General features: G+C 37.7%; 2 protein-coding genes, 2 non-coding genes and 2 pseudogenes across 16 annotated transcripts; 3 read left to right on the forward strand and 3 right to left on the reverse strand.

The window, feature by feature from the left end:
* Positions 1-23,401: 23,401 nt before the first annotated feature.
* On the forward strand, positions 23,402-286,558 carry TP63 (tumor protein p63). Of its 13 annotated transcripts, none has more exons than XM_008981384.5 (15): positions 23,402-23,484; positions 23,713-23,787; positions 126,803-126,931; positions 127,775-127,907; positions 196,199-196,453; positions 253,018-253,204; positions 255,192-255,307; positions 256,312-256,421; positions 257,062-257,198; positions 257,798-257,880; positions 261,550-261,686; positions 275,040-275,197; positions 278,615-278,759; positions 280,025-280,118; positions 283,487-286,558. In XM_008981384.5, exons 2-15 carry the CDS (start codon positions 23,726-23,728, stop codon positions 283,781-283,783), a joined length of 2,043 nt encoding a protein of 680 aa, XP_008979632.1. In that variant the 5' UTR covers positions 23,402-23,484; positions 23,713-23,725; the 3' UTR covers positions 283,784-286,558. The 13 variants fall into 13 exon arrangements, with proteins under 13 accessions (XP_008979632.1, XP_008979634.1, XP_078206633.1 ...); XM_035274740.3 differs by lacking the exon at positions 23,402-23,484 and adding an exon at positions 121,194-121,267 and having other exon boundaries at positions 23,588-23,787; XM_008981386.5 differs by lacking the exon at positions 23,713-23,787.
* Positions 286,559-320,775: 34,217 nt separating this feature from the next.
* LOC100409433 (phospholipid hydroperoxide glutathione peroxidase pseudogene) lies at positions 320,776-334,043 on the reverse strand (annotated as a pseudogene).
* Positions 334,044-345,755: 11,712 nt separating this feature from the next.
* Positions 345,756-525,294, reverse strand: P3H2 (prolyl 3-hydroxylase 2). Its single transcript, XM_002758186.6, has 15 exons — positions 524,650-525,294; positions 381,821-381,973; positions 380,632-380,821; positions 377,613-377,744; positions 376,278-376,420; positions 375,867-375,956; positions 374,008-374,048; positions 372,704-372,798; positions 364,044-364,171; positions 363,363-363,458; positions 362,669-362,819; positions 361,665-361,782; positions 360,607-360,682; positions 353,877-354,017; positions 345,756-347,065 (listed from the first exon to the last, which is right to left on the reverse strand). Exons 1-15 carry the CDS (start codon positions 525,127-525,129, stop codon positions 346,973-346,975), a joined length of 2,127 nt encoding a protein of 708 aa, XP_002758232.1. The 5' UTR covers positions 525,130-525,294; the 3' UTR covers positions 345,756-346,972.
* An 18,883-nt stretch (positions 525,295-544,177) lies between these two features.
* Positions 544,178-544,284, forward strand: LOC118148103 (U6 spliceosomal RNA). Its single transcript, XR_004734898.1, has one exon. It is a non-coding gene; the product is annotated as a U6 spliceosomal RNA (small nuclear RNA).
* A 13,262-nt stretch (positions 544,285-557,546) lies between these two features.
* On the reverse strand, positions 557,547-557,652 carry LOC118148150 (U6 spliceosomal RNA). The gene has a single exon (XR_004734937.2). It is a non-coding gene; the product is annotated as a U6 spliceosomal RNA (small nuclear RNA).
* Positions 557,653-559,078: 1,426 nt separating this feature from the next.
* On the forward strand, positions 559,079-559,926 carry LOC100409791 (nicotinamide/nicotinic acid mononucleotide adenylyltransferase 1 pseudogene; annotated as a pseudogene).
* The last annotated feature ends 16,790 nt before the right edge of the window (positions 559,927-576,716 follow it).

Here is a 576,716-nt window from a genome sequence, read left to right on the forward strand (position 1 = left end):
CAGGTTCAAGCAATTCTCCTGCCTCAGCCTCCCTTGCACCACCACAGCTGGCTAATTTTTGTAATTTTAGTGCAAAACGAGTAGGCACAGGGTTTTTTCATGTTGCCCAGGCTGGTCTCCAACTCCTGGCCTCAAGCGATCTGCCTGCCTTGGCTCCCAAAGTGCTGGGATTACAGTTGGGCGCCACCACAACAGGCCAACCCCACAATGATCTCTTAATGTTCCATATACTTGTGTAATGATATCTCCTGGGTTGGGAGGGCTGGCTGTGGTAATTCACTCTAATAAATAGCACCCATGTAAATGTATGGAATGTCACCGCCATGATTATGACTGTGACTTCTGTCTTGCCAATACTTTCTCTTTGATGCTTCCTTGACTTGCTGGCTTTGATGAGGTGAGCTGTGATGTTGGAGAGGCCCACGTGCTGAGGAAATGACTGACCTAGAACTGGGTACCAGTGGGAAACAGAGGCCCTTAATGCAATAGCGTGCAAGGAACTGAATTCCAGCCCTGCCCCCAAAAAAGCGAAGTGTGTTGAGATACAGATACAGCCCTAGTACCTTAATGTCAACCTTGTGAGACTCTGAAGCAGAGGCTGCAGCTATGTTGTGCCTGGATTCCTGACCTACAGGAAATGGGAAATAATAAAGAGATGTTGTTTTAAGCCACTGTGTTTTTCAGTAATCTGTTATGCAACAGGAGACAAAAAGTATATCACTATATTTAAATAAATAAAGAATACTTGTGGATATATTTTAGAAAACTGTAAAAAAGTAACCATTTTTAGAAAAGTACCAAATAAATCTTTCTGGAAATGAAAAATACAATAATAAAATTTTTCTAAAACTCAGTGGATGGGTTTGATAGCATATTGACACTACAGATAAGAGAATTAATAAATTAGAAGTCAAGTTTGGAGACATGACCAAAAATGTAACATCGAGGGACAGAGACGAAAAAATGTGTGAAAGAAGTTGCCAGGAAAAGAAAATGGAGTACAGTCAGCACTTTAAAAGACATTGCTGATGATTATCCAGAAACAATGAAAGTCATCAGCCAATCGTTTCAAGAAGCTCAATGAATCTTAAGCAAATAAAAAGAAATCAATCCCGTTTCTAGACATGTTGTAATAAAACTTCAGGGAGACAATTACAGTGTATGAAACGTCATTGTCATCTTCAAAACCAATCGGTGCCATTTACAGGGGAAAATTTAAGATGATTTGCAGGTTTATTTGTAATAAGGATGGTCTAAATGGAGAGGCAAAATGAAAACGAAGTACAAACACTAGTATCCACGAGGTAAGATTATGAGATAAAATACCTTCCATCACATTCTAAAATGCTAATATACACATATGACTTATCTTCGGTCTTCCCCATTCTTTGAAAAATAATTCGCATGTTGTGACAAAAATTGAGAGAATGCCTCAGAATATCAGAATTTTGAAGCACCATTGAATTCTCCAAGCCAATTTCTGTCATCGTAACAACTAAGTGTTAATTTTTTTAAGAATTTTCATTAGAGTAAAATGATTAAGTGGAAGCATTTCATCAATACACATGAAACAGTTTAAAATGGTAATTATGATTATGGTGAGTATATACATATGTTTCTATTATAAGATTAAATTAAAAATTAGAATATATAATAATAGTGTATGTCATGAATATTACATATATATTTAAAATTATTATACATATAAAAATGTGTACTTATAAACCAAATCCAGAAAGAAAAGCCAAAATATAAAACAGTGGACAGCAATTATAGGATTAAAATGTTTATCATTTTAATGTATTTATATAGGTTTTAAGATGAGCATAAAATATTTTTGAATATCACATGCAGTCTTTCAAAACTCATGATCCTAATATTCTACTATTTGTTGGTAAACTTAATGAAAGGCAAACATAACTCAACACTTTATCTAACTCAAAGAAATATAGCGGACTTGAGAGGTTTAGTCCTTACAAAAAGAGTAAAAGGGTCTTAACTTGTTTAAGATATAAAGATCTGCGGTAACAACAAATTCTTAGGTTCTAAGTTTATTAACCTGGCTTTAAAAAAATAAAATAATTTATGGAGGTAATCAAATTTCAGTTCCTAATTAAAACAGATAAGAAAATGTTGTGTGTATTGTATGTGCATGTATGTGTTAGGGGTGGATGGTGTGAACACTCTTGAACTCCTTGGAAATCTTGGGGAGAGGCATTTATTTAGCATAACATCAGACTGAGTAAAGAGGACTTTTTAAGGAATTAGAGCATTGGATAATGTTTGTGTAAAAACTTCAGTTCATTAACTCCCATCCTCCTAGTTCATCTGTCATCAGAGTTCTAGAAATGATTTTTCTTGTGATAAATTCTTCAGCTCATGCACCAAAATTCTTGGAGACATGATAAACTGGGGTTTCAGAGGCCACGATATCTCTCACACATAAACACAGAGAGATGAGGCAATGGTAAGGGCATTAGACCATGACAGATCACAATTCAGAGTATAGGTGATACAAAAACTTGTATATGTTTTATTTTCTTTGGAAGTTTTGTGATCTTCACTTTTATACTTGTCATCTCATTTTTCAAACAAATTTAAGGCAGAATGTGACTTAAATATATTATCAGCTATTTGCATAAATTGTTTCTGAAGTCATTTTACCAGAGGTTCCATTTTCAACTTATAGCTAGAGTTCTAATCAGCAGTATCATAATTTGTTATCCAAACACTAAGCCCCTGTTATTTTGGATTACAATTAATAATATTTTAATGTCTTTCCAAAGAGATCTACATTCACAACACTTCAATATTAAAATCAAGAGTACATTTTAAAAGCTTCACAAAACCCCTCCCTCTCAATAATATATAGTTGTATCCCTTCCAAGATTTGGGGCACCAGGTGCAAATTTAATGCATTGGTACAAATAGTTTCAATCTTAGGATTCGGGATAAAAACCCTGTACTTTCATACAATGATTTTTTTTCTTTGACCTCTTTCTATCTAATTGAGATACATCCAGGCTGATTGTACCATTGTGTTTTTATATTCCCTGAATTCATAACCACTGTGGGCAAGTTTCTGATGAAAAATACACATCATAAATGAGAAATTAGTATAAATTTTTATTATCTCTTTAAATCTTCTTTTAGATATCTTTCCATGTATATATGAGGAATGAGTTTCATGTAACATAGATGAATTGTCAGCCCGGTTTATCTGATTGAATGCTTCTTCCTTTTCTCTTGAAAAACAATAATAATAATGCACAATTAATTGACCCAAATAATAGTGCATTAATAAATATCAAGCTATGATGCTATCAATAAAGTGGGTATGTTACTATCACCCATTAACTTTTTTTTTAACTTTTATTTTTCGGTTTGAGAATGCATGTGAAGGTTTGCTACATGGGTAAACACATGTCATCGGGGTTTGTTGTATATATTATTTTATAAGCCCAGTACCCAATATCTTTTCTTCTCCTCTCCCTCCTCCAACCCTGCCCCCTGAAGTAGACCCCAGTGTCTGTTGTTTCCCTCTTTGTGTGTATAGTTCTTATCATTTAGCTCCCCGTATAAGTGAGAACATGCAGTATTTGCTTTTCTGTTCCTGCAGTATTTTACTAAGAATAATACCTCCAGCTCCATTCGTGTTCCTGCAAAAGACTTGATCATGTTCTTTATGACTGCGTAGTATTCCATGGTGGATATGTACCATATTTTCTTTTTCCAATCTGTCATTGATGGGCATTTGGGCTGATTCCATGTCTTTTCTATTGTGAACAGTGCTGCAGTGAACATTCACATGCATGTGTCTTTATGGTAGAATGATTTATATTCCTGTTGGTACATACCCAGTAATGAGATTGCTGGGTAAAATGGTAGTTCTGCTTTTAGCTCTTTGAGGAATCACCATACTGCTTTTAACAATGGTTGAACTAACTTAGACTCCCAACTACAGGGTATGTGTTCCTTTCTTTCCACAACCTTGCTAGCATTTGTTATTTTCTGACTTTTTAATGATAGCCATTCTGACTGGTGTGAGATGGTGTCTACTTGTGAATTTGATTTGCATTTCTCTAATGATCAGTGACACTGAGTTTTCTTTTCATATGCTTGTTGACTGCGTGTATGTCTACTTTTGAGAAGTGTCTGTTCATATACTTTGACCACTTTTTAATGGGTTTCGTTTTTTCTTGCAAATTTGTTTAAGTTTCTTATAGATGAGACTTTGGACTGTGGACTTTTCGGTTAATGCTGAAATGAGTTAAGACTTTGTACGACTGTTGGGAAGACATGATTGGTTTTGAAATGTGAGGACATGAGATTTGGAAGGGCCAGGGGCAGAATGATATGTTTGGCTGTCTTCCCATTCAAATCTCAACTTGAATTATATCTTCCAGAATTCCCACATGTTGTGGGAGGGACCTAGGGGTTGGTAATTGAATCATGGGGACCAGTCTTTCCTGTGCTATTCTCATGATGGTGAAGAAGTCTCATGAGATCTGATGGGTTTATTAGGGGGCTTCTCCTTTTGCTTCTTCATTTTTTTCTCGCTGCCACCATGTAAGAAGTGAGTTTGGCCTCCTGCCATGATTCTGTGACTTTCCCAGCCACTTGCAATTGTAAGTCCAGTTAAACCTCCTTCTTTTGTAAATTGTCCAGTGTTGGGTATGCCTTTATCGGCACTGTGAAAACTGACTAATACAGCTACTGAATTAACAGCACTCCAGGCACCTTTGCTGGCTTCATAGAAGTAAGTGGGAACTTATTCCTTTCTTTTTCCTCTGGCCTTCATCCCCTTGGAAGAAATCCTATGTATACAGTAATATGTGCACACACACATTTCATTTCCTTCATTACTTTGTTTCTCTTGCTTTACTTCAATATTGGATTTGAGACAGAGGCTCATGTGAAGTATATTTAATCTGAAATTGACTATACAAATTGAGTCTCAAAATATAAGATGTGGGGGCAGATATTTGAGAGGATGCAGCACAGGGGTAATCTCTTAATATTAACCTAGTACTTATGTGCTGAACTACACGTATATCATACCACATATATTTTGGGAACCAAGCTGGTCAGAACATTAGACACTGGAAAGTCAGCTGTAAAACAAAGTCTGTGCCATCCACCCACACAGCTACTTCCCACTCAAGGACAGACAATGGAATGCATTCACAAGGTAGGGTGAGGTCCTGGCTCAATTTGGACTGTTATAATCCACAGGATAATGGTAGCAGCTTCCTAACAAATCTCCGTGTTCCACTCTTGTTCCACAGGCCAGAGTAATATTTTAAAACGTTAATTTGGGTCATATTATATCACAAATTTTGAAAGTTTTCTATTACTCTTAGAATAAAACCTAAACACCTTTTCTGGCCTGGTATAATAATAACCTGGCTTCTGAATATATAAGTCTCCTCTTGTGCCATCTTCCTCTCACTCCCTCTAGCCTATGTGGACTGTCTTCATCAATCTCTTGAATACTTCTGGCCTTCCCCCACCTGACTGCAGCCATGTGCTGCTCCATCCACCTGAAATGTTTCTCCCTTGCTTTTCACATCAACCTCCTGATCACCTCTTCAGAAAAGTCTTTCTCAACTATTTAATGTCACATAGATTTACCACTATCACTACCACTTCTCCCTCTCATCACTTATAATTTCAGCTTCTTTTTGGATTTAATAACACACATCTGATTAATGTAATTTCATGCGTTTGGTCTTTTTTCCTGCCTTGGCACACATGACATTAAAATGATTTCATGTGTTTGGTCTTTTTTTCCTGAGTTCTAATGAGAGTTAATGTGTGATATAAAATGTTCACTCTCAATTTCCACTACTCCCATATGCCCATACATGTACTCCAGACCTCTTTGTTTCCAATCTCCCCATTCCTTTTATTCTAGGCCTTTGACAAAAGAGCCAGATCATTGGTCATGGCTCAAGCATCTATTAATTTATTTTCCTACTTCAGGCCATTTCTCCTTCCTTATGAAGTGAATGACCAAGCTCCTGAGTTATAATTCCAAACTCAGGAAGATTTCTTCTCTATTGACTTCCAATGCCATTCTCAGATGTTCTTGAAGGCTGTCACTGTTGTTTTTGGCCTTCAACCACTTACCAAGTTAACCCATCTGTAATGTAAGCCTGACCTTGGGAAGGAGAAAGGCAGGCCCTGACTGATAAGACCTGGTCTGGCACAATTAGCTGAACCTAGTATTGCTGAAGCTGGCCTAGAACTCATGGGTAGGTTTTGGTGTCTTCTTACTATACATAAAAGTACTTAACAAAATCAGCATCAGACAAGGTTTCTCCATGAGTGTCATGAATCAAGACAAAAATAAGAGCATTCTGTAATCAGTTATAAATGCCTTAAAAAAATAAAAACATTGTTCAAATCACAAAATTATCCACACACTCTGGATATCAGTCCTTTGTCAGATGAGTAGATTGCAAAACTTTTTGCCCATTCTGTTGGTTGACAATTCACTCTAATGACTGTTTCTTTTGCTGTGCAGAACCTGTGGATTTTGATTAGGTCCTATTTGTCTATTTTGGCTTTTGCTGACAATGCTTTTGGCATTTTGATCATGAAGTCCTTGCCTACGCCTACATCCTAAATGGTTTTGCCTAGGTTTTCTTCTAGGTTTTTATGGTGTTAGGTCTTATGTTTAAATCTTTAATCCATCCGGAGTTAATTTTTGTGTAAGGTGTCAGTAAGGGGTCCAGTTTCAGCTTTTTGCACATGGCTAGTCAGTTTTCCCAACACCACTTATTAAACAGGGACTCCTTTCCCTATTGTTTGTTTTTATCAGGTTTGTCAAAGATCAGATGATCGTAGATGTGTAGCGTTACTCTGTTCTGTTCCATTGGTTTATATCTCTGTTTTGGTACCAGTACCATGCTGTTTTGATTACTGTAGTCTTGTAGTATAGTTTGAAGTTCAGTAGTGTGATGCCTCCTGCTTTGTTTTTGTTTTTTTTGTTTGTTTGTTTGTTTGTTTTTTGTTTTGTTTTTTTTTTTGCTTAGAATTGACTTGGCTATGCAGGCTCTCTTTTGGTTCCATATGAAATTTAAGGTGTTTTTTTCCAGTTCGGTGAAGAAGGTCATTTGTAGCTTGATGGGGATAGTGTTGAATCTGTAAATTACTTTGGGCAGTATGGCCATTTTCACAATATTGATTGTTCCTAACCGTGAACATGGAATGTTTCTCCAACTGTTTGTGTCCTCTCTTATTTTGTTGAGCAGTGGTTTGTAGTTCTCCTTGAAGAGGTCCTTTATGTTCCTGGTTAGTTGTATTCCCAGGTATTTGATTCTCCTTGTAGCAATTGTGAATGGCAGTTCATTCTTGATGTGGCTCTCTTTAAGTCTGTTATTGGTGTATAGGAATGCTTGTGATTATTGCACATTGATTTTATATCCTGAGAATTTGCTGAAGTTGCTTATCAGTTTCAGGAGATTTTGGGCTGAGACAATGGGGTCTTCTAGATATACAATTGTGTCATCTGCAAATGGAGACAATTTGACTTCCTCTTTTCCTATTTGAATACCCTTTATTTCTTTTTCTTGCCTGATTGCTCTGGCTAGACCTTCCAATACTATATTGAATAGGAGTGGTAAGAGAGCACATCCTTGTCTAGTGCCAGATTTCACAGGGAAGGCTTCTAGTTTTGACCATTCAGTAAAAAAACAAGCCAATTCAAAAGTGGGCAAAGGACATGAACAGACACTTTACAAAAGAAGACATACATGAGGCCAACAAACATGAAAAAATGCTCATCATCACTGGTCATTAGAGAAATGCAAATCAAAACTACATTGAGATACCACCTTACGTCAGTTAGAATGGCAATCATTAAAAAATCTGGAGACAACAGATGCTGGAGAGGATGTGGAGAAATAGGAAAACTTTTACACTGTTGATGGGAGTGTAAATTAGTTCAACCATTGTGGAAGACAGTGTGGCAATTCCTCAAGGACCTAGACATAGAAATTTCATTTGACCCTGCAATCCCATTACTGGGTATATATCCAAAGGATTATAAATCATTCTACTATAAGGACGCATGCACACAAATGTTCATTGCAGCACTGTTTACAATAGCAAAGACCTGGAATCAACCCAAATGCCCATCAATGATAGACTGGACAGGGAAAATGTGGGACATATACACCATGGAATACTATGCAGCCATAAAAAACGATGAGTTCGTGTCCTTTGTAGGGACATGGATGAACCTGGAAACCATCATTCTCAGCAAACTGACACAAGAACAGAAAATCAAACACCGCATGTTCTCACTTATAGGTGGGTGTCGAACAATGAGAACACATGGACACAGTGAAGGGAGCATCACACACTGGGGTCTGTAGGGGGGAAATAGGGGAGGACAGCAGGGGGTGGGGAGTTGGGGAGAGATAGCATGGGGAAAAATACCAGATGTAAGTGATGGGGAGGAAGACAGCACATCACCCTGCCATGTGTGTACCTATGCTACAATCTTGCATGTTCTTCACATGTACCCCAAACCTAAAATGCAATAAAAAAGAGCCTTCCACAAAACAGACTACTACTCAGTGATAAAAGGGAAAGAACTGATATACATACAATATGAGTGTATCACAAAGGAATTCAGCCAAGCAAAAGAAGCTAGACTCAACAGGCTGCTCATTATCTGATAAATATATGTGCTGTCCTGGAAAAGGCAAAACTATAGGGACAGGAAACAAACCAGTGGTTGCCAGGGGTTAGGATTGGAGGGTTGGGGAAATGGGTTAACAGAAAGGAGCATAAGGGAATTTTGGAGGTTAATTTTGGTGGTGGTGATATAATTACATATATTTGTCAAAACCTATAGAAATTTACATTAAAAATTGTGAATCTAAAAAAAAAATCCACACATCCTTTCATCCCAGCTAATGTGAATTACTGCTGCTGCTTTACCTAATTATAGCTAGCTTCATTTCCTGCATCCTACCTTATAAGATTTATTATGATATCCAGTCATGGAATTGTCCCACTTTCTGACCGCATGAGTAGATAGCAAAGCCCTAATTCTTTGAACCCTCTCCAAAATAAGCTAACACAAACCTAAATCCTATGTTAAGTCCTCTCAAAAACCCTCTTATTGAGATGTTGCATGGATCCTCATGATGTATATTCTTCCTTGCTACAACAAATACTGAATCCAACAGATGCAGCTGGTTGTCTCTGGCTGGAGGGCACTTTCAGTCCTTTTCTACCTCCTTCATCTACTCTTAGAAGCAAAGTAGGGAGATACTGCTGGTATAATTGCAGTGAGTAACAGGGATGTTCAGGTTACTGCTCATGTAGCTAAGCTCTGGTCCTGCTTGAGCTCAATCTGGGCATATGATTTTCATCTTTTGGTTGACTTATGCTAGACTGATTTTATGACTTAGAAGAAGTGAAGTAATCCAGCTCATGATGTGCAGTTCTAGACATATGGTTATGCAGAGCCTCATAGTCAAGTTTTCATTGCCTCCATGAGCTATTTAACCAAAAATTTATTTATTTTCTCTACCGTAGATGTCATTGTCCTCTTGAATATCAGAGCTTGCATTGTGATTCTCCACTGGGGCTTACCCTAAGTTTCATGATACATCTTGTTCCACCAGACACCGGAAGCCTTCCCTGTCACCCAACTTATGGACTAGAGCATTATTCTTAGTCATAGAATATGTTGCCTCCAGAACCCCAAAATAACTATCAGGCTTTCTGCTTCCTTCTTTGTGGTAGGGGATTGCAAAATAAATATTCTGGCAAATTCCTGACCATTGGATCTGTAAAGACTTCACTGAAGATTTTTAGGAATCTAAATCTTTGTAGGGATTATTCCCTACCCTCTGGAATGCATGTATTAAATGTCTTATCAAGGCATCCTATATACTAACCATCTGTTGTTTGCCCTTCTTGATCAGCATGATCTTATTGATGCAATGCATACACTGCAGTGCTCTGTGGGTTGACCAAGCAGTCCAGATATCTTCAGTCTACAGTATGACAAAGAGCAGAAGTGCTAACATGGTCCTAAGGAAAAACTATAAATGGGTATTGTTGTACATCCCACATAAATGTGAACTATTTCTGATCCTCCTTTATCATAAGAATTAACAAAAATATATTCATCCAAATCCATGGCTACCTATCATATACCTGAGAGCTTGTTAATCTGCTCTAGCAAAGATACCACCTTCCTGTAATAGTTACAACCAGGCTATTACATTATTGGGGTTGCAAGTGTCTACATGCCAGGATTTTTTTGGAGATTTTTAGGGGCCATATTGAGTCAATAAATAGGGATATAATAGGGATACTCTGCTTACCTCTTTGCAACACTATTTGGCTGTTTTATGGTGGTATTAAAATCTGCCATCTTCCTAGAATGTAATATTACCTTTTTTTTACTCCCTTGGCACAGATGGTTGAGGGCAGATACAGAGGTTTCTACTTGGCCTCTCTGACTCTGATAGTTCTTACTCCAAAGGCCAGGGCACAATGTGGGCATCCCTCTGACTGCCAAGCATATCATTGCCAACAAAACACTTGGGAACTGAAAAGGCGACAATGAAGTGGGACTTCAAACACAGTAGACTTACTATGAGTTGGATTGTAATAATAAATTTATTTATTATTTAACCATATGAGCTTCTAGAGGTCCATGGTTACACTTGAGGTCTCTGGATATTAATGTTAACTCAAACTGTCTGTACCCAATATATAGTTACCCAAGTCAACAGCTGTAGGCAAGACTGCTTGCATAATTTGCAGCATCCAGTACAAATTAAAATGTGGAATCCTTTGTTTAAAGAATTTCAAGATGGTAACAGTAAAATACTAAACCAACTGAGGGGCCCTTCTAAGAGCAGAGTTCAGTAAATATTTCTGAAGTGCCCAGCTATAGGTCTCTTTAGAGAAGCCTAAAGGAATTGCCACAGTATATAGTTACTATAGTGTAACAGGTTTACTTCACTGAGATACCCAGCTATCTCTTCAGTCAACAAATTCTACATCTCAAAATAGGCTCAGGTCAAAGAATCTGGTAAGAAATCCTTTCTTTGTATTGGGATGAACATTCTCAGCCTCCTACTGACCCATTCTTTTCTTTCTTAGCTGTTAAGGAACACTCTTGTTGGCTGCCACTTTATTCTTCCCCTAGGGGTGCCATATTCTATTAACCATTTCCAGGACTCCCTGCAAGTCACATGCCTGGCTGTGCCTCTGACCTTGCCGGTCATAATGGTAAATACGGCCTCCCAGCATGTGGCAGGTAAGTGCCTCCCTTGGCCTCTGTTCTTCAGAGTAGAGGGACATCATTTACACGGATATTAACAGGCCCAGATCTATGACCACCTCTCCTACCACCAGCCCTGGGGTACAGAGGAGAGCCGGAACTGAAATTCTTAGTGATCCCACTCCCCTTCCCAGTAGCAATTCCCGGTGGCCTTAGTAAAGCCTGATGGCCTTCCAGTGTCCACTTGACTCCCCCATCTGACATAGTCTTCTGATCAATTGTCTGGCTTCACATTGTATATCAATTCTAGCCAGGTCCTCTTCCCTCAGCCTCTTTATTTTTTATATACGATCTTGTAGGAAAACCCAAGAAATTTCTCTTCATTTAGCATTGATCATCACTTTTTCCAAACTTCTTCAAGCCCCCCTAGCTGTGAGCTTGCCCTGTACATGCTGATTCTGAACAGGGTATTAAAGCCCATGCCAGGAGGCAATGCCCCCAAATCAATAAACTCTTTTCTATGTGGACTTATATTTTAGTCTCCTCAATCAAGTACCTATAAAAATCCATTTCTAGGAATTCCCATGGCTTCTGCTGTTATGTGCTAGCTAATTCTGGCAACTCTTTGGTATATTATTCCTGCTTTGCTTTATCCTGATCAGTACATCCCCAGCCGATTCTGCTGGAAATTAACATTATCTGGGACCTGGCAGCCAAAAAAGGAAGTAAAAGCATCCTGGAGGGGGGATATCTCTGAGAACGCCTCTATGATATCTTCGGTGTCAGTACTAGCCCTTACTAAGAAAGGATGGTCCATCTCTATAATCTCTGAGAATCAGGAGAGTCTGCAGAACTAACTTATCAGGGGCATGGACTTAATGTTCCTAATCTATTTTTCAAGGTCTCAGGTGTTTCCAACCAGCCTTAACTAAACAATCAAATGCCTCTACAGCTCTGTGACTCTAACTACCAGGATTTTAGTTGGCTGCTTAGCTTTGTTTGTTTTCGCAAAGAGGGCCTGGTCTATTTGTAAAATACCAAAGATGTCGTCTGGCTCTCACACTTAGCCTTTAACTGCTTGCTAAGAGCCCTACATTTTTCAATATCCCTCTTCAAGGTGTCAGTACAACGCATCAGTAACCATAAAACTCTGCTATTATTGTAGGCACTGTTCTCACCATATCTGTAGGCACTGATCCTACTGTATCTGCCAAAAGTCCGAATCTTAGGACCTATTAGTAAGCATCTCTCCTTCTAATGAATGTTTTTCCAGGCCAACCTCAGTAAAATGTGTAGCAATTATACCTCCACCTCAGCCCCAAACTGTCCATTTTCCACATACCTCAGGAAGCCGTTCTATTTGCTTGATAAGGGAGGTGAGCCAATCCCAAATCCCCGTTTTCTTTTCCATTCTTAGACCTCTCTCAGGACTACTTGTGTCACTTCGCGTATTCAAAGAAGCAGAGCTAAAGAAGGGATTGGATGCACAAAAGATGTGCTCGTGGGAATGCCTGTGGAGGATAAAGGAAAAGAGAGCAGAAGAAGCAGGGCATTTCAGAGTGTAACAAAAACTCTCTCTGACAGCCATGAAGTAGAGGAGAAAAGAAGATAATTCAATAGAAATAGTTTCAGATTGAAAGCCATTTCAAGGAAGGTTTGGCCAGGCTAATGAAACATTCTTGAGTCAAAATCACCCTTTGAAGATGTCCCACGTGTTGCCAGAACAGGCCTTGTTTGTAGCCCTAACAAGTTCAGTCCTTCCCCGGAAGCGCCCCAGAAGTGTGGCCTTAATGTGACAGCAGGGTGGATCCAAGGAGCAGCGCATGAGGCTGCAATCAGTTGTGCATTCCACGTTAAGACAATTAAACTTTACATTTCCATGGGTCCCACGCGCTGCACTACAAATCTTTCATGAGGGCCATTTATTTCCCTTGGACCAAAGGTTGTCCACAAGATAGTTCATCAGGAAATTGAGTCACGTTCTTTTAGCTTCATCCATCTTGGTATAATATTTTTCACCCATGTATCATGCATGCCTTTGAAAGACAATGGCTTTCACTTGTATAGTTTTGATAGGGTAGAACCACCTAAGACAGTTTATTTTCATGTATATTTATCCCATGACTAAAAATTCTCCAAGAAAGCATTTTTAACGGTGATTTCTTGTGGGTTATTAGTACGAAAATGATGTCCATTCACTGTACAAAGTTTGAAAACTACAGAAAAGTGTAAAGAAGAAAATATTCTTTTCACTCCATAACTCAGAAATAATTACAATTAAGAGCGTATAAATTTTCTTTCTTTTGCTTTGCCTTTGTGATATTTGTTTATCTACATTTTCTATACCATGAAAATACACTGAATAGATTGCTTTGCTTCTTCTGTTAGATAATTTATTTTTAGCTTTAAAAATTATTTTTATCTTGATTATGTAGAAGACATAAGAAAATTAGAGAATGAACTGGGCCAATAAATAGTCTCTGTATATACATACATATATACACACATACAAATACATGTATACTTATATACATATTTATTATACATGTTATGCTGTAGTATATTTTATAGAGAGAGATAAATATACACAAATGAATATAAGTACATATGTACATTATGTGCAATATATACATATACATACACATAAATGTTCATATGCACATACATATCTATATAAATATTATCACTCTATTCTCTTTCTTCTCACTTTTCCCTCTCTATTTATGTATAGTCAGTCTCAATCTGTAAAAGAAGAATTTTTTTTTACTTTGAAAATATTTTTTGCAATTATTATAATAGTAATGCTAATTCAGTTCCATGGGGAAATTATTTATTCTATTCAGAAGTATAATGTAACCAATAACTAAGGAGGAATCCAGATGGATTAAGTGGATCGGTGGAAGAGCAATAGAATGGTGTACCAACTAACCAAAGACTGAAGATTAGTTATGTTTTCGGACTGAGGTTATTCCTCCAAGGTAGCACTTTAAATGTACCTCTTTAGAAACTTGACACAGAGATGTTGCTGTAAACAAGACCTACTCAGGGGTCATCCCATGGGGATTCCCCTGTAAGGATGCCCTGAGAATCGTTTCCATCCCACAGAAGCGTTTTATCAGTGCGTCCACCCCCACATGCTTAAACTGTGTGCACGATCCAGATTTCAAAATAAGCAGAGTTAACATTCTTGACTCCTGGCCCAAATGTGGGTGCTCGCCATGAGCTCATGCCTTCCTTTGGGGGCTGGCATTTATAGGGCTTAGTTATCATGCTAACCAGACCAGGAAAAAGACACTGAGGAGCATGTGCTGGAAACCATTCATGTGTAGGACTCTCAGATTTTCGAATGTGCACAAATGTATTCTCAATCTTTTCGAGAGTCAAAAGCAGAAGTGCAGCCATAAATTTCAGGGAAATGGGTTAATTTCAGATCAGATCCTGGCTCTACCCTTATCTGGCCGAATGATTAATACAGAGTCACCAACACTCTTTTCCTCTGTGAAATGGAGTTAACCTAACTATTTCCTATGGTTTTTAGTAGCTATCTAAAGAGGTAATAGACATAAAATATTTAGTAAATATCAAGCCATATAAAAATTCTGGGTTTGCAGATGCCATATAAAAAGTAGAGATCTTTGTTTTATTTTCCTAAATCTTATCCCAACACCAGGCATACCATAAGAAATTAATGTTATTTCATTGAGTGAATGGTCCCAGGTTTGGGAGTTAGAGCTGGGTCCATTACAGACCACAGTGGCTGATGGTTATTTCACCATGTGATTGTGAGTTTGTTTCTGAAACAGTCTGAGTCTTAGCTTCCTCACACATAAAATAGAGGTAATGACACCACTTGTTCTAGCCGTCTACTTCCCATGACAGTTGAGAGGTTGTGATGAAATAATGTCTGTGAAAGTGTTCTGTAAAATCTAAACCATGATATAAAAACTTGTTATTTTTAAGTCATTCTAATTTCCAGGATTTTTTTTTTAAATAAATGATCTCTAAATTTCTTTTTAGCTTTCAGTATGGTTATATTTCAAGAAGATACACGCCCAAAAGAAATCATCTTGTCATAGGCTTTGAAATATACACATTGGGCTTTTGTTTTCTTGTCTCAATTTCATCTCCTTGCCTTCCAGAAACCGTGGCTCTTATGACTTCCTGATGATCAGTATCAAATCAACAAGGCAAAAATTTGTGAATCTATGCCTGAAACAGAGGTTGAGCAACATCGGTCTTATGGACTCCAACTAACCAAGGGAAGAGAAATAAGAATGCTTCATTTTATTATCTCCCACCTACACACATGCTTCCCGAATACTATAAACGTGTTTTTATTGCATCAGTATTCATCAGGTACCAAATATTTCAGACCAGAAGCCCAGCAGGCAAACTGATCATTAGTAACTTGGGGTCACAGCAATGCCATAGTTATCCTGTTGTCTATAAAGTTGAAGATGAAAAAGGAAAAGAAAATCATTCTTGACTCTACTGGGATCTATTTGAGCATAGGAATTGGATTTTGTTGATCAACCTGCTACTAATGGCCCCTACCACACTGATGAGGACACAGAGGAGGCTCTAAAAGAATATTCATGCTGAATCTGTTAATCAGCTGTCAAATCAATGAGTGCTATGTAGCCTTGTGAGAGAATCATACGGAAACCCCACTAGAAATTTAGGTCTCATCACATCATATATTGTAATTTATTTGCAATAAGCAGTCAAACAAATGCCTTATAATCAGAGACCAGACACTAAAAGTCAATTTATTCTGAATACTCAGTATGTATTATCTTTTCCTTTTATTCTTTCAAAACCCAGAATGTGCTATGTATAACCAGAGTCAAAGCTAGTATTGTGGATAAAAATAAATAAATATAAGCCCTTCTTACACTGGCTCTTTAGAAGTTCACAGATAAATTCATGGCACTTTAGCACAAGTATAGAACTTCACATTATATAGTTTGCGATTAAATTCTATCCTTAATTTTTGTCTCATTTTTCTTATCATCAATGTTTATGCTGATTAGTAATTTCCTCATATACCTATATATGTTTCTGAAATTATTTAAAAATTTATAAGTATGGTAAAAAGCATATATTAATGCCATTTACCGTATTAACTGTTTTTAAGTGTATGGTTTGGTAGTGGTAAATATATTTCTATTCTTGTGCAGCAGATCACAGTAAATTTTTCATCTTGCAAAACTGAAACTCTATACTCACTAAACTACCACTCCCCATTACCCCATCACCCCTACCCCCAAAACCTTACATATGTGTGGTTTTTAATATCATAAGTATTTCATAAGCAAACTTAAATAATTGTGGAACAAAATGATTTTATGTAAATAGAATAATAGATGGGTCATATGTTAATATAGCTTTAAGAAGTTTATACTCATAAAATCATAGACCCTTGGCATTGAACAGAATATTTAATATAATATATAGAGCCTTTCCTCCTGCAGCCCCAATCTAAGGCTTGACAGATGTACTTTCTGTTTGCAGAACTACCATGTTTATGTTCCTACAAACACAAGAATAGTGATAAACTCTATTTCATGCATTGTCATCATAATATATGGTGCCTTTATAATTGCATCTGCTGAAAAATTGGCAGGGTTTTGATTAAATATTGATGAAATTAATTTCTCCACTCACATTTTTCGTGGTTGGTAAAAAGAGAAAAGCATTCACATAATTCCCATGCCAATTGTGATATGGCTGGAGACTATATCACAATATGAAATGTGCAATTGTATGCACAATTCATATTGTGATATAGTCTCCAGCCATAGTTGGAGACCTACACATAGGCAGGAGGCGTGTTCTTGGAAGCCATTCTACACGAGGATGAGTAGCAATGATTTACCTCTATGTAAATGTAACTTCAAAACACATAGATGTATCCTCTCAAACCCTAACTAAAAGTATTCCTTATTCAATATTCTCTTAGATGGACCCTAAAAATCCCACAGTCACTCCATCATAACTCTTTCAAGGTAAAATGTGGAGTATCAAAATAGAAATCAATAGTAGTATTAAAACATTACAGATACAATATTTCATGTGTCTATGTTACAACAATTTATGGCAACATATACATATTGCTAAGTTACTTCCCTGGACCTTGGAAGAAACTCTGCAAATCTTGACATTCAAATGTCTTAGATTCACAGTAAATCTGAAAGAACTGGGGAAAACCTGTTACTAGGCTTTAAAAACAGAGCAATTCCTAAAATAATGCACTGAGATGGACACAGCATCACTTTTGGGATATTTCTGCCAAAAGTACATTCAAACTAAACGAGCGTATTATCTACAAAACATCTGGCCTGAAACTATTCTTAATTAAAAGATACTAAAAAAAGGACAACTGAATGCAATATATAATCAAAGATTTTCCCTTGCTATAAAGAACATTATTGGGGCAATTGTCAAATCTGAATAAGCAATATAGAGTAGATATTTTTGGATATAATTTTTTAATTTCAATAATTGAACTGAGATCATATAAAGCATTTCCTCATTTTAGGAAATATACACTGAAACATTTAGAGTAAAGGTGCATCATATCTGCAACTGACAAATGGTTCAGGGGAAAAAAATCTGGGCAATGCCAAATAAGGACTTCCTGTGTTTCTTTCTTTATCTCTCACTCACGTGGGCTTTGAGCAAAGGAGGGGTGGGAGTGAGGAACAGCCCCCACACAGCTGTTCAGGGATGTCTGGAAAAGAAGCCCACCCACATTGCTTCTGGACACTGGGTGTGACTTGCAGGGTATCAGGTTTGTCTGTTAAAGAAACTGCCAACCTCTTCCTGCCCAAATTGGCCTCTGTTTCCTTGTGTGCCCTCTGAACAGAAAAGTGCCCCTTTCCTCAGGACACTCTGCTAAGGCATCTTCTTTGTTCTCAGTAGACTCCAAGACATTAACTTAACTATAAATATTTATATTTGATGAATTTCAGTGAGATGAACAGAGATGGAGGTCAAATCAGAAGAAGCACATGGCTAAGGCTGCAATGCACTTGCTTTTTCGTTGAATTAAAGTCATTTGAATACTATTGAAGTTACTAAAATTCTAGGTCCAGCTTGACTCCTAATCAATGTCAGACTGTAGCAAATATTAGGTCCAAAGCTGGAGGAGTTAGCAGGATCCTCCCAGTGACAGAACTTTGGTTTCCACTTTACTAAAATAGAGATTGTGTGGTTGAGCTGAAGCTATGTACAGAAAAGTGTCATAAAATTAAAACTCACCAAACTGTCTCTTCAATTTGAGTGATAGTTGGTGAATTTACTCCACTGCCTCCTATGCTTGAAGGTTATTTCCTGGTCTCCACACTGCAAATGCAGGATGACCTGGAAAAGCTAAGGCCTGAGGTTCAGTTACCCTGACACAAAGGAATTCAGTTTCTCTGATCTCATAGTCACAGGCTGCCAGAGCTCTAGGGAACATGCACGATCATCTGCTTTAAGCTCTTGTGGTGGCATCTGTTGTTTTCCACTGCCCTGTACCTATTGCTCTTTCCTTGGTTAACAGAACCTTTATTTTCTTCTGAAAACTCTCTGCTCAGTCATTGTAGGGCTATCATTCAAAGTGATCAGACCTCTCCTGGCCAAACATGGCATCTTTCTTTTGGGAATTTAATCTTAAACTGAATGACTCAAGTTCAAAAGAGCTGTTGCATCTGACTTATGCCTCCAGTGGCTTTATGAAGTGACTCTCTATTCATTGTTATCACTTAGATCCCTGAATTTATCCTGGTTGTAGTCTTTTCTGAGATCTGTTGGGTGTTTTTTTTTTTCTTTCTATATCTTATAGTCTGTGGATTTTCATTTGTCTTTTCATATATTTTCATGTTTTGTTTGTGTGTGTGTGTGTGTGTGTGTGTGTGTGTGTGTGTGTGTGTGTTTTGGCTTATGTAGGCAGAATCAGCTTCAATTGTTTACACCCAATAGAATTGGGTATAATTGATACATCCTTCCCCTTTAAAAATAAAGTATCTAAGGTTCAAAGATACCCAAAGAGAGTAGGCTACTTGCCTAAGGTCTGGGAATAAATTAGTACTAGAGCTCATACAAAACCCAGGTTAGCCAACTGCTTTATGCTACATTTGCTTTCTCCTTCATAGTTACATCAGTCTTGGAAGGAAGAAGCTACTATTTTGCCAAAGACCTCAGGAGGACCAAAAACAAGTTCTGGGGTATGTGATGATTGAGCTCTTAAAAAGTTTATTGGACTTCTGGCAATAATTGTGTATCTGAGACCCGAATTCATTCTTAATAGCTAAACAAACAAACATAAAAGAACAATCCACATATTCAACAGCTATAATAAGAATGAATTACTGATACAGTTGACAGCATGAATGCATTTCAGAAGCGATGGCATCAAAGAGCAAAAATAATCTAGACAGAGAAGAATACATATCATGCGCCTGCATTTATGTGATATTCTAGCATTGCATTGTCCATCATAGTAGCCAATAGCCTCACATGGCTATTTAAATTTTAGTTGATTAAAATTAATTCAGAATCAAAATTTAGCTCTTCAGTAGCGTAAGTCACATGTAGCTAATGGTTACCACATCAGATGGTGTAAATATAGAATATTTCCTTTATAACAGAAAGTTCTATTGGAAAACAATGCTCTAAAAGATATACATATAATGTATAATAACAAAAAGCAAGTCAGCGATTGCCTAAAGCTGGTGGTGAGGGATTGATTGCAAAGTGGTATGAGGAAAGTATTGGGATAATGGAAGTATTGGAATCTTGATTGCAATGGAGGCTACATGGCATATAATGTGTCATCTCCTCAAACTGAACACTTGGAATTGGAGAATTTCATTGTTGTATGTAAATTATATCTCAATAAGGTAACTCTAAGAAGTCAAGTGTTTTGTGGAAATTATTTTTAATCAGTTGCAATACTTACTATGAGATGATTTTTGCAAATATATAAACATGTTATTCATTCATTGTGCAATATTTTTGCTAGTCCCTAAAAACACAGGGATGAATTAGAATAGCAAGCCTGCCCTTAAGCTGTTCAAGTCCAGCACAGGAGATGAGTCTTATTCAAAAATAACTAGAATCCAGGAAGAAAGTTATAGGTACCCTTACACAAAAAAAGGTGCAGATATAATTATTTAGGAGAACAGGGGAAGGTTTCTTTTATGTGGAATAAAGAAGGAGAATTTGAAGGATAAACAAGATGTGAATATGCACAGATGAGGTTTAGAAACGTTCCTGGTGGAGGGCAAAATATGATCCAAGGCACAGGAACAACCAGAAAAATTATGCAACCTAGAGGAAAGAGCACGAAGGGGAGCAGTTGTAAAATAATTTTCACAGGTGTAAGTTGAGAATAGTTTGTGCCATAGACACCTGAGTTTGGCAGAGTGCATATTCTTGGCTACTAAAATTTGAGAAGAACAAAGTGTCCCTTTTGCCTACATTATGCTCAGTGATACAAGCCCGAAACACATTTCCTTCCCTAAGAACTTACTTCTGCCTTCCATACAAACCTAAAGTCTTCACAGACATCATTTAAATAGGCAGGTCATGGTCGGAAAGGCAATTACTTTTCCTCGACTTCTATGTACATTATTATATTATAATCTCTGTCCTGAGAAAGCTTCTGTCTTGAACACCAAAGATATAATTTATACATTTGTATAGTAACCTGAGTCCCCTAAGAGAAGAAGGATGAAATATAAATATAAGAGGCAATTATGGTAATTATAATTGTCACTTATTTTTCACTCGATCATGTATGGTTGTGTGCTATTCGTGTCTCTTGAATTTTAAAGAGTTTGCCTTCTTTCCACGGTCAAGGTGACTCTCAATTTATTTCCATATTGCAAGATAAACCAATCTTCTTCATAATCACTTATTTAAATTTGTTGCCATTTAATTTCTGTCCCTCTTAGCTTAGTAAATTTAGGATTTTTAAATAACAACTATTGAAATCGTGGCAAACCTTTAAATGATATTTTAAAAATACTAGCCTATAAACCTTTAAAAAAATTTTTTTTTAATAGCTGAATTCCGTGGCTCACACCTGTAATCCCAACACTTTGGGAAGCCACGACAGGAGGACAGCTTGAGTCCAGGAGTTTGAGACCAGCTGGGGCAACACAGAAAGACCCCATATCTAAAACAAAACAAAATTACCTTGGTATGGTAATGCTCACCTATAGTCCAAGCTACACAGGGAGCTGAAGCAGAAGGATGACTTGAGCGCGAGAAGTTGAGGATGCAGTGATCCATGATCATGCCACTGCATTCAGTCTGGATGACAGTGCAAGAAACTGTCTTAAAAATAATTAATACATAAGTAATAACTTTTAGAAAATAAAAAATAAATTTTAAAAACACAACACACTAGAAATGTTTGCGAATTGATTATTTGGGAGTCTATATCCCCGGAAGTTGATTTAAAATATTTAGAAGAGTTCTTCCTCATTTCCTGGAGACATCAAATTGTAAATATCAGACCTGGAAAGAACGCTAGGGCTCGCCACCCCAAAGGGTGGTCCAAGGACCAGCAGAATCAAGTAACCTGGGAACATGTTAGAAATGCAATCTCAGGCCTCACCCCAGACCTACTGAATCAAAATATGCATTAACAAGATTTCCAGGTGCCTCACAAGCACATTAAAACTTGAGAAGCTCGGCACTGGAAATCGTCACTCCACCTTTCGTTATAAATGGAATCACTTGGCTGCGGTCACAGGAAATTGATTATTTTTAATTTTAGAATATTATATTTAGGTCATCTGTATTTGCTAACATCAGGGAAGAAAGCCAACCTCTTTAACTCCAATTAACAAATCTATAATTAATTAGTAAAATAATCTTCTTCCCTTTAAGTTTCACATTTTGTGGAGCAAGCTGTTTGATTTGGCTGGGGCTCAGGCCAGCCTGTTTGTGAATTTCACAATTCACAGATGTTAGCCACTCTCGGGCTAAGCAAAGGAAGAGAATGTCAAGTTTTAAATAGCTTCTCCCTTCCATCCTGGCTGAAGCAACAAATAAAATATTTTTATGAAACACATTTTGAATCAGATTTACTCACAGGGAAATGTCAAATCTTTCTGAAAAGGGCTTTAGATTGCCTCACAACTTTGCCATCTATTGATGCCACCTGTTGACAGGTGTCCTCTGATTAGGGGGTGAATGGAAGATGTGAACTCGATGTTAGTGACCATTGGACACAAAGAATGTTTTTTTTTTTTTTTCTTGTTGGAGTCTTTCCTAATTTAGCTTCTGAATCATATTTCATTCAATTTCCAAATTCACAAAACCAGGATAAGTTTACAGCCCATATTCAGAAAGGAAATAAATTATTTTGTATGTAGGTTTTCCTGATATTATACTGATTTGTGACTGTACGAACAATTTTATGGTTTCCTTTCGAAGGAGGTCAAGTCAAAGCAAAACCAAAAACGGCAAAAACTGTAAGACATAAAGAAGAGAGTGGAGCAGACTGACAGACATGAAAATAAACTAGAATATTTTTATTAGCAGGCGATTTGAAATAATGTGTGCACTTCAAAATATTCTAGAATAATATATTATTTCCCATTTTAATATAAGAAAATTGCTGTATTATATGTAAGTGCATTTGATTGAGGTAGGATATTTAACTCAATTAAGGTTATTTTCTTTCATTCGGGTCAGGAAAAACTTCTAAGGGGATGTGAATGGGATATCTCTTTCTCTTAGCTGAGAGGAAGAGTGAGTTCTAAGTTAAATATAATCAAGGAATTTCCCTGTCTTTGCTATTTGAGATTGTGACCACAACAGGCGGTTGGCTGAAAGGGAAACTGAAGGGCGGGGGAGGGAGGGAAAGAGATGAAAAAACAAAAAACAGAAAAACAAAACAAAACTTCCCCAAGCAGCTCTACAAACATTTTAGCCCCAGAAATAGCCACAGAAATCCTCAGATCAAATCGGTATCCAGATACAAGGAAGTGATATGTAGCTGGAGCAGGGTGGACACTCATCAGCTCAGTTCAGTTACAAAAGTCCAGGCTGCTGAAATTAAACTCTGATGCCATTCATGCCAGCATCCAATCACGACAGAGATCAGAAGTTCAGAGATGCCTCCAGCTCCAAATTGCCAACAACAAGTGTGGCTACTATACGTCAAGGACTCTGAAGCCGTGAGAGAGGGGAAGAACAACATTAGAGAGGATGCCCAGCTGGTAAGAATCGACTGTTTATGATGTTTTAGTCACTTGATGAATCTCATTGGCTAAAATCAAGAAACACTCCGCCTCTTTGCAATTATGTGTGAAGCGGGGAAGTGCCTAAGCTTCTATGTCTGATAGCATTTGACCCTATTGCTTTTAGCCTCCCGGCTTTATATCTTATATATACACAGGTATATGTGTAGATTTTATATAATTGTTCTCCATTTGTTGATATCAAAGACAGTTGAAGGAAATGAATTTTGAAACTTCACGGTGTGCCACCCTACAGTACTGCCCTGACCCTTACATCCAGCGGTGAGTTTAAATGTGACATAACTTCTGTCAAAACTTAATTGAAGTGCCTTGTGTATTATGAATGTTTCAGCTGTGTACAAAGAACAATTCCTCCTTGTTAAGTGAGCACAGTGATATTATTGTGGACTTTCTGTGGACTTAAAGTGGTCTGTGGGCATGTTTTCTAAATTTCTTTTTTCGTTGATATCTGGATCTCCAAAGTGAAAACGTTTGAAAATAGTCCTCCCATTTAAAAAAATTATCATACCATTTTAAGATGTTTAAAATATATGATTTGCCTTGTTAACACCTACTCACTCAACAAGAAATTTCATTGGGCAGGGATATAATAATGTATGGATAATCTTCAAGTCAAAATAAACACCAAATAATATTGATTTATAAATTAAGAAATAGATAAATAGCCACTGTAGTACCGAACAGATTGTGGCATTCATTGTGGTTCTAAGGAATATTTTTGATATGTTGGATAACAAACATCTTCTGACTAATCTGACTTTTAAAGCCTATGATTGTACTAAATCTTTGTTATGTTTATAGGAAGAAACATTTACCTGGTACTAAGAGAGAATATTAGTGAGGGTGCACAATTGTGTGTGTATGTGTTTCAAATTAGACTTTGCTATTTTTAAACCGGTAAATGAAATCTGAACAGTGTTTTTCCAGTCATAAAGTTATGGGAGATATTCAAGTCCTATGTAGCAGCGTGATGTTGTTAGTTCAATGCATGGGATTTTGTACTTTATTTTAGAAGATTGAGAGAGGTCCTTTGCATGTTGAAAATGGTGGGGTTACAAAGGGTTAACTTGTGTTTACCACCTGTGTCTTTTGGAGCTTCATACTAGAAGTGGATTCTGCTCTCTCTAGCCAGGACTCAGTTACTATAACCTAGCAGAGCATGAAAGATGTGTGATCTTTCATTAACATAATTTGCTACCGCCTAGAACACTAATGTGGGCTATGTAGACTGTTTCTCTTCCTGTGAGGTTTCTGGTGGGTTATGTGAGAAGGCAGAAGAGAAAGAGCAAGGCAGAAAGGTAAATGGAATAGAGGAGAGAGAAAGAAAAGAGTGAAAAAAGAGTGGGAAAGCAAGTCTGGGGTCTCCAAGCTTTCAGTGGAAAATGCTGGTGGTGGCTTGATTCATGCCTTGCTGTTTGCCACAAACAATATTAGTAAAAACGAATGGCTCTAGAGTTTATGTTCTTGTATAATTTGAAAATGAGGATTTAGCTGGAATTGGGGATTGGGTTGATTAACAAGAAAAACACCAAAGATTTTCTGGTTCTCAAAATTGTTTCTAATCTCAAAATTATGTATTCCATTAAACATCTTTGGAACTAATATTTCTAAGAATGTAATTGTATGAAATAGTAGTTACGTAATGCTACTCTTGAGGGCATCTCTCCTAAATGCTACTCTTGAGGGCATCTTCCCCTGGATCCAGGGAAGGTTTATTGACTAATAACCCACACTTCAATCCTGCACGCCTCTCTAGAAGCATTTATAGTGATATAAGAGAGGCCTATAAATAAAAATAAATAAGAAAATTGCTTTTTATATTACCTGACAATCTATTAGTTCATGGAGTAAGCGTCATCTCAGATTTTGACATACTGTAACATTCTAAGCAATAATAGTATCTGTTTTTTAACCTTTACTTTAAGTTCAGGGGTACAAGTACAAGTTTGTTACATAGGTAAACTTGTGTGGTGGAGGTTTGTTATATAGATTGTTTCATCACTCAGGTACTAAGCCTAGTACCCATTAGTTAGTTTTCCTGATCTTCTTCCTCCTCCCACCTTCTATCCTCTGAAAGGCCCCCATGTGTATTGTTCCCCTCTATGTGTCCGTGTGTTTTCATCATTTAGCTCCCAGTTATACATTAGAACATACGGTATTTGGTTTTCTTGTGTTAGTTGGCTAAGGATAATGGCCTCCAGCTCCATCCATCCCTGCGAAGGGCATGATATCATTCTTTTTTATGTCCGTATAATATTTTAAGTAGTTTTAAAATTTCCTAGAATGCCCTGGGCTTTAATCATGGTGCCTGATACTTCTGGGGAAGGGAGGGGGCATATTGAGAAGCTGTGAGAATATGGTTCAGAATGGCCAGGGAACAATTATTTGCCTAGTAACTAACTTTAGGGAAGAATATGTACTTCTCGTTTGGAATACAAACTTAAGCAGCAAAAACATTAAAGTGATGAAAAATAGTTCTTACTAAGCGCCTGCTCTGTGGAAGGCATTGTAAATACAAAAGTGAATTAGATGTGAATGTAATGTTCATTTGTTTAACTCTATAGTACTTATATATTTAATGTAAAATATATTTTCCTCAAATATTTTGTTTTGTCATATAAAGACTGAATTATTACCATTCTACAACCTATACTACTTAGTGAATAAATGAGTGAAAAGTGAAATATCACTAAAAAAAAGTATGATAATGTATATTGTCGAAGCAAGGATCAAACAACATTTTCTTTGATATTTCATGAGTGAATGGATTTGAGCTGGTTTTTCTAAGCAGACAACCGTTGTAGTTCTCAGTTTACAAAAGCTATTTTAAGAAAGACCAAATTTAATCATTCCATAATCATAGTCATCTACATAGTTAAATTTGGCTTTACTGACCTTGTGTTTAGAAAGAAGTCATGAAAGATGATTTTTTAAAAGAAAGAACAGGATATCTTGATGTTTTTAACTCCAAGCTACCTTAATTTATGAATTCCCTTTTATCGCAGAATAGAAAAAAATGACAGATGTCATTTTTTATTACTAAATGTTAATGCCATTCCGAAAAAAGTGTTTAAATATACGTTTCAAAGGACTTTTGTAATCATTCTCTCAGTTAAAATCAGGACTTCATTCTCTGATTTTTCCTTTCAACTTAAATACATAAGCATATTGAACATTTAGCTGTGCCCTGATGTTAATGTTAATTTACTTTAGTCTTTGCAAAAATATTCTAAAAGCCATCATTATTTTGATAATATTAACAATACAAAGAGGAAGAAAAACTGGATAAAATCATGTTACCATTTGATTACTAACTTAATTTTAAAAATATTGAAGAGTGGATGAAATTATGAAAGTTCAGTAAATAAGTCAATGGGTTAGTTACCACTAATTTATGAATAGGAACTTGTACACAATAAATTCATTTGTTCTTTATTTTTTATTATGTAAATATCAAAAAATGAATCTAAAATTTAGCACTTCAGAGGCTACATCCTTGTTAATTTATTGTTTGTGCTAAAACTTGGACAATTTTCCATTCTTTCTTTTCTATAATTTTCATCTTTGTAAAATTTATTTTTTGACGAATTAATTTTGATATACCAAATTCTTTCAAAGTATTTTTTCAAAAAATAAACTAGTTAAAATGATAAACACGAATCAAAATTAAATTTTGAATTATGTGATAACTGAGGGCTAAAAATTAAGGAAAAGGAAACATCATTTCAATTTGAACCACCAGTAAAATATTTAGTATTATTTTTCGTATTCATCCTCTATTCCAAAGAAGCATCAAACTATTAAAAATACTTTATGGGTGATTAGAAGTGCTTTTTGTGTGAATTACTTATTTGTTGTGAATTTTGTTCTTTACTGTCTTAAAGGTCAACTCTATTAGTTGTGCTTTCTAAATATATCCCAAAAGTAAGAGTGATGACAATTAACTTATAGTGGAAGATCATTTCATTTGTAAGATAAAATCACATAAAGGCAGATGCAGCCCTGTGTTGGGTGTCCTTCACTTGCTCCTCCACATCTGTTCTTTTTCTTTCTCATTCTTTGCCTCAAGAAGCTGCCTCCTGATAACTGCATTAGCAGATCCTTTCTTCTCTGGTTTCCTGTTGAATTCAACTAGCCGCAATCTCCTGCAGGAGAGTGAAGTTGGAATATTAGTTTCCCTGGCTGACTCCCTGTTGGTTTTCTACTGAAGGTTGCAGATCCTCTCAGAGGCCCTTGCTACAGTTCCAAGTCCCCTGACTTTGAGTAGTTACTCCCTACCCTTCCTTTTCTTCAAGCTAAGGAGGAGTAATCATTTCCAGCCATCGCGAATTCCAGGGAGCCACATCATATTCCTTACCCCTTCATTAAACTTTCTTCAATTACCTTTTTTCTTGCCAGTATCATGCTCTATTTCCTGCCAGGATTGTGACAACTACACACATTTGAAAAGTATGTCATGGTGTTGTTTGTGTACACATGAAGATTTCCAAAATAACTGATACAGCAATTAATAATGTAATGTAATTTTTGATGTGAGGTAAATGACGTGTCCATCCATTTCAATGAGCACACCGGCTTTTAGCCATCTTCATAGTCACTAAATTTCTCTGACTTAAAGGAATGAATCAACATGCTATGTAATTTGCATATGTTGTTTATAATAGTTGTTTATACACACTTTAGAGAAATATTAATTTATAGTTTATCTTCAGGATCTAATACATCTATCAGTTGTAATAAAAAAATACTTTAGTCTCTCCAATGAATAAGCTTCAAAATACATTTATGACCAACTGTGGTTAGCCAAAAGCACAATGCTGTCATATTTCTATGTGCTGTGTCTAAGCTGTGAGTGCATTTAAATAGCAGAGAGTCATATTAGCAGAGTACACACAGGATTTGTCGAAAGATCTCAATTGTAGTAAACTTCACCACTAAGTGATTATGTGACCTTCATGAAATCACTTACGCTATCTAAATCAAAGTTCCTCATGACTTAAATAGGGATAAAAAGCTCTTATCTACTGTTCACAACTAGGACTTTGAGAAATAAACTCAGCTTAACTCTGAAATACACTCCCTTAGTGAACAGTAAGTTCTCACTTAACGTTTTTGATAGGTTCTTGGAGATTGTGAGTTTAAGCAAAACAGTATGTAACTAATGAAACCAATTTTGCCATAGGCTAATGATATAAACAAGAGTTAAGTTCCTATGGCATGTTTTGGGTCACAAAAACATCACCAATCTTCTAAATGTAGACCCAAAAGATTTCTAATATTAAACATTGAGATAAATGTGAGCTCTACATATATTTAAGAAGTATTAATTCAAACAGCTAAGATAATTATTTAACTGATTTTTGGTGAACCAATGAGTGATGATCATAGTGGTAGTATGTTAAATCAAGGAATAAATGTTTGCAAAGCAGAAATTGTAAAGAGGACCCCCTACCACCTCACAGTTCCAAATCAAATAAAAAGATGGTAGTCTTGCTGAGAGCACTTTTCTACTGCATCATTTATCATCATGTAGTTTATGATTATCAGATACTTTATTAATTTTTATTTTAAAATACTGTGTATTCATTTAACTATTTTCTAACCTGCTTATTCCCGTTCAGGATCTCAGGGCCAGAGCCCATCTCAGCAGCTCAGGGTGCAAGGTGGAAGCCAACCCTGGGCTAGATGTCATTGCATTGCAGGACACACACATACACACACACACACACACACACACACACACACTTACAATGAGCCTGGGGCAATGTAGACACACCAATCAACCTAATGTGTACATCTTTGAAACGTGGGGGGAAATAGGAGTACCTGAAAAATCCATGTAGACATGGAGAGAACACAAAACCTCCACACAGACAGTGACCCCAGCTGGGAACTGATTTTTTTTTTCTCATCAGCGTTATATGGAAAAGATGTTAAAAAAACAACGTTTTTTATGATCTACTGTATTGTTCAGTTCTGCTATTATATTATGTGTATAGTGTGCCAGTGGACTGAGCTGCCTTCCCAGCAACAATTGTGTCTTCATGTAAGCATACCATGAGTTCCGCTTTATATCAACTTTCAGAAGAAAGATCATTTGGGTCTTGACATCATCTTGGCTTGTCTCCCTCAGTTCTTATAATTTAGAATTAAGGAATCTGAATTCCAGATTAGTTAAGTGAATGGTCTGATATCACACAGCAAAATAGTGACAGAACCATGATGAGAATTGAAGTCTCTTGACTACCAGTTCAAAGCTCTGTTTAACACAAAACATAGCATTTTATTAGGTTTGTATAAAATTTTACGGTTCACAAAATGTTTCCCAATGCATTACCCATCTGACCTACCAGGAAGGCAGGAAGGTATGGTAGGCAGAATTAGTCTCCAAAGGCAGCCACATCCTAATCCTCAGAACCTGTGAATATGTTATGCTACACAGCAAAGCAGAATTAAGTTTGTAAATGGAATTAAGGTCACTAATCAACTGACTTTAAAATAGGTAGAATAACTTGGATTATCCCTGTGGGCACAATGTAATCACAAGAAAGCAGAAGGTAGAAGATTCAAAGTGATGTGATGTAATAGAAGATTTGACAGGCTATTGCTGGCTTTGAAGACGGAAGGGGTCATGAGTCAAGACATCTGGAAAAGGCAAGGAAACTGATTTTCTCCTACACTCTCCGAAAGCAACAAATCTCTGCTGACACCTTGATGTCAGCTCTGGGAAACCCACGTCAGCCTTCTGATCTACAGAACTGTAAAATACTAAATTTGTGCTAGTTGAAGCCACTAAATTTGTGGTGATTTGTCATGGCAGCAATAAGAAACTAATCCACCAAGGTAGGAATTTTTATCCCCAAATGGTAGATGTGAACACTAAAAAACTGTGTTTTGTTTTGATGTGTTAAAACTGTCCCATGAATTTATTATTTTCTAATGCTGCAGAGTGGGGAAGGTAGAATATATGAGTGAAATACAATCCTAGACCTCAGGGAATCTAAGGTAAAACTACATGTATAGAAACAACACAAGGTAGAAGGTGGGGCTGAAGAACACTGGACAGGCTGGTTCCGGGTATGCAGGTGCAAGCACCCGCTCCTGAGTCAAATTGAAACATTGATTTTTGTTACTAGTTTCTGTTAACCTTCCTCAAACTCTTTTACACAGAGATCTATCTGACTCTTGGGTGTTCACTCTAAAACTCTGAAGGTCAAATTTATATCCAGCAAACACAGGAATGCACATACTCACTTCTAATGTTGTCATGTATTAAGAGTTCAGATAGAGCCTTGGAAATGCACTGCAAAGAAAACAATTTTGATTCGGGTAGTTACCAGACTACCCTTGGAAAAAAACAGCTCTAGACTTTTTGGTGTTCCAAGGTTCTCAGTTAATTTAGGTCTGAGATTACATCAATGCCTCTCTGAGAAATTGGGAGCCAAGGGAATGAATGCAAGGTCAGCATTTTTATCAGACACTCCAGGTGATTCGTTCATTTGCCCACCCAATTTTGAAAAGCACTATGTGCAGTGAGGCAAACTTAGACCCAGCGCCCCAATACACGCTCATAAAAAAGGTAACCACAGATAATGAAAAACAGAGATGCATGTATGTCTTCCAAAAGACAGACTTCACCTTCTCACTTTATTTAAAAGCCAAATGGACTGCAAGATTAAAGTGACAATTTTCAATCTCTGTTTCAGGACAAGAAAGCCAAGTTTCTGATTAGCTATTTTGAAGCTCAAATTTGTCCTGACAGGGTTCTATCTCCTTTAAAGAATTCACCAAGGACAGGTCCTCAAGCAACAAGTGATGGATGGATAAAACACTGTAATTACTATCAAAGTGCAAAAACTTCCTCTATGTAATTATACACTTCCCATCCTCTAGACGCCACTTTGTTCCATTTAAAATCGAATGAGAAATGGACATGAGTGATGTGTACTTACTGGTTAGTCAAGGTTTTGGAAAAGACAGTTATTAACATGTGTTTTATCATAAGCCATAATATTAGGGGGATAACTTAGATTGTAGGATTAATTCTTGCTCCATTCTTATTCTTATTTTTATTGTTTGCCTTCTATTCTCTACTAAATCTGACTCTCTGATGATAAATTAGATTATTTGAAGTTTAGAATGAAATCATTAAGCTTAGAAGGATAAATGTAAGGGCTCAAAATCCCTTGCCACTTTCAAATTTCCGGTTCTTTTTTCTTTTGTTTCAAATGAGTAAAACTAATCTGTTAAGTTGAACAGCAAACACTCATTCTCAAATTCCATTAACTCAGGCAGGTTTCTCATGATTAAGATAAAAATCAGCATCATAATAATGTTAAGACTGAGAAAGGATTTTGAGTCAACAAATACAAAATTGAAGCTAGTGTGATCATTTAGTCAGCACATTTGGAAATCTATCCTAGCTAGAACAGATTTTTAATCTTTCTAAACAGGTGTTGATATAACATGGGAATAAATAATAGAATATATACAAACTTATGATAGGGGACTATAGGAACTCTTTCTTTTAAAGTCAGGTATGTTATGCCTTAAGACCGTTGATTGCATTTAACTTAACCCTCCATCAGATGCTGACATTTCATCAATTTCTTCAATTTATACAACTCTCTTAAAAATTTCAAATTTTAAATATTTTATTTGAAATGTGTCAGTAGCTTTTCTTTCTTCGTATTTTTTTTTTCCTCTGGCTCAAAGAAACTTCTATTTTTGCACTAGAATTTAATAGTGTCATTTACTTCTTAACTATGTAGATAATTAGAATATACTATTAATTAAAGCTTTCAATGAGGAAATGTACTTTCTTCCAATTTTTCCATAACACTGCAACCGCCTCTATATAAAATGTTTTAATAAAAGAGATTTTTCTATTTTATCATTTTCCTTTTAACGCTTTTGTTATCTCAGGCAATAAGACTTTATACTTCACACAATTTTTCAAACTAAATGATGGGCAATCAAAAGTAAAATTGAGGAGTTTTCATCAAGCATCTTAATGGATACTAATATGATAAACCTTTGTACCTGCATACGTCCTTTCTTTAGTATCCTATAGAAGCTGATGTGACTGTAATGGAGAATTCTACGATAAAACATAACATATTAATGCATGATTTGTCTTCAAGTCCTACTGCTGTAAATGTGGTCCATTTTAAATGTTGCAGTCACACTGACACACTTTCTACAGTCACGTGTTCAATCATTTTTTTCTGGCTGAGCAAAAGGCTTCAGTGATGTTCTATGAGATCACTACCGAATCTCCTGGATTGTGTGCAAGGTGCCAGCTTATGTTTCTACACAAAATTCATATACAATTTTACCTCTGTGTCTTAAATCCTTAAAAGCAGTACAGTGGAAAGCTTGTTTTCCCTTCAGCTTTTGACCTCCCTTCTTTTCGTTTTCTCTTTCTCTCTTTCATAGAAGTTCTGCACTTTTTTGCTACTTGTTAGTACAGAATATAACTGAAAAACCTAAAAATATCACAGAAAACTTTTTTTAAACAAGTCCAAGCTTTGCTTTGCAAAAGTAAAATTGGGCCATTGTGTAAACTAAACTAAGACGTTGAAACAGCAACATATCAAAAATATAAACACACAAAGAAAACTGACAAAAATATATGCCTTTTGGATTTTATAGGGTATTTATTTATGATACCTAGCCTCTCTGAATTAAGCACATTTAAGGAGATTTGTAATTAGCTAATCTTTAAATTTATAAATTTAAACAGCTAATCTTTAAATTCATAAATCAAATTTATAAATTTAAATAGCTAATCTTTAAATTCATAAATTTTGTTTGGTTGGGGGACAAGGAACATAGGAGAAAGGAAATAGTTCACTTTCATTTTAAACTTAGTAGTTGAGTTTGTATTTGTAGTTTGAAAGCTACAGAGCTATTTAATAATGTTCTACAAATATTTATTAAATACTCAGTACTGGATATATGATAAAAAATTTACAACTTCAACATTTTTATGTGTTTGCTTTTACTGTAGCAAATTTGGTTCTGTAATTCTCTTAATTAAACGTGAGGTAAAGAAACATCTAGAAGCTCAGGTAGAAACATAAATGTCAGAGCATTTTAGGTATTCTCAGATAAAAGTAAATGTGACTTGCTACTACTGATATCTCAGTATTACACAAAGAATTATGGACACCAACAAAGAACAATTCAGTAAAACAATTGTTTTCCATGTCACCTTCTAGGTTCATAATGTTCTATAAACAAGTTATAATCATAGTTTCAATGTTTTATTCATTATTAAATAATAGAACGAGTACTTTCCAGTTATATAAGTAACTGCATCTGTATCCCATTATATCTATGTAATTTACTACATTCATTATTTCTCTTATTTTTAAACATTTGGTTTGGTTATAATTTTTATTACTAAGAATGTTATAGAACCACCTTTCTTCTAAATTATTTCCTTGGGATAGTTCAATGGGACAAATCTTTTAAGCAAATTTATACATGTTGAATCTAAACAAGGTATGTAACTTACCTGAATTATCTCATGAAACACAATTCTTAAGCTAAGTAATATTCCAAGTTTTTGGATGATGAAATTAATGCTCAGAGATACTTAACCAAGGTGACCTTACTAATAAGAGGAAAACGTGTTTGTACTTTCAGTCTCACCAGAGTCAGGGCTGTCTGACCCAAAGATTTTGCTGCTTCCCCCACAACGTCATGCCACTCAAGAAGCAAGAGGTCTGGGTAGTAAATCTACTAGTATACTTGGTGTATACTTTTCCAAGTTGCTGGAAAACGTTACTATTTAAACAGTATGCCAATGTATTTTGCCAACGAATTGAAGTTTTGAATAGTATTATTTTTAAATTTCATTAAGTTAATAGATGTAAGATGATATGTGGTTGTAATTAGCACTTTTAAAATTAACTAGGACAACGACAAAAACTACAGTTACTAACTTTAAAAGACCTCAACTTTTGATTTTGTATTTTTGGAAAATGAAAATGAGTGCAGTGGCTCACGCCTGTAATCCTAGTACTTTGGGAGTCTGAGGAGGGTGGACCACAAGGTCAGGAGATTGAGCCTGGCTCAGGTTAGGAGACCAGCCTGGCTAACACAGTGAAACCCCGTCTCAAAAAAAAATAAAAATTAGCTGGGAGTGGTGGTACACACCTGTAGTCCCAGCTACTCAGGAGGCTGAGGCAGGAAAATCGCTTGAACCTGGTTGGTGGAGGTTTCAGTGAGCCAATATCAAGCCACTGCACTCCAGCCTGGGTGACAGAGCGAGACTCTGTCTAAAACAAAAAGAAAAAAGAAAGAAAGAAAATGCAAATAAGATATGAACAGCAAACTATCTAGTATTTATTGAATTTTAACGATGTGCCAGGAACTGTTCTAAGCACTTTACACATTTAACTCTCAAACCACTGTAAGAGGTAGTTACTAGTAGTATTTATTTCTAATCAAGAGACAGTGGTAGAATGTTTAAGAGAGTGGATTCTGGTGCCAATGTGTCTAGGTTCAAAAATCTCACTCTGGCAAATGTTAGACCTCCTAACTTAATCTACGTCTGTTTTGGTTTTGTTGTTGTTGTTGTTGATGACGTATAAAGGAGTGTGGTAATAGTAGTACCTACCTGATTGCATTGCTTTAAGAATTAAATCAGTTAATTGTACAAATGACTTAAGACAGAGCCTGGCACACAGTAAGTATTATAGAATGTTAGTTCTTTTATAATAATAATAATTATTATTTTATTATACTTTAAGTTCTGGGGTACATGTGCAGATTATTCATATTTTGTATGAAGAACTTGAGACAGAGAGAGGCTGTGTAACCTCTCTAGAGTAAAATGGTGGTTATGGGTAGGATCCTGATTTCTACCCCATTTTCAATAATAGTCAGTGCCTTAACTCTCAGTAAATTCTATGTAGGAAAGATTTTCAAGCATAAATAAAACTTAAAACAGAAAACTGCAAAAACTAATAAGTTAACATTCTAGAAGAATGGTGTGAGTCTAAAGAGGAAATATGTTTCTAAGTATCACTGGCACCCTTAACTCAATCCTAGACAGCCTTGTTTAGTTTTTAGATGGAGTTTCACTTTTGTCACGGAGGGTGGCGTGCACTGGTGTGATCTCAGTTCACTATAACCTCCGCCTCCCAGGTTTAGGAGATTCTCCTGCGTCAGCCTCCCAAGTAGCTGGAATTACAGGCATGCATCACCATGCCTGCCTAATTTTGTATTTTTAGTAGATATGAGGTTTTGTCATGTTGGCCAGGCTGGTCTCAAACTCCTGACCTCAGCTGATCTGCCCACCGCAGCCTCCCAAAGTTCTGGGACTACAGGTATTAGCCACCCCGTGCCCGGCCCCAGAAAGCCAAATTTGATGACAGTCTATTCTGTATCTGGAAATAAATGTTTCCATTAGAACCCTTATAGGCAGGGGCTTAAATTTGAAAACTTAGAGTTGCCAGTTTGGAAACTTGGGGTTGCTTACTTCAAAAGCTCTCCTTTAATTGATTTATTAAAAAAAAAAAAACTTAATGCTTTTACTTCCCCATTTCTGTTGATAACTTAGAAATCTCTCATTTGCCAATTTCTGTTATTGAAATTTGGTGAAGTGGATCAAGCCTTCCTCCATGAACTCTTGACCCAATCAGATTAATTCATTTCCATTCTATCAATGTTATCTTTTTTTCCTCATGTAGTACTTTGACCCCCATCATTTCTTTCCATATCTGTCCTTTTTATATTTTATGCTTTTCCTAGCTTGTCTTAAGTGAAGGCTTTTCTTTTTCTGAAAACATCTACATTGCCCACGGTTTTTTAGTATAAGCAATGCCTTTTACACAAATACCTTTTCATTCAGGTGGACAAGTGAAGAAACTAACATTTTTTTTTTTTAGACAGTACTGTTGTTTTGGAGCATAGTTTACCCACGATTACTCAATAATCTAGTGTTTTCTGAAATCTCAACCATCAAAGTGATTGACTGACTTTTATGACAATATACTGACCTTTGGAAAACTGTCCTGTTACATGGCCCCATTTTCCCCTTGACTGTTAGCATCTGGCAACTCTTTGGGAACTCTATTTTCCTTTTGATTGCCTTCCCATAATGTTGCCTTATAGTCCCTCTGCTTCTTCAATTTAAGAAGCTCCCATTTCCATTCCAGGTACCAATCCACAGAATCGTCCTGTATTGCTCATCATTACCTGAAATTGTATAAGGCCCAAAGAAAAGAATGTCACACCTTGTGGCCAAAATCTCTTGTCCCTTCCCCACTCTCACACCCCAGTTTGCACCAAGCCTATTCCTTTTGCACACCCTCACAACCTTCCCTATAAAAATTCATTCCCTTCAAAATTTGTCTTAATTTCTATTTATTTCATGATATATTTTGTGCATATTCACTTACAAGTTTCTGTTCAGCTACCAGACCCTCAGTACTTAAAGTGAAATGCATAGAATAATTCAAAATTTGGGGCCCACATCAGTCCTGCTAAGTGAGAATCTGCATTTTATTTATTTTTTATTATTTCAACAGTATTGGGGGAACTTGGTTTTTGGTTACATGGATAAGTTTTCTAGCGCTGATTTCTGGGATTTGGTGCATCCATCACCTAAGCAGTGTACACTGTACTCAAAAGTGAGTAGTCTTTTATCTCTTACTTCCTACCCACTCTTCCTCATGAATCCCCAAAGTCCCTATATTATCCTTTTTTTTTTTTTTTTTTGAGATGGAATCTCACTCTGTCACCTGGACTGGCATGCAGTGGTGCGACCTCGAATCACTGAAACCTCCGCCTCCTGGGTTCAAACAATTCTCCTACCTCAGCCTCCTAAGTGGCTAGGATTACTGGTGCCTGCCACTATGCCCAGCTAATTTTTTGTATTTTTAATAGAGACGGGGTTTCACCAAGTTGGCCAGGCTGGTCTCAAACTCCTGACCTCATGATTCACCCACCTCAGCCTCCCCATATATCATTCTTCTGCCTTTGAGTCCACATAGCTTAGCTCCCACTTATAAGTAAGAACATACAATATTTGGTTTTCCATTTCTGAGTTATTTCATTTAAAATAATGGTCTCTACCTCTACTTAGGTTGCTGCAAATGCCATTCTTTCTTCCCTTTTAGTGGCTGAGTAGTATTCCATGGTGTATATAAACCACATTTTCTCTATTCACTTGTTGGTTGATGGGCATTTAAACTGTTTCCATTTTTGCATTTGTGAGTTGTGTTACTATAAACATGCGTATGCAAGTGCCTTTTTCATATACTGAACTCTTTTCCTTTGGGTAAGAATCTGTATTTTAACCGGAACTCAAGGTGATTCGTGAACACATTCAATTTGAGAAGCATGACTTTAGTCTAGTGGTTCCCGGAGTGTGATCCCAAGAGTACAACTGTAGCACTTGGGAATAGTATTAAAATGCAAATTCTAGGCCAATGTGTGTACTATTGAACTTAAAACCTGAAGTTGTAGCTCGACAATTGTATTTTAACACAGTTATCAGGGGATTCTGATGCACACTGAAGTTTGAGAACCTGACTATACAACTGACAAGGGAGGGACTGTCTTATTAATTTTGTATTCTCTATAGGTGTAGGGTATGCATTTTACAAATGCATAAGAAGTGACTGAGCAAATTGATGAATGAATGAGTGAATAATGCTTTTGTTTATATCACAGATAATGTGTAGTTTTTTCTTCTCTGATATACCATACATATTTATTTATACTTCACATATGGTATTTACATTTAATTACTTAAATGAATAAAATTTTAATTATTTCTGTATATACATTATGTCTAACATTGAGTGGTGTATATTATTCAATCGATGTTTAATTTGGTTGAAATAATTCTGTTGTATATTTTGCTACTTTTGGTCCCAGCCCCCACTGCCACACACCTTTCCCTTTCATGATACATTGTTTTAGACCAAGTGAAGGACCAAATACAAGATATAAGGCAGATGGGAATCTGACCTGTTGGAATTTGTCTTCTCAAAATAACAAAAATAAATCTTAAAACAAAGTTGAAAATAAAAGTGAGAAAAGCATTTTAGAATTAAAAAAAAACTGGACTGTCTGGGAATGTGACAGAATAGAAACTGCTCCAGTCCACAGCTCCCAGCAAGATCAATGGAGAAGGTGGGTGATTTCTGCATTTCCAACTGAAGTACCCAGCTCATCTCATTGGGACTGGTGAGACAATGAGTGCAGCCTAAAAAAGGCAAGCTGAAGCTGGGTGGGATGTCGTCTCATGCAGGAAGCACAAGGGGTCAGGGAACTTCCCTCCCCACCAGCCAAGGGAAGCCCTATGGAACTGTACTGTGGGGAACAGTGCACTCTGCCCAGATACGACACTTTTCCCATACTCTTTGCAACCCACAGAACAGGAGATTCCCTCAGGTGCCCATGCAACCAGGACCCTGGCTTTCAAGTACAAAACTGGATGGCCATTTGAGTAGACACTGAGCTAGCTACAGGAGTTTTTTGTTCATACCTCAGTGGCATCTGGAATGCCACTGAGACAGAACTGTTCACTCCCACTGAAAGGAGACTGAAGTCAAGGAGCCACGTAATCCAGCTCCGTGGTTCCCACTTCCACAGAGCCCAGCAAACTAAGACCCACTGGCTGGAAATTTTCGCTGTCAACACAGCAGTCTGACATCAAGCTGGGATGCTTGAGCTTGGTGTGGGGAGGGGCGTCTACCATTACTGAAGTTTGAATAAGTGGTTTTCTTCTCACAGTGTAAACAAAGCCTCCAGGAAGTTCGAACTGGGCAGAGACCACCTCCAGCTTGGCAAAGTCACTGTGGCCAACTGCCTCTCTAGAAACAAACTCCTCTGAGCTAAAGAAGTATGTTTCTCCTCTCTGGACAGGGCATCTCTGAAAGAAAGGCAGCAGTCCCAGTCAGAGGCTTATACATAAAACTCCCATCTTCCTGGGACAGAGCACCTGGGGGAAGGGGTGGCTGTGGGTGCAGCTTCAGCAGACTTAAATGTTTCCTGCCTGCTGGCTCTGAAGAGAAAGTCAAATTGTCTCTGCTTGCAGATGACATGATTGTATATTTAGAAAACCCCATCATCTCGCCCCAAATCTTCTTAAGCTGATAAGCAACTTCAGCAAAATCTCAGGATACAAAATCAGTGTGCAAAAATCACAAGCATTCCTGTACACCAATAATAGAACAGAGAGCCAAATCATGAGTGAACTCCCCATCACAATTGTTACAAAGAGAATAAAATATCTAGGAATACAACTTCCAAGGGATGTGAAGGACCTCTTTAAGGAGAACTATAAACCACTGCTAAAGGAAATAAGAAAGCACACAAACAAATGCAAAACCATTCCAGGCTCATGGTTAGGAAGAATGAATATCATGAAAATAACCATACTGTCCAGAGTAATTTATAAATTTGAAGCTATTCCCATCAAGCTACAATTGACTTTCTTCACAGAATTAGAAAAAAACTACTTTAAATTTTATATGAAACCATAAAAAGAGCTTGTATAACCAAGACAATACTAGGCAAAAAGAACAAAGCTAGAGGCATCATGCTACCTGACTTCAAACTATACTACAAGGCTACAGTAAAAAAACAGTGTGGTCCTGGTACCAGAACAGTTATGTAGACCAATGGAACAGAACATAGGCCTCAGAAATAACACCAGACATCTACAACCATCTGATCTTTGACAAACCTGACAAAAACAAGCAATGGAAAAAGGATTCCCTATTTAATAAATGGTGTGGGGAAAACTGGCTAGCCATATGCAGAAAACCAAAACTGGACCCTTCTTTATACCTTATACAGAAATTCACTCAAGATGAATTAAAGACTGAAACATAAGGCCTAAAACCATAAAAACCCTAGAAGAAAACCTAGGCAATACCATTCAGGACATAGGCATTGGCAAAGACTTCATGACTGAAACACTAAAAGCAATGGCAACAAAAGCCAAAATTGACAAATAGGATCTAATTAAACTAAAGAACTTCTGCACAGCAAAAAAAACTATCACCAGAGTGAACAGGCAACCCACAGAATGGGAGAATATTTTTGCAGTCTATCCATGTGACAAAGGACTAATATTCAGAGTCTACAAAGAACTTAAACAAATTTACAAGAAAAAGACAACCCCATCAAAAAGTGGGCAGAATATGAACAGAAACTTTTCAAAAGAGGACATTTATGTGGCTGACAAACATGAAAAAAAGCTTATCATCACTGGTCATTAGAGAAATGAAAATCAAAACTATGTTGAGATACCATCTCACACCAGTTAGAATGGCAATCATTAAAAAATCTGGAGACAACAGATGCTGGAGAGGATGTGGAGAAATAGGAACACCTTTACACTGTTGGTGGGAGTATAAATTAGTTCAATTGTGGAAGACAGGGTGGTGATTCCTCAAGGACCTAGAAATAGGAATTCCATTTGACCCAGCAATCCCATTACTAGCTATATTACCAAAGGATTATAAATCATTCTACTATAAGGACACATGCACACGAATGTTCATTACAGCACTGTGTACAATAGCAAAGACCTGGAATTAATTCAAATGCCCATCAATGATAGATTGGACAGGAAAATGTGGCACATATACAGTGTGGAATACTATGCAGCCATAAAAAATGATGAGTTCACATCCTTTGTAGGGACATGGATGAACCTGGAAACCATTATTCTCAGCAAACTGACACAAGAGCAGAAAACCAAACACTGCATGTTCTCACTCATAGGTGGGTGTTGAACAATGAGAACACATGGACACAGGGAGGGGAGCATCACACACTGGAGGGGGGAAATAGGGGAGGGGCAGCAGGGGCTGGGGAGTTAGGGAGAGATAGCATGGGGAGAAATGCCAGATGTAGGTGATGGGGAGGAAGGCAGCAAATCACATTGGCATGTGTACCTATGCAACAATCTTGCATGTTCTTCACATGTACCCCAAAACCTAAAATGCAATAAAAGATAAAATTAAAAAATAGCTCATCATCACTGGCCATTAGGGAAATGCAAATCAAAACCACAAGGAGATATGATCTCACACCAGGTAGAATGGCGATCATTAAAATGTCAGGAAACAACAGATGCTGGAAGGGATGTAGAGAAACAGGAATGCTTTTATACTGTTTGTGGGAGTGTAAATTAGTTCAACCATTGTGGAAGAGAGTGTGGCATTTCCTCAAGGATCTAGAACCAGAAATATCATTTGACCAAGAAATCCCATTTTTTAGTATATGCCCAAAGGATTGTAAATCATTCTATTATAAAGATACATGGGCATGTATATTTATTGCAGCACTCTTTACAATAGCAAAGAATTGGAACCAACCCAAATGCCCATCAGTGATAGATTGGATAAAGAAAATGTGGCACCATGGAATACAATGGAAGAGTCTATTCCAACGTGGAATAAATATTGCACCATGGAATACTATGCAGCCACAAAAAGGATGAATTCATGTCATTTGCAGGGACATGGATGAAGCTGGAAACCATCATTCTCAACAAACTAACACAGGAACAGAAAACCAAACACCACATCTTCTCACTTATAAGTGAGAGTTGAACAATGAGAACACATGGGCACATGGAGGGGAACATCACACTTCAGTGCCTGTTGGAAGGTGCAGGGCTAGGAAACTGATCGCATTTGGAGAAAAACCTAATGTAGATGATGGTTTGATGAGTGCAGCAAACCACCATGGCATGTGTATACCTATGTAACAAACCTGCACACTGTGCACATGTATCCCAGAGCGTAAAGTATATTTTTAAAAAGTGAGAAAAGCAAATAAATCTGGTTTGAGAAGACACCTGGTTGCTGGCCACACCCATAATTTATTCTTTTATAAAATGGCTTTGGCTGCCATGTTGAATCATGTGAGAATATGTGGCGTGCAAACACTGCTGGAACCCAAAGGCAGCTTGAGTCTGAAATAGGATTTTCCAGTCCACCATAAGGGAGTGCCAAAATTTTCATTGCTCAGAGAATGCTGTTTCATTTCAACCAGTGAAATAAAATTGTCAGGCTGGATAACTAATGCTAACTCTTGGCAGCAGTGCTTTGTGGATCCTTTTTATTTACCAGGGACAGACTATAAATAATAGCATTTGTTTAGCACTTTGTCACTTCCAAGAACTGCAACAGCCTTGACAAATAGACATCAGTGTTCTTCACTAGCTCACAGGTGGTTAGTTTTTAATACCCAGTAAGGAGGGTTGCTATAAGTAGATAGCAACACAAATACTGATGAGGTCTTTCAGTTTAAGATCTTAGGCTAACTGACTATTCTGTCATTCTGGACTTTTCTTAATTAGTCATACCCTAAAACAGCAGGCCTTCCCTGGGGCACTAAAAACGTCTAAAAGTGTGAATATTTGTGGTAAGACAATGATGGATTAATGTATCTAAGTTTTGTGATGAGTAGTTGACCAAAATTACTAAATATGACTCATATTTCAGCAACCTCCCTCCAAGATGGTCCAACTCAACAGGTCCTCCTCTGGTGCCGTCTTTAGTCACACACTGTGATCCAGAGGGTTGAAAGAGAATCCATTGACTATATTTATCTGGAAGGCCATCGCAAACTCTACATGAATTGTTCTTAGGGAGATGGGAAAAGCCTGATATGCCTTTTTCAGTTACCTCATGCTGTAAGATGCACAAGCTGCATGGTGATTGTGTATGCAGTCCTTGTAGGAAGACCAAAGCAAAATTAGCAAGGAATGTTGTCCTAAAGAAAAAACAAAACAAAAAACAAAACAAACAAACAAACAAAAAAAAACAGTAAAACGAGCCCCTACCCTCCCTTCTCCCATCCGTTGCTATGGAAGTTTCTATAAATAGAAAAGCCAGTAATAAAAATCATGAGATTCAAAACAAGTGGACTAAAAAGTATGCACATATTTTAAAGATAATGCTATTTATTTCACTTGCAATGAAAATATTGCTTTTTTTTGAAAGCAAGCACTATTAAGAGAGCCTATGATATGGACTGTATTTCATAACTAATATTAAAGATTTCCCGTGGAAAGAATAAATAAACTAATTTCAAATTTTTTACAGTAATATTTTTTAAAGATATGTTATTATAACTGGTTACTCCAGTAGAAGTATTCAGGCCCCATAATTTTAAGAAAAATATATCTATAATATTGTTTTAAACATTCAAAGAAAACAAAAAGGCCGGGCGCGGTGGCTCAAGCCTGTAATCCCAGCACTTTGGGAGGCCGAGGCCGGTGGATCACAAGGTCAAGAGATCGATACCATCCTGGTCAACAAGGTGAAACCCCGTCTCTACTAAAAATACAAAAAATTAGCTGGACATGGTGGCACGTGCCTATAATCCCAGCTACTCAGGAGGCTGAGGCAGGGGAATTGCCTGAACCCAGGAGGCGGAGGTTGCGGTGAGCCGGGACCGCGCCATTGCACTCCAGCCTGGGTGCAAGAGGGAAACTCCGTCTCAAAAAAAAAAAAAAAAAAGAAAACAAACAAACAAAAAAGAATGAGAAGTCGTGAAGAGCAGGAAAGTCTTAAAATGGTAGTGTGCGCTCAGATCCCATGACCTCATGCTTACTGCCACCTGACACCACTCCCGTCACATATCCTCCATTCCCAGTTTCTTATGTATGTTATTTTGTTCATATAACACACATCACCTTTGAAAATACAATTTAGTTTATTTTTTATCATGCTTATTGTTTCTTATCTCTCTCTTCACTCTGGAAAGTAAGCTCCATGAGTACAGGTATGTGTCTACTTTGTTCCCCGATTCATCCCAAGCACCTGGGCCAGAGCCTGGCAGACTGGGGTGCTCAGTCAATAACTGCTGACTGAATGAATTATGAAGACAAAGTTAATAAATAATTCTTAGTCACATGTACTTATATTCCTTTTCCTGATCACCAGGATACAATTTCTTTTAAATGAGTGGAAAAACAAACTTATTGAGAAAAAGAAAGCTTTCTCTCTCATTAGGATAAATGACGCTTAACAGGATTGAGTAATTGATTCCAAATCACGAAGCTGGTTAGTGAGAGAATCAAGACTTAATAGCCAGAATGTCAGACTCAAAATTCAGTGTTTTTCCTAAACCTTACCATTATCGTGTTTATAAATCTAGATATCTAGTTTGCTCAAATCTCTCATAGTTGTTTAGGGCTTTATCATGTAAAACCCTTTCCCGTATAGTACTTGAGCCAGAGAATGGTTAGTTTCATTTAATAGATAAAGAAACTGAAGGTTAGAGAGCTAGGGACTTGCTGAAGATCACATAGATGCCTAATTAATGGCAAATGCAGGATTAAATTCCTGGAATCTAGTTGTTATTACATAGTTCTCTCTTGTTACTGTTCATTTTAAAATGTGCTAAGCACCATCAATGTGCTAAGCCCTATACCAGGCAGTAGTTGGCAAAAGCTTATTCGTGCTGTTATAGAAGAATATTTTCAGTCCATAAATAAACACGGGACATATTGGGTGGTGGTAAGTCTCTGCATAAAAATGAGACAAAATATCAGATATAAACAGAGGAAATGACAGTGTTGAAAACAATGCTATTCACAATAACAAAGAAATGGAATCAACCTAAATGTCCATCAGTGATAGACTGGGTAGAGAAAGCATGGTACCTATATACCATGGAACACTATGCATGTAAAAAAGAAAGAGATCATGTCATTTGCAGGAACATGGATGGAACTGAAGACTATTATTCTTAGCAAACTGATGCAGCAATAGGAAACCAAATAGCATTATGTTCCACTTATAAGTGGAAACTAAATAATGAGAACACATGGGCACAGAGAGGAGAACAACAGACACTGGGACCTTTGAAGAATAGAGGGTGAAAGGAGGGAGAAGATTAAGAAAAAAAAACTAATGAGTTCTAGGCTTAATACCTGGGTGATGAAATAATATGTACAGCAGCACCCTGTAACACGAGTATACCTATGCAACCAAAGTACACATGCACCCGCAAACTTGAAATAGAAGTTAAAAAGAAAGGAAAACAGTGCTATATCATTAATTTGGATGGTTGTCTAAAAAGGCCTCTCCGATTAAGAGACTCCATGAATTCAACTTTACTTTAGAAATTGAATTGGCCTAGATCTGAGGGGAATGAGGATGGAATTTGGTAGAGAAAGAGCATTCTGGACAAGGAGTGTAAGATCAGAGTGGCTGGAGCAGAGTGAACAAGAACAGGGAAATAGGAGAAGAGAGCAGCTGTTAAGGAGCAGGAATGTGAAATGTGGGTAAAATAATGATGCTTTCTAAGGTATTTTATTGTCTCATATTTTAAAGAATGACTTTGGCTCTATGCTGTGTGGGAAATAGATACACAGACCAAATTTGGGGGCTATTGTTCTGTATGAGAATTGATAGTGCTATGTACTAAGGTGGGGAAACATGGTAGTATCAAGGACACATTTCAAAAGTTCACCAATGAATTGTTGACTTTTATAGAGATTGACCTTACTTAATTCTTGGGTGTCATCTGTAGGAGGGCATCTGGTTTCCATAGCATAGCATTACCTTACCTGAGTGAATATATGTCAATTCAAAGCTGGTTCTCAGCCTAGAGAACTTAGAAGCCTGATGTGTCAGCAAAAGATCAATTTCTTCTTCAATGAAACACTCAAAGATTGACATGTGAGAATGAGAAAAACAATCAATGCATTACCTCTTACAATGAGAAATGTAATTTATCTTGAATAAGCTTCTGTTGATTGATGAGTGATATGGTTTGGCTGTGTCATCACCCAGATTTCATCTTGAATTATAGTTCCCATAATCCCCATATGTTTTGGGATGGAGTGGGTGGAGAAAATGGTGGGGGCAGTTTCCCCATCCCGTTCTCATCATAGTGAGTCAGTTCTTATGAGATCTGATGGTTTTATAAGAAGCTTCCCACTTCACGGGGCACTTATTCTTCTCCTTTCTGCCACCATGTGAAGAAGGATGCATTTGCTTCCCATTCTGTCATGACTGTAAGTTTGTAAAGGCCTCCCCAGCCATGCTGAACAGGGTCAATTAAAACAAACTCCTTAATAAATTACCAAATCTCAGATATGTCTTTATTAGTGTGAGAATGGACAGATACACTAAATTGGTACTAGGAGTAGAGTGCTGCTGTAAGGATAACTAAAAATGTGGAAGCAACTTTGGAACTGGATAACAGGCAGCGGTTGGAACAGCTTGCAGGACTCAGAAGAAGACAGGAAAATGGGAGAAAGTTGGAAACTTCTTAGAGACTTGTTGAATGGCTTTGACTAAAATGCTGATAGTGATTTGGACAATGAAGTCCAGGCTAAAATGGTCTTAGATGGAGATGTGGAACTTGTTAGGAACTGTAATAAAGGTGACTTTTGCTTTACTTTATCAAAGAGACTGGTGGCATTTTGCCTTGCCCTAAAGATCCATGTAACACTGAACTTGAGAGAGTTGATTTAGGATATCTGGCAAAAGAAATTTCTAAGTGGCAAAGTGTCCAAGAGGAAGCAGAAGATAAAAGTTTAAAAAATTTGCAGCCTGATGATATAATACAAAAGAAAAACCTGGCAAAGCCAGGTACTGTGGCTCACATCTATAATCCCAGCACTTCGGGAGGCCAAGGCAGGCAAATCAGTTGAGGTCAGGAGTTCAAGACCAGCCTGGCCAATATGGTGAAATTTCATCTCTTCTAAAAATACAAAAATTAGCTGGACATGGTGACAGGAGCCTGTCATCCCAGCTACTTGGGAGGCAGAGGCAGAAGAGTCCCTCAAACCCAGGAGGTGGAGGTGATAGTGAGCCGAGATTACATCACTGCACTCCAGCCTGGCATTTTTATTTCCATCTCAAAAAAAAAAAAAAAAAAAGTAAGGAAAAGAAAAACTCATCTTGCAGGAGAAATTCAAGCCCAAGCTGGCTGCAGAAATTTTCATAAGTAACAAGGAGCCAAATGTTAATCACCAAAACAGTGGGGAATATGTCTCCAAGGCATGGAAGAGAACTTCATAGGAGCCCCTTGCGTCACTGGTCTGCAGGCCTAGGAGGGAAAAATGGTTTCCTGGGCTGGGTCCAGAGGCCCCCTGCTCTGTGTTGCCTCAAGACATGGTGCTCTGCATCCCAGAGGGTTCACCTCCAGCCATGGCTAAAAGGGGAAAACATACAACCAAGGCCATTGCTTCAGAGGGTGCAAGCCCCAAGCATGGGCAGCTTCCACATAATGTGGGTGCACAGAACATAAGAACTGGAGTTTGGGAACCTCCACCTAGATTTCAGAGGATGCAAGGAAAAGCCTGGATGTCCAAGCAGAAGCTTGCTGCAGGGCTGGAGCCTCAGGGAGAACCTCTGTTAAACAGTGTGAAAGGAAAATGCGGGGTTGGAGCACCCACACAATATACTCTCTAGGACACTTCCTAATGGAGCTGTGAGAGGAGGATCACTGTCCTCCAAACCCCAGAATGGTAGATCTACCTACAGCTTGCACAGTGCACCTGGAAAAGGCACAGACACTCATCCCCAAACATGAAAACAGCCAGAAGAGGGGCTGTAACCTGCAAAGTCACAGGATGGAGCTGCCCAAATTCATGGGAGCCCTCCTCATGCATCAGCATGCCCTGGATGTGAGACATGAAGTCACAGAAGATCATTTGGAACTTTGAGGTTTAAGAACTGCCCTATTGGATTTCAAACTTGCATAGGGCCTATAGCTCCATTGCTTTGCCACTTTTTCCCATTTCAAATGGATGTATTCACCCAATGCCTATACTCTCATTGTATATAAGAAGTAAGTAACTTGCTGTTGATTTTTCAGGTTCATAGGCAAAGAGACTTGCCTTGTCTCAGTTGAGAATTTGGGTTTGGACTTTTGGGTTAATGTTAGAATGATTTAAGACTTTGGGGAAACTGTTGAAAAGTCATAATTGTGTTTTGAATTGTAAGGACATGAGATTGTTGGAGGAACCAAGTGCAGAATGATACAGTTTGGCTGTGTCCCTACTCACATCTCATCTTGAATTTAGTTCCCATAATCCCCACATGTGGAAGGAACCAGGTGGAGATAATTGAATCATGGGGCAGTTTCCCCCATATTGTTCTTATGAAAATGAGTTTATTCTCATGGGATCTGATGGTTTTATAAGGGGCTTGCCATTTCACTGGGCACGCATTCTTCTCCTTCCTGTCACCATGTGAAGAAGGATATGTTTGCTTCCCTTACTCCCATGACTGTAAGTTCCTGAGTCTTCCCAGCCATGTGGAACTGTGAGTCAATTAAAACTCTTTCTTTTATTAATTATTCAGTCTTGGGTATGTCTTTATTAGCGTTGTGACAATGGAGTAATAAAATCAGCATGTTCTTTTTCTATAGACATGGAGGAGAGTAAATTAGATCCAGAATGTTGCCAGATGAATATAGCAGAGCAGAAAGCAGGAAATAAATGGATAATTTAACAGTATGATTCATCCATCTACCTATAGTTAATGCCATAAAGATATACCTATTAAAAAGACCATATAGTTACTCATGTTCTTAGTCTAGAATATACATATGCCAGGACAAAGTTGGAGAACCTAGAGTCAGGATATCTCTTTCTCTCTTGTGGTCTCTTCACCCTGACCAAAGACCAAAACATCCTCCAACAACCTAACTATCACATTTCCACTTCAGATATGTTAATATATTTGATAGGTTTCACTCTTTTCTGCCCTGAAATCAGTCTGTTTGATGACTTTGTCAATCAGATCCAGTATATATATATATATATTTCACTCATAAGGGCAAACAATTTCATTTCTCAGTTCTATGTTGTAATCATTATATGTCACTATTATAAACTATGTTATATAATTTTCACAGAATTCTACTAAGTAGACTTATCTGCTAAATTCAGCTGATTGTACCAAAACTAGTACAGTTTCTTTTCAAATTTTAGTGCATGCCGTTGCTTTTTTTTTTAATCATTGTACTCAAACTAGTTTTTCTAATGTGTCAGTTGAGTCAACCTAAAAGTAGATCTTTGTAAATATGTGGCACTCAATCTATCATAAGCTGTAATTGTCAACCAAAGATTCTAAGTATTTAATTTTCTTAAAGCTTTTGTCCCAAACCATTTTTAACTTATAAAAAAGATGCTTGTCTAGTTTTCCATAATCTTTATATTTTTAAGGGATTAAATCTAAAGAGTTCTTACTCCTTGTTATTTTAGCACCAAAACATTGTTAGAGAAAAGTATCTCAAGTCTTTCATGGGGTCCTTGGTGCTTACGGGCAAAATTGTTGAATTTCAATTCATTCTCCACTATGACTGAAGAGATTCAAAGAATCAAATAATGATTTGAACCTCTCTCTTCATGCATTTATGTTATTCACAGTAAATACTGTATACCTAGTCTTTCATTTATTTGTGGGACACCTTTGTACTTATTAGCTAAAGCTGAGAAAGCGTGTATCTCATTTGCCAGTAAAATGTCTCGAAGGCAAAACCAGTTGAAATATCTCACTAAACATGTGAAATAGACATTTATTTAAGTAAAAGAATGTTAATACCAGGCCTTTTGTTAAAGAAAAAAAGCAATCACTTAAAATAATCAATTTCAGTTTAATAATTTTCTTTTTCATTTTGCCATGGCAGGAATCATGGCAAAATGGAAAAAAAAGATTATTAAACTAAAATGTATGTGCAAAAATCCATTTTCCTCCACATCCTATATGACAAGAAAACCAGTTTGGATTTAGATTAACAAATTATTTTGTCTACTGGCTTTGATATTAGAGCTAAAGAATCTCATGTTATGGCCAGGCGCTGTGGCTCAAACCTGTAATCCCAGCACTTTGGGAGGCCGAGGTGGGTGGATCACGAGGTCAAGATATCGAGACCAGGCAGGAGAATTGTCTGAACCTAGGAGGCGGAGGTTGTGGTGAGCCGAGATTGCACCATTGCACTCCAGCCTGGGTAACAAGAGCGAAACTCCGTCTCAAAAAAAAAAAAAAAAAAAAAGAATCTCATGTTGCTATTCAGGAATTTTACTAAGGAGTAAAAAATAAATAAATTTTTGATGTTATATTTTTGTTATTGCATAATTAATTTTAAGATGTACTTTTCAACAGAAACTTCGTGGGAGAGATATATCACCAACCTTTACCTTGGGATAGCCTGGGTTTTCAGATATGCTAATGTTATAATGGCTTTTTATAAAAATATCTTTTAAAAAACCCTAAAGAAATCATCAATAGAATATGAGAGCTTAAAAATCTATTAATCACAAAGACATTTTATATATGTCTGAATGACCTAGTTATGTAGAAATTTTTTTGTGTGCTCAGTTTCACTCAGATTTCAACATAAAATCTCCTGGCCCAACTTTTTTGCCATGTCATTTTATTTTCCATTGTAACATGCCCTCAATGTAATTTCTTGTTCAACATTGTGAGCTGGAAGAGATCTTAATTGGGTTAGAGGAGAGAAGCCAAATTTTGTGTTTTGCATTCCACTGAGAACACCTGGATGGAAAGATCATGAAACAGCTCTTGAACTATATAGCATTGTGCAGTGAGTGTTGCAGTGATGTCAAGTCTTGATCATTAGTTAGAAAGAAATGCCATAGTTAATCTTTTTATGGACTCACAGAATTTGGGAGAATAAAAGAAAAAATAGAAATCATTTTTAGCTCTTTTTAGTCTATTGGAACACAATGTAAATGAAAATTGAGATCTAGGCTTCTATAAAAATCTTCAAGAGTTATTTAGGAAGACTTCTTGTTTAGCTCCAAAATGCAAAGAACCTGGAGGTCGTCACGTTCTCCTCTTACAACAAGAAAAAAAAAATCTGGAGATCTGGACACAGTGGCTGACGCCTGTAAGCCCAGTACTTTGGGAGGCCAAGGCAGGTGGATCACTTGAGGTCCGGAGTTGGAAACCAGCCTGCCCAACATGGCGGAATCCCATCTCTGCTAAAAGTACAAAAATTAGCTGGATGTGATGGCACATGCCTGTAGTCCCAGCTACTTAGGAGGCTGAGGACGGAGAATTGCTTGAACCCACGAGGCAGAGGTTGAAGTCAGCCGAGATCATGCCATTGCACTCCAGCCTGGGTGACAGAGGAAGACTCTGTCTCAAAAAATAATAATAAAAATAAAAATAAGGTAAAATACAATCTGGAGAGGCAGATTCACACAAAGAAATTGCTTAGCTAGAACAGAAATCATAAAGTGGTAAGAACATTTAGGTGGTAAATTTGATAAATTGTTTGAGGCTTTAAGACTGTCTGTCTTAAGAGTGAGAAACCCCTTGTCACTTCAGTCTTAGGAAAAATACCCATACATTGTTGAGCTTTACCATTATGCACTCATTATTTTCTCACTGTAGGGATCTGAATACTAGGGAAGAAGAAGCAGAACTTTTGTGAAATATACACAGAATTTTTTCATAACCCCACAAATGACCTCTTCTCCATAAGAAAAGACATTGACAAGGACTCATTGCTTTTGGGAAGAGGAAATTCTTCCCACCTCTGGCCCTATCCAGGTTTAATGTCTTACTAAGAAAGAAAAATAACATAATTAACAAGATTGTATAATAATTGAAGAATAAACAAATGTAAAATAAAATATTTACTTTTTAATTCTTAATTGGCCCGAAAGAAAACGACTTAAAACAATAGTAACAATGTTAGATGATTAAAGGATATAGGAGAGTGAAATGAATTACATCAACATTGCATGGAATGAGAGAATAATTAGGAGTTCTCTATTACAAGAGAACCTACACTACACATAAGTTAGTATAATGTTATTTGAAGACAGACTTAGGTTAGTTAAAAGTGCATATTGCAAAAACAAATGTATAGTGGAATTGAACAATTAAACAAATGGGTGGTACATAGTAAGAGCCATATTTCTCAACAATGGAGTAGGAGATTAAAACAGACGAGCAATAAGAAAAAATGAGATGATTCATGTGGTAATGGATTAGAGTTAGACACATCAGTATGAATTATATATGTTTACTTTATATTAGGTATGGATGGTTATATATAGAAATATCAACATGTGTATAGTCAAGGTTTAGTATACTTTCGTATTTCCTTGCTCTACCAACTGATAACCTCAAAGAAGTGAAATTCCAGGAGCAAAGAGCATATTCCTTGATTCTTGGAATGGTATAGAAGCAAGAACACCCAAGTAGTTACAAGCACACTTTGCATCCAAAATTTGATTTCTAATACCAGATTCTTATACCTGTTTCTACTACCAGAGCTTCTTGGAAATGTGGCAATTCTCAACCTGAGGTAAGGCATATACATGATAAAAATGATGCATCTTGTGTTTTCAAAAAGTAAAGCTTTGCTAAAAACAGAAACAAATCATAAAACATAATAATGGTTATATGTAAATGATATAAAGGACCAAGTGAAGAGCTCACAATGCACAAAAAGGGAAGAATTTCAGTAACCAAATTAATAAAGTAGCATTGGACTGTAATATAAAATATTAAATAAATATTCATGATTCCATACTAATAGGAATAAATTATTGAATAAATAAATTAAAATGGGAGAATAGAAACACTTGAAAAAAGGGATTTCAAATAATGTTTATAGATACTCTGTCCTCAAGGAGGTGAAATATAACTCCTCACTCCTTAAGTACAGGCTACATGTAGTGACTTCCAACCAAAAGGTACAGTATGGAAAGGAAAATAAGGAACTTAAAAGTGAGAAACTTTGCAAACATTCCTCAGACAGGTGATCAAGAAAAATGTCAAATGATAATTCAAGCAGATAGTATGTGGCCTTAACAAGATCTGATTAAAATGACCTTTTTTCCCCTTGATTTTTCTGTTAAAAATCCATAATCCCAAGTCTAATCATGAGAAAACATTAGAAAAACCTCAGTTAAGGGGCATTCAACAAAATACATGACTAGTGATCTTCAAAAATTTAAATGTCACCAAAAACATGGAAAATTTGAAAAACTGTTATAACTAATAGCCAAATGAGATTTGATGAGTAAATGTAATGCGGCATCCTGCATGGAATTTAGGAGAAGAAAAAGGAGATAAGCAAAACTAAGAAAATATGAATAAATTATGGGATATTAGCCCATCTAACTCAGTAGAAAATGAGACTCTTCAATTATGGACTTTGATAACAATATATTGATATTGGCTCATCAATTGTGACAAATGTACCATACTAACAGATGATGTTAATAACAGGAAAACTGCGTCAGGGTAAAGGGAAACTGTCCTATCTTTCAGTTATTCGGTAATATAACCTGATTCTAAAATAAAAGTTTATTAACTTATTCATTTATTTTTATAATTTCAACTTTTATTTTAGATTCATGGGACACTTGTGCAGGTGTGTTGCATGAATATACTGCATGATGCTAAAGTTTGGGTTACAATTGATTCCATCACCCAGGTAGTAAGTATAGTATCCAATAGCTCATTTTTCAACCCTTGCCCCATCTCTCCCTCCCCACGCTAGTAGTCACCAGTGTCTGCTGTTGCCATCTTTGTATGCATGTACACCCAATGATTAGCTCCCACTTACACGTGAGAACATGTAGTATTTTGTTTTCTGTCCTGCAAAATTCGCTTAGGATAATGGCCTCCAGCTGTGTCTATGTTGCTGTAAAGAAGATTATTTCATTCTTTTTTATGGCTGTGCAGTATTCTATGTTGTATAGGTACCATATTTTCTTTACCTAATCCACCATAGATGGGCACTGCAGATGGGCACCTTGGTTGATTCTGTGCCTTTGCTATTGTGAAGAGTGCTGAGATGGACATAAGAGTGCATGTGTCTTTTTAATAAAATATATATATTTTTTATTTTGGATATGTACCCAGTAATAGGATTGCTGGGTCGAATGGCAGTTATTTTAAGTTTTTTGAGGAATATCCAAATTGCTTTCCACGGCGACTGAACTAATTTACATGCCTACCAACAGCGTATAAGCATTGTTTACTAGGCAGCATTTGTTACTTTTCGGTTTTTAGTAGCAGCAGTTCTAAATGGTATGAGATGGTACCTCATTGTGGTTTTGACTTGCATTTTCCTGATGTTTAGTGAAGTTAAGCATTGTTTTCATATGTTTGTTGATCACTTGTATATCTTCTTTTGAGAAGTTTCTGTTTATATCTTTTGATCATTTTTAATGGATTATTTAGTTTTGGCTTTTCTAATTGTTTGTTTCTTTAGATTCTAGATATGCCTTTGTCATTTGCATAATCTGTGACTATTCTCTCCCATTGTATAGGTTGTCTGATTACTCTATTGATAATTCCTTCTGCTTCACAGAATCTCTTCAGCGTAATTAGGTCCCACTTGTCAATTTTTATTTTTGTTTTAATTGCTTTTGAGGACGTAGTCATAAATCCTTTTTTAAGGCTGATGTCCAGAAAGATGTTTCTAGGTTTTCTTCTAGGACTCTTATAGTTTGCAATCTTAAATTTAAATCTTTAATCCATCTTGAGTTAATATTTGTTTATGGTGAAAGGTAGGGATCCAGTTTCATTCTTCTACATATTAGTTAGCCAGCGATCCCAGTACCATTGATTGAATAGGGAGTCCTTCCCCATGCTTATTTTCATTGACTTTGTCAAAGAGCATACGGCTATAGAGATGTGGCTATATGTCTGGGTTCTCTATTCTGTTCCATGGGTCTATGTGTCTGTTTTTGACCAATATCATCCTCTTTTCATTACTGTACCATGCTTTTTTGGTTACTCTAACCTATAGGTTTAAGTTGAGTAATGTGATGTTTCCAGCTTTATTCTTTTGTTTAGGATTACTTTAAATATGCAAGCTCTTTATTTTTGTTCCATATGAATTTTAGAATAGTTTTCTAGTTCTGTGAAAAATGACTTTGGTAGTTTGATAGGAATAATGTTGAATCTGTGGATTGCTTTCGGCATTATGGCTATTACAACAACATTCATTCTTCCCATCCATGAGCCCAGATGTTTTTTCATTTGTTTGTGTCATCTATGATTTTCTTCAACTGAATTTTGTAGTTCTCCTTGTAGAGATATTTTACTTTCAATGTTAGATGTAGTCCTAGGTATTTTTGTGTGTGTTTCTATTGTAAATGGTATTGCTTTCTTGATTTCTCTCTCAGCTTCAACATTAATCATGTATGATTAATGCTACTCATGGTTATACGTTTATTCTGTATCCTGAAACTTTACTGAAGTCATATATCAGTTCTCAAAGCCTTTTGGTGGGTCTATTAGGGTTTTCTAGGTGTAGAATCATATCAGCAAAGAAAGACTTTGACTTCTTCCTTTTCTATTTGGGTGTCTGTTATTTCTTTCTCTTGTCTGGTTGCTCTTCCTAGGATTGCCAGTATGATGCTGAATAGAAGTAGTAAGAGTAAGCATCCTTGTCTTCTTCTAGTTCTCCAGGGAAATGCTTCCAATTTTTGCCCATTCAGTATGATGTTGGCTGTAAGTTTGTCAAAGCTCAGTCTTATTATTTTGAGGTATATTCTTTTGATGCCTAGTTTCTTGAGGATTTTTTTTTGTTTGTTTTTTGTTTTTTGTTTTTTTTTTAATTTTTTATTGGATTATAGGTTTTGGGGTACATGAGCAGAGCATGCAAGACAGTTGCGTAGGTACACACATGGCAGTGTGCTTTGCTTTTCTTCTCCCCTTCACCCACATTTGGCATTTCTCCCCAGGCTATCCCTCCCCACCTCCCCCTCCCACTGGCCCTCCCCTTTTCCCTCCAATAGACCCCAGTGTTTAGTACTCCCCTTTCTGTGTCCATGTGTTCTCATTTTTCATCACCCGCCTATGAGTGAGAATATGCGGTGTTTCATTTTCTGTTCTTGTGTCAGTTTGCTGAGGATGATGTTTTCCAGATTCATCCATGTCCCTACAAACGACACGAACTCATCATTTCTGATTGCTGCATAATATTCCATGGTGTATATGTGCCACATTTTTCCAATCCAGTCTATTATCAATGGGCATTTGGGTTGATTCCAGGTCTTTGCTATTGTAAACAGTGCTGCAATGAACATTCGTGTACATGTGTCCTTATAGTAGAACGATTTATAGTCTTTTGGATATATACCCAGTAATGGGATTGCTGGGTCAAATGGAATTTCTATTTCTAAGGCCTTGAGGAATCGCCACACTGTCTTCCACAATGGTTGAACTAATTTACACTCCCACCAACAGTGTAAAAGTGTTCCTTTTTCTCCACATCCTCTCCAGCATCTGTTGTCTCCAGATTTTTTAATGATCGCCATTCTAACTGGCGTGAGATGGTATCTCAATGTGGTTTTGATTTGCATCTCTCTGATGACCAGTGACGATGAGCATTTTTTCATATGATTGTTGGCCTCATATATGTCTTCTTTCGTAAAGTATCTGTTCATATCCTTTGCCCACTTTTGAATGGGCTTGTTTGTTTTTTTCCTGTAAATCTGCTTGAGTTGTTTGTAAATTCTGGATATCAGCCCTTTGTCAGATGGGTAGACTGCGAAAATTTTTTCCCATTCTGTTGGTTGCCGATCCACTCTAGTGACTGTTTCTTTTGCCGTGCAGAAGCTGTGGAGTTTCATTAGGTCCCATTTGTCTATTTTGGCTTTTGTTGCCAATGCTCTTGGTGTTTTGTTCATGAAGTCCTTGCCTACTCCTATGTCCTGGATAGTTTTGCCTAGATTTCCTTCTAGGGTTTACCTGGCATCTTGAGGATTTTTATCATGAAGGTTGTTGTATTTTATCTAAATCTTTTTCCACATCTATTGAGATGATTATAGGGCTTTTGTTTTTAATTCTGTTTGTGTATTGAATCACATTTGTATATGTGGAACGTAGTTTTCATCACAGAAATTAAGCCTACTTGATAATGGTGAATTAACTTTTAGATGTGCTGCTGGATTCCATTTGTTAGTATTCTGTTGAGGATTTTTGTGTATGTTTTTCAGTGATATTAGCCTTTAGTTTTTTTGTTTATTTTTATTTTTATTTTGTCTTTGCAAGCTTTTGGTATCAGGGTGATGCTGGCTTCATAGAATGAGTTAGGGAGGAGTCACTCATCCTTGATTTTTTGAAACACTTTTGATAGAATTGGTACCTTACCTTCTTGGTATGCCTGGTAAAATTCAGCTATGAATTGATGTAGTCTTAGGGTTTCTTTGTTGGTAAGATTCTTATTACTGATTCAATTTCAGAACTCAATATTGGTCCCTTTAGGGTTTCAATTTTTTCCTGTTTTGATCCTAAGAGGTTGTGTTTCTAGAAATTTATCCAGTTCTAGGTTTTCTAGTTTGTGTGAATAGATGTGTTTATAATAGTCTTTGAGAATCTTTTGTTTGTCTATGGATTGGTTGTAATGTGACCACTGTATTTTTGATTGTGCTTATTTGGTTCTTCTCTCTTTTTTCTTTGTTAGTCTAGCTAGTCTATCAATCTTGTTTACACTTTCAAAAAAAAAAAAACAATATTTGGTTTTGTTGATTCTGTGGGTGAATTTAGGGTCTCAAGTTTCTCAAGCTCTGCTCTGACTTTAGTTATTTCTTTTCCTGTGCTAATTATAGGGTTAGTTTGTTTTTGTTTTTCTGGTTCCTTTAGGTGTGATGTTAGATCACTAATTTGAGATCTTTCTGACTTTTTGATAAGTGTTTAGCACTATAAACTTTCCTCTTAATCCTGCTGTTGCTGCAGCCCAAAGATTTTGATATGCTGTGTTTCTGTTTTCATTTATTTCAAAAAAACGTTTGACTTCTGCCTTAATTTAGTTGTTTACCCAAAAGTCATTCAGTAGCAAGTTGTTTAATTTCCACGTAAATTGTCTGGTTTTGAGAGATCTACTTGGTATTGATTTCTACTTTTATTCCACTGTGGTCTGAGAGTATGTTTGGTATTATTTCAGTTTTTTTGAAGTCGTTGAGGCTTGCTGTATGGTTAAGTGTGTGTACATTCCTCTGATCTGAATGCAGAATAAAAGTTTATTCTTTTTTTGGAGTTTCACTGTTGTTACCCAGGCTGGAGTACAATGGCACAATCTCGGTTCACCGCAACCTCCACCTTCTGGGTTCAAGCAATTCTCCTGCCTCAGCCTCCGTAGTAGCTGGGACTACAGACACACACCACCATGCCCAGCTAATTTTTGTATTTTTAGTAGAGAAGGGGTTTCACCTTGTTGACCAGGATGGTCTTGATCTCTTGACCTCATGATCCACCCACCTCGGCCTCCCAAAGTGTTGGGATTATAGGTGTGAGCCACCGCGTTGGGCCTAAAAGTTTATTCTTTAAAAAATAGCCTTTATTTTACACTTGAGTGGAAGATCTTCTGAATAAACATATAGTGTTTATGTTCTTTACAATATGTATAATTTTATTAGGTTAACTCTGGGCTTAAAATATGTAATCCAGTATTTTATTTTCATAAATAAGCTAATTGTTTATCTTAGTTATTGAAAGAAAAAAAAATTTAAGTAAATATGTGACTTCTCGTCTCTACTTTCAACTTGCCTTTGAGGGGATGAAGAGAACATGTTCTTTCCTCTGTTTCAGTTTATTAAACATTTGTGAATATATGAAACAGTTTATGAAAATTCCAAAGATAAGGAAAAAGTTGGAATCCTAATTTGCTCACCAATTATTTTTTATAAGATTTAAGAGAGTATATCTGGGACTTATTTTTGTTTCTATATATGTGAAGTGGTCTGAATAAAGTAAGTGATTTTAACCTAGTATGTGGCTTTCATAAGCCCCTGAAATTTTTTTGCCAGTTTATTGCAAAATAGACATTTTTCTGGAGTGAAGGTTAAGAGTTTTGATCATATTCTTAAAATGATCAGTTACTCACAAAGTGGTTAAGATCCTCTAGTGGTTAAGATTTTTGTAGCTGTGGTATTAATTTTGTGGAAACCTGGAAGATGGTGCTCTGATTACTGTTTACAAATATCAGTTAAGTATCAAAATACTTTTACAACACTGAGTTCTGTACAATAGTGATTATAGTTAAAAAAGTAAGATAGGTTCTGGAAGGACTTCGGAGTTATCCAGAACCGTGGAGTCCTTATCATTTAAATCATTCGAGTTATTTTTTGTCAATGAAAGAAATTAAGACCTAGAGAAAAAGATTTAGAGAAACATCATCTTAAAGCATCTTATAGAATCATTTAAAGTGGTCATGCTATCCTTTGCAGTCTGCAAAGATGAGCTGCTACAATTTCAGGCAAGATGAACTAAAACATTTAATTCACAATTTAATTGGCTATTTCATTCTTTCTTTCTGCTTTTTTTTTTTTTTTGAGTAAGTGTCTCACTCTGTCATCCAGGCTGGAGTACAGTGGTGTAATCTCAGCTCATTGCTACCACCACCTCCTGGATTCAAGAAATCCTCCTGCTTCAGCCCCTGGAGTAGCTGGGATTACAGGTGCAGCCACTATGTCCAGCTAATTTTTGTATTTTTTAGTAGAGACAGGATTTTACCATCTGGGCCAGGCTGTTCTCAAACTCCTGACCTCAAATGATCCACCCGCCTCAGCCTCCCAAAGTGCTGGGATTGCAGGCATGAGCCACTGCACCCGGCCATTTCATTCCTTCATTTTAATTCTTTAATTTGATTATGCATTTAAGAAATCATAATGCTTTAATATATGTCAAGCACAGTGTTAGGTGCCTTGGACACAGAAACAAATATATATTTATTATTTCTTGAGTGTTTACTAAGTGCTTTAGCTCAATTAACTTTCAAAACATTTTAAAGATCTAAAACCATGGAGGCTGGGAAAGAGAACATTACTTATCCAAACCTATACAGAGAGTAAGCTGCAGTTTTGAACTTAGAACCTAGGTCTGACTTCCCCTTAAACTGTGTTTTTCATCTTTCCTATCCCACCAAAGGACCTACCCTTAAAGGGCTTAAGAGCCTTTTGGTAAAAATAGACACATGGAACAATATTAGACATGTAAACAGCCACAAGAATATCACAATACCCAGCAAAGTAATTTAACATAAATCTGACATGATTTCTTGCATGCCTATCTCATTACTAAAATCTTTTGTAAACTTGAAATATGAAGGGCAGCACTACGCTCAAAATTACCTAAAAATACTGTTTCAAAAACATTCAAAATGGCAAACTATAAAGCTAGAGATGTTCAGTATTTGGTACTGCTACCTTATTTCCTAACCGAGGAAATTGACGCTCTGTGATGCAACATGATTTGCATTGTGCCACATTGCCTAGGCATCTCAATCCCACAGGAACCAGAGCCTGAGTTAAGAAAAACAGTGACTCAGAACTCGAGACTTCTGACCTTCGTTTATTCAAGATGCCATTTTTTTCAGTTTTTATTTATTTTTTCCTCCAGATGAAATTTCAGTAAAATGTGACAGTAAGACTTCATTATATGTGCCTTTTATTTCTCTTTTAGTTTATAAAATATTTTGCTGTTTCCGGCTACTGCTTAATTGTGTGCTTGAATATTAAACATACTAAAGTTGCATCTACTTTCATAGTGAATGTTTTTATGTAATGTTTAAGAAAATCAGTAGCCTCTTATGTTGTACATGGTAAAAAGCTATCATGTCAGTAAAAGCAGAGATCTAGCTGGTCAGGAGACAGTGTTGTACTGGAGCTAGCTTGTATCTACTCATACCATCTGGTTACTATTCAGGAATTTTACTAATCAATTGTGAAATATAGCCATTATTAAAAAATAAACTTATAACTAAGTAAATAATATTATGTTATAATGTATAGACTTATAACTAGGTAAATAGTATTATAATGAAAGCATAAATAACCAAACTCATTACTTCTTAATTCTTTTACTCCATCTTACTATTACTGTCTTCTTGTTATTTTACACTTACAGCATTTGCAAGATAAAACGACTCCTTATGAGTATGTACTACTACTCCTGGTTTTCTTCACACTGTATTCAATGACATAACTTTTGGCCATGGTGGGAGTATTTATGTTGTAGAAATTAACATATGCAACAATTCAGCGATTTTTATCCCAGATATCCAGTTGTTAAACATGTATCAGCATGCCACTGGGAATAGAGGAATATCACAAATATTGATCAGCTTCTGCTATTCACAAATTGAATCTTACTTTGATATTATAATCTTGTGTTCAAACCTGATAAACAGCCTTTTTTTTCAGGATCAGGTCCTAGTTTGGTATGTTCTCAGTCAAATTCCCAAATAGAGTGGAGTCTATGTAGTTTGAAGATGAAGTGAATGTAATATTTGAAATTATTGATATTTGCATCTATGAGGGGATATGTCTGAAGGCAAAAACTAACATGCTGAGGATGGCTGAGCAGGAAGAGGTGAGGAACTGAATGCTTGATGATGATATTAAATCACAAATTAATTCTGGAGTCATACTTCAGGCATCTTGTTATGTGAAAAATATATTCTTTAAAAGCCACTTTTAATTGTGGTGTGTATTACTAGCAGCAGAAAGTAACCTGACTAATACACCAATTACCCTTTTTATAGATAAAAGTCAGCTAATTCCTAGAGACACAACATTTAGGAAAGTTCATGTAAGGTCTTATTAGCACTTCTATTTTAGAGGCTTGTCTTTTTTATTTTTAATTTTAAGTATATCTTTGACTTAATTATAGCTTCTCGTATATAAAAGCATTATTTGAACCTGAGTCAATTTGAAATACAATCAGAAACTTTTAAAAAGTGTAAGCACTGCAAATATATATTTGTATAATAATGACTACTAATGACTTTGATGAATATCTAATATCTAACTGAAAATAAATGTAATTTTCCCTAGCAAAGGAAAAGACATCAGAACCCAGTTATTCAAATACTTACCAGGCCTTTTTTTATTTGGGGAGGTTGTTTCTAGCTATAAGATACTTATCAAACAAGTACTAGATAAGCATATTTCTAATTATAAACTAATGAGTATAATTTTTTAGCATTATTCTTATAATTCATTGAAAACTCAAGTAGTTATATAAAGAACACAAAGTATTCTGATTATATGCTATTAAAATGGGACCCTTTAACAGAGAAACGTCACTTAAGTTTAACAAGACATATCTGACATTCTGCTATAACTCAAAACCCCTGAGATTGGTTACACAAAAGTTACATCAACTAGTAAGGAATGATTATATGAGGTTATTTCTTCTATGTAATGAACAAATACTGATTAATGAAATAGACTTATGTTACAATTATGAGTTTTTATATTCTAGCAAAAACAATGAAATTGGTAGGTTTCAAATTCAACCTGTAGTCTGAAATTCAGTATTATTCTAGCAAAAGGAGAGAAAGAGAATGAAATAGAGAAGAGACAGATGAATATTAAGAAATGGCTTAGAATTGGTAAACAGTAAAATAGTAATAAATAATACAACATTGGTTAATATGATGGTTGATTTACCCTGTGAGGTGTCAGGAATCTGAAATGTAGCTGAAGAAAGTTTTGGCAGTTTCTTAGAAGAAGTGAATAACACAATCTCTTAAATTCAAGCTTAGTGTATATGGGTAGTTCTTAAGTAAAATGATGTAAGTATAATACTATCATAGGCTTAATGTCTATTAAAAGGTACATTTTGTGTGTGTTTGCAAATGGGTTTACTTACATGCCTTTACAAAAAAAATGGATTTGATATTTTTAAATGACAGTAGAGGAACTTATACTTGTGACCATATATAAACAAGCCAGTATGACCTGGGACAGTGGCTCAAGCCTGCAATCCCACTTTGGGAGACCAATGTGGGAGGATCACAAGTTGAGGAGTTCGAGACCAGTCGTGGCCAACATGGTGAAACTCCATCTCTACTGAAAATACAAAAAGTAGCCAGGTGTGGTGGCAAGGGCCTGTAATCCAAGCTACTCAGGAGACTGAGGCAGGAGAATCACTTGAACCCAGGAGGTGGAGGTTGCAGTAAGCGATCTCACCATTGCACTCCAGCCTGGGTGACAGAGCGAGACTCCGTCTCAAAAAAAAAAAAAAAAAAAAAGCACGCCAATATTGGACAAAATATATGAGAAAACTTTTTAGGCACTGAACAAGAAACAGTACAAGCTTACAATTTTTTTAAAAAAAGAGAAACTTATAAAGTGTGTCTCATGATTGTACCTACTCGCTGCCTGAGAACAATTTCCTAAACTGTAAGACAGAGCTGACACACAAGCATAGCACAGCAGTCCCACTGAAGTTAAGGCAGAGATTAGATTTAAGAGTTGCTGAAGGAGATGGAATCTGTGGACCAGGGGACTAGAGAGCAGGGAGCTGATCTGAGTGGGAACCCCAGAGTTTGTGTGGGAGCTCTTGTAGGGTGTCAGCCTATGGGATAATCTTTACAAGCTCAGAAAGAGACTATAGGAAGCTGCAAAGCAAACACGTACTAAAGACTTGAGAGCAGAACAGAGGTTGAAGCTTGAATGGTTATAGAAGAACTCAATACCCCAACTTGGTTATAGTGGAAAAATCTTGTTACTATCCTGAGTATTCAGCTGAGACATCAAAAAGTTCATTCCATAAGTATAGACCATGTTCTAGAGCAAGAGGCAGCAAATGCTTTCTGACCCTGGTTCCTATAGCCTCTGTTCCAACTTCTCAACCTGTCTTTGAGATGTGAATGCATCTACAGAAAATACATAAATAAATAGGGGTGGCCGTGTTCCACTAAAGCTCTAACCATGAAATTACCAGATATTGTCCAGGTTTGACCCACAGACCATAGTTCGCTAACCCCACCATAGAGTATGGCCTGCACAACACCTACTTGTTAAAGCATGAAATTGTGCTTTGACAATATCCACGGGAAGACAGAGTTTAGAAATTAAGTCATACCAAGTTATGAGGGCTTGAGAAGAACATTTAGGCATTATACAGACATGTTCAATGAAGCATAAAACTAAGCTAATACAAGTTTAAGGTAAATAGGCTGTAATAGAGCTACTTATTTAAATAAAAATCAGCAATTTCTTGAAAAAAGAAAAATTCAAAATCCAGTTTATCTAAATTATATCATCCAAGATGTCCAGTATAAAATTGAAAAAAATGAAATAAATAAAAACAGATTTTAAGGTCATCCTGAGGTTTGTTTTATCAAATAAAAACTTAAGGGGAACTATTGTTCATTTCAAGGAATAAAATGAAAATATGCTTTTAATGTTACTTAGATGAGGTATCTAAACAGAGACATGAGAACTATAAAAGCAAATGAAATAGAAAATCAACAAAAATATGATAACTAAAATCTTAAAAATTCATATGAGCTTTACAGATGACTGAAGGTAGAAAGTGTCAATGGACTTGAACCAAATAAATGGAAGTAATCCAATGTTAATAAAAAAATTGAAGAAAATTTAATAGCAACTCAAGCATATATCAAAGGATCTTAACAAATGTTTAACTAATATCCTAGAAAGAGAAGTGATAATGGATGAAAAAAGTATTTAAAGAAGTAGTAGCTGGCCGGACATGATGTCTCACATCTGTAATTCAAGCACTTTGGGAGGTTGAGATGAAAAGATTGCTTGAAGGTAAGAGTTCAAGACTAGCCCATCCAACACAAGGAAACCCTATCTCTAAAAGTAAATATAAATAAGTAAATAATAGCTGAGATTTCCCCCAGATTTCATGAAAAACATTGATTTACAATTCCTTAAGGAACTCAGAAAAAAAAACAAGCAGAAAAATACAAAGAAAGTCATACGTAGGCAAATCATAAATTGATTTCTTTAAAGCTAAAGATTAAAGAAACAAAAAAACCAAAGACACGAACACAATAAAACTTAAAATTCACCAGAGAAAGAAAAAAACAATTATTATTATTCTGGAAATAATACAAATCATGAGTGACTTCTCATTAGAAAAATGGACAGCAAAAGATAATGGAATAGTATCTTTTAAATAGCAAAAAAATGTGGTGGCTGCTTAGCTTAGTTCGTTAGTGTGGTGCTAATACACAGCAAAAGAAAAAACAATACTAATAATAACAAAACCTACAAAACTAGGATTCTATATCTAGTAAAAATATTTTTGAAAAACAATAGCAGAATGAAGACATTTTGGTAAGGTAAATTTAGGAAATTTGTTGTTAGCAGGTGTGTGCCATCAAAAAAAGAAAAGAAAAATGTTAAAGAATAATCTTCAAGCTAAAATGAAATTGTACCAGATAAATCTCAAACCTACAGGAAATGATAGCGGGCGTAAGAAATAAATAATTGGGTAAATATAAAATATATTTTATTCCTCTAATTTTCCTTAAGAAACAACTGTTTGCATGAAGCAAAAATAATAACACTATAAAGTGGGTTTATAGAATCTGTAAGTAAAAACTGTAACAAAGTAAAAGAAACCCAAGAGAAAGAGAAGTATATCCCATAAGATTATTACATTTCTGAGCAGTTAGTTAGGTAATTGGAAATATGGGCTTTGAGGCTTAAATCTGAAGTGATAATATATTGGCTCTATGTAGACTTTAATAAGTTAGAGATATAGAATATTAGTCCTAGAGCTAGTATCATAAAATAATAAAAAGAGATAGAGTAAAAAAAGCCCATAGAGAAATAAAATAAAAATATATGATTTACCCAAAAGTAGCAAGAAAGGAATAAGAGAGCAACAAAAACAAAAGGGACTAGTGGAAAACAAATAGCAAAATGGTAGGTTTAAACACAGCTGTATTAATGTTTGCATGAAATGTTAAACATTTCCATTAAAAAGTAGAATTTGTCCTATTAAATTAACAAAAAGGGGCCAAATATACCATATAAACTATATTAATAAGAAAGCTGAAATGAACAAAGTATAAACCAACAAGAAGAGTTGAACACAAAAGAGATATTTTATAATTGTAAAGAGACAATCAAGAAGGAATAACAAGCCTAAATGTGTATGTACCTATTAATAGAAAATTTTAAAAAGAAGAATCAAAAACTGACAGGTTCAAAGAAGAAATGGGCTCATAAACAGATACAGTTGGGTATTTTCATCCTTTGACAGTAATTGATGGAAAAATTGGGTTCAGAATAATTACAGAAGACCCATATAACATTACTACCAATTTGAACCAATTGATATTTGCACCACACAATATGTAACAACTACAGAATGCACATTCGTTTTGCCTACCAAGATAGACCAAGTGTTGAGTCATAAAATGTCTCAATACATTTCAAAGTATGAAAATCATGCAAATTGTGTTCTTGGAGTCTAATGTTATAAATTATAAATTAATTTAAAAATAAGATTTTAAAACTCATAAAATATCTGGAAATTAAATAATAATCTTCTAAATGACTCGTGAGTAAAAGAAGAAATCATAAAAGAAAATATATTGAACCAAAATACAAACAGAACACATAAAAAATTGTAGGATGCACATACTGTCCAACTTCAAAGTATGCTACAAAGCATTAGTAACCAAAACAGCCTGGTATTGGTATAAAACAGACACATAGACCAATGTAACAGAACAGAAAACCCAGTAATAATTTTTATATTTTAGAAATATATCCTAAACATCATAATTTGATAAAGTCTAGATTGGCAGTGCTATTTGTACCAGGTCACATATTAGACATATGTAAGTCACATATACATTTAGACGTCAGAAATATTCCCCATATTCCCAACACATATATTTTTTTCACTAGTCTACATCCACATCACCTGCTTTGATGCCTGAATGAATCTTGACTCATAAATAGATTGATATAAAAGAGCACTGTGGCATGGCTACGTCTCCTGCTCCCCGTCACCCACCACCATGCTGGGTGGACTGCATCAAATAAAATGAAACCAACTACAGTCTAAAAATATAGTGCCACTTCTACGTGTCTTCTGTTCTCCTAAATGTCATCCCATTTAAGAGGCTGAAGACAGAGGCTTAGTTCTTATGGAAAATGTTCTTCTGGTGTGTTAATTAGTTCTTCTGAGAAACAGAATGAGCATGTGCTCCCACAAATCCTTTTGTTTTTTCCAATAGAGCCAAAAACCTTTTGCTGCCATGAACATGTTCATCAAAAAGAGCTGTGCACCCTTTGAAAAACCATTAGTAAAAATTTTATTTTGTTCAGCTTTATTGTGATGTAATTGAAATATAAAAATTATATAGATTTATGTTGTATGTGTAACATAATGTTTTGATATATGCATACATCGTTAACTGAGTACCAAAAGCAAGCTAACTAAAATGTCCATCTCCTCATATACTTACTGTTTTATGTATGTGTGCTGAGAATACTTAAGATCTACTCTCTTAGCAAGTTTCAAGTGTACAATATGAAATTATTAACTATACTCACTAATTGTACTTTAAGTCTCTGGAATTAATTCATCCTGCGTAACTGAAACATTGTACCCTTTCACTAACATCTCTTTGCCAAGAGTTTGGGAGTACAAAAAAGGGGAGATGTTGGTGAAAGAGTACAATGTTTTATTCTACCATACTACTCTCTGTTTCTATGATTTGACTTTTTTTAGATTCTGTCTGTAAGTGAGATCATGCAGTATTTGTCTCTCTGTGCCTGGTTTACTTCACTTAGCGTTATGTCCTTCAGTTTTATCATGTTGCAAATAACAGGATCTTTCTTTTAAGGCTGAATGATATTTCAATGTGTATTATATTATGTATAATGTATCATGTCTGTGTGTGTGTGTGTACCTGTATGTTCATTTAAAAAAATGGACTTAGGTAGTACACATGGTGCAGTTTTGTTAGATGGAAATGTTGCATAGTAGTGAAGTCTGGGCTTTTAGTCTAGCCATCACCCAAACAGTGTACATCAGGAGTCCATACCCCTCAGGTCACAGACTGGTACCTGTCTGCAGCCTCTTAGGAGCTGGACTGCACAGCAGAGAGATCTAGTTCGTATGTTCTGTGAGAATCTAACTAATGCCTGATGATCTGAGGTGGAACAGTTTCATCCTGAAACCACCCACCCCTCAACATCTGTGGAAAAATTGTCTTTCACAAAACCAGTTCCTGGTACCAAAAAGGTTGTGGACTCCTGGTATACATTGTACACATTAAGGAATTTCTCTTCCCTCACTCTCCTCCAATACTCCTACCCTACCAAGTCTCCAGTGTCTATTATTCTGCTCTCTGTGTCCATGCACAGGGTATCATAAGTGAGAACCTGTGGTACTTGGCTTTCTGTTTCTGAGTTATTTTACTTAAGATAATGGCCTCTAGGTTCGTCTATGTTACTGGAGAAAACATACTTTCATTCTTTTTATAGCTGAGTAGTATTCCATGGGGGGTGTATGTGTGTGTGTGTGTGTTTATTGCATGTGTATGTGTATGTAAATATAATGTGTGTATGTACATATATAACTACACACACACCGTGGATTACTACATGTTATATGTTTTATATATATATATATACACACACATACACACACACACATACATACACACATGTATATAAATATATATGTATATAACACTTTCTTTATCTAATCATCAGTTGATAAACACTTAGGTTGACTTCATATCTCTGCTATTGTGAATAGTGCCACAATCAATGTACAAATGCAGGTGTCTTTTTGGTATAATGATTTATTTTCCTTTGGGTCAGTATTCAGTAGTGGGGTTCCTGGATTTAATGGTAGTTCTATTTTTTGTTCTTTGATAAATATCCATAATGTTTTCCATAAAGGTTGTACTAATTTACATTTCCACCAAGAGTATATAAGCATTTCTTTTTCTCCCCAGCCTCATCAACATCTGTTATTTTTTGACTTGTTAAAAATAGCCATTCTGTCTGGTGTAAGGTGGTATCTCATTGTGGTTTTAATTTGCATTCCTCTGGTGATTAGTGATGTTGAGTATTTTTTCATATATGTTTTGGACATTTGTATATCTTCTTTTGAAATGTGTCTATTCATGTCCTTTGCCCATTTTTTAATTGGGATTATTTGTTGTTGTTGCTGCTGTAGTTTTTGTTGTTATGATGTTGGAGTTACTTGTAGATTTTGGATATTAATCCTTTGTGGGATGGATGGTTTGCAGATATTTTCTCCCATTCTGCAGATTGTTTGTTCACTCTGTATTTCATTTACTGTGCAGAAGCTTTTTATTTTAATTGAGTACCATTTGTCTGTTTTGTGTTTGTTGTTGTTTTATTTGAATTGAGTACCATTTGTCTGTTTTGTGGTTTTTTTTGTTGTTTTTGTTTTTTGTTTGTTTGTTTTTGTATTTGCTTTTAAGGCCTTAGTCATGAATTACTTGTCAAGGCTATTGTCCAAAGTGTTCCTTTCTAGATTTTCTTCTAGTATTTCTACAGTTTAAGGTTTTGCATTTAAGCATTTAATCCATCTTGAGTTAACTTTTGTATATAGTAGAGATGGAGAAGCAGTTCTCATTCCTCTGCATATGGCTATAGAATTTCTCGGCACCATTTATTGAATAGCGTGCCCTTACCCTGGTGTATGTTTGTTGTTGACTTTGTTGAAGATAAGTTGGTTGTAGATGGTGGCTACATATAGATGATAAGTTGGTGGCTTTATTTCTGCATTCTCTATTCTGTTATATTGATCTATGCTTCTGTTTTTATACCAGTACCATGCTGTTTTGTTTACTGAAACATTCTAGTATAATTTTAAGTAAAGTAACATGATATCTCCAGCTTTGCTATTTTGCTAAGGATTGCTTTGGCTATATAGGCTCTTTTTTTGTTGTTGTTTCACATAAATTTGGGGATTGTTTTTTTCTAATTCTGTGAAAAATGGTATTTATATAGAAATTGCATTGAATCTGTAGATTGCTTTGGGCAATATGGTCATATCAAAGATATTGATTCTCCTCTAATCCATTAACATGTAATGTTTTTCCATGTGTTTGTGTCATCCAAAATATCATTTATCGATATTTTATAGTTTTCTTTGTAGAGAATTTTCACCTCCTTGGTTAAATGTAATCATTAATATTATTTCTTTTTTTAGCTATTGTAAATAAGGTTGACTTCTTGATTTGTTTCTTAGTTTGGTTGTTATTGGTGTCTACAAATCCTACTTATTATTGTAAATCAGTTTTGTATCCAGATTTTAAAATGAGCAAAGAGCCCAAATTTACTGAAGTTACTTTCAAATCTAGGAGTTGTTCCTTAATTAATTTATTTTTTGATGAACACAGGTTGATTCCATATTTTAGCTATTGTGATTATGCTGCAGTGAACATGGGGGTGCAGATATCTCTTCAATTTACTGATTTCATTTATTGTGTATATATATTGAGAAATGAGGTTAGTGGATCATGAGGTAGTTTTATTTTTAATTTTCTGAGAAACTTTTATACTGGTTTTCATAATGGTTGTACCAATTTACAATCCCACCAACACTAGGTTTGCTTTTCTCCACATCTCACCAACACTTGCTATTCTTTTGTATTTTGATAATAGATATTCTATCAGCTGTGAGGTGATATCTTACAATGGTTTTGTTTTGCATTTTCTTGATGATTAGTTATGTTTACCATTTTTTCATATACCTAGTCACCATTTGTAAGACTGTTTTTGGGAAATGTCTTTTCAGGTTCTTTGCTCATTTTTGAATTAGATTATTTGTTTTCTTGCAAGTGAGCTGTTTGAACTTCTTATATATTTAGAATATTAACCCTGTATCAGATGTCTGATTTGCAAATATTTTCACCCATTTCCTAGGTCACCACTTCATTTTGTTGATTGTGTTTTTTACTGTGCAAAAGTGTTTGATACAATTTTATTTGTCTACTTTGGCTTTTGTTACCTGTGCTTTTGGTGTCATATTCAAAAAAATCATTTCCCAGACCAATATCAAGAAGACTTTCTCCTATGTTTTATTTCAGCAGTTTTACAGCTCCAGGCTTTATGTAAAGTATTTGATTGATATTTATATTTATCATAAAATATGTATTCAGTTTTATTTCTTCTTGATGTGGATATCCAACTTTTTCAACATTTATTCAAGAGTCTATCTGTTCCCTATTGTGTGTTCATGGCACTTTGTGGAAAAGCAGTTAACCACAAATGCATAGATTTATTTCTGAGCTCTCTATTCTGTTCCACTTGATATATGTGTTAGTTTTTTGACAGTATGATACTGTTTTAATTAGTTTGGTCTTGTAGTATATTTTGAAACCAGATATGTAATGTCTTTAGCTTTGTTTTCCTTCCTCAAAATTACTTCAGCTATTTGGGCTCTTTTGTGGTTTCATATGGATTTTAGTGTTGTTTTTCTCTTGGTCACTGAAAATTGCCATTGGAATTCTGGTAGGGATTGCATTAAATCTGTAGATATCTCTTGGGTGTTTGAATATTTAAATATTCTTGCAATTCATGAGCATGAGATAGATATATTTTCATTTATATGTGTCTTCTTATATTACTTTCAACAATGTTTTGCAGTTTCAGTGTATAGATATTCAGCCTCCTTGGTCAAATATGTTCCTAAGTATTTATTTTTATACTGTTTTAAATAAGATTTTTAAATTTCTTTTTTATGTATTTTTTTGATAGCATAAAAATCAGTATAGATGTGCTACTGACGTTTTATGTTTATTTTATATCCTGCAACTTTGTATAATTTGTTCTATGTATATCTTTGTGTTAAAAAAAAGTTCTACCACATTTTTGATAGTCTTAAGTGTTTTCTATATACAGATAATATTATCTGCAAACAGACATAGTTTTACCTCTTCTTTTCTGATTTTTATGCCAATTTCTTTTTCTTAGCTAATTACTGTGGCTAGGACTTCTAGTACTGTATTGGATAGAACTGGTAAGAATGGGCATCCTTGTCTTGTTTCTGATTTTTAAGGAAAAGATTGTTGTTTTTCATCGTTGAGTATGATGTCATCTGTGGACATGTTACATATGGCCTATACAGTGTTGAGCTACATTCCTTTTATTTCTAATTTGTTGAGAGTTTTTATCTTATTTGTTTTATTTTATATAAAACAGATGTTATATATTGTCAAATGCTTTTCTGCATCTATGGAGATGAAATAAGATTTTAGCTTTCATTTTGTTAATGTGATATGTCGCATTTATTGATTTGCATGTGTTAAATAATCCTTGTAACTCCTGTAATAAATCCCATTTGATCATGGTGTATGATGCTTTTAATGTGTTGATGAATTTGGTTTGCTTGTATTTTGTTGAGAATTTTTACATCTGTGTTCACCAGGGATAATGACCTGTTATTCATTTCTTTTTTTAGCAGCTTTGTCTAGATTTAGTATCAGGGAAATGCTGGTCACCTGAAATGAGTTTGATAGTAGTCTCTTTTTTTCAATTTTTTGGAAGAGTTCGAAAAGCCTTGGTGTTAATTATTTTTGAAATATCTGATAGAATTCAATGTTGAAGCCTTTAAGTCCTGGGATTTTCTTTGTTGGAAGGTTTTTGATTACCAATTCAATCTCTTTTCTCAATACTGTCCCATTTGGATTTTCTGTATTTTTATAATTCAGTGTTAGCTAATTGTATGTTTCTAGAAATTTATCTATTTCTTCTAGGCTATCAATAATTATCCACATAATTATTCATACTGGTCTCTTATGATCCTTTGTATTTTTGTGATATCAATTTTTATGGTATCAATTGCAATGTATTTTCTTTCATTTATATTTTTTGACATCTCTTTTTTCCTTAATCTAGCTAATATTGGTTTTACTCTATTGTGTTCCATAAATCTCATGGGCTTTCTGTACTGTTTTCCTTTTTCTTGTTTTTTTATTTATTTATTTTTTTCTCCAACAGGGCAATTTCAAATAAACTGTCTTCAAGATAATTAATTATTTCTTCCGCTTGATCATGTGTACTTTTGACACTCTATGGAATTTTTTAGTTCAGTCATTGTGTTCTTTTGTTCCAGAATTTTTATTTGGTTCTTTATTACTTATTTAAATCTACTTATTGAATTTTTTATTTTGTTCATGTATTAGTCGCTTTACATAATTTAGTTGTCTGCTTTTTCTTGTAGTTCATTAAGTTTCTGTAAGATGATATTCTGACTTCTTTGTCAGGGGAATTAGAAATCTTTATTTTGGGGGAGCAAGTAACTGGTATTTTGTTTCTTTGTTGATGTCAAGATTCTCTGATTGTTTGTAAGCTTGTTACCTGTCATCTGTGCATTTGACAAAGCAGTCACTTCTGCCAATTCTTACAGACTGTCTTTGGTAGAGAAAGTCCTTCATCAGTCAGCCCACCCTGAGTCTCTGAGTGAGCTAACTGGTTAGGCTTGTTGCTGGAGTTTTCAGGGAGGCTAGCCCAGTGCCTTTGTCATAGGTGGGTGGGTCCCGGTTTCCAGATCCACAGGGTCCTGCCTAGTGTTTGGATTCACAAGGAGAGACCTGGAGTGTAGGTCCACAAAGACAGGCATGTATCCTGGTCCACTGATGCCTGGCATGAAGTCAGGGTCCACTGGAGTGAGCCTGATGACTAGGTATACTGACATGGACCTAGAGACTGTGTCTGTCAGGGCAATTCTGAAGCCTAGGTCCAAGGGGTCCATGTCTAAAGCTGGGGTGGTTCTTGAGCCTGAGTTTGTTAGCCAGGCTGATGTCAAAGCAAGTTTGGAGTCAGTAACAACAGAGACGAGCCTGGAGTCAGGGTCTGCAGGGGCTAGCTGGTCTTGTGCCAGGGTATACTGGAGAAGGCCTGGTGTTTGGGTTCACAGTGAAGTCAGGTGCTTACTTCACTTTTATTCCAGCACACAGACTTTCCATGCAGCACTGCTTAGGCTTGAGGAAAGGGTGACATGGGTAATTGTAAAAATGTCCTTCCAGTTCTCCTAAATGTATCTTTTCTTATTTTTGTGCTTCTGTAATCTTTTACCTTGATTTCTCATCTCCTGTTAATATATTTTCATAAATGAATAGTCACTCAAATTGTAAGGGAACGAGAGCTGGAATCTCCTATTTCACTATTTTGCTGATGTCACTCCATTAGAATAAATTTTTAAATTTGTTATTAGGTAGGTTAAAAATAATATTTAAAAATTGATAGCTTTCCATTATATTAACAAAATCACGTCAATTTTTAATGGGAAAATATATTATTTCAAACAATTGCAAGAACATAAAATACTCAAAGATAAGTTAACAAAAAAAGTGCCAGATATATATGAGGAAAACCTCAAAACTTCACTGATAAATGTATGTGAACACTTGAATAAGTGGAGAAAAAGCAATTTCTGGATTGAAATACTAGACAACATATGGATATTAGCTCTTTCTTATAAAAGTCATAAATGCAATGAAATTCTAATAGCAATTCTAATGACTTTCATTTTGCTGTTAGAATTTGACAAAAGACTTAGAGGAGTAAAAGTCCAAAACATAAAAATAAAATTTAATGAAAGCCATATTTCCATTACTAGATAATGGAACATATTACAGTATCATGATAATAGAACTGTATGGCAATAAGAGTACAAAAATAGACAAATCAATCAAACAGAATAGAAATCCAAGGAGTAAATTCTGCTATGTGCTGTTACACATGAGAGTGCTAAGGAGAGATGAGTGGTGTCCATGCCAGTGAGAAAATACAAAAGGTCTAACAGTTAAGCACCAAAACCAAACTAAATAAAAACTAACCCCTTTAATTTTACATTTACCCTAATTTGAAGTACTTGCTAAATATAAAAGCAAAGATAGACCACTGGATTTCACTAAGTAAAAGTTTAATTACTTTTGTATTGAAATACTACTACTATATATAAATTTAAAAAGCAAACTAGGAAAAATATTCTAATACATGGCAGAGTGATGACATTCTTAATATCTATATTCATGTATCAGTGCAACACAGAAGACCTCAAATGAAAATTAATAAAGAGCATTAATAATTTCCCAAAGAAAGACCACAAATGACCAAAGCATGTATGAAAAATTATCAACTTTGCCAGAAATCAGAGTGTGGTAAATTAATAATAAACTTCCATTTTATGTGGAATAAATCACTAACTTTATTTTCTTTTTAAAAATTACTACTTAATGTTGAGAAATTTCTAGCTGGGGAGGGTGGATACCTTTCGTACACTACTACCTTAGAAGTGTTACCTTATCCTGGAGAAAAGTACAATGATACTTTGCAAAAGCCTCAAGAATGCTGATCATTTGATCTAGCATTTTCATTTCTGGGACTTGTTTGTAAGAAAAAGATAAAACACATATATGGTTTTCACGAGACTGTTTATTGAGGCATTATTTATAATAGCAAAAAAAAACCCAAGGAAATATGACTTTTAGATAATTTCTTTAATCTAGAAGGTCTTTCACCATTATTCTGCACTGAACATTTCTACTGAAAGGTAATAGAGGCATCACTCCTGCCTCTCTGATCCAGTGGCCTTTTCTATATAGTACAAGGGTTCCCTTTAGCTCATTGTCCCCAAACTGTAATTTTACTTCCTAAAATTTATTTGTATACTAGAACTCTTGAAGAGAGGGCATTATTGGATCTCTGGAGGCTTCATTACTGAATTATACAAATAATGGTTTATAAATGATACTAATGAGCAGTTACACCCATCAAAAATCATGATAGGGACTTCATTTAATATGCTCTTTCATTTAATGATGACAGAAGCTTATGCTTTTGATGCCTTTATCATTTCCATTATACATATGAAGAAACTCAGGATTAGCAGATAATTAGCCTGTCAGGTTGATGCACCTATCTCAGCCTGGCAAAGTTGAGATACAAGCTCAGGTTCATCTTATTCCATGGCTCAAACTTTTAATAATTATAAAGACATTACCTAAAGGATTAATAGTATCTAATGTATATTAGATAACTATGTCCAAGGTACTATATTAAGTATTTTATATGTATCTGTTCATTTAAGCTTCACAACAACTCTATGAGATAAATATCATTATTATCTCCATTGTACAGATGAGAAAATATCCACAGTGCAATTATGTCAGTATGTGGCAGAGCTAATAATAATAAGCCATATGCATTGCTCTTTGCTTTCTTGTGAAGCTCCTACCATCTACATGATGTTTTGATAATAACTTATAACACAAGCTTAATTCATTCACTTTCTTTTAGAAATAAATCTTCCTTTGACAACTCAGTTGCTAAAATACAAGATGCTGGAGCAGCAGACAGAGTAGGCAACAGGAAAAATGCCATTTCTAACACATGAAGAGCTATATTTCTTCCTCAGCAGCTAGCAAATCATTTCCATCCCCTATCATATTTAGCATATTGAATGTCCCACCATATAGTTGGACAATTTCAGTTCCCAAACACAGCCAAGATGATTTCATCCTCTGTTCTTTTGTCGGAAACTCAGTCTCCTCTTTATACTTGAACATGAAGTCATTGTGGTAGCTTGCCAATCCTACCCTCTCCTCACTACTTCAGAATTTACAGAATCTCTGTCTTGCATGACCTGGAATAACAACAACTCAGCACCTGCTCTCAAAGTGTTAGAGTGCCCAATGTTCTCACCAGAAGGAAATTTGCAGCATTCAGACATGTCACCTAGGATGAAAAATAGACTCAGTAAGGTTTTACATTCAAGATTAAAACTAACAAGGTTTGATTACATCCTAGACATCTGCAGCTTCAGCAACTGCAGGAAAGCAGTTGGTAAAATATCATTATGACTGTAATACAAGGTGTCAGTGGTAGAAGAAACCCATTGCATGATGTGAACTTTCTGTAGAAATATGGCAATACCTTAAGATTACAGGGCCATATTACCCGAAAGAAATACTTTCCTTTCATCCTTTATTCTTTAACTCAGTAATTCAACATTTATTTCATACCTATGGTATGTAAGGTACTTTTCTTCTAGGTGCCAGAAATATAAAGCTGAAAAAGCTACATTCTTCAAAACCTAGATCTTTAAAACCTAGTATCCTATAGGGAAAAGAGATAGTTAATCATCAGACACATTATAAATGCTGTGGTAGAAATCTGAACAGAGAGTTTTGAGGGTTAAAGAATTCAAACTGTGATCAACTCCACTTCACAAAGTCAAAAAGGATAATAGAGGGAATTTCGGAATGGGAGAATTGCATGTAAGTATGTAAGTATGCATAAAAGTATGAATAAGGCTGTGTTCTGAGAATTGTGAGTAGTTTCATGTACCTAAAGGCCCTTACCTTCAGGTACATGAAACTACTATCTGCTTCGGGTACCTGAAGATCTAGGTTTTGAAGAATGTAGCTCTTTCAGCTTTATATTTCTGGCACCTAAAAAAGCACCTTACATACCATAGGTACCAAATAAATGTTGAATTACTGAGTTAAAGAATAAAAGATGAAAGGAAAGTATTTCTTTTGGGTAATATGGCCCTGTAATCTTAAGTGAGAGTAGGTTAGAGCAGAAGTATGATAACTATTAGGTTTGTTAAGGTGTATAGAACTGATCTTTGCCTCCTTCCTTCCTTCCTTCCTTCCTTCCTTCCTTCCTTCCTTCCTTCCTTCCTTCCTTCCTTCCTTCCTTCCTTCCTTTCTCAGAGTTTTGCTCTTGTTGCTCAGGCTGGAGTGCAGTGGCACGATCTCAGCTCACTGCAACCTCCATATTCCAGGTTCAGGTGCTTCTCCTGCCTTTGCCTCCTGAGTAGGTAGGATTACAGGTGCCTGCCACCACGTCCAGCTAGATTTTTGTATTTTTAGTAAAGGTGGGGTTTCATCAGGTTGGCTAGGCTGGTCTCCAACTCCTGACCATGGGTGATCCACCCGCCTCAGCCTCTCAAAGTGCTGGGATTACAGGCATGAGCCACTGCACCCAGCCAAGAATATACTTATATATTACTTGTGTAATAGATATAATCAAGCAAATAAATATAGAGTAGAATCATTTAGAAAATAGTGAAAGAGAATAAGGAAGACTGCAAAGTATGGTAGACCCTAGACCAACCATAAATGAGAATAGACAAACAGAATGGGGTGGAAATTCTGACTTTTTCTAAACATATATGAGATCATTCTAAATGGAACCAAAGATAGAAATCAGTGAGCAGATTACCACAGTACAAAAGGTACTTCAGAAAGGGGAGGAGATTGCAATGTGGTGGCAGGAGATGGCATGGAAAGGATGCTAAGGGGCTTGGTTGGGTTAGAGTTAATAAAGACAGAGAGTCAAGTAGACTGGAGAGGTTTTCATCTCTTCTTAGGTTGATCTTTCTCCCTTTGCCTGGCACTGCAGGTTACTTCTTCCTCTGCTTCACTTTTTTTTGGATACTTCCAGTATTTTTCTTTTTTTATCCTCAGTGTTACTCTCCTTTCACTTCTACATTTATTCTTTCACCCCAGCTTCTATTGTTCTCTAAGGCCCAGGCAAGATGAAGCTTTTAGGAACCAACTTCTGTAGCACTTGCTTTAAACCTCTTTCATAACATAAGGTTTCCTGAGAACTCCATGAAGGCATAAAAGGTTTTGCCTGTATATTTCCCAAACTGGTTTGTAGGAAGTCTTCAACACCTGTGTGGTCAATGGGAGAAAGGAGGAAGAACAGTAATAAGAAAAGAAAGCTTTTTCTCTCATAGCTGTTTTTCTATAGAATTAGAAATTTGAGAGCAATATTGATATTAAATTCAATAGCAATATTTGATAGCAATCATGCATTTGTATCTTTCTAGCCATCTTACGCAAGAGGTGTAGGATTTGAATCAGAGGTCATATATATCTCCTTCATAAAACAACAAACCCAAGACAATATGAGTTTTTGAAATGGGAACTATCTGAGAAACAAATGAACAAGGAGAAAGGGGATAAAAGGGTGAGAGGAGAACAGCTTTGCTTTGGGAATTAGAAATCCTGCATTCCTGCCTCGACCCTGCCCTAAGTAGCTCTGCTGTCTTGCATATTGCATTTCATATTTCTGAGTCACAGTTTCTTCTCTTGTAAAAAGAGGAGTTTGGCTTGAAGTTCTCTACATTTTTTGATTGTGTAGCAGAAAGTAAAGAAGAGAGGGTGCAGAGCTGTGACTCGTCATTCCAGGATGGAAAGGGAAGCCCAGAGGAATGTATAGTCTTGATGTCCAGGATCAGGCCTCCATCCTGAGTACTAAGTTTTGAGTTTGTCCCTTGAACTTTCAACTGTTTTTCTTTTTATGAGACAAAACTTATATTTTAGATTTAGTCTTTGCAGTTTCTCCTCCGTGATACTGAAGCTGGCAATAGAAGACAGTGAGTGAATAAAAAGTGCCATAAACAAGGATGGCTGGAAGCAGAGCTCTCTCACAAGCAGGGTGATAATACCATTCAAAGAAACTAAGCTAAGATGTGGCACCACAGGATGGCTCCAGTTTTGGGGACCATTGACCCTCATATCTTGGCTTTTAAAAACTAAATGGTAGGTAGCTGTTGATGGAGGCTTTTTCAGAAACATAATTTCATGAACTACTGAAGCTAGACAGGAACTTAGACTCTGCCCAATTGAAAAGGAATAAATAAATAAATAAATAATAATGTTTATATATAAACTTTAGCAAAGTTTATAAACTTGCCAGGTAAGAGAGCGTCCCACCAGTAAAATGATCCATTGAGAAATTTACTTGGGGGTTTGGGGGAAAGGGTCAGGGTTTTCAATGCTAGGAAGAGGAGGTTCATGGTGGTTGAGTGAATGAAGGATTGAAAGTTAGCACTTTTAGATAAGGGAGAAGCGGCCTACAGATCTGTACACAATTGGGCAAAATAAGCTCCGTTGTCTTCAGTTAGGTTCAGTGGGGTCTGGAGTACCCAGATCACTCAAAGTCCATGGTCAAATCAGCTCCACTTGATTTGACTCAGTGATGATGAAATAGTACATAGTTTTGTTATTTTCTAGGCTAGTGTTCACATAAATGCGAAGTTTTTTTTATGCAATCCAATCCCATCATTTTAGAGATGGGGAAACCAAGACAAGAAATGGAAAAGCACTTGCCTAGTCTGAATGATCCCACGTCTGTGTTGAAAAATCAGCATCATGTCACCTCTGATGCTCACCTGTTACTTGAGCTTGATATCTTTACAGCCCTGACTCAGTTGAAGTCTTACTTCCTTTGTAAAAGGGGAAGCTACCTTGTACTCTCCTTGTGTAATTTCAAGGGAATGTAGAATTACAAACAAAAATGAAGGGGGCTGCTACAGAAAGCAGTGAGACTCCCAATTATCTGGGTTACTTCAAGAATAGCAAGACAACCACACAGTAGGGCCACTAGAGGGAAATATCAAGCTTCAAATGGGTGATTGGACAACATGCCCTTTAAAGCGACTTCTAATTCTAAAATACGATGGTAGAGAACCGTGAGTATTGTATCGTTACCCCCACTGTCTTCTCCTCTACCAAAGCATCTTGAGAGAAGATATAATGTATTATTTACAGTGCTCTGAAATGTAGCAGGTGTCAGATAATACCTGTTAAATAAATGTACCTAGAAACTGTGAAGCAAACAGTTGGAGATCCTTTGGAAAGACATCTGTCAAGACTAGACTGTGCTATGGTCCTTTATTTCCCTTTCATTTCAAAGAAGCTCTCAAAGTAATGTGATCTGAGAAGAAGAAAAAAAAAAAAAAAACAACAGCTAGCGACTTGCCTCATCTATTATAACTTTGTAATTCTATTAGAAGAGAAGTAAAACAATGGTTATATTAAAAAGTCCAGAAATAAGATTTAACACTTGGCTCTTTCAAAGGATTTTGGGATTGGGGGGGATTGAGTATAAAGAAATATTTTAGTTTTGAGGAAAATATGCTAAAATTAAACTCTTCAAATTATAAAATGCCTTAGAGATAACATTGTCTTCTTCCATTTTAGAAATGAATAACTTAGATGTCCAAGTGAAACAAAATTTAACCAAAGTCGCTACCTTTCTAGGTTTTATATATTCAGAAATGTTAGCAGTAATTGTGAGTACAGGATACAATCCTTCCGAAAATAAGAAAGATTTATCCCCATCTTTAGTGCCTGGGGAAGCCTCCTTGATTATAAACAGACAGTTGGTTCCTTAAGAGCCGTTTACACACACTTCTGACTCTGAGCATATTGACTACAGTACCTCTGTGTCCTAGAAACAGCTGTTTCATCTATTCTGGCTCTGAGGCTACTTCCTGACCTATCCTCGCTCAAAATCCACTTGAGTTCTTATCACTGTACCCTTTTGCTAGTAAAGATGTGGCTACTGATAAGGGTCAATGCTGCAGGGGTTTATGGCCACAAAGATTGGTAAGGGAGCTGATAAAAAATCCTGATATCCACTGTTACAGTATCCTGCTTCACCAGTCACACTTTATGACCTAGCCAAGAGCAAGTGTGTTGTTTTATGTAAATGGTCGCTCCAGAGGTCCTGGCAGGATTTTTGTTTATAGCAGGTGAATCTATCTCCACATGCTTATTAGGGAGTTAAAGCTATTTCCTGCACCACCTTATTCTTTCCTGAATTAAGAATCTCAAAACACTAGAGCCAAAAGATGATTTACAGGTCATCTTGTATTCATTCCCCACTTTACAATGGCAGAGACTAAGTCCCAGAGAGGCGAAGTAAATGCCTTGAATCACAACACCAAGCAGTGACAGATGGGATTTTGTGACTCCTGGAATTATCTTCCACTATACCCTTCTAATTTCATCAACAACATAGAATGACAGAGTGACTAGCATTCAAATGTACTTTTTTTTTGTAGATGGAGGACGGAGTCTTGCTCTGTCACCCAGGCTGAAGTTCAGTGGCATGATCTGGCTCACTGCAACCTCTGCTTCCCAGTTTCAAGCTATTCTCCTGCCTCAGCTTCCCAAGTAGCTGGGATTAAGGCATGCGCTATACCACCTGGCTAATTTTTATATTTTTAGTAGAGATAGGATTTTGCCATGTTGGCCAAGCTGGTCTCAAATTCCTGACTTCTGGTGATTTGCCCACGTTGGCCTCTCAAAGTGCTGGGATTACAGGTATGAGCCACTGTGCCTGGCCCAAATCTACCTTCTTATAGGTGGAGAAACTGAGACCCTGAGGTTTATTTAACATGTATAAAGCAATATACATACTTAGTTTCAGAACTTGTTCTACAAGAAAAATTTTTCACCTTAAGAATTTGGGGTCCATTGATGAGCTTCTGTGGTTTTCATGAATTGTGTGTATTGAGAGTGTGCCAAAATTTTGTGCAAGTGTGTTCATGTCTCTGAGTATATAAATTGTATTAGATATTCAACAGGGTTATGACTCAAAATAAGGGTAGGTAACACTGGTCTATGTCCTAGATTACTGCTTACTGTGGCAGTTATAATGTATATTTTTAAATGTCTTAAGGCCATACACAGGGCCTTAAGCATATTTCTGTCTTGGATTGTTGGGAACCTCTTTCCAGCAGTTCATCTCTTTACTAAAGTAGTGTTTATACTGAATGGTCCACTTGAAATATCATCAGTCACTTTATAGGACACATCATGGCAGGAGAGGAGGGTGAATATTGAGGACAATGAGGCAGATTTCTGAACTTTTATATATTGTGTCTTTATTGTTTTAGCAGGGAAAGTCCTTGGGTTTGTAACCTCCAAGGTGGTGGATATCTTTGCCTCCCTCCTTCTACCTCTACCTCCCTCCTTCTACCCCTCCTCCTGCCACACTGAATGTCCCAAACAATTAATTTTTGGATGTTGAATAAGATGACATGGGTTTAAACTCATACTCAGCCACTGCTCGTTTTGTGACCTTGGGAAAATGGCCTTTTCTTTTAGACTTCCAATCTCCTGGTAAGTCTTTTCGGTAGAATGGAATATTGTGCTTTCTACTAGATGGGAAAAATCATGTACATTATGAAGAACCCAACAGACAGTCTATAGAGTAGGTAGAGCATAGACCGATTTAATCTGCACAGCTTCATCTCTTCTCAGGCTGATGGGGTCCAGGCTCTTCAGGAGACCAGGATCCTGGCCATGATAGTAATTTTGTGTTTGGCACCGAACCAGTCACTTTGTACTCCCCGCAACTCAGGACCTCTATTTCTTTGTCTGAAACTCGAGGTGGTTAAAACAAATAATCCCTACTTTCTTTCTATGATCTCTAAAATTCTGTGGTCTCTTTGGTTGTCAATGACGTCTCATGTGGATCTGCTGAAATCATTTTCATTCCGTGATTGCCCCATAGCTACATTTTGAAGAACTTCCTATAGACATATTTATTTGAATTGGTCCTGGCTGATACCTGGCAGACTAAGAACTGAGTGCCTCAATAAGGAAAACCCAAACGCCAGTAGAATAAGCGGAAATGAGGAATGATGATTTGGGCCTGTTATTGACATGCTTACCTGTTTTGTTCCTAATTCAGTATGGGTATTATTCATTTTTATAGAATTCTCCTATTAATGCAATTTCTGATCATTACTGGATTATTTTAGAGACACATTACATTCTTCTTTGTGACCTTTGCCTTTACAAATAGACTTGGAACATATATCCACATGTTTGGAGTTTGTCTTGAAGATGCTTGCTTGACTGAATGCTTGAACCCAATGTGTTAAATAATGGAAAGTTAACTGGAATTGTCACTCTCAGGAACTACTACACCAAAACAAGCATAATATAGAGTGATTTAAATTACTCACAGTATTTAACAATATAACCTTCTTCACTACTGCCAGAGATATAGAAAGGTAAATGATTGTAGCTGGGTGCAGTGGCCCATGCTTGTAATCCCAGCATTTTGCAAGGCTGAGGCGGTGGATCACTTGAGGTTAGGAGTTCGAGAGCAGTGTGGCCAATATATGAAACCCTGTCTCTTCTAAAAATACAAAACTTAGCCCGGCATGGTTTTGCACGCCTGTAATCCCAGACACTCGGGAGGCTGATGCAGGAGAATCTCTTCAACCTGGAGGTGGAGGTTGCAGTGAGCCGAGATCATGCCACTGCACTCCAGCCTGGTTAACAGAGTGAGACTCCATCTCAAAAAAAAAAAAAAGGAAAAAAGAAAAGAAATTAAAGAAAGGTAAGTGATTGTGTGTGGCAAGTCAGGATTTCTCAACCTAGGCAACTGACATTTTGAACGGAACAATTTTTTTGTGGTGGGAAGCTGCCATATGCATTGGTAAGATGTACAGGAGCATCTCTGGCACTTTCCATTAGATGCCAAAATGACACTTCTGCTTCTCTAGCTGTGTCAGCCACATATGTCTCAAGATATTTTCAAATGTTTTCGAGGGGCCATAATTGCCTCAGGTTAAGAAACACTGCTTTAAATAATCAGTTTTCCTGTTTAACCTTCAGGATTACTATCTGTAGAAAGAAAGCATGCTTCTCAGCCTAGCTAAGTCCATATTACCGTCCTCTGGTATCTACAGCACTAGATGTTTCCTTCTAAAGACCATTCTCTCCTGTTCTCCTGTTGTTGTCCTTTGGGTTTCTGTTGTTATTTACCATAGGAATTGGCCAATTTTTAAAAAATTAAGTGACTAATAGAAACATAGAATATCATACCTAGAACCATTCAAATAGATCATCTTGCCCCAGTGGATCATGTTTCAGCAAGGGTGTTCTTCAAGATTAGGCTTGCTAATGTCAGGACTTAAACATAGGTTTCTTCATCATTTCTTTCTGACACACTTCAATGTCTTTCTTTTATTGCTATGGATTGTCATTTTTGGAAGCACCTATAATCTTACCTTAATAATGTTATTTCTAGCATTCTCTGTTACTTTATTGATAAACAGCAACTGTGAGGTAACACTGATGTGACTGAATATGTAACAAACTTACCTGAGTTTAACTCTACATACCAGTTTTCTCTTTTTAAAACTTGTTCTGGCTGGGGATGGTGGCTCACTCCTGTAATCCTAGCACTTTGGGAGGCTGAGGTGGGCAGATCACTTGAGGTCAGGAGTTTGAAACCAGCCTGGGCAACATGGTGAAACCCCATCTCTGCTAAAAATACAAAAATTTGCCGGGGGTGATGGCAGGTGCCTGTAATTCCAGCTACTTGGGAGGCTGAGGCATGAGAATCCCTTGAACCCAGGAGGCGGATGTTGCAGTGAGCTGAGATCATGCCACTGCACTTTAGCCTGGGTGACAGAGTGGGACTCACTCTCAAAAAAAATTTAAAAATAAATAAACAAATAAAAGTTGTTTCCATATTGACTTGACATTCACTTGAACAAATTCAAAATACTTTTGAAACAGCTTTAGATTTTGCGTGAGACTATATGCCTCTGTTTTCCTTCTTTTTTCTTTTGTTTTTATATTCTCCTCTTTCCCTCTGTTCTATATTCTTTCTTCTTTTCATCTCTTCTTTATTTCCTTTGCCTGTCTTTTTATTTTCATCTTGTCTCCTTTCCTTTTTTCTTCTTCCTCTCTTCCCCTTTCCATCCTTCCCATTTTTATTTACTGTGTGTTACACCTCATTCCAAAAGGAATGTGACATAACTTACAATTGATAGGCTAACAATAGGCAGTAATCGCAGTGAAAATATATAGCCTTTCCTCATTCCACAAATGAAATTAAATTCTACATTATTTAAAGTCATAATATATGTATAAAAATCATATATAAATACATTTTATTTTTGATCTTGGGAGAGAAAAAACATACTGTATTAACAATTGAGCAGTAGGGGGAAACCGTATGGTCATCACAGAATCATTGATTCAGAAACAAGCCAGAGCTGTGAGAAGTGAAGATACTGAGATGTCGGGAGCAATGAGCTGCCAGAAGCCGCTCACAGCTACGAGTGGCCAATCTGTTTACTGAACTCCCACTCAAAACTCGTCTTTTCTATCTCCTTCAGGCAAGTCTAGCATGGATTAAATCACGTGGAGCCAGGCAGTATCAAGTGTATTAGAATCTAGTTAATATGGTCTCAATATCCCTACAAGAGAATCATATCCTGTAAATGCATGAGCATTGTGAGACTCTTTAGGAAGGACATATCTGAACCTTTTCTGCCAGCACCCCTCAAATAAAAATCAATGTTTTCAGAAGAATAACTGTTACAGGTACTTGTTACTTACAACCTTTGGCTTGTATCTTATCTCAAGCATCTACTCACTGTGTGGCTTTATTGATAAAGTAGTAGGAATAGATAGGATGACTGTTCCTCTGACTCCAGAATTTCATATCTTAATATAATTTAAGGAAAGGTGATTAATGAAAACGAAGTGATTTATAAAGTATATACATTTTAGAATTCAAAGAAATGCTTCCAATTACTTGCACTAATCCATTAAAGGGTATCTACTCTTCCCTATGTTAGTATTCTACAGAATGATTTCAGATTGAGGAAAAGACACCCAAGGAAATGCTTTCTCCCAAATATACGTTAATTAAAACCAAAGGAGAGGAAGCAAAGTGTGACAGTTTTTCTGTGTGAATTAAGCTGAGTAAAATACTTGAAGCATAATCTTTATTTGTGGAATGGTAACAGCTAAATCCAAATAGGCTTTTGCACTAGTAACCAACAAATTATTCAACAAAACATAGAGTGCTCTGTACACTAGAAATTGAGTTACTGAATTAAATTTGGATGGGAACAGTGATTCTGAGTTTGTCCTACTCTACAAGGTAGGAACATTTATGGTAGAAATTAGGCCTTTACATTTTGCCTGTTTGAATAGGTAAGGCCATAGTCACATGGAAAGGAGTACAGGTAGTGGTAAATAAAACAATCTGGACTTAGGATAAATGCTGGCTCTCTGATCATTAGATGTGAAATTTGGGCAGATTAACTCACTGTACCTGGTGTTCTCACTTATAAAATGTGGGTGATTTTAATAAAGATAATATATACCTACCTCACAGGGTTGTTGTGGAGGTTCAGTAAGTGAATAGATGAAGATGATTTGAAACAGTTTCTGACACCTCAACACCATTTTAGTGTTTTTCTTTTTTATTATGTGGCTATATTGTTTTATGCATTCAAAATATGTACATAAAATTATCTAAACTGTATGAGGTTTAAGAAAGGTGAGGCTCAGGTGTCAGGGACTATGATAAAGTACACTGGTCTTATTTCTTCCAGAACATTGAAGAGAGGAAAAGAAATTGGACTAAGATCAACCCAATCATATATTCTTCCTTTCTTTGAATATAGTTTTTTCTTTGATAAACTTTTAATTGTAGAACAGTATGAAATTTACAGAACATTGGAAAGATAGGAGTTTCCCACACTCAGCTTTTCCCATCACTAACATCATACGTTATTATGGTTTATTTGCCATAATGAATGAACTAATACTGATACATTATTTTTAACTAAAGTTCATGCTTTATTCAAGTTTTCTTAGTTTCACTTAAATATCTTTTACTGTTTCAAGGTCTTATTCAGAAAACCATGCTATATCCTTATTCAGAAAACCATGCTATATCTAGGCATCATATTGCCTTAGGCTCCGCTTGGCTGTGATATTTTCTCACACTTTTCTTGCTTTTGGTAACCTTGGCTGTCTTAAGGTATGCTGCTCAGAAATTTAACAGAATGTTCCTCAATTAGAATTTGCATTTTTTAATGATAAACCTGAGGTTATGTTCTTTGAAGAGGAATATCATACAGGTAAGCTGCCATTTTCAGCACATTATATTAAGGGTACATACTAAGGGCCGGGCGCGGTGGCTCACGCCTGTAATTCCAGCACTTTGGAAGGCCGAGGCGGGTGGATCACGAAGTCAAGAGATCGAGACCATCCTGGTCAAAATGGTGAAACCCCGTCTCTACTAAAAAATACAAAAAATTAGCTGGGCATGGTGGTGCGTGCCTGTAATCCCAGCTACTCAGGAGGCTGAGGCAGGAGAATTGCTTGAACCCAGGAGGCGGAGATTGTAGTGAGCCGAGATCGCGCCATTGCACTCCAGCCTGGGTAACAAGAACGAAACTCCGTCTCAAAAAAAAAAAAAAAAAAAAAAAAAAAAAGGGTACATACTAGCAACGTGAATTTTCACTATTGATGTTAATACTGATCACCTGACTGAATGATATTTGCCGGGTTTTTTCACTTGGAAGTTACTTTTTTTTTTTTCTTTTTTGCCTTTTTCTGAGCCATACTCTTTGAAAGGAGCTCACTGTTTACAGCCTATTCTTTAAGAGTGGAGAGTTACTTTCTGTCTTCTCAAGGGTGGAATATCTACATAAATTATTTGGAATTTTTCTGCTTGGGATACATCTTTTTTCTCACTTTTGTTTATGTATCTGAACATTGATTTATATCATTATAAACTCATGGATAGTTATTCTACACTTTGGAATATGATTGAATACTACTTTATTTATGTCCTTCCTCCATTGCTCCCATTTTGGTCATTGAAAACTCTTTCAGTTAGTTCTTGTATACCTTGACATGCTCATATTATTTTGAGCATTTTTTTTTCTTTTTAATTTTTTTACTTTCCTTTAATTTGTGGTGCTGTGAGATGTTTTAGGCTCATCTTGTGTATGTCTTGCTTCAGTCATAGAAGCAGCTACTTATCTGAGGATCTCCAGTTTCTTGTATTGGAGAATAGTATTAGAAGCAAAGAGCTGGACATTGGGTTTTCTCATTACTGCTGGGGTGTTGTTGCTTCTAGGCTGTCTCAGTGTACAAAGCAAGGAAATAGATGGGTATACACTGACGCATGTATATGTACGTATCTATAAATATTTGTTTATGTAGCTATCTGTACCTATACTGATTTCTCCAACTTTTATTCAACCACACGGATCATTCAGACTTGTTTATCTGTATCCTCCCACTCTAAAATGAAAAACCTGGCTCTCATACATTTATCATTCATTTACTTCATTGTTTAATCCCAGTGTACCTGTATAGTAGTTTCAGAATTGTCTTTTTATTTGTACTTTTGGTTCTGGGGTACATGTGCAGATCATGCAGGATTGTTGCATAGGTACATACACGGCAAGGTGGTTTGCTGCCTTCATATAAATATTTACCAACATGGATTTTACCTACTAAGGAAACGTATTTTAATCTATCTCAGGTTTGGCAGTATCGTGTTTTAGAAACAAAAGAGTCATGTGCGCTGACGCTGTTTGGTCTGACTGCAGTGCTGAGTGAATAAATCCCCCTGTGCCTTTAAGAAGTCTTCCTGGCTTAATCTGCATGGACATTTGAAGTGTCTGGAGTGAGCTTTGATAAAAGGTGGATGAACAGGTTGTGCAATAACTTGAGGTTAAATGCCTTCCCAGAGGCTCCTAAAGATGATCCGTTTGATTTATCCAATTGAGGTTGTTAAACAGCAGCTGTAGGGCAGCACTATGATGAGAGGAAAAGCTAGCAGGATGATTTCCTGATACAGCTCCATCTTAAGTAATATAAGCATTATGAATAAATGGTGCCATCATTCACAGATTCAGTTTCCACAAACACTTACTGAATACCTTACTCTAGGTCGGGCACAGTGTTTGGTGCTTCCGTGTACTCCGTCTCATTTGTTTCTCACTATAACACTACTATTCAAGTACTAATTATTATCCCAAAATTACATACGATAAATGGAAGCCCCACATGAAGAAGGGTAATAAAGTACATGGTAATTTCCTAGTTGCAAATGCTGGAACTCTAATGTGAGGTAGGTCGGTAGATGGGTATCATGGCTAGAATGTGGCATCACCATTCAGGATCACAGATTAATGGGAATTACTGCTGGGTAGCTATAACACAGTAACATGTCTTTATGTCCCTTGATGTGGTCAGGGTAAACTTTCCATTTTGATCTTAATTCCAATGTGCTCTAGTGAACAGTTGGTACATAGAGAACTGGAAAGAGGATTATCTAGTAGCACAGACTTCCCCACTTCTGAAGTTAAGATAATGAGTTCTTTTACATCCTCCGAATATCCCAGGGATATTTTAGGAATATGTTTGGGATGGGATGGTAATAATCACAACATACCATGCTAGAAACATAAAAAGGTATGGATCATATTAATATCATCCAAATCTCTTTTAAAGTAAATGTATCACAGAAGTCATGTTAATGAACCCTGGTTAAAAGCACTACCAAGGCCTATCCAAACCAGAAAATCTGTGATATGTAATTTCAGAAAGGATCATTACTATTAGTTTTCAAACGTTCTGAAATGAGAATAGGTTTTGAAACTGAAGAGGGCTCCTCCTTCACCTTCCACCATGATTTCGAGGCCTCCCCAGCCCTGTGGAACTGTGAGTCAATTAAACCTCTTTTTCTTTATAAATAACGTGGTATCAGATATGACTTTGTTAGCAGTGTAAGAAGGGACTAATACAACTCCAGTACTTTCTCCTCAAGGGTTATCTCTAATGAAAGGGAATTAAGAATTAGTCTATCTCTGTGAAGATGTGAAAGCTGTGAAAATCGACTTCTGCATATTTTCAAAGTATCAAAACAAATGAAGGAGTGAGTCTTCCAGAGAAGGGGTTACAATAGTAATGTAAGTGAGGCATCCAACCATAGAGAAGAAATCGAGACAAAGTCCAACTGAATGTTGGAAGCCACCTTTCAGGAAGCTAGAGATAAGGGTGTATGAGAACTGATTTGCAGTCATGTGAGGAGATACACACACACACACACACACACACACACACACACACATAATTTTTAAGTTGAGTGGGACCTGTAGGAGGAATACAAAAAGGTAACTATTTGGATCATATTTTCTCCAACAGAAAATGGGGGGAAAATTTTCAAAAATTCACATGGTCCAGGGCAAAGAGGCCTAGAGTTAAATTTTTCTAATACAGAGCTCCATTTCTTTTCTATTATTTACTAGATAAGTGACCTGGGATGGATTACTCATTGTCACTGTACTTTCCTATTCTTTGAAGCAGAGGTGATAATATCTGGCACACGTTTTCACGTCATGTTCAGTACAATTAGTTGAATATAGTCTTCAAATCTGAAGGATTTCTCTTTGCTTCTAATCTTTTCTTTCTTTTTCTTTTTTTTTTTTCCATGTAGATGAACACCACATACACAACTTACCCTTAATAAATTAATTAAATGTGTAACTTTTCCGCAAGTTTGAAATTCCGGAGGGTAAACCGCATTATCTTAGGGAGTCTAAGGCATTATCTGAGGCATCCCTACTAGTATTGAGTTGGCCAAAGAACTCCTAAAACTCACCCTGGACGCTTGTGGCGGAGTCTGGGTCCTGCTGAATTAGCCCTTGAGGGTTTTCTGGTTCTGGAGCTGCTTTGGTGGGTTAGTAACTAAGCTTCTAGTGGGCCTCTTGTTGTTTTAGTAGCTTCCCTCGGGGAATTAAAGGTTTTAACTGAATGTGAAACATCAGACAGAAACTGCAGGGAAGATTTATTGACAATGAATCTCAACTTTCCAAAGGTTCATTTGAAACTAACTTCCTTCTAAGCCAAAATGATTCAAATTTGAAACCCTCCAGGGGCTTCTCTGGGATTTAGGGTATTAGGGAGCCTTTTCCTTGCTGTCATAGATTATCTCACCATTGTTCTTTGACTTGTAGACAGGAGGTTTGATTGGTAAGTCGCCTCTTCCCTACAGCCTTAAATTCTTTACTCATTCAGAAGATAAGTAGGAGTCTGGCTGTGGTGCATTCCGAATGTTTCCTCTGCTGCTTGGGTCCCAGGGAAACCAGCCTGGGCCCTGCCAAGGGTGTAATGAGCAGGGCACATGCCACAGGAAACAGCCAGAGGGGAAAGCTGAGACTGAACAGCGCGGAAGGTTACCATGGCTGCTGCTACCCTGTTTTTAAAAAGGTAATAATTCGGGATTGAGCAGAGCAAAATTTAGTGCAATCATGAATTTGAGTCTTATCTCCATCATATAAAATGTGATCCTGGGAAACGTAAACATCGTTCATGCTCCTTTTCTGCTTCTGTGAAGTGGCTGAAATAAATTTTATCTTAAAGCACTATTGATATTATTGGAAATAACATACACATAAAGAAATTAATAAATCACATCATTCACACTGGGTTTTAGGCACTGACTCAGGCAATGTGGGCCAGGTATTTTGCTATGTACCTTATATGTTTTATCATTTAATCCTCTTGAACCTGCAAGGTAAGTGTCATTGTTATTTCCATTTTACAGATCGGAAAAACTAGGCTAGCTTAAGGACTTGCTCCCAGCCAGCTGATGAGTGTGCAATCAAAACTGGGACCAGGGCTAACTACAAAGCCCACTCTATGTTCATAACTTCTCTCAGGCTGGGCACTGTGGCTCATGCTTGTAATCTTAGCACTTTGAGAGTCTGAAGCCAGCAGATTGCTTAAGCTCAGGAGTTTGAGACCAGCCTGGGCAGAACAGTGTAACCCCACCTCTAATAAAAATACAAAAATTGGACCGGGTGCAGTGGCTCAAGCCTGTAATCCCAGCACTTTGGGAGGTCAAGGTCAAGAGATCAAGACCATCCTAGTCAACATGGTGAAACCCCGTCTCTACTGAAAATACAAAATATTAGCTGGGCATGGTGGCGCGTGCCTGTAATCCCAGCTACTCAGGAGGCTGAGGCAGGAGAATTGCCTGAACCCAGGAGGTGGAGGTTGCGGTGAGCCGAGATCGCGCCATTGCACTCCAGCCTGGGTAACAAGAGCGAAACTCCATCTCAAAAACAAAAAACAAACAAACAAACAAACAAAAAAGCAAAAATTAGCTGGCTGTGGTGGCATGCACCTGTAGTCCCATCTACTCAGAAGGCTGAGGTAGGAGGATCACTTGAGCCCGGGATGTGGAGATTGCAGTGAGCCAAGATCATGCCACTGCACTCCAGCCTGGGTGAGCATGAGACCTCACCTAAGTTAGTTAGTTTGATAGATAGATAGCCCTCTCCCTGCTGCTATTTTCTAGGGACCCAATCCATGTCTTTCTACTGAAAAGAAAGAAAAGGCAAGTGGTGGCCAGTTTGAGTAGGGTTTGTATAAAATGAGATTGAAAGAAAAAGTCCTGGGCAGAGTCATTAGAACTTCAAATAAAAGCAGTTTTCTAAATCCAGATCCTTATATACGAATACAGAGAAGAGCCAGAAAGTGCACAAACACCTCATATTTTGGTCATGGCGTTGTCAAAATTCTATAGGAGAATTTAGAGCAATTTCACTTGTATCTTTTTTCTCTAAAGACAAACAGAAGCTAAGAAAATGATCATGACTTATTCAGATTTCTACGGTGAGTTGTTGGAAAAGCTAAGGCCAAAACATGAGTCTGTCACCTCATCCTGGCCTCTGATGGGAAGTCTACAATCAGGGAGATAGCCTCAAGTTCTCTAATACAAATTCACTTACTAGAAAGGACCCTATAGTAATTACTATGCTTTAGTGTAAATTAAAGGCACTTTGTTTTTCCCTATCCCAGAGAACATTTTTTTGGGTTCACACTTGGACAACCAAGACATACATATCCTGTTTCTACTTACTAACCAGATACTACTTCCACTTCAAGCTAGCCCTGTGCAATAGGTCAGATGATAAGAGCTAGATAGTGGGAGAAGAGTACGATTACCCGTATGCAATAGTGTGTGTATGCGTGTGGCTATCCTTCTCCAACCTAAAAGGTTAAGTAGTAAGGTGATGTTGGTTTATGCTATTTTTCTTCCCAGAACGTTCTTTTTCTGGTTCTCTACATGGTAATACTGAATTAACTTTTTAAGTCTCAATTTTCATTACTTCCCTTGTGAAGCCACCCATAGGTTACAAAGTAGTTTCTCCAGCTTTCTAGACAACCCACCACTTAGATAACATCTACCTGTCATTCAGATCTCACTTTAAATGTCAGTATCTCAGGGAAACATACCTTGATATCAGGCTTAGGCTCCCCTGATACGTGCTTTTATTGTACCCTCTATTTTTTCTTCATGCAATTGTCTAGTTCTATGAGAGCAATTACTGTGCTTGGTTAATGTCTGTCTCCTCACTAGGCTATAAATTTAAGGAAGGACAAGGTTCTTTTGTACAGAGCTTTATTTCCTCAGGGCCTTGCACAGTTCTCAGCACAGAACGGGCTCCCAATAAATATTCCTCGACAGAATGGGTTACCGGCATACTTTTAAATTGTATATAATTTTTCACACTTCGGACACTCTCACTGAATTTGGTTTTCTTAGAGCTTAGCCTAGTGTTGGCCACTAGAAAATGCTTTTAAAAAGATTTGAAAGAATAAAATGAATAAAATAAGCTAAAAGTTCTCATCCATAAAAACTTTGATAAATTTCTGTAAATCTGGCTAGCCAGCTAGAAAAAAGCCTACAGGTGGTTTATCACTTTCTTTCTTCTTGAGAAGCATAAAAATCACAGAAACCTTATGTTCCAAATATTTGTAAAATGCAATGATTTTTAAATTTAGGTTTACCCAGATATATATTTTCCTCAATATTTTGTATGTTTGTATAATATTTTTATAGATAATATGTCATCATTAAAAACCTAATTTAGCAACTAACAACCCAGGGTTTTCAATGCTAAAGCCATCTGAGAAGCTGTATAGTGTAGACTCAAGAGCTTAGACTTTGAATCAGAACGAGTATGACCTCAGCTCCCCTTACTGGATATGTCCTACAAGCAAATTGCCTAACCACTCTGAGCCTCAGTTCCCTCATATGTAACATGAGGATAATAATAGGACCTATGCTATAGGATTAGTGTAAGGTTTAAATGAGATAATGCCCAGTGTTTAGCATATGGCAAGTAATAACTAACTTTGAGTTTTTTCTGAATTTCAGTGCTTTTTATTTGTATTCTTTTCCTTTTCTTTTCATTCTTATTCAATTCTTTTAATTCATGGTTATTTAGCTTATGGTTGGTAATACCTAAAACACTTCTTGATGATACCTGAAGTTGCCCCTGAGGACAGAGCAGCCGTTCTCACCTACACAGTGCCCACCTCCCATCCCAGATCAGAACCTCTAGTCAATGGGAACGCATATGGAGTTTTAAAGAACATACGTACTGTAAGATATACATTTATATTTAGAACACTTAAAAGGAATCTGTTGTTTTCTAGACCCTTGATAAAGAAAAATCTTCTGAAGGAGGTACCCTGAATTCTCCAGATGTGTTTAAGACTTTGTGTATGTCAAAAGATAGAAAGGAACACTGGCTTAGAGCTGAAAGGAGATCATTTGCCACTTTCAATTGCTCGTTACATGAGGGAGAAAGTATCAGTATACTGTGAATTCACAATGCCAGGCACTCTTCAACAAGAACTCTAACACTTCAGGGACTGGGATATCCAAAAAGAAGGCTGATGTTGACCCGATTTACAAATTAAGGAAAAATTTATTAATTCTATAGTTCCCATGCAGATACCATGTCTAACAAACTGTGGAATTCTCCCACTCTGCTTTGAATTACGCATTTTAAGTATGGAGGAAATCTTTATATCACATTGAATTGATTTATAATTGCTCCCTGGTTTCAGCTCTACCAGCTCACCACCCCCCACAAATACAAACAGTTGTTGCACAGTATGACAATTATAACAACATTATTTAAGCAAAAAATAAAAAAGAGAGAGATCAGCTTCCCATTGTAAACTTACTTCTTTTTTTTTTTGAGAACGATTGTCACCCAGGCTGGAGTACAATGGCACAATTCCTGCTCACTGCAACCTCCGCCTCCTGGGTTCAAGTGATTCTCCTGCCTCAGCCTCCTAACCAGTGGGATAAGGGAACCTGCAACCACACCAAGCTACTTTTTGTATTTTTAGTAGAGATGAGGTTTCACCCTGTTGGCCAGGCTGTTCTCGAACACCTGACCTCATGATCTGCTGACCTTGGCCTTCCAAAGTGCTGGGATTACAGGCAAGAGCCATTGTGCCAGGCAGTAAACTTACTTCTTAATTCCGTTTTCTTCCTTGGGGACTCTTTGCATCTGCAGCCATGGTCTCTCTGCATCTTGTGACATCTAACGATACATCTGATGTGGGGATACGTTTTTCCATCCAGTACCAATAAACCAGACTCAGAATTTGCTATATCCTACGTATCAGCCAGGCAAACTTAAAACTCTAAGACCAAGGGACACAGGTTATCTCTAGTTCTGTTTGATAGATAAGGGAGAGCCAGAGAGAGGACTTGTAACATTGCCTGAGGCAAGAGTCCTTCTGAGGCTAGATCTCTGATACTTCAGTGGAGAGCCCAGATAGACTAAATCCAGGGGAAAGAATCTTCAGTATTTTGTGTAATTTCTAGTACATGTTGAAAGGCCCCAAACTGTATTAACAGGTCTTGCTTTATTTTATGATTCCTTAAAAGTTTTCTTTTGCTACTTCACTTTCATAATATTTTAGCGGTATATATACAGATGAAGCATTTTAGCTTTGCTGATAATTGTTGTCAACATGGGGTGGATTTTAAACCACAGTAAGACATGATCATTTTTAATAGTATAGTTTTATGATAATACTATCTAAACATGGAATTTTTTTAAAAAGCATCTACTATTTTATTATTTCACCAAATTAAACATTTCTATTTTTCTTTTCCCTTCCAAAATCTAGCTAGATGCTTGCATATTTTCATATCTGTAATTACAGCGCCAATCAAATTACATTACTTAAATGAATTATATATGCATTTTTCTGAATTTGCCATAGAGTAATCATTTTAATTACTGTATATAATATTGTACTACATAGATTTGCCAGAATATTATAAACCTAAATTTTTATGTGGAACTATAGGTGTATTATATACTCTTTGCTATTATTAACAGATCTATAGTCATTATCGATATACGTTTGTATATTTTTGTTGTTTTACTAATTTTCTTTTGGAGAGAATCCCAGACATACATTTACTGTATCAGAGGATAAGGATATATATATATATATATATATATATATATATATATATATATATGTCTATAGCATAATGAAATTTTTGCTCTCTTACATATTTCATAGTAAAGCTTCCTAAGCAGAATGCTGCTAATTTGAAATTTAGATTATTGTCTTAGAAAATGATTACTTTTAAAGACAAAATTATTCTAAATATTAATACTAATGTAATAATTATCATAACCACAAATATAACAAATTAAACATCAATAGGGCAAGTGTATCACCTAAACTTAGACCTTAAGAAAGTTACTTATGTATATTACTTGTTAATTTAAAATGGACCTCAACTATTTTTTAGAGTGGCTTGCCAATATTTTTGACCACTAGCTATAATAAAAATACTCTGTTTATGTGACATTGTGCATTGTAGGCATACATACATAAAGACATACAAATATCTATAAGATGAATCCCAAAATTTCATAAAACAATACTTGTTCATATTACATGCAGTGAAATCTGATATATTCCATGCTGTTCCATTGCATTTTATTACATTTCAGGGTCATCTATTTTTTTTTTTTCATTCATTCTTTATTTTCTTAAGCTGGCTGTAGCCCACTAAATTGTTTTTATGATCTCAATCAGCCAAGTGAAAAATCATCTTTTAAAGCAGCCTTGACAACATTTAGAGCTTAAAAATGATTTACTACCATTGAATTCAATTTGTACAATCTTTTAACTTCAAACTTGGAACCAGTTTCAGCAAACAATTTCTCTGCCAGTAGTAGTAGTCATGAGAAATACAGTGACTTAAGGAAATCAACCGTTGTTTTGTGAACAACAGTTTAAAAGAAATCAAAATCTATCTTTCTGTTTTCTCATTTGTTAGCTACAGTCTGATTTTTGGTTCAGTCTTTATACAGGTTGTGCCAACACCTAAACTGTATGATTGGCATACAGCACTATTCAATTTGGGGGATTAATTTCTTCTCTGGAATGGACGCATCTAATTTCTGAGGAAAACTTCAAATGACATGTCCTTACTGAGAGATGGTATGCCCAAGTGGCTGGTGGTGCCTGACATAAATAGACCTGTAAAGCATGTTTGCTGACCACGAATGAATAGGCTATAAAGGGAAGCACATGCAACCATGCAAGGGTTTGTTGTTGTTGTTGTTGTTTTGTTTTGTGTTGTTTTGTTTGAGACAGAGTCTCTCTCTGTTGCCAGGCTGGAGTGCAGGGGTGCAATCTCTGCTCATTGCAACCTCCACCTCCCAGGTTCAAGCAATTTTCCTGCTTCAGCCTCCCAGGTAACTGGGACTACAGGCGCCTGCCACAATGTCCAGTTAATTTTTGTATTTTTAGTAGAGATGGGATTTTACCATGTTGGCCAGCATGGTCTCAATCTCTTTACCTCATGATCCACCCTCCTCGGCCTCCCAAAGTGCTGGGATTACAGGCGTATAAGTGTTTTAAGAATAGACTGGGCAGGGTCTTAAACTCCTAAAACTACCCGACACTCTGAGACACAGATTTCAGTCATTAATTCTGTCATTATCCACTATTCTACTAGAATCTATAATGAACATTGCCTAAACTACTAAAAAAGGTATGCAAAGGAAGGAAAATGTTCATTTTTCAAAATACTTAAAATATGATTATTCCTCATAGACTTCTTTATACCCACACATTGCTTCGTGGCTCACTGACACTGTTAGAACCTGAGAGTTAAGAAACTTTACATTATGTTCAAGAATTTTAGAGTGTCAATTTGTTTTTTCACAGTTTCCACCAAAATCAATCCTCTTACATACCTAGAATAGATTTTATTATGGTATGTCTCAGTATTATCCCCCATATTTACGTAAATTCATTCTTGTTTTTGCTGTTTTGTTTCATCATCTCACTTTAATCCATTATCTTATGGTATATTATTTTTCTTGTATATCATGTAAATGTATACCAGCTGAAATAAGAATTTTTGTGTGTAATTATTCTTCAGCGTTTTTGAGAACAAGGAAACACAATATTAAATAAATTACTACTTTCCCCTCTTGGTATGATTTTGTTTGCTTTTAGAACAAATTACTATGATGTTTTTCTATTCTGAATCTAAATAGCCTTTTTTTTTCCAAAAAAGGTGAATTAGTAAATTTGTTATAGCTTTGCTTCACCGAACTTTAACAAACATTAAGGTTATATTCCTGTCTAATCCCTTCATCATTCTGTTGTCCTATTTATGATTTTTTTTCTATTCTTTTTCAACTTTAGAGCCAAAAATCTGAAACCAAAGTATAATATTACAGCTTTAATTTTTCTTCATTTTTATGTTAAATCTGTCTTTAAGAGAGCTTTATGTTATTTATTCTTAATGGACAATGTAGTAAAGATAACTTTTTTGTTTGCTTTTTTAAAGAATTACAGTTTCTTTTTACATTTATACCATCCTTAATAAATGTTTCTGCAAATTATTAGTCCTGTTCTCTGATTTATAATTCCTGAGCAGACCCTTTAGGAGGCATACATGAGAGGAAACATAATTTGGATAAGCTACAGTAAGGGATACATAACTCAGGATTGTGGTTCTTCTTTGAATATGGATTTATGACTTAACCTTTGCTCACTTTTCCTCCTGCTAAAAGATGGACATGCATCACCTTGCTTATACTTTATAGGAATATTTTATAAATGAATAAACATATTTATCAATAAATGTTTTGAGTTATTTAAAGACACTGTAACCATATCATTTACTTAGTAATAGCAAAAATAGTGTGTTGTGTGACACTCCAGATGTCAAGGAACTATTTGAATTTATTATGTGTTCAAAAATGGTCCGTGTTTCACTAGACTTAGACTATGCTATTAAATCATAGAAGTCTGTGTATGTGTTAGGGAAAGGCATGGGGAGAGAAAAGGAAAAGAGAAAACACACCTTCACTGTGTCCCTTGTAAGTATACATTGTCAGGCAACCCTCCCAACCGGCCTAGGGGATAGATATTATCACCATATTGTAGAGGAGGAAAATATAGCTGAAAGAGGCAATATAACTTGCCTGAATCTTAAAATTAATATGTGACTGAGCTAGGATTTGAACTCAGCTACAAAACTCAGCTTTATAGGACACCACTTGGTTCCTCCTTTCAGATTCCTGCTTTGGAAACACGTTAGCAATTAAAATAGAAAAGGGCAGGGATATTAATTAAAATATGTAATTTATAATGTTAACCAAATACATTTTTTTTTAGCTTCCCTCAATGTTTCTGTTACTGTTTTAGTTGAAGTTTTGGATCATTTCTTATTTTATCTTGCTGGGTTGTCCAAATATAGTTCCTGGACTCACAAAAATATACTTGCTAAGGATGTGTTAAAGTGCATGACTTATACTGCAATTTCTCTACACGGTTGTTTACGTGATTAAAATGGTCATCTCAGAGAATGCCTGATGGTTGATCTAGAGGAGGGTGATGGTTGACTCAACAGAGTCAGGGAAATTCCAGATGACACGGGTTGCCAGATTTCCTGCTGGCCCTTCATTGCCAAACTCCACCTCCTGCTCGTCTTACACAGCTGTGTGCTTCATTAAATAGTGATGTCTACAAATCACAGCAGTGTTAAAAAATGCAGAGCTGGGGGAATTCCTGTACACTGACTGCTGCCAAGTTCCTAGAGTTTTAACAGCACACTCATCAAACTGCCTCTCTCTTCTCCAAAACCTGTAAATAAGTCTGATATCAGGAGTGTTTTCATCAATTATAATGCCTCTCTGTTCTCTGGGAGGTTTTGAAATAGTATGTAGACACATTGGTTATGGTGCCCATGTCAAAGGCAATATGGTAGGAGTCATCTGTTGTCAAAGATAAGATTTTCTGACCTTGATATTGCCACTGTTCTTCTAGTTGAGCCAGGAACCATTCCTTAGTTGTTTATAACATAGATTTTTCCCATCCACAATTTGCTTTTCAGAAACCAGCCTTGTGGAATTTAGGCCAAGAACCCGGTTGCTACTGCTCAGAGGAGGTATACAAGAGGTGTGCATTTTATTTAACAGTTCGTTTTGAGGGTTTATGTGTGCAAGGTTCTGTGCTAGGTGAGGTAGACAATGACAACCTGCATAAGACAAAGCTGATATTATGAGTGGTACACGAGATTGTTAAAAGGTGCAGCAGGAAGATGGGAAAAAAGTACAAATTGTACCTGGAGGATTGGAGACATTTCAAGGAGGAAGTAACATTGGCTGCAGGCTTTGAAGGAGAGAGGGGCTTAATAGATAAATCTGGAAGCCCTTCAGATAGAGGGAAAAATGCAAACATATGGGTAGGGAATGGAGAAATTCAGTGAATTGTCAGGATAGTATCTTGCCTTGTGTTGTCATGGTACCATTATAACTGGCAGCCTGCAGTGCTGTGACAATTTAAAAATATAACCTGTTTTGTTTCATATGGGTATAATGTGGCTGGTTAGGCCCATCCACTTTTTATTATCTTATACTAGCTGGACTCTTACATTGATGTTATGTGCCTTGTATGGGCTTGAGCAAAGAATATGAGGAAGAGATAAGGTAGATGGATGGAACTTCCATGATTGGAAGCTGTTAGGTTGGTTTGGTGGGTGGACAGAGAAGAGCAAAGTTTGAAGGAGGAATGTGGAAGAAGTCTGGAGGTCACTTGAAGAAAATAGTAACTAAATGGTAGGCAGGACTTGAATTGACCTTCTTCTGGAAAGTTTCAGTACTGAATCTAAAGAAGGAAAACACAGAACAATTGAAATTGATGTGATTGAGCACATACCTTGCACAAACACTACAATAGGCACAGTGGTAGACACTGAGGTACAACAATGCATTTTTCTGTCCTCAGTTCTGAGGAAGGGAACAGACATGAAGACAACTAATTACTGCACAGGGTAGGATTTGGTAACAGATGTCAGTTTGTCACAGAAGTAGGGAGGAAGATGTTTTAGACTGGAAAGGAATAAGAAACTTTCCTGAAATATTCTGAGGTAAGAAATAAAGATCAGCTAGGTTATTAATAAGTGTTAGTCCAGTAGGATTGCTGTAACAAAATACTATAAACTGGGTGGCTTATAAACAACAGAAATTCTCATGGTCCCAGGGGCTGGAAAGTCTTAGACCGAGGCACCAGCAGATTTTATGTCTGATGAGCACCAGCTTTCTCATAGGTGGCACCTTCTCGTTTTGTCCTCACTTGGTGAAAAAGGCACAGCATGTCTTTGAGGTCTCTTTTAAGACAGCACTAATCCCATTCATGAGGAGAGACAGTGATGATTTCATCACTTCCCCAAAACCCCACCACTTACTATCATCACCTTGAGGGTTAGCTTTCAACACATAGATTTGGTAGGGTGAGAGTGGGGACACAATCATTCAGATCACAGCAATAAGTAAAAAAATATGGAAAGGCGTTTCAGACTGAAAGACAGTAAGCAAAGAGAGACTATAAGATGTGAGGACTAGTTCGGAAATGAAGATGGGGCTATGAATTTTGTTTTATTCTGAGACGAGTTTAAGGTGAGATCATTAGGTGTTTTCGAAACCATGCCATTGAGTTTGGACTTCAGTCTTGACAGGGAGCCATTGAAAACATCTGAGATGTGAAGTGACTTGGGGAGGTCTGTTTATGGACCCAGGGGTGCTGGGAAATTCCACTATTGCCACATCTTAAAGCTCTACGAAAGAGCTATGTTTGCCTGAGAATTCTCCCAGACCACCATAGCATAGAGAGAGAGGTCAAGATTGGAATTACTGATTATTTGGCTTATAGTCAAATATGGATTGAAATCCAAAATCCTCAAAATAGGCTTCATGGCCACTTCATCTCCATTCGCACCTATGCCTTTTGCTTTTATAGCATTCTATTTATTCTCTGTATTTCTGACACTTAACACACTGTCTGGCAAGTCATAGTACTCAGTAAATGTTTACCGAGTGAATGGACAAACTACTAACTTGTTTCAATGGTGGGGAAGAGCCCAATTATCAGAGCTTGTGTAAACGATCTACACGTGAGCATCTGGTTTTGAGCTGAGAGAAAACTAGCCTTTGATACCATCCTTTGGTCCTTGAGTTTTGAATAAATAGTTCATTTTCCTGAGCTGAGTTCTCTTCATGTGAAACAAGTTCATCTTATTCCAAACATTTAAGGAGTAATCTCAAATGCACTTCACCTCCGATGAACAGATCCAGTTTTAACTTCAGAAAGTCAAGCTTCACATCTCCCTAATTTATTTGATTTCAAATTTGGAAAAGACTGAAGCTTGACTTATATATACCACAGTTGAACCATTAAATAACAAGTTCAAGTCTGATCCAATTGTTAAACTTACAACATTATATTAGGTGTATATTTTGTGAATAACTGTACCCCTCTTTGTAATTATAATTAATGCTTTCATAATTTTTATAATTGAATATTATTTCATTAAGTCAAGAATAATATAATAAAATAAGTAGCAAATCAACTTCTAAGTCTAAGAGGCTTTACAAAACAGTAATTAGAAAATATTTTATCAAGTAAAAAATTTTTGTCCAATATAGGGAGAATGATTAAAACCTAGTCTTCATTCTTTCCGAAGTATGTTTTTAATAGTTTCTATTTATCCTTGATACATCTGAAACCTAAAAGTAATTTGGACAAAGTAAGGTTTCCAACTCTTCATTTTATATGTGACATTCACTGATACTCAGTGCCATATTATTAGATGAATTAAAGACACCATGTAAGTGGAATTGTATGTATGTGTGTCTGTGTGTGATGTAAGTCCCCACAGGACCCTCATATGGTGAACTGTGGGGAAGGTACTATAAAGCCTCTAGGTCTTCTACCGTCAAGTTCTATTATTCTCTACCATGACATTTGGGAAAGTGGCCATATTCCCAGTGTTCCTGGAGCTCTACTTGTCCTGAAACCATACAGAGACATAATGCAAAGAGATTAGGTTTTAGCAATTGTTCTGGAAATTATTCCATCACATGGTGTAGACTCATTGCCTAAGAACAGAATATAACAGAGAATAATGCAGAATATCAATATCAAAGGATAAGTACAGAAAAAACATCTTGTTTTGACAGATATTTGTTAAAGTGTATGTTTGGATACCAAATGTGTGGAAATTCTGAGAAGGTTCTTTTCGGGCCATCCTAATAATGTTTGAGTGACTTGGTTGTGACTTAGAGGCCTCCTTTTCAAGATTGTATCACTTACTGATGTACACCACAGTTTCTGATATATTTTCCTTGGTTGGAGATTATCCTTATATCTTTCCAAACTTCTCTCAAATATGAGAGCCTTGGTTTCTTGGGAGGGAGTATTGAAGAAGGGGATAAATAAATGGCAAAGAGTTAATTCAGCTTGCTTCTCGGAGTTAGAGTGATTGTATGTGCATACATACGACAGACATACATGTACATATTCATATAAAAGGCATCCTTTTTTTTAAAAAAAGTGCTGTCTAAAAACCGAAACAAAATCCAAGAACTCAACAATTCTCGTATCCAACCAGAGAAGCACTGGGTGAGAAACAGTGCTGTACATTCAAAAAACTATTTTATTTTCCTTTTGTACATAGTTAACTATATTTTTCCAGCTTCTCTTGAAGTTGGGCATGGCCTGTGACTTGGCTCTATCCTATGTAATACAGGCAGGGGTGCTTCGTGCTACTTCCAGGTATGGCCCTAAAATTATCATCTGATTCTTTACTTGCCCTCCTTTCCCCACTTTCTTCTCCCATCTCCTCACCTCTCTTCACCATAGGCTGGGTAGAGAGGACCCAGAGGAAATCTTTGAGGCCCTACAGGACAGCTAAGCCACTACATGGAAGGATTTTAGACCTCTCAGTCACCCCAAGTAGGAAAGCCGCACAAGAGAGCTGCTGGAAGGGAAATATCCATATAGGATTTTGTGTGAGAAGTCTGATTATAGCATTTGTTTTGAAATTATGACATTTGTTTTTTTCCTGTAGTTATCTTTTAATCTAAAACAAGAAGCATTGAGGACATGTTCTGATCACTTAGAAGAAGATAAGGCATAACGTCACAGATTTGATCTCTCAAATAATGTGCCACCTTTGCTATTCTAGGGAATATTCCTTGATAAACCTTAAGATCTCTTAGGTATATACATTTCAGCAAAAGATGATTGTAATTACAAACTGGCATTGATGGTAAGTTACTCTATACCCTTAATAAGGTCACGGTTTCTAAGACTGAAACCGTCTCTGTGGTAATTTGGCGAATAGTAACCATGGTATGTAAATCTGATACTAAAAGTTAGAGCAGGTAGCCATGTGAAGAATTTGGATACTGTACATAAACCACAATGAATTCTATTGTGGAATAGTAAGGATTTATCACTGTATAAATTTCTGTGCACTGATTTAGTTTGTTTTTCTTTTGTTAAAAAAATCAAGAGATCATGAAATTGTTTGAGAAATAATTGTAAGTCTACATGAGCACTGAGGCTTCAGGAACTGAACCATGCTTCTCTGTGTACGTCCCTTGGCTCCTTATTCTCACAGGGATGTGAATTTCACTTTCGACCACTTTAGCTTAGAATAGTGACAACCTTTACCCACCAGTTATTCAGTAACCACCATGTACTGACCTTAAATCTTTATATACATCTCGTTTTCTCATGCAGCAATATAGCATGTTAAATATTTTTATCCCTGTTCCCCATATAAGGAAACTCAGGCTTAAAAAGTTTAAATAACTTGTTTCAAATCAAATATCTGTAATGTAGCAAAACCACATTTCCAAAATTCATGTTCTTCATCAGTGCTCAATGCATCTGTTATTTACCTTTACATTTTTTACCTATAAGTGATTAGATCCCTCCCTTTTATGTATAATGTCCAATTTTATATAGAATATTTTTATTTACTCTTTTCTTGAGTTTGATCAAACCCCAAGGAATAGCATATTTGTTCAGGACCAATTTGTTTGAATAAGTTTACATCATAAAACTTGTTTAGATTCTTAGTCACTGGACTTTGGGTACATTATGGAAAGAATGTCATAATTTGTGTATTGAATTTCATTTTTAAAAAGCCCTGGAAATGTTACTTCCATGATCCCTTTCCTTTTAAAGAGATAGAACTTGCTAATCTTTTTTTCTTTCACTCAGTCTCAACTTGGAATGTTATCATTAGAAAAGGAACTTTTCAGCATTCACATCACAGTGGAGATGCAAGAAATCCATAGTCCTTACCCTGAAAGGACTATACAATTATATGATAGTCTGAACTTTAGAGCCCAATGTTTTTAAAGGAACCAAAGTCAACTAACAATTCTCTCAATTACATTTTTCTCCCACTTGGCACTAGTCTATCTTATCTAAATTTTTTTCAGTTCATCTACTTCATGATAAGCACTTTTCTTCTCTGAGGAAGAACTATCAGAATCTCTTAGTATCTTTTTTTTTTTTTTTTTTAATGGAGTCTCACTCTGTCTTACCCAGGCTGGAGTGCAGTGGTGCAATCTGAGCTCCCTGCACTCTCCACCTCCCAGGTTTAAGCAGTTCTTTTGTCTCAGTCTCCCGAGTAGCTGAGACTACAGGCATGTGCCACCATAACCAGCTAATTTTGTATTTTTAGTAGAGATGGGGTTTCACCATGTTGGCCATGCTGGTCTAGAACTCCTAACCTCAGGTGATCTACCCACCTCGGCCTCTCAAAGTGCTGGGATTACATGCATGAGCCACCACTGCCAGTCTCTTAGTATCTTTAGATCTAATTCACACTGACAATTGCAACAACTCCCTGAAACCTCAACATACACATGTACAAACTAAACAAATTTGTACACACACCCACACATACACACACAGTGTTTGCTGTCCTAAAGCTGCTCCCATGTTTCAACGTCTCTGGAATTAAACAGTTATTACTGCTATTTAATAACCTTCACAGCATGCAAACACATACTTCTGGATCAATCACAGATCACTTCATAAAAAATAATGTACTAAATATCATCTTTCACAGTGATCAAGAGATCAGCTTGAGAGAGGGTATCATATGACTTTGGACAAACAAAATATCTTTGAATAACAAAGTTTGCTTGATAGCTAAGATGTGCTAAGCTGACTGCTTCCAGGAGCATCTGGATGGAATGAGAAGTGAAAACAGCTATACGGTTTTCATATAGCTATACTGAACTTGAATTCTTTAAACTCAATACACTAATACTATGACCTCACAAGCCCGTAGGTCACAGATAAAATCTGAAATTAGGGTTATAGCCATCTTGATTAAATAAAGTTGATCTCATTAACCAAAAGTAGTCATGCTTCTTCAGTCCCTAAGCTGCTTAATGCCTCTGTAAAATCTGGGAATTAGGCTGGAGGATATCTCTTCTGCACTGCATAAGCCCTTTCCTTTAAAGCAGTTTTCTTAGAGTTTTTTTTTTTTTTCTTTTAGCTTGAAATTGGAACCAGCCTCCAAAAGCCAGTCTTTACTGTGTGCTCAGAAAGGGAAGACATAGAGTTGGTAGTAATAGGGAGCATATTATATGCAAGGGATAGAATAAAGAATGTGTTAATGTGGAAAAATGAGAAAGCTTGCTATATAATCTACTCTGTCAGACTCCAAGAATTTAAAATGCAAAATTATTCAAGAAAAATAACAAGAGAATGTTCTGACGAAGAAAAGCCTATATTGGAAAAACAAAAACTTATGCCAATCTTTAAGAGAATAAACTACAAGGATATCTCAGAAGCATCTACAAGGGATGAATTTTGATTACCGAATGTCTGGAGAAAACTCCTAGGGACAATTTTGCAGTGACCAGAAAGCCATGAATAAGAGGACACATGTTCCTGGGATAAAAGTGAGCTTGCGTTTATTTTGGAACGAATTATTTAAAGGGAAAAATAAGCCTGATGTATTAGTTTGATTTCACACTGCTGTAAAGGACTACCTGAGACTGGGTAATTTATAAACAAAATCAGTTTAATTGTTTCAGAGTTCTGCATGAGTGGGAAGGCCTCAGGAAACTTACAATCATGGCAGAAGGCAAGACATGTCCTGCATGCCCCCTGATGGGAGAACTACCAAACACTTTTGAACCATCAGATTTTGTGAGCAGTCACTCACTATCACCAGAATGGCATGGCAGAAACTGCCACTGTGATCCAATCACCTTCCACCAGGTCCCTTCCCTGACATGTGGGGATTACAATTTGAGATGAGATTCAGGTGGGGACAGAGAGTCAAACCATATCACCTGAGAATACTGCATAAACAACATTTAGCAGACTAAGTGTAAAGACCTTTATCACATTATTTAGAAACTCACTGATTACTAAAGAATATAGTCATGTTCTTAAAGAAACATGTAAACATATAATATTTTAAGTGAGCTAACTCTAACGTAAGTGATTTGGTTTTCCTTGAGGGCAGAGGACTTATAAATGTAAGATGGGATCGTCATTTTGAGGGAAGGTAGAAAAAGATGGAAATCACTTTTGAAGTTTACTTTGAGTCATTTATCTAAAACAAAAACAAAAACAATAAAACAACGTAGCAGATACTTTTGGAGAGGGGTATATTTAACAGAAATAATATAAAGAATATAAGAATATAAAAAATATTTTGGAATGTGAATGTCTCTAGTTCTATGTGAGGAACTCTGACATCTCTCAGACTTAACTGAATGAAAAAGCACAAATTTCTCAGTTGCCATAATTGAAGTGTAGGGTAAGAGAAAAATAGGAGCTAGAACAAAACGTATAGATGCAGACGAAGACAAAAGCCACAGGTGCACAAGGGAAAAATCTGCCTACAGAAAAACGGTGTTCTCAGTAAGTGAGAGAACTTGTTCTTTGGGAAGCCAGGCAGCTCCTAGCGATCACAACTTTCTTTTGTGTATGATCTATGAGTAGATACTCATAGATCATTTATTTTAAAACTAATCTGTAGCCTTTTCTGAAAACACTCAAACGTCCTCAGTTATAAGCTTTCTAATCTATGCTTGCAGAATCCATGATGCTTAGTTTATTCTCCCTTGATTTTGTGCCCATATTTACTCTTTCATTTGTACTCTTTTTGCATCTAATTTATTGGAAATCTGTTTATACCTCCTGATTTCTTTTGTAAACATTCTACCTGACCAATTAACATAGCTAGTCTTTCCATTTTACAGCATGATGATGCCATAAAATGTCATCTTCTAGTGTAGTCCAGCAATCTTTTTCTTTAAAATATCAGATTGAATATTTTCAGCTTGGCAGGTCATGTGGTCTCTGTCACAGCTACTCAACTCTGCCGTTGTAGGGTGAAAGCAGTCATAGACTATATATGAACAAATGAGCATGGCTTAAAATTTTGTGAAAACAGATGAGAGTAATTTTGTGGGTAGCAGTTTGTAGATCCCTGTTTCAGAGAGTCTTCTGTTTTTCTTGAGCCAGATTTCCTTCATGAGCCCTTTTCTTTGGGAGTATGCTCCTTTTTTTCTCTATGAACTTTAAAAAACAAATTTTTTTTCTTGAAAATGTAGATAAAGCCTGGGTTTGTCCTCTAAGCGGTACTGCCTTTGAGAAGCACAGAACAATCACATACAACTTAAAAGGACTTTTATTCATTTAAATCTCATTTATTTTGTGTTTCTAAAAGGATATTAAAGAAGATCCAGCTCATAATCTTCAGTAGCACTTTTCACTGTTTACTCTTCTCTCCTGCCTTCACAAGTTACAATCTATGCATTTCTCCTCTGCCAAACCCTGTCTCAAATTCTTGCCCCCAGCAAGCTCAGCCTACAAGGTTTTCATTTTTCCATGTCACCTCTCTCTCAGAACTCCTTGTTTTGTAGATAGACTAAGATATCATTGCTAAATTTGTTTGTTCATCTCTCTCCTCCTTCCATCATCCTCAGGTACAAAAGTCAAAGAACCAGGCCAAGGAGGGAAGAATCATTGAAGGAAAAGAGCAAAGCTTGAGAATACTCCTGATTTTAAATTTTTATCCTGTTAAATATTTTTATTATTATTATTGGCTTAAGTATGTTTCATTTACTTGTGAAAAAAAGTTGTATACACTTTTCATAGAATGTTCTCATTTGACATGGCAGTAGAGGCCATTCTGTCTCCAGTACCATTAGATAGTGCATCTTTTACATTAAAGAAGACTGGAGGCTGGCAGGGAGGGGATAGGGAGAGACTTTGCTGCACATTCATTATCCAGCACCTCTTAACAGACTCAGCCATCTCACAGGAAGACACAACAAACAAACAAACCGAAGGCTCCCAGCAGCCACATTGCATTCACACTGGAATCACCTTCTGCGCATCACTGGACAGCTGGAGGGGTGAGGCCAGAGGGCCTCTTCCTAAACAAGTCTCTCCCACCCATCTTCATAAAGGCATCTGCCTGTAGGAGGTGATTGCCATCCGATAAAGTTGCTGTAAGGGGACAAAGACAGGGAAGATCTTTGCAGAAATTTAGAGACCTTATCTGCAATTTGGGCAGAGAGTTTTTGGTGCAGTAAGGAAGTTTGAAGAAGTCTTTGCAGCACTAGTTATTGGCCTGCAGTGGACCCTCTTCACCAGGAGTTATCAACAGATTTTCTCAGATGAATTGCCTGTTGTCTGCTGAATGTTGAAAGAACTAGAGCTGTTGTGTAATAGTGAGAGGAACAATAGGTTGTGGGCCTTAAAATAATAGAATAATAAAGTAGGAAGGACGCTTAGTGATTTTCTAGTAATACAATAACCTTCTATTACACATGGGGAAAATGAAAACTAGAGAGAAAAAGGGATTCCCCCACAGTTACCTGGCTAGTTAGTGCAGATGGTGAAAAATATGTAGATCTTACTATCAATGCTTTCTTTTTTCTCTGCATTGTGATTGGAAATATTAACTTGGTGGCAAGACACAATAGGAAGCCTTGGGTTGCTCTGCTAAGGTGGGTGGCAGGAAAGTATAATGCTCCCTCTTGCTTTAGAGGTTCAACTAGAACTTTGTTTCATAAAGAGACTTCTTTAAACCACCTGGGAGGCTTTTGCTTGTTTCACATGCCCAGGCTTACCTCCCTGGGCGTAAGGAGCATCCAGCTGCCCAGGTGATTTTGATTTGCTTATCCTCTCCACTTGAGATGCCCCAAGTCTAGACAGCAATGGTTCTGAACCACACCAAGCATTACAATCTCCTGTGGAATTTCAAGACTTTTAAGTCATATTCCCGCTCAGATTTAAGTCGGGGAAATTCTGATTTGATTGGACTGGGGTAGTGCCCGAGCATCTGTATTTTAAGCACCCCAGGTATTCTAATGTGTAGCCAGCTTTGAGAAATACAGGGCAAAAAGGAAGCCTGAAAATGTAAACCTGGAATTCAAAAACAACAAGAAAGTAGAGAAGTAGGAAGGATGGATTGGAGAGATGTTACTGAGGATGAATTAGGTCAGAAGAGTATCATTGCTCAAGAGGAGGGCACTACCCCAGTCCAGTGAAATCCAGGAGAGACAAGGAACTGGTGAGCCTTCCTGGAAGAGTAAGAAGGCTCAGACAGGCTCAGGTGGAAGCACTCTGGGAACCAGCTAAAACGAAGACAGCAGGGCTTGGAACAAATTCTGTAAATGCTGATCTGCCCTCTCTAGGCTGAAGTACATTTGGTTTCCTCAGCAAAAAGGAATGGCAAAGGACGAATAACTCAGCAGGAATTGTTTGGAATTGGCAGGTAAGGAAAAATAATAAGGGAGCAGCTTTAGAAGGATGAGTGTGCCTTTAGTGTCTGCAATCCTTGGGCTGTAGTTTATCAGATAACAAGGTCAGAAGTAGCCTGTGAAATGCACGATAGAATCTTTGGACCAGAGGGCCTTAGAGCTCATGGGAGTCAACCCTCTTCACTTCATAGAGGAGGAACTTGAATCCCAAACAAGGGCGGGGACTTGCCCAAGATCCCAGCCAGTGAACGCATTGGGCCTGGAAGGCATGGCTCTGACCTCTGTTCACCCCTACCTAGGAGAGTCAACATAGTGTGATAATTAAGAACTACTCAAGGCACAGAAAGCTCATGTACCTTCCCCAAAGTTACACACCTAGTAAACGTGGGTGTGTATAAGGCGCCAACTTTATGATGTTTTGTTAGGGGGATTAAATATTCATAAGGCAGTTAGAACAATGCCTAGCATGCAGTATGTGTTAAATGAAATATAATTATTATACATCATACTATTTTGTTCAAGTACTAAAGTGATATCATAGTGAATAAAACTGTGATGTTTTGCCTATTTGAGGACAGATATTTAGAGAAAATTCAGACTTACTGGAGGTTTTCTGTCTCTAGTAAAAACTCTAAACAGATTAGAATGTAGGTAAATATTGAAGCCATGTGTTTTCAAGTGGAGTTTGTTTAAAGTGCTGATTTGTGAGCTTCAGTCCAGATCATTTGAAACAGAATCTCTTGGAAGTAGAGACAGAGAACTGGCATTTTCCAAATGTACTCCCAAGTATTTCTGTTGAATTGTAAAGTGTGACACCTACTGCTTCAGGGAAGTAGAGAAACCTTTTAAAGTAAAGAGTCAAGACCTTTTTCCTCCTGCAGTGATGTAGGTTACTACTGTATTCTCTTCTCACTGTTGCAGATATGGACACTGAGGTTTAGAGAGGTAACATAGCTCGCCCAAAGTTATTAACCTTGTAAATGGCAGACTGCAGACTCTAAAGCCATATCCTTAAGAACCCGGAGTTACCGTTCTCCCAGTTGCCATTTTTTTGACACCCACTCTGTGCCATATACTGTGCTAATCTGTGAACCCACAAAGGCCAGAAACTAAAATGTGGTTTTTTTTTTCTCCATGAACCAAGATTCTGGTAGAAACTATAAAGAAAAATCTGTACAATAGATAAAATGTAATCCTGATCAGAGAGTAACAAAAAGTGCCCTAATGATTTAGTAAAAACAAAACTTATCTACCAGGTGCCTTTAAGAAATATTATTCTGGGTAGCTGCGTTTTCTAAATAGTTGAACATATATACTCATTAGTTAGCATTTTATCTTTCTTTTTGTATTGGGATGTAGGTATTTCTGAATATAATGAAGATATATATATATATTTTTGAGACGGAATTTTGCTCGTTACCCAGGCTGGAGTGCAATGGCACGATATCGGCTCACCGCAACCTCCGCCTCCTGGGTTCACGCAATTCTCCTGCCTCAGCCTCCTGAGTAGCTGGGATTACAGGCACATGCCACCATGCCTAGCTAATTTTTTGTATTTTTAGTAGAGACGGGGTTTCACCATGTTGATCAGGATGGTCTTGATCTCTTGACCTTGTGATCCTCAGCCTCCCAAAGTGCTGGGATTACAGGCGTGAGCCACCGCGCCCGGCCCATGAATACTTTTTAAATCAAAAATAGTGGGCACCCTCAGGATTACCAATGGAAACCTTATTTGTTGGGTTGTGTTATCACAACATAGTACTCAGGGGCTTTTACAAGTACCTTTTTTGTTTTTATGACCACCTTTCAAAATCTTTTTTTGTCTCATTGTTGCAAGTATCCACTTCATTCCTCACAGAGGTTCCAGAAAGAATAAAGACTTATGAGTTACTCAACCCATATCTTTATACTAACCCTTTCAGTCTGTATGAATTAAATCATTCATTCACTCAACAAATGTTTATGAATCCCCAGTGATTATATCAGGAATTCTGTTATGTGTAGGGATGTGAGATATAAATGTATCTTCAAGTTTCTGCAGTGTTAAAATGTCCCTAATTCATTACTTTTTATAATATGTGATTTATATTTAAGTTTTTAAAATTAGTTCCATTATTGGGGGACAGGTAGTGTTTGGTTACATGAGTAAGTTCTTTAGCGGTAATTTGTGAGATTTTGGCGGACCCATTGCCCAAGCAGTATACACTGCACCCAATTTCTAGTCTTTTATCTCTTGCCCTCTTCCTAGGTTTTCCCAAGTCCCCAAAGTCCGTTGTGTCATTCATATGCCTTTGCATCCTCATAGCTTAACTCCCACTCATGAGTGAGAACATACGGTGTTTGTTTTTCCATTCTTGGGTTACTTTACTTAGAATAATATTATCCAATAATTTATTTACATCTCTACAGTGGAGCTGGGGCAATAACAGAGATGTTTTGCAAGAGCGGAGGAGAAATACAATTAAATGCACCTGGGATTAAAATCCACTCCATCTTTTCCATTCACATTCTGTATTCACAGGCATGGTTATGGAACACCTTTGTACTAAGCACTGTTCCAGGTGATGCATCTGTGAACAGGGCAATCAGCTTACGTTGGGCTTACATTCATCAGGCGGTGGGGTGGATGGGGGCTGGAGAGACTGACAATCAACGTGTAAATATATAACACTGTTTCAGGTAATTAACATTAAAAAATGGGGCAAGGCTAAACCAGTGATGGGTTTCTTTTTCTCCCCTACTTCTCATCATGATTTGCACAAATGTGTTGCTTAATTAATAAATCCTCATGATTTTTATCAGACTTTACTGCTAGATACTATTCTTTAAAGGTGTTATACCTTATTCTGAAAAAAAATTCTAAAGATTGTGATTTATCATTATATAAACCACATTTCCTGTCTTTAGTTAATTTTGTGTATTTAATTTACTAAAAATGATATTTACCAGGATAATTAAAACAGATATAGTATAAGTAATTATTACATGGAATGTTAAGAAATTAGATAAACTTGGTAATGTGAAATTTACACACAAGACAGACCCTGTAAAATCCACTTTTAAGAAGGGTTAAAGCATAATTAAGAGAAAATTTAAACATAGGACTTATGAGGACTCAGCATAAATATGTCAAAATTAACATAATAAAAGAAAATTGTTCCTGAATGGCAAGGTGACTTTTAAAATTTAACACTTATTTTTATGCCCCCAAAACTTATCAATAATATATATCCGGTTGTGATAAAGTACATTTTAAAGATTCTTATTTAAGCTATTTTAGTATAAGAGTTAGAACAAATAAATCAAGACAGGTGAAAATATACATTTCCCTCACTTTGAAGGGAAGCACACAAGGGAATTTAGCAATATGGGGCAGATGATGGGAGAGGACATTCTGCTTCAGAAAGTGAGTGTATGAGATCTCAGCTTTCTGCCTTGGTTCTTTTTTACTGCTGATTCTTCAGCCCAACACGTACACAGCCAATAAAAATGTAAAATTATTTTGTTATCATTGCTAGTGAATCTTTAGAATAAAACATGTACAGATGTAGGCAAATCATATTTAAGAAAATCCATGAACATATATCTTGTACCTCCATGTAAATGTCACTCAACATTACTCTCTGGATGGGCTGATTGTCTTATCACTCAGTAGCAGCAGTCCAAAGAATGAGGCTCAAGACCTTGGTCTGCCCCCTCTTGATGAAATGCATAATCTTGACAAGTATTTTAATGTTATTCAACTGTAGAATGTTGACAATAGAATTCATTCTATGATCTTGAACCATATGAATTTGGTAGCATTCCACCATTTTTAACCAACAAAACAGTAAGTTCCTAAGGTTCAATATGATATATAATTCAGAATATGACTATCGAGTGGCATATATGTGAAAGTGAATATAAAATATCACAAGTGTGAACAATGAGAACACATGGACATAGGGAGGGGAGCATCACACACTGAGGTCTGTAGAGGGGAACTAGGGGAGGGACAGCTGGGGCTGGGGAGTTGGGGAGGTATAACATGGGGAGAAATGCCAGCTATAGGTGATTAAAGGAAGGCAGCAAACCACATTGATCCTGCATGTTCTTCACATGTACCCCAAAACCTAAAATGCAGTAAAATATTTAAATATATATTTATTACAGGTGAATCATTATGTAGCTATAGGCTATTGAATAATATCTCTGTCATATATCATGCTTTATGAATTGGGTCACCATCCCATATTTAAAGTGCTAAAATATTAATGGGAATGATAAGACAAATACATAAACAGTTACAATTAAAAAAATAAGATGTGAGCTGAGGATCTTGTCTCATTGATCCAGGGTCACTTCTTATTTCCAGGTACACATCTGATTGCTTGTAATTCCCTGGGTTGACAAATGTTAACCCAGTGATCTCCTACTTTTATTTTGTACTCCACGATATGATGGTCCAAGAGAAAGTTTCTACAACTTCACAAGTATTAGCCCGAATTGCAATTTATTTTAAAATATTAAAGGTCTTTTATACACATCAGGGATTGGCAAACTTTTTCTACCTCAGGCTAGAAAATGCTTTTGACTTTGTGGGCTACATGGTTTCTATTGCAGCTCCTCAACTCTGCTGTTGTCGCTCAAAAGCAGCCATATACCAACACCTAAATAAATATGACAGTGTCCTAAAAAGACTTTGCTTACAAAAACAGGTGGTGGGCTCGATTTTGCCATGAATAGTAGTTTGCCAACACCTAATTAGGATGAAAGATTGCAGCGTGGATTCTTAACTAAGCTTTCAGCCATGGGAAGTGGATTAGGAATGTGGATAGAGGTCTCTAAAATCTTTGGAAATCAAACCCAATCATTTATGTGTATGTCAGCATGTGTATTTCATTTTTACTTTTTTTGTTTATTGTATAAGATTGTTCAGCACTATCATTAGATTCCCGTAATAGATTCTATAATTGAGAAAAGGTTACAGGCTACTGCAATTGGATTATTTTCTGAATGAATCAGACCAGTGTCTGGAGGTTTTAGGGCAGTAAACCTTTCTTCAATTTTTAAATTACTCATTCAACACTCTGAGTTGTCTCACAAAGAGTGGGCAGCTTTATGTGGTATAGACATCTTTCTCGGCTGCGGTGGATAGATCACGTTAATAAGTTAAGAACTGGACTAGATGACTTAAGGTACTTCTAACCATTAGACCTTATATATTTTTCCAAAAAGATCTACTTTTTCTTTTTTGTCTAAATTTAATTTTCACATCCTTTCATCCTAAGAACACTCCTCTGCAGCTTTCTTCTTCATAGTCCTTCCTGAACTCCGTGTTCATATATCTGAGTCATGGATGTTACATGCATTTTGCATCAAGTTTTCACAGTTGTGTAAAACCCTAATGTATCCCAAACCTGATGTCATGGTGATTACATTTACTCAAAAGTCTCCTAAATTCTAATTTGGGGGCAGTTTATCAATAAGTATCCTGTATATAAGCATGTATGTAACTGTGTTTGCATGCTATCATGTTAAAATAGTATTTTAAACAAGATACTCAAGTATTCCTTGTCTTTGTCTTCTTTTTTTTTTAATTTTATATATATATATATTTTTTTTTTATTGTGTTTTAAGTTTTGGGGTACATGTGAAGAACATGCAGGATTGTTGCATAGGTACACACACATGGCAGTGTGATTTGCTGCCTTCCTCCCCATTACCTATATCTGGCATTTCTCCCCATGTTATCCCTCCCTTACCACTGTCCCTTCCCTAGTTCGCCACAACAGACTTCCTGCCCTCCCTCCTTCCCTCCATTCCTCCTTCCTTCCTTTGATGGAATCTTGCTCTGTCACCAGGCTGGGGTGCAATGGCATGATTTCAGCTCACTGCAACCTCTGCCTCTGGGGTTCAAGTGATTCTTCTGCCTCAGCCTCCCAAGTAGCTGGGACTATAGGCACACACCACCATATCCAGCTAATTTTTGTATTTTTAGTAGAGATACGGTTTCACCATGTTGGCCAGGCTGGTCTTGAACTCCTGACCTCGTAATCCACCCTCCTTAGCCCCAGTGCTGAGATTACAGTCGTGAGCCACGTCCTAAATATTGTAGGCTTTCTAAGTGAGGTCAGGGTTGGCAAATGTAAGGATATGACTTGAGGGGTGATGGTGGATTATATAAAAGGTTAATTTGAAAGGGCTCAGGATGAAAACAACCTGTAGGATACAGCTGGTGTATTAGTTTGCCTTTATGCTACTGTGAAGAGATATCTGAGACTGGGTAATTTATGAAGAAAAGAGATTTAATACGTTCACAGTTCTGCATGGCTGGGGGAGGACTCGCGAAACTTAGAAAATGACAGAAGGCACCTCTTCACGGGGAGGCAGAAGAGAGAATGAGTGCAAGCAGGGAAGTGCCAGACACTTATAAAACCATAAGGTCTCATGAGACTCACTCATTATCATAAGAACAGCACAGAGTGGGTGGGGGGAACCACCCCCATGATCCAATTCCTTCCACCTGGTCCTGCCCTTGACACATGGGGATTATTACAATTCAAGGTGAGATTTCAATGGGGGCACAGAGCCAAACCATATCAGCTGGCTAAATAATTTATAAGGAGGGTTTGTCCAAAAGAATGAGGGCCAAAGGTGATTAGATTTTGTCAAGGATGCAGAGTTAATGACTGTAAATTCTCAGTCACAAAAGAAGTAACCTAATGAAAATTCTGCTTCAGAAGGCTGATCATTACATAGTCCTTTAAGTTAAGATAAAATGCTGACTAATGAAAAATACAAGGTTTAGTGGTATGGGGATCAGGAGTGAAGGGGATTATATTCAGAGAAATAATTACCTTTAAGGAAGAAGTTGGTTTGGATAAAGAACAGACCACAAAACCTAAGACTTTAGAGAATTTGGTAATTAAGAAAGAAAAAGGACACTCCCTCAGATTAATGACTGACAAGTTTGGGCTAAATATATAAAACATTAATGGGAGAAATTTGGGATTTGACTGCATGGTAAATGGTCATGGAAGAAGCAAGCTTAAAATCAGATTTTAAGACCGGTCACGGTAGATCAGGAGAGAAAAGATTTCTGAAGATGAAAAGGAAGTAAACTAGGAGAAATGAGTGTTGAAATATGCAAAAGAGAGTTTCTTAAGAATGTATTGGTTCAGTGATATAGAAAAAGGAATTCCTTGATAAAAATGTATTGTTCGAATTGTGGCAAATGGAGATACTGAGGCATACAAAATGGTCTAAATGAATGTTATTCTTTGAAGGTTTGTTTTCTGAGAGTCAAGCTGACATGGATTTGAGTTGGGATGAGCAGATAAGGAACTTTATATTTTTCCACATGAAGTTGAAAAGGAAAGATTTCCATCTAAGGAAAACAAGATGCTAATGGGCTTAATTTAGAGTTTGCAAGTGAGTTTTGAAGGTGGCTTTATCTCAAGCTTATGAATAAGTTTTGTCCTCCAGGGTACTTGGGCACTGTTAGGAACAATAAAAAGGCCATATACTAAAAGGCATCAATGTTTTCTTTGGCATCCTCAAAACTAAGTATGATGATTAATGATGGAATCGTTATAATAATGGCAGAGTCAACTCTAAGTATTGGAATGTTTTCTGAACTAAAAATGTAAAAGGAATTGTGTGGTCAGGAATGCTTCTGAAGTAACTCATTTTGCACAAGATCTAGGGAGGTTGATAATTAAGGCTTACGCAGTAATTGGATGGATGGATAAATGGGATGGATGGGTGGCAGAAGCAGTCATGTTTAGAGTTTTGAATCACTCTTCTCTAAGGGTTGGGAGTACTTCCAGAGTATCTGAGGACTCAAGTTTGAGCAATAGTACTCCTACCTGTCTTTTCTTACATTACATTCAAGAGTTGTTCCTTCTGATAACATTGAGAATCTGCAGAAGGCCAAGCATTCTGTAAATATCATTCACCTATCATTACTAGTTTTTCTATGCCAATTTTCTGCTCATATTGTAGAAAAAGGATGACTATTTTGATGAGACAAAAGTAGTAAAATATTTAGTTATTTCACAAAAAAATAAACATTCCTCTTAACTATGAAAACTTTATATTGCCCAAGTTTTATGGTGAATGAAAATTGGGAGCCATGTATGTAATTTAGTAAAGCATGAGCTTTGAAACAATACAATCATAAATTTCAATATCAGATTTATTACCAACTGCTTGAGTAACCTTGAACAATTTCCCTATCCTTGCTGAGCCTAAAGATCATCATGTATAAACTTTGACATTCTGTGAGGTCCTCAAAGGTTTATACCTGTTTGTTATCCCATCCTCCTAGTGAGGATATCCCAGTTTGATCAAAATTGGGTGAGGAGGAGGTCCCTCTAGGCCTGCTCTATTTGAGATTTTTCATACAACAGTCTCTTTCACAATTACTGACCCCCTGTCAAGGAGGCCATGGGGCCAGGAAATCTAATAGCATCAATGAGCTTCTGGTCTGCATCACTGCTAAGTGCTGTTTTCTTTTGTTAAGTGAGTTTATATTGATGTTTATATACAATCAAGTGTATTTGTAGTTTTATAGCTCTAAGTTTGGATGTTCCAAAGTGGGGGAGTAAGTATGAGAACTGTTAAAAGATGTCAAGGCTTAGACAGTTCATGACAAGAATTTGTTTCTGATGCTCAAATTTTTTCTCATTAGGCTATAGAAAGGATAAAGACTTAGCACTGAGCGCAGTGGCTCATGCCTGTAATCCCAGCACTTTCGGAGGCTGAGAAGGGTGGATCACCTGAGGTCAGGAGTTGGACACCAGCCTGGCCAACAAGGAGAAACTCTGCCTCTACTAAAAATAGAAAAATTGGCCAGGCATGGTGGGATGTGCCTGTCATCCCAGTTACTCAGGAGGCTGAGGCAGGAAAATCGCTTGAGTCCCAGAGGCGGAGGTTGCAGTGAGATTGTGGCCACTGTACTCCAGCCTAACTGAGAAAGCAAGACTCCATCTCAAAAAAAAAAAAAGGAAGACTTAGGTTTTCATGTAATATAATGGGGGTGGACCAGTCTTCTTAGATTTCAGTTTTTCTCTCTGGTAAATTAGAAAAACTAAGCTAGATGGCCTCTGAGGTCTATTATTTCTAAAACCCATCTATGCAGCTAAGGTCATTTGGAATCTGAAATTTTAGAGATTTGGAGATTTTCAGGCACACTGACAGAGAATAATTTAGTGACAACATTCAGGGAGGAACAGGCAAAGGAAGAGGGAATGCCGAGCATTGGCAGATGCTTCTTGATGTTTTCAAGTCACTTCTGTAAAGTTCTTTTTCCCTGAGCTAATGCAGAGTGTGAGATAGTTAATCTGTAAAAGGAAAAAAACCTGACTTTGGGCTTTCTATCTTTAGGTGTGACTATCCTGACAAAAACCTTTGAACAGAGTAATTGCTCCATGAGTAAGTTGATAGAGTGTCACCCAAAGGTAAAGACGTGGAAGACGTAGGATTTTCTTCACTCTTCCTGCCCTATGACACCAGATAATCTCTTTCTTCCTTTTCTCTCCATAACGTTTCACATATTTATCCACAGAGTGGAAATTAATACTGAGCATGAAAAGGAAAGGCCATGAAGATCCCCAACATGGACCATTAATTTTTCGTTGTTTTTGTTTTTAAGAAACAGACAATTTCTTTAAATGTACTATTGTTCAGAATCCTAATAATATACCTTAAACAAGAAAAAGCTGAGCTTCATGATGTTAAGGAGGTGTGCATCAAGCCCAAATGACACCGGCTGTCTCTTTACCCGTGGTGAATACACTGAGTCCCCAGGAAACTGAGGGTTTCCTGAAACACAAGTTGAAAATGGCTGATCAATTCCAACTCCCCTCCATCACCCTTGTCTTTTATAATAAAGCCCCCTTGAAGCTTGAGGCCCTGAGAGGGGTAAAGTTGCCTCATTTTTTTTTTTTTTTTTTTTTGAGACGGAGGTTCGCTCTTGTTACCCAGGCTGGAGTGCAATGGCCATATCTCAGCTCACTGCAACCTCTGCCTCCTGGGTTCAGGCAATTCTCCTGCCTCAGCCTCCTGAGTAGTCAGGATTATAGGCATGCGCCACCACGCCCAGCTAATTTTTTGTATTTTTAGTAGAGACGGGGTTTCACCACGTTGACCAGGATGGTCTCGATCTCTTGACCTCATGATCCACCCGCCTTGGCCTCCCAAAGTGCTGGGATTACAGGCTTGAGCCACTACGCCCGGCCTCATTTAATGTAGCCATAGAAAACAAAGGTAATCTTGAAGAAAATGAGTGATGATGAGGGTATTGTTTTGACCCAAGGTCACAGTTGGAAGAAGCTTGAATGAGGAATAAGTTTGATATCATTACTTTATTTTTGTTTGACACTTTAAAAGCTTAAACACATCATTCAAACACACTATCTAGTCAGTTTAATTCAGCAAGTATTTCCTGGATGCAACTGATATAACACTTTATGTGATAGAATGCATTGACTACCAGGCACCGTATAAAAATTACGTAGCACATTTAAAGTAAGCTTCTCAACCACCCTCTGAGGGAAGTAGAGTTGGAGAAACAGGTTCAAAGACATTGAGTAACTTGGTCATGGCCTCACAGCATGTCATTAGTAGAACTGAGATTGAACCCAGGTCAGCCCCACTCCAAAACTTGCAATTCTTCCGCTCTGTCCTTAAGGAGCTATAAAATCATAAGAAATACAGAATAGAGAGAGATGTGTTTCACCCACAAATTACCTCTGCAGCAGATTAATTGTTGTACAAGCAAAGTAGGATCACATGGCATTGATGAGATGAACTAAAAGAACCAAGTTCAAAGGAGAAAAATTATACTTAAATCAGGAGCTAGGAAGTCCTATGTAAGGAAGAGAACATTGAGGGTTGGGTAGGCATGTGAAAGGCAATGGCGTGGAGATTCTTGTCGCCAGCTGTCACGTACAAGGAAGCTGAAGTTTGAGCACTCTGAAGGCTTGTCCAAGTTTTCACAGCTGATTGTGGTGACATTAGAAATACAGGGAAATGGCTAGGTGCGGTGGCTCACGCCTGTAATCCCAGCACTTTGGGAGGCCAAAGCGGGTGGATCACGAGGTCAAGAACTCGAGACCATCCTGGTCAACATGGTGAAACCACGTCTCTACTAAAAATACAAAAAATTAGCTGGGCATGGTGGCGTGTGCCTGTAATCCCAGCTACTCAGGAGGCTGAGGCAGGAGAATTGCCTGAACCCAGGAGGCAGAGGTTGCGGTGAGCCGAGATCGCGCCATTGCACTCCAGCCTGGGTAGCAAGAGCAAAACTCCATCTCAAAAAAAAAAAAAAAAAAAAAAAAGAAAGAAGTACAGGGAAATGACTTTTAGGAGTCAGAAACTAGAGATAAAGTGAAACAAAGAAATAACAAAATCAGTACGGACAGGAACCAGAACTTAATATGTGGACATAAGGGAATAATAGAAATAGATGATGAGTATGGAACCAATTCTGCTTTTCTCTCTTCTGCTTTATAGATAATGTCTTCCTTCTAAGTAACTCTTTCTTTTTTAGTCTCCCTTGGTCTTTATTATTGAAGATGTTGGTCACATTACCTTTCAATCTCTTTGGAAACTAGATCTAAATTTCTGCCAACTTAAATACTCATACTTTGACTCTCACATGCTAATATCATTACTGCTGAGAGCCTAGTTAGGTGGTGATGTTTACCTTCTAATACTCCTCTGGTTTTTGAGCTATTGGGCATCCCGTTTAGATCTTTGGATACTGGGAATATACTTATGGTCCACGTATTGACCACTCATATAGGAGCTCATCTGCATTTTGGGTTTTGAGTCATTCGTACATTTGTTCACTTCTATTTTTGGCATTTGTTAGGAATGGCATTTATTTTATTTTTTCTATTTTCTTGTACTTCAGTTTTATCTGGACAAATTTTAATGTAAATCAAACATATTCAAAAGTGTCATCATGAGAGTATTCTTTACAAATTTCACTGCAACATTAAATTCATTAACGTTTACTTCTTCTCTACTCACTATTTGGCAGTGAACAAACCAAGTCAGCCACAATTTCAAGAAAGAAGTGAATTTAAAGACACTGGATTATCAGATGGTCTTCTCATTATAGGTGCTTCATCAATTTTGATATCCCACTCTTCCATTTCTTCCAATTCAACTTTCTTTCTTGCTTTCCAATGTTTTGACCTCATAGAGGCATAGTGTTCTTATTTCTCCATTCCCTTCCTTGTCCTAACTTCTCTTCCTGCCCTCTTCAATCTGAGTCCAAAGCCGGTCTTCACAATTCTCTTAATCCTCTGATGTAACCTTTCCGGTGAAGTGACAGTAGTAGTGTTTTCATCTATTTTCCCCCCTTCCCTAGTGGTTGGTATAAGCTGGAGAGAATCACGTAACTGTGCGGGTTGGGGCCATGACAAATCCATGTTTTCTAACCTCATCCATATTTCTAAACCCTCACCTTTATTTCCCAAATGGTCACTTAATGTCTGGCCCCCTCAATTTTCAGCAGATGGCCTTGTCTCCCTCCTGCTTCATCAAGAACATTGAAGTCATCAGTCTTGACTTCTGTTTATCTTCTATGAAAACATTTATATCTGTACTTAATTTTGTCATCTACTTCATCCTAGAGTGAGAGTTTAAGGCGCTTTAGTTCAAGACCATCCTTTCTACCTATGCTTTGACCTCTTCCTACCTGCCTCTTTCAGGATTTCTTACAATGCCATTCCCTTTCTCTCCAATAACTTGAAATTTTCTCTCTCCCCACTAGCTCCTTCCTTTCTCCTTTACCTCTTTAGGCAGAACTCAGGTTCTTCTAATCTAATTGTATCCAAAAAACATTTCCTTTACACACCCCTATTTACTCCTCAAAACACTAAAATCGTTTGAGGGTATCATTAATCTACAGAAGGTTCTAATATCAAGGTTGGCCAATGACCTCCTTATGTTAAGCCTAGTAGGTATTTTTTTCAGGTCTTGTTTTCCTAGATCCCATGGCCTTACAGTACTATCGATTATTAATTTTTTACCTTGGCTTCTAAAATCCCATAAACTTCTCAGAGTCTGTTAGTTCCCTGGTTTTCTAAATGGAGCCCCGCTTACCTTTCCTCATTGTACCTATTCTGCATAGGTCATTGCATCTACTCGCACAGATTCATTTTTTGCCCTCTGAGGAAGATTTGTTTCTAAATTTTTGGTCTATTTTTCTCCCTAGAGTTTAAGGCTCATTTAAGTTGGTTTCATTTTTTACATATCCCTGGGTACTTAGAACTCAACATGCAAAAACGCAATTTATCATCTCTCTTTCTTCAAGCCAGATCTTCTAACTGTACTCATTGGTAGAGTTAGTAGAATCATGCCCCACTCAGTTCGAGCAGGCTAAACGCTTGAAGTCATCTTTGACTCTTCGTTCTCCCTTCATTCGTAACACAACCAATATCTTATTTAGTCTTTTTACTGATCATTGACTTTGTCCCTATCTTCTCTGTTCCCATTGATTTTTGTCCTTTTGTTGTCTCACCTGAACTGAGGCAAGAACATTCTAAATAACCACTTTACCCACAAACTGACATGCTATAAATTCTTCCATCACACAACTTTCGGATGTACCAATACAAAGCAAAGTCTGGCTGTACCCATCTCATGTTTCAAATCCTTTAATACTAACTGGGGTGATAAATACAGTATTCCACACGTGATAAAATTGTATAAAATAAAATACATACATTTATACTCACATTCAGATAAGCATAACTGAAGATTGATGAGCCAGATCAGTGGATTTTATCAATGTCACTAACCCAGTTTGGATATTATATGGTCATTTTACAATATGTTGCTATTGAGGGAACTATGTAAAGGAGATATGGGATCTCTCTGTATTATTCCTTACAAGCACATGAATCTACAATTACCTCAATTTAAAATTCATTCAAAATATTTTGAGAGAGATATATATTATTTAAAATATTTATATATAAATGATATCTATATTTTATATATGTAAACAGGTTATATTCACAGGATAATTATTATGCATATTAACAGGATGTATATATTAGCAGGAGCAGTAATAATTAAGAACTTAGCTAATTTTATCCTGGGATAAAATTAGTCTACTGATTATCACAACAAATCCCATATTAAGATGATCTGTCCAGATAATATTTAGATTTGGAGAGTGCACCTTCTCAGAAAGCTAATGATGTTTTCCTCCAAATATATAAAGAGGAAGGTTTAAAAAAAAGTAAAACAGACTTGAGTGTGCAGCTCAAAAAATGCAAGCAGAAACAGGATTCACTTGCGAAATGTTCAGATGTTTGCTTATTATTAAGTCTAACATGCGATTCTACACTTTAAGAACCACCCACACATCAAGGCAAGTAACTGGGGATTAAAACATTTAAAAAAAATTAGGTGCACAGGTTTGAGTTTATTGTCCTTGAGTATGATGCTAAGATTGTAGTTATGAAAGAGATGATTAATCTGAAGATAAAATTTAAATTTTCTGAGCTAGTTTCTGTTTCCTGGTTCTATTTCTTACCTGTTTCCTGGTTCTATTTCTTATCTTCCCAAAATGGGCAGATAATCAGTTGAGACTCTTATAAAATGGGTCTAATAATAGGTCAGACTTGCTGTCAAGTTTAATGAGGAGATACTTTCTTTTTGAAATCTACAGAATATGGATGTTGGATAGTAGAGGTATAGAGCATAATAATATTATTAGGAAAGGAGAGCTTTGATAAAAGATGTAATTGTCTAGCTTTGGATGTCTGCCTGATTTTATGGCAAAATTGGATTCATGACACTGCCCGAAGAAATAAATGTCAGTTATGCAACTTGTAACATGTGCCACATATATACCTGCATGATTTTATAGATTCACTTGATGTTTTCATGATAGAGTATGCTTTAATTTAAATATTCAGTATCATGAAATACAGAAAGTATAACACTAGTTTCATTTTTGTCCTTTTAAGTTACGTAGAAACCCCAGCTCATTTCTCTTGGAAAGAAAGTTACTACCGATCCACCATGTCCCAGAGCACGCAGACAAATGAATTCCTCAGTCCCGAGGTTTTCCAGCATATCTGGGATTTCCTGGAACAGTAAGTATAAAACAAGCAAAAAATGTTGTGTTTGAGCTAAATAAGTAAATACGTAAATGTGGATGGTCAAAATGCTGCTTACTAGGACATGTTTTTTTCTAGAACCAATAGAAGTTATTTAGGAAAAGTTAATGACTCCAATGCCATCTCTTTGTTAAATTCAGTGGTGACTGTTTTCAGTTTCTAACACCAAAAGATCCTTAGTAATCCAAAGTGATGTAATTTTAGAGGGCCTCAAGCCTCCTGCACCAAAATCACTTCCCCAGTGTTGCTTTGATACTTCAAATCCGTTCGGTTGAAGACTCACCTACTTTATAATGCAGGTACTCCCTGAGAAGATAAAACTTCTCAGGGAGTAGTTTAAAGATGAAAGTGCTTGTTGTTAACAACAGCATGAGTATGTTTTAGTCCAACTAAATTTTGTTGTTCATTTATACCTTGCTGTAAAAAGTATTATTTCTTTATTACAAGCAGGTTTGGGTAAGTGAATCAGTTAAGAAGCTGAAGAAAGTATATGAGCACACTGGAGACTCTTAAGAATAGAGTATAAAGTACTCTATCTCAGATACGTCCATTATTTCCTGCAGTCTACCCAGTAATTATCTAAGCGGGGCAGAGGTCACGATCCCATTTAACTAATGCAGGTTGAATTTGAACTGCTTGAAATTACACATTGGATAAATGGTTGAGCCAGGACTCAAACCTAGGGTTTCTAACTCCAAGCAAGTGAAGAGCCTTGAGCCTTGCTGACTTTAAGCAGAAAGTGCTTGTTGTTAACCACAGCATGAGTATGTTTTAGTCCCTTTTCATGCCTAACACACTTTTTTCTTTCCTATGTGTTAGGCCTATATGTTCAGTTCAGCCCATTGACTTGAACTTTGTGGATGAACCATCAGAGGATGGTGCAACAAACAAGATTGAGATTAGCATGGACTGTATCCGCATGCAGGACTCCGACCTGAGTGACCCCATGTGGGTGAGTGGCATGGGCTTTCTCCTTAGTCTTTGGGCTGTGCTATCTATAGCTCTGTGAAATCTGACTTTTCAATAGCCTGTAAAAAGGCAGGTGGCTTTGAATGGGCAAGGCCTTTGGGAAGAGAGTGTCAACATGGGTAGCTGAGAGGAGATTAGGAGTGGTTTATGGATTTTGGTTCTGCCTCAAATGTCTATAATATATATATATATATGTTTCCATTGGTGTGGGGAGGGCGATTCTTTACATCTTTTATCTTCGTTATTCCTCATGTCAACCCCAATTTAGAACAGATAGTACCAGCCCAAGGTTTTCTAGCTGGTAGGGACAGAGAAAGAATCAGAAATTTATTTTATTTATGTATATATATATTTATTTACTTGACAGTGTCTCACTCTGTCACCCAGGCTGGAATGCAGTGGCATGATCTTGGCTCATTGCAACCTCTGGTTCCCTGATTCAAGAGATTTTCCTGCCTCAGTCTCCCAAGTAGCTTGGATTACAGACATGCACCACCACAACTGGCTAATTTTTATATTTTTAGTAGAGACAGGGTTTTGCCATGTTGGCCAAGCTGGTCTCAAACTCCTCCTGGTGTCATGTGATCTGCCCATCTCAGCCTCCCAATGTGCTGGGATTATAGGCGTGAGCCACTGTGCCCAGCCAAGAATCAGATTTCAGATCTGAGTCCTATCCAGAGCACTTCCTACTATGACAAACTACCTCTCTGTCCTTCTTGAATTCAGGAGGAAGAGATACATTCTATGTGCATATGCAGGTTTAAATAACTGGTAATAGATTAAGAGGAAAGAAAAAAAAAGCTAATACACAAAACAGTCTTTTCTTGGCTGTACCACTGAGTCACTCATAATTTTAGGCCCCAGTTTCTTATTTATAAAGTGGTAAGATCATAGGTGCTACATACTTCCCAGGTAAACTAAGGAGTTTAATGGGTTAATGATATTAAGACGCCTTTCTGAGATGTTTAGGTGAGAATTCCTGTGTTTGTGGAGTTTCATAATTCTGGTAGATTTTCTTTTATTATCATTTATTTACCATACAAGTCCTGCTGTCTTTTCTATCAAGGATTTCTGGAAAAATAATGAGGGGAAGCTAGAGAGTCGGGTATCATAGCATATCTATTGACAAGATTAGGGGAATTATTTTAAAATGACTTGTCTTGTTTGAGACGTTTTATTGGAAATTTTGCTACGTCTTTTTTTGATATGGAATGTACTGCTTAATATTGGGAGAAGGTAAAGTGGAGAAAGACAAGAGGAAAGAAAAACAAAGTTATAACTCTGCAAATACATGGATGCTTTAGCACTAATTTGATAAGGGAAATATACATTCTTTCATTGGCCCCTTTCATTCCAATAGAGATATAGTTCTCAATCCTTGAGCTAGTGAAATTAAACTATCAACTAATTTCAAGGGGCTGGTCATTCAAGGCCTTGGAATATATCATAATTCAACATAAATATCTGTAAATTCTGATTTTACAGATACTTAAAACTTAGGATATTCCCAATTTTCATAAAAATATCATTTATTAAGTTGATGGATAGAACCTGCCTAAGAAAACCTGTTATTGTATTCTCTCCAGGGATTTTCTATTCTGAGTCTGGGACTCATAAAAGTTGGCAAAAAGTTAAAGACATCTAAAACTGAACAATTTTCTCTTATACACTGAAACATGTAGTTGTTTGTTTGTTTGTTGAGACACGGTCTCCCTCTGTCACCCAGGCTGGAGTGTAGTGGCACAATCTTGGTTCACTGCAACCTCCACCTCTTGGGTTCAAGTGATTCTCCTGCCTCAGCCTCCTGAGTGGCTGGGATTACAGGTATGCGCTACAACGCCCAGCTAATTTTTGTATTTTTAGTAGAGACGGGGTTGGCTAGGCTGGTCTCAAACTATGGACATATGTTGGCTAGGCTGGTCTTAAACTCCTAACCTCAGGTGATCCACTCACCTCAGCTTCCCAAAGTGCTAGGATTACAGGCATGAGTCACCACACCCATTTTCGGCATGTAGTTTCTTAATGTTTCATGTTGTTTCTTGCTTCCTTGTATTCTAGGAAATTTTCTCCTGGAGGATACCATTCACTTTTTTTTTTTTCCTCTCTGGCCAATTCTTATTTGTCCCTTAATGCCTAATAATTACTTATTACATGTTTTTATAGTTGTTTATTTGTCTCTAAAGTAGGACAGGGCTGTACTTGTTATGCCCAGTGCTTGAAGGTATATAGGGGGTTGGTCCCCATAGTTGGAGACTCAGAAAGAGCTAAAAAACAAAATGAAAACAAATGAGGTTTTGCCAGTGAGGTAAATAAAATAGGGCACATGGAGGTATCTGTATTGAAAGGAACATAAAGGTAGAGTGAGAATGAATTTAACTGAATAAACTCGCATATCTGTGGCTGCTCTGTCTGTGCAAAAATCAAAAAACAAAACAAAAAAAAAACATCACCTGAGATATTCCTAATCACATAGAAATCCTGGGTCTTCTTTTGCCTTACGACTATTCCAACATTTTCATATCCTCATGTATGTCCATGTGTGAAGGCCACAAAAATGAGCTGGATAACAAGAATGGAAAAATTATAAACTTACCCATAATGTTAATAACTAGTGTTCTGGTTTGGAAAGTAGGGAGTAGCCTCCTTTTATATTCTTAGTCTTTCCTGACTGCTACAACTGGTGTGACGCCCTTTTTTTCCCATTATTTGGTAGCATATTTTCTTTTCTCTTTTCCATGTATAGGTTAATAGCTAAATTAATTTCAAAGTCTGCATATAAACTACTTTACTCTTGAATATAATATTTCATTAAGTTGGAATCTTAGCCAACATTCTCTCACTATATAAGAAATATGAACTTATGGACATGAGAAAACATGTCAGATTCTTAGGGACAGAAATCTTGAACTTGAGAAAGTTATCCCAGTTTCACTGATTTTTTTAATACAACCTAAATATAAATAACTAGTCACGAAATGGAATCACCATGTTTTGCTCTGATTGTTGGCAAAGGAAATTTGAATTGCAGAGAATGTGCACCTTCTTAATCAGAATTATTTTAGTATCATTGGAAAATGAACTCCATTGGGTTAGCAAATAAATGTGAATGGAGCCTCTCCAAGAAATTAGACATTTTAGTCTGTTTTCAAGGAATTTCTAGGCTCTTGATTCTGTTGTTCTGTTACATTAGCCCAGGCCTGTTGCCTCAGGCCCGTAATCCCAGCACTTTGGGAGGCCGAGGCAGATGAATCACCTGAGGTCAGGAATTCAAGACCAGCTTGGCCAACCTGGTGAAACATCATCTGTACTAAAAATACAAAAAATTAGCTGGGTGTGATGGCAGGGGCCTGTAATCCCAGCTACTCAGGAGGCTGAGGCAGGAGAATCACTTGAGCCTGGGAGGCGATGGTTGCAGTAGGCCAAGATTGTGTCATTACACTCAGCCTGGGCAACAAGAGCAAAACTCCATCGCAAAAAAAAAAAAAAAAAAAAAAAAGCAAAAAAAGTATGTTGTTTTGTATTATTCATAGACTGTGTAAGTATGCCTGTCATTTCTTCACAAGATATATAATAATATTAACACTTAAAAGTTCTCCAAGAATGACTGATGCTAACTACATAACTCTTGCTTTTGCAATTTTTTTTTAATTCCTTGTAAACTTTAAAGGAAACCCTTTTAAGCCATATTGGATTTTTCCCTAGGGAGTTGGCAGTAATTATTTAAAACTATTCCTTTTTGTAAATAATTATTGAATCATCCCAGATATATGTCAGGAGGCTTCAGCTCTACATATCAAAAGACCAATATCTAGGTAGCATATTTGTGTTTAGAAAGGCTTAGTCAACAGCCCTTAGCATAATGCCCTATATCTTACATAATTCAAGGTTAATATGTATTTCAAGCACATACAGTAGGTCTAGCTATAACAATTTTGCACCTGTGACCTTTGTGACACAGATCATGATCTCTATCCTTGAGAAGATGGTAACATAGCAGAAAAGGCAAATGTGTATAAAATTATCTATGAAAAGTCCTTAAATGTATGTGTTTATGTGTTTTTATAAGACCCAGAAAAAAGAAATTATTTAGTGTGCCTGAGATTGGAAACACATGGCAGAGAAAGTGATTTTTTATTTATAACTTAAAATATAAGTCAAATTGATCAAAACAGGGAAAGTAAAAATAATCGGGTTTGGGTAACTGTTATAAAAATAATTAATTATAAAAACATAATGTGAAGGTCATAAGTATTAAAAGATAAGACTAAAAAATTGACTAAAGAAAAATTGGTATTAAAAATACATGGACTTTAAACATTATAATTCATGACAAAAGCTTAATAGCCTCAATCAGTACTCAATATTTAAAATTTAATAAGAGAAAGCGAATATTTTCCCATTGGTAAAAGGTATAGGTAATTCACAAATGATTAATGTACAAATGTTCAACAGATGCAAAGTGTTCAAACTCTCCACTAATAAAGGAGAATCGAAATAATGAGATTAATTATTATATCTTTCTGATTAGCCAAAACTTTAATGATAATAGCCAGTGCTGGTGAGATTATTGAGGTACAGACAGTCTTTTCATTTCGTGTGAGAGTATAAATTGAAATAATATATTGGAAGGCAATTTGTCCATTCTGATTTATTTAATTTTAAAGACACTTTTCCTTTGGCCTATAACTTCACACACACACACACAGAGAGAGAGAGAGAGAGAGAGAGAGAGAGGGGAAGGCTTCCATTTATAATAACTAAAATGGCAAGTCCAGGTGAAATGTTACAGACTTTAAAGTTTTAGAAAGGTGTCTTCAAAATGATTGACTAGATTCATCGTATGCACTTACTCCATGGAGTGGAGCCCAAATGGCAAGTAGATGATCACAATTTGAATAGATCATCTAAGGGAGAATACTAGAATTCAACAGAGAACTGACAGGAAACACCAAAATCAAGAAAGGAAAGGGAAGTGAGGGATCAGCTGGGAGTCTGGAGATGCTCCCTAAAGTTGGGAAAGGGTAGAGGAGACCCCTCACAGTTCACATTCCCACCACAGACTCCTAAAGCCCTAGCCAAAGGTGAACGCTTTGACCATCATGGACGCTAAGACTAACATAAGGAGCTGAAGACTACTCAACAGTATTGCTCAGAAAGAGTGCACATGAATCCCACAAACCTCTGAGTCTTTAGCAGCTGCAGCATGACATCATTTCAAAAACGCAGCCCTCACCAGACGGCATCCTTCCCTGGTGCCCAACAGCCCATGCATCTCCACATCCTTGAAGCACCATTGACATTCCCTGCTTATAGTGGCTGCCACCAAGGCTGAGACAAGAGCCACTACAGTGACCCCTCCGCCCCACAACAGAGTAGCAGCCACACATTTTCATGTACCTCAGGACTAATTTCACTGCTCACAGCTGCCACCGCTATGGTGGGGCTGACGTGGAAGCAAAGTATACACTCTCAAAGAAGCTCTTTCCTTAGTAGAAGGGCCACCGTGCAGCTGCTGTGGCCCTTACCTCAACATAGTGCTGGCCTGACACCCTGCCTCTGCTTACCACAGCCAATGCCTGCACACACCACCAGGGGGCCTAAGGACAGGTTCGCCCAGCTCGGCCTTACCCATCAGTGACCAGGAACACCATCTAGGGACCTGAAGATTGCCCAGTTCAGTACACCATTGGCACCTGAGCATTCCTTCTGGCCAGGCCCATGCAACCACTGCTGCTACCACACAACTGCCACCAACCTATATACATCACCTGCAGGCCTGGAGTCTGGCCTATCCAGGCCGTCACAGCCACTGCCAATACCAGTGTGGAATATTTGGATCCCAGAGGGTTGCCTCACCACTGCTAATGCCATCACCCATGACATGCCAGCTGCACAGGGGTTCAAGAAGCTGCTTACCCACCTAGCTCACCACTGCCATTCCAACCACATGAGCAAGCCACCCGGGGACCCCAAAATTGGCTTGCCTGAACTCATTAACAATGGTGCTGGTATACACTCCTCTGGGGTCCAAGGACAGGCATACTCAGCCCACTACTGCTACTGCGGGGGTCCAAAGACTGGCCTGCCTGGTATCCAGACCCCAGTAAAACTTCACCACAGCCTCCACTAACAACCATACCCTAAGCCACCAGGGAAATCATAGCTACCGCTGATGTTGTTTACAACTGAAGATAGTATACAGAGACTGCAGAACAGTATATACTGAAATTAAAAGCCAGAATTTCCTACCCATCTAATTTCACACCTAACATCTTCAGGAAAATGTCCTTCTCTATGAAAGCAGATTTTAAAAATTGGAGGAAGTGACTATTCTACTACATGTGCAGATATCAATATAAAGACACAGGATACATGAAAAAGCAGGAAAATATGATACCACCAAAGGAACACAATAATTCTCCAGCAAGAGATCCCAATAAAAAATTTATTAAAGTCATAAAATAAATTCAAAATGTTGATACTAAAAAGCTCAGTGAAATATAGAATACTGAAAAACAATAGAAAGAAGTCAGAAAGATAAGTCAGGATATAAATGAGACATTTACCAAAGAGATATCATTAAGAAAAAGAACTAAACAGAAATTATGAAACTGAAGAATTTACTAAGTAAAATATAAAACACATTTGAAAACTTCAGCAATAAACTAGATCAAGCAGAAGGAAGAATCTTAGAAATTGTAGGCACATTTTTTTAAATAACCCAGTTAGATAAAAATCAAAACAAAATAATAAAAAATCAAAGCATATATAACATATAAGATACTTCAGAGGGACAAAACATAATTTTTGGTGTTTCAGAATCAAATAAAAGGGTTAGAATACTTATTTAACAAAGTAATATGTGAAAACTTCCCAAGTCAAGCAAGATATTTCTATATCCAAATATGAGATTTGGAGCTTTCCAAAAGACACAATTCAGAGAGGTTTTCTCTACAGCACATTATAGTCTAACTTTCAAAAGGCAAAGAGAGAATTCTAAAAGCAGAAAAATGAAAGTTTAGTCACTTATAAAGAGACCCGCATCAGACAAAGGATGGGTTGCTCAGTAGAAACTCACAGGCCAGGAGCAAATAGAATAATATATTCTAAGTGCTGCAACTATATTAAATTAATCAAATGTAAGTTTTTAGGTGGAGTCTAGGTTTTCTTAGATATATTATCAGCAAAGACAAACAATTTGACTTTCTCTCTTCCAGTCTGCATGCCTTTTACTTCTTTCTCTTGCTTGATTACTCTGGCTAGGACTTACAGTGCAGTGTTAAATAGGACTGCTGGAAGTGGGCTTTTCTTGTTACAGTTCTTAGATGAAAGGTTTTTAGCTTCTCCCCATTCAGTGTGATGTTAGCTGTGGATTAGTCATATATAGCCATCATTATGTAAAGGCATGTTTCTTCTGTGCCTAGTTTGTTGAGAGTTTTTATCATGAAAGAATGTTAAATTTTATCAAATGCCTTTTTTTGATTCTTTGGGAATCATCATATGGTTTTTGTCCTTCATTCTATTGATGTGATATATTACATTTATTGAGTTGCATATGTTGAATCATCCTTACATGTCTGATAAATCTTACTTTATCCTGATGTATCATTTTTTATGGTGTGCTATATGTTCAGTTTGCTGGTATTTTGCTGAACATTTTTGCATCTATGTTCATCAGGAATATTGCTTATAGTTTTGTTTGCTTTTTCTTTTATGTGTGTCTTTGTCTGGTCTTGGTATCAGGTTAATGCTAGCCTCATAAAATGTGTTAAAGACAATGCCCTCCTCTTCAATTATTTGAAATAGTTTGAGAATAATTGGTGTTAGTTCTCTGAAAATGTGGTAGAATTTGGTAGTGAAGCCATCCAGTCCTGGACTTTTTTGCTGGTGGAAAATTTTTAATTACTGACTCAATTTCATAACTTGTTATTGGTCTATTTAGATCTTTTATTTATTCCTTATTCGATCTTAGTAGGATATTATACTCAGCAAAGTTATCCAGCCTGGGTAACAAGAGCGAAACTCCATCTCAAAAAAAAAAAAAAAAAAGCAATTCCATAAAAATGCCAATATTACTTTTCACAGAAAAAAAAATCCTAGTGATCATATGGAACAAAAAAGATTCCATGTAGACAAAGCATTCTAGAGCATAAAGAACAAAACTGGAGGCATCACACTACCTGGCTTTAAAGTGTATTACAAGCCTCAAGTAACCAAAAGAGCATGATGTTGGTATAAAAACAGACGTATAGACCAATGGAACATAATAGCAAATCTAAAAATAAATTCAGTATTTTCAGCTAACTGATTTTTCAACAACAGCACAAATAACATACATTGCGGAAAGGACACATTCTTCAACAAGTGGTACTGGGAAAATTGGATATTCCTATGCAGAAGAATGAAGCTAGGTAGCCAACTCCCATCACTTACAGAAATCAACTCAAGGTGGATAAAATACCCTAAATTAAAAACTACTAGAAGAAAACATAGAACAATTTAGGACATTGGTCTGGGCAGAGATTTTTATGGCTAAACACTCAAAACAACAGACAAAAAAAAATAGACAAATGGGACTGTTTAAACTAAAAATGGGACTATTAAACTAGAAACCTTCTGCATGCTAAGAAAACAATTAACAGAATGAAGAGAAAACCTGCTGAATGGAAGAAAATATTTGAAACTATTTATCCAACATGAGACTAATATCCATAATATATAAGGAACTCGTCAACAATAAAAAGTAATCCTATAAAAATGGGATTACTGCTATCAAAAGACATGAAAAGACATTCTTCAAAAAAAAAGATGTAAAAATGGCCAATAATTACATGAAAATATCAACATCACTAATCATCAGGTAAATGCAAATCAAAACTAAAATGAGATATCTTACCCCAGTTAGAAAGTTTATTTTTAAAATGACAACAAAATAACAGATGTTATTGAGGATGCAGAGAAAAGGGAACTCTTATTCACTGTTGGTGGGAATGTCAATTAGTATAACCACTACAGAAAATAGTATGGAGATTTCTCAAAAATTTAAAAACTATCATAAAAATCCAGAAATCCCACTACTACATGTGTATCCAAAGGAAAAGAAACAGTATATCAAAAACAATACATGCACTTGCATGTTTTTTTCAATATTCACAACAAAAAAGATATGGAATTAACCTATGTGTCCATCAATGGATGAATGAAAAAAGAAAATTTGGTGTATATTTACATAATAGAATATTATTCAGTCATAAAAACAAATGAAATGTTGTCATTTGCAGCTACATGGATGGAACTGGAAATCCTTATGCTAAGTGAAATAAGCTAGGCACAGAAAGATAACTATTGCATGTTCTCAGTCACATATAGGAGCTTAAAAATTTATCTTATGGAAGTAGAGAGTGGAATGATAAATACCAGAGATTGGGTAGGATGTGTTATTGAAAGGGGTGATGAAAAAAGGTTGGTCAATATGTCCAAACATATACTTATAAAAAAGGTATAAGTTCTAATGTTGGATAGCAGAATAGGGTGGCTATAAATTGGCAACAATATATTATGTATTTCAAAGTAGATAAAGGAGAGGACTTGAAATGTTCTTAACACATAGAAATGGTAAATACTCAAGGTATTGCATTCTCCAAATGTCCTAACTTGATTACTACACATTCTATGCATGTAACAAAATATCACATATACCCCATAAACATGTAAAATATTATGCATCAATTAAAAAATATTGAGGACCCAGAAAGATAATAAAACTTTAGACTCTGATAGGAAGGAAACTTTAAAGCAAAGAATAGTTAACCCCACCATTGACAGATGATAGTAGTAGTTATGATGTGTAGTCACTTCTTCCTTGATCATATTGTTTATGATTTTTGGTGGAATTTCTGTGTTTGTTCGCTGTAAAGAGCAGTGCCTTTTATATTCTGGGGAAAATTGTGTAGAATTGATAATATATTTTTGTATATTTGATATAATTCAAATGAAACCATTTGGGCATGAGATTTTTTTTCTGGGACACTAATTACAAATCTGATTCTCTAATAGTTATAGGACTCTTGAGATTATCTATTTTATCTTGGATGAGTTTGGTAAATTGTGGTTTTTGAGGATTTGGTTAATTTCATCAAAATTTTTGAGTTACATCAAATTATGGGGAATATTTTTTATTTTTTAATTTTATCTATTTATTTTATAAGATAGAGTCCCTCTTCACCCAAGCTGGAGTACAGTGGCATGATCTCAGCTCACTGTGGCCTCAACATCCTAGGCTCAGCTGATCCTCACACCTCAGCCTCCCAATTAGCTGGGATTACAGGCATATGCCACCATACCCAGTCAACTTTTTCTAGTGTTTTGTAGAGATGGGGTTTCACCATGTTCACTGCCCAGACTGCTCTCAAACTCCTGGGCTCAAGCAATCCTCCCATCTTGGCCTCCCAAACTTCTAGGATTGCAGGCATGAGCTACTGTGCTGGCTATTATCCTTCTAAATGTCAGTGGAATCTGTAATGATATCATCCACTTTTATTTATCATATTGGTAACTTGTATTTTCTCCCTTTTCTCCCCAGAGATTTATCAATTTTAACATGCAAAGAACTTGGTCAACTTACTGGTTTCACTGTTTTTCTCTATTATCTTTCTCTTTTCAACTTGATTATTTTTCATTTTATTTTCTTTCTTTTTCTTTGGATTTAGCTGGGATTACAGGCATGTGCCACCATGCGCAGCTAATTGTTTGTATTTTTAGTAGAGATGGGGTTTCACCATTTTGAGCAGGATGGTCTCGATCTCTTGACCTCGTGATCCACCAGCCTCAGTCTCCCAAAGCGCTGGGATTACAGGCTTGAGCCACCATGCCCGACCTCAGTTTAAAATATTGTCTAGTTTTTCTTGAGACTTTCTCTTTCACCCATAAGTATTTCAAAGCATTTTGTTTAATTGCCAAGTTGGATACTGTCTGTTATCTTTCTTTATTAACTTAGTTTAATTTCACTGTGGTCTGAAAGCATGCTTTGCATGATTTCAAAATTTTTTAATTTTTTAAGGTTTGTTTCTAGAGTCATGATATTGTTTATCTTGATGACTGTTTTATAGCAACTGGAAAGACTGTTTAAGGAGCTTCTGTTGGGTGGAATGTTCTATAAATTTCAGTTCGATAGAGTTGATTTGTAGTATTGCGCGGTTCTTTTATATCCATTCTGATTAGAAAATCAGTTCTATTAATTACTAAGAAAAGGGGGTTGAGTTCTTCAACTGTAATTATGAATGTGTCTTTTTCTTTTGTCAAATATGTCAGGTTTTACTACACGTACATTGAAGCTCTGTTTTTAAGTATTTCATGTTTAAGATTGCTATATTCTGTTGATGGATTGACCCTTCTGTTAATATATAATATTTCTCTTTATTTCTGATATCTGATAATTTACTTTATTCCAAAGTCTGCTATAGTCTTTATTAATATTAATATAGCAAAGCTAGCTTTCTTTTGATTTATGTTTGCATGGTAAATTTCTCCTCCATCCTTTTACTTTTAACCTACTTTTATCATTACATTAGAAACGAGCTTCTTCTAGACAATATATAGTTGGATCATTTTTATGCATGATGATAGCTTGTGTCTTTTAATTGGTGTATTTAAATAATTTACATATAATGTAATTACCAACATGGCAATTTTAGGACTACCATTTATTTTCTATTGGTTTCCTCCTGTGTTCTTCTCTTTCTTTTTATACTGCCTTCTTTCAATTTATTTAACCTATTTTTAGGATTCAATTTGAATTTATTTTGGTTTTGGCTGTATCACTCATTTTTTAGTGGTGGCTCTAGAAATCTCAATATTCATTACTTTTCATAGTCTGCCGAGAATCACTATTTTACTAATTCAAATGGAAGATAGCAACATTATCATAATACTGGCTTTATAGCCCTCCCCACCTTCGTGTTATAGTCATATATATTACATTTCTGTACATTGAACACTTTGTCAGATGCTTATAATTTTTATTTTTGTCAGAGTAAAGAACTCAAGACAATAATAGTAAATTTTATTAAATATAATATTTATTATTGCCATTGCTCTTTATGCCAAAGCTACCATTCTGCCTGGACATTAGCAAGAAGAATAGAGAACTGCATGTACCTTTTTTTGTTCATTAGAATTAGTTTTTTCTAACTAGGACCATAAACCAGGTCAAAGCTCTAGTTTGCTAAATTTTGAATTGATCAAGGTTTTATAAGTATTCTCCTAATACCTCTCTTCCTTCTTTCCTCCATCCCTGCATCTGCTTGCATGTGTATGTACACATACACAATCACCCACGTGTAACTCAGTTTGAACCGATTATATTTTTATATAGAATTGGATTATAAAACTTTCTGATAGGCCAATTATTTTAAATCTTCATTTGATAAATTTTAATCTTTAAATATATATTAAACACGGTCGTATGAACATTTCAGTGGCCTGAAAAATACGTTGACTCAACTCCAGTCAGGCTGCAAGGAGCTAGTTAAAAACGTTACCAGGTGAGTCACTTAAACACTCTAAATCTTCCTTGCTGCGTGCCTTCTCCTGGATCAAGAAAGTGGAAAGGGTCTGATTTCTGATATATCATAGAAACAGCAATCATTTTCTGCATGTCTTGGTCTCCTAGACTTCTGGGATTCACAGTGTCACTTCATTTTAAGTCTGACACCAATATCAAGCTCCATATAAAGAAAGCATCTCTATATTCCTTCTCTTCCTATATTGGTCCCTATTAGGCTCCTAGAGCCACTCTCACACTACCATTATCACCCTCCTTCTGTTCTTCCTATACATTCTCTTATTCCTTTTCAAGTTCCCTACTTTTCCCCCATGTGTAATATCCCCTTATTTGGTCACCTAGAAAACCACTAAAATTCAATGTCAGCAGATTGATCAAAGGCTGCTTCTTTTTTTAGGGCTTTATGATTTGCTCTTTACTTTGGAATTATAGCATGGGATTTGTACTCAGACATACTGGACTTGAAATTCTGTCTGGACTAATTTAGGTGTGATCTTTACAATCTTTATGAGCTGCTTCTTCCTCATTTGTATAGATAAACATTAGTATTTCTCATTGATCTCAGAGAATTGTGATGATGCCTGTAATTGGTTAGTTTTATTCAGAGTGACTGGCACGTAAATATACAGCCAAATATGAATTGTCATTATTCTTACTCATTGTCTGTCTGTACCATGTTTTCTAAAAACTCTGTGAGGAAGGTAAATATATATTCCTTTTTTAATAAAGTATCAATTTATACATTTCTCACATTATGAAAGCAAAACAATTAAAACAAGTTTAGAAGTATCAAAAGGATAGAAATCCCTAACCAGTGAAAAATAACTGTGAATATTTTGGGTTCTTTTTTTTTTTCTAGAAAAGATTTTACAAAACATTTTTTTCCTAGAAAAGATTTTGTGATCATGTCATACATAAACATTGTAATGTACTTTTTCTTTGCATTCTATAGGGAACTTTTTTTTCTTATTTACCACTCTTCAAAACTTTAATTGCCTCATTATTTATTATATTTTATTGTGTACATGTACCATGGTTTAGCTATTCCACCCATATAAGAGAAAATATTTAAATATAGATTTTTTTTCCTGTGTTACATGCTTAGAAGTGTAATTATTGGGTAAAATTCCGTGAACATGAGTCTAATCAAATTTCTTTTTATGAATTATTTTGTTTGTTTGTTTGTTATTAGTTTACACTCCTGCCAATGGTGCAAAAGTGTTTATAGGCTTGAAATCAGTTTGATGATACAGTTTCTTCTTGGAAAAATGCAAGTACTCTTAGATGACTGAAGGCCTGTCTAGTTATTTGCCATCAAGTTGAAATAGCTATTTGCCAAAAGGTCTCTATATAAACCTTTGGCTGTGGTCTATGAAAGGGATAGCAGTTTTGGCTGGAGGTAAGACATCTTGAAAGAATAGAGTATCCAGGAGTGGGGTGAGCAGACCTAGCTGGAATGGAAGTCATATGAGAAAAGAAGGGGTAAAAGAGGGATAGATAGACAAAGTATATTTTGAGACTTTCACCTAAGGTTAGTCTTGAACATGGGAGTGGGTAACATTTTCTCCTTTTCCTCCCTAACCCTTGCTTTTAGTATCCCAAGTGCTCTTATTCCTTTGGCTTGTACTATTAAAATAATAATTTAAACGTAATGTGTGCCAAATAGGCTTTGGGTATAAATTCTATGAATACAAATTGAATAAGAAAATATATTTCACAAAGCAAAATTCCTCTAATTTTTGGAAAGTGGATTTGTAGCGACCTATATTGCTTATAGGGTAGCTCAATATTCACTCCGTTTAGACCGAATTCAGGTGTCCCCATAAGAGCAGACTGTTTTTTTGTTCTGCTCTTTGTACAGTATAGCCAATGGGAAGGCACCACTTTGTTCAAGAGTGCCAAGTCGGGGACTTTACCTTAAACACAAGTATGCATTTCAAACCTTAAACAAACAGCCTTCTTAATAAAATAGGGGAAAGAGTTTTCTTTCTTCTATTCTCTAGAAATTCACAAATATCACTTGACAGGTGACAGTTCTTCCCTTACAAAAGGGGCTGTTTGCCTTTTGCTTTGGTGTTTGGGTAAACTGCGGCATGCACTGGCAGAGAATTTATTGCCTAGGGGAAGGTGTTTGCAGTTGCTGTGTTTAATCTGAAAAGAAACGCTTTTCCTTCTGTCTCCTCCCTCTCTTTTTAAGGAGGGAGAATTGGAAATGATAGCCCCAGGGAAATAGTTCCCTTAACACCTGTCTTTGGTGTAGCCTCAGCAATGTTACTTAAGACACTGTGCTCAGTGTGTATGCATTCAGAATGACAAAGTTGAAGAGAGCAGATAAACAGAAAGGGATTTCAGCAGAAACACAGGAGCTGATTCTGACCTTGCATCCTCTTAAAAACTGATTAGGTGGAAATCCTATCATGCTGGCTTAAAAAGAATCTGATTTGTTTGAAGTAAGACTCATGCTATTAGTCACCTCTCCTTTCCTTTCGAGATACATAGTTTCAATCTACAAAACGTGAAAAATTCTGTATTGTATTTAGCAACTTTAGACATGCTAAATCTAGTCCAACCTTTAGTAGATGAGGAAACTATTAAGATCCAAGTTCATTAGTGGTGACTTCTCCAATATTTCTGATGAGAGTGTTCAAGAAAACCAGGGCTACCCTCAACTTTCTGGATTTCTAGACCCATTTTGCCTTCTATGATCAGAGGTGTGTAAAGAGGTCAGACTCTAGAGATAGATGGCTGCCTGTGTTTGAATCTAGCTCAGTTATTTGCTATTTGGGTGACCTTGGGTGAATTACAGAATGTTTTAAAGCCTCAGTTTTCTCATCTGCAAAATGAGGATGAGGATGGATATTGGTGACATTCTGTAGAAGAGCTGTTCTGATAACTGAGATAAGGCATGTTAGCATAACACATTGCATGTGTCCAGTCCTCAGTGGAAATGGTTGTCCCTGTTACTCTTTAGAATGTGTTAATGTTGGAAACAGTGAATTATTAATCCTAAGTAGAGCACTTACTGATACAGGACAATAAAGAAATCTACATAGATTTGTATTTGGGTTTTTCAAAAAAATACAGTATTATTTGAAGACTTACTAGTGTTACTGTAGGTAGCTAGCCAGACGTGAACAGGGCAGGAGAGGGCTCTACCCCTTCTCCTGACCCTCACCAGAAATTTCAAAGACCATCAGGTGATGGCCAGATTGTTGTTACCCTGTTTCTCTAAACTAATAATAATTGTTGGTGGTCACAGCCAGCATCAGAAAAAGGCAATCTCCCAATAAATAGAAAAAAACCCTGAAACTGGTGATCAGCAGCTTCCCAATAAGATCTCAGGAGTTGGGTGAGTAGGCTCAAGCTTGTGTACTAAGGGGCAAAATGGCAGAATTTAACTAGTGTATGACCTAGGAACGTTCAGACTAGGAAGGTAAGAACACCTCAAGCAGTGGTCCTTAGTCTTTTTGGCACCAGAAACTAATTTTGTGGAAGACTTTTTGTTCCCACAGACAGTGGGTGGAGGTATGATTTGGGAACTAAACTATCCTACCTCAGATTATCAGGCATTTGGTAGATTCTAACAAGGAGCGGACAACATAGATCCCTTGCATGAGTGGTTCAGAGTAGGGTTCATGCTCCTATGAGAATCTAATGCCCCTGCTTATCTGATAGGAGGCGGAGTTCCAGTGGTAATTGTTTGCCCCCGCTACCTCTCACCTCCTGCTGTGTGGTCCAGTTCCTAACAGGTCACACAGTGGTACCAGTCTGTGTAATGGGGGCTAAGGGCCCCTGGCCTTAAGTGACCATGTGTACAACTGGAGTAAACACACTGCACGCACAGCCCCTCCTAAGTGCTAGCAGGCCACTGCACATGTCGAAAGCCCACCCCAAGGGAAGAATCAGGGGAGAAGGAATGAAAGACCCCAGAAGTACACCAACATATGAAACCCTAAGTCAAAGGTCAAACCAGGCACTTGAACTTTCAGGTCACCTGCTTGGCCTTCTGCCAAGTGTAGTTTACTTCCTTTCGTTCTTGCTCTAAAGCTTTTTTTTTTTTTTTTTTTTTTTTTTTGAGACAGAGTCTCTCTGTATCTCCAGGCTGGAGTGCAGTGCAGTGGCGTGATCTCAGCTCACCACAACCCCCACCTCATGGGTTCAAGCAATTCTCCTGCCTCAGCATCCTGAGTAGCTGAGACTACAGGTGTGTGCCACCAGGCCCAGCTAATTTTTGTATTTTTAGTAGAGACTGGGTTTCAGCATATTGGCCAGGCTGATCGCAATCTTCTGACTTTGTGATCTGCCCGCCTCAGCCTCACTAAAGGTTTTTAGTAAACTTTCACTCCTGCTCTAAAACTTGTCTCGGTCTCTCCCTCTGCCTTATGCCCCTCAGCTGAATTATTTATTCTGAGGAGGCAAGAGTTGCAGTCATTGCAGACCCAGATTCGCTGCCACTAACATACTTTGGTGTGACATGACTTGGATATGTTCCCCTGCTGACACTAGTAGGCTGTGAAATCTGACTTGATCATCATTTCCCATTTGAAATTAGACAAGGTTGAGTTTTCTTCAAACTAAAATCAAGATTTTCATTTAGCCAGACAGACTTGTGAAAGTCCGTACTCTTTTCTCTGTTCAGGTCTCAGAGAATTCACAAGAAAACTTTTTTTTTATTTTACTTGCTAATTTTGTTTAAGTTGTTTGGGTGTCATTCAGTAATGATAACATAATGAAATATCCCCTTTGCCAGTCTAACGATTAAGAGCATGGGCTTTGGGTTTGAACACACCAATATGGCTGAGTTTAAATCTTAGTGTGGTGAAGCCAGACCTGAATGAATTCCTACGTTGTTTAATTCAGTGGTTCTCACGGTGTATTCTCAGGGGCTGCAGCATCAGCATCACCTAGGAACTAGTTAAGAAATGCAAATTCTTGGATACCAGTCCAGATCTAGTGAATCAGAAACTGGAGGGAAAGTGAGAGCAGAACTCTTTCTATAAGCCCTCCAGGTGATTCGGATGTTTGAGAACCAGTGGTACGATTAAATGATTTAGTATATATTTTTATGAAAGCAGATGGAACTCAGGCTTTGGGACATGATTAACGTGTCAAGGAAGAGGCAAACTCTATAAAATATTTGAAGAGGTTTATTCTGAGCCAAACATGAGTGACTACGGTCCTCATATTTCAAGAGGTTTTGAGATCATGTGCCCAAGATTGTTGGTTTTTGGCTTAGTTTTGTACATTTTAGGGAGACGTAAACTATCAATACCTATGAAGTATACATTAGTATGATCTGGAAACATGGGACAAATTGAAGCTGAGGACTCATGGGTCATAGATGGACTTAAAGATTTTCTGATTGGCAATTGTTTATCATCTAAAAACCTTGAATCAATAGAAAGGAGAGTCTGAGTTAAGGAATTGTGAAGACCACAATTCTTATTATGTAGATGAAGTCTCATAGATGACCAGTCTCAGAGAGAATAGATGTTGTATTACTCTGTTTTCATGCTGGTGATAAAGACATACCCAAGACTGGGCAATTTATAAAAGAAAAAGGCTTATTGGTTTATTGGACTTACAGTTCCATATGGCTTGGGAGGCTTCACAATCATGGTGGAAGGCAAGGAGGAGCAAGTCACAACTTTACATGGATGGCAGCAGGAAAGAGAGAGCTTGTGCAGAGAAACTCCCACTTGCAAAACCTTCAGATCTCCTGAGAGCCATTCACTATCACAAAAACAGCATGGGAAAGACTCGCTCCCATGATTCAATCATCTACCACTGGGTCCTTCCCAAAACAGGAGGGAATTATGGGAGTTACAAAATGCAATTTGGATGGGGACACAGAACCAAACCATATCATTCTGCCTCTGGCCCTTCTCACATCTCATATCTTCCCATTTCAAAACCAATCATGCCTTCTCAATAGTCCACCAAAGTCTCAATTTATTTCTGCATTAACTCAGAGAAGTCCTCAGTTTAAAGTCTCATCTGAGACAAGGCAGGTCCCTTCCGCCTATAAGCCTGTAAAATCAAAAGCAAGTTAGTTACTAGATACAATGGGAGTACAGGTATTGGGTCTATGTGGCCATTCCAAATAGGTGAAATTGGCCAAAACAAAGGGACCAAAGGCTGCATGTAAGTCTGAAATCCACTGGGGCAGTCAAATCTTAGAGCTCCAAAATAGTATCCTTTGACTACATGTCTCTCATGCAGGTCACATTGATGCAAAAGGTGGGGTCTCATGGCCTTGGGAAGCCCTGCCCCTATAGCTTTGCAGGGTATAACCTCCCTCCCAGCTGCTTTCTTGGGCTGGTGTTGAGTGTCTGTGGCTTTTCCAGGCACGTGGTGCAAGCAGTCAGTGGATCTACCATTCTGGGGTCTGGAGGACAGTGTACCTCTTCTCACAGCTCCTCTAGGCAATGCCCTAGTAGGGACTTTGTGTGGGGGCTCCCACTCCACATTTCTCTTCTGCATTGCCCTAGTAGAGTTCTCTATGAGGACCCTGCCCAGTAAACTTCTGCCCAGGAATCCAGATATTTTCATACATTTTCTGAAATCTAGGCAGAGGATCCCAAACCTCAGTTCTTGACTTCTGTGCACTCTCAGGCTCAACACCATGTGGAAGCTGCCAACACTTGAGGCTTAAACCCTCTGAGGCCATGGTCCAAACTCTACACTGGCCCCTTTCAGCCACAGCTGGAATGGCTGGGATGCCGGGCACCAAGTCCCTAGGCTGCACACAGCACGGGGACCCTGGGCTTGCCCACGAAAGTACTTTTTCCTCCTAAACCTCCTGTAGGGGTTGCCACAAAGGTCTCTGACATGCCCTGGAGACATTTTTCCCATTGTCTTGGTGATTAACATTAGGCTCCTTGTTACTTATGCACATTTTTGCAGCCAGTTTAAATTTCTCCTCAGAAAATTGGATTTTCTTTTCTGTTGCATTGCCAGGCTGCAAATTTTCCAAAATTTTATGCTGTTTCCCTTTTGAAACTGAATGCATTTAACAGCACCCAAGTTACTCCTTGAATGCTTTGCTGATTAGAAATTTCTTCTACCAGATACCCTAAATCATCTCTCTCAAGTTCAAAGTTTCACGAACCTCTAGGACAGGGACAAAATGCTACCAGTATCTTTGCTAAAACATAACAAAAGTTACATCTGCTACTGTTCTCAAGTTCCTCATCTCTGCCAGTGACCACCTCAGCCTGGACCTTATCATACATGTCACTATCAGCATTTTTGTCAAAGCTATTCAACAAGTATCTAGGAAGTTCCAAGCTTTTCTATATAATCCTGTCTTCCTCTGAGTCCTCCAAACTGTTCTAACCTCTGCCTGTTACCCTGTTCCAAAATCACTTCCATGAAGTTCCAAGCTTTCCTACGTTAACCTGTCTTCTTCTGAGCCCTCCAAACTGTTCCAACCTCTGCCTGTTACCCAGTTCCAAAGTTGCTTCCACATTTTGGGGTATCTTTTCAGCAATACCCCACTCTGGTACTAATTTACTGTATTAGTCCATTTTCACACTGCTGATAAAGACATACCCGAGACTGGGCAATTTACAAAAGAAAGAGGTTTATTGGAATTACAGTTCCACATGGCTGGAGAGGCCTCAAAATCATGGTGGAAGGCAATGAGGAGGAAGTCACATCTTATGTGGATGGCAGCAGGCAGAGAGGGCTTGTGCAGAGAAACCCCCACTTTTAAAACCATCAAATCTCCTGAGACTCATTCACTATCACGACAACAGCATGGGAAAGACCCACTCCCATGATTTAATCATCTTCCACCAGATCTCTCCCACAACAGGTGGGAAAATGAAAGCTCCAAGATGAGATTTGGCTGAGGACACAGAGCCAAACCATAGCTGATGACAAATGTTTCCTATTCAGAACTTTAAAATATACTAGACTCTCAGTTAATTTCTTCAGTATTGGGAAGGCCTGGAAGGGGAGAGATCTAGTCGATGTTAATAGAGATTATTTACAGATGCAAAATTTCCCTCACAAAGACTGCTTGATAGGGCCGTTTCAAAATATGGCAAAGAAACATATTTTGGGGTAAAATACTTTACCGACTTCGTCTTTATCTGTCATGTGATATTTCAGAGTCAGGGTGGAAAATAAGTCATATTGTTTAGGGTTCAGTGAAACCCTCTGATGGGATTTTACGGTTTGTAGGGCATGACTCCCCAGGTCCCTTAGATAGCATCTGGGGCAAGAGAGAAAAAAGGTCAGAGGTTGGTCCTCAGGCCCAAAGGTATACAGCTATGATGACAGAGAAGAAAGTTCTAGACCCATCTCTAAAGTAGTTATTTGTGATTCCAACTCACTTTAAAACATGTGGAAGGTTCTGCTGGGTTATATCACTTAAAAAGTCAAAAGGTAAAATGTAATACTTTGAAATAGTAATTAAATATAGTTATTTAGTGGTTGGCTACATGTGTTTTTGTAAGTAAGATGTTAAGTGAATTCTCATAAAAATCTTTCTTAGTAAAAGAACTAAATGTCAAGCTTGCGTTCTTATTAGTTCAACAGCACTTACTGAGTATCTGCTAAGTTCGAGACACTCTGCTAGGAGTGTGAAGTTTAAAAGAGCTGAGTCTATCACTGCCCACAACTTAGAGTTGGTGAGGGGACAGATATGAAGTCAATAAACTAGATAATCCATGATCTAAATTATTGTACCTGGGAAAATATTTGCTGCTTAACTATTGAAGAATTAATAGAAAAGACAAATGGGCATCCATCATAGAACAACAGACCAGAGTTCTGTTATTAACAAGGACTGCTTGCCGGACATGGTGGTTCATGCCCATAATCCCAGCATTTTGGGAGGCCAAAGCGGGAGGATTGCTTGAGTTTGGGAGTTCAAGACCAGCCAGAGTAACATAGTGAGACCCCTGTCTCTATAAACAAAATTTAAAAATTAGCTGGTGGTGCATACCTGTATTCCTAACTACTAAGGTGGCTGAGGTGGGAGTATTGCTTGAGCCTGGGAGGTCAAGGCTACAGTAATCTGTGCCACTGCACTCCAGCATGGGAGACAGAGCAATGTCTCTAAAAAATAAAAAGAAAAAAAGAAGGGGACTGCTGGGCTATGTAATTTGAGAGACAATATTTATACCATACTCTGTATGAATAATACCTCTTGGCATCAGGCAGCTCAGTGATCTTACATTCATCTAACATTTGATGCTTGTTAACATTGAGGCAATGTGGGGAATGAATTAGTAAAAAGCAAATTCTGCCCCTAAGGATTTATTGGTTTGTTACAGACGGGAGGCAATACAAACAATTCATGTCAAGGTAGAATTTGCTAAGTGCTGGAGGAAAGTAAAGATGTAAAGAGCAGAAATTCTGAAAATCATTTCTATTGGAAAGCTCAGGAAATAATCCAGTCACTTGAAAGAGGGTGGAGAGAGGTTATACTGGGGAGAGGAACTATGTTTAAGGCAGTTAGGAAATAGGCTTAAATGTGTGAAACACTCATTTCACTACCATGAAATGGTGATACTTAGAGCTAAAAAATAGTTGACTCACCAAAAGTAATGTAAGTTTTTAAAATTTACTAGAGATGCAGAACATATATATGGGCTGTCAGTTTGAGAACCCTCACTTAAGTGTAAATATGACTTTGGCAGAATGTGCAATGGAAGGAGGGTCAGGTTGGTTTGATGTGAACCCTACAGCAAGAGAGATTATATGGAAATAAGCGAACAGCTGAGGGCCAATTAAAGGAAAATAGGATACCTTCTAACCTGGGGTGCTCTTGCTGAGCTGACTGTAGTAACTAGAGGATGGGTGGCTGGAGTTGTGGAGGTGCCATTGCATGCATGTGATCTCAAACTCTACACCCTTCTATGCTCATTGTCAAGAGAGGTGAGAATCTTGGGAGTATGATTAAGTCCTTCTTTTTTTTTTGCAGATAAGGCCCTATTAATTGTCTTCTTTTTCTTTCCCAATATTCATTCAAAATAGACTGAATGCTATTTCTTGGAGTAAGAACAGAAGAAGATAAGAGTCTCTTTAGTTTTCAGTCTAATGAGGAATACAGGTACATATCTCACTACCTAAGAAACCATGTTGATAAAATGCAGCAATACAAACAGAAAACAAGGCTGATAAAGCCAGTACTTGAATGGCTTATTTCTGCCTGGAAGGGTCATAGGAGTCTTCATCAGGTAAAGGGTAAAATTTAAACACACCCCCTCACACACACACAAGCACATATGTCACACTGTTAGTATGTGCAGTATACGCTTTTTGCTGGGAGCTATTTTGAAGATGTTTCCTTGACTCTCTTCTTTGTGGACATAGGTTTGCTGATGGAGGGAACTCATCAGGAGAATATTGTCTGCAGTGATGTGAGCTTAATTCTAGTCTCTTTTGTCTATGAAGTTATTCATTGTGTTTAGGAAAGACATACAATTCACTTGTACATTAAAAAAAAAGGTTATAACTTTGTTATGTTTACTTATCATCCTCCCAAGAAGCTGGGAGCTCTTAATGGATATTATTCAAGTAATTTCTCACCACACCCTCTTGAAGAGATAGAAAGAGAGCAGGTATTTTAAAATCTCATTTTTTGTACCTCTGTGGCACAGAATAATGAATCAGAAAACAAACTAGAAATAAAACCCATGTTTTGTCCTGGAATTGAGTGCACTTTGTTCTAGTAGATGTTACTACCTGCTTTCCTTAAAATTAGAACTAGATGGTCTTATAAAATGTGGCTTTTAAAAAAGAACTCTCTTTTAGATATCTGGGAAGGGTATCAGATGATTTTTCTGTAATCATAGTTACGGATTTAGTGATGTTGGCTGTCCTAGATGAAAGGAATCAGCACAAACCATCTTTGCTTTTGAATTAAATAGATGCAGCCAGCTTCCCACTGAACCGAGATATTTTATTCACTTTTCAGCAATAAGCCTGTTTAGGAAAAGAGACAACTCAGCTACTTGATGAGATTTTATGGTTTGATAGAAAACTAAGGAGAATGTAGAGCAGAAAAAAAATCTGTTTTGTGGCCAATGATACTGAGAAATAAATGTATCACAGTATGGTTTTTTTCCCCCCTGAAATTCAAGAATTAATCTCATCATATAAAATTAAATCCTTTGACATAAAAAGGAAAATTAGGGTTTTCAATCTGGGGCTTTGTAAATATCTTGCCCGCTGTATTGTTAAAGGCATTCAAACTCGAGCAGCACTTTGGTGAAAAACACTGGCCCAGGAGCCAGGAGCCCTGGCTTCTATTCTTCATACTGCTGTCACTGATTGTTTTCTGCTCATGAACAAATAACTATCCCTCTGGGTTTGGTTTCCCTATGGGTAAAAGCAGGAGTTGGGCTAGGCGAATACTGAGTTTTGTTATACTCTGTAATAGATTAATCTCCATTCCCTTACTTCTGAATTCCATCTCAGTAGGATTCCTTTTGTATGTCCATGTGGCTATGGTGAGTACCCAGCACGTCTAAACACATTTTGAAGAAACAGTAGTGGCCAGGCGCACTGGTGAATGCCTGTAGTCCCAGCTTACTGGGAGGCTGAGGAGGGAGGATCACTTGAACTCAGGAACTTGAGAGTGCAGTGTGCTATGGAGCCACTGCACTCTAGCCTGATCAACATAGCAAGACCCCACTAAAAAAAAAAAAATAACAGTTAGTGAAAGCATTTATAAACCAATGTAATCTGTATGAAGCACTGTAAAACAACAGTTATTCTAAATAATAGCTGGAGCATGGAATCTTTTAAAGAGTTTGATGATGTCTCTTCTTTCTTTCTGTTCTTGGAGCAGGAGGTGAGTATTGCAAAAACCCAAACACAAAAGCTGCATTTATATATCTGAGAAAATAAATACTTCCTAATCAGTGTTTTTTTTTTTGTGGAGTTGGGGTGGGTGGTAAGGTATTACGCTAATAAAGACCAGTCATAAATGTGAATACTGTCTGCAGCTGATGAAAGGAGAAGTTCCTAACTCTTTCTGCTGCTTTCCTATCCCCTCCACTAACGCGCTGCCTCTGTCTTCCTCGCAAGCCCTGAAGGCAGTGTTCTTTCCAAACAAGACTTGCCTAACCAGTTCATTGGAATGTCTTTCTCCAGACTGTCTCCTCATTCAGATTTCTTCTGAAAATTAACCTCTCTAAAAACATAAATCATGTTTTAAAAAATACAGCAGTAAATACTGCACATACAGTCTTTTCTCAGGTTTAAAAAAAACGCACAAACCTACTTACCACTTTGAAACAGCAATAAAAACAAAAACAGGAACAATTAAAACAGGAGCTACTTTTCTCCTTTTTAAAGGAAATACCTTTTCTGGCTGCATTTGTTCTTTGGGGTGATAGGGATTAAACTTTCTTGATGAAATCTTTCCTCCTATTACACATCTTCTATCTCTCACCCTGCAACCTGGGACAGATTTTATGGAAACATTAAGTGTATGTTTTCTTTGCTGACATTTTAAATAAATTATAAAATGTGGAACAAAATATAAAAATCACAGATTTCCACAAATCTTGCCATATAACAAATCTTTGCCCATAACAAATCTTGCCTTTGTACAAACAAAAAGTTCCTAGTCTCCGGTGAAAAAGGTAGTAGTTGTATATACTTGAAAATTTATCTTTAGCACTTAATAGCTTCTTGAGCAATATCAGATGTCAGTGGATTCTTTTCCTTTTTTATTTTATTTGAGCCACTTTCTCATCCAGTATTTTACAGGAAAAAAAGAAAAGAAAATTTGAACAGTAACGACTCACATAACATTTTCTTCTTCTAGCTGTGTATAGTTACTATCAAATAAATAGGTATAGTTTGTGGTTTGAATTCAGTTAAGGGAAAAAACATGTAAGCATGTGCCAATCTCTCAGTTTGTGCAGTGGAAATGAGATGCTATTCGTAGTGTTATAAAAATTTAATTTCTTGCTTTCTCTAGCTAAAATCTGCATGGCCAAGAATGGAGTAGGCATTTTCTTTGCTAGTTTTGTATTTGAAGATATCCCCGGGCTTTGAATCAATTTGAAGTTTGATTTTCATTTCTAACTCCTCCTTGAAAGAATGTGATGAAACTGGCCATAGTCATCTGTCAGAAAGCTCAGCTAAACAGGAGCTCATGATTGGAAAACTATGAGTCTTGAGTTTTACCATATAGAGTATAGGATTCTAAATTATCTGATGGACAATAGAAATAAGCCATCATCTGATGGCTGAATTACAGGAGGAAAGAATGTTCAGACTGAAATATCTTCATAAACAGACTGTTGTGCAGAGACAAAGAAGCTGCCTTAGAAGTTTTGGCAGATTCTGATCATGAATTCTATACCATTTAGTTTTGTGACCTGACACGTCACTAACCCTATCTAGCTGGTGTCAGTGTCACTTACAATAATCTAAATCATTGATTTTTAAATCTAGATGTTTTGATGTTTATACCTACATATTAACAGTTTTTTAGAAGAAACTATAAATGTGAAAGCACATACAGTATGCCAGTGCAGCACATAAAACAAATAAAGTAGTATTTTGTTGTTAGAGATTTATTTTAGGAACTAAGTACTGCAGGCTCTGTGTTCAATCACCCTGGGTGTATGAATAACTAACGCTCTCTAGGTTTTAGGGTTTTTGTTGTTGTTGTTGCTGTTGTTTTGCAAAATGGGATTGATACTATTATTGTGAAAACAAATTTAGATAGTAAATATAAAGAGTTTATCACAATAGCATTGGTTCAATAATTGTAGGCTTTTCCTTAATATTTACTTTTTTAGGTCAGTAATTGAACACAAAAGGCTGGTTTTTTTTTGTTTTTGTTTTTGTTTTGAGATGGAGTCTTGCTCTTGTCACCCAGGCTGGAGCACAATGATGCGATCTCAGCTCACTGCAACCTCTGCCTCCCAGGTCCAAGCGATCCTCCTGCCTCAGCCTTTCAAGTAGCTGCAGTTACAGGCATGCGCCACCATGCCCAGTTAATTTTGTATGTTCAGTAGAGACAGGGTTTCTTTATGTTGGTTATGGCTGGTCTCAAACTCCTGATCTCAGGTGATCCACCCATCTCAGCCTCCCAAAGTGCTGGGATTATACCTGGCACATGAGGGTCTGTTTTAAACACAATTTAAGATGTTACAGTGTTTTAACATCCAACTTCTCTTTTATTTTGGTAGCGATGTTATTCTCATAATTATGTAATTCTTTCAAAATATCTTGAATCACAAACATAAGTAGTTGCATGATACTTTAAAACTGTCTTTGCAATCTCTAAATAATCATTAGTCAAACTGCTCTAAAATCCTGAAAGACAAATAGTAAAAAATTATTTTAAAGTCAGCACACTATTTTCAAGCAATTGCTTTTTTTATTATAAATACTGTTGACCAAAAATTTCAAAACTTATGTACTGCAATGACCTATAATACAATATCACCAACTGTACATTAAGGATGACTTATCATTGTATAGTTGGCTTAAAATTAGGTTGTTATAAAAGAATGTACTGAAAACTCATTTGACAGTGCATGTAAGTGCCATAGTGAGACTTCATGTACAGATTGAATGAATATAATGGTAAAGCATGGGGCTGAACAACAGCAACAAAGCACAGAGTTAAACTTCTTAGTCAATGACATTTACAAGAAGTATAGGTATGTTCACAGAGATGGCCAGAGAAGCTTCAATCTAAGGTCAGAACAAAAGCAAATTAATCTGGCTGGAGAAGACCTCTTTGAAGCTCACATCTAAAACTGACTATTTGTATAACATCAGGTAAGTTATTTCGTCTCCCTGTGTTTCATTCCCTCATTTTAAATCGTGGATTATAATGGTACCTTCCTCATAGGCTGATGTGAGAATTAAAATGAACCATGAATATAAAGTGTTCAGCATCATGTCTTGCCTTAAAAAGTGTTTAACAGATGGTCACTGTTGTTATTTGCTGACTCTGTTTATGCATACACGTATTTTTTTAATGTTTAATACTGTATTCAAGGCACTATAAATTCTATCATCTTCCAATACCTTGATTCCATGTAATGATGAAGTTGAATAATAGAGTAGAACTTTATTCTGGGTAAAAATTAAAGTACAAATTTATTTCATTAAATATGATTTCTAGTCAGTTCCTTTGAGAATATTGGATGGTAAAACACTATTATAGATGTTCCTATTTATGTGTATATGTTTGTAGTGATTTCAATCTGACAAGCCAACTCTACCATGAGTTTGGATTAGGAATGGTGTGTCCAGTGGATGTAAGAACTATGTTTGATCTTTTCTTTGTATTCTTCCACTTAATTGGTATTCCTTTCAAAATGGTAATAATCAATTATAATTAATCCAATTAATAAAATTAATATGGTCTATAAGAATATAATTATAATAAATATACCCAGTAAATGGTTTATGTTCCATATAAAAGACACAAAACTTTTTAAATGTATCAAAAGACACAAAACTTTTTAAATGACTATATCTCTTTAGACATTTAAAAATGTTTCCAAGTAGCTGTTGCAGGCAGTTATGTTACTGGACTTCCTCCTTGCCACTCACCTTCAATGAAAGATTTTTCAGAGCATAAAAGTGTCCCTATTTTAATGCTAATTTGTTTTCTGAATTAAAATCATCTTCTCCAATTTGACCACTCATGTTACACTCTAAATATGGCTGAATACAGTTTATAAAAGGAGGAAAATTGTTACCAATGATTCTATTCCAATAAGTCACAGACTGGTTTATAATTTATAACAGATATTTACCAGGCTTGCAACTTCATAAAATCAGCAATTGTATCTTTTTTTTTTTTCCTGTTAAACATATTACAAAGCCTGGCATCCATTAGTTTTTAGCAAATGTTTGTTGAATGGTTTGAGGGGGTAGTAGCCTCAACCATTGAACTAAATTGTTAACTCCTTTAGAAAAGTGGTACAATCTGAATCTTCTACATGCTGCACTTTGCCTTGATGTAAATTTTGAAAACTAGACATAATTCTTATCAATTCTTATGATTGTGACACCATTTTTATCAGAATTTTTATCATTCCTATGTTATCTGTTGCTTTCTTTTCATCTGGAATGTGTAAATATTAAAATTATTTTGGCAACTATTAAGAAATTTTCAGCAAAGGTAAGCGGCAACAGTTTACACCTTTGGAGAATTATTGAATAATATTATGGCTAGAAGACTGTCCCTTCTTTTTCATTTTGAAGAAATTTTCTGAGTTTATGCAAATTTGAGGAGGCTAATTCAAGGCAAGTTATCTCTACAGATTGTTAGGCAAGAAAAAATGTTTGATACTCCGAGTTTTCTCTTAAAATTTATCAGTCAATTCCACTGTATAAATCATGTAATATGTCAGAAGCTTTTGTTTGAATGAACTAAAAGCTCATTGTAGTAAAGATTTGGAGAATGATACCCATATATCAAAAATAAACAAATAAAATACCTTATGATTGAGTAACCCTCTATAGTTTAAAAAGTTATTTCACATCTATTATTACCCTTGCTTCTCACAACAGGCAATGTGTATCTACTACCATTCTAAGTGCATCATCTCTTTGCATTTTTGGCTTAATTAAATGTTATAAAAAGCCACTTAACTCCATTAGTGAACAGGTTACTGTGTATGACAAATTAAAAGGTACTCAATATTTTATACTAATATTAAACAAGTAAAAATTTGGCTCTTGTTCTGGAGCTCCAAGTTTAAAAGAATGAGATCTCGAAGATATGTTTTCTTTATTATTGTTTCATGTTATTCTGCCTTCAGGTGACATTTATGGTAAGACTGAGACCAATGTATATTTTATGATACATATATATATTTTATGATGAAAGCACTGATCAGCTGATTGGCCTTGAAGATACCCTCACTTTCTTTAATTTTCATGATTGTCTTCTTGTTAATAATGTCACAAACTTTTTTAGCCCTCCTGAGTTGAATACTTGGGCACACATGACAGTATAAGTACAACTCATGATTGAATAAAGGTTTGTTTGGTTTATTGCTCAGTTATCTGAGAGTGAGATCTCGGCTCTCATTTGGCTAAAGCAGTGAATGTCTGGGCAGTGTCTGCTAATGTCGATCGATACGTCAGTTCCCATTAACATTCAGCAAATTTGTTGATTGATTCATTTATTCTTAAAATATGTTGAAAATTTCCTATGCATATGACCCCGTTTAATATTTGTGTGCTAATCTAATGGCTTTAGTATGGATATCATTCTCAGTAGGATTCCATAGCATATCAGAAACTGTTGAGCATGGCAAAGTGATAAATTGTGCTTTTGTTTGCATGACTAATTGTCAGGGTTTGGAAACACTACTTTGCTGTAATAAGAGCAGCTAATGAAGACAGTTAAATAAACAAACCATGATGATGAGTCTAGGAGTTCATATAGACATTCTGCTAATTTGCTTCTTGTCCCTGGCCTAAAGTTTTATGTATATCTTCCCAAACATGACAACTATTTTACATTTAATGGAGAGCTCGTTTGTTTTCCTTCATAACCTAGTGCTCTCTTTACTCACTTAGAATGTCACTGCTCGAACTGGCTTTAGAGATCACCTGCTTGCTAGCTAATGCTTTTTGCCGATAAGGAAACTGGTGCTCCTGGAAGTGAAGTGGTAAGCCTTGGATGACATTGCTAATTGGGGAAGCAGCTGGTTTAGAATCCAGGTCTCCTAATTGTTTCCACCATATTGTGAGGCTTCCTTCATAAAGCTAAATGCCTACATAAAATCTCTTGAAACAAGCTCCGTATTTTACCAATCAATACATACCAACCTGAGACCACCACACTTTTTTGGTATTGTCTCTCACCTTGTCATTTTACCTAACAGCAGCTCATATCTACTTGAAGAAAGTATCAAGACTTCCTCTGATGCCTTTGGTGGTACTCAGCTGTTCAGTGCCTAGACCGTATCATGTTTAACAGGAAAGTAGATTGAATTCCTATCTCATTTTCCAGAAATGTGCTGTAAGAACATGCCAACTCCAACCCCTTGATAATCTTGTCTAACGGCATTGGTGGTGTAATAAATTAGTCTTGCACGAGTCTGCTGCTTCTAGAGGGCTAAGCAGGGGATCAAACCCTCCCTTTGTAGTGAGACAAGCTGCCAGAGAAGTGATTGATATTGCAGACAGAAGTAAGACTTCAAGGAAGAAATAAGCAGATAAGTGGGGTAATAAGTAGATAATACTACTACTTTGCACTTAGTGTCTTTTATCTGAGCATCTGAAGGCAGCTGTATGCTTAAACATCAAGGCCCCTTAGTGTAAAGAGACAATGGGGTCTTTCCTTTTATTTTGTGGTCCTCTTCCATGATCAATAAATCAGTGAAAATGCTTCTAAAGAAAGATCAGTGGTAAAGATTGGGTTTTTTTTCCCCCCTTTCTCTGGGAAGCACAGTCACCAGGATATGAAGCAATCGCTCTAAAAGTTATCTTGATCTTGATGCAATGTTTTGTATGCACTTTCTCCTACAATGTTTGGATCTGAAAAAAGAAACTTATACTGTACACCAAGTAAGGCGTTTACTGTAGTCTTAATCCCTTCTGATTGTGTCAGACTCTTTCCCTCTGAGTAATTCTCATTCTTGCATTTATTTTGCCCCTCAAAAATTTCCCTTGTAAATCTTATTTTAGGTCAAAGTCCTTAGACAGTAAATCTTTCAGACAGCTTCAGGCCATTATGGCTCCAAGAAACCATTGTGAAGTGAAGTTGTGTTTAATAAGGTTGATGGACCCTGTTAGAGATCTCTTTGAGTACGCCTTCATTAATTTTGTACATATCTTGTTAATTCAGACAAAGAGGGTAAGTTGCCAAGCCAAAATTGTTTCCTTTTAGCAGACCATGACTCAAAATCAGAAGCTGATTCCTAGCAGAGTTAAAGAACAATACTGGCTGCCACATGTTTGTTTTTTTTTCAGTAACTTTGCTCTTTAACAGAGTCTAGAATAATTTTCTAGACATTAAATCACCAAATATAAATACCAAGTGACCTAACAAATATTGTTTAACCATCCTCTCCATCCATCACTTTTTTTCACTAGTTTAATTATTTCATGTGAGTGTATTTGTTAAAACTTTGAGATCACAAAGGTCATCAGATCTAACCATCCATGCTGTCTGACCTTCAACTCCATCATTGTAATATACAAGTGACTGGCTTATAATTCCCTTAGGGAGTAAGAGAACACATATCCATGTATTATATCCTCTGAAGATCAGAAAATATTACTGAATATGAAAACAACAATAACAAAAACACCAAGTTCTTGGCTTCATATTTAGAGTTAGCCCAAAGAAAAATTTGCTTTCTTCCGACAAACTGCATTTCCTTTAGAACACAAATTTTATACTTGGAAGAAGATAAAAAAGAACTATGGGTATTCAGCAGTGCCTCTGCAGCCATCTTTCCTTGTGACCAAATACTTTTGTGAGCTGAAAAGTCTCAAGTTGAGATGATTAAAGATAAAATGTGACAGGCATTGTATGTGCATCTGTGTTTGAAGGGAGCCTTGCAATAAATAGAACATAAAGATATATGCATCGCTGTTTGGGTAATCTCAATAGAGTATTGATTATAGTCTCATATTTTTCTCACTTTATAATTTATAAACATTTCATCACTTGACAACCCTTTCAGTTACCTGTGAGATGACGTAGGTGTTGTTATCCCTATTTAATAATTGCAAAAACAGAGTTTTTAATTTTCCCCAAGGCTACCAACCTAGTATCAGAACCTAGAACCTAATCAAAGTTACTGAAAAACCAAGTATGAAGTCTGATGCTTTCAAACAGAGCAGCAGATACAGCAAATCATCTGTTATTACGAAGGGCTACGATAAGATGTATAAGTACTGTTATCAAATACATCCTCAAGACTTACGTACTCAGCTGGCCATTTGGAGTACCAATCTTTTCCTATAGAAAGGAAATTGACTTGTAAACTACAGCCAAAGAAGTCATTTGCTGTTACTGAGTCCACTGTGTTAAGGTTTTTACAACTTCAAACTCACTCTCCCTCAAGTCAGTCTTATTTTATTTTCTTTACCCCAAACTCAGAGGATTCTGCCTTCTTGCTTGTTTCTAGGTTCTGCGCTTTTCGTATAAGATGAAAACCACCGCCCACACAGCTACCTAGATCCTAACGTTTTCTCTCACCTCATTTCATTTAGTTTTGTTTATTTGATTGGGGATCCTCTTTGGATTGAAGTTTTTTTGTTTGTTTGTTTGTTTTTTGTTTTTGAGATGGAGTCTTGCTCTGTCACCAGGCTGGAGTGCAGTGGCACAATCCCAGCTCACTGCCACCTCCACCTCCTGGTTTCAAGCAATTCTTCTGCCTCAGCCTCCCGAGTAGCTGGGACCACAGGCACGTGCCACCACACCTGGCTAATTTTTGTATTTTTAGTAGAGACGGGGTTTCACCATGTTGGCCAGGACGGTCTCGATTTCTTGACCTTGTGATCCACCTGCCTCGGACTCCCAAAGTGCTGGGATTACAGGTGTGAGCCACCGCACCTGGCCTGGATCGAGTTTTTTGTAAAGTACCTTCCAATATACTTGGGCAACTATTATGCTTCTCTGAATATTGTATCTTATCATAATTTTTTTTATTAATATCTAACCTTGTATCTTTCTTTAATTCACACATCTTTTAATATCTTTTGTAAGGCCCAAACTTAGAAGTGAAAACTTACCACAGAAAGAAACAGAGGTTACCTTTTACTATCACTTTAGTGTGTTTATTGGGAACCTATAATAGTCACCAATGCTTAAGTGAATTTAAAGCAGAAATTGAGGCAGCTGAATGGGATGGATGAGAATAAGTTTTGGTACCCTTGAACTATAAGCCTTGGGCCACACATAAAAATATATATGGTTCTCATAGTTATTATAACGAGTAAGGTAATTATTTCAAATATGAGATGTAATACTAAGAATGAGGAGAGAAGGACAGCCACATGACACTTACAAAATAGTTGCAAATTTGGGGGGCCGAGGCAGAAGGACTGCTTAGACCAGGAGTTTCAGACTAGCCTGGGCAATATAACAAGACCCTGTCTCTGTAATTTAACAAAATATAACAAATAGTTGCAAAACATTGAGACGCTTATTTTCAATCTTTGGATTTCATACTGTCTGTCTTTAAAATAGAAATGTGTGATTATATGATTTCTAAAGTCTCTTGTTGTAATATTGTTTAATTTTATTTTTATCATTGCTTACAGTTCCTGTTCATATTATCATTACAATAAGCCTGACATTTGTTTTCATCTTTTATCTTTGGAGCACCGTGTTTCCCGATAGAGACAGAGACAGAGCCCTTCCTCCTTTCTCTGCTTGTCTTGCTGAGACCTAAGAAGAGGAAGTGGTACTATCGTTGTAGGTGAATACATGTGTAGTCCCAGGAAATAATGAAAAAAGGATTTAGGAGTAGATGATTAACTGATTGTTTTCTGTAAAAGACTCACAGTCCTGTAGAAGAGTAGCAATGAAGAAATGGATCTTTATGTTTGAATTTCTAAATTTACCCTGAAAACAAAAGCCAACACCTACGGGGTTAGAGTCCTCCAAAGCTAGGGATCTGTTAGGAGCACTGGTTTTGCCTTACAGGCCTAAATGTAAATGTTAGTCTCAGATGGGCAGAGAGCTGGACTCTCTAATTAGCCCTGCAGGTCAGTCTTTAAAGAAACAAGAGTGTAGCATCCAGCAATTTAAAAAGGTATCCTGTGCAATTGTTTGCTGAGGGTCAGAGGGTAAATGCTGTTGTGACAGTTGGGTGGACTTGGCACACTTCTCTATGTAGGATAAGAGGGAGAAGAGAAGTTGCTGTTGATCTTTGGTGATAGCAATAGCAGAAGACAGTTCCCAAAATTATAGGGTCTTTTCAATATCTTTTCAATTCACATGAAAGTCTTCCATTTTTAATCCAAGGAATTGAAAATTCAAGTCACAGGAAATAAGAGGTGATCTAGCCCATACCTTTATCTTCAGGGAAGTTAAATCATAAACCTTTCTGGAAGCTTAAAGCTGAAGTCTATTTCTCATATTTGCCGCAAGTATGAGAAGGATACAGATAACTTAAGTCCACTACAGTCTTATTCCAGCATGCCTTTCCTACTTTGTCTTCCATCTCATGTCACTCCAGGCTAACCTAACTCACCCTGTTATGTTTTTATTTTATTATTTATTTATTTATTTATTTTGAGACAGAGTCTTGCTCTGTTGCCCAGGCTGGAGTGCAATGGCACAATCTTGGCTCACTGCAACCTCCGCCTCCCAGGTTCAAGCAATTTTCCTGCCTCAGCCTCCCAAGTAGCTGGGATTACAGGTGCCTGCCACCATGCTCAGCTAATTTTTGTGTTTTTAGTAGAGACGGGGTTTCACCATGTTGGTCAGGCTGGTCTCAAACTCCTGACTTCAGGTGATTCACCCACCTCAGACTTCCAAAAGTGCTGGGATTACAGGTATGAGTCACCATGCCCGGCCTCACCCTGTTATTCTGAATGCATGATTTCGTGTCTCTGTCTTTTGTCCTATACCATTTCTTAATATAGATTCTTAAATATCTATATCCTCTTTCTCTTCTTTCCATTTCCTTTTCACCTTAAGGATTCAACTCCTTATCTCTTCGTGAAGGATTAATCACTTTTTTCTTTCCATTTCCATACAACTATGTCTTGTAACTTAACACTTCCTTAGCATTCATTCATTTTAGTTACTGTTTTACATGTACTTCACCTGACTTTGTAAACATATTAGTTTGTTTTTTCCTTTAAGCATATGTCTGCTAGATGAGAAAGCCTTTGGACAGATGCTGAGTCATCTTTTTGTTTGTTTATTTTGTTTTTAGTCAGAATCTTACTCTGTAGCCCAGGCTGGAGTACAGTGGCTGGGTCCCAGCTCACGGCAACCTTCGCCTTCTGGGTTCAAGTGATTTTGGTTCTACAGCCATCTGAGTAGCTGGGATTACAGGCATGCACCATCATGTCTGACTAATTTCTGTATTTTTAGTAGAGACAGTGTTTCACCATGTTGGCCATGGCTGGTCTTGAACTCCTGGCATCAAGTTATCCACCCGCCTTGGCCTCTCAAAGTGCTGGGATTACAGACATGAGCCACTGCACCTGGCCGAGTCTTGTTCTTCTTTAGGTCTTATTGCAGGATCATGTACAATAAAGTATTCAGTTAATGTTTGAAAGGAAATGGGTTAGTGCACATGTGTATGTGGGAGAAGTAAAATGGTCTCTAACTGATGGCCTCTAACACTCCTTCTTGTATTAACATGCCCTGAATAGATCTATGGTTTGATGTAACAGTCAAATCAAATCAACTAATTTTTGATCAGCTATTATTTACTTTAGTCATCGCTTTTTTTGGTCTAGATTTCCTGTTCAAATTTGACAATCTTTTATATTAGGTGAACCAGTAAACATTTTTGACCTGTTCCATTGTAGAGTCATAATGGAATCAAAAGTAGAACTTGTTTAATGGGTAAGGATTGTGTGTGAGTTTCAGTTTGCTTCAGCAGTCTTCTAGCTATTGATCATGACCAAGAACTTATTGTTGCTAAATAGGAATTGTAAGAATGTGGATATTTTGAGGAATGAGTTAGGAGAAAAGAAGCTGAAAATATCTTTTAAAGAGATGCTTAGACTGAAATATCAGTTTCCTTTTTTGTCCATAATCTTACAGATCAGGTCACACCACTTATATTGTTATCAGCTCAGCTCTTTAGCTTTGTTGCTTAAATCTCTTACCCCATAGAGAAACTGCCTGAATCACAAAACCTTGTGAATCAAAGCAATACTTAAAGAAGAGAATATAAGTAAATGATTAAGATGGGTGTAATATCTCCTTCACTTAACAACTGAGTTACAAATAATTCCTTAGCTTTATTTTTAATTTTGTTGAAGCCAGCTTTCCCATAGTGTGTGTGTGTGTGTGTGTGTGTGTGTGTGTGTTTGTGTGTGTGTGTGTGTCTTTGTATTACTTACAATACAAAGAAGCCTAACTTTGCTATGCATTTCTTCTTGTGATTTAAATACAGCACTCATACTGGACTCCATTTGAAGAAATGATTTAATCATTATTAGGAGCCTTTAGTTTCCCTTTACTTATAAGCAACCTATATATTAACCCTAAAGCAGACTGCAATCTTTGCTGGAAATGACCTTTTTGTTGTTGTTGTTGTTAATGCATCACTCCTCTTGAGTCTTTTTTAATATCTTTGTGACATTATTCAGAATTGTCTAGTTCATAATCAGTGCAGCTAATGTTTTCTTATAAAGTCAAGCCAACGGCCTCCATAGGCCAGAAGATCTGGCTTTACCACCCAGGTCACAGAGGCACACCTACTTGGTTGCACCACTTTTTAATCGACTTGTGAATCAGGCTTGGGAAGCTGGAGTTAAGTCAGTTCATTGTGTCTGTAACAGTAGGAAGCTCAGAAGATCAGCAGTTAGGGAAGAAAGCTGCAAAGAAAATCCATGGAGTCATTTGTGTCCACAGGACCTCTCACTTTCCTTTGCAGAGCATGCAAATAAAAAAGGTGATTTGCTCTGATACGGAATTCCTGCACATTGTTCAGGCATGCGTGCAAGACAGTAATCTCTTTTGTGACAGAGTAACCTGTGTAGCACAGGAGAGCATGAAATTTGGAGCCAGCAGACCTGAGTTCCAAGCTTCTGCCTGAAGTATAGTTTATTGTATGAACTTGAATATGACATTTAACCCCTCTAGAGCCTCATTTCCTTATCTGAGAACTGAGGATAATAAGACTCTGCTAACTTCACAGACTTATTATATGGATCAAACCAGAACAGACATCTAACAAGAAGAATGTGAGTGCTTACTCTGCATACTTTCCAAGCTGCAAGAAATATAGAACTACATTGGCCATTGCCCTTGCTCTTGAGCTTCTATTTCACTATGAGATTCATGAAAACATGACTAAAAGGCAATGAGATCAGATCAACAATAACATAGTTTTCCCAAGAATTGAGTAAAATGTTAATGCAGAGAGCAACTGACTGCCTTGAAAAGATAAGAAATTAACAAAAAAGGCAAGAAGGCAGATCCAAGGAAGCACAAGCTAAGTACATAGAAGGTACTCTACCAGTGTGGAGTGAAATGGAAGTAGCAGTTATGTGGGTGTTAAAGAAGGTATTTGAGTTTACCTGTTGGAGAGGCTAGAGGAACTAGCATCTACAGAGCCAACAAATTGTGAATTATAAGAGATTTATGCTTTGTAAGCTGCAATGGAGGAAAAATCCTTAAGTTCTTATTACCCAACCCCAAATCACTGTACCCTTATTTGTCCATTAATAAGACTTCTCCAGAAGAAGTAGTCAAATTAGATTATTCTAGACAGAGATATAGAATAGTTTAAAGCTAGAACTGATCATCAGGCTCTTATCAAAATATTTTCTTGTATTCTTGAAGATGGGTTTGGTTTTTCATCTTGGAAAACAATTTCCTCCATATCTTACTTATGGGCCCCCATTTCCTAATTCTATGGACACTTAACTCTCTTCTGTACCCAGGGTCACTGGGACAAAAATAACACAAAGAAGGCACTTACTTTTATGTGTTTATTATTATTTTGGACCAAGACCTCCCAAACCCCACACTAAGAGTGAGTGGAAATTGTCTCCAGAGACAGAAGCTTTTTCTCCCATGGCCTGTTGTCACAGAAGGAAGATGATACCAGCCTGGTGACATCTGTGCCTGGGAGAGCTGCCAGTGCATACTGCCTCCCCAGTTTTAAGAAACACCACGATTTGTCATACCTAAATTACTTCCACCTCTCTGCTGGAGGTGGCAGTGATGTCAGTTATCCTGGGTCCAGCTAGGGTTTCAGTCTTTCTGTTTTCCTGATCATGTCAGCACTCTGCTTCTTAAAATGCAATTTTTCTTGTTTCGTGTTTGTGGTAAGGGCTATTTTCCACTAAAACAGACGTTATCAAAGCAGTTGCATAGTGAGGAACTGGTGTCCCTTAGAAGTGTAGAGGAAATCTGAGAATATCAGGCCCAGAAAGGACTTTGGAGATCCCACAGGATTTGGCCAAATCTTTGTTATACTTGCAAGGGGCTGAGAAATAGATAGACTAGAGAGCTATGTCAAGGCCTTATTGCAAGACAGAGAGTGAGAAAAGTGGAACTTTAACAAATATACATGGCTACAGATGCCACATTTACATATACCATTTCTGTATACTTAGGATTTAAGGGTAATATTATCCTGAACAGTCTAGCAGAGAGTTCGTGAAAACACAGTTCTTGGAGTGACTTACTCACCCTCGTGGCTTATGATGCAAAGCCTGGATGGGAGATTCACAGGAGGGAATATCCACGAGTTCCTGAAGTCACAAACCTGTGATTTCTCCTATTTTATAAAACTGAACTGTGGCTGTGGCTACCAGCAGACACATATGCTATAGCTAAAGGTGCAAGCCAGCAGCAGTTAAAACCAGGGAGGGACTCTAGAACTCTCTAAGAGCAAAATACAATCCCCACCCCACTTGGAGTTCATCTAGGACCCCAAAGTAAATATACCTCCTTTCCATTTTGCCTAGGGACTTTTTTTTTCCTGGAAAGGGTGGAGACGATTTACGTAAGAAAACTGAGTTGCTTCAAAATACAGCCTCCAGAAAGAATGAGGCATCTCCTGCCTAACCTATTATTCCTGCTGAGGACAGAGAAATTGAGGAACTAAAAGTGAAATCTAAAATTACCAGGGCTGAAATCTTGGTAGAAGTCAACTAGTCTATAAAGTTAGCTGCCTCACTGGCCCTTTAGGGTGGAGGTACCACGAGGAACAGACATCTGATGTAAAGTTGAGGGGGAAGTTGTCTGTCTTCATCAATAGTAAATCAAATCATAGTTAAATAGACAAATGCAAACTCCAAAGAGTGTAGGATCACAGTTATATAGGATGCCAAATATATAATAACCCTAAATCCAATTAATAGACTGAAAACCCGAGGCATGTGCAGGGGAAGTGTCTTGCTTCAAATAACGTAATGAATTTACTGGCAGATGCAGAACTTAACCCAAAATTCATGACTCTTTAGAACAGTGCCCTTTCACGCATGATCCTGAAATGCAAGAGGGGTTTTGTTTTTCTGGTTTCAAGGTGGAATAAATCATGAAAATCTGGGCTTGTATTATAATATATCCCAGTGTGGAATCAGAAGGAAAAGTGATGTGTCATGCAATAAACTTAAGTGAATATTTATTCATTATCCATTCAGCAAAAGAGACTAACTCAAAACCAAATAGCTGAAACCTGAAGCCCAGGTTTCCTGATGTTGATTCTAGAGTTCTTTCCACTGTTGCTTTCTGGAAATTGACTGCATCGACTGTGACCAATTGCCATGATGGCAGCTGTATGGAGGATGTGGCAGTAAGTAGGAGGGGCAGGGACTAAAATATATAGTTTTAATCAGGCCATTCAAACATAAGACAATCCAGTGTTTTAAAAATAAGAATTTATAGAAGATATTTAGTAGCCATGCTCAGAAATACACATATTAATAAATACAACAATAAAAGATACTGAAATTTATTTGGAGTCCATCATAAACTAAATACTATAGGTCTGAATAGGAAAGTTAAATGTTATAATATGAAGTGATATTTTGCTTTTAGAGATGAAAGTTCAAAGAAATTAAACACATCAGTAGTTAAACACAGTTTCGTTTGATTTAAGACTTTCTCTTTTCGACCATATGCTGTGGCTCACATCTGTAATCCCAGCACTTTGAAAGGCTGAGGCGGGCGTATCACCTGAGGTCAGGAGTTCGAGACCAGCCTGACCAACATGGAGAAACCCCATCTCTACTAAAAACACAAAATTAGCCAAGTGTGGTGGCACAAGCTTGTAATCTCAGCTACTCAGGAGGCTGAGGTAGGAGAGTTGCTTGAACTGGGGAGGGGGAGGATGCAGTGAGCCGAGATCATGCCATTGCATTGGGCAATAAGAGTGGCATCAACAGCCTGGACAACAAGAGCGAAATACCATCTCGGAAAAAAAAAAAGAAACTTCTGTTTCCAAAGTAGACCAGTCAGTGGGAGTATAGATGAGTATGTTTATTTTAATGAATAACATATAATAGCAATAGGAGGAACCTAATTTTGTTGATGAGTTCTTACTCTAAGATATTTTGAAAAGTAATTTAAATAATAGTAGCTGCTAGTGCTATTGTAGTAAGGTGAGCTCTGTAACGCGTTGTTGGCCCAAACATAAACTGGTATACCGTTTGGAAATTAATGTATATGTCAGGCTTTAAAATATTTTTTCTTTTAATTTAATAATTTGCTTGTGGTAGTATGTGTTTGAGTAAATAGCGTAATAATGTTTGCTTTATGATTATAGTGGTAAAGAAAACAGAAGCCAATTGAATTCCCAATGAATGAGAAATAGCTAAATTAATTCAATAACTAGCAATTGATATTTTTAAAATTTTAAAATTTAATTTAACAAAATGCATTTAGTGTCCTGAGAATGCACTCGTTTTAGCAGATTAATTTCAAAAAATAAGTATATGCATCTGTATACACAGATAAATATATCCATATTTAACAAAATATATCTTTAGTATTTATTGTGTGTACATCTTGTAAAACACTTACATGTAATATGTATCTCTGAAAGATAATAAACCAGAATGTAAATGGTGTCTACCTGTAGTTTTTAGGATAAATGACAGCAATTCATTCCATATGCTGTATATTTTCCATATTTTTAACAACATATTTGTAATCTAAACAAATAAGACATGTATTTTTTAAAATCCTAAAGAAGTCAGGTTTATATAGTAAAATAGAGTTTTTATTTTAATGTATATAATACTAAAAAGTAATTTGTAAACATTTGATGACTATGTTAAAGGGTTAAACCTTTATTTTATTTATTTTTATTTTTATTTTTATTTTTTGAGATGGAGTTTCGCTCTTGTTACCCAGGCTGGAGTGCGATGGCACGATCTTGGCTCACCGCAACCTCCGCCTCCTGGGTTTAGGCAATTCTCCTGCCTCAGCCTCCCGAGTAGCTGGGATTCCAGGCACGCGCCACCATGCCCAGCTAATTTTTTGTATTTTTAGTAAAGACGGGGTTTCACCATTTTGACCAGGATGGTCTCTATCTCTTGACCTCGTGATCCACCCGCCTCAGCCTCCCAAAGTGCTGGGATTACAGGCTTGAGCCACCGACATTCTCCTCCAATGGAGCAGGGATTGGAAGTAAGGCAAATTATATTAATAGATCATTTAAAGGAGAAATGCAGAGGGCTAATGAACATATTGAAACATGTATCACTAGCAATAAAAGGAATTAATATTAAAAAATTTTTTTTAATTTACGAAGTTGGAAACGATAATTCTCTCAATGTTGTAGTTGTCAGACTCATTCAAATGTAATTTGGGGCAGTCTTTTTGGAAAATAACTTGATATTATACCCATGAAGTGATTTGAATCCATAACATTTGAGCCAGTACTTTTAGTTGTAAAAATACTTAACAGGGGAAAATACTCAAAATACTATGATAGCTGAAAAATAAATTATACTGCAGATGATCTTAATCCTGCTTATATACATAAACATAGAAGGACGACCATAGAAACTTTTTTTTTTTTTTTTGGGACGGAGTTTCGCTCTCGTTACCCAGGCTGGAGTGCAATGGCGCGATCTCGGCTCACCGCAACCTCCGCCTCCTGGGTTCAGGCAATTCTCCTGCCTCAACCTCCCGAGTAGCTGGGATTACAGGTACGTGCCACCATGCCCAGCTAATTTTTTGTATCTTTAGTAGAGACGGGGTTTCATCACGTTGACCAGGATGGTCTCGGTATCTTGACCTAGTGATCCACCCGCCTCGGCCACCCAAAGTGCTGGGATTACAGGCTTGAGCCACCGCGCCCAGCCGACCATAGAAACTTTTAATGTAATTCTCTCTGAGTGTGTTGCACTTATAAATAACTTTCATTATTTTATTCGTATTTTACTTTTTTCTTCTAAATTTTACACTGTTTTTGTAATCTAAAACCTTTAAATCCATAATGCAAAACAATATGAGGAGAGATTATCTTATCTTGGTACATTTGTACATCTGTTTTAGAGCTCTTCAAAAGTAAGGCTCTATCTAAATCCAGGTAAGTGGTAAGAATACTGTTATTATAATCATAGCATGGGCTAGATGATAAAAGAACTGTAGGAGATACATGATTGAAGAAGGATAAATACAGGAGCAGAGGGAAAAGTAGATATTAAGATGTAATCTAACCATGAAGAATAGTGTTTGTTGATTCCAGTCTCAAAATACACAGATTTGAATCTCAATTCCATCATTTAATATCTATCTGCATTATTGTATCTTCATCTGTAAAATAGCAATGAACATAGTGTCTAAGGCATAATTTTATGAGAATTAATTGAGTTCGTTATATGTAAAGTGCTTTGAGTACCTTAACCATAAAAAGTACAGAGAGAGAAAATCTGAATTCTGTCTACCATTTTTTATTTTGCTTGAACATGTGTACAAATATAAAATTAAATCTACAACTGTAAGATTTAAGACAAAACGCATCCCCCTTTCTATGCCTATGAGACTTACTCATTTTTACCCGGTACGGTGGCTCAGCCTGTAATCCCAACACTTTGGGAGACCAAGGCAAGTGGATCATGAGGTCAGGCATTTGAGACCAGCCTGGCCAACACAGTGAAATCCTGTCTCTACTAAATATACAAAATTTAGCCAGACATGGTTGTGAGTGCCTGTAATCCAGCTTCTAGGGAGGCTGAGGCAGGAGAATCACTTGAATCTGGGAGGCAGAGGTTGTGGTGAGCTGACGTCACATCACCATACTCCAGCCAAGGCGACAGTGTGAGATTCTGTCTCAAAAAAAAAAAAAAAAAAAAGACGTACCCATTTTTTAGAACTTACCTGGTGACCCTAAAATGGATGTGATCTAATATCTTGCTTTGGAACTTAGCCTCAGATTAAAAACTGATTTTTTGAACTAATTTAGTGGCTCTCAGTAGCTTCCTCAAATGCAAATTCTTATCACCTGAGGCAGAAGAGGAAGGCAAACAATTCAGGCAATATTAGAACTTTGAAAGTTACTCAGTGTGTCCTGTTGATCATCCTTCAAATTACTGGTAGCTGATATCAAAAAGATCTCATTGGTTTTGGTCTGCAGCAGCTTGGAAAACCCCATCATTTCTTAGCTTTCATACATGCTCTAGAAACTCCAACCTTCATTGACTATACAGGTTTATCATGCTGACAACTTTCCCTTTTCACAAATAATTATTGAGGGCTTGAGAAACAGCTTGAATTGAGAGCAATATTTTTTCTCTCATCTATTTTAATTAAATACTGTGCTTTGATTTTTTACAAAGATGAAAAGGCATCTCTGTAAAATATGTGTCTGTCTCATAGTAAATGCTTTAGGTAAATACTCTTCTACTTCCTAGTTCTTATAGAATTATAGAACTGTTTAAGTGAGCTAATACTCACTGAGCTTTTAGAGTGCAAAAGATGAACATAAATGTATTCTGACTTCATAAACTTCATAATCTTGTTGAGGAATCAGTTAAGTACACAACTTTTTGCATTGAAAGGTAGAATTTTATTACTGCTTTTATTTATATTCATATAAAATAAGAAAAAGTTGAACTTCAACTAGGGGTTTAGAGAAATAGGTAGGTAGCATTTAAAGACTCCAAAAGTATTTGAATATATCAGAAAAGCGAACAAAGGCATTCTAAACTGAGGGATCATATTGAACAGAAGAACAAAAATAGCCCTCTGGGGTCCACATTTGCTAAACAGAGTGAATTTAAGGAAAGTGAAGCTGAAAGGGTAGTTTGGTGCCAGATTTTAAATTGCCTTGACTGCCATTCTAAATAATTTGTTTGGTTCTATTGGCACTGGGACACCCTGAGGAGTGACATGATCAGGGTTGCCCCTTAGGTAAAATGAAGTTATAGTGAGGGAGCTCTAGCAGGGAGGAGAGAAAGTGGAGACATTGCTGTATATATATATATATATATATATATATATATTTTTTTTTTTGCCCTCCTTCAGGTAGATTTGTTATTAAAACATAGAAGGATTGATTGTCAGCCCTCTGTACCTGGTGATTCTGCATTCATGAAATCAAACAATCCTGGATCATAAATATTTAGAAATAAATAAAAATAAAAACAGTTAAACAAAAAATACAGTGTAATTATTTAATTTTTTCACATAGGGATGTCAAATGGAGCCGTTGACATTAGTAATTTATGAAAATGGCATTTCAAATCTGAGAAAAATATATATTATTCAACGAATAATAGAGATCAGTTTTCATGAGTGAGAGTGGATTTTCCTTTGCTTTTCATACAGATATATATTCTAGAAAATTTAAATAGTTGCATGTGAAAACATTCAGAAATCCTGATATTGTAATATGGTTGCAAAATTTTACATTGGGCTGGGAAAGGCCTTTCAAACTATGTCTGAAACCCAGTAAGTCATAAAAGAAAAAATGGTAAAGTTGACTATGGAAAAATTAGAATTTTTCTACACCAAAAAGCAAACCATAATACTGTATGCAAATTTGAAAGACCAGACATACGTAAACACACATACACGCACACACATACACAAATACACATACAAACACATACACAGAAAAATATAGTACTTATAATAAAGAGTTGGATGTTAAAAAAGGATATTCAACAAAATGTTAGCATTTTGATATTTCTGGAGAACGTATGCTTCTGTCTGACATCTTGTACTTCTATTCCCAAAGCTGTGGATTCATAGCACTGGCATTTTTACCCAGGGGGCAGTGCTGACCCTTAATTCTGAGACCATGTAGCTTTAAGAAGTCTGGGGAGGGCTGAGTGCGGTTGCTCATGCCTGCAATCCCAACATTTTGGGAGGCTGAAGCAGGTGGATCATGAGATCAGGAGATGGAGACCATCCTGGCTAACATGGTGAAACCCCATCTCTACTAAACATACAAAAAATTAGCTGTGCATGGTGGTGCGTGCCTATAGTCCCAGCTACTCAGGAGGCTGAGGCAGGAGAATTGCTTGAACCGGGGAGTCAGAGATTGCAGTGAGCCGAGATCATGCCACTGCACTCCAGCCTAGGGGACAGAAGGAAACTCATCTCCAAAAAAAAAAAAAAAAAAAAAAAAAAAAATTTCTGGGGAAATGACTGAGAATGAAAAGGCAAGTGCTCTAAGAAGAGTTGTTCCAACTACTGAGGACTTGGTTATTCACGTCAAATTCTCGAATTTGTTTATTTATCTGAAAAATGTAGATAATACTAACTTACACCACTAGGTGGTTAGGAAAATAATGCACGTTACTAAACCTTTGAGATTTGCGTGTAAGCATTGTTATTTAGAGAGTGCAAAGAATTGTTACTTAAACCTTTGAGATCCACAAGTAAGCATTGTTGTTTAGAGTGCAAAGAAATGTTACTTCTTTGTAACCTGCTTAAATCAGTGCAGGATATTTGCATCACCTACTCACACTAATTCTGAAATCAAACATTATCAGATATACTTTAGCTCTTTTATGGAAATGTTCGTGCTAAAATCAGATCTGTATTAACTATTAACTAACTTTTCATTGTGAGGATATCTGAAAGCAAAAAACACAGATTTTCCACCAATATGTTGTTTCTTCTTTATATCACTTAAGTATCTTAAGTAGCCGAGCAACTTGACTACTTCAATTGTACAATATGGAAATGAGCAAATTGAGGGACAAATAAATATCCAAGTAAAATAAGTAAAACACGAGTAATCCTCTAAATCACTCCCCTGATTCTTGACAAAAACAGGCTCTTATCTTTGTCATGGTCTTCAGAAATCATTTAGTTCTGCGCCTCATTTCACAGATGAGGAATCTGAATCCAGAGTGGTTAAGTAACTTGCCCCAAGGCCACAGAGCTCCTATCTTCTAACTCCCAGTCCACTGCTCTTTTCTTGCAAACTACTCAAATTTCTCAAGTAGCCACAGTGGGATATACTGTCTTAGGTTTTGTCCAGAATCTTTGTAGATATATTAGACAGAGACCATATTTGATTTGATCATGCTGAAAGCTAAGGTGGCACATGGAAGGAGTCTGACTTTTTCATCCATCAAATCTTACTGGGAATCTTTTGACTTCATGAAAGCTGAAGTTTGTTTACATTTTTAGTGTATGTATATCATTACTTGAGACCTTGAGCCTTAGATTTGGGTGTTCAAATGGCTACATGATCCCATTAGTGTAAAAAGCAATTCAATAATGACTTTTGGAGGCAGTTGTGCTAACAGCATTTCCTCTAGATCATTAATTCCCAAGCATGACGCATTCAGAACCGCCTAGTAGGCTATAAAAAATCCAGTTGTTGGGGCTGCAGCCCTGCAGAGTCTGAGTCAGTAGATCTGGGGCCACATCCAGAAATCTGTTTTTGAAAGCACTCTGGATGATTTTCAGGATCATCTAAGTTTTTGGGCCACAGGGATCATGCACACCTTTAAAGAAGCAACCATCTGCTTTCTACTATTGACCCTTAAGCTGTAGGTATAGAATTTAAATACATTGTACAAATAATTATACTGTATTTTGTAAGTAGGCTATTTTGTAATTTGGTTAATTATAGGTAAAAGGAGAGATCATTCTTCCCAATATATAAGTGAAAAAAATGAATGTTTTCTCTGATATAAATGTATAGCATTACAGAGTACTGTCACATTCTTGCATACTCAAGATCAAATTATATTAATGGGAGTTTTTTTGATTTTGTTTTTGTTTTTTAATAAAAGAAGGAGGCATTATTACCAGTAACCTAGGGGTCTTATATATCAGCCAATGATCATGTCATCCTTTAAATGCATGAATTTTATGGATGCAAAAGTAGAAGTAAAGTGGAGGCAAATCCAAGGTCATAAACATATTTGCAAACTTTGTTTCTGAAATATATGTTCTAATCTATTCTGGCTTCAACTTCTCTTCTAAACATTGTGTCTTCTAAATTTTAGAAGAAATCTCAATATTCACTTATAGTTATCTTGGCCACTTACAACTTTTCAAGCAAAATAGTGGAAATTGGGTTCCTGAGGGGGGTGTGTAGGATGATGTTTTGAAATACATCTAACTAAATTACAAATACTCAGCAGTAAAGAGAGTATTTTAATGAACCACGTGAAAACTATCAGGGTGCATTTTATCTCCACTAAATCTTTGTAACCAAGGCCAGATTCTACATGAATGTTGTTATGTATTTATGTAAATGTATTTTTAAGCCAAAAGCAAATTAATATTTCATGCTTTAATACTTATTCTAATCATTTACATAGATGCATCATGTGCAATAATTATTTTTATACCTATTCACAAGCAAAAAGATGAGCATAAAGTGGGTTCAATAAAATACAGAAAAGAAGTATTCAAATAGATAAGCGTTTTGTTAAAGAAAAAAAGGACACATTTATCAGGATTCATACTTCCTGTACATAATACGAATGTTTGTTTGCTTTTATAAGTTAACGGGACCGGTGGTTTAAATTGTTATTGAAACAGGCTCAAAAAAATCAGAAAGCTTATTTTGTCACTGCTTGATATGAAATCACTGGCATTTCTCTGGGGGAAATAAGTTAAAAACTCTTCAGCTATCAGGCAGTGGATTTTAGTTTTTTTTTATATGGATTAAATATAACAGTGGATTTGAATACTCTATCCTGATTTCTAACTTCATGTAATCATTCTTGAAACTCCAAATCTAGATTTTAAAAAGCCTTACAAAAATTTTTCTGAAGTTTACTTTTCAGTTTCAAAGAGTAAATTAACTTTCTAAAATGCCTTCTGTAAAGCGTGGTGGTGGTGCGGTTTGTTTGGGGAGATTTTGTTTTGTTTTTAAAAGAGAGTGCACTTTCTTATGAAAGAGACAGGGAAAGTTTTACCTGTCTGTCTCCTGGTTTTTTTTTTTTTTTTCTTTCTTTCTTTTTCTTTTAAAGATTGGTGATAAGGAATTCTAACTACTTAATGAGATGGGAGAGGCCTCACTCCATTGGAGTGGAGGAGTCCAGGTGGAAGTTGATGGATTGGACAGGTAAAGAGAAGAGTCCCGCCTCCTCATGCCTATAGTTGGGTATATATTAGGAAACCTTAAATTATGTACAGAGAGAGAAAGAGAGAGAGGGACTTGAGTTCTGTTATCTTCTTAGTAGATTCATTTTGTAAGGGTCTCAGAGGGGGTGGGGGGGCTGGCAAAATCCTGGAGCCAGAAGAGAGGACAGCAGCATTGATCAATCTTACTGCTAACATGTTGTACCTGGAAAACAATGCCCAGACTCAATTTAGTGAGGTAAGGATTTTAGATTTTGGCACTCCATTTAGAGATGCTTTTTAATTTTCATAAAAACTTACATATTTGTGGTTCTCGGTCACCCAATGTAATGTTTTTGCAAGTTGTACATAGGAATCTCCTTTTCTTGGTTAATGTTTTCTGTGGTGGCTGTAAGATTTTTTTTTTTTTTATTAATTAGGAGATGAAACAGTAGGAGAAGATGAAAAAGGAAAAAAAATCTGGGTGACATTATGCATTTGAAGAGAACAATATTCAGGAGTTTATAAAATCACTTTTTGTAAGAACAGACTCAGAGCAGATCACATTCTGCTAGATACATTGCAATGAATCCTCTGATGGGTATTCACGTACCAGTAAGACAAATGAGTTGACTGTGTCTTAACTTCTTAGCATAGTTCTATCTCCAGACTTCATCCTAAAAGCAAATGAAGCTTTTTTCAAAATAATCCGGTGAGATATTTTTTTAAAGCCATCTTCGTTTTTAAGTCTCTCAATCCAGAGACCCACCTAAATCCTGAAGGGGCTGTAATAACGTCTCTTATCGTCTGGAAGGTCACTTGTACTTTCACCGTGTGATGACAAATAAAGTTATTGTGGAGGGAGGCATTGTTAAATATTTACACATGCATACATGTAAATGTGTGTTATAGCATACAGGATTTTATTTAAGGAACTTGATTATTCACGTTTCTGATCTCTGCTCAACAAGTTTGTCTTAGGTATTTAAACCTGTGCAAAGGGATATGAAAAAAAAAAAATCCTGAAGAGACTTTAAGGCTTTGAGGAAGTTTCCTAAGGTTAAGGGAGGTCTAACAACAATATTAGTTTACATTCCTCAGAATAGGGCAGCTGTGTTGACACTAATCAGATTGGGGGGAGTTGTTGTGGAGAGAGAGAGTTCAGTGTTTCAGATAAAAATGCTTGCAGGTGAATGCTTGGAAAAGTAGACTAGAGTACTCAAATTGAGCTCCTTAAAAATGAAAAGAAAATGCATAGTATTCCGGCGCAGACCGCAAGAGGAAGAGTGGAGCAGAGGGCAGCAAAGCAGGGCCTGCGCTGTGATAGTGACCACACTATTGTCTAGACTCCTGAACTGTGTAAATACAACAGGGGAAATATTGAGTTATCTAAAGAAGGAAAAGGAAGTGCCTATTTTTCTTTAAAACATTCAAGCAGGCTTGCTTGTCCTCAGTAGAAAAACTTGAGTTTCTTGTTTTGCTTTAATATTAAAAGTTAGCTTAAAATGTTACCAGTTTTTTAAATAGAATTTGCTTTTAAGAACTTGTTGATTCTATTAGATCCAATGTTGTCCAGTTTTAATCATTCAGAAAATGATCTGTCTGGCATGCCATACCTGAGTTTGTCTTTCTTTATTCATGAACTATTTCACACACAGTATTTATGAGCCACCTAGGATCTTGTAAGTCAAACAGTGAAGAAGCCAAAATCGGTTCATTGATATCTCTAAGTGAGCCACAAGGTTGATATAAAGTGGCAAGAAATGATTATTTTTAAGTTAAATATAATGTCATAAAGAAAGCAATTTCATTAATGTTGCGATTAGAGGTTATTTGTAGAAATTATTTCCTTTTATAGAGGCAAAAGAGTCATGTTGTATGTGAGAATATGGCATCCTTATGAAAGACAATGCTTTTACACAATTTTAGTTTTTCAAAACTTTCGGTAAATGTGTAGTCAAGAGCTACAAAAGGCATCATTTGTCTGTTTTCTATTGGAATGCTGCTGAGGTCCGTAAAAAAACATCTGTGACAGAACATGGCTGCACTTCCCTACCTTTCTACACCTTTTTGCATGTTGCCTTTATGACTTTCATATCCCTCCGCCAGTGCATGTTGTAGGTTTTAATTTCATGGCTTGACTTCCATTCTATTACGTACAAACAACTTTCTTTCTATACAGGATTATGCTTTAATATCTAGTCCTCTGTAAAAATTCAGTACTACATGGGAATGTATGAAATGCCTGGGACCACATGGCGGTGAGAATCACGAATGTAAGATAAAAGTTATAATGTTTAGAGATGTATGTTTATTAGTAACTGTCAATACAGAAAAAACAATCTATGATCACACGAGAATTGTTTAAACATTGGATAGCTTAAAAATGAAAAAGGCATAAAACTCCCTGTAAGAGTGAAAATTATTTAAAAGCTGCAACCCATTTATAGACTTTAAATAAATTTATAGTTTAATTTGCTAGCAATTTCTTTGAGTTGATAACTGAAAAATTATTTAAGAAGACTGTCCCTTCTCTGCTCCTTTTTTTCACAACTTTTGAATTCTTCCCCACCCCCAGCAGAGCTGGATTTGGGGAAGCTGCTAATGAACAGGAAAGGGTCCGAAGGAAGAACATGAGCAGGATGTATCAGGCATGGCTAAAGGCTCTACCCTTGGGTACAGTGCAGAGGCTGCAAGCATGCTCCACTCCCCTGCCAGGCTAGAAAAGACATGGCCTCTGGGAATGGTCTCTGACTTGCAGATAGAGAGGGTCAAAAGTAAAGAACTTCTTCATAGATCAAGTTTTAACTTCAACTTGCTGGAAAAAAAAACAAAAAACAAAAAACAACAACCTGGGCTGTGTGTCTAAGTGTGTGTATGTGTATGTGTGAATGGGGAGGATCTCAAACTCCTTAGAAAGAGGTATTTACTAAAATTCCTCAGCCAGGGTTTTAGATGATGAAAGACACACACTTTGGTAAATGGGTTACAGCATTTTAGAATTAAATGGGAAATCAAGGTTCATATATGGAAACACCTCATTTTACAAATCAGGGTTAATGATTTTTCTTGCCATAGTTGAGAGAGCTATATTATATGATTGTGGTCCCTTTACTCAACCGCTTTCTTTTTAATACCAAGGAGATATAGGATGATTCATAGTAGATGCTCCAAAAAAGTTTCTGCGAAGAGCTGTTGTACAAAGCCAGTTGAATGCAAGAAAAAAAGCATGGAGACAGCAGTGTAAACTCCCTGGAGGCCAGGCCATTCTTACTTAATTGACATCTTTGCCTGCTTGATCTAGGAAAAGAAATCTTTCCTGTCCTAGTACTATTTCTACTTGACTCAACCATTTAAAAAATATGGGTGTGAGTTTTCTATTGATAGTTAATCAGTGTATGAAGCTGTCCCGTGTTGTGCTTCTGAGATATTTAGCGTCATAGGAAAAGGCACAGGGGTGAGACGGAGAAGCTGCAGGTCTAATTCGTGTCAGCCAGGCCATATTCCTTACTGCATGCTGTGGCCATAGATTGCATTACTTGTTTTACAATTGGTTGTCCTCAAGCCCAGAGGGAACTAGGAGAAAGAGATCTTAGATCACAGATCACAGACCTTCCTTCGCTACTATTGGACAAAAATGATTTGGAGATAATAAATCACTTATCCTTTACCTCGATAAGGAAAACCATGTTTGGTTTGTTTTGCCTTTTAGAAGAGTGGTGATTCTCAGCGGGAGGTCACAAGTGCAGCAGAAAGCATCCGTGGATGTCTAGATTTTCTAGAGCAACCAAAAAATTGTGGTTTCTTTTTCATTATACATAAATTTTCTGAATGCAAAGTTGCTAAAACTTTCTTCAATGACCATATACAGAATTTAGATTTGGCATTCTGCCTATAAAGGGAGCATATATCTAATGTCATGAGATTTTAAAAAGGGATTTGTATCAAATAGTTGAGAAATATGTCACCACAAATACACGCTAGTTTTCTTTGATGTGTATATGATTGCTTTGGGTGGACTCCGAGCTGGTAGAACAGAGGGACACAGGTAAAAATTCTTCCTTCCTAGTACAACTTCTTTCTCCTGTTGGATATTGTTAAATTTCTAATTGTTTTATGTCAACAAATAGAATGAATGAAGATAACAAAAAGATACTTCTGTGAAAAACAACTTGATGATTTCCATCATTTACAAGTTTTACTATTTTAATGATAAAAAGTTGTTAAAATCAAATGGACGCTCGATTTTCTTGAGATATATGTTGAGGAAAACGTCATATGACTAATACAGGCTTATTGTCCAGTGCCAATTTAGTAGAACCTATGAGTGGTATCCAATAGAGCACTGCGTTTTGGGTCTGGAAGACAATGGATTCAAGTGTCAAGGTGAAACATTTGATTCAAAAGTTAAGTTTTAAATCTGATGTCTAATCTTCTCTTAAGAACCCAATTTGTGGACCCAAGAAAATAGTGTGACATATGGCTTATGAATGTGCCACCTCTCAAGCCATTTATAATTTTTACTTATACTTTTTGATTAAGTTCTATATTCTCAATATTCATGAAAGTAGTACTGAGAAAGAGAAACTTAGGTTCAAAGAATAACTGGCTTTAAAAAAAGTTTACTGAGCATCAGTGACATGTAAAATAGCACATAGGATCTAAAAATAGTTAAGAAACAATTCCTGCATTAAGAAGTTTTTGGTTCATTGGGGAAATGAGCCAGGTATACATACAGTTATAATACAGGTCAGATTTTAAGTGTGTGAGCAAGGTAACATAAAGCATCAAAGAGAAAGAGTCCGTGATGTAGGAGGATTAAGAAAGTCTACATGCATATGGAAGATGAAGTTGCACTTGGAAGGACAGTTGGATCTTTCCAAGTCCTAGAAATGTAAGAAGGAAGGAGGATTTTAGGTGAAGAAATAAGCATCAGCAAAGAAAAGGGGGGTGATTGAATGCTGGTACACTCAGAAGCATCACATAGTTCAGAGCAATTGGAATTGAGACGAACAGGAAATAAAGTTGCAAATGCACGATAGAGTGGCTCGGAGATGACCACAACACTGAGAGGAGAGTAAATTTATTATAGTGACAATGACAAACCACGGGAGGATTTCAAACAGAGGAATGGTGTAATTGTGTAATTGGAGCTCTACTAGAGAGCACAAGGGAGAATAAGTGGCTTTGCTTGAGACTGCCTAGAAGTACAAAAATGCATTTCTCTGCATTGCACACTGGCTGCCTGTTTTGCAGAAATATCTATCACTTCTCTGGAACCTTTGGAAGGGTATGAATGGATTGTTTCTAAAGTCTCATACAACATGTGCATTTTCTGCCCAGTGCTCTCTTTAATAGCTGTGGTCCCTGCATAGACAAATGGGGAACTATTGGTCTTGGTTTGTCTTTATTTATGTCTGCTATTCTAGCATAATTACTAATTGCACACCTTTTCACTTTTAACACTGCCCCACTTAGAAGATGAATTATATAGCCACTCTGTAAAGACCCCATTCCTTATTTCATTCTTTTCCACACCTTAACACTCCACCCCAAAATGAAACAGTAGTACAAATTTGGCTGTAAACCAGATATAATGATTTTGATGTACCAGCCACAAACCATTTTGATTATTTCCCCCACTAAAGGAAGCACTTCCTTCCAACCCAACAGATACTGAGAACTAATAATCATCACTGTGATAGGCACTGTAAGGAAAGAAGAAATTAGTAATTCACAGCTACTAGCCTCTGTAAATTCATAATCCTAGGGAGCATATGAGGGGTTCATAAATGAGTCCAGTACAAAACCAGAATTGGTGAAAGATATGCCAAGTTTTCAAAGAGTGAAATAGGCCAGGCACCGTGGCTCACACCTGTAATCCCAGCTCTTAGGGAGGCAGAGGCAGGAGGTTAGCTTGAGCCCAGGAGTTTGAGACCTGCCTAGGCAATGCAGTGAGACCCCATTCACCACAAAAAGGAAAAAAAAAAAGTGTAAAAGAGTGAACTAGAGTTTAAACTGTTTATGATAAAGGTAACATTTTATATGGTTTAAGCACTGGAATTTAGCTGAGGAGTGAGGGGAGGAAGGACATTCTGTGTAGAAGAGAGAAAATTAATAAAAATACAAGGGAGAACTGTGCCAGACAAGATGAAGGAACATGGTATATTGATTTAAAAAGAAAATATATTGGTTTAAACACTGATATGTATTTACTATTTGTGTCAAAATGGAATTCTTTTGTAGAAATAGCAACAAAAGTTAATTGGAATATTGATCTCACTAAGAGTGGAAACCCATGTGTGTTTTAAAAGTATGTCCAGTTTTCAGAATTTGAGATTCAAAACTTTACATACTCTAGGGATGATGAGTGACATCTTGCAGGAAGGGAAAAAAATTAGCCTGAATGATTCCCCGGGCTGAAAAGTTGAGGATTATCTTTTCCTGTTCCTTAGAGTTCTACAGAGGCACATGGGATGTCATATCATTTATAGGGACTCAGTAATGCCATATTAAAACTAATCAGAGCGAGGAACAAAGTTCACGAAATTCTCTGTGTTAATTATGAGTTAATTTTATTTATTAAATAGTCATCTTAGAATCAGAACCAGAAGTCTTTTCTCTGGTCACTGCTCTAAATGTAACTAGTAATCCTGAAGCTAAATACAACACATTTATTCAAAATGAGAATCCCCGGTGGGAAATAAATAGCAGAGCAGAAGGAAATGTGAGTGTCCCATTTAAAAACCGACCTCACCAAATAAATAAATAAATAAAAATGTAGGATATTACATCTTTGCCGTAAAATTTTTAAATTTGACTTTGGGACAAGGATACATCCATAAGATGTAACATGTAAAGAGAAATATTGGGAGAAGACGTGTCTTTTCCCACATTAATATCCTCCCCTTCCACAACCTCCTTCATCACTTCCATCTCACCCAAGAAGACCATGTAGGCAATTGAAGAGATAATAATAGGGCAGGTGAGGGTAGGCTCTGGGGAGAGGAAGGGTGAAACAGTGACTTGATTTAAAGCTGAAGGGAGTAGATAAGAGGAGAACTGGGCTTCAGGATAAATGGGGAGACATCTAAGCTTGTGCTCATTTCTTTCTCTTTTTTTACCAACATAATCCTCCACTTGCATAAAGTAGATTTGTAAAGCATCCAGTGTTAGCATGTGATTGTCTTACAGACATTAAGGGAAACGGAGGTTCCACAATATACAACCTCCTAAAAAGAAGTAAGTAGTTCAATGAAGTGTCTGTAAAATTTTTTCAGAAGTCTTACTTTATTCTTCCCCACAATTGATTTACTTAGTTGGTCTGAGAATATAGCACCTATACCATTCAAAAAGTATTATTTTCCATTTTCTACAAAAAACATTTATAAATTTCTTATTTCTAAGTTGATTGATTTCATGTTTGATAAGGACTAACTTTATATATTCTGATTTTTAAATTGTTCAAGTTTCTTTTTCAAAGACAAAGTGCAATTGGATTCGAGCTGAGATGGCTTCGCCATATCATGTTCACCTGTCAGTTTAAAATTTAGTAAGTGGGGTTAAGATAGAGCACACGCTGGTTCTAGGTGAGGGAATAACTGGCAAGAATAAAACATTTTTGGAATGTTAGTGAATGTGTGTGTAACGTAAATGGATATTTCATGCAAAACTTGTAATCTGAATTGCATCTTGTCTGTATTTCTTAAATGGAAAAAAGATTTCCTTATAAAAGCTGAAAGAGGGAATTTTGAGTCAAGCTGTGGTGTGTTGCCAGAGGCGGAAATTTGTGAAACACTCTTGTCAGCTATGCTGGAAACACTACAAAAGAAATAGTTCTACTTTCTTATTGGTGCTAAAGCCACTAATAGGTGCAGTTTAGTATAATACCCCTATGAGAATTACCACCCCCGAAGTGAGCTTGCCTTGGAAAGAACTCTGTACAGGCATTTTCTTTTTCCTTTTAAGCTTGCGCAAAACACCCAAAGGGGCCATTTCCAATCCAGCCAGTGATCTTTCTCAAGTTTATTCTTTCTCAGATCACAGAGACAATGGGGAATATGCCCTGTTTACTCAAATCAGTCTGGATTAGTGTCACTCTATTGATGGAATCAGAATTAAAAGGAAAACCATTACCCTCTCAAAGGGTAACATCAGATGTTTGGGGAATGGCATGATTACTTTTAAATAGACCGTGTGAGACTCTGTCACCAGACTGAGGTTGAGGACTCCACAAGATACACATGAAGAGAAACAGTAACATTGGGTGAGGCAGAAAGCTCTTCATAAGCCTTAGGCCTGGGAAATTATTTCAACAGACAATCCCAAAATGCTTGAAAGGCTAAAAAGTCAGAATGGTGAGATTCAGAGAAGAGGGCTCTTCTGCCTTCTTTCTTCACTCCAACACCTCGCCCCAAATATTTATCTTCAGGTCATTCCTTTCCAGTCATTAAGTCCTGCTGGGGAGAAACATCACCCTGAAAAAGTTATCAGAGTCCCCCATTCAGGATAACACTTCCATTCTCTGAACTCTTTCACTCTGTTTCTTCCTCCTTGCTCTCTGTGGGCACCAGATCTTTCCTCCCTAACCTTTGACTGAAGGTTCTCAGAGGGTAGAGGATGTGTCATGCTTATCAGTTTATCCTCTACAGGGCCACTCAGTAATGCTCCCTGAACGTGATGAGGACATTTATCTGTTGCTGTTGCTTGAAGAGGTATCTTCACCTAGGCATATAGGGCGTATTGCGTATACTTAAAGAATAGGCTGTTTGTAACTGACTTGTGCACAAAATTAAATAAAGTAAGCCCACATCTTATACAAGCCTCTTCTTCCTCTATGTTCTGCAGGTAACCAGATTGTATCGTTTTCCTTCACATCTTGCAAGTCATTTGTTGTTGTTGTTCTTTGTTTGTTTGTTTTAATAAGCCCAATATTATTTCCATTATTCTTTAAGTATCAAGAAAGTTTTTAAAAGGCAGGGCAGATGACTTGTATGGTAACAGGTAATTACCTTAAAGTATGTGCTGCTTTCACATAATTGATTACTCATAAGGACAGAGAATGTGTTTGATTAAAAAAAAGATTATATTTTTATCTTTCTTTGCAGGCCCTTTCTAAAAGTGTTTACTTGCCTCTGCATTGTTACCTGGATTCAGTTTATCCCTGCAGGTCTCTCTGTCCTCACCAGACAAGTGGGTAGTTTGATCTGAGTGAATTACCTTGATGATTTGCAAACACTCTCTCCTTTTAATTTTCTCTAGTGTTATCACTAAAGGATGCCTACGAAATCTTGAAGCAATTTTTCTTTTCTTTTTTTTTTTTCTTTCTTTCTTTCTTTTTTTTAAGAGACGAGGTTTCTCCATGTTGGTCAGGCTAGTCTTGAACTCCCAACCTCAGGTGATCTGCTCACCTCTGCCTCCCAAAGTGCTGGGAGTACAGGCGTGACCCACCATGCCTGGCCACAATTTTTCTTTTAAACATGGTATTCCAACTTGTGTTGTTGCTCCTATCAGACACTAATAAGCTGTTGTCATAATTAAACTGATTAACTGATTGGTTCTTTTATAACAGGATGAGTAGAATAAAATGAATAAGATGAATGTCTTTTCAAAAGTAAGGCATGTCTTCTGCATAGCTCAAAACTTCAGTTTTATTGTGCAGTTAAAGTGACAGCTGAAAGGAACACTCCAATGTTGTATAAGTCACCGTATCTAATTGCAAAACAATCACTAAAAACTTTAACTATCTCAGATATAATTTAAAAGGTAACAATCAGAATTTGACAAAAGCAAATTAGAAGTCATGAAACTGTGTTCTCCACTTGAATGCCTACAGACTAATAAGACTGAGTAGTACACTCTTTGTTTCAAGCTTCAGTTTTCCAGTTGCAAATAAAAACTAGTGTTTCAACCTTTGAGTGTTTGTTATATTGAAGCGTAAATTTATATCATTTGCAAGAAAGGATTTATGTCTGATAAACTATAATCTCAGTTTCTTAAAACACACATTTGTGAACTATTAATAATGACTTTATTCTAAACTGAATTCTGGCTAACTGGGCACAAAATTATGGAAATTAGGCAGGGAGGGACTAATTTTTGTGACCTATCTACTAGAAACTAAATATCTCTCTCTTAATGTTTCTGGGTGGTTTCTTTTCAAAGCAATCTGCATTTGGCCATATGCACCATCAGTAGGAAGTGAATAATTACATGACCACAAATATTTGGGTTCTTATTGCTGACCTACATGCATTAGAAACAAAACCTAGACCATCAGGTTAAAAAACACTGCCTTGGCACAAAAGTATGTATGTGTTTGTTTTAAGGAAGTAGAAGCTCATTAATAAACTTTTCAGCTAGGTGTGAGCTACCAAGTATTACTCATTGCATTGTGAGTGACAGGACTGGCTGTTCTGCTACTAGTTCCCATAAAAGCTGAAGCTAAAAGCACTATTCCCACCTACTAAACAAAAAATAAAGATCATAGAGATTATTTAGGGATGCACTGTAACATTCGTCTGACAGTAGCATATGAAGAAATGAATCTGATTTGGACACAGACTTACTCTAGGATAAAATAAATACTTAATTGTATTAGGATAAAGGAAATACTTTCTGAAAGTAATTTTTATTTTGAAGTATTTTGCATTTACTCTTTTAAGAACTGTTTCCTGAGCATCTACTACATTTCAGCCATTATCCCAGGTATTGGGAATTTAGTACTAAATAAGCCAAATATATTCTCTCATTAACTTACCGCCTAGCAGAGAAGACCAACATTTTTAAAAGTTTAGACAGTTAATTTCTTGTATGATTATATGATACAGGGGGAAATGCTATGAAAATGTGGAACAGAAGAGAATAATCTGTCTGAACAGTCAAAGAAGGACTTTTGAGAGATGACATTTGATCTAAAAGTTAACCAATGAATTAGAAAATAGCTGGCATGTGCAAAAGACTTGAGGACTGAAGGAGTTAGCCTTCAAAAAAAATGAAGGAAGTTCTATTTGGCCAAAGCAGAGTTTCAAATGGGGCCTCAAAGCCCATGTTAAAGACCCGAGGCCTTTGCTTGAGAGTGACAAGATCAGATTTGCAATGTCTTTCAAGTGGTAGCTACAAGGAGTTGGGTCTGACTCTTTGCAATTATACTCATTCTAACTAAGAATAGCAAAAGTTTTATATCCTGTCTTTATTGAGTGGGAAAGAAAAGCAAATAAAAGAGGTGTGCTTTTCTTGATTGTAACTTTTAGATAAAAATTCCAGGCAGAAATATGAGTGATTCTTATTTGCATGCAGTCAGAGTGAAGGCTACTTAGGAAAGCAGGTTCTGGAGCCAGATTTACTGGTTTTACATCCAGGCTCTTCTCACTACCTTGGGCAAGTTACTTAATCTTGTGGAGCTTCAGTTTTCTCATCTATAAAACGTATATAAAATGTGGATATTAATACCATGTATGTCATGAGAAATAAGTAAAACCATGCAAAGCACTTGAGCGTTGTAAGATACATAATTACAACTCAGTTAGAGAATTAATAATAGTAGAAGCAATAGCTCATATTCTTTTATAGAGAGGATGGAAGAAGATGGATGCTAAGTAGATTTCAGAATTTTAAATTGTATTTTTTTTATTCCTGATAGTCACCATTATTTTATTGAAATTGATATGTCTTCAGTTTCATGTGTGGTAACTACAACTTATTTCCTATGATAAAATGTTAATCACATTTAATCACCCCATTGTTCTAAGTCAAAATTTAGGATATGGACTAGACAAAGACACTACCAACATTATTTTAAAAATATTTTTAAACTCACTTTCAAAACCAAGGAGCTTCTAAAGACAGTATGGTATGCTTACTACATACAGGGCTTAATATTCATTGAAGAATTCTATTACTATGTACTTTCTTCTTTTAATATTTCCATGTCTGCCATATTGCGCTATTAAAACATATCAATTGCTGTAGATTGAAAATCTGTTAAAACATACTTTTGATTCACTTTGAATAAACTGAAATTCTGAATATTTCTCCTAAAACAAGAATTAAAAATGGTTAAATATTAAAAATCTATCTTGCTTTCTGCTTAGTTTAATACTTCTTTGACATGTAATATTGACATCAACTCTTTCAGAATTGAGATGCTTTCTGATTTTTGTTGTTTTTCCATGATTATAGGAATATGTACTAAAATCATAGAATTTAAAAGTTTACTTTTCTTAATTGAGCTCTACACATTTTAATTTAGCCTCGTTTGGATCAAGTTTTAACTTTATTTCTTTCACATTTCTTGTCAATTGCTATGTCTATTGTTTGTTGACATTATTGTCCACCTGATCAGCCAACTTTGTATTTATTTGCCTCACCTGCTATTAGGGCTTCTAGAGATCTTTCTTCTAAATTATGGAATCTTTGCACTGAAAGGAATGTTGACACTTTGTGTCAGAATATGGGACATTCTAGTAAACTCTCTGCTTGCAGTCTTTATAGTTTTGGGTGCGTTAAATATTTTATTCTTATATTTTCTTCTTTATAAGGTATGAGTATATGTTAAGTATTCACTTTTTAGAAAAATTTTACAAGACAAAATGAGTGAATTATGTTATACCTATAAAATCTGGTTTTGAGAAAAATGTGATGCTAAATAAATTCTTCAGTTGGAAAGATGGTGCTTTAACTTGACGTTTTAATACAAATACTTTCTTCACCTGCAGTAGAACACTGCAAGTCAATTGTGTTTAATTCTAGCATGAAGGAAACCATCATTCTCTGAGATGGGGCAGGTGGTAGGAGATGAAAAAAATGACAAGTATGTCTCCCTTAGGCAGTGCTTGTTGAAAAGTCACTATCCCGCTGATATTTGGGGATGGAATTGTAGTACTCTCTGCTAAAGTATAATTGAATGAATGCTTTAAAAGCCAGGGTCATGAAGAAAAGCTGTTTTCTTTACCCATGAGGGGCCATAGAATGTTCATAAAAGCATCTCTGTGAAGCCTCAGGTGAAAAGTGGTTATCAGCTGAGGAAACTGTGTGTGCTGCCTAAAATGTTTTAAATTTCTAGGTTTGGTCAGTGACATCTGTATAGAGAGAGAACAGTTACCTGAGAAAACTGTTTTGAAAGCGGTCTCTTAGCATTGTTTTAACATAGCGCTTCACAGCTAAGGATGGCCGGAAGTAACAGAATATTAGAACTGTAGCTTCCTCTCATTAAATCCTCCAATTCAGTCTCTGCAATTTTGCACAGACTTTGCCTTATGGTAAACTAAGGTCCTTAAGTTATTCAGCTACCTTGTCCAAGGGTTCACAGCAGATGAGCGGCAGTGTTGGGACTTAGACTCCACATAGACGAGTCTAAGTCAGAGTTGTTTTGCATTGCTAGGATCCATACAGGAGTGTAAGGAGTACTGAAGAATGTTGAATCCCTCAGCCTCATCTACCAGTCACTCATGGATTATAAATATGATTTCTTCCAAATGAAATTTGGAAATGCTATTGTACCTCGTAACAAAGGTCTGGTTCAATCGAGGTAAATTATGCGTATATATCCCAACAGTAATCTCTTTTATCCCTGACTTGATACCCATTTCCATTTTTTAATGTATTGTTGGCCATTGTTGCTATAGTGTCATAAATTTACTATTGTAGATAGTAATCTCTAGAAAAGATAACTTTTTAAAAAGTCTCTTTGGCTGGGCGCAGTGGCTCAAGCCTGTAATCCCAGCACTTTGGGAGGCTGAGGTGGGCGGATCATGAGGTCAGGAGTTCGAGACCAGCCTGGCCAACATAGTGAAACTTCGTCTCTACTAAAAAAATACAAAAAATTAGCTGGCCGTGGTAATGGGCACCTGTAATCCCAACTACTGGAGGCTGAGACAGGAGAATCGCTTGAACCCAGGAGGCGGAGGTTGCAGTGACCCGAGATCGTGCCTCTGCACTCCAGCCTGGGCGACAGTGTGAGACTCCATCTCAAGAAAGAAGAATTCTCTTTTACAGATAAATTGGAGAGAGATTTTCAAAAACACAAATTATATATAAATCCCTATTTCTATTGCACTGGTCAAATGGCTTCACTGGAATCCCTTTTTGATATTAAATACTGTAATAGGAAAATAATTACATCATCAACTGTAAGTAAATATAAACCCATATAAGTACCACCCTCTAATATTGAACTTTGTTTATAGCAACATATATTGACACGTTTTATTTCTTCATGGTGAAAACAGTTTGAGATTCAGCTCCTGGGTATCCTTACACCTACCGGGCAAGTCGTATGATTCAGAATGCCCTCAGGGTGTTCTGTGATTACACGGAATATGTCAAGTCCCTGCGATCAAGGTGTGCTTCCTCTTTTCTGTGGTCAGATCAGCTAGTTTGTGAGGAACTTGAATATATTGCAACTACAAATAAGTTATCCAGGGTCCAAGCAGTGAGTCTTCTAATTCCAAGTCATTTTATAGCAAATGAAGCATCTATTTGCAATCACAGGAAACTGTTTATTTTACTTTATAAGGTTCACAGTAGATATCATAGAAGTTGTGTTCATTTTTGCCTTTATGTTTTGTGGAAAGAAGACTACCTCTCTGCTCAGACATGCTGAGATAGATACATAACGTTTTCCATTCACTCATTATTTGAGTGTCTGCAGGGTATGTTAAGGTTATTCCAAAATCAAGGTACATTGTGTTTAGAAAGGGAGAACCTGCTTCCTATTTCATTTCAAATATGCCAATAACTTCTGTTAGCTAAGAAGCACATGGGACATGGGGGACTCTGTGGAGTTCTTCCAAGGGCGGTTTTGATGGCTGATCTGAAAGCGTCATGTTGTCACCTCTGAGGCTGACTCTTTGATTGTCAGTAAGCCTTGCATTAACATCTTAGCGTAATACACATTTCTCCCCTCCGCTTATGGAATTATTGGCTGTAAATAAGGGAACAAGTACTTCTCCTTTTAGCCCAGCAGATTTGCTTTGTTAGAAAATAAGGGATACATATTCGCTTGACCTGGGACAGCTTCACGGGCATAAAAACTGCAGTCGGTCACAGAGGGCCCTATCTTAGAAAAGCACCATTCTTTGTTGAATGCTTTGCTATCGTTATTTTGAAATTCTTAATCTATGAACAAGAGGTCCTCCATTTTCATCTTGCACTAAGCACTGCAAATTATCTTGCTGGACCTGGCTGGGTAACACTTGTTCTTCTTGACTATCATGGCCTGCCATGCATTCGGTTAACACATGCGATCTTTCTTCATAGCAAAAGAATAAATAAATAAGAATATTTTCTTTAAACCAGATATCTAAAAAATTAACTTCTGAAGAACAAATGGCAAGCTTATAATTTAGTGATTTTTAATAAACTAAGAAAAGTATCTAAATGGATTTCTAATCATTCAATTCTGACTTTGGTGAGTTTGTTGTTTCCGTTCATTTTAAGCTAACTTTCAAAGTTGATAGTATCAGTTTTATGCTTTTCAAGAAAAGAAAATGGAGTATACTATGTGACTTGTATTTCTTTAAAGTATTACTTAAGAAGAGTTTAAACTGAAATGTGTTTTCCCACTTTTTTGTGTGTAATAAGCTGATTTTTCGTCGATCCTAAGAAATATACCTTTATGTTATATTAATTGAGGATTTAACATTGATAACAAATATTGTTCTTATGTACAAAATTTCACCTGGAACTGTATAAAAATTAAAACTATGGGCCGGGTTTGGTGGCTCACGCCTGTAATACCAGCACTTTGGGAGTCCGAGGTGGTTCGATCATAAGATCAGGATATCAAGACCATCCTAACCAACATGATGAAACCCCATCTCTACTAAAAATACAAAAATTAGCCAGACATGGCAGTGCGTGCCTGTAATCCCAGCTACTTAGGAGGCTGAGGCAGGAGAATCACTTGAACCTAGGAGGTGGAGGCCGAGGTAAGCTGAGATCATACCACTATACTCCAGCCTGGGTGACAGAGTGAAAGTCCATTTTAAACAAAACAAAACTATGACACTTAAAAGTAGACCCCATGAATACCCACAGTGCTATTAATGACTTGAAATATAGTTTCTGCTTCTTTGTTGCTTCTCAATTGTTCAGTCTTGCTATCATTTCAAAGGACTCTTTTGTGACTCCTCATGGAATTTTCCCTTTCTTTTTTTTTCCAATGTCCATAAAATCAGTGTACTTAAAAAAATCATACAGCAATATATAGCCTAAACCCTGTCTCAAAATTGTCATTAGCTTTTTTAAGTCATTAAAACATTTTCATTTCACTAAAAATGATTTCTTTAAAATTTCCCAGGAAGTATGGCCTCTTTATTTTCTGCTGCTCACTTTAAACACATAGTCAAGGACAGATAATTATTAATGTCATGTGAGCATAACAGGAGATTTATAAACCAGAAATGTATTTTCTGGGAACCAGCTTGCAAGTCACTTAGGTCAGGTTTTGTTAACTTGACTGGTGAAGCCCTACGGAAAGCAGTGCCTGCCTCAGGCTTGTTTACCCTTGGCATTATATGGTACCAAACACTATTTCAGGACGGTGGAAAAACAGCCTGGGAGGCCATCAGCCTGAGCAGGCCTTACCCAGGCCCACCTAGAAGGAGAAATAGGAAGGAAGGCCAGTTAGTGTGCAAAGCAGCATGGCTTATTTTGAGGTCTTGTGAATTGTAGATCAACAAAACAGTGGCAGGATTTGAAGGAAGAAATGTATTGCAACAGACTCACCATGTACTTTGAACTGCAAAGGGAGACTGAGGCATGATGTCTTAAGGCCAAAAACCCTGGCTCAAAACACAGGTTCCGCAGGTGGCTCAGAGGCAGACCAAGTTCATCAGGTCAAGGACATTTTCCTGTTACCCTCTTGGGGAGAGGGGCCTTCACCAAACCACCCAGGGCATAGATCTCCTGCTGTTCAGAACCTACCCAATAGACAGCAGGAATAAACACATTTTTTTCCCCCCTTACATGGAATTTTCCCTTTTCTTGAGTCCATGGAGAGTTGTAGAGTGTTTGCTCACTGACTTTTAAAGTGTGGTAAAAGGCTTTTTTCTTCATTTATATTGGGTTAAAAAAAAAATTCAAGGGGCCCATGCTTCTTTGTTCTTATCCAAGCCCACAATTAGCTGTGGTTCCTTCTGTGTAGAAGCAGGAGGGAAGGGGGCAGCCCAACATGCATTTTACTGCCTGCGAGAAAGTGCTCTGAGTTTCTTTGTCCTTTTTGTCAGGGACGGCTGCCTCCCTAATTGTACTGCTGTAGGGAAGCACGTGCCTTTGGGAGCATTATCTGATTCCTACAGGACGTTCAAGAGTGCTTTGTATACTGACCCTTAACTTGAACACAAATAATATCTTTTCAATCCCCTTCCCAGGCTGTGTTGCCTCAGGCTTGGATACCTAAGAGCTTTGCTTCGCAGGGGTGTGGACCATTTATATGGGCTCAGGTTTTATTTTTTTGTCCCCTAGTTGTCTTACCTGCAGTCTGGCCACACCTTCGTGGAGAGAAAGCCGAAGAAGGTGGATAAGCAGTGGGTAGGAGCTATAGATGTCAGAGGGGAGAGAAGGCGAGACAAACAGCTGCTCTTGTCAGCATGGGGATAAGTGTAAAGAGATTAATAGTTATTTGAAGAGCAAATGGGGACATGGCATTCGCAGTGGAATGCGAATGCATGAATGTAATGGAATGGGCATGTGACCATTAACATTTACACAAATGCTTCCTGGACTGAATGGAATGGCAGAACCCACTTCTCCTCCCCTTGACGGGGGAGAAGTTTTATTAAATTAATTTAATAAAACAATTAAAAGTTTAAAATTTTGAAGATAAGCCTAGCTCCTATTTCTTTGTAAGTTTTTTATTCTCCGTAGTTCTACTTAATCTGAGACTCTCAACTATATTTCAATTGAAGAAGAAGGCCTATTTCCTTTATAAAATATGTACGAATAGGACTGCCTTAATTTTCTTGCTTTTAATTTTTTTCCTCCTTCATTAGGTTGATGAAACAAGATTTCTATGTGTTGAAAGGTGTTACAAAGGAAAAACAACTGTGCCATAAGCTGCTTGCCCCTTCTGAAAATGTGTCCATTTTAGCTCAGGTTTAGAAGTGAAGATAGGCTGACTTGCCTAAACAGGCTGACTTTTGATGGCATGGGCAGAGCCCTAAACCCAGAACCAAAAGGTTCAGCTCCGAAAGCCCCAGTCATTGTGTTAGCAGATGCTAGGGCAAATGCTTTACCTCTCTGATAGTAATCCAGTAAAGTTTTTCGTAGAGTAAATGGGGTTAAATGAATTCATTCTTCCCGTAAATATGTTCCTGAGTACTTTTACTCTGTGCTTTGGTCCATTCATGTAGAAAACATAAAACCATCTGGTAAAAGGAAATACATAAGCTAATGTCCTTTTGATTTTTATTGAGCATAGAATTTTCCTCATAACTGATAGTATTTCTCTTATAAATGTTCTATTCTAGAAAAGAATAAACTTCTAAGAAGGAAATAAAAGAACAAATAAATAAATGAGACCAGTCTGGATGATTTACTAGCATGTTACTTTTAAAAATATATAATGGGGTCTCCCTAACTCTGCTACCCATGACACTCCAGTCTTTGTGAAACCAGTTCCTGGGGGGATGGGTGGTATACTATGGGTACTTTGGGACAGAATGTAAAATGGCAAGACTAAGAGAAAATTTGAAGGTCATCTGATTTTGTCCCCTACCCAGCAATTTAACACTTAATCTCCTCTGGAACATAACTATGAAGTGGTCTTTCTTATTTTGTGTAATATGCTCACCCCCCCAACCTCCAAATGGAGCAATGGGTAGTATTCGTTTAAAGACTTCCCAAGCAGCTACTGAGCACTGGGAACGTTTTGCCTAGTTTGTGAATAAGGGCATACTCTACTTTCAAATGTTCTTTAGGAAGTCAGTCTCCAGAGCTGGCACATACACTTGAGCCATCTGTAAAAGCCATTACAAAACACACACATGCTCAGACTTCTCCTGCTTTCTCTGTTTATCAAAATCAGTGGTTTTCAAATGCACATCGATGATAGGCTGGACAGGGAAAATGTGGCACATATACACCATGGAATATTATGCAGCCATCAAAAATGATGAGTTTTTGTCCTTTATAGGGACATGGATGAACCTGGAAACCATCATTCTCAGCAAACTGACACAAGAACAGAAAATCAAACACTGCATGTTCTCACTCATAGGCGGGTGTTGAACAATGAATACACATGGACACAGGGAGAGGGGCATCACACACTGGGGTCTGTTGGGGGAAAATAGGGGAGGGACAGCAGGGGGTGGGGAGCTGGGGAGAGATAGCATGGGGAGAAATGCCAGATATAGGTGATGGGGAGGAAGGCAGCAAATCACACTGCCATGTGTGTGTACCTATGCAACAGTCTTGCATGTTCTTCACATGTTCCCCAAAACCTAAATGTAATTTAAAAAAAAAGAAAAAAAAATCAGTGGTTTTACTTTGAATGTGAAGTGTTTCCAACCTGGGGTTGATCTCTGCAAAATGCATGCACCCATTGATGCCTGTGGTTTAACCGGCTAATCTTGGGGTTTCTGGGTGTCCTTAACAGCCACAGTACACGAACCTGGGGCTCCTGAACAGCATGGACCAGCAGATTCAGAACGGCTCCTCGTCCACCAGTCCTTATAACACAGACCACGCGCAGAACAGTGTCACGGCACCCTCGCCCTACGCGCAGCCCAGCTCCACCTTCGATGCCCTCTCTCCATCGCCCGCCATCCCTTCCAACACTGACTACCCCGGCCCGCACAGTTTCGACGTGTCCTTCCAGCAGTCGAGCACCGCCAAGTCGGCCACCTGGACGGTAAGAGCAGCGGGCACGCACGTGCCTGGCCCCAAGTCCAAGGATGGGCTCCATCCCATCCCAGGGATTTCTCCCCGTTCCGCGTTTAGTGATTGCATGTTCAATGGTGCAAAGTTTGCCTTTAAATACTTAATACTGAACCAGAGAGAGAGAAAGTGCCAGTTAGTGGGAAAAGTCCCAATTTAGGAACCAGACGTCTGCGTTCTAGCCAGCTCCTGGCACCTTCAGTCAGTGTGTTCCTGCCTGCTTCACACAGTTATGTGAAAGTTTATGGCAAAGTGAAAAGCACTGTGCCAACATGAAGTATCATAATCATGGGATATGTGTTTACAGTCTCCAGAACGTGGGAGTGTTTACGTCTCATTGTGAAGAAGTAAGTGTCACATTAAGGTGTGATTTTAAAAACTGAATAAAGTAATAAATATAATATTACAAAATTTAAGAAAATAAAATCCTATTTATTTATTTTTTATTTGTTTGTTTTGTTTTTGTTTTTGTTTTTTTGAGGAAGAGTCTGGCTCTATTACCCAGACTGGAGTGCAATGGCTCAATCTCTGCTGACTGCAACTTCCACCTCCCAAGTTAAGGTGATTCTCCTGCCTCAGCCTCCCGAGTAGCTGGGACTACAGGCGTGAGCCACCATGTCTGGCTAGTTCTTGTATTTTTGGTAGAAACAGGGTTTCACCATGTTGGCGGGGCTGGTCTCAAACTCCTAATAAAATCCCATTTATTAAGGAAAAATATGTTTATACACACAGGTATGAATAAATTATAACCTATCAGTAAATTGTGTAATTCCTCATAATAAATTAGTATTTTTTATAATAGTTTATCAATAAATTATAATTTATTGATATTCATATATTTATTTAATTTAGAAACATTCTTTTCTAAAAAGAAGCCTTTAAATATACATATCAGGGCCCTGAATTAGTCCAAAGCAATTGTTTATTAAAAAAAAATCTTTCTGTATATAACTTTTCTAAGGAAACATGGCATTTTCTTCTCATAAATTAGAAAGATACAAGAATATTTTATTTCAAAGTGTATTTTGAAATGTATTATAACATAAGTAAAGCTTACAAAGCTGGTTTTAACTTGTTGATCAAAGAATGTTCAAGACCAAAGTGGTATGTTTATCAAACAACTTAATGTTTACATGGATTACACAGATGCTTTCAAATATCACCAGCTTAATAAAAAGTAGCTTTAGAATTGTTTTGACAGTTTTTTCCCCTTTGACAAATAGATTTCTTTGGAAAGCATTTCTATTTTTATTTCTATTTTATGTTACATGTAGTATCTAGTTCATTCTAGTCTTTAGTTGTACACTTTGTAAAATAAGCTTCATGCATAAGACCTATTACATTCTAATATCACATCCATTTCCTCATTTTGACCTCATTTCTTTTTTTTTTTTTTTTTAATTTAAGATGTAGTCTTGCTCTGTTGCCCAGGCTGGAGTGCAGTGGCATGATCTTGGCTCAACTGCAACCTCTGCCTCAGGTTCAAGCGATTCTCCTGCCTCAGTCTCCCAGGTAGCTGGTACTACAGGTACTACAGTTATACACTACCACGCCCAGCTAATTTTTGTATTTTTAGTAGAGATGGGGTTTCACCATATTGGCCAGGCTGGTCTGGAACTCCTGACCTCGTGATCAGTCCACCTCAGCCTCCCAAAGTGCTGGAATTACAGGCATGAGCCACCACTCCTGGCCATTGACCTCATTTCTTTGCAAAGTACACAGGACAGTTTTACAACTCCCACTGTATTAGTGAGGAAAGCTGAAGAAGTTGGAGGTTAAGATAAGAGACATGCCTAAAGTTACAGAAACTTGTGTTCAGTTGGGTCTGTTTTTCTTTTCTGCTTTCCTCTCACTGGATTGTTTCCCTTCTTTCAACCATTTTATATCAGGATCTCCCAAAGTTGTCTAAAAATGAATGTCATTTTAGTTCTTTCCTCTTATAGTTTGAGAAGTAATTCTGCAGCTCATATTTCAACTGTAGAACATAAGTATCAGCTTAGAACTTGATCTCTCTTCCATGTGTGACTTATCAATCGTGTCGTAATCCTTAGTTTCCTTTACATGTATAATTCTGGAGGTGGTGGATACTGCAGGTGAGTAAACTTAGAGTTTATAGGGCTCAAAGTGTGGATTGATTGATGTAAGTAGTATCTTGCTAAAGAACCACTAGAATAACCATTTTGTAAATGGAGCACTGATACCTCTTAGGTCACCAATTGGATATTTACCATCACTGATCTTCAAAGCTAACAGTTACCAGTTTAGTTTACTCTGTCCAGGCTTCGCTAGATTAGGAGTGAGCGTGTCTGATGAGATGATGGGCATATTAGGGCTGCTAAATGAATAATCACACTTTTTCCTGTAAAATTGTTTTAACACCGTGAGGAGTGGGGATGAAACTTGATGTAAGTACAATATCAGATTAGTTTTCCTTCCCTTTCCCTTCCTGAGTACCTCCTCATATCTTAAAGTTGGCTGGGCACGGTGGCTCACACCTGTAATCCCAGCACTTTGGGAGGCTGAGGTGGGCAGATGGCCAGGTCTAGAGATCAAGCCCATCCTGGCCAACATGGTGAAACCCCATCTCTACTAAAAAATACAAAAATTAGCTGGGCATGGTGGTGCACACCTGTAGTCCCAGCTACTCGGGAAGCTGAGGCAGGAGAAACGCTTGAGCCTGGGAGGCGGAGCTTGTAGTGAGCCCCAAGATTGTGCCACTACACCCCTGCCTGGTGGCAGAGGGAGACTCTGCCTCAAAAAGAAAGAAAAAACAAAGTGGAAAGAAATCTTAAAGACATTTTCAGGTTTAGCGCAATGCGAAACCATTACTCAAAGCCCCTCTTTCAGAGAGGTAAATTGTGTCACTCAAAAAAGATGGAGATCCCTACCAGAATGGTAGGTTTAAAAGAAAATGCTCTGGTGGAGTACAGTTGTAAAATTTCCTTCCATGTGACAGCAGTAATATCAGTACCCTGAAAAGGGGGATACACTGTGGTGATGGGCAGAGAGCCCTGGCTGAGAGACGGAAAACCTGGATTATGGTCTTGATCATCCATATAAACTTAGCCAAGTCACTTCCTTTCCAAAATTCAATCTGTGCCTCAGATGACAAAGAGGATGAGGATGGTGAAACCTACTCTGTTTTCTTAAGGTGAGATAATAGTATTAATAATGAACATAGAAAGTTTTTAAAATTTTTAGAAGGGCTTCGGTTGTTACCAATGTTTTTGTCTGCCATTCATGAGTGTCCTTGGTTAAGTGGTTTTCCTTCTCTTGGATCTTTGTTCAATTTTCCACATTCTACCTATACATTTGACAATAAGGATCCTACTTGTATATCACATGGTAATTATACTTTTATTAAATTTCTTTCTCGTTCACAACAACGCTTATTTCATGCCCGGTTGCATTTCTTCTAAATTAGGGCACTTGAATCCTTATCTGAGCAGCTACTGAGATTACCTAAAAAGATGTAAGTTCTTCATCATGAATACCTGCATCTCGACTTCTAATTCTTTGAGCCAAATTATATATCCTCATTAATTTTATTTATTTATTTATTTATTGAGATGGAATCTTGCTCTGTTGCCAGGCTGGAGTGCAGTGGCAAGATCTCAGCTCACTACAACCTCCACCTCCTGGGTTCAAGTGATTCTCCTGCCTCAGCCTCCTGAGTAGCAGGGACTACAGGTACGCGCTACCATGCCCGGCTAATTTTTGTATTTTTAGTAGAGACAGAGTTTCCCCATGTTGGCCAGGATGGTCTCGATCTCTTGACCTCGTGATCTGCCTGCCCCACCTGCCTCAGCCTCCCAAAGTGCTGTGATTATAGGCGTGTGCCACCGCACCTGGCCAGAAATTTTTTCTGCCGTATTACACAACAGCTATTTCTTAGGCATTTGTGCATTTTAAAGCAATTTTTCAAAATAAAATGCTGCATTTTAGAACTGCCCACAAACTGGAAGAAACAGAAGCAGCCGTCATTATGGGGAGGTCATGCTTATCGCATAGTCTTCTGGCAATTCTTCAATAAAAATATTTTTAGTACCATTTTACCACTTGCAATTCTTCCATGTCAAGTTTTCTTTTTTAAGTTTTCTGGTTTTACCCTCAGAATTGCTGTCAAAATATAGCTAATATATTTAATGTATATGTGCATTTTTCCTTTGCTTTTTTGTGTTTTAAATAACAAATGTGACAGTGTTTCCAGTTCTACAAAAATCTTATTTATTTAAACTTCTTTCAATGAAATAAAGTGAACTAAGGCCACATTTTTCATCTTCTCTGTTTCACACACAAACACACACATACGTATACCACAAACCAACATGTACTTTAGTTTCAGACTTTTTTTTTTTCTGAGATGGTGTCTTGCTCTGTCACCAGGCTAGAATGCAGTAGCAGGATCTTGGCAACCTTTGCCTTCCAGGTTCAAGTGATTCTCCTGCCTCAGCCTCTAGAGTAGCTCCGACTACAGGCACACGAAGCCACACCTGGCTAATTTTTCGTATTTGTTAGTAGAGATGGGGTTTCACCATGTTGGCCAGACTGGTCTCGATCTCTTGACCTCGTGATCTGCCCGCCTCAGCCTCCCAAAGTGCTGGGATTACAGGTGTGAGCCACCACGCCCAGCCTAGTTTCAGATTTTCTTATTTCCACAATTTAATTGATACTAGTTACAGAGGCCTACCATTTAATATAATGTAGTGCTGTTCTAGCATAGGACAGTTGAAAGAATGGTAGTGTGGAGATGGTAAGAAACTTGAATTCAGATTTCAACTCGGAAACTTACTAACAGCATATAGGACTTTCACCAAAAATTCAGTCTCTCTGAGCCTTACTTTTCTCACCTATAAATGGGAATATTAATACTTTCCTCATCATGAGGATTATTTCACGTAAACATACCTATTAGCACCTAGCTACTCTTAGGCTCCCAAGTGTTTATTGGGTCTGAATTTGAATCTCTTTTGTTCATGAGTTTATTGTAGTGTTGTTGAGACTTCAACCAAACTTCAGTACCTTTAGTTGTACTAAAGGTAATAATTTGAGAGAGTGGAAAGTAAAATTTCCATTATTTTTTTTTTCTTAATGCTTTTCTACTATTAACATGCATACTTTATAGAGGGACTGTGATATTATCCACTATCCAAGAATGTGAATAGATGGCACAGGGTGGTAACAGTCTCTCCTGAATGCAGACCTCTCCAGGCTGGTTCTGCTGTTTTCCAAAGCCTGCCCAAGCAGATGTAGGCTCTCCTTGACAGCATACGGAAGGCCCCCTTCCAGATTTAAGAAGCTGCTGATTTTTGACATTCATTCCTCATCTTTCATCTAATGCTCCATTATGGAAATGCCTTTCTGTATTCTTTGTGTTGAAGAATACAGTGGGCCTCACTTACTGCAGAGTCAGCATATTAATTTCTGATGACAGACTACTGGAAGCAATCTAATCAGTCACCAGTGAAAACTAGATTGATCATGGTGTATTACAACCAATAACCATATGGCCATTAGAAAGAATTCTCTGTACTGATAGGGAAGACCTTGCAGTTGCTGGTGAGGAAAAATGAAAGCTTTCTGTGGCACCTACTTGAGAATTGGCGTGGTGGCTCAAGCCTGTAATCCCAGCACTTTGGGAGGCCGAGACGGGTGGATCATGAGGTCGAGAGATCAAGACCATCCCGGTCAACATGGTGAAACCCCGTCTCTACTAAAAATACAAAAAATTAGCTGGGCATGGTGGCGCGTGCCTGTTATCCTAGCTACTCGGGAGGCTGAGGCAGGAGAATTGCCTGAACCCAGGAGGCGGAGATTGCGGTGAGCCGAGATGGCGCCATTGCACTCCAGCCTGGGTAACAAGGGCGAAACTCCATCTCAAAAAAAAAAGAGAGTCCTGGTAAGGAACGCCACTTATAGAGGCAGTGTTTTCTTTTTGCTCCACTCGAGTGATGAGGTTCTTTGTGAATATAGGTCAATCTGTTTCCATTATTGTCCTCACACACCTTTGCCAGTTACAAAGAGCTGTCTTTCACAGCCCATGACACAAGAGTATTCTGTGTGCACGCGCAAAGAAAATCCTCAGGTTAGTTGGGTTTTTTGTTGTTGTTTTTCAAATTGTTTTCAGACTGAAATAATGATCCTACCCTTGGGACATGGGACCACTTTTTGCTGCTGTGTCTTTCTCTTATCATTGACCTCAAGGTCTTGTAGGGCAGACACCCTGATCTAGTGCCCAGCACAACATCCAGCATACAGTAAACCTTTAATAAGTGGAAGGAAGTTTTTCTTCCTCATAATTAAAGGAAACAATTGTAGTTCCAAGCAGCAGCCCTCAATTCTGACTCTGATTGTTAACTGTCTGTGAATTTGGTCCTGTCAGCCTTCACCCATGATTTGTAGAGAGCGTTCTTCCTTTGCCTTTCTTAACCATGCCAGCTTCGTGTCATGTTCAGAGCTTTGGAGAATTTGACTTGAGCAAGTGGAGAGATTAGGTTGGTGGCGTTTGAAAGGGGAACAGCCAGTTCCCGGGAGAGTTCCATTGGTTGGTGGCGTTTGAAAGGGGAACAGCCAGTTCCCGGGAGAGTTCCATTGATCCCAGCATATGGGTCTTGGTCTCGCAAGCTCACTCACTTTGGCTCCGCAGTCTGGCTGAGATGCGCGCCTGTGGCCCACCCTCACTGTCATCAGGTTACCTGTAATGTAAGACTTGTAGAAAAAGGCTGCCAGCTCTGCAGAAATCACACGCAACCCGGCCAATTGCGTGGCCCTCAGGAATTTAGAGACTCTTAAGAATAGCCCATCAAAGGATAAGATGTACAGACAAACGCTTAGATGGTAAATAGGATTTATCAGTTTTCTTTCACAATGGAAGCACTTCTCCCATTAAAGTCTGAGTCTCATTTGGGGCTTGATTTAATCTTACAGTTGAGTGGCTGTTAGATTTTATTGGTGAGGGGCATGAGAGAAGTCAGCAGCTCATGTCACTGACACAGGCATTCCTCTTTATCATAACAAGATAATTTTCACTTCTTGCCATGGCTGGTGTAGATTATATGAGAGATGTATCAGGTGCCTTTTTCTGCTGCTCCCATGATGAAGAAAATAAGAACACCAGGCATATTAACCTGTTATCTAAACTATTAGTTCACAGAGTTTTGAGGAAGAATGTACTAAATAAAGTGCTTGGAGACTCTTGGTGATGGTTCAAGTAACTTACCTCTAGATTTTGGATTTAAAATGAATGTCCATTTTAAGGCATGCAGCAGAAGAGTTGTTCCCAGTCCAGAGCAGATTAACTGAATCAGCATTGTTGCCTGAGTTTGTTCAGACTGACTCTAGGTTAATGTATTTGTGGTGAGCCAGTTTCATCTAATGCTTATCAGCCCATACTATTTTGAGTGATTTGTTCACTGCACCCTGGAGTGTCTATTTAAAATTAAACTGATCTTGATTTATTGCATGTGAACATTGTAAAAACTATTGATTTTTAAAATGAATAATTTAAATTTCTTTTCCTAGTACAATGAGTAACAGCAAAAATCCTTTGCTCTTCTTTTTTCTTCTTTCTCCCTATTCTTCTCTTCCTCCATTTCTTCTCCCCCTTCCTTTTCTTCTACTCCCTCCTTTTCTCTTTTCTTCATTTATGTTATCATTGTTATTAGTTAATTTGGTTTCACAGATATCATCAGCTACATGGTATCTTTTTTTTTTAACTATAGCTTCACTTTTCTCCATAAATTAATATGGGGAACATGATATAAATCAATCACCATAGAAGTTATCATCAAGATTAAATTATCAGATCTTTTTCGTATAACAGATCACTTTGGTGAATAATAATGGGCTGCCTTAGAGGTAGAAAACTCAAATGTCATTGGGGTCAGGGAGGTAGCATAAATGAGCCAAATCGTAAGTCCGGAGACTGTGGCAAAATGAGCTTATATACTCTGTCTACAGGGACATCTGCTTTACAATCCCAGACTGTTGTCCCAGGGGAAAGTAGGCCTAGCATTAAAATATTTAAAATATTAAAATATTAAATTAATCATCACATTTTAAAACTATTAAATATTATTTTTTTGAAAGAGTAACTAGGAACCTGGATTTGCAAGTAATATCTTCATGTCTTAAAATGATGACACTAATTCAAAAAAAAAAGTTGTAAAGCACTACAGGCCAAACAGAACGGTACTCAGGCTCTCCATCCTGTGCAATGTGTTCATGGTAACATGAGAAGATTATTAAATGTTTAAATATATTAACTGGAAGTTAGTTATTATTTTTCATTTTTATTTTTTTAAGACAGAGTCTCGTTCTGTCGCCAGGCACCAGGCTGGACTGCAGTGGCACGATCTTGGCCCACTGCAACCTCTGCCTCCCAGGTTCAAGCAATTCTCCTGCCTCAGCCTCCTGAGTAGCTGGGACTACAGGTGCATGCCACCATGCCCAGCTAATTTTTGTGTTTTTTTTTTTAGTAGAGACGGCATTTCACCATGTTGGCCAGGATGATCTCGATCTCTTGACCTCGTGATCCACCCACCTTGGCCTCCCAAAGTGCTGGGATTACAGGCATGAGCCACCGTGCCTGGCAGAAGTTAGTTATTAAAATAAATATAATACCTGGAATCAGTATCTAAGAGCAAGGTTGCTAGTCAGTATATTTTATTCAGAAGTAATTAACCTTTATTCCTTTATGAAGTCATGTAGATTAATTTCTTGCTGCATTTAACTAAGCAATACATTATGAGAATATATTTTTCTCAACTTGTTTTCTTAGAGCAAAGGATCTTTCTGCTTTTCATTTTTATCATTTTATATTTTAAAAATGTAATGATATAAAGTATTGGATACTTGGAATTTAAAAAGGGTTTATTGTTTATTTGTTCCTGTCCTTATCATTAGAGAATTATGGAACTCTAATTTCTTAAAATTGGCCAAAGTCGTACTAAGAAAAGAGCTCTGAGATTTAAAGGATTTCGAATCATTTTTCTCAGCTTACTAACAGGTAGCTTATTTTTAATTGGCACATAGTATGCCAGAACAAAAATCACCTGACAGTTGAAGTATAAGGAGAAAATAATATCATAAGAACTTTTAATGACCCTAGAAAACTATATCATTAGCCAGACAGAGATCTCTTAAAATGAATGTAAACTTAAAATCAGCCCTGAGTGGTGTGTGCCATTTATAGTAGGATTGTTGTCTTGGTACCTTTCTGTTCATGAGCTTTGCACTTTCTCCTGTCCCCATTTCCCCAAATTAGCTATTTCCATAACATGGCCAAGTCTATGCAGTTGTTCCTATGTGCTTTGGTAAAGGGCCTATGTATGTTTCTCATGAAAAGTATTTAGCAGTTTCAGCTGTCATATCGTGAGTAAAACCATATCACTACATATAAAATAAAACTCCCTGGTTTTACATTAGCAGCAATTGATATGTCCAGTCAGGTCACTGTGACTGAAAGGAGACTAAGATAATGTAGCTTTCCAACTTTTTCCTATTCTTCAAAATTAAAGAAGAGTATATTGTAGAATAGAAAGATAATTCTTAAGTTCTTTGAAGCCCTGGGGACATTTTGTATCCATGGAATGGGTGTTAGAATGATGGATCCTGTCATTATACACACTGAGGCCTGAAGGTAATGATCTTAGTAGATTTCTCTCCTGTGGTTTTTAGTAATGATCATGGTCCTGTCATCAGGCTTCCCCACATGAAATTTAAAATAACATTTGATAGTAGTCAGAGACCCTAGATCTAATTTGTTGTGAGGTAAATTAGGGAGGGATTCTCACTTTCCGAATAGAATGAGACTTCTCATTTTATTCTGAATTTAGTAATGAAGATTCATGTGGAAAAGAAAAAAAAACTACAACTTGCCTCCTTGTCACTATATCAGAAAGGACTGAAAACAGGGCAGGGACCTTAATTTCCAATTGTATTAATACCACATTTTCAAGTTCATTGGTTAAATAGGAGTTTCTTCTTGGGTTAATGCCTAAGTTTTTTTTTTATTTTTGTTTTGCTTTGTGTGCTGTTCAGCCAGTATCATCTGCATTGAATCTTATAAAAACTATAATGAATAAGTTGAGGAGACTATTTCTAAAGACTTTTCCTTTGAGTGGTTTCCAAGTTGTATGAAGTAAGAAGACTAATGATTACTTTAGGGTTCTCATTTGAATTTGAGAAGACATCTGACAGGCTCCTGAAGAGTGCGGCTCATTAAGTAGAATACGGGACTCAGAAGGACAACTTTGGGGTACTAACAAGCTATATGAACTGGGGCAGGCCTTTTGTCTCTGTCCGTATGTTAAACGAGGATTATAAATTTTACTTGGCAAGATTGCTATGAGGCTTAATTAAAGTTAATAAAGTGCTTTGGGAGCCTGAGAGATGAAGCGCTAAAAACATGGTATGTTATTATCTCAGCCTGGAATTTTGTTTTTAGATTTACCTGCTCGAAACTATATCATAACCATGCTTACAAATCAGGCAGTTTTCTGAGGTTTTTTATTTCTACAGACATCAAATAAAACAATGTAAATATATAAGTGTCTAGACATTAATATGGGATGAAAAATTATATGTAATTTTTTTCTGATATAAAAGAGTTTCTTGTTAAAAAGTGTTTAATTGAATCCCAGCACTTTGGGAGGCCAAGGCAGGCAGATCACGAGGTCAGGAGTTAAAGACCAGCCTGGCCAACATAGTGAAACCCCATCTCTACTAAAAATAAAAAAATTTAGCTGGGTGTGGTGGCAGGCACCTATAATCCCAGCTACTTGGGAGGCTGAGGCAGGAGAATTGCTTGAACCCAGGAGGCAGAGGTTGCAGTGAGTGGAGATCGCACCACTGCACTCCAGCTTGGGTGATAGTGTGAGACTCTGTCTCAAAAACAAAAAAAATGTTTCATTGACTCTTATATCTGTTAACCAGCTTTATTTCTTTTTTAAGCATTTCAGTATTTCATTGCTAACATTTTTACAGAGCCAGTAAAAAGTTTTAAAATGCTATCATCTTTACTGGGTCATGAGAAGAAAAATTTGCTTCATTTAAAAAAACTACAAAAATAAATATTCACATTTGGATACCTATAAATATATTATTCCAGTTGACTAACAATGGAATTAATTTACAATAATTAGAATTGGGGCTAGAAAAATATTTATTTCTTCTACATTTCCCCCTTACTTCTTTTTAATGTGTATTCATTTGAGATTTTAATATTTGTAAAATACAAGAATGTATATAGAGCCCTAGAATTAATATAAATTGCCTTGAAAATTCTTTTTATTTCTGCTTTGTACTCTTGAAAAATAAATCACATTTTCCCATTAAAAAACAAAATGTCATAATTATGGATCACATTTCGGATCAAGGTATTGTCATCAAGTAAGTGATAAATATGTTTATGACAGAAAAGCAAAGCTATCACCACTGTAAGCCACTGTTATTATTTAAAATAACAAAATGCTTTTCATTGTCATATAAAGTTTGCTTAAATATTTTATGTGCCTTGACATAGATGTAATAAGCTTACTTGTAACATTTTTTTTATAAACTTGCCTTATCTAGAACTGATTGCTATTGCAATAAATACTTTAACATTTTGATATGCCATCATTTTGATCCATTTCCTGGGGAATAATTTGAGAGGCCTATGTTTCTCACAATTTTTTGTTGGAAAATTAGAATGGATGCTTGTATAATATATTCCTGCTGTTAAGAATGATGCTCAAAAAAATCTATAGCATAGGTCATTCTTCATTTCAAGCAACTGAATCCATTTTTAATGATATTACTTAAGGATTTTGCTTGTAAGAAAAAAAAACTGTATCTGATTGAATTTGAAAATGTAGTTTTGTGGACTATTTATTTTTCCTGCCTGTTACCCCACTTCCCAAAACAGAGCAGTCTTAAGAAAATAAAAGTCCTTAAAGGCAACTATATATGAGAAAAGTTTGAATTGCAAATGGGGAGACTTCTAGACCTTTCCCTTGATGTTAGGAAAGGAATTTGAGGACATGATTTATGTCTTAGATCCGGAGTTTGTCTTTAAACACAATTTGAGTTTATTAACTTTCTTTTAACCATTTTATACAAAACCATGAATTTAGTGAATAAAGCATTTAGAAAATAATGGATAGTTGATAGATAAAGCAGATTGACCAACAGGTAAAAATGGAAAGTATTTTTATAATAGGAATTTGGAATAACTTTTTCTATATTCCCATAGTTAGAATGCATACTTAGAAAATGTATCCTTATTGTGATAAGGATAAAATCTCTTCCTGAACTAAGACACATAAGAAAGTAACCTCTTTCTCCTTTGCTTATTCTCCACCCAGACTGTGTTGAAGTTAAATGAATATAAGGAGATGTATGCTGTCTTAAAATGCTTTAGTCTAATTTTGTTACCTTTAAGTTTAAATAGTTGGCAAATAATTATTTTTAATATGCTTAAATCAGTCTTTTAGAGATAGAAATGTCAACATCCAAGAGTTACCAAAAGATATTTCCTTCTTGGGATTTTTAGTGTTCTTTCACAGTACTCACTGGTAATAGATTACAGTTCACTTTTATCTATCTCCAATGACTACATCCAATACTTTTGTATGCAAATGTAACAAAGGCATATTGTGCAGTTATTTATGCTTTGTTTGAGAATTATCACATAATTTAGCAAACATCAACTCATCTGTGTACCTTTTGCTGTAAAAGCTATGAAGCAAGTGATGTAGGGGGAAAAGAAGATGATTCACTCAGCATCTGAACCACAAGGAACTATAGACTTCTTGCATTCTAGTTTTATCTTCAAAAAGCAATTAAATATATGACGATTTGTGTAAGTTTCTGCAATGTATTTATAATTCAGAACTGATTTCTTACACAACATGGATTTTAGTTATAATGTTTCTCGTTGCACAAGCATGATAGTAGGTATAAGAATGGTTCTGGGAACAGTGTTTTAAGTTTTTATAGACTCTTTTCTCACACCTCTCCTCCAACCTAAGTGTAATTGTCATCTTAGACACTTTGAGTTTAGGAGTGGACAGGGAGATCACCAGAAGAAACAGTAGGAGAAAGGGGAATTGAAATGGTTTGTTGGATACTAGTGTGTGGAGCCTTTTTTACTAAAGTGCAGCGTGCATGTTTTACATTTGTTAGTTGACCGTTTTCTAAGATGCTTTTGTAGCTCTGATGGTATATATGTGTATATATACAAACATATATGTGTATATATACACACACGTATATATACAAACACACATATATATACACTATCAGAGCTATATATATGTATATATATATAAATTTATATACATAAAGATACACACACACACACACATATATGTGTGGAGAGCATATATATATATATATATATATATATATATATATGGAGAGAGAGAGAGAGTTTTTTTTTTTTTTTGAAACAGAGTCTCACTCTATTACCAGGCCAGAGTGCAGTGGCGCGATCTCAGCTCACTGCAACCTCCGCCTTCTGAGTTCAAGCAATTCTCCTGCCTCAGCCTCCCAAATAGCTGGGACTACAGGCACCTGCCACCATGCCTGGCTAATTTTTGAAATTTTAGTAGAGGTGAGGTTTCACTATGTTGCCTAGGACGGTCTCGATATCCTGACCTCATGATCCGCCTGCCTCAGCCTCCCAAAGTGCCGGAATTACAGGCATGAGCCACCGTGCTCGGCCCATTTCGTTTTATGGATATAAATTTCTATTATGAGGAAGAAACCCAAACCAATTCAAATAGCATGTTAAAATTCAATCTGAAATCTTCCTGTCCTTATTATTGCATTCTGTTATCTTACCGGTATTTTTGCTTACAAAGATAAGAACATGCCCATTTTTTCCTTCAGTTTTCTTTTTAGGAGAGTTGACTTTGCTATTTTAGGAAAGAAGACATCTTACTTTCCTTTGTCTAGTCAGCCTTGCTGCTTTTTGAGAACAGTGCATTTTTTTCAAGATATACCCAATACTTTAAGGGGTCTTAATGAATGAATAAATATGTAATTGTATATACTTTTCTAAAATGCTTTGAAATCTTCAGAAAAGAAGGTCCTAGTAAATATCTATTTGAATTTTAGTGAATAAGAAAAAAATTTTAAGGCCTTTGATTCATGTATAGTAGCAGTCATTTTATTTGGTAGTTAGTGCTATAATGTAATTGGAGCAGGATTTTCATATAGAAGCATTTTTTGTTTATATGATCTTTCTACTTGTGAGAAGTGTTCTTTTATTATAGTTACTTTTGAATATATGTTTCCCTTGCACTGACTCAGAAAACAGCCTCACTTCACAGCACTTTGACTTGATTCCTACATTCATACTGTTTGCCTTTGAGGGGCCTGGTGACTGCAGTGATCTCTACCTCCTCCAGAGCCAGAGAGAAAGAAATAGTCACAGCTACTTTGTCATCTTTTGTCACTGGTCTCAACAGAGGGTCAAGTGTACTTGCCACATGGAGGATGCTTCAGAACAAGGGAGAATTAGAGTGAATACATTTTGCCTGTACTGCCCATCACTGTTACATGAACAGTAAGAGAGGTTATATTCTCCTAAGCCTTGCTTAAAGCATTCCCAAGCTAACAGATTTTCTGTTTTTAATGTTTTGAAATTTTGTTTTTAAGTTGTCACTTGGGCATGTGGTTGTAGGGCATAGATTATCTCCTAATTTATTGCTTTCTTAATTTGTTTGACATTGGAATTTAGACTTCAGAAACAAAAAAAAAAAAATACAATACTGTGAATTACCTTCTTTCCATAAGTTCCTGATTTAAAATGAAAATGTTCCCTTAACTGCTAGTTACAATGAAATATCACATAAAGCATATGATCCAATAAAATATAAGAGATACTTACAGTATTTTTTTGGTTGTTTTATAAGATGAACATTACAAATATAATATTTAGCACATTCTGATTCTTCTTGAAATAGGGACTATGGCTCTTCTACTAAAGGACAAACAAAATAAGTGCCTAAGGAAACAGGATGGTGTAGGGGAAGAATTCAGCTTTACGGTCAGGTAGACCTGGAGTTGAATTTCACTTCTTTCTATCCATATGGTGTTTGGCAAAACACCTTCTCTAGCATGGTTTCCTTGCCTTTCTTTTTTTTTTTTTTTTCTTTTTCTTTTTTTTGAGACGAAGTTTCACTCTTGTTACCCAGGCTGGAGTGCAATGGTGTGATCTTGGCTCACTGCAACCTCTGCCTCCTGGGTTCAAGCAATTCTCCTGCCTCAGCCTCCCAAGTAGCTGGGATTACAGGCACGCACCACCATGCCCAGCTAATTTTTTTGTATTTTTAGTAGAGATGGGGTTTCACCATGTTGAGCAGTATGGTCTCAATCTCTTGACCTTGTGATCCATCCGCCTTGGCCTCTGAAAGTCCTTGCCTTTTAAATGGGAATAGTACTCCTTTAGGGAATAGTGTTATTGTTAGGATTTGATATAATAAGTATAAAGTGCCTAATACAATACCTGGTAAATAGTGATTTTTATTAGAATGGATCCTAGATTTAGGATTAGAATTTATACTAAACCTGCCTTATTCATAGATTTGTGCAGAATCATAGCAGGAAATCTCCATAAAGTAGCTCTAGCTGCTAGTACCTCGTAGAGGTGATATATTAGAATAGTACTTTAAAACTTTTACCCCAATTAAAGGCAGAGGAAAATGAATGACTACATTAGGCCTCTTGAGGGTATAATCTGAAATGGCCCATAGAAGACATATAATTTTCTTTCTGAAAAACTTATTTCAACTTTGCATTTAAATATATGTATTTAAATATAAGTATTTCTTCCACTCATTGAAAACATCTTTAAAATTGATGTTCCAGGAAGATGAGTAATATGGTAGTATTTATCTTGCAGTGCTGAGTAATTACACCCAGGCACACTACCAGTCACACTCATGATGTGCAAGTGCCTTTCATAATTTTTTCAGAAGCACAATTTTGAGATGAGTTAAAGTGCTCTGGGAAAGAGCATTATTTTTGCAGCCTCAGCCCAAAATGACTGGGAATCATGCTACAAAATGATAACACTCTTAATTAGTTGTATAGAGCTCCTTTTTTTTGAGATGGAGACTCACTCTGTCACCAGGCTGGAGTGCAGTGGTGCATTCTTGGCTCACTGCAACCTCCGCCTCCCAGACTCAATAGAGTCTCCTGTCTCAGCCTCCTGAGTAGCTGGGATTACAGGCACATGCCACCACACCTAGGTAATTTTTGTGTTTCTAGTAGAGATGGGCTTTCACCATGTTGGCCAGGCTGGTCTCGATCTCTTGACCTCGTGATCTGCCTGCCTTGGCCTCCCAAAGTGCTGGGATTACAGGTGTGAACCACTGCACCCTGCCTGAGCTCCTTCTTTATGGCCACCTTTCCTAGGGATGTTTTAGACTTCTTTGGATGTCTCCAAAGGCACAGTTACCACACAAGAAGGGAAGCCACAGGAAGGCAGATTCCAGCAGAAAATGAATGGTCAGGGTTCTCTAGGGGTGGCGTGTACTGCTCCCAGTGGTGGTGAGTCCTCCACCTCCAGAGAGTGAGGTGGAGACTCTTGACTCAAGTTTAAAATGAGAGAAACAATGAAGGGGCCTCTGAAGTTTCCCTTCAATTCAAATTCTGTGCATCCAGAAGTATTTTGTGACCAGAAAGATAGAGAATGACTGCAATTGACCTTTTCTTTTCTTTTTTTTTTTTTTTTTTTTTTTTTTTTTTTGAGACGGAGTTTCGCTCTTGTTACCCAGGCTGGAGTGCAATGGCGCGATCTCGGCTCACCGCAACCTCCGCCTCCTGGGTTCAGGCAATTCTCCTGCCTCAGCCTCCCGAGTAGCTGGGATTACAGGCACGCGCCACCATGCCCAGCTAATTTTTTGTATTTTAGTAGAGACGGGGTTTCACCATGTTGACCAGGTTGGTCTCGATCTCTCGACCTCGTGATCCACCCGCCTCGGCCTCCCAAAGTGCTGGGATTACAGGCTTGAGCCACCGTGCAATTGACCTTTTCTAGGCAAGACCATTAGTTAACTGAAGAGTAGATTCTCCAGACCGGCAGAGGAAGCAACCTACGCCAAAATACACAGCAAGCCTTCTGTACTTCTTAATCTATGACAGTTCTTCTGTTCTTTCTGAAGCTGTGGTTCTATATAGGAAATGGCATAGGGTGAAGCTAAAAGGTAGGATGAGCCAGCCTATGTAGGATAAGGCCTTTCAACTCTGTTGCCTGGGCAGTGTGCTGACATTGCATACTTTTTGAGCACCTCTTCAGATTAGTTTGTAAAGGAGATTAACCTGACAGCTGATGGAGGTCGGTTGGAGGGGCCTGCAGTAAAGGAGAGCAGTTTGGAGAATGTCACTGCAGAGCAGATACACATCATGAACCTGAGCACTCACTTGGTGATGTGGCTCACTCAATATGGGAAGGACAGAGATGAGATAGGGCAGGAGTCAGTGGCTGAAGTCACTACTTCACAGGGCTAGATAGAAAGGTATGGAGGAGGAATGGAGAGCCGGAAAAGGAGCCAAAACAGTGAACTATTTTACTAGAGCACGTAGGTCCTAAAGGCTTGGCTGCCATTCTCTCTCTAGCTGGTACCTTGATGAATCACCTCCTCCCTAGTGCCTCCGTTTTCTTGTCTTTAAAATGAGGATGGTTCTACCTATCCTGAAGGATTGTTGTGAGGAGTAAATGAGATGATGGGGTAAAAGTGGGATAAACTAGGAAGTCTATCTTCATGCAAACTGCTGTGGCTGCCTTTGGATAGAGGCAGCGGGTACACCTTTCAGCTTTCTGTCTTGCAAAATGCACATTTCTGTCCTCTCACCTGGGGTCCAAGAGCAAGGTTCAGAGAGAGAATTCTTATCCAGCCTAATTTCAAGTCTTCTTTTCATGCTCTCTCTCATCCCTAGTAATAAATGCCAAAAGCCTAATAGCTCCCAAAACATCCATCCTTCTGTCTTTCCTCTCTCTTTGAGGGGAAACCGAAGTAGTCTAGGGAATAAAATTCATATTTTTCTCTCAGACTGATGGAAATGGCTGGCTGCTGGGAGCCTGGGGCCTTTCTGTAGGGCTCTTTTTTGTTGTTTTTTGAAATGAAGTCTTGCTCTGTTGCCCAGGCTGGAGTGTAGTGGTGCAATCCTGGCTCACTGCAACCTCCGCCTCCTGCGTTCAAGTCATTCTCCTGCCTCAGCCTCCTGAGTAGCTAGGACTATAGGCACCCGCCACCATACCCTGCTAATTTTTGTATTTTTAGTAGAGACGGTGTTTCACCATGTTGGCCAGGCTGATCCTGAACTCCTGACTTCAGATGATCCACCTGCCTCAGCCTCCCAAAGTGCTGGGATTACAGGCAGGAGCAACCATGCGCAGCCTGGACTCTTCTAACTAGGCTGTGCTGGAGCTGCTGTGAAACTATTTTCCTGTGAAGACAGTGATTTTCTTCTTAGGGTGGCTGCTGTCACAGAGGCAGCACTGCCCCTTTACTTAGAGTACTTGATCACAGACACAATAACATCTGTGCCTAGATCACAAGCCATACTTACTCAGGACTGATTTTCCTCTTAAAACACCAGGGAGGGAGAGGCCCTTGTCAGAATTCTCACAACTGAATCATTGCCATGAGCTAATGTCTCCAGTTTTATGAGTCAGTGCTGGCCCAGGCATCAGTGTTGTAGGTTAAAAAAAAAAAAAAAGACATCGGTTAGACTCCCCTAATATTATTAGCTTTTTCAGGGGGAAAGCAAACTGAGCTATCATCAGACGGTGGCATTTTAGACGTCAGATGTTTGGTTCCTCTCTCCTCTGTTAAGAATGTAGAGTAAGTGGAAGAATTTAAGAATTAAAAATAATAGTAATAAAAGCTCTCTGACTTGTGTGTGTGTTTTGTTTTGCTTCTGGCAAAGAAGGTGAAATGGTGTATTTGGGAGATGAATGTTCTTGTAATAGGCAAGATGAGGCCTGCAGGAGGACATCTGTAACAAACCCATTCTGCATGCGATAGAGCCAAGACGTGTTTATGTTTTAGTGCCTGTTTCCACATGTCTAATTTTTAAAATGATTTATAAAGTTTTGGAGGAATCACCTTAAAATGTTACTTCCTCACATAATAGGCATGTATATTGACAGCCTGATGGTGAAAATATATGCCCTGTTGGAGTTTCAGCAGTGCCAATATTGAGCTAAGTGATATAAAAATGGTTATCAATATGAAATAGATATAAAATATTAGGAATATCTATAATAGTTCATGAATCTACTGATTAATCCAGCAGCAGGCAGAAATACATTACGCTTTCCAAGTTTTTTAATGTTAACAGTAGAGAATTTATGCAAAGAATGAAAGGGAAGTACGTGGATATTTGCTTCAAATTACTCAGAGGTATTGCTCAAAACTTGATTAAAAAGAAAATAACAGAATTGGGGACAGAAGTCAGTAAGAAAAAATAAACTTAAATATTGGTATCAATTAAACCCTAGGATTTTAAATTGTCTCTTCTCTGTTCTTTTCCTTCATCATCTATTTATACAAAATAGGAAATACCTTTTGGGAAATATAGTGAAAGCCTTCTCTTTTGTGTTTAATAGGCATTGCTTATGTACTTTCTTAAATCCATTGCTTTAAAAAAAACAGCAATATTTTATGGTAGTCACGTACTTCTCAATACATCATTTGGAAAGAAAGTTAGGGGAACGTGCTGTGAGATGTACCCAGTATTTAGAGTTTACAAGAAATATTGCTCTTCCCTGCAGCCTTTTCACTCTTCCTCCTCCTCCTTTCTCACTCCCACCTGCTTCTTGTTCCTTGTTTCTTTCTCTGCAGAAGGACATGAGCTACCTGGAGGACAGGGCACAAAAGGGAGAAAGAAATAGGGAATGGTTGATAAAAAATATTAAGAACACTTAAAACTTAAAGTTTAATGGTTCTTTTTAGCCAAATGAATCTCATGAGCTTCCATAGGGGAAATTGGTGTAATTAAAGTTTTCTGGTTCATAAAACCAAATCTTTACATACTGACTAAGCCCACTGCAATTATTGAATGCAGTGAGGACAAATGTTATCCTCTGACTTGGAAGATTCAAAAGAAGCATTTGGTCTCTTAAAGGGAGGTAGGTTGAAGATATTTGATCAGCTTCTTGGAAAAGGCATTAGTCCACATTTAGAAATATAATTTCCCTTTTGCTCATACTACTTTAAAAATAATTTTATAGATACCATAATGTAAACAATGAATCTCTCTAGGAAGTGATACTGTATACTTTTTTTCCATTTTATTTTTAACTTACTGGCATTCCAAGGCACATACAATTTTTATTTGGGGGGAAATTAGTAAGATAGAATATAAAGGAACTATTCTAAAGTCAGGATTTGAGTGAAGTACTCCAATCAAAAAACTAAAAGCATTCTTTGTCAGTAAGTTTGAATGTATGTGTGGAGCTTCGCAGCATGAAAATTCAGTGTTAATCATTTTGGCTTGAAATATTTTAAGTTTTATACCTTCACAAGCTTCAGAATTACTAGCCACCAAAACTGAAATAATTAAGAGGACACATATCATGGCTCTCATAGCATCTCTCCAACTGGTACTTTGTATATTTTGTGTCATATGCATGTACACACATGTCCCAAGGTACATTTGTTGAAGCTAAGTTGAAGGCCCCATAGTATGAGGTCTCAAATGGTAGAGTTTATTGAACAGCACCTTTAGTTTTAACATGTATTTCCTAAGCACTAAAAGGTACACTTTGAAGAGAAACAGATCTGACTCCACAGTTGACTAGCTGGGTTGACTAGGCAAGTGACCTGATGCTTCCGAGACTCAATTTTCTCTTCTGTCAGGTGAAAATAACATCCATTTGCTATTGAAAGTTCAATATATGAAGCCCATACTCTAGTGCCTGCTGCTGAGCAGGCCCTTGATAAATTGTGCTAGTTATCATTAGGGCTAGACACTATTGGGTAATTCAATTAGATAAGTTAGCCCTTTTTCAAAGAGCTCACAGACAAGAAGGGCAAACTGATAAACCTAGTTGTAATTTAGTGTGACAGGTGCTATAATCTGTCTGGAATGTTCCCCTAGCCACCACCACCTTTGTCTGCCAGGCAGACTCCTTCTCATTCTTTAAAACTCATTGGGAGCATTAACTGTAGATGAACCCTTGCCTTGCAATACCCACCCCCCACCACCAGCTCCCCATTGCAGGCACATACTCAGGAGTTCAAAGGCAGTAGCTTTGTCTTCTCATCTCTGGGTCTTATTGCTGGCACATATAATGTGTCTTAACAAATATTTGTCAGCTAATACTTATTATCTAAACAAAGTGGGATGTCGTACGGAAAACTGACTTTCCTAGTTTCACAGAACAACTTAGCATTGAAAGTTGGGTGTTCAAGGATAAGCAAAGTCTTGGGAAAAATAAGAATAGACATTCCAGGTAGAGGGACCAGATGAGCAAAGGCATGGAGACATGAATGTGTTATGTAAGTCTAGGAGTAGGAAACCGTTTGGTATACCTGGACCATAGAGTGTTTGCAGGAACAGGAGTAGCAGGAAATGAGGCTAGAGAGAAGTCCTCAGAGCCAGATTGAGATGGGCTGTGATTACCACCCTAAGGTGTAAGAAAACATGGAAGGGCTTTGAGTCGGGAGATGACATCATGCTCTGTTGGAGGAAACAACTGGCAGCAGTTTGGAGGTCGGGACATTAAAGCAGGGAGGCTAATTGGAAAGATGTTGCAATATTTTAGATAAGAGATATGGGGGCTGGGTGCAGTGTCTGATGCCTGTAAATCCCAGCACTTTGGGAGGCCTAGGCCAGCAGATCAACTGAGGTCTGGAGTTTAAGACCAGCCTGGCTGACATGGTGAAACCTGTCTCTACTAAAAATACAAAAATTAGCTGGGTGAGGTGGTGGGCACCTGTAGTCCCAGCTACTCAGGAGGCTGAGGCAGGAGAATCGCTCAAATCCAGGTAGCAGAGGTTGCAGTGAGCTGAGATGGAGGTTGAAGTGAGCTGAGATGGAGGTTGCAGTGAGCTGAGATCATGCTACTAGGGCAACATAGTGAGACTCCATCTCAAAAAAAAAAATGCAAAATAAAACAGGTAAAGGTAGGCAAAGGGGAATGGAGGTGAGTGTGGTTGGGGTAGTTTTGCAGTGCATATTTTAGAGATAGAAACTAGTTCCCATAATTGGGGTTATTTTGATTCCTACCATTGTAGCATTCTCTCTACATTTGTTTTAGAGATGCTTCTTATGAGACTATACCAAGAAACAAGTTGAATGATATATTCCTCAAGTGTTTGGGGCCCTTTTGGTGCTATACTTTACTTTCTTAAGTTAGGATTAATTTTGGCTATTTATCTTACTGCTTTGAATATGAGAAGAACCACATACCTATAGTTGGCCAGACAAAAGAACATTTTATATTCTTTATGGCTCTGCCTTGCGCTAGAAATGTTTGGGTAAAAATTTTATTGGTTTTTTTCCCAAATAGCCAATGATTGGCTTGATGGCTTTGGCTAGGCCATTTTGCTGCTTTGAGCTTCAGTTTTCTTACCTATTAAAAAAAATATTGAGCTAAATCTTGATATCTCTTTCCTAGTCTTTTTTCGTGTGTGTGACAGAATCTCGCTCTGTCATCAGGCTGGAGTACAGTGGCATGATGTCAGCTCACTGCAACCTCCGACTCCCTGGTTCAAGCAATTCTCCTGCCTCAGCCTCCCAAGTAGATGGGATTACAGGCATGTACCAGCACACCCAGCTATTTTTTGTGTTTTTAGTAGAGACGGCATTTCATCATGTTGGCCAGGATGGTCTTGATCTTCTGACCTTGTGATCCACCCACCTCAACCTCCCAAAGTGCTGGGATTACAGGCATGAGCCACCACACCTGGCTCTTTTTCCTATTTCTTAACCTGGTATGGAAATTAATACTTTGGTCCTTTTATTGAGTGAAAATAATCTAACAGTAGCTTAAAGAAAATGGAAGCATCTTACACTTCAGTTTATTGAGCATAATGAAAAGAAATGTATGCTATTATTCTAAATAGCAATGACATTTTACAAAATCAGAATTTACTGAATATTAAAGACCATGAATTTATTAAAGATGTTGTTTGCTGATAATAAACTACTTTTATTTTTACTGGTACCCAAAGGAGGATTCAAAAATCTTGACAGATACCATATTACCAAATGTATACAGGAGCAGGACCAAGAGAAAGATTTTGTAAATCACCAATCTACCGACCCAGGACCCAATCCTCTTAAAAGAGGATTCAGGAAATCACTTAAATGTTTATTCCTGCTTTCATGCCTTGAACATGCTGTTTCTGAAAACTATATTACAGAGATTGCTCAAATTGACACTAAATATAAAATGAGTTTCAAGTATTTGTTCTGAAAACTAGATGCATGCAAACAAGTTAGAATCCAACTGTCAATTCTTAGAAAATCCAGTTTCCCTATATCTCTACTGAATTATTTGCCTCAGATGTTAGGGGAGGGAATGGATGAACTGGAAAACAGCAAATATGTTATTTTAGAGTTATAACTGGAAGTATTTGGAATGGCTTATGTGAAAGTTTATTTCACTGAAATTGTGGAAACAGCTTTGGAACTAGGCAATGGGCAGAGACTAGATTTGGAAGAGTAGCCTAGAAAAAGCTTAGATTCTGGTGAGGACTTAAAAGACAAAAAGACTATGGAAAGTTTGGAACTCTTAAAGAAAAGTGAAAATTTACTTCACTTCTGACTATTTGGTTGGTGCAAAAGCAATTGCAGTTTTTTTTACCCATCCTAATAAATTCAGTGTCAAAGATTTCTATACTTCTGACAGTTGTTTTTTCAAATATTTTCCCTTTTAATTACTTAATTACCAAACCAATGTAACTTTAATTTTTTTTCAACCAGGAGAAGCATTTTTTTCTGCAGTCAATTTGAATTTATATTTTAGACACATCTCATCTAATACACAATATTTTCTTAAATGGTATAAAGAGAAATTATTGTATATCAGAGGAGGTGTGTCTGGGATTAAGTATTAGCTGCACTGTAAACCTTCATTTTCTTGGACGCTGGAAAGAAAGGCCAAAGGTCATTTACTGGGATTGGAGTAGGATGGGGAATCGGTTTTGGTGAGAGACCATTGACTGTTGGTTATAGAAAGACAGTTCAAGTATATCTGGAGTTCAGATTTTAGATTTGATGAGGAGAATCTGGTTGGTGAAAAAAGCTAGACCTTTACAAATTGTAGTCAGAGGCCGGGCACAGTGGCTCACGCCTGTAATCCCAGTACTTTGGGAGGCCAAGGCGGGCTGATCATGAGGTCCGGAGATCGAGACTAGCCTGGCTAACACGGTGAAACCCTGTCTCTACTAAAAATACAAAAAGAAACAGCCAGGCGTGGTGGTGGGCACCTGTAATCCCAGCTACTTGGGAGGCTGAGGCAGGAGACTCACTTAAACCCGGGATGCGGAGCTTTCAGTGAGCGGAGACTGTGCCACTGAACTCCAGCCTGGGCGACAGAGCAAGACTCCGTCTCAAAAAACAAACAAAAAACAAATTGTAGTCAGGAGCTACCCTTGTAACAGACTGCCACAGTTCCTGATACAAAGGATTGATAATTTGTGGGTTTGAAAAACAAAACAAAACAAAAAGCATCTACTCTTCAATTTGACTTATTGCAACTCTGACTTTCATGGCAAGGGATAGAGACAAAGTTCATTCTGTAAAACTTGAAAAAAACGTATATTCGAAACCATCGGGAGTTGGACATCAGCATTAATTTTATTGGACTGAAAATCCTCCAGTTTACTAACAGGAGTTGAAAATCATCATCTTCCCTTTCATAATAGTGAGTTTTCATCATCGACCACAATGATACCCTTATCTCAAATATATTTTTTCATTGACTCGTGTTACGTGGCTATCATTTTTCTTTCCATAACATGCAATTTCGTTGCAGCTGCTGCTGCTGTTTTATTATCCCTACCACTTGAGTAAAAGATGGATAAGGTAAAGTCTCCACTTAGAAATGTATAGTCTCTTGGCAGGGAGGACAAATAAAAGCCCATAATTATAATAATAGAAAAATTAATATGTGGAAAAGTAAAGATACTAATGAATTTCTTTGGGACTTTGAAGGAGGAAGGCAGCACATAGACATTTGGTAAATATTATTCGAAGAAGGCAATGAGTAGGTCAAGAGAGAGAGAATAAATCTCACCTATACGGCCTGGGGCACTTTAAACACAAAGCAGTTATGTAGGATTATTTAAAGTTTGAAAATGTGTAAAATTATCTCACTACAATACTAGGGAAATGGAAAAACACCAAAGTTCCTCTACCAGCTTTTGCTGGATGAGATGGGCCAGAACTACTCACTGCGAGGGAAGCCTGTATTTCTCTTGTCGGTGTGGTTTTTTCCCAGTGCCAGTGCTGCCAACTTCCCCTCATATGAAAACCCATAGGGGGTTCAGAGACTCATTAGGTGAGAACAGGCTTGTACTGTCTGTGACAACAACAAAAACACTTATAATTTTAATGTTGAGGATAGTAATTCAAATCCTCTGTGTGAGGTTTCTTGGGTCCTGCATTCTTTCTTAAATATTGCTACCTAAGTTGGTTATTGATCCTTATTATTTATTTTCCATCTAATTGATTGACTTTACAAATCTATTGCAGAGGGCAGATTAAATAGGCAGAGTTTTCTCATTTGTTCTGAGGGTATTTCTTAACTTACTTTTTTTTTTTTTTTGAGAAAAATGTCTCACTCTGTTGCCCAGACTGGAGTGCAGCTGTGCAATCTCAGCTCATTGCAACCTCCGCCTCCCGGGTTCAAGTCATCCTGTCTCAGCCTCCCAAGAAGCAGGGATTACAGGCATACGCCACTGAGTCTGGCTAATTTTTGTACTGAGACAGGATTTCAGCATGTTGCCCAGGCTGGTCTCGAACTCCTTACCTCAGGCGATCCACCTGCCCCAGCGTCCCAAAACTTTTTAAATAATAGTTTTAGTTATACATTTATATGCACAGGTCATTTTTATTTCTGTGATATCATTTGAGCTTCATGACTACACTCCAAATTCAGTGTCATTATCTTCATCTTCATGTTGAGGATGAGGACACAGAAGCTCATAGGTAAAGTAACAAACCCAAGTCTTTAGGCTACTAGATTGTGGAGCTTGGACTCTGATTTTCTGGCCAGGTGCTTCTTTGATGATAGCAGTGTGAAGCTATTCCCATTCTGCACTGCTTGAGCCCCTACCCTTTCTAATCTTATTTCTCTAATATGAGAGCACTGTAATTAAAGTGCCATTTGGCCGATAAGTGGTAGGTTTTGATTTATAACACATAGGGCCAGCATTGTAGTTTTTGTCCCAGAACTTGATGTGCCGTGAAAGCTATCATGCTCTTAATAGATGGAAATGAATCTTTAGATGATGTGAGCGTCCTAATTTTTTTTCCCCTTTTGGGGTTTTTCTAAATGACTGGCAAATGGAAAACATGGAAGTTATCTGGGACTTCTCAGCATAGGGCTTGATGGGCTGTACTGTTCATCTTATAGTCAACCCTAGGGACTGACAGATGGACAGATGTTAGAGACAAAGTCCTGAATCCAAGGAGGTCACTCAGGGCCAACTCTCCTTAGTATATACTGTTGAGTTACGTTAGCTGCAGTGCAACTCAAGTAAGATAGCTGGAGCAGGTGTCAGCTCACCAGCTAAAACAAAAAGTTATAGCAATAACATAGCAAGCAAGGCTCTTTGCTCATTCCTTCATTTTTTTTAATAAAGCATAATATTTAACGTAAATTTTAACCTCTGGCTGCATAGTCAGTTATGCTTATTATCCTGTGTATATTATTATGCTGTCAAGAGTTAGCCAGTGATGACCAACTCCAAAATTTAGATGATAGAGATAAAATTGACAGTTAATAGTTATGGAGTACCAGGTCAAAAACTCCATAAGGCACTTTATGTTGTGGTAACTGGAGCATGGAATGATTCTTCAGAATGGGGGATTATTATTCCCATTTCACAGATGCAGAGTTAGGTGTCTTTCTAGACCTGACAACTCCTGACACCTACCAAGTGAATAGAGAGCTGTGCTCTAAGTCCAGAGATAAACGATCCTTGAATGAAGGACACTTCCTACTATTCTGACTTTCACCATTAATGTGTCTGTTACTATTTGACAGCTCTCATTTTTGCCTGTCCAAATTTAAGCACTTATAATGAGATACAGAGAGCAGAGGCAAAGGTGAGACTGAACCTTCCCTTATTTCTTACTGAGAGTAAATAGAATCCCATTTGCTAAGGCTTTCTCTCCTTTCTTGTTCCTTCACTTCCCTCCACCACGCTGAGATGGAAAAAAGAGATTCCACTTAGGTTAAGCCTTGTGTCACTCTTTATTTAATTTTATTTCCATTTCCCTGTTCAACCTGTGACAAATTCAGCATGGTGAGGGGAAGAAGCAGTGATGATAGTGATGGCCTCAAGAAGAAAACAACGTGAATGAGTAGGAGCAAATAAGTACCTCAGAACCAGTATAGAAACAAGTTCATTTGTAATATAAAAGAACATTATGCCTTTGGCTTGAAAACTGCCTTCTCAATTTATGAGCATGTTTAGGATTATGTAAGAGCAGTATCTTAATAACAAGCCCAACACCTCTTACCCAAAGAATGCAAAACGTTTTGCAAACAGTAGAACTCACAATTCCCCTGTGACCTGGGGACTTATATGTATTTTCATGTGTTATTTTATAGATTGAGAAATGAACTTGAGACCTACCAATCGGCCCACATTGACAAAGTAAATCTAATACTAAACTCTCAATTCCAGCTTCCTGTCTTCTTAGAAGCAGACCACACTGAAAGACTAATCTTATGTCAAGGGTAGCAATTTTCCCTCTCTCCCCCTTTTTTTTAAAAAGAAGGAAAACACAAATTACATAGTAGATATATTTGTGTAAAGGTAGATCTTGAAAACATTTAATTAAGACAGTGGTATCTATTTCCATGAAAAAAATAGAAAAGCCAGATCTCTACTCCACTGAATTTAAAAAATAGAGCAGTATTTTACAATTAAAAATGATTATTAATTTGCATTCTGCCATTTGTCTTTACATGAAGATTCCTGAACTCAGAAGGAAAAATATTTTATTTTAAAAAGTGTACAAAAAAAAGAATTGTTATAAAGCAAATTTATTTAGAGTATATGTAGATATTAATTATAAGAAAAAGTAAGAAGTGGGATGTATGTGTACATATGTGCATTTGTGTTGCAGATAAAACTGATTTTGAAGGTTGAGGGACATGACGATACTTGTTAGGTATGAGAGAGACAAGACCAGAGGCGCCGGGAAGCTTGACTACAGTGGAGTACTCAGTTGAGACTTGTCTTTGCCCCATGGCCTGCAGCACTTATGTAGAAATTGGGGATGCTTTTACTCGTTCCAAAGGCTTACCTGATCAGACCTGCCCAGGTTGGAGTTTGGGAAAAAAAGTGTTTGAAGTAAACAGGAAAATTACTCACCTTAATGATGTGTCTTACTGGCACTGACAGCGCTTTGATAGTCTGACAGTCTTTTCTTTTTTAAAGTTTTGGGAGGAGAGACGGGGGAAATTATTAATATGATTTTTTGAAAACATAGATTCTTATGCTTAAGCATTTGCTAGTAAGGTAGAAAGCAGGCTTTGTACTATTTGCAATTACGGACTCACCTCTCTTCCTGCCTTATAAAGTCTATATCAGGAATTTTCCATTAGGAATTTCTGCAAAAAAGAAAAGAAAATACATTACTGTTTATTTTGTGTATTTGTTCCGCCGTATGTCTCCACAGTTGCGCTGCGGCTGTTCACACAGAACAGATTCTTCTAGAACTTGGGTTGTGGGTTCCCAAACTTGTAGGTTGCTTTCGTCTGTCTGGTGATTAAGACCATAATCCAAGTGGTGTGATGAGAGAGTTTGGTGCTGTAGACAGAGCAAGCACACCCTGTTTTCATACGAAGCACAATTCTTAAACCTCTGCACCTAAATCTTTGCTTAGGATGGATCCGTTTTTTGGAAAAAGCAATTATATATGTTTTGATATTTTGTTGAAACATAATAGATATTGAATTCATATATTTTTCTTTTTTTTTTGTCTTTGCTAAATGGGAAATAATACATATTTTCTAAGCTTGAAGACTGATAACTAGGTCATATGTCTCTAAACATTTAAATCTTCACTGAGATAGGGATGGGTGGCCTGAGCTTATGGAAAAAGTCCTGTGAGAAAAAAATCCTGGGTTTTTCATACAGTCCCTAATTCACTTTGACCTTGGTGGAGGAAGTCAAGTTTTTTCGTTCAGGATCTTACACATATAAAGCTATAGAGTTTGAGAATTAAAATCTTTTTAACTTTATATTCTCAGATTTTGTACAGTTTATTAAACTAGATAGATGGTGCTTTATTCTGTCAAAAAGGACATAGATAGATAGTTATATTTGATAAAAATTAAACTCCTAACGAGAAAAGGCTAAATGGGAACAGAATAAATTATAGGTTATGAAGGCATGTAAAACAAAAGATATCTGTTAGCTCCCTCCCCTTAGTTCTCTGACTGGGAATAACTTGAGCATTTTTACTTTTTGTCCTAAAGGTGTCCTAGTTGGAAATGAATCTGGTGGCCAGTAAAATAAAATAAGTGGAAATATTTACCATGGTGTGTATATACCAGCCTCCTGGCATCTCAGATATAATTAACTTAATGAAAGCATTGCAATACATTCTTACCGCATATTCAGTTCCTGTCCTGTCAGCAACGGTTTGCCTATAACTAGAGCAAGTCTGAGTTCAAACCATTTAGAAATGTTCCACAGAAGTAGGGAAGACGGCCGGATGCCGTGGCTCACGCCTGTAATCCCAGCACTCTGGGAGGCTGAGGCGGGCGGATCACGAGGTCAGCAGTTTGAGACCAACCTGGCCAACATAGCGAAACCTCATCTATACTAAAAATACAAAAAAAATTAGCCAGGTATGGTGGCAGGCACCTGTAATCCCAGTTACTCAGGAGGCTAAGGCAGGAGAATCGCTTGAACCTGGGCAGCGGAGGTTGCAGTGAGCTGAGATGGTGCTACTGCCCTCCAGCCCAAGTGATGGTGCGAGACTCCTTCTCAAAAAATAAAAATTAAAAAATAAATAAATAAAAAGTAAGTGGGGAAGGCAAGATTTGGCTCACCAGTCAGATGTTTCCATCAGTGGGTCTGTCTGTGAAGCAAGTGCTCAGATTTTGCCTAGTCTTTTGATCACTTGGGTAATTGTTTATTTCCATGAGTATTGGCTCTTTTCAAGAGATTTCACTTTGGGTTTCATCCATACTCCACATTCAGGAAACTGTCAGTTTTAGAAGAAGAGATTGTTTTTACTTGGTTCTTCTAAGGAGATTAATCAGATGTACATGTGCAACTTAAAGTCAAAGAATCCCTGTTTTAAGAGGAGATTTTCTTATTTCTGTTGGCAAACAATATGAAACTGAATGTACCCAAAGTGTTGGAGGTTTATAAAAATCATCATCACTTGATTTATTTTTATTTTTTTTAATTGTCCTTGGGCTCTGGGGTACATGTGCACATGCGCATCCTGCATCCTGCAGTATTGTTGCATAAATACGTTCATGCCATGATGGTTTGCTGTCTCCATCCCCCGTCCCACCCCGCCATCACCTACATCAGGCATATATCCTGGTGTTGTCCCTCCCTATCCTCCCTGTCCCCCACAGTCCCTCCCCTTCTCTCCATGCCCCCCCCGACCTAGCCCAGTGAGTGTTGTTCCCTTCCCTGTGCCCAAGTGGAAAATATCACCCACTTATGAGTAAAAACATGTGGCGTTTTGTTTTCTGTTCTTGGGTCAGTTTGCTGAGAATGATGGTTTCTGGATTCATCCATGTCTCTACAAAGGACACAAACTCATTGTTTTTTATGGCTGCATAGTATTCCATGGGTTATAAGTGCCACATTTTCTTTGTCCAGTCTATAATCAATGGGCGTTTGGGTTGGTTCCAGGTCTTTGCTATCGTAAACAGTGCCACAGCACTTGTTGATGACAATTTTTACCTAAGAAAATGGAATGCTACCTTCTAGCATGGGGACTGGTAGGCAATATTTCTGCATTTGTTAGCATTTGAAAGTATTAAGCTTATAGGGTTGGGCAAAGCAAAGTGTTTTTGCTCTGTATCCTGTAGAAATAATTATGTCATATAATTTGGTTATTTAATATAATTTGGTTAATAATTCTCATCCATCTACCAGAAACTTAAGAGTTGGTATCATCCTGCTGATTTGGTGTTAGCAACGTCTTCTTCCCTAATTTTAATATCACTGTACCATGGCAAACCCATCCATATACCTACCCATTATTCAACTGGTGGCATAAGCCCTGTCAGTGTCCTAGCCTTTCTTTTCCAACTCTTCCTCTTCAGCGTCAGGATCTTTCTAACACTCACCACAGTTCGTGGATCCCTGATGGTCCATGGATGGTGACTGCACAGTGACCTTGAAGCATGTCACACTCTGATCAAAGTGTTTGTATTTGGCCCAATTCCGCATGGCTAATAATAATCCCTTTCTGTTTGGAAAATGTCTGATATTTTTCAACACACACACATATATGTATTATCACATTTAATCCTTATAATAAGCCTGTCACATTGGCAAGCATTATTCTCACTTCTCAAATGCAAAGTTATGTAACCTTTCTTGAGAGTATACCTCAGTTTGAAAAGTAGGGGAATGAGCCTTCTGCTTCTGTGAGTACTGTGTTCTTTTTTTTTTTTTTTTTTTGCTTTAGGTTCTGGGGTACATGTGCAGGTCATGCAGGGTTGTTGCATAGCTGCATACCTAACCAGATGGCTTGCTGCCTCTATTCCCCCTTTGACTATATCTGGCATTTCTCCCCATTTTATTCATCCCTACCCTCGCTGTCCCTCCCCTAGTCCTGGCTAGCTACCCCAAGTGTGTGATGCTCCTCTCTCTGAGTCCACGTGTTCTGATTGTTCAACACTCGTGTTCTTCACAGTGTACAATGCTTCCAAATGTATACTCCATTCAACAGCCAGAGGTGGTGTTTCACAGTCAACAAAATATGTTTTCTGTTTTGTTTCATCTTCCACATGCCCTGTCTCCTGCTATTTCATCTGTTCAAACATTTTTCTCTCTCTTTACCTTCATTCCTGTCTACCAAAATCCCTCTACCTTGAATATTGGCAAAATATTAATAACTATTGAATATAGATGATGAATATATGGAATTAAGTTTGAAATTTTCAATAATAAAAATTTTAAGAAATTTCTATTTATCCTTTCTAGCTAGAGTGGCCAGATTTAGCAAATAAAAACCAAGGATGTCCAGTTAAATACAAATTTCAAATAAACCATGAAAAAATGTTTGGCATAAGGGTATCCCATGCAATGGTTATTAATTTTGTTTTATTTTTTTTGTTTACTTGAGACAGGGTCTCCTCTGTCACCCACCCTGGAGTGCAGTGGTGTAATCACGGCTCACTGTAGCCACTACTTCTTAGGCTCAATCAATCCTCCCACCTCAGCTTCCTGATGGCTACCTTTTGTATATATATTTTGTTGTTTAGGGATGGGGGTTTTGCCATGTGGCCCAGGCTGGTCTTGAACTCCTAGACTCAAGCAGTCCTCCCATCTTGGCCTCCCAAAGTGCAGGGACTACAGGCATGAGCCATCATGCCTGGCCAATATTTGTTACTTGTGCTAAAAGATTTAATTGCTTTTGCAATTGAATTTTAACTAGGTGTGCTGGATATTATCTGGTAACCCCATTCCCAGATGAATCACCAACTCTCTAGAAGAAGTAAATTTTTCATCTCTCTCACCCTACTGAGGTCAGGATTAGTGAGGTGACAAGTTTAAATACGAGCTAAGCAATGACACTTGCTTTCCACAGTTTCCTGAGCCCCATTCCCTCCTTTTCTCCCTCTTCCTCCCTACCTCCCTTCCTCTCTCCTATTCATTCTTCCTACCTTGTTGTTGTTGTTAGTGTCTTAACCTGTTTCTTTTCTTCCTTTTTATTCCTGGAAATGTTTCAAATTTATTGGCATGGGCGGCTTCTCATAATAGGTTTAGTTTTTATCATTTTTCTTGTTATAACTAAAACATGTCAATAGATAGACTCTACCTCTATGGCATAACTAAAACAGTTACGTTACATTCTTTTCCATGTTGGGGCTAATTAGAATATTAAGTTTACAAAGAATTCAGAACAAGCAAGCAAGATGAAGCATGTTTCTATCTTAAACAAATGAACTGTAAAGACATAGGAAGTAACATGATGACAAGCTTTTAAGAGGTGATGCAAGTAGTGGAAAGGGTTTGTTTAAATCTCTCCCCAAGCACCCCCTACCCGGCCCCCAGCTAACACAGATGCTTACATATTAGTGGGCCACACGGTACCTAATTATCAACCATGGAAATAGATGTCTCAAAATTATTTTAGTTCTTAGGGATTCCCTTAAAAAAGGAGAGGAGAGCAAAAGTTTAAAGCTTGGCTTAAAGGTATTAAAGAGCAAATCTGATCTAATTTATTATGTTACACCTTTCCTTTTTGGCAATATCTAACAATACCCCAAGGATCTCAGTATTTCAGCATCTTGGTTTCCTGTGCTTATCTAGAATAAAGAAACTCGACAATTTGCCTACAGGATGGTAGAGCCTTGAAAGAAATTTTTCTTATTATTGTTCTGTATTGTTCCTGTATTACTTGAAACCTTGGGGACAGCTAGAATCGAAGGTACCTGAAAGTCCCTTAAACTTCTCAGCATTGGCCAGTTCACTTTTATGGTGCACTACTGAAGCAACTGGTATCCCAAAGCAAACAAACAAACAACAGCAGACAGTGAATTTAAGGATACCAATGAGCATGGCCTTTGTTCAGGTTTTGAAATCCATTTGGCACTCATTTTTCTCATTTTTAAGTCCTATTATATTTTACACCTGGGCATCCACTTCTCTGAAAAGAATGAAGGATCTAAAATATCAGAGTAACAATGATTCTCAACAATTATAGTTGGTACTCTTTCATGAGAGATTTAAAACTCTTTGCTCATCTGACTTAACTCCTTCTGGAAGGACAGTTCGGTAGAATTACAGTTTAAATATTGTAGTTAGAAGCAGAAAGTGGATTCAGTACTTCCCCGACCTTGGAAGAAAAATAATAAAGCACGTTTTCTATAAAATATTATGGGAACTTCAGATATAGAATGGGGCACCCACTTACATTGATTTAAGTTCTAGTATGGGAACTGCCCTTCTATTTCCATTTCATTCTGTCTCCCCTTTATTTTCTTTGTTTTTTTTTATTCACCCAGAATGTATCTTCTTATACAGTAATATTAGCTAGTACCTTAATCAAGTTTGATTTGAAGATTCTTTGTGTTACTTGTCCAGCAATAAAACTGCCTACTGGAAATAACAGCTCAGCTAAATAGTGTGATGCAATCCTAGCTGCTGTTCATCAAGCATTTACCCTGGACCAAGCACTGTACTGTGAATATCATGTGTCTTTCTCTCAACACTCAGGACAAGCTTGCAGGGAGCAGTAGTATTAGTTCTGGCTTTAAGTCACACACAAGGTTTTGCAGCAGAGAGGACTGTTCTCTTTTCCAGCCCTGTACAGGACAGGAGCAAGGGTGCAGCAGTGAGGGGGTTCTGGAGTCCAATCTGGCTCCACTGCTTAGTAGATGTGAAAGACTGGCCAACTTATTTAACGTTTTGGAGTTTCAATTTACTTAACTGGCAAATGGAATAACAATATCTACTTCACAGCTTACTGTGATGATCATATAAGACATAAAGAACTTAGCAAAGTGCCTAGACTGTAAATCATATTCAGTGTTAGCTTTCTGTTTATTATACATCAAGCATAAGTCTTAAATTTTACATCTGTCTTATTACCCTTTCCCCAGTGTTCAGAGTATTTGAGTATATACAGACAGGTGGTAAATGTTGTGTTTCATTGAAAGTGCAGATCCTAACTTTTTTTTTTCAAGCAGTAATCCTCAAAAATGTCGATGTCTGCCATAATTCAGTGTATTGATCCAAACCTAAAATTGGAGACTGTCCAATTGTTTTAGGAATTGGGTTTATTCTTTTCTTCTCCAAATGCAGGCAGATAGTGTTTAACACTTTAAAAAAAAATAGATTAGCTATGTGTGTGTGTGTTTATCAGAGAAAGAGAGAGAGAGAGAGAGAGAGAGAGAGAGAGAGAGAGAGAGAGAGGAGATGGTGAGAACATAGGACTTGGAAGGTATTCTTTGTGTGAAATGTTAAAAAAAACTGTTCAACGTTTTCCAATAACCTTCTTGGGCTTTGAAGCTAGAGAGCACTTTGGAGTTCATGCTCTATTATATGTACATCTTAATGCTATATACTGTTGTATGTCAGCAATATATATACATTTTAAATCTTTTCTAAATAGAGGGTAGATACTTGGTCTCCACCTCTTTTCATCCTAGCATGAAGTCTAATGATTTGAACACAGCAAGGACACCATGAATGCACAGGGAGACATCATACAATGTACATATAGTACGTCTCTATATGTACAGTTAGGGCTCTGAATTTAAAGCTAAAATCGAGATTGAAGACTTCCATGCTTGTGTTATTGTGAACAAGGTAGTTTACCTACTTAAGTCTCTGGGCTGAGAGTGCCTCCAAGAATGAATGGTTTCTGAACATGTTTCTGTTAGGAATGATGCAACCTTCAGTAGAGACCAGAGATTTAAGAATTCTGTACTGCGAGTCATTTATTTATTTTATTTATCTATTTATTTTGAAAAGAGCCTCACTCTGTTGCCCAGGCTGGCATGCAGTGGCACAGTCTCTGCTCACTGCAACCCCCACCTCCTGGGTTCAAGCCATTCTGTTGCCTCAGCCTCTGAGGAACTGGGATTACAGGCATGCACCACCATGCCTGACTAATTTTTTTTTGTATTTTTAGCAGGGACGAGGTTTCACTGTGTTGGTCAGGCTGGTCTCAAACTTCTGACCTTGTGATCTGCCTGTCTCAGCCTCCCAAAATGCTGGGATTACAGGTGTGAGCCACCACGCCTGTAATCCCACCATGTGAGTTGTTTGAAAAGAGAATGAGAGTATGCGTGGAAGCATAGACAATAACTTTCACCTCTAGTGTCCAGGTGTTGAAAGAAGTCAGCTACCAGCGAAGGTCTCCTAGTACTTTGGGTGCCATAGGGTGAGGCTTTGTCTTGGACCAGGGGATAAAACATATCTCAGGCAGGACCCTGAGTTCTATGTAGGGCTACTGTTTTTGTAGAAGGCTGACTTCCTGATACATCAAGGTAAGAACTGAGGAAGGAGCAGGGACAGGCAGTTTGGGCCCAGAGGGGAAAGAAATGATAGGTGTAGCAGCTGGGAGTTTTGCAGGCAGTTGGGAGTAGCAAGCCACCTGGAGGGAAGGATATGTTTTCTCTACCTTAAGGGAAAAAGAAGCTGACTTGCAAAGCAGGGCACTGAGACTGACCATGCTGCTACTGTAGTGGAAAGGGGAGCTGGAGGGTTGCAATGTATTGTCTTCCATCTGGAGGGAGGGAGAGAGAGATCGAGAGAGCACATGTGTGTGTGTGTCCTGTCTGTGTCCATAAAGCTCTCCGATCTGCCCAGCAACCCTGGCCCCCACCGATAACATCTTAAAGAGAAGAGGTACAGGAATGTCTTACAGTGAAAAGATTATAGGGTTGGAAATTAGAAGCCACAAGTTCTAATTATCTCTTATTGCTAACTTCTAGTGTGATCTTCTCTATGGGTCTCTCATTTATTGGGGAGTTAAAACTAGGTATGTCCAGTGGGGGTGAGGGGCAAGAGTTCTCTGCCCACCAGGGTTTCTACTAGAAGAATTTTTACTCTGCAGATAATTGTGTGTCTTCCTGCATTGCTGGGGAATGTCCAGGTTTGTTTTCTTGAGGGACAGGGGAGCATGTAGATGTTCAGTAGTTAGGAAAGTTGTTTGCAGGTCTTTAATCAGCACTGAGAAGAAGAAAAACGAATTGCAGTTCAATTCTCAGTTCTACCCTTTACTGGAGTGTGGCTTTAAGCTTTCGAGCTCCTGTTTCTACACCTCTAACAGCAGAGTCATCTCACCCTGGCCTTTTTCTCGTGATAGTTGTGACTGTAGGAACCATGTAAAAGGAAGCTAACCTCACCTGAGTGCCTGCTGTATAACAGTCACTCTGACAAAAGCCTCCCAGCATCTGCTCTGTGAGGGTAACTGTGAATGATATTTCTGTTCAGGTGGGGTTGACAGAGGTGGCCCTAGCAGGAGACACTAAATGAAAGGTCATTGTACCCTCCTGGGGAGATAAAGTTGCAAAATAACCAATCAAGTCTGTCAAATCTTTTTAGACTGGGTTTCCAAATCCATACCCTCAGGCAACTAGAACAAGGCTGGTGAGCTCCACCCCCACCCCTTCCCAAGGTGGGTGCCAACATGCTGCCCTTCAGCAGGGAGGACACAGCTGCCTCCGGGGCTAGTGCCCAGGGCTAGCCACAAAGCTGGCTGTGGCCTCCCCCGGAAGACCCAGGACACATTACTCTCTGCAGAGGTTTTGCTGCTTTGTGGCACAGTCCAAATGTCTCCCCACTCCCACCACCTGCCAGACCCAGTGGGCTCCTGGCTGGTCTTCACGGTAAGTGAGTAGCAGACAGCCCACCTGCTTGATGTCAACATTTGTGGGCGCGGCCCCGGGAAGAATGTGCCGCTCCCAGCCGCCTTGGCTCAGGTAATTAATCCCCGCAACTGACAGGTGGCAACAGGCGGCCCTTTGGCTGGGGCCATCAGGAAAAGTGCTTGGAGGAAGGATTTAAAAAAAAAATGATCAAGAGCACAATTCGTACATGTCTGGCAGCTAGACTGCTGTGGCAGGAAGGGAGTCAGGGAGAAGGAAATACCTTGCCAGACGTCTTTGGGGCCAATTTTAGGATCTGCTTCTGCCTGATCATTGCGATAGATCCAAAAGGATATGATGGCCTTAGACTTGTTTGCAAGCTTACTTTGCAGAATTCCCCTTCCTTTGATGTCAAGGCAGTCTTAAAATGGAACGCCTCATTTGTGAATTAAAAAAATCTGAAGCCCAAGTTGGGGTCCAAGAGGAGAAATGTTTTGCCCAAGATGATGCAGCAAGTCAGTGGGCAGGTAGAGGACTAGAAGCCAAGATCAGAGCTTCTTGGTTTTGTGTGCACGACTCGCTGGGCAATATTTACTGCCCCATTATACACATCTGGTTTAGAAGTGGAATGATAAAACTGGGGTCCTAGTCAAAGGAAGGATGATCAGTTGCCTCTTGAAAGATATTAGTGTTTTCAATCTAACCACTCAGAGCTGGCTTCTCAAGACAATGCCCTCAGTCCAACATCAAACCACCTACACTCGTTCACTCCTCCTTGTTTGGGACACTGATCATCAGAGTACATTTACCTGATGTTTGTTAGGATGGACACATATTTAAAGTTGTTGAAGGGTACACTTTTTTTTTTGAAAGACAGACTCTCGCTTTGCCTCCCAGGCTAGAGTGCAGTGGCACGATCTCGGGTCAGTCACTGTCACCTTTGCCTCCTGGGTTCAAGCGATTCTCCTTTCTCAGCCTCCCAAGTAGGTGAGATTATAGGCATGCACTACCAAACCCAGATTTTTGTATTTTTAGTAGAGACAGCATTTCACCAAGTTGGCCAGACTGGTCTCAAACTCCTGACCTCAGGTGATCCGCCTCAGCCTCCCAAAGTGCTGGGATTACAGGTGTGAGCCACCGCGCCCGGCCAACACTTTTTAAGAGTTAAATTTTTCAAAAATAATATCTTTCTAGATATGAAATTTATAGTGCTTTTCAAGTGAGTATTTCTTTTTTTTTGTAGTGGGAAAATCCAAAGTATTGTATATAATTAGCCCGTATAACTTGATGTGATAATCAGTGTATTTGAAGCAGACCAAACCGAAGCTGTGTCTAGCTCTAATTCTTTTTACATTTTACTGAATTGGATCTTTAGAATTAATTTTTCAAAGCCTCCTTATCAAAAATTATAGTTAGACCCTCACATTTTTATTTTTCTGTATCTCATTTCTCTTCCCTACATCTTCCCTCCCACCAAAGTAGCCGCCAGAACCGTATCTGATCCTCCGCTAACACCCCATATGTTTTATATGATTTTCATTCCTACCAGTTCTAATTATTGATTTCATCACCCTCTAACCCTTCTAAAAGGACATTTAAAATTTGGTTGTTCCAAGGAATATAGCTTATAAAAAAAATTAAGTCACTGAATGTTTTAGGATAGTGCTGAGACAGACTTTGTACTTGATAATGGTTAAACATAGATTAATGGGATTGTTTGGACAGCTTGACTTCTTTTCCTCTTGTCAAGTATTTTGGATTGTTTGAGATAGTACAGACAACATTTTACCCCTGAAGTTTTTTGAACTCTCTGAAAATAGAAGCCATAAATTAGAAGTGCACCTGGCATTTCCTGTTTGTGACTAGTGGTTATCTTTTAGATAACAGTTAAGTCCTCAATGTCATTGATAGGTTCTTGGAAGCTGTGACCTTAAAATGATTTGCAGGAGGTCTTCAAGTCATTCTTTCATACACCGTCATTTTCTTATAATGGTGATGAGAAAAACTAATTGTTATATGGGTTTACCTTAAAGTTACAGTTTCCAAAAATCTATAGAAAATGTTAAATGAGGACTCACTGTATTTGAAATATCTCATTAATTTTCTCTCGTTTTTTAAGAAACTGAATTCAGATTCATGCAGAAAGCCAGACATAAAGTGAGAATAACATTTGTTGGCGAATTTAAGCCTTTCTTAGAGTTTTCTCTCTTTTTAAGACCCAACCATTTTCAGTATAAGAGCATGCCAAATGTGAATTGACCTTGAATTGTATAATCCGGATGGCTTTGATACCACCCCGTCTAGTTGCCCTCCTTGAAGAGTGATTGAGAAGAGAGATTGGTTATAGAATTATTGATTTTCTTTTTGTTTCATGGGAGTTTATTTCATACATAATCTCTAACATTCAGGGGTCAAGATTGAGGGGCCGTGTGATTTGAAATTTCCATATAGTATGGCATTTCTTCTGGGAGAGGTTGAGCTAAAGTTCTTGTTTTTTTGGTTTTGGTGTAGTAAGCAGGGAGGGTTTTGATTCTACCTTTAGGAAAGGGAGGTGTTGAAAAATTATGCAGGTGTGTGCTGATATTACCTGGCATCTCTCTGCACTGTGATACTGAATTACCAGTCTGGCAGCCAAAAGCGTGTAATATAGTATGTCTACTGAGGCAGGTGGTAAAGGTACGGTCCTAGTCACTGGAATTCTTTTTTTCCCCATTCTCTTTGCAACATATTATTAGTAAAGGAGCTGCATTTACTTGTTTTCCAAAATCCCCTGGAGTTATTTTATTTGAACATGATATTTGGCTTTAAGCAGCTCACCCCTCAGTATTCCGAACTTTCTTCCATCCTCTCAAAGGAAAACAAAATTTAGGCAAAGCTTTCTTATCCATTTGACCAGGATATTATGTAGAAAGAAAGAGCTTAGCTCATTTGTTAGTTTTCAGGAACTTCTATTCCATGTCACTGTAGAAATATTTAGTTCATGTACACGATCAAAACTGTCATGTCAGTATACAAGGAAATTTGGTTGAGGACCAGTACAAAATTAGGATCCTCATTCTTGCCCAGGGGCTGTAGGATCCTCATTCTTGTCCATATATATAAATGGCCAATAGGCTGAGGCTGTGTGTGTGTGTGTGTGTATGTGTGTGTGTGTGTGTGTATGAAATCAAAAATAGAAATCAAAAAGATTACCAATACTTTGTTTTCCACATTTTTTTTTTTTTGAGACAGAGTCTCACTCTGTTGCTGAGGCTGGAGTGCAATGGTGTGATCTTGGCTCACTGCAACCTCTGCCTCCTGGATTCAAGAAATTCTCCTGCCTCAGCCTCCTAAGTAGCTGAGATTACAGGCACACACCAGGCCACCACACCTGGCCAATTTTTGTATTTTTAGTAGAGACAGGATTTCACCATATTGGCCAGGCTGGTCTCAAACTCCTGACCTCATGATCTGCCTACCTCCACCTCCCAAAGTGCTGGAATTACAGGGGATGGAAGACCTGGCCTTTCACATTCTTTATTAAAGAGGTGCTTTGTCAATGCAAATCTGGTAATTGGGTTTTTGAAGAGATTTGCACCAGATTATAAAATAATTAAAGGGAAGTAACACTATAGGTTATCTATTTTTCTCCCTCCGAATGTTTAACTCAAGATTTAGGGGGAATCATGTAAATTGCCAGATATTTCTCAATGAGTATCAAAATATTCATGACTTCTTTGGAGAGGTCAATCACTTTCAAAAATTCTTTCAAGTATTTTTTTTCTTTTTCCCCCCCCTTTATCACAGCATTTTATTTCTGATTTCACTTAGATTTGCATAATTCAAAGAGCCACAGTTGCACTGGGAGGGGGTCTTTCTAAATAGGCAACAAGATTAGCACAACCCACTGCTGACTTAATGAACCCAGAAACTGGTGGAGAAGAGCTGATTCTGAAAGCAATTAGTGGGCATTTTCCACTGTTTTTATGTTCAAACTCTCTACTGGGCATTTCTACTGTTTTTATGTGAGACTATGGTTACACTTTAAGGAAAAAATTTTCAACTCTTAGACAGACTTCTTTACTTAACTAAAAAGGATGTAGCCTTATACTCCTGCAAGAATTTGGTGATGATATTTTTGTTTTTAATTAATAAGATGGCCTCTGAGCTTTATACTTGATTGTCTAATCATATATTTTCTCATCATGTGTTTATTCACTCAAATTCACTCTGGCACAAATACACCAGTTCCACTTTGGCCTCATACTATAACTGTTAAAACTGTGTGGTACATGGGAAAGAACACTGGTCTGTATGTCAAGATGGACCCAGTTACTGAGAATTTATTAACAAATCTTTTCTCCTTTCTAGGGCTTAGATTCCTCATCTGCAAATAAATTGTCTGAATCAAATGATCTCTAAGTTTGAATTTTTCTGACTAACTTTTTTTTTCTTTTCTTCTTTTTTTGGGGGGAGAGGATGGGATCTCATTCTGTCACCCTGGCTAGAGTACACTGGTCTGAGGTTGGCTCATTGCAGCCTCAACCTCCTGCACTCAAGTGATCCTCTGCACCTCAGTCTCCCAAGTAACTAGGACCACATGTGCCACCAAGCCTGGCTTTTTTTTTTTTTTACTTTTGTATAGGCAAGGTCTCGTCGTATTGCCCAAGCTGGTCTCAAATTCTTGGGTTCAAGCAATCCTCTTGCCTTGACCTCTCAAAACACTGGGATTACAGGCTTAGCCACTGAACCTGGCCCCTGATTCTAAGAAAATCTTAGCAAAGGTATCTTAAACTAAGAATGCCTTCAAATGGGGTGACTCAGTAATAGAAATATAGAACCAAGCCCTTGCTTTAAAATGTCAAGTTGGATTTCTACAGAAATTCTGTAATTAGAATATGATGTTGTACTAAAAGCATTATCTTCCTAGAACTAAGGAAATGTGAGTTCACTCCATTGCCCAAATTTAGTTGTTTAACCTTTAGAAATCATTCTATCTGGGATACACTCCTGACCCTCTGTGATATCATTATATATATATATATATATATTTGGACTTTGTCCAGCCTTCTTGACATACAACTCCTAAAATCCTTAGAAATCCTTAGAATTTCCAAAACGCTGCTTTTTTTTTTTATTTTTCTTTTTTTGAGATGGAATCTTGCTCTGTTGCTAGGCTGGAGTGCAGTGGCAAGATCTCGGCTCACAATAATTTCCGTCTCCAGAGTTCCAGCAATTCTCCTGCCTCAGCCTCCTGAGTAGCTGGGACTACAGGCGCCCATCACTGGTTAATTATTGTATTTTTAGTAGAGATATGGTTTCACCATGTTGGCCAGGATGGTCTCAATCTCTTGATGTCATGATCTGCCCACCTCAGCCTCTCAAAGTGCTGGGATTACAGGGATAAGCCACTGTTCCCAGCTCGGCGCTGACTTTTTTTTTTTTTTTTTTTTTTTTTGGTATGCCAATGCTGGCTGATGGATTCAGGATGAGGGTCTGGTCACTGGAAAGACAAAGACACATTTGGAGGGTCAGCCCCACCCCCAAGCCTCCAGAAAGGAGAGAGGGGCTGAAGGTGAAGCTGTTCGCCAGTGGCCAATGGTTTAATCAATCATGACTAGATAATGAAGCCTTCAGAAAACCCCAAGAAGACAGGTTTCAGCAAGCTTCAAGACAGCAAAACATGTGGAGATTTTTAGAGGCTGGAGGCCAGGAAAGGAGGGCATGGAAACTACCTCTCCCCCCATGCCACACCCTAGATATCTTTTCATCTTTATCCTCTGCAACATCCTTTATAATAAACGTAAGTGTTTCCTTGAGTTCTATAATCTGCTCCAACAAGTTAAACTCAAATTGGGACCATAGGAACCCAAATTGTGGTGGTGGGAACCCCAATTTTGAAGCTAGTTGATCAGAAGTTCCAGATGTCTAGATTTGCTACTGGTTGTGTATAGGGGGAAGTCTTGGGGACTGAGTCCTCAACCTGTGAGATATGACATGATCTCCAGGTAGATAGTGTCAGAGTTGAATTGGAGAACACCCAGCTCGGTGACTACAGCTTGGTGAGTGGTGAAGAACTCCCACACATTTGGTCACAGGAGTAGTCTTCTGTGTTGATGATTGTTGCTGTGGTAATGTGAGAGGAGAGAAAAAACACAGTTCGAGCATTTTCCCAAAATGTCCTCCAGACCAAATAGATCCCCATGATTTACCTTCTTTCCTTTTGCTTCTTAGTCAGGACATGCTTCACAATTTTAGAAAAAGAAAATGTTAATGTCAGTACTTCCTTTAGATCAGCTCCCTTAGTGTAAGGGTTACTGCTGGTTCCCGAAAAGCCAGGACAGGGACTGGCGTGAAGCCGGTGCTGAATAAATATTAATTGAATGAATGAGTTTCACCTCTTTAAGTCTCAGTTTTATATCAGAAAATTAGGAGAAGAAGGTTTGGAGAAGAGATGCTATAATGTTCTCTCTGGGTTCTAACATTGTCTGTATTCTCTGTCTTCTAAAATCATAGGTCTGCAACTAGTTTGCATGTTGGTGCTACTCATATCAAATTTATTGATTAGACATTATAATTTATTTATTAAACATTTTAAGAAATACTTCCAGGCCAGGCATGGTGGCTCATGCCTATAATCCCAGTACTTCGGCAATCTCAGGGGGACAGATCACACTTGAGGTCAGGAGTTTGTAGCGGGGAATCAGGGAAGACTTCTACAAGCACAGACTTAGAAGAGGATAACCAGGCATAGAAAGAGTGTGCTTGGCTGGGCCTAGTGGCTCACGCCTGTAATCCCAGCACTTTGGGAGGCCGAGGCAGGTGGATCACCTGAGGTCAGGAATTGGAGACCAGCCTGGCCAATATGGTGAAACCCCATCTCTACTAAAAATACAAAAAATAGCTGTGCACTGGGGCAGGCACCTGTAATTCCAGCTACTTGGGAGGCTGAGGCGGAGGCAGAGATTGTAGTAAGCCGAGATCATGCCACTGCACTCCAGCCTGGATGACAGAGTGAGACTCTGTCTCAAAAATAAATAATAAAATAAAACGTGTTAGCTCCCTTTTGGAGAGGAAAGTGGACACATTTATAAGGTAAGGAGAGAAGTGAACAAGGGCAGGGGATTCCCCTGCTAGCTTGGTGCCTTATCTACCCGACAGTTGACTTGGCACCCTCCTGGGCAGATATAAGTTGTGAAAGTCGACAAGCAGGCATACTTAAGATGTGCCCTCCTGATGGTTGAAAGTCCAGAGGCAATTTGGAAGGTGGAAGTTCTGAGACCACCCCCTGAAGGTGAAAGATCATGGCGGGTGTGCGCTGGTCTGCAAATGGACTATCAACTCTCTGGGAGAGATCTGTCTTGGAGCACACAGAACTTACCCTGCAGGGAGTATCTGGTGAGGGGGAGGTGAAGGGTTATATTTGCGTTCCTGAAGGGCTCAGTAGGAAACAGGGAACAGGGGCAAAGGGGACAGGAGAAGAGAAAATAATAAAAAAATAATAGTAATTCATTCTCTTTTTCTTAGAAAAAACAGGAGTACTCAGTTACGACTACATGAAGGCAGAGGGAGGGAACAGAGAAGGCTGAATTTAAATCGGATTTTTCGACTCCTTGTCCAATAAATCAGTGTTGCCCACAATTGTTGGTCTTGGACACAAGTCTGTTTCCTGCTGCTCTTAAGATCTGAGAACTGAGCCCTCTCCTCCTTCACAACAAAGTTAGCCTACTAATTCCAGTTTACTTCATGTATTTTTTTTTTTATTCATTCAGAACTAAAACTATCCTTTCTCTGTTGTCGATGATTCCATTGACTAAGCCAGGTTTCAATGGTCTGAGTATCAGGAGCCCTGTGTTAAAATTAACTTATTCATTCTGCTTTGATTTTAGAAAACAGGTAAGCAAATAATTTATCGCTACTATGACAAATAACTACTATGTCAGCACTTATCACTATCTGACAGAGCAGTTACTTGTTTATTCTCCAATTTTAGCATTTTTCGGGCATAGACTTTGTTTTTGTTTAACGCTGAATTTCCAAACCGAAACAGAGTCTTGGTGACAGTATATGCTCAATAAAAATCAAATTTAGTACCTGGTGGTTAACTGTTCTGTCTCTGTAATCCCATAACACTTTGATATAGTTCTTTTTTACCCAGTGCATTTTAGTTGTTGGTGCTGCACTCTGCCTCTAGACTGTGAGCAACGTGAGGATAAGGATTGATTTTTTTTCTTTCAATTTATTTTATATTTCAAGTACCATCCTAGGCAGTATGGATACATAAAATTCTGCACTCAAGGGTTTTTAAATCTTCTGTCTGTTCCCAGTACAGAATAAGCACCTAGCGTTCTAATGTGTGCTCAGTAAGAGTTTGCTGTATACGTATTAAATGTTGTATGAATAAGGAGAACAGCTGGCTCTCATTTGTGGTTTATGATGGCAACTGACTAGCAGCTTTTAGTGTAGTCTCTCCCAAGTTTTTGTTAAAATATTAATATTATAAATTCTATTTAAAAACTGAACTATATTGGACATTCAAGCCATTATCAGAATTTAGTAATAATTTTATGCCTTGAAAGCCTGATAGAATGCAATTGAAAAATGTCCAAGTGAAATGAAAGCTGCAAACACTAGCTCTTGCTATATCTTGCTATGTTCATGGAAAAAGGAAAAAAGGGCTTATATTAAAAACAAAACCTTATCTATAGGGGAACATTATTTTAAATACTCAAGAAAATCGTCTTAGGAACTGGAAGACATATTTAGAAAATCACTGCAAATTAATAAGACAGTAATGCTATAAAGCTGGGAAAATGTAACAAACCTAGAATGGCAGGCTGAGACGAAAACAGGACTAGTAAAAAGGGATGCAGTTCCTGAGGCCAGGCACGGTGGCTCACGCCTGTAATCCCAGTACTTTGGGAGGCTGAGGCAGGCAGATCATGAGGCCAGGAGATCGAGACTATCCTGGCCAACAGGGTGAAACCCTGTCTCTACTAAAAATAAAAATATTAGCTGGCCGTGGTGGCACACATCTGTAATCCCAGCTACTCGGGAGACTGAGACAAGAGAATTGCTTGAACCTGGGAGGCAGAGGTTACAGTGAGCCGAGATGGCACCACTACATTCCAGCCTGGGCAAAAGAACAAGACTCCATCTCAGGAAAAAAAAAAAAAAAAAAAAAAAAGGATGCAGATGAAATAAGGAGGGACATTTGAAATGCAGCAGAAGAAGTAAAAGTATTATTTGTAGCAGAATAGAGCAGAATTAACAGTAAAAAATCCATACACATACTGAACGCAAACTTAAGAAGCTTTCCCAACCTGCAAACAACAGGAAAAATGCATAAAATGTATGGTGGATAGAAAGTGGACATCCTAAAGTAAGACTTACACGTCTCTGGAAATTTATAGGAGGAGAAGGAACAAAAATACAAAAAAAAAAAAAAAAAGTTTATTGAGTTCAAGCATGAAAGTTAAAAGGATCCACCAATTTCCAAGTAACTTGAATTTTAAAAACACATTTAGAGGCATTGCCACTTCATTTTTATTTATTTATTTATTTTACTTATTTTTTTGAGACGGAGTTGCTTTGTCACCCAGGTTGGAGTGTACCGGTGCAATCTTGGCTCACTGCAACCTCTGCCTCCCAGGTTCAAGCAGCTCTTCTGCTTCAGCCTCCAGACTAGCTGGGACAACCAACATCCGCCACCATGCCCAGCTAATTTTTGTATTTTTAGTAGAGACAGGGTTTCACCATTGGCCAGTCTGGTCTCGAACTCCTGACCTTGTGATCTGCCTGCCTTGGCCTCCCAAAGTGCTGGGTTTACAAGTGTAAGCCACTGCACTCAGCCAGCCACTTTATTTTTTAAAGAAAACAAAGAAAGAAACAAAATCCTACAATACACTAGAGAGAGAGATGCAGCTTACTTAATTTAAAGAAATAAAATTCAGATTGGCCTTGGACTTTTCTACAACACTAAAATGTGCATTGACTCAATTAATCTATTTGAAGAGATCTATCTAAAACCAACTTATATACTAAACTATGTTATGTGGCGTTTTTAACTGGAGTAAAATTTATGCTATAAATATATTAAATTATACTAAAAAGGTATGATTAAATAAATAATGATATATCCCTTTTAAATAGTATAACAGCAACCACTTAAGATCATGTTTTTAAATTAGAACATGCTTATGATAAATTATTAAAAAAATACTATTCTTTGTATTATATGCCCCTAGTTTGTATAAGGCTCTACATGTGTTTGTGTGTGTGTATGCACATAAAGCAGTTCATAATATTAATAATGGTATGTATCTCTTGAGTAAGCAAGAAATCATTTTTTTCCAGAATTCTGTGTGCACATAGTTTGACAATGATGAAACATCAATAAAAGGCAGATTGTAGGAAAGGAGGAGTTGGGAATAAGTTGATGAAAAATTTAAATTTTCTGTTTTCATTGCTATTTGTAGTGGCAATGCTATGGGGCAAGATACTTTATACCTTCATAGAAGGTTTGAAATCTTTGTCATCCACCCAAAGAGCTGCCAGAAATTTAATACAATGGCCGGGCATCATCAAAAAAATTCTTAGCTATAGAAGATATTTTTTTAGAATATCTATTAAAATAGGTTTATTTTAATAGATATCCTAGAAGTAGGTTTATCTATTAAAGTAGGCTTTAGGATAAACCTACGTAGTGAAATATAGGTAACCATGGGGGAAGCAATTTAAAAATCTGTTTAGAATGGTAAAGAAATGTATAAAGGAGAAAATAAGTTTAAGCTGAAATGGAGCCTATGAAACAAGCAGAAGATCTAGATAATTATTCTTCTTAGGAATGTAAGTGTTGTCCTTTGATATATTGGTTCTGAGGACTGATAAAATATTTTAAAGAAATGCTTCACATATTACCCAGTATTAAGAATTAGATATATCAAAATTTTGTGGATATAGCTAGAAGTACTTAGAAGAAACTTGGTAGAATTAAATGCTTATATTAGAAAAAACATGAAATTCTTTAAAAAATGATATGTGATTCTAGTTCAAAAAAATTGCAAACTCAACCCTGGTTTAATTCTTGCAGTCACATAAAAATAAAAACTAAAGGGTATGCAGGTTTGAAATGAAGTACAACTGTCTCTGTTCACAGTTGACATGATGAGCATGTGGAAGATCGTAAGGGACACATCTACAAAACACTCCAAGAACTAATAAGTTCAGCAAGGTCACCGGATACGTGGTCAATATACACAAATTAGCGATGTATAAAAACATAACATAGTATAAAACATATTAGAAACAAAAAGAAATTTTAATGTAAAAGTAGCATTTATGGCAGTTATTTAAAAATAAAATACTGAAGGATAAATCTAACAAGATATGTTATACACTGAAAACGATAAGACATTTCTGTGTAAAATCAAAGATATTCTGTTTAAATAGAGAGAGATCATGGTTCAAAAGACACCACATTGCTAAAGTATCAGTTCTCCCCTAAAGGACCTTACATATTTAACACAATTTCATGCAAAATCTCACCAGGCATTTTTAGAGAAATAGCAAACTGCATGTAAATCTTGTGTGGAAAAATGGAAGGATCTAAAATAGCCAAAGCAATTTTTAAAAAGAACAAAATTGAAAGACTCAGAGTACCTGATTTCAAGACTTACTCTAAAGTAGATTAACCCAGACAATTTGAGAGTGACATATGGGTAGACAAATAGATCAGCAGGAAAGAAGAAAGTATCCAGATAGAGACCTGAAAACATATGACCAATTACTTTTCAAAAAAGAGTCTAAGACAGTTCAACAAGGGAAAATATGCAGGTGATCTTTTCAACAAATGGTGCTAGAACAATTGGATATCTGTTTAAAAAGAATAATCTTAACCCCTAACTTACACCATATACAACAATTGACTGAAAATGATATAGTTCTAAATGTAAGAGCTAAGAATATGAATAAATCTACTTGAAGGAAATATAGAAAATCCTTTTAATGTTAGATTAGGCCAAGATTTCTTAGGACATTAAAAAGTAAGAGCTTTAAAGGGAAAATATTGATAATTCCTCAAAATTAACTATTTTGGAAAAGCAGGAAGAAAGCCAAGCTACAGGCTGGGAGAAAATGTACTTTTAAATGTATATCTGATAAATGACACTTGTAGCCAAAGTAAATAAGGGACTTCTAAAACTCAAGAACAAAAACAACCCAATTAACAAATTACCCCAAATCACCAAAATAGCCCAATTAAAAAAATGGGCAAAAGACCCAAATGGATGTTTCTCAAAATAAGATATATAAATGGATAATAGGTATGTGAAAAATGCCCTGTATCACTAGTCATCAGGGGAATGCAAATCAAAGTACAATAAAATACCACTTCAGTTAGCATGGTTATTAACAAAAAGACAACAAAGCTGTTAGTGAGGATGTAGAGAGAAGAGAACCTTTACATACGATCAGGGGGAATGTAAATTAGGGCAGCCATTATGGAAAACAGTATAGACGTTCCTTGAAAAATTAAAAATATATCTACCATATGATCCAGCAATCTCATTGCTAGGTATATATCCAAATACAAAGGGAGTAAAATCAGTGTATCAAAGGGATATCTTCACACCTGTATTTATTACAGCACTATTTGCAATAGCCAAGATACGAAATCAGTTTAAGTTTCCATGAAGGATAAATGGATAAAAAAATGTTGTGTATATACACAAAAAGGATAGTATTTAGTCATAATAACATAATGAAATCCTGAGGCCAGGCATAGTGGCTCATGCCTGTAATCCCAGTACTTCTGGAGACTGAGGCTGGAGGTTCACTTAAACCTAAGAGTTTGAGACCAGCTTGGGGAATATAGTGAGACTCCATTTCTACAAAAACCATACACCAAAATTAATAGGGCATAGTGGTGCACAGCTATAGTCCTAGCTACTCAGGTGGCTGAAATGGGAGAATTGCTTGAGTCTCGGAGGTCGAGGCTACAGTGAGCCAGATGGCGCCTCCATACTCCAATCTGGGTAACAGAGCAAGAACCTGTCTCATAAAATTAAAAGAGAAATCCTGATTCTGTCATCTGCAACAATATGGATAAATTTGAGGACATTATGTTAAGTGAAATAAGCCAGGCAGAGAAAGACTTAAACCACATGATCTCACTCAAATGGAATCTAAAACTGTTGCTCTTGTAGAAGTTGGGAGTAGAATAGGGGTTACCAGAGGCTGAGAAGGGGAGGCACGGTGAGGGGAAATGAGGAAAGATGGGTCAATGAATACAATATTACAGTTAGACAGAAGGAGTAAGTTCTGTTCTATCAAATAGCAGGTTACTATAGTTAACAGTAATGTATTGCATATTTCAAAATAGCTAGAAGAGAGGATTTTGAATGTTCTTACTACAAAGAAATGACAAATGTTTAATGATGGATATACTATATATCCTAATTTGATCATTATACAATATAGACATGTATCAAAATATCACATTTTACCCATAAATATGTGCAATTATTATGTGTTAATGATAAATAAAATAAAACCTAAAAAGTCAAATTTCTATATTACAACAGGGGGAAAACACAGTCCATACTATAATTTTTTAAACTTACAAGGTACAAAATATTTAAACAGAAACTTCAAAAAATATGAATTGTATAGAATTATATAACATGTAAGTTTGTTTTCATTATATGTAAATATGAATCAAATAAGTACATGAAAAGATGTTCAACATTGTTAATCATCAGAGAAATGTTCATTTAAACCACAATGAGATCTACTGCATACATACCAGAGTGACATCAACTGAAAGAAAACACTGACAATACCAAATGTTGACAAGGATATGAAGTCCTTGTCTATTGCAAGTGGCAATGTTAAATGGCACAACCTCTTTGTAAACTATATGGCGTTTCTTAGTAAGCATACACTTACCAGCAATCATATTCCTAAGTATTTAAGAAAAAGGGAAATGAACATCCTCACAAAAATTTGTACATGAATGTTCATAATAGAATAGAATGTTCATAATAGTTTTATACACAATCGAAAAAAATTGAAATCATTGGTGAGTTGATAATAATGAAATTTATTTAAAAATACAATGGAATGCTGATACATACAAAAACCATAAATATCAAAAGCATTATCATGTAAGATTATATACTATATTTTTTTATTTATATAAAATTCTGGAAAGGTAAACTTAGTGAAAAGTAACTGGTACATGATTGCTTAGGGCCAGGAGCTGGGGAGGGGCTTGATTGCAAAGAAGCAAAAGATGATTGGAAAGGGGATGGAGATATTCTATATCTTGTTGTAGTAGTGACACAGCGGTGTTCCTTTGTCAAGCCATCAGCTTTTGCACTTAAAAACTGGTATACTTTGCAGCAAAGTATACCACCACATGAAACAAAACAAAACCCCCATCCAAGAAGAATAAATTCAGCCTTAGAATAAAAAGAATTTCAGGTCAATGTTGAGGAGCCATTTAGAGGTGAATTTTCAAAATTCCACAGAGGAAGAAAGATAGTAAAATAGGCTATGTGTGTTCAAACTTGTAATTTCTGCTGACTCAAATCATCAGGGTATTTTAAAGTCTTGGTAAAAATCAGATTTGTATGTTCCAGTCTTACTGAAGCCTGGAAAATTGGAGATGATAGCGCTATTTTGTAAGGGATAGAGAAGTGGGCAAGTCTAAGGAATTGTTAACACACATAGACCAGGGAGACTGAACTTAGTACTGGGGGAAAAAATGTCATCATGGAACAGCATTGCAAACAATGAAGTAAACAGAGTAGTAGAGACTTGGCTTTGTATAAAGAAATAGAGAAATAAACAATCATGCCAGACCACTTCAGCTCCTGTAGTTGCTGAATGGCAGGACCAGCAGTTGAACCAAAAGCAGTAAACATAATTCATCTTGGCTGTGGTCAGATACTTTGATTTAGTCAAAGTATGGAACCCTCACCACTATAATTGGAAAATATGGTTTGCAGTACCAGATACAGTACTAGCTGAAAAGTGGTTTCTAAATTGTCCTGGCATGATGTGGAGAACAGAGGAAAAAGAGAAGTATACCATACTGGGAATATCACCTTTTTTGTTGTTGCTTTTAATGTTTTTAGGTTTCAGATTCAGTGAATACATGTGTAGTATTGTTACGTGAATATATTGTATAATGGTGAGGTTTGGGCTTCTACTGTGCCTGTCCCCCAAATAGTAAATATTGTACCAAATGGGTATATTTTAACCCTCATCCCCTCCTATGTTCCTCATTTTTGGAGTCTGCAGCATCCATTATTTCCATCTTTATGTCCATGTGTATCTTTTTTGGTTATCTTTGTATTTTTATTAGAGATTAGAGTTCTCCATGTTGGCCAGGCATGTCGTGAGCTCCTGCTGGACCTCAAGTGATCTGCCTGTCTCGGCCTCCTGAAGTACTGGAATTACAGACATGAGCCTCTGTGCCTGACCACATGTGTATTCGATACTTATCTCCCACATTTAAGGACACAGGAGATTTGATTTTCTTTTTCTGAGTTGTTTCACCTAGGATAATGGCATTCAACTCAATCCATGTTGCTGAAAAGGACATGATTTCAGGGAATAACATTTTGAATTTGGGGTGTGTTTGAAGCATTAAAGAGTTCGTATGGGTTGAACGTGGGGTGAGAAATGTGTGTCGATGGGGGTGGAGGGGTAGGGGAAATTAGAGATAGATAGGACCATAATACAGATAACCTCATAAAGTCCTTTAAAAAACCATGTTAAAGAGTAGGACTTCACTTTGGGAGGCCGAGGCGGGTGGATCACAAGGTCAAGAGATCGAGACCATCCTGGTCAACATGGTGAAATCCCGTCTCTACTAAAAATACAAAAATTAGCTGAGCATGGTGGCGTGTGCCTGTAATCCTGGCTACTCAGGAGGCTGAGGCAGGAGAATTGCCTGAACCCATGAGGCGGAGGTTGCGGTGAGCCGAGATCGCGCCATTGCACTCCAGCCTGGGTAACAAGAGTGAAACTCCCTCTCAAAAAAAAAAAAAAAAGAGTAGGACTTTATCCCTGAATTCCCAGATCCAGCTGGTAGGAGTGTCCACATTGTTTTCCACCTAGCCCATAGTCTTTTCAGCTCTTGTCACTTGCTGCCTCTCCCTACAATCAAATGAGCAAACAATATACTGAGAAATTAATGAAAATGTGTTACGTAGACTGCTTTTGAGCTCCATCGTAAGTTTTGGAGAAGAGTATAAATGTTGTAAGTTGATTCAGTAAAGAACCACAATGTTGGAAACTAGAAAAAGGTAAAAATTTGCATGAACTAGAAAGAGAATAGAAAGATAAGAAATTGTAGTGACAAAAAAAAAAAAAAAGAGAGAAATTGTCATGACAGGACTAGGATAGACTCACATACCAGTTTCTAAGCAAGTTCTCGGGAAAGTCCTTTCTATACATTTGTTTTCTTGTTTATAAAATAGGGATAATAATTCAAGTCAAGTATCTGTTATCTGCAATTCTGAAATTCCAAGAACTCTGGAAATCAGAAGTTGATTCAGTTTTATTTTGATTTCCTAAGTTTGTGGGTACAGTCATTTGGTGGTGTAACCCAGGATCCATAGTCGTTTATCAGTCAGTGTGAAAATTTATGAATTCTGCAGAAATAATGTTTGATCTCAGGGTGCTACCCTAAATTCTGCTGGATATATTTATATGTTACACAAACTTTACTTTTTTTCTAAAATCTAAGCAATACTGGATTCTGAAACATCTAGCCCCAGAGGTTTTAGATAAGAGATAGTATGTTTGTAATACCTTCCTCTTAGGGTTGTATGAGGATAAAATGTCTTAAAACAGAACTCAGTAAATGATGAAGATATTATTATTTATCATTAATTAAGCTTAAAAATTAGATTCCCACCCCCATCCCTGAGAATGAACAAGAATTATCACTTGATGATCCTTAATCTTATTCTTAATACTTTCTTGCTTTACTCTGTCAAGCTTGATTTATAGTATATCAGTTATTAAAATGGAATGTTTCTCTTCAGAAGCTGTTCCAATATGAACACTCAACCTCCATTTCTGCCGTCTTTACATACTTGGAAGATACCTTATTTGTCTTCAGGTATTAGTTGATAGACTTATTTTTCAGTCACCTTTCCTAAGGGTCATCTTATGAAATTCATGATTAGATTATGCATTATATGCCTCCTAACAAAAACAGAAACAAATGGATATGCTTATTTTCTTCAAGTTCCCAATAAAAGTGAGTTCTTAATATGTCATAAAGCAATTTCTGTATAAGTCGTTAGTTAAAAGCACAAGAGCAAAAATACCCATCTAGATTTCATTCAGTGTTTCCCAAGTAGAATTTTATTTTTGTGGTTGAATTTTGGCATGTTTCCTGTTTCTTCAAGCTATGTAAATCCCTTTTGCTGTGTTTAATCCATGGCCTGTAGGCATGGAGGGCTGATTTTGCAATACTTTTCTAGCATTGGGAAATGTTAAAAATTTCATATGCTGGAATACTTGGAAGAAAAGCAAAGGTCATTTAAATACTATATTTATTTTCAGATGAAGAAATAAAGCAACATTTTAAATGTGTGAGTTTTGGTAAGATACTTGCCATTAGAGAGAGTTAGGGTGGCACATATCATTAATGAATCCGATTGCCACTCTTGCTCTGCTCTCCCCGCCCCATCTTTCCTCTGGGAGGATGTTGGGGCCAACTTATAATTGCAACCTGTGTGTGTGTGTTTATCCTTTGTTTGGATACATGTTACTAGGGGCCCCACTCTTGGCCGGCAATTCCAGTGCCTGGGTGGTTTGCCTGAGCAAAGAGCCTTAGTGGGTAGGAATGAAGTGGTAGGGCATTGGCCTAGAGAACGGGGTGATAAGGTTTACTGTTTTGTAAGGATTCGAATGAAGGTTCACTTCGGCTTCAGAAGTGGGAGAGGGAAGCAACATAGGATAGGATCTCTATTTGGTCCTAGGTCTCAGGCTTTCTCTACCCTGTTTTTGGCAACTCGACAACCAGCTAATCATCACTGAACTTCCTCTCCCTAGAGAAGGAAAAGTTTCACTCACTGGATGTCCTGGACTACTGGTGTCTTTATTCCCCAGTGCTTCCTTCTTTTTAATTTTCTCGCTTGTTTAATTTTTTAAAATAAGAGGGTGTAAGGAGTCTGACTACATGACCCCTTTTGGCTCTTGCATTCTCCTATGCTGTGACATTAAAAGTAAAGTGCAGTCGTTCGGGGGAGTTTTTGTTTTGCAGTTTTCAAGAGGGCTGACCTCAAGCGAAATCTCTTCACTCTTTAACAGATATTCCATCTTTAAAAAATTCCCATGAACCCTAATTCCTATGACTGTCTCTAAACTATATTAAAAACTGGATTAATTAGAATCTAGGCAGAAATCTCTCTTAATGGTTTGTTGGTTAATATCACTCGGCACATGACAATACTCTTCTCTCACTTAGTTTCTGGTAATCTATGAAGCTACTCATGGTATTACTCATTTAAACCTCTCTGAGCCTCAGCTTCTTCATCCTAAAGGAAAATAACAGGAAATAATGGCATAAGTGAGTTTTGATAAACATAAAACCTTTTGTAAACATAGGGTTTTATTAAGGATAGCAAAAATTATTAGTTTCATTCATGAATATAACTTCCTCTAATGAGATTGACATATGTCAGTCACATCTATAATAGTCAGTAGTAAACTTGAGGCATGCAGCTATGAAAAGTGGACAGATTATTGTTCTGATTTGGAATGTAACAATATCTCCTGTTGGTTCTCTCCTTCCTTTCTCTACTGGCCCCAACTCTAAGCAGTATTCCACTGAACTGAAGAAACTGTACTGCCAAATTGCAAAGACATGCCCCATCCAGATCAAGGTGATGACCCCACCTCCTCAGGGAGCTGTCATCCGCGCCATGCCTGTCTACAAAAAAGCTGAGCATGTCACTGAGGTGGTAAAGCGGTGCCCCAACCATGAGCTGAGCCGTGAATTTAATGAGGGTAAGCAGAATTTGAATCTCTAACTCTTCAAGTAACCTCCTTGAAGGTCAAGATTCTGTGGGTATTTTTGTTTGAGACTCATCTACCTGATTCAGACTTCTGCACTCTGATGGCATATCAGTCTGCCTTTTTTTTTTTAGCTAGCAGAGTATCTAAGAATAATGATGAATAAATTCGTGGCTTTTATAGTGGTTGAATTACTTAATTTAATATGAGTAATTACTGGATGACCTGGACTACTAGCGTCTTTATTCCCTAATGCTTCCTTCTTCTTATTCTTCTTGACTTTTTTTTTTTTTTTTTAAGTAAGAGGGTGTGAGGAGACTGACCACATGCAGCTATTCTGCTTGGCCCAGGCTACAGTATCTTCAGATTTAGTGTTTTCCCAGAAAGATTCTCAAGTCTAGACCAGTTGAGAGCTGGAAGGGTAAGAGAAAGGAGCACCAAAGGACAGAAATAATGAAAAGGAAAAAAAAAAAAAAAAAAAAAAAAAAAAACAGAAGAAAAAAGGGAGAAAGGAGAAAAAGAAGATAAGAAGGCAAGTAATGGGTAAGAGGAATAAATAGAAGGTCTAGAGCATACTGGAGGCAGTCATATGAAGGACTGGGAGTTGGGGGATGAGGTATCTTGAAGGCCACCTTTAGGCTCTGTAACCGTGAATAAGGCATACCTCATCTTCTGAGTCTCAGATCCTACAACAATTTAGCAGAAAAGGTCAGTATTTCCAAGAGTTCCCTTAGATCTGATATGATAGTTCCATGAAGGGAGGCTAAATAGAGTGTTAAAAAGTGGAAAAGAATAAAGCATATGGAATCCTCAAAGAGTATTGAGGGTGCTGAAGATGTTGGGGGTTAGGATACTTTGAGGAAAAAATATTAAAATATAAGGATTGGTAAATATAGAGAATATAACAGATTGTAGAGAAAATAATGGAAGAAGAAAGAGAATGGATAGGAATTTAAAAGGAGAAAATAAAGTCAAAATACTCCTGAACACAACCGTGTTTTACACTTTAGTTTTGCGTCCTTGCCTGCATGGCCACGTTATCCATACCTTTGTGTCTTGCTCTTCACTTAACTATCTGCCGTAAAGAATACTGCCTTATAGATAGACTTCATTATTAGCTTATATCACTTGGTATGCCATCAAGATGACACACTAGTTTTAAGTGTTTTCTCACTTTTCAAAAATAATAATTGTTTTTAGTTTTAACCATAATAGATGATGTGGAAGAGAACATTTGGATACACGTAGTTTTTTACCTTTATTGAATGGTTTTTGTAGACTGGGACTATGTGACCTAAGAACGGTTAAGGACAGCTTTACAGGTCCCAATTCTTGGAACATCTTTCTTCTGGAGCTCTGCTAAATATCACAATTTTACAAAACTTTACCTAGTTTCTTTTTTAAAATTACATCCCTTTTCTTATACCCAACTTGGGACTCCTTCAGCACACAAAAGGCAGAACGTTTCTTATCTTTATAATCAACACAAGGTCTAAAAGTTGAGAAGGAGGAAAGAAGAAGTGGAAATGACATCCTTGCTAACTTCTGTTTCTCAGTATATTTGCTGGTCAGACTTTTGGACAGCATTTTCTCAGTGAAACTGATTTTTTTTTTTTTTTAATTAATTTGCTTCTTTCCCTTTCATTTTCCCGGAAGCTGGCAAAATTTCCTCCATGGATGAGATCACAGATGTAGTTATAGAATCCTATAAAAGCTTGAATCATTAACCTTAAACTCCAAATTATAGGACTGGTCCCTTAAATATAGATGAGGATTCCAGCCCTTTCTGTTGCTATGAAGGTTAAGACACCTTCATGTATTCGATATCTGGTTGCGAGATCTGCTCCTTTCTTCAAGGATGCATGTTTTCCTTATGACAGAGATCATTTCATTTGCCACCAACATCCTGTTCATGCAATTTCATTTTGTTTTCTTTATTTTAGGGAAAGGAACTAACTTTTTACCGTTTTCTGCTCTTCAGGACAGATCGCCCCTCCTAGTCATTTGATTCGAGTAGAAGGGAACAGCCATGCCCAGTATGTAGAAGACCCCATCACAGGAAGACAGAGTGTGCTGGTACCTTATGAACCACCCCAGGTAAAAAAACAAAACAAACCAAAGAACAGCACTCTATGCAGTCAGCAGACTTGAGAGAACACGTGTTTCCACAACAGGGATGTTTCTAGCATCTATCACTGTCTCAGTCCTTGTCATCAAATATGTAAGATTTTTGTATTTTTTTTCTACCTATTCTCCACATGCTTTCCCTTCGGAATGCCTAAATATGCACTGAATTAACTTGATAACATGGCTCCGTGCTTTTATTCTCATTTAAGGGCCAGTAACAATTGAACTGGCAACTGGGTTTATACACGGCACTGTTGTGTCCAGCTGGCAATTGGACTGGTAGTGGATGTACAGTGTTACCAGAAGTGGGAGAGCCTGAGGGATTTCTTAGCTGAAGTCTGAATGAACAGATGATAGATTTGTAAATTTGTTGCATGAGGCCAGTACGTTGGAGTAACATAACCCAAGTTCTTTGGTTTGCTGGCTTGCTGTGTAGACCTTCGGCATGCAACCCTCCTTCTCTAGGCTTCCGTTGTGTTGCCCATAAGTATGTACTTTGGACTAGATTATTTTTAATTCTGAGAACCTTTTGAGCTCTAAGATGTTATTAATGGAAGTGTATATTCAATTCTGTATTGTATTTTTTTATCCACATAGGTAAAATACTCTTGGAGCATTGCTACTATTTTAGCAATTATTTTCAGCTTTCCCTTTTCAGTGATATTCATGAAGGTGGTATAGCCTATTTGAATTACATGATGTGGATCAACTTACAAATGAACAGAATTAAAGATCACAAAATCTGTTAACGCCTGTCTCACCTCAGGTAGTTAGTGTTCAGTGTTGCAAACATTAGCTTTAAGCTTCCCTGGAGGCAAGAAGAAAAATCTACAACAGGGTTCAGAGTTTGCCCTTTTAGGTGGAAGCGTATCATTTTATCAGAAGTGGAATTGCTTAAATAGAGGAAAGAACTGAGCGGGAACAAGATGAGTTCAAACTGTCATTGACACAGATTGTTTTCCCCTTGCTTTCAGGTTGGCACTGAATTCACGACAGTCTTGTACAATTTCATGTGTAACAGCAGCTGTGTTGGAGGGATGAACCGCCGTCCAATTTTAATCATTGTTACTCTGGAAACCAGAGAGTAAGTGGCATATACAGAGTTGTCGTTCTACAAAAAATCATGAACAGAGGGCAAAGTGAAATTGTGGCTGCTTTATCGTTGACTTTGCATGCACAGCGGAGAGCTACTCTTGATTTTTGTCCTTGGTGCTTTAAATCTTTGCCGCAGTTACATAAAAGATCTAAGAAAGTGGACACAAAAGAGGGTGGGTAAAGTTAGAGGGAAAAAAAAAGCTAGGAAGGTGTGTAAGTCACTTCATACCTGAATTCTTGACATTTGACTGAAATTGTTTCTGATTAGACAGTGGTCCTCAAGGCATTTGACCATTTCTTTAAGCCTGCGCTGCCTTAGGGGATTTTATCCTAAGACATCTACTGGCTTAACTCAGGTTTCCTTCAAAATATGTAGCTAAATACAACTGTTCAGCGAATAGCTTGGAGGTTCTTTGGAGAACAAATGGAATGTTTTTACTAATATTGCTTGCGGGATGTGAGCCCTTTTGTGTTCTGCCAAGTGCTTTTGGGTCCATTCTCAAAGCCACCATGGCTGAGCTGGTAGTACATTGGTGACGGCGCATGTGGGAAATGGAAGTGGGAGATCTCCAGGGGACTTTCAAACGCTTTTAATTTAACTCTTTCTTCCCCTTTATTCTAATTCCTAGTGGGCAAGTCCTGGGCCGACGCTGCTTTGAGGCCCGGATCTGTGCTTGCCCAGGAAGAGACAGGAAGGCAGATGAAGATAGCATCAGAAAGCAGCAAGTTTCGGACAGTACAAAGAACGGTGATGGTACGAAGCGCCGTAAGTAGATGTAGTAGCCACATGGGGTAGGGTTGAGCCTTCTCCAGATGTTGGAGAATGGGGTGATTTGGAGAAGCGGCATGATAGGACTTGTGACCTTCAGCAGCAAGTGGTATTTCAGCCCTCAGAGCCTATGAGAATAGGTATAGCATTGAAATGGACTCCAGGCAGTATTACCACTTTACAAAAGCAAGTAGTCATTGTGAGGATTTCTTAGTCCAGGGGTTCTCAAAATGTGATTTCCACACCAGTAACAGAAACATCATTTATTCACAGACATACACCAGCAAGACATGGGGTTTCCTGCAACGTTACTTAAGCCAAAGGCCATTTCCCAGCATACTGAATTTCTTTATTTTACTTATTCTTCCCCACCTCCTCATTGCTAGGATCACAACCAATGTAAAAACAATTGTCACCAATTAAATGGATGCTTAGGACTAGAGCCTCTAATCTTACATGTGTTGCTGGCACTACTGTCCATTTAATATGTATTATTAAATCTGATTAATATTAATATTTAATTATTAAATATATTTAATGTGCATTATTGCTTTAGAAATGTTCTCAGGATGACACTTGCATTTTTCCTCCACCAGCATTTCGTCAGAACACACATGGTATCCAGATGACATCCATCAAGAAACGAAGATCCCCAGATGATGAACTGTTATACTTACCAGTAGGTCTCCCTTGGGTGTTTATAATTGCTTAATTTTAACCTCCTTTGAATGAGCTTTTACAGTATGAACATCTCCTAGTTATCTGTGACAATGGAAGAGAAGGTGTCCTAGTCAGTCGAAGCTGTTGCAACAAACTACCGTAGACTAGATGGCTTATAAACAGCAGAAGTTTATTTTCTCACCATTCTAGAGTCTGGAAGTCTGAGAGCAAGGTGACGTTCTAGTTGGATTCTGATGAGAGTTCTCTTCTGAGTTGCAAGCTGCCATTTTCTCCTTGTATTTTCATATAGTGAAAAAGGCTAGAGAGCTCTCTAGGTTGTTTTTTGTTTTTTTCATAAGGTCACAAATACCAATTATGAAGGCTCCACCCTCATGCCCGAAATTACTTCCAAAGGACTCACTTTCTAATGTATCACAATGGGGTTAAAATTTTAACAAACCTTCAGTCCATAATGGAGAAGGGGGCAGGGGGTTGAGGGCTGATGAAATAAAAGAGAGAAAATATGTGTTTTGTAAAATTAGGAAACTCTTCTTCCTCTCCACACTTTTGGACTGTATGAATAGCATTCTCTGCTTATCTACCCACCCAATTAAAGCTAAACTCCAAATAGAAGTTTTCCTACCCAAATATTTAAAATTAACTTGCCCTTTATTATTTGAGAATGGTAAGATTATCCTAGGGAGCATGGCCGGCAATTTAGGCCTAAAGTTTTGTCAGAAAAAGTTCATAAAATTGATAACACAGGGCTGGGCGCAGTGGCTCAGCCTGTAATCCTAGCACTTTGGGAGGCCGAGGCGGGTGGATCAAGAGGTCAAGAGATCAAGACCATCCTAGTCAACAAGGTGAAACCCCGTCTCTACTAAAAATACAAAAATTAGCTGGGCACGGTGGCGCGTGCCTGTAATCCCAGCAACTCAGGAGGCTGAGGCAGGAGAATTGCCTGAACCCAGGAGGCGGAGGTTGCCATGAGCCGAGATCGCGCCATTGCACTCCAGTCTGGGTAACAAGAGCAAAACTCCATCTCAAAAAAAAAAAAAATTGATAATACAGCAATTATAGCCTTGACTTTGATGTCTTTTAGGGAGTGCTATAAAGAAAGTCAAGCAAGGCAGAACCCTGACCTGCAGTTTGCCCTCCCTATCTGCCTGTTCCACATCTGCAGATTCAAACAATCACAGATCAAAAATAGTTGGTAAAAAAAATAACAGTACTCCAATCAAAATAATACAAATATAATAACAATACAGTATAACAACTAATTGCATAGCATTTACATTATATCAGGTATTTTAGGTAATCTAGAGGTAATTTTAAGTATACAGAGGATGTCCATAGGTTACATAAAAATACTACACTATTTTATATAATGGTCTTGAGCAACTGAGGATTTTAGTGTCCATAGGGGCCAGGGTGAGGGTGGGTAATCATAGAATCAGTGCCCTGCTGATACCAAGAGATAACTGTATCTGTAAATGGCCAGACGTCTTAGCCCAATTATTATTTAAGAATCTCATTAATTCCTACCAGGAACATTACTTTTCTTGAGATCAATAATGAGATCACTTTATTAGATTATGCTTTCAGTTAATCAAATTCTTATTGCATTAAGTCTTTGCCATGTGGGGTGGAAATGAAATTTTGGTGGCTGGTATAGCCCTTGATGCCATCTAAAGTGACATGAGAACAGCCAAGCAGGGCCAGGAGATTTGACCATGAACTACCACCCTGGTATTGAACTAAAGAAACTCACCAGGTTTAGATACGCCACACCTTCTTCCTCATCTTCTTCGGGTCCTGACTCTCGGGAATAAATTGCCAGTAGACTCATCAGATAGTGAGCTCACTGTGATTCTAAGTGTATTGTTTCTCAAGCTATATATGGAAACTGATTTGTGACATAAAGTAAAACATTACCCTGATACACTAAATATTCCAAAAGCCTTAACGTGTTTTCAGCTGATAGAACAAGAACTGCTTGAAAAACTGTTTTAAAATTTCAGTTTGTACTCCAAAGGAAGTACTCTGTAATGTGTTTCACCTCAAGATTAGAGAAGGCTTAGCCAAACTATAATTTATGGGTGAGGAAAAATTCCGTTAATTGAATACATATTTTGTTTGTGTTTGGTAAGTGGCAAATAAGCCAGACCTTGAGCATTTAGGAATCAGTAGGACACAGTTCTTACTTTCAACTACTTTGCCTTCTATCGAGGACACAAACTGTTAGAATGCAATAAAGTACACGTTTCCTAGAGCAAGGTCTAGTGCTCTGTGAGTACACAAGAAGTTCCAAAGATGTAAGAGTAAGATCAAGACAAGCTGCTCAGAGAAGGGGCCCCACTGCTGGGATGAGTAAGAGCTAATTCAGCAAAAGGTAGAGAACATCTTTGATTTCTGAATTCTGAGTAATTCTCTCTTTCCTACTCAGTGCAGCAGCTGGGGTGAGGCAGTTTAAGTGCCTACGGTGCAAAATTGAAATAGTCACTCACTCCCAGGGCAAATGCACATGTGCTACATGCCTCTCTTGCTCAGTCTAGTCCTGGCATTGCTCATCCATTTTATTTTAATAGGATCGCACTTTGTTGTCCAGGTTGGAGTGCAGTGGAGGTTCACTCCAGCCTCAACCTCACAGGCTCAAGCAATCCTGCCATCTCAGCCTCCCCACATAGCTGGGACTACAGGTGTGGGCCACCATGCCAGCTAATTTTCGCACATTTTATAGAGAAAGCGTTGTTTTCCGTGTTGCCTAGGATGGTCTCAAACTACTGAGCTCAAGCAATCTGCCCCCTTCAGCCTCCCAAAGTGCTGGGATTATAGGTATGAGCCACCGTGCCTAGCCCTGCTCATAACTGTAAAAGCTGTTAGGAGATTTTTAAAAAGATTTTAAGGGACTCTCTTAAAGAGAGAAACATAGTTTATCCCACATGAAAACTTTTATCCTATCAGACATAGGTACAATCTATTCTTATTTTTTGTAGTAGTTTAATGAAGGTGTTACAGAAATAGTTTTGGTGAATATCAATCATCTCATCGCTCGTAAGAGAAATACAGGATTAGGTTTCTGTGCACCTCTGATCACATGCATTTCATCAACAGATAAATACATAACTTCATTTGTTGTGCGTTTCTGTTAAAAGACATTTTATTTAATATGTACTGTTGACTCACTAACATCAGACTTGTGACCAGTTAGCCTTATAACTCATGCCTGAATAAAGCTTCTCTAACACACATATTTTCTCCATAAGGCATGGAACAAACCTTCTTGCACTTAGGAACACTAGACCGCACTTCAGCACTGTACTTGAGGGTCTTTTTAAGTAGCAAAATCACCAATGAAAAGCACACAATGTAAAAAATGTGGTGCTAAATAGACCATGAAAAGAACGTAGGTTTACAGCCTGAGAGCTGAAACAAGACGGCAGAGCATCTCCTTGTTCGACCTCAGCTGGAAACACACACAGCTGAAACATGCACAGATTTTTTTGTCACTCTGCACAGGTCTGAATGACCATGAAAGGGCCAGTGGTATTGACTTTCATGTTACAAATAAACATTAGCAAATAGACAAATTGCAATTATGGATTCCATGAATAATCAGGATTGACCACACTTCTAATAGTTCTACAGCCCTTCATGTTTCCTCCTTTCCTTCTGCTCACTTACATAGGTGAGGGGCCGTGAGACTTATGAAATGCTGTTGAAGATCAAAGAGTCTCTGGAACTCATGCAATACCTTCCGCAGCACACAATCGAAACGTACAGGCAACAGCAACAGCAGCAGCACCAGCACTTACTTCAGAAACAGTGAGTGTATCAATGTGTTATTTTAGGAGGCATGAGTGAGAGTGATGTTATTTGAATCAGCAATAGGGTGATTGATGGGCAATGTGGAGCATAATGGGAGATAGCAGATTGTAATAGATTCAGATGACGTGGTCTGCCAATCCTCTTTCAGTTGCAACCTTTTGATGTCTTATCAGAACCTTCCCTTAGGAGTTCCACTTACGTTCTGAAATTAAATCTAAACCATTTCTGGCAAATTACAAAGAAACTCACACTAACAGTTAGTTCTCTTCTTTATATGCCTAATCCATACACACTTACCAATACAAAAATTTTGAGTACACACTCTATTTGGTAGTAATGTGTGTGTTTGAAAACATGAAATCTTTCTTCATCCCACTGGATTGTTGTGTAAATCTTCTAGACTGCACACAGTCCACTTTTGGAAATAACATTGTAGAACAGGGATAGCAAATAGGTTTTACTGTAATAAAACGTGACTTACTTGAATGCTGTATTGAGAAGAATTTTGAGACATAGTACGTGATAATTGGGAAAATATCTGGGTGCAGAAAGATAAGGTAGCATCATGTTGCAATATTTTAGCATCTCTGCTCTAGACTGTCTTCCAGTAATACGTTTTTACATAAATCAAGAGAGATTTTTCAAGGGTATTACACATACATATAATCTATTTACATGTTAAGCTTTGCCTTGAATCTTGGATCTTTTATGATGTTATTTTATGACGAAATAGAATAGAATAGCTCTTAGGAAAGGATGAGAGGTTGGTCAATAGGGACTCTGTTTATATTTACCTTTCTGTGGTTAAAAATAATCACTTGTTAGTTTGATTAAAATATTATATATGTGCTGGAAATATTGTCAGAGACTCTGTAGATAAATGTAAAATATATACATTATAAGTCCACTTGAGTAATGTAGACTTTCAACTTCATACTTTAGGCAAAAAAGAAAGGTAGTCAAAAACTATCTTGCCAGAGGCAAAGATTATGTTTTACAATAGAAATGTAAATGAGCAATAAAAAAATGGTTGCTTTCTATGTTATTAGCTGTTGTAGGGAGTTAGCTATGGAAAACATAAGAAGAATGCTCATCATTATTATTATTTTGAGATGAAATCGCGCTATGTTGCCCAGGCTGGAGTGCAGTGGGGCAATCTCAGCTCACTGCAACCTCCTTCTAGTGGGTTCAAGCGATTCTCCTGCCTCAGCCTCCTGAGTAGCTGTGACTCCAGGCTCATGCCACCATGCCCAACTAATTTTTTTGTATTTGTTAGTAGAGACGAGGTTTCACCATGTTGGCCAGACAGGTCGCAAACTCCTGACCTCAGGTGATCCACCTGCCTTGGCTTCCCAGAGTGCTGGGATTACAGGCATGAGCCACCACACCCAGCCTTATTATTGTTTTTTTAAATCAATGTAAATGTATCACTGATAGTGAAGAGACATTTTCTGAGAACCTGTTCTCTGTAGGGCGGAGTGGACAGGAGAGAGAAAGGAAGCACACTCTTTGTTCAGAGGACTTCCTTGAGCATCCAAGATCCTTTTAGCCAGAAGGGATCTCACCATTTACTTTTAGAAAATTTTGCAAATTTTAATGGTATGCTTTTATTTGTAAGGATGAGCAGAAAGTTAAATGAGGTGGTTCCTTGGTCACACAGAGTATTCTGAAAGAATTAGAACTCAGGGTTGCAGACACAATTTTCATTCCTAATCATATGGATGCTTTGGGATATCAGATGGAAATATATACTAAAATATTTAAGTGATAAATGATTTAGTTCTTATAAAACCATACAACTGGGATCAAAGAAACAGAAACCTGTAACATCATTTATAGATCCAGGAGGGATATCTTTCTTTCCCAAGAGATGTATGTCATGGTATTAAGAAACACCCCAAATTTCCTCCTGTTAACTCTGGAAGTTGGGCGATACCAAAATGATTCCTGAAGAATCACAAGGTAATATATCATGGTGAACTAGTTGCTCTCTAGTATTCTTTCCTGTCTGTTTTTTCAATTAGTAGGAAAAGGTCTGAAATCTAGTACAGGGATTGGCAAGCTGCTTTTTGAAAAACCCTGGTAGTAAATGTTTAGATTTTCTGCTCTGTGTTGTCTTTTGCAACTACTCAGCTCTGTGACTGTAGCACAAAAACAGCCAAAGGTAATGCATCAAGGAAAGAGAGTGGCTGTTCCATAAATGGAACTTCCTTTCAGAACCCTAAAATTTGAATTTCATATAATTTTCCCATGCCATGAAGTATTATTTTCCTTTTGATTGTCCATTCCCCTATTAAAAATATAAAAACTCTTCTTAGCTTTTAGGACAAATTTGGCCCACTTGTATAGTTTGACTGTCCATCTTACAGATGAATGAGTTACCTTTCATTGCTTCTTGAGCCTCCAATTTTGTTTGATAGGTGTACTTGGAAGGTAATATGTATATTCAAAGTTAGAAAGGTATTAAAAGGTTTTAGGAAATCCTAAAGTGGTTTTTAAGGCAGCATTTCAGTATCTAATAAAAACAACAACAGCCTCAAAGACAGATACCTCTTGTGTCTGAGAAAGTGAGGCGTGTCCATCCAGATATAAAATGCAGTTAATGACAACCTCATTGTCAGATAAGGCTGGAACAGTTGACTTGATTCATGTAACATATTCTTATTGGAGGTCTGCTACGCGAAAGCTTTAAGGATAGGGAGGAGAAAGATGTAGTCCTGCCTTCCCATGGTCTATGATTTAATTTCTACCCTAAACACTCTGAATTTTAAGAAAGCTCTGGAAATTTATTCTCAGCATTATGTAAGTTAATAGGACAATTTTAAACAGTTTCTGTAGCTCATAGAGAAAAAGAATGGTTTCATGTAATTGTCTTAGAGACTTGACAAGCCAGAAGGATTGACATCGTTCAGTCAGGGACATATGCTAAATGTGTTTGTCGATATGGCGTAAATGAAAATACATAGCCCTCTTTTCCTGTTTGATGAGTATCCAGTGGTCATTGTCTGATTGGCTCACATTACTCTAAAGGGAATTTCTTATTCATATTTCTTAAACCATCTGTGTCATCAGAGAAGAAAACACACGTTAATATTGTGTTATTTTTAAAAGTACCAAAGATCTTAGGGACATATTTTCACTTCTTGCGTGTGTGGCCACAGATAGAGAGGAACTAGTAGCTTCATAGTTCCCTGGTGTGCTCATTTAAATGTGTATTACGTGCATGTTTTTTGAGTTGGTATCTCACAGCTGTGATAACTTATGCATGAAAATCTAACAGACTGCAAAATTAAATCTTTGCAAAATATAGACATTTGGTCTAATTATGTCTTTGTAACATTACATATACATGGGTCTCCAGTGATTGATATGCATCTATATAAATCCTTCAGTTGTATTCTTCAGCTGAGTTTTTTCAGCTCTTACTTTCATGCAAACCTCCAAGAAAAAGCATGAATGACTAAACAAAGAAAAATGAAAATCTAATTTCCTGGCAATCATTTGAAAAGAATAAATCAGCTTGGAAAATGCATATAATAGCCTGTAATTTTTCTTTCCAAAAGCATACTACCAATCTTATACGGGTAAGGAATCAATTTTGTATTTTTCTTTATCGTAGGGGGAAAATTAGTGGGAAGAGAATGTACTTTCTGTAATCTGTAAGGTGGCACAACAGTATTTTTACTTGAATTGCTTCTATTAGGTTCCAACTGTGTTTTCCTCTGCTTGCTTTTCATTTGTGCATGCTTTTTCTTTTTTAAAAAATTTCTTCACAATTACCTTCATGATCATAGGCTTGATGGAAGATAGACTTGACAGAGATGCTGTGAATCAAATTGTTATAGATACAAATAAGCTTTACACTATGAAGAAATATGATTTTAGTTGATTTCCATACATTAGGATAAATATAGAGAGTTGTGTTTCTAGATGCCAGAATCTAATGGAAAGACAAATAGGACCCTATCTTTAGACTTCTTGCCTTCGTATTATCAAGGGGCATTAATGCTTAAGACAACTTTGCAGAAGCCTCTTGAGACCTATTTTGCAGTGATTTGACTTCTATACTTCAGACCAGTACTATTTCCTTTTCATTTTTTAACAGTTCTCCCTTATTCTGAGCTTCCATCCTAAAAGTGAGGCTGACATCACTTTGTTACAATTTTGCTTAGCCTAGTTCTGACTTTCCTCTGGAAATTTATTTTTGAGCTTCTATGGGATGAATTGTATTTAAATTATAAAACAGACCTGTGACATCCTGATGAGCCCTTAGTGTTTTTTTCTCTATTATGATTACTTAATAATTGTGGTCCATTAGTAACACAAGTCAGAGATTATTAGAACAAAGTAGGATCTTCAAGTCCATGGTTCCAGCCCTTCACACCATTGTTGGAGAAACTGGGGCTCTGTGATTTTATAGCCAGTTTATAATAACGTTAAGACTAGGATCAGATTTAGAACATAGAGCTCTTAATAATGTTGCATTCTGCTTCATTGGCAGCTAAGTAAGTAGTTAATTATAAAACTTAAACATCTATTCCCATTTTCCTGCCTCTGTTTTTTGTATGATTGTTTTAGAGATAGTATCTAGCTATTTTGCCCAGGCTGGACTTGGTCTCTTGGGCTCAAGCAGTCCCCTGCCTCAGCCTACCAAGTAGCTGTGGGCCACAGGCACACCCTACTGTGCTTGGCACATTTTTCTGACTCTGTTGTCAGTTACACAGTATTCTTGTAGATTCAGTTTAAAGTCCTGTATCTTTAAACTCATTTTGCAATGGTTGCCATCAAAAATATTGATATTTTTTCTTAGACTCATGTATCTGATAGAGAAACAGGCAATATTTTCGGGATTATCAATGTAGAAGAAAGAAAGGTACACAAATCTCCAAACTAATAGAAAATGTTAACACCAGTTTTCTAGGTTTGACAGAGAAATTCTCTACATTTCCAGAATATCTATTTGAAATTTTCAGCTTTATAGGTTAAAAACAGATGAATATTGACAATTTCATGTGATTCAACCTTATAGGTATCATGGAACTGCACAAGCGTTTACAGTTTACTTTTGAACTTCATAGTTATAAAGTTTTCAGGGCATAGATTTATTATTTCTGAATTGGTAATGAAGAAAAAGCTCAATGATTAATTAAACTCAGGTAGATTCAAATACTTTTCTAAATTCTCTGACGTCATTGCAGAATCAGGCTCAGTCCTAGGTCTTACATGTCTTTAGTTGGCTGTACGTTACTTTCCTATCCATTTTTATTAGGGCATATTCTGTTAAGACGATATCAATTCTTGCTGGTGAGACGAGTTCCTGAATCCTAGCATTAAGCAAATAAAAATGGCTTTGTTCCTTTGAAAGGAGTCACCAAATGTGATTCAAAAAGCCAATCTGGGAAACAATTTCCCAACAGTTCATGAGATTGCCCAACTTTTAGCAGAATAAAAGGGTTTGTTTCTGGCATCCTGATGGCATAAATAATTTCTTCATTATGCAAAAATTGCTTTCATGGGTTTGATATATACATTTATAGGCCAAGTTTTTTACTGAAAGGATTAAGGTATTTATCCATCTCGATCTGGGAATATCCAAAATGCTCATTAAACAGGTCTTTATAAATGCATGATGATGCAGTCCCCATCCTGATAATATCATATTTCTTCATACCTCACACTTAGACTAGACAAGAACCGTAATGAGGGATAATAATTGAGCAGATGACATTTTACAAAAGATTAAAGTTTATTCTTGTTTCTACATTCCTTTCTTTAATTAATTGAGTCCAGTAAAACCTATGCTCAACACTGTGTTAAAACACCTTGACCTACCTTATCTCAGTAGTCTTTGACTGAATCACCTTGTGAACTTCTTAAAAATACGTTTTCCTGGATGCCAGCTTGTGTTGGAAGGAAGCCAGGAAAATGCATTTTCATAAGTTGCACAAGTGATTCTGATGGTTTTTTTCTTGTTTACTACTGCCTTATCCCATTTCTTACTCATAAAAATATTGAGAAATCACAGTAATTTTAAAAGAAGAGGCCAGGCACAGTGGCTCATGCCTATAATCCCAGCACTTTGGGAGGCCGAGGCAGGTGGATCACCAGGTCAGGAGTTTGAGACTAGTTTGTCCAACATGATGAAACCCCTTCTCTACTAAAAATACAAAAATTAGCAGGGCATGATGTGTGCACCTGAAATCCCAGCTACTCTGGAGGCTGAGGCAGGAGAATTGCTTGAACCTGGGAGGCGGAGGTTGCAGTGAGCTGCGATCGCATTGCTGCACTCCAGCCTGGGCGACAGAGTGAAACTCTGTCTCAAAATAAATAAATAAATATTAAAGAAAAATAAAAGAGATAAATTGGAAGAACAAAAATAGCTTTTCAGGTACTCTATTCTGTCTATACTATGATCATGAAGGTATAAGGAGTGTGTTTCTGTATTCAGTTGATTTGAATATATGAAGTCCTAAGCCTTCATTTTTTCTTTTCTCTGGTTCCTCTCTGCAGTCTCCTTTCAGCCTGCTTCAGGAATGAGCTTGTGGAGCCCCGGAGAGAAACTCCAAAACAATCTGACGTCTTCTTTAGACATTCCAACCCCCCAAACCGATCAGTGTACCCATAGAACCCTATCTCTATATTTTAAGTGTGTGTTGTATTTCCCTGTGTATATGTGAGTGTGTGTGTGTGTGTGTGTGTGTGTGTGTATGTATGTATGTGTATCTAGCCCTCATAAACAGGACTTGAAGACACTTTGGCTCAGAGACCCAACTGCTCAAAGGCACAAAGCCACTAGTGAGAGAATCTTTTGAAGGGACTCAAAACTTTACAAGAAAGGATGGTTTCTGCAGATTTTGTATCCTAAGACCTGCCACTGGTGGGTGAGGAAACACTGTGTTTGTCTGTGAGCTTTCTGTTGTTTCCTGGGAGGGAGGGGTCAGGTGGGGAAAGGGGCATTACAATGTTGATTGGAACCCTTTTCTGTTTTCTTCCGTTGTTTTTCTAAAACTCATAGGGAAGCTTTTGAGCAGGTCTCAATCTTAAGATGTCTTTTTAAGAAAAGGAGAAAAAAGCTGTTATTGTCTGTGTATAAGTAAATTGTAGGTGACTGAGAGGCTCAGTCACGCCCTTTTAATGCTGGTCATGTAATAATATTGCAAGTTGTAGGAAACGAAGGTGTCAAGAGTACTGCCGGCAGCGAGGTGACCATTACCCTGCGTAATCAACTTTGTGGGGTGGAGAGTTCTTTTCGAGAACTTACGTTATTAGGATCCTCCCCTCATATGTAGGTAGAATGTTTATTAATGCTGTATAACATCCTGCCTCTGCCTTTGTATGTTGGCATCTGATATGCTAAAGTTTTTCTTGCACATAAAACCCTGGAAGACCTACTACCAGAACTGTTGTTTGACCCTCATAGCAGGTGAACTCATTGTGTGCTTTTAGTACACAAATCCACCCCAGTAATATTGCACTTAGTTATTTACCATTATCCAAAGCTTAAAATAGAATTTAAAGTCCTCTAACAAAATCTGTGATTAATTTGCTTAATTAGAGCTTCTGTCCCTCAAGCCTACCTACCATAAAACCAGCCATATTACTGATACTGTTCAATGCATTTAGCCAGGAGACCTATGTTTTGAGTAAGTGAGATCCAAACAAACGTGTTAAAATCAGCACTCCTGTACTGAAAATTAAAGGTCGAAAGGGTAGACTACTTTTTTTTAATTCAAAGTATAGAGAATCTCTGTTCTTTCCATTTTAAAAACATATTTTAAGGTAATAGCATAAAGACTTCAAAAATTTCCCTCCCTGCAACTTCCCACACCCATTCACCAAAACTGTATTGTCTGTGTCACCAAGACAATGATTTCTTGTTATTGAGGCTGTTGCTTTGTGGATGTGTGATTTTAATTTTCAATAAACTTTTGCATCTTGGTTTATCTTGCAGTTTTTTTGTTTCTGTCTCTCTCACTTTTTCCCCAATAAATACTAGAATATTCTCATGGAAGTGCTTGAAGTATCATGCATAGGTCTGAAGAACAAGAACAAGAATAGTCACTTTATCCCTGTCTCCATTTCTTTCTGTCAGTATTTGGTGTTTTTATTTAAGATACTCTGTATCAAGGTCATCAATCCTAACAATGAACTAAAATGCCTAAACTAACTTAAAAAAATACTTTAACCCTATGGCTTTTAAAGTTTGTCATAGGAAGCCAGGCACCATGGTATTATTTATTGACATTCCTGACAAACCTCTAGTTGTATCTTAATTTGCCAAATTTACTAAAATGAATTTCAGTCAAATCCAAAATTTTAATAATGTGGCTTCTGTGACATACACATTAGCAAATATTTGGCCAGAAATCCACAGTGGAACCTCAAACAAACAAAAAACATTTAGTGTCTTAGATAAATATTTCAGAAAAGATACCTTTGTATTTGAGATAAAAATAGTAAAACCAGATGCTCTTGTTATATTTGCAGTGTTTTTCAATCAATCTAATAACTTTGATTCGCAAAGCCCTTAAAGGATTGGTGAGTATGTTTAGCTTTTTGATATTTGCTTTTTCTTTCAGAAGGTTTTTGCGTTTCTTTTAGCCTGTATTTAAGTAAGTTTTTGATGTTTTTATAGTAACTTGTATATAAATGCACATATTTGAAATGATGGAAAATATTTGAAAATTACAGTTTTCCCATCTAAAGAATAAATGCTGTACTGTCTTGAGAAGCAGGATAACCCAGTTAGAAAGAAAGCTCACAGGTAGGCAGTACTGGATGAAATTGAGAGAAGGTACAATTCTCTTTTTTTTTTTGATGGTCCACGTCTTCCCTTTTTTCTTTTTTTTTTTTTTTTCTTTTTTGGATCTTTCTCATAACAGGGATGCTCTGCTCTGCCCTCAGTTTCCCTTTTCCCTCCCCAAATTCCTTACTCCAGAAATGGTTTGTTAAAATAGATTTAGCCTAAGCTATTACCAAATCCTACCAGAGAGTTGCTTTTAAATTAGCAATGGAAGATTTAAGTCAAAGGAAGGAATCTACTGGAATTCTAGGCATCTAGGAGGTAGACGGTGTAACTTGTGTCTCTGTGGGAATTCTGATATTCTACCATATAGATATACACCAGGGTTGGAACCAGAAAACCTGATTTTAAGTCCCGTATGTTGTAAAACCACTTCTCGCTTTGCAATTTTGAATTTTATTCTTAGCAAACTGTACAGAAGCTTATATTGTTAAAGTTAAGAACTGGGACTTGGCTTCACCAGCATTTCTCTTCAAAACTAGAAGTACATGAAATATAATTTTCTACATCTCTGTTACTGAATCTCTGTTACATCACTGAATTCTTAGAAAATCTAGCAAGGCTCTAGAGAAAACAACCTAAGGTATACACCTTATGATATTTTTCTGCAGACAGCTGGATTCTGACTTTTTTGGGGGTTTTGGATAGGGGAGGAGAGTGTAGGTAAGAAAACCAGAATGGTACAGGTCCTGTTATTCTTTTGAACACATTTTTCTTCTCAGTTTCTCCAGAAATGTTTGGACTATTTCACTTAAGAACTGTTGTATTAAATTTGTTTTTTTTTTTTTTAAGTTATTCTTCAAGGCCTTCAAATTGGCTGTGAGTTTATTCAGCCTTCCTTCCTTTTTTATGTGTGGAAATTATCAGCATGCTTCTACTAGTTCAGTCGTTGTGAAATTTCTAGTAGACAGACTACCCCCCTCTCCTCTCTTGTGGCTTTTTTTTTTTTTTTTTTTTTGAGACGGAGTTTCGCTCTTGTTACCCAGGCTGGAGTGCAATGGCGCGATCTCGGCTCACCGCAACCTCCACCTCCTGGGTTCAGACAATTCTCCTGCCTCAGCCTCCTTAGTAGCTGGGATTACAGGCACGCGCCACCATGCCCAGCTAATTTTTTGTATTTTTAGTAGAGACGGGGTTTCATCATGTTGACCAAGATGGTCTCGATCTGTTGACCTCGTGATCCACCCGCCTCGGCCTCCTCTTGTGGCTTTTAAACTCACTTTTATATTAAAAGGAAGGTGTTCTGAATTTCTGACCTTTCCTCAGTCTGTTAACACCATTCAACTGTTCGCCCTCATTTCTGGATATGTTCAATCAGGAACCCAGCTCACCTCCGGCCACTTCCTCCGCTAATTCTTACATTGTTACTTTCTATCCCATGGGTATCATGGGATATCAGAGTGTTAAATATTTGGGACTGGAAGGAAAGAGTGAAAGGAGCTGATGTTTCCTGAGCACCTACACAGCACTGGATCCTGTGCAGGGCTGTTACGTGATCTCATTCTTAATAGAAATCTTCTAGAGTAGGCATAATACCTGGACTACAGATTAGGAAGATGCGACTCAAGAGACTTGTACAACATCCTGCATCACTTGGTTTGTGTTAGATCCGGAAGGGGACCCAGATGTTTTGATTGACTTAAAATCTCTGTTCCTTCTTTCTTCATCTGTGGTTTCTCGCCTACCTTCCCCACATTAGTGGCTTATGATGAAAAATGGTAAATGAACTAATAAAATGGTCAAAAATAAAAACCGCAAGGTAAAGAAAACAGGAGGTTATAACAGGAATTATAAGAAGGAATTTACTCTGAGTGTCCAGAAAAAAGTGCAAAGCTTTTAAATATATTTTTGTTTTTCTAATTGTGGATATTAATGATTCAAGCAATGCTTTCTATTAGCTCTTGCTGTTCATTAGACTGGTTTGAGGAGTGACAGATGAACAGGTCTCCTTAGGTTACAGGACCAACTGCATTAGGAATATGGGCTACCTGGCATCTTGGGTGCTTCACAGTGAGCAAAGGGAGTTGAAGAAACAAGAGCTGGCAGAGAATCTCCTTGCTGACTTGCCCCATGCTTTCCTATACTCCGATGTGGGTTAATGGATGATCCTAAGTATAGACATATGTGCTGATTCTTTGGAAAGGCTCTTCCACAGGGAGGAAGTGGATTCAGAAGTGCTTGGTAATAGCTGGAGATACCCCCGCTTTACCCCTACTCTATCTTGGTCTCCTACATTTTTCTTACTATTTCATCTGTTTCTTCTCCCTATAACCTAGAAAAAACAATAGGTACCAGGAGACCTGATTCTACCCTCAATGCATCCATTTAGCAACGTGTGACCTTGGGCATCTTTTTTTCTTAGAACCTTATATTTACCCAAATGTATATTTGGAATGGTAATTTTTGCCCATCTCTGCCCTGCTATACTGTGACCTGCTCCACAAGGATGGTGTGACAATCATCCAGAAACTGTACAAAGAGCAGTTCGGTAACCTGAAGTTATGTATATGATATATGTATGATATATATACCATGCAGATCTATAATTGTGAGTACTTGATAAGGGCTAAAGAGAAAAGTCAGTTCCCTCCTACATTAAAGGCGGTGATTGTAAAATACACCTGAATTGTTTTTTTGTTTTTCTTTGAGATGGAGTTTCGCTCTTGTTACCCAGGCTGGAGTGCAATGGCACGATCTCCGCTCACCGCAACCTCTGCCTCCTGGGTTCAGGCAATTCTCCTGCGTCAGCCTCCTGAGTAGCTGGGATTACAGGCACGCACCACCATGCCCAGCTAATTTTTTGTATTTTTAGTAGAGACGGGGTTTCACCATGTTGACCAGGATGGTCTCGATCTTTTGACCTCGTGATCCACCCACCTTGGCCTCCCAAAGTGCTGGGATTACAGGCGTGAGCCACTGCACCTGGCCACACCTGAACTGTTAATTGTACAATAATTGACATGCTAATTTGTACACATTCAAATAGAGCAAATTGTTTGCATTCATCTAGCTGTGGCTCTTCATTGACATGGAAGGAGCCATTCCTGTTTTCATGTAATTCTGGAGAATGCAGAGTGGCAGCTTCAAAGACTGTCTCTACCATTGTAGCACTTAAGTACTAGAGCCATTTTTAAAATTATTTTTTCAAATATTATGATGCCATATATGCTTGGAACCTGGGTCCACTTACAGAGCCTCCAAAATTTGAATTTTATATATATATGCAAAGAAAACTGAAAGAAAAAATTTATCCCCCCTCTAATGTAAATATGGCTGTGACGGGGAGAAGGTAAATAGGAATGAAATGTTCCATTTTGTTTGAGAGTTGTTAAAGTGGAGTTTTCCCATACCAGACTAGAAACTTGCTTAAAGTCCAGTCTTCATTCTGTGGTCACAATAATTCAATGTAGAAGCTGCATAGTCTGTAAATTTCTTCCTCACCTTCTCTTTTTCAGTTCTCATCATAGCCATACAAGGTAGGATGGATTATTATCTCCCTTGCATCTACTTCTCTATGAGTGGCTCAAAGATGGGGACCATGTCTTAAGTTTTATTAACTCTTAACATCTGACTCATGCAGCAAGTGTAAATGTATGTAGTTTATATAGTTTTCTTGTGAGAAAACAAAGGCCGGGATGTTAAGTAGCTTGTAGGTGCATCTGTAGCATCCTAATATACACCGGAGGAAGGCTTCAGCTCTGACTTTGTAACTCTCATTGTCGTACACTTCACCAGTTCTCATATTAAAATAAAACACCAGGAATGACAGTTGAAGTTGGGACTATTATCTGTAAGATATGACAAACCAGTTCTAGTAACTTTCCAAATTGAAGGTCAAATGCTGAAGGGAAAACTGTTCGGCTTTTATTTTGCTTTGTTCTTTTCATTTCTCCCAGGAGACTTATGGAATGTCAATAGAATGGTTATTAGGGCCTCACTGCTCCCTGTAGAAATGCTTTTGACATTTTGGTGGGTTCTCTCATACATCATGAGCATCCCTGTTGAAAATGCATGTTTCCGAGTAGGGGCCTCTGCATGACTGCAGGATGAGCTGCCAAATGCCCAGTTTGATGGACTTTGTGGTTATTTTCTGCATAACCCAAATGGAATATGCAGACAGCTATAAATGGAATACCTTAGCTGCATTTTGAGGGTGTCATATCCACGTTTTTCATCAGCCTTTGAGTCTTTGCTCAATTCTTTTTCCTAACTGGTTTTCAAACTTATTTGAGTTGAAGAGGAGAAGGGAATAGAAAAAACAATAGAAGGGAAAAAGGAGGCAATTATTTTCTTTTTCACAAAGGAGATGCTAAACCTTGCACTCTGCATTCAGGAAATATATGACTTGATATTCTTGCAACCAATTTCTCCCTATTCAGGAAACATTCTCAGACGGAAACAAAATTAACTTATTAGCATTAATCCTAGAAGAATATTTTCAAATGTTTGGTTTGGGGCCATGTTTTTAAACAGAGACCTGTTGAAAATCAATAGTCCCTACTCTTCAGTGTCCCACGCTCACCATCTTTCCATGTTTGTCTTCCTAGGACCTCAATACAGTCTCAATCTTCATACGGTAACAGCTCCCCACCTCTGAACAAAATGAACAGCATGAACAAGCTGCCTTCTGTGAGCCAGCTTATCAACCCTCAGCAGCGCAACGCCCTCACTCCTACAACCATTCCTGATGGCATGGGAGCCAACAGTAAGAGCATCTCCTTTTAATTGTAGCTGAAGGATGAACAGGCTAGCCTAGGGGAAGACTCTGTGATGGGGAAAGGCAGGTTCTTAAGCTAAGTGAGAAGCACAGTGGGACAGATCAGATCAAAGTGAAGTGGCTTGGGTTTCTGACAGTGAACCTTTCACTTTTGCGGTTTATTGCTCATTGCAAAATGCACTGGTAGAGAGAAAGAAGGATGTTTCCTTAGTAGGGATAAGGATTTCTGTGAAAAGAATGGTCTTCTTCTTGCTATCTTGGATGGAGATTCACCTCCTGCAACCTTTGAAATAGTTAAAAGAAAGTGGATGCAACATGCATAAAGTAAATGTTGTAGTGAACTTAAAGTCTAGATAAATAGACTGCGTGTGGCGGCTCATGCCTCTAATCCCAGCCCTTTGGGAGTCCAAGGCCTGGCCAACGTGGTGAAACCTCATCTCTACTAAAAATATAAAAATTGTCTGGGTTTGGTGGTTGATGTCTGTAATTCCAGCTACTCGGGAGGCTGAGGCAGGAGAATCTCTTGAACCCAGGAGGTGGAGGTTTCAGTGAGCTGAGATCATGCCACTGCACTCCAGCCTGGGCAGCAGAGTGAGACTCAGTCTCAAAAAAAAAAAAAAAAAAAAAAAAAACAATCTAGAGAAGTAGATTATACCTTATCTGAACTCCATGAAAAAGAAAATACCTCTAATTACAAAGAGGTTACTTCTCTAATACTTAATTTTCTATCCATAAAATTATCACTTTATACACTTAACATTTTATGTCTGTGTCTCTATAATCCTGGCCTTTTAAACTCACCTATTCGATCCCAGACAGTCAGTAAGTAATTGACCTGCAGATGGGCCTCCCTTTTATTTATCCACACATGCATGCCTCATATCAGCTAGGTATAAATGAAAAAGGTACTGTAAGAATTGGACCTCCAAGGGGATGATGACTGGCATATAGTTTTACTATAAATAGAATTATCTTGTCCACTAGGACTAAATCTAGCAAAGTGGATACACAAACTTGAAGGGAAAAAAAGTGGTGATAAAAATGCAAAAGAATGTGTAACACCCTTGGGCATATGGAAGACTGAACATGGCATGGGTTTCATATAGTCCCTTCTACCTAAAAACAGTACCCTCAAGCTTATCTTTTGAAATCCTAATTATTTTGATCAAGTCTTTAAAAGTGCATTTCAGTGCTGTCTCTTCTGAAAGAAACTAGGGGAGGCTAGGATTGTGAGTTTCTGTGGTCTAGTGGCACACATTCACATTTTAATGAGATAGAGGTGTGTGCGTTCCGTATGGTTGCCCATTGTAGCGACATAGACTTTAGCGTGAGATCACTCTCTCACTAATGATAAATGCATCATTCAGCTTAAAACCTGACCCCTTGATAGGTATGCTTTGACGTAAAAAGAATAGAAACCACTTAATTTCGACTTTATTTTCTTTCTTGTAACATCTCAGAGTCCTCAAATTCCTTCTTGGGATGACAAAATTGTGATAATGGTGATGATGGTTCACATCTGTGTAACTAACAGTTTGCCTACTTTTGTTTTTCTTATTTGTACTTTACAATTATTTCAGAAGGGAAACACATTGAGATGTGTTAGGGTATGCTCTTTAGCTAGCTAGTTAATGGCAAAGACCTTTTCTGGGCATTCTGCTATTCACTAAAGTGTAAACAAATTATATTAGTCCTTTGTAGATTATTTTGTTCTTATTTGACGTGAAGACAAAATTTATTTCATAAAAATTGATATTAAGCTTTTCTCCTCTATCAATCAGTTAATGTTTACACCTTATGGTTTAGTAAAATATCAGTAAGTATTGGTGGTGTGTAGGGTCCAGCCCTACAGGGTTCTGTGAGCCCCTCCTGGCTGGTGCAGAGATGAGAAATTGTAGAAATAAAAAACACAAGACAGAGAGATAGAGAAAAGAGAGTTTTGGCCCAGGGGTCCCCTGCTACCCAGATCAAGGAGAGACCAGCAGTGGCCCAGAATATCGAGGAGGAGCCGCTCTCACTTTTATTGAGTTGCAAATCTGGGAGCAGGGTAGGTAGGGCTTGGCCTTGGCGGTCAGTGACTTGGGGCAGGGTAGATGGGGTATGGCAGTGATAGGGTCAAGTACATCTCGTGTCATTCAGGTAGGGGGCTCTGGAATTTCTGGCACCCGAAGTGAGGTAAGGAGCGTAATGCATCAACACCTTTTCCATACTTACCAAGAAAGAACTACATTAAGATTTATATTACTATTACTGATTACCTTTTCTAAGACAGAAGGAACCAGGTGCAGAAGCAGAACATAAGAGTAGACATGGAACGTGACCACTGGAGCACAGCATCACATAGAGACAGTTAAAGTCCCTGGATGTCTGCGGGCCTACCTGACAGCCGTCAGTCCTTGCCACAAGAGCTTGGAGAAGCGGAGTTTTCTCCAAACTTCCCCAGGAAGGAGATGTCCAAAATGGCCGAGATGTCTCCTTCCCTAGCTGTCTAAACAGAGGGCACTTTCACAGCGCTGGTGCTGCCACACTGCCGAGGTGCCCTCCAGCAGCCCTTATGTGGGCATGACAGAGGGCTTAGAGCATCTTGCCTTAGTGTCATTCATTTCACAATGTCACCCCAGGTTCACATTTCCGACCTGAGAGGCATTAGTAACAGAATTAAGATCGCCTATGAATAACTAAGATCACATGTGAATAACTAATAACTACTAGAGTTACATTTCTAATGACTTTCTTCTTCATGATTTATATGGAAATAGGCTGACGCCTTTTGCTCCTGCCTTGGTGCTTATGGGATCTCCCCGCTATAGTGGTGTTCCTATATGTAACCCTGAAAATGGGCCATAAGTAATATTTAATTGTATTCTTATTTATTAGGAACATGAGTCCTTATAAATATTGAAGTAAGTCTTCCTATACCCAAATAAATATTTCAAGGGTCACTCTTTCATTCACAGATTTCTGCGTTTATTCACTTAACCTAAGTTTACTGAGCACCGACTCTGTGCCAGGCACTGTAGGTATCTAGACACATATAAGATCCAATCTCTATGCTTGCACAGATTAGTGAGGGAGACAGAAATATAACCCTTGAAGGCAAATACAAGGAAGAATATATTAACATTAAGGGCAATTAGCAATTAGAGAATTCGAAGTAGAGAAATGGGGGAAAAGAGATTGTTCTACGAGAAGGTGCAGAAGTCAAGAGGTACCTAATTAGTTTGGAGTCTAACCATTCTGTTTGACTAAATGTAGGCTGCTCGAAGGAGCGTAGTGAGAGAGAAGATTAAAGAGGAAGGCTGGTAGTTTAAGCCCTTGATAACATTTAGCCAAACAAGATGGACCACTGGGATGCTGGTACATGATGATGGCAGTAACCCTTTTGTTCCTCCTGCTTCTGTTCAGTTCCCATGATGGGCACCCACATGCCAATGACTGGAGACATGAATGGACTCAGCCCCACCCAGGCACTCCCTCCCCCACTCTCCATGCCATCCACCTCCCACTGCACCCCCCCACCTCCATATCCCACAGATTGCAGCATTGTCAGGTGAGTCCACAGCACGTGCCCCTGGGGGCCTGCCTGTCCTAAGCATCCCGGGATGGTGGAGGGTGGATACTGTCATAATCCATAAAATAGTTGGAAGGAGAGACAGCAGTCCTATGGTTGGAGTTCAGTCACTTTATCTCTGATATGTGGAGTGGTCAACATTGTTTTATCAAGGAAAACCAATCAGCATGGGAACAATTGAAAATGTGTGTTTATAGGCATGTTGTTTTCATGTCTGTTTCCCTCATCTTCACTTACTCACTTCCTCCTCGCTCACATTTTTACATTGTCAGTTGCGGCCCTCAAGTTGGTGCTCAGGGCTGGGTTTCCAAAATGGCAATAAACTTGCTATCTTGCTCCTTTTCCTTTCTCTAATCCTCATAGCTCTCAGCCACCATGGGACCATTATTTTGGAGTTGGATGTCCATAAAAAGTTTTAATGTTTTCCAAAATGACAGGAGCTTTCGAAACTGATGGCCTTTACTACTCTGCACTCTAGGAAAGGGGAGTTCAGATAGGCAGAACAAATGCATGAAGTCTGAAAGATTTGCTTCCCATAGAGGCAAGAGTGGGTTCCCAGATTTCTTGCCTAGTGCGTATCTTCTGCTTCATGTGCAGAATGATTGTTTCATTTGGCTACTGGAATGGTTTGTGTTGATTTCCCTGATGTATCAATCACAGGGATGGCAAAGCGTGTGGCTCATGCCACCCAGGGTCTGTCCTGTGATGATGGTGACATCATTAGTCTCAGACCAGCACCAAAAGGAAGGGGCTTTGTATCCTGAGGACAACATAAATCAAAAGGCATGAAAGACTTCATGAAGTCAAGGCTTACAATTTTTTTCTTAACCACATGAAACCATTCTCGCCAAGCCCAGATACAAAATAAAGTAAAGATGTTGTTTTTTTGAAGTGAAGAGCCAAGAGGCAAGAAGGTTAGGAACCTGAACACTGGACTTTTCCCTTTCACCCTTTGCAATGGTTCCTAGGACACTTACATAAGAACCCTAGAATTCCGCGGATCACCATATGATAATCGTTGATCTGCAGGAATCCTTGTAATTGATTTTAATTTCTATACACCTAAACTTCATGTCACCAATAATCTCCAGACCTCAGACTTAAGGCCCACATATATCTTATCCACTCCTAATCTCTGATGTAGGGCATCCAAGGGCAAAATGTTGGGTTTTCCCTTATCTCGCCAATGCAGTTGGGGTGAACTTTTTCTGTTTCCTCCTTCCTCTTCCCTCCTCCCACTGCAGTTTCTTAGCGAGGTTGGGCTGTTCATCATGTCTGGACTATTTCACGACCCAGGGGCTGACCACCATCTATCAGATTGAGCATTACTCCATGGATGTAAGTAACTGTTAGACTTTTCTCAAGTTTTATTTCTTCATTTCTTTCCTCTGATAACAACCGCCTTGTAGTTCAATCCCTGCTAGTTTTAAAATTTGTTTTTGTCCTGCCCCAATCATCAATTTCGATGGAACCCACAACCATGTTAGAGAGATGACCAGGCCTCCGCCTATACATATTAGAAGCTTAGCAACCAATCTTCCTCAGCTTGTCTGATCGGCCAACTATTGACTATTTCACCTACACTATGTGCAAGGTGGGAAAGAGGTGCTATTCCCACAATAAAAAAATTTATAATTTCTAAAGAATTAATACAACTTTTTGAATGTTCTCATTAATTAATTTTTAAAAGTTCCCAGGAAGTATAGCAGGGCACCAGTGGTGTTATTCTCTTAAAAACATGGAGAGATGGCCGGGCGCGGTGGCTCAAGCCTGTAATCCCAGCACTTTGGGAGGCCGAGGCGGGTGGATCACGAGGTCAAGAGATCGAGACCATCCTGGTCAACATGGTGAAACCCCGTCTCTACTAAAAATACAAAAAATTAGCTGGGCATGGTGGCGCGTGCCTGTAATCCCACCTACTTGGGAGGCTGAGGCAGGAGAATTGCCTGAACCCAGGAGGCGGAGGTAGCGGTGAGCCAAGATCACGCCATTGCACTCCAGCCTGGGTAATGAGAGCAAAACTCCGTCTCAAAAAAAAAAAAAAAAAACATGGAGAGATGACACAATAGTCATTTGGCATGACTATTAACGATAAAACCAGAAATAGAACCCAAAGGTCTAAGCTTATAGTCTTTAACTCATTAACTGACCTTTTCTGCCTTTCTTTAAATTACTACCTTAAGGGAGATTCAGCTCATCTTAACAATTAAAACTATATGTTCTTTTATTAATTTTTAATTTAATCATAATGGGGCACAGCCGTTTCTAATCATTGACCACTGATAATGGCCAGTGATTAGAAACAGCTGTGCCTTATGATTAAATTGAAAATTCTAATCATGGAAATTGAAAATTCCAATCATGGAAATTGAAAATTCAAATCCCAGTCATGCTTTTTAGTAGCAATGAGAACTTGGGGTTATCACTTTGCCTCTCTGGGCCTCAGTTAATAAAATATTGGGTTCAAATGACTCCTTTCTGGCTTTCATATCCTTTGATTTGTCTTGCTGGGTGAGAGGGGACTTTTTCTTGCTTCCTACTCCACTTTTTGAACTACTGCTCACACGGGAGCTAGTGTTGCTCTGGTTTATGGCAATCTGATTTGTCTCTCAGGCCGCTGTGCATGCTGCTCTCTTTGGGGTTCACTAGCCTCTCTTCTGGCTTCCAGAGGGTACTTTGGACTGATGGAAGAAGACAGTCTCTGCCTCTGCTGCTACTTCTGTTGTTGGGGCCTCTTTCTTCCCCCTCCTTGAGCACCGATGCTAGAGATGCCCCTGCAGCGTGAGAATACCCCCACCCTGAGCTGACATGTATATAGCGTACTGCCTCTATGCCCACCCTTCTCCACCCCTGGCTGCTGCTCCCTGATAGATTAAGTTATAAGTGAAAACTGCAGGGAGAGTTTTAAGGGTAAGTTCCAATATGATTCTGATAACTTTACAATCATTTCCACCCACTGAAGAGACCAGAGTTGCCCTGTATTTGAGAGAGCCTCTTTTAGTCCAGTCCTATATTTTGGAACAGAGAATCTTCCTCTTCCTTATATGTTTAAAGTTATACTTCCCAGTTGCTCACTTATTTCCACTGTAGAATGTGTCAGGATGCTTGCTTATTAGGATCTGCAGATGCCCTCTATAAGTTCATTTCTGTAAGTCCTCTGCCAGTCCGTGGGCCACAGCTTTCTCACCTGTCAGTCATTAGTTAAAATCTATCCAGGGTATCATGAAAATCAACGGAGCCTAATTTACAAAGAATTTTCCATGTACTGAGATCCTCAAAAGTATAAAGAATCCAAGAAATATAAAAAGCTATGCTTATCTATTTGTGGATTACCTTATTTATAATGTATTCTTCTGCTATAGTAAGAGTTTGGGAATACCTCTAATGGCCTGAAAATTCACACCATAGGAAACCATGACACCAAATGGTAAATTTCCAAATTGAGAAATGTTGGGAAGCTGTGCAATTTTCTCCTCCTCACCTCAGCTTCCTTTTGCATGTTTCTAGAAAGTGACACCTTTTTCTTGGCTTTTCACATAGAGCCAGTCTAAGTTACTGGGCATCATCACTTTCTGAAAGAGGAATGTGATTAAATTTGGGGAATTTCATTAGTGTTCCCATAACATGCAAAGATGAGTTAATAATACAGCATCATAATAATACAAATGGTTGATATTCACATCGACTGGGTTGTAATTTACAAAATACTTTCATAGCTATATTCATCTGTGAGTCTATAGCATGTTTTGCCCTATAAAGCAATCATATCTTACTTTACCAAGGAAGAAACTGAGGCTGGTAAAGAATGAGTGACTTGCTAACATTCCATAGCCACTCAGTGACAATGAAAACCTCTACCATGGTTTTCTGACTCCAAGCACAATGTGCTGTGTACCTACCATTCTGCCGCCTGAAAATATGAGCTATCACAGAAACATTCTAAAGAAGAGCAAATGCAGATAAATGGGAGCAACATCACCACAGTTAATTAAGGTTGACCCTATTTGTAATGCCTTCTGCACCCTTTCATAGAACATAGACACAATCGCTTTGCATTTTGATACTTTGCTTTATTCAAACACCATGAGACCTTTGATAATAGGACCACTTCAGGTTCAGAGGATGCCCTAAGTCCCTAATGTTTTCACTTAGTTGTGTGACTTTAAACTTGTCAACCTCTCTGGCCTTCAGTTATTCTATCTACAAAACAGGTCTAATAATATTTACTACTAATCTGAGGATTAAATGATATCATGATTATAAAATAATTAATTCAGTGCCTGCCACATAGAAAGTACTCAATCTTTTCTTATCTCCTCAGCCAAGTGGTGGTAACATTCCATTGATACCTTTCTTCTAGTGACTAGCCAGGAAAATTTAAGCATAAGTAGGTACCTCATGTTTCTATTTGGGATTTTTGCCCCCTCATCTAGCTATTATCCCACTTTTACCAATGAAAAAACTGAGGCTGGTAGAGACTAAGTGAAGAGTTATACACAGGCAGGAATGACACCTCAACGCTCTGCCTTTGTGCTTAGTTACATAGTGTTGAAGACTATCAGAGAGCTAATTTTATTTTCTAATTTGTGGATCAATAGATTCAGATCAATTAAACCAGAGCATCAGGGAATGATAACATGCTATGCACTAAATGTTAGTTTTTCTCCTTGTTTTCATTCCCCATGATACCTTCCCCTATTGCACAGGATTTGGCAAGTCTAAAAATCCCTGAGCAGTTTCGACATGCAATCTGGAAGGGGATCCTGGACCACCGGCAGCTCCACGAATTCTCCTCACCTTCTCATCTCCTGCGGACCCCAAGCAGTGCCTCTACCGTCAGTGTGGGCTCCAGTGAGACCCGGGGTGAGCGTGTTATTGATGCTGTGCGATTCACCCTCCGCCAGACCATCTCCTTCCCACCCCGAGATGAGTGGAATGACTTCAACTTTGACTTGGATGCTCGTCGCAACAAACAACAGCGCATCAAAGAGGAGGGGGAGTGAGGCTCGCCAAGTGAGCTCTTCTTATCTCTTTCCCACCTGCTTACCCCCTACAAAGCACTCCTGCTTAATCTTCAAAGCATTCTCCCTAGCGCCTCCCCTTCCTCTTCTGTCTGATTTCCTAGGGGAAGGAGAAGTAAGAGGCTTCCTCTTACCTAACATCTAACCTGGCATCTAATTCTGATTCTGGCTTTAAGCCTTCAAAACTATAGCTTGCACGACTGTAGCTGCCATGGCTAGATAGAAGTGAGCAAAAAAAAAAAAAAAAAAAAAAAAAAAGAGTTTGGTGTCTCCTTAAGCTGCAGAGATTTCTCATTGACTTTTATAAAGCATGTTCACCCTTATAGTCTAAGACTATATATATAAATATATAAATATACAGTATAGATTTTTGGGTGGGGGGCATTGAGTATTGTTTAAAATGTAATTTAAATGAAAGAAAATTGAGTTGCACTTATTGACCATTTCTTAATTTACTTGTTTTGGATGGCTTGTCTATACCCTTTCTCTTAAGGGGTAGCATGTATGGTGATAGGTATCTAGAGCTTAATGCTACATATGAGTGACAATGATGTACAGATCCTTTTAGTTTTTTGGATTCTAAATACATGCCACATCAAACCTTTGAGCGGAACTATTTCCATTGTTTATTATGTGGGTAAGACTGTATATATATGTATTCTTTTCTCAATGTCGGTATGTTTTATACTACTGACATTTCTTCTAGTGATGATGGTTCATCTTCGGGTTGTTTAATCCAGTTATAAGAAAAAAGTTCATGTTCAAACATCCTCTTTTTTGTTTGGGAATGAGGAAAATTCCTAAAAGGCCCATGGCAGCCAGTTAAAAAAAAAACCTGATGGCATGTATTTGAGTATATCAGTAACCCCCTTAGATTTAATGCAGGATACCTTATCTTACAATATTTATTGGAAAAACATTTGCTGCCATTACAAAGGTATTAAAACTAAATTTTACTACTAGACTGACTATCCTAAATAACATTGGCTACTGTTGTAAGAATTCAGATTGATGTGATGGGACGAATGCCATCTATCTAGTTCTAACAGTGAAGTTGTACTGTTTATTAATATTCAGGGTAAAATAGGAATCATTCAGAAATGTTGAATCTGTACTAAATAGTAAGATATCTCAATGAACCATGAATTCAAGTTTGTAAAACTCTTCTGAAGCACAGATAAAATTATTTGGTAAATGTTTCTTTTAAAGACCCTCCTATTCTATAAAACTCTGCATGTAGAGGCTTGTTGGCCTTTATGCCTTTAAGCTTTACAATAGGAATGGTGATTTGGAAATATAAAATTGTGAGATTTGTTTTCCTGTGGCACAAATTGCATCACTGTATCATTTTATTTTTTAACCAGAAAGAGTTTCAGTTTGTTGGAAAGTAACTGTGAGAACCCACTTTCCCGTCCGTCTCCCGTAGGAACTATCTGTAGACATGCAAAGGTCCCCAAGGAGTAAGGGATAAGTCTTTCATAGATGCTGTTCCTTAAACCATTTAAAGAGTTGCCTTGAGACTTTGGGAAAATGTATAAATGATGATATGCCTCATAGATCTTTCAGAAATATAACACATATTTTGCATACAGACTAATGAGCTCTGAAATCTTCCCATGCATTCTGGTCAAGGGCTGTCATTGAACATATGCTTCCATTTTTATTTTAAAGTGCAAAAGGGCTTATGTGGCTCTAAAATGTAATGTATGGGTTGCCTCTGAAAAGTGTATATATATTTTGCGTGAAATTGCATACTTTATATTTTCATTATTTTTTTTTCTTCTTGGGATAGTGGGATTTCCAGAACCACAGTTGAAACCTTTTTTTATTGTTTTTATATTTTCATGAAAATACCATTTAGTAAGAATACAATGTCAAATAAATAATGGTATAATATTAAGATGGGAGGGAAGGGAAAGTTGTTTTTTTCTATTATTTTTTTAAAATTTTGTATGTTAAAGAGAATGAGTCCTTGATTTCAAAGTTTTGTTGTACTTAAATGGTAATGAGCACTGTTAGCTTCTGGAACAAGCATGCAGCTTTGCAAATCCGTTAAGAGGAAGAATGAAAGCTGTGTCTTGGTAATATTAAGAAGACAAACTGCTTCCCTTACTTTGCTGAGGGTTTGAATAAACCTAGGACTTCTGACCTATCTCAGTACTATTCAGGTGACACTAGGGACTTGGAAATTCCTGTAGTGTGTCTCATGGATTTGGCACTAGCCAAAGCAAGGCACACTTACTGGCTTACCTCCTCATGGCCACTGACGCTCTTTGTGTGTATGAACAGCCAGGGTAAGGGGCAAAAGAATATTAAGTACAGAAACCACTGGAAGTGGGCTTAATGGAGTTCTGTGGCCTCAGCTCAATGTAGTTAGCTGAAGAATGAAAAAGTTTTGTTTGGAGATGTTTATAAACAGAAATGGAGAACAGAATTTTCATTAAATCCTTTTACCTTTTTTTTTCTTGGTATTGCCCTAAAAATTTAGTATGTGGGATATTGAATGTTAAAGGGATATGTTTTTTTATTATTTTTATAATTGTACAAAAATTAAGCAAATGTTAAAAGTTTTATATGCTTTATTAATGTTGTCAAAAGGCATTATACATGTGATACTTTTTTTTTAAGCTTCAGTTGCTTGTCTTTTGGTATTTTCTGTAATGGGCTTTTGGGGAGCCAGAAGCCAATATCTACAGCTCTTTATGTTTGCCAGGACATGCAATAAAATTAAAAAATAAATAAAAACTAATTAAGAAATTGTGTGTGTCATCTGTGTCTGTTTGCCTGTTTGTCCATTCTTTCATCCTTTGGCCTTATGTTATTGAGGAAGAAGGAGATACCAAGAGAAGCACTGGAGAGGTTCAAATACTGAGGTTTCTCACCTGAGAACAAATAATCATTCTTTTCTCATTTTAGCCAATCTACAAAACAGGAAAGACCAGAATGACATTTTCATTTTGTGAATGAGATAGTCAAAGTTTTAATACTTTATTCAATTGAGGTCAGAAAGAGTTTGCTTTAGAACGGGGACTAGACTTCAAATATTCCTAATGTCTAACTTAGTGACCTTCTGATGATACTCAGCAGTGACTTCCTCAGTACTGTGGGAGTGAAAAGGAGATTATCTGGTGGTATGTGGGCCCTGACTGGGTCATGTTCCCCTTCAATTATGTACATTTATTCAGCCAATATGATCTCTGTCAAAATGGTTTAATGATTCTTATTAAATAAGAAAGTATATTAATTTATGGGATAACATTGGATGACATGAAACAATATAATGCCATAGACTTATAAAAAAATTTTCCAGAATAACAAAAATATATAGTAAAGATATGTTTTTCTATTTATACATATAATCACATTATATAAAGATATTTTTTATATAGGCAAGCAGGTGCAGCTTAAATTAAAAGTACCAAAAGATTCCATTCTTAGTCTTTGCAATCTAGGTGATAGAGCCCCAGAAATGAAACAGTCGATTCAATGGTGTCAGTATGAGGAATATAAAAGCACCATAAAAATGATTAATCATTGATCTATCATTCTGGCTCTTTTGACAATGTTTTCTTAATTTTTTAAGTAGTTCTATCTATTTGTATAGATTGGTAGTTCATGACTTTATATTTAGATGTCTTCTGGAAGAAAAGAAAACCTTACTTTTAAAAAATGCATTTGCTTAGAATTATCAGGTCTATTAAACCTCTTTACAAATCCAAAATTCACTATGAAAACTTGGGGATTTGTGTTTTTCATGTCTTAATTGCTTTATTTTTATCAACTGTAATCAGCCAAAAAGGAAATTAAAAACCAAGAAGAATGGTAGGATTACCCAAAACTGTGCTGTCCAATATGGTAGCCACTAGCTACATGTAATTATTGAGCATGTGGGTGGAGCTAGTCAAAACTGAGATGTGTATGCAAAATACACATTAGATTTCAAGGACTTAGAATTGAAATAAAAATGTAAAATAGCTCATTGATAATTTTTTTAAATTAGATGTTGAAAGTTAAATATTTTCAGTTAAATATACTGAAATTATTTTTATCCATTTTTATTTTTATGTGCTTACTAGAAAATTTAAAATAATGTAAGTGGCTTGCATTGTAGTTCTATTGGGTAATTGGCTAGAAAGATGATGTAATAAGAAGCCTATAAGGATGAAGAAATAAATTTACTATTGTGCAATTCAGGTTTTTTTTCTCTCTCTCTGATGCTCATTAGTATAGCATCATCTTTCAACAAGGTATAGAGTAGAAGACAATATCTTTGTAGTCGGGATTTTTCATTTTCTCCCCATAGTAAATATATTTAAACTGATGGAGAAAAACATTTCAAAATTGTTATATCAGAATATAAATATAAAACACAATGACACTCTAGACTCTGATGGTGAAATTGCTTGCGTAAGTAAAATTTTAAACTGAGTTTTCAAGTAATGATATCCTGGATGAATTTTCTCAAGCACAAGGCTCAATGGCCAAGCAATACAATTTTAAAGATAAAAAAGTGTATATGCTTGCTCTACTCTAGATAGTTGTTCAACAGGAAGAATTTTACCATTTAAGGTTATACGACAACAATCTAGCTATCCAACAACAACAATCTAGCCATCCAATTTTCTAAAAGGACATGCAATAATATTATTTTAGTTCTAATGATTCTCTTGCATCAAAGTTTACTAATATGCTTCACAAGTGGACAAATCAAAGCTGCTGTGTATCAAAGGTAATTGGAAGAAAATAGACGACGTAAAAATTTAACTCATTGGATTAATCATTCGAATTGGTGTTCAATCTAAAAATATTTTGCAGTTTTGGAGCAAAGACCATAGTCATCCTCTCTTCAACAAAGGCACGAGCTATCAAGTATTCAAAAAAATAGTTGAAGTATTTTATTTTGATGATGTAAATGCAAGATAAACAATCTGAAGCGATGATGTTAGAACTTATCAGAAGTGTATTTGAAATCAGTATTTACAAGGTAACTATGTCCCAAATTGCATGATAGGTCGTGAGCGCTTATTTGCCTTCAGAAGATATTTTATATTTTATGTACTGTGTCACTGAAATCATTAACAAAATTTTAGATTTACTATGCTTACATTTGTATTAAAATTTCTTATACAATTGTTCTTCACCATATATTCTGTATTTTACTTAGAAAATTACAAAAATAAAAATATACAATTAATTAGACCCAGAATATATGGATAATGACTATTGTCCCGAAACTCTTTAGGATAATTTATCTAATATTAATTCTTGTAGAATGCCAAAAAAAAAAACACCTAATCTTCATTAAATACTCTCGAATGATCTAAAATTTGCACAGAATCTCTAAGACTTCCAGACCATATTCCTGCTTTTGGGTGTAGTTTCTGAATTATCTAAGAAGGTAGCCCAGGGTTTTTCCTTGGTACACTGATTTATTTTGTATTTCTAATAGCAAAATAAAAGTATGGAATAAAGGCCTGTATATACATGGTGGATATATATTGGAACCTTCCCAGTTCCAGGAAAGATACACTTAATCTTGAGTCAAGGCTTCCACAGACTGGCAGGAGGTAGTATTCATTACCTCTTTTGCCATTCTTTCTCTTTCATATACTGTAGTTCTCTTACTAAGTAAACTGCAATACAGGACACTCTCAGCCTTCAGTATGGATTTTCTAGCTTCCTCTTTGCACCCATAAAAACTTTAATGTCCATTATCATTCTTCTAAATTTGATTGACACTATGCCTTTTTCCCTGGTGCTTTAGACTCATTCCAGAAAACGTTCTGCAGATGTGTAGATTTCATGGAAATACGAAGAGGCAGAGTGAAGAGAACAGTGGACTGAGAGAAGTCTGGTGACTTGGGCCAGATGCTTAATCTTCTGCATTTCAGTTTCAACATCTGCCAAGTCAGAGAGATCTGAACCCCTAACTTGTCAGTATTTCAGTAATAACCTTTGGAAGACAGCTGAAGGATGGCATGGAAGAACTCCTCCAATATGGAAGTGGGGTTACAGTTTTAAGAAAAAGTTCTGCAGTCTAAGAGCTTTAGTCTTCACTAAATGCAGGCTAAAAGTAACAGGAATCTTGTTCTTTCTTTAGAAAGATTTTTCATAGAGCACTAACCGTACATATTTTTCTCAGATAAGAGTAGTTCATTAGTTTAACTTTGTGCTTTTAGTGTCACGTTGGGTGTGTCCTTGAAATTTATGAGATTTGTAACTCCTTACACTAATCCTGACTCTGTCTATGTGCCAGGTGGGTTGCAAGTACTGGCAGGCAAACATCCCCTTTGTGGTTCTGATTAGAATTCTAGGCCTAGCACACTGGAGGACCAACCTTTTGCAATTCATGTAAAACTCTGACACAGGACAAAGGCCAAACATTTTTTCGCAGACAGAGCTTGCCATCAGAAACACCAGGCAGAAAATTCAGAATCCTGTGAGTGCTTTCACTCCTCTGACAGTTGTTCTATAATTGGAAACACTATTATTTTTCTGTGAAAGAAATTATGATGACTTTGAATATGGTTCAATATTCCTAAACTCTAGGTACTACCTTCTGTAAATTGATTACTCTGCTCTTCTGTTTTTTTTGTTTTTTGGTTTTGGTTTTTTTGTTTTTTTTTTTCTGAGATGGTATCTTACTCTATCACCCAGGCTGGGTGGCACAATTATAGCTCACTTGCAGCCTCGAACACCTGGGCTCAAGCGATCCTCCTGCCTTAGCCTCTCAAGTAACTGGGACTACAGGTGGTGCACGCCACCACACCAGATAATTTATTTTAGTTTCCGTAGAGATGAGGTCTCACTATGTGGGCTAGGCTAGTCTGGAACTCCTGGCCTCGAGCAGTCCTCTTGCCTATGCCTCCCAAAATGCTGGGATTACAGGTAGGAGCCACTGCATCCAGCCTGCTCTTCCATATTTTAGCTAAGTTTACATCTGCTGTCTTCAATATTTCTCCAACTTATCAATATCTTCCCAATACATTTTTGTCTCACTAATGATTAAATAATTAACAAAAGCACTTGAAAACACTCACAAGACCTAAACTACAGAAACGGTAGAATTTTAAAAGAGAATGAAAGGAGAAAAAACAAAAAGATCAACCCATTGTCAGATTCTGGACTGTGAAATGAATAGAGAAATTTCTGCTGCGTCATTTCATAGGGCCTCTTGCCAAATGCATTTTGGAAATGTTTAGAAAGTTTGTTCTAAAGAATTCTGGAATTAAAGTGGCATCCAGTTACCAGCACATTGGGTATCTCAGAACAAAGGCTGACATCCATAAATATCCAATGGCACTCATGAAATAATAAATTAAACACTTTTGTGAACCTCCCCCATGCAGAAGAAGCCCTCAAAAATTTTGCCTAACACTACCTGGTGCTCAAAATGACTTTCAGGGCACTGAGAAGTATGTGTACATATATGCACACACACACACATATATATATATATTATATATATATATAATTTTTATATATACCATTTTTGTTTTTACTACTTTGGGGATAGGGACATTTCAATACCCCTTTTCCTTACCTTTTGCTTTCTCAGGGTCCTGTTGTCACCCTAAGCCATTTGCTTATAAGCAGCACAAACTCTCAGCAAAATGATATGAGATACCATTTCCATGCCTGCTTTTCTTTGTCCTTTCTGCAGAAGACATTCGCATGTTTTTAACTTCTCTACTCAAACCTGATGTTCCTAGCTGCATGGTAATTTCCTTGATGGTGCATGGGATGCCATGGTTATTTGCATTTTGCCAGGAGTTTCCAACCATTCCTAGGAGGTGGTTACCTCCCACCTCATTCTTCCCAATCCCCACTTTAAGGCCCATGATTCCTTCAAGATTCACATGTGAGGCAGGAAGCTATGGCTAAACCTAGTCTCACCAAAGACTCAGCAGAAGGCGTAACACTGTCCTGTGGCTGGCGAGTGTTCAATCAGCATTTGGCAATCAATAGAGTTCTGTCTCCTCAGATACAGCCCTTCTTCTTCCCTGGCATAATATCCTATTCATAAGAACATAGTTTGGCTGGCTCTCTCCTCCATCTTTCATCTCCTTAGCCTCATTATTTCTTGTCCTGGGGTACAATACCACAGTCTTTGCTCATCATCGCAGCCTCTGTAACACTTTGACCTCCCTTGGTAGAGTCAGAGGAGTGGCGAATGTCTGCCTCTCTCTCATGATTGTAAGGCATTCTTTCCTTCCCTGAGGAAAAGCACTTCCTTGTCTCTTGGCTGAAAGATTATTTTTTTTATGAACTCCACTCCAATTATTTCCATGATATTCTTATGTAATACCAGCCTTTCCTCCTCACGATGAATGGGTTGAGTGAATTCAGGTGAGGAAACTAGAGGTAGTAAACATTGGGGAAATGAGAGAATCTGACTGAGCAGGTGGAGCTCAGCAAAGGTCTGCATGGAAGCTGCACATGGGCTTTGGTGAGAGTTCTCCTTGTCGTTCCAGTCTAAAGGGTTACTCAGCTGTCCTTGACAGACTCTCATATGCACACACCACTGTGGGAAATTCAAAGTTGAAAAATACACAGCACTGTGAATCGCAGAAGTATAGACCTAGAAGGAACTTAAGAGCCATCTAGTTTAAACTCTTCATTTTCTGGAGTGGAAAACTGAGGATCAGGCAGGAAAAGGAACTATCCAGATCCTCACAGCAAGGTAAAGAAGAACCAGATGATCCAGACATCCCTTTCTCATTTTTAATGCAACCCAACCCAACCTCTACTTAGAAGAAATTTCTCTTCACTACCACAGTGATGCCCTGGTTACTGTTGTTGCTATTTGTCAATGGAACTTGTTAATAAATACTTTCTCATGCTGCTTACAAGTGATTCCTTCTCTCACTTTGTTTTGCTGTTCTCCATCCCTATGCTGGTTTTTGTCACAAACACCCCTTGCCTAAAGAACTCTGGAATTCACATACTAGGTCTTGGTTTTCCCGTCTCTAAGAAGAAAGAGGCTAGAGTAGAAGATCTTAAAGTCCTCTGCTAGCTTCAGTGTTTCAGAAATGTATATTTTGCCATGAGGCAGGCCACCATTTAAGAAAGAAAACAGGGGCTGGGCATGGTGGCTCACGCCTGTAATTCCAGCACTTTGGGAGGCCAAGATAGGCGGATCATGAGGTCAAGAGATTGAGACTAACCTGGCCAACACGATGAAACCTCATCTCTACTAAAAATAAAAAAATTAGCTGGGCATGGTGCCACGTGCCCATAATCCTGTCTACTCAGGAGGCTGAGGCAGAAGAATTGCTTGAACCCAAGAGGTGGAAATTCCAATGAGGCCAAGATGGTGCCATTGCACTCCAGCCTGGTGACAGAGTGAGACTCCATCTTGAAAAAAAAAAAAAAAAAGAAAGAAAGAAAATGGGATTTTGGTTACATACTGACATTACTTAGCTAAAATAGAGAGGCGTTAAGAATTAATAACATTTTGGCAAAGGCTGTGAAAGGTTTTGTTGGGATAAGAAAGATCTGTGCAACAGCTATAGGTATTTTCCATGACAATATTCCTTCATAGTGTGACTTTCAGCTGGGACGTCCTCTTCTAGTCTCTCAGGAAACAGAAGAGACAATGTCCACATAAGGGAGAAAAAGTGGCAATTTTCTAGTTTACATATTAAAACAAATACAACCAAGAAAAACACAGCTAAAGAGTATCTGTCAATAGGTCTGATGATCTAGATGGACTGTATAAATAAATATAAAATCTTTATATTCTCAATATGTACTGATTCACTGTTTCCTAAAACATTTCATATAAATTATCTTGTTTATTTTTTTCAACTCTGTGGAATAGACAGAGCAAACATTATCTGTACAAAGGGTGGAGGAAGCTGAGCCTCTGAGAAGTTACTCACACGTCCAAGTTCACAAAGCTATTATAGTTAGTGGTAGAATCAAGGGGCACACCAACTCTTTCTGTTCTAGCTCAGCTCTTTTATTTTCCCATGGTACTGTTGTCTCCAATCAGAAAATAAGTTCTCAGTGGGTCATTCTCTTAGACTGCACACACACACCTCAAGGAAAAGAAGCCTGTGGACTTTCCCTGGGTGGAGACAGAGTAAGTGCTCCAAACTTTGTCCGCCTGAGACTACATCCTACTAACCTAGCCCTCTCAAGACCCTTATTGAAAACATTACCCTTCCACGACTCGCCACTGTCAGCAGGATAAACCCTATCTTACTTTGTCACTAATTCACTTTAAGTCTAATATTATCTGATGCTCCAAACAATTCTGTTTACTCAACATTCCCAACTAGAATGCGATCTTCACAAGGCAGGTTTCCCTGTGCTGTTCACCGATGAAGCCTACTGTAGCCTTCACTCAATAACTATTTGTAGAACTCAACAAAATGAATCTTGAATTTGCAGGTATCTGTGTATTTGCTATGCTGTTCTCTCCAACAGAATGCCTTGACCCTACTCTGACCCATCTCAATCTACTTCTTTCTTTCAAAAATTGCCTCAAACATTACTTCCATAACAAAGCTTCCTTGCTTACCTACGACGGCAAAGACTCTGTAGAACTTAGATGTATTTGTTTTCAGGATAGATATGAACAAAGTCACCCACTCAGCTTGATCATCTTTTTTCCTTTTTTCTATTTCTGAATGTTAAAAAGTATTTTAATACTTTAAAAAGTATTAAACATAAACACCTCCTCCCCTATCCTCCACAGGGTAGGAAATAGAAAAAAAAAAGGGGGGGGAGAGTATCTATATACATGCATGCTATATAATACATACATAAACAGAACCCTCAGCTACTGCCGGTTATACCACCTGCCTTTCAAAAATGCCTTTTGAAGTTCCCAGTTTCTCCTTGATATAAGAGTGCCCATTCTTTCTTCAGACCCCCTAAAAATTTATCTTTTAAAGCAAGTTAACTGTTCTGATTGGTAAGTGTATATGTTTTGAGTGATCTGTGCCCGTTGTAAGTTGTTAAGCAATTTGAATATAATCCCTGCCTCTACTCATGTCACAACCACCTGCTTTGTGTTTTTTGTTTTGTGGTCATTTATCTCTTGAAAGTTGATTCTGCACAGTGGCCATTCAACATTCAGGTTTCTAGTCCAACCCCTAAGTAAAGGCCTTAAGATATAATGAGTGTTTAATGAAGGTTTGACGCATTATTATTTTAAATATTAGTAATATTTAGCAAACAGGAAAAACAGGTAATATGTTTTGCGTTTTCTGAATAGCTTTCTATTTTCCTAAGGAAGTAGAAAGGTAAAAAGATACTAGATAGGTATATTCAAATTTTATTTTCACATAACATATATATTTTTTTTCTTTGAAGGTTTTCTTTCAATCACACTAGATCTGGCATCAGTTGTGGTCCAGCTCCTGTCTAGAAGGGACAGAGCTTTGCAGATGGGATAACTCCTTATTCTTAGCTAGGAAATAACCCCTTGGGACATTAGAGATCTCAGCAGCTTTTACTATTCTCATTTGTGAGTCTAGAGCTCTACTAACACCTACTCCAGCCTCTCCTCGATTCTCCTTTGGTTTACTAGTGACATGCTTTCTTTTGAAGAAAAAGGATTTCGTGGTCAACATACCATAGCTTAAGCTCTGTGATGTGATATGGAAATTTTCTAGTAGACATAGAATTTGTACCTTTAAAAATATAGAAAAGTATAAAAAGTAATTAATACATGTTTGTGTACCTACTGCCCATGAATTATGATGAACAATTTTTATATTTACCACAAATCTATGTATTTCTGTGTTGTTCATGTAAGTCAAACTTAACAAAGTAAATATCCCCTTTATTGCCCACCCATGGGTGTTGCACATCTTTCTCTATCACTTCCCTACATTACACAGGGCAAGAATTAATCTGCGTTGTATGTTTAGAATATTTCCTCCAATCCATCGTCATTTCACTTTCTATAGTACAGATAGGTAAATTCCATGGAATTGGAATAATAATAATAAACGTAATCATAACAGTTCCCCATTAAGGTTGTTTTTTGTTTTTGTTTTTCGAGACGGAGTTTCCCTCTTGTTACCCAGGCTGGAGTGCAATGGCACGATCTTGGCTCACGGCAACCTCCGCCTCCTGGGTTCAAGCAATCCTCTTGCCTCAGCCTCCTGTGTAGCTGGGATTACAGGAATGTGCCACCATGCCCAGCTAATGTTTTGTATTTTTAGTAGAGACGGAGTTTTACGATGTTGACCAGGATGATCTTGATTTCTTGACCTCATGATCCACCCACCTCAGCCTCCCAAAGTGCTGGGATTACAGGTGTGAACCACTGTGCCTGGCCCAGTTGTGTTTTTTTTTAATCTTCATATAGTAGAGTTAAGTAATAGAATTGCCATATTATAGATTCTATCAGTCAGGCTTCTCCAGAGAAACAGAACCAATAGGATATATATGTAAAATGAGAATTGGGTCATGTGGTGCTGAAGGATGAGGAGTCACATGATCTGCTGTTTGCAGGCTGGAGGACCTGGAAAGCAGGCAGCGTAATTCAGTCTGAGTCCAAAGACCCAAGAACAAGGTGAGAGGCTGGTGATGGATTGTGTGCATCCTCGTAGAGAAGTGGAAATACCGATGTCTGAAAGCACGATAAGATGGAGGTTTCAGCTCAAACAGGAGGCAAATATGTCCCTGCTCCACCTTTTTGCTCTATTCAGGCCCTCAAGGGATGCAACCCACATTGGTGAAGATAATCTTCTTCACTCAGTCTACTAATTCAAATACTAATCTCTTCCAGAAATATCCTCACAGACACAATCAGAACTGTTCTTCTAGCTAACTGGGCCCATTCAAATCAACACCTGAAATTGACTATCACACAGATGAAAAAGCATATACACCATGGAATACTATGCAGCCATAAAAAATGATGAGTTTGTGTCCTTTGTAGGGACATGGATGAATCTGGAAACCATCATTCTCAGCAAACTGACACAAGAACAGAAAATCAAGCACTGCATGTGTTCACTCATAGGCAGGTGTTGAACCATGAGAACACATGGACACAGGGAGGGGAGCACCACACACTGGGGTCTGTTGAGAGGAACTAAAGGAGCGACAGAGGAGGTGGGAAGTTGGGGAGGGATAACATGGGGAGAAATGCCAGATATAAGTAATGGGGAGGAAGGCAGCAAACCACATTGCTATGTATGTACCTATGCGACAATCCTGTGTGTTCTTCACATGTACCCCAAAACCTAAAATGCAATAAAATATATATTTTTAAAAAAAGAAAAAGAAAAAGTAGAAGTTCAAATATTTGAAACTAATTACCTAAGGCCTCACAGTGATTACACGGCAGAAGCAAGATTGAAATGCAATTTTTTTGACTCCGAAGGCTTTGCCTCCCCTTTACATCACACTGTCTCTCCTAAAATGATTGAGTAAAACATGTGCCAATACTACTGAGCTTGGACTTTCATAATTTTTAGTGGTACCATTCTCCATGAACTATTTTTCGGAGCAAGACAGATGTAAGGTTTAGCCCTTGCCCTTTAGGTGAGCATGGTCTAGAGTCTGGGGAGAAGGTAGGGATGCATCAACAAACAGGTATAAAAGTCTTTCCAAGTGAGACTGCAGCATGAATTACTTGGGAGAACTTCGGGGGGAAGAAAAGATGTTTTTGATTAGAGAAATCCAGAGAAATATCAGAGGAGAAGCAGCATTTGGACTAACTGGCAGAACAAGTATCACAAGCAAAGCCATTATGACATGGCAACGTAGCAGGTAAGTCAACAGACAGCTTCATTAAGCTAGGAACATGCAGGCGACTTGCAGCTTACATATGACCAAAAGTCAGGAAAGACAGGCCGCTGTGCCTATTGTGGGGATTTTTACCTCAGAACAGTTTGCAGAATTTCAGAAAAACTCAGGTTTCTTGGTACTCTACAACTCAGCTAAGCATCTAAAACTTGCTGGTGGGCCTAGGTATGCCTCAGAATATTTAGACAATTGCTCAGTTACCCCTGGAGCAACTTGCAGTTTTTACACAAAGACATGTGGGAGAAGCAAGAAGGCTATACTGCTTTGGGGTACATGCCAATTTGGGAGGGTCCTAGTTTTCTGTGTTGTGGCTAGCTGATACAGGAACTATTCATTGTCCACAGGAACACTGGATATTATGACAGAGGAATGAGGTTGCAGAATGCTGACAACAGCAAACTTATAGGGACTGCCTCACTTTACAGATGGGGACGCTGTTAACTCAGATAATTTGAGTTATTTTCCTAAGGTCACAAAGTCAGTCAGTGATTGACCCCAGTGACTTCTCATGACTCTTCTTCACACCCTGTGCAGTACTCTTTCTGGCACGCTATGGTAATAACATTCTTGTATGTTTCTTTAATTTTCTTGCACAAACCATGCTCCAGTTTAGCTTCAGCCACACAAGAACACGCTAGGAGGATCCTGACCATGAAATGTGTTCCCTAGAATATTAGGCAAAGAGTGCAACCTGGCTTCACGGTTCAGATCCTATAAAATACAGAGGCAAGTCTGTTTTTCTCTAAACCTCTTAGTGTTCAGGAATTCCACTGAGGTCTCTAGAAAGAGTGCCTACCTTGGTCATCTGAGGCCATTAACATGTGCCACTGTACTCGTACACTGTTGTTTCTAGATTTTCAACACAGAGACAGAGAAGATACAGGGGAAGATGACTTCTGTGGACCCACTTGGAAAAGTAGTCCCATCGATGTTAGAAAATACCTACATTCTTCAAAGACATTAAGTAGTTATGCTGCTCCAATATAGCCAAAAGCACACTTCTTGGAGCAAAGTTAATCCTACTGAAACCACCTTCAATTAAACCAAGCTCTAGGGGCCAAGAAAAGTGGATTAAGCCTCAGTGACTCAACTCCTCCTTCCTCCCTGCCTTTGTCTATCTGCCAGGAATGTGGGGAGGAAGTGAGTTAGGTCAAATCTATGCTTGAGCTTTATGATGCACAGAACCAGGATCTATACACACCCAAGGTGATTTTCCTACAAATGCTACTTCTTTACAGTAAGTCTCCCCTAACACTTGTCTCCAGTGAGTATGAATCTCACATTTGCAAGTCTGGAAAGAACATGAATGGAGAGAAAGGCACGGATGCCAATGAAGAGGCGATGAAGGTGTGGCCATAGTATTCTCATTGGCAATAACATGAATTGGCTGGTTTACCATGGTTAGATTCCTTACCATTGGACCCAGAAAAAAATTCATAATGTACAGGTGATTTCTTAACAAAGTTCTCCAAGAAAAAATAGTAAGAGAGTGGAAGGAAACAGGACAGGAGAGATGAAGGAGCCACACAAGCCTATTGACTGCATTTCCCAAAATTTTAAATTAATATTAACAAAGAGATCTGTATTTAAGAAAGGTACCTTCATTTACTAATTTACAGACATTGCACTAATGCTTTCATATATACTCTATGGTGTGTGTGTGTGTGTGTATGTGTGTGTGTATATATATATATATATATATTCAGGATTAATAAATTTTTTTGGTATAGCAAGATCATTGGAGTCCAAAAGTTCCAGGTTTAAATTTTGACTCATCGATAGTTTAGCTGAGTGACTTTGCTCAAGTTGCCTCACCTGTCTATGACTCAGTAGGTAGGTAAGTTCCTGTGAGAAATAAATGAAATAAGCAAGTACAACCTTTAATAACCCAGTCATGGCAAATGATAAAGTCTCAATAAATGCTGGTTATTAATAATGATAATAATAATAATGTTCTTTACTCATTTATACAACAAATATTTATCAAGCACCTTCTGTGTGTCAGAGCCTCTTCTAGGCCAGTAATTACAGAGGGGTTAGGTAAAGACCCTTACCTCACAGTTTATATTCTAGTAATGGAGATAAATAATAAGCACACAAATAAGGATTTAATACAGTGTCAGTTACTGATTAGCACAATAAGGAAAACTGAAGCAAGGCAAAAAAAAAAAAAAAACATAAAAATGACTGGTAGAGTAGAAGATGGAGCCTATGATTAGATATGAAATTCAGGATATCTATGATTAGATATGACGTACAGGAATTCCTTGCTGGGAAAAACAATTGAGCAGACACCTGAGTAAGTGGAAAGGATAAGCTATAGAAAGATCTTAAGAAAAGATAACAGTGAAAGCAAAGACTCTGGGAGGGAATATACTTGTAATGTTAAAGAAATAGGAAGAAGTCCAGTGTAACTACAGTTTTGTGAGGTCAAAGAGTCCTGGGACATAAAATCAGGGACAGTGGCAGAGAACAGACTAGATCATGTAGAGTCAAGTAACCCAAGGTGAGCAGTGTAAATTTCATTTAACCTGACTGATAGAAAATTATTGGAGGATTTTGAGTAGAAACAAATCTGGTTATGTTTGTGAAAGAGTACACTTTTAACGATATGCTGCCGTGGGGCACAGGAGCATCTAGGTAAGTCACTTTCGAGGAACAGACCTGGAGCTCACACAATCCTCAAGCTCAGCGAGCAAACTAAACTAATAGTAAACACAGGTTACTGGTTCATTCACGTGTCAGTATTGTCTTTCAGATAATACGAGTGATTGTCTCTAATATTTGAAAATCAAGTCCACATAAGACATCTCTAATATAAAGACAAGGTAACAAATGCAGCAGCCGACTATACTTTACCTTTAGTTTGTAATTTTAGTTTTTCTGCCTTTAGTGGGATAGTCTCTCTCTTTGGAATAACTGTTTTTAGGATAATCTTACATAACTGTACCTGATTTGCTAGAAGCAAAATACATACTGCAGGGAATTATTTTTTTTGAAGTACCCTGTTTCATGGAATGTCCCCCCATTTATACACCTCTGATGGTTACCTTTTAATTTCAGACTAAAGTTCAACTCCTTAGCTGACTATTCCATACATCCTCTTCCCTGAACCAGGTAGAGCACTCCAATGTGCCTTATCTATGTTCTAACACAAAAGAACCATCTGCCCTGATACAACGAGGCTTCACTATGTCTCAAACATACCATGAATAGTTTTGTTACCACACCACTGTTGATCCATTTTATTTGCTTAAGTGTTATATTTCTCTCAAGGCTAAGTTCAGGTCTCATTTATATGTGGGGTCTTTCCTCACTACAAAAACCTCCAAGATCATTCCCTCATCTGAATTACTTCTGCAACTGTTAGAGTTAGCAAATCACCCCTGGGATTATTACTGATCTTTTAAAGAACACATCCTTATAGGTCATCTGTAAACTTCTAAAAGGTAGTGATCATGTCTTACAAATCTTTGTATTCTAGAAACACTGCATGTAGCACTTGACTTTCCCATAGATAATTCAAACTCGTCATTGTTCATTCATCCTGAGTTCACAATGCTTTCCACCCCCAGCACACCTACTCCTTTTTTCCTTTTGTAACATATACGAACTTCAGTCTACAAACTTAAATGTGCAAGAAATTTACCTTTCTTTACTTTTATTAAATATTGACTTAATTTCTATTTCATGTTTTTTTCATCAATATGATAAAAAATATAAACAGTCTAGGTCAATTCAGGCTTTCTTCCTCTTTTAAGTACTGGTAAGGTGCTTCAGAGCCATCAGCCATCTGTCCACTCAGACATACACTAAGGATTCCATAATCCCATCAGCTCGTAGTCATTAATCCACTGGTATCATTTCTGAAAGGCTTCTTTCTCTCATTGACATGGCCATCCAAGACCTGCAGCTCTCTCTATCTCAGGCTTAGAAGTATGGGAGTCTCTCTGATGCTTTTTCGGGCTCTTTCTGCCTAGACTCATTTGCAATATGTCCATATTAAGGTCTTGCTACCTTCTCAAGGCTCTGTTTTTAAAGCAAGAAGCAAAACTCTTTTCTCCAGTATCTACCAATACCTATCTTCTCATCTCTGTATCATAACTCTTTCTTTCCAAGTGTGGAAAGATTTTATGTTCTGGAGGAAGCCAACTCTTAACTTTCAAATATATTTTTTCTGTCTAAATTCTTTAAGTTAGCCTTAAATATTTATAACCAAACTCCAGAGAAACACCAGCAAATAATTTTCTAATTGTATTTTGAAAACTTCTCTGTTTTAAGCAATAATGCATGATTAAAGTTTCTTGGAGAATTTTGTTAATAAATCACTTGTACATTATGAATTTTTTTCTGGGTCTGATGGTAGGGAATCTAACCTTAGATAGTAAATCAGCCAGTTCATGTTATTGCCAACCACTGCTTTGGTTAAGCAGATATGAAAACATACAGAAAAAAAAAGATTATGGGTTTAAAACATTATCAAGCCACATTTATTTTAGTAATTAGCATAAATGTACACTTCTCATCTACCTAATCCATTAACTTGGTAGTCAACTTAGACTTTCTCCTCTTGCCCATCTCCATTGCTCTTGTTGTGCACAAACCAAGGGTCTAATTAGGTAAAATTAGGTCTAATGGTAACATTAATGCCTCGGCAATTCTGCTTGAGCAAAGCAGAATGAGTGAAATAGTTCAACAATTGAAAACAGGTAGGGATAAACCGTAAGAGAAGAAAAGATAATCCATGCCAGAAGTTCAGTTGAAAAAGGAATAAATTATTTTGTTTTGTCTTCCTTAAGTTTCACCTCACTGCCTACATGTTCTAGGTATTCAGTAGCCAATTGTTGTCAATCATGATACATGATAATGAAAATGGTGTTCATTTTCAGGCCAACTTGTAAGTTTATTTTTCCTCGTAAAGCAGAAATATGATGGTGGGTTTTTTGTTGTTGTTGTTTTGTGTATGTGTGTGTGTGTGTGTGTGTGTGTGTGTGTGTGTGTGTGTGTGTTAGATGGAGTCTCGCTCTGTTATCAGGCTGGAGTGCAGTGGCATGATCTTGGCTCACTGCAACTTCTGCCTCCCAGGTTCAAGTGATTCTCCTGCCTCAGCCTACCGAGTAGCTGGGACTGCAGGCATGCACCACTATGCCCAGCTAATTTTTGTATTTTTAGTAGAGGCAGGGTTTCACCATGTTGGACAGGATGAGGATGGTCTCAATATCCTGACCTCATGATCTGCCTGCCTCAGCCTCCCAAAGTGCTGGGATTACAGGCATGAGCCACTGCACAGGCCAGTGCTTTTTATTTTTTTATTGCATTTTAGGTTTTGGGGTACATGAGAAGAACATGCAAAATAGTTGCATAGGTACACATGTAGCAGTGTGATTTGCTGCCTTCCTCTCCTTCACCTATATCTGGCATTTCTCCCCATGCTATCTTTCCCCAACTCCCTACCCCCTACTGTCCCTCCCCTATTCCCCCCAACAGACCCCAGTGTGTAGTGCTCCCCTCCCTCTGTCTATGTGTTCTCATTGTTCAACACCCACCTATGAGTGAGAACATGCGGTATTTTCATTTTCTGTTCTTGTGTCAGTTTGCTGAGAATGATGGTCTCCAGGTTCATCCATGTCCCTAGTGCTTTTTAATAATAGAGAGCATATTAACTTTCCAAAAGATGCCTATAGTCATTCAGGTTGAGAAGTGCACACAGGCACAACATTCCAAAGTTGTAACTTTTACTGTAGCTGGCAAACACACTGAAGTATTTTATAATTAATGCATAGCTACCATATGAGCTAGGGACTATTTCCCCTAAGTATCAAAGTACTCTCTAATATGGTCTGCAAAATTTTATTTTTAAGTACCTCCTGAGTTCTGTATTTCATTCATACATTTTTAAAAAATATACCAGAGGTCATTATTTATTTATTTGTTTGTTTTAATTTAATTTAATAAATTATTTGAGACTGGGTCTCATTCTCTGTGGCCCAGGCCGGAATGAAATGGCATAATCATGGCTTACTGTAAACTCAAACTCTTAAACTCAAGCATCCCTCCTGCCTCAGCCTACTGAGTAACCAGGATTACAGGTGTATGCCACCATGCTAGGCTCCAAGGCTCATTATTTAGTTAGAAATAAAAAAGGCATGACCCCAAGGGCCTGTAGGCCTCTTCTTTCCTTAAACCATTACATACTAACATATGCAAAGCACAGTATTAGATACCCTCCTGAGAAGAAGCAAAATAAGATTATAGAAGTATATCAAACCTAGTCCTCATCCTCTGAAAGATGACGTTCTAATTTATAAAATAATGTAAAAGCAAATGGTTACAGCACAATATGATGAGAGTAGTGATTGATTCTGTTCCAAATTGCTGAGGAAATACCAAGAAAGAAGTAACTAACTCTTAGAGATTAGGAGAAAGCGTCAGTGAGGCAGTCAGGATTGGGACTTTCCAGGCAAAGAAGAAAAGAAATGCTTCCCAATAAAAGGAAATAGCACATGCATGTTTCAGGGAAGTAAATATTTCTGCTAGAAAATACTGAGTCTGTAACTTGGGGTACAGGAGTGTGGAGAAGAGGGATGCAAAGCAAATCTGGTAAGACTGGTTGGAGTCTGGTAAGATTATGGAAACCTGCTTGCCAGGAGTTAGAACTCGATTTTAATCGAATATGAAGGAGAGAAATGCAACAGTGTAAAGAAGAAACTTCAGATGGTGTAGGGAAGGTCTGAGGCATTCTACGAGCTGAGTTTAAAACTATCTGTCCGGCAGCACTAGTAAAGGTGCTAGTCCAGGTTGGAATAGGACAAACCTAGCTTCGGGAACTTCTTAGCAATCCATCACCTTGCAGAACATCATGGAAAAGCTCTAATCATCTTGACAACAAGAATCTAATTCTAAGACTCCTGTTCTCTCCACAGCACCAAGTGGCTCAAGGTAGCAACATTCTGTATGTCACCCACTTCTGAGGTCAAAAAAGAATGGAAGTGTTTACAATCCCTTTATTTTTGGCTCTCATAGAATTGTGCTTCTTTCTTTCAGAGCAGGTTTCTCAATTTGGAACTATTCTTTCGTAAGTATGATTATTTGATAAATGCCTGATGAATCTCACTAGACTCTAGTCTTCAAAATATTAAAAGGGGTGACTGCATTTTGCTCATCACTGTCTCTGGAGGCTAGCAGATAACCTGGCATATAGTAGACAATTAATAAGTGTTTGCTGAAGAAATACTGACTGAAATATTGAGAAGAGTTAATGTAGTAGCATGCTACTTAGACAAATATTTACTTTTTTATTTTTCAAGATGATAAAATATTCAATTGGTGATTTGATTACTGTTTACTAGATAACTTTTTCGCTGTTGATAGCCAAATTTTCTCTTCCACATTGCATGTGTACACTAACTTTCTACATATTAAATCTCAGATCTGAAATTCACTTAAACTGGGGTAAATTTGATCAAAGTATTTAATTATGTGGTCTTTGTATCCCAAGATAAAGTAATATCAACAGCTAAGTCCGGCTTCAATTATTCATATATATTTTTCTTATTTTTTTCCTTTCTTTTCTGTAACTGAAGGGGACTTTTTTAACCTAAGGGAAACCATTTTTCAACCATGACTTTACATTTGATGAGGTTCCACTGAGAAACTCTATACATGTCCTGCTTCTAACAGGTACATACAAAAAGAGACAGTCAAAGCACTTCATTAAAGGCAGAAAGATTAAGGTAAAAGATTACACAACAAAACCACCCACATTCAGTTTTGCAAGTCTAACAGTCATCCTGAATCATCACCCTAGAGCAGCCTGTATTTCGTTCCAACTCCTGGCTTCAGCTTACCATTCAAGATGCAAGAAAGTAAAATATTAGTATTGGTGACCAAAAAAGCAGGTGTGTTTCTCTTTCCGTAGATACTCATAGCCCTGGAGGGAGCAATTGTTTCTTGTTTTTAGTTAGTAAATACATCTCTTGGGAGGTAATTAAAGAACCAGCACATATTTTTAAATCACTGAAGAATAACACTTGATAATATTACTAGCAACAGAATCACTGACTTTAGAATCTCAGAAACTAGTTTTTAAGTAAGCTTTACCCAGCCCTGGCTCAGCCCTACAACAATATCCTACAATTAGTCATCCTTTCCTTTATCAGGCTCTTCTCTCGAACTACTCTATTTTTCTCTTCTTGTATCTTTGTCCATGTTGCATCCTTCTCCTGGCAAAGTGTTTGCTGTAATGCTAGCCCACCATGTTCTCTCTAATTATTCTAGGAAAACTGTATTATTCCTTTGTCTGCATCCCTACAGCATGTGGTTTATGCACCTGTTACAGTTTTCCTACTCTCTCCTATGTGAGTTATTTGATTGCAAGACCTGTTAAGTAAGGAAATATAAAATTCATCCTTATAGGCCTACTTAGAGACCAATTTGATGCCTCAAATAATGTAGGCAAGTGATAACAAATCATGAGTGGATGAACTTTCTAAAGAACTAGAGAATCTTTATAATAATAGATCTAGGTACAATAAGACAATCAACTAAAATAAAATTTGTTATAAAACTAAGAAACAAGATCAAGACCAATATAATTGTTGTACTTAAATGTTAAACTTAACATGAAACTTCCAGGAAACCAATGAAAAAAGTGTAACTAATCAATTACATATCTCTCATAATTTAATGAGGAGTAATGGTAAACTAGATATAGACTAGTTGTTACAAGGATTAAAATTTAGCCTCACGTTAGCACATGTCCTTGTAGAATTGAGATGTTCTACCTGTATTCTAACTTTGAGCTTAAAAAAAATACAGAGATGAGCATTCAACCCAAAATGACTAGTTCTTTCCAAATAAGATATCAGGACCAAATGGGGGATAAACAGTAGAAATCACCCAACAGGTGAAATGCATACAGAAGAAAAAAAGAATTTTTCAGAACTGACTAAAGAAATCAATTCACAGATTTAAAAAGCTCTGTGTATCTTCAAAGGAGATGATGAAATACAGAATATAACAAAATGCTAATGTTAAGTATTGAAAAATAAAATTCACAAACAAAACCTATATGCCAATTGAAAATATTTTGTTAATGAACATAAAGTAACTTTCAGAAAAATAATGAGAAAATGTAGTGGCAGCAGAGATGTACTAACAGATATGCTAAAGAATATCTTTTGGACAGAAAGAAAATGATCTTAGACAGAAATGCAAGAAGAAAATCAATCAAGGCAAGAATTTAAGTAGAAATAAAATCACTGGAAAGAGTAAATGTATAAGAAAACAGAATGAATACTGATAGAATAAAATGACACTGGTAATATAACATGGGGTTTAAAATGCATGCATAATTAAAATACAATAATACAGAAAAGCCTGAGTGGGGTAAATTAAAGAGTCCTCAAGTGCTCACATTTCCTAATAAATGAACAAAATACTAATTAAGAGTACATGCTAATAATTTAAGGTTTATGTTGTAATTCTTAGAGTAAGCACTAAAATAAGAGAAAAATAATTTCTTGCTAATAAGCGAAGAGATGATGAAATGGAATAATAGTTGAAAAAGGATTAATTAAAAAGAAGGCAACAAAAGATAAAAAAAGAACAAGTGAGATAAACAAAAAAACTGATAGTAATATGGTAGATTTAAATTTAGAAAAGTCAGTGATAAATTGTAAACTGACATGTTTCAGATTTGGTAAAAATAAAAATGTACATTTAATTTATGAGACATACCTTAAACAAATATGTAGAGAGGTTAAAAATAAAAGAATGGAAAAAGGGATATACTATGCAAATATTAACCAAAATTCACTTAGGATAGCTAATAATATCAAAGTAAGCTTTAAAGTGAAAAGCATTATTATGAATAATAAGAAATAAAAATTGTAACAATTGCAGATCTGTCTTCACCTAATAACATAGTTTCATTATATAAACATGTATAATGTGGCACAACTGCAGTCATAATGAGAGATTTACAACGTTCAGTAACTCATAGGACAAGCAGACAAAAGTCAGCACAAATATAATAGGTTTGAACTACACAATTAATAAATCTGGTCTTAATGATACAAAGTTTAAAAATAATACAGAGTGTATTCACCAGAAAAATATGCTACACGGTATTTCTACAAAAATAATGACCAGGCATCGTGTCTCATGCCTCTAATTTCAGCACTTTGGGAGGCTGAGGTGGGCAGATCCCTTGAGGTCAAGAGTTTGAGACCATCAGAGACCAACAGAGCAAAACCCCAACTCTACTAAAAATACAAAATTAGCCTGGCATGGTAGCAGGCACCCGTAGTCCCAGATTGAGGCTTGAGAATTGCTTGTACCTGGGAGATGGAGGTTGCTGTGAGTCGCGATCACGCCATTGCACTCCAGCCTGGGCAAAAGAGCAAGACTCTACCTCAAAAATGAAAAATAAAAGTAAAAATTTAAATGTTTGAATGTTAACGAATAAACTCCTAAAATAATTCATGAACCAATGAATAAATTGTAATGCAAATGACAAAACATTTTGAATGATGTCTAAAGAAAAATATGGAGGTCAGGCTCATGCCCCTAATTCCAGCACTTTGGAAGGCACAGGTAGGAGGATCACTTGAGTCCAGGAGTTTGAACCAGTCTGGACCACATAAAGAGTCCCTGTCTCGCCACAGAATTTTGAGAAATAAGCCAGTCATGGTGGTGTGTAGCTGCATTCCCAGATATGTAAGAGGCTGAGGCAGGAGGATCACTTGAGCCCAGTAGTTCAAGGCTGCGATTGTGCCACTGCACTCCAGCCTGGGTGACAGAGCAAGACCGTGTCTCACACACAGAGTCACACACACATACACACATGCACAAAAGCATATTAAAACTTGACATACACCACTAAATCTGACATTTAAAAAAGCGATTTGCAATCATCTACCAGAAATGAAATAATTTAATGATTTAATGTTTTATCTTAAAACATTATGAAAATACCATCAAAGTAAACACAAAGAACTAAGAAGAAAAAGAAATTAGAACTGAATAAATAAAAACCCAAAGTACAAGAGAGAATATTAAAAAGGCAAGAATTGGTTTCTGAAAAATAATTAGTAAAGTGGATAAGCCTTTTTAAAAAAATTGATCAAGAAAAGAATTAGTAAAGACTTTTAAAAAAATTGACCAAGAAAAGAAAAAAGTACAAATTACCATATTAGGAATAAAAGTGGACATTATATATATTATGAAATATAAATTACAGAATATTTTTATAAATTACATTTATTACAGTATTATATCTTTCATATGTTATCTTTTATATACCTCTGAAAGAGAACACTAACAATAATTTTTGATCAGTATGTTTGTAAATCAAATAAAATGAACAAAATCATTGTGAAACACAATTTACCAACACAAACACAAAGAAAAAGAGAAAAATCTAAATAGTTCAATATGTAATTTAAAAAAAATTTGTAATTTTAAAACATTTTACAAATTAAAACACAGATGGCTTTGAAAAAGATATTTCCAATCATTTATAAAAGAAAGAATCTCATAAAAGAATAAATACATGTAAAATATTTTATTTTTCTTATTCTTAATCCAAAACATAACTTTAAATTATTAATAGTTACAAGTATTGAATAATTATAGCATATACATTAGTAAAATAAATGAAAAATTTGTCATAAGAAATGGGATGGAGGAACTGGGAATTCTCTATTACAAGATATCGGTACTACATGTGAAATGGCACAGTATTATTTGAAAATGGGCTTTGATGAATTTGAATTGAATAATGCAAATACTAGGGTAATCACTAATAAATTAGAATAAGTACTAATAAATTAAATTTAAAATTTTACATGTAATACATGTGCTAAGAGGCAAAAAAATGTAATTATGCAAAATGATTAATGAGAGAATAATTTTTTACAAGAAGAGAAAAAACAGAGAAAATGCAACAAATAGCAGTTTAAACACATTAAATTTCAATCCAACTGTATAAACAATCACTTTAAATGTGAATGCTCTAAATACACTAAATAAGACAATGTCAGAATGAATAAAAACAAATAAGATGCAATTATGTGTTGTCTATCAAGAACCCACTTTAAAATGTAAAATCTCAGATAGATTAAATGTAAAGATATACCATGCTAACTCTAACCACAAGAAAGCTAGAGTAGGTATGCTAATTTCAAACAAAGCATACTTCAGAAGAAGGGCAATTTTGAAAGATAAAGAGGAGTAATACACAATGATAAAAGGGTCAACTTTTTTTTGTTGTTGTTGAGACAAAGTCTCATTTTGTCACCAGGCAGGAGTCCAGTGGCACAATCTCAACTAACTACAACCTCCACCTCTTGGGTTCAAGTGATTCTCCTGCTTCACCCTCCAGAGTAGCTGGGATTACAGGAATGTACCACCACAGCTAATTTTTGTATTTTTAGTAGAGATGGGGTTTCACCATGTTGGCTGGGATTGTCTTGATCTCTTGACCTCATGATCTGCCTGCCTCAGGCTCCCAAAGTGCTGGAATTAAAGGCATGAGCCACTGCACCAGGTCTAAAGGGTCAGCTTTCTAAGAAGAGAAATCAATCCTTAATGTTCATGTACCTAACAACACAACATAAAAATATGTAAAGCAGGCCAGGCATGGTGGCTCATGCCTGTAATCCAATCACTTTGGAGGCCAAGGAGGACAGATCACCTGAGGTCGGGAGTTCAAGACCAGGCTGACCAATAAGGTGAAACCCCATCTCTATAAAAAAGTAAAAATGTATGTAAAGTATATTTGATAGAATGGCAAAGAAAAACAGACATGTTCACTATTATAGTGGGAGACTTCAATACCACTCTTAATAATTGACAGCTCCAACAGATTGAAATCCAGAAAGGATATAGATGACGTTAAAACACCATCAATCACAGTGATCTAATTGACATTCACAGAAAACTCTATTCAATATGATAAAATACTTTCTTCTCAAGCCCCCATGGAATATTCACTAAGAAAGACCACATTCTAGATCATAAAACACACCTTAACAAATTTAAAGGAATAAAAATTATACTAAGTATGCTTTTGAAGCACAAAATAAACAAGAAATCAGTAATGTAAATTAGGGTGAAAAATATCAAAGTATCTGGTGATTAAATAGCATAATTCTAAATAGCACATGATCAAAAAAGAAGCCTCAAAAAAATTTAAACATGTTTTAACTAAATGAAAATAAAACATCAATATTTGTGAGCTGCAACAAAAGCAATTAGAAGAAAATTCACAATTACATGCATATGTTAGAAAAAAAGAGAAATATCTTAAATCAATGACTTAATCTTCTACCTTAGGAAACTAGAGAAAAAAAGAGTAACGTGAGCCTAAACCAAGCCAAAGGAAAAAAAAGCAATGGAAAATAGAGCAGAAATCAATGAAATTAAAAACAAAAATAAAATAGAAAAAGGTAAACTAAAATCTATTTCTTTGGAAAGATCAATAAAATTGATATGTGAGAAAGTAATAAAATGAGAAGATTTGAATTGCCAATATCAGAAATAAAAGAAAAGTTATTATTTATTTTATGAAAATTAAGAGGATAATCATGGAATACTATGACAATTATTTGTCTACAAATTTGAAAACTTAGATAAAATTGACCAATTGCATGAAAACGTAATCTACTAAAACTCTTATAAGAAAAAACAAATAATATGAATAGGCCTATAGCTATCAATAAATTTAATTAATAATTGATAGCCTACAATAAAAGAAATAACAGGCCCAAATGGTCTCATGATGAATTCCACCAAATGCCAAGGAATGAATTACAATAATTCTCTACAATCTTTGTAGAATATAGAAGCAGAACAAACACCTCAACTCATTCTAGGAGGACAGTGTGACTCTAGTAACAAAATTAGGTAAATATATTACAAGGAAAAAAGAAACAACTATCGGCCAATACTTCACATAAATATAAATGCAAAAATCTCAACAAATTATTAATAAATTAAGTCCAACAATGTATAAAAAGTAATATATATACTATGACCAAGTGGAATTTATTTTAGATATCCAAGTCTGATTCAGCATTTGAAAATCAACATAATACATAGGCATAGGTAAGGACTTCATGACTAAAACACCAAAAGTAATAGCAATAAAAGCCAGGATAGACAAATGGAATCTAATTAAACTCCAGAGCTTCTGTACAGCAAAAGAAACCATCATTAGACTAAATCAGCAACCAATAGAATGGGAAAAAATTTTTGCAATCTACCCATCTGACAAAGGGCTAATATCCAGAATCTGCAAAGAACTAAAATGGATATACAAGAAAAAAAACAAACAACCCCATTCAAAAGTGGGCAAAGGATATGAACAGACACTTTTCAAAAGAGGACATATATAAGGCCAACAAACATATGAAAAAATGCTCATCATCACTGGTCATTAGAGAAGTGCAAATCAAAACCACACTGAGATATCATCTCATGCCAGTAAGAATGGCAATCATTAAGAAATCAGGAGACAACAGATGCTGGAGAGGATGTGGAGAAATAGGAACACTCTTACACAGTTGGTGGGAGTGTAAATTAGTTCAACCATTGTGGAAGACAGTGTGGCGATTTCTCAAGGATCTAGAAATAGAAATTCCATTTGACCCAGGAATCCCACTATTGGGTGTATACCCAAAGAACTATAAATCATTCTACTATAAAGACACATGTACATGTATGTTCACTGCAGTCCTGTGTACAATAGTAAAGACCTGAAATCAACCCAAATGCATATCAATGATAGAGGGACAAAGAAAATGTGGTACATATATACGATGAAATACTACACAGACATAAAAAGCGATGAATTCGTGTCCTTTGTAGGACTTGGATGAATCTGGAAACCATCATTCTCAGCAAACTGACCCAAGAACAGAAAGCCAAGCACCTTATGTTCTCACTCAAAGGTTGGTGTTGAACAACAAGAACAGGTGGACTCAGAGAGAGGAGCATCACACACAGGGGACAGTTGGGGGGGTAGAAGAGAGAAAATGGGGGGTAGGGAGGGAGGGGATGGTGGGGAGGGATAACATGGAGAGAAATGCCAGATACAGTATGCACCTAAAGTAAAATAAAGACATTTTTAAAAAAAGAAAATCAACATAATCCACCACATCAAAAGGCTAAAGACAGAAAAATCACATGACTAAATACATAAAGTATTTCATAAAAACTAACACCCTTTCATGATTAAAAACATGCAAAAGCCAACCATAAAAAAGTCACAGTATACTAGGTGAAGGAGGAACATCCTCAACTTGATAAAAATCTATACTCTCATGGTAAGAAATCAGACACTTTCACCTAAGATCAGAAACAAAGTTAAGATGCCTTCTCTTACTATTTCTAAGTTCTATCTAGTGTGATAAGACAAGAAAATAAAATAAAATGTATATAGATGAAGAAGAAAGAACACTATTTTTGCAAATAAAGTGATTGTCTATGTAGAAAACTCCTCCTGGATCTAAGAAGCAAGTACAGAAATGTGACAGGTTACAAGTTACTATACAAAAAGCCCATTGCTTTTCTACACACTAGCAATGAACAATCTGAACTTAAAATTATAAAAACAATACCTTTTGCAATAATACTAAAAAAAAAACAAAATATATATGTATAAATCTAACAAAATATGTATAAAACCTAATTGTGGAAAACAACAAATCTGTGATGAAATAAATCACATACCTAAATAAATGGAGGTGTTCCATGTTCATGGATTGGAGGACCCAGTATTATAAAGATGCCAGTTCTTTTCAAGTTGATCTATAGATTGAATGCAATTGCAATTAAATCTCAATAGGCTCTTCAGCAAACTGATTCTCAAGTTTATATTTAAAGGCTAAAGACCTAGAATAGTTAATACTCAAGAACAGAGCTGAAGGGATAAGATCAAGAACAGATTAGAGAAGTCAGCGATAAGCCCATGCACATACAATCAACTGAGAAAGGTAAAAAGTCAATTCAAAAGTGAAAGCATAGAATTTCAACAAATTGTGCTGAATACTCACCTGCAAAAAAAAGGGTAAACTAGGGGTCCAAAGTGGCTCCCGCCGGAGGTCGTGGCACTTGCGAAGGCGAGGTCATCAGTTCAAGGCTAACCTGAGCAACCTCATAAGCTCAAAACTGATTGGCAAAAAAGAAAAAAAAAAGGGTAAACTAGACAGACCTTATACCATTCACAGAAATGCAACTTAGTTTAAAATATAAATTGCTAGACTACAAAATTTCTGAAAGCAAACATAAGAGAAAATATATGTGATGAGATATAAATTTTAGATATAACATTAAATGCACAACCTGTGAAATAAAAAATTGGATTCTATTAAAATTAAAAACTTCTCTGCTAAAACAATGTTAAGAAAATAAAAATACAAGCCATAGACTTAGATTAAATATTTGCAAGACACATATCTGATAGAAATCCTGCATCCAAAATGTAGAAAGATTTCTTAAAAATCCACAATAACAAAATAACCCAATAAAAATGGGTAGAAGATCTGGACAGACATCTCAAAAAAGATATACAGATGGTAAGTAAACATATAAAATGCCCAATAACAATCACCATTAGGAAGTTAAATCAAAACAATATGGGGGTACTACTACACGTCTATTAGAATGGGTAAAACAAAACAAAAAGAAAAAGCATTTATTAACAATATCAATTGCTAGTGCAAATGCAGAGAAACAAAAATTTTTATTTGCTGCTAGTGATAATGCAAAATGATATGACTGCTTTGGAAGACAGTATGTGAGATTCTTACAAAGCTGAACTTAGTCTTATGATCCAGCAGTCACATTTTTAGACACATACCTAATTGATTTGAAGAGTTATAATGAAACCAAAATCTACACACAAGTGTTCAGAGCAGCTTTATGTGCATTTGCCAATCTTAGAAAAAACCAGGCCGGGCGCAGTGACTCAAGCCTGTAATCCCAGCACTTTGGGAGGCCAAGGTGGGTGGATCACGAGGTCAAGATATTGACACCAATGATCAAAATGTACACAAAAAGAAATAGAAAACCTAAATAGTCCTATGTCTATTAGGAAAAATGAGCTTCTAATTTACAACCTTCATCCACATAAAACTAGTCCTGGACAGCTTCACAAGTGAATTCTATCGAATATAAGTTAAAAAATATAAAGCCACTTCTACATAAACTTTTACATAAAATAGGAAGAGAGACTTGCCAAGTCATTTTATGAAGACAGCATCACATTATTATAAAAACCAGACTAAAATATTACAAGAAAATATTCTGAAAGACCATATTTTTCAGAAATATATTTTCTTGTTAATATATTAGCAACTTGAACCTAGCAGTATACAAAATGATAATACACCATACCATTTATAGGGTTTAATTTCATAAATGCAAGATTGGGTAAACATCAGATATTCAATCAATGGAACTTATAATAAAAACAATAAATATGAGAAGATTATCACTTAAATAAATGGAGAGATAGCACCTGAGAAAATTAAATTCATTCATGATAAAAAAAAAAAACTCTCATCAAATTACAAATAGAAGGAAATTTTTTCAACTTGATGAAGGGCACCCAGTGAAAGCAGAAGCTAATGTTATACATAATAGTAAAAGAAAATCTGACAAAATTGTCCTTATGATAAAAGAATGTTTGAAGAAAACAAGGAAACTATTTCTTTGATTCCTCTTTATTAATTGACAGTCTCTATTGCAGGCAAGGCAAAGTAAGCACTTTATCCATTTTCATGGGAATATAAATTAGTTTAATCTTTCAGGAAATAGCTGGGCAACATGTTCAGGGAACTTTAAAATGATCATATCCTTTGACCTAAAGTTTTTACCTCCTAGAATCTACTAGAGGATCTTATCAAAGATGTAGGTAAATATTTATATATAAGAAAGTTCACTGAATAATTTGTTTTCATTTGTAGAACCATGTATTAAACTTGAACTTTAAAACTATGATAAGATTACTTAACTTTCCTGTTAGAGAACATAATTTGCCTTCAAAATTATTTAGGAACTAAATAGTTCTCTCCTTTTCCCACAAGGAAAAAGAAAAGGCATACAACTATTCCGTTACTTTTCCTTAGGCCAGCAAAGAAAGTATAACCCTGTTGATGACAGGACTAGTCTAAGAAAACTCTCAGCTAATAGGTGACAAACAAGAAAAAAATAAAGCTATGTTCTGCAAGGTGTTTGAAGGCAGACAACATCCTATGAAACTGCCCCATCTTGAAAATGTTTGGCCAAAGTTTTTATCTATTCAATTCAGTAGAGCATTGATTTGACAAGTGTTAACCAGAAGCTGTGCTCTAGGTTCTAGCAGTTGGATTTTCTGTTAAAATTAGTTGCTTTTTTATCCATATGCTTTTAGGACCCTTCCACCCATGTTCCTTAGATTCTAAGAAGCATCTCTATTTGGTGACTTACCTTTATAATGTTTTACTTCCCATCACTTTAGATTGTTTACAGAGATGCATAGCCCTTACAAAGCTATAATTTTATAATCCAAATTTATACACACATACATATGTATACATACACACATCTATAGGCCAATAAGTAATGTGTATATGTACACATAATTTTTTTTCACACACACACACAATTTTTACAGCATTGCTTAATGTGAGATTATAGGCTCAAAGGACCCAGAGAGGATTCTCTGATCACTGAGGGTTTGTTTTTGTTTTTGTTTTTGTTTTGCGGAGACCTCATACTACAATAGCAGCAAAAACAATGTCAACAACCAAAATAACCATTAGGAAGAGATGGGTCAAAAAAATTGTGTTATTAATATATAGTGGAATATTTTTCATTCAGCTGTTATGTTTATGAGCAAAGAACATGAGAACATTTCACATTTTATACAAGTGCTCAGCATTTCTTGAATTTATATGTTTTATAATATTGGCATAATAATATATACAAGTTAAATGCTTTTTCTCATTTATCAATATCATCATGCCTATAAACCCTCTTAGAAAATGCATTTTAAGTGACTGCACAATATTTTATCATGTGTTAAAAAATTAAGAATAACTATAATACTACACATCATACTGGCCTCAAGATAAAATTACAGATAGTTTTTCCAGGGTTACTTCACTCTACCATGTTGATAAATGTTTGTTAGAGTAATTTTCTCTTAAGATTTACACGTCTGTCTTTATCCTTCCCTGACACCAGAAATATGGCTCACATGGAAGCAATTCTCTAATTATCTAAGGCTATTAAAGAAGATTCCATTGTGACTATCATGAAATAATTGTATTTGTATAAAATTTGTTTATAACTGTGCCCTTTCATACTGAGTATACCATTTGAAACTTAAAATAGCTCTATTACATTGGCATAAGCAAGCATTAATCTCATTTAGCAATGAAAATACTGACATCAGAGAAGTTAAGTGATTTACCCAAAGTTACCTGAATAATTAGCAGTGGAATCATGGCTTAATCTTCTGACACTAAATCCAGTCAGTGTCCTTTCACTATATCTTTGGTCTCCTGCGATGTTTTTCTGTAACAAATAAAAAACATCAATCAGATGACTTTCCATAAGAAGCACATGGCATTTCTTGACTATACATAACCAGTACCTATATACCAATGTAAAAACTTATTTTTGTTGCACTGCAGTTCTGTTTTGCTTTCTTCTTTTTAACTAAGTTTATTTAGCTGAACCTTAGGTAGACTGAAATTCTAGGAGGAATATTTCTCTATTGCCTCAGCCACCAGATTTTGAGGAGTGTTCTAGGTTCTCATTTTGCAACAGAATTGATAGAGCTTAACAGATGGCTAAATCTTAATTCTAAATTTCAATACAAGGAGTCATAGGAATCTAGGTTGACACTGGGACAACAGGCAACAGTGTCTGAGAACTTCATGGTGTAATGGCCCCAGAGCTTTCAACAGACATAAAAATCACTTTGGGGAGTATTAAAATGCAGAGTCCAAAGATCTATTTCTGATTGAGCACAACAATTTTGGGGAGATTTGGAATTAGAATCTTCATTTTAACAAGATCTCCACGTAATTTTAATGCAGGCACTCCGCTCTCACCATAAATCAGCAATGTTTTATGTTGGGCATGAGCAGAGCTGCCAAACAGGCCATTTTCTTTCTTTCCATCAACATTACTTCCTCTAGGTACTCACTGGCCTTGGATTAAGGAAATTGGCACTAAATCAGGGAGTCTCAGGAAAAGCTGCCACACTGTAACTTGCCGCAGGCAAAAAGATCAGCCCTCCATTTCTGGGAATTCTTAGTCATAAATCACATGTCATCAGCCATACCAACCCCTCAGTTCCATTTCCCTTCAGGTGAGACTGAGTCACTTCTCCAGAATGATGACAGCTATGGAAGATGGTAGAGAGAGAAATTTGTTACCAACATGGGAATAAGGATAGCTTGTCTCACATAATTTATTCAACATACATGCCTCTGGGTACCATTAGTTCAGAAAAATCATTAAATTATTCAGGCACCTGTCTAGATAAGGTCCTTTACCTCATATAAGATTCATTTCAGGTTTCTGATAGAGATAAGCACCTAATCCCCATCTCATTTTGAAATTAAGAAACAGCACCATGTGATGTTGCACCAAAATGACATGACAGAAAACTTTATCAACCTCAGTCTTCTGATAGCTGCAAAAATGTTCAGAACTGCAACATTTCCCCAAGCCCCTTCAAGTTTGCCTGCACCAGAATATCAGTCTCACCAGAGTGAGTATACATTCTGGCAGAGTATACATCAGTTTAGAAAATCTCTAACGCCACTCTACTACTACCACCACCATTAATTCCAGCTGCAACACTGCGAAATGATAGCTTGCATTTCCATACCCTCTTAAAATTTATTTTCGTACCAGTAATGTAAAAAGACCGTATTTAGATGTGGCCTTGATCCAGCTGTATGGGTGTGAGTCGTTAACGTATTGTTTCTGAATCTCATTTCCCTCATCTGTAAAATGAAGCTAGTAATTCTGATTTAATAAGGTGTTGGGAGTTTGTAATGTAATTTTAAAAGTAAGAAGGCACTCTCTAAACTAAAAAGCTGTTACAAACAAAATTATATCATCACTCTTCAGAAATCCAGGATGCCCAAGATGTTTTCCCTTTCATTTAAAACGTTATCCTGTATTTCTGTCTTATGACGATGTCCCAGTGTTTCAGGGTTTACAACAGAATGACTACTTTGTTAGGAACTCTAAGGTCCCCTTTTGTGCAAGGTAATGTTAGTGTGATACAGTAGCAAGTGCGTTGGATAATGTCAAAAATCTGTGGCTTATTCTCATGACTGTTATTAGTAATTTAAGTTCCATGAATTTTATTTTTCTCACCTGTGAAAATGAAAATCCGATCTATCTCAAAGATTTATTTTAGGACTTACATTTAGTATTTGTGACAGTGCTCATAAATCATTAAAAATGTACATAAAATTATCAAATTAAAATGAAGGGTGATTAAACATTATGATACTGGTTAAGTAGCCTCAGTCAAGCCTCTGGTATAATAATTTTCTCTATGTAGCTATGTGAAATTATTGTAATGTTGAAGTTTTAGGACCCAAATAAGTTTTAGGGGTGGTTTAGGGTCAAAATCAATAGCCTTTGAGTCATTCCAAGTCCACCTTTACATAGATCCATGCATATACATTCATCTTCTACTGAACCAAGAGTGTGGGTTTTTACTTCCTCCCATTTCGAAAGTCCAGTCCTCATCCTCTCTCTTCCTTGTTAATCTTCTATGTTGATAAATCTTTTTGCTTCCTAAGGTAATTTTTAGTGCGAACTTTTTGTCTTGAACCCCATGTACTTCTGCTTTCACAATTTGTATTAAAGAAGCTCATTTAGTTTTATAGTTTAGACTAACATACATTTATTAAGAGTGAAATATCAGCCAGACATTGTGCTTTATGAAGGTGACTCCTCAATTTATATCTTTAGTGTTTAAAGTTCTCTTCATTTCTAGTCTCACAATTTCAGCTCTCTACGATACATCTCCTAGAATTCCCATCAGCACTGATAATAATAATAAATAATAATATAAAACAACCCTTGTGGTGCCTAAACCCAAATCCTCTCCACATAAGCTTTTTTCACCTTGCATTCTTGTTACTGCATCTACAACTTTTCAGGTTATAAATGTATCTTTAATTGCATGGTTGCCAAATACTGACGATGTTTCTTTCATGATATTTCTCAGACGTATTTCCCTGACAACCACCGATTTTTTTACTGTCTCCATAGTTTTGCCTTCTCCAGAAAGCTGTAAAGCTAGCCTTTCAGACTGGTCTCTTTCACTTCGCAAAATGCATTTAAGGCATTTCCATGTCTTTTCATGGCTTGATGGCTCATGTGTTTTTAGTGCTGAATAATATTTCATTCTATGGAAGTAGTGCAGTGGTATCTTAGTTCCTTCCAAGTTTTGGCACTTATGAATAAAGCTGCTATCAACATTCATGGGCAGATTTTTGTGTGGACATGATTTTTCAATTTGTTTGGATACATACTAACCAGCATGATTGCTGGATCATAAGAGTCATCCCTCAGTCTCATAGGGGATTGGTTTCAGTACCCCTGCAGAACCCAAAATCTATGGATACTCAAGTTCCTTATATCAAATGGCATAAAATTGGCATACGACGTATACACATCCTCCTATATACTTTAAATCATCTCCAGATTACTTATAATATTTATTACAGAGCAAATGCTATGTAAGTAGTTGTTATACTGTATTATCTTTATTGTAGTGTTTTTGTTTTTCCAAATATTTCTAGTCTGCATTTGGTTGAATCTGCTGATGCAAAACCCTTGGATATTGAGGGCTTACTGTATTTAATTTTGTACGAAACTACCAAACTGTCAACCAGAGTATCTGTACCATTGACATCTCCATCAATAATAAATGAGTTATTGCTGCTTTACGTTCTTACCAGCACTTGTTGTTATTAGTGTTTGGGATTTAAACTGTTTTAACAAGTGTGTAGTGGTATCTCGTTATTTTAATTTCCTTTTATTTCCCCCAATTTGTCTTGTTTATTCCCACAAGGCAGCCAGGGGTGGGGGCGCCAAGCCGAGCCCAGCGGACCACGGGACCTTCCTCCGGCGGGGGTGCACGCCGGGTTTTCAGGTCTGCCCCACCATCAGCTGGTTTGCAGGCAGGCCGTCATGGGTGCCAGGTGGAAGGCTCCGGGGGCGAGGGCAGGGGCCTGGACAGGGCCACACACTTGTGGAGCTAGAAATAGCAGGGCAGGTCCTTCTCTATGACCTGCGGTTCCTCCATGGGTCCGCACCGCTTCACCACGCAGCCATTCTTGTCGATGAGGAACTTGGTGAAGTTCCACTACATGGCATTTCCCAGGAGGCCCTTGCCCTTGGGCTGGACCTTCACCCACTTCCACAGCGGGTGGGCGTCTTTCCCATTCATGCAGATCTTGCTGAACATGTTGAATTTGATGTTATAAGCAGAGGCGAACTCTTTGACCTCTTCGTTACTCCCCGGCTTCTGTTTCTTGAACTGGTTGCAGGGGAAGGCCAGGATCCGCAAACCACACTCAGAGTATGGGGCGTGCAGGTCGATAAGCTGAGCATAGTTCACTTCGGTTTTGCCTCATTGGGAGGCCACGTTGGTGACGATGCACGCGAAGCCCTGGTACTTGTCCAGGTTAACCGTGTGCCCGTCGATGTCCTTGGAGGAAAACTCGTGGGTGGAACGCGCACGGCGCCAGTCGTACCCGAACACACACATGGTGCCGGCCAGGCCCGGAGTGGCCAGAGCCCCACAGAGCAGCACCGGCTTCCCGTTATTTTAATTTTCTAATGGCATGTTATGCTTAGCATCTTTTAGTATTATTACATGCCTTTTATATATCTTCTTTGGTGATGTGACTGCTCATATATTATGATATTTTATTTGGGTTGTTTGTTTTCTTATCGTTGCGTTTGAACATGTCTTTCTATATACTGTATACCAGTCCTTTGGAGATATATCTTTTGCAAATAGTTCCCCTAAGTCTATGGCTTACAGTTTCATTCTCTGGCCATGTGTTTCACCGAGCTGTAGTTAATTTTAATAAAGTCCAACTTACCAATTTTTTTCTTTTATAGATTGTGGTTTTGGTGCTGTATCTAAAAAGTTACCACCAAACCAGATTTTCAACGTTGTTTTCCATGAGTTTCCCAGTCTTGCATTTTACATTTGGCTGTATGATCCATTCTGAGCTAATTTTTGTGAAAAGTATAAGGTCTGTGTCTAGATTCATTTTGTTTTGTGAGTGTCCAGTGTCACTTATTGAAAAGACTATTTTCACACATCCTATTGCCTTTGCTCCTTTGTCAAAAGTGAGTTGGCTATATTTGCACAGATTTATTTCTGTGCTCTTTATTCTGTTCTACTGACTTATTTATTTGTTTTGCCAATATTACACTGTCTTGAATACTGTAACATTATAGTAAGTCTTATAGTTAGGTAGTGCCAGCCCTTCAACTTTGTTTTTCTCTTTCAATATTGTGTTGAATTTGCTGAAAGATTCTTTTATCATGAATGTGTATTTGATTTTGTCCAATGCTTTTTCACCATTTATTGATAGGATAATATGATCTTTCCCTTTTTTAGTGTGTGTGCGTGTCTGTGTATAAGTGTGCATATATAAAGTGTGTGTATATATAAAGTGTATATATATGTGTATATATTCTTTAGTGTGTATATATATACAAAGTGTGTTATATATATATATATATATATATATATATATACACTAAAGAAGGGAAAGATCACATTATCCTATCAATAGTATGTGTGTGTGTGTGTGTGTGTGTATATATATATATATATATATATACCAAAATAATCTACATTAGGTATTTCTCCTAATGCTATCCCTCCCCTAGCCCCCCACCCCTGAAAGACCCTGGTATGTGATATTCCCCTCCTTGTCTCCATGTGTTCTCATTGTTCAACTCCCACTCATGAGTGAGAACATGTGGTGTTTAGTTTTCTGTTCCTGTGTTAGTTTGCTGATAATGATGGTTTCCAGCTTCATCCATGTTCCCGCAAAAGGACATAAATGCATCCTTTTTTGTGGCTGCCTAGTATTCCATGGTATATATGTGCCACATTTACTTTCTCCAGTCTATCATTGATGGACATTTGGGTTGGTTCTAAGTCTTTGCCACTGTGAACAGTGGCATGTGCATGTGACTTTACAGTAAAATGATTTAGAATCCTTTGGGTATATATCCAGTAATGGGATTGTTGGGTCAAATGGTATTCCTAGTTCTAGATCCCTGAGGAATCACCACACTGTCTTCCAGAATGGTTGACCTAATTTACACTCCCACCAACAGTGTAAAAGTGTTCCTATTTCTCCACATTCTTTCCAGCATCTGTTGTTTCCTGACATTTTAATGATTATCATTCTAACTGGCATGAGATGGTATCTCATTAATGACCAGTGATGATGAGCTTATGTTTGTTGGCCACATAATACCTTCTTTGGAGAAGGGTCTGTTCATATCCTTTGCCCACTTTTTGATGAAGTTGTTTGTTTTTTCTTGTAAGTTTGTTTAAATTATTTGTAAATTCTGGATATTAGCCCTTTGTCAGATGGGTAGATTGCAAAAATTTTCTCCCATTCTGTAGGTTGCCTGTTCACTCTGATAATAATTTCTTTTGCTGTGCAGAAGCTCTTTAGGTTAATTAGATCCCATTCATCAATTTTGGTTTTGTTGCCATTGCTTTTGGTGTTTCAGTCATGAAGTCTTTGCCCACGCCTATGTCCTGAATTTTTTTTTTTTTTTTTTTGACAAGGTCTCATTCTGTCACCCAGGCTGGAATGCAGTGGTGAGATCACAGCTCACTGCAGCCTTGAACTCCTGGGCTCAAGAAACCCTCCCACCTCAGCCCCCAAATAACTGGCACTACAGGGGCATGTCACAATATCCAGCTAATTTTTTTTAACTTTTTTGTAGAGACAGGGTCTTCCTATGTTTCCCAGGCTTGTGGCCTGTTGATGTGGTGTATTAATTAATTTAGCGAATGCTGAAATAACCTAGAATACCTAAAATAAATCCCACTTGGTCATGAGGTATAATTATTTTTGTATGTTGTTGTATTTCATTTGCTAACAGTTTCTTGAGGATTTTTGCATCTATGTCCATGAGTGTCAACTACCTTGTGATTTATGAATTTTAAAATGTAGTTGTAACTGTGAAGAACTCAGGATGTTTAATTTGTCTTATCCCAGAATGTAGCAAGCTGTGTGGCATATAGGAAGATATTAATAAATGTTCATTCATTCAACTGATCAACTGAAAAAGTAACCACATGATAAGTAAGTGCCTATTTAGATCCCTCTCTGTGTATGAAACTGGGCTAATTAATGGCAACACATGGGTGAATCAAACTAAACGCTGTCTTTATGGATATAACCAGACACTACTTGAGACATGGTTAAATTAGAATTGTTGTAATTATATCTACTCTAAATCTGGAGCCACAGTCAATGTAAAAATTCGCCAAACAACAAGATCCTCTGTTTGAAAGCTAATTCTCTATATTGCAAAGCAAATTTTCAGTAGATAGTCAAGGTATTTAAATAGCACAGATTATAATTGGAACTACATCTATTATGCAAACAAAGGGGTTAAGATATAAAGTTTGTGGCCGGGCGCGGTGGCTCAAGCCTGTAATCCCAGCACTTTGGGAGGCCGAGATGGGTGGATCACGAGGTCGAGAGATCGAGACCATCCTGGTCAACATGGTGAAACCCCGTCTCAACTAAAAATACAAAAAATTAGCTGGGCACGGTGGTGCGTGCCTGTAATCCCAGCTACTCGGGAGGCTGAGGCAGGAGAATTGCCTGAACCCAGGGGGCGGAGGTTGCAGTGAGCCGAGATCGCGCCATTGCACTCCAGCCTGGGTAACAAGAGCGAAACTCCGTCTCAAAAAAAAAAAAAAGAAAAAAGAAATAAAGTTTGTGAGGCTGGTGGATATGGGACTTTAATTTTTTCTTAACTTTTTTTATCAGTCAGTTTAATTTAATTCTTTCCTCCCTGATCAATCTCCTTCCCCACCGACATTTACCTGAACCCCACAATAAACAATGAAGTGGATACTCAAAGTGCGAGTAAAGCACTGGTAGAAAGTGTTTGCAGTAACAAAGGCAGGTCAGATATGTGTTATTGGTTTTTCTATTCAAGTGCAATGCGAAACCTTGTCACAGGAATCTGAGGAACAGAGGCAGAAAACGTAATTCTTTACAAAATAAAAGGATATTGGGTGATCTCAGTCATCTATAAAGATATGTCTGCAGTCATTATGTCATTTATTGAACAAACGTTGACCAAGTTCTTAGTATGTGCCAGGTAGGCCTTATGGTAAGTACATTTGAGATGAATAAACCATGATCTCTATGCCTTCAAGAAACACACAGGCAATTAGGAAAGATAAGATATGCGCATAAGTATAACATAGTGCCTAGTGTAGTACAGGTGATCAATAAGTAATTATTGATATTTAATTTAATCAATTCAATAATTATTTATTGACCATGTATTACTTACCAAACCCTGTTCTAGGGGCTTGGGATAGACCATTGAACCAAACAGACAGACAAAATCCTTGTTCTCAAGTTGCTTCTGTTCTCAAAAGGAAAGAATTTAATGGTACTGAGAGAAAGAAGTTGCTAGAACTCAAATGAGAAATGCAGATGAAATGTTACCAGCATTCTATTGAAAGATGGAATGGTTACGGTGGATGGGGCAGGCCAAGGAATGTCATCCATGCATCACAGTTCCATTTTGTTTTGTTTTCTGTTCTCTTTTGGATATTCAGAAGAAATGTAATCCAAGAAAAAAGGGACAGATGAGTCACAGTCTCCAGTGAGCAAGTGGGTGTGCATGTGTCCTGGATCTTCAGGCACTTTGCTGTATCTATGTGCATTGTACATGTGGCTGGGGCACTAAGGAAGTTGGAGAGTTAGATGAATGCCTACAAACTTTAAGCTGCATGACTCTATAGCATGCAGAGGGAAACGAATGAAGATTGTTAAACAGAAGGATGATGTTATTCAAGGGATGTTTCTGGAAAGATGGATGTGGTAGTGTCATTGAGAACTAAAGAAAGGAATTGGAGGCAAAGGCATATTTAAGTTAATTTAAAACAGCAAAATAGGGTGCATATGGATCTGTTCTAGTCTCAGGACAGAAGCTGAAGTTTGAACCCACGGACTATGCATCAAAGTTTGTGCTCCTGAAGAAAGCCGCCAAAATACTAGAGAAGAATGTTCCCCAAAGGCATTGCTGGTCTTTCCATGTCTACCTTGATATTTATACATTTCCTGAGGAGAGTCTACTTTCTCTGTGGAATGATATTACATAATCACTCAGGAGTCTGACTTCAAGGCCCGCACAATCTATCAATTGCATCACACATGACACAACATCAGGGCTCAGAACAGTGTGTTAAGATGATGACTCTACCTCTGTGCTCACATTTGCCTCCAGGAAAAAGATGAGCACTCTTGTCTCCAAAATATCTAACTTCTTTTCATCTCAGCAGTTGTGGCTGCACCTTATGTCCTTATCACATTAAGCTGAAGAAATAAGAGCCAAGCAGAGGGAATGAGCGGAAGATACCACAGCCTTGCTTAGAGGGGTTAGTCTCAGGAGGGGAGAAAAATCATGAAAATTATTGGGGAGAAAGCAACACTGACAAAGAAGTGACAGACATATAAGTGTCTCCCAAGGGTGCCAAACAGGAACACAGCAGCCAGGGGAAGCTGGGAAATAAGAATAAAAACAAAACATAAAACATGAGGACTAACAACCTTAAAAGACACACACACTCACACAGACGGCTATTGGGTGGCTCCCAGCCATCCCAGTGAAAAGTGTACCAAATTATTAAATTGGCAGATGAAGTGGAAGAACCACCCAGAGCCAGCTTGGGCAGGGCCTCTGACTGTTTCTAAGATAAAGTATCCCGGAGCCTTGGGAGAAAAGACATGGGCATATTTTTGTTTTGTTTTGTTTTTGTTGTGCTTGGTTGTTTTGTTTTGCTAAGGAGGCCTCAGATTTCAACTTCTTTTTCCCATTCTCTTTTTTCCCATGTGCTGTACTACTTAGGAAATACTTTTACCATGAACAGAGGTAAAATTTTTATCACCATCTTAGAGAATGCCATGGCTGAGAACAGTGGAATGTGTAGAGCATGAAATTAAACACCTGGATTGTTTACTCTGTCTTTTCTGTTCCTATTTACGTACTTATGTACATGTGTCCCCTTAGCTGTCATGCTTTTCACTGCCTGGCAAACTCCTATTCATTTTTCTACACTTAACAATTGATTTAATTATCATGAGAACCTTCACTTTCCCTCTCAGGTTAAATTACAGCTGACTTTGTCATTCCGTGTTATTCCATTCCATGTGTATGCCTTCATTCAGTGATTACAAGGTGTTTAATATTTTAAGATTTATCTTTCCCTCTATGTAGACATGAGGGCCAGGGCTATCTGATTCATCTTTGTTTTCCTCATGCAAATAATGCAATCCTTGGTACATGAAGATTGAACAATCTATTTAGGGGCAGACAATATGTACTAATAAAGCAAACAAATGAGCAAATGTGTTGGTCGATCTCTTCCCTTCTCTTCCTGACAGTGCTTTCTGGGGCACTGTGAGGAGCTGCCACTCCCATGACCTATCCTTGTAACTGGCCCCGTGGGAATTTGCCTGGCTTTTGCCATATAGGTCCCCCTCTTTTTTGGCTGGAGAGTGATCAGGCCTGGGTGTTGGTAGTCAGATTCGCCACTGAGTCACAGTGCCTCTAGGGATTGTGGTTCCACTCCATGTGTGAAAGGTCTCTCTGCAGCATTCTTTCAAGATGAAGTTTCTAATTAGCTTTCCCTTATAAGGTGCCAGAGGGGACGGTTGGTCAGCATTAGAGCTTACAGATGGAAAAACAGTGGCCAAGAGACTTTGCCTAAGGCTATTGGGTGGGCTGGAGGCTTATAGTTAACATCTGGTGAGAATTTAATGACTCATTCCCCATTCAAGGTTTTCTCACTCGCCAGTTCTTTTCATTCTGTTGGGCCCTGACCTTAAGAGCATCAAGTTGAATGTGATGTGATTCTACAACTGCACTACTGTTACTGGCTACATTTTGCATCAGTGACAGGAAAACACAGGCTGAGGTGAAGTTGTCTTTAAATGGTTGGAAGAGGACAGACTGCATCTCTGAGTACCGTTGAACCTAACACCTTCGTTTAGGGTTGCTTTACAGAAAACGCATGAGACAAGGCCTAAGAGTTTTCAGAGCAGTCAAGGGATTGAATAATAATTGAATAGAAATAGTACTCAGATGGGTTGTGTCTTTTGATTATTCAAAGGACTTTTGTATACCACTGCATGCAGCCTTATGAAATAAAGTATGTACACACACACACACACACACACACACACACACATCCCTAGGATAAAATTAATAAATGGTTCAGTATTAAAGACTGGAAAAATATAGGTGGAAAACCAAAAAATTGACATATAATGCCATCATCTAGATATAACTAGTGTTAATATTTAGGTGTTTCTCCTTTCTATTTTTATTAAATAACATAGTTCCTAATATAGTAAAAAGTGATAATTAAAATTTTTATTTATGGAGGAGGATCTGAGATAGCAAGATGGCTAGCACAGTGGTACAGGAATGGAAAGAAGCAGTAGTTGTGATCACTTAATGTGTGATCTTGCATAGACCTTAAAATTTCTCTTCGTCCTAATTTTTGCTCCTATAGAAGGGCAGAAAATTTGAAGCGAATGTCAAGGCAAGCTCAAAGCCCTAAGTTGAAAGTTAAACTTTAAGTCCCGAGAATGCATGTGATGAGAAGTTAGTCTACATTCAGCACACAAAGACACCTAAATACACCCTTTAACTTCAGAAACATGGCCAGGATTTTTATGTATTCAGAAACTGTCTTATGAATTAGTTCTTTACCTGATCCACATTCCCTTCATTACACCCGCATTTTCAGGTTGTCGAGGTCTAAGAAAGGACAGGGATGAGATAGCTCAGACAATGGTGAGATGAACAGATCTGCTGTCATTTCAATAAGAAACCAGGCAATGAGGGAAGCATCACATCAGCCATCCTGCTGATGTAGTTAGCTATAGTATAAAAGGCAATTGGCCAGGAACGGTGGCTCACGCCTGTAATCCCAGCAGTTTGGGAGGCCAAGATGGGTGGATCATCTGAGGTCAGAAGTTCAAGACCAGTCTGGCCAACATCGTGAATCCCTGTCTATATTAAAAATACAAAAATTAGCTCGATGTGATGGCACACACCTGTAATTCCAACTACTTGGGAGGCAGAGACAGAAAAATTGCTTGAAACGAGGAGGCTGGGGTTAGAGTGAGCCAAGATTGTGCCACCATACTCCAGCCTGGGTGACAGGGTGAGACTTCATATCAAAAAAAAAAAAAAGGTGCTTTCTGCATTCAAATTATCTCCCATTTAATGATTTGAATATACCTATTCTGTAGGCCTCATACCCTCTCCTCTGATGTCCAGACATCACAACAAGAGAACTCTACCTAGAACAGGCAAAGACTGGAGGAGATGAAAAAATGTCCATTCTGGGTCAAAGGAATGGCTCCTCCTTCAGGGCATACCTCTCCAGACTGAGAAAGCTAGTGGGGGAAGAACAAAAATAAAAAACATCTGGGTTTTCATTTTTGCCTTACTGGCCTGTGGTTTCTTAAGATTTTCTTATCATAAATTGCCCTCTATTTAGGAGAGAATTTTGATTCCGTGGATTCAGAGAGATCAGCTAAGCCGTGGAAGAAAAAGGTAAGGGCTAGTGGCATTCACTTAGTCCTGAGCTGTGAGCTCTGGGCTCTCTCTGGGAGAGGGAGGTTCCTTCTATATACTTCTTAGTGTGTAAGCCAGTCTAAGGTAGAAAAGAAGAAGCTCTCGGGGCAAACGTTCTATCCAGGACATTGGCTGGAACATTCCTTGTCTTGTATCATATTGCGGAATGGCAGCAAAAGCCAGAGAAAAACTCAGGTGTATAACTTGCAGAAATATCCAAACATTGTTGTCTGAACAAAACTCTATTGAGGAACGGTGATGGCGATGATTAAATGATCATAATTACTGCTATTGAGTGCATTCTGTGTGCTACTTCACATGCATTATTCTTTCTACAATCCAGTAAAAACAGATACTACTTCTTCCATTGCACGGAGGAGAAAGATAACGTTCATATAGAACACAAACAACTCACTGAAAATCCCACAGCTAGTTATTAACCAGGACGGAAATGAGGTTTCCATAGCATGTAAAACGCTGTTCATAGTTTTGTATTGGAGTCTTGGGTTTGGTCCATTACAGAGATGCAGGATGCAAATTCTGAAGACTCCTGCAGCTAACATGTCTGGGCTACTGATCCGAAAAGCCCTCACAGGTAGATCTAACTTAACTGGGTACAGCCAGATGGCATTTTGCAGCCAAGGCTGTGAGACTGAAGGTTGGGACCGGGGAGAGGTTCAGGCTTCATGAATTGCAAATAATTTTTCAAGGTATCTTCTTAGGGAAGAAAGAGAGTTGGGGGCCTCAGGACGGTGGGGAGAAGGAGCTGCAGTGGGACCCAATATAGCAAGAGGAGGCCGATAGCTATTTTCTGCCCCGTTAGGGCAGATCACAGCTCACTTATTTTCCTTCAGCCCCAAACGAGTTTTTTTTTTTTTTTTTTTTTTTTTAATTTAGAAAAGAGAGAGATTATCTTTAGACAAAAGTGGCACTAATATCCTGCCACCCTGATTAAAAGCAGGATGAAGATAAAATGATTTCTCTATCCCTCACGGCCTACAAAGCCAAAGCCTCCCAGGGAAATGGCCTTCGCCCAGAGGCAGCCCAGCTCTTCAGCTTTGAAGCTGCCTCTAATCTGTTTGCTTTTGGAGCTCCAATCAGATTTGTGCTTGCTGCCACAGGCTGGCCCAGATAGGCTGCTCACGCTGAGGCTATGGCTGGCTTCCCAGGCGAATAACAATGACAGTTAATTACATCAACCCAATTAGAAGCAGCACCCACCTTGTGCAAGCAAGGCTCACCTGCAGTCTTACCTATGTCTGGCAAACGGCCCCCAGGCCTTAGTGGGGAAGCTGGTAAATTGGGAGGCTAGTTGTTTAGCAGTGACATCCTTCCAGAACCCTCTTTTCTTGGAGATAAGTGAGGGAAATGGAAAAAGACCAATGTCTTATACCATAGTTGGCTAAACAGCCTGCAGATCATAATGGTTTTCAGATTATTCTGCTGGGTAGAAACGGAGTCTTCCCTCAACACTTAGTGGATGATCAGAGGTGGAGCTTTATCAGATTTTGCCTTTGGTAATAAAGCCATGTTTGCCTTGCCTCTAACAGAACACCAAGAACAAAGCCCTCTCTATGGAAGGTGGGAGGTTGACAAGAGAATGTGACAGCTATTTTCCTTGGCTCCACACTCATGTTTTCCAACCTTTACAGGGAATCAGAAGTGCTGGGTTCAAAGGCTAAATCTAACCACCTATTAGCTGCTTACCTCGGGCAAGTTACTTAAACTTTCTGAGCCTTGGTTTTTTTATTTGTTAAGAATGTGTTTAGACCAACTGTAGGGCTGGAGAGCAAACCAGTGACTGCCTGGGAATGAGTCGGGAGGGAATGCTACAAAGGGCAGCACGGGTGCGTGGGAGGAGCAAAGTTCTGTGTGATGATTGCAGTGGTCGTCTCTCAGCTCCACGCATTTGTCAAAACCCGTAGAAGTGAACCTGGAAAGAATGAATTGTACTGTATACAAATTTTAAAAGCAAATAAATTCTAAAGAGTGATTAAAATAAGGGTGAGGATAATAATACAAGATTTGAAAACACCTAGTATAATAAATGGCTCAGATAGGTACTTAAATACATCTCAATTGCTTTCTTTTCTGAGTCTGTGTCCTCATTGATAAAATGAAAGTTAAAATATTACTTCTTAGCATAAAACATATTATCTTTTTCATAAGTATGGTACAATTATAAGATTTTGAATGTAAACACTTTATTGGTAGTCGAGATGTAGCAGTTCATTCATTCATGTTTTTTGTTTTTTTTTTGGTTTTTTTTAAGACAGTCTCACTCAGTCATCAGGCGCCAGGCTGAAGTGCAGTGGCACAACCTCGGCTCACTGCAACCACCACCTCCCGGGTTTAAGCAATTCCCCTGCCTCAGCCTCCCAAGCAGCTGGGACTACAGGCGCGTGCCACCATGCCCAGCTAATTTTTTTGTATTTTTAGTAGAGACAGGGTTTCACCATGTTTGCCAGGATGGCCTCGATCTCTTGACCTCGTGATCTGCCTGCCTCGGCCTCCCAAAGCATTCATGTTTTTTGAATGCCCTTGTTGGGCTAGGCCCTGTGTTGGGCCCTGCTGTTAAAATTTGAACAGAGCCAATCCCTCCCATCCCAACGTAGCTCATAGTCTAGGGAAAGAGACAGTGATGAACACGTGATTGTAATAAATGCCACATGTGTGAAGTTCCAGTAGCTATAGATGTACATCGAAGAGAACTCTAATGCAGACTTGGAGGACCAGAGAAAACTACTTGAAAAAAATGTTACCTAAAATGAGACATGGAAGGCAAGTAGAAGAAAAGCCCAAAAAGAAACACAGAAAGAGGAAGGGTTTGCAGGCTGACAAGACTATAGAGAAAGCTCTAGAAGGGAGGAAGAACAAGGCTCATTCAGGAACAAAGCATCTTTCAGTCTGGCTGGGGCCAGGGATGGTTCATTCTGAAAATTCAAGCCTTAGACAGGGTGTTGGACCAAGTGACCACTAGAGAGCCTTCCACAATTATGTACCATGGGTACATAATTTCATAAAGACTCTTGGCTCCTTCCTTGTATTCATTTGTAGGTAACTGGGTCTCAGCCCTTTGCTTTTCCTTAGGTATTTGGATTAGAACTTAGGAGAAAGTCTCTCTATTGAGCAGTATGACCTTGTATGTTCCCTGTGTCTGCCTCTGCATAATCACCCAGGTTCCAGCCTGCAATCTTCACCAGCATATAGAAGGTGACAGGAGAGGATTCAAATCCTCTAAGCTGCTAGATGATGTCAACCCAATTGCCAGAGACAGCACTATCTGAATGGCAATGCCCCTCAGGTATCTGCACCTGTGTGGATCTGGGTGGAATTCTTTGATGTGACATTTGACTGGCAGAAGATCTGCTCCTCCCTGCCTCTTTTGTCCCCTTCTGAAAAGGAAGCGGTATCAGCAGCAGGGCAAAACTTCAGACGATTCACAAACAGCCACTTTCTCCAGCCCCAGCCCCTGAACCACAACAACCTCTGCCTCTAACCTCCTTAGTTCCTCCTTTAAAACCCTGAGACCTCCTCACAATCTAGACTGTGGGCCTGGCCCCTGCCGTATGCTTTATCTGTTCTGGTTGTTGAGAATATACTGGTTGTTACAGCATGTAAATATCACGTCTTTGGAGGACAGAGGACAACTGACCAGATGACTACCCTGGGAAAATCATTTTCTTTTTCTGGGTGGCTATGACTCAATGAAAATAAAAAAGGATTATCATAATGAAAATGTAGAGTTACCAGTTTTAGTCATTTCCAAGGTCTCTTCCACTCTTAACACTCTATGATTATGTAAACTGTGAAGAAATTCAGATTTCCATATCTGAGGTCTGAGTAGTGAGTGCTCATCCAAAGAAAGGAGTAAATAGTCTGCATCTGGATATGAGTAGGAACTTCTCCGAATCTTAGATTAATAGAAGCGCAGAGCTGGGAGTGACATGGAGTTCACACAGCAGGACTTTTCCGATGCGTTCTGCAAAGCTCTAGGAAGACCCAGGAAAAAGATGAGAAGGGGGTAGAAGACAGGGATCCAGATTTTTGAATCTTGCTTCATTCCAAGAAGCTCTGACCTTTCCTGCTTTATACAGTGATAGTCTGCCTAAAATTTTGTTTGACAAAATATTTCTGGTTCTGGGGGATAAATCCTAAAAGTCTTTTATCCTCACTTGACAACTTACTCTCAGCAGAGCCTTGAGTATTTACCTCCCAACCTCTCTGAGCCTCAGTTTTCTTGTCTATAAATGGAACCAATCGTACTGGCTCTCAAGGTTTTGGAGCAGCACAAAGCATCCAAGAAAATGACTAGCATGAATTAGGAGTTTGATATCTGTTAGTTGGATCTCAGTCCAATTTATGATTACTTCCTTAACGTGGAAACCAGTTTCTCAGAGCTGTTCTGTGAAGATTGAAGAGGTTGGTAATCACATAGAGATACATATGAGCACACACACACACACACAGATGCACACACGCAAACCGGGAACTGCCAAGAGGACATTTTAACAGGGACAATTACATCCGCAACACTTGCCATGGCCGCACTACCAAACAAGGAGACAACAGCAAAATCCTATTCAACCACAACGGCAGAAGCAGATGGTTCTGATAATCACCGCAACACCGTGAATTTGGTTACTGCAGAATAACTCTCTGACCTTACTGGGCACTGTTTCCACACAGTAGCTCTACAGGGGAAGTTGAATAACCGGTCTTGTTCCTCACACTCAGGGTGTGGCAGCTGTAGTGCTTGAAGTGTCTGTTTCAAATTTAATCATCCGTTCCCTTCCACACTCCCCATGTACCCTAAAATGGTGGCCAACTTGTTGCGCCCACCAGAGACGGCGTTGCAATAGGCAGAAAGTTGTGCGCCTGGTGAAACTACTTTCCATTTCCGAAAACATGATACTTTTCTAAGTGCAGCAGCCTAGAACTTAGATCTGTCTTCTCTTAAGCCTTCTGTTCTCATATGACTAATTCCAGAATCCGCCCACTCTGGGGGCCATTAAGCGGGTACCAGGAAAGATTTCCAGGCAGTGTTCTCGTCACAAATTGTATCAGCGCAGGTCTTTGTAATCAGATGGGGATTGACTCTCTTCCAGGCTGCCAGGGAAATATATCCCTGGGCTGAGGTTCAATCCTAGCCCTGTAACTAATTCACTGTGTCAGCTTAGCTCAGTCACCTGCCTTGTGTATGTTTCCTCACATATGGAATTCTCATGTTTCTTGTACGTACTTTTTCCTCAGTTGGAATTTGCACAATGTTTGTCTTTTCCTTGTTACTGTTTCTTGCTTTCGGACCCTGTCTATCAACAAATTTGGATTCTAGTTTATACTTGTCATTGGCTCCTAGACTTTGAGAGTACAATTACTTACAGTAAGTCTCAAAGAGTATTGAAACTAATGCCTTCATTTTTCACTTGGAGAAAATAAGAATTAGAGTAATTTTCTGGGTCTCCCAAATGCTGAGTGATTAAGCTAAAATTTGTGACTTTCAGTCAATCGCCCTTTCCAATGTGTTTGTTCACTTTTTCATTTAATTGTGTGTACATTCATTAATTACTCATTTAATTAATTCTTATGCATTTCTTCTCTGTGTCATGTAATGTTTTAAACTGTGGAAATATAGCAATGAATGAAATCCCTGCCTTAGAAACTGTATTCTGGGCAGAAAGAGGCAGTCAATAAATCAAAGAAGTTAGGTTACACATAAGTAGGATGTTAGATTGAAAAAATTAAGTGGAGACAGGGAGTGAGAATGCCAACTGCCAGGAGTTCAGTTGTAGAGAGAGGTCATGGGAGACCTCCTCAGGAAGGCGATGTTTGATCTCAGCTTGATAGACATGGAGAATGAGCCACACACGCACCTCAGGGAAAAATGGCTCAGGCATAGCAGACAACAGTAATTGCAAAGCCCTGAGGCTGGAGCATGCTGGGTAACAGCATCTTCTAGGAAGAGTAAGGAGGCCAGTGCCACTGCAGCCAATCAAGTAAGTTTGCAGGAAGTAGGAACAGAGACGTAGCTGTCTCAGGTGGCTGTTCCAATGACTTAGCCAATGAGATGGAAAACCCATGAAAGATGTTTGAGCAGAGGAATGACATACGCTAATGTATGTTTATGAGGATTCCTCTGGCTTTTTGGTTGAGAATATACCAAAAGAGGACAAGAGTGGAAGCAAAAAGAAAAGCTGGGAGGATACTGCAGTAATTTAGCAGAGAGATAGATGATGCAGGCTAGGACCAAGACGGTGAGAGTGGTGATGGCACAAAGTCCACTACCATGGACGGCAGAGAAGATGGACATAAACTCAATAATCAGGGGTGTGAGAAAGGTCATGGGAGGGGAAGGAAGGGAAGGTCTGGAATACTCTGCAGAGAGATTGAACTCAGCCTAGGAGTACCTGGTAACAGGGAAGGCTTCCTAGAAGAAGAAATATTCCAGACCTAAGTCACTACATCATGTAGAGTGACCAACTGTCCAGGTTTGCCCAGGATTATTCTGGTTTTGAGGCCCCTCAGTCCCAGGGAAAGTGTGATGGGTGGCCACCATCATCATCCACTGTCAGAGTTTCCTGGCGAAGCCAGAGTGATGGTGAGAGGATGAGAGTGTTCTCAGCAGAGAGAAGAGAATGTAACATCCGAGAGACAAGAAAGGGCCATGCCGAAGGGTAGGGAGTAACAAGGGGGGAAAGTGGCAGCATGCAGGGTTGAGGGGGTAGAGGGTGCCAGTGTGACAGTGTAAGCCAGAAGATCTCTGGGATCTGTTTCTACATCAGTGGAAGGGTTTTAAGCAAGGAGTGTTAAAACAAACAACTCAGTGTTACCTGCCACCTCAGTTAATTTACCCGTAGAAGAGCTATTAAAAGTAATTTATATGTTTTCAGGTAAAGAAAAAGATGATAAGCAAGAAATCAATAAACTGAGTAGGAAATACATTTATATGAAAACATTCCAGCTAAGTGTTAAGTTGCTACTTGGAAGTTCTTGTGTGCCGTAAGGTCAAGTTCCCTGTGAAAGCACTTTGCCTGCTTACATCACCAACATCATTATTTTCTTAGGTGCAACATCTCAGGGTCATAATTTTTACCTTTTCTTTTTGGTGCCTCTGACAGCCTCCAAGTTCTGCTTTGTTTTTCCTTCAGGATGTCTCTGTTTAATCCTTTCCTCTCGAGTCCCCACTGCTGCAAGCCTGCCTCAGGCTTCTCACATGCGCTTTGGGTGGACTAAGGAAGGCAATCAGTACAATTGGATACCCCTGGGTGCAGGCAATGACAGGGTGTTGTCTTTAGAGGTCTACAGCTGATATAAAACCAATTCAAAATTAGTGTGCTTTGTATTATTCTATGTCCCAGTAACTAGAGACAATGACAAAGATAAAATAATCTCCTTCCCACTGGGGCAGACTACTCCCAAACGCACTCCCAACCAAGCCTTGATGTGTGTAACATTTCCTTTGTTGGTATCCCTGACACTTGACCTTTTCTCCTCCCATGCTTCCCATATGGACTTTGCTAAACTAACGACTACAACCTATAACCACCTGTGTCTAGCTGCCCCGACTTCAGAATCCTCCCTGAAGTTTATAGGATCAAGCCCCAATTCCCCAGGTTAGCTTGGCGTCAAGCCCTCAGTATCCTGTAGGTAGCCTAACAGCTGTGCTTTTTTTTTTTTTACTCTGCATCCCAAGCCCTCTTTTCCCGGGGAGTCTGTGTTACAAAATTTGCTGTTTCCTGCTGTACTAGCAGGGAGGAAAACCAGTTTTGGATCCCAGCACTGCCACGGTGTGAGCTTAAGCAAGTCACTTTCCCTCTAAGAGCCTTGATTTTCTCATTAGTAAAATTAGGATAGTAATACCTATAGAGCTGAAGTCACAGGGTTACAGTGAGGGCAAAATGACATCACGCTTGTGAGAGCAGCTAACCAACCGGTGAACCACGAGGACTATTATAAGCAGTAGAAGTAATACTCGTCAGAGTAGTGGTTGTCAACAATTAGTATTGGTGTTCCTGGCAATGCAAGACTTACTGTTTTCTTAATGTTGTGTATTTCATCTCTTACATATTGTATCTTTACCTTTCCATATTATGCTCATCATTTAAGTAACAACTCTAGACTAACGTCTTCCCGAATACTTGCTGGGTCGCAGCAGCCTACTGAACTGAACTCTGCTGTCCTCAAAAACCTCCAAAGCACGCACTTTTTGCATTCAGGCAGGAACCGCAGGTATCGTTTTATATCATATTCCCACCTGGACTGTAAGCGCAACACCTCATGTTTGTTTAGCATTCCTTTAAATGCTGAGAACATGGTAAATGTTAAATCAAGACTTGCTAGGATGAATGAATGAATGAATGCATAGAGGCATCTTTTTAATTTTGTAACCCCTCCCAGCAAAATATGCTAATAGTGCCCTCTGCTGCTCACTAACGATTCCGTGTTTTTTACATGGTTGAAAAGCAGTAAAAGGAAATAGATAAAAATTGTGTCTTTCAAAGTAGCACAAACAAAGTAGCTGTAATGTCACAGTGCAGATAGAAAGCGAGGCTGTCAGAAGGACAACTGAGGTGGCTGCAGAAAAGATGGGCCTCTCTTTTCCAGACTGCTGATTGACCACCAGCTTGGAGTTAAAAACTCTCAATTTTGTAGTTTTGTAACAAGTTTCTCTTCTCCTGTGCCCCTGCCCTAGCAATAAGTGTGTTATTTATGATCAAAGACTATTTCTAAATGTAACTATATGAAAATTAACTTCAAAAGTTCTGAGGTTGATCAAGAAATAATGCATTTGAAAAAAAGTTATGAGGGCAGGTAAAGTATTGCCAGAGAATTCACAGTTCTATTCATTTTCCTTCATTGTAGGTGTTGTGATATAGCCACAAGTCATTGTCTTTTAATGATCACCTGCTTTGTGTTTGGCTCTTTCCTTTCATAATCTCAATTAAACCAATCTTTCCTTCCCAATCTCTCTCCCCTTCCTTCTTTCCCTTCCCTCCTTCCCTCACTCCTTCCTTCCTTCCTTTCTCTTCTCTCCTTCCTTTCTTTCCTTCCTTTGCTTTCTCCCTCCTTCTCTCCTTCCCTCCTTCCTTTCTCTTCTCTCCTTCATTCCTTTCCTTTTTCCCTCCCTCCCTCCTTCCTTCCTTCTTTCCTCTCTTTCTCTTCTCTCCTTCCTTTCCTTCCTTCCTTGAATCCCTTTGCTTTCTCCCTCCCTCCCTCCTTCCTTTCCTCCCTTCACTTTTTCCCTCCCTCCCTTCTTCCTTCCCTCTTTCCTTCCTTACTCCTTCCTTCCTTCCTTCCTTCCTTCCTTCCTTCCTTCCTTCCTTCCTTCCTTCCTTCCTAATCTCCATATGTTTGCCAGCCTGGTCTCAAACTCCTGTCCTCAAATGATTCTCCAGCCTTGGTCTCCTAAAAGTGCTCACATTACAGGCGTGAGTCATCCTGACTGGCCAATTAAATCTCTTGATAATTTATTAAATAGATATTATCAGCCTTTTCTTTACAGATGAAGACACTGAAAATATGTGCATTAAAGGCTAGTAAAAGGCAGAAAGGGCTGCAAGTCCATGTAACACAAAGTCTGCACTCTTCTCTACGGCTCCATATGTTCCCAGGGTGGTCTTCTAAACTAGGACTCAGAGGGCCTGGTTTGGAGTCCATACTTCTACCACTAACGTTTCAGTAAAGTTAGGTAATTCACATCCCTCTCTGGGGCTCCATTTCTGCAACTCTAAAAAAGGACACAAGGCCAGATGCTTTCTAAGGCCCCTGCCAACTTGGAGGCAGTTATTTACAGTGTCCTTCATTTGCTAAGCTATAAATACAAAGCACAATTGTGGCTGTGATTCTTCCTTAGGGTCCCTACCATGGACTTGATCTTCCCTGTTTAACGTGCTCTGATGAGTTAAACCTTGACCTCAAGATCAACAATGAAAAGCCCTCTGTGCTGAGCTTCATAGTCATTCAAATTTCATTCCATTTAACTTGTAAATCCTTCTACATATGAATGACATGTTTTGACCACAGAGTTCAAGGCATGGTAACATATTTTATGCTGATTCTGAAGGTAGGGCAGTTTTAAGTTTTGGCATGCCAATTTGTCACATTTGACATTTTTGACAATCAGCCTTTAGCTGGTAAGTGGCTTGGTGGGCATTGTGTCCCGGGTTGATTGGCATGCCCTGATGGCTCACAATCCCCAGGGACAGCCATCTCCATGGGGTGCCTAGCCTTTGAAGTGGTTCATTCAGTCTTCAAAGCTAACTTCCTGGTACACGGAGCAACATCTGATGTACCTTTATTACCCTTAGAGACAAAAAAAAAAATCACTCAGAAGCCAAATGTCTGGAAGGAAAAATCTGTATGCTGTGCTTAGCCCTGAGGCCTGGAAGTTCAGGGAAGGCTGAAAGTGCTCCCTCTGAGGAAACTAGGGCGTGTTTGAACAGAGCTTTAATCACGTCTGACCGACTCAGAGCAGTGGCAGCAGCCATCTTGCTGAAGGTGTCGCCTCTTCCTGGATTTCCACTGGAGGGTGGAGGAGTGGGTGTTAGAAAGATATCTAGTGTTAGATAAGTTTCTAATAGTTCCTCCTGTTTCCTAGTTATTCAAAACATCAAAACTGCAAAATATTCTTACAGAGTTCAGCAACTTTTCTTTTTTAACTTGAGGAACTTATGTCTACTGACTTTGAGTTCTGTCAAATTATTTGTCTATTTTGGTGGGTCTTCTCCCCCCACATGAGAACACTAGTCACATCTATTGGGATGTTGTGAAAAGCTTAGTGAACCCAAAGCTAAACGATTAAGGAAAGCAGACTACTCTCCAGAAATCTTCACTCTGCCTAGGCAAGGGAACTTGAGCAATACTCCCATGCCTGTTCTTCCCTTAATACTAAGTAGCTAAAGGTGGAATCAATGGTAAATTAAAACCACTGAGAATCCAGCTATCCTAAATGATGTTGTTACACCTTTATCTTGGATGCCGAAGGGGTGAAAACCTCCAAGTAGTCTTTATGTTAGCTTCAAAGAAATATAATTCTGGCTCATATTACCTTGTGAAAAAAAAACGTGTCCTGAAATTCTGAACTTTAAATATCATAAAAATTCTAGCATCTATGCAGTAAATGTTGCTAAACACTGGACTATCATAAGAGACCAGAATATTACTCCAGTGACCAGAAGCCTTGAAGTCAGCTTCTGAGCCTCAGGGACTCTATAATTTATTCTAAATTTAAGTAGTCTGGTTGCCTAAGACCTTCAAAGGCATTTGCAAAGTTTAACAGACCAAGAAACAGGTACAGAGAACAGAATGAGGGTGCTTGGATACTCGTTGCTCTATGTCCTATTTGACCCTTTGGTTTTAAATGAGGTAAATTGGCCCAATTAAGTCCTGTTGGAGGTGGTTTGCTTTCAATGATTCCTTCTGTTCCTTGTTTGACATTGGAAAAGATGTCATTAGTAAAGCATTACGTGGCTTTCTGGCTTTATTAAAAGACTGAACGAGTTTACCAAAGGCTAAGCTTTTCGGACAACATACCTGTGTGCTGGAATACTGCCATCATTCCCATTTCTGGTATGAAAGTGTGATCATTTGAGTGAAGTACATTGGTTCCAGGTCATGCAGGGTAGAAAGTTCCATGGACTCATGGGCAGAGGGGTATACTGCTGGTAGAGCTGGCTGACTTTCATCTGAACGATGAATTCACTTCAGCTGTTTCTGAGAGTAGCCACTCCTTTGCTTTTCAGAAGGAAGCTCAGTCCTTCAGGGCTTCACACTACCCACTTGAATCACACCCCCCTTGCAAGGGGATACAATAAAACTTACTCTTTAACTGGTATTTATTCGGATTTTCACAGCACTCATTAAACTGCTTTCCCAAGCTTATCTCATTCCACTCCACCCCAAAACACCAACTTTATGAACTCTCATTTTCTCTGAGGGCTCAATCTTTTAGATCCCAAGAAAGCATTCAGTTCAAATGCAACACTTTCCAGTTGAGGACAGTGTGATGCCATGTGAGGCCATGTGTGTTGATGGCAGATCAGGCATGCCAGACTCAGCTTACCTGTCACTTTCTCTCCAGCTTTTCCCTACCAGCAACCACGCCTTTCCTGCTTGCATGGTCTTTCCTCCTTCCTCTATCACAACCCTCTGCCATAACATTCACCTGACTTTAAGGGGATCATTTGTTTACATCTGTATTATCCAAGGTGAATTCCTTAAAAGAGTGGATAAAATTTTATTCATCTTTAAATATCTCCCTAAGCCTACTGCCAAAAACTCTCTGAGAAATAAATAACCAGGGCTTTCGAACGTCACCTTCTCTGGGCCTGTTTTTCCCATTTACACAATGAAGATGGTATTGATGTGTCTCTCAAGATAATTATGTAGTTACATAGGATTGCTACGTGCCTCAAGACCATTAAAAAGCTTTATAAAGGTAACCATGATTACAACCTTTGAAACAATGGAATATACAATTAACGAGGAGAAAGAGACGAGACATATCGGGTAATTCTTATTGTCCATTCCCTATTTCCACCTCCACCCACCACCAGGAGTAACTCAGATGTGAAAACATAAACTTAGAATAAGAAAGGAGGGTTTACCTTGGGTCTGGATAAGATTATCAGGACCGATGCCGTCACACTGCCACCATGCGGGAAGATACCTAAGTCTGTTGAGAGGGGCCCAAGCCAAGATTCCATATAAATAGGTAACACCCAAATTACTGTTGAAATAGAGACTCAAATGAAGAAGGCACTTGGCCTTATCTATTCAAACTTGATTCGCCCTTCAAAAGCAGAAGGTATCAGATCATGAGAAGAGGGATTGTTAAGGCAGAAAGACAGTCAAACTCTGGTCTATCCTGGGTCTCCTCTGTGGCCATTCTACCACAAAAAAAAAAGGCATAGCATGTCTTCTTTACCTTTTCTTCCCTCTTCTCCTAAATGTACCATATAAAATAACTAGAAAAGGTGTGTCATATGTGGACTAAACGGAGCATTCATTTAGATTCTCCTCCCCAGCAACGTGTCGGGAAAAGAAAATGATAGGAACATCTTGTTTGGTCATTTTTATTGCAGGCCCTTAACAAGATTTTTGAAGCCAGAGGTGACTCATTAACCCAAGTTTTCACAGCTGAGGCTATCTATTGTAGAGTGAAACAGAATCAATAGTCGGATTGTTCCCAACTTGACTTTGCCTAGCCTCAGAGGTCAGCAGTGGGCACTGAAAACACTGAATTATAAGGAGGAAGCGGTAAGGGGGAAACTCTGACAGAATGAGTCTGCAGCCTCACCCAGCAGTGAGCTCAATGAGTGGTTGATGTTACTTGTTTTGATGTGTTTGAAGAAATCAACCAGGTCTGGGGAAAAAAAAAAAGTCTATATGTCTCCTGCTAGAAACATCAAATTATCTGGGAGTAGAGGATTTGTGGGTGTGCACTTAGAACTATGTGAGGACGTCACTTCACTGCAGAGGCCTCTTGACAGAAGGCAGAGAGGGCTTGTAACATAAACTTGTGGTCTGGTCTGGAGCTTTTGCCAATGGCTCCTGTTTCCGTAAAGAGTTCTGGATGTGAGAACAGGTCAGCATTTTCCCACTTCTCCCGTACCACTGTCAGTCAGCTCAGAATGTTGAAGGCTTTGGAATAAGGAACTGGTGAGGTAGCCCCATTACCTCCTTTCTTGACATCAGTGAGGGAGCCATTCCCTGTGGCTCTGTTAGGTGAAATAATTCAGCATCTGTACTGCAATTAGAATTCATAGGTATAAGTCATTAAATAGTACTGACTCAACCCATGACTTCTCCTCAGCTGAAGAAGTGCCAAAAATGTTATGAGGTTAATGATGAAGAGTGCATTGAAACTGAGATTTCCTTGTCAAACAACGTCCATTCAGGGCTGCGAAGAAAGCACCTTACACATCCACAGTATCACTCTGTTCTGTGTCAGTTTTTTCTAAAGAAGAAATTTAAGTCCAAGATTCTTGTTGCCTTTGAGGGAGAGAAAAATGATGCCTGACTAGAATCTTCTTCCCTTTTGTGAGCTTCATAAAAGCCATTCAAGGCTCAGGGTGTGTTTTTAAAAATAGGGCTGAATCAAATTGAATAATACAACCCGTATTCAACATATCGCAGAAGAGAGAAGAGGAAATATGCCACCATACATCCCTCAGCCGGAAAATAAAAGAGGAGAAAAACTTTTCTTGATTTTGCAAAATCAAACATTTAAATTCACATTAATTTATTATTTTATATTTAACATGCCTAGGAGCATGGCGGGGGCAGCAAAAACCCTGGTGCTCTTTTCTCCCTTCTGACCCAAATGACTGCTTCTGGCTCAGACCTGGACACTCTGAGCCGAGTGACCCCAGGTGATGACCTCACTCCACTGCTTTTCATGTTCTCATCTGCAAAATGGACAAAAAACCCAGAATACCTCCTGGGTTTCCCAGTGTGCGAACATGTTTTGTGTTATAAGCATTCGAAACAATAATATAGGTGAAAATAAAAGCTTTGTTAGCAGCAAGGTTTTCATACGAGGGAAGGATAACCACCAAGACCGGTGGTAATTCCTCAAATAACACAGATGAGAAGTACTATTCATTCACATTGGACTGTTCAGCCTAGGCTGACTCGAGCACATTGAGCACTTTGCGAGTATTAGGAAAGACACCCTTTCTGGAAAGAAACAGCCCTGCACGTCCATACATTGGTAAGCAAGTACCATCTCTGGGTACACAGAATAAGGGATCCCTTCCTCCAGGTGGACAAAGCCCTGTGCCAGGGTTCCAGCCCCCATGTACACTCCCACAGGCATTCTTGCATAACCAAGTTCAACAGTCCTGGATTTAGCTCTGGCTCTGTTCCTCAAATTCTATAATCATGGGATCATCTTGACCACCTCTAAGCCTCAATTTCTTCCCAAAAAGAATGACGAAATTGAATTGGTATTTCTACGTCCTCCTTCAGCTGTAAAAGCAACCAAAATCCTGATGGGCTCTTTCTTCCATCCTTCTACACAGGGATTATTTACCGTACAAACTGCAATTTCTAAGCTTAACTTTTTTTTTTAAGTCATCCGATGACACTCCCTAAATATTTGAATGAAATTATGTATGTGGAGCAGATTAAAAAGTAAACGCTTTAGTATATACATGATGTTTCAGGTGTAAAGCAACATGGTTAACCTGCAAAACAGGAATGACTACCCATCTATTGAGGCCTTCACCCACTTTCCGTGGCATGAATATAAGAATCAGTGATGAAGTCCCTGCTTCTCCCCTAGTGCCCATTGCACCCAGGAAGTGGGAACTTAAAGGAGCCACAGATTGTTTCTTTGTTGATACCTTGTTGCCAGAAAACAGAAATCAGATCCTCACCCAGATCCTCCAATCAGCAAATCTGAGTGCCAATAAGCTCTTCACAGTGGGAAGACAAACAAATACCTTTACAAAGCTCAAGAACTTTTAGTCCTAAATTTGGGTTTAAGGTTTTAAAAATGAGGTACATACCTAAAAATCCCTTTAACGACTCTCAAAATGTCAGCAGAAATAAATTTGGCTGTACTGGTGACAATTTTGAAGATTAGTTTTGGTTTCTCTCTTTCTTTTTTGTTTTCTTTGCTTTGTATTTTGAGCAGGACGGATTATCTGTTACAACCCATCATGTCATTTTTCAGAGAAGGAAAGTAAAGTCCAGAAAGGGAAAGAGAGTAGCTCCATGTCACACAGCAGAGCATATTGATATGGCCAGGGGTATAATCCAATGCTCTTTCTACTGTCCCATGATTAAGATGCAACCAGAATGTTCAGTGAAAAAACAGATGTCACATACATCACTAACTCAAAGTTTCAATTTCAAAGGATGAATGTTCTTACCACTAACCAAGACTGTCAACGGCAGAAAGTAAATCTTCCCTCCACCACTGCCCAGCATTAAGACAGGTGACCTCCCACAGGTTAATGGCAAAGGCTCCCCTAGGTTAGAAGAACCTCAGCCCCCATGAGCTATGTTGTTGTAGTGTCTTCCTGAGAACTGGAACCCAGAACAAGCATTCTCTGGATCAATGCCACATTTTGTCACCATCTCTGTTCTTCAAGAGCGATACCCCCGCTATTCCTGAGGCCACTGCACCAGCCACATAAGTCATGTCCCAGCGTTGCCCCTAGGTGGTCCCAAAAACCCCTGTGTAATTATAAAACTATTCTGTGAAGATAATCCAAACATTTGGGAGAAGAAAAATAGATGCCACATATTAAAATAGGCTCCCTTTATTAAACAAATCAGACACAGGCATGAATCTGTGTGCCGGATAGCAGCAATGAGGAGGGGCCCCCAAATATATGCAGATGACAATTAAAACCAATCAGAAGTTTATTTTTCCTACCTAAGTACAAAACACCTCTTTCATCAGTGGACCCCACTCCCAGGCAACCTGGCAATGGTGTGTGGATCCAGGTAGTATTCAAGATTTCCTTCCAAAGTCACTGAGGTGAAAAGCCATTCTACTTCAACCTCTACGTGACCTTCTAAAATGGACAGTTTATAGGGTAGTCCTTTGTGGAGTACTGTGGAGGGTCAATCCAAGCTTCCAGTGTAAGTTTAGTGTCTGGTGAAAACACAAGAGCCAAAAATTCCACAAGGCCCTGGAAAGACTGGAGGCCTCTCTGTCTCATACAGTGATTACTGTATCATCCATGAAATCTTCTCCTGGACCCTAGGTGACTATTACTCCAGAGATACCTGAGGCAGCACAGACTCTACCACAGGCTCCTCAGACCCAAAGCAGAGCTCACTTGGGAGAGTCAGAGCTCATGGCCATTAGCTTCTAAGCGGATGTGGCCGAAAGGCACAGAGCAAGAAACGCCTTCAGAGACTAAGCACATGTTAATTTTAGAACCGGAGCACACGTGACAGTTGTGTCAGTTTCACCAACAAGTTTATTCTCTCTGACCTTTTGGGTTTGCAGCAAATTGTGTGTGTGTGTGTGTGCGTGTGTGTGTGCGTGCGCGTGCATGTGTGTGCGTGTGTGTGTGCGTGCGCGCGCGTGTGTGTTTGGGGAGGAGGTGAACTAGGCTTTGATGGATAAAATGATGAAAAACCAGGAAAGAGAGCTGGGCGTGGTGACATGTGCCTGTGGTCCCAGCTCTTTGGGAGGCTTGGAGGATTCCTTGAGCCCAAGAGTTTGATTGAAGACGCAGGGTACTATGATCACACCTGTGAACAGCCACTGCCCTCCATCCTAGACAACATGGTAAACCATGTGTCTGAGAGAGAGAGAGAGAAAACCCCAAAACAAGAAAGATAGATCGATAGATTGAGCGATGCAAGACAAGCATCCTTAGGAACAGAAGCGAGATCTGATGACTCATATTAACCTGTTAATTTATACCACGGCTCTGTACAAAAATAAAAGGTTCTCATAAGATTAACAATTTAAATAAATATTTGATAGAACATTCTTTCTCATTTTTATAGCTCATCTTTAGGGTTGATATTCAGTTCATGCTTTCCTTGCTGTTCTTCATCCAGGATTGCAATCACTTCATCAGCCTGTATTCGCTCCTGCAAAAAAGGCAATTTACACATTTCTGTTAGAAGCATAATAATCAGTCTCATCAGCAGATGCTTCCCAAACACTTCCTAACTCCATCTGTACATGGGTTGATGCTAAATCCAGTTAAGCAGTGAACGTCTCTTCAGCCCCACACTGATGCCTTCTCCTAACATTCCTAGGTCCAAAGCAATTACTTCCTAAGACTGCTCTCCTGCAAAGAACTACTGTATGTTCAACTGCTTCCTGCCCTTTCTATTTCATGGCCCCACAGACATCTCCAACTCAGTTCAGTGTTCAAGCTGAAGTCACCGTTTTCTCGCCAAGAACCTGCTCTGCTCTTCACCTAGGCTCTCTCTCAGTAGAGACCAACACTGCTCACTTATTTGCCATAAAAGCCTGACCATGGTTTCTTGCATGTGATAAATCACTTATTCTGTTCTCTCTGCTATCTCTGCTCTTTCTCCTCAATACATGATTGTTGCCGTAGTTTAGGTCAGGATTTCTCAATTTTGGCCTGATTGACATTTTTAAACTAGATAATTCATCGTTGGCAGGGTGGGAGGGTGAGGCTGCCCTGTGCACTGCTGGATGCTCAGTGACATCCTTGGCCTCTCTACCTACTACAGGGAGTCAACAATAATCACCCCCATCAAGCCCCAGATATTGCCAGAGTCCATTAAAGGGCAAAATTGCTGCTTTTTTTTGAGACGGAGTCTCACTGTTGCCAGGCTGGAGTGCAGTGGAGTGATCTTGGCTCACTGCAGTCTCTGCCTCCCAGGTTCAAGAAATTCTCCTGCCTGAGCCTCCCGAGTATCTGCGACTACAGGCCTGCACCACCACATCCAGCTAATTTTCGTACTTTTTGTAGAGATGGGGGTTCACCATGTTGACAGGATGGTCTCGATCTCTTAACCTTGTGATCTGCCTGCCTTGGCCTTCCAAAGTGCTGGAATTACAGGCATGAGCCACCACACCCAGGCGGTTTTTTTTTTTTGAGACGAAGTTTCACTCTTGCTGCCCAGGCTGCAGTGCAGTGGCGTGATCTCGGCCCAACCCTCACCTCCCAGGTTCAGGTGATTCTCCTGCCTCAGCCTCCTGCGTAGCTGAGATTCCAAGCACCTGCCACCACGCCTGGCTAATTTTTTTGCATTTTTAGTAGAGATGGGGTTTCACCATGTTAACCAGGCTTGTTCTTGAACTCCCAACCTCCAGTGATCCACTTGCCTCGGCCTCCCAAAGTGCTGGGATTACAGGCGTGAGCCACTGTGCCGGACCAATTGCTCCCTCTTGAGAGCCACTGTTGTAAGCCCTCGTCATCTGTTAATTACTGCTGCAGCCTCTGAATTGCTCTCCCGGATTCACTACTCACCCTCACATGCTTCTGATGAATCCTACTGGCTTAAATCTGAGTGTATCTCCTTCCTCCTCACAACCCTTTAATGGGTCCCTACTGCTTGAAGTTTCAGGTCTAATTTTCTTGCTGTGCTTACAAGGACCTGCCTTATACCTTTCTTTCTTCTTATTCATACCTTTCTCTCTTCTTCAGGCTTATTTTGCCTTCTCTCCTCACCTTATAGTCCAACTTCTTAACTTACCTCAAGTTCCCTGAATGTAACGCTTTGAAAACAATTCCCTAATCTGATTCTGAAATAAGTGTTTCTCTGGATGTCCCCAGTAGCATGTACATTTTCTTTAATTCCTCATATTAATCCGTCAGCAGGGCCAGCTGGTCTACCTCCAAACTGTATCTCAAACCTTCCACATCTTTTCACCTTCTCTGTTACTACCCCAGCCTAAGCCTACATGTTAGCTAATCTTCCATATCCTGTAACTCCCCAGGATTGGAGGAGGTGTGTGTGTGTGTGTTGGAGTAGGGGGATCACAATGACTTCCCACCAGTTACAATAAAATTCACGTTTCCTGGCTGGACACAGTGGCTCACGCCTGTAATCCCAGCGCTTTGGGAGGTCAAGACAGGAGGATCACACGGTCAGGAGTTTGAGACCAGCCTGGCCATCATGGTGAAACCCCCCTTGCTACTAAAAATACAAAAATTAGCTGGGCATGGTGGCGTGTGCCTATAGTCCCAGCTACCCGGAAGGCTGAGGGAGGAGAATCGCTTGAACCCAGGATGTGGAGGCTGCAGTGAGCCAAGATCACCTTACTGCACTCCAACCTGGGCAACAGAGCGAGTCTGAAAAAAAAATTCATGTTTCCTAATCAGCCTGTGGAATCTGGCTCCTGATTCCTCCGTGTCCTCCTATCACGCTACTCTCCCTCTTGTCTGCCATATTCCAGATGCTCCAGCTTTCATTGTTTCTTGGCGAAGACTGCAAATATCTTGCCATCTCTGGGCCTTTGCAGCTTGTCCTCTGCCTGGAATACTCTCTTCCAGACGTTTACCTAGGTGGATGTCTCACTTTTCAGGTTTCAGCTCTCATGCCACTTGTTTGGAGAAGGCTCACACTTTGCCACTCCTACCCCTTCACTCTGAAATCAGTTATCTTGGTCCATTTTCCACATGTCATCAGTCACTATCTAAGTCTCTCGATTATTTAATTTGGGGGTGGGGGACTGTTTCTTTCCACTAGAATGTAAGCTCCAGAAGAGCAGGGCATCTTATCTTCTTGATCACTGCCGTGTTTTCAGTGCTCTGAAAAGCCACTGACATTTGGTAAGAGTTCTGTTTTCTTTGACGAGTAAATATATAAAGGATGAAGGCTTTCTCCATCTAAAATGGCTCTCTCTAAAGAAATCTTACTGATCTTTTAAAGCTTTTTCCAAATGTCATCTCAAAGAAGCCTTTTCAGAGGATTGCTTTTATATCCCTCAAACCATGCATTTGCTTATAAGGATTCTTAACAAGCCACATTTGCCTTGTGGTTTAATTAGTTGGGCCCTTGTATTACCTCTCCAATGTGACTTCAAGCTCCTTGAAAATAGGAATCATATCTTATTAGTGTGCATTCCCCATAGGCAGTCTTTAACACAGTGCCTGGGCACAGTAAGTTAAACAATTATCTTATGACTTGAAAACAAAGCCCCTTTCATGCAAGAGCTTGTAATGAAAAATGTTGACAAAAAGACAACAAGGCCAGCCGCAGTGGCTCACGCCTGTAATCCCATCACTTTGGGAGGCCCAGGCAGGCCGATCATGAGGTCAGGAGATTGAGACCATCCTGGCCAACACGGTGAGACCCCGTTTCTACTAAAAACACAAAAATTAGCTGGGCATGATGGTGCACACCCGTGGTCCCAGCTACTCGGGAGGCTGAGGCAGGGAAATTGCTTGAACCTGGGAGGCAGAGGTTGCAGTGAGCTGAGATTGTGCTGCTGCACTCCACCCTGACAACAGAGTGAGACTCTGTGTATAAAAAAAAAAAAAAAGGCAACTAAAAGGCCAAATATACTAAGTAACAGAAAACTAAATTGCTGCCACATCTAAATAAAAAGCCCAACTACTACTTTACAAATATGAAGAAAAAACAATTTTTTTTTTTGAGACAGAGCCTTACTCTGTTGCCCAGGTTGGAGTGCAGTGGTATGTTCTCGGCTCACAGCAACTTTCGCCTCCTGGGTTCAAGCAATTTTCCTGCCTCAGCTACCCCAGTAGCTGGAATTACAGGCATGCACAACCATGCTCAACTAATTTTTATATTTTTAGAAAAGAAGGGGTTTTGCCACATTGGCCAGGCTGGTCTGGAACACTTGACCTCAGGCAATCTGCCAGCCTCAGCCTCCCCAAGTGCTAGGCCTAGCCGAGGAAAACAATCTTTATGCTTAACAAATTAACACATACAAAGCTTTCACATCTGTTGACCACAAGAAATTATTATAATCCTGTCTAACATAAAGGGAAAGAAATGCAAGAGCTGGAACCAATATATATGAAGCTTCAAACATCCTTGCATCCTTAAGAGAATGTTGCTAAGTACTCTTTGATAAATGAGAACCTTTAAAGTAATTCATAATAAGCATGAGGATCTGCCAGCTCTAATGACTCGCTCGTAGGTAGGCATTTTCTGCTCAGGGATTCAATCTGAGAAAAGACGTCTAAGCCAGGGACTCCCAAACTGCTGCTGCACATTAGAATCACCTGGAGAGCTTTTAAAACTCCTGAAACCCAGATATTAGTAGTTTGTAAAGATCACCAGATGATTTCCACGTGAAGCAAAGAACATGCATCACCGCCTGGGTTAATTAAGTTGCGGAAGAGGTTCTGGTCATTTCCCACTGTGGCCACTAGATGCCGCTACCGCCGGAAGAGTGGAGAGTTTCTCGTACTTTTCCGTCAGAGGAATGGATATTGGCATTGATGTTTCCTGATTAGAAAGGAGCAAAGAGGGCGGGGCATGGTGGCTCATGCCTGCCTGTAATTCCAGCACTTTGGGAGGCCGAGAAGGGTGGATCACGAGGTTAGGAGTTCAAGACCAGCTTAGCCAAGATGGTGAAATCCCGTCTCTACAAAAAATACTAAAATTAGCCAGATGTGATAGTGGGAGTGTATAATCCAGAGCCAGTAACCCCAGATACTCGGGAGCTTGAGGCAGGAGAATCTCCTGAACTCAGGAGGCAGAGGTTACAGTGAGCTGAGATCAGGCCACTGCACTCTAGCCTGGTCGACAGAATGAGACTCCAACTGAAAAAAAAAAAAGAAGAGCAAAGAAAACTTACTTAGTGTGAGCTTATTTTGAGAGAACAATAACTTGGAAGAGAACGTTTGGATTGTGAATGATGAAACAGATTAAATGTCTGCTGAATTGAGTATTAAAATAGTGATGTAATTTTTCAATAATTTAGCTTCACTGTCTACCCACTTATGTAGGTTCCTTAGTTTAAAAAAAAAAAAGGTGCTTTGATGGAATGCTGGCATTTTGGAGACAGAAAATACAAAGATATAAAATAATGATCCGGGAAGGCAATTGTTCATTCCACTCTGAAGTTTTCAGGACTCTGTGCTCTCAGGACTCTGTGCTCTCCTTTTGTCAGGGCCGGACTTACTTACTTACTTCCTCCCTCCCTCTCTCTCTCTCTCTCTCTCTCTCTCATTTCTTTCCTTCCTTTCTTTCCTTTTTCTCATTTTTTTTTGAAACAGTCTTGCTCTTATCGCTGAGGCTGGAGTGCAATGGCCCGATCTCGGCTCACCGCAACCTCCACCTCCTGGGTTCAAGTGATTCTCTTGTCTCAGCCTCCCGAGTAGCTGGGATTATAGGATACTGCCACCGCGCCTGGCTAATTTTTGTATTTTTAGTAGAGACGGGGTTTCACCTTGTTGGCCAGGCTGGTCTCAAACGCCTGACCTCAGGTGATCCACCCGCCTCGGCTTCTCAAACTGCTGTGATTATAGGCAGAAGCCACCTCTCCCAGCCAGGGCCATTCTTTCCATGCCTGGTTATCCTCTTCTTTTATAGGTCTGAGCTTATAGAAGTCTTCCTTGATTCCCCGCTACAAAACGTATACTGCTGTCTTCTCACGGCCTATTTACCAGTTGATCTGTCCAAGCGCCTTGTAGTCAGAGACCTTGTTCTGTTTACCCTTCTACCCCTAGGGCCTACCAGGCAGAATTTCCCAGGCAGATAATAATAGGTCTTCTGTACAATAAAAGGTCATAATAGGTATTTTGTAAAATATATGAAAGAATGGCTTAGAGAATGTGGACAACCACTTTGTGAGCTGGGTTTGATAGTGAAAAGTAGATGAGAAAAAGGCATTATTTTTAAATCGTTTCTGATGAAATTGCATTCAATTTAGGAATCTAACAAAGAAAACTGGATAAAATGCCATTTGTAAGAATAGAATTTCATAGCTTCATCAATACTTGGGGCGGGAGAAGACTTGGAAGTCAGCCAGTCCAGCCTCTGCTACGATGTTTCAGATTCCTTCCTCCGTTCCAGCGGTTGCCTGGGCTTTGACTGGAGCCATCCAATCAGCACTTCCGAAGCAGATAATGTGGCCAAACTGTGGTGACTATTTGGAAGTTATTCCTGTGTTGAGCCCAGATTTTCCCTCCAGGGCCCCTAGGCATTGGTCGTAATTCATGCCTCTGCAGCTTTGCAAGTAGAGACTATGACATCTGCCCATGTGCTTCCAAAAGGATGAGCTCATGCTCTCCTCCTAAGTGTCCTCAGCTACTTTGCAAACAATAATAATAGTTAAATATTTAATGTAATAATAGTAATAATCTTTTAGGTTTCCTTACCTTCTTCTAAATATGTTTCATAAATGATTCAAAACTGTTTGTCATCATTTGTAAGGAAACAAATCAGTCTCCTGGGTGACCAATAAAAAGTGATTCCTCCTTGATGCCACTTTTTTTTTTTTTTCCAGACAGAGTCTTGCTCTGTTGCCCAGGCTGAAGTGCAGTGGTGCAATCTCGGCTCACTGCAAATTACACATCCCAGGTTTGAGCGATTGTCCTGCCTCAGCTTCCCGAGTAACTGGGATTACAGGTGCATGCCACCACACCCAGCTAATTTTGTATTTTTAGTAGGGATGGGGTTTTACCATGTTAGGCTGGTCTCAATCTCCTGACCTTAAGTGATCCACCCACTTTGGCCTCCCAAAGTTCTGGAATTACAGGCATGAGCCACTGTGCCTGGCCTTACAACTTGTTAATAAGCTCAAGACATGTTAGTAACTATCAGTTATCACTGATGTAGCTATTTCTGCAAAGAGCTTCACTCATTAGAACATATCTGATTAAGAACTGCCTTTGTAGCCCCTCTTCTTTCCCTCAGATGAAGCAGTTTAAAGGACTTCTCAGATGAAGCAGTTCATGCAGCAAGCCTAATTGTCTTTCTTGATGGGTGAGAAACTCACCAATTCTCTATAAAGTGGGTCCAGGGTGAACCACAGAGCCACTGCACACCTCTGGCCCTTCGTGACTGCCTTCACTCCATGAGGGTTCTCTCCCCCAGATGAGAAGCTGATCATGCGCCCACATTTTGGTTTTATAGAGGCCTGAGAAAAAAGGAAAAATTAGACTTTCATTTGCTGTATCATAAACATTTCCACAACTCCTATTCCTCCAGCCTGTGAGATTATTTCAGTTAAGGACTGAACCGAAGAAGAAAAGGAATCCTGGGATTGAAGATGATGTAAACCGTCTCAATTTTCTCAGCTGTAAGGCAAAGTTAAGGTCAAAATAATATATACCTCAGAAAATAAAAGTTTTTTCAAGTAAAATGGGTGGTAAAGTCCACATTCATAGCAATCGTTCAATACGTGCTATGACAATAGCCTGCAAATTCAAAGAAGGCAGTTTTTCTCTCATCATCCATTTCCTTAGCACTATCAAAGCATCCGGATATGAGGTAGATGTCCATGCCATACTTGTGGAATTTTTTTAAAAAAGAACGGAATATTTGCAGTGCTGGAAAAGTTATGTTATTGATCTAGGTGGTGGTTACATGAGTGTATGTTCCTTCTAATTTTTAAATTGTACATTCATAGTGTATGTACTTTTCACAATACAAACATTTTTAAAACTCTAAAGTAATAATTCAGCATGAGATTTCATTTCCTTTACCCTCTTCTTTCCCAGTGGTTATTTTTGGCATTGTTTGAACATCTCTAGTGGTGAGAACCCACCTCCACTGGAGTGGCCTATTCACCATGGCCTTTAAGTGTTTTTAAGATTGACATGGTCCTTCCAAGCTTGTGCACTGCTCAGGTGGAACTGTCCACAGTTTAGGGAGAAGAGAGCAGTGAGAGAAAAAGGGCAGAAGATCAAACAAGCTGGCACTTCAAGTTGAATGAGCTTAAGCAACTGATTAGTAGAGGCTATGAGTAGAGTCCATTTTTTCTTCCTTGGGAAATGCAGAAACTTTATTCATTCCTCAGTATAGCTCAGAAAAGTAAAGTAAAACCAAAAAAGTGGCTCTAGCCATTTTACTAGGTAAGCACATGGGCTGGTTCTAACTAGCATTTTCTGAACTGACTTGAGTTGACATATGCCTGAAAATTGTTGGTATCCTTCCGCATAAAATGAGCTTGCTGGTTTTTAATGCTAGCTACAGGAAGAATCTTTTAAAATTTCCTAAAGTCCTTGACTGCTACATAACATCGGTACTCCCAGACTGTGTGACTACATAGGGAAAGTTGGAGGTAGGTGGAGGAGTCAGAAAGCCAGAGAGCCAGGTGGGTGCATATGTGTTTATGTGTGTGCATGTGTGTATTTGTGTCTATGGGAATCTGCATGTGTGTGTATGTGTGATTTGTGTGCAAGTGTTAAGAAGAGCAGAAAACAGCAGTCTGTTTCTTGTTACTCTCCTATTCACAATAACTAAAGAGTGATTTGTCTTTGCTAGGACTGCTTTTCCTAAACAACTTTACCAAGGCAGATTTTCTGATATAAATCTGGAGGGTTCACTAGTTAGTGGTATCCTCAGTGTCAATCAGATTCTGTTTTTCTGGAGAAGGAATTTGTACATTTCCACATAGAAACAGCAACATAAATGAAATGTAAAACTTATGAGGTAGGATAGAGAAGCCTTCTGATTAATGCCTTGGGATGTTGGAGTTTCAGGTTTTCTGGGCTGCCCCTTCCCAGGTGCTGGTCATGACTCACTTAAGCACACATCTACCAATGCTTCTACATGATTACCAGGTCTTGATAACATGTTATAAGACTAAAAAAAGAGTATGGTGACAATTTAGTATTTTCTTTCTTGTGGAATTGAAAGTACCGTTAAACATGAATAGCTTTGGGAATGTTTAAGAAAAGAAGCTGTGAACTGCATGAGGCAGTTGGAATTGATTATAGGTGTGGGTTCACAAGGATCTCTAATCTCATCACACAGGGTACATCATATGATACATGTCAGGTATTTGGAGGAATAAAAAAAGCTTTAGTGAACCTGTTTCCATGTGTGTCATTGTTTCTACAGGAAAAATATGTTGTGAAGTTTAGATAAATGATTATAAACATACTTTCGTAACACAGCCCCATTTATACTGAATTTAATTTTTCATGAAACAAATGGAACTCATTAAATTTTATCTTTTTTGAACTTGCACAGAGAAACCAAAATCCCTGAATTCCCAAGTCTCACAAATAAATGGTCTATTGAAAAGAACCCGTATATCTTCCAAGTATACTAAGCATAATTTAAAATATTCCTTTTGCTTTCTGTCTAACTGATGATAGAGTTAGAAAAGCATTTGTGCTGTGATTGTCTTTAATAAAAGTAAAATTTCGAGAGATCGATCCAAGATGGCCGACCACTAACAGCTCAGGATTGTAGCTCCCAGTGAAAGCTCAGAGAACGAGACGACGCCACACTTTTAGACGAATTTTCGTCACTCACCGATTAGCCGATTCCCAGTGGAGGAGCCCCACGGGTCGCCAGCGTGACTCTTGTGGCCGCCGCAGCGGTTTTGCCGGTGTCTCGGTGAAGCAGCTCTTCATGCAGAGCCAACGGGACTGCTTCCCCTACTGACCGGAGTTTGGAGCTCCGGGAAGTCAGAGCCACTTGTTGCGGACTCAAGAGGGAAGACAGACCAGAGATTCCCGGGCAGAAGAGCACCATCAGTCTTATTGCTGCTATTTAGGCCGCCACAGTGGGTGGCTCAGATCCCAGCACTGGGAATCAATAAGTCAGACGTTGACTCAGAAACCTAATTAGAAAGGCGGTTCATCTACAATGAAGGGAAAAAAACAGCCTAAGAAGGCCGAGTATACTCAAAATCAGAACCCATCAGCAACAGAACAAGCCCTGATGGAAAAGGACTCATCAGCAACCGAACAAGCCCTGATGGAAAAGGACTCATCAGTAACGGAACAAGCCCTGATGGAAAAGGACTGTGTTCCATTATCTGAAGTAGGCTTTAAAAGGTGGATGATAAGAAACTTCTGGGAGTTAAATAAACTTGTTCTAACCCAATGTAAAGAAACTAAGAACTTGGAAAAAAGGTTAGATGAAATGTGAAAAGAATAGACAATATAGAGAGGAATACAAATGAACTTATGGAGTTGAAAAATACAACATGAGAACTTAGTGAAATATGTACAAGCTTAAACAGCCGAATGGATCAAGCAGAAGAACGGGTATCAGAGGTCAAAGACCAACTTAATGAAACAAAACGACGAGAATAGAGAAAAAAGGATAAAAAGGAATGAGCAAAGTCTCCAAGCAATATGGGACTATGTGAAGAGACCTAATATACGCTTGATTGGTGTACCTGAATGTGATGGAGAGAATGAATTCAAGCTGGAAAATACTCTCCAGGACATTATCCAGGAAAATTTTCCTAATCTAGCAAAGCAGGACACTATTCAACCCCAGGCAATACAGAGAACACCACGAAGATATTCCTCAAGAAGACCAACCCCAAGGCACATAATCATTAGATCCACCAAGATCAAAACGAAGGAGAAAATATTAAGGGCAGCCAGAGAGAAAGATCAAGTTACCCATAAAGGTAAGCCTATTAGGCTTACAGCAGATCTCTCAACGGAAACCCTACAAGCTAGAAGAGAGTGGGGGCCAATATTCAGTATATTTAATCAACAGAACTTTCAGCCCAGAATTTCATATCCTGCCAATTTAAGCTTTACATTTGAAGGAAAAATAAAATCTTTTAGGAACAAGCAAGTACTCAGAGATTTTATTACCACCAGGCCTGCTTTACAAGAACTTCTAAAAGAAGCATTATACACAGAAAGGAACAACCAGTATGACCCTTTCTAAAAATACACCAAAAAGTAAAGAGCATTAACATAAAGAAGAATTTTTATCAACGAAAGGACAAAATAGCCAGTTAATATCAAACGGCAGCAACCCTAAATTTAAATCGACCAAATCTCCCAATCAACAGATACAGACAAAATCTAATGGTATATCCAAAGATATACATAGACTCAAAATAAAGGATTGGAAAAAAAAAAAGTACCAACCAAATGGAGAGAAAAAATAAATAAATAGAAAGCAGGAGTTGCAACTCTCACACTTAATAAAATAGATTTCAAAGCTACAAGGATGCAAGGGTAAAAGGATTAATGCAACAATAAGAGATCTTAACACCCAGATACATAAGACATATAATGAGATTTAGATTCAACAAGACAACAAATTGATAACAATATCCAGGACTTGAACTCAGAGCCAGAACAAATAAACACAATAGAGGTCTCCATTTTAAACACATAAAATATGCATTAACCACTTTAAACACTCAAAATATTGATCGGCCATTATTGAAACCCATTTTAGGAATGAAGTAATATTCCTTTTTCCCTCTTTTTCTTTTTTCTCCTTCTTTTTCTCTTTTTCCCTCAAAAAAGAAAAGTAAAATTTCAGCCATATTTCAAATAATTATCCAACTTCCCTATTTTTCCAAAGTGAAGGACTCAGAAGACTTTACTTCCCATGTGGACTCAAGCTATGCCATCTCTCTGCTCCATTTGTTCCTCCACAGTCAAAGGGAAACTTAAACAAAAATATACCAATTTTTTTGATTGTTATTACTGGTACTAGAATCACCGCCTGTGGGAAAGGGATTAAAAACTGGTTTATCTAAAATTTTAGTTATCTACATTATTCCCTAAAATGTCATTGTATGCATTATTATGAAGTGTAAGTAATTTGGGAAAAATAAATGTTCTCAAATAGAAGCTTTTGGATTAAAAAATTGTTTATCACTCATAAGTGGGTGTTGAATAATGAGAATACATGGACACAGGGAAGGGAACATTACACACTGGGGCCTGGGTGGTTGGGGGCTAGGGGAGGAGTAGCAGGAGGTGGGGGGATTAGGGAGGGATAGCATTAGGAGAAATGCCTAATGTAGATGACGGGGCGATGGATGCAGCAAACCACCACTATGGCACATGTATACCTATGTAACAAACCTGCACGTTCTGCACATGTACCCCAGAACTTAAGGTATAATAATAATATAACATAAAAACAATTGTTTAAATTGGTTTTACTTTTTTCAGGGGAGGTTAGATTCAGTGTTTTTAAAAATAGTTACAGATTTTAATTAAAACTGTAGCACTCTCTAAGGAGAATATGATCTACTTTCACGTCTTTAAAAAGCAGAATTCCAGTTAACTTGACAGTCAACAGTTAATGAAATAGGCATACCCTGCTTTAAGCATTGAGCATTTCCAAATATGGCCACTAGATGGAGGAGAAGCAAAGAAATCTTTTCAACCACCTGACTTTCAAACTGCGAAGTGCCAGTATTTTTGTACCTCAGTTTCAGAGTTAGCAGAGATCAGAAATCAAATGCTTCCTACACACAAGCTTTCCCAGAAGTGGAAAAAAAAAAAAACTTCTGGATTAAAAATTCCAGATTGTCAATCTTGATTTAATATATCAGATTATGGAGCATTAAAGTATTCCTATATTAGTATTTAAGCTTTTTACAAAAAAGTGAGGCATCATAACCTTTTTAACATACATTATTGCATAAAGTTGCATGAAATTTTTTTTAGTTATAATAATTCTTCTAGACAATTTTAACCAGAATCCTCATAGGAATCACCTTTAAACCCAGTGATACATACTTTTTGATGTTATCTGCTTATACCACAGTATTGTGTCATGAATGACATATGTGTGCCATGAATCATATATATATTTTACTAATAAGAAAAGCATGTAAGCTATGAGGAGAAAAGCATAAAATTCAAGAAAAGTTTTAGAAATAGCTTCTATAATGCCAACACTTTGAAGTTTATCACATACATGTCCCAACTATTTACATTTTGTATGGTGGAAAGAGATACCTGATAAACTATAATCTAATTACTTTCTCAATTGCAAAATATGTTTCTCTACCATTGTGTATGCTCTTTGGCTTAAAGTCCAAAGGATGCTAACTATATAATCTTTAAGTACTAAGTAGGCTTGTTTTCCAAAGGCACAGGTTTGCTTAGGAAGATGATGGTTGAATTGAGCTTTTGATTTGCTCTTTATTTACATATATTTGTGTATGTGTATGTGTGTGTGTGTGTGTGTGTGTGTATCAATTTTCAGGTATAGGTTTATTACATACAATCACAATAGTATGTATTTCTATGCATATATATATGTGTATACCTATAGGTATACACACACATGTGTACATACACACATAGATGATAATTTTGGAAACTAGATATTTGAAGGCCAATGTTCAGTCCAAGTGTGTAGAACACTTGCAACCAGGTTACTTGAAAGACACCTTGTAGAATCATTTGACTTATTCTATAGAGACTTGTGTGACTTGGAAATGATGTTCTTATTTTCCATCAAACTACTTGACAAAGAATTACAAGACCTAGGTTTTGGTTCCAAGTCTAACACTAACTAGCTGAATAATCATGATAAATGCTTAATATCTAAATTCTTTAATTTATCCATCTCTACAACATACTAGAAGATTTTTATGGATGCTTCTAACCGTTTATAATCTATATACATTTACTGGGACTGTCTTAACCTCCTGAAATCTTGAGCTCAGAAGTATTTGAAATCCAACAGTCTTGAAGTCCACTTAGAAAAATGGCGATACTGAGCTAAAAAATACTAAATAAGAATGTAAGAATAGATTTACTTACAGTCACAGTCTTAGCATCCATCTCAGTGAATATGAATTCTCCTCCTTCAAAGTCATCATTCATATATAGGAGAGCACTATAAGAAGGAAGAAAAAAACCATCTGTACTATTACATGCTTACAATAGCATGGTCATAGAATACTGAAGACTGGTGATGTACTGTCCAGCCTCCATTCATAAATTTCCTTTGAACTAGTCATTGAAAAAATTGGCCCTCCAAACGCATAAACAGATCATATAGAGTTTGGGTTATACCTCCGAAAAGTTCACTTATTCCACCTTCATTAAAATTGTAATCATATGTCAAAGCTTTTGTCACACTTCACTTCTTCCCCAGAAAACCTAACTAGTTTTAATTTAGTCTAACCCTCTGAACCTGCCCACCTTATTTACAACTCTCTTCTTCCCTTATATAATAGTAACTCTAAAGGATATTTGTTTATTTTTTCCTCCTTAACTGCCTGGAGAGTTCCCTGTGGCCTAGTCAGGCCTTTCAGCTAGAGGGTGCTTAATCAATGTTTTGGAATCATGGACACAGTGTAGTAACAATGAACACATGCTGACTATAACTCCTGATTCTTTACACACTGAAATATCTTTCAATAGGTTAGGACATTCTTTTCTCCTGAGTTTCTAGTGTCTTATTTACAAAATGCAGACATCATTCTCCATGGGTGTGAATAACAGATAACTGATGTGATAAAGACCTCATGGGTGCCGAGATTCCATGCCCTTGTATTCTGACTGAAATACACATACCACAAGGAATATGTTCCAGAGGAAACAGGAATTTTTTTTGAAAAGCATACAATTTACTTTTTATATTAAAACAAAATGGATATTTTGTTGAATGGTGTGCAAAATGTGCATAATCTTTAAGATAAAAGTGAGATGATAATGTCACTTCTTGGTTATGGCAGCTGCATCAGAAGATTACTTGAGAATTTCTGCCTCAGAAATAAGAAAATGATATTAAGCAAAATAGAGCACCTTTCCAGCTTTCATTCTTTGAAAACTGTTAGGTAAAAGCTTTGTTTTGAAGCGGGTTCTAGCTCTACCTGTAGTCTCGAAATGTGTAAGCAGGAGGCTCCTTCCAGCATTCATTGGCCTCTGGATCCAACAGACAGTTGTCAGCATGGATGGGATGACTGAGGTCATTTCTTCTATCCTGCTGACCTGCCAGAAAAGGGAATAGAGAAGAACAAGAAATGAAGTGCGGCAACTTCCATCAAAGTAACTGACAATCTGTCTTCTCTCACTCCTGGTGTTCTTTGCAAATGCAGGGAGGTGAACAATGGGAAAGAATAGATGAAAGAACAGTGGACAAGTAGTTGAGTCTCTGTTCTGGTTTTGGCATGAACTGGAGGTGAAATCTTAAGTCACACCCATCTCTTCAGCTGTAAAAGTTCTTTCTGATATAAACATACGTGAAAAAAGTCCATACATTTCATGGGTTGTACTTCATGTGGGGCAGCAAAACAATGAGGATGAAATGAAAATGTAAAAAAAAAAAAAAGAATATTTAATTCAGCTAAAACTTCCCAAGTGCAAGAGTCTATTCCTATGATATCATTCTATTCGTCATTCTATTCTATGCCCTCCCCTATTTAGGGGGCATAAGAGAAGACATAGAGAAGAAATCAGGATGAGCAGGGACTGAGGTGGTCTCTGTCTTTTTAAGAGCATTTATTTCAATCATCTCTTCATCTTCTATGCTTCCACTTAATGCTGGTAGACATCATGGTGACTATAATTTCCATGTTCCTGATTCCTCAAAATGGAAAACCTACAGCAGAAAAGCATTTTTTTTTTTTTTGTGAGACTTCACCAATTAGGAAAAATTAATTTGGAAGTGAAAATGTTCAGAATGAGGTCTGGAACTTAAGAAAACCAAAATGAAGAAAAAGAGAGAAAGAGAATAGGAGTTCCTAAGCACCGTTTGTTTTAGAAATCTAGGGTTCATCTAGAATATGAACTATCATGCTACAGAGCTTTGTTTTGCATTCTTTTATTTCCCATTGTATTGCTGGTAAAAGGGAACCCTCTCAGACTGGAATCTCACCAGACAGGGCTGTTCGGCAGACCATGTGTGTATAGGAAAAATACAGAGTTGAGTTCAGCATAAAATAAGATTCTACAATCTTTCGAGCCTTTTCACTGATGTCATAAAACAGACGGGCGCTTTTCAGTGGAACTCGACCTTCATAACCAGACTGAAAAAAAAAAAAAAGCACATTAGAAACAAATGGCTTCATTGGAGTATGTAAGAAAAACAGGCACTAGATTGCATTGAGCTAATATAGGATTAGCATGTCTATATGGACTAGTGGGAAGGCCACTACATGTCTGTGGATTTCAATTAGGACATTGTGCCATTGGGAGTAAACTCTTCCCAATAACAGATGGAAAGCTAAAAGCTGCTTGGTTCCTCTTCTCTTCTATCATGATATGGTCCACCATCCTCTCTAACAACCCTTTCTGCAGTAAAGAATAATTACTTGTTTGAATATATTTTCACTGTTTGATCATGATCTCTGTAAAAAGAGGGACTGTGTATTTTTAGTCAGGATATGTAAAGTTTGATAAGTTGATAGCTGAATGGAGGAATGATGAAATACAAGGAAGGTTCCATTTCACACTTGCTTCCTTCAACTGTCCTAATAGGTACATATTCTAAACTTTTTTCTTTCCTATATCTGCCACTTACAGAAGTCTTAGGCTGGCACTAAGGAACTCAAAAGAAGTTAAGACTTTACTTTGAGTGCCTTCAGGACAGTTGCGCCTTCAAACTTTTCATTGGGCGTGTGGGGTGAAGTTTTTCCTCTGTATCCATCACCAACTATCATGATTCCCTGGAAGCAAATACGAGAAGATACTTCATCAATGATAACCATGTGTGTAGAGGAAAAATACTGAGTTGAGTTGATTTCATTGGGTCTCTTTTTCTGCTTTGGCTTCCAGAATGCTGAGAACTGTAGTCAACACTAAGAATCATCCTCATTTTAATCCAGGATGCTGCTATATTATTTCTTTTAATTAAAAGAGATATTTCTATTTAATCTTCATTCTATATTTTTACTATCAAATACTATCACTTTTTATGCAAATGAAAAGAATGTAAATTATTGATATATTGGCTAATTATTAATTAAAATAAAAGGCCTTCTCCAGCAACTTTATATGATAGGCAGGGACCTTGCTAGACAGCTGTTAGTCTAGGAAATATGCCAGTAGCTATTCCAGATCCTACCTGGGAAAACTAAAACAATCCCAACCGAAAGGCGGTGAAAGTTCCTCAGAAATAATCTATGTCTTTCTCCTAAAGAAAGTGCTATCTCAGGTCTTGTTTCCTGGCTCCAGATGAGACCAGGACTAAAGCAGTTCCAGCTTCTTGGTAGGCCAGTGCAGTGAGCTCCCCTCCTTCTCCCCGTCCTCACAGTGGCCACGCTGTAGAGCTCCCGGCACTGTTCTTCCGACAGGACGTTATCCAGGAGAACCCGCTGAGTCCCATTCAGCTGCTCCGAGTTGTAGACGAATGTGATGTTCTCATAGAGCAGAGGACCACCTGCAGGGACAGAGCACATTGTCTTCCCTGTTAACTCTGTCCCCGAAAAGGAAGCACAGAACACCAAACAGCTTTCAATGTGCAGTTTGAGTGAGTCAGTTTCCTCATGAATATTTAGAAATGCAATGACACCTTCCAAATGAGAAAGCTTGATAAACACAGTATAGATTCAGAAGAGAGATGTCTAACTATCAGGTTTCCTCATAATGTCATAATAATATGACATTTACACATTATTTTGGGAGAGACAGAACTATTTTTGCATTTGTTGCTAATGCTGATCCCAAAAAGTCAACTGGGTATCTCACAGGACTCTCTTCTGAGAAAACCCACCCTTCTCCATAGCCCCTCATTCATACCTCTGTCACAACACTACAGATTGCATGTTTGGGCCCCCAGACATGACATGCATGCCTCAGTTTCACTGGTGTCTAGAGAAATACCTTCACCAGGTAATTCAGGTAGTCACACCCAAGTCACTTGACTCCTCCTCAGTCTTCGTCCTACCATTAATCATTTCATTTATTAATCAGAATTTAGTTTGTTTTATGCTTGTACTTAGTCTTATAAATTAGTTTTGGTACTGATCCTAGGATGTCTTGCTTTTGGAGTATTTTTCTCTGTTCTCTATAGGTAAAATCTTCACATTTCTATTTCCATGTAGGAGGATTTCCTTTAGGAACTTACTCTCTTCCCAAAGAGAGACTGCAACTTTATAAAATTTACCCCATATAGCCTTTTCAGAGAGTGACACTTTTGGGACACATTTTAGGTTGTGAAATTACAAAATCAAGACCTGACAGAATCCTTTTTTCAAAGAGTAGGACTGAAGGACAAAGCCTCTGATAGATGGGAAATTTTCTGATGTAGCGCAGTGCTTCCTACCCTTTATAATACTCCTACAGGGCCTGATGTGTGCTTGTCCATAGCAACAGCTCAACATAAGAACAGCAGGGGTGGGGAAGACACAACCCCCTGCCACCCCGGGACTAGCAAAGGTCACCAACACATTGGCCTAAAACACCCCTGTTGAAGAAAGAAGAGACAATTGAAATTGATGTCTACTTTATCTCTATTAAACAGATTAGTAAGCTAGGGAAGAACACTCTCTAAATGTTTATTAGTCTAGCTAGGATAAAAGACTCACCACAGCTCATGATTAATGGAATATTAAAAGAATGTGGCAATGTTTCTCCATCTAGAGTAATGTTCGGTTATGTCTTAAAGCAACAGTTTCCTAAGGAGCTCCAGTGCTGGCAAACTATTTTTACTTCTATATATGCAATCATATTTTAATAGTTTCATACAGTACCAAAACTAATTTATAAGACTAAATACAAGCATAAAACGAACTAAATTCCAATTAACAAATGAAGTGAATAATTTTATTTTTCTGAAAATAAAAAGCTACTTTCCATATAAATATTCTACTCACTAATCTAGTCTGCTTCCTTTTGAGTCAGGGTTCCTTATAGTACTGTTGGTGTGTAATTGCTATTCTACCACAACTTTTCTCTATTTAAACTACTACACAATCTTAGTGTACCATGATTAATTTTGGCCTTTGCATCAGTCCATTTTCATGCTGCTAATAAAGACATACCCAACACTGGGTAATTATAAAGAAAAAGAGGTTTAATGAACTCACAGTTCCACATGTGGGGAGGCCTCACAATCATGGCAGAAGGCAAAGAAGGAGAAAGGCTTGTCTTACATGGTGGCAGGCAAGAGAGTTGTGCAGGGGAACTCCCATTTATAAAACCGTAAGATCTTGTGAGACTTATTCACTACCAGGAGAACAAACCGCCCCCGTGATTTGATTATCTCCACCTGGCCCTGCCCTTGACACATGGGATTATTACAATTTGAGGCGAGATTTGGGTTGGGACACAGCCAAACCACATTAGCTTTCATCTGGTCCTAATACATTATTTATAACTTCATTGTATTTCATTTATATCTAGTCTCTAACCATTGAAGTATTATGAATTGGTGTCAGTATGACCATAAATGTGTCCATTGAACTATGGAATCCCAAGACAGCAATTGGCTAGAAGATGGTCCCTTAGATAACCCCTAATTGCTTCTCTTAATTTTTAAAAATTGTGATCAGGCCGGGTGCGGTGGCTCAAGCCTGTAATCCCAGCACTTTGGGAGGCCGAGGCGGGTGGATCACGAGGTCAAGAGATAGAGACCATCCTGGTCAACATGGTGAAACCCTGTCTCTACTAAAAATACAAAAAATTAGCTGGGCATGGTGGCGCGTGCCTGTAATCCCAGCTACTCAGGAGGCTGAGGCAGGAGAATTGCCTGAACCCAGGGGGCGGAGGTTGCAGTGAGCCGAGATCGCGCCATTGCACTCCAGCCTGGGTAACAAGAGCGAAACTCTGTGTAAAAAAAAAATTGTGATCAAAATTTATAAATACGGAATTTTTGGATCCCAAGAATATATCCATAATCTCCCTGTTTTGGTATCACATCTTTTAGTTGATTAGAGAAACGTTTTTCTACAATTTACTATTTCTCAAATTTTGTTGCATTGAAAGTTCTGGGGAAGTACTGGGTTACATAAAATATAAGAGGACATTCATAACATTTATTATGTAAACAGGCCTTATTAATGTCCTAAGTAGTAATATAATATGCCGTAGTTTTTAGCCTTAATTGAATACAGTTCTCTCCCTCCCTACCCCATCCCCCAACTTTCTTCTGCACAGAGACTTTACAAAGGGCTGCAATGATCACTGCCTCACGACATTCATACCCCTGTGTAATCTGCTTCCCACAAGTGTGAGTGGAATCTGGAACTTACTTCTAAGCAGTAGAATATTGTGATAAGATGGCATTCCTGTGACTACATTACATAATATTGCAACTTCTGTCTTGCTAGTAGACTCAGTCTACTGTCTTCTCTGCTGGCACGCTGTGATGAAGCACGTGGCTATACTGAAGAGGATCACATGGCAAGGAACTGAGGGTGTCCTCCAGCCAACAATGAACTAGGAACTGAAAGACTTTTTAGTCTATTCCAAGAACTTTTTAGGAACTGAATTCTGCTATCTAACTTGGAGGAAGATCCTTCCCGGTCAAGCCATGGAAGAGACCTCAGCCCTGGTCAACAACTTGACTGAAACCTGCGAGAGATCCTGAAGCCAAGGACACAGTTACGTTCTCGCCAGACTCTTTCCCCACAGAAACTGTGAGATAATGAATGGATATTTTCATAAGCTACTATTTTTTGGGTTTTTTTGCAGCAATAAAAAACCCTTTAAAAAATGTATTTGACAAGGTCTCACTGTCACTCAGGCTGGAGTGCAATGGTGCCATCATCATGGCTCACTGCAGCCTTGACCTCCTGTGATTCCCCACCTCAGCCTCCCAAGTAGCTGGGACTATAGGCACGTGCCACCATGCTTAGCTTTTCTTTTTTTTTTTTTCAGCGTCTTGTTATGTTGCCCAGGTTGGTCTCCAACTACTGGGCTCAAGCCATCCTCCCTCCTTAGCCTACCAAAGTGCTGGGATTAGAGGCATGAGCCCCCATACTGAGCCAAGCAGTCTTTTAAAAATCCCTCCCAAAATCTTAGCATAGAATACAATTTGGAAAAGTCTGCTCTAATCTGTGTAGCTGATTAAGATTTGTAGTCAAATTGAGACAGGCCCTCCCTTAAATATTTGGAAAATAAACTGCATATTCCATTTCAATTTAGAAATATAAAAAGAAATGTTCCTTCAACAAGAAAGATAAGATACTTGTAGATTCACTAAAAAGCATTTGCTAATATAAAACTCAAGCAGAAATAAAAATCAGATGAGGGATTTAGTGAATTAAGTTGGTTTATACTTTGCCAAGTTTTTCTCTTTTTCTACATTAAGGGTATGTTATTTTAAACATTATTAGCTTATTTTCAAAATATGATTTTGAAAGCTAGTGAAACTAAAATATTTAGAAAAATGTCTACCATTCTTAAGCTCTGTTATAAGTATGTATTATTATTACTATCATTATTATTGAATTAATAAGCCACACCTGGAATACTGTGTTAAGCTCTGACTAAGACAACTTAATAAGCACACAGCTTTAAGAGAAGGTTACTGGGATATTGATAATTCTCCCAGCATTCCACAAGTAACAGGCAAAGATCAAGTAAAGGGTGTGTGAGACAGGAAGCCTTTTTGTTTGTTTGTTTTCTTTTCCTTTTTTTTGAGACAGAATCTCGCTCTGTTGCCCAGCCTGGAGTTCAGTGGTGCGATCTTGGCTCACTGTGATCTCTGCCTCCCGGTTCAAGTGATTCCCCTGTGTCAGCCTCCCAAGTAGCTGGGATTACAGATGCATGCCACCATGCCTGGCTAATTTTTTGTATTTTAGTAGAGATGGGGTTTCACCATGTTGGCCAGGATGGTCTCAATCTTCCGACCTCATGGCCCGCCCACCTTGGCCTCCTAAAATACTGGGATTATAGGTATGAGCCACTGCGTCCGGCCTGGAGTCCTAAACATCTGAATCTTGGGTTCTGGGAGAATCTTCATCAGAAATTGACCTTTCATGTAGCTAACATAATTCTTAATATTACTAAGTATAAAATTTTACAGATATTTCCTACATGTACATTTAACGAAAACAACCAATTACCCATCCACTAACCAAAAGGAAAAAAAAGATAAAAGAAACTCCACCACTCAACAGGCAAGTCAACCAGTCTACACATGACTAGTAGCACACCAGACAGGGGAAAACATTAAAATAAAAATAAAAATCTAGGCCAATAAATTGTGGTTTCTGGGGCCTGATTTGATGGCTTCAGCCAATTCTTAACCACAGCCCAAGAAGATTTAGTCAAACAACTTAATTCTTCTCTCATTCATAAAGTATGTGCCTGGCTCTGATTCTCTAGCTGCAACAAGAAAGGATCAGCTAAGGAAGTACTCCTTTGCACTCACCGTCTGACTCATGGCAAGAAGAATCACTTTATCAGAAATCCCACAGTGTCATACAAAGCATGATGGGGTGGGCAGGCTAACAAGCCCTTATATGAGTACAACCTTTTACCAAAAAAAAAAAAAAAAAAAGGCCGGGTGTGTTGGCTCACACCTGTAATCCCAGAACTTTGGGAGGCTGAGGCGGGTGGATTGCCTGAGCTCAGGAGGTCGAGACCAGCCTAGACAACATGGTGAAATCCCATCTCTACTAAAATTCAAAAAAATTGACCTAGTGTGGTGGTGTGTGCCTGTAGTCCCAGCTACTCGTGAGGCTGAGGCAGGAGAATTGCTTGAACCCAGGAGGCAGAGGTTGCAGTGAGCAGATATAGTGCCACTGCATTCCAGCCTGGGCAACAGAGTGAGTGAGACTCTGTCTCTTAAAAAAAAAAAAAATGCTTTTCATGTTCAATATCTTAAAACAGTTACTATCCTTTTACAGATAAAAAATATAGGGCCCAGAGAAATTGAGTCACTAGATCTTCATCATGAGAGCACATCAGACTAAGATAATTCCAGAAACTAGGCCTCCTGATTCCAATTTTATTCAACATTGTTTCTACTATCCCTTTACTGACTCTGGAATCATATCCAGCATCACGTTTAAAATTCTGGTGGGTTGGCTGGGCACAGTGGCTCACACCTGCAATCCCAGCACTTTGGGAGCCCAAGGCGGGTGGATCATCTGAGGTTAGTAGTTCGAGACCAGCCTGACCAACATAGTGAAACCCCATCTCTACTAAAAAAAAAAAAAAATACAAAAATTAGCCAGGCATAGTGGTTTGCACCTGTAATCCCAGCTACTTGGGAGGCTGAGATAGGAGAGTCACTTGAACCCAGGAGGCGGAGGTTGCAGTGAGCTGAGATCGCACCATTGCACTCCAGCCTGGGTGACAGAGTAAGATTCTGTCTTGAAAAAGAAAATCTGGTGGGTGAAAGGAGAATGAAAAAGTGACAAAAATGTTTTTAAGTAAGTTGCCATATTATGCATGTTTCATGGACTGAAGCCACTGTAAGATGTAGGTAGCTCTGGGTCACCCCAGCTTAATGCTTAGGAGCTGCCCAGTAGGAATAATGCTAAATACTAAATACCGTTAGGCATTCAGAGTAGCAGACAATCTCTTTGGGGAAGACGAGAAAAGCTGAAGTATACTTTATTCTGCAACGCATGACCCCTGACATCACCCTTTAGTCAGATTAAGATAGGAAAGTGTTTTCTGGTTGAGAACTTTGTCTTTATCTCCCACTGTCCTTAATTTATATCCTAATTAGGTATCCGATGACTGGACAATAGGCTTTTTCGTTGTTATATAATAATAAATATATTGGTATTTATCCCTTGTTTCTGACATTGAGCTCCTAAACCCCTTGGAATTTCCCAAGGGATAAGAGTGTCCTCTTATGTATGAGACCCTTTTAAAATCACTGTTAAGTTTATGCTGATGAGGTGACTTAGGGTAGGGCCCCTACAAAGACTCAGAATGGAGCTGGTCACCAGAAAGACCAAGTGATTAGGGAAATTAAACTTTTAGCTCCACCCACAGACCTCTGGGAAAGGAGTCTGGGGCCTGCAGATTAAGCTCTATAAAAACTCTTGAACAACAAGATTTGATGAGCTTCTAGGTGGCAGAGCACGTGGAGATGCTGGGAGGATGGTAGGGTGGTTTGCCCACGGATGTTATGGAAGCTCCTCCTCCCATCCCCCCACACCTTGCCCTATGTACCTCTTCATCTAGCTGTTCATCTGTATCCTTTATAATACACCAGTAAACACGACTGTTTCCCTGAGTTCTGTGAGATGCTCTGGCAAGTTAACCTAACCCAAAGTCAGGATCATGGGAACACTGGTCCATGAGGGTTGGGCTGAGCCCTTAACCTGTGGGATCTGACACTATTTCCAGAGAGACAGTGTCACAACTGAATTGGATTATTTGACACTCAGTTGCTATCCACTGGAGAATTACTGGTGTGTGTAAGAAAAAACTCACACACATCTGGCCGCAGAAGTATTCTGTATTGAATATGAGAGTACAGTATGGAAAAATGTTTTTTTGTCCTTCAGACCAGTAGGTTCCCAGAAAACATTCCATCCTAAAATCCACTAGCCACTTCAACCTAGACGATTCTGCAGAAATGGTCAATTTGGGTAGCCCAATCAATCATGATCATTCTCCATCACATGTAGTTTTCTGTTCTGCTCTTCTATTTACCTTTTAATCAGTTGCTGGATACCAGATTCCCTGGTAGCCAGGAAAAGAAAAATGCTTTGAAATTTGGCAACTGTCCTGGAGTTTCCCAAGCATTTACAGCAATGTGCTGGCTTACTGGCATGAACTTCCTGGGTGATTTCTCAGCTTAAAAGGCAACATGAACTCTGGCTGACCATGAAGCTCTCTGGCATTTGTAAAACAGCTTGGCCTTTGTGGCTACAAACTGAGGTCCAGGTCAGATTAGATGAGCATATTATCCTGTTTACTGCTTCAAACTGACTTGGAAGCTAAGGAAGGAAAGGGATGGGAAATGTGAGAGCTGTAGAGAGCCAAAATTTTTCAAATCAGAAGAATGTGCTGACGCGGTCTCCTGGGGAAAAGTACTGTACTTCTTCCCAATGCAGCATTTTGAAAGCCTCTTCTTATCGTGCAATTATTCAATCAATAGGTGATGCATTTTTGGTATCTACACTATTCTATGCTTCATGCAGCAGATGAAGAAATGGGATTTGGGTCAAATGCGTGGGTTCAAATGCCTGTTCAACCTGTTCTGGGCTATGAGACTTTAAAGAAGTCACTAAATCTTCCCACATGAGATTCTGTTAGTATTAAAATAGTGTGCAAAAAATAAATTGTGTGCAAATTTGCTGGGAAATCATAAAACATATAGATATAATAATTGTTAAGAATTGCTCCTGCTATTATTACTGCTAATAGTTTTTATTAATATAACAATGTTTGGCTCTACTTAGAAACTATTTTTGGCAACATTCCACCCGTGTTTCCACTAATTTTGATCTTACCTAGGTAGGTATATAATGTTTCACTTGCTTCACCTCTGTGCCTTTGCTCCATTTCTTTTAACCACTAGAATGGTTCCCTCTTCATGCATCCTACTAAATTCTGCTTTCTCTAAAGGCCCTGCTCAGATCTATGTGCTTCAAGCATCTAAGATCAACTAAACTAATATATCACGGAGCCTGCCTCCTCTCCACGTTCCTCTGAACCCACACTACCTAGCACTCACTGACGCTGTAACGTAAGCCAGCCATAGGAAATTGCTAAGCCTCTGGTATTCCGAGAATGGTGATGACCATGCAAGATTCCTATGGGAAACAGACAAGGGAGTGAATGTGGAGGCAATTTTTAAAAAAACCTATGGTAATAATATATAAATCTAACACATTCTTGTATTTAAGTCTTGCCTTCAGGCTATTAGGGAGAATAATAGCTTAGTCCTTTCGTTATTTTCTAGAGGAAGTGGGTTCTTCCTTGATCTGAATAAGAACTGGTCAAGCCCCAAATTCCCCTTCCCCTCTTTATAGAGTAAACGTGTACAGCTACTTACCTTCTCTTAGGTCTCGATCTATCTTGGGTGATAACTTTTTACCCATTGACAATCCGTGAACTTCTGCTCCCTCTATGTTCACTCCTGAAGGGACCCTGCCCAGTCAAAAAATTTAAAATGGAAATTCGTTATTGAATAGCAACATTCAAAGGCAAAGAATACTTTACCCAGGTAGTCTATGATTCTATATTGTATATTTTGTTGTACACAAGTTCACCTGTCTTTTAAAGTCAAATTAAGTATCTCTGCCTCTTTGAAGTTCTCTATTTCCTCAGTGAGTTTGCTTTATTTCATGCCGCCAATTCTTCTTAGCAACCTTTATTACAATTAATTGTATTCATAACCTGCTTCAGATTAGACTCTAATCTCAACAGAGTAGGAAAATAATTATCATGTGCATCTTTATAATGCTCAGAGTGTCCAATGGGGCCTGGAACATGGAGTGCATTATTGAACAATTGTTGAATTGAAATGAATTATGTCATAATGTAGAAGTTCAAATATAGTCAAAATAATGACTATTTTGAGAAAGAAGACACAGGTTTGTCATTTCCAAACACACAAATGATAGCAGGCCGTCCTTTATAAATGTAAAAATCAAACAAATCCAAATGTGTATATATATTCTGGGATCTTTTGCAATAATGTTACACCACCCAAGGGTTGAGTCCTTGAAGTCTAGTGAAAGATTTCAAGATTCTAAATAAAATCTGGATCTGCCCTTCCCTTGTGATGAGACTCTAAGCAAGTTGCTTGCCTTGTCAGGGGCTTAGTTTCCCAATTTGAAAATGAATAAGGTGGACAATGTGATCTCAAGCAGGTATTTCTAACCTTCTGAGTTTCAGTTCTTTAAAAGACGTAAATCGACTTTTGTCATTTTAAACAATGAGCTTTCTTGATTTCTGATTCAGTTAGTGACACTTAACATTTTAGCCTGCAGTATAGCATGCTGAACTTCATAATTTCAAGTAAATATGGTAAGGGAATTCATCCTCAAAAAAATTACATAGTTATTTCTGTTAATAAATCAAAAGTAGCCAACCTTCTCAAATTTGTAATCATGCCCTTTTTTCTTTTTCCTGGGAAAAAATATGAGACCCAGAAAACAGAAGAAATCTTACTTAAGGTTACACAAAAGTGTCAAGAAGAGCTGGGACCTGGATGCAGAGCTCCTAATTCACAGCTTAGAATTATTTTATTGTATCTTTTTGCCCATTTCAGAGAGCTACATTTCTCTATGATAGGTTATGACACTAAGTATTTCTCCTCATATAAAGCCCAGTTTGCGTTTTGAATGGACTTACCGATTCTCATCCTGTCGTCCTCCATATCTGATCCAATAATTCTGTTTTGAATTGAGTAAAAGAAATGCAGTAATTTTGTCACTAAAACATTAGTTACAGAATTAAGGTAAATAAAATATGTACAAAACATTAAAAAGACCTATAATTTAGGAAACTTGCATATTATGTAAAGAAAGATACAATATATTTTTATTTTAAAGATTAATGATAAGGAAGGCTAAAGTTAGTAGAGATATGGCAAGGACAAAATGAAGTACAAATAGATTTTTAAAATAGTATGGAATTAGCCTGGATATACATCCTTTTGTCCAAGAAAGTGACTTAAAATTTGGTGGCAGAAAAACATTTGAAAGATCATTCAGTTCAACTTTTTAAGTTTTCTGAATAAAACAAACAAACAAAATCCAGCTTAAATAATCATCTGTATAGGATCATGAAATTAGTAAATAACATATACGAAGGTCTCTTGGGTACCGTAAGTTTTAAAGAATAAGTAAGACCAGATATAAATATTAGTATATTAGAAGGTGTTATATTGGAAGCAGTACATTAAAATTAACCCATTTTTTAAAATGCACCTGTAAAAACATGACATAATTAAGAAAGAAAGGAAAAAAGGTTGCAAATTGGATATATTATAAATAATTTTAAAAACGTATTAACTTGTATATCATTTGAAGAGCTTACATAGCAACCAATGGATAAATAAATAAAACCCATGCCCAAGTAATTAAAACAAGAGGAAAAATAGTTAATATGTGAAAGGTTTATTCTTGCTGGTCATCAGAGAATTGCGAGTTAAAACAAAATTATGTATTATTTTACATATATGAATAAAAAGTAATTTTAAAATGTTATTTCTTACTGTTGATAAATTTGTGTAAAATGGCACTTTTATACATTACTAGGATTCAAATGCCTGTTTTAACCTTTATGAGCTATGAGATTTTAGAATAGTTGCTAAATCTTCCCACACGAAATGCTGTTAATATTAAAATAGTATGCAAATAAATAATTCCAACAGAATTATTTATTCTCTTAAAATTAATAATAAATAAATGATTTCTAAGATAATTCTCTTAGAAATGCAATTTAGTTTCAAGAAATTTAAAATAGCAGAATAGTTTCACTCAGGAGTTTGTTTTAAGGACATAGTTCAATAGAGAAACAATGCTAATGCATTACATATAATTTTAACATCAGAGATAATTCAATGTTCAGCAGGAGAGTTCATGTATTTATTGTATATCAATCTAAAATTCTAAATTCTACCTACTTTTTAGATACTAAAATGTACTTAAAAATACTTTTTAAAGCTATACACATGTAGAAATTTCTTATGATATCTTCTTAAATACAAATCTCTTTATACCATAGTATATGTTTCTGCAAAAGATATGTGTTCATTTAAACAACAATTAGAAGACAACATGGAAAAGTGGAGTGACGTCAGTATGATGGATGGTAGGATTGTGACTGATGATGTTCTTTGTGAAGTCTCTTTAATGTTTAGTAATATACAAGCATTAAAAGAAAAATAAAAAATACCACATCCACAATTTAGGGAAATAAAGCACTCCCAGGGGAAAATGAGTCATCCACAAAATGCTTCTACCCAATAGATTTGTTTTCAACTTTGGACGTCATTAATGTGGAATGACTGATGTAGGAATCTACTAGTCTTCTAAAGTTAGTCACGTATATTTAGTAAACATCCCCCATCTCCAATTTTTACCTCAAGGAAGGCATTAGAATCTTAGCTTTTTGAGGTAAATGGCATACATGGGGGAAGGTAATAAAAACATAAAACGAATTCCACAGAATCATTTTTTTAATAAACATTTCCTCTTTCCTCTCACCGGTTCAGTGTATGAAAATCCCAGACCTTCTGCAGCTGATTTTATCAGCTCAGATTCCAGCTTATGACGTTTCACAAACATTGTTAAATCCTAGAGAAAAAGAAGAAAGACATTTTTATTTAAATAACAGATAAGAGATATGACAAATGTTCAGATGGACATATTTTCATTAGATAGTCACAAATGAGCTGACAGAAATATTCAGAGCTGCAAAACATGTCCCCATCTCAACATGCTTTCACACGCTAGCATGTATGAGAAAAAATGTGCTTCTGGAATAAGTTTGAAAGAACTGAGTTCTAGAACCTTTGCTAAATTGTTAGATATCTTTAAGACCAGTGTTATATTTTTATCACCTCCCCTCAGAACACGTGTAGAATCAAGAGTTTCTTCTCAAAACATTGGTCTCACCTCCCTGGCCTCAATGGATGCGGGATCAATGCTATCATCCAACAGACTCTCATAGTAGTCCACATTGTCTAGGACGTCCTCATCATCTGGATGGCACAGGAGATAGGCTTTGGCACACTCCAGGGCTTTCACATATTCACCAACTGAAAGACAAAGGCGCTGTAGCATTAGCGTCAGCCTAGGTCTATCCGAAGAATTTTAAAGGGAGATCATCAACATGTCTACAGAGGTCAGCATTAAACATTAATAAGAGGGAAGATAAATTGAGGCTGAGCAGAGAAAGCAGAAGCAGTCACAGAGAAGGAAGGACATGATTTCTGGTATTCAAAAGTTACTACCTTTGCTCTGCTTTGGTGTTAGTTGTTTTGTGCAAATTATCAAAATTCTACCTGAAGATGTTGATGACTTTTATTATTCAACACAGATAAACAGCAGAATTGTATGAGTTAATTCTGATTTTTGTACTGAGTTTGGGTTAAGTAAACATCCTGAAGATGACCTTTGAAACAGTAATGTACCTTTTTGTACATAATGTCTGAGTAATATAGGTGCTTTTGAAATGTTATTTTTCATTGCTACAGTTTGTGGTAAACTGGTAGTTTAATGCAAAGTTCTTCATAAAGTCCCAGACGCTCTGAAGGAAGCCCCTCAAATACCTTACTATACAATTATGGTAAATCCAACAGTAGCAAACTACTAAAAGGAACTCACAAGGATGTTCCCAATATAAACTCTTCATTATAGAAATATTTAGTTATTACAAGAGAAATTTTAAAAGTCTGTAGGCTTTGTTTTCAAATAAGTCACAACATTGAACTTCCAATGAAGATTTACAGTACATGTATGTGTGTATGTGTGTATGTGTGTACAAATACATATACATACATTTATATACTCTGAGATGACTCTGATTTTTAAACAGAATGATAAAAATTAAGGAACTCTCTCATCTCCTTTGATTCACTGTTTATGACTTGAGCACGTGATTCATTCTGTGCCATCAACGTCAGGTTAATAAATGTTTTGTTTTGGGAAACGAGATTTTGCAAAGTACCTTTTAAACTGAATTTAAAAATTAAGTCTAAAAAATCATGCAAGATGTCAATCTAGTATAATTTTCAGTAAATTATCACAGCATTAAATTTTGTACTTTGCCCGTTGGTGACTTCCCCTTCTGCTCTTCTTGTTCTGCAGCTCAGGAGAGAAGAAATGCATAAATTCCCATTGCTTTGATAATACACTGAAGAAGGCAGAGCACTAAATTACAAAAATGTGATGACTGTAATGACAAACCACAACCCCCCGAGAAGTATTCATGGATGATCCACGCTTTACCTCGATAGTAGGCAAACTGTAGGTAATCATAGTGCAGAGGAAGAAAGTTTTCGATGGGTGAGAGGCGGCCAGGGCGGGTGGCAAGCTCCCTCACACATTCATGCTGACAGACAAGCACCTGCATGTAGTGATCTGGAAAACAAGAGCCAACACATGTGTTCCTCCAGGCTACTGAGTGCCCAAACGTCAACGTCACAGCCACAGTGACACAGGGCATTGCTCACCTCACCATACTCTGAGAGCAAAATCATTCTAATCCTCACTTCCTAACTGTAGAACCTTTCTACAAAGAAAGTAGGTGATTGCCAAGGTCTCCTGGTCGGCGATCACTAGAATGACAGGAGATTCCAAATCCTCTCGCTCACAATCTGTTCTCTACACCTCACTCTTCCCTTCCCATATACACTTTTAATACCCCACAGTCCACTTGATCCCACCTACACCCAGCTGAATGTCAGTTTCATATTTAACAACTTTGGGGCCTCTCTTTGGATAGATTAGATGGCTTGAAGTGCCCTGGAATCAGGAATGGAAGTTGAGATGCTAATAAATGTTAAGGAACAGTTCAGAAAAAGAAACCATGATGGACATGAACAATTCAGACTGAGAAGTGAAGCAAAAAATGCTTTTTTTTGGTTATCATTTTCAAGCCAAATTGTCCTAAAGGACAAATAAAAACTCTTTTTTTTACACCTATTGGTCAGGAACCTATTCTGCCCAGTTATAAATTAGTCTATCGCCTAGACATTGTATATTCTAATACTAGGAACATTGTATATTCTTTACCAGAGACTGGTAAAACCGGAAGAAGGATGAAAACTAAAGAAATTTAAATGAGAATTTTATTTCCTCTTTCTCTTCTATCTCCTTTCTATTGTTCCTGTTCTTCTTGCTTGAGACTCCTGAAGTGTTGGGGTTTTCATGTCCCCTTTGGCTCTGGACTCTATCTTATCAAAACCTGAGATGAGGAAACACAAGTGGTGAATGTCCCCAAGAAGAAAACGCCTCCTACATTTTACCTAGACTGATTTTTACAAAGAAGATGATGTACTTTTCCAGGAAGAATGGCTCATTCATGCTGTGCTGAGTGGGTTCTTTTGAGGATGATAATACAATCATTTGATCTCATAGCTGCACAATTTAATGTACCACAACTGCCTTTTTTCTTCAAAAGGTTCCCTATTTAGTCTGAGTTTGGCTTGGATCTTGATGATTTCGCAGAGGGACCCCAAAACACAACAGGAAGGAAATGTGCATTTTGTGGTGTGGGGGAAAATGTGCCAGTTTTGCATAACTTAGATAACTGAATCATTTACAGCACACTTAACGAAATCCCTAAAGCCCACTGGTTAGTAACCCCAGTCAGGGGATGTGAAGGAAGAATGAGTTTTATTTATTTCTTTAGCATGTTAGAAATAAATAACTAGCTGTTTTATTTCTCAAGAAAACAAAAACAAACAACCTTCAACAGTTTCCTCCTACCCAGTTTACCATTTGCATTTCTATTTACCTTCTAATACACACTCCATTTAATCCCAAGTGACAAGCAAAAGGAAAAGGCAAAAGACACCCATAGAGAACTCAAAATCTGAATGAAAATATTTTTCAAAGTAAATATAAATAGCAGCAAAATAGGAGTGACAGAAAGAGAGCCTTTAGGTTTCATAGCAGGGCCAGTAATAAAAAACTGTATTCAGAAGCCATTTGTATTTTTCCCCAACTGTTAATGTCTAACTCTAAAATTCAAATATTCTGACATTCTAATACATTTGCTATTTCAAAGGCCGGTTTTATCCTAAAGTCCAAATATGAGTTCCCCTTCACTCTAATCACATCACTAATCTTTTTCAGATAAAAATTTCTCATTTACGAAAGGGCGAGGAGAGTAACAATAGTATGTAGCATTACAAAGAGATAAAAATATGTGAAGTGCTTTGTATGTTACAATTGCTACATATGTATTGGTTATTATTACTACTACTAATAAGTAAATCCTATGAACTTTTTTGAATTATGAATTCAAATTCTTTGAATTTTTTTGATGAATTGAAAAATTCATTTTGATGATTCACTCTCTTTAAATATGAGAGATACTAACACTTAGCCTATAAAATATTTTGCAATGCTTTCTATGTGTGATTTGTAGATCAGCTTGCTTTATTGTACCAACTTATATTTATAAATCTTAGGTAAAGTTTACCTTGTTCTTTATTTTTATTGTCTGTTGTCATGCATAGAAGAGCTTTTCTTCTCCTAATATTATAGAAACATTTTCCCTCACTTTCTTGTAACAGTTTTATATTTTACACTAATATTGTTGTTACAAACTTATTTTTGTGTAAGGTATACAGCAGAGAACCTGCTTTCCCCCTATAAGTGCTTAACTAGCCAATCTCCCAAATTATTCTATAATGTGTAGTATCTACTATTTTAAGTGCCACTTTGTAATATATTAAATTCTTATTAAATAATAAAACATTTTTAAGTAGTTAAAGACAATACAAAAGTGTTCATGCTACATTGTTTATAATAATGAAAGATTTCAATCTCTTTAATACTCGTTAGTAAAGGACTAGTCAATTAAATTATGATGTATTTATATAACAGAGCATTATCCAGCCATTAAATACAATAAGGTGGCTCTACATACTTACATGAGAAGAAGTCCACAATATATTGTTAAGCATAAAATAAAACAAAAAAAAAGTTGAAAAGCAATATATATAGTATTGCCCTATTTTATAAAATATGAAATAACTATAAATAAATACATGCATATATATATATATATATATATATATATATATATATATATAAATGTAACTGAAAAAGTTTGGGAGGAGAGTCACTAAAATTTTAACTACATAAATTTCTCTATAGGAGATAAGATGGGATAGATACATAAGAGTCTTTTATTTTTTTACAATATATTCTTCTACATTGCCGGACTAGTTTTTCAGAAATTGCAAGTAGTATTTTTATAATCAAGAAACAAATAAAATGAAAACCTAAGCTTTACCTGCAATAGCTTCATACAGACCAGGCTTATACCCTAAATACTCATATTCTTCAAATCTCTGAGGCCCCTCACATAGGGTTCGGCATTCTGTATCTTCAATGAAATATTCTCTTAAGGCTTGTTCAAAGTACTTGATAGCCATCTCAAAGTCATCAGCCTCATAATGTTTAACTCCCGCATTGTAACTCTCCTGCAACGAAACAGACAACAAAACAAAACAAAACAGAAACGCTTACTTTCAAATACAAGGGTCTAGGCTGACTGAGGATCCTTTAGGTAGGTGGAGGTACTGGATGCTTGTGCTGCGGACGGTTTATCTTTATCAAAGGTTTGCAATGGGAGATAAAGAACAACATTCCTGGTTTCAAATACTTGTAAGTGAGAGGGATCTTACTGAGCAAACAGACTGCTATGGGATCACTTTCATTTTCTTTCTTAGTCCATGCAAGACTGTATTTTTGAATTTGTTTGCCTATAGGTAGGACCATGTAATAAGTTCAGGTAAACAGATGTGGGTGGAAGTGTCATCCACTTTTAGGCATTGCCTGTGTGTGTGTGTGTGTGTGTGTGTGTGTGTTTTAATAGTCTCTAAAATCTTCCCTTATTTTTTTCTGCAATAATTTTGGAGCCTACATGTTGAGAATGGTGATATCAAAAATTGAAAAAAAAAAGGCTTTCAACATGTGATTTCAAGTAATGTTCAGTCTACACAAAGAATTGCATCGCTTTATAAAACCCAAGTTTGAAAAGTATAGGTACAATGGGCAAACCACTGGACTGGGAGTTGGAAAATCACGGTGTAATCCTGAACAATTCACACTGGCCTCACCTCTAAGTATAAAATAAAAGTATGGGAAAGGTTCAGAGAGGATTATAGATAATTATATGAATGTTCTAGTTTTTATCATATTAGACTGATTTTCTAAGTTAATTTTTATTTTCTCTTAATTTTTAACAGAAAAAACTTAATGTTTTAGATTGTCCTTTAATTTTAATTTTAAAAATTTTAATTAAAATTAAAAAAAAAATCTCAATTGTTTCAGGCCTGATCATCACATCTTGAGAACCTGGAAAGTCTAAAAATGTTACTAAAATTTGAGATACTCATTCATATAAATTTGCTTTGACTCAAATGAAACTTAGGAGCACTTAGCTCCCTGTGGTGAGGGTCAGGGTCCACAGAGCTTACCAAGTGTAGTTTGGCTTCTCTGTCTACCAATTGCAATGCTTCAACACCAGCCATTGCTCTGTAATTCTCAATGTTCTGCTGCATTTCCATGTGCTCAGGGTTAGCCACGAAAAATGTGTGAGCTGCTTCCACTGCTTTTTCGAGCTGGTTAAGCTAAAGAGAAAAAAATAACCAAATGAAGGCAAATATTTCTAAATCGCACTCAGAGAAATACAAAGATTAATCCAAAATCTCACAGTTTAAGAGTGAAACCAGGAGCCTAGGTTTTCTTTTTCTTTTTCTATTAGGCAATAAAAACAAAAATAGACAAATAATATTATATCAAATTAAAAATCTTCTGTACAGCAAAGAAAGCAATCAGCCAGTGAAGATACGACATACAGAATGGGAAAAAAAACTTGCAAACTATATAGACATATCCAAGGGGGTTAATATCTAGAATATATAACATATATAAGAAGCTCAAAAAACTCAATAGTAAGAAAAAAATATTTAAAAATGGGCAAAACATGTGAAATGACATTCCTCAAAAGAAGATATACAATTCGCCAACAGGAATGTGAAAAAATGCTCCACATCACTAATCACCAGGGAAATGCAAGTCAAACCCACAATGACATACAACTTCATTCCAGTTAGAGTGGTTATTAACTAAAAGATAAAAGATAACAAGTGTTGACAAGGAAGCGGAGAAAATGGGACTTTTACACATTGTCAGTAGGAGTGTAAATTAGCAAGACCATTATGAACAACAGTATGGAGTTTCCTCAAAAAATTAAAAGTAAAACTACCACATGGGCCAGCAATCTCACTGCTAGGTATATATCCAAAGGAAATAAAGTCAGTATGTTAAAGCTATATCTGTACTTCCATATTTATTGTAGCACTATTCACAATAGCCACGACATGAAATCAAGCTAAGTGCCCACCAACAGATGAATGGATAAAGAAAACATGGTACATATACACAATGGAAATATTACTCATCCATAAAAATTAATGAAATCCCATCATTTGTAACAACCTGGACGAACATGGAGGATATTATGTTAAGTGAAATAAGCCAGAAGGACAAATAGCACATGATCTCACTCTTACATAGAATCTGAAACAGTTGATCTCATAGAAAGAGAGAGTAGAATGGTGATTACCAAGGCTGGGAAACATAGGAAAGGGAGAGACAGGAAGAGGTGGGTCAAAGAGTACAAAGTTACAGTTAAATAAGAATAATTTCTGATGTTCTATTGCACAGTAGGATGACAATAGTTAACAATTATATATTGTATATTTTAGAATAGCTAGAAGAAAGTATTTTTAATGATTTCACCAAAATAAATGATAAATGTTATAGGAGACAGATTTGCTGATTACTCTGATTTAATAACTATACAATAAATACATACATGGAAACATCACACTGTACTCATAATTATGTATACTTACTATGTGTCAATAAATAAAGACAAAACTTTAAAAATTAAAATGGTAAATTATTTCAATGCATAAAAGATGCTTAGTACACAAACAAAATGCTCTACCACACAGCTTTGAGATATTTGATTCCAAACTTACAACTTTGATACTCATTAATATTTGATTCTCATTAATAAAAAGCAAGTTTTAATAACCACTACACAGACACTGCAAACCGTCTCCTAAACTACCTAATCCAATGATCTTCATATAACAATCAATGATACATTTTTAATAAAATGGAATTAATTTACCCCTTTTAACACTTTTTTTTTTGAGATGAAGTCTTGCTCTGTCACCCAGGCTGGAGTGCTATGTCATGATCTCAGTTCACTGCAATCTCTGCCTCCTGGGTTCAAGCCACTCTGCTGCCTCAGCCTCCGGAGTAGCTGGGATTACAGATGCACACCACCACGCCTGGCTAATTTCTGTACTTTTAGTAGAGATGGGGTTTCACCATGTTGGCCAGGATAGTATTGATCTCCTGACCTTGTGATCCACCCACCTCATATATTTACATATGCTTTAGTATGGGGAATTTCAATAGACAGATCCATTTACATCACATCAGACAAATAAAACTTCACATTAGTTGTCTTCTTCATGATGGAATCTAAAATATGCTCAATCCATTTTAAAGTTTGAAGAAATGAAAAACTAATTGTATTGAACAATGTAAAATCACAGAATAGCATGTAAGATTCAACTGCATCTGCCTTTGACAATTTTGCCACTCAATTAATAAAAAGTAAAAGTAATAGACTCACAAGTCCCCAGTCACTGCAGTCTTGTGAAATATACAGTATCAACTCTTAACACAAAACATAAACTGCCCTGTTTTAAGTCCTGACATCCTTAACTTCATCCAGTAATAGTAAAGCCTTCCCTTTTTAAATGTAATTTGCATATTCTCAGCTACAGACTTTCCTTTCCATTATACCTGGCTTGAAATGAGTTCTTCCTTCCACTTTTACCTTTGTTCTCAATTCTGTGCACCCAGAATTATTTTGATTGTCAAAATCACTAATTTTGGATTTCATCTTTCTCAACTTTAATTTTCTCAATTTCTTACACATCAATATAGATAAATACAAATTGTATGCATCTACATACTAATAACTATATAGGGATAATGAACAGGTTCAAAATTGCATGTGAGTGTGCATTTATTGGCCATGTAAGCCTGGAAAAAGTTGTTTAAACATTGGTGCTTTAACTTTCTCTAAAGAAAAAACGTTCAAAACAATTACATACCATCATTTGCTATCTAAGATTTTGGAAGGATTCAACTATGAAATATACATGAATGTGTCCAACAATCACTAGAGCACTAGAAAAAATAAATAGCATACAATTTATAAATGATTTGTTTCAAGGATGTGAATATGCTCCCATTAACAAAGAGTAGAGTTTATTGCTCTCATGAACACATAATTTAAGAGGATAATTTAAAGAGGTTAGTACCAACATACTCTGATTCTATAGCACTAGACATTACAGTTGACAGAACACAAATAAATATTTATGTTCTTAATTTTCCTACTTTTATGTTTTGGCTCAAGGTATTCCACTGACTTAAAGAACCTTTGTCCCTGTCTCTTCTTACTGAAATATGTCACATCCTATAAGGCCAAGCTTAAATCCTGCCTTCTCTGAGAGACCCTTTCCCATCCGGTTAGCCATAGTTAGGCACCACAGGATAATCTCAACCCTGTTCCTCTATTGGTGCTTATCATTTTGTACTTTATATATGCATTAGTATATTTGCTTCTCCCATTAGAGCTTTCTGTGATTATGGATCATATGATTTATTAATCTTTTTATTTTCTACCTACGTTACATATAGATTATATCTATGATAGGTCTTAGAAATGAGGAAAAAAACTTGTAAGAAGTAAATCTTTTATACATAAATTAGGTCTATTACATGTGAGTATGTGGCATAAATTATGAGGTAGTGGTCCCCAACCGTTTTGGCACCAGGGTCCAGTTTTGTGGAAGACAATTTTTCTATGGATGGGTCACCAGGATATTCAGGATTAAAGTGTTCCACCTCAGATCATCAGCCAAGATTCTCATAAGGAGCATGCAACCTAGATCCCTCACATGCACACTTCAAAATAGGTTTGGTGCTCCTATGAGAACCTAAGACTTCCAGTGATCTGACAGGAGGCAGAGCTAAGTTGGTAAGGCTCACCTCGTACTGTGCAGACCCGTTCCTAACAGGCCTGGTACTAATCCATGGCCCAGGGATTGTGGACCCCTGCTATAAGGTACTAAAACTTTGTATGTTTAATAAAAACTTCTCATATGATTTCAATATGAAATCATCATTCATATTGAAAGCTTCCAATGTGGTTATCAGAATGAATGTGATTCAGTAGCTCTTAAAAACAGTCAATGTTGGACAAACTGGGTCCTTTTCTCAAATTGGATGTTTTGCTTATGTGGTGCCTTCCTCCTTTATAGTCCAGAATTGAACACACTACAATCTATAAAAAAGATTCCATGACTTAAGGCTGAATCATAAAACTTCATGAACTGGCCCTGACTTTTAAATTATTGTGAACCAGTTTAGGAAACTGGAATTTGCTGCCAGGGTCTATAAAATAAACCACTGTTTTAACAGGAAGCTTGATATCTCTGTCTTCCATTTTAGAAACTAAATACACACATCCAAAGTGGTAAGAAAAGTCTACATAAACATGTGCATGGTATATATAATGTCAGATGATTGGATAGAGGTTATTAAGGCCTTGTCAGTAGTTGGCTTCAGCTAAGGAAGGACCTACCCACTCCTCCAATGAAACAAACCAAGAACATACAGCATTTAAAGGCTCTAAACTGGACTTCCTTTAAGACCTAAGTAAAACAAACCACAAGAGCGAGTAACTCTAATATAAGGGCAACTAGGCATTAGAAAAATAAATTGTGAAGTAAAGAACAATTGAGGAAAGGGGAATAGTCTGACATGAAGATGGTATTGACTTTTTAAGGGAGGCCAATGAAATGTGAGAAATACTGGTAAAAATGTCTTCAAGAAGTCTTGGGTCATTTCATCGTAAGCTGTCAAGAACTAAGGCAAACATTTCCTTTTGCCAGCCCAGAAGCATGACTACATGGCAGTCATGCTGTATGGAAAAAGAAATGCACATTGACTAAATCAACAACCTGCTGACATTCAGAAGTTACACTGTCCTTGAACCTGTGAGTGAACGAGGCTGTTCTGACACAGAAGGAGTTTTCCATAACTGGAAATAAAGGAGGCATTTCTAAAGCACACATCAACTATTCAAAAATCTTCAGTAGCTATCCATTGACCAGAAAAGAGATTTCAGACACTCCGCACCATGACATTCCAGAAACGGAACTCCAGGATTTGGCTCTTATTTTTCTAGCATCAGTTCTTCCTCTCTGCCATTATACAAACGTTTTCCAAAGGAACGGAACTTCTGTAAACTTTATAACTTACCATCTGTCTATTGAGAAACACACACATAGGTCCAATTCTCTAGTCATGCTCCAATTCATTAGTTCACCCATTTACTTATTCAGCAAATATTTATTTTGCACCAACTCTGTAGCAGGCACTAATGAGAATACCTACAATGGTCAAGATAGACAAAGTTCTGCTTTCTATAATAAAGGTTGACATTCTCATAGAAGGGGACAAATCCCAAGTAAATAAATAAGTAATGAAAGTAATTTCAGATTGTGTTAAGTGCCATGAAGAAATAATCAACAAAGTTGTGAGCACTGGCTGGGACTGGGGTGGAAGGAGAACTCCCTTAGATAAATTCATCATAGAAGACCTCTGCAATGTAATTTTTGAGCCAAGACCTCAAAGTTGAGAAGCCAGGCATGAACTGAACAAGAGGAAGTGCATTCCAGGCCAAAGAAAGTCAAGTGAAAGGTCCCTGAAGTGGGAAAAGCCTTGATGTGCTTTAAAAGCAACACAGAGATCAAGGAAGAAGATTTTAGAAGTTAAAGGAGGGAGGATCATTTGTATAGGCTAGAGTTTAAATGTAATTATGAAAGTGCACAAGAAAACAGTGAAGAATTTTAAGGAGGGATATAATAAGATCTGATACATATTGGAAAATGATAATTCAGACTTCTTTGTGGAAGATAGATCTTCCTAGCAGGCAGAAGAGCTCTGCAGTAATCAGGTCAGAGGTAATGCTTTCCTTTGCAGAATAAAGTAGCACAGCCTAAGTCAGTTGCCTCTTTTTACTTTCCTTACCTTCCCTGGTTCCACTCCCTTCTCTTCCTCTCCATGTTGCCTATCCTTGCTATAACAATGTTTCTCAATGCAGAAGGCAAACACAGAGAACACAGAGCGCAAAAGGAAACATTTTGTAAATTTCCAAACATTTTATATGAAAAATATACAAGTTCCCTATTTTCTGAATTAGGACACATAGCTCAAATATTTTGAATATGAAATTAAGAACAGCTTGTAAGGCACGTGCAACAAAGAAAAGGGGCTAATATTTCTAAAGCACATTAAAACATGGGAAGACCACTGTGTACTTCTAAAATAGAATATTTGGCAGCACTTTTTACTCTTCTGAAAGTTTTTTTTAAATCAGCGTAAAACATCCAGTCTAAAATAACTAATTTACAATTATTCTCAAACATCAACATTTTCGATAAATAAATGAATTCTCTTTCTACTTTCATCACCCTAACTTTGGGGATTCATCCATTACATTTTAATGAGGTGCGATAGTTTTTGCCTTGGCTTTTTTACTTAGGTTTCACAACACAGTAACTTTAGAGATTTTTAACTCCCAAGTGACAAGCATGTAAGCTGACACTGAAGACATCCTATTTCTAAGCCACGGTACTAGTTTTTAGCTCTAGCTAGCAGCATAAGCACAACAGCTAAAGAGAAAGGAATTCATCAAATTACAGCATGTATATCATACTAAACAACAAAAGTTCATCCTTTGATGAACCTGCAAGATGTGTGTGTGTCTGTATGTATTAATATACATATATCTATAAATGTCACAAGGCACTTTTGTAAACATGTTGTCATTACTTGCTAAAAGTCTCCAAATGTATACGAATTTTTGCCAACTTGAGTTAATTTTTCTTCATAGACCCAAATAAATAAATAAATTTCTTACAATATCAACAACATATAAAAGTAATATTCTTAAAATTTACGAGACATCAAATTTTGAAATAAAATTTGGAAGCAGTTTGTCCAACTTACTGAATTAAACTAAATCCTGTAAATTACAGTCTTTAAGTGTAAAGAATGGGCTGTTGAATGAGAATTCAGTCTTATTTTAGAAAATTCCTAAACATTTCTATATAACAGAGTCAGATTTCTGGAGTAAAATAATAGCCATATAGAAAATAACTTTGCATTTTATTTCACAATTACTGCTGATGTTAACATATTAATATAACTTGTCAAAAGATCCATATTTGAAATTATTTTCACAACTGAGTTATAATAATAGTTTGTTTCTCTTGACAAATTTATAAAATTAATTTTGCATCCATTGAGAACTACCTGACATATTGTGTTGCACCTTTTGCCTTGACTACTAGGAAGCTCAGAACTATATTCACTGTCACTTACAGTAACAATATTATGTTGGGTTACTAATATGTCATACTAAAGCTGACATATTTCACTTTTTTCTTTGAGTGTTTCTGTTTCCATTTAAAAAATCTAACTATACAAATAGTTGCTTTAGCAAGGAAATTCAGGGATATAGGAAAGGTACAATCTATTTAAAGTATATACTCCCATAAGAAGGGAAATTTTTAGACACTATATCCCTTTTCTTCATCTCAAGGCAAAACATTTTAAAATTTCTGGCTTTAAAGAACACAAGTTAATTCATAGGTTAGGTTGTCATGCTAATGTAGCAAATGAACTTATCTTTGCATTACAGAATGTTACTCCAAAACGTAGTCTTGGATATAAGTAAATATTTAGTTTTCAAACTGCAATTTGGTAAGGATTAAATGGGAAATGACATTTCTAAAGAGTAACATTTCCTCTGTGGAACAAGTTGGAAAGAAAGAATACGCTTTTTTAAAGGGCTTTCTTTTGCCAAACTGCTCATGCTCTTTCCCTCAATTACTTATGGTCCTGATTCTGATTATTAAGAGATTCCTGCTCTTTCTAAACACTCTAGTGAAGTTTTAATCTGATGTTTACATTTTAGTGTTAAACAATGACAGTGAATAGCCACTGCCAAATGAGGATACTCTTATGTGCTCAGTGAAACAACAGATTCCATCAGCTCGCTAGAAGAGTTCTTATCTAAATAGAAACCATCTCTCTGGGTAAGGAAAACACGAAAGCAAAGAAACAGAACTTTTAAACATACTATTTCCAATTAGAGACTCTTTAAAATGAAATGCCCTTGATGTTAAAAAAAAAAAAAAAAAAAACTCTCTAAGTACTAGCTAAAAATAAGTGTGTGCTTTTAATTGGACAGAATCCCTCAAATAATCTGTGTATTGTCTAACTTCCTACCAAGGGAACAGCCAAAACTTGCATGGCTGCTGGGTAAGAAGGAGAGCACTTTATCTTACTGATGGAACGTAGACAATTCATCTCTGCCTCGGGTCGAATGAAGTTAGTGTGTGTGGTTTATTGGTATGTTACTGTTGTTTTTGGTTCTAAACGCTAGGACAGGGCAAGACTGAATAACTGGGCAGGGATCTTAACCTCTGCAGTGTTTGTCCAGCACTCTCCCTTGAGGTGTCAGATGATGACTAATGGTTACCGAAAAGCAGTGTTGGCCAAGACCTTGCTGACATTTGCTTCCTGCTACTGTTTTTGGAATCAGCTTAAATCCTCTTCAACATTTATTCTGAAGGCAGTTGTCATTAATTTCATACCCTAGTTCTGCCAGCATCCCATGACTACTGTGGTCGTCACTACTTTAACATCTAAGGAATCTAGTTCATGTCAGATTTTGAAAAATAAAGAGAAATCCAGTGTCTCTCTATGTGAGCACAGAACTCTACTCCCCTTATACATGACCCCTGTATTGGTGACCACAATCTATTTGTGAGGTTGCTAACAATAAAAATGGCATTTTTCATATAGTTTGTATGTTTTATGTAGTTTGCAAAGCATTTTATCATATTAGTAATAAAAATAAGAGAAATAAAAATGGCCATTTATTGTCTGCCCAAGAGGACAGCTTCTAAAAGCTAGATGAGCTGTTACCTCTACTTCAGGACCAGTGCAGAAAGTGGCTGATAATTATTGACAAGGGTATATTATGATACAAACAATAATTTTTAGTGCCAAGTCAAAACTTGTCCAGGGACACAGTTAACCTTAATAAACTTTATGGTACAAAAAAAAATTTGTTGTGATAACACTTGACATATATGTTGCCTGGTTTTCATTATGATAAATGGAGAAAAATGTTGCCTTTCCCTAGCGACTCAATAAAAAAGAAGTTTTCACTGGCCATCAATTCACTATAGCCAAAGGCCAGCTTTCTAATTGTTCCCTTTCCAATTGTTCACAGTTATGACTCTGCAGTCATTAGCAGCCAGATCACATTTTTTCTTCAAACTGTATGTCACAATCATTTGAATTTGTCAATTATGAAAGCACAGTGGCAATTAACTATGGGTTTTAGTTTCTAAGACACCTTTTTGAAAATCAGCAGTGAAATAGTTTAATACAGACCTGGAAATGATTTTTCTGATCTTGAAAATACAAAAAAAATATTCAAAAATTTGTTGGTGTGTCTGCAATATTGTTTTGTGAAATGACAAAGCATCAGACATAAAATGCTTGTCATAAGTGACTGGGAATCAAAGTATGGGTTTATGTAGCGTTTCTTCTGTAAGTCCTCATGTTTCCTGAGTGGACTGAATGGAGGCATATAGATCAGAGAAAAGAAGTAATCATTTGGGCCCTGGCCTGCTGAAAATTCTAACACTGCTAGGATACCACTGAAAATAGCTTGGCAAATTTGATGACTCAAGGAGGGTTTTAGGGTTTAGTGAATGTACAGATAAATTCTGTCATTACAATTTCTAACATGTTTGGTCTCCCTTCCACTTTGTGTTTATGAAACAAACTTGACATTCCACTCAAATCACTGTACCGTAAGAAATGCAAGAAAAGCAAACAGGCAAATCTTTTGATTTCCACTTGTACCTTTTCGGTATAAATATGCCACGTTCTTCTGTGAAATACAAACTCTTGCTTTTATAGGGTTGGGAAGATTTACTTCAAAAATCATTTCCAAACACTCATTTCAGCTCATGCAAAGGAATGCATGGTGGCTGCAAGCCAAGGAGAATTTTATTCCAAAGACCCCTCCTGGAGGAATCTTTAAGCAGAGACTAAGGTCTCTGCAGGTACGTAACCCATCAAGCTGAATAATGGGTACTCCCAACCTGGCAGGCCACAAGCTCTTACTAAAGAGATGGTTTTGATGATAGTTCTTTCATTTCAACGTTTCATAAATTCCTCTGGCATCACACCTGCACTTCTAAAAGTATCTAGCCACAGCCATACCTTCGGGCTATACAGTGTATGAAATATCCCTGCCATATATACAGGTTAAATATAAACTCAAACATTTTCTTCGTACCTCAGCCAAAAGACTATATTAGAAAGAAAGTTTTAGTCCATGTAAATTCTAGAGAAAACTAAAGTCTGGGAGAGACCTACTTACTGACTAAACATATTGAGTGGCATCAATTCTGTTGCTTTAATGGCACTTGCACTGATCTTATAAATACTAACTGCAATTAACTATAAAAGACTAGGGCTGGATAGGCCATTTGTACCATATAGGCCCACTGCCTCATTTTACAGGTGGATAAAGAACCTGCCTAGAATATTAGCAGCAGAAGTAAAGTTAGAAGCTACGTCTTTGATTAAAACAAACATTCACAAATATACACTTGGGATTTTAGTCACCACTATTTCAATGTAGAGGTGAGTTTGTGCATGTCTTGTTTATGTAACAAGTTTGCTGGTCATTTCTGTCATAGAAAGAACTGTGATAGATGACAAGTGTCTGAGGATACAAAATAAATGCGGCGGGATCCTGACCTTGTATTAAATACAGCCCAGATAGGACAAGAAGACATACACAGACTATTAATATCAAAAACTGGAAATTTACAAGCTTATAGGGCAGCGTGAGTAGATGGCAGACAACACAATGCTGTAAAAATGGAGAGAAATGTGAAGTCACAGTAACCTGGAAGGTTCAGGAAAGGCCTCATTGAGAAAGGAGGACTGAGGGTCTTGAAAAACAGAACATGTATGGATGTGTCAGCTGCAGGGTAGCATGATCATGGGGCAGTAGGAATGTCTCAGAATGTTTATGAGATAGTGTTTTGGATAACCTGGCCCATGTAGAAGGTTTTGATTCCAGAGTAATGGGAAACAAGGTGGAATGGGACTGGATTATGGGGATCTTTGATACTATGCTGAGGTGGTTTGATTTTTATTCCTCAAAAAGGGGGAAACAGATATATCTATGTATTATCTATATGTGCATGTTTGCAAATGTAGTCCTGAAAATATCTCTCTCTCATTCCAAAAAGGCCTGTGAAAAATAAAACTAAAATATGATTAAAATTTTATATGTGATGTAAAATTTCACTTATTGGCAGGAAGAACTTCCTCCTTGGCAGGGAGAAGAGTGTAAGACTGGAGGCCTATGAGAAACTTGATTATATCCTTTTAGTCATGGAAACATTAACCTGGTTGTTGTAGGACTAACTGGGAGTAAAGAGATACTGGACAAGAGGCAAAATTTGGGGGAAACCATTGTAATTCTCCTTCTCACATAACAGAGAACAAACGGGAAACCCAAAGTTGAATGCATGCTTAAAATTCCAAAACCAAGGCCAGGCATAGTGGCTCATGCTTATAATCTCAGCACTTTGGGAGGCCGGGGCAGGCAGATCACGAGGTCAGGAGTTCGAGATCAGCCTGACCAACCTGGAGAAACCCTGTCCCTACTAAAAACACAAAAATTAGCCAGGAGTGGTGGTGTGTGCCTGTAATCCCAGCTACTCAGAAGGCTGGGCAAGAGAATTTCTTGAACCCAGGAGGCAGAGGTTGCAGTGTGCCAAGCTCGTGCCATTGCACTCCAGCCTGGGTAACAGAGCAAGACTCCGTCTCAAACAAAACAAAACAGTAACAACAACAAATATTTCAAAACTAGTTAACTTGGAATACGGTGGTAATTGCAATGAAATAGTACTTTTAGGTGGCTACAAATTTTGGTTGTGGGTTGCAGAAATTTTTCATTTCACTTTGAGCAAGTTTGTGTTTAATGAAAAGGCATCCAAATAAGCACATCTTCTTAGCAGTAACTTGACAAAAGATCTGACCGAACAAATATGGAGCAAAGTCTTCACTGAAGACTCGCGTGAGGTCTTTCCTCAGAGACAAAGCCAGAAAGAAGTGTTTTCTAAATGAAGGAGCAATCAATTATTGCAAATAAGTGAGAGCAACCAAGGACAGAAGAAAAACGTTTATTTTGATATTTACTCAGCCTTTACCTTGCTAAGAACTGTATTGCCCTGGATGTTCATAAAACAGATAAGAATGCTTTTGTAATTACAAAGAAAGTGGAAGATGAACTATAGTAGGAATAAACATATTTCTTTAAGATATGGCTTTCAGATTTTTTTAATGTACTACTGTAACCGTTAATTTCTGTAAATAGGACATTGTATTTCACACTTTTCAATGTATTTCACATTTTTCAAACTCTTTCAACTAAAGACCTTCTACTCTGCTTCAGAGTGGTTCAAAAACTAAACAGTTTTCCGATACTCCACTTTGCTGATATATATGAAAATATGTATGATACCATATGGTAAACTTCAGTAATGTTGATGAAAGAATGACTTTAATTGTAAAATAATGACCTAAGTGATCCCTGAGTCCTCAATGCAGACATTGAAATGGCTCTTCATCTGCTGTGACATCTCCTTCCTTAATATACTTACATGAATAAGATATGTATAGAGTGAAAAATGTTCTTCTCAGGGTCACATGGGTCCTGACAGAAGAGCTGAAACCTATTACCTGGTCTTCGAATTCGAAAGTTAATAATTTTTTTTAGTATAGTTCACTGTGCCTGAGACTAAGTGGACAATCTTCCTTCTTTAGCAGGAAAATTAAGTCTATCATCTTTAGTAAGTCCATATAAAAAATTAGACCCAAAACGTATCCCTCCAAAAGTCAGTGGCAGACATAAGTTTCTCCATGCCACCTGAAATAACGCAAATTAAAGTTGCAAAGTGACTGCTAGTAAGTATAGAACTATAGGATTTTGTTTAAATAGAGATTGGCTTGAATTGAACCACAGCCTAGAAAAATCACTTCAAATAGACTGTGAAATTATATTCGGTGGTTAAAAAAACTAAGGGTGTCTGATTTCAATTTTGCATATACTGTGGGTTTACATTGGCTCCCTTCCCCTTGAAATGTTATAGAGCAGCATAGTGTAGCAGCTGCATGTTTGGTCTATGCTAAGAAAAGACTGCTACTATGCACTTCCACATATGGAGTCCTGCTTTGTCTGAAGAGCGGACTACAAGCATTATATATCTAGACGTTCTGAAACTCAGGCTGCTCTACTTCATCTTTCCATTCCACCTGAGCAGTATTTAATGAGGGGCCTGTGCTGAGCATTGCGTAGGTGGGAACAGTGGGGAGAAATCTAAGATACTTCCTGCTTTTTGGTAGTGACTTGTGTGTGTGTGGGGGGGGTGGTTGGGAAATCAGGCAAATAGCTATAATTCAGGGTTAAGTAAGGGCCCTTAAGAGAACTAAAAATACATTCTATAAGGATTCAAAGTAGGAGGAGGAACTTCTCAATAGATGGATCTGGAAAGTCTTCATGGGATCTTACTACAAATATGGCATCTGTAACAGATCCTGATGGATAGATGAGATTTCAACAGGCAGAGGTTCTGGGAAGGGCATTTCACCATGAGTAAGACACAGAGGAAAAGCATCATCCTTATTTGAGAGTTAGTTTATTGGGAGTACAAGTGTTGTAAGTGGGGTTCGAAATTGCAGAAAATACTAAAATGGTAGTCTGATGCAAAAGTGGGGTGGGGTTTGAAAGTTAAGCACATATTAGGTTTTATTTTCAGGAGCATATGAGAATTTCAAAGCAATTGAGTGATTTGTAGCTCTTAAAATTTCCTTCCAGGAACATCTCTATTTGAGAGAAGAGAAAGTCTAGGTTGCTCATTTGTTCCAGTTGCGTAGGATGGTCCATGAGAGAGCTGGATTAGATCAGTCTTACTGAGCAACATCTGCCAGCATACCCTACTCCTTCCAACCAGGTCTCCACCTGGCCCTGAATGCTGAGTGTTATGGAATCGACCTGCATACTCACACTCTAAAAGTTCAGTTGGTAGGGCATCCCAATAAGGTACTACATTTCTGCGTTTCACATTTCTGGAAGACTCACTTTCTGTTCATTTAAAATGTTTCATATTTTGAAGACCCCATAGCAAGCCCAATTTTAAGCCAGAGAGAAATTTTAGCCAAATCATTAAAATGAACATAGCCTTCCATCTGACAGTTGCCATCTCTCCTCTTTCTATCCAGAAAACCATGTGTTTTTGTTATGAAATAATATAAGCAGCTTTTGTTCTTTTTCATTTGGAAACACTCCCATGAGGCACTAGAGGAAATCTCATTTGCCTCTACTTGGAGACAGTGAGGCAGAGAAATTCTGTTCCACTTTCATTAATCATTGCTCCTTGCCCCATATGAGTAGAGGAGAAAGTACTGTGGGAAAGGCTATATGACTTGAAACTTACTAAATTTGTGTATTTAGGAATGGAGGATGCTGAGACCCTATAAAAATAAAGGGAAGATGACTAGGAGCCTAAATCCCACCCTTCCAACTTCCAGCTTTAATGTAAAAAGAAGCAAATAGCAAATGCCTAGATGCAATTTGCATATACTCAAAGAGAAGACAGTGAGTATATGCACATATACCTAAAATACACAAAAGTCTTCTACTATTTAATTTACAAAGAACATTAACATAAATAGTCTGAAGTCATCATCCTGTATAGACTGGGCAGATATTAATATCCTGATTTTGTAAATGAGAAGAATGAAGTTCAGCGAGGCCAAGTAATAAGAGTTGCTACTATTATTAAACATTTACTATGCCAGAGACCTGAAATAAATGTATTACATATTACCCATGGGTTTGGGGCTAAACAATGTCTCCAAAAATTCATATGTACTAACAACCAGTATTTTATAATGTGACTATATTTGGAGACCAAACCTCTAAAAATGAAACTGAGTTAAAATGAGGCCATAAGGGTGGGCCCTAATCCAATCTGGTGGTTTTCTGGTTTGTTGTTTGTTTGTTTTTGAGAAGAAGAGATTAGGACACAGAGACAGACACCAGGGGAATGAGCACACACAGAGGAAACACAACATAAAGACACGTAAGAAGGCAACAATTCTGCAAGCCAAGGAGAGAGGCCAAAGGGAAAACCAAAGCTGACTCCTTGGCTTTGGACTCCTGGCTTTCTGAACAGTCAGAAGATAAATGTCTGTTGTTTAAGTTATCCAGTTTGTGGTTTTTGTGATGGCTGCCGTAGCAAACTAACATATGCTGAAAATAGCGAGTTTAACATCAATAGATTCATTTACAATTGAGAAATCTAAAAACAGTAAGAAATTTAATCTTACTTTAAATTCATTTCTGTCTTACACCAGATGTGAGACCCTTAGCTCTGTTATATCCTCCCGTTATGATCAATGACAGTGCTAGCAACTGATGCATTTTAACTTTTAATGCAGAGTTCTTTCCACCCAGGTATCAAAGTGACCTTGGTAGACTCATTATGACATTAAAACAGAATGGAAAACAACGTTAAGAAAAAATAGAGTTCTTGGGAAGCCGAGGTGGGCGGATCACGAGGTCAGATTGAGACCATCTTGGCCAACATGGTGAAACTCCATCTCTACCAAAAATATTTTAAAATATCTGGGAGCGGTGGTGTGCGCCTATAGTCCCAGCTACCTGGGAGGCTGAGGAAGGAGAATCCCTTGAACCTGGGAGGTGGAGGTGGCAGTGAGCCGGGATCACATCACTGCACTCCAACCTGGCACCAGGGCAAGACTCCAACTCAAAAAAAAAAAAAAAAAAAGAAAAGAAAAGAAAAGAAAAAAAAATAGAGTCCCATGCAAAAATTAAAATGGCTGATTTTCATTATGCTTTCTCAGAATAAGACTAAAAACTTCAAAGTAAAGGATTTCTGTAGACATTCTGGAGTGATACATTTGTTTTTATTTGTGGTCCTTAAACCTTCCATTTTGGCTTATCCTAAAAAATAAGTTTGATGAAGACCCTCTTCCTTTGGGCATCTCCGTTTATTTTATTGTAAGTAAACAGTTTTCCTAATGCAGAAAACTTCCCAGAGGGAAGATACTTTTCTAATATGATTTTGATTAGCTGGTAAGGTTGCTGAAAAGTGCTGAAAACCCCAAATACTAGAGCACCAGACAGAAAGAGCTACCTAGGAAATAACATCTTAATTTTGTGAAGCAAAACTTTTAAGACTCCAGATAAACTCTGGTCTGACTAAAGTAAAAGCAAAATTTCTAACTGGCATAGACTAACTTATAATACCATCCTATGGTAGAGTATTTTATGCCCACTGAGAATAGTTAGAAGGCAAACTTGCTCTTGTGATATATTCTCAAATAAGAATAGCAGATTTTTATAATCTATATTGCATGTATAATATGATTCTACTCATGTAATAAAAAATTCATTAGAAAAATGTTACATACCAAATGTTAATGGTCATAGTATCCAAGTGGAGAAATAAGACTTAATAATTGACAATTTTTCATTTTTTTTCTTGTTTTCTAATTTAAAAAAAAAACATATGTATGGCATATGAAGAAACAGAAATGGAAGTAGAATGAGAAAGTAAGCAAAAGTAGAGCTTAAAAGTGATTTCCTAAATAAATAAATATCTCAAGCATGAAAGGGCTTCATCTTGAAATAAGGTCAAATTATGCCACTTGTTAATTTAATTTATATAGTTTATATAGGACAAGCAAAATTTCAAAAAGGTGTGTGCTTGAGTGTAGGTAGAGGTGTGTGTGGGACAGGGGGCATATTTAAATGTACAAAGCAAAACAGCTATAGGAAATTTTCTTGTGAACTCCTGCTCTCTGTAGTCTATTTACCGCACTGCATCCAGAGTGATATTTAAATGCAAATCTGATCTTATCCCTCTCTGATTTAAACCTTTCAAAGGCTCCCCACTGGCCTAAGGATCAAGTTCAAATTCCTAAACATGACTCACCAGCTCTTGCCTGACTGCTCGTGGTTTACCTGCCCAGACTTAAATCTCATTATTCTCTGCTGTTTTCTAAAATTTGGTCCTGATGAATTTTGTCTCAGTTCCACTCAGTCTCCCTTCTGAGTCTGCAGTGTTCCTTTTGTTGGAAAATTCTCCTTCCAAATCTTAGCCTGATTATTTCTCACTCATCTCTAGTGGCTAGCTTAAACATCATTTCCTCTGCTATGTGTTCCACGAAAAACTAAATCCCATATGATCCCACCCACCTCTGAGCATCCGCTCATGGTGCCTCTCCTGTAGTATTATCATCATCTGCTGTTATGTCTGTGTTTCCCCCAGTGGCTCTCTAGGGGCAGAGTTCTGAAGACACTGTTAACCAGTATAAAGAAGATGAAGAGATTTTGTAAGTTAAAATGAAAACTCATTTATTTAAAAACCAGAACTACTTTCTCTCTTTAAATTTGAAAGTCTGCTTAGCTCATAAAAAGCTGTGCCTCTGATTAATTATCATATTCCCAGTGACTAACTCTTCTTGGCACACCTTGGGCTCTCAATAAGAACTGTAAGAAAAGCTGTTCATACAGTTGTTCACTCATCAAACACTGACTGAGAACCCTGGATGGGCTAGTTACCAATTATGCATGATAGGCACATAGGGCATGGGTGTGTTCTTCAATATATATCGATATTAATATAATAAGAGATTATAGCATTGGGAGGGCTATAGCAAGTAAATAAACATGACAATTATCAGGTAGTGAATCAAGTGCAAAGGAGAATGGTGTGAGAACACATAGAAAGGACACCTAACTTACAATGGGTAGCATTTATGATATCACCAAATTTTAAAAATTATGGCAGCTGGTGAAAAACTATAGCAGTCTCCTGATAGCTGTTTTTCAAAAGAAGTTTAAACTGGAACTTATAAGTTATTCTTAAGAATTTGTTAATAATGGAAACAAACTAATGATACAGTTGAAGAGCTGTTAGCAAACTTCGATGAACTGAAAGGCGTTTACTAAAAAGGCATAAAGTTCTGTCAGCTACTGGATGATGATGGACACATCTGTGAAAGGACAAGTGGATCTGTCTTCCTGCCACATGGGACAGGGCAAGGGTGAGACATGTAAGAAGAGAAAAATAGACAAATAAAAATCTGTAAATTCCAAAGAGAAAACAGATTTTCCTTGTAAATATTTTCCCTTAGGACTTCTAACATCCTTTAGGGAAATGGTGATTTTAACAACCCTGGCTTTGCCTGCTGCTCAGTTTTCAAATATCTTTTCCAGCTCCTGAGGATAAGTGGAATGGTCCTGGCTGCCAAATCCTAATAGCTCGAAAATCCTCCACGAGAGAAGAAAACCAATTAAAATGTAATCAAATCATCACTTCATCATTTCTGCATATGAAATATTACACTGAGATCAAGAATTTGGTGTGAGTAGAGTATCAGTAAATCTCTACTTTGATCTTATTTTTTTCTTAAATAGGAAAAAAGTATGTGTTATGTTTTCTTGATATTTTTCCTGAGGAAAATTACTCTCTGGGCATTTGACGTCTACTAGGGAGAAAAAAAAACTTTTGGTGGCAAAATATGGACAATAAATAGTTGATTTATGAGAAGTATTTATTGCTTACAGGTGAGGAATTAGGGAATGATTCATGAAGAATGTAGCAGTTGTGCTGATGGTGGAGGAAAAGATGTGATTTGAATATGAGCAGTAGGGCTCAGCCCAGGCTTGTTAAACTAAAAGATTAAATAAAGGAATCAATAACTATTTCAAGCCTTTGTAAAGTTACAGGATTTCTTGTCATGGAAATTTATTTCTCCTATTTTTATGCAAATAAAATAAATACTTCTAAGAACAAAGTAGACAGAACATCAACAGGTATGGCTACATGAGAAACATATCATTTAGGAGAGAGAAGTAAGACTCCATATAAAGGAGCAGACACTTAGGATCAACAGAGGGTTCGGCAGCTTAAGGTGAAAAGGTTATATTCTAGGTAAAACAATCGTAACTGATGAAAGCAGGTTGCCCAGAAAGTGCAGGCTATGTACTGAGAAAGAAGCTCCAACTGGCTGCATCTGTGGGGAGAAACGGGACAGCAGGAAGAGAGATTTCATATCGTGGCTGTATTTGAGTGAATGTAGACACCAATCTTGAGCCCACATCATCTATGGCTTAAGTCATAATGAAAAGCTCACTGTCTTCTTTGCCACTCTTGGTGGCCTCGTGGCTTCTCTAATTTCTTGCCTTTATGGAAGCCTCATTATCATTCTGCTCTACCTGACTCTTTCCATGCTCCCCAGCTGGTGTCTTAAGAGCCACAGAAATTTCCTCACTAGACTTGTGAGGAAGGAGGCAGCCTTGTTACAAGGGAATGTGTAAGAACAGAAGATAAGAGAAAGAAATTCTAGTTTTGGCTCTGCTGGCAACCTGCCCAGTGACCTGAAGCAAACCATTCATTATCTCTGAATCTGCAACTTCATCTGTAAAATGAAGGGTTGAGCCAAATAATTTTATTGTATTATTATTTTTTAGTGTTAAGAGACAGTCTCACTCTGCCACTGAGGGTGAAGTGCAGTGGCTGGTCACAGCTCACTGCAACCTACCACTCCTGGGTTCAAGTGCTCTCACCTCAGACTCCTGAGTAGCTGGGACTACAGGTATACACCATCATGCTTGGCTAATTTTTAAAAATTATTTGCTGACACAAAGCCTCACTTTGTTGCCTATGTTTCTGAGATTACAGGCATAAGCCGCTGCATCCAGCCTAGGCCACATAATTTTGTTTCGTTAAGACAGTTTCGCTCTTATTGCCCAGGCTGGAGTGCAATGGCACAATCTTGGCTCACCGAAAACTCTGCCTCCCAGGTTCAGGCAGTTCTCCTGCCTCAGCCTCCCAAGTAGCTGGGATTACAGGCATGTACCATTATCCCTGGCAAATTTTGTATTTTCAGTAGAGATTGGGTCTCTCCATGTTGGTCAGGCTGGTCTCAAACTCCCGACCTCAGGTGATTCAGCTGCATCGACCTCCCAAAGTACTGGGATTACAGGTGTGAGCCACTGCACCTGGCTGGCCACATGATTTTTAAGATGACTTCCAGTTTTCTACATTTACCTATTTAGTTTCCAAATTCTAGGAATTAACAGCTTAAATAGTATAATCTCCTTAATCCACTTCAGAAACTAAATTGTGAAAAATGGAAAAGCACACTTCAGTGTGTAACAAGCCTTACTCTGAGCCCCTCTGGTTCTATTTACTCACTGAAGAATAGCTGATTCCCAACCCAGGGTTTTCCCTTCATGTCAGTATCAGAGTGTTCTATGGTGGAAATAGTACTGACCCAGGAGTCTGGCATGAACTTTTTTTTTGTCTCACTGAATCATCTTCTTTTGACAAACCTTGATTACTCCTCAAGATAAAATATCTCCTCAAGAGTGGGGCCAGCATTTCTGATGTTCCCAAGCTGATAGTGGTAGGCTACAATTTATCTCAGCATCATTGCACTCAGACTGGAACTGTCTTACAGAGGGCAGAGATTACTTCAATCTTTTGGTTATTCCTTGACCAAGCTAAGGTTGAACCAGTGCTCTTGAAGATCTGCTTGAGACAAGATCATAACTGCTACATGGTGCCTGGACTGAAGCTCTGTCCAAGGATAGGACTGGAGATAAATGGTCCACTGGAAGCATATAGTTAGGGGACATTTTGGTGGAGCAATTTATGTGTATGCATGTGTGCTTGTGTGTGTGTGTGTGTGTCTGCATGTGCATTGCATGCATGTGTGTGTGAGTGAGTTGGAGGATAGGGGTGCTTACATTCTACTTCTTGCCTATTTCCCTTAAAGTCCTGGCATAAAGGTAGACCTCTGTCAAATGTCATTGCCCTTTAGCTTGCTGTTTTGCCTCTTTATTATTTATGGCTTCCATATCCTAAAAGGAAAAAAAAATCCATAACAAATATCATTGATGGGATTTTCTGTTCTTTTGCTTGTTTTGGTATGTGATAAACCCTAATTTATCTTAATTGCCTCATGTATATAATGGGAATAATAATAATTCCTAGTTTTTATTTTATTATTTTTTAATCGGGCATGTAATTTGTGAAAAGAATGTCAATTGTGATCTAAACTGGTTAGAGGAAAAAAAGAAAATAACGCCCAGTTTGCAAATTAAATATCCAACATATGTTTAACGTAGTCGCATTGCTTTTTTCCATTGAATCTGAGACCAAAACCTTCTTAAGAGTCATCTGGCCAAACACCCCTCTCTCTTCTGATACTTGGATCTTCTGCGAAGTTCTGTCAATTGTCCTGTGACTCCTTCTTGCACGCACCCAGCAACAGGAGATTCACTATCTTCCAAAACAGCCCATTCCAGCTTTGAACAGCTTTGGCCATTCCAGAGTCCTATACCATGCCTTCTTAGAATTTCTATCAAATTTTCCTCAATCTACTGGTCACAGCCATTCCAAATAGGTCTAAGATTGCCATTCAAGTGTGAGTACACTGAACCAATGTGATTAATTCAGTAGAAAACGTTGTTCTTCTAAGAAGGTTTTTATCATGAGCTGCCAACATCTCAAATCTAAAGCTGGATAAGCACATGCATATATGCATTGTGGGAGCTACTGCATCTTCTCTGTGTTTCCTTGCATTTGTTCTTGAGTCCCTTTCCAGTTGTCTTGTCAGTCAGGAGAGGTCTCTCTATAGCCTGAAGAATTTTGTTCAGGGAACCAGAGATACATGATACATAAAGCAATGTCATTCCTTTGTTCCTCATAAATCAGCCATGACTGGGGCAGTGAAATTTTATTTAGTAGTACAAATTTAAGCCACCTCAGCTGCTCTCTCAGGGAAAAAAAAAATACTGTTGCTTCCTCAGTTACAAAAGTTTGGGAATCATCCCAAAAAATATTTCAAAAAGAGGTATTATTTTCAGAAGCGAAATAGCATACACATGGATGCAAAAGAACTGTTGACGATATGGAGCCAGTAACAGCATGGTAAATATATTTGACTCCTTACAATAACCAAAACAAGTCCTGAAGACAGCTTGTATAATGGGACATGGAATTAAAAAGAAATTCTCCTCTGGATTTCTCTTTAGCACTTTCACCACCAGCAGTACAGTTAAGTGTTTGCCATTGAGCCACACCCCTAAGCCACAATGTATTATGCATGTGCTGAGATGCTGAGTACGGCTGATGTTGCAGCCCTCGTTTGTTAGTCTTGGAGAAGGAGGGAAACTTGTTTGTGGATTCACAAGAAAATCTCTACAATCTATTTCCTGAAAGGTTTTTCTCTATGACTTGAATGATCCTGACTATCTGATTAAAGCCAAATTATTCAGGATATTGGAATGGTGAAAACTGGCCCCAAGAGGGCAGAAAAGTGCTTCAATGGCAGAGAAAGCTTGCTAATGCCATAGCCACATACGTCTCAAACACGTAACTGTATACACAGAAATACTAACCCAAGCACAACAGATCTGAGCACATCAATGGACAGTGACCCTTCTCATGAATTGTCAGGTGGCTGGAGTCACAGTGACTGATTCTGTCTTTCCTTATGAATTCATCCTCTCATTAGAAAAGGTTTTACAAGCAGTTGGTCAAGAATTATATGAAACTTTGTAAGGAAGTGTTGTTCAACTTGTAAAGATCGCTTCTATTTTAACATCTATTTTAACTTATTTTACCCATCATTGTGGTCTATCTTGATAAACTAGTTATTCACATTTGCCACTAGTTCAATCTCCCTTGCATCTGGATGCATATTTTAATAAAATAATAATAATAAAATCATGGTTATCATGTATTGTGCCACCTTGCTAAGCACTTAAAATGCATATATTATGTTTCATCTTTTTAACATAATTATAAAGCATGCATTAATAGTCCTATTTTTACAAATGAGAAAATCACGACTTAGATAAGTAGGCCAGGTATGGTGGCTCCTTCCTGTAATCCCAACACTTTGGGAGGCTGAGGTGAGAGGATCACTTGAGGCCAGCAGTTTGAGACCAGCCTGGGCAACATAGCAACACAACTGTCTCTATAAAAAAATTAAAAATTAGTGGGGCATGGTAGCATGCACCTGTAATCTTAGCTACTTGGAAGGCTGAGGTCATAAGGTTCCTTGAGCCAGGAAATCTTTGTGTCTCTGTGACAGGTATAGGAAGAAGTGACTGGATCCTACACCACTTATCCTTCTCCAAAGCACATATGAACATGGTTTGACCGAGGCTTCCCTTGAGAAAGCCAAGAAAATTGCCATTCATTTCATTAACTGGGAGGATTCAATGCAGTCACTTTTTTGACTTGGCATTTAAAGAAGGGCTAGTTAGACAAACAGAAGTGAGGAAAACCCAAAGGAGAGCAGCCCTCCCAGTGTCTGTGAACACAGACTCCTCTCATGCAATGGAGATTAATGATGCTGATGTTATTTTTAACCACATTTCCCCTGGAGTGAATGCCATTTTCTATGCCAAAAAATAAGGTATTTCTTTCCATTCCAAAACTACAGTGTGAAAACATTATATTCAGAATACCTGAGAGAGTTTAAACTTAGTTTTCAGAACAAAAAATTGTCAAAATATTCAATAGCATTTGTTCAGTGACATTTATTTATTCTTACATGAGACTGTCCCTTTATCTCTACATCCATCAATATCTGAGTGCTCACTATCATTTCTATGACCATCAATTTTTCACTTTTTAATAGTAAGGTGACAGATAACTTGGGTCTTTCATTTTTGAAACTTCAGCAAGCCACTCCATTGCCCTCCTTTCAAAAACCTCATTCATAAAATAGCAATGCTGATCCCTGCTTGGGTTGTCTCAAGAAATTGCTGTGAGGAACAAAAGGAAAAAATCCACATGACATTCCTTAGAAATTAAAAAAACAAAACATATACTCACAAATCCACAATTGATGTTTCTGTAATTATTTCTATTTAAGTATGTCTTGTCTCCATCTTGATTACAAGGAACTGCCATATGCTTCATGTTATCTCAAGAGCTTGATAGGCATTCAGAGGATATAAATGACAATGATGAGAATGAAATTTAATATACCTTGCCCCATGAACACAATTCTGCCAGTAGTCATGATTGTTGCCAGCAGGAGGGGGCACAAGACTGAAGACTTTAATTAGGAAGGTTCATTGTTGGTCTACTTCTGAAATATGTGAAGAGCTATCAAATTAGTTCAAAGTTTCTTCCACTATCTGTGGTGTCTGCCACCTTCAGAAAAGCTAAAGCATCCACCACCAGGCTTCTGGTAAAACAGAGTTTGTGTTTCAGGAAACCTACATCAAATATCTGAACAACACTGGATATGAAATCAGGACTAAGTCTTAGCATACAAATGTGTGATCTTGGTAATGTAAAAGTCAAAGGATTTAGAAAACAGTAAAATAAATTAGAATTTTTCTTTTGGGAAAGAGTGGAAGAATTGTTGTAACAGCCAAGATCGCCTTCTCTTTTCCATCTTAAACCAAACATTTTTTTCTTCTTTTAAAAAAAGTTAACCAGCTTACTGGATTCCCAAATACGGTATTAATATCAGTGGTAATTTCGAAGAAGCCACGATGAGTGCTTTAAGGACTTTTCCTCATAGCATCCTTTTTTGGCTCAATAGGTCTGACCTCCAAGTCTCATCTTAAAAGTCAGAGCTTTCCCCTTTCATGAAAGCCTCTTATGTCTCATCAGTGCCGGATACACAGCAAAGTTAAATGGGGTCACAGTTTAGTGTGGGTCTCTAGAGTGAAGCCCATCCAGGGGTGTGGCGATTTTTCCTGTGCATGGTCTGGCTGGGTGGCTACTAAACACACATCGATTACTTTAAGCCTGTTGAAGTGCTTGGAGCCTAACTGGCCTTTTTGAAAGGATTCCTAAGGAGTCATTTTCCAAGAAGGAGTGGACTCTGTCAAAAATATAAAACAAAAAAAAGAAAGCAATGTCTATGAACTCCCTATTAAAATACTGGGGTAAAAAACTAAATGGTTATGAAGCTGTAGAAACTTTTAAGCATACTTTAGTACAAATCCTTCAGTTTTGTAAAAGGAGAAACTGAGACTCAAAAAGGAAAAATAATGTTTTCAAAGCCACTTAGAAAATCTCAGACCCCAGGACCCTAAGTAACCGTCTTTGCCTTACACCAGGCTAGAGTCTTCCAGACGTTTATTCTAAATAATGCCCAACTACAGCCATTTGGAAACGAATATTTACACAACAGCCACTAAGAACTGTTTGCAATAATCAGAGATTTGGTTTGAAAAATTAATAACAAAAAGTACTTGAGAGGTCCAGAGATTTCACAGCCTTTATGCAGATGTTTTACCCCGGTGGAGAAGGAAGCATCATCGGGAAGAGCATATGTGGTTCCCTTTCTTACACATCAATGTAGCTCATTAAAATAATAATTCAAAACTCTGCTTATTTTTTGTCATTTCCTTAAGTCTGAAAAAGTAAAATTCGATTATTAAAACTATTTCCATTTGTTTGTAAAGTCTTTTTTTATTTTTTTGTTTTGTAACAAATAGATTTTCAACAATGTTATAATGCATAAATTTTAGCCAAATATAATTTTTCTTTTATAATTTCCTTATTTTAAAAAGTAACTTTCTCTTCTTTCCAAATATTTTATCCCACAATTATGTAAACTATTTCACATTCAGTTTTGAAATATAAAATCCATACTTCTGGCTTAAACTGCACACATTTGTAATATTCATACCAACAGATGTCTATCCAGCTGGCTGTACATCTGCCTACCCACCCATCCATTCATCCATCCTTCCATCCATCTTCCCAATTATTCACTTTTTTTCAAAAAACCTTTAGTAAGTGCCTTTCATATGTCAGGCAGAGTGCTAGGTACTGGTGACCTAAGTGTGTAAAATATAAGCATCTCTGACCTTGAGGATCTACTCCAGTGCACTAAATTTGTAAATCCTGGATTTTGTTAGACAAATAACTATGTACAATATTATAGGATAGTGTGTTCCTATAATGTAACTGACATTACAGGACAGTTCTTAAAAGCTGTAAATGATACTTCATTGCCTATTCATTCAACAAATATTTAATAAATATATATCATGTGCCAATCACTATTTTAGGAACACATCGATAAAAATAGTGTTCTTCTAGTCATGCACAGTGACATTAGCCTCTAAAGGGTATTGAGGGTATCTTTGTTACAAATGACTGTCTAACCCGACTTCTCCCAATAACTGAGACACAAATTTTACCATAGGTTTATTTTTCTCATAAAAAACATTAAACAGCATCTCCCAAATAATATTCCATATAATAAACAGTAAATGCTTAAAATTTACATATGGAACATTTGTGATTTTAGCTCTCTGGGAATGAGGAAAAGCTTTTAAAAAGTAGTAGATTTGTAGTTTAACTAAGGCACAAATGAGCCCCTTAGGGGTAGGGTGTGCATTCAAGAAAATAAATCCAGCCAGGGGACCAAAATGCTCAGCTCAAAGTGGCTTTGCCTTTCTAAACTCATGATAACTAATGCATTGTTTCTTTGTGAAATATAAATAAGGAAGTGAAAGTCTCCTTTAGGTAGTTTATACAGAAAAAACTTGAATATACATTTTTATTTAACATATTATCCTCAAAGAAGCATTATTTGTTAGCCAAATGCACATATACAAACATCACTATTTGCAAAGTTGGCAATTTAGAAGGGCTCTAAATAGATCAAAACACCGAATGCCTTTAGAGGCCAGGCAGATAATATCAGTAATCAAGTGGGCACTTTATAAAACGATTAGGCAGTGGTTACCAAACTTGTTATGCCTCAGAATCACCTAGGGGCCATAATAAAACATATGGCTGGTCCCTTCCTCCGAAGTTTCTGATTAAGTCTGAAGATATCAGGAAGAAATAAAATGTTTCTAACAAGTTCCCAGTTGAAGCTGGTTCTGCTGAAGCTGGTTCCCAGGACTGCATTAGAAGTCCACTATAAGAAATGGTGGAACTCATGACAAATTAATAGCCTTACCCAATTGCCGTTTTGGGCAGATGTTTTGATCTGTATAGAGATGATGAGTGTATTTATAAAGGAAAGAGGCTGAACTGACTCAGAGTTTAGCATGGCTGCAGAAGCCTCAGTATTACAAAGGCAACATAATGTCCAGAGAGCTCTGCCACCAATACCACTTCTTTTTATGTATCCACTACACATTGCTGGTGAGACACAAAGTGAATTACTCAACTGTTATGGTCCCATTTCATCATCAGTAAAATAAAAACATATTTGCTTTAGAGGAGAGATTATAACATTAAATGAAATAAGGACATGGTGCATGGTGCCCCTGCAGGTTTTTTTAATGCAGGGGCCCTGCTTGTTATAAAATAAATTAAATGTATAAATAATTATTCCTAAATTTTAAAATATCTTTCATAGTATACATGGTACACATAGTATACAGACAATATATAAATGTTAGCAAATAATGTAGTATGTAAGTCTTATTCTTTAAAACAGATGGATTGGCCAGGTGGAGGAGCTCACACCTGTAATCCTAGCACTTTGGGAGATTGAGGCAGGTAGATCACGAGGTCAGGAGTTCAAGATCAGCCTGTCCAACATGGTAAAACCCTGTCATTACTATTAGTGAAAATACAAATATTAGCTGGGATTGGTGGTGCAGCTTGTAATCCCAGCTACTTGGATGGCTGAGACAGGAAAATCAGTTGAACCAGGGAGGCAGAGGTTGCAGTGAGTCAAGATCCCGCTACTGGGCAACAGAGTGAGGCTCTGCCTCAAAAAAAAGAGAAAAAATTTTTTGTTTTTTAAATAGAGGTATTCCAACAGTCTGACTTTACTTTCCTCTTTCATATGCATTGACAGAGTTCTTGGTAAATGTGACTGATGCCTTCTGTCTGCTTTGGGTGGCTCTATGAGTTGTTACACCTGCAATGCTGTGAACATGTAGCAGAAGAAAACTCTATTTTTTCCCAAATATAAAAGAAAGACTGAGCAGATAAAAAGAGAATTTCAAGCAAATAATGTGAGAGAAAACACACAGAATTATATTTTTCTTAAAGACAATGTTAATATTGGAGGCATTTTAATTTACGCATGGTCATAAATGGAAACCCTTCTCCACCCTAACACTAACATAAATATGGCAAGTATTTTTGTCCTTGATACTCAGCGGAAAATCCAGTCAAAAACAGACTGACTTATCAAAAGACAAAAACAAAACAAAACAAAGAAACCCTTTAAAAAGAATCTTAAAGAAACCATACCACTGGCATTCTAACAAGTCCTTGATACACAGTGTCATATTTAGCTCTTAAAATAGAGCTCTAAATATGTAAAGCCTACCAAGTGCAGGCTTCCTGACTTAATGCATCATTTCCTCATCTTTCATTTCACCCACAGTCACTACCGGAACTTTGTTTTTTCTTTTTGCCTCTAACATAATGTTTCTCCAGGAATAATTTCCCTCAGAGACCATTGCTTTTCACTCTTTGTAAGCCAAAAGCCCATAAAGTTTGTATCTTTTATTTTTCTCTTCTGTAGGCTAAAAAACAAAACTGCTTTATCCCTCAATTAAATTCTTAATATTTTAGTCATTAATAGGTAGCATGGTGAGTTAGTCAAGACTGTATACGCTAAAACTAAACAGGCTGGCTTTTAATTCTAACTCGGTAACTTACTAGCTTTGTTTTCTTGGACCACTGATTAACTTCTCTGTGCCTCATTTTCCCCAAGTATAAAGAAGAGATAATAATCATGTTCACCTGTGGGGGTTATGATGCGGATGATGTAAATTGTATTTGTTAAACACTTAGAACTGTTCTTTGCATAAAAGTGTTTGGAAAGCAATTATCATTATGTCTCATTTACATCTCTTCTCTTTATATTACAGCTCCAAAATAAAGGACAATCAAATAGAAGTATGGAAAAAATAATAAAATGAATTCAAGAGATATTTTTGAAAACTTATTCATTTACAAATGGACTAACACATAATAAATCTCATTCAGGAATCTCAGCAGTATGCATCAATTCTTCCAACAAGAATCAAAATTATCTGTAAATTAAGAGCGGAATCCCAAACATGTGTCAAAAAATTTTTTCCCGAAAAGCTAATTCTAGAAATTCACTACTGAATTTACAGTACACTTTTTAAGACCAAAACAATAGGTATCTGTCTTTAGTAAGGAAAATTACCTTTTAGAGTTGCTAGCTTTATTTTGATTTGATTTTTTGTTTTTATTAACCATTATTTCTCAGGCTCCTGAAAACATTTTCTTTCATCTGGGGAGGTTCTGCCAGCCAGTTTACAAAACTTGCAGCATTTCATTTTTTTAAATGAAATTTAACAGAATTTTGTTTCAGCTTTTACATGATATGTGTGAATTTGAATAAATTCATCCCTTTCTTTTAGCCTCTTTACTTAAAAGTCAAATTTTGGGGAATTCCTGGAATCTCTCACAGTATTGTGTCAGAGGTGTTTGAACCTGAGCAACTCCATTTGACTACTGGTTGGGTAAAATGAGCCTGAGACGTACTGGGCTGCATTCCAAGTCACAGGATGAGAAAGGAAATTAGCACAAGATACAGGTCATAAAGACCTTGCTGACAAAAGAGCTTGCAGTTAAAAAATCAGCTAAAACCCACCAAAACCAAGATGGCGATGAGAATGACCTCTGTTCATCCTGGCTGCTACACTCCCATCGGCGCCATGACAGTTTACAAATGCCGTGGCAACATCAGGGGAACATGAAGAATCCATCCCTTGTTTAGTATATAATCATGAGATAACCATAAAAATGGGCAACCAGCAGCAGTCAGGCTACTTGTCTGTGGAGTGGCTATTCTTTTAATCCTTCACTTTCCTAGTAACCTTGCTTTCACTTTGCTCTAAGCACTCACTTTGAATTCTTTCTTCTCAGAGACCTAAGAACCCTCTTCTGGGGTCTGGATCCAGACCTCTTTCTGGTAATACAAAGATTCAAATAAATAAGAAGGGTTTCATAAACTGAACATATCATACAGGTATTAGTTGTTCTAATATCCAGATCTGGTTTCTCAATCCATGAAATGTGTAATGTTCATAAAAACTCAGTGAATATTTGCTGGGTATTTGAAGGTATAAAATGAAAAGGGATAAGCTAGGAGAAAATACTTACATTTTATTTAAAACGTAAGTGCCTTCTATAATACAAACCAAGCACTGTTTTAGGTGATTTAGAAGCAGTCACTCATTTAATACACATAACTATTTTATAAGGTAAGTACTACTATCATTCTCATTTACATCTGACAAAACTGAGTCAGTGAGAAGTACAACTGACTTCCCCATACAAACAGGTGGAAATAACAGACAGTGGAATGCAAACACAGGCAGTTGGCTCTGAGGCCTGTGATTTCAAACTATGATACCTAACTAAATCTCTACCACTTAGCTAGGGAGAGAGAAACCACCAAACAGATAATGCTATACTATGAAGCAAAGACGATGTAAACAGTCTTGTGGCATTTTATCTCTGTGTTCTATCCATAAGGGCAAGAAAAGGGTTTCACAGCCAGCTAATTCCACCACCATGGAAAATACAGTAACCCATTCTTAACCCATGTGAGGGAGAGTGATTGGGTACCTGAAAAGTACTGGAATAAAATAATTAATTCTGAGAAATTATGACCTTATAATGAAACATCAGGTTATAAACAAAGAGGTCATTAATTAAAATATAAAAGCACTTGTACATATTTGTTGTAATTTGACTAAAATAAAGTAGATATTTAGATATAGGCTGGTGCAAAAGTAATTGTGGTTTTTACTTTTCTTTTTAATCTTTTTTTTTTTATTGGATTTTAGGTTTTGGGGTACATGAGCAGAGCATGTAAGACAGTTGCGTAGGAACACAAATGGCAGTGTGCTTTTCTTTCCTTCTCCCCTTCACCCACATTTGGCATTTCTCCCCAGGCTATCCCTCCCCACCCCCACCTCCCACTGGCCCTCCCCTTTTCCCCCCAATAGACCCCAGTGTTTAGTACTCCCCTTTCTGTGTCCATGTGTTCTCATTTTTCATCACCCACCTATGAGTGAGAATATGCGGTGTTTCATTTTCTGTTCTTGTGTCAGTTTGCTGAGGATGACGTTCTCCATCCATGTCCCTACAAACGACACAAACTCATCATTTCTGATTGCTGCATAATATTCCATGGTGTATATGTGCCACATTTTTCCAATCCAGTCTATTATCAATGGGCATTTGGGTTGATTCCAGGTCTTTGCTATTGTAAACAGTGCTGCAATGAACATTCGTGTACATGTGTCCTTATAGTAGAACGATTTATAGTCTTTTGGATATATACCCAGTAATGGGATTGCTGGGTCAAATGGAATTTCTATTTCTAAGGCCTTGAGGAATCGCCACACTGTCTTCCACAATGGTTGAACTAATTTACACTCCCACCAACAGTGTAAAAGTGTTCCTTTTTCTCCACATCCTCTCCAGCATCTGTTGTCTCCAGAGTTTTTAATGATCGCCATTCTAACTGGCATGAGATGGTATCTCAATGTGGTTTTGATTTGCATCTCTCTGATGACCAGTGACGATGAGCATTTTTTCATATGATTGTTGGCCTCATATATGTCTTCTTTCGTAAAGTGTCTGTTCATATCCTTTGCCCATTTTTGAATGGGCTTGTTTGCTTTTTTCCTGTAAATCCGTTTGAGTTCTTTGTAAATTCTGGATATCAGCCCTTTGTCAGATGGGTAAACTGCAAAAATTTTTTCCCATTCTGTTGGTTGCCGATCCACTCTAGTGACTGTTTCTTTTGCCGTGAAGAAGCTGTGGAGTTTCATTAGGTCCCATTTGTCTATTTTGGCTTTTGTTGCCAATGCTTTTGGTGTTTTGTTCATGAAGTCCTTGCCTACTCCTATGTCCTGGATGGTTTTGCCTAGATTTCCTTCTAGGGTTTTTATGGTGCCAGGTCTTATGTTTAAGTCTTTAATCCATCTGGAGTTAATTTTAGTGTAAGGTGTCAGGAAGGGGTCCAGTTTCTGCTTTCTGCACATGGCTAGCCAGTTTTCCCAACACCATTTGTTGAACAGGGAATCCTTTCCCCCTTGCTTGTTTTTGTCAGGTTTATCAAAGATTGTATAGTTGTAGATATGTTGTGTTGCCTCTGGTGCCTCTGTTTTGTTCCATTGGTCTATATCTCTGTTTTGGTACCAGTACCATGCTGTTTTGATTACTGTAGCCTTGTAGTATAGTTTGAAATCCGGTAGTGTGATGCCCCCCGCTGTGTTCTTTTTGCTTAGAATTGACTTGGCTATGCGGGCTCTCTTTTGGTTCCATATGAAGTTCATGGTGGTTTTTTCCAGTTCTGTGAAGAAAGTCAATGGTAGCTTGATGGGGATAGCGTTGATTCTGTAAATTACTTTGGGCAGTATAGCCATTTTCACGATATTAATTCTTCATAACCATGAACATGGAATGTTTCTCCATCTGTTTGTGTCCTCTCTGATTTCGTTGAGCAGTGGTTTGTAGTTCTCCTTGAAGAGGTCCCTTACGTTCCTTGTGAGTTGTATTCCAAGATATTTTATTCTTTTTGTAGCAATTGTGAATGGCAGTTCGTTCTTGATTTGGCTTTCTTTAAGTCTGTTATTGGTGTAGACGAATGCTTCTGATTTTTGCACATTGATTTTATATCCTGAGACTTTGCTGAAGTTGCTTATCAGTTTCAGGAGTTTTTGGGCTAAGGTGATGGGGTCTTCTAGGTATACTATCATGTCGTCTGCAAATAGAGACAATTTGGCTTCCACCTTTCCTATTTGAATACCCTTTATTTCTTTTTCTTGCCTAATTGCTCTGGCTAGAACTTCCAGAACTATATTGAATAGGAGTGGTGAAAGAGGGCATCCTTGTCTAGTGCCAGATTTCAAAGGGAATGCTTCCAGTTTTTGCCCATTCAGTATGATATTGGCTGTTGGTTTGTCATAAATAGCTTTTATTACTTTGAGATACGTTCCATCGATACCGAGTTTATTGAGGGTTTTTAGCATAAAGGGCTGTTGAATTTTGTCAAATGCCTTCTCTGCATCAATTGAGATAATCATGTGGTTTTTATTTTTGGTTCTGTTTATGTGGTGAATTACATTTATAGACTTGCTTATGTTGAACCAGCCTTGCATCCCCGGGATGAATCCTACTTGATCATGGTGAATAAGTTTTTTGATTTGCTGTTGCATTCGGCTTGCCAATATTTTATTGAAGATTTTTGCACCTATGTTCATCATGGATATTGGCCTGAAGTTTTCTTTTCTTGTTGGGTCTCTGCCGGTTTTGGTATCAGGATGATGTTGGTCTCGTAAAATGATTTGGGAAGTATTCCCTCTTTTTGGATTGTTTGAAATAGTTTTAGAAGGAATGGTACCAGCTCCTCTTTGTGTGTCTGGTAGAATTCGGCTGTGAACCCATCTGGACCTGGGCTTTTTTTGTGTGGTAGGCTCTTAATTGCTGCCTCGACTTCTGACCTTGTTATTGGTCTATTCATAGTTTCAGCTTCCTCCTGGTTTAGTCTTGAGAGGACACAGGAGTCCAGGAATTTATCCATTTCTTCCAGGTTTAATAGTTTATGTGCATAGAGTTGTTTGTAATATTCTCTGATGATGGTTTGAATTTCTGTGGAATCTGTGGTGATTTCCCCTTTATCATTTTTTATTGCATCTATTTGGTTGTTCTCTCCTTTATTTTTAATCAATCTGGCTAGTGATCTGTCTATTTTGTTGATCTTTTCAAAAAACCAGCTCTTGGATTTATTGATATTTTGAAGGGTTTTTCATATCTCAATCTCCTTCAGTTCAGCTCTGATCTTAGTTATTTCTTGTCTTCTTCTGGGTTTTGAGTTTTTTTGATCTTGCTCCTCTAGCTCTGTCAATTTTTATGATAGGGTGTCAATTTTGGATCTCTCCATTCTCCTCATATGGGCACTTATTGCTATATACTTTCCTCTAGAGACTGCTTTAAATGTGTCCCAGAGGTTCTGGCATGTTGTGTCTTCGTTCTCATTGGTTTCGAAGAACTTCTTTATTTCTGACTTCATTTCATTGTTTACCCAGTCAACATTCAAGAGCCAGTTGTTCAGTTTCCATGAAGCTGTGCGGTTCTGGGTTGGTTTCTGTATTCTGAGTTCTAACTTGATTGCACTATGGTCTGAGAGGCTGTTTGTTATGATTTCAGTTGTTTTGCATTTGTTGAGCAGTGCTTTACTTCCAATTATGTGGTCAATTTTTGAGTAGGTGTGATGTGGTGCTGAGAAGAATGTATATTCTGTGGATTTGGGGTGGAGAGTTCTGTAAATGTCTATCAGGTTTGCTTGCTCCAGGTCTGAGTTCAAGCCCTGGATATCCTTGTTGATTTTCTGTCTGGTTGATCTGTCTAATATTGACAGTGGAGTGTTAAAGTCTCCCACTATTATTGTGTGGGAGTCTAAGTCTCTTTGTAAGTCATTAAGAACTTGCCTTATGTATCTGGGTTCTCCTGCATTGGGTCCATATATGTTTAGGATCGTTAGCTCTTCTTGTTTTATCACTCCTTTTACCAGTATGTAATGGCCTTCTTTGTCTCTTTTGATCTTTGTTGCTTTAAAGTCTATTTTATCAGAGATGAGAATTGCAACTCCTGCTTTTTTTTGCTCTCCATTTGCTTGGTAAATCTTCCTCCATCCCTTTATTTTGAGCCTTTGTGTATCCTTGCATGTGAGATGGGTTTCCTGGATACAGCACACTGATGGGTTTTGGATTTTTATCCAATTTGCCAGTCTGTGTCTTTTGATTGGTGCATTTAGTCCATTTACATTTAGGGTTAATATTGTTATGTGTGAATTTGATACTGCCATTTGGATGCTAAGTGGCTGTTTTGCCTGTTAGTTGTTGTAGATTCTTCATTATGTTGATGCTCTTTAACTTTTAGTGTGATTTTGGAATGGCTGGTACTGGTTGTTCCTTTCTATGTGTAGTGCCTCTTTTAGGAGCTCTTGTAAAGCAGGCCTGGTGGTGACAAAATCTCTGAGTACTTGCTTGTTCGCAAAGGATTTTATTTTTCCTTCACTTCTGAAGCTCAGTTTGGCTGGATATGAAATTCTGGGTTGAAAGTTCTTTTCTTTAAGAATGTTGAATATTGGCCCCCACTCTCTTCTGGCTTGTAGTGTTTCTGCCAAGAGATCTGCTGTGAGTCTGATGGGCTTCCCTTTGTGGGTAACTCGACCTTTCTCTCTGGCTGCCCTTAGTATTTTCTCCTTTATTTCAACCTTGTTGAATCTGACGATTATGTGCCTTGGGGTTGCTTTTCTTGCAGAATATCTTTGTGGTGTTCTCTGTATTTCCTGCATTTGAGTGTTGGCCTGTCTTGCTAGGTGGGGGAAGTTTTCCTGGATGATGCCCTGAAGAGTATTTTCCAGGTTGGATTCATTCTCTTCGTCCCCTTCTCGTACACCTATCAAACGTAGATTAGGTCTTTTCCCATAGTCCCACATTTCTTGGAGCTTTTGTTCATTCCTTTTTGCGCTTTTTTCTCTAATCTTGGTTTCTCGTTTTATTTTATTGAGTTGGTCTTCGACTTCAGATATTCTTTCTTCTGCTTGGTCAATTCGGCTATTGAAACTTGTGCATGCTTCGTGAAGTTCTCGTATTGTGTTTTTCAGCTCCTTTAATTCATTCATATTCCTCTCTAAGTTATCCATTCTTGTTATCATTTCCTATCTTTTTTTAAGTTCCTTAGTTTCTTTGCATTGATTTAATACATGTTCTTTTAGCTCACAAAAGTTTCTCATTATCCACCTTCTGAAGTATAATTCCGTCATTTCGTCACAGTCATTTTCCGTCCAGCTTTGCTCCCTTGCTGGTGAGGAGTTTTGGTCCTTTCTAGGAGGCGAGGTGTTCTGGTTTCGGGTGTTTTCCTCCTTTTTTTGCTGGTTTCTTCCCATCTTTGTGGGTTTATCCGCTTGTCGTCTGTGTAGTTGCTGACTTTTCGATTGGGTCTTTGCGTGGACACCCAGATTGTTGATGATGAAGTATTTCTGTTGCTTGGTTTTCCTTCTACCAGCCTAGCCCCTTCGCTGTACGACTGCTGAGGTCCACTCCAGGCCCTGCTTGTCTGGGGTGCACCTCTAGCAGCTGTGGCACAGTGAGGGATGCTACCCGTTTCTTTTTCTGCTATCTTTGTCCCAGGATGATGCCTGCCAAATGTCAGTCTTTTGGATATAGAGGGGTCAGGGAGCTGCTTGAGGAGACAGTCTGTACTTTTTTGGAGCTCAATTGCTGAGCTGTGAGCTCTGTTGTTCATTCAGGGCTGTTAGGCTGCTATGTTTGATTCTTCTGCAACAGAGCTCATTAAAAAAAACCCTTTTTATCTCAAATGCTCTGTGTTGGGGGGTTCAAGCTTTATTTTTCGATGTCCGATGAGGTGTCCTGCCCAGCTAGAAGGCAGACTAGCCACTGTTTGGCTGCCGAGGCTCCGCCCTGCTGTTGTGTGATTTGCCCTGTTCCTGCAGGCTCTGCTGTGGTCTCCGCCATGCCCTGTTGTGGAGTCTCTTCGTTGTAGCGTGTTGCCTTGGCAACGGCAGGCTGCGTCAGCAGTGGGCGTGTATCTCAGTAGGGACGGGTTGCCTCGGCAACGGCTGGCTGCGTCAGCAGTGGGCGTGTATCTCAGTTGGGGCGGGTTGCCTCGGTAGTGGTGGATGCCCCTCCCCCACAGAGCGTCTCGGACCGTCTGCTCAGGATAATTTGAAATCGCAGTTTTGTTCGTCCCACCGGGTATCCCAAACGATCTGTCCCTGCAATCCCCTGGGCTGGCCTACTGTCCAAGTCTCGTTCAGTCTCAAGTCCAGCCCTCTCAAGTCTCAGGTTGCCGGTTCAACAGGGCACCCGGACAAGCACGCCCTGTGGGGATTGCTGGGTAGGGCAGGCTGCCACCGCCCCGGCTGCCGGCTTCACCAGGCAGACCTACTGCCTGGCGTCCCGTGTCTTTTTTATACTTGGGAGTTTCCCCGTTCTGTGGGCAACAAAGATCAGTCTGGAAATGCAACTCCGACTCACCGTTTGCGGATTCAACGAGAGCTCCAATCCTGGGTTGTTCTCACAGCTCCATCTTGAGTCCTCCTTCTTTTTAATCTTACTTCTATTTCATATAACATGGGATTTTGCTGGAACCTTTTTTTTTTTTTAAGTAATGGCAAAAACGGCAATTACTTTTGTACAAACCTATAGATACTGTAACCTATAGATACATTTAGTGTTTAGTGAATCTTAAGTGGGTAATGAATTCATAAAATATTATTTTACATCATCATTGCCTGCTCAGGATTTCCCTCTGCTGCTCTTCCCACCCAGTGCTGGTACATGTGTTTTGCACAGAGGAGATCCCTCTGTGTTGGGTCTGAGCATTCACTTCCCCTCTGGCTTCAAGGAATACATTTTAAGACCAGGCTGCCACTACCTCCTCTGCTCATATTGTTCCTTGAGTCCTCTGCACTCTATTCCTTGGCCTTTTGAGGTGCTTTCCTATTCCTGTCAATCAGTTCCCTCTATTTCCACACATTTCCAGAAGAATGATTGAAAATTCTCACAATTGCCATGATATAGAAGGAAAATTTCACAGTACTATGCCAATAAGAGACACATAATAAATGTGACTCTCATGTTGAAAGGAAAAAATTACCATATTTAGTGAGAGAAATAGCAAAGCCATTCTCAACTGGGAAGTAATTTTTTGGCTGGCTTCTCCCCCAGCATAGTGAAGAGAAAATACACATTACTGATATTCCCCTCAAGCCTTACTCTTGCAGAGCATGCAGGTTTAGAGGCTTAGTGAATGTTGGGACTGGGAGAAACAGAGAAACATGTGTTTGAAGAGGTATTCCAGCCAAACCCTGGAGACCAGACATCCTCCATCTTTTCTGTTGACACACAATTAAAGAGAAAGTTGCCAGATATTTCCATGCCTGAGGGGCTCTCTCAGTGCCACAGATCAGAAGCCACAGCTTAAACCAATGATCTTTTTGACTGCAAGTGCCATGGTTTAATCTTCATAGAACCCTGCATAGGATTTGGCATTCATTGAATGCTGTCAAAATTAATTAAAATTCTGTGCTTATTAGAAGGGAGACACTCTATGTTATATAATGATTTTATTATTTTAATAATTATTTGAACTTTTTCTTAGTCTCCTCAGAAAGTTCATTACAAATCATACCACTGCTGACTGATAAAAGAATGATATGTTTGTACTTGGGCTACACAGTCTAGAGAGAGGTGTGAGGGAAGCCAGGAGGAATTTCCAAGAAGCTAAGGTAGAGATAGAAAGCCTGAACTTACTACTAACTCAAAAACTCATTTACATAACTTAAAAAAATTTTTTTCTCTGATTCTTGCCAAATTCTAGTGTTCCGGCCTGAGTTTCTTAAGACAATATCTGATTATCTCTTAAGAGTTAGAGTGGGAGTGGTTAGTATTTATTAAATGTCCATTGTGAGTTTGGAGCTCTCAATACCTGAATAGAAGCTGATTATCCAAGTAGCTGAGAACCACGGATTCAATCCACCATGAAGTACTTATATCAAAGGTGAAATTTTTATTTAATCTCAGTCTCCTATTGGTAATTAAAATGCAGATTTTAGGAAATCAGAGAAATCTGGGGATTTTTAAAAGTAACCATACTGTTACCCATATCTATTCTTAAATATCATCAACTCGATAAATTCATTTGGCGAGAACTGTTTACTCTATTCACATGCCAAGTTTTGGTCTGTAACAACTGATTATCTTTATCCTCTAGAAATGTCAATAGGCAATAGCAAATTGGTGACTTTCCTTTTTTTTTTTTTTTCTTTTTTAATTAAAGTATCTGACCAATGCATTTGATATAATTTCTGACTCAAAAAACATACTTAATAATTAAATATTAGAGACATCTTTATCCACTTTGTTATTTAACCCTGTTCTGGAAATTCTGACCAATAAACAAGGTGTCCAAAAGTTACAGAAAAGTAGAAGACAAAATATATTATTATTTGAGGGAACAAAGATAATTTGCTGGCCAGGCATGTTGGCTCACTCCTGTAATCCCAGCACTTTGGGAGGCCAAGGCAGGTGGATCACCTGAGATCGGGAGGTCGAGATCAGCCTGGCCAACATGATGAAACCCAATCTCTACTAAAACTACAAAAAATTAGAAGGGCGATGTGGTGGGCACCTGTAATATCAGCTACTCTGAAGGCTGAGGCAGGAGAATCGCTTGCACCTGGGAGGCAGAGATTGCAGTGAGCCGAGATCGGGCCACTGTACTCCAGCCTGGGCAACAAGAGCTAAACTCCATCTCAATTTAAAAAAAAAGAAATAGAAAAAAAGATAATTTGCTGAACTATTAGACTTAGTAAGAGTTCAGTTAAATGGCTGTATAAAAATATATAATTACACACAATGTTTAGCTTTTCTATATTCCTTTAAAAATAAATTTAAATATATTGAGAAAAGATAACATCTGTATATTCCATACACAATACCTGAACACATGACCTTTATAAGCAATGTGTTGTAGCTACATGAAAAAAACTATAAAATTTCACAGAGATACAAAAGATTAAAATATTAGAAAAACACAATGAGATTTTGGCTGGGGTGGTGGTGCATATCTGTAATCCCAGCAGTTTGGGAGGCTGAGGCTAGTGGCTTGAGTCCAGGAGTTCAAGATGAGCCTGGGCAACATGGAGAAAACTCTTTTCAAAAAAAAAAAATGCAAAAATTAGCTTGGTGTGGTGGCATGCACCTGTAGCCCCAGCTCATCTGGAGGCTGAGGTGGGAGACCTCTCACCTGAGCCCAGGGAGATCAAGCCTGCAGTGAGCTGTAATTGTGCCACTTCACTCCAGACTGATCAACAGAGTGAGACCCTGTCTCAAATAAATGAGTGAAAAAATAAATAATAAAAACAATGAGATTTTATTAGATGTTGGTAAAATGATTCTGATGTTTGAATGGGAAAATAAAAAGACAAAAAAGAAGTAAAATTTTGAAAATTAAAAGTAATGAAAGTAAACATGCTATAATAAATCACAATAATTAAAATAATCTGTTAGAGAAAATAATCAGTGGAACAAATTAGCCCCCAAAGAGATCTTAGACTATAAAGGAACTCAATATAGAAAAAATTGAGGCAATGCCAATTAATGAGGATAATATATAAAATCAATAAATAATGTTAGAAAAATTGGCTAATCATTTGGAAAATATCACTTTGATTTTAGCCTCATATCTTGCTAAAAATAAACTATAGAGGTATTAAGAGTATGTACTATAATTCTTAGTGAATGCTTTTTCAAGTTATATATATATTTTTAAAGACTAAGATAATATACATGTGAGTATTCCTGACACTTTGTTAAGGATGGATTTCCTATATTGAGAAGTGATGGAAGACAGCACAATATAACAAACTGCAAATGAAATACAATACTAAATGCTCTAAAAGGACAAAACAACAAGATTAAAATAGATGAAGACGGTTTCAATTTATAGATGAAAGAATTTCTCATATTTAAAAGTGATAGATGATATAACCAAAAAATATCATCCAACATACATATACATAAAATGAAGAAAAATCGAAACCAAAATAAACTCTTGTGTACATCAAATGATATTATCATGTTAGAAAAAATATTTTTAAAGAAATGTAGTCCAGGCATGGTGGCTCACGCCTGTAATCCCAGCACTTTGGGAGGCTAAGACAGGCAGATCACCTAAGGTCAGGAGTTCAAGGCTAGTCTGGACAACATGGTGAAACTCTGTCTCTGCTAAAAATACAAAACCTAGCGAGGCATAGTGGCAGACGCCTGTAATCCCAGCTACTCAGGAGGCTGAGGCAGGAGAATCACTTGAACCCAGGAGGCAGAGGTTGTGGTGAGCCAAGATCACACTACTGCACTCCAGCCTCAGCAACAGAGCAGGATTCTGTGTCCAAAAAAAATAATAATAATTTATCTTAATATCTTAATATACAGACCTTTTCTAACTTTTAAGGAATATCACCAAAAGTCGAAGAGATGCAATCAGATAGTTACAAAAAAAATGCAGATTGGTAACAAAACATTGAAAATGTAAGCTAAGATTTGTGACACACGTATTTCAAATGACTCAGCTAGAAATAATTGATCAGAATTCAATGTACCAAAGTCACGTCAGACAAGTATAGACCAAAAAACTGTCACAGAGTAGAGGAAACTAACAAGACAACAATGAAGGACAATGTGGGATCCAGAATGAGCTTTATCATTTTTGAGTTTATTTCATAACATTCAATAAGTGCCTACTAAGTGCTAGACCTATTGCTATACCTCATAAAGCACGAATGATTGAGACAAGATCCCTGTCTTATCAGAATAAAAAGGCATTTAACTGGGATGAGCTGAAACTCCAGAAATGCATGTTCAATATGATGGAGGACATGCTTCCTTCCACATCCTATTCCGAAGTGGTTTTTATAAATTATTTGTTACCTCTATAATTCTAGAAATGTTTATTGTAGTAGTGCCTGGTCTACATTGTTTATTTTCAACAGGGAAATATATATATTTTTTCAAATCACTATATTTCCGTAAGTGTGTTGTCAAAATGCTGATTCATTCACTCAAGCATAAAATTTACTGTATGGATTGCCTTAAGAGCCTGAGTATTTTCTAAATTCCATGTCCTAAATCAACAATGTGAAGATTTCAGATGCACAGTTTCTGTGGTTTAGAAAATCCAGAGTAAAAAATCCGTGTTAAAGTTTTGATAACAGCACAAAAAGAAGGAGAGTGAGAAGAATGAGGAAGAGGAAAAGTATAGAAGGAAGAGAAGAGGAAATATAGGCAAGCAGGTTGGCTCACAACACATGAAGGTAAACTTTGGACAAAGACTCAAAAGCCACGAGAACATTTATGGATTTAGAGCTTTAGATTTTTGTAAGATTAGAATTTGAAGCTTTATTATTTCCTCTGATCCTCCTAGAAAATATGTCTACAATAAAACTAAACTCTCACCCTATGATGGAATCACCAAGATAGAATGTTTAAGTTTTGGTTTTGTTGTAGGTGTGATTTAGCTCAGCAGTTTCCAAACTATTTGGTTTCAGGGACTGGTTTCGTGGAAGACAATTTTTCCATTCACCACAGTGGGGATTGTGAGTGGGTAGGGTAGAGAAGTGGTTTTGGGATGATTCTTGTGCATTACATTTATCCTGCACTTTATTTCTATTAATATTACATTGTAATATATAATGAAATAATTACACAACTCACCATAATGTAGAATCAGTGGGAGCCCTGAGCTTGTTTTTGAAACTAGAAGGTCCCATATGCGGGTTATGGCAGATGGTGACAGATCCTCCGGCATTACAGTCCCTAAGAAGCACGCAACCTAGATCCCCCACATACAAAGTTCACAAAGTTCACACTCCTATGAAAATCTAATGCCACTCCTGATCTGACAGAAGGCAGAGCTTAGGCAGTAATGCAAGCAATGGAGAGCAGCTGTAAATACAGTCGCTTGCTTACTTGCCGCTCACCTCCAGCGGTATGACCCAGTTCCTAATGGGCCACAAACTTGTACTGGTCCGTGGCCTGGGGACTCTTGATTTAACTGAGTTATTAATATTGTGGTGTATTCTCTTTTCAAAATAACCAGAATATAAATCTTTATTAAAATTAACATTGGAAGTTTAGAAAAATATAGAGAGAAATCTGTGCAAGAAAATAAAATATGTAGCACCAATTGGGTACTTTTATTATACTCCTTGAGATCAAATTATCTATTAAACATTTTTGTCATTTATAACTGCAAAAAGAAAACTTATGATTTTTTTGTTTCACTAGTTAATCTCATGTTTAGTACATGTCTATTGCTTTATGAGCTCAGCATCTATTCTGTATTGTTTGGCCGTAGCATTTCAATCTTCATCTGCAAACCATACCTCTTTCAGTCCATTTGGATGTGGCTGGTCCTATAAACTTGGCTGTAAAAGTCCCCCCCGCAAAAAAAAATCTATTCTTATTAAGTTATCTGTACCTGGTTTTGCCACCCTTTAATCCTGTGATTTAAGCTATTTGCAAGAGACTGCTGAAGACTTTCTGGCCTAAAATCCCATGTTCTTGTTTATTTTTCCCACCAAAAGTGAATCATATTCATATCCTATTGCCCAGGGTGAAGATGTTCTCTTTTCAACAATTTTGTTATTTTATCACCAAATATTTAATTAACAGAAATCTGCATACAATGGTTTTCTTGGCAACTAGGGAAGCTTATATTTTCTGCTTTTAGATATTTACTTTCCTAACATGGGTTCTGCTACAATTTCAAGCTCATGTTACAGAATACTTTCTTAAACAATATTCAGACAGAACACAATGTTATAAATAAAGATTTAATGTACTACCCTATTGTTGCAAGGTAAGACTCAACAGGATATAAAAAAATCTAAGAATACGTAAAGACCTCTTTTATAAATAATCCTGTCCAAAGGGCTGGATAAAGGGATAGTTGAAATACTTTATTACATATCAATAATTATGCCTCATAAACTCAGTCAGAAGTCAGATTTAGTAATGGGAGAGACACTTAAAAAAGATGAAAGCTGGATGTGCACTTTTGGTGGCAATACTTTCTGTAGGCATATTGGTATAATCTTTAAGTGGTAGAATTTGAACTGTAATTTATCTCAGAAGTTGGACTTTTGAGTTTCACAACAAGCACAATAATTCAGAAGTTTCTACTGTATTGCACAATTTCAGACATGTAAAAAACATGGGAAAGTAATCACATACTCCCCATGTGATTTTGGTAACCCATATAAAACATTTGAAAACAGTGTGCAGCTCACGTAGGAGACCACCAGGCAGGCTTTGTGTGGGCAATGAGGCCGTTTTATTTTGCACTTGGGTGCAAGCAGGCCAAGTCAGTAAAAGGGGAGTAGGAAAGGGGACTGGTTATACAGATTGGGACAAATGTTTAGTTCAAGGGGGTAATCTATTTTAGGGAGGGGAAAGGTGTCACTGGATGCATGGTCACAAGGGTAGGGGTCAACTATTACAAACAGGTATGATCATAATGGTGAGGGTTATTGGTTGCAAGCAGAGGGGAGGGTGACAGAAATTACATAGTTGCCGGGGCAGGGGTCTTGAGAAACCTAATGTCTGAGGGGGAAATTTTTGCAAGGCTGAGCAGATGATTGAAGGTTATAGGGGGGTTGCAATCAGCTGAGGCAGGAACTAGTGGTTTCACTTCTGTTTGTGGCCATCTGGTTACTTCAGACTTTCTGGCTCGTGGACACCATCAGGAGGGTCACAAAGGCTATAACGGCCAGGCTTGAACTTGGAGGCCTGACATTCTCATCTTCTTAAATACATATAAAGAATAGCATTAGAGACAGGAGTAGGGGCGATGTTTCTCCAGGCTTCTTTGAGTGTGACGGGGGCTGCGTGGAAATCTCAAAGAAAAATCTGTGATTTTTCGTAGTTTAGTAAGTGTTTGGTTAAGTCCTTGGCTTAGGGTGCCACTTCGTGTATTCAACAGGGTGCCAGTTGCATATTTTTGATATTGAAATTGTCCTAATAGGATGAATTTTCTAAAAATAGCCTTTAAACATAATAGCTCTAATGTGGGTGGTGATGAAGCCTTGGGCCAAGGTTGGAGAGGAGTGGTCCCAGAAGGCTTGGATTGAAAGGGATATGTATGGGTTCCAGAGAGGTGTCACGCTGCATCTTGACATTAGTCTGGCATTGCTTGAAATTCATGAGCAATGGGTTGGTGTTTCTGGTTGATTCTAGAAGGGTGAAGGCTATGAAACAGCACTGGGGATAAGATAGGCAAATGAATGGGGAGGGTTGGCAAGGTGTCTTGTTTTAGCCTTGGTGACCCTCACTGAGTGGCTGAGATTACAGGCATGTACCACAACACCTGGATAATTTTTATATTTTTTATTAGAGACAGAGTTTCACCATATTGGTCTCGCTGGTCTTGTACTCCTGAGTTCAAGTGATCCACTCGCCTAGTCATCCCACAGTGCTGGAATTACAGGTGTGAGCCAGCATGCATGCCCTCAAATGTCTATTTTTTTATTTCATCTTTTTTGTTTGTTTGTTTTAATTGCTTCCTTGGCAACTGGGAATAGTGCATAAAACAAAGGATTTTATATCAGAAGACCAGTGTCTAAATGTTGGCTCCCATGTTATTTGCTGCATAACTTTATGAAACTATTTTAACTTCTCTGATTCATTCTATTTAATAAGTATTAGAAGATACTTGATACCCAAGCTGCCTCAATGTATTTGAGAATTGAGTCAGTCTATATAGAATCCTATTCAAATGTTGTATGAATATATAGCTTATTAAAGAGATATTTAAAAGTTTTAAATTCTTAAAGATTAAACAGTCTTAAATCCGTAACTTTTTTTCCTCTTGTAAACACTTGATTCAATTTCTCAGGACATCCTCTTTGTCACTCCCTTTTAATCTACCAGCTATGATGTATATAGCAATTTTCTGTCACCCATTAATAATCTTATGAGTTTTATTTTTTACTTTTGCTGTTTTATTGATACTGTTATCATGCCCTTTGCCTTAATTTACACTAAAGGACAGCAGGATGGGAGTATTGCACTATTAATAACTCAAAATTATCCACATTTAAACAAAAGGCAAAAGGCTAAATACTTTCTCTTGGGCTGTAGGCCACCTGGGGGATTTGAAGCAAACCCAGATCTTATATTGCAATGTCTTTTTAGAGTTTTTCCTTCAACATGTGTTTCTAATTAGCAGTAATATTTGGAGTGGGGGCAGGGGACAAAGGGTACACACAGGTTATGTTCTCAGTTGTTAAGTTACTTTATTTAAATTCTATGCAGTAAGCTGTAGCAGTGTCCCTGAAACTACTTGTTCGTTGGTTTAATATTTCCTACCAGTTATTTTATTCATTTGCAAGCATTGTCTCTACTTCTGCATTATTTGGCTTCCCATTTTTCCATATTCAGAATGAAATTTTCTTCTAAAAGTCCCAGTTGCCAACACCATAGCCTTCCCACTTCTGTTCTTCTCTAAAATGAAGTCACAGTTTGTCTCTTATTTTAGTAACCATGCGACTCTTCCTTTTCTTTCAAACTTACTCATTTTTCAGTTAGACTCTAATTTCTCATTTGAGAATTTTGCTCTTAACTAATGATGCATTCCACATATTTCTTGTGTCTCCAAAGGAACGGTAAATCATACACATAGACTACATACTTGTTTGAATAAATACAACCGTATTCAAAAGCCCATCAAAAGGAAGTACAAGGGAGTGATCAAATTATTTTGCACCTTGGAATTTTGTGCAAATGACCAGGCCGTAACAATTATTAATATCTAAACTGGTATATCACTTTCTAGTTGACAAGCTTCATCCCACAGATATGATAATTTCATGCTTAACATAATCTTGTGAGATCATTCTGTTACTTCTCCATTTTAAAAACAATTAACATTGAATCTTAAAGAAATTAGGACTTGCTTAAGATTGCATGATGGCAAGACAGAAATTAAAGTTCATAATCTAATGCCAAATCACATTCACTTCCACTTTTCTATTTCTTCTTCAATCTCACTCACGCAGTCTACCTTTGGCTTTAATTCAAAGGAAACAGAATTAGTTCCCCCAAGTTTCCTCTGCAGGATCTGACAAAGACCAAGGACACCCTTTGCTCTGCCGCTGAGCGATGATCCCTCCTCCTCCACTGTGATGTAAACCAGGCAGCAGCCATGGTATGTTAGATACTTACAATGATTCATTTAACAACAAAGGCCTCCAAAGGCATGGAAAAACTGAATCATCATTCTTTGAGAAACTATGCTGGCAAAGTTGGAAAGATTTTTAAAAATACGTTTACGTAGTAATAGAATAAAATTTCCAACTAACACAAAAAAAGTATCATGGATTGGCAGATGCAGAAGCTCAAACAATAGTAATAATCTTATGTTTGCAAATATTTCATGGCTTATTCTGGCCAATCATGTAGCCCATCTCATTTGACACGTAGGAGTGAAGGGAGTATCTGCCCATTTCACATATGGAAACATTGTGGTTAGATAACTTGAGATCATACAGCTGGAAAGGAGAGCATTAAGGTGTATAATTTATGCCTTTTCAACTTAATTCTAGAATTCGAGCACTGTCTTCCCTAAAAAGAGAAGCAAATTATAAGTAAAAATATATATTAATGATTCTTAACATCACTGGATCATTACTTTTAGAATCTAGTATAAGCTCTAGATTTCTCCCCAGAAAGATGTGCTACATGCACACAATTTTATGGGCTTCATTGACCCCTAGGCTTCAAGAAAAATATGGACCCTAGGGAAGAATTATTGCTTTGGATAGAGTCTGCAGAAGAAAAATAAGATACTGTGGCTCAGATTTTAGCAAATAGTTTGACTTCGTTACCTGTATCAATTCTTTTTCCTTGATGTCAACACCTCAATCTGTCACATCTATTCACCGGATTAGCATGATTCAATTTTCTTTATACAATTACTGATCAGCATGATTTTAAAGGTCATTTTAAATTACTGACACATATTAGTAATTTGAGATATGAATGTTGATGATTATGTGGTAAGATTTCAAAAGTCAATTTATAAGCAATTTAAGGATATTGTGTCTAAAATATTTTTTGCATCTCTGTGTCACATATTGCAGACAATCAATATTTGTTAAGTAAAAATAGTTTCTTTAAAATGTGACAACAGAATATTTCTATAGCAATGGAAGCATCACAGATGTGTTCATATAATAATATCGTTAAGCCATTATCAACATTTATTTTTGTAATAAAGCCACTCTCCTAAGTTGAAACTTCTCCACTGATCTCAAAGATCTCCAAGATCTAATGACAAGCTAATCCACACTGGTGATGAAAACTATCTTTTTAGAAAATCAGCAGAAATAAAACTGAATTAGAAGTTTATGTTGAGATATAGCTAAATCCAAGAGAAAATTAAATCAAACTGCTTTTGATTCTCATACTGTTTCACAAAATGCTCATCTACTGTCCCTAACAACACTGGAAGTCAAAAACTGTCAAGAGAAGAGACTGCACCACTGCACTCCAGCCTGGGCGACAGAGGGAGACTATTCCAAAAAGAAAAAGAAAAATTCTGTCACAAACAAGGAAACCTGATTGGCTGCAAGCTTTCTGGAGACTGTGAGTGAGCAACGTGATGAGATGAACAGCACTTTGGGTACTAGAACTAGTGGGCTGTCAGCCTCCTGAGCATATATTCTACCTCCAAACATCAGTTACAGCCCTACATTATCTCAGTCACCCCAGGTGTCCTCCTAGATATCAACAAGAAAAACTATCTGCAGAATGAAAAATAAAAAGTGAAAACCCAACCAGGAGTAGGAAAAAAGTCACCTAAAATAAAAGCTGATGACTTTTCATTTCCCTTTCTGCCTAAAGCTCCAGGGACGAAATAAGGATAGAAACTGGCATTATAGCTAAAAGAAAGTTGGTCCTCTAGGATGCATTAATCACTGAAGCCAGAGATGGAAACGACTGCATAGGCCATTTATTTTGTCCTCAAGACAAGCCAGAAATATACCTTATAGTTTCCTTCCTAAAGTACATACAATATTTATCATACACTGAATGAAACCATATGCCACAATAATTCACATTTATGGACAAGATAGAGGTTAAAAGTTTAAACAATAAACTGGAGTTAATATGCTTCATGAAATCCTATTCTTACATTTTGTGTTTAAGAATTGAGCATTGAAAAGAAGGAAAAGTTTAGGGGCCATATGGTTTTTGACTTCTCCACTAATAGTAGCATCCCACAGAATCCCCCAAACATAAATACCAGCCATAGTTAAACAGCAGTTCATGTTTAAATGAAAGCATGTATTCAATTTAAATAAGAATGAGTCTGTACCTTGGTACAATGCTTAGCTTCTCAGTTTGGAAAATTTAATGCATCTAATTCTATATGATAACTTCATGAGATGCAGTATGTTGTTTTTTCAGATGAGAAAACAGGCCCCAGAGATACTAAATTATGAGCTAAGGGTTATTATTAATGGCAAAACCATTGACCCTTTTATTTAAAAATATGTGTTAAGCACATAGCATGGGGTAACAAGTACACTGATAACCAGGGATATAAAGGTAGGGAAAACAAGCTTGCCTTCCAGGCATTCAATGTCTACCAAGGAGCATAAAGAAATACCATAAATTCTGAAGTAATATGGACTATGATAAATCCCTCCAATGGCTTCCACAATGGTATAAGGACTCACAGGAGGGAGAAATCAATATGAGATTATTTGGATTGATTTTCTACTAATCATGAGATCAGTATGGAGAGAATGGGACTTACTGATTCTTGTTTCCCCAATGAGCCTACAATACTCTGTAGGTGTTCAGAGTATTGATGGAAAGGAATGAATAATGAATGCATTAAGCTTTCTGTTCCCTGTGTTTACTTTGTATGATATTCATTCCTAAAATGATCACTTTGCACTCTAAAAATAAGGAACAGAACAAAAATTCACAGGAATATGAAGAAATGAGAGCAGCGACTATAGTTGTATTAGATATTTCTTAAATAGATATTTATCCTTTCAATCCTTTTATTGGTAATTATTCAAGATCTGTGTCTTCATGTACTTAGTAATTGGCACAACACACACAAAAACCCTGTCTTACACTTTATCAAACTGATATCCAGGAGACCATCAGTTACAGAACAAATTCACATTTGGCTGCATAGATTTCAGGGGAGATTTGAAAAATCTGGGATGAAGATATTTGTAAAGCACTACCAGACATTTAAACAGTTTTTATTGGGTCTATAAAACATTGTGTGTTACTCATTTAGTCCATCAACTTGGTGTGTACACAGGGGTTACCTGAGGTTTGTAAGGGAGAATGCCAACTAATGGTTACTGAATCCACCACCTGCAGAATAACTTTGGAAAATCGGCTTGTACCACCAGAGTCAAGACTCAAGAACATCATCTTTTCATAAGACATGGAATCTGATCTAACTGGTCATCTAAGGGCACCAGATATATGACTAAAAAAGTTCATATTCATCACCCAATGAAGGCAATGCTTTTATGTTCACTGCCACAAACAGACAGTAGTGTTTTTCCAGGAATGATGAGAATACTGCTTGAAGTCATTTACATGTTTTGATTTGTTGGCTTCACACAAAGTATCTCTGACTTAAAACAAACTGCATTATTGCCTGTGGAAAGTTACTGGACTAGTAGATAGATTGAATACATTTCTGTTATTAACTCTATGCAAAAAATGAGCTGATTATATGCAATCTATTCAATAAATATTTAATTGATGAATATGACGTATCAGCTACTACAAAGCTAGTATACATAGTACCAGTTAATTTCCATACGATGATGTGTGTGACCTTCAAGAAGGCACTAAAGGCCTGGTGCAGTGGTACACAGCTGTAAATACAGCACTTTGGGAAGCTGAGGCATGCAGATCACTTGAGCTCAGGAGTCAAAGATCAACCTGGGCAACATGGTGAAATCCTGTGTCTACAAAAACAAAAACAAACAAACAAATATATGTATGTGAATATATATATATATATTAGCTAGCCATGGTGGCACACACATGTAGTCACAGCTACTCAGGAGGCTGAAGTAGGAGGGATCATTTGAGCCAGAATCCAAGATCGTGCCATTGCACTCCATCCTGGCAACAAAGTGAGACCCTGTCAAAAACAAAAACAAAAAAGGTACTAAAATTTGTGTTTACATAAGTTCTTCATTTTTTATTTTCATATCCTGTTTCTTTTTAGCATATTAAGAGCACATTGTTGAAAGGAGGGTGGCAGTAAAGAGAAGAAAACTTTACTGCCTACTCAGCAAAATGTTTAAATTCTTAGTCCAATAAAGAGAGCCTGAGAGGTTCACAGCTGGCTATGCTTACTGCAATTACAGAATGAAAACTAGTACTTCAGTCAGAGCCTGCTTAAAAGTTTCCATGCCTGACCTGCAAATGCTTACGGAGAATAATAGCTACTTTACAACTGGAAGGGTCTCAAAGACCTAGATCCATAGCACAGCTGGTCTAGTCATTGTTGCCTCTCTACTAACATGTTAAAACCTAAATTGGCTAATTTCTCCCAATTACTTTTATATAGCTTTTTATGTTCCCAAGTACCAGGAGAGAGGGACAGCTTTTTAATTTTTTATACAAGAACAATTTTTAATTTTTAAGTGAAAAACAATGCTGTAAACAGAACTTAAAAATTCATGGTCATGGGCAGTTCAACTTTTAGAAGTTTTTCAACATACAGAAAAGCAGATAAAGAAAGTGAAAAGAAAGTAGTCACTTAACCCAGTTTGTTTATTTTTCTTATCTAGTTTGTTTTCAGTTTAGAACAGCATGTGCATACAACATTCCCCAGGCAGCAATTCTTTATTCTCAATGATTCAAGTCTGTAAGTGCCTAAAGCAATGCCTTTTGGTAATTAGTGACTTTAAACTCTAAAACTGGCCTCTATTGTCTGAATGCAATGGTGGAGGAGTGGAAGGCGGGTAGAAGAAAATTATTTGTTTTGGTTAAGACCTAACCTGAGTAGGATCTTCTGATATATAACGAACCTAATAGACATGAATAGGAAGTAGAGATTCTGAACTGTATTAGGGGCTGAGGGTTCTAGCCATATTTGATGTTTTTTGTTTAACTTATCCAGTCCACAAAGTTTATAGCAAGTAACCATGAAATTGCCAGCAGAAAGTATATAGTATTAGGAATCTGAGGACATGGTTCCAAAAATTTTTACTTGCTTACTCTGTGTGTCCTTGGTGTCAGGATATCCTAAGAACTTCATTGTTTTTGTAAGATTGTGTGTGTGTGTGCGTGTGTGTGTGTACATAGAATTTGGTCATCTATGTCACATGCATATTGTGGAATATGTCAAAGTACATCAGAATATACTGTGAACTTTATAAGCTATATTATATTTCTAATAAAAGATTTTCAAAATCAATGAGGAATCTTCCTTCAGAACAACCTTATGCAAAAGCATACAGTATGTTCTACTTTGCATCATTTCCAGTCCCTACAGTAAACCTTTTGGCCTGAATTCAAAGGAATGGTTCCTATTTTACATTGGCATAGCTGCTATTACCTTTTAGGGGTAAGTGGGATTCCAGCATCCGGACCATTCTTAGAAACAAGAGGCAGGAGAAGGCAGTGAAAATTTATCCCCGGAGCACCACAATTTGGAGAAAACTGTTGAGCCCTTAACATTTGTTTTTTTCACTCATAAAATAATACTTTGGTAGAAAGCCAGACTAGAAACAAAGGCTAGTCAATTTTAATGCTGAAAATGAAGGCAGATAGAAGGCAGATTTTATTTTCATTTGAAATGTAATCATTAGAGATGGCCATTAATTTTTCCTCCTAAAATAACCTCCAGTAGTAGAACAGGGTACCATTCATGGCCTATTAGCAAAGGGTTCTGATAAAGTAAGTACAGGGAAGTGCTTGACAATATAAGAAATGAAATAATTCCAAAATCACTTTTATAATTATCAACAAAGAAGTGTGTGTGTTCATGTGCACATGCTAAGATGGAACATTATATACATTTATCATATTTTGAATTATACTAAGATCTCATATAAGGCTTATTATGTGCCTTTATGAAAATTCAGATAGTTTTCATCCTCTCAGAGCCAAAGCAACAAATCAAAATTAAGGAACTAGAGTTGCTAACCTCCAGGAAGCCATGTAGAGCCTACTGACGAATGGAGATGATGAGGCTGTAGAGTGATGAGTAGAAAGAGTGCTGGCTTCCTATGGGTAATTCACAACAATTGGCTTCTTATTCTCCTTAAACTTGTACTTTACACAGGTTGAAACAAGAACAGCAGAGTGAAGGTCACCTGTGAGAACTTGGTACAATTTCATTACTTGTGAATTCCCTATTGATCTTTATCCCCTCTAGCTTTATTGAGGTATAACTGATAAACAATAATTGTATATAGTTAAGGTATACAATTGAGTGTTTAAAAATAGACATATAATAAAATAATCACTACACTCAAACCAACACATCCATCACTTTTCATAGTTACCTTTATCCAACCCTTATATCGTTGCTGATACCAACCAAGTCTTTATATATCGTAATTAGGAACAATAATGAGAGTAGGAATTATGAACACTGAGCCAACATGTTCCACAAGCCCACAGCTGTGTCTCCCAGAGTCAGATGGAGGATTCTCGGGGCAGCAGACTCTGACAGTGCAGCTCAGGAGGATTTTTCTAGCAAATCTGCCTTAAGATCATGCTTTTGTTACTGAAATAGGAGTTTTATAGTCTTACTTGGATTAATTCCAGGGAGACGTCAAGAAAAAAAAAAAAGCAGAATTGTATTGCTTTCTTGAACTTCCAAGGTAGTCATAAATACTTTACAAATAAGTATAAAATAAAAGAGAGATTGTTATATTTTACTTCATTTTTAGTTAGCATATTACACATCTCTTAAAATATATGCAGGGTCAAGCAAGTATTTCTCTAAAATAAAAACAAAACAAAACCACAAATAAGAGCACCTATTCAGGTGCCCGACTCTATTTCCAGGATATTTTGAAAGTCATTAGCCAATATTTTAGCACTTGTTAGGAGCAGACATTATTTCCCAGATGCCCACTGCCTTCTCACCACTTTGCATAATCCTAACACATGACACATTAGTTTCAGATCAGCCAGATGCCAAATGAGAGATATTTTACAGTACAGAGAAATCAGAATGGTGGAGTAATACAGAAACTTTTAGCCAAGGCACATTCTCTGGACTCTCAATCCTTTGCAGCTGCCATACCTCTTGCTAGAATGCAGTTCACACAGAAAACAGTTCTGACATCTGCCTCCCTCGTGGTCCCAATAAGAATTCTTGACATTTATATATGTTGTTCCACTCGGGACTGGAGCATGAGAATCCTCACCAGGGACACTTGATTAATTTTATAAAAGCATGTATTTATCAATAGACTATAGAATAACAACTTCCAAAAATAATAGTGTAAGGAAACTTGCAATAAAAATGTATGTAGCCAGAAAAGATAATGGTACAAGCTAGGACAAAAACTACCACATATGAAGGAGTGACTGATTGTGCCTGGAAAGTGAATTGGGATGACTCTATTTATTCCATGAGTATGAAGTAAATCCTGACTAAATGTCAGGTAAGGCTACTGTCACCATGGTTTAGCAGAGGGGGGGGAACAAGTATCCATTCTTAACAAGGAATAAAGGAAAGCTATGCAATAACTAAAAAAAGCCTGTTAAATCACTAAGATTAATATAGATAAAACTTTTCACTAAAAGTTAAAACTGGATGGTAGGATACAGCAATCTGGGGAGGAGGTGAATCCTTTAGCGAGGGTAGCCAGAAAGACCTCTGAATAAATACTTAATAACAGTTGAGCTAAGAACTCAATAAAATGTCCAAGGGAAAATACTTTGAAGAAGATGCTTAAGGCAAAGAGAAAAGCAAGTGCAAAAGCTCTATAAGAAAGACCTTTGGCATCTTGGAGGAAAAGAAAAACATGCTAGATTTTATGGGACCTAATAAACTTAGGGAAGGCCTGACAAGCAGGTAAGGCCCAGATCATCTAAGGCATTGTAGGCCAATGTGAAAAGCTTGGATTTATTTTGAAATGATGAGAAAATTAATGCAATGGAGTGTACACTTAGACATAAGCTTCATGACAGTTAAGATCTCTAAACTTTCTTTTCCCTCAAGAAGAATAAATAGGGCTCTTTGTAGAAGGTTGGTCAGGGTGATGGGAAAAATTGTAGGAAAGAAACAAACCTTCTTGGAAAGCCAGAAGGTTTTGCAAAAGCTTTGGGAAAGGGTGATGGCTGAAGGCAGCCTAATCCTCTTACCTTGAGCTGACAGAAAAGAACAGTTAACAAGGGAATGTGGAGGAGTTTACCTAAATAGCTTGTTTATTCATAGTGTCCTAAAACTGACCTTTAACCATTTGTATTTGGGTGTAGGACTGCTCTCTACCTGGGGGGTTGACAATGTTTATTACACACAAATTATGTTTGCTCCAAGCCTGTGTCATTAAATCTGTACTAAATAAATCTGGGTGTCTCCAGTTTATTGGGGCTGCAGCTGCACTCTCATCAGTCGTGCTAAGCCATGAGTTCCCTAGCCACACTAACAAGGCAAGCATGTGTCTGCATAATTTTCTCATTCATCACTCGACCAGAGTCTATGGGACAGACTCAGCAGCTCTTGTTATAAGACACATCTGAAAAAAAATCCGATTTTCTTCTTTCCATTAATCTGCATTCCTGTTTGCTGCCTTTTATTCCTTTGTCCTTCCCCCTGAAGAAATCCTTCACATATCCTAGTTCTAAGTATAGCAGAAAGAGAGAGAGACATAGACATAGACATAGACACACAAACACACACACACACACACACACAGAGATAGATAGAGAGACAGAGAGAGAGAGAGAGAGAGAGAGAACAAGAACCAGCTACAGAATTGTGATGTGTCAATTTAACTAGACTACAGTTCTCCATCAAACACCAATATAAGTGTTCCTGTGGAGGTATTTTTATAAATATGAGTAAAGTCCATATGAGTTGACTTTAAGTAAGACAGAGTGTTTTAGATAATCTTGGTGGGCCTGATTCAATCAGTTTAAAGGCCTTAATAATAGATTTGAAACATCTTAGGAAAATAATTTCTTTTTTCCTGAAAAAAAGAGAAATTCCTCCTGTAGCAAAAGCCTCAGATCATGGTTAATAGTTCAAACCTGTCCTTCCTGATGCCTGCCCTAAGGATTTCAGGCTTGCCAAGCCAGCCTCTGCAATTATGTATGCTGCTTCCTTGTATTCTATCTCTTATGATGTATCTGGTTCTATTTTTCTGGTTGAATCCTAACCAAACAAGAGATCACACCTCTTTGAATAAATATCTTAACACTAACTTATGCCAAACACCAAAGGGGTAAAGATAAAAATAATTCCTTTATTTTTGTGATCCATACAATATGGATTCAATTATGTGGAAGATGAAAGGAATAACAGTCTACTCAGGCATAATGCTGCCAAATTCCATTGTTCTGGCCAAATGAAGTAATGGTAGGTGGTGACGAAGAGAGGAGCAGAGTTAGAGAGCCCTCATCCATTTTGGATGTGTGGGCTACTGTAGCCTTGGATGCTCTTGCCAGAATAGTTAGTCATAGTGGCCAGTAACATAAAAAATAAACATTTCAACACTATAACCTCACAGGTAAGAATTTACCTTTGAGAAACAATCAGATATGAATTCAAAAACTGATGTAAATGGATTTTTCTTAATAAAATTTGTAATTGAACCACAGAGAATTAAACTAACTAAATGCCCAACATTAATGTGAATTTAAAAAAATTATGCTAATTTATGTAATTCAGGCCTATAAGTCATTCTACTTGGTATTTTAGAAGACCTCAAATACTCAGATGACCAAGACAAAAATTGACAAATAGAATTATATTAAGCTACAAAGCTTGTGCATAGCAAAGGAGACAATCAACAAAACAAAAATATAACCTACAAAATGGGAGAAATATTTTCAAACTATTTATCCAATGAGGAATTAATAACCAGAATAGATAAGAAACTCAATAGCAAAAAAGAAAACAAATAATCTGATCTAAAAATGGGCAAAAGATCAGAATAGACATTTATCAAAAGAAGACATTAAAATGGCTAACATGTAAATGAAACAATGCTCAACGTCACTAATCATCAAAGCAATGCGAATCAAAACCCCAATGAGATATTATTTCATCCCAGTTAAAATGGTTATTATCCAGAAGACTGAAAATAGCAAATGCTGACCTGACAATGATGTTGGTGGAGATAGTACAAGTGCAGCCACTATGGAAGCCAACATGCAAACAGTATGGAGAGTCCTCAAAAAAAAAAAAAAAACAAAAGCAGAAATAGAACTACCATAAGATCTAGCATGAACTACCATCATTTCTAGCTGAGTATATACCCAAGAGAATGGAAATTAGTGTATCAAAGAGATATCTGTGCTCTCATGCTTATTGTAGGAGTATTCACAATAGCTGAGATATGAAATCAACCTAAGTGTAGGAGTATTCACAATAGCTAAGATATGAAATCAACCTAAGTGATCATCAATGAACATGAGAGTACAGATATCTAAACACAAGAATTGCTGTAAATGACAGGGTTGTATTTTTTATGGCTGAATAATATTCCCTTGTGTATATAAACCAGATTTTCTGTGAAGAAACATTTGCAGTAACATGGGTGGAACTGGAGGGCAAATAAGCCAGGCACTGAAAGACAAATATTGCATGTTCTCACTCTTATGTAGGTGCTAAAAAATTGATCTCATGGAGGAATTGAATACTCTCTGGTGCCTACCAGAGGTTTGAAAGGGTAGTGGGAGAGGTGAGAATGAAGAAGCATTGGTTAAGGGGTATAAAAATACAGTTACATAGAAAAAACAAGTGCCACTATTCAATAGTGCAGTAGGGAGACTATAGTTAACAATAATTTATTTATTTGTTGCAAAAATAGCCAGAAGGTAAGATTTTGAAAGTTCTCAACACAAAGAAATGCTTTCACCCATGTTTTATCCTTTTTTTTATGTATACAGGTCTGTCTTCTAATTTCCCGTATTTAAGAACAGTGGTTGTCACAGTGATTTCCTGGAGGTACCTCAGAGGTGCCTCTAGGACTGCTGAATACAGAAAAGCAGCAGCATCATCAACACAGCTATCTTCATTTATTGTTATATTTCTTCTCTCTTTTAAATTACAATCATTCAAGATATTTCATTTTTAAAATAGCTTCTGCTAACTTAAAAATGGTTTGAGCCAGGCATGGTGGCTGACACTTGTAATCTCAGCACTTTGGGAGGCTGAGGCGGAGAGATCACTTGAGGTCAGGTGTTCGAGACCAGCCTGGCCAAAACAATGAAACCCTGTCTCTACTAAAAATACAAAAATTAGCTGGGCATGGTGGCAGGTGCTTGTAATCCCAGCTGCTTAGAAGACTGAGGTTGGAGAATCACTTGAACCCAGGAGGCAGAGGCTGCAGAGAGCTAAGATCACACCACAGCACTCCAGCCTAGGCAACAGAGTGAGACCATCTAAAAAAAAAAGTTTTAAAAATAACTACACTAGATTTTGCTTTTTTTTACTAGATAATTTTTGTACCTGGCAGGCTATTGATGGAGTCTGACATTAATAACTAAGTATATTAAAAAACAAACAAAAACATAAAGTTAAAATGTGAGCTTAATATCATTGGCTATAAAAATTAAGCTTGCTTCTTTGTCCTCTTTCAAAGCTATTACTTTCCATGACTTTGCATAACTGCATTGACATATGTAATACTTACATATCTACAATATTCTCCTAGAGAAGATGACCAGAATTGAAGACTTTTAACTTTTGGGTGGACTACAGGGAGAAGAGCAGGAGATCAGCTACATATCCTGGAAGCAATGTGTTTTCTAGGTCAGTATCATATCATTTACCAGTTAAAAAAAATAAAAACTAAAAATAAATAAAAGTTCTATAACAGAGACAGGAAGTGGACTCTCCTTGCTGTCTCCTGTCTACATGTCCTTTTAGCCTTAACACCTTCCAGAGGAAGGAGAAAAATAGCTTTGCAGGTGTGTGCAAATGTGTGTAGTTAGCATTTCAAGAACAAAAACCGGCTGCCTGTCACAGCTGTGTTGGAATTTGCTTCAGATTCTGCCTTCAAATTACAGAAGATGTGAGTGAGGGCACATCCGTGATTCAGTCCTTAACCCTTGCCAAAGTAGTAGTTTTCTAGATATAAAACTACAGGGAAAGAAAAATAGAAAGCCAGAAAAGAGAAGAGGAAGAAAAACTGCACATTCATAAATCTTACACAAACCTGAATCTCGAAGGTATGATAAAAAGATCAGAACTGAGGAGTGTTTAGGAAAGAAAAACACACATAAGTGAGGTGGTACCTAACATTTCAATGGACACATTTTTTTTCAGTCATATTAATTAAGTTCTGTGCACGGTGCTTGCACATAAATAAAACCAGATGCTTAAATTGTAGCTCAATCATTACCCTGTATTTGCTCACATCCCCTCTTGTACCACTTTCAGTAAATTGGCTTTTTGCCTAAATGGCAAAGGAGGAAAGGGAAAAGAAGAAGAAAGAGAAAAAGAAAAGTTCTGGGACTTTAGCCTTATTCTCCTGTTGATGAGTCGTTGTTGATAAGTGACAAATACATTTTGCTTTCATGACATCTCTATGGAAAGTTAAGAACTGTAGTTTTCTTGAGGCAGTTGAAATTCTTAAAGGAATATTATTCATCATGCTATTAAGTTATCAGCCCTCACTATTTCAAAATTGTCACCTATATATAAATAAGACTTAAAACCCACCCTCTGCCACATAGACACACACAAACACACACACACGTATGTGTGTGAATTGCTAAAAAAATGTGTTAATACATATGGAGAAAATAGTTTCATGGAATCGAAGTCATCTGGTATACCTCCTTTATATGCATTTCTCAATGTGTGTTTTGAAGTATACTTGTTCCATTATATGTGAAAAATTGGAGAGTTTAAATAAGTTGGGAAACGCTTGGTTACACAAAGGTAAACAGATTTCTTTAGTGTGAAATTTTCAGAGTCTCTAACATGCTGATGCAGAATGTAAATTTTCAAGAAATCAACATACTCTATAACATCTCTCAAAGCTGGTTGACCCAGAAATTTGCAAAATATCTCATGAGGGCAGTAATTTGCAGGCCATGCAGTGAAAAATGCTAATATAAATCAGTCCAAAGTGTTCATCCAGTCTTTGGTTAACATTTCCCTATGTGAAAAAAATTGGTACTTTCCAAAAGAATTCATTCTGTCCTACAAAAGAGCTAAGTCAAAAAGTCAAAACAAGATTTCTTTATTACACTGAACCATAATCTATTTCTCTGTAACTTCCACTATTTCAGTATTGTTCTCTTTTTTTGAGTGCAATGGCACAATCTCTGTTCACTGCAACTTCTGCCCCCCAGGTTCAAGTCATTTTCCTGCTTTGGTCTCCTGAGTAGCTGGGATTACAGGCACCACCATACCCAGCTAATATTTGTATTGTTAGTAGAGGTGGGGTTTCACCATGTTGCTCAGGTTGGTCTTGAACTCCTGACTTCATGATCCACCCTCCTTGGCCTCCCAAAGTGCTAGGATTACAGGCATGAGCCACTGTCTGGCCCCACTATTGCTCTTGATTTTGCACTTTGGAAGAACAAAAACAAGAGTAATGCAATTCCTTTTCTTTGCTATAGCTTTTTAGATATTTGAAAGCAACAATCATATTCTCACAAACTCTTTCATTTTGCAAGAAAATACATCTCTACTTCTTAAATGAGTATGTCAAATTAATCCTCTCTACTTGTCAATGTCTTATTTAAGATGTGGGGCTTCAAAATGATCACAGAAATGTCTATGCATCTATAGATGTAGATTTAGATGTCAAGTTTTGGTTCTTTTTTTGAAGGCATGTCTTATCATTGATTCCAATTAATTTACTAAAACTTTTGAGTCCTCATAAATATTGTGGCTAAGTCAACTCTTTACAGTTCCGTATCTATATGATTATTTGTGTATGTGAGTTTTTTGAGGAATACTAGGAAAACACTAGTCCATTAGATTTCATTTACCCTTCATGACAGAGACTGTGCCTTATGATAAAATTGGTCATTTTTTCTCAGTTACCTTCTCTTATGAAGTTATCATATCTCAGCTTCATGCAAAATTTATTACATTAAGAGAATGAAGAGTATTAGCCTGAAACTTACTACCTGTGCTAGTGACCTCCTTCCAGCTTAATACCAATTCATTACTTGATACCAGGTAAATGATTTTACAAACCCACGTAATACCAATAATAACACATTTATCTTGCTGGTCATGAATATCATAATATAAATAATACTGTCAAATGCCTTCTGAAATTAGGATATTAATCTGTAGCAATTTCCTAATCCGCAAACTCAAGCAGCCCAGTCATAGCTACAGGTAGCGCAGTTCTTGTTAATTTACCATCTGTGGCATCAATAATTGTATCATCATGTAATTTACTATCTTGGAATAAATAATGTGGAAACAGGACAATGCTAATGCCAACTGGTGGGGGTACAGCTTAGGATTTGAAGGAAGTAGACTATTAATAGCTGGGAGATTATTTTGGATGAGGAGAGAGTGAGGAGGCAACTGAAGAAAAATTCACTATTGTCAAGATGGAGGATGACCAATATAAAATAATACTTCTTTCTTTTATATAAAAAGTGGAAATAGAAAAAAAATGACAGAATTTTATGATATTAAGATAATGTCATTTAATCTTTTGCCAAACAATGCAATTTAATATGAGGGGGGTTAAAATTTGCTCAGCTTTTCATAACACCAGATGCCACAGTTGAAAAACATAGAGACAGATCCTGGGCATTTAGTAGCTGTAATAAGAAGATCTTGCTTAAAGAATAGCTGATTTTTACAAGCTATAGCTTATTTTCTTTTAAAAATTAAAAAGAGAAAAGGAAACTTGCCATTTGGCAAATTGAAGTGTCTTATAACCGATCTTCAAAATCCCCAACAATTTAATTGGAACACACACACAAAAAAAATAGAAACCTGAAATACTTGTTTGTCATCTTTAAGAACAAACATTACTTTCAAATCACTTTCCCTCTCCAACATCTAATCTGCCAGGTTTCAGCCCACAGCGAATTCTTGCAGCTGGATTAGGATCCCCTAAGAAAGGGCGCTCAAAACAAAAATGCCGAGGGAGGCATTTCAGCCAAGGGAGGCATCTCAGCTGTGGAGGAGGATGGAAAATTTCTAAGCACAAGGACTTCCCCTCTCTCAGGCCTGGAAATGCCATTTGAAAGGCTTCTTTGCCCATCTGTTCTATTCACACTTGCCGAGGAGTCAGACCTTCTAAAAACAACAAAACTACGTTCTACAAAATAGTCCTTGAGGAAACACAGTATCTTTCCTGGTGACAAATATCCTCAAAAACAAAGAAAAAAGTGGAGAGATAGAATAAGCAAATCAATTTTTTAAAAAATTTTACTTTAAGTTTTGGGATCCATGTGCAGAATGTGCAGGTTTGTTACATAGGTATGCATGTGCCATGGTGGTTTGCTGCACCCATCAACCTGTCATCCAGGTCTTAAGCCCCACATGCATTAGATATTTGTCCTAATGCTCTCCCTCTCCTTGCCCCCCACCCGCCAACAGGCCTTGTTGTGTGATGTTCCCCTCCCTGTGTCCATGTGTTCTCATTGTTCAGCTCCCACTTACGTGTGAGGACATGTGGTGTTTAGTTTTATGTTCCTGTGTTAGTTTGTTGAGAATGGCAGCTTCCAGTTTCACCTGCGTCCCCTTGCAAAGGACATGGACATTTATTTTAAAATACATTTTAAATACATTTTAAAAGAAATGAACTATACTACAGAGTAATAACTTTAGCTCACATTGATTGAGATCTTTCTCCATGCTTAGCACTGTTCTCTATGAATTAAGTAATATTATATCCCTAATTTATACAAATGTGAATCAAGGATAGAAAGGTTACTACCTTGTCTAAGAACATATTGCTGTGTGTTTATGTGTATATAAGTATACATATGTATGTGTATATACATAAATGTATACACACATTTATATCTCCATACACATACACACACATATATATCTTTACTGAGGTTTAATTGATGACCAATGAACTGTACACATAAAATAATATAGTTTGATGAATTTTGTCATATGCCTGTCCCTATGAACACACACAACAATCAAGATAATAAATGTAACCAATGCCCCTAAAAGTTTCCGTGTGCCACTTTCTAATTCATCTTTCTTCCTTAGTTCATACTGAGGCAACCGTTGATCTGCTTTCTATCCTATAGGTTAGCTTAAATCTTTATAAAACTTCATATGAAAATAAAAATACAGTATATACTTTTTTATCTGGCTTCTTTCACTCAGCAAAACTACTTCAGGATTCCATCATGTTGTGGCACATATCAATGGCCGAGTCCTTTGAATTGTTGAGGAGTATTCCATTTTAGGACAATATCACAATTTGTTTTGTTGCATATTTGTTGAGGGCCGTTTGTTCCCAGTTTTTAGCTATTACAAATGAATTTGATAAACATTAAGATACAAGTCTTTAATTTCTCTAATGATGTTAAGCATTTTTAATGTATTTATTTATTATCCACATATCATGTTCAGTGAAGTGTCTATTCAAATATTTTTGGTTGTAAAATTGAATTGTCTTATTGAATTTTAAGAATTATTTAAATATTCTAAATACATGTCTTTGGTTAGGTATATATTTTATAAACATTTTCTCTCAGTCTATGACTGCCTTATTTTTTAAGTGTCTTTTTTTCGAGAGAGAGAGTTCTGTTACCGTCACCCAGGTTGGAGAGCAATGGTATGACCTCAGCTCACTGCAACCTCCGCCTCCTGGGTTCAACTGATTCTTCTGCCTCAGTCTCCTGAGTAGCTGGGATTACAGGTGCCCATCACCATGCCTGGTTAATTTTTGTATTTTTAATAGAGATGGGGTTTCACCAGGTCAGCCAGGTTGGTCTCGAACTCCTGACCTAAGGTGATCCACCCGTCCAGGTCTCCCAAAGTGCTGAAATTACAGGCGTGAGCCACTGTGCCTGGCCAAAAGTGTCTTTTGAAGAATAATCAATTTTAATTTTTATGGGGCCCAATTTGTTGATCTATTTATCTTATTGTTCTTGTATTTCATTTTCTATTTAAGACATATCTTTCAAATCCAAAGTTACTAAGATTTCCCAGTTTTCTAAAAGAAATTTCAAAACTGTAGCTTCTATACATAGGTCTACCATCTATCGAGTTTTTTTTTAATATCAATGTTTCCATCACCATTTACTGAAAAATTCTTTCTCCATTAAACTTCCTTAGTTCCTCAGTTGGCCATATATGCGGGGACTTTATCTGGACTGTATTCTAATGTTCTAAGTAACAATACTGCATTGTAGTCTAAGGCCACTAGTGCAACAGTGAGGTTACTGAATTAATGCTAAATAAGAGCCCTCCACCCCCGCCTATAGTTTAGTTTCTAAATGGCTTATTTATCATCACTGATCAATTCAGGAAATGAAAGATTCTGCCTTACATAACTATGGTATTCAAAAGAAGACCATAGTCTGAGAAAATTGCATCTTGCATAATTTGTAAGTAAGCTAGCCTCTCTGAGGATCCGGTGAAGCCATCGCCCATGATACAGACTGATAAGAAAGCCGACATCAGTAGGGACATCCAGCCTTGTTGTATCTTTGGAAGATGGTGGGTGGAAAAAACATCATAGAATCTCAGCATTGGGAGAGATACTACTGGGCCTGTAGTTCAGCTGTTTGATACTAGGATTGTTTTTTATCATGTAAAATACCTTTGCTCAGTCATCAAGCTTTGATTGGACCTCTTCAGAGAGGCCAATATCACTCCCTCCACTACTCCAGGCAGCTCATTTATCTTCTATGAAGAGTCCTAACTGCTTTAAAGATTATTCTCACATTGTGCAATTTCTAAGATTCTGAAGCTTTCACACATTCATCCACATATTGTATCCCTTCATGGATTCCAGCTACCTGGGTATCAAGCATGTAAACATACTCTCAGGCACTGCCCCAACTTCCCATCTCACTCCACTCAGTATCATGAGTAGAAACTAAGGGAACTAAGCTTATTACCTGCCTCTTCTTTACATTATAGAATTGTATGCCCCCTACCATCCTGTTCTCCATCTTTAAAAGCTCTCTTTTTTCAATATCCCTCTTAAATAGCTAGGCCCCAAATAGACACAATCCTCCAAGAATCTATCTATGAGAAGCACATTGTGAAAGTCAAATTCCATGCTCATTAGGCCTCCGAATTCCTTTTTCTTCCTTCAGTAGTTGAAGTGGGATGTCCATCTTGTTCTCTGAGGAACAGGTCTCTCTCAAACAAAAGACTCCCCCATCTTTCCGAATAGAAACAGGGAAGTGTGGCCGGGTGTGGTGGCTCATGCCTGCAATCCCAGAACTTTGGGAGGTTGAGGCAGGTGGATCACTAAGTCAGGAGTTCAAGACCAGCCTGGACAAGATACTGAAACCCTGTCTTTACTGAAAATACAAAAATTAGCTGGGTGTGGTGGAGGGTGCCTGTAATCCCAGCTACCGGAGGCTGAGGCAGGGAATTGCTTGAACCCAGGAGTTGGAGGTTGTAGTGAGCTGAGATGGCGCCAATGCACTTCATCCTGGGAGACAGAACGAGACTCTGTCTCAAGAAAAAAAGAAAAGAAAAAGAAAAAGGAAAGTGTAACATGGGCATCAGATATTAAGGAGACCACTGAACCCTGTGCCCACAAACAACGTTTAATAGTGCATTTTGCAGTTGGGAATAATTACCAGGTGTACATAATATAGAGTCTCATATTCAGTAGTCTCCTTATTACTTATTCAAGTTGGTTCTCATTTGGATAAAAACTTCTTTTTTTTTTTTTTTTGACATGGAGTCTCACTATATCACCAGGTTGGAATACAGTGGTGAGATCTCAACTCACTGCAACCTCCGCCTCCCAGGTTCAAGCAATTCTCCTGCCTCAGCCTCCAGAGTAGCTGGGACTACAGGTGCCCATTACCATGTCCAGCAAATATTTTTTATTTTTAGTAAAGGCATGGTTTCACGATGTTGACCAGGATGGTCTCGATTTCTTGACCTTGTCATCCAACCGCCTCAGCCTCCCAGAGTGCTGAGATCAAGTCATGAGCCACCACACCCAGGCTGGATAAAAACTTCTAAAAATTTCCCACATTGATTTTTTTCTACCAAAAGGTGACATTATATTTAATTTTAAAACTCAGTTTGAAAAATTGAAATTCTTATTAGTACATTCTCAATTTTACCCCTTTTACTTAAAAAATAATCAGCATAACAAAAAACTTTTAAAGTCATTATAACAAGAATCTTTAGATATATTAAACAAAATGTTTAATATATAAAAAAATTGGGAATGAAACTCTATGCAGAGTGCTATGTTTGTTCCTTTCTCTAGTTTTGCTGAATACCAGAAAGTCCCGTACTTAGTAATGTAAGGTACCTAGTAATTACATTTCAAGAGTCAGGCAATGGACATGGTTACATTTTACAAAAGGATCATATTCTCTTGAAGGAAGTCAAAGATTATTATGTCAGCCTTGAGGCAAGAACAAATAAAATAGATTCAGGATCCCAAAAAAGAATACGGAATACAATATCATTCTCAATTTTACTCTCCTGGCTCTTCTGATTTATATTTTTAGTGGATAATAAAAGTAAGGCTTTATAGCAATTCCATGGAATGCAGCTCTAAAGAGAGCCTCTTCTTCCTTCTTGGCACGTACTATGCTTTATAAATGGGATTTACTTGTATGTTTACTTGTACTATGGACTGTTTGTGTCTACGCAACATTCATATGTTGAAGCCCTAACTTCAGTGTGGCTGTATTAGGAGACAGGGATGCTAAGGAAGTACTTAAGGTTAAATGAGGTCATTAGGGTGGGGTCTTTTAGGATGGGGCTGTGACATGATAGGGTTAGTAGTATTCTTATAAGAAGAGACACTTCTCTGTTTCTCTTTGCCTGTTACGGAAAGTCCATGTGAGAGACATAGTGAGAAGATGGCCATCTTTAAGCCAGGAAGATAGCCTCACTAGAAACTAATCTTGATCCCAGACTTTTAATTCTAGAACTGTGAAAAAAAATAAATGCCTGTTGTTTAAGTCATCCAGACTGTGGTATTTGTCCTGGCAGTCAAAGCTAATACAACTTGTTCAGTGCTGTCCCCCTGATTCAGCCCATAGGCAGTTCCCCTGAGAGCAGTTACTGCCTTCATTTGGTTCACCACTATATTCCCAAGTACTCAACACAGGGTTCACATAGCAAGGGCTCATTAAGCATTCATGGAAAAATATGTAGTTTTAAACTAAATGGTTCTCAAATGAATTTTGGAAAACCTTTAAATATTTTCATTCCATTCAGAATGTTTGATACTTGGACTCTTTCTGAAAACCCAAAGCTACAGGGAACATAATTTCAAGAAGTCATGACGATAATCTGGATTGATCCATTCATCACCAGTCAAACTATGATTAAGCTTCTGGGTGCCAATAGAAATCACAGAGACTTTGGTATGAGCCTGGATATCAGTCAGAAATGATGGGACGTTTTCTCAGCTGCAGTTGACTGGGATGTCTTTAACATGCCAGTAGTCTATTTCTATAAATGCAAAGAGCTGGACTAGAAAAGCACACTCAGCTGCTCTGGGCCTCCCCACATCCTCTGCCTAGGGAACGTCCTCAAATCCACATTCTACCCAGACTCTGCTGTGTTTTACAAAGGATACACTTCCCAAGCCTCAACTGTTCAAACAGACCCTCCCCCTTCACCATAGAGTAGACACATGCTTTTGGAAAATGTGACCTCATTCCAGGATAACGTGGGTTCATTTATAGCAGAGAGGACCAACGAAACGGCTGCCAACGTTTCAGACATGGGAGAGGGGAAGAGGGAACTGGAGCAGAAGGAGATGGACTTGCAAAGGGGATGTCTGTACTACATACAAATCAACTTGAAAAATGTAGCAGGCCTAACTTTAAGTATCTTCTTACACAGCTGCTTTTTATATGATGGATAGTGTAGAGTCTTGCTACTTAAACTGTGACTCTTAGACCAGAAGCAAAAAGAGCTTGTTAGAAATGCGAATCTCAAACTAGATCAGACCTACTGAATTAAAACTGCATTTTTACAAAATTGCCCCGCTGATTTGTATGGACAGGAAAGTCTGAGAAGCACAGCTTTTCATTGTTGGGAGTAAGAACCATGGAAGACTAAGTTCCCGGGGTATGTATATCTGAACCCCACTGGTTCTGATTCCTAATCATGTCTGGAAAGAATTTCTGTGCTCCTTCTCATAACTGTTTTCTATGGTCTACCTTCCCCCAGTGCTATTCTTTTCCCTGGATCCCTGGCAACCCACATCACTCCTCCATCTGAAGCAAGCAATCCTTTTAGAGTTTCCTATAGGTTTCTATTTGGGATAATGGTGTGGATGCTGAGGGGAAAGAAAAACAGGATCCTCCTGCAGAAAGAAGGGTAGGGCAAACACATGATGTGGTAAGACCTTTGTTTTAGACAGCTTTGCATTCATCTATATTTCAATAAAAGCCCAAATTTCAGCTACTAAGAGCATTTTTTCATCGAAACATGTGAGTGAAAGGAAAGAGGAGGGAATAATAGGTAATGTCTTCAGCAGAAGGAATCTATTTTCAGAGTGTAAGGAAGATGGGTGAGGGTTTCTTCTTGAGTGTCTCTTCTTTCTTCCCTCTCTTTTTCAGTCACTCCCAAAACTAAGGCATAGTTGACCTTTAACTTGAAGAAGCCATTAATGAGAAAAAAATTCTGGTTCTATTTGTGGAAGATGGAAATATTAGAGACAGAGAAACAACTGGGGCAGATCAAAAACAAGATTGAAAGGACTTTTTCCGCACCTAAAAAAAGAGTGTAAGGAAGAGCACGGAAAATTACAATATCCCCTCAGTCATATTCCTCAACACATACCCCTCAGGGGCTAGCAAAATGCTTGTACATAGATTTTAATTGGCTTATTGAATTCCTAGTTCTTTTTCAATAAGATGGGCGAAAGCTACCCTTTCTTGTGTAAGCAACATTTATCAAGTTTCCTAGAGATCAGTTTATTCACCTCACAGTGAAGATTCCAGGTACTGATGGCACCCATCCTGCCCCCAAACAAGGCAAAAACTATGGGAGCCATAGGAACTACGATGGATTAAACTCCCGAAGTTTCAAACATGGGTCAAAGTTATAAAATGGAATGGGAAGTAAATGGTCCCAGGAATGCCAGAAACAACTTGGTAACAGAGTGGGAGTGAGGAGATGTCCAGGAATGGAAAAGGTGAAATGTTATATCAACTTAAAAGGGTAAAAAGACATAATTGCCTTGACAGCTTCAACATTACTGGCAGCTGTGGGTAGGAGGGTGCCCTGCTTTGCTGATGCAGACAGCAAGTTATAAGGAGGATGTAAAACAGTCAGCAAAATTTAACCGTCACTTGAGCTACTGCTGTTATTTTAACCCGGTGCAAAAGGTCGCAGTGTTCTGTCCCTGATAATAAAAGGATGCTGGGAAAAGACCAGAGAAGGCGCACACACAAAGGAAACTCACTAAACAAAGACCAGATTTAGTTCAGGGAAAAACAACTCATTTTTGCTGAAGAGACTTTACAGTGACACACAATGGTTTCCTTCTTGCTCTGCTATCCTTTTATCTTAATGGATTGGGGAGGGAGGGCATTCTTACTAGCTACCAACATTGCACATTCAGTTGTTGAAGCTCTACTTTGATAATTCCCTTTTTCGATCATTTTCTGATACCCAGGACTTCATTCGGACAAAGACTGGGCTACACAGAGGATGCAGGCTCAGACAGGCAGTCCCTGCTTCATGGAGATTTGCAAGGCTGCAGTAGCTTCCTACCCTACACTTCTATAACCCTGTGGCCATTCCCCTATTTACCCCAACCTGTGCCATGACATCTGTAATGGTCTGTCTTCATTTCTGTCTTCCCTACTGATGGTGAGTTCCTTGAGTAGCAGGTCTGTGTTTTAACAGCTGATGGAGAATGTAGGCACTCAGTATGTGTTTGGCAACTGTATTCCAGAAGACAGTCTCATGAGTAGGGAACTCCCCGCACAGCTGCACCGAGATGTACCAAAAGCACAAAATTGTCATACAACACTGGAGGGTGGAAAATTGGAAAGGTCACTGGTTTTAGTCATGGGGATTCTTTTCCTTCCTGCATCTCCAGCCATACTGTCATGCTGAAAGAAGCAAAGACCATGAGAATGAGAAAGCCCTGAACTACCAGAACTGGAAAAAGTGACATTTTCCTATTTGTCATTATCCTTACCTCACTGCTCTCTTCCACCTCCAGCATCATTCACCTTCACTGCCTCTGCTACCCACCCCTCCAACGCTTGCCAGCAATTCCCACTAATGCTGGCCTCCTCATCCTGGTAGCGTCTTTAAGATAAGAAAGAAACACTGAACGCTGGCTGGGGACAAAAACACACATATTCTTTTTTGATTGCTGGGTTTTTTTTTTGTTGTTGTTGTTGTTGTTGTTTTTAGATGGAGTTTCTCACTTGTTACCTAGGCTGGAGTGCAATGGCGCAATCTTGGCTCACCGCGACCTCTGCCTCCCGGGCTCAGGCAATTCTCCTGCCTCAGCCTCCTGAGTAGCTGGGATTACAGGCACGCGCCACCATGCCCAGCTAATTTTTTGTATTTTCAGTAGAGACGGGGTTTCACCATGTTGACCTGGATGGTCTCAATCTCTTGACCTTGTGATCCACCCGCCTCGGCCTCCCAAAGTGCTGGGATTACAGGCGTGAGCCACCGCGCCCGGCCCAAAAACACACATATTCTTTACCTTTTGTTTTAGCCTCCTGCAAGATCCCTAATCATTCTCTACAGTGTCTTCTTGTTCACAAGTCTGACCAACTTCTTGTTTTTTACACTTTGGAAATGAGATTCCTGCTCATAATCTGAGATTCTGCAAAGTCGCAGGGTGTCATATGAATGAAGTAAGTTACACTGAAAAACTCTAATGGGTATAGTTCCAGTTTTAGGAGAAGAGTTAGGAAATTTTCCCAGGTATTTCACTTTCACCAACATGAATAACTTTTTTCTAAAAATGGCTTTATCTAAGACACTTAGTTAAGAATTTAGAACATTTTTACACTGCTGGTGGGAGTGTAAATTAGTTCAACCATTGTGGAAGACAGTGTGGCGATTCCTCAAGGACCTAGAAATAGAAATTCCATTTGACCCAGCAATCCCATTACTGGGTATATATCCAAAGGACTATAAATCGTTCTACTATAAGGACACATGCACATGAATGTTCATTGCAGCACTGTTTACAATAGCAAAGACCTGGAACCAACCCAAATTCCCATCGATGATAGACTGGACTGGGAAAATGTGGCACACATACACCATGGAATATTATGCAGCAATCAAAAATGATGAGTTCATGTCCTTTGTAGGGACATGGACGAATCTGGAGAACATCATTCTCAGCAAATTGACACAAGAACAGAAAATGAAACACCGCATATTCTCACTCATAGGCAGGTGATGAACAATGAGAACACATGGACACAGGGAAGGGAGTACTACACACTGGGGTCTGTTGGAGGGAATAGGGGAGGGACAGCGGTGGGGTGAGCTGGGGAGGGATAGCATGGGGAGAAATGTCAAATGTGGGTGAAGGGGCGGAAGGCAGCAAACCACACTGCCATGTGTGTATCTATGCAACTATCTTACATGTTCTGCACATGTACCCCAAAACCTAAAACGCAATAAAAAATAAAAAATTTAAAAAAAAAAAGAATTTAGAACATTTTAATGAAAACATTTTTCTGAAGACTAATCCAATGCCTGAAAAATACCCAGGTTTTGTAACAAATAGCTGAAAACATTTGTCCCAAAGCAGATGAAGCACCAAATTTGTTGAAATTCACTGCTTTGAAGGTTCCTCAAATGCCTGAATGTCAATGGAAAAAGTAGTGATTGTAGAAAAATACAATATTTGCCACTACTAATTAAGTATTTGGCTAAATCCTAATGCAAAGCATCTATTTTGAAACTGGGCTGCAGATTTGTAAGGAAGCTTACAAGGCATTCAGCATCCAAGTCTGCCAACTTTCTGGAGGTTACAAGTGAACAGAAAATCTGTTTATGTTCATATATTCATTTTCTGGGAATTAGAAGAATGATGGATGCCAAGTCAGACTTAAGAGAAAAGAATTGATATTTTAAATAATCAGTGACTCCTGGAAGTAGTTTCCTCTCAATTCCTCTAATTCTAACTTTATATTTTTCAGTAGTTATCATTCCTTTCAGTCAAGCGCTCTGTTTTTATGTAAGTGGATGATGCACTGTACTTAGTCACAATGGCCTGATTTAGCCTATGATCTCTATTTACTCGAATGAAGTTTATCTCCAAGGGAAAAACAAAAATTTCACATCAAACTATAATTTGGTGCTATCTTGCTCCACTGTCCCATAATTGGATGAAGATGCTTAAAACAACTTCTGAGAATAAAAAACTGATGATAAATCAAAATCTATGTACTAATATGCTGAAAATACAGAGAAGGGGAGTATAGGAATGGCAGGAATCATTATGTGGTTTGTTTTATTTTGATTACCTTTATGGAACACTAAGCACCTACTTTATTTTATTTTTTATTATTTTTTATTTGTACAAATTTATGGGGTACATGTACAATTTTCTTATGTGTAGACTGCTGAGTGCTGAGGTCAGGGCTTTTAGGTTAGTCCATCACTCAGACAATGTGCACTCCACTCATTCACTAACTTCTCATCTTGCTTCACTCTTCACTGAAGGGCCCTAGGACATTGCATTGTTTCTGACTACAGAGGCATATACAAGGTAAGATTGAGCTGGAATTAAAAACAAAACTAAAACACATTCTTCCTCCTCTTCGTTTTCCTTATTTGCCTCATGACTGCCTGAGAATCCCTTCTTCACTTTTTTCCGCTGGACCTTAGGAGAGCATTTAAATACTGTTCTGTGTTTGAGAATTCACTCCATAGGAATCCCAATGGAGAGAAAACTGACATTCATAAAAACACACATTCCATTGAAAGATTGATGCCAGGAGATATAGGTGGATTTTATTTAGTGCAATATGGTTCTGTTTCAAATGTAAACCCTCATACGAAGGTGAAAGTGATAAAAATGACTCAAGGAAGGGTCCAGAATTACAAATACTGGAAGCTAGAGGACAGGACAGTAGGTTCAACCACAAACTTCAGAGTTAAAAACAGGTTACCCAGTGTGTGTTTACCAAAGCCTCCTACTGTACTGCTGCAAAGTCTTAAATAGTACTAAACCTTTTAGAGTTCACTTCCGCCGTGTCCTGTAGATGATTTCTTACTGTTCATTCACCTGCCAGTGTCCTGCTAAGGATGCTCATATCCTTTAGTCTTGCCTCCTTCTAATTCATTAGGCAAACTGGTGCCAGATACCAAGTACTATCCTAAGAAGTCTTTAAGGGTTCCTGATTGCCTTCAAAAGAAAGAGATGATGATGGAACAGAAACAACAGATGCTAGGATCCACACAAACCTAAATTCAAATCCTAGTGGATTAATAAATGACTTTATTAATCTGTCCAGGCTTTTGTTCTTTCTTCAGTATAACACAAAACACAACTACTGTTTGTGTTTGTGATAATTACATGAGAAAAGTATATCAAATGCCTGGCATATATTAGGCACTTAATAAATGGTCGTTGGGTTTTCTTTCTCCTCAGAGTCCTCCGTGATACGTTAACTTACTTTTCCAACCTCAGCTTACCTTTACCCTTCAACAGGCAAAAATCAAAGAGAATTAAATTCTTTCCTCTAAAATTCTTCCCTAGCCTTCTTAATCCTTCATCACAGTCATTTTATATCTATTGTGTTCATATGTCTTCCGTCCTTCAAAATTAAACTGTAATACTGTCTCTTTGCTCTCAAACCCTTCCTTACTTGCTTCGCCCCTAATCTTTTCTCCTGCAGCCATGGATCCTTATAATTATCTGACTTTTGGCACCTCCTAATTCTGTGCTCTATATCATCAACTAATGGATATGACAAATCCCCTCCTAACACAATTCCTGATGCAAGCATCATTTATTTACTTATCTAGTCTCCAAGTTCCTTGCACAGAATAGCCCCATCGAACAAATTCAAATTGAATAAATAAATAATTTCTCACTCTTAAGAACTAGCTCTAAAAACTAAAACAGTGGCCCATACATTACCCACTGCTCTATCACTATATGTAGAATATTCACACTTGTAAGTTGTGGACTTCATAGGTGTCCACTGAATACTTACCGATTAATAATAAGCCTGGCACTGTTACTAAGTGTAAGCACTGCATTTTGAAGTCAACCCAGACGTCCTTTGTTGGAATCCCAGCTTTCCTTCTAACTAGCGATATAACCTTGGGCAAGTTACTCAGTCTCTCTGTGGTGTGGTTTTATCGTCTGTAAAATGGAGTTAATAATAGAATCTTGCATTGATGAAAGAACTTTATCACCCACCTATACGATCTCACACTTACAAACACCATACCCTAGCCACCACCAAGAACTTGAACAGGAAACAAGAGCCTGACCTAATGAACTGGTGGGTAAAGAATACCAGAGCGGGATAATACCACAATTGGGAGCAAGAGTGTGGAGCAGGCAGTAGTTGAGAAGCCACCAGCAAATTCTATTGAATAATTTTGTTTATGATTAGCTCTGAGCTTTCATTATTAAGACTTCAATCATTCAGAGAAGTTGAATCAAGCTAGTCTTCTATTAAGGCCAGGTATTCGGGCCCAAACCATATGCCCCAACAAATGGCTCCTGAGATGTTTTAGTTTAAATTTAGGAGTTCCACTTTTACAAATGGCTTCATAATCAATGAATGGTGCCATGGGATGAGTACAACTACTGGCAAACGATAAGCTGCTTCCAGTTAGTTAGTGCTGGATAGTCTGCAGATAGCAAGGGCTGTGGATTATTAAAATATAATCAGTAATCTGATATGAAGAAACAGTGTTAATCATTTCCATGGCTGAGCACAGCATCCTACTTGTCAGCATTCCACAGGCAAAGCAAATATTCTTGGGAAAAAGGCATCCTGCTCAAGTTTTGCTCTGGTCAATACATTTGGATACTACATTACAGACAGTACTAATGGTTCTCTTTAAATAGGACAACCACATCAGACACTGCTTAGTACAAAAGTTATTTTAAAAAATCGTATCTGCAGTTGGTTTCAGACTTCCATGTTTTTTAAGTTTAAAGGCTTCCCTTTGCATGATTAATGTGTTTTAAATACCAGTTATGTGCTTTGTTAGAGACTCAAATAACAGTGCTCCAATACAATTTCCACCTGTGATGTTCTTTGACACATATAAATGTGACAGTATCCTCACACCATTGTGGTGGTGGCTGTAATCATAATGTTTATTTTTGGAGGGAATGAAGCCTGTATGGAGACCATTAGAGACTTCTGAGCTGCCTCTGGAACTTAAGCTGTTACCTCAAGATATGCAGAAAAAGGATTGGGAGGAGAGAGGCAGAGGCTTTAAAAAGAGCAGCCATTATCTCATTCTCTGCAAGAAATGAATTTGAGGGGCCTCCTTGCTCTTTTCACCATGAGTTAGATTTGAGAATGTTTATACTGAACTACATATCTATGTAAGCATTTAAATTTCTTGCTTTCTTTCTTTTTCTTTTCTTTTTTCTTTTTTTGTTACCCAGGCTAGAGAATAGCAGGGCAATCATAGCTCACTGTAGTCTTGACCTCCCAGGATCAAGTGATCCTCCTGCCTCCACCTCCCAAGTAACTGTGACTACAGGCACACACCACCACACCTAACTTTTTAAAATTTTGAGTAGAGAAGAGGTCCTACTATGTTGCCCAGGATGAACTCCTGTTGCTCAGGTCTTGAACTTTTGAGCTCAAGTGATTCTCCCACTTTGGCCTCCTAAAGTGCTGGGATTATAGATGTGAGTCATTGCATCCAAACAGAATAAATATTCTTTTTTTTTTAAATTTTTTTATTGGATTTTAGGTTTTGGGGTACATGAGCAGAGCATGCAAGACAGTTGCATAGGTACGCACATGGCAGTGTGCTTTGCTTTGCTTCTCCCCTTCACCCACATTTGGCATTTCTCCCCACAGAATAAATATTCTTAATAAAAAACTTTCTGGCTACACTTGGGTAATTTTGTTTCTGATCCTTGCTAGAGAGTGAGTCAACAAACAGGGCTGTCCTGGAAAGGCTAGACCGAGAGCTGCTCAGTAAATCTCATCAATGTATGAATCTTCTAAATCTGAAGTTTATACAGGTTTGAGCAAGGGGATATTATGTAACTTAAGATACATTTAATTAACATCTGATGTATATTGCCAGTCTTTGTGCATTCACATATATGTTTATCTATTTAGCCTATTTTTATTGAGACAACAGTATGCTGAATACTCTGATAGGCATCAGGGACAAGTGGAGAGCAAAGATCGGTAAACCCCGGGCTTCACTGAAGTCACAGTCCAGGTGTGCATATTTATAATAACAAAGATGTCCATGTTAGAAAAATATAAAATTTGAGTCATTCCATATAGTTTTGAAAATCCCTCCTAAATTAATATGGTATTTTAAGCATTTTCCTGGCAGAAGGAAGTAACAGGACATATCAGAGTCTATAAGGTAAGCTTTCTTGTTTTGTGTCAGCCGGTGTTCTGATATACAACAAAATTAAAATGTAAAGCAGGATTGCTAGGCACAGACAGTAGACTATAGGGGCTGTTCACCTAATTCCACCTTCTAGGTAAAGCTTGTTATTGTGTAGAGTTTGGGATCTTGGTTTCTGGTACGGTGGCTCTCCATAATTGGAGGACTCGCTGCCTAAAATCTCCTTGTTCCAGAAGGAATGATGAACAAGGTCTCCAGGAGAGCACTGTCTCTACTGAAACACCGAGTTGCCCCAAGGCAATGACAGCATTTCAGAGTCTGGCTGGTTGTTCACCAAACTTGCTTCCCTGTCATCCTGGGCAAAAAGTGAGACAATACTGTCCAGTCAATGTGGCCACAAGACTGAGTTATAAATCAGAATATGGTTGCAGGTGCTGCATGCCATTCCAAAGCCTGGCCCACAAAAACCTTCCATGGAATCCATGACCCTCCCTCGCTTCCCTTGTCTATCAACTGGATGTCCAATGTCAATACCCAGGAGGATTTTGAAGCCATTTGTTGAAGATGTCAGAGGAAGAGAACTCCTCCCTGTCAACCAACACTTCTTCCACTTTATATGAGAAATAAACTTTTATTGTTTTAACCCACTGAGATTTAGGAGTTTCTCTTTTACAATAGTTAGTGTTATATCAATCAGTAAAGATACAGAGATTTTTTTTTCAGTACCTGCTCCTATAGAATTACTTTCTAACTGAAGACTCTCACTAACCAAAGTCTTTGTCAATATAGGATTCAAGAAATATTGTTCGACTTATTTTGTCATTTCCTAAATTATGTGAAATGTCCCATAACTATCTGGTCATCATATCTGCCTCTGTTATCAAGACATAAGTAAGCCATTCTGGGCTACTGCAATAATAGCCTCCTCTTTGGTCTTCTGTCAATCTGCCCTCCAACAATCTATCACATATAAAAGGTAATAAAACACTTTTTGATGTAGGCGTTTAAGATATAAACTTTCTCCTTAGCCCCATGTTTCCTGTATCCCAGAGATTTTGATAGTCTGTGTCACTATTGTCATTCAAGTGGAAGAATTTCTTAATTTCCATCTTGATTACATTCTTGGCCCAGTGATCATTCGGGAGCATGTTATTTAATTTCCACATATATGCGTGGTTTTGAAGGATCCTCTTGGAGTTGATTTTCAGTTTTATTCCACTATAATCTTAGATAGTACTTGATATAATTTCAATGTGGAACCAATCCAAATGCTCATCAATCAACAAGTGGATTAAAAAACCTGTGGTATATACATACAATGGTACACTACTCAGACATAAAAAGGAATGAATTCCTCATGCCTGTAATCCCAGCACTTTGGGAGGCCGAGGTGGGTGGATCACAAGGTCAAGAGATCAAGACCATCCTGGTCAACATGGTGAAACCCTGTCTCTACTAAAAAAAAAATATATATATATACAAAAAATTAGCTGGGCATGGTGGCACATGCCTGTAATACTGGCTACTCAGGAGGCTGAGGCAGGAGAATTGCCTGAACCCAGGAGGCGGAGGTTGCAGTGAGCTGAGATCATGCCATTGCACTCCAGCCTGGGTAACAAGAGCGAAACTCCATCTCAAAAAAAAAAAAAAAAAAGGAATAAATTCATGGCCTTCACAGCAAACTGAATGGGATTGGAGACTATTATTATAAGTGAAGTAACTCAGGAATGGAAAACAAAACATTGTATGTTCTCATTCATAAGTGGGAGCTAAGCTATGAGGATGCAAAGGCATAAGAATGACACAGTAGATTGCTGGCAAGATGCCTGAATAGGAACAGCTCCTGTGTACAGCTCCCAGTGCAATCAACGCAGAAGGCAGATGATTTCTGCATTTCCAACTGAGGTATCTGGTTCATCTCACTGGGACTGGTTGGAAAGTGAGTGCAGCCCAAGGAGGGCAAGCTGAAGTAGGGTGGGGCATTGCCTCACCTGGGAAGCACAAGGAGTCAAAGAACTCCCTGACCTAGCCAAGGGAAGCCATCAGAGTCTGTACCGTGCACTCCAGCCCGGACACTGCACTCTTCCCATGGTCTTTGCAACCCATAGACCAGGAGATTCTTTTAGGTACCTACATCACCACTGGTGCCCTATGTTTCCACAGAAAACTGGGCGGCCATTTAGGCAGACACTGAGCTAGCCACAACAGCTTTTTTTCATACCCCAGTAGCACCTGGAATGCCAGTGACACAGAAACTTTCAATGCCCTGGAAAAGAAGCTGACGACAGGGAGCCAAGTGGTTCCACTCAGCAGGTCCCACCACCACGGAAACCAGCTAGCTAAGATCCACTGGCTTAAAATTCTTGCAGCCAGCACAGCAGTCTGAGCTCGACCTGGGATGTGTGAGCATGGTGGGGGGAGGGGCATATGACATTGCAGAGGCTGGAGTAGGCGGTTTTAACCTTACAGTGTAAACAAAGCCACTGGGAAGTTCAAACTGGGCGGAGCCTACCACAGCTCAACAAGGCCACTCCAAGCAGGCTGTTTAACTAGATTCCCTCCTCGCTGGGTAGGGTAACTCTGAAAAAAGGCAGCAGCCAGTCAGGGACTTATAAATAAAGCCCCCACCTTCCCAGGATAGAGAACCTGGGAAAATGGGCGGTTGAGGGCACAGCTTCGGAAGACTTAAACATCCCCGCCTGGCGGCTCTGAAGAGAGCAGTGGATCTCCCAGCACAATTTTGAACTCTGATAAGGGACAGACTGGCTCCTCAAGTGGATCCCTGACCCCTGTGTATCCTGACTAGGAAACTCCTCCCAGTAAAGGCTGACAGATACCTCATACAGGAGAGCTTTGGCTGGCATCTGGTGGGTGCCCCTCTGATATGAAGCTAATATAGGAAGGAACAGGCAGCAATATTTGCTGGTCCGCAGCCTCCCCCAGTGATACCCAGGCAAGCAGGGTCTGGAGCTGACCTCCAGCAAACTCCAGCAGACCTGCAGCAGAGGGCCTGACTGTTAGAAGGAAAACTAACAAACAGAAAGGAATAATTTCAACATCAACAAAAAAGATGTCCACTCAGAGACCCCAATCAAAGGTCACTGACTTCAGAGACCAAAGGTAGATAAATCCACGAAGATGGGGAGAAACCAGTGCAAAAAAGCTGAAAATTCCAAAACCTAAATTGCCTCTTCCCCTCCAAGGGATCACAGCTCCTAGCCAGGAAGGGAACAAAACTGGACAGAGAATGAGTTTGACGAATTGACAGAATCAGGCTTCAGAAGGTGGGTAATAACAAATTCCTTCAAGCTATAGGAGCATGTTCTAACCCAATGCAAGGAAGTTAAGAATCTTGAAAAAAGATTAGATGAATTGCTAACTGGAATAACCAGTTTAGAGAAGAACATAAATGGTCTGATGGAGCTGAAAAACACAGCACAAGAACTTCACAAAGCGTACACAAGTATCAATAGCTGAATCAATCAAACAGAAGAAAGGGTATCAGAGATTAAAGATCAACTTAATGAAATAAGGTGAGAAGACAAGATTAGAGCAAAAAGAGTGAAAAGAAATGAACAAAGCCCTAAGAAATATGAGATTATGTCAAAAGACCAAATCTATACTTGATTAGTGTACCTGAAAGTGACGGGGAGAATGGAACCAAATTGGAAAACACTCTTCAGGATATTATCCAGGAGAACTTCCTCAACCTAGAAAGGCAGGCCAATATTCAAATTTAGGAAATACACAGAACATCACAAAGATATTCCTGGAGAAGAGCAACCCCAAGACACATAATCATCAGATTCAGCAAGGTTGAAATGAAGGAAAAAATGCTAAGGGCAGCCAGAAAGAGAGGTTGGATTACCCACAAAGGGAAGCCCGTCAGACTAACAGGGGATCTCTCAGCAGAAACACTATAGCCAGAAGAGAGTGGGGACCAACATTCAACATTCTTAAAGAAAAAAATTTTCAGCCCAGAATTTCATATCCAGCCAAACTAAACTTCATGAGCGAAGGAGAAATAAAAACCTTTACAGACAAGCAAATGTTGACAGGTTTGTCACCACCAGGCCTGCCTTACAAGAGCACCTGAAAGAAGCACTAAACAAGGAAAGGAAAAACTGGTACCAGCCACTGCCACAACATACCAAATTGTAAGTGCAGAGAGTGAGTGGACGCCACATTTCCAGACAGTTCTTTATTGTCCACAGACCAGGAGACTCCCAGGTGTAGGAGCCCCATGGGCCGCCGGCACGGCTTTTCAGCTGGCGCGGCTGTTTGGGTCAGTGCCACAGTGCAGCGGCACTCCATACAAAATACACTGGTCTGGTGGCCCTGTTAAACTGGCAATTTGAGATTTGGGAAGGCAGATTAGCACATTCATCTGATTAAACAGGACTTAAACAGTAAGCCAGGCCAGGAGAGTCCCGGGCACTGACGTTGTTTCAGCCGGCGCAGTGGGTCACTGCATGGGAAATCACACAGATCCTGGTTCCCTTTCAGCAGGCGACTGGAACACCCGGGAGAGAGTCAACCATTCAACTTAAAAAAAAAACGGGCTCAGAGGCAGGGAGCCAGGTGATCAGGCTCGGCAGGTCCCACCCCCACAAAAACAAACAAAACAGCCATTCGAAATGCTCAGGTTTGAGAGTTTCACAGCAAACACAGCTGAACCCAGGACAGTGCAGCTCGGTGGGGGAGGGGTGTCCACCATTACCAAAGCACTCCACCCCTACAAAGGTACTCTGCCATTGCTGACACAGCCTGCCATTGCCAAGGCAACCCACTATAACAGAGAGAGTCCGCCATTACAGAGGCAGGCCACAATGCCCACGGCAGTGCTAACCACACCCAAATAAATAGGACTACAAGGAATTACACACAGCAGCAGGATGGAGCCCACAGCAGCAGGGCAGAGCCCATGACAGCAGGGTAGAGCCAACGGCAACAGGGCAGAGCCCAAGGCAGCAGGGTGGAGCCCAGAGCAGCTCAGCATAGCCTCTGCAAGCAGGCAGTGACTAGACTGCCTCCTTGCTGGGTGGGACAGTGCAACGGATACTCATAAATAAAGCCCTAACTCCCTGGGACAGAGCACCTGAGGAAAAAAAAGGGGCTTTATGAGTTCTGCTGCAGCAGACTTAAACGTATCTGCCTAGCAGCCCTGAATGAACAACTGAGCTCACAGCTCAGCACTTGAGCTCCTATAAAGTACACACCGTCTCCTCAAGCAGCTCCCTGACCCCCATATATCCAAAGAGTCATCTCACAAAGGACTGATCCAACTGACATTTGACAGGCATCATTCTGGGACAAAGATAGCTGAAGAGGAAACTGGTAGCAACCCTCACTGTTCTGCAGCTGCTACAGGTGTTCCCCAGGCAAGCAGGACCTGGAGTGAACCTCAGTAGTCTACAGTAGAAGGGCTAGACTGTTAGAAGGAAAACTAAGAAACAGAAATACTTCATCATTAACAATCTGGACATCCACTCAGAGACCCAATCAGAAAGGCAGCAACTACTCAGACGACAGGTGGATAAATCCACAAAGATGGAAAGAAAACAGTGTAAAGAGGAGGAAAACATCCGAAACTGGAACACCTCATCTCCTACAATGGACCACAACCCCTTACCAGCAAGGGAACAAAGCTGGAAGGAGAATGAGTGTGATGAAATGACAGAATCACACTTCAGAAGGTGAGTAATGAGAAACTTCCATGAGCTAAAAGAACACATACTAACTCAATACAAAGAAACTAAGAACCTTGAAAAAAGATTTGAGAAAATGATAACAAGAATGGACAACTTAGAGAGGAATATGAGTGAATTGATGGAGCTGAAAAACACAACACAAGAACTCTGCAAAGCATGCACAAGTCTCAACAGCTGAATTGACCAAGCAGAAGAAAGGATATCACAGGTTGAAGATCAACTCAATGAAATAAAATGAGAAACCAAGATCAGAGAAAATAGCACAAAAAGGAATGAACAAAGTCTCCAAGAAATGTGGGACTATGTAAAGAGACCTAATCTATGTTTGATAGGTGTACCTAAATGTGACGGAGAAAATGAATCCAAGCTGGAAAATACTCTTCAGGAAAATTTCCCCCACCTAGCAAGGCAGGCCAATATTCAAGTCCAGGAATTACAGAGAACACCACAAAGATATTCCTCAATAAGAGCAACCCCAAGGCACATAATCATCAGATTCACCAGGGTTGAAATGAAGGAGCAAATACTAAGGGCAGCCAGAGAGAAAGGTCAGGTCACCCACAAAGGGAAGCCCATCAGACTCACAGCAGATCTCTTGGAAGAAACACTACAAGCCAGAAGAGAGTGGGGGCCAATATTCAACATCCTTAAAGAAAAGAACTTTCAACCCAGAATTTCAGATCCAGCCAAACTGAGCTTCATAAGTGAAGGAAAAATAAAATCCTTTGCAAACAAGCAAGTATTCAGAGATTTTGTCACCACCAGGCCTGCTTTACAAGAGCTCCTGAAAGAGGCACTACACATAGAAAGGAACAACCAGTACCAGCCATTCCAAAAACATACCAAATGCTAAAGAGCATCAACATAATGAAGAATCTACATCAACTAACGGGCAAAACAGCCAGCTAGCATCAAAATGGCAGTATCAAATTCGCACATAAGAATATTAACCCTAAATGTAAATGGGCTAAATGCACCAATCAAAAGACACAGACTGGCAAATTGGATAAAAAGCCAAAACCCATCGGTGGGCTGTATCCAGAAAACCCATCTCACATGCAAGGATACACAAAGGCTCAAAATAAAGGGATGGAGGAAGATTTACCAAGCAAATGGAGAGCAAAAAAAAGCAGGAGTTGCAATTCTCATCTCTGATAAAACAGACTTTAAACCAACAAAGATCAAAATAGACAAAGAAAGACATTACATAATGGTAAAAGGATCGATAGAACAAGAAGAGTTAATGATCCTAAATATATATGGACCCAATACAGGAGCACCCAGATATATAAGGCAAGTTCTTAATGACTTACAAAGAGACTTAGACTCCCACACAATAAAACTGGGAGACTTTAACACTCCACTGTCAATATTAGACAGATCAACCAGACAGAAAATTAACAAGGATATCCAGGGCTTGAACTTAGACCTGAAACAAGCAAACCTGATAGACATTTACAGAACTCTCCACCCCAAATTCACAGAATATACATTCTTCTCAGCACCACATCATACCTACTCTAAAATTGACCACATAGTTGGAAGTAAAGCACTCCTCAGCAAATGCAAAACAACTAAAATCATAACAGTCTGTCAGACCATAGTGCAATCATGTTAGAACTCAGAATTCAGAAACTAACTCAGAACAGCAGAGCTTCATGGAAACTGAACAACTGGCTCTTGAATGTTGACTGGATAAAAAATGGAATGAAGGCAGAAATAAAAAAGTTCTTCAAAACCAATGAGAACAAAGACACAACATGTCAGAATCTCTGGGAAACATTTAAAGCAGCCTCTAGAGGAAAATATATAGCAATAAGTGCCCACATGAGAAGAGTGGAGAGATCCAAAATTGACACTCTATTATCAAAATTGAAAGAGCTAGAGGAGCAAGATCAAAAAAACTCAAAACCTAGCAAAAGACAAGAAATAACTAAGATCAGAGCTGAACTGAAGGAGATAGAGACACGAAAAACCCTTCAAAAAAATCAATAAATCCAAGAGCTGGTTTTTTGAAAAGATCAACAAAATAGACAAACCACTAGCCAGATTGATAAAAAAGAAAAGAGAGAACAACCAAAGAGATGCAATAAAAAACAATAAAGGGGAAATCACCACAGATTCCACAGAAATTCAAACCATCATCAGAGAATATTACAAACATCTCTATGCACATAAACTAGTAAACCTGGAAGACATGGATAAATTCCTGGACACCTGTGTCCTCTCAAGCCTAAACCAGGAGGAAGCCAAAACTATGAATAGACCAATAACGAGGTGTGAAGTTGAGACTGCAATTAAGAGCCTACCACATAAAAAAAGCCCAGGTCCAGATGGGTTCACAGCTGAATTCTACCAGACACACAAAGAGGAACTGTTACCATTCCCTCTGAAACTATTCCAAATAATCCAAAAAGAGGGAATCCTTCCCAAATCATTTTATGAGACCAACATCATCCTGATACGAAAACCTGGCAGAGACTCAACAAGAAAATAAAACTTCAGGACAATATTCATGATGAACATAGATGCAAAAATCTTCAATAAAATACTGGCAAGCCAATTGCAACAGCATATCAAAAAGCTTATCCACCATGATCAAGTAGGATTCATCCCAGGATGCAAGGCTGGTTCAACATATGCAAGCCTATAAACCTAATTCACCACATAAATAGAACCAAAAACAAAAACCACATGATTATCTCAATTGACGCAGAAAGCCTTTGACAAAATTCAACAGCCCTTTATGCTAAAAACCCTCAATAAACTTGGTATTGATGGAACATATCTCAAAATAATAAAAGGTATTTACGACAAACCAACAGCCAATATCATCCTGAATGGGCAAAACCTGGAAGCATTCCCATTGAAATCTGGCACAAGACAAGGATGCCCTCTCTCATTACTCCTATTCAATATAATACTGGATGTTCTAGCCAGAGTAATCAGGCAAGAAAAGGAAATAAAGGGTATTCAAATAGGAAAGGAGGAAGCCAAATTGTCTCTATTTGCAGACGACATGATAGTATATCTAGACGACCCCATCGTCTCAGCCCAAAAACTCCTGAAACTGGTAAGCAACTTCAGCAAAGTCTCAGGATACAAAATCAATGTGCAAAAATCACAAGCATTCCTATACACCAATAACAGACTGAAAGAGAGCCAAATCAAGAATGAACTGTCATTCACAGTTGCTACAATGAGAATAAAATACCTAGGAACACAACTAAAAAGGAACGTAAAGGACCTCTTCAAGGAGAACTACAAACCATTGCTCAACAAAATAAGAGAGGACACAAACAGATGGAGAAACCTTCCATGTTCATGGTTAGGAAGAATCAATATCGTGAAAATGGCCATACTGCCCAAAGTAATGTACGGACTCAACACTATACCCATCAAGCTACCAGTGACCTTCTTCACAGAACTGGAAAAAACTACCTTAAACTTCCTATGGAACCAAAAGAGAGCCCGCATAGCCAAGTCAATTCTAAGCAAAAAGAACACAGCAGGAGGCATCACACTACCGAACTTCAAACTATACTACAAGGCTACAGTAATCAAAACAGCATGGTACTGGTACCAAAACAGAGCTATAGACCAATGAAACAGAACAGAGGCATTGGAGGCAACACAGCATATCTACTACCATACAATCTTTAATAAACCTGACAAAAACAAGCAATGGGGAAATGATTCCCTGTTTAATAAATGGTGTTGGGAAAACTGGCTAGCCATGTGCAGAAAGCAGAAACTGGACCCCTTCCTGACACCTTACACCAAAATTAACTCCAGATGGATTAAAGACTTAAACATAAGACCTGGCACCATAAAAACCCTAGAAGAAAATATAGGCAAAACCATTCAGGACATCGGAGTAGGCAAGGACATCATGACCAAAACACCAACAGCATGGGCAACAAAAGCCAAAGTAGACAAATGGAACCTAATCAAACTCCACAGCTTCTGCATGGCAAAAAAAAAAAAAAAAAACAACAACAACAACAAAAAGAACAGTCATTAGAGTGATTCGGCAACCAACAGAATGGGAACAATTTTTTGCAGTTTACCCATTTGACAAAGGGCTGATATCCAGAATTTACAAAGAACTAAAACAGATTTATAAGAAAAAAACAAACAAGCCCATTCAAAAATGGGCAAAGGATATGAACAGACACTTTACAAAAGAAGACATATATGAGGCCAAGAAACATATGAAAATATGCTCATCATCACTGGTCATTAGAGAGATGCAAATCAAAACTACATTGAGATACCATCTCACGCCAGTTAGAATGACGATCATTAAAAAATCTGGAGGCAACAGATGCTGGAGAGGATGTGGAGAAAAAGAAACACTTTTACACTGCTGGTGGGAGTGTAAATTAGTTCAACCATTGTGGAAGACAGTGTGGCGATTCCTCAAGGACCTAGAAATAGAACTTCCATTTGACCCAGCAATCCCATTACTGGGTATGTATCCAAAGGACCATAAATTGTTCTACTATAAGGACACAGCACACGAATGTTCGTTGCAGCACTGTTTATAATAGCAAAGACCTGAAACCAACCCAAATGCCCATCGATGATAGACTGGACTGGGCAAATGTGGCACATATACACCATGGAATATTATGCAGCAATCAAAAATGATGAGTTCGTGTCCTTTGTACGGACATGGATGAATCTGGAGAACATCATTCTCAGCAAACTGACACAAGAACAGAAAATGAAATACCACATATTCTCACTCATAGGCGGGTGATGAACAATGAGAACACATGGACACAGGGAGGGGAGCACTACACACTGGGGTCTATTGCGGGGAATGGGGAGTGACAGCAGCAGTGGGGAGCTGGGGAGGGATAGCCTGTGGAGAAATGCCAAATGTGGGTGAAGGGGAGGAAGGCAGCAAATCACACTGCCATGTGTGTACCTAGGCAACTGTCTTGCATGTTCAGCACATGTACCCCAAAACCTAAACTGCAATAAAAAAAACACACAGCTACATGGAAACTGAAAAATTTGCTCCTGAATGACTACTGAATAAATAACAAAATAAAGGCAGAAATAAAGATGCTCTTTTAAACCAATGAGAATGAAGGCACAACATACCAGAATTTCTGAAACACATTTAAAGCTATGTGTAGACGGATATTTGTAGCATTAAATACCCATAAGAGAAAGCAGGAAAGATCCAAAATTGACATCCTAACATCACAATTAAAAGAACTAGAGAAGCAAGAGCCAGCAAATTCAAAAGCTAGCAGAAGACAAGAAATAACTAAGATCAGAGAAGAACTGAAGTAGATAGAGACACAAAATCCCTTCAAAAAAAAATTAGTGAATTCCAGGAGCTGGTTTTTAGAAAAGATCAACAAAATAGATATACCAATAGCCAGACTAAAAAGAAAAGAATCAAATAGATGCAATAAAAACATGATAAAGGGGATATCACCATCAATCCCACAGGAATACAAACTACCAGCAGAGAATACTATAAACACCTCTATACAAATAAACCAGAAAATATAGAGGAAATGGATAAATTCCTCAACACTTATGCCCTCCCAAGACTACAACAGGAAGAAGTCTAATCCCTGAATAGACCAATAACAATGTCTGAAATGGAGGCAGCAATTAATAGCCTACCATCCAAAAAAGTCCAGGACTAGGTGGTTTCACAGCCAAATTCTACCAGACATACAAAGAGGAATTGGTTCCATTCCTTCTGAAACTATTCCAAACAATACAAAAAGAGGGAATCCTCCCTAACTCACTTCATGAGGCCGACGTCATCCTGATACCAAAACCTGGTAGAGACACAGCAAAAAAAGAAAAAAAAAAAAAAAAGAAAAAAAAAAAAGAGCATTTCAGGCCAATATCTCTGATTAACATAGATGTGAAAATCCCTAATAAAATACTGACAAACTGAATCCAGCAGCACATCAAAAAGCTTTTATTCACCACGATCAAGTCAGCTGCATCCCTGGGATGCAAGGCTGGTTCAACATATGCAAATCAATAAACATAATCCATCACATAAACAGAATCAAAGACAAAAACCACATGATTATCTCAATAGATGCAGAGAAGGCCTTCAACAAAATTTAACAGCCCTTCATCCTAAAAACTCTCAATAAACTAGGTATTGATGAAACCTATCTGAAAATAATAAGAGCTATTTATGACAAACCCACAACCAATATCATACTGAATGGGCAAAAACTGGAAGCATTCCCTTTGAAAACTGGCACAAAACAAGGATGCCCTCTCTCACCACTCTTACTCAAAATAGTATTGGAAGTTCTGGCCAAGGCAATCTGACAAGAGAAAGAAATAAAGAATATTTAATTAGGAAAAGAGAAAGTCAACTTGTCTCTATTTGTGGACGGCATGATTGTATATTTAGAAGACCCCATTGTTTTAGCCCAAAATCTCCTTAAGCTGATAAGCAACTTCAGCAAAGTCTTAGGATGCAAAATCAATGTGCAAAAATCATAAGCATTCCTATACACCAACAAAAGACAAACAGAGGATCAAATCATGAGTGAAATCCCATTTACAATAGCTATAAAGAATAAAATACTTAGGAATACAATTACAAGGGATATGAAGGACGTCTTCAAGGAGAACTACAAACCACTCCTCACAGAAATAAGAGAGCATACAAACAAATGGAAAAATATTCCATGCTCATGGTTAGGAAGAATCAATGTCATGAAAATGGCCATACTGCCCAAAGTCATTTATAGATTCAATGCTATTCCCATGAAGCTACCATTGACTTTTTTCACAAAATTGGGGGAAAAAAACTACTTTAAATTTTACGTGGAACCAAAAAAGAACCCACATAGCCAAGATTATGTAAGCAAAAAGAACAAAGCTGGAGGTGCCACGCTACCTGACTTCAAATTATACTACAAGGCTACAATCAAAACAGCATGGTGCTGGTACCAAAAAAAGATATGTAGATCAATGGAACAGAACATAGGCCTCAGAAATGATGACACATATCTATAACCATCTGATCTTTGACAAACCTGAAAAAAACAAGCAATGGAGAAAGGATTTCCTATTTAATAAATGGTGTTGGGAAAACTGGCTAGCTAAATGCAGAAAACTGAAACTGGACCCCTTCCTTATACCTTATAGAAAAATTAACTCCAGATGGATTAAAGCCTTAACCATAAGACCCAAAATCATAAAAAACCCTAGAAGAAACCCTAGGCAATACCATTCAGGACTTAGGCATGGGCAAAGACTTCATGACTAAAACACCAAAAGCAATGGCAACAAAAGCCAAAATTGACAAAAGGAATCTCATTAAACTAAAGAGCTTCTGCACAGCAAAAGAAACTATCATCAGAGTGAACAGGCAACCTACACAACAGGAGAAAATTTTTGCAATCTCTCCATTTGACAAAGGGCTAATATCCAGAATCTACAAGGAGCTTAAACAAACTTACAAGACAAAAACAAATAACTTCATCAAAAAGTGAGTGAAGGATATGAACTTCTCAAAGGGACATTTATGCAGCCAACAAGCATATGAAAAAAAGCACATCATTATTTGTCATCAGAGAAATGCAAATCAAAACCACAACAAGATACTATCTCACATCAGTTAGAATGGCGATCATTAAAAAGTCCAAAGACAGCAAATGCTGGAGAGGATGTGGGGAAATAGGAATGCTCTTACACTGTTGGTGGAAGTGTAAATTAGTCCAACCATTGTGGAATACAGTGTAGTGATTCCTCAAGGATCTAGAACCAGAACTACCATTTGACCCAACAATCCCATTACTGGGTATATACCTAAAGGAGTATAAATCGTTCTGTTATAAAGACACATGCACATGCATGTTTACTGTGGCACTTTTTACAGTAGAAAACATTTGGAAACAACCAAAATACCCATTGATGATAAACTGAATAAAGAAAATGTGGCACATATACATCATGGAATACTATGCATTCATAAAGAAGGATGACTTCATGTCCTTTGTAAGGACATGGATGAGGCTGGAAACCATCATTCTCAGCCAACTAACACAAGAACAGAAAACCACCGCATGTTATCATTCATAAGTGGGAGTTAAACAATCAGAACACATGGACCCAGGGAGGGGAACATCACACAGCCGGGGCCTGTCAGGGTTGTGGGAGGTAGGGAAGGGATAGCATTAGGAGAAATATCTAATGTAGATGACAGGGTGATGGATGCAGCAAACCACCATGGCATGTGTATACCTATGTAAAAAACCTGCATATTCTGCACATGTGCCCCAGAACTTAAAGTATATGTATATAATTTATATTTATATATATAAATATATTTTATATATAAAAAGAAAAATACATACATATATATGTACTAAAAGATCCTGAAGTCCTTTGAAGCCTGTGGCAAGTGCCAGTAGGAAAGTCAAGTAGAAACCCCTAAGTGTTTGGCATTAAGCCGTGAAAGTAATTTTTTCTTCTAAGTTTTCTTTTGACATGTAACTGTGTTTCTTTTGAGACTACTTGACTATGGAATACCAAGTGCCCCTGCTATCTGAGTTGCCCGTTATAAATGGGGTGTTATCTGAACCATCAGACCAAATGACACCTAATTGTCAAATAGCAGTGTCGTGTATAGCGTATAAGTTTCCAATTGCTGCTTACCAAATTAGCACAAATATAGTGGCTTAAAGCAACACAAATTTATTATCTCACATTTTCCAAAGCCAGAAATCTGGCTTGACATGGCTGGATTCTCTACTTGGAGTGTCACAGGGCTGATATCAAGGCATTAGCTGGGTTGAGTTCTTGTCTGGAGGCCTTGGGGAAAATTTTCTTCCAAGCACATTTTCTTTTTGGCGAAGTTCAATACTTCGCATCTGTGGAACAGGGTTTTATGTTTGTTAGCTGTCAGCCAGGGGCCATTCTCACCTTCTAGATGCCACCATATTCCTTGCAAAATGACCTCTATCTTCAAGCCAACAATAGAGAATTTCTCTGTAGTTGAAGGCCTCTAATGCTTTGTATCTCTCTTGCTTCCCTATTGTGACCTGCCTGAGAAAATCTGCTTTGGAACAGATCATGTAATTAGATAAACCCCACTCAGATAATCTTCCCTTCCTAAAGTCAACTGTGCCATAAGACATAACTTAGTCACAGAAATAAAATCAATCATGCTCACAGTCCCAGGGGTTATGCAGGGTGTGTATACCAATAGGAAATCTTAGGGCCTGTATTACTTTTCATTTGCTGCAGTAAAAAACTATCACACAGTGGCTTGAAACAACAAAAATTTATTCTGTTAACAGTTTTTGAGGTGAGAAGTCTGAAATAAATCTTACTAAGCTAAAAAGGAAAAAAAATGACACAATAAGGTTTGGGGACTCGGGAGAAAGGATGGGAAGTGGGTAAGGGATAAAATTGGGTTCAGTGTATACTGCTCAGGTGATGGGTGGACCAAAATCTCACAAATCACCACTAAAGAACTTATCCATGTAACCAAATACCACCTGTTCCCCAAGAACATATGGAAATAAATTTTTTTAAAAAAAGAATGCAACATTAAAATGTTTATAAAACAAATCTGAAAGTGAAATCCCTCTACTTAAAATAATTTGGGACTTACTATCTATAGTCCAAATTTCTTAATATGTCATTCGTCAGCAATCTGACTCCAACCAGGAGCTCTAGACCTGCCTATTCATGGCTCCCTGAAAAACTCAGAGCCTCTCATCTGTGCTTTTGCTCATGCTGTTCCTCCTGCCTAGAATGCTTTCTCCTTCCATCTTTCCAGATACAACTCAAATGTCACTTCCTGGGTAAAGCCTTTGACAGTTGCTGGATGAACAATAATTCTCTCCACTATATTCACAAATAGTTCATTCTTTAAATATTTTTATTTTGTAGAGATGGGGTCTTGTTATGTTGTCCAGGCTGGACTTAAAAACTCTTGGGCTCAAGCAATCCTCCTGCCTTGGCCTCCCAAAGTGCTGGGATTACAGGTGTGAGCCATCACACTCAGCTCTATTCTTATGTTTACCTATTATTTGTGTATTTTTGTAGGTGCCTCTGCTATCAGATTCATAACTTTTTGCAGACATGATTTGAGTCTAATCCATCTTTCAGATGAAAGGCATTCAAGAAATATTTACTAAATAAAAAGTGAAGAAAGAGAAAGGGGAAGGAGGAAGTCGGAGGAATATGAATTATCAGGTAGTCTTTCTGTACCTAGGAACTTGAGCTCCAAGTTTCTTCCATAGAAACAAAGAGACAAATCCTTGTGTGACCGCCATACCCCTTTTACTAATTATTTCCCTCATATACCCAAGACAAAATAAAACAAAGAATTTAAAATAAAACTAAAAAATATAAAATAAAAATAAAACAAAAACTCAAAAACTCCCTATGACAAATTCTTAGACAAATGCTACCATTCTATGTTATCTCAATTTCTCTGGAATTTTTCTTTCGGGTACCTAGTGATTCTGTGTCACTCTCTGGCATTAGTTTACATATGGTGCTGGCACACTTACCTACAAAGAATATATCTTTGATTCTTCTTCTCTGCTTAAGTGTCTGTTAAAATATTTTAAAATTATTTATAAAAGCTTTCTTGGGGAAAGCATAGTTTCTATACTCTTAAGTATATAAAAATTATTCATATCTGAATCCAATAAAAAGATGAAATACTGTATTTTATTATTTGTGTAATAAATCCAACTACAAGTTATGTGCATCTCAATATTTAAGCTGAAAATGAATTTGAGAAGAAGACTTAAGAAAAAAATATACACAGTTATAGCTGTTTAAATATAAAAATTAGGCTTCATCCACAAATAGCATGAGTTAGACTTTTCATATAATAACAAAAAAAATACATATTTGAATTTTAAGTCAAACTCATGCTTAAAGTGTTACACAATTTCTTCTCAAATCAAGAAAGGTTAAGATGAATGGGACAGCACGATCTTATGTCTAAATTACATTGCATGTAAAACCTTTCTAAGAAAAATCTTATAAAGCACTTATAAATAATTTTCTCAAAACATTGAAAAAGAGTACATTGTTACCAAACATTTGAAAGGACCTTCAAAAGAAAATCAATCTGGTTAAATTTCAACAATAATTAAAACAAAAATCAAATAGCTAAGTCACAAGTACTGAAAAGAAGGCTAGGAAATCTACCTTGTCCCATTCTCTGAAATATTACTAGATTCCAGATACCTTAACCTTGACAGCCACTTCCTAAGTGGCCAGGCAGTCTGGTCACAAGAGCATGTACTCAGGCCCCCGGACACATACAGATGTGGTGGGAAGTTACCTCACACCCTTTGTCTTCCACAAAAGTTGCTGGGTGTTAAAAATGCTAGATTTGGGGCCAAGCACAGTGGCTCACACATGTAATCCCAGCACTTTGGGAGGCCAACACAGATGGATCACCTGAGGTCAGGAGTTTGAGACCAGCCTAACCAACATGGAAAAACCCTATCTCTACTAAAAATACAAAATTAGCCAGGAATGGTGGCTCATGCCTGTAATCCCAGCTACTCCAGAGGCCAAGATAGAAGAATTGCTTGAACCCAGAAGGCAGAGGTTGTGGTGAGCCAAGATCACACCACTGCAACCTTGGCAACAAGAGCAAAACTCTGTCCACCACCCCCCCCCCAAAAAAAAAGAAAGAAAGAAAAGAAAAGAAAAATGCTGGATTTGGTAAATTAGGCTTACTCTAAATCCTTAGTGATAACACAACTGAACAGTTACTAAGGAGCTAGTAAAAACTCATAGAGTAAGTCTATGTAAGAGATTTGTTTTCTTTGAAAAACTACTGCTTGGTCAGTTCATTCCTGGATGAAGATGGATGAGTAGACAGAGCTGTTTCATCGAAGCTGAAGTTGCGATTTTCTGAGTGAAAAGACTTATCACTTCAAAGAGTCACCGATTTTTCTCGGTAGAATGGCAGCTATTTGCTGATCTACGTAATGTGTTTTCTTCTTTGGCAATAATTTTCAGCTTCCCTACATACAAATGCTTTTGCACCCAATAAATTCAAACCAATGTATAATTTATAAGACTTTTACAAAAAATTGCAAATACAAAAAAGAACAATCACATTTAGTCTCCTATTATAACCAACTAAAGTTTTGCTATAGATACCATCCTATGTTCAGCGATATACTGAAAAACCATGGAAAAAATGTTATGAGCGAGGTCAGTATTTTCATAGGAGGTACCTTAGTTCATTCTAACAAAAATTCTATTTTCTAGTATAGTAATTCAAGATACTCTCACCTATCCATGCATTTCACATGGTAAAGTTCAATAAATATTTAGGTAATTAAGGATTAAACATCCATAAGTTCAGCTCCAGAGTGTCTTCTGAATAAACTATGCCAAAAAAAAAGTCTGTCATGATGCAGTCTTCTCTACTGAGACATTGCTAAGATTTGAGTTTCTAATAAAATGATATTACTACCTTCAAGATGAGGCCTAGTTAACTTACCAACCTCATTAAGTAGGCATCTTTTGACATTTCATTGATATCAGGACTAGTAAAAATTGAAGGTTCACAGTCCCTAGAAATCTTTTCCTAGTCTCAGAGGAAATCTTTTATATTTGATGGGCTGTTTTAAACTTCTCCCACAAAAAAAAATCTCCTCATGTCCCCTCCAGACAAATAAAATTTCTCTGTAAAATTCATAGCATGTTTACCTTTCCTTCTTTTCCCAGTCCTCCTTTTCTCCATCTCTCTGGGTTAAAATTCTACTCATCTCCTCAGCAACCAAGATGCTGAAGCACACCAACTTTCAGAGGATCAGTAGAAGAACCAACAAATAAATAGAGAGAAAATGTCCAGTTAAATAGAAGAAGGTCGGGAACCTTCTAGCAAGGTTGGGAAAAATGTCCAGAGAAGAAAGGGTTCCAAGATGCAAGATTATGAAAGCGAAATACTGCTAAGAGGCCAAGAAAGCGGACGGCTGATAATGGACCACTGACTCTAGCAAGGGGTAGACAACTGGAAGCATTTATGAGTGACATTTCAGAGCAGTGGTGCAGACGGAAATTCAATTAGCGTTGATTGTGGAGAAAATTGGAGGTAAATCCTGCAGGCAGGTAAAGCCAGCAAGTGGAGACATTTTTTTTTTTAAGTTATGATAACAGAGAAATAAGGTGAAAGTGGTTTACTTGTTTTAAGATGGGTGCATTAAGGCTGTGCTGGTGGCAATCACATGGTGGTTATGGATGAGCTGATGACACAGGGAAACAGAAAGAAAAAATAATTCCAAGCATGAAGTCCTTATGAAGGCTACAAGAAACAGGTCGGATCCAGGGATCTAGTCAGAAATGTTGAGCTTGTATTGATCTTCCATAGAGATTTATTATTGTTACTGTTGAGAGAGAAAGAGAAGCAGATTCTGGGTAAGTGCATTGGAGGAATTGGCGGTGGGAGGATAGGATTATCCTCATCTTATCTATCTTGCTTTCTTAGAAGTCATAGTGCATAGAAAGATGTGGAAGGGGTTCTAGTAAGCATCAGGTTCAACTTTCTTGCCTTGCATTTGGAGTAACTGAGTCATAGGATAAGTTCCTGAAGTCATAAAAATGTGGAAGTGTCCTTCATATGGGTATCCAGGGACATGTAGCCATGTAGCTTTCTCACCTTTCCAAGCATTATAAAGTAGTGCTGTAATCAAGAGCATACTGTCCAAGGAGGGAGGGGTCACAGGTACATCAAAGAGGCAGCAACTTACAAGACAACAAATCTTGATTATCTTTATGTAGCCAATCCCCCTTCTCACACTAAAATCCTTATTACTAACAATCCATATTAACAGACAGTATTCTCAAAAAAGCTGTATTTAGTTAAACAACACATCATCTGCCTGAAATGGGAATTTCCATTACCTCAAACTTGCCTCAAATTCCAGACCCTTGCTACAGCTTCAATTTTCACGCTTATGCATTGCTCTCACTTCATTAACTCCTGTTAATTGAGAAAAAATGTTGTTCTTTTAGCTGACCCGACCAGAACATCATAATCATATTACATGTAGGCTGCACATAGTCTTTCTAAATGACTTAAAAGCAGAATTAAATCACAAAAAAACAATTTATTAGAACAATTTTAATGAGTAAAACAATTTTGGCTTTTATTTTGAATTATAAAACCATTTTTCCACTGGCTTCTAAGATATCCATCAAATCTGAAGTATCTAATTTCCTCAGTAAATACCAACACATTACAGGATGACATAATTGCACTGAAACAGATAAACTCAGCAAATCCCCGTGACATTGACTTTAGCTATTATGGTTTGTTTCAGGCACTGAGATAGTATCCAAATATTTGCTAGGTAAATGTTGAAGTAAATACCCTTCAAAGGGCCTACATTAATTTTGAAATCTCTTATTACAAGCCACAATAAATAGACTTTTCAATGCCAGTCCCTAAAGAGAATCCATCACCTAGAATAAACATTGAATTAAAACTTAAAATATTCAGTAAGTTATTTCCTGGCAAATGAGTTAAATCTACTTGTAGTTTTAGGAACATGTAAATCCAATCAGCATCTATACTAATCCTGAATTACATTAATCAATGAACAAATATTTGTTAATAGCCACTAGAAATTGCATTAGAATTAAAAATAAGACAATTAATTTTGTTCCAAATTATTCCAATAAAAAGTTTAAAAGCATGATTATGCTGTTTTACTCCTTTCCATTCAAGTAAAGATCATAGTCACCAACTTATTCATGGGTCTTCCTAGGCACATACATATTGAAATCAAAGAGAAAAAGTCACAAATGTTAAAACAGTCATTTGAGAAAGGACATTTTTTTTTTTTTTGATCTAGGATTCTGTTCTGGTATGTCTGTTGATCTCAGCTCTGAGTATAGGTGATGAACAGTTGAAAGAACAATGATGAGCTGGGAAGAGTACATGTACACCTATCTATAAAACAAATCTAATACAGCAATGAGAAAAACGCTTCAATAAAATGGACAAAGGGCATGAACAATGAGCAAGAACACATTTACAAATTTTTATATTGATATTAAAAATGCATATTAAGATAAGATGAGGTTTTAATCCATCACATTTTAAGTCTCTTTTATTTAAAGTATAATTTAGAGTGGCTCTAGGAATCAGAGAATCTCGTCGACTGCTGCTGAGAGTATTAAGTGGTATCAACTTTCTAAAGGATGATTTGACAATATAGACCAAATATATTAAAGTGTGTTTGCTATTTAATCCAGCAATTCTACTTCTAAGAATGTAATTAAAAATTATAAGAAACTAATATTTAGATACAATAGTGAGCATCAGGCAATATTTATTAGTGCAAAACTATAAACAAATAAATCAGTATTTATTAAATAGATGCCAACATGTTCATATAAGTTATATCACAGTTATTTAAAAATTTTATAGGTATCATTTTATATATTTTTAATCAAGTAACTAAACATGAACAATATAATTCAAATTACGTTTAAATTTATATGTACCTGTGGCATATATGCATTTCAAATGTTACACTCAAAAATGTTATCAATGGTTAGTTCTGGATGATGATGTTGAATATTGAATATTTCTGAGATTTATCATCTCTACTTTGCTTCTCTATATTTTGCAAATTATCTACAATGAACATTTATTATTCCAGAAAAAGTAAATATCATTCTTAAACCACTATTCTAACAATATAATATCCAAATTACTATCTCCTGAACCATTTTAACTGCATTCATATCACTTTAAATATCACAAAAACAAAGTCACATGATATAAATAGAGGTAATATAAACCGTAGTTTGTCACCAATGTGGTGAAAATATTTATTATCAGAATTTGGCAGTAAAGAACAGATACATCTAATTTGGAATTTTAAAGAGTCTTCATTAAATGGATGCTCACTTTGTGATTTATAATCTAGGTACTTTTCTGTGTGTGTTATACTTCTACTAAAAATATTACAAGTAACTCCAGCCTGTTATTTTTTGGATTCAAAGCAATGCTGGCAGGAAATCCACAGGTCATTTACTCCAGCCTCTCATCCCATTTCTTCAGTTTGGCGATGGCTTGAGTATCATTCCAGTGCTGTGCAACTCTGATAAAAGCCCTCTTCCTCAAAATGAACCATAAACAATCTGCTTGTTTTCAACTTCCAGGCAATTCTGAGCTAATCAGTTACAGGCATATCTGAGCGTAGATGGTAAGAGGATCCTTAACCACCAAGGCCTAGAGTGCAACCTGTCATTTGGCCTGGGAACTGTGGCGACCATAGCAGCTCTGGTGGGCACGACTGAAGGTCACTGACAGCAGTGTGTCCAGAAACTGCAGTGTGGTCAAGGAACACTGGACAAGTGTAAACAGTAGAGCCAGAATTTCTAAGGCTCAGTTATGGCAAATCGAGTTTCATTTCAAAGCCAGTGGTGTATATATATGCCCGATAAATGTATGCTTTTAAAGGAAGAGATGCTTGCAATAATGGAAATGGTTCAAGAGCAACCCAGGACTTTTGTTCTTTTTATACCAAGGCATTACCTCAAACAAGCTACAAATAAGACTGGTGAATAATGTCTGCAGGTGTACAAACATTGCCTGATTTTTTAAAGTGATAAACAAAACTTAACAAAGAGTGCTTTTGGAGACAGTTCACTTTTTTGAGGAAGGACCAGCTATTGAAGCACATCATGTGGGAAATCATTTGTCATCATATTAAGAAATACTCTTGCATCAGTAAAAGACAGGACACTTAAACTATAGGTTAGGACAATTATTTTACCTTTGAGTCTTCATGGGAAAGCTCTATGACTCTAAATTATTTGATCTTGTGATGTTTCAGTTTCTGAATTAGTAAAGTGTGATTAGATAATTTAATCTTAAGATCCTATTTATTCCAATAATTGTGAATTTAAATCTATGAATTTAAATTTAACAGTATGATTCGTGACCAGGCACGGTGGCTCATGTCTGTAATCCCAGCATTTTGGGAGGCCAAGGCAGGTGGATCACTTGAAGTCAGGAGTTCAAGACCAGCCTGATCAACATGATGAAACCTGGTCTCTACTAAAAATACAGAAAATTAGCCAGGCACAGTGGTGCACACCTATAATCCCAGCTACTTCAGAGGCTGAGGCAGGAGAATCGCTTGAACCCAGGAGGCAAAGGTTGCAGTAAGCCAAGATCACACCACTGTACTCCAGCCTGAGTGACAGGGTGAGACTCTGTCTCAAAATAAATAAAATAAAATTTTATAATTTTAAAGGTATAATTTCACACTGAAAGCTTCATTGTAAAAAAAAAAATATATATATATATATATATATATATATATCATAATTTATGATAACACAATGTAATTCCTATATTTATTACAGACCCAATCCCATCTCACTATAACCAGAGGGGAAAAAAGTAAAAAGAGAGGGAGGGGTGCGTGTACAACTCAATGTAAATCTAACATCTTCTTAACCAATCTATCTTTCGATTTTCAACAATTTGCTTTATGTCTTTTCTTTCACTTCCTATGCATACTCTAAGTTCTCTTTAATAGATTATAAAAATAAAGAAAGGAAAGCTCTGAAAGCACTAGAGAAGAAAATACACACAGATAATCAAATACATGGTCAATGCGTACATTGCAGTCTATGATTACTTCCTTTTGAAACCTCTCCTCTTAGTCAGAGGGGATTTGCTCTCTAACTTTGCACTATGCTGCTCTCAGTCCACCCTGAAGAACATCTGACAGACAGCACGTCCCTCAGCTATCATTCATCTACTCCACTCTCACTTTTTAGCATGCAATGAGAGTGATGCTATGACTAATACAGAGGTTATATTATATGTTATTTTCTCCTCTGGTTATAGTGAGATGGGATTGGGTCTGTAATAAATATAGGAATTACATTGTGTTATCATAAATTAGGAGATATATATATATTTTTTACAATGAAGCTTTCAGTGTGAAATTATACCTTTAAAATTATAACATATATAATAACATATAAAATTATAACATAGACTTAGACTAATTAGTCATTAGTCACAGAGATCCTGTTCTCAAGGAGTTCATAACCTAGTAGTGAAGAAAAGACTAGGATATGAAACGAATAACCATCATGCAAAGTAGAAAAGAGGAAGTGCAGCCGAGCACAGTGGCTCACGCCTGTAATTCTACCACTTTGGGAGGCTGAGGCTGATGAATCACCTGAGGTCAGGAGTTTGAGACCACCCTGTCCAACATGGTGAAACCCTATCTCTACTAAAAAATACCAAAACATTAGTCCCATGTGATCCCAGCTACTCAGGAGGCTGAGGCAGAGAGCCACTTGAACCAAAGAGGCAAAGGTTGTAGTGAGCCAGTATCACACCATTACACTCCAGCCTGGGAAATAAGAGAAAACTCTATCAAAAAAAAAAAAGAAAGAAAAGAAAAAGAGAGAGAGAAAGGAAGGAAAGGAGGGAAGGGAAGAAAGAAAGGAGGGAGGGAGAAAGAGAAGAAAAGAAAAGAAAGAAAAGGAAGGAAGGAAGCAGAGAGGGAGGGAAGGAAGGAGGAAGGGAGGGAGGGAGGGAGGGAGGAAGGAAGGAAGGAAGGAAGGAAGGAAGGAAGGAAGGAAGGAAGGAAGGAAGGAAGGAATAAGTGCACCAAGCAGGTACACATAAAATCTCATGGAATGTCTGAGAAGGGTAAGCTTCCTGGTAAACTGTTAGGGGTTAGAGAAAGCTTCCTGAAATACTGGGCATTGTAGAAGTACCTTGAAAAAAGGGTAGGATTTGGACATATGGAGATTAAGAGAAAGAAACATCAAGAAAGAGAGAAGTGAAAGAGACATTACTGGTATGTATTAGGGTACCTGAAAAGGATTAGTGGGAGAACAGGCTGAAAGATAGGTCAGGTTAGATACTGAAAGCCTTGAATTTCAGATGAGGACAGTCATACTCTGTATCCTACAGAGAATTCATTACAGATTTTTTTTAGAGGAATATTGTGATTGAATTTTTACTTTATAAATGTACAGTTAAACTTCCTAAAACTAAAACATTTTTTCTGGCAGATGTATCAACTATCTTTCAGAAAAATCCTCCAGGGAAATGTGAGCATGTCTTTGTCTGGTACTCCTCGTAGTAACACAAATGGTCATTCTGCAAGGTATTAGACCTGAATTGGGGGCAGATTTCATTTCATCTATCAGTTCATATATCTTGGACAGATTTGGGTTTGTCTCTTCCTGGGCTGAACCTTCAATGTCAGCAGTGGTGATTTCCAGCCATATTAAGATATGAAAAATAAGAAAACACCAAACACACATGTGCATGTGCACACACAGAAAGAAAGAAAGAAGAAAGAAAGAAAGAAAGAAAGAAAGAAAGAAAGAAAGAAAGAAAGAAAGAAAGAAAGAAAGAAAGAAAGAAAGAATTAAAGACAAGTATCCTTATTTTGAGGTCTTTATGGCTTTGGCAGGAGCACACTCTGCATTTTGAGGGCCAAGTGCTCCCTGCTTCCTAGAATCTTGACAAGAAAGAGAATGTGTTTGACCATAAACTATCAAAAGCCAGAATATTCCCTGAAGTTCTTTTCTGGCTGTAGGAAATGGAACACTGGGCAATTCTTCAGTACAGTGCAGTGCTACCTTAATCATGGAAAGATGAGGCAGCTATTACTATAGTTGCAGCAAAGTGAGAATGTCTGCTCACTCATACACGTATTCACCTCCCTACGTCTACCTTGTGATCTTAGCATTCATGTACTTTAGAATTAATATAAGCAGATCTGGGTTGTTGACATTTGTCTGTGGCCCCCGAACTAAATAAAGCTGAATATTTTATAAGGTATTATAACCCACACTTCAAGCCTCATTCATCTGAGAAAAAGGAAATTCCTGAAGAAAGATGACATGTTCACACCCACATGGCTGCTTGGTGGAAACAGAGATTACTAATGAGTTCTTCCAAGTCCAGGTAAGGACACACCACTGCCTTCTCTTGTAAACAGTGTAAAATGTCTAGACTTTAAGTCAGTAATGATGATTCATTTTATCAATAATTTTGACTACCTCAAAGTAAGTCTGATGATAAGCAAGTTAAAACTCCTCTGGCTTAGTGTTTTGTAGGAAAGAATTTACAACATAGTACCATCTGCATCAGGGTATTACTAAAAATTTTTTAAACATTGCATATCTACTGCTGAGTCTTTCATCAGGCATTTGCATCTGAAAAGAAAAAAAAGGAAAAACAAAAAAGAGGTAGAAAAACTTTCCTAACTGTTTTTAGCTTCAGTTGATTCTGACTTAATCCTACTGGCATGCATGATTCAATGGTTTATGTCAAACACAAATTCCAGCCCAGTGCCCTCCATCCGACATGCTCTCATTCCTGAGCCTGACAGCAGACCTGGTATCCTAGCAACACTGAACATTTTCTCTGCCTAGTCATCTGTAGCAATTGGTTCTTTTTCATGGTTGTGCTCTTGTCTTCAGTCCAGACAAACCGAAAACTTTCCCTGTAATCAAAGGGGTCTGACGTCTAAAGTCAGATCTGGAAAATCAGATGAAATGGAATTTGTTTTCTTCCTTCCTAGGTCTCCCTCTCCCTTTCTCTCTCCTTTCTCTTTTTCACACACAAGCATTTGTATCCACATGTACACATACACACACATATACACAAACCAGCAAAAGAATGGGCTGAAATCTGTCTTGGAGATGGGAATACTATCTGGTATAACAAGTATGGAATTGTTCTTACCTATTGACGAAATCAGACATGTCCCAGTGTCTCTTAGGATACCTCATCATGTAAAAGGGAGATTTTAATACTCACCTCAAAGTATTATTGTGAGACTCAAAAAATACAATGAATGATAAAGGGTTTTGTAACAGTAATGGCTACACAGATTAATATAGTTATTACATTAACTGTATTAATTTTAACAATAAGCAGAGGAGATGTTTTTAGACATATATTTAGGAAGAGATACAACTGTGCAAGCCTGTAAAGAGGTCACTATCACTTAAGAACAAAGTTCGTATCAAGATATAAATGGAATTTATCCTCTTTTATCATCCAAATTTCAACTTGTACCAGAGCCTTCCTGAGACCCACAGAAAGTACTGATTGCAACTGATAAGGCATATAAGACCAGAGAGAGCAACATGTCATTAAAATGAATAATTTTTGCATGAATCAAAACTGTTCCAGTTGGCCCAAGGCAATTAATCAAGGGCCCTTCCTGTTGCTTTCAACATAGTTCAAGAGATGAAAGTATTGATGGGTAGAAGCTACTCTAAATCTCCTTCATCACCCTTCTCAAGGGATTATGGAGTATAACTAAAATTTGGAAGTAGATGAGGTAGAGGGATTCCTAAGGGGGGGTGAGACTTATTCAGCACTCCAAGACCCTGGACTATAAGTTCCACTAATCCAAAACTTATGTCTGTTTGTTTGTATCATTGTTTATTTATTGCACCTTCAGTGCTTAGGACAGGGCCTAGCATTTTATAACCACCTGATAAACATTTGTTGGAAAATGGGACAAATTCAGGAGTCAGGGCTATGAAATTGGTCATTTTAGCAGTTTTTGTTGCATTTATGATGAATTTGATTAAAATTTAAAGGATTACTATTAAATGAGAAAATATATGTCAATCATGTAGCACTTAATAGGATTTCAATACATGAAAGCTGTTGTTTTATCTTCTGCTATTATCAAATTCAACCATAACTCATTACTACCTACTAAAAGCAACTGATTAGAGGGAATTATGTACAAGGAACTTTCTAATCAATCAAAAGAGACCAACAAGATATAATAGCCCCATGAGACAAGGGAGAAATACTACAACCCAAGGGCATATATATTCACAGACTGGAAAAGGATCCAGAAATGTAATGTTATTATCCTCATTCTTAATTTCATAGATAAGAAAAAAATAGTCTCAGTTCCCTCAGCTCTAACTCTAGACCCAAACTTTTTATTTGTTTTTTATTTGTTATTTATAGGATCATCATTCTCTTCCTTCCCAATAAGAGTTTCCAGAGAATAGCAAACAAATCATTGTGTATGCCCTAATGTTCTTAGTTAAGGGTGGAAGAATGGTCAGACAGCTTCCTTGAACCCTTGACTGGGAAGTTCAGGAAGGTGAGAGGACTGTTTACAAGACACTGTATGCACAGTGGTTGACAGCATAGGCTCTGGAGTCCACCTGCTCCAATCCTAGCTCAGTCACTTATTGGCTATGTGACCTCTGATATCAACTCTCTATGACTTAATAATCCATATTTGAGCTGGGCATCGTGGCTCACACCTGTAATCTTAGCAATTTGGGAGGCTGAAGCAGGTGGATCACCTAATGTCAGGAGTTCAAGACCAACCTGGCCAACATGGTGAAACCCTGTCTCTACTAGAAATACAAAAATTAGCTAGGCATGGTAGTGCATACCTGTAATCCTAGTTAATCGGGAGGTTGAGGCAAGAGAATCACTTGAACCTGGGAGGCAGGGGTGGCAGTAAGCCAAGATCACACCACTGCACTCCAGTCTGGGTAACACAGCAAGAGCCCGTCTCAAAAAAAATAAAATCCATATTTGTAAAACTGGGGACATAATGGTACCTACCACAAAGAAGTATTGTGAGAATTGAGTTAGTATATGTAAGCACAGATGAATGATACATCAATTTAAATTTTATTATTTTTAGATATATGCCAGAAGCTCATAGAACCTCATTTTCTTAATACCTGATATTTATGAATTGAAAGTCCACTGACGTTCCAAAGATACAGAGAGACACTGCCCAGTGTGCATCACCCTTTCCACCTTCTCAACGGAGCGCCTACCAACACCACACATGGGGACAGCAACTGCTATACAGGAATGCATTGGACACTGAACCTCCCCTTTCTTAATTCACTGATTTCAGGCTGTATATTGCAGTGGTGAGAGCCTTTACTTCAAAGCACACAGAACTGACTTTAAATATGGGCTATCATTTACTAACTATAACCTAGGCAGTTAAACTGTCAGTGCCCAGTTTCCTCATCTATAAAAGGGGGCAGGAGAGTATTAATAGCAATTTCAGAGATTTGTGATAGATCATTTAAATAACATAATATGCAAAAAGTCATTAGGACAGTGCTTGTACAGTAAAACTACTCAATGAATCATTGTTATTATAATAGAGTAGGAAAAGGCAAGTTATATATTTCCCTTCTAGTAGAGGCATAAAAAATAGTATAATTCAAAGGCATACGTGGGTAAGGAAAGTAGCTGTACAATCTTGAAAATCAGTTCAGAGGTGGCATAAGGGCCTGACAGGCAAAAGAAAGAGCAGAGACAGAATCACAGATACATGTGTGAGCATGATGCATTCAGGCAAGCCCAGTATTTTGATTGGATTTGGATAACAAGATATGGGCATAGCAGTGGACACTGAGGCTACAGGGTAAGCAAGGCTTTATTGTGTGGAGGGCCTTGAGTGCCACGTTAAGAGTTTTGGTCTGGATCTCCTTGTTCTCACATGGCCACACATCTGATCTTACTGGCAAAGCTGGGAGAGAATGAGAGTTGAGCATTTTTCTAACCTCCACTGTAGATGGTATCTGTAAATTTGAAAGGCAGATCATAAAAACATAGCAAACAGAAGAAAAAATATGGCAACATCTGTAGTGAAATAACAAAGAATGAAATAAAAATAATGACGTTCCCATCTGTTGAATTTACAGAAACCATCCAGAACCTCATAATTAAATAAAAAGAAATATGCTGGTGTTTCTTTCTGTCACAGACAATAATTTACTTCAAAAGAAGCTCAGAGCTTAGAGTACCATGTTTATGTGACCAGCTGTGGCTGGTAGTCACGGTCAGAATATCTAATGCTTACAGATACTCCAAGCAAACACTTGGCTATTCTCTTCAGCAGTGTCTCCATTTATATAATAGAAAAAGCAGAAATATTTCTGTCTTTTACATAGAGCTAAAAAAATTGATAAAATGATGGCTATGTATCAATCTGTAAACACTAAAGATTTTATATGTTCTGTGATATTATTATTGTTAGTTTGTGTATACAAGGTAGTTTGACACATAGAAGGAAATAAAATAGAGATTATAGTATTATGCACGTAAATAGAAGACTTTAAGACTTGCTTATTGAACTACTTTTCTTACTTTGGTATATTATTAAGTGCAAAAAAAAATAGCTTCATGTTACCATCAACCCCAAAGGAAGTGGATGATTTTTTAAAAGTCTTTCTAATTTGGATAGTCTGTACATAGTGTGTCTTTACAACACTAAAATTGAATATAAATGGAAAGAAAAATGAATGATTTGGAAAAAAAGCAGAAAGGGCCTTCAAATTTTTTTCAAGAAAATGAGTCTGATTTCTAAAAGTGGACTACCATCTAGTGTCAGCACTTTCTCCTCTTGAGGCCTGAGAGACCAAGTAACAAGTGAACAAGTGACTATTGTCCTAGTCTAGAGAGACACTATGGTACAGATGCCAGCATTTTTCTATGCCAGCCCTCCATAGGATTGCTTTGCATTGCATTAACTTTGAATGATGAATTTAACTACTTCCATTTTAGACTATGAACTGAGTTATAATATGAAATGCAGACAAGTTGAAGAGTCAATCATAGGGCTGGGGCTGTAGAATTATATCCAGCCACTCATTCTAGCAAAATTACAATTTATGAAGTACAAAAATGTGCTGAGTAGCTAAGGCTTTCTGAGATATCAGACTTAAGGCATTCAGGTGTACATGCTAAACACGTTTAAAACATTGGCCTTAGCTCATGGCTGGGTGCAGTGGCTCAAGCCTGTAATCTCATCACTTTGGGATATCAGCGCAGACAGATCACTTAAGTTCAGGAGTTCTTGACCAGTCTGGCAAACAGGGTGAAACTCCATCTCTACTAAAAATACAAAAATTAGCTGGGCGTGGTGGGGAGCGTCTGTAATCCCAGCTACTCTGCAGGTGGAGGCAGGAGAATCACTTGAACCCGGGAGGCAAAGGTTACAGTGAGCTGAGATCACACTACTGCACTCCAGTCTGAGCAACAGAGCAAGACTCCATCAAAAACAAACAAACATTGACCTTAGCTTGGGATGAACCTGGATGCAAGTCCTGAGATTGCCTTCTAATTGTGTGAATACACACAAGGTAGTCTTGGGTTCCTCATCTATAAAAAAGACTAGTAATAATGCCCACCTGAAGATTCTTGTTTTATACTGATATATCATAGTTGTACATATTTTGGAGGTACACGTGATACTGATACACATACAAGGCATAACGATCAAGTCAGGTAATTGGGATAGCCTCCAACTCAAACATTTATCTGTTATTTGTGCTGGGACACTACCGTTCCTCCTTTCTAGCTACACTGAAATATACAATAAATTATTATTAACCATAGTCTTCCTACTATACTATAGAATACTAGAATGTATTCTCTCTACTGACCTGTATTTTCAACTTCAGGATTCTTAACAGGAATAAATGAATTTGTGAAGGTGATGAGCTTAGCAGAATGCTTTGCATAGAGTATTGAAAACCATTATTGTAGACAACAAAGGTGGGTTTTTAAAAATGTTTTTTCTTGTTTAGGCAAGTGAGAAGAATATAATTACCTCGTGTTTTCCATTAACATGAATAATGAGGTAAAATTAAGAATCGCTTTTAGAGAGATTGTACACACATATTTATAAACAAAAAATAAAATATTATCACATTCATGATTTGATAAAGAAACATAATACTCCAAGATTAGGTGAATGAATATGTACACATGACCGGGATTCCATAATGCAGAGGATCATGAAGCTTATCTGCATTCACTTCACGTCATCAAATTCTCAAAACCAAGCAGCTCATATGGTGTCCAGGTCTTTCTCTTACAATAAAATTAATTTTCTAAAGATTTAAAAACACAATTATGAAAATAATTTGCCTTTTTTGCCTCTTTAGGCTAACTTACCGAAGAAGACATGTGGTCTGAAAAACACAAAACATCTTATTTTATGGGAAAGACCTGGAAAAGGGGTGGGACACTCACAGTGAATTTCTAACAAAGGGGAAACACCAAAACCATCAGAAGTGTTGGGAAGAAGTTGTTCCTTATCCACATCAAAGAAGGAAAATCCACACCCTTTCTATTTTGGATAAAAGACTCAACTCCTGCTGTGTTCTTTTTGGCTAAAAACTACAGCTTATATAAATCTCCTAAAGACTAGAAAAAAAATCTGCATGTATAAAAAGGATCAAACTATTTCCAAAGGATTTTTAAGTGGTAATCATTTAGCTGGGGAGAAATGAGGGGGTAGAAATTACATCTGTCATCAAAGGATCCACCCTTCTGAAAATGTGTAATTGTGGTGTATCCCGCCCCATTGCAGGCGTACAGGCGGCTCTAAATAAAAGTTCTTTCTAAAATTAACTGCGTATAAGAATTCCCTAGTCACCCATAGATATTTAATCCATTCTAAAATCATGTATGGCCTCTCAGAGACATTTCAGATTAACATCAAAACTTTTTTCCCTCCCCTTTGCCAACTGCACCTGAGAGCCACCCTCAGCAACATAAGACAACAGAACCCTCCCTTTTGGCTCCCACTGGGGCTGTAGCTGTGTGTTCAGACACCGTAATGTTTGTTTAAAAGTGAATGAACAATAACCACAAGCTTGATGGGATTTTTAAATGGGTACATGAATGTTTTCATTACAGTAACTTTTTTTTAGCTTAAGAGTCTATTTAATGTACTTTATTCTCATTTCATTTTTTAAAAAGATCATCAAATCAAAACATATTTCTTAAAGCAACTTGGATTCTCAATAAGAAGATGATTCGAATGGTGGCATTTTCCCTCAGTGATTAGGCAAGGTCAAGCAGCTTTAAAAAGCTGAGAAAGGATTGAATCTACATATGAAGTGGGATTAAAATGAGCTGATTACGCATATTGCATATAGAGCGAGAATTTCCTGAATAATTTCTCACCATTCACTTCCTTTACACTGCACTGAAACCTCTTCAACATGTTTGCAACTAACAACCTTCAGAATAGGACAATGACATTAATAAGTGGTCTTTGCTAAAGAAGACAATAAAAATAGCAAATATTCTGATGATTTCGCAAACTTTTACCATCATTTTAAATAGCACACTAATAGCATTATTTTATATCTTTTTTTTTTGAGATGGGAGTTTCGCTCTTGTTACCCAGGCTGGAGTGCAATGGTGTAATCTCGGCTCACTGCAACCTCTGCCTCCCAGGTTCAGGCAATTCTCCTGCCTCAGCCTCCCGAGTAGCTGGGATTACAGGCACACACCACCATGCCCAGCTAATTTTTTGTATTTTTAGTAGAGACGGGGTTTCACCATGTTGACCAGGATGGTCTCGATCTCTTGACCTCGTGATCCACCCTCCTCGGCCTCCCAAAGTGCTGGGATTACAGGCCCGAGCCACCGCGCCCGGCGCCATTTTGTCTTTTTTTTCAGAAAGTTGTATTAATTTTCTCCATCTCTTGTCTAGAAGACATACTTTAGTCTTAGCTCACATTACTTCCAAGACCTAAAAGCACATTTAAAAGGTAAGTGTGGAGATTGTAGAAGCTATGATGCTGCAGACCTAATAATAAATTAATAATCATAGGTGCTGAATCTAAAATTGTTATTCTGACAAGTGGTTTTGCATTTTTAAAACCTTATCAATGTTAAATGGAGAATAAAATATAATTGTATAAAAATAAACCAACTCAGCAAAATGCCTTTATTCCATATGTTTCTTTCTCCTGTAATGATGCAATATGAAACAACGCAAATATATAATTTAGGGTTAACACAGACTTTGGTATAACTTTTCTGAATTGAGATTTTTTTAGCCACAGTCTCTACAACCTGTGCAATAGATTTAAGACCTCGCTCAGTAGGTGTGTTCTGGTGTTAAGACAGTATACACAAAGTTCGTAGCACTATATCTAAGGGCGATTCCTTTCACCCAGCTTTTGCTGATAAGAAAAAGAAAAAAGAAAGAAAACTAACTATAAAGCTTTCAGATAAAAAAATGGAGATGGCGTTAATCTCAAATATGGAATTACAGAGTACGTGCTGCCTGGACCTAAGGCTCTTTGATTGAGGACCAGACATTAGATTATTCTTGTTTTGCTTCTGCTGAAACTTTCATCCCAGACATAAAAACCAAAGCATAGAGAAAAATCATGACCTTTGCTTGGGGTCATGATAAATAATCAGGGAGAGAAGAAGGAGCTAGAACCAAGTGTTTTTTCTGTTGTACAACATTACCTCTAATATTGCAGTCATTGGTGATGTCTGCTGTTCTTATTGAGAGTTTTTAGTGTAACTGTGATGTTAATTAAGAAGGTCAAAATGATGACATTTCTGTTTATTGATATAGACATACTCCAAGATAGCTTACCCTTGATTAACAGTCTCTGGATATATGTGATTAAATATATAAACTTCTGAATGGAGAGTAGAAATGTTGCCAAAGCAGGAAAATGATCAATTTCCTAACTACTTGACATGTGTCTGTGCACATTATTTAACCATTTGCAGCTCCACACAATCTGATCGATTAATATGCTCCTTCCTTGTAAATAAATAACTCTTTGAAATTGTCGTTCTTATTGGAACTGACTACACAGTTTTCCTTTTTGTAGCTTATTTTTCATGCTCAATAACAATTACTTCTAACCCTTTGTTTAAGACAGATTAGAACACCTAGAGAGAGAACATACTAATATTTATGCACAAAAGTGACTTTTGAATTATTGGCATATTTAATATATTTATTAATTCTCCCTCTATTCATTAACATAGATCACAAAATTATGGCATTATTTTACTTTGTTGATAATATTCTCTTTACCTTACTTGGGTCTCAAACCTAAAAATCCAACCTTGTATATATCCCTAGTGATTTTACAAAATGAATAATACATAATGGTCTAATTCTTGAATTTTTAGAGTAACACTTTTTACTAGACAGGTAAAAAGAGAGGGATATAGTCCATTGGGGGCAACAAAATTTACTTAAAAGATTTAAATAAAGATTATTCTTCATTATCAAAATTGCCCTCCCTAAATTCTCCCCGAAACTCATGACTTTGCTTGATGGCATCATTTAGCTACCCCATGACCCAAGCAACAAATGTTGAGGTCATGTTGAACTACTCATCCCCACAATTTAACCTACATCTGTTTGATTCTAATCTTTCTAATACATCTTGGACCCATTGTCTTCTTTTATTCCCCAAAACCACTGTCCTATTTTAGAACCTCATTGTCTCTCACTCAGCGTCTCTTAAGGGCTATCACTGAAGACCCTCTAACTGCATCACAAAGAAGACTAACACCTCTAGAAAGAAAAAGATACTTAAAAAAGAAAGTACCCCAGCATGAGGTGTCCACTTCTCTGGGTGTTTCCTGGGGATGGTTGCTGACCTGTAGTGCCCAGCTCATCTCTCTAATTCCCAACCTAGAGCAGTTCTCCTGAATCCCTTACCTTCCATATTGCTGAATAAGAATCAGAACTCCTGCTTGCACAGAAAAAACCTCAGAATTGATTAGATCGTGGACTACGAAGTCCTGAGGTCCTATGGTAAAATTTCAGTATACAGATTCCTCAATTTCAAAAATTGTTTGAACTAGGAAAATAATGAATCCAAATTCTCCTCCATTAAAGGTCAAGCAGGCCCAACCATACCTCTGTTAGTGCTAGCTCAGGGGCTGAACCAGGCCAGCATCCAGAGGACACCATGAGGATCCAAAAGAAACATACCCTCTGCTCCCAAGAAGTCACACAAAGCATCTCAAATATCCAGGCATTGTCTTGGAAAGGGGCATTGAGAAGACAGAAGAAATATGAAAGCCAAGCATTTTCCCCAAAAGATTGAGCCATTCAAAACAAACAAAACAGAAAGGGACTGACTGGCGATTTAAAGTTCTTCTCTATAGCCCAGTCTAAGTAAGATGGAAACTCGTGAGGAAGACTGGATCTGCTGTGGAGCATGAGCTTTAACTTATTTACACATAAGAGTAGTAGTAATTAAATCTATAATCCCTTTATGAAAATCTATGCTATTTCTTCCACTTTGAAAATCCAACAAACTCCTACTCATCTCCCTAGACTAAATTAACTTTACAAATACTATCAGGAAGAACAAATTCTTACACTGAATATTTTATAACACACTGAATGTAACTCTATAAGAAAACTTTGCAAACTTATCACTGCTGTTCATACATCTGTATCATCTGCTTTAATAAAATACCAGCAAGAAAAGGCAATGACATCCATTTATTCAGCTGTTCTTTATAAATGAAATATCTAAATGCATTATAGGAAGTCAGTATTTGAAAATAGTGGATCAGTATTTCTAAATTCAGATCTATAAAATTCCAAAATGATCCCAATTTTCATGGGTTTTTGTTAGTTTTGTTTCCTGTAATAATTCTTGGGTAGAAGATGAGAGGAAAGAAAGTAAGCAAAAGTGGAAGAAGGAAGACTTATACAAAAATTGCTCTGGCTTCCTGTAAGTTAAAGGCAGAGCTGATCATCTACACTTTCACAGCTAACTAATCTCAAGGATGCCTTAATCTATTTCACACATTAACAAATACTGGAAGTAAAGGCATTGGTAGAAGTGTTCAACAATCCTAAAAGTGATTCCTTTCTGCTCTCAACACATGAGTTCTATTGTGCAAGTTTTCTTATCAAAACTTAATGTGCTAGTTTTCAGTTTGGCTTTACTCAAGGTAAGGGTAACAAAGACCAAACATAAAATTCCACATGGAACACATGGAAATAATCTTTATTTCAACAGATCTAAAGTCTCATTGATGATAATCACAAAATTTAAAGCCATTTTTAAAGCAGTTCTTCCTTAGGTCCTTAAATGAACACATCATGTAGAAAAACTAAATCCCTATAATATTATTTCCTCAGAATATTATTATGTCTAATATATCTGGATAAGCCTGCTATGGAGTAATTCCCTTGGGAATACTAAGTGAAAAACCTTAACTGGACACATTCTTAGATGTCTAGGGAGAGAAGGCAGATTATTCATTAAGCTTAATGGTTCTATATTTCTTTGTTAATTTGGAAACTGGTAAATGCAAACAAGGTAAGCCTGTGCTCCTTTTTACAACTCTGATGTGTAAAGAAAACATGTAGATCTCTCTTGTGTTTAGGCTGTCACCAAAATTAGTCATAGTTGGGAAGGGAAGGATAAAATTTGATTCTGCTATCATTCCCTGCTTGTGAATGGTACTGGATAACCGAATTATTAGTGTCAAAATTAATAGAACATTGATCAGAAGGAAGCCACATGTATAGAGGTTTTTCTTCCCGGAATAATAGCTATCAGTTTGTGAGACTGTCAAAGATTGAAAAGAAGGACCCTTGTACTTAATTTTCTCATTTTTTTAAATAAGAAACTTAATGAGATTCTTATTAAAATGAAAAATTGTATACAGCATGTTTACATATACTACAGCCATGAAATCAGTTCCTATAATACTTGGAGATGTTCATAAATGAACAAATTTCCTCTACCTATGAAATATGCCATGTCTGACCCCTACCTATAGCACACTTCAACTCTCTCACACTTACACCACCCTAAGTACTGAAAGTGTACGAAAAACAGAGGGAACAAGAAATAGACCCAGTTTTGTTAGAGGTCTTCACCATGGCCCCTGTGGTGTCCCCAGGCACATATTGAGAGCTCCACATTGAAACCACATTCTCTAGCCCTTTATCTTATCTCCTAGGGCCAGCACTCACGCCCAATGACTAAGGAAGTTTCCAAATGAGTGAATCAGATGTCAAAAATTCATTGTTAAATCAGATGTTGAACTTTTACTGAAAATTACAAATTAGTTGTTTGAAACAAAGGTAACAGAGGATGGACGTACATGTCCAGAGACCAGATCATTAAAAATGCCTTCATGTCTTCTTCCTTGTTACCTTCTGTTTCTTCCCTCCCAAAAAGAATGGACTGGATGGATGTTCTATCCTGACCCTAGAGGGTAGTCACACATACTTACCTTATGCCTCATTCTCCACCTGCCCTCTTTCTGTATTTTGTCAGTAAAGGGATATGGCATTTATAGGAATAAGTCATGGGCATCTGAGACATAGGAGGGCAAGTATGTCAGAAACTTGGAAAAAAGCGCTGGTTGTCATGTGGGACTTTCCAAACCCATGGAGTCATAATAATATGGGCAGGACAAGATGGGTGTTCAATTTGTGGGGCCTGTTTAAAAAGACTTGAATACCACAAAGCTACCACCCTGGTGCAATTGGGGTTTTTGATACCATATTTAGCTAGTAATGCCTGATACCACATCAGATTTTAGTCACAGAGTGAAGAAATGATGAATGGGGATGGTTGTTGGGGAGGCTTTCAGGGTCTGGCAGAGTCTCAGTGGTCAGTGAGGTAAAGAACTTGTGGTCTGGTGTCTCTGTCATGAAGTAGAAAGACTGAAGTCAATGAATCTTCTCTGTAGGTAGATTTATCTAGGGCTTGGTGTGTCAGCCTTCAGAATTGCTCCTTCCTCTGTGCCCCAACAGAGTCTTTTCATTTGTCATTATGCATCAGGTCAAACATGCTTCTTAACTAAATAAACATGGCTACATCCTCAAAGATTGGAAATTTCTTTAGAAGACATCATTTGTTTTTACATTTTTCCATTTCTCCTTTTCCTTCTGGAGTACACCAGATCAAAGGCACTAAAAACTAGGCTGAGTAAAATGCTTACTGAAAACCAAATATTAATCCGTACAGAAAGGTAAATAAACATTTTACAGACATATTTTTTACAGTTCTCATTGAGCATATTTTAGACTCAAATAATATTTACCACCTATTAACTTAGAAAACAAACTGTAAACCTAGTAGAATTCTTCACCAGGCACTTAAATACTACCAAGTCTTTATACACATTATTCCTTTTACTTGGAGGGCCCTACCCTGTTTCCTCTGTGTGGAATGTTTTACTCCTTGGCAAGGCATAACTTCAATGTCAATTTCTCACAGAAGTTTTCCTTCATTCACTCAGTTACTTACTCCCTCATCAGTACTAGCACAGCCTTCCCAGATACTATTTTTTTAAAAATTCTGCCTGCTGTCTCTCAAAACTACGAACAAAGAAGGTATGTCTGTGCTTCTTTCTACACTGCCAACACAGGTATTCAGTTATTTGGAATATAATTCTTGTTCTATAAATAAAATCAATATCAAAGCTAGTTTTCTTATTGTGCAAGTGAAGAGGAGTATCAGCCACAAAAAATCAAAAGGCAAGTAATCCAAAACTTACGTGTTGGCTTTTACTATTGATTTGGATTTGTGAGACAATTTTACCTCCTAGATTGTGTTTGCCAAGGTACAGCATCAAGCTCAAATTTGCTAAATGCTTTCTGGTCTGATATAAAGTACTCAGATTGATGGAAGTGGTTCTAAGAGTCATGATTGCCATATGGAAACACGAAATGGACACATTTGTCACCTTAATAGTAACTTATTTTAATGAATACAAACTCTCAACCTCACACTTCCGCATAATTCATAGTTAACAAAATAATATCATAGTATGTCCCAGACGGTTCCCCAGTATTACTAAGAAAAGAAAGGAAGTGTTACCACAACATAGATTTAGCACAGGTGACAATTTAGGTTAAAAAATGATACATCTTAATGTCTGCAAATGGCTATTTGTTATTATACATATAATAGAAATAGAAAATGGTCTTTAAAAATACCAATCAATGAAAGTTTCAAAGGAAAGATGGCACAAACCAGATCCCTAACAAATAGACTACCTGATAATTCTGAAAAGAATGATGGCAAATGAGGCTTTTTAAAGAGTACATAGGCTGGCAGAGGAAAACAGTATTTTGACAGTACAAAAGCGAAGAGTTGTTGGAAATGCCATATTTGTTTCTTATATTTTGACACTCTCTGGGAAGTAGGAAAGGTTACATACAATGAGGCTACGACATTAAAGAAAACATTATAAAAAGGGCAGAGAGACCATAACCTGATGAATTAAAATAGAAACAACCTGGAACCAGGTTTTACTAATGTGCATTAAAGAAGTGGGCCCATGTTTTGCATTAAAAAATGTTTTCCAGCCAGGTGCAGTGGCTCACACTTGTAATCCCAGCACTTTGGGAGGCTAAGGAGGGTGGATCACCTGGGGTCAGGAGTTCGAGACCAGCCTGCCCAACATGGTGAAAGCCTGTCTCTACTAAAAATACAAAAATTAGCTGGAAGTGGTGGTGGACGCCTGTAGTCCCAGCTACTTGGAAAGCTCAGGTAGGAGAATATCTTAAACTTGGGAGGCAGAGGTTGCAGTGAGCCGAGATCATACCGCTGTACTCCAGCCTTGGCAACAGAGTGAAACTCCATCCAAAAAAAAAAAAAAATCCAGATGGTCTTAACAACTCTATATTTCTATCAAAGGAGAAATACTTCAGCTGAAATAGTATACAAGGGCCATGTATTCAGGGCAAGTAGTTTATACTAAAATAACCCCAATGCCATGAGTCACTTCCTCACCAACTCTGTCAATCTTTCGTTTGCTGAAAAGCAAAATCCTCCGAGAAGACAGTTGCTTAGCAAAATAGCTGGTGCGTAAGGCAAGGAACAAAGTCTAGAAAATACTCTCATGAAGAGCTACATCTGATTTACATAGCTATCTTTAAAAATAAGGAAAAGTGCAAGGGACTTACGGCATTTTTCCAAAGGCAGAGCGCTGTTCTAGTTATCCAGCATTAGAGAGCTTACAGCTGCCTTATTAAGAGGATTATTCTTTCAAGAAGCCAGGATCTGAACCCTTTTTAGTCTACTGGTATGTGCCCTTTTATTTGAAAGCTCATTCATTTCAAGCAGTAAATTTTTCTATTTTATTGAAGACAATTAAGCAAAAATAATTAGACTTTAAAAAGGACAAAGAGGAACAGAAGTGGCAAGGGAAAATAATATCCTTTCTTCCTATTCTGCATCCATTCCTGTATGTCTTGTTTTTGCTCACAGAATCACAATCTATCAGTCACCCAGGCTCTGAATATCCGAGTCAATTCTGATTTCCTTCCTTTACTTTCTAATCCCCAGAAAATGATACAAACACCTAGTAGTTTCACCTGCTTAGTGTCTGATACATGTAACCTCTCTTCTCCCAGCCCAATACACCACCCTGAATTCCTCCCTTTATTAGAGCTTTCCTTAGTAGTGTAGGAGATAAAATCATGAAAAGGATGAAGAGATAGAGTTTGAGAAGTAAAAATAATTCTGACATAAATTCTAAGAAAAAATATTAAGCAACAACAATAGAAAATTGATAAACAACTCTAAAACCCTAGCTATGATCATGAAGTGCCAATATGCAGTTGATGGCAGAGACATAGCTCTGTGTCATTTGTCTGTATTGCTCAGTGAACACTGGCTGAGTGCTGTAAAGCTTGACGTGACAGAAAGTTGAGGAAAAGAATGATCATCAATCATTATTGCAATGCAAATGGCCCTGTGCTTCTATGCAAATGCATAGCTAAAGAGGTTGGCTATGGGTTGGGAGTTGGTCTGGAGAGAAAGGGAAAGTGGAGCAAAGGCCATAAAGGAAAGTTCTGAGATGCTGCATAGCCAGTAAGGGTGAAATCAGATAAAGAAATCTGAGAAAATTAAAGAAAAATCATTAAGCAGTGCCCTCATGGTTGTTGAATTCACAGGCACTGGTAGCTGGAGAGTGGACAAAAAAGGATTGTGATGAAACCACAAGCTAGAAGTTGAAGTCGTCAGAGGTTTCCAGGATGGAGAAGAGAGAGAGAAAATGGCACTGCTGAAAATGTGACTGAGTGGAATAAAAACATGGTGATTGCTACTATTTACAGTGTTTGTTCGATTTGTTTTGGGTTTTGTTTAACATTGTTGTCAAAAAAGATTTGCAGTAGATATACAGAAAACACTTAATATGCTGGTGGCTTTTTTGGTAAGTTTTACAAAATTCACCATATTGATCATTAATGAAAATTTCATGAAAATCGAAGATTAAATGCTGTAAGTTTAAATAGTTTACTGAAAATTCTCATGAAGTCATATAGTTTTCATTTTACAGGATAAAATTTTCACATCCTTTTTCCATTATCAACTTGGCTTCCAAGAAGAAAAAAGTGGTGCTATGTAGTATACACTAAAATAATTTTGAATAATTCTAAGCATTCCACAAACATCAATCCAGAGCAATGGCTGATATACTGTAAAACCGGAATTGAGAATGTGTTGCTCTGGAAAATTAACATCTGCTCTATTGACTGAAAATATGGAGCTACACACATTGCAACGACGTGAATCAGTTATCCAATACCGATACCATTTCTTCCACCCAGGAAAGCAAAATCTTGGACCATATCCCCATGACAACATCCAAGTGACAAGCAGGAAATTCCAAGCTTTAAGTTATAGTTTCTATTTAGCTTTCTTTAGTATTGCAACTAGCCTTGGGATTCTTGCAGAAGGCATTACTTTGAAAAGTTATATTCCATTTCTCTTACATATCTGATGTCCTTGAATTCTATGACCCTGGTTGCTTATGGCAACCAGAACCATTCTAGACAGACTTGTTCTGATTTATGAAACAGTGAACCAAATTTAGCAGCCAAGTAAAACATCCCACTGATTCACATTTTCCCTACAGTTTCCACAGAACCCAGGCACAGTTCCATAACCATTGGGACAATGGTGGCCTTGGAAAGGCTGACTCAAGGTCATAGCCTTAATGTAACAACTTGGTTGTGCCTGAGTACAATATACCAACAAAAGCGGGGTACTAGTTCTCTCTGACATTCTGCCCAAGCCAAATAGGAATTGATAAAGCTGAGATAATAAAAAATATATATAGTACTTTGTAACTTGCAAAGCACTTAACACAGCCCACATAAAGAAACATCCTTCTGATAATCCTATAAAGGAAGAAGACCACTTTTCTTCACTAGAAGACAAAAGCAATGAGACTAAGAGGTGTAAATGATTAGTTTAAAGTCAGGCAGCTCGAAAAGAAATGACTAGAACAATTATTCAGATTTTTTGACCGATCATCCATGATTATATTACTGTATCAAGACAATTCTGCCATAGCCAAGCCAAATATAATCAATATCAGAAGTTTGAAAACTTAGTGAAAGAATAGAGCCAGTATTTCCCAAAGTAAGATACATTAGTTTTAACAGCAAAGTTAAAATGTGCTTTATGCTTACGTTTTGCCAGGTATATCTAAGCACTTTATATGCATTAGCTTATTTAATTATCATAACACTTCACTGTGTGAAGTTGTTCATCACACAGACATGAAAACTGATACTTATTATTATGCTCATTTTATAGAAGACAAACCAGAGTCTTGCAGACATTAAATACTTAACCCAAATTTACACACCTATACACAGGAACTTGAAGTTGACCTGTGTCTTAAGGACAAATTGTCTCAAAAATCTAAAAAACATAAAGAATAATCATCTCAAAATTTTAAGCAATGAACCTATATCTACACCAAAAACAGTTATGCAACATTCAACATTTTGCTTTCGATTCTGCAATATAAGCAAACAAAAAACATCATCAAAAAGTTTCTGAGGAGAATTTCAGTTCAAATTTCTCTTGGGTTTCACGGTGAGCAACAGTAAGAGAGAGCTAAGTCCATGAAGATATGTCAATTTAGGGGAAAACTAAAAAACACCAACAACTTCTAATTCTAACTCATTACAACTCAAGAGAAAGGCAAATAAATACAGCATAAAAGGTAATAACAACAAAATCCCACATTTAATTGTAAACCATCTCTTTTGATGCCCCGTCTTAGATTCAGAAAATCATGTAGTCCTTTACCTGATTAGAGAAATACAACACTGCACATCAGTGTGTGTGCACACAGAGCACAAACAGAATGTTTATAAACAATGCAAACATACGCCAAGAACCCGACAAATAGACCTACGTCCATAAAACAGCCATTTCCTTTAAGTACAATAATGGACAACTGGAAATATTATTCAGTGATACAGTTTGGATTTCCATCCCTGCAGTAATCTTATGCTGAACTGGAGAGGGGGTCAAGTGGATGGTGATTAGATCATGGGGGCTGATTACCCCCTGCTGTTCTCATGATAGCGGGTGAATTCTCACAACATTCAATGGTGTGTGCCACTCCCTCCTTCACTCTTTCTCTCTCCTGCTTTGCTATGGTAACATGCGCTGGCTTCCCATTTGCCTTCGCTATAATTGTAAGTTTCCTGAGGTCTCCCAGCCATGCTTCCTGTGGAAAATTGTGTCAATTATACCTCTTTTCTTCATAAATGACCCAGTCTCAGGTAGCAGTGTGAAAATGAGCTAACACATTCAGTATGTTTAAGAAAGAAAGAAAAGAATGTAGTTTTCACTTCAGATAAAAACAGTTTTTGAGTAATTCCACATTCAGCCATTGTGTTAGCATCTGGCTGGAAATAGTATTCTTACAACCATCTTCTCCTGTGACTGTTACAGATCAATGGGCACAGACACTCAACAAGGCCAAATGGTCTCTATATATTAGAGTGGGGTGAATTACTAAATTACAATCTCTTCAGCTTGGAGTTACCACCTATCAGAAAAGATTAAGACATCATCATGAAAAGGTATCTTTTTATGAAAAGATAAAAGCAGCATCAAGAGAGATGAGAGCCTTGATATAGAAATTTATTAGTGTTTGTAGGTTTGTGTCTACAAATAACTTAAAATCTGAAGAGACACCAACTGTGACATTTTGGCCAGAGCACTGGCCTTGGAGTCAGGAAACTTCTCTACTGAGTCACAGTTCTGTCACACTCTCAGTGTCTGGCTGGACAAGCTCTTAAAGCTCAGATTTCTTATAGAGCTCTCACGAGGAAGGGAAGATGTGTGTGCTAAAGTACTTCACAAATTTCAGAGCATGATACAAACATGAGAGGTGGTTATCTTCATTCTCACTGTAATTCTCTCCATTCAAAAGCAAGGAGAATCAATGTGAAACTGAGTGCTGGAACATATCCTGCAAGTACTGACTCTCACAGATGGCTTCATTACTTAAACAAACAATCAAAAAAACCTGCCGTGATTTTCCCAATACTGATTCTTCACATATATTTGAAAATCAGAAATAATGTTGCTGGGTCTTCATATACAGTTCAATAAAGATCAATAAGAGACTGACTTATACCCACAAACAGATATGGACTAAAAAATTAAACAAAATAATATCTATTATTACACCTGTTATAACATAAAAAACAATGAGACCCCCACACACTTTGCTCTGGGGCCAATTCAGACCTCCCTCACAGGTTCATATTCCCCTTCTTTCTTTCTGCCTCATGTATCATATCTACAAGTCTTAGTTGAAAACCTAATTTGTATTGTTGTTGGGATTTCCCACAACAATAAAATTGTTTTACTGTTGCTGGATTGCTACATAATCTTTGGGAGTGAATATTTTCATAAGAATTCAAAACAAGATCTGCAAATATTCTAACCATTGGCCTTATCAAACAATTCCTAATGTGTTGTTTTAAGCAGCAGCTCCCATCCCCTCCTCCCTACCCGCCCCAAGACAAAGGCATGCATGGGTTTCTGGAATGTATTAAAGGAGGTCAGAAGCCTTAAACATTTCAAGGCCCCAAAAAAAGCCTCTACATAGGCTCTCTGTGTCTGCACTACCCATGTCTGATTTATGTAAGCTCAATAGCATTTGGAAAAATACTTTAGGTCACATTAAGCTTCATGGCTAGTATGGGTATTGTCATTGTTAAAGTAAAAATAAACAATTAATGTGGTGAAAGATAAAAAGAAACACTTTATTAATATGTAATATTTTAAAAAATGAAACCATGTTTGAACTATGCAAATTTTCATATGAGACGTAAGTTTGCATTTGTGTAGAATGTAAACAGCACATTTGTATGCATTTTATTTGTATAGAGCTTGAACATTTCATAATACTTTCCTTAGTCCTTATTGCAAACTCATTCTGTGATCAATATTAGTAACCCCCATTTTAAAGAAAGAGAAACTAAGTTTCAAAAACCATGTAAGACTCTTTTAGGAATCTGTGGAATCGCTCTTATTGTTTTATTATCAGATTGTGTACAATTTAGGTTCTAAATGACAATAGATTAATCTCATGCTACAAAATTAAAAATTAAGAGATGAGGTCTGAAAGTGACGACTGTCACAATTTTCCTTAATTGACGTGAGACAGGATAATAAATAATAGCCCATTCGAAAAATGATAATAATAACAATTATTATTTACTAGTGCTTACTATAAGCTGTCACTATTCTAAATGACTAACTTGTATTCACTAATGAAATCCTCATAATGCCACTGTCATTTGCCCCTCCTTTCCAGATGAGAAAACAGAGGCAAAAGAGACTTTAAAACTTGCCCAAAATAATAATTTAATAAAAAACCCACAATGTCTCATTTATTTCTCTAGTACAGTGTTTTTCAAAATATATTGATCATTCATAATATATTACATGGACCACCAACAGTTTCAGACTTAAAAATGATTTCATTCAGGTGTACTTCACAGAATTAAAATGCAAGTTTAATTATGATTTTCAAAGCAATTCCATTATATTCTTAATAATTGTGACATTCTTAAGGTCATACATGCTCTTCAATGGATTCTCCCAGGCATTTTCTGTCATGTACTATTTAGTTGCCAAGGTGTATTTAATCTGGCTTACTTAATATCATTGATACAATGTTGTTTACTTTTATTAAATTTGCAGTTTTGTTACCATTGCTATATTTTGCTATAACTCTGTTTTTTTAAGAAAAAGAATTCTTTCATGACTTACTGAAGCCTAATAGTAGATATAAAAATAATAACAAATACTAGACCTAAAAGTAATTTAACTAATGAAAACATTCTGTAAAGTTTCACTTCTTGCAGCAAAAATACTTACCTTAAATATTATTGCCAAGAAGCTTGTAAAAAATGCCTCAGTATGAACAACAAATTATGACTGGAAAGAAGAATAAACTGGCAAAATTTTGTTTTCAAATGACATTGTAGTGTATCACATAATACAATATACACAATGGGAAAAGACAATTACTATCACATGTTTAGATACAACAGATAGTTCTTTAGCGTTGGACAAACATGAGCGAAGGATCACATCTGGACAACCGGTATATGTAGAAAAGTGTGGAATAACTTCTTTATCACTAAAGCTTTATATTTTTATAGAAGTTTTATCAGTAAAAACTTCTTGTTTCTTTATCACATAGCACAAAAGATCTGCTGCTCTGGTTTAATTCACAAAATTATGTCAATTAGAACATGGATGTGTTGAAGCAACGTTGGGTGAAATAAAGAATGATACAGAATTGATCTTTTTGGTGCAGCAGAATAGCACATTTCTAATAAGAAGTCTTACCTGATTGACAATCCATAAACTACTTTATTCATAGAAAACTGTTAGTATTAACTATATGTATCTTGATCTTTTTTAGCATTATGGAAAATAAGGAAAATTGTGAAGAAAGTTGAATGTTGGCCATCGGTTTACATCATTTCAGAGTGGCGTCTGCAGAACTGTGTGGCAGGTATAATACTTTTTCCAACACTAAAAGTTAAAAGGAAGAGAAACTGAGTCTAATTGTGGAATTGAGGGATGAGACCACAATATTTCTTCAGAACACTGATGCTGCTATAAAGACTACTTTTGGACAGGTGCGGTGGCTCAATTCTGTAATCTCAGCACTTTGGGAGGCCAAGGCAGGCAGATAACCTGAGGTTAGGAGTTTCAGACCAGCCTGGCCAACATAGCGAAACTCCATCTCTACTAAATGAAAAAATTAGCCAGGCGTGGTGGTGGGTGCCTGTAATCCCAACTAATTGGGAGGCTGAGGTGGGCGAATTACTTGAACCCAGGAGGCAGAGGTTGCAGTGAGCCAAGATCATGCTTTGCACTCCAGCCTGGGCCACAAAAGCAAAACTCTGTCTCAGAAAAAAAAAAAAAAAAAGATTGCATAGGGCTTGCCAAGCTCACTTTCCTCTGGAATATTTTATATTACCTAAGCTTATTATCTTCATGTCTAAATGTTACAATATGCAGTGTTGAGGATAAGACACTAAGATTTATTAAGACCAAAATGAGGAGTGAACAACTACTGACAGTTTCATAGTTTAGTAGCGTTTAATACATTTGTTTATCAGAGGAAATAGTCTGCCAACTACTAAAATATATTGAAAGCTGGCAGAGACTTCCAAGATTATCTATTACAATCACCTCATTTTATAAAAGAAGACACTGAGGCCTAGAAAAGGTTCACTATTATAAAGCCCCACAGAGTTGGTGACATAATTAAAACTAGAGCCACACTTTCTAAATTCCTTACTCTAATACGGTTTCCAAGATGTGCCACCCAATTTCACGCTTTATTCTCAAATTGACCTATGAGGTTGGTATCCTCATGAAAGAGCTGTCTTTATAAAACTACGATCAAGTGCAGAAAATGGTAGTTTTGAAGTACATAAGTGCAGGCATACCTCTTTGGATTATGCTTCATTTTACTGCACTTTCCAGATACTGTTTTCCACAAATTGAAGGCTTGTGGCGACTCTGTATCAGGTAAGTCTTTTGGTACCACATTTTCAAGAGCATGTGTTCGCCCCATGTCTCAATGTTACATTTTCGTAATTCTCACAATATTTTAAAGTTTTTCATTGTTATTATTACTGTTATGATGATCTGTGATAAGTGATCTTTGATGTTACTATTTGGTTTGGGCCCCACAAACCATGCCCAATAAGATGCCCAATAAGATGGCAAACTTAATCGAAAAACCTGTGTGTGTTCTGACTGCTTCATCAACCACCACTCACCTGTCTCTCTCCCTCTCCTAAGGCCTCCATATTTCCTGAGACACAATACTTAAATTAGATTAATTAATAATTTCACAACGGCTGTAAGTCTTCAAGTTAAGTGAAGACTCACATGTCTCTCGGTTTAAATCCAAAACTAAAAAATGATTAAGTTTACTGAGGAAGACACATCAAAAGCCAAAATAGAATAAAAGGTAGGTTTCTTGCACTGGTTCACCAAATTGTGAATGCAAAAAAAAAAAAAAAAAGTTATTGAAAGAAATTAAAAGTGCTACTCCAATGAACACATGAATGATAAGAAAGTGAAACAGCCTTATGGCTGAAATGGAGATAGCTTTCACAGTCTGGATAGAAAATGAAATCAGCCACAACATTCCTTAAAACCAAAGCCTAATTCAGGGCAAGAGTCTAACTCCCTCCAATTCTGTGAAGGCTGCAAGAGCTGCGGAAGCTGCAGAAAACAAGTCTGAAGCAAGTAGAAGTTGGTTCATGAGGTCTAAAAACAGAAGCTGTCTTCATCCATAACATGAAAGTGCTAATGTGGCAGCTGCAAGTTATCCAGAAGATGTAGCTAAAATAATTAATAAAGATGGCTGTACTAAACAACAAATTTTCAATGTAGATAAAACATCTCCTTGGAAGAAGACGTCATGTAGGACTTTCTTAGCTAGAGAAAATAAGTTAATGACTGAAGTTAAAGCTTCAAAGGAAAGGCTGGCTCTCCTGTTCGAGCTAATGCAGCTGGTGATTTTAACTTGAAGGCAATGTTGACTTACCACCCCCCAAATCCTAGAGCCCTTAAGAATTATGCTAACTCAGGATGGGCGCAATGGCTCAAGCCTGTAATCCCAGCACTTTGGGAGGCCGAGGAGGGTGGATCACGAGGTCAAGAGATCGAGACCATCCTTGTCAACATGGTGAAACCCCTGTCTCTACTAAAAATGCAAAAAATTAGCTGGGCATGGTGGCACGAGCCTGTAATCCCAGCTCCTCAGGAGGCTGAGGCAGGAGAATTGCCTGAACCGAGGAGGCGGAGGTTGCAGTGAGCCGAGATCGCGCCATTGCACTCCAGCCTGGGTAACAAGAGTGAAACTCCGTCTCAAAAAAAAAAAAAATTATGCTAAATCTGCTATTCCTGTGCTCTATAAATAGAATAACAAAGCCTAGATGATGGTATATCTGTTTACAGCATGGTTTACTGAGTATTTTAAGCCCACTATTATCTGCACAGAATTAAAGATTCCTCTCCAAATATTACTACTAATTGACAATGCACCTAGTCACCCAAAAGCTCCGATGGAGACGAACAAAGAGATAAATGTCGTTTTCATGCTTACTAACATAGCATCCATTACTCCAGTATACAAGGAATGATTTTGATTTTCAAGTCATATTATTTAAGAAATATACTTTGTAAGGTCATGACTGCCATAGATAGTGATTCCTCTGGTGGATCTGGGTGAAGTGAACTGAAAACTTTCTGGAAAGAATTTACCATTGTAGATGTCATGAATGGCATTTGTGATTCATAAGGAGAAGGTCCAAATAGCAAAATTAAAAGGAATTTGGAAGAAGTTGATTCCAACTCTCATGAATGATTTCGAGGAATTCAAGATTTCAGAGGAGGAAGTAACTGAAGTGTGGTAGAAATAGCAAGTGAACTAAAATAAGAAGTGGAGCCTGAAGATGTTAGTTAATTGCTGAAATCTCATAATAAAACTCGAACAGATAAAAAGTTGCTTCTTATTGGTGAGCAAAAAAGTGTTTTCTTCATGTGGAAATTACTCCTGTTGAAGATGAAGTGAACATTATTGAAATGACAACAAAAGATTCAGAATATTACATAAGCTTAGTTGATAAAGCAGTGGCAAGGTTTCAGAGGACTGACCACTTTGAAGAAGTTCACTGTGAGTAAAATGCTACCAGGCAGCGTAGCACACTATAGAGAAAGTGTTCATAAAAGGAAGAGTTAATTAATGGGTCGAACTTTATTGGTTTTGTTGTTTTGTTTTGTTTTGTTTTGTTTTAAAATGCTGTAGCCACTCCAACTTACATTAATGGCCACCCTGATCAGTCAGTAGCCACTAACAATGAGATAAGACCATCCACCAGCAAAAAGATTATATCTTGCTGAAGGCTCAGATAATTTTTAGCAATAAAGTATTTTTTTAATTAAGGTATGTACATTGTTTTTTAGACATGTTATTGCACACTTACTAGACTATATTATAATGTAAATATAAATTTCATATACATTGGGAAAGCAAAAAATAAAAATTGTGAGGTTTGCTTTCTGGTAATGGTCTGGAACCAAACCTGTAATATTTTCAAGGTATGCTAGTTTTCTAAATAACGATGTAAAAAATCATATGGACAAGCCTGTGTCCTAGGAGAACTGACAATTCAAATTCAATAGGCATGAGTTTCTATCAAGTGCAAGACTCAAATAGTACCATGAGCCACATGTGAATGCTTAGGTCAAAGATTCACACATAATAACCTGGAATTTAGGAGGTATTGATCATGAAACTATCATATTTAATCTGGGACAATGAGTTACAGAAAAAAAAATCATTATTTAGAAACTTTTTCTTCCTAATCCAAACTCTGAGTAAATTGATTTTTCATAAAGAACATATTAGGTAAACCTTTGCTGACTATCCTATCAGGAAGGTGGACCAGGATGATCAAATACAAACTTATTTATGAAGAGTTAAATCACAGTGTTCTGGAGGAGCCTCATCTATAGACCTATAAACAAGTGAAAAGGCAGGCTGGTGGCAAGGCTGAAAGAGCACTGGGACTTTCCCATACCTCTACAGCAGAGGAAGGAAAGAATACTAAACAACTTGACATGAACTATAGCACAATCTGGTTCACCTACTTCCGGTTGATTTAGTGGTGGTGACAAGTTGACTTAAACATTTTTATTCAATATTAGACAGGTTTTTCAGTACCTTTTTTTTTTTTTTTTTTTTTTTTTTTTGAGATGAACTCTTGCTCTGTCAGGCAGGCTGGGGTGCAGTGATGTGATCTCGGCTCAGTGCAACTTCCACCTCTCAGATTCAAGCGATTCTTATGCCTCAGCCTCCCAAGTGGTTGGGATTACAGACATGCACCACAGGCCTGGCTAATTTTTGTATTTTTAGTAGAGACGGGGTTTCACCATGTTGGCCAGGCTGGTCTCGAACTTGTGAACTCAAGTGATCCGCTGGCCTTGGCTTCCCAAAGTGCTGGGATTACAGAGATGAGCCCCGTGCCTGGCCTTCAGTAGCTCTTTGTGGTAAAGTACTGGTAACAAAACTCTGCTAGAGATCTGAATTCATATCCATTTCAAATTTTATTCATCATCATCATCATTCAGAGACCATTTAGAAAGCATGCTCTCTCTAAAGGAACAGGCATAGAAGAACAGAAATATTTGTGATAATATTTAGTCTACTCCAGCCAAACAGTATGGGGCAAAAACCATGGCTCAATTCACGTTTACGTCATCAACTGGTCCAAGAGAGAGCATGGGCTTCCACCCATTCCTCTCCACTCCAGTGGTTGTAGGAGGGCACTCCTCCCCGTCCCAACGAGAGAGTGAGGGAAGAATTTCAAAGAGCGGGAAGCTGGATAAAGGAATTCTTTAAATAGTATTTTAAAATATTTAATATTTGAATACCCTTTAAATATATTTAATAGTATAAATGTTTGAGAAATGAACTACAGTGTAGAACATCACCATGTTTAAAGATTGGCCTCTGGACAGTACATAAAGGAAGCAAATCAGAATAGGATTGCAAAACCTCTACAAATGAAATTTCTTTTATATCATATATCACAATATATTTGCTCAGAGAATCATACCTACTTTCAATTCATAAGCATGGATGTTCTGATCAGTTGTAATAAATTTAATTTAAACCCCCCAGTGGTACTATGTAATGACAAGTAAATCCATCTCAGATGTTATCTCATGAAGATATGAGTCAGAAGTCAGAGGACTGATGCCAATCATGCATGTGAATATTATTACTGTGAAATATCCCATGCACGTGTGTTCCAGCATGTGTGCTTTAAGGCCCTGGTATTCTTTTTTCTCTTTTATTTTTTGCATTATGTCATTATTTATGGGAAGTATGCTGGCAATCATGGCCTAAAATACATTAAATAGAATTCAAAAGCAAGATAGAAAACTGTATGACTTTTTTGATGAAAAAGACTTTAATGATCGCTTCTGTGCATACAAGACAAATTTTCTTTTTTACAAAATCATGGGGCCTTTTGGCCTTGCATTGGAAAATACTTTAAATCTCATTTATTTCATCATCACCCTGGAGCTAGCACCTTAAATACAACCTCCACGTTACGTATTTGTCTGACTCACGGTTTGAATACCTTCTAGGGATTCCTATGAGATCTCAGAATAGCTGTTAGTGCTAGGAAAGTCTTTCATATTTGAGCCAAGATCTTGTTCTCCATAACCTCTGTTACTTGGTCCTAGTGCTTCAATTCCTCAGTGCCATAAAGATCAGAAATAATTGACTCAAATGATAAACTTTTTGAATCTCCAAGAGGAGATTTTGTTGTTGTTGCCTGTCTTTTCTTCATTAGCTTATTCACCCTCTATATCAGCTGTTTCTCATACATGGTTTTGAGTCTTTTATCTATCTTCTTTTTCTTGAATGTGACCTAGTTTATTCTGTCCTCTTAAAGTACGATTACATTAAATATTTGTGTAACTTCCTTCCAAGTTTTACTTTAAAGTGATTCACTGCCCAAAGGTGAGGACCAGCATCAGATACGCTGGAAATAATTCCTTTCCTGTAACCTTTTAAACTAAGTTACGTCCAGTGCATTTTACATCCATTATTTTATGATCTCATCAATTTTCTGTTTCCTCAGGTAGACTGTTGGCTTGCTGTACCAATCCACTAAAGTATTTTAGCAACTCAAACTGGCAGATGTAGAGGAGCTCTTATAAAGCAACTAGCCCAATGCTGCCCTAGTCCAAACGGAAACCCCAAGGACTAGAGAAAACTGTTTATGACAGAACTGGGGGTAGAGTCTAAATTGCTTGATTTCTAGACTAACAACCCTCTACTTTTTTCTGAGCTACTCTCCCATTTACCTGACTGCTAAACAAAAAGCAGTTTCATTTTGGTATCTATGATGAAGAAATGTTTGTTGATTCTCAAACCTAATCGTCTCCCATGGGTACATTAATTAGGGTAGGAAGGAGGAGTAAAGAGGTTTAAAATTCCCAAGATGTGTTCATCTGTGGGAAGAGATTTTATCTATTAATATGAAACAGAGAAGGTTTGGAATGTGTTTGAACAGAGTCCATTTTAAAAAAAATACAAAGGAGAGGACACAATCTCAAGGAAATTGTGAAATCAGAGAATGGAAGAATTTAGCGGGGAAGAAAGCAAAGAACATTTCTCAACATGACAAACAAACAGCCTCTAATTTCCCTTAAGAGGATAATTTTTGTTTTATCTTGATGGTGAAGAAGCTGGTAAGTCTGTGCTACAATGCACAGAGTATTGAATGTAAACCCAGTAACAGGTTGAATACGTCAAGCACCTGTTTCGTATGTCCCCGAGTGTTCTGTACCTGTAACAGATGTAACTGTATTCTCCTCTTACCGTATTTGTCTAAATAGTCTTCTGCCCTTCATCTTTCCTCAGAAATTCACCACCTGCCTAGAAGCTATGAGGCAAGGAACAATCTTTTTCTTTTAACTTATCACAAGTACCTTGTAAAATAGGTATGATTATCCCCATTTTCCTGATAGGAAATTCTAATTCATGTAGACAAGTTTCATACAGTGTCAAATAACTGATGTAAGTCAGAAATATTTTTCCTTTTTTTGACGATATATCTGTTTGATGTCAAAACTCAAACTATGAGAAGTGAATGAGAACTCAGGATTTGTGATCAGAAAAATCTGGATTCAGTTTCTGATTCTGTTACTTACCAGCAGTATAATCTCAGACATATTATCTGATCTTTTAGGCTTCAGTATCCCTATTGCAAAATAAAGAATATACTAGAGTTTACATCTTAGGGTTGTAGAAAGAATTTGATGAGAAAATTTACATAAAGCTTTTAGCATAATATCTGGTACATAGTAATAGTCAATAAATATTCATCATCACTAATAACTATAGTCATAAAACATAACTGCCTTCAAAACTAAGATCAAGTGTTTGATTTCAGTGACTTTTTAAGTCTGTTAAAGGAAATGTCACTTTGCTATTTCAGGTTTCTTTATAATCTGTTTTGTAAACAAAATGTATCAAGAAGAGAATATAATATGGTCTTCAAGGTCTAACCATTTTTTTTATATGAGTACTTACTTTACTCCGGTTCTTCCTGCACAAACACAAAACATTTTTTGTTAATTTAGTGACTTTCTTGATATGTATTTAGATAGATAGATACATAGACATTTATACCTGTTGAGGTAAAAAATAATTCAACATATTATTTTGATGTGGTAGGGAAATTCTTTGACCTGTGTGTCAGCTGTGTGACATAATACAAGATTTTCTTGTTTCATTTTCATAGCATTTTTATGTAAATGATTTAGTCTATGAATAGAGATTTTAATTTCTCCATTTTCTCACTCTTAATTTTATGTATCCTATCCCTCATAAATGACTTTTACAAATATTTCCTCATTTTTCCCTTTTGTCAACCCTATGAGTTAGGTAATTTTTATTATTACCTTTTCACAGAGATAGAAACTGAGACACAAAGAGGGTGAACAATTTGGAAAATTCTAAAAGGGAAGGTTGAGCTTCACCTAGGATTTTTGAAGGAAGCTGAAATGGCAAAATGACATTTCCCTTATCAAACTTAAAAAATCTTTAAAGCTACAATTCACTAACACTTAGCTTTGAGGTAAGAGATTTTATAACTATTAGTAAAATTCCCTAAAAGGCATTGTTTCATAACTTACTACACATATATTTCTTCCAAGCCTCAGAATAGTACACATTCTTTTAAAAACTATGATTAGTCAGATTTATTCTTAAAACTTCCCATACTATTGATTAAATTAATTCTCCAAATATTTGACTGTTTCTGTTTCCCATAGCCTTTTTTGTTTTTTATTTCTTTTTTTCTATCTAAATGTTGAAAATTACCAGTATTTTCTTTTTACTTATTTATTGTTTTAGAGACAAGGTTCTCGCTATATTACACAGGCTGGTCTTGAACTCCTGGACTCAAGCAATCTTCCCACCTCAACCTCCAAAAGCATTGGGATTGTAGGCATTAGGCACTGAGTCCAGCCTAAAAATTTACTAGTATTTTTATAATGGCACGTTTCATACACAATTTTTTTTTTTTTTTTTTTGAGACAGGGTCTTGCTCTGTCACCCTAGCTAGAGTGCAGTAGTGCAATCACGGCTCACTGAATCCTCAAACTCCTGGGCTCAAGTGATCCTCCCACCTCAGCTTCCCGAAGCACTGAGATAACTGGTGTGAGCCACTACACCTGGCCCATAAATCTTTAATTTTTATTTTCCATATTTAATTTCACTGTTTTGATACAAAACATCTCTGAATTGCCACTACATAATCGTATAGGAGTGTCTCTGTTTATTATGTTAATTCATATTATAGCTATATATACATTTGGTTTTTTCCAGTGGACTGTGAGTTACCTGAAGATAGGAGGAGTGTCTTACTCATCTTTATATCTCCAGAGCCTTAAGAAAGATTACATCTAAAAGGCCTCAGTAATGTTTATAATTACTGATTGGGAAAACTGTTTAATTTAATGAAAACTAATAGCTAACATTTTTATTTGGGATCTTTCTCTTTTGTTTGTTTTTGCTTTTTTAGAGGGGAATTATATCATTTGGTAAATATTCAGTGTTGCACATGTGGAATCTCTACCCAGAGGAATTATTTCCTTCTCTTTCCTGAAGAAGCTGATTAGTTCTGCTTTTCTGGGCTTTAGCAAGGCAGAAGTATCTCAATAGGATAAGGCCTTATGGCAATACAGAGTAGACAAAAGACCAGTATTGGCTTCTGAATTATTAGTTTTACAACAGAAACAGATATCAGAGTGTGAAACATCCTAGCTTTGTTTTGTGAAACTTTTTTCATGCCTGAGACCTTTTCAATCTGATTGCTCTTGGCTTTCCTTTACTTCAATTTTGTTCACTACCTCTTCATCGTCTTCCTCTATTTCTATATCGCCCTTTGGCTCCCTCCTCCCCTCCCTCTTTCTTGCGCTCTCTCTCTCTCTCTCTGTCATTTTTTCTTTTACCTGACCTTCTCTTATTTCCCCCACTTCCCAGCCTTCTGTGAGCATTTTTGTTTTGAGTCAGGCTGCTTCCTAAAAACACATGTGACACAGAGCTAAGCAAAATAAAATTTAAGGGTTGCAGTGGATTATTTTTAAATAATTGGGTTTGGAAACTTTACAAGTTGAATGAGAAATATAGTAATTCTGGAATTTGAAATTCACAACTAAGATATATTAGTTTGTATTGTTAAAGCAACCTGTCTCATCATGTTAGGAAAATAAGTAGGAAAAAGTATCTGATTGTTTTTATAAGCTGAACTACTGCAGCTGTGGAGAACCAGATATGCAATATGAGCCCAGTGCTTTGATTCTTGAAGAGAGAAGCTCTATTTTCCAATAGATTTCCCCTCTAAAAGATATCTAGCTGCAGTCAAACTTGTTTTAAAATATTATAATTCATCAGTGGGCAAATTGTCATCTAGTATATATTATCAAAAACTTAAACTGTATTTATCTAACCTTAATGTCCAGTCGTCTTAAATATAGCTAAATATTTAAAACAGTGTTTCTCCATCTGGGGTGATTTTGACCACCAAGTGACACTTTGTGATATATGGAGACATTTTTTCTTGTTGTTACAGCTTGGAGAGGGTTGGAAAGTGTTACTACTGATATAACAGGTGAAGGCCAGGAATGTTGCTGGCCATCCCAAAATGCACAGGACAGCTTGCCGCAACAAAGAATTATTCATCCCAGAATATCAATTAGCCAAGGCTGAGAAACTCTGACTAAAATGCTTATTGGCCTGAAAATCTGCAAACTCCACTGTTTAACTGAGCCTTTAATAATCCTATAGAAACAACGATTGACTGTGAAAGTCTGTGTCCCTGGCGGCATTCATAAATGGCATGTATTAGAGTCATATGCTGATTGCTGATCCTGGATTTCATATAAAAATATTATTATAAAACAGCACATGCTTCAGTGGAGAGATAATTTGCACGGTCTACTGGATTAGCCTTTGATACTATAATTTGAGCTCATTTTTTAAAAACAGCCAAATCTGGTTTTAAGGTAGTTCTCTATGTCCGGAGTCTTAATTGTGTGTCAATTTCTCTATGCAAATCTATTGATTTTGGCAGACTTAAAAATTTAGCATGCAAGCAAGAAGAATTTGGCTCAAATTTCCTGTGCTTCCAGATTGGTTAACAATTTCTTGTTTTGTATTCATTTATTTTATTACATATTTTGCTTTTATCCACTCCTTTCCAGGGTCCCAGTACAATTAAATGACAATCCCCACAAGTTTTCTGTTATGTGCACAAAAACTGAATCTATTATTTATAGATAATGAATTCCAGCAGGATCATTCTAATAGTCCTGCACTTCTAAAAATCTTGACATTTTAGATCTCCCCCTTTCTGGCTCCTATTCCTCTACTTCCCTTCCAAAGAAGATCCTTTGCCTCATTCATTTTCATTAAGCTAATTGGGAAACAGCATTGACTCAGGGTCTTATTTCTGAGATTTTCCCAGAATTAGGCAGAAGAGTGGTGCAAGAAATAACACTGCATAAGAAGATTGCAGAATTTATTTCAGGGTCTCTTTCATTTAGCAAATAATGCAGGGGGCATGCTATCTGTTTCATTTTAAACATGTTAAGCTTGTGTGGTCAATGGCAATTTCACGGAAGAGGAGGTCAGGGTTCTTAGAATCTAATTCTGGTCCTCTTAGGTTGCTATAAAACTGAGGTCACTCAATTCTCTTCTGGCCTTTATTTTCCATCTGTAAAATGGGTTGCCTGGAATACTAATGTTCCATTAACGTGGCAGGGTGCAGCTGCAGAAAGATAGGGTGATAAAGGGTTAGGAAAAAAGAATGCCATTTAAAAAAATTCAATCAGAGGGGCTCTATGTTAATATACTTATTTAAAATGACACTGTATCTTTCATCTCTGTATTCAAAACCCCTATCTGGAAACTAGCATTGGCCCCTCTAGAATAAACCAATTTTAAACATCACATCCTCCATGAAATCAATTTCTGGTCTTCCTATTCCCCACTTGAATGTGACTCTTTCTGTGTTATAAATTTTCAAAGAGCATGAAAATTTTGTAAAGTATCCCAGGTCATCTAATTTGACTCTTTACCTGATGCATGAATTCTTGCCATAAACAATATTCCTGACAGCCTCAATGTCAGAATCACAGTGCTAGAGAACCTAAGTAATTAAGCTGGTCCAGCCTTCAGTTCACAGGAATTCATAGAATATGCTCAGAGAGGGAAAAAGAAAATTGTTGAAATTGTTAATGTCCCTAGGGTTTATCCACTTTATCATTAATGGAATAATGAGAAGTGCAATAAAAATAATCCTATAACTTGCATTGTGGTTGACAGTTTTCCCCATGGGTCTTGTATCATAATTATGTGCCTTCTGAAATCCTCTATATTAGATGTGAGCTCACTGATGGGAGGATTCCCATTCTAGTGTGGATCTTACAAGTAGTGGTCAATGGCAATGTCACAGGGGTTGGAGGGAGTTTGGGTTCTTGTATTTTTATCCTGGATCTTCCATCTGATTGTATTTACTTTGATCTACTCAATTCTCCTCTGAGCTTTATTTTCCCATGCACAAAATGAAATGGTTGGAGTACTGATGTTCCATGAATGTGACGGGGGACAGTGGCAGAAAGATAGAGTTGGTGGGGAACATCTTCCTCCAAGCCATACCCAGATCTTCCACAACACACATGAAAACAGTATCAAAGTGACATAAAAACAGTATCAAAAAGTAGAGATACCTATGACTGTTTATCAGATTAAATGAGAGGCTCAATGGTTTTATTTTACTACAGCCAGAAACCTGACCTTAGGTCTACCAATATTTTCTCTTCCCCTCTTTTCTCCTCTACTCTGTTCTTTTCAGATGTACTTTCATTGTGTAGACCACTAAGAGGACAATGTAGGGGTAGGGCCAAGGAAAAAGAGAGCAATAAGTCAAGGAAACAATATAGCACAGTAGAGCAGAAAGCAGTGTGGTCAAGAGAAACGGCTACTTTCAACAACAGTCTGCAGTCCTCTTCAGTGCTCAAATCAGAAAAGCACACATACAACACTAGGAATACCGCTCAGAAGCTGACACCACATTATTTTTTGCAAGATCCATGTAGGCCATTTGGCAAATGATGACAAGGTCTGGTGGAAAATACAAAGCTAGGAAGTCAGGCAGCAGGAAATGAGGGATGAATTAAAATACAGAAAAAGAATTATAGAAGAAAACTGAATGGAAAAAAAAAGGAGAAATTATTTTTCCTAATGAGGAATGCAACATTTTCCACCAGACAACTGCAACTCTTGGCTGAATAGCTTATGTATCATGTGAATGAAAGTGCAGGATGGAGAGGGCAGTCCAAGAAGCCATGTCTTATGTCCACTTTGTCTCTGAAGGTAATGGGTCTCAAGTGCACCACTGATTCACCAGACTACCCCTCAAAGAGGTAGCCACGACTGTGACATAGAGGCTGGAAAGAGCAGGGGACTGGAAGTCAGAATCCCTACATTCTGGACAAAGCTCCATTTGCTGACCCTTCTTGATTTGTTGTAGAATCTGTGAGACCAGTGTCATCATGTGTTAACATGGTACACATGGCAGGGACAGGTTTTTTCATGATCTTTGAAGGCCTTCAAGCAACAGCATTTTAATTATTTAAATAACTACCACTTCCACCCTTGTTAGATTATGTTTCTTGAACAAAATACTTATCCCTCCCTCCCCCATTTCTATGTGACTGCCCCAAAGCAGTTACTTGACTTGAAGGTGTTCTTTTTGAGCCTCTTCCAGCTCTAAAATCTGTGATTCTAAGAAGTCTACAGTTTATTAATTTTCTTAGCAATACAAAAGAACAGTTATTATATCAAATCTAATAAGTCTTCATTTTAGGTGAATCTATCCACCTTTCAAAATTTTCAAGTCTCACCTATAAGCAAGCTGACATTTTATCAAACATTTCCAAGAGAATTTTACAGCTACCCTTTGGGAGTTTATCAATGTGCAAATGATATTAGTAACAGAATCCATCTGATTCTGAGAGACGAGGTCTATGACGAAAGGGAAACACTGGTTTATTAATTTCCTTTATTAAAGCCTAGGAAGGAATCCCTGATTAACCAGCCTGATTAACCATGGGAGAATCCTTGCAAGCAGCTGCTGCCCTCATCCGATTATGTTCTAAGCCTCTGTGGCACTTATCACTTATAAAGGCAGTGGATGACTGGTAAGGAGCTGACCAGGCTTTCAAACATGGGACAATCCTAACGAGGAACTATTGTGGTTCTAATTCCTTAGTACACAGGACCCAAAAACTGGCTAGACAAACAATTTCTCAGATTTCCTTCCTAAGGAGTGAGACCTAAAGATGATGACCTGTACATTTTGATGATTTAAGCACAAGAGTGTTCAGTTGTTAAAGAGAGGGGAGAAAAGCTTCATCTTTTGAGGAAATAACCATTAGAACAATTTCATAACTGTGATTTCAATAATATATGAAATCAACCTCCTATTTGAAATAAATTGCAGATAAAATATACATGTTCTACAAGTAGGTTAAAATAATGTAGATATGAGACTCAGGTAGGCATTTTTATTCTAAACTAATAAGACCTATATGATGCACTTGTCTGGGTTTTCAATTTCTTTTTAATGCACTCATTCTAGAAAGAGAAAGCAGTTGATAAAACAGAGTAAGAGTGAGGAGATTCCTAGAGTTTACTTCACCCCCACCCTCCAACACACCCCCCGAGGCCCCTGCCAGGAATCACTAATCTAGTATATTCAGAATTGCTTAATGTAATTGTGTTTCTTTATTTTTCCCCTTCCCTTTAATTCTAAGAAGAAAAACAAAGGTCAAATGGAAAAACCAACAACCCAGAAACAAAACAAGCAGGGGCAAGCTTGTTTGGAGTAGAAAAATGAATAAATAAACAGCACTAGTTTCTTTTCTTTAGTTTTTTTAAAAATGGCTGGGAAAAGTGGGAGGAAAAAAAAACAGACACTGTCAAACCATTTCTGATTATAAAGGACACAGATAAGAAAGAAAAGTGTCCCTCGCGTTTGTTTAAATTCCAGAAATGTACATGAAACAGGTACAATATGTCAAGGGTATTTTGAAGTACAATTTTAAGTAATAAGAACTAAGGAAGAAAAAGGGGGGTGTGGAAGATGGTGAAAGTTTGCAACATTAGCCAGAACTTGTTAAGGAAAAAACAGCGAAGAAAAGTCAGGCAGTCAACAGTCCTGTAACTTCCTCTCCCAACTGACCAGCCAGAAAGCCGGACAACTGAAATGAGAAAACCTACTGATAACCATGCAGAAATCTTTCTCAGCAACATTCATATGCATAGAACCAAGTTATTATTGATTTAACACACCTACACTGAACATCTACTGCTACCAGCCCCCATTTTAGGTATTTGGAAGGAAAATGATTGCCGATACCCAACTTGGACCTACTGAGCCTTTATCTCTAATTTTAAATCACATTTGAATGCCCCTGATAGTTAAGAATAATTATCCATTTGGTAATCATCCAAATCTGGGTACCTCTACTTTAGAGGATGCAAGAATCACTAAGACAGTTCTTGATTTCAAGGAGCCCACATAAGAGCAAATGTATTAATCTTTCCAAAACAAGGTTAAAAATGAAAAATGAAGGGAGAGAAACAAATTTGTTGCTGTAGGAATTCAGAAAAGGGAGAAATGGTGTACTTCTGGGAGTTGTGGAAGGAGTGAAGGAAGGACTCCCAGAAATAAGTCTATGAGTTAGGATAGTTACAATTTGAACATGTAGAAAAGGAGGAGGAAAAATACACTATTTTAACTAATAATAATAAGAAATGTATCTGCAATGCTTAATGAGAATCAGGCCCTATTCTGGGCTCTTTACATCACTCATCTCTTAAACTTAACCTGAAACAAGCAGGTAGGCCCTGTAATTTCCCCATTTTGCAGATGGGAGAACTAAAGCTAAAAAATCTTACATAATTTGCTGACAGTCACACAGATAGGGATTGGGAAAACTAAAAGCTAATCCCATATCTGTCCTATTCTAAAGCCTCTACACCTCCCAAGAAAGAATAAACAAGGCCAAGAGATGCAGAAGTGTCAGGCATAACACAAAAGCACTCATTGTTCCCTTTGGCTGGAGGGTGGCAGAGTTGGGGAAGATAGGGCTGGGAAGGTTGAGAGGGAGCCAGGCTGTGGATGCCATGGTAAACTATTTGGGCTTTATATGGCAGCAATGGGAAGGCCACTGAAGGTTTCCGAGCAGAGAATGAAATGAGAAAAGCTGTGTCTTATGTCTTAGGCTATGAATCATGGGTTATATCAAACAATCTTAAATGATAAAAATAAATGTATGGCTAGGAGCCAGGTGAAACTACTGCCTCATAGCTGTCTAGGCAAATTCGCAACATGCCAGGCCTTGAGAAACAGTCTACCGAGCAAAGCTTATAAAAATGCAGTGCGTTTCTGTTACCCCACAAGACAAGGACATACTCATACCTGGAGCTGTCCAAATCTGGCATAAGGATAGCCCTGAGGTATGCAGCATTCTCTGGGACCTGATGTGAAACCACAGGCCAGTGGCTACAGAATAGCTATGGGAATCAGTTACTGGAAGAATCCAGACTTCTGACTCCCAGCCCTGTGCTCATTTCAACAGATCATTTAGAATGCCACTAAATATATGACACTGAGCTTTACATTTCTGTTAAACATTTAGAAACATCACTTTCCTCATCTGTGAACCAAGAAGTTGAACTCAGAGGGTCTCGGATTTCATGATTCTTCATCCTTCTTCCCCTCCAACACATCAGTACAAGGAATCTGCTTTCATCAGTGGCCCACTCAGCAGGATTTGGGGAAGAAGCAGTATCTCCTGAGAGCTTCTGTAGTTGGTAAATCTCTTAGCAGAGAATAATCGCACTTTCCTAGCTTTATGAAGCGTTTCAGTCCTCCCTTACTGAATTTGATCTGGCCCAGGATTATCCTTTTAAGAGCAAACTGGATCACCGATATCAAAAGCAATTCATCAATACAGGGCTCCATGACCATATCCAGTCACATGCAGGCAGTTCCTCATCCTAACATCAGGGAATTAATGTCCTAGAATCCAGACCTGCCAGAGTTCAAGTACGTTCTTTTATTATTTGAGAGGTTTTTTTTTTTCAGTCTTAAAAGATGGTGTGTTTGCATATTCATAAGTGAAATTCCAAGGAAGCCAAGCAAAGGCTAAAAAGGGGCAGGCAGGGAAGAAAAAAACCATGATGCATTTTTAGATGTTCACAAACTCTGACTTTCAAAAATGAATTTCCAAAGGGATAAAAATATTTTCTTCTTAAGAGATTGTCAATTACATAGACCCAAGAAACTGTCAGAAAAGAGAAATAGGGAGAAGATGCAAGACTTGTTCTGCTCTCAGAGATATTGCTGGTAGAACCGAAATGAACATATGAAGCCACATGCCTTTGAAAGAACTTTTTAAACTTCATTAATTCATTAGACAACACCCAGTAATTCACTCACAGAGTGTGAATCGTTCCTGTAATCAATTCACCACAAAAATATGAGGTATGTTAAACCCAGGGCTTCACCTTCTTTGACCTGCAGCCAGGGAACAGGAAGGGAAAGGACTGACAAATGCTCACATTAACAGGGAAGCAAGCAGAATTCCAGAACCAGGGAAACCTACATATTGAGGGTTACCTCATGGATATTTATTTTTATAGGACCGACCATGAATATGTATTCTTTCTCCAGATATGAGGAAGGAAAATATGTCCAAAATGTGGGGCAGAATTAACAGCAGGACTGCTAACCTTACATCTGAGACTCCTGGGAGGCCCAAGCTACGGGACCACCCATGTTCTGCTTTGGGAATCAGCTTATGATAGCTTCACTGTCAGACAATCAAGGTCTGGTGTTGACTGATTTCACCAGAAACTGTAAATCACTTAGAAGAAATCAGAGTTATACATCGTACATGCCTTAGCAAATCCATTAGGAGGCACAAGTAAGTAGAATACAAGTCCTGGAAAGGATTCAGGCCTTCTCCTCATTTCTTGACCAATGTACCAGTCCAGTGAACTCCAATACCTTAGCCACAATACACAGGAAGTTAAGATTTAGACTTAGTTGAAATGTCATGAATTCCACCAACAGTTGACAATCTGAGAGAACCCTACCAATGTGAGGTCAGGGATCTTGTGGGATGAGCTGCAAAGGTATTTGGATATTTGAACATGGTATGTAATTTCATCTCCTTAGAAATGCAGCCTGGTCTGGCCGGGCATGGTGGCTCAAGCCTGTAATCCCAGCACTTTGGAAAGCCAAGGCGAATGGATCACGAGGTCAAAAGATCAAGACCATACTGGCCAATATGGTGAAACCTCATCTCTACTAAAAATACAAAAATTAGCTGGGCATGGTGACACGCACCTATAATCCCCTGAGTTCAAGAACCGCTTGAAATCAGGAGGCAGAGGTTGCAGTGAGCTGATATCTGGCCATTGCACGACTGCATACAGCCTGGGCAACAGAGCAAAACTCCAATTCAAAAATAAATAAATAAATAGAAAAAAAGAAGTTCCATTGGCTAGCATGACCAAGCACCCCCAAAGTTTCCACTTTTCCAATAGCTGTAGAAGAGACATTGATATGTTAACATAGAAAACTGGAAAGAAGGCTTAAGAGTGTAAATTTGAAGCAAAATTGGGTGAGTGGCAGTTGAGGTTGAAGAACTCATTCAAATTCCCTCTCCTGAAGCATCCAGAGAGGTCTTCAATGTTATGGATGTGAAAAATATGTCAATATGCACAGCATACCTCCTGACACTAACTTTAGGCAAGTCAGGTCTACAAAAATAAAACTCGAAGTAAAGGACTGATGTCTAGTAACCCAGTCCAGTGTATCCCACCAGAAACTAAAAGCCTGCTGTCAAACAAGAAAAAGTCTACACTCAGGGTGGATACTCTTACTGAGACTGCCTCAAACAGCTTCACCTCCTCCAAGCAACCCTTCTCTTTAACCTTTGATCTTTACTTGTTTGTAGGTGAAGGGGAGAAGAGAGAAAAATTTGTTTTAGAACAGGTATATTTTTACTTCACTATTTTGAAGATACTTTCTTTTGAACTTCAGAGAAAATTTGCAGACTACAGTCTATCAGAGATGAGGGAGAGGAGACAGAAGAGAAACGGTAAATGAGCGGAGAGAAGAGAACTTGTACTAGACGCAGCTTTGTCAAATCCTCACGAATTAGTGCTCAATTAGGTCATCTAACATCATCTTACCAGTACAGTCCTCTTTTTGAGAGAGAAGTCGGCTCTGAGAATGAGGGAAAAAGACTGGTCCAAGTTAGTTGTTGGGTACAGAGATAGGGCCACCAGATATCTAGATTCACAAACATGAGTCACATATTTAGGGAGACCCAATCTGAAAGGCTGAACAGAGCATGGGAAGATGACGGGGTGGGGGTGGGGGGCAGCAGCGAGGGCTCAAGCGGGCATCTGCGAGCCTCAGGGGACTTTGGAGTGGAGGAGCGCTCTGTGAGTACCTTGATGTAGGCCCGCTGCAGGTAGTTGTAGGGCACTCTGCGCTGGAAGTCGCTGCGCACATCCTCGCTGACACGGTGACGGGATGCAGGTCCCCCGAGGCGCTGGGTCTCACAGCTGCGGTAACAGCGTGCCCGCTCCAACAAGGAGCGGAAAAACAGCAGCTCGGCCCCGGGGCCCGCGCCGGGGGGCGCCAGCGGGTGGTGCACGGCGCAGCGGCGGGCGCAGCGCGCGCGGATTTCCCGCAGGCGCCGGTGGCTGCGCAGCGCCTCTTCCAAGTCGCGCACGGCTTGCTCGTAGTCTCCGCGGTAGTAGGCGGCCGCGCCGCTGGCGTAGAGCAGGTCGAAGGGCTGCAGAGGCCCGGGCTCCCGCTCCGACTCCCGGCGTGCGCTGTCCTGGGGGCCGCCCCACAGCGGCTGCGGCAGTAGCAGCGGCAGCAGCAGCAGCAGCGGCGGCGGCGGCGCCCAGATGCGCTCCCGCATCCTCCGCCTCAGAGAGGCGCTGCACCGCCAAGCGGAGAGGGCTTCGGGGCGCCTCGCGTCCGGGTCGCCTCTTGCACCGCCGCTCGGGGAAGCGCGCCGACCCCGCCGCGATCTGGCTGCCCCGCGAGCCCCAGGTGACTGCCGGCGCTCCGCGGACTGAGAGGCGGGGGCAATGCCTGGCCAGCCGCTCTTAAAGGGACGCCCACAGCTCACACGCTCCTCCTGCTGCCTCGAGAGCCGCTCTCCCCGGCTCCCTGCTGCGGCGGCGCTGCCAGGGGCCGCACACTCCAGCGCCAGCCAGAGAGCTAGCGCCGCTTGAGGCCAGCCGGGAAGGAGGAGATGTAAACGTGGGCTCCCTTCTAGTCGCAGAAGGGGATTGTGTGAGTCTTCTTCTTCTTCTTCTTCTTTTTTTTTTTTAAAATATATAAAGATGGGGTTTCACCATGATGGCCAGGCTGGTCTTGAACTCCTGACCTCAGGTGATCCACCCACCTCGGCCTCCCGAAGTGCTAGGATTACAGGCGTGAGCCAGCATGTCCGATGTGTTAGTTTTCTTTTTGGAAATAAAGAAAATCCATCTTAGCAAGGTTAGGGCCGCAATCATATTCTGGAATTTGTGTATGACCTCGCAGTTTGCAGGGTGCTTCACCTTCTACTGAAGCCTGGAACACGACCTCAGACTGTGAATGAAACCGTCGAGGGGGCCGGGCGGTGGCTCAGTCCTGTAATCCCAGCACTTTGGGAGGCCGAGGCGGGGGAATTACCTGAGGTCAGGAGTTCGAGACCAACCTACCCAATATGGTAAAACCCCCGTCTCTACTAAAAATACAAAAAATTCGCCAGGCTTGGTGGCAGACGCCCATGTAGTCCCAGCTACTCAGGAGACTGAGGCAGTGGGCCGAGATCCCGCCCTCCTGGGCAACAGGAGGGAAACTTCGTCTCAAAACAAACAACAACAACAAAACATAACATGGCCAGGTGTGGTGGCTTACGCCTGTAATCTCAGCACTTTGGGGGACAAGGTGGGAGGATCATGAGGTCAGGAGTTCAAGGGCAGCCTGGCCTATGGTGAAACCCCATGACTACTAAAGATGCAAAAAATTAGCTGGGTGTGGTGGCACATGCCTGCAATCCCAGGTACTCTGGAGGCTGAGGCAGAATTTGTTGAACCCAGGAGGCGGAGGTTGCAGTGAGAAGAGATTGCGCCATCGCACTCCAGCCTGGCTGATGGGGCAAGACTCTGTCTTGGGAAACAACAACAACACACACAACATCAACAATAACAAAACATAGTGACCGTGTATACCTGTGTAATAAACCTGCACATTCTGCACATGTATCCCAGAACCTGAAGTTAACAAAAAAAAGAATAAATAGAAAAAAAGTCAGAGGCCCTGTAGGCCAGGTGCCAAGGTTTGATAAGATAAGTGATTTGCCCAAATGCATAGAGCTGGGGAAGGACAGACTCAGCCTAGGGCCTTTGGAATCAAGGCTTACTGCGCCTTCTCTTGGGGAAAGTCTCTCCCTTGCCTTATCCTCCCACTTTGTGTAGATGTTCGTCCATGCATTGGATCAGGGCGCTGGGCCAGGAGAAGAACAATATATACCCTGCCTTTCCTGTGCAGCCTGTGGTATCACTGGGCCCAGAGAAACTTTGAAGGCAGGAGGAGCTGTACTCGCATTCTGCCTCTGTCCATTTACCAGGTGTGTGACCTTGGCAACTGAGGGCCTCAGGTCCCTCATCTCTTAAACAGCCAAATGCCTAACACGTGAAATGCTCTTCAGAAATAAATTCTTGTTGTGGCCAAGTGCGGGGGCTCACCCCTGCCATCCCATCACTTTGGGAGGCAGAGGCAGGTGGATCACCTAAGGTCAGGAGTTGGAGACCAGCGTGGCCAATATGGTGAAACCCATCTCTACTAAAAATGCAAAAGTTAGTGAGGTGTGGTGGCACACACCTGTAGTCCCAGCTACTTAGGAGGCTGAGGCAGGAGAATTCCTTGAACCCGGGAGATGGAGGTTGCAGTGAGCTGAGATCCTGCCACTGCACTCCAGCCTGGGTGACACAGTGAGACTCTGTCTCAAAAAAACAAACAAAAAAAAAAAAAAAGAAGAAGAAGAAGAAGAAGGGGAGGAAGGAGAGGAGAGAAGGGGAGAGGGAAAGAAAGAGAAAGAGAGAAAGGAAAGAAAGAAAATGAAAGAAAGGAAGGAAGGAAAGAAAAAGGAAGAAAGAAAGAAGGAAGGAAGAATACAGGAAGGGAGGGAGGGACAGGAAGGAAAGAAGGAAGGAAGAAAGAGAAAGAAAGAGAACGAAGAAAGAAAGAAAGAAAGAAAAAATTATTACAGTAAGAGTTGAACAAAGAGGCAATTTAGTAAATCCCTTACCTTCAGGAATTAAGCACTGTGCTTCAACCTAGGAATGGGAAAGCTGACAGAAATGGTTGCCAGATTCCAAATGACTAGCTGGAGGCTTCCCATTTTTCCCCTTCTCCTCTGTCACAAATACATTCTTAGCCAAGGTGCTCCCCTCTTTCAAGTTCCTTGGCTACACACTCTCACAAGGATGCATGCAAGAGTATGCGTTGGACTCTGGATCCCAGCCTGCCTCCTGGAGGCACTTCTGTGGTCTTCTAGTGCCTGTGAGGATCTCAGTAGTCTTCCAGTCCCTGCAATGGTGAGTAGAGGGACAGGCAATGGGAAAAAGACACACGCATGTATCTAGTTGCTATGATTTTTTCAAAGAACACTTTTGTGTGGAATCACCACTATGCTGAGGGGCTTGGCAGAGATTCATGCTCATTCCTTCATTCATTCTGTTAGATTTGACCACTCAGGCCATGAACAGCTCTGGCTGTGTAATTCCAGGAGACACTGATGAATCAGGCTCTTATTTTTTTTTTCCCCCACCAAACGTTACTAATTTGACTGATACTGCTGATGAAAAAGCTCCAGTTTGGAGCTGAATGTATACTGAATGCCTTGGGTAGTCACTGTTCCAGAATTAGCACTTCGGTCATCTGCCCAGACTTTTTCTCTAGAGATTGTCTCTGTTTTCAGATAAAAATTTTGGAGTCCAGTCCAGGGTAGTCAGTCCACTGGTGGAAGATTTGAGGCACGTCGGGATAGGAACTCCTGCTGTGGGACTGAGGATGAAGTGCCAGGATGCCTTGCTATATTTTATCTCTACATTTGGTGACATTTCTACATCACTTAATATATTTCAATTAAATTAACATTTTCTGATGCTACTTTCAAAGCAAATATTTTGGGTGAAAGAGAAAATGAATAAGTTAGGATTCTTATCTCTGGGATGCTCACAGTGTTACATAGGAAACAAATTTGATGTATATGATGTACAGAGCTATAATACAAGGTAGAATACGGCATATGTTAGATTAGATTAAAAGTGCTGTGGGAACACAGAGGTTGCAAAGATAGCTTCTGGCTGGAAGGATCTAGAAAGTCTTAGGGAAAGAATTGGCATTAGCACAGGGTCAATATCCTATAGGTTGCAACCACATCCTACTGATTCCCAAATTGGCCAGGTCCTTCAAGCCTTTGGCATGTCCTACTACCCTATTCCTTTTTTTTTTTTGAGATGGAGTCTCGCTCTGTCACCTAGGCTGGACTGCAGTAGTATGATCTCAGCTCACTGCAACCTCCACCTCCCAGGTTCAAGCAATTATCCTGCCTCAGCCTCCCCAGTAGCTGGGACTACAGGCGTGTGCCACCACGCCCAGCTAATTTTTGTATTTTTAGTAGAGACAAGGTTTCACCATATGAGTCAGGCTGGTCTTGAACTCCTGACCTCATGATCCAGCTGCCTCGACATCCCAAAGTGCTGGTATTACAGGCATGAGCCACTGCTCCTGATAATACTACCTCATTTCTTATGTCTTACTACAAGTAGTACCTTGTATTACTACCTTACCTACAATGTCTGCCTGACTTGTGAGAAACTGTTAATTGACAAATCAAATTTACTTAAACATTAGAATCACCTAAGAAGTTAAAGTATTATCTGGTTCCTGCTCTGAAAGATTCTGATTTATTGGTCTGGGATATAACCTGAGTGCTGGAATTTTTAGAAGTTTCCCAGGTGATTATAATATGAAGTGAAGGTTGAGAACCACAGGTCTACAGTTAAATGCCGCAGCCCAAAAAATGAGTCTATGAGTTGGGGTTCCCGGTGCTGTGTAGGATTCATGAGTAGGTAGGGTTTTGGGAATAGATAGGGTTTTGTGTAATCCCCAATATATTCCCTCCCAAGCAAACCAATCTGATCTGCTTTTTAAGGCTGTATTAGAACAAAAAGTTCAAGACCATATGGTAATAAGAGCCACGCAGTGCAAAGAAGCTGATTCCAGGTCATGCTCTCCCAATGGTACTTTATGCTGGAAGAGACAGTCATCCATGAGTCTCTTATACTCCTGAACTTCTTGCAGAGTGTGCCAAGAATGTACTTTTTCGTACATAATTAACTGACTTCCATCTCAGAGTTCTGGATTCACTAAATCTGGGGTGGAGCTTTCATAGTTGCATTTCTGATTTGTTCCTTGATGATGTGCTGGCCATACTTTATTATGCGATTCCTTATAAACAATGGTTCTAAAATTTGTTGTGTTGTTAAAAAGCTAATAAAATCACAGAGACCCTGGATATTTTGAACTAGAATCAAGTCTGGGCCTTTATGTTTTTACCCGTTTCTCAGGGGATGCAGATATTAACCAAAGTTTAGGAATCACGGCTTCAGTTAGAGCAGCGGTTCTCAATTGGGATGGATAGTATTTCCCAGAATGTATTTGACAATGTCTGGAGGTATTTTTGGTTGTCAGATCTGGGATGTAGTAGGTGGCAACATTCATATTGTTGGTGTCTAGTGGGTAGAACCAGGCATGGTGTTGACCATCCTGCAATACACAAGACAGCTACCTACAAGAAATAATTATTCAGTCTAACATGTCAGCGGTGCCAAACTTGAGGGATACAGCACAGTTGGAGCACTGCAAGGGGCTCATCTAATTCTCTTAATTTAAAAAAAGGGGATACTTAGACCCACAGGTCACTTAGGCAGTAGCAGGAGTACAATGCTTAATTTTATATGGCAAAATATAAAACGTATGTGCTAGATGTCACGGAGCATTGAGTGATAGTGTTTTTGTGAATTCCTTTTTAAAAAGAGAAAGAAAAAAAAGCACATGACAGTAAGAAAGAAATATGATTTGAGAAAAGACGATACTGGAACATAAAATGTTGACATTTCTACTAAGATAGGTATGAACTGGGAGCCTGAAATTTTGCTTTTCTTCGCATTCTTTACAAATTCAAAGAATAGCCAGAGTACAAGAGAATCCATCCAAAAACTTTAAAAGGGCTTTAGTCACTTCCCTTGTTATTATATTTGGAATGAGTCTTAACAGAGCTTGAATTTCCTTTTGACTTCTGTTTACAAGTCAACAGCATCATTGCACCATCTTGCTTTAGGGAGCCATTAGCAGGAAGGAATTCAGAAGAGATTTTTAAGTGCTTCTTATTTCCTCCGAATCAGCTTAGTTTTTTAAAACTAACTTTTCTCCATTCCACTAAATATTTTTGGAACAATCAAAGTGTACTCGGACTTCAGCAGTAGACTTAACACTCTCCAAAAGCAAATCTGATATTAGTTTATTTTGATCACGTGTAACCGGGGCTCTTGCTTGCCCCAAACATCTTTGATTCCTTTGAAATGAAAGGAATAATTCTCACTGTGCAACAACCCAACTCGTGTTCAGCTGCTGTTGATGCTGGCGACAAGGGAGTTGTTTTGGAGACATTTTTTTCTTACTCAAATAGAATCATCTAAAGACTTTTTTTTCCTCCAAATAAGTTAGTGTGAAAGGCAAGCCACCAACAATATGTCAACATAAAAGAGTGAGTGAGAAGACCCTCCCTGGAGGAATAGATTTTTTTTATACAAATTAATATTTAACTATCATTTAAAATCAAACAGGAGCTGCCACATTCCAGGACTGTCTGTTCCTTTCCACTTTCCTTAATAGCTGCATCCCTGTGCTTACCTTAATTCCCAGTTGAGCTTTAAAATTCCAAATCAAACAAAACATGCAAACACTCTGTCCTCACATTCATGTTATGGAGACATTCTAACCTCATTCCTTGGAGGACTCACATTTGAGTGAACAGCAACAACAAAGAAGTGAAATAAATAATGCTGGCCGGGCACAGTGGCTCACGCCTGTAATCCTAGCACTTCGGGAGCCTAGGTGGGCAGATCACCTGAGGTCAGGAGTTTTAGACCAGCCTGGCCAACGTGGTGAAACACCGTTTATACTAAAAATACAAAAATTAGCCAGGCGTGGTGGTATGCACCTATAATCCCAGTGACTCAGGAGGCTGAGGCAGGAGAATCACTTGAACCTGGGAGGCAGAAGTTGCAGTGAGCTGAGACCATGCCACTGCCTGGTTGACAAGATTGAAACTCTGTCTCAAAATAATAATAATGCTAAGTATTCCCCAAATAATCAAAGCTAAAAATGCAATTCAGATTGAAATCCAGAGTATTGGGTATATCCTTTGTGTTGAGTATTATAACAATTATTTTCACAAACATTAAGTCATATAACTTTCAAGTCCCTTCAAGTAAGGCATTTGTACTGTAATGTTACCATTGAAATAACTGAGGCTTATAAAAGAGAAATGACTTGCCTATTTACATAGTCTGTAAGTGACAGGGCCAGGACTAAAGCCTGTTTAGTGCTTTTCCCACTGCTTCTCACTGCTTCCTTCTAGGCCTAAAATATCTTTATAGCTTCTGTCAAAATTCTGCCTGGGTTCAACTTATACAGACCACATTTTTGCTTTAAACACCAACTTTGTTTTATATTCATCATTCACCTACAGTCCCAGACTCATAAAACTATTTTGCAAAATAAATGTAGACAAGGTGTGTGTGTGTGTGTGTGTGTGTGTGTGTGTGTAAAGCCATATGCATTAGACAGAAGCTGAATACAACTTTGAACTCAACTTGACAGATGATGTAATATGTATAGGAACACTCACGACAATAGAAGTAAATGGGTCTTAATTCATTTCTACACAAGGGATTCCAGAACACTGTTCATGGATGCGAAGAAAAACCTTACGTATCAGAAATTCTGGAGGAGAAGAATATTCTGTATGCATGGGGTGATCTGCCATCCTGAGATAACCCTTACGCCCTCCCTGTCCCCTTCTTCCCGTTTCCATCCCTGCACTCTTCCTCGCAAGGGTTCCCTGACACCACATTTCAGAAACTTCCCTGTTGCAGGCTCTGGGAACTATAGACTGAGTTTGGCTCTAGTCATTCTGTAGTTGCAGGAGGCTTTGTTCCACAGCAAAGTAGGCACCACTTTTCTCCTACTGCCCTACTCTACCTTGGAACATTTGTTTAGAAACGGAACCCTTATAGTTTCCTGTTTAGGTATATTAGGGTTGATAATGAATGATTTATCTTTTCCCAACTTCAAATTTGGAATCACTTTAGATAAATACCCAAATATTACTTTTCTTCCTGAATAAGCAGTTCGGAAGAACATGGGTTTTAATCTTTAGTAAATGGTCTTTTTACTTCTTCAGGCAACCACATCCTGAAATCAAACTTACCTGCCTTCTCCTAGGCCAAGCTAGACAAGTGTGAAGTATTACTCCAGAAATTTCCTCATTGAAACATTTAAGAAAAATGAGGGCCCCCTTCAGCATTCTACTTATCTCAATAAAATAATTATCACCCTATTTCCTCTGAAATGGGTCCCTTGCCTTACTCCTTCTGGCTGTAACTGAAATTGTTTTTAAACCTAAGTCCCTTTCCCAGATCTTTGATATCAGTAATGCTATTCACCTGCCTGGACCAGCACCTAACTCTTACTATCAAACTTTTTGGGTATGAGCTTCATCTCTTTGGTATGACATCTTCCTGTCTCTCTCTAAAGCCACCCATATACTGTTACCCAGGCTGGAGTGCAGTGATGCAATCTCAGCTCATTGCAACCTCCGCCTTCTGGGTTCAAGGGATTCACCTGTCTCAGCTTCCCGAGTAGCTGGGATTACTGGCTCACGCCACCATGCCTGGCTAATTTTTTGTATTTTTAGTAGAGACAAGGTTTCAACATGTTCCCAGGCTGGTCTTGAACTCCTGAGATCAGACAATCCACCCACCTTGGCCTCCCAAGTGCTAGGATTACAGGCGTGAGTCACCGCGCGCCCAGCCTGGACATCTGCATTCCTCTTTCTTTCTTTCTTTCTTTCTTTCTTTCTTTCTTTCTTTCTTTCTTTCTTTCTTTCTTTCTTTCTTTCTCTCTCTTTCTCTCTCTCTTTCTTTCTTTTTTTTTTGAGACGGAGTTTTGTTCTGGTTACCCAGGCTGGCATGCAATGGCGCAATCTCGGTTCACCACAACCTCCACCTCCTGGGTTCAGGCAATTCTCCTGCTTCGGCCTCCTGAGTAGCTGGGATTACAGGCACACACCACCATGCCCAGCTAATTTTTTATATTTTTAGTAGAGATGGGGTTTCACCATGTTGACCAGGATGGTCTCGATCTCTTGATCCACCCGCCTCAGCCTTCCAAAGTGCTGGGATTACAGGCTTAAGCCACCGCGCCCAGCCGGACATCTGCATTTCATCTTGTTGCTTGCTGCCTATATAGTCCTAAGTCTGGTCCACTAAAGTGCTCTGACCAGTTGCTAGGAACTTCCTTCTGGATCTGGCCTGCCTTGCTTCTGACAGGGCCCCTGAACTGACCCGGTGCACTGAGGCGTGTTCTAGCTACAACAGAGCTATTGATGTGCTTATCTCCCTGGCCTCAGCTTCATGAGAAAAGCATGGAGACGCACAGTTCAATTGTGAATCATATCTTGTTCTCATTTTCAGAAAAATGTAGGGTGCTGCAATTTTCACATCTTGTCGGGGATCCAGATGGAAAGCCAAATATAAAAAGCGCGGGAAGAAATACAAAGGTATTAGTTGACTGATAGAAAATGTACATTAAGTTCCCTCCTAGCATTAAACTTTCATCTTTCTTCAGGTTCAACTAGTACTAATTGAGGATTCTAAACTGGACACACTTTTGTGATTTTATTTGATCCTTTGGGTTTAGAGATAGGGAGAATTTAAGGGCTATAATATTATACAAACTTTACAAATGAAGGCATTTGTAAAGATACTGGCTGGGAGCAGTGGCTCATGCTTATAATCCCAGCACTTTGGGAGGCCAAGGTGGTGAATCATGAGGTCAGGAGTTCAAGACCAGCCTGGCCAATATGGTGAAACCCCATTTCTACTAAAAATACAAAAATTAGCTGGGCGTGGTGGCATGTGCCTGTAGTCTCAGCTGCTCGGGAGACTGAGGCAGGAGAATTGCTTGAACCAGGGAGGTGGAGGTTGCAGTGAGCCGAGATTGTGCCACTGCACTCCAGCCTGGGTGACAGAGCAAGACTCCGTCTCAAAATATGTACTTGTCTTTACTGCCTGATTTATAGTTTTTTGTGGATTTAAAAAATATATATATATTTTTATGTCCACAGAAAAAAAATAATTAGGCAGTAGAGAGTTGAATCTGAATCCAGAGCTCACTTTACTGGAGATGTCTTCCCTCTCTTGTTAGGACCTCTAGACAGGAATTCCTTTAAGCACCTACTACACACAGGAGGCTTTGTTCTAGTCAATTTCCTCAGACTACTGGTAGCCTCCAAACTCATCATCAGGTAGGATCACAGAGAAATTAAAAGAGCCGAATACTTGGACAGTAAAGCCTTAGCTACTAAGACCCCCTGAATTCTACTGCTGGGTTTCCATCACTCTAATGATTCTGGGCTGCTTTGCCCACCCTTATTACCATTTCCTCTTTTTGAACCTTCCTCAAGAACATCTACATTATGAATCATGTAACCTGTGGTACCCCGTATGCTGGCACCAAGTTTTCCCACCTGGTCTTGCATCTCTGCATCTCTGAATAGCATACAGATGTGCTTCTCCCAGAACTGTTGAGCCCCATCTTCTGTTCTTTTCTTCAGTGCCTGATGGGCACTAGCAGCCTGCTCCAGCCAGAGGGAGGACAAGATCTCTCCAAGTCTCAAAACGATGCACAGTCCTTCCTTACCTCTGACCTCAGAAATCTCAGCATCTCATTGATTAGCAACCTTCTCTGTGACAAATAGAAGGTAAGTCCTTTGAATGTAAAAAAAAAAATGATGTAATATATAATGTTTTTACTTTCAATACATATAAAACATCAGTACTTCATATTCCACCAAAACATGACTTGTGGTCACAGAGATTAACAACTCATATGATTTACTATCAATTATGGATTAAAAAATAATTAGATATAGAGTCAACTTTATATATATATATATTTTTTTTTCTCCCATATATGGTAGGAAAAAAGGTTCAGATGAAAAAGAACAGATATGCTCTACTTTTTAATAAAGAAAAGTGTCTCAAATTCACTCTGTAGAAATTTAAAACTGCTTGGCATTTTAGTGATCAAAATAAAATTATCAAAGCTAAGATACCAAATAGATATGTCACTAAATTGATTATTTTGTTCCTCATAGTATTTTTTAAAAATACATTCAAAAGAAAACATTGGCAGAACCCATAAAACTTGCCAATGTGACTTCTGGAGAAATCTTCACTCAGCATACCTGAGTATTTCATATTCTGACTTCACTACTCATCTTGATTTCTCTGAAAGTAGATTCCAGCTTCCTGATTACCTCTCCAGACTGTCTATGGTTTCTTTAACCAGGCTGTCCCCTACACCAATCCAGTCCTGCTGTGTTTACTTCCAAATTACCTCTCAGTACCAGTACCTGACCATACGCAGATTGCCCATATGGAAATGTATTTGAAGAGACAAACTAGTGATCATCGTCCTCGTAACCTCTTGGGAAAGAAGAGATCTATTTGATGTCAACATTGTATCTACGTTCTAGCAAATAATATTTTGTTGGGTGAACAAAACAAATTTATTTTTCAAAAGAGATGTGCTCATAAAATTATCCTGTATGGGAAATTAGAATATCTTGGATCCGGTCTGGTTCTTCTGTTAACTAGATCTGATATCTTAGGCAAGTCCCTTTCTGAGCTTCTTTTACCTCCATCAGTAATGGAAAATGTGAAACTAGACCTCTGAAGTGACTTCTAGCTCTCAATATTCTCTAATTCTTTGATTCAAAATGTATGATTTTATCACATTCCTAGAGATCCCCAAAGCATTTCTCTCCCTCTTCCTACATGTATCTCTGGGATAAAGTTAAACTTTGGTTCCCAAGCAAATTTCGAAGCTCCCTCCGGGGTCATTAAAAGTCTCAGTTTACTCAGAGCTTGTTGGTTTTGCCTAGAAATCTCTGCTTGACTCAGCCAGTAGAGCAAGAGACTGCTGTTATTGTTTTGAGCCAGCCTGTAGCATAGTAACAATTCTAGGCACTGCAGAGTTGATCCATATGCCCAGCTCCCTGGGGAACCTCCTTACTTCAGTCTTTCCAGCATGTGCGTTTGCCTTCTTTCTTTCTGCCTTTATCCATAGGAAAGAAAAAAAATGAAGATAATCCAGGATTGAGGCAAAATAATGAGTAGAAGTGTAGCTACTCTGTTCTACCATTTCATATGATAAATGGAAAAGCTAAGTCCCAGGTGCAATGATGAAGCTCACCTAAAATAATAACAAATGATTGGCTAAACCAATATCTTAACTCCTCTGTTCCATTGGATTGAACCCCTTACCCCTGTGTTCCTTGGAGAAATTCAGAACGTAAGTGGTAAACTAACTGAGCCAGTTTACTTCTGAAGGAGGGAGATACTTTATATTTTAAAATAAACATATTTAACTCTAAACTAGTTTCAAACTGTCAATCACTACTTTTGAGGCACTATAAAAATAAACATATGTATGCTTAAAATCTTTTCGGATGACTTCTTACTTTCAATGATGCAAGTTGTATAAATAAAATCTCCATTTTTGTTCCCACTTCAGTCCTCAAATACCCATGAGAAAACATGGGTCACTAACTTGACATTCTACTTCTGGAAACCTGCCAGCCCTCAGGTTCTATCACATAAAATGTAATTATAAGTTGATTTGTTAAAACAAGTATGAAATAAATTGCAGTTAATTTTCTCCAACGTAGACACCTGATATGTCACTGATATCAATGTTTTGGGAAGGACTTGCAGAGAAATTTCTTATGTTATTTTAAACCAAACTGATTGTTTTTCTTTTTTTTTTTTTTTACCAAAGAAGAGTCATTTTTTTACTCATTTTCCAAAATCAACTCCAGGCAACATTGAGATGTTTCCTGAATTCAAGTACACTTCAAAAGATAAAGAATCACCCTTATTAAAAACAATAGTACCTGAAGCCAATCTTCTAAACATCCAGAGACCTTTCTTTTGATTAACGAATAACCATTTCATAAATAATAATAGTCACTGATTTTTAAAAGAGAATATTACTTTAATTTCTGTAGCCCTTAATCATTTTCAAAGTCTTTCCACATGTGCAAAGTGATAGTGATACAGCTGTTGTCTCACCAGCTGGTCTGGTCTTCAGGGCATTTCCTATACAAAGGCTTTGGGTTGTGTTGTAAAGCAGGAGAAATTCAAAATCTTGCTTGCACCCTGGGACTGCTTTTAGTAAATCAAAAACAATATGCTTACCTATACCTTGAAACTCTATACTTCAAAATAATGTGCTCCTCAAATTTCCATCATTATTGGAAACCAGCTAGTAGGAAAACAATTTTATTAAAGCAACACATCTATCTTTCCAGAGACATTCTCTGCACTCCAGCGTTTGGCCACACTTTGAGAAATAAACTTAATAATATGAATCCCAAATATTACAATATGTGAAAGAGTTGCTATTAAATGTCTTTACTTCTCTATTTTTTCCTGACTTCACTGAACTCTGCATCTGAAAGACTGCCAGACCTCAGAGTCTGTTACACAGAATTTGAAATTCCACAGGGATCTGCTTCTCTATCATTGCAAGGTAACAGAAAAAAACAGTTGAAATAGATTACCCTTGTATTACACTTGCTACCTCATGTTCATTGGCAAACTTATGACCCGTCTCTTGATAGATTATGCTGTAATTGACTAAGGCTTTCTGATAAGAACATTAAAATTCAGAGATAAAATTTTTATTTATTTATTTTTCTTTAGTGACATTCCTTGTAAGAGGGCCTCTGGTCTGACATTTTAAGAATAGAACAATGTGGCCAGATTATGTATTTATTCATAATGTCTGTCTTTTTTTCCCCATGATTAGAGATTGAAACTCAGATTTTCCTGATAATGAAACAAGACTATGACCTCAGGATATGCTTTATCCCAAATCCCACAATGAATCTAGAACTAAATTGGTGAATGAGGCTCAGTGACCAGCTTTCCAATAGTGGTGAGGCAAATCACAGAGTGTCTTGCTATAATACTTATCCAAACTTCCTACTCCCTTCCATTTCCCCTGCAACCACCCACTGACTTACATTCAAAAAGAAAGCTGAAGAGCTCACCATGAGCATGGAAATTATACAGAGATAAGCTTGAATGGTTAAGCTCATTGGATGCTCCAGGCTGAGAGAAGCTTTTAAGTTCATCTAGTCCAGATTCCCAATTCAGGTGAAGACCTTGAGGCCTAGATTAGAAAGTGATTAACATACAATATTAGAGTGATTAGTGGCCAAATTAGGGGGGAAAAAATCATGTTTTTGTAGATAAAGCTCATTTTCTTTTTAAGAGTGATCATATCAAGCTTGAGGTTAAAATTCTTCCTTGGTGATTTAACTAAAATCATAAACTGAGTGTGAGATCCTTAGATGTTCTTTATCAAGATTGAGGTTAAAATTCTTCCTTGGTGATTTAACTAAAATCATAAACTGAGTGTGAGATCCTTAGATGTTCTTTATCAAGATTGAGGTTAAAATTCTTCCTTGGTGATTTAACTAAAATCATAAACTGAGTGTGAGATCCTTAGATGTTCTTTATCAAGATTGAGGTTAAAATTCTTCCTTGGTGATTTAACTAAAATCATAAACTGAGTGTGAGATCCTTAGATGTTCTTTATCAAGCTTGAGGTTAAAATTCTTCCTTGGTGATTTAACTAAAATCATAAACTGAGTGTGAGATCCTTAGATGTTCTTTATCAAGATTGAGGTTAAAATTCTTCCTTGGTGATTTAACTAAAATCATAAACTGAGTGTGAGATCCTTAGATGTTCTTTATCAAGATTGAGGTTAAAATTCTTCCTTGGTGATTTAACTAAAATCATAAACTGAGTGTGAGATCCTTAGATGTTCTTTATCAAGATTGAGGTTAAAATTCTTCCTTGGTGATTTAACTAAAATCATAAACTGAGTGTGAGATCCTTAGATGTTCTTTATCAAGATTGAGGTTAAAATTCTTCCTTGGTGATTTAACTAAAATCATAAACTGAGTGTGAGATCCTTAGATGTTCTTTAGAGTCTCTAAGGCTTTTTGGAACCCTCCTCCCACTTCAGCCAAAGCTCTTTGATTATGTTTGCATATGATATATTAGAAAAATAACAAGATATTGCTACTTCAAACTTTGAAAAACTCTGGCTTCAAAAAAGTCACACCTCCAGCCAATACGTCCCACGAAGTTCAGGCAGGATCTGTGAAGAAGACATTGCTGAGGATAAAAAAACATACAAGATTTATCGAGGGCTCAAAGTTGAAAACATCAATGTTGTTCAACTGCACAAGTTTAGAAGTTGCTTTTGCTTTTACTTTCCATTGCGTTTGTGGTGTGTTTTTCTCCATTTCCATGGAGAAGAATATTCTCATTTACTTCTAGGTTATAGGTCAAGATAACCAAGAAAACAAACCAAGCAACTCTGATCCAGCAGCAGAGTATCAAGATGGATCTAAACACAATGAGGATTCGATGAGGGCTTAAGGATAGACTCTGAACAGTAATGTTAAATCCAAGAGGCAAGTTGAAGAAACTTGGAAAAACAAAGGCAGAACCATTGATCAGTCGAATTAATCTGGGAACACTAGAGAAATGAGATTTGTCTTCATTTTGCTCTCCTCCCTTTAATCTCACCTTTTCTTTTTTTAGTCCTTCCCATATCGCTAAATCTGTCAACAAACCCCTAGTTTCTCAAACAACAACAAAAAACCTTAAAATTATTCTTGACATCTATTTTTCCTCATACTCAATAGCAAATCCCTCAGCCTTGTCCATTGAAAAATTTAAAACTATCTCACTAAAGCAATTTCTTTCTTTCTAATCTACGCCGCTACTTCAGAACAACCAAACTCTCTCACTTGGTAAACTGCAATAGCTTCTTACCAGTCTTCAGCTTCCATTCTTGTTCCTTGCAACTTTTTCTCCATCCACCAACAAAAATCTCAATTAATAAAACGATAATGGAACTAATAGATAATTATAATAGTTTGCAGGATCCAAAGTTAGTATACAAAAGTCAGTTGCTTTCCTATATACTAGCAATGAATAAGTGGACTTGAAATTAAAAATAAAATGCCATTTACATTAGCAGTCCCAAAAGCAAAATGCTTAGGTATAAATCTAACCAAGTATGCATAAAATTTATATGAAAAAAGCTATAAAACTCTGTTGAAGGAAATCAAAAGAAGAACTAAATAATAGAGTGATGGTCAATGTTCATGGATAAGAAGTATGAATATTGTCAAAATGTCAGTTCTTCCCATTTTGATCTGCAAATTAAAAGCAATCCCAATAAAACTTCCAGCAAGTTGTTTTGTGCATATTGACAAACTGATTAAAAAGTTTATATAAATAGATGAAAGACCCAGGATAGCCAACAAAATATTAAAGGAGAAGAATAAAGTTGAAGGACTATCACTATCCAACATCAATATTTACTATATAGCTACAGTAATCAAGATTGTGTAGTACAGGTAAAAGAATAGACAAATAAATAAATGGAACAGAATAAAGATCCCAGAAATCAACCTATGTAAATATAGTGAATTCATCTTTGACAATGGAGCAAGGGCAGTATAATGGAGAACAGATTATTTTGAACAAATGGTGCTTGAACAACTGGACAATCATATGCAAAAGATAAAAATAAATCTAGACACAGACTTTACAGCCTTCACAAAAGTTAACTCAAAACAGATTTCACCTAAATGTAAAATGCAAAACTATAAAACTTTAAGATAACACAGCAGAAAATCCAAATGACCTTGAGTTTAGGTGATAACTTTTTCAATACAATACCAACAGTAGAACTCATGAAAACAAGAATTAATAAACTTAACTTTATTAAAATTAAACTTTTCTTCTCTGTGAAAGGCACTTTCAAGAGAATAAAAAGATAAGCCACACTGGGAGAAAATACTTTCAAAAGACATACCTTGTGAAGAATTGCTATCCAAAATATACTAAAAAAAAAAACAAAAAAACAAAAATCAACAACAAAAAACTTAATGGCCGGGCACATTGACTCATGCCAATAATTCCAGAAGTTTGGGAGGCTGATGTGGGAGAATCACCTGAGGTCAGGAGTTCGAGACCAGCCTGGCCAACATGGCGAAACCCCGTCTCTACTAAAAATGTAAAAATTAGCCAGGCATCCTGGGGTGTGCCTGTGATCCCAGCTACTCGGAGACTGAGGCAGGAGAACGGCTTGAACCCAAGAGGCGGAGGTTGCATTGAGCTGAGATTGTACCACTGAACTCCAGCCTGGGTGACAGAGCAAGATCCATTAAAAATAAAGAAAAAAAAACCTAAAAAAGTTAAAATTCAACAACAAGAAAACAAACAACCTGATTTAAAAAATGGTTCAAAGACCGTGACAGACATCTCAGCAAAGATGGTGTACAGATAGCAAATAGGCATTTGTATCTTTTGAAAACATTTTCTCCCAATGTGGCCTATCTTTTTATTCTCTTGAAAGTGTCTTTGACAGAGAAGACAAGTTTAATCTTAATAAAGTTAAGTTTATAAATTCTTTTTTTCATCAATTGTACTGTTGATGTTGTATTGAAAGATACTCTATGTCATATGTCATCAGAGAAATGCAAACTTCAACAATGAGATACCACTACAGACCTACTAGAATGATGAAAATCCAGAACACTGACAATACTAAATACTGCCAAAGGGGAGCAACAGGACACTCATTCATTACTAGTAGGAGTGCAAAACTGTACAGCTGCTTTGGACAAAATCTAGCAATTGATGACAGAACAAACCATACCCTTATCATGTGACTCAACCAGCAATGATTTTTGACCTTTTGAATAGAGTTTCCATTTTTATTATTATCCATACTTAGCTGAATCGAATCAATGTAAAACATCAAGTATAATTTGAATTTGTAAGATAAACAAATATGTGTTTAAATGATGATGAATTATAAGGATTTTACATATGTAAATATTGTACATTTTTAATTAAACATTATTTTTCTATCAAATTGATTATAAATCAAAGCTGATGAAGGCTGTGGTTCACACTCATACCAATATGGCCCAAAATTGAATTCCAAAGATCCTCTAAAATAGCTCCACTTATAATAGGGAAAGCTGAAATATAAATTGCTCCCTTTTATTAAAAATATACTAAATAAAATCTCAATAGAATCTAAGTTAAACATAAAATCTTTAGTTATAAAGGAATAGGAATAAAATGAAAGTCACTACTTGATCTGTAAATGGGGAAATAACTTCTAAACACAAAAGCAAATGAATAAATTACAAAATAGAAGACTTCAAGACTTTACTACATAGACAATTTTCAAATGTCAAAATTAAATATAAATAATGAACTTTAAAAGAATTAAAACACATATGAAGTTCTATTATCATTAATATAAAGAATTCTGACAAATTAATAAGATGAATGCTTCAACTGTGAAAGAAAAAAAGGCATAATAGGGATTCTAAATGAAAGCAATACAAATGAATGTTAAACATTAACATTTAAAAATATTCCTATTTTTGCTTATCAAATTGGTAAAATCTAAAAATAATATTGCCTGAAAATTCTATGACTCATCATTCTCATCTACTCTCGCAAGGAGTATAAATTGACCTGCATTCACAATCCCTCATCCACACTTCCAAAGTTTAAAGGTTTTTTCATTGCTCATTTGCTACTAAACACTGACTTGAATTCATATGATGCTACTCATAGTTTTTATTGATTCTACTTTACCAGACTATCAATACATTTTGCTAAGGAAAGCATTTCCCTAGACTCCAAATAGGATGTTACTTCATAGGTGTTTAAGGCAACACATTATCTTCCTAAAATCCAAAATTTAGAGATCCTCAGGACCTTAATCTAATAAAAAAATACTTTAAATAATGATATTGCTGAGTGCTCTAAAAAATAGAGCCCAAGTTCAGAAATTTGGACTAATATTTCCATGGTTCACACTCCCAGACTTGATGAAATTAAATGTCACATGTTACTCTTTGTAATTAAAAGAAAATATTACTCATTGTTTAGCTTCCACTTTTAGGTAAGAACATATAGTATTTGGTTTTTCATTTCTGATAAATAATTTGTTTTCTTTCGGCTATATACTGGTAATGGGATTGCTAGATTGAATGGAATTCTGAGTTCTTTCAGAAATCTTCAAACCGTTTTCCACAGTGGCTGAGTTAATTTATATTCCCATCAACAATATATAAGCATTAGCTTTTCTCCACAATCTCACCAACATCTGTTGTTTTTGAGTGCTTAATAATAGTCATTCTGACTGTGAGATGCTATCTCACTGTAGTTTTGATTTGTGAGAAAATACTTTTCATTTACCAATTGGTAAATTGGTTGCCTCAGGGTATTTGTTATTCTTTGTCATTTATCATAAGGAAATGTATAAAGAGCTTGAACATAGTTTAAACCTCAAGATTAAAAGTTACAATATGATAGAATATTATTACCTAATGTTTATGAAGCTTTTTTGCAGTTGTATACCACTAGAACATCTGTTTTCCTAATTTGTTCTTAATGTGTGTGTATGTGTTTCTGGGTTTATAAAAATGGAGTTTGTGCTCACTTCGGCAGCACATACACTAAAATTGGAACGTTACAGAGAAGATTAGCATGGCCCCTGCCCAAGGATGACATGCAAATTCGTGAAGCGTTCCATATTTTTACACTTTACAAAAGAAGACATACATGAGGCCAACTAACATGAAAAAATGCTCATCATCACTGGTCATTAGAGAAATGCAAATCAAAACTACATTGAGATGCCATCTCATGCCAGTTAGAATGGCGATCATTAAAAAATCTGGAGACAACATGCTGGAGAGGATGTGGTGAAATACGAACACTTTTACACTGTTAGTGGGAGTGTAAATTAGTTCAACCATTGTGGAAGACAGTGTGGCGATTCCTCAAGGACCTAGAAATAGAAACTCCATTTGACCCAGCAATCCCATTACTGGGTATATATCCAAAGGATTATAAATCATTCTACTATAAGGACACATGCACACGAATGTTCATTGCAGCACAGTTTACAATAGCAAAGACCTGGTACCAACCCAAATGCCCATCGATGATAGACTGGACAGGGAAAATGTGGCACATATACACCACGGAATATTATGCAGCAATCAAAAACGATGAGTTCGTGTGCTTTATAGGGACATGGATGAACCTGGAGAACATCATTCTCAGCAAACTGACACAAGAACAGAAAATGAAACACCGCATGTTCTCACTCATAGGCGGGTGTTGAACAATGAGAACACAGGGACACAGGGAGGGGAGCACTACACACTGGGGTCTGTTGGGGGGAATAGGGAAGGACAGCGGGGGGTGGGGAATTGGGGAGAGACAGCATGGGGAAGAAGGCAGCAAATCACACTGCCACGTGTGTACCTATGCAAATATCTAGCATGTTCTTCACATGTACCCCCAAACCTAAAATGTAATAAAAAAAATCATTAAAAAAAAAATTAAAAAAAGAAAGGAAGGAGTGTCAAATAGGAAAACCAAAACTAAAAACTTTGCTAAATCCAGGTCTGCTTTAACCTTCAAATTTCCTAATTAAACTTGAAAAGGCTTTCTCAGAAGTGAGGCAAGCAAAGTGCTTTATATCTCCGGATTACTGGAAGCAAATTTCTGAGCTCTTTCAGTTATTTGCTTGGAACCTCTCTTGCCATATTTAAAGCGAGAGATTGACAGCCTTCCACCATAAATGAGTAGGGTGGAGATTTAGAGTGTAACAACATATTTCCAAAGAGAAGTCTCTGCAAATCCCCTAGCCATATCCTCTTACAGACTAGGCATCATTTTATGTATAAAACTGCATTGACGGGAAGGGGTTTGATTTTTACTTGGGTAACTGATGTGTATTTTATCAGACCATTAGTCAAAAATGAGAAAGGAAAAATATCATCCTAATTTCCTGTGTTACCTGACCAAGTGTCACAGGGAAAATGTTTTAATGACTCTGCAATGTCCCCACACTTAAAATGAGGATTAAGTGAGGTAGTAATACTTACAACCATCTGAATTAATAATTATTAAATTAATATTATTAAAAATAATACTATTAATTATTAATTTAATAATCAATAATAATTATTAATTCAGATGGTTGTTTTGAGTATTAAATGAATTGAAACAGTAGAGGCTAAACACATGTCCAGCTCGTCATAGAACCCAGTATTAGTTCTATTGAGTTTCCTTTCAAAATTCAATTCAACTCACCTTTTCCTAATTAGCTTTTCTTAATTTGTTCTTTCAGTGTTAAGCATGCTCTTCTCAGTATTCTCAAAGAATCTCGGGTGAGTTCTTTTTTGTTTTTCAAATTTATGTATCAAATTACTACAAATTGGTGTTTATATGTCTGTCTTCCTTTTCAACCTCTCAAGCCACAGACTTTGACCTATTTGTTTCTCAAGCATTTACCATGTTTGAGGAGTGAACAAATGGGCAGGTCTGATCAGATGGCTAGACACTCAAGAACAGATAAATCAGTTTCCTTAAGAATGTCCGTAAGGTTGAGGCAGAAGAATCGCTTGAATCCGGGAGGCGGAGGTTGCAGTGCACCCAAATCACACCACTGCACTCCAGCCTGGGCGACAGAGTGAGATTCCACCTCAAACTAAAAGAGTGTCCATAGATAGTCAACTTTGCTGAGGTAGATGAATGAATGAGTAAAGGCTGCAGAGCAAACAAATCTCTGAAAGCTTTCAAAAAGCACAGAAATATGCACAGTTTACACATAGCTGTGCCAATATTTTCCTATTAAAGCCATAAGTATTTGTAACAAAAACAAACTAAAAAAGCACTGGATTCTGCTAGATGTTTAATGATACTGGGCTGTGTTCAGAAAGAAAAGCAAATATCTTTATAATTATTCCATTTGAGTAATTTACTGAAGGAATATCATTCTAAAAAAATAATGGCCAACGGCTTCTTACTGCTTGTAGATAACTCTAGCTGTTCATCATTCTTTTAGGCCTCAAAGAGAAAAAAATAGAAATTCATAACTGATCAAATTAGCTAGATGATAAAACTGTTGAGTATTAACACTGAAAAGTGTAGTAAAATTAGAAATAATTCTTATTTATATAAAGTTAAATATAGTATTACATTATTTTTTCTTTTAGTTTGTATGTTTTAGTAGTAAATACATTCTTTAAAAATAATATGATGATTGGGACTAAAAGGCAACAAAACAGAAAGAAAATTGATTTTGTTGGAATTTAAATACTGTTAAGTCATTTTTCAAATTGAAACTTTCTATAGTTATAGAAGTTAGCAGATGAAAATCTTTAGGAATCAGCAAGAGAAAATAATAATGAAGTTTTTTGCTTCTTTGCTTTCCTCTTTAAAGCCAAAATCTTTTATTTGTTTAGTTACATAAAATCTGAAGCATTGGGAATTTTTTTTTTTTTTGAGCCATGAAAAATAAAATTACCTTAGCCCTCATAATTCTCCATGGGTTTTTCTGCATAGGATAGTTTCAGCAACAGATGTGGAAATTATGCTGGACCTTTGGATATGCCTCCATTTTCCTTCCTACTTCGGTCCTAGTAAGATAAGGTACCCTGAAAAGTTTAGTTGGCACTATGGGGAATGAAGACCTGGATTTGACTTATTCTTCCTTCAATGTGCTATTGAACACTGGGCAAGTTATTCAACCTCAGCTTTAGTTATAAAATGGTACCGTTGTCTAGCTATTGGTAAGTTGGAAATGAGTACATTTTCTTTCTAGGGTTATTTTGAATCTCAACAAAGTCAACTTTTATAAAATGCCTTAGACATTTCTACATGCCCTATTTTTTCCTGCAAAGAACAGAAACTATTTTTTAAAAAGGGATACTATTTTATATAAAGGGTAATACTCTTCATGGTTGGGTGGGGCGGAGTCAGTACTCTCTTCTGTTCTCAGTTGGGACATACTAATGTAGTTTAGTCCAGCTCAGAGTGAATTAGCCCTTAATTCAACAGGTAAAACCACACTTATTTTGGGCTATAAAAACTTGAAGCATAGAGAATATATTTAATTCATTCACAGTTTGGCTAGATGTTTGACTCTGAATTATATGCAGAACAATGTTCCTCTTTATACAAAAGCAGCTTTTTCTAAAGAATCAGCAGCTGGCCAAGGTACTGAGTCACTTCTATTGAACACAGCTCTGGGCACTTGAATGGTGCTTGTCAAGGTCCTCAGACCCTGCTGGTTTATATGACACAGACCATCAGTGGTCCCCTTTAAAGGATGGCGTCCATAAGGCATCCTTGCTCCCTTTCTGCTTTTCTGGCCCATCTTTCTTAAAAACTTGTTCAGTTTCTTGTCCTTCATGGGCTTAATGACTAATCAGAAAGAATTTAATGGCCCAATCGCCTGGAACTCCATGACTTAGCAACATAAAATATACTTTATACCCTCATTCAATGTATGTGGATCAAATTCTTAGAAACACAACTGCTGCTCTTTTCTAGCTGGAGAAAAGGGAGAGTTATTTATTTTCTTCTTGATACATGATCAGTTGGCAACTAGGTTTCTTGGTAAAGCAGCGAATTCCCAAAACACAACAGAGTTCCCCTGCCTTATGACACCACCAGCACTTGCCTGGATTTCTGAGTTGGGAAATAAGGTACTGTACTCAGGCCTCACAGAGAATAGAGCTGGAATGCCCGGTGTGGAAGTTTAACCCTCAGAGGCCACACTATGTTTTTCATTGCTTCTTCCCTATGCATAATTTTGCTCCATTTCCCTCTCTTGCTATCCAGCTTCCTCTGCATAGTCATCTTGGTCTTAATCCAGTATGACAGTGATCCCTTGATATATATCATGATTTCTTAAGTCTGGCACCTAACTTCAACTAGTGACACTCTGGGTCTCTTAGATTAGAGAGGCAATTAGCTTGGACCAGATTAGCGGTTCTATCTATTTCCCACTCCCTGAAAATTCCATTAAGATAACTTATTGGTCACCAAAATAATCTTTTGATAAAGCAAATCAGAGTTTATTCCTTGCGGTAATAAGGGAGTATAATGTCTTGACCATCTTAGTAGCATCTCATAAGAGTCTGATGGATTTCAGGGATAAATTTGAGGATTTGGAGGTCACGTTAAGTGAGTCTTTCAGTGCTGAAACCAACTTTGGATTGGACAAGCTAGTGAAAGAAAAGTTTAGGGCTGGTCAACACAAGAAAGTGAGAGTTTCTTAGAGTCCTAAAGAGTAAATAGTCTTTTGATGAGCCTACTAAAGTGACCTATTGTCCTATGAAGGGAAAAGGGGAGCTAGAGGAGTAGTCTGTTGTTCAGATGAATGGTTTTGGGAGGAAGTTCTTAAAACAGACAATAAAGTCAGTTGGAACTTCTTTCTGGGCTAGAGTTTTCTAAAGTTCTGTTAATTTAGTCAGTGAGCTATATGTTTTAGACAGTTTCCTTCCTCAATTCACAATGCCATCTCTTATAGAATCACATGGCAGAGGGAGGGCACATACTGTGATTCATCCCATTTCAGGACATCACATTTTTATCTTGAGGAGAGGTGCTTGACAATTGGTAATTTTCTTTCTTTCTTTTTTTTTTTTTTTTGAGATGGAGTCTTGCTCTTTTGCCCAGGCTGGAGTGCAGTTGCACGATGTCAGCTCGCTGCAACCTCTGCCTCCTTGGTTCAAGCAATTCTCCTGCCTCAGCCTCCCCAGTAGCTGGGATTATAGGCGTGCACCACCACATCCAGCTAATTTTTGTGTTTTTAGTAGAGACAGAGTTTCCCCATGTTGGGTAGGTTTGTGTCAAACTCCTGACCTCGTGATCCACCTGCCTCGGCCTCTCAAAGTGCTGGGATTACAGGCGTGAGCCACTGCGCCTAGCTGGCCATCGGTAAATCTTTATAAAGCTTCCCAGGTGATTCTAATGTTCAGCCAGGGCAGCAAACCAATGGCCTAGATCAACATTTAAAGCCAGGCCGCATAACCCAGTGGTTCTTTGTGAGCATCTGGTCAGTTATCCATCTATAATGGTGGTGGTAAGGGTCAGGTAAGACATGTAATATATAAGATCACTCCTTCCTGGGACTGTGGGAGTGGCAGGAAACTGAAAACATGTCTATCACAGGTATTCATTGTCTCTACGGAGTGCCTGGTCTGGGATGAATCACAGTTATGTACACTCCACCCTCATTTTTAATACAGGTGTTAAAAGGCCAACACCCTTGGAAATCATAGGGGTTTAAACTGCCAGTACGTGTACGTGAGTACTCTGTGTAGAGCTTGTGCAGGCTGGATCCACCAGGTGCCATGGCTGCTGCTGATGACTAGAAGTGGGTGGAGGCAGCAAAGGGAATCTTGTTGTTCCTGGGCCATGGTCCAGAGGCTCCAAGGAACAGACAGTGAATAGATTATGATTCAGCTAGTTGGTGTGGCAGTGTCAAATTATGGTCAGGAAAAGGCTGTTGGAAATATCAGGGAAAGGCAGAAGTGGGAGAAGGCTAGAGGCCTGTTGGTGCAGGAAAAGGGATTGGCAGGAATTTAAACCAGTGTACTACAGTATTCTTGGCTGGGGAGGGCAAGCCCTGTAGGAACTGAAAGTAAGGCCTTAGGAGAACACAAAAAATAATCTTGCCACATATTATCAGAGAAGAAAAGGCTCCACTATACGTATAGCTGTTGGTCATGTTTTGGTCTCAGGCTACTTGAAAAAAGTAGAACTGTGAGTTCTATATACAAAGACCAATCATAACAAGCAGAGAATTCAGGATTAGTAGCATAAAGGACATGGAGACAACCTCCCAGTGTTTTCCCCTATGACAACGAGCCAAAAGGGAAAATAAAAATTAAGTCAGGCAGGGCACAGTGGCTCACACCTATAATCTTAGAACTTTGGAGGGCTGAGGTGGGCAGATCACTGGAGGTCAGGAGTTTGAGACCAACCTGGGCAAAACGGTGAAACCCTGTCTCTACTAAAAAAATACAAAAATTTAGCCAGATGTGGTGGCAGACGCCTGCATCTCAAATGTGGGAGGCTGAGACAGGAGAATTGCTTGAACCCAGGAGGCAGAGGTTGTCATGAGCCGAGATGGCGCTATTTCACTCCAGCCTGGGCCACAGAGGGAGAATCCATCTCAGAAAAAAAAAAAAGTTAAGTCAAATGAAAAAGACATACCTAGAGACACATTGTTCTCAAAGAGGAATCTAATAGAACCAAATCCTTGGATTTAGTACTTATGGGCTAGGAGGAAAATTAGAACTAAAGCTGAGTAGCCATAGATTGATCCTCCCCCACCAAATTATGCAAATACTAGTGTGTCAGGATTATAGAGACACAACTATTTAATATACTGCCAGTTTATAAAATCCCCTTGAAGAGAAATATGGCCTCATTTACTAAATCAGAAAATCCCGGCAATTTCACTTCTAGATATAACTTCTAGATAAATTCTACATGTGCACATAAGAAGGTATTTACAAGTATGTGTATTGAAATGGTGATTGGAAGCCAAAAAGTTAGAAATAGTTATATTAGTTACAGAATAACTAAATTTAGTGTGTTTTATTTATATAAGGGAATACCATATGTCAACTAAATAAAGATTTAGGCTATGTTGTTTGTAGCATTTTTATCATGCGGTAGATTCCATCCATTCACTATGCGTTTATAACTGAGGTGTCCTTCATGCAAGTACATGCTTTTAATGTTGTCTGTCTTCTGTGCTGTTCCTGTAAGTTTGCTATTAAAATACTTCAGACTGTAAAAAAAAAAGAATTGACATTTCTAGATAGTAAGTGAAAAAGCAAGTCAAAAAAGCATACATTCAGTGTGGCAACATTTGTATATTCACATACACAAATATATAGAAGAGTAGCTGGGTGTCATGGCTGCGTGTCAAACCCGTATTTCCTCATATTTGGGAGAACGACTTGAGACCAGGAGTTTAATGCTGTGGTGTGTTATGATCATGCCAGTGAATAGCGACTGCACTCCAGCCAGGGCAACATAGCATGACCTTTTCTCTAAAAAATAGTATAGCAATATAATTCATTTGTTGACACGTGCATATATTTAGAAAAGGAATAAAAATATAGATTGCATATGTGCCAAATCAATAAGAACAATTTCCTTTGAAGAGGGAATTGGGGTTTGGGATGGTATCATACGACATTATGTATAATATTTTATTTTTTTTTCTCTTTACTGCTAACTAGAATAACCAGTTTAAATATTTTATTTTTTAAAACATGAAGTACATTTGTTATAATATTATTGTTTATAATTTCGATATGTTAGGCTTGTAGGTGTTGTTTATATTTTTGCCAGTCTTAAACCAACCAAAAGTAAATATACGAACACGAACAGAAAAAAAAAATCACATGGTGCTCTTCACAATATTTAATAAATAGTAATAATAAAATTTATCTAATGCCATACAGGGTACTAACGATGTCAAGGATAACATTTAGCCCATGCTTTTAAGGAGCATCCAGTATCTAAAGACACACACACACACACACGTGTGCAATTACAAGAGTAGGTATAAACTTTTATGAAAACACATATGAGGAAGATATTATTTTTTATTAGAAAAGGGAAGTCAAGAAAAACTACAAAGCAGAAAAACATTTTAGATCGGCCACTCAGAAAGAGTAGGATATTCTGGAATGGGGAACAGCATGAATAAAAAGGCATAGAGATATAAAACAAGTAGACTTTTTAAATAACACCACCAAGTACTGTGTGATTGGATTATAAATTGGTATGGATTATAAAGGCAAATGACAGAAAATAGACCTGGAAACTGGGGATAGTTAATAAAGGGCCTAGAATGTTACATTAAGGAGTTTGGGGTACAGATATACATCTCAGTAAGATAATGCTGTTGCTGATGTGGAGGATAGATTGAATTGATGTGAGTCTGGAGGAAAGAATACAATAATCGAGGTAAGAGAGACCCATCATTTATTACTAGATAATGGTCAATATCTACTGAGTCACTTCTGTATCACCTACTACAAATATAGTCTCAACATTTCAGAAATGAACTGAATGATTAGCCTGATGGTGACTGGTGGCAACCCCAGAGAAAAGCTAGTGTTAGCCTCAAAATGATCAGAAAAGTTGAGTACAAAACTGCTCTTTACTCAATAGAAAAAGCTTTCTGTTGACCAACTATTAGTTATTATAAAGAATAAATATATAATCAACTCTCTCTAGGCAAAGAATGTTTGTTTGTGAAGCAAAACCAGCTTTCTTGAGTGGCCGTACTGTAAACAAGAGCCCTTTTTAACTACATGCTTAAGAGTCCGGTGAACCTGCCAAAGGGTGAGTCACCTTGGCTGGAGTAATAATGCAGACTGGCTCCTCCACAGGAAAATTAGGGATTTGCAATAAACCACCAAAGACCCTGAAAGCATTTGTCTGAGTGACCTACATACTTGCTGGAGTGAAGTTCTGGATGGAGACAGAGTTTTTTCCTTTGCTCTCATTCTCACCTCACTATCCCTACCCTGTAGAGATAACATTGCTCTGAATATCAGAGGTCTTTGAGTTAGACTTATTTATACCTTTCATCCCATAAGATATTTAGAAAGTTGCTCACCTCTCAGGATTCCAGGGCCCTCATCTAAGAGTAAATTTTTTTTTTTTTTAATTCCTCTCATCTGACTGCATCTTGACCTTGGAGCAGAGAATATGATAACTACATTATCAGTTGTTTTATTCAGCTTGCTGATTTAGTGGTCAGTCAAATCCTTTCCACTAATTTGTGCAAAGGAAGAACAATTCTGAAAACGTGTGTCTGAAAAACATGCCTATTTATCTTCTAGCCTTTCAGGGGAATAATGATCTAAACACAGCCACTAATCTTCAGAGTATCAGGGAAAATGCAGTAGTTCAAGGCCCAATTAGATAGAGATGAGTGGAGCTCAGCTGACCCCAAAGATCTGAGATCTTGAGTCCTAGTGGCTCTCCCTGGCTTTTTCTTCACCGCTCAGGCCAGAGTCTTCCTGTAGAATTCCTTCAGGGACATATTAGGTGCTTGGCTACTATCTTGGACTGTTTTCATGGGTCTTGTTCTGTTTCTAATATCTGGTCCAATCAGGTAAACTTCTCTTATTTTATGATGTTGGAGGAATTACCCATCTCACATCTCAGAGGTTTGTGGGTGAATTCAAAGTAAGGTTTGTGGTTCTCTTTAAATAAATAATTTGGAACACATAATGTAAAGGTCCTTTCAAGATCCACATTCTCACTCTTGCCAAGGGCTTTCAGCTCTATGCTTGGGAAATGGAAAGCAATGTGGAAAATGTTGATAAAGATTTTTTATTAACTGTGAAACCAGGGGTGAATTATTTACTTTACAGGATCTTCAATTTATTTGTAACTAAAATCAGAGACAAAATACTCGCTTATAAAATTGTAATGATCATCACTTGAAGGATAAAATGTGTATAAGAGCTTTTGAAGTAAAGGAGATGTTCAGTACGCAGTTCATGTCACTATGCTACTCAAGATAACCAAGAAAAAGGGCTATTGCATTTGAGTATTAATAGCAACTTCAAATTTCAAAACTGAATTTTTGTAAGTCATTGTTTTTTCAGTTTTCTTTTGAACGCAAGGAATAACATTGTTATGAATAGTTACAGTAGGTGGGACTGGCATGGAAGTGGGAAGTGGGATGGTGAGAATACTTTCTTATTTCCTAATCTCCTCATCTGACTACACCGTGATGGACTGCTGTCATGAAACACAAACTTATGCTTGGTACCTTTCTCTTTCCGTCAATCTCCTTTATGAAAAGATAACTTTGTTATTAATCTGTGTTCACACCTGAGTAGCCAAACATGGATGAGGAAAAACATGGGCTCACTTTATACTTACAACTCCCTTTAGATTTATAACACAAACCTCAGACGTGACCTCAGGGCTAGTAAGCAATTCACGTGGGTCTCATGATTTAATATGTTCTACTCTCTTTGGTCATCAATTTTATACTTTTTCCCATATCTGAAAACCTTGCTCACTGATAGCATAGGATTTTGTTTTACATATTCACCTGAAAAATATAGAAATGATTAGAACGGAGTTTTGTCATCTTCCCTCCAACAAACTGTAGCTGAGCTATATCAGAATTCATGTTCTGCACTGTACTTTCTGTAATATGATGTGCTATATCCTTTTTCCTAATTAAGATCAGAATTTTCACCTGTGTTCTGAAATCTACTTCTTGGCCAGGCTCGATCACTCATGCATGTAACCCTAGGACTTTGAGATGCCAAGGTGGGTAGATCACCTGAGGTCAGGAGTTTGAGAACAGCCTGGCCAACAGAGTGAAACCCCATCTCTACTAAAAATACAAAAATTAACCAGGCGTGATGATATGTGCCAGTAGTCCCAGCTACTCAGGAGGCTGGGGCAGGAGAATTGCTTGAACCCTGGAGGCGGAGGTTGTAGTTAGCTGAGATCCTGCTACGGCACCCCAGCCTGGGTGACAGAGTGAGATTCTATCTCAAAAAAAAGAGAAAGAAATCTACTTCTTTTCTTCTCAAGGACTTTATTCTTACATCATAAATGTTATACTTTCTCTAAAATAATTTCTATCAACGTAAACCTGCTGTAATAGAGTTTACCTTTAAAAAAGGCTTTATGGATTTGATGTTTTCTGCTCTTCAGAAAGTGGTCCATATTTTACCTTCAGCCTTTTCCTCCTGTTAACTCCAAACACACTCTAATCAGGAATGCCTTCCACTCCACACTGACTCCACTTACCGAAGTTACCAACAAGCCTCATGAACCACATCCAGTCATCAGTTCTCAGTCTTTATGTTATTTAACTTAGAAGCAGCATCACCACAGTGGATTATTCATCAGAATGGATTATTCCTGCTTTCAGATATTTCCTGTTTTTGTTTTTTTTTTTTTTTTTTTTTTTTTTTTTTGCTTTCTGTTTTTGGGGCTTTTGTTTGTTTTGTTTTTAATGCCTTGTCATTTAGGCAAAAGATTCTAAGTTCATAAGGGGCATAATTTCATAGCCACTTTACATGTAAATTTCCATAGAGAAAGATCTTCCTCAAAAAAATTATTGATGTGGCTTTTTTCGTGGGTAAGCAGTGATATCCAATCTGTTTCCTGAAAAATAAACAACATTTAAGAGAGTTGGGCCAGGTATGGTGGCTCACTGTAATCCCAGTACTTTGGGAGGCCAAGGTGGGTGGATCATTTGAGGTCAGGAGTTTGAGATCAGCCTGGCCAATATGGTGAAACCCTGTTGCTACTAAAAGTTAGCTGAGTGTGGTGGTTCACACCTGTAATCCCAGCTACTCAGGAGGCTGAGGTACAAGAATTGCTTGAACCTGGGAGGTGGAGGTTGCAGGGAGCAGAGATCATGCCACTACTCCAGCCTGGGTGATAACAAGACTTTGTCTTAAAAAAAAAAATTGAGAGAGTGCTACTGAGAAAAACACCACCAGCTTTTATTTGTTTATTTGTTCATTTATTTATTTATTTAATAGAGGGTTTCTCACTCTGTTGCTCAGGCTAGAGTACAGTGGTGCCATCTTGGCTCACTGCAACCTCCACGTCTTGGGTTCAACTGATTCTCCTGCCTCAGTCTCCTGAATAGCTGAGACTACAGGCATGAGCCACCATGCCCAGCTAATTTTTGTATTTTAAAGACAGGGTTTCACCATGTTGGCCAGTCTGTTCTTGAACTCCTGACCTCAAGTAATCTGCCTGCCTTGGCCTCCCAAAGTGCTGGGATTACAGGTGGGAGCTACTGCACCTGGCCTATTAAATATTAACTTACACAATTACAAAGTCCCTCAATAAGCTGTCTGCAAGCTTGAGGAGCCAGGAGGGCCAGTCCAAGTCCCCAAATTGAAGAACTTAGGGTCCGATGTTCGAGGGCAGGAAGCATCCAGCACGGGAGAAAGATGTAAGCTGGGAGCCTACACCAATCTTGTCTTTTGACGTTTTTCTGCCTGCCTTATATTCAATGGAAGCTGATTAAATGATGCCTACGAGATTAAAGACAGATTTGCCTTCCTCAGCCCACCGACTCAAAGGTTAATCTCTTTTGGCAACACCCATGCAGACAGGCCCAGGATTAATATCCTGTATCCTTCAATCCAATCAAGCTGAAACTATGTATTAACCATCACAGGTCCATTTGGTCTATAATGCAGATTAAGCCTGGTGTTTCTTTGCTGAATTTCTTTTCTGCAGATTATCTGTTCAAGTCTGAAAGTGGGATGTTGAAGTCTCTAGCTATTATTGCATTGGGGTAAATCTCTCTTTAGCTCTAATAATATTTGCTTTATATATCTGTATGCTCTGGTGTTGCATGCATATATATGTATAATTGTTATATCCTGTGGCTAAGTTGAACCCTTTGTTATTATATAATAACCTTCTTTGTTTTTTTTAAATAGTTTTTTGTTTTTACATCTGTTTTGTCTGTCATAAGTATAGCTACTCCAGCTCTTTCTTGATTTTTATTTGCATGGAATATCTTTTTCCATCTCTTTATATTCAGTCTACGTGTGTCTTTATAGGTGGAGAGTGTTTCTTGTAGGCCACAGATTATTATTCTTTAAATCCATTCAGCCATTCTATGCCTTTTGAATGGAGAGTTTATTCCATTTACATTCAATGTTATTATTGATAATTAAGCACCCCTGCTATTTTGTTATTTTTTCTTATTGTTTTGTGGCCTTTTCTTCCTGTCTTCTTTTTAGTGAAGGTGATTTTCTTGGTAGGTTTGTTTTAATGTCTTGCTTTTTATTTTCTGTGTATTTATTGTGTGTATTTTTATTTGAGTTTATCATGAGGCTTGCAAATAATACCTTATAACTCATTATTTTAAAATGATGAAAACCTCACACTGGTTACATAAACAAATTAACTAGCAAACACTCAAAGAGAAAACTAATAGAAACACTACACTGTAAAAATGTGGACTGCTTCACATTATTGCATGTTATTCTTCCACGGGGCCGTGGTAATCATCTCTGCATAGTTCTACTTTCATTATGTGTGCTGCCAAAGTAAACACGTAACTATTTATGTAAATAAATTAAATTCTGCAATCAAAAGACATAGGGTGGCTGAATGGATTAAATAACAATATACAACAATATAACACCTACAAGAGACTTACTTTAGCCTTAAGGAAACACATACCCTGAAAGTGATGAGATGGCATAAGATATTCCACACAAATGGCAACCAAAAGGGAGCTGTACTTGTACTAGGCAAAACAGACTTTCAGTCAAAACAGATGGAGAAGGTCACTTTATAACGATAAAGAGGTCAGTTGATCAAGAGCATATAACTACTGTAAACATGTGTGCATCCAACTTCACACCTAAATATATAAAGCAAATATTAGTAGAACTTAAGGGAGAAGTAGACACAATATTAGAGGACTTCAGTACCCCACTGTCAACAATGGATAAATTATTCACTCAGAAAATCAGAAAGGAAACAACAGACTTGAGTAACACATTAGATCAATGGACCTAACTGACAAATACACAACATTGCATCCAGTAGCAGCAGAGTAAACATTCTTCTCAAGTTTACATGGAACATTCTCCAGGATAGATAATATGTTAGGCCACAAAACAAGTCTTAACAAATTTAAGAAGATTGAAATTATATCAAGTATCTTTTCCAACCACAATGTTATGAAACTAAAAATCAATAACAGGAAGAACTTTGGAAAATTAAAACATATGTGGAAATTAAACATACTCCTGAATAACCGAATTACTTCTTCTGGTCAGAAAAGAAATCAAAAGACAAATGAAAATGGACACACAACACATCAAAACTTATGGAATGCAGAAATAACTTTTATTCCCTATGCGGGAGATTTACAGTGAAAAATGCCTGCATTAAAAAAAAAGGAAGGAAGAAAGAGAGGAAGGGAGGGAGGGAAAAGCAGAAGAAAGGAAAGAAGGAAAGAAGGAAAAGAGGAAGGAAGGAAGGAAGGAAAGAAGGAAAAGGAAAAGAGGAAGGGAGGAAAGAAGGAAGGAAGAAAGGAAGGAAAGAAGAAGGCAGGAAGGTGGGAAGAAAGGAAGGGAGGGAGGGAGAGAGATAGGGAAGGAGGGAGGGAAAGAAAGAAAGGAAAAAGAACCTTGCTTGACACTTCAAGAAACTAGAAAAATAGGGAAAATATAAATCTAAATTTGACAAGAAGAAGGAAGTAAAAATTAGAGCAGAAATAAATGAAACAGAGATCAGAAAACCAGTTTAGTCTCCAGGAACTCTTGGGCTGGTGGGCAGTGAGGGTGTTAATTACAGTTTGGATATAAAACCATTTTCCTAGCCCACCATAGAGAAGACTGTTGCCACACTAGTTGAAATGCTTCCAATAGTCTACCTTGCAAGACACTTCAGATTCAAAGAATTTCCTTTGTAAACACAAGGGAGGTGTCACAGTGTTCCATTTAGATTGATAACTTTAAGTTCTTGCCATGGAAAATTCAGAGAAGACCGAAGTGGTTCTCTTTGCTTGTGGTTCCTTTAATTCTGTCACCAACATGCACCTCAGGTTGTTTGAGCTGGTCAAGGATTACATGAATGGAATAGGAAGATACAGAGTTGTCAGAGGCATACTCTCCTGTTGGCAATGCATACGAGAAGAAAGGACTCATTGCTGCCCATCACCAGGTCATCATGGCAGAACGTGCTACCAAGAATTCCAAATGGGGTAGAAATCGATACATAAGAAAGTCTTCAGAAGGAGTGGATAGAGACTGTCTAGGTGCTAAGACTCCATCGAGAGAAACTGAAGGCCAGTAACTATAATCCCCAAAAGAACTCACCTACACTAGAAAGGCCTGGATGGAAGAGGAAGTGGACTGCACAAGGGCAAGATTCTGCTCAAAAGGAATCCCCTAAAGCCAAAAATGAAAGGTGCACCAAAGGTCCATTTGCTTCGTGGAGGTAGATTTATTGGAGTCCTTTGGCATTCCTAATTTGTGGAAGAGTGAAGATATCATCCAAATTGTGGCAGATATGGGCTCGTATGTATTACTTTGTATGTATTACAATGGAAAATTCAGATTCAACTGGAAATGAGGCTCAGAAATTTATCTATGAATCTGATGTTGTGGAAACACCAGAGAAACATTGAATGAATGGATGACTAATGACATCTCATTCACAAAAATCTGGAGAGCCCTCAGAAGGGGCCAGAGCATTCACTAGTTGGTACCAGATCTTGTCCAATAATACATTTGTACAACTCCGAGAGTGAAGACAGGAAGGTTGGGGTCATCCTGCTCCTTTGCAGCGAAACACTGCAGAAGTTAAGGCATAGGAATTCTACAGCATGATGTTTTGGAATTCCCTTTTGGGGATTTGAAGCAATCTGGGTGTTAATAACCGGGGAAAGAAATTGTGATCCTGTTGCATAAGATAAAGCTTAAAACTTTAGTAAAAATCAGTAGTAAATTAAAATCAGGAATTTTTTTCTTTTTATTAGACGTTGCCAAGATGAATGTTTTCCATATTTTTTTCTTTTTTTTTTTTTTTAGAATGTACAAATCTCTTTATCTTTAAAACAAGACATTAAAAGCACACTAAGACCAGAAGAATTTCCAGTGAAACTAGCTACAAATAAGAAGTAAAAAAAGTACATCCTAAATGCTAACACATAAGAAGCAAAGTGTGAAAAGCAAAAGTTCATTTAAAATTCTAACTTTGGTTGTGAAGGGAATTAACATTTTACGGATGCCTGATGCTCGGTAATCGGCAGCCAAGGTAGACAAATGAAGGAACTCTTACAGTGGTGATCTTGTAAAATGCACCATGGATAAAACATCTCCATTATGCAAATAATGATTGTGAATTTGCATGGCAGACACACTGCATCAATAGTTAGCTTTCTGTGGTACACATCAGAGTGGCCGACTAAACTTTGGCAAGACCTATCTGCCTGGAGCTCCACCTTTGGAGGTAGGGAGTGAGGTCCAAACCCTTGTATGTTTAGAAAGGTGTGCAGGTATTTCTGATGCCCACCAGAGGTAGAGAGCTGCTGCCTTACACGTTGTACACATTCACTTAGCCTTGTTATGAATCATGTTAGAACGCTGGCCATCTGCTAGCTCTTTTCCTTCAGGAACAGCTTCAGAGACAAAGTCATGCTGCCTTGAAATGAGACAGCCACAGAGAGCAAGAGGTCTCATTCAAGGAATGTATAAGTCTAAATGCTCTTAGCCTTTACTGATAGCCTAATCCAAAGATCCGAGTGGGGCACAGTGGCACACGCTCTGTAATCCCATCTACCTGGGGGGCTGTGGCAGGAGGGTCGCTTGAGCCCAAGACTTTGAGCCTGGGAGAAACAGGGAGAGCTCATCTCAAAAAACAAAACAAACAACAAAAAACTCTGGAGTTTCTGAAGAGCCCTGCTGTTTCTGTTCCAGCCCACTGTGAATTTGCCATTTGTGAATTTAAGCAGAAAAGGGACTCTTTTCTTATACTTTTTCTCTTCTTGTTCTTTCGTATGAAGTTTAATCAAAAGTAGTATTCTCAAGTAATCATTCAGAGCTTTATGATAAAAACTGGTTAAAATTTTGTGGAGGTTCTACCAATTGGTAAAACAAAAGACCAAAAATAGCTTTTTATAAAATAGTTTTAAGGTTTATAAGACTAGTCCTGTGAGAGAAACAGGACTAAAGTGAAATTCCTAATGAAAATAGAATAATCAGCTTTTTTGTAATTTCTATTTCATACCTACACTACCCCAGATGAAGGGTTTGCAACTGCAGAAGACAAAACATACTTAGAATTGTGCAATTTCATTGTCAGATCTGAACGTACAGTTTAAAAAAGGAAGACGTTAAATAAGGTTAAGCAAATACACGTGCTATAGCTCCCAGCTTATTCTTACTAAAGCCATCGGGTCAACTTTCAAAGACAGGGAAGGTGGAAAGCCTCACACCTGGCAAGTTTCTAAATCCATCTGCTGAGTGAATGCAAGTCTGGAATCTCAAATCCTAAAGATGTGAGTCATTTTCTCCTCCTTCGCTTTTCGGAGTTTAAGAGTTGAAGCAGCCTTGAAAAATAACGATTGAGCAAGATGAAACTATCATAACTGAGCTTTAATTTCTTCTGGGCAACTTTTAGCTCATCTGAAACTTCTCGCATACTCTTATGCCTTCCTGCTTAGAAACACCCGGGCCCTGCTCATCAGTGACACTGTTGACTGCAGGACCTCACTTGATCAGGCATGTGCAGACCTTTGCAGGAGACCTGATAATGGTAAAATGGAGCAAAATCATTATACAAAGAACAAGTTGCTTGGCTTTTCTCCCAGTTCTGAGGATGCTGCAGATGCTGCCACATAATAGTATAATTTTGGGTGCCCTCCAGAAGAGAACTTCTCCTTTGAATAATGGAAATAAGAACAATGAACTTCACAGGAGAATACATATTAATAACTGTTTTGACTTTCTCTAAGGAAGAAGAAAACAAGCCATTATTTCTACTGTGTCATTTCCATAATTTGTCTTTGTAATGTGAATTTAGAGAAAACATGTGATGCTGATATTGTGTTTTGTTTGTTTGATGCTGGGGGCTTTGTATACTTTATTCCATATGTTGTGATAATTGGAATGCAACAAACAAACCTGCAGGAAAAGTCCTTTATTGGCATCTTCAAAAAATTTTTAAAAACCAACAAAACTGGATTTTTTTTTTGAAATATATAAAATTACCAAAACTTTAGTTAGACTAACCAAGAAAGAAGAGAGAAGCCTCGAATCAATGAAAGTGAAAATGAAAGAGAAGGTATTACAACTGATAGCTGAGAAACACGAAGGATCATTAGTGACTATTGTGAACAATTTACTCCTAGTTTCTAGAGAGCAAAGTAGCAGTTACGTCTTTATTAGCTGGGACTAAATGTTCAATTACCCCAGAGGGTAATATACTTGAAAGAAGGATCATTGTGTGTTAATTGTTCTTGGACAGAATATCAGGTGACTGGAGAATAGTAATATCATCTTAAGGGAGTTGACAGCAGTAAGAAAAAATATTGACAAATGTTATTAATGTAACATTATAATTTTTGATTTTACTACTATTTATAGTTACAATGGATGTCATTTTAAAATGTTTTTATCTCTATACCTGAGGCAGTTTATGTATTTTGGAAAGCAGAATACTATGCTTAGAAGTTGACAATGCAAAGTTAGTCACTTATTAGCTGAGTGACATCTGATGAGTAGGTTAACCTCATTGTGCCTCAGATTTCTCATGTGTAAAGGGGAAAATAATAACAGTGGCTTTATCTATTGGAGATAATGTGAAGTTGTATGGAGTTAATACCAATAAAAATCTTAATAAAATTTAATACCAATATGCAGGTGTGTCTGGCATATAGTAAATGTTACATATACATTAGTTCTAATTGTTTGCAGAGAGAACATTAATTAGTCTTCTGGTCTTAGCTCTGTTACTCTCTGATTATGTATGATCTTGGACAATCTATTGTGATCTCTGAGCAGCCTCCATTTTCTCCTGTAATATGTGCATAATATTTCTTTATAATTTTTTAATGAGAGAATAGATATAAAAGTATACATTAAAAAAACAAAATTCCACATCATTTAAAAATTAATTTATTGCATAGTATAAAAAGAATATGTGATCTCCAGTTCCATCTATGTGGTTTCATATAACTGCATCTCATTCTTTTCTACAGCTGAATAGTACTCCATCACGTATATACAACACACTTCCCTTATCCATTCATTTGTTGATGGACACTTAGGTTGCTTCCAAATTTGGACTATTATAAACAGTGCTGCAACAAACATAAGAAAGCAGATCTCTCTTTGATATGCTGATACTGATTTCCTTTCTTTTGAGTATGTATATATATACACCAGCAGTCGGATTGCTAGATCGTATTTATGTTAAGTAAAATAAGCCAGGCACAGAAAGGCAACACTGCATGTTATCACTTATTTGTAGGAGCTAAAAGTCAAAAGAATTAAACTCATGGACATAGAGAGTGGAAGAATAATTATCAGAGGTTGGGAAGGGTAGTAGGAAGGTATGGGGGAGATGGGAATGGTTAATGAGTACAGAAAAAATAGAAAGCATGAATAAGACCTAGTATTTGAGAGCACAACAGGGGGACTATAGTCATTAATAACTTAATTGTATGTTTTTAAAGAGTGTAATTGGTTTGTAAATCAAAGGAAAAATGCTTGAGGGGATGGATACCACATTCTCCATGCCATGAGTATTTCACATTGCACACCTGTATCAAAACAGCTCATGTATCCCATAAATATATACATCCACTATGTACCCACAAAAATTTAAAAAATTAAAAAGAATGTGTGAAAAATACAAAGAACAACAAAAAGAACCCTTTAACATATAGAGAACAGACCAAAGATGATACAGTCTTGATTGATTGTTTGAGATACTTTTATTCCTTTCCGCCAACCATTTTTTGCTTCCTTCCTTCTTCCTCTCTTCCTTCTGCCCTCCCTCCCTTCTTTCTCTCTTTCTTTTTTTCTTCATCAGTGTATTCAATAATTTATCACACATATGCTGAAAAACTATACTTTAACAGGCCCAGTGCTAACTACAAAACCATTCTCCACCCATGGGAGAGTTGAGGTAGAGAGTGAAGAACCAGTCACATCCGTGGATGAATGTGTAACACAGATTTACTCTTTAGGTTTGACATTCCACAAACTAGTAATCTCAGGAAAATTTAGCTTTAAAAAACACAAATTTCTAGACCCCACTTTGGAATTTTGAAAATGAGGGAAGGGAATGCAGAGAGACATAGTCTATATTTTCTAACATTTCACCAAAGAATTGTGATGCAGCAAGTCCACAGACATTGTCCAGTTTGAAAATGTATCAAAATATCTTATAGTTCATTCCAACATAAATATATACTTAATCATTTTGAAAGCTAATTTTATATAAAACAAAAAATATTGTCATTATTGCTTTCTTAATTTCAGCATGTGAGTATTGTGATATCGGTCTCCTTCATGATTTTCCAAATAAAATGTCATCACTTAAAATGTAGCAATACTAATCACAATAGTAGAAAAAGAAACACATTCCAATACCTTTTATACATAGATCGAGAATTTTTGTCCAGTGAAATCTGTCACCTTGTACCACAAATCTAAATTTAAGACAAATCCTCTTTTTTTGCTTAGATGGTTTTGTTTCATTTTTATTCCAAGTCTGAACTAGTTCAAACTGTTAATAATAAAAGGAGTTGAAGAAATATAACTTGATTAGCCTAAACCCATTCCAACTGTGAAAAAGAGCATGCAGCCTAAATCTATTCTTGCTATGAAAAAGAGCTTACAGTCAGCCTGTGAGCAATGGTGAGTAACATCATCATCACTAACAAAATTTAGCCATTTTTACGCATTCTAATCTTGGACTTCAAAGTCTAAAGTATTAAAAAATAAAGGAATAAAACTGTTTTTTAAAAATTTTTTAAGCATTGGTGGCTTTTTTTTTTTCTTTGGGATGGAGTCTCACTGTGTTCCCCAGGCTGGAGTGTAGTGGCACAATCTTGGCTCACTGCAACCCCTCCCTCCCAGGTTCAAGTGATTCTCCTGTCTCAGCCTCCCGAGTAGCTGGAATTACAGGCACCTGCCACTGCACCTGGCTAATCTTTTTGTAGTTTTAGTAGAGACGAAGTTTCACCATCTTGGCCGGGCTAGTCTTGAAATCCTGGGATTTCAAGCCACCACACCCGGCCACACTGCTGGCTCTCTAATGGCTCAAAGGTCAGTCATTTGCTTATGTAGGGTAAAAATGAGGATTAAATGTTAACTCCTTTAGAACCAGAAAACAGGATTATACTGGAACACAGATTGTTGGAAATATGCATTTTTGATGTATCTATTTAATTCTCTCATTCAACATATGTCTAACCTGTGTCTACAGTGGTAAATGATCAAGTAACGTTGGTAGAAATGGAGCTGTAGTTTGTCTTCCAAATTCCAATCTAGTGATTTCTCTGTTAAATAATATCTAGGCCAACTAGAAATCTACATAATATTTCTAGTCATGATTATTTTCTACGAGTTTCAGAGCAAGTACCAAAAATGTATAAATATTTAATATTTATTTTTCATTTCTTGAATGCTAAAGCATGTGAGCATCTTGGTCTATTATATTTAGTCAAGAATATCCTTCCACTATTTCTGCATTAAACATTAATGAGTAGATTCCTTTGGAAATTTGGCATTTCTTCCTGAACTAGACTAAGACAACGTTTTCTCCTAAAACAACTGGAAACAGCATGTGTTCTATTTATTGCTTCACATCAAAGCCAGCTTTCTAATTCCTTTCTGATTTTGTCTGAACAAGTTCAAATTAGCTACTACATGACTAGCCCAGACAGCCTTTCCCAATCAAAATTGGTTGGCAAATGGCAAGAACGTTGGCTAAAACTGCATTTTCCTGTGCTGTTATTGATTGTCTAGCTTAGAGGGAACGGAGAGTTGTACAATTGCTCCTTTTCTAATGAAGTTTCTTAAAATCATAAAATGGTAGAGTATACTAGAAGTAGAGTATACTAGAACAAAAAAAAAAAGCCTCTCTTTCATCCTGTTTCTGTGGAAATAACTAGATTTTGGTTGTATTTTTCTGCAATCTGTGAGACATCAATTCTTTTGGAAAAATAAAATAATGAGTTATTAGATTAAAATATACTAAACATTAAACCCCATGTTTTAGTAAATTCAGCAGAAATAAAATTACTCTGTCAGAATGCTGTGAAAGGTTTTTAAATATTTGCTCTCACTTTCTATACTTATTTAATCTCACGTTAGTAACAAAAATTTTCAAAACTGGCATCATTCTGCAGGTCATATTTTGAATAGTAGTAATACAGTTAGTTTTCCTCATTTAATATATGATGTCTCTGAGACTCCTGAGGACTAACGGCTCTCAAAATCACAGAGACAGTCGCTGTCGCTGCCAGGAATAGGGCTTGATTTCCAACGCATAGGCCAAAATAGTTTGTAGTAGAGTGGGCTGCCTGAACTGCTAACTCTTAATGAAGATGTAACAAGATCTTAGAAGACTCAAATTCAGGCACCTGTGCAAGTCACTGCTAGAGTTTAAATTGTTTTTAACTCTTGTATAAATTTTAAAACATGTAGGTGTTGGGTTCCTGGATGCTTCTCTCAGAAACTTTTGACAGATAAAAAAAAAATTACTTTGAGTATTTTGAATATAAATTTTATACTTCTATTTAAAAATTAGAAGCATTGGTCAGGCACAGTGGCTCATGCCTATAATCCCAGCACTTTGGGAGGCTGAGGTGGTCGGATCACCTGAGGTCGGGAGTTCAAGACCAGCCTGACCAACATGGAAAAACTGTCTCTACTGAAAATACAAAATTAGCCAGGCGTGATGGCAGATGCCTGTAATCCCAGCTACTTGGGAGACTGAGGCAGGAGAATCGCTTGAACCCGGGAGGTGGAGGTTGCGGTGAGCTGAGCTCATGCCATTGCGTTCCATCCTGGGCAACAGGAGCAAAACTCCATCTCAAAACAAACAAGTAAATAAATAAATAAAATTAGAAGCATTAACTTTGTTAAATAATTACCTTGGATGGCTGTATAATTATTTAAAAATTTGACTTTACTTGGGGATTCAAAGCACAGCAAGTCCATGTGATTTAAGCATTTCTTTTTTCTTTCTTTCTTTCTTTTTTTCTTTCTTTCTTTCTTTTTTTCTTTCTTTCTTTCTTTCTTTTTTGAGATGGAGCCTCTGTTTCCCAGGCTGGAGTGCAATGGCACAATCTTGGCTCACTGCAACCTCTGCCTCATGGGTTCAAGAGATTTTTCTGCTTCAGCCTAGAACACACCATCATGCTTGGCTGATTTTTGTATTTTTGTAGAGACAGGGTTTTGCCATGTTGGACAGGCTGGACTCGAACTCCTGACCTCAGGTGATCTACCCACCTTGGCCTCCTAAAGTGCTAGGATTATAGGCATGAGCAACTTTGCCCATCACTTTCTCTTAAAGAAAATTTCTGGATACTGACTGATATTCAAACTGACAGCATTAGTTTTGCCTTTCTAATTAAATCTTCCCTGGGAAATAGACTAACACTGTTGATTTTTATAAATGTCATCACTCAGAAGATTTTTTAAAAATGAAACAGCTCCACAGATAAGTCTGCATGCTGAAAATCTCTGAACTCTTAGATTACCCAGTCAAGCTCTAGTTCTCATCTTGATCTGCATGTTACTGATTGTTAAATTAGAAGAATTACGTTATCTTGATCTGCATGTTACTGATTGTTAAATTAGAAGAATTAAGTTAATAATATTGTATACATTCCAACATATATTCATAAAAGTACACATACTGTATTTAGTCAGTTTCTAACTTAGAATAGTTGATATATTAATGATCTAAATGTTAGTTTTTGAGTTTATTTCTAACTTACCTTGTAATTTTCCATAGGAAAAAATTCTATAAATAATTTCAAAGTACACATGCTATTAAATAGATATATTTTATATATAAAATACCTGAATTGTAATACATAGAGCATGACAGCAACTTAGCAGCATGCTTAGCATTGTGTTATTTTTTACGATGTGCACAGAACTTCAGGAAAGCAACAATAAGCCTAACTCATTCTTAATTGAACCAAGGACTACTTCACCCCATTGGCCAATACCTTTCTGTTAACGTAGAATGAATTCTCTTTTAGTTCTATAACAATGACAACTCCTATGAGTTTGAAGACTGTAGAGGGCAATAGATGGACATCTTAGTTAGGCACGGTAGGCCTTGGACCAATTAGTTGTACTCATTTAGTAATTATTCAAAGTCCTGTTAATCCCAAAGTCTGTGCTCTTGTCTCTAGAAACACCAGAAAAACAAATTTTTATAGCTGCATTGATAAGGAATAATTTCAAATCATTTATCTTCTTTCAGTAATTTTGAATACACAGTAGTCAATAAGAAGTATGATAAATAGCGGCCCATTGGGAAAAGTAGAGATAGCGGACATTAAGAACCTGATCAAGAGCTTAAAGAAACCAACAAATGTGGAATCAAACTTCCATAAAAAATCTTAGTTGATTAGCCTATTCCGTTGACTTTGCAAGGGCTATTATTATTGATGCCTGTCCTGCAATAGAAGAAAGGGTCTATAGAATGGCATCGACTTTTCAGCCAACCAATGCAAACTTACCATAGAGCTAATGAAAGTAAATTTTTACAGACTTCCTGAGGCCTTGGAGGATTTCTTTTGCAACCATGTGGTCTTATGTTGTTATCAAGCTTATAAAATATTCTTATCATTTCAACGTCCTTTTTGTTACTCTTCTATTAACGAGGTGTGCCCTTGGAGTGGCCATAGGGAAAACAAGTTGGGAGCACATTTAGTTTGTGTTCACTGCAATACATTGATGTGGCTTGCATTTACCGAAGATAAAAGTATTTGAGTGCTATATACCAGTAGCAACGAACGTGCAGATCTAGCACATAGAAATTTGTCTCTAGTACCATCTCCACTAAAAGGAATCAGGGCTTTTTGGACTTATGGATGGTACCAGGGTTGAGGCAGTTATAAAGTAAGCATGCTGAACAACTTGTTCAACAAGAACATAAACATGTACAGAGACTCAGGAGCCAGCTTAAAGGGGCTCCCAATGGCCATGCATGAGACAATTTGATGACTGAAAAATTAAACACAGTAATGTATTATAAATCATTGAATGAATAGAAATTTATGAATCCACCTGGTAATGAACAAGCTAGTAAGTAACTGGTAGAAAAAAAGCACACACAATAATAAAGCAAGTGGACTAAAATATTAGCTATAGGTAAATCTGGGTAAAGGTTATTCTTTTATTGTATTTATTTTTAGAAACTTTCTGTACATTTGAGGCTATTTTTAAATTAAAGTTTTTTTAAGTAAGTTATTACTAATCTGGGCAGGAATGATTTTCAGGAATATGCCTAAGGCCACCGTGTCCACTCATCCAGCAAAGTGGCTTCAAGATGCAGAGCCAGAGGTCATAGTGTAATAAGAATGAATCCTGTGTGACCCAGCACACAAAATATAGGCTAGTGGAAAGAAAAACATGGTTTCAAATGCATCAATTCGGAAGATAACATGCAGGAAATTTTTCGAACTATCAAATGTAACAACTGACATTTAATTTCTTAATTGCTCCTAATCCATAGGAAGATCTCTCCTTATGGAACTACAATTGGTATTGCAGAGTATGCAATTATAAACATAATCTTTGTTTCAAAATCTGCGTAGAAACTATGCAAAATAGAATGTATTGTAATTCTGTGTTGGGGGGTCAAACTCGAAGTAGTTCTGTAATAGTACATCTGTGAGTGAATATTTATATCTTACATATCCCAACATATGGGACCATCTCTGCACATATCTGCTTTTATATTGCCCTGACAATTCTGGAGCTTTCAGATAAGAGCATGCAAAATTGCTTTGGACCCAGTGAAATGGTCTGAAGAAAAAAAGTGTTTCTACATTTTCTATCAATGATTCAATTCATGTAATATAGTTATTACTTGATCATATAATTAGGTAACCCAGTACACCATGTCAGACAATTTCAAAAGCATTTGAATTGCTTTTGTCTATGACATATTGAATAGTGAATTAAAAAGTTGAAAGAAACTCTTTAAAACTCAAGAATGAAAAAACCTTGCTCAATCATGCTAGAGCAAATATTGAATTATCCTTATAATGTATGTAGAATGCAATATTGAAACATTATTGTCTCATGAAGAGAGTCAAACTGTATGGAGCCAAAAGTATAGAAAAAAAGATTATAGGGGTATATCAGATAGTTAAGTAATAAGAAATCTTACATAATTTTCTGATTTTTTTTTCTTACATTTGTGGTGTTTGTTAGCTTTAAAAAAGTTGGCCAGGCATGGTAATCCTAGCACTTTAGGAAGCTGGGAGTTAGGGGGTTGAATACAGGAGTTTGAGAACAGCCTGAGCAATGTAGTAAAAACCTCTTATCTACAAAAAATAAATAAAATTATCTGAATATGGTGGTGTACATCTGTAGTCCAAGCTATTTGGGAGGCTGAGGTGGGAGGATTACTTGAGTTTGGGAGTTTGAGGCTGTAGGAAGCCAAGATTGCACCACCGTACCCTAGCCTAGGTGACAGAAAGAGATTCTATCTCAAAATAAATAAATAAATATTTGGTAACTAGTAATTATTTCCTGATTCTAATAAACATTGTTGTTTTCCTCTATCAGCAGTCATATAATATCTCATTGTTACTCTTTTTGTGATACTGACAGTCATTAATGATCAATGCCAAGGTCCTTTTATTTATTAGGGGGTGGAAAATTGGAAGATTTAAATTCGATTACGCCTTAATATTTACAAATACTTCCATGAAGAAAAATTTTCCTCTAGCTATGGTTTTGCAATAGTATACTTTTCTTTTTTTTGAGATGGAGTTTTGCTCTTTTTACGCAGGCTGGAGTGCAATGGTGCGTTCTCGGCTCACTGCAACCTCTGCCTCCTGGGTTCAGGCAATTCTCCTGCCTCAGCCTCCTGAGGAGCTGGGATTACAGGCACGTGCCACCATGCCCAGCTAATTTTTGTATTTTTAGTAGAGACGAGGTTTCACTATGCTGACCAGGATGGTCTCAATCTCTTGACCTCGTGATCCACCCGCCTCGGCCTCCCAAAGTGCTGGGATTACAGGCTTGAGCCACCGTGCCCGGCCCTGCAATAGTATACTTTTCAAAGGAAAAGTACAAGGGGTAATGAAGCCCATTCCATAATGATGAAGGGTTCAATTAATCAAGAGGACATAACAATGCTACTAATTTATACACTTAACAGTTTCAAAAAGAAAGTAACTAAAAAATACTGATATAAATGCAAATAGAAATAGACAAACTCACAATTAGCTGCAAATTTTAATTACCCTCTCGATAATTGATCAAACAAGTGGACAGAAAATCAGTGACTATACCAAAGACTTGAACAATTGTAATAACCAGCTATACTTAATGAGGACAGAATGCACATATAAGTGTACACAGAAAATTTATCAAAGACATACCATATTCTGTGCCATAAAACAAGTCTCAATACATTTTAAAGGATTTAATAGTACAATGTATCTGACCACAATGGACTTAAATTAGATATTAATCAGTGACAGATACTTGAAAAAGGCCTTCATATTTGGAAACTAAATGATACACTTCTGAATAGGCTATGAGTCAAAAGAAATTTCAAAAGGTAAGTGAGAAAGTATTTTGTGGCCATCTGGTTACTTCAGACTTTATGTCTCTTAGGGACCAGCCAGTGGTGTACATGGGGGTCACCAATGCTATAATGACCAGACTTGGACTTGGAGGCCTGACACCCTTATAACATCTTTATCTTCTTTTTCTTCTTCTTCTTTTTTTTTTTTTTTTGAGATGGAGTTTCGCTCTTGTTACCCAGGCTGGAGTGCGATGGCACAATCTCGGCTCACCGCAACCTCCGCCTCCTGGGTTCGGGCAATGCTCCTGACTCAGCCTCCCGAGTAGCTGGGATTACAGGCGCGCACCACCATGCCCAGCTAATTTTTTGTATTTTTAGTAGAGATGGGGTTTCACCATGTTGACCAGGATGGTCTCCATCTCTTGACCTCGTGATCCACCCGCCTCGGCCTCCTAAAGTGCTGGGATTACAGGTTTGAGCCACCGCACCTGGCCTATCTTCTTCTTTTTTTCTTTTTTCTTTTTTATTGCATTTTAGGTTTTGGGGTACATGTGCAGAACGTGCAAAATAGTTGCATAGGTACACACACGGCAGTGTGTTTTGCTGCCTTCCTGCCCTTCACCCACATTTGGCATTTCTCCCCAGGCTATCCCTCCCCAGCTCCCCACCCCCGCCATCCCTCCCCATTCCCCCCAATAGACTCCAATGTGTAGTACTCCCTTCCCTGTGTCCATGTGTTCTCATTTTTCCTCACCCGCCTATGAGTGAGAATATGTGGTATTTCATTTTCTGTTCTTGTGTCAGTTTGCTGAGGATGATGTTCTCCAGATTCATCCATGTCCCTACAAAGGACACGAACTCATCGTTTTTGATTGCTGCATAGTATTCCATGATGTATATGTGCCACTTTTTCCCAGTCCAGTCTATCATCGATGGGCATTTGGGTTGGTTCCAGGTCTTTGCTATTGTAAACAGTGCTGCAATGAACATTCGTGTGCATGTGTCCTTATAGTAGAACGATTTATAGTCCTTTGGATATATACCCAGTAATGGGAATGCTGGGTAGTATGTCAAGTATCTTAGTTCTCAAGAACAATACATATATGTAATTAGAATGTCACATCATTATCCCTTTGTTTTATTCCACATTATACATTGTATTGTCTCAGAAAGGCATACCAACACTATCACTGATATCATGATAATTGAAATACTAAAAAAAATTAGTATGTTATTTCTTTATCTCTTCTAGGTAATGCAGTAAATTTGTTCGCTCCTTGGAAAAATTAAAACACCCAAATTTTTCTGATGTTAAATAAAATGTAAGGTTTAAGCTGACACTCATGTGGTATAAGAAAGATAACAGACTTTGTAATTAGATACACTGTCTAATTACACACATTTCGCACTACCACTTCTAAGTTTTTGCATTAGAGCAGGGTCATTTGTCTCTTGAAACTCTGTTATCTTCATCTGTGGAATGGAGACAATCTCTACTTTTTTTTTTTTTTTTTTTGAGATGAAGTCTCACTCTGTTGCCCAGGCTGGAGTGCAGTGGTGCGATCTTGGCTCACTGCAACCCCTGCCTCCTGGATTCAAGTGATTCTCCTGCCTCAGCCTCTTGGGTAGCTGTGACTACAGGTGCCTGCCACCACGTCCAGCTAAGTTTCGTATTTTTAGTAGAGATGGGATTTCCCCATATTGGCCAGGCTGCTCTCGAACTCCTGACCTTGTGATCTGCCCACCTCAGCTTCCCAAAGTGCTGGGATTACAGGCGTGAGCCACCGTGCCCAGCCCATAACTGTTAAGTATTAACATGTGTATATTATACTTAAAGTGCCTAGCACATGGTAAGCACTCAAAAAATAAAAGTGATTGTATCTGAAGGAAATATAGACATAGAAGTGATGGCCCTCGATCACTCTGGATGTGTTACTAAGAAGTATCTTTCACATCCCTACTCTGCAATATGGCTATAAATGTATACAGGAATGACTCAGGTGAACATTTATTTTTCTTAGTGGGTGTTTGCACACATGACTATATCAGAAACCCTGAGCACTTTCACATACATTTACTCTCTAAATGCTGTCAGTGAGTCAGTAAGGTATTAATATTTTCTTTTACATATGAAGAATTAGCTCAGAGTTAAAGTGGCTTTGAGGACACACGCCCTATGAGTAGTGACCAACATCGTGACTTTGGAATTATAACTCAGTGCTGTTTATTGTCTCCGGCACATGCAGCTCTAGATTGCAATGAAGCATGTATGTAACCAAGGCATTACACAGATGGAGCAGTGCAAATGGTAGGAGCCTGTCTGATTTCCCTTTAGAAGTTGTAGTACTACTGCTCTCTTCCTGTTTATTTTCTCCAGAGCACACATTCTGAGGCCAAGACAATGTGTTTACTGAAGGACTTTATTGGGGACACATTCGGGAACATTTCAATAGAGACGTTTGGCCGAGAGGTGCTGCTGTATTTTCCATGTATCACATTTTTTCAGCTGAAGATGTAGTTGGAGGATTATCTCCAAGCAGTTGCTGCTTGTTAAACTGTTTCATTTTCTTCATTTGAAAGGCTTGTGGAATTAAGTCGTGATCCACTTGTAGTGGAAAACACAGTAGAGGAAAACAAACCACTAGAAATGGGATACAGACTAGAGAAAAACACACTTTATTGTCTTAGTCAAGGATGCCGTTGGCTGGAAGAAGACTTAAATGAGTTGCTGTCTGCCAGACCACAGCATGTGGCAGACAAATAGAAAACAATGAGGTCATGCAGAAGTAGCTTATTACCCCTCAACACAAAAATAGAAGCCTGACAACCCAGCTTGGTGTTAAAAAGCACTGGACTGGCGTCAAGACGTGGGTTCCAGTCCTAGTGTTAGTGGCAACTTGATGTATGGTTTTAGTCAATTCCTCCTGTTTTTGGCCTCAGTTTCCCCGCTTATGAACAAATAATGAAGGAATAAGGTTAGATAATGCCTATGGCCTTTCAATCAGTGTGGCAGTCAATCAACACATATTTATTTAGCACCCACTGTGTGCCAGGCATTATATCATATCCTGCGAAAACATTAGTAAACAAAACAGACTTGACGCCTGCCTTCATTTCAAGAAATAGCCATCAAATTGATTTATTGGGCCTTCATAGTGCCTCAGTTATCATCTGCGGAGTAAGAACACTCCAGGAGTTCTTTTGCTATGCCTGAAAGGGGATACATATTTGTAGTAAAGTTGCAACTTTACTGCCACTCTCTACCCTATGCTCTCATGACTTCTTGATAGAATGGTAACAGTTACCTCTTCACCAGTCTCCTTGTTCCCATTGTCAGTCTTCATGTAACCATGCAAACTGCTGTCAGAAATTGCCGTCAGAAATTGCCATCCGTGTTTCCAGAAACTGTCAATATCATTCTCCTTTTGAAAAGTCTTATTTTCCCTGGGACACACAAAAGTACGTACAAATTTCTTAAGATGAAATTCAAAGGCTTTCGTAGTCAGCCTGCAAGCCCCCTGTTATTTTCATCCACGACATGTATACCTGTATTAGTCTATGCTTCGATGATGTTGTTGTTCTTTCTTTTGAGACAGAGTCTTGCTCTGTTGCCCAGGCTGGAGTACAGTGATGTGATCTTGGCTCATAATCAGTCTCCACCTCCTGGGTTTAAGAGATTCTTGTGTGTCACCTTCTTGAGTACCTAAGACTACAGGTATATACCATCACACCAGGCTAATTTTTGCATTTTTAGTAGAAACGAAGTTTTGCCATGTTGGCCCGGCTAGTATCAAACTCCTGGTCCAAAGTGATCTGCCCTCCTCAGCCTCCCAAAGTGCTGGATTACAGGCGTGAGCCACCACACCTGGCCTAGTTTATGTTTTAAAGAGGACAGGATACTTATCTCAACAGCTGTAATCTGTATCACAGTCTGAGTTGCCAGTGTCCATTTCTGTCCCTACACCAAGAGCTCTTGGAGAACAGAGTTGGCTTCCTATATATCTCTGAGTCCTGGTGTGTAAACCTGCACTTGGTAGCACAGTAGGCACTCTAAGTATTTGTGGAATTGATTGATGGCCCTTTTAGCAGGATCTCTACCTACCTGTTTTGTCTCTCACACTACAAGATCTCAATAAATAACTGCTGGTTGCTGTCTAAACTAGTGCTACTGGGAGTTATGACCTTTGAACTGCTAGCATTGGCTTTACCTAGGAACTTGTTAAAAATGCAAATGCTTGAGACTGGATCCAAGTTTTTCTTTTCTTTTTTTTTCTTTTCTGGCAGGTTCTTGCTCTGTCACTCAGGCTGGAGGATTGGAGTGCAGTGGTGCCATCACAGGTCACTGTAACCTCAACCTCTGGGCTCAGGCAATCCTCCTGCCTCAGCCTCCCAGGTAGCAAGGACTACCAGATGCACACCACAACACTCAGCTAATTATTTTATTATTTTATTTTTGAGATGGAATTTCGCTTTTGTTGCAGGCTGGAATACAATGGTCTGGTCTTGACTCACTGCAATGCCCACCTCCCAGGTTCAAGTGATTCTCCTGCCTCAGCTTTCCGAGTAGCCGGGATTACAGGCATGTACCACCACACTCAGCTAATTTTTGTATTTTTAGTAGAGACAAGGTTTCACCATGTTGGTCAGGCTGGTGTTGAACTTGTGACCTCAGGTGATCCACCCACCTCAGTCTCCCAAAGTGCTGGGATTACAGGAGTGAACCACCATGCCCAGACTAATTATTTTATTTTTTATAGAGATAGGGGTCTAGCTGTGTTGCTCAGGATGCCAAGTATCTTCGAGAGTGGGAACTCGGAAATCTTCAAAATTCTCCAGAATTCTTATGCATGCTAAAGTTTG

Source organism: Callithrix jacchus, chromosome 15, assembly GCF_049354715.1.
Source record: "Callithrix jacchus isolate 240 chromosome 15, calJac240_pri, whole genome shotgun sequence".
NCBI lineage: Eukaryota > Metazoa > Chordata > Mammalia > Primates > Cebidae > Callithrix > Callithrix jacchus.

Excerpts from the sequence above, each read along its gene's own strand:
- TP63 (XM_008981384.5), top strand. The coding sequence starts at position 23,726 with ATGAATTTTGAAACTTCACGGTGTGCCACCCTACAGTACTGCCCTGAC. Across the intron at positions 256,422-257,061 it reads GTTACTCTGGAAACCAGAGA|TGGGCAAGTCCTGGGCCGAC; the intron begins GTAAGTGGCATA and ends TCTAATTCCTAG. Across the intron at positions 257,199-257,797 it reads CGGTGATGGTACGAAGCGCC|CATTTCGTCAGAACACACAT; the intron begins GTAAGTAGATGT and ends TTCCTCCACCAG.
- P3H2 (XM_002758186.6), bottom strand. The coding sequence starts at position 525,129 with ATGCGGGAGCGCATCTGGGCGCCGCCGCCGCCGCTGCTGCTGCTGCTG. Across the intron at positions 380,822-381,820 it reads GAGAAGCCAAACTACACTTG|GAGAGTTACAATGCGGGAGT; the intron begins GTAAGCTCTGTG and ends GTTTCGTTGCAG. Across the intron at positions 347,066-353,876 it reads ACCCACTTTATAGAGAATTG|GAGCGAATACAGGCTGATGA; the intron begins GTGAGTTTCTCA and ends CCTTTTTTGCAG.